Source organism: Triturus cristatus, chromosome 3_1 (genome assembly GCF_964204655.1).
Source record: "Triturus cristatus chromosome 3_1, aTriCri1.1, whole genome shotgun sequence".
Taxonomy (NCBI): domain Eukaryota; kingdom Metazoa; phylum Chordata; class Amphibia; order Caudata; family Salamandridae; genus Triturus; species Triturus cristatus.
In genome coordinates this window covers 638888055-639384094 of record NC_140583.1, presented here as the reverse complement: position 1 = coordinate 639384094, position 496040 = coordinate 638888055, and the positions used below count along the sequence as shown (strand labels likewise).

Below are 496040 nucleotides of genomic sequence, written 5' to 3'. Positions count from 1 at the left end.
GTGGGAGCCCCCCCGTCCTGCAAGCCAGCCGAGGGTGCGGGCGCTGGGGACGGGTGTCCACCGGGGCCCGGGGAGGCTCTCCCCGGACTGGCTAGGTTTTGGAAGCTGGGCCCGGTGCTGGAGCTCCGTCCCAGGGTGCGGCTCCGTCCCGGGGTGCGGGAGCCCCCTGTCCCGCAAGCCCGCTGAGGGTCCGTGCGCTGGGGACGTGTGTCCACCGGGGCCCGGGGAGGCTCTCCCCGGCCTGGCTAGGGTCCGGAAGCTGGGCCCGGTGCTGGAGCTCCGTCCCAGGGTGCGGCTCCGTCCCGGGGTGCGGGAGCCCCCTGTCCCGCAAGCCAGCTGAGGGTCCAGCCGCTGGGGAAGGGTGTCTACCGGGGCCCAGGGAGGCTCCCCGGCCTGGCTAGGGGTCTGAAGCTGGGACCGGGCCCGGGGCTCGTGCTCCGTCCGGCAGGGCCCGGGGTGCGGGAGCCCCCCGTCCTGCAAGCCAGCCAAGGGTCCGGGCGCTGGAGACAGGGGTCCACCGGGGCCCAGGGAGGCTCTCCCCGGCCTGGCTGCTTTCAGAAGCATGGACCGGGCCCGTGGGGAGGCTCTCCCCAGCCTGGCTAGGGTTCTGAACCTGGGCCCGGACCCAAGGCTTGTGCTCCGTCCCAGTGTCCCAGGGTGCGGGAGCCCCCCGTCCTGCAAGCCAGCCGAGGGTCCAGCCGCTGGGGAAGGGTGTCCACCGGGGCCCAGGGAGGCTCTCCCCAGCCTGGCTAGGGTTCGGAAGCTGGGCCCAGACCCGGGGCTTGTGCTCCTTCCCAGTGTCCCAGGGTGCGGGAGCCCCCCCGTCCTGCAAGCCAGCCGAGGGTCCAGCAGCTGGGGAAGGGTGTCCACCGGGGCCCGGGGAGGCTCTCCCCTGCCTGGCTAGGGTTCGGAGGCTGGGCCCGGACCCGGGGCTTGTGCTTCGTCACAGTGTCCCATGGTGTGGGAGCCCCCCGTCCTGCAAGCCAGCCGAGGGTCCGTGCGCTAGGGAAAGGGTGCCCTCCGGGGCCCAGGGAGGCTCTCCCCGGCCTGGCTAGGGGTCTGAAGCTGGTACCGGGCCCGGGGCTCGTGCTCCGTCCAGCAGGGCCCGGGGTGCGGGAGCCCCCCGTCCTGCAAGCCAGCCGAGGGTCCGGGCGCTGGAGACCGGGGTCCACCGGGGCCCAGGGAGGCTCTCCCCGGCCTGGCTGCTTTCAGAAGCAAGGACCGGGCCCGTGAGCCGGGGTGGCTGGCTTTATCTGCTACGCTGGCGGACCGGAATTTTCCGCCCACCCCTAGTCACAATACACTGAGAACTACGTGTTGCGACAGAGTGACCTTTCGGTCTCATACGATATGTCAACATGTGAAACGAGCACTCATGGGTCGCAAAACGCGGCACTTCTCTGTTTCCACAACAATATTATTCGTCGTTCAGTCAGACTGAAGGGAGCTGAAGTGCAAACTGAATGAATAGCCATCAGCAGACTCGCTCTACCACTGAACCTTTGCTTTGATTCTGCCACAGCCTCATTTGTGGTCTGGAGGCGAGTAGCGGGTCAATGCGCACGGTCAACAAAAAACATGTGATAGAAGTAAAAACGAATGGACGCCCAAAAGTTTTCGTAGACGAACTAATCGGGGAGTCAGTTCTGGAGGCCCCATCTTTGCAGTACACTAATTCTGTACTAAGGAAAAAAGTAATGTAATCAACTTGAAAGAGGACAGAGGGACACGTAGTATCGCTGCTAATAGTTACCTCGATCGTGCAAGTTGCATGCACATACATGACACGGTCCAAGGCTACACAGTTGAATACACCGGTGATTGGCAGTGACTGGCAGTACAAAAGAGAACACACAGGCTGCATGATCTATCTGGGGACTCAGAAAAACCGCATGTGACATCCATCAGAGAGCTGCATGAACAATTACCTGGTAATCCCCTCAGCACAATGCAAACATGCACATACATGACACTGTTCAGGGATCCATCATCTACAGCTGACATTAAATGACCATTCATCATGGTCCCCCCATTAAAGTAGTGCACTTTGTGATCTGCATGGTACATGTTCTTTGCAGCAAGCATATTAACCCTCTGTGCTACCTTTCCATGAATCAACCCTAGACAAAACTCGGAGCTCTCTCTAGGAAGAACATTAATCATCGAAGTTATCATGACATTTTTATTGTTTCTGAAAATTGCTGAAGGCCAGGAAGGTGGCAGCAAGTTTTTTTTAAACCATAATATACTTGAAAACACTATGCACCCACCCGAACTAGGTACCCAGTGCGGTCACACCGTTTGCACCGCCCTAACCTGCTCAAGGTTCATGTGACCTCAGTGACAGAGTCACAGTGACTGGATCACTGTTGCTCTAGGGTGTGCTGCTTCGTAGGCCTGCCTGCAAGACTGGAGATGAACTTCAGTATGGATTGTGGTGGACAGGCCTTCAAGGTTAACTCACAATTGACACCACTAGGGTACACCTGCTTGTGCTAAGACATCAAGCCTTCTAAGGTCTAGTGGGGCCTTGTAAGGTCTAGCATGGGAATATGCTCCCTCAGTAGAGTGGTCTGGTGGACTGGTCATGACGGCTGAACCCAGTTTCCCAGTTCCAAATTCGACAGCTCTGGCCATAGTGCCACATCCTCTCCCCCACTGAACACCATACTGCCCCACGGAGAGAAACTCGCACTGCCTTCAGCTACAACCAAATGTGCCCGCTATAAACACTTGGATGTGGCTCAATTCAAATTATGCACTTGATAAAAGTAATATGCTGCCTAAAAAAAAAAAAGTAAAAGCAAACACTAATAGGGAATGCAAGATTAAGTAAAGCATGTGAAATGTAAGCAGAAGCAACATGGTTACATTAACGATCTCTCACTCACTATTCAGAAATCAGCGAGTGGTTTTACCTGAAAAGTTAAGGACATGACTACAGGGCCCTGAAGGGAACCGTTTCAATGTCCATTGCTTATATCCTTAATAAACGTAAGCAGTATGGTTTAAAAAGACCACATCCATAAACAGAGCCATGGTACACATTTTGTTTTCCAATCTATCCATCAACCAGGTAATGCAGTACCTCCAGGAATGGTGCACTTCCCCACCAGGGGACAACAATGCTGTTCAAAGAAAGACGAGAAAACAATAGTAGCGCTTCACTGCAAAGTCCGTAAAGTGAGGCTGATGTGTTTGGATGTGAATAAAACCAATCTGGCCATTTTGCAACCACTCTGTCTTGCTTTATTTGGTTATGTATTTATTTTTCATATTTAAAACCTTCTATTTCTCTCCATCCCGCTGCACTTTGGAATAGAAAAATGTCAGAAAAAGGGCATTTCCCGCAAGAGTGTTTTTCTTTTTTGGATCCATTTCACAGGGAAGCAACTAAATGAAAGAAGGAAAGAGGTTGTGAACCGTTTCTTCAAGTTACGGTTTTCAGTAAGTGAAGAGCAAGACAGAAAGAGAGGGAATAATAGGAAGAGAGGGGGGGGGGGACAGCATGCCAGCACAAAAAAGAAGAGGACATTGCCCGATTCCTTCTCTGCCCGTCCCCGAACGTCCACGAAATCAAGCCGAGCCTTATCTGAATGCCTTTGTCCGCCCCCAAAATAGTGCCGCCTGGGGCGGACCGCCCCCCCCCCCCCTAGCTACGCCACTGCAAGTAGTTACCAGGTACAACACCCATACGTGATTATACAGTATCTTGCCAAGTATAGGTTACCTCTTGCTTTGTGAACAAGCACGCCAACGGTGAGCTGACCTATGGGAGTGGACGATCCCGGAGCACATGACTCGTGGTTCGAACCCCGGCGGCAGCTCAGCACGTCACTCTGGGCAATAGCTCACTCAATCTCCCCGCTGGACCCCAGCGCCTTGAGACCCTTAGGGCAGGGCACAAGTCCTAAACAATCATTTGCATAGCCAATAGGTCTCGCATTTGGGACTTTATAAGTATTTAGTTATGCAACTGTTGCATGGCTAAACACTTATAAGGTCCCAAAGGCGAGACCTATTGGCTATGCCAATGCTTGTTTTCTTTCTAATCGCGGCACCAGTGCTTTAGTTTTAACATTAAAAGTAAAGCGCGAGTGCCGCGATTATAGCAAAAGTAAAGAAATAGATGTTTGTTTCTATTTCTTTACCTTTGCTATAATCGCGGCACAGCGCTTTACTTTTAATGTTAAAAGTAAAGCACCGGTGCCACGATTAGCAAGCTAAAAATGCTACCGCCGGCCACAGCTTGCAGTGCATGTGCGCGAGTAGTGCACGCGCAGCAGTAATCACGCCATATGGCGCCTCTGCTGAAGCGCGCATCTGCGCACATGCACTGCAAGCTGTAGCCGGCGGTAGCATTTTTTAAAGCTCTTACTAAAGTCTCTCCGAGCAGCACATGCGCGCTGACACAGTGAGACCTAAAAAAGAAGGGGGGGACGCTGACGACACTTCAGGAAGTGACGCTACGAAAGGTGGCTTGCCCCATCAGACTCATTGCCTTCCCTCGCTCACCCCTTAGATGGGATTGCATCAGAGAAGCCAGCGCGTGAGCAGCGTTCTGAATGAGCTCTGATCTCGCCCCAGAGAGGCCAAAGATTGAACGTGTGGCTCCATTTGCTCCAGTTATCGAGCTCCCGGTAAAATAAGTGGGGGGACGCCGTCCACCCGCGTGGTACCCCGACTTGAGCCCTGCATTAGGGGTCTTAAAAATATCAATATATTTATTTATGCTTAATTCCAGAGACAGAATTAATGTTCTGGCAAATGGTGTGCCAAGAACTCATTTGAAGAAGGTCTCGAGGCTGTAGAATGGAGACTCCTTAACTCATCAATTGCTAAAGAAAAAAGCATTTTCCTTTTGGAACTACTACATTTCGCACTGTTCCACAGTTATTTTTCATGGAAAGACAGATACTACCTCCAAATCACCGGCACATCAATGGGCTTTCCAGGAGCCCCAGCTTACGCGAATACCTTCATGGCCTACTTTGAGCACCAATTCATTTTACACAACCCAGTCTGGCGCGCCAATTCAATTCTCTTCTTGAGATATATTGACGATATTTTGGTCATTTGGAAGGGTTCCAGAAATCTTTTGGAACACAGCATCACTGAGCTGAATGAATGCAATCCGCGAATACAATTCACCCATGATATTCAAGATGACAAAATCCATTTTCTGGACATTGAGATCCTCAAATCTACTCAAGGTCTTATCACTACTATTTACAGAAAGCCAACAGATGTCAATAACGCACTGCATTTCAGCAGTGCGCATCCATACTCCCTGAAGAAACATCTACCGGTGTCCCAACTCACGAGAATAAAAAGGATCACTTCAAACGACCGACAATGCGAATTGAACATCAAGGAGCAACTGGAGAAATACAAAAACAGAGGCTATCCTGATAACATTCTTCTAGAGGCTGAATATACGGTAGCACAAAAAAAACGAGAAGATTTGCTCATTACCATCCCGAAGGTTTCCCCTAAACGTGAAGTTTTTGTATTAAGACACTCGATGCAATCTAAAACCATCAAAACCATCATTCATAAACGATGGGATATAATTTCGCAAGAAGCTGATTTCCAGGAGTTGTTTATGGACCCCCCACTGTTTGCGCACACCAGATCGATGAACTTGAGGGATCTCCTCAAAAACAAGATCAAACCGCAAGCTGTGAAACACAGCGGGATGAAAAAATGTTACAACTGTGGCCAATGCGGCAACGTCATAGTAGGCAAAGTTTTCACTCATCCACATACAGGCAAAAACATTACATTACAACACACATCTGATTGCAACACTGAATGGGTTATTTATGCCATTAAATGCCCTTGTGGCTTGGTATATGTCGGGAGAACTAGTCGCAAAATTAAGACTAGAATCATCGAACACAAAAGTAGAATTCGTAACAGGAACATGACTTCCTCCCTTGTAACACACTGGATCAACACACCACACACCATTCCTCAACTTCGGTTTACTATTCTGGAACATCTCACCTTAATGTCAGACAGAGACATGAATACAGTTTTAGCACGTAGAGAAACACATTGGATCAAATTTTTAGGAACAGTGATCCCAGGTGGCCTCAATGACCACTACGAAATGTTATGTTTTATCTGAAATCGCCAGATTATACACTTTATTGTAAAGGATTTTGCACTCGCACTCCGCCCCTATTTTTTTTTACACTCTTTTCTTTTTCGGCAAACACACACGCGGTGATCTGGTTTTTATTTTCTTAATCCAGGGCATTGTGGTTATAAGAGTTCTCTTCATGACCAGACAATCCTCTTTTCATTTTGATTACTCGCATGGGATGTTGGTCCTTCGTTTATGTCTTTTACTTACTCCAGTTCCCGTTATAACTAACACGGCTTTCACACACACGCATGCGCTTGCAGGAGGCTTGCTGTTTGTTAAAACTTCGCGGAAAGACAGGAACACTTCTCGAGTACGGTAAGCCTCGCTCACGGTCACGGCACTCATAGACGGTTTTACAACCACTTGGTTGTTTTGTTAACCCTAGCCCTCGCTTATTTCAGATATTCTTCGACCGGCTGACACCCTGTTTCTGATTCGAACACCCCTGGCGTTCTAGCTGGGTGAGTCGTGGTTAGACAGTTCCCTCATTACAATACTGGTGGCGGTTTAGCTCCAATACGCACGCCTTTAACGTTTTTTTAAAATGCATGACTTCACGTGGTTGGTTGCGAATCTCGCGGCTACAGTATAGTTTATTTCACACACATCTTGAAGAGACTTCACGTTCTTTGCTGCTCTCGTTTCTTTGAATACAGTCACCTTTTAATTTTTGGTTTCGGTACTTTATCCTTTGATCTACTGTCGAGTGCAAATCCTATTGTAGCAATGTACATGCGATTTCCTTAATTGGATTTATGTGGCTTTTGTTGCAGCTCCGGTGCGAGACTGAAAAGAAGTTTAAAAGAATTACAACATTTACTATGATGGTTTTGTGAATGTATACATCCCCTGACGAAGGGTTAGAGTTTAACCCGAAATGCATTGGGACCTCATCTTTGTAATTGTTGAACGAAATCATCTATTGTGAATTGAAATACGCATTTTTTACTGAATGTATTGTGATGATAACAATACCCATTGAACTTGTTTTTCAATACAAAAAAAGGGTAAAATAGAACTTGTTTGCTGTCCTTTATATTTTACCACTCGCATCTAGCTTTACTGTAAATTCTTTGCACAGTTTGTATATGTTTTGGGTTTACTTTTTTTGAGACCTGAGGGTCCGAGCTGTGATTCACGTAGGTCCTGGTCAATCCAGAACCTCCCCCACTCAAGAACTCATTTGTGACAGCTTTGTCGGGTTCTAGCCTAGCACCTTGAAGTAGTTTTCCTCCACCATACGAAATGTCACCCCTAATTAGACATAAAGTTGACAAGTTATGAGCAACCTTTAAGACCGAAAAAAGCATCCAACTCTTGCTGGTATGTATGCCTGCAAAGTGAATAGACAGCTTAAAACCGACTGCGTCCGATGATTATTTAATTGTCGGATCAGAGAGCCTACACCACACCTTTATTATGATTTGTGCAGCTATGACTTTTTTTACTTTTGATAAAATGAAGGCAACTACTGTGACGCTCCCTCTTTGCCTGTCCCACAGGGGCAAGACGTTACTCCAGGATGATTTAAATGGTTTGGTGCCTCAGAACTGTCTTGCGTGCCCGCACGTATCTAAAGAAACCTATTGGCATTATTGGCCGTACGTTTATAAGCCATACACCAGAGAAAGAAGCCCCATAATCTGCCTTTAAGGCTCCTTTCCAGTCTTGCTGCCTGTAAGCACTATAAATAAGGAAATACTACTACCCAGGTTACCAATGCTCAGTGTACCCACCAAAAGGGAAGAATGCTTACTTTGATGTGTTGGATTCGAACTTAAGACTTGCAGGTCGGAACAACAGATACTAGTTCAACTCAGTACGCTATCTATTCTAAAGGCAAAACGTTTACCTGATAAATTTATTTAGGTCACTCTGTATGGGAACCTTGGAGGACTTTACCCAGCATCCCTCTTGCATAGCGACATGCGCCCGTCACAGATCTTGCTTACTTTATGAGTGACTGGAAGACGGCCAGTCGTACAAGCACACCCAAATATTTATTGGTTAACAGGACTGGCCAAAGAGCTGATGAGGATAGGAGGTTTAGTGTGTCCAGTAAAGCAAGGAATGCCAATGCAAAAGTTTCATTTATAATCCCCTCCCCAAACTCACTACTATAAAACTAAACTCAAGGTATCCCTAGCCCCAGATATGCTATCGAAATACATTCCATTGAAATCGGAGTGACGCCAACACCTACGTTACATGCACTGTGGGACAGTGAAAAACCCAAGTTAATCGCCAAAGGATGTGGGTGACTTTTCTACCATACTGATTTCATCCAAAAAAACACTTGACCCTGTATGTACAATTTATAACTTTAAGTTTATTAAAACTAACAATTAAAAAAACAAAAACGAGATCAACCACTTCATTGTTTAAAACCACAATAATATCCAATCTGTCCATATGTTTTTACCTCCTCCATCCCAGTATCAACGAGGCTGTTGGTGGGAGAGATGGTCGGGTCGAGAGCAATTCACAGCCATGATCTATAAGGCTCGGTAAGTTAAAGTGCTTGGAGCTTCATGGCGGGATACAGTAGTGATATTAGGTAGTCAGAAATGGAAGGTGTACCAGTAAGAAGTCCAAACTTGACAGGAAGTCCTTTAAGTTTCTTTTATTCTTATACATTTTTTAAAAATCAGCCAATGCGTTTCGTTCTTAACACAAGAACTTCTTCAGGGCTGAAACAAGCAACACACAAATAAATAGACATCACTACATATAAAAGTCACATATACAAATAACTTAGACGTAACAACACACAAGACCTAAGCATTAAAAAATATATAGACACAATAGGCACAATATTTCTATGGACAAAAAACAATATAAGTATATACAAAAATCATGACATATATAATTTTTAATATAAAATTGGACAGAAGACAGTGCAATATCCATATAAATCAGAAATTTAAAAACCAGATCCGGGGTCATGGTTCTAAATCCATGACTGAGATTAGTGCCAAAAAACAAACTAATATTCGTGATCTTAAAAGCACACAGTAATCACTAGGCCAGAAAAAGGCCCACCTCACTGAGGACTATATACTTGTATCTTCTTAAGTATCAAGCGCAACATATATGGCCTCTAGCACGTGTAGGCGCGATAAGACACATGGATCATGTGAGTATTGGAATATGAGGTACACCACCCAAAAAATGTAAATGCCATATGCCCCAAAAAGTCTTCATCTGGATCCCAGTGGAGCCCCTCTGCGGCGGACTCTGGAAGAATTGTGCACATGACTTTTTATATCTTGTAAACAAGGATTGAGGTGCTGAACAAGTGGTCAGCCGTGGTTGTGTCTTTTGTCAAGTATATTAGGTAGTCAAGTGCGCCCTGTTGGATGAAAGGACTTGACAAATTAGATAACTACAGTTCAAGGATAAAGTTAGAAATGGGCAAACATCAGACAGTAAGTAACATGCTTGGTGCTTTAACAGATTGTAAAATGCATGGGCCTCTCAAATGAGGTTTTACAGGCGGACATGCATGTTTGTAGGAAAAAACAAGCACGTTGCGCGTGCACTGCAAAGAATGTCAGGTATGCAGCTGGCCCCCCGCCCGCGCTGCTGCTCGCTCCCGAGCTCCCTAGGCCAGGGGAGAGAGAAGGCGGGACATGCATCCACCTTTGGCCAATTGCGTGCTGTCTTTCTTAGAAAGACGCATGTAAAGGCCAATAGCGGGTGATGAAAAAAAAAGCACACGCACAAGCGTGTGTTCCGAGTTTAAAGCCCTTACTAAAAGCCTCGCAGAGCCCTGCATGCACGCTGGCTCAGGCGAGACCTAATAAAAAATGGAATGCAACATAAAAAGGGGTCTGCTGAGCTCAAAAGTGCGTAATCAGGTTGTGTGTAAATCAACTGACCTCAGACTGGATAAGGCAGGCACCGCGCTCTTGCCGTAGCAAAAAGTAGGCATAAATGATCAGTCAAGCTTGGTAAGCACTACAAATGCACTTTCAGATAGTAAATAAACAGCACGCCTAATTGCAGGAAAACCTACATACATGCTGTGTATTGTTGCTCCACTATAAGCACCCCAATGGTACCCCACAATATTAAGAAATCATCATTAGAAGGGCTGGGTACCACAATAGAAGCGGAGCCTCAATGTGAGGAAAGAACGGGCGTCGCCATTTTGTGAGCGCTGGTGCCAATAAAAAACTTTGGAGCATGAAAAAGTGGCATGGTGAACAAGAAGGTACAACGTAACCATCCAAAGTGACCGGATCTAAACACTTATCCTACTTCATCAATCCTATCCGAGATTCAAAGGGTAATTTAGAGACAGTCCACCACAGGCCTATAGCCAGAAGTAAATTTTTAGGGGGGCAAGGCCTGTAGGTATGACCAAACATTTAAAGTTGTGCTCTATGGGTAGATTCTTTCCCAAATACTGGTTGTAAATATTGAACTCCAGAATATTGTGGTACAAGAGTATGGAGGACAGAATATCTATTACTATTACTAACTCCACATCTACGTACCTTGAAGATATATATATCACCTTTGTACATATTTGTGGAGAATAGAAAATATATACTCACCTGTCGATATTTTGGACTCAATAATCTGCCCTTGAGATACAGTGCAATCGATATTCTGATTTCGAAATGCAGGGTGCATTCTATGTGAAGGAATAAGTGGATTTTGTCAAAGCACATACTAAAGAACACTCAATGAACATTCCACAATCCAACTTTAAATATTATCAATTAGATGGGATTTAAAGTAGAGGGGAGACTGTTTAAGCTTAGTGTAATGCAACCTTTTTTTTTACAAAATAAAAAGTGGGCCTCAGCTCTGAGCCCTCCCTCCCTCACCTCTTACCTCAGTACTTCAGTTGATGGTTGCCCAGCCTCCACATACATTTATTTGCTGGATGGTGACCTACTTGGGACAATCTGCATCAGGAAATCACCGCACTTAGAAGGCCTGAAAGGATAAGTTAGAAAACATCTTCTGCTTCGTAAAATGTTGACTTTCCTAATCCTGCCCAACTTCGTAAGTGGAGTTTTAATTTAACTTGCTACTAATTTAAAATAACTCTAATGAGAGCATGGAGCTGCAACATAGGAGACATTTAAATAGAACTTAGCTACCATTTTACATGGTAAGTTGCGAAGGTGTCACTATGAATTTCACTATAAGGTTGTGACAAAAGATGGACAGTTCCATTTAATTTAATCGAAAGCACTAGTCAAAACTGCATTGACCTCAAGCAGGCTGGTTGTGAGAAATATATTGTACAAAAAGAGACCTTCATTGTCCATGACATTGACCAGCAAGACAAAGAGCAGGTGATTGTGGGGGCCCAGAATGAGTCCATTGCAGGCCTGCTGTCTGACTGAGGACACTAGTTCCATCTCCAGTTAGAGGAGCCATAGATAGGCATGCAGCAGCACTGCCTCTATTGCTCCAAGTGGTGGTTTCATGGTTTGCATCTAGTATCCTGCTCCATGATAACATCTCTCTTTAATGCTGCTTACATGGTACCTCCCGTTTAGATGCTACAGAGTCCCTCACTTCCAGAATTATGGACATTCTTTACTTTTCCATATGCAGTAGACTCCTTGATTAAAATCTTCGCGGTAGCACCCTCTGTGTGGCTAACATTGCTTGGAAGAGCATGCATATTTTCTCAGTGATGAAAGTAGAAGCATAGAATCCTGCCATTGTACTAGAGATGGAAAATATTTGCTTGCAGAGGGATTGTTCGGCATTACTACAGGTGCAGATGTAAGTCAAGTTTCATGTTGTGAAACAGTTAAGAGATTTCCATATTTAAATGTACACTACAAAACCAAATCACCTCCTTAATAGAACTTGGAATTCTCAGTAAGTAGGTTCTACTTTCCATTGACTATACCAGCCAATGTAGACATGGCTGATATGCATTAAAAGAGATGGCATCAGCACATCTCATCAATCGCATATAGCCAATGTTGAGCAATCTGCAAAAAGTAATGTGGATGAAGTAACAATGGTTAGACATGTTTAGAGTATTAAAGACCACTATGCAAGGTGATTTTTGGATCTTACACCAAGATATCTTTTCGAAAATAAAGTGCAAAATTGTGCATTGAAATCACCTTGGGCTTGGAGTATCGGCCAAAATATTATAAATTCCACTTAAAATCCTCAATCACCATGTGTATCTAGCTCTCATTGTACTCCTTTAGACTCTCTCTTACTTCCTCTATTCTCTCCCCATTGCCTAATCTCTGTCCCCACTTCCTCTTTCAACATTTTCCTCACTTCCCCTTTATTTATTTTATTTTATAGGTTTTATATAGCGCTGGCTAGACCCAAGGGTATCAGAGCGCTTTACAAGAGTGTGAGGAAGTACTGTAATCGGAACATTTGGACAAAAACATTGCAATAAGAAACAATATAACAAAGACAGCAGATAAATATGAATGCTATTTACAAATGTACTAAATTAAGCTCACGTGGGTAGAGAGTAATTAGTCTAGGGTGGGTGGGTGGAAGTGAAAAAGAGAGGATAAAGGAGGGGAATAAGGAGAGTGGGAGTTAGGGGAATAGGAGATCAGTGGAAGGCCGTGCGTGAGGCATGATGTCATAATTAAAGATAGAGGTAGGGAGTGGGGTTAGGGGGAGGGGAAGGAGTAGCGTGAGGGCAGGGAGTTAGGAGGGAGAATGGGGAGGGGAGAGAATTGGAGGGCAAAAGAGGGGAGCCTGACGGGGCGCAGAGTGGGAGACAGTGTCAGAGGTAGGTATTATTGACCCAATGTTTGTTGAGGAGGTACAATTTGAGGTCTTTTTTGAAGTTGAAGTAGGAAGGGTTACAGCGTAGGTCTTTAGGCAGGGAGTTCCAGATGGAAGGAGGGTTTCCAGAGAATGAGCGAGTTTGTGTGCATTTCTTCTTTAACAGAGGGGGGATAAGAATGAGGGCATTGGTGCTCCTCGTCGGTCGGTGCAGCCCGCTTTGTGGAGTTTGTCTTGGAGGTAACGTGTGGTGTATAGGTGAAGGGCTATGTGCGTGATACATGCAATCTTATAGGTGGATCTGCCTTTGATGGGTAGCCATTTGAGGATTTTAAGGGTGGGGGAGATGTGGTCGAAGCATTTGTTGCTGCATGCATCTATTTTTTCATTGCTGTCTCTCCTGCTCTCTTTTGCTTGTCCTATTAATTATCCTTTCTTTCCCTCAATCATCTAATCTTTTCCAGAACATCTCTCTGTTTTCTCTTCTATCTAATCTGTACCTCTCAATATTTTTTATTCCCTCTGTAGCCCTCTTCTCCATAGACCATGTATGGCAACTGAAAGTTTCTATTGGCTGTGCATGGCTATTAGCAGCACCTGTCACCTTTCTTTGATCACTGTGCTTTTTGTTATTTCTCATTCCCAAACGCCTACACATCATGGTGAACTCCTGGATATGGAGAAGTCTGCAGCGATCCTGAAACAAAGACATTAGTGCAATGTGACCATCCTATCCCTGCAGCTTGTTGTCAATTCTCTTTGGACTGAACATCATGTTGCACGGATTTAGAGAGTTTTAACTGCTTTAGGGCAGATGACAACCCACTGACATCCACCATGCTACCTTCAAACGGTCGTCCACAGCACTGAAAAGTAAAGGTTTCTTGTAAATACACCATAAACATTTTCTTTTACCAAAATAAAAGTCGATCTAAGTTGGAAATGCTTTCCACAAGACCCAAGTTGGATTTTTTGTTTTGTTGTATTGCTCAGCGCACTTGACATTACACAGCAAAGTAAAAGTTAAAGCATACTGTGCTAATGGAATCTGTAGGGATCTAGAAATGTATTATCGCACAGCTTTCCTATACCTCTCCCAATAACAATAGCGCACCACTTGTGTGACTAGGCTATCACCCGTGAAAGAAAAATCTTTAAAAGCGCCCCATAAGACACAAGGAAACATCAAGATTTGGTCTTGCAAACCAACCCATTCTGGTGATCTGGGTATCTGCGGTATTTAGGCCAGGTCTTGGTCCGCACCCAGGGAAAACTGATAAGCTCAGGTATTTCTGAAAACAAGGCACCTAAAATATTCTGGGGTGGATTCCAATATCTTTTCTTACCCAACGTGCCCTGCAAGCACCAAGCATTGGCTACATCTCAGATTTTCCTCATATTTCTGTGAAGGGAAATTCCAGAATCTGTGAGTATCCATTAAATTCCTTCCACCCAGTGTCCCCACACTTCTTCCAAATGTTCACAAAGTATTACAAATTAGGTACGTTAATTACACAGGACCTCATAACATGTATTTGCTATGACCATAGCATAGATAAAGATAAAGCAGAATGTCAAAGGTGTCAATACATTTAAAAAAGCAGATTCATATTTCATAGATGTGAGATCACAATATATCAGAAAATGTTAATCGATGTCTAGAGAGGTAAATATTTATAATACAGATGCTTTCAGCCTCGAATGCTATTATTATGGTTTCCACAAAATGTGGTTCAATAAGACGAATCCTCAGCATGTTGACCGTGGCAGGGTTATCTAGATATTAAACCATTTTTGAAAGATAGCTAGTCCGTTATAGCAGCCCCTTGTTACATGGCAGGCTATATTGGTTCATTTCAGATTAACACTACTGCTAGGAAGGGTATTTACATCACTCGGCAGCAGGCAGATTAACCTAACAAACTATTTGGCTCCTGAAAACAAAATAAATATCTACATACATTATCTCAATAGGCTATATTTCACAACAGGCCAGTGTAGGCGGGAGCACTGTAAAATGTAAGTCATACCTGACTTGTGATGACTGCCCCAGCACAACAGGCTAATCAAAGCACTATGCCGTATTGGAATCTGGACTTTCCTGACTGGACATTGCTTCTGAGTGGCTAGTAGGTTTAGGTAGTGACAACCACTTGTATATCAACAATAGTAAAGATCATGAAAGTTGCTGGCTCAAGAATATCATGACTCAATGTCCTGTGCAGTTGTGCAATCTTTTCACACAGCCTATTCTTGTTTGACATACTGTATGTGAAATGTGAGAAGAGAGTTCAGCTATGCCCATTGATTTCTTGGCCTCTTAGCTGTTGTTGTGAACTAGTGTTGGTACAAACTTTCACATCAGCTCTTCACACAAAACTGTGGCATCCCATGGGGGGTCCATCATATCCCCACTATTATTCAACATCTACCTGACCCCCTTATTAAACTTGATTAAATCATTCAACTTTACCCATTACAAATATGCAGATGGCACCCAAATCATTTAAAAATAGATGGTCTAAAATTAAAAACAAATCGATGACTACCTTCGCGCCATAAACACATGGATGATGAATAACCATCGAAAGCTCAATTCCGCAAAATCAGAGAATATAAACTGCAGGCAACAACAAAAATACCAGTCCACCACAATATGGCCTAATGAGCATGAGGACCCTCCAACAATATCAAGAGAAGTCAGAAACCAAGGGCTGCGACATATGTCGGAATGGGCAGTGGCTGAGGAGGTCCAAATGAAACATGTCAGATGTGATTAAGGTTTGGAGGATGATCTGGCCGCATGGCAGCATATGCTCCGAGACCTTAATAGAGACCAGACCAACCCAGATCTGTCCAAAGGAGAGACATGAGCCCTGCCATGTGCCACTGCTCCTGAATGCACCCCGGCGAAAAACTTCATGAACTTTATAGGGGTACTCCCCTTGTCGTCACACGGTTTATTCCTGAACCTACGTGTAACCCTACCACAGATGCATTGCTGTCTTTAAACAATATTAATAACTCTCATTTGTACTCTAACGGAGCTACCTGGAGGATGGGGGGGGGGGGGGATTTGGGATTGTTGATGTATTGTACTTCATCGCGACGAGTCATACCATTGTACTCTGAAAATTGCATTATATTGATGAAATAATAAAAATGTTTTGAGAAAAAAAAGTCAGTAACCTAGGGGTAACCACGAATTCAGACCTATACTTGATACCACAAATTAAAAATGTCACCTGGACTGCCTTCTACACAATGGAAACACTACATTTCAAACTCCCATAACTTGGATATCAACAGAAATTGCAAGCCATTCTCATAATCTTTAAGCTTGGCTATGCCACCAGCCTGTACTTTGACGCACCCATATTCATCATCCGAAAAATACAGCTCATTCAAAATGCTGCAAGATTTGTTCTCTGCCTTCACCCAAGACAGCACCAAATGAACAGGCACGGCATAACTGAAGAGATTGGTCTCACACTGAGGGTCAATTGGAGGACTTTAAGCTAGTCCACAATTACAGATTGGAAATATGTGTATATACATTATGGTTGCTTCTTTACATCCCGCAATGACACTCAGAAATGAGATGATAGTAACAGTTTACATCCCAGCAGATCTCTCCACTTCTCTCTCCCTATGACCATGCCAGCTCAGGCCCACAACTACACACAAAATCTCACACTGACAACCCAGTGCAGTAACGAGTACCATAAAGGACCCTGCAGAGCTGTTCAAAATTGCCATTGTACTGAAAAACCATAAACTGCACGTCTGGGTCCCTCACATCTCATCATCCCATAGTACAATAACCTCAACTCAGTGATTATCACATATGACATGGAAACATTTCCCACATGGGATCACAAAACAAAGGCAACACCCTTCCAACCGCACACCACCCTATATTGCTGTCCATGTAAGAAAGCATTTTGGTGTCACATATAGGATTAGTAAGCGCTATGCAAATGCTGCTATACAACACAATACAATATTTATCATTTGTGCATCACCAAATTTTTTTTTGATCCTATTAAAATCTTTGTTTCCATCGCACTTCAAAATTACAAAACAAATGTGCTTTCATAACTGCTGGTATATAGCGAAATATTTGAAAAGTTAATTTACAGGTTTTTTGTGTGTGTTAGAAACAAATTGACTTCCTACATTCTTTCTTTTCGTACTCCCTGTATGCAGAGCAGCTGGAATTCTGCAATTCCGCATCAGCTTTGTTTCCCACATAAATATGAATTTGCCTCATTTACCACATAATTTATCATCTGATACATAATCTGCAGATCTCCCAGCCTGCAAGTCTCCTGACCCTACCACACATTCAACTCTCAGAGTCTGACTCTGTGCTCAGTGCTGCCTGCACATTGTATCCTGTCCCCAGTGAGTTTAGCCACATTTTGTGTCTACCCTAACAAACCTCCATTTCCTGTTCTTCGCCCCTACGTTTTTCCATGTAACTATCTCCAGTAATTTTAGACAGTGATTGTTAGCTACATTGTTCTGCCCAGAATAACATTTCCTTCTCTGTTTAACCATATTTGTGCTTTTACTTAACCTCTCTTCTTTCACCCTGTACTGTGCTGTTTTTTGGAGCCTCCGCGATGCCCACTCCTTTCACGCCTGTTTTGCTGCTCCATTCCCCCTCCAATGGCCTACATAATGGAGGTGCCAGCAATGTTGCGTAGCGGGCACACCAAAGGCAATCTGCACCTGACCACAGTTGGACAGTGCCAGGAACCCTCGTTCTTCCACCCCTCACAGCTACACCGCCGTAGACCTCAGAGCCCTAGGCACTGACAACTGCTGCTGAACATGCCCACACACCACCAGAGGACCGTTCTGCTGCCAACACTGCCATTTCACCTGCAATAAGGAAGCAACCAACAACGCTGATTCACAGAAGAGCTGAAATCCACCAAATGCAACTGCTGGAAACTAGAAAGGAAGTGGCACACCAGCAAGAGACAGGAGACCCCAACATCTTCAAGAGAGCACTCAGCCAGTACAACTGCATCCTGAAAGAAACATAACGCCCCAGCAGACTGCATAGAAACCAGCACAAACCCCAGCAAGGAGCTCTTCTCAATAGTGAAGGAGTTCTCTAACTCCCACAGCCACTGAGAATACATAATCCCCTCCCAAGAACTGTGTGACTTCTTCCATGACACCCAACCCCCTGCCGCCAATAGCATCAGCATGCTTACTCCTGAAAACACAAACCCAGAACACCTGCTCACCCTTTGGAACCCTCTCAACTCAATCCACAATCTCCATCATGAACTCCATACACTGAGGACCACCCATCGACCATGTCCCCTCCACGTCTTTAACCTCGGGAGCAAGATGATTGGCTACGAGCTCAAAAAAGACCTGAACATCTCCATCACCTTGGCCTCCTTTCATAGGACTAGAAACACGCTATAGTGAGGCTCCTCCTTAAGAAACCAACCACTGGCCTAGCAAAACGGAAGAACTACCGGCCTATCTCCCTGATCCATCTTTCCTGCTAAGGTTCTTGAAAAGGCCATCAACCATCAACAGCGAAGTTTTTGAAAAGGCCATCAACCAGCAACTCACCAAAGACATGGAACACAACAACCACCTGGACCCCTCTCAATATAGATTCCAAGCCAACCACAGCATTGGGACGGCCCTGATCGCAGCTACTGATGACATCAGGACCCTTCTGTACTGTGGCGAAACAGCAGCCCTCATACTCCTGGACCTGTCAGTCGCCTTCGACTCCGTCTGCCATCACTTCTTGATCAACAGACTCCACCACATCGGAATCCAGGGAGAATCCCTCAAATGGATCACCTCATACCTCACCCACAGAACCCAGACAATCAATCTGCGGTGTCCCCCAAGGATCATTCCTCAGTCCCACCCTCTTCAACGCGTACATGATCCCCCAGGCCAACACCATCAGATCGCACAGGGTCAACATCATCTCCAACTTCAATGACACCTAGCTCATCCTCTCGCTGTCAGAAGACCCCTCCACCACCAGAGCCAACTTCCACAGATGTATGATGAACGTCACCAAATGTAAAAAAGGCCAACTGTCTCAAGCTCAACACGGACAAGACGGAAGTCATCATCTTTGGGAACAACACCTCGCATGGAATGAAGCGTGGTGGCCTGCTGAACTCAGCCCATCCCTCACCTCGACAGTAAGGGTGGGCGGAGTTCGCGTAGTGGTACTCCGTTGAATTTCATGGAGTTACTGGCAAACTCTGTGAAATTCCGTGGAGTTCCTTGGCCTGGTGGAGTGCCTCCCGCCGCCCCTCTCCCCACCCCCGCATCCCCTGCTAAAGTCCCGGCCCCCCGCAGACCGCCGCTAAAGCAATGGCCCACCGCCCCCCTCCCGCGTAGTAAGGCCAAAGAGAGAAGATGAAGGGACTTCCCTTCCTCCCAAATCGGTGTCCTGCTCCTGTTGCTGGGCCCAGCTCCACTCAGCCTCTGCGGCTCAGGTTGAATTACAAGAAGAACTGCAGTGCGTATTGCATACTGCGTGAAGGCATACCTGACCCTATCATGGGATTTGATAGGGTCAATCATGCCTTCACGCAGTACGCCATGCGCACTGCAGTTCTTCCTTTAATTCAACCGGAGCAGCGGAAGTGGACCCAGGCCCAGGAGCAGGACACCGATTTGGGAGGAAGGTATGTCTTCCACTGCAAAGGTGAACTCTGCTCTGCTGCGTAGGCAGAGTGTGGAGCAGCACAAACTCTGTAAATTCAGCCCACGGAGCAGAGTTTACCACTCAGATTTACTCCACAGACCACGCCCATAACCTCGGCATCATCTTAGACAGCAAGCAAACTATGAAGAAACAGGTAAACGCATTCTTATGCGCCTGCTTCCACACCCTGCGCATGCTCTGCAAGATCTTCAGGTGGCTTCCACTCAACACCAGAAGGACTGTCACGCAAGCCCTCATCACCAGCAGGCTGGACTAAGGGGACATACTCTACGTAGGAATCAGGGCACACCTCCTGATGAGCCCAGAGACTAAAAACAAAACACACAAAACCGAGCTGCATGACTCGCCCTCGCCCTCCCCAGATGGCCCACATTACACCGCACCTCAAGAAGCTACACTGGCTCCCAATCCAGAAGAGATGCCAGTTCAAGATGTTAACCCACACACAAAAAGCCCTGCACAGCAAAGGACCAACATACATCAACAAATGAATGACCTTCCACCAACAGACCAGACAACTGTATTCCACCGCTCTCTTCCTCACAGACACCCCCTGGATCCACAGAAGCAACAGTGGAGGACGCTTCTTCTCCCACCTGGTGGCCAAAGCCTGGAACAATCGTCCCCTGTACCCTAGGACCGCCTCATCGCTCCAGGACTTCAGAAAAGGAGTCCATACCTGGCTATTCGAATAAACAGAGCACCGTGAAACAGTTAGCAACTTCAGCTCCTTGAGACCCTCACAGATGATTTGCAGCGCCTTACAAATCCTGATTGAGTGATTGGTTGAATTTATCAATAAAAAATTGTTTCTAGCTCAAATGGATCAAAAGTTACAAAAAATGTTGCAACATGTGCTGCATCGCGGCAGAAGGTCACTCGCAACTGTTGATTGCTCACCTTTCAGGTTCTTAAAGTGGTAGTTGGATGTGGAACTGTTATTAATAAAGTGAAACTTTCTTTCTGCATAATTTAGTCAACTTTGCTGTAGAATTTGGGCCTCCTCTGCCGCACAATTGCAGAGAAATTCCAGTGGCCCTATCTGTACTCCAGCGAAATTGTCACATTGTTCACTGTTGCCAAATCCTCTTACTTTGCAGTCAGAGAAAGTAAATTAAACAACATCTTCACATTAAAATAATAAGCAGCAATTTGTTAGAAGATAGTCTTACATTTTGGGGCAGATTTACTAAGGAGTTAGTTGTCCTTCTGTGATGCAGGTCGTCGCAAGGACGAGCAAGTCCTTATATGCTAATTGCGAAGCCAATCAAAGCGACTTTGTGTGGCTTTGTGCGGTTTAGTAAATACAAATTAAAAAGGTCAAGGGAGAACATAGCGCTGCCTTGTGTTACTTGCAGGTGTTACATGGATGGAGCATGTCCAATCCCATGTATCCAAAAATGTATTTTAAAGCAAAAACAGATTTACTAAGACTTGTGAGTTGATTTACAGTTTTGTAAAGTGCTCGATTGCCCAGGGGCGTCTTGGCGCTTCTTCTTTCCAGAAAAATGCCAAATACTACAGATTAATGGGCGTTTTCCTACTAGTTAATAAAAAGCCAGGTTTTCAAAGTTTTCCTAAAATACCGCAAATTAGGATTGTTTTTTTTGTTTAAAGGGAGTGTGTTCCAAAGTTTGGCTGTTTTTTCAATAAAATGTATTCTGCCCCAGTGCGCTCTCTTTGCTCTGGGGACCACCAGGAGATTACCAGTAGAGGACCGTAGGTTTCTAGAAGGAGAATACCAGGAAAAATGATCTTTCAGATAATCCTGGCCAATGTTGTGCAGCGCCCTGAAAGCTAGACAAAGAGATTTTTAAATGAGATTCTTTTCTCGACTGGGAGCCAGTGTAGTTTAGTCAGGTCATGGGATGCAGAGTGATGCTTCGGGATGTCCAGAAGCATGGGTGCTGAAGGATTTTGTAACCGCTGCAGCTTTTGCAAATATTTTTTTATTTTTTTATTTACACATAGGGCATTTCCGTAATTCAATTTGGACATAGCTAATGCAGTCACAAGTGTCTTCTGAAGGTCTAGCAGTAAGACGGGATGGATCTTTCTGATCATCTTTAAAATGATGAAGACTGCAGAGGCCAGGGCGTTAATCTGACCTTTGAAAGTACGTCTGTCGTCAAAGATCACGGGAGATCGTCCACACCGTCGGCTACCAGCTAGGTGACTAGAAGGAGATGTCTGTGTATAGGAGAAGAACCTCCGTTTTCCCAAAATTTAATTTTAGACAATTGGTCCTCATCCATTTTGGATAATCCATGTGTAAAAAAGTTCTGCTGTTTCTTGTAGATTGCTAGATACCGAAACAACTAGCTGAGTATCATCAGCATAAGAGACAACTGAAAAGTCAAAATTAGTCATGGTATCAACCAGAGAGGCTGTGAGGCAATCTTCTAGTTCTTCTAAATAAGAGTTAAAATCTCCCAGTACCAAAAATTCGGACGAGTCGATTCTGGATTCAATAAAAGGACTTAAGGTATTGACAAAGGCGTTTCTTGAACCTGTAGGTCTACATATCAGAAGACCTCAAAAAAGTATAATTTTTGCTCAATTCAATTTGAAATGAGAGGACTTTGCAGTCAGAACCACTACCGGCTGAGGAGCCCGAAACCATCAAATTATCTCTGAACTCAATGGCCAGTCACCCCCCTCGCCTACATAACCTATCAGCCCTAAGAATAGAATAGTTGGCTGGAGTTGCTTGGACCAAGTCCAGAGTTTGGTCTGCCCAAATCTCAGAAATAAATGCAATGTCCAGCTTGTGTGTGCTTACCATCTGGGTTTGCCCGAAATTGGTGTGTGTACCTGACGGAGGCGTTACAAGAATAAATATCTCCACCACATGGCCACCGTATTCGTAGAACCCCGCCTGCTTAGTGCGGATGTGCTGTGAAGGAAGCTGCCACTGCGTCAGCTTCCATTACAGCACTGAAGGTTTACTGTGCGGGTGCCATATATAAACCGCCCGTTCAGCAATCTTTTCTGTACTAAGTAAATACAATCCCGAAGCAAGAGTTTGTTTTAACATTACAAAAAATAAATGGCCCGATGTGTAGGGAGTTTTCTCCTCACGCATCTATGGCATTCTATATTCAACTGTGAGAGAAGGTCGCTCTACCCAGTTCCGGATTACTAAATAGGCCAAGTTGGCACCGGCCTATGGGCCGCACTCCTTTTCGGGCCCGCCATAATTTATCAAAATACAACTTAAAGTACATAAACCAGTGACATCAGATTCACATAACAGTTTGTCTCTTAAAAGCTCATCTTCTGGCAGCTGTCAATTTGTAAAATAAATCTGGTGCATTGGGTATTAGGAGATGATCTGTGAGGGGGCCCCAAAATTTCAACTGCCTAGGGGCCTCCACAGGGTTTAATTTGGCACTGACTCCACCCTTCTTAGGGTGAGCCACTGTCACTGGGACCTGACGGCCATTGGGTGATCAGGCTACAAAGTCAGAACTTTAAATTGGCTCAGTCCCTGCCAGTGTAAACACAGTGCTTCCCACAACTCTAAACAGAGTGGGGAGGACCACACATTTAGTGAAAAAGGAGCTAAGCTAATTTTTGGTGTACCTCTGCTCTGCCAAACACCAAATGAGACCCTTTGTCTTTCATTGCAGTAGAAGGAAGCCAAAACAAAGTGTTCGGGATTGGAACATAGATACAGGAATGCACATAGACCCAACATTTTGAGGGGAGAGAAACACGCATGAGAGACTAACACTGGGAGAGATGAGGGCAGCGATACCTACAAAGTCAAGTGAAAGTTATTTGTGAGGATTTCCTACATTGTTCTGGTCCACTGTAGAATATGGAATGCCATTTGTCTGGACAATAGGTGGGGAATAGTGGATTACAAAGCACTGGCCTCAGCAAAACAGCACTTCACAACCTTTGCAGTGGAATTAGGGTTCTCTCTCAAAAAACCTTTACAGAATGAATAACATAGGTCACATTAAGAAACACATTGTACCAGTACTCATGGCAGAACATGGAGATTCGAGCTCTTGCTGAAGTGACAAAGGGTGCCTTGTAGAGAAAATTGGGACATTTCCATAGACCTCACCATAACAGGACTTTAAAAAGCACTAATTTTACCCCAAATCAATTTTTGGGGAAAAGTGTGTTGAATGGTGGCTGTTGAGTGCCTTTCTTTAGTTAATATTTTCCTCATATTGGATTTACCAGCACACAATAAATTTATGTTATTTGGAGGATAAAATATTGGTACATGAAACAACTCTTGGGGGAGGATGTTTCTTGTCCAGGTTCTACAATATACAGAATGTTGAGTCTATGCTTCATGGTTCTACATGGTAACTCTTGTTTTCAGCACTCATGAAATATCAATTGCGGCTGCTATTGCGAACCAGTAGTGGGGCGGGAAGGAGAGGGAAGGAGGGATAGTGGGGTTAAAAATAAAAAATATCTCTTACCTGCCTGCCGGCCGCCGCCTCTCTTCCATCCTCTCCGTCCTCTTTCTGGCTTCTGTTAGAACAGGAAGCAACCAGACTCCCCTAAGCCACTCACAACGCTGAAATGCAGCGTTGTGATTGGTCTGAGCGCCGTGGTTCAACGCTCAGATGGGGAATGGGAGCCTGGGCGTGTTCTCCACCCAGGCTGTAATGCCGCCTGGGTGGAGAATATACATGCGCACTTGACAGGGTGCCCCCACTCCTCCCTCATACTGCCCAGCCTAGCCCCACCCCACCCCACAAAACTGCCTCAGCACAGAAAAATAAAATGATAATAACATCGTGTTATCTTTTTATTTTTCCCTTTTTGCCGTGCTGAAAGGCAATGGGGCAATGCTCCTCCACCTTCACGGAGGAGCCACCCATGTGAAATATTCTGGGCTGTGGTCTATTCGAGCACTCCAAAGACTGAAATCCAGGAAATGTGTTGACTGTAGAAATACATATGAAGCACAAAAGCAGAGCACAGTATAATTAGCCAAGGTACTCCTCCTGTACAGAATCAGCACCCAAACATGCAACATACCCATAAAAACGTGTAACAGTAGAATTTTAAATGGCAATACTTTGTGAAAATATTTGATAAGATAAACTTGGCTACAGGTTAAATATGTGTACTTTTTTTCACAGATGGCATGTGTGTTTCAGTAGAATGTTGTGTCTGTGTGAATATATAGGGCATTGGTATAGTGCAAACATGGCAAGAAACACTGGAGTACTGTACAGAGGCAAAGAATAAAATCACAGTGTTTTCCTGGGCAAGAGATGCTGAGTGGATTTTCTTCTGCATTGAGATGTAGTGTTGTTTAAAGAGGTTTGTCTTCAATCTTTCCTAAACTGAAGGAGAGTTGTTTTGGTGGATCTAGGAATGCCATTCCAGATCTCGATTCATAAATGGAGGATAGTGTGCTACCTGGTTCTCTATTTATTTTATAATTGTTAATCTCCAGCCTGCCAGTGCCCTCACTATGGGTCTATCGTGAGCCACTTCTAGAAATACATAGTTTGATTTAGTAGACCTCCTGATAACAAGGATTCCGTCAATGCGCCAAGCCAAAACAGACAAGCATTGGCATAGCCAATAGGTCTCGCCTTTGGGACCTTACAAGTGTTTAGCCATGCAACAGTTGCGCAACTAAATACTTATAAGGTCCCAAAAGCGAGACCTATTGGCTATGCAAAGCGGCCGTGTGGCCGCGAAAGTTAAGTGATCGCGATCAAACATCAAAGCGGCCATGCGGCCGAAAGTGAAAGTAATCGCGGTAAAACGTGGCGCGCGCCCGCGCACATGCACTGTAGCTCTAGGCTAGCCTGGTAGCACTTTTTGGAGCCCTCTCAATAAGTCTCGCCAGACCAGTGCATGCGCTGGGTCAGGCGAGACCTAAAAAACGAGTTGTACTGGAACCACTCAACGACCCACTGATCAGTATTTTACTCAGATGTGTTTCAGGTACCAATCAATCCCATAAAACCTTACCGGGATAGTTAGAGTAATGAATACAAATGAAATAACAACAGCACCATTTACTAAAGGCGTGAATAAGAGGAACTGCTCCAACATGTTTGCAGTTAAACATTTATAGCACTTCTACCCCATCCCGCTACTTCTAAGCACAAAGCTAATTCTAGCTTTGCAGAAAATGAGAACCGATTTTAAGTTTCAGATGGTTCACACCTGCATACCTGTTTGAACAATAAGGCTTATGTTCAATGTAACGGCAAAGCCTGCTATTCTTGTTGTTGTAGGCCAGCTGCACTGATAGGTTTAGTCAGTAAAAAGGCTAAATGCCTCCCGAGTGGCTTTCAGTGTCTTGGAGGCCATGGAGCAGGGTGCTGCCACCATTTATATGCAAGAGTACGAGAGCTTAAATGGCAGGTGTGAAGTCATTTTCCAGTTAAAATGATTTCACTGTCTATAGTAGAAAGCAGTGCTGAATGTGAGCCTGTAGTTGTCGGTGGGGGCCACCGGCAGTCATTCTTGGGGACCGGCAGTTATTTCTCCTCATCAGACATTCCCTAAGAGCAAGAGAAGAAAATTACACAAATGGGAAAGAAGGAAGAACGTCATCAAGGAAGAAAGCAGGAACCTGCAAGAGTGAGATGAAGACACAAGTAGTGTCTGGTGGTGAATTAAAGAGGATTGAGGTGGATTTAGGACTATGGAGCCTTAGTATTCGGTGCGCCGATATTTAATAGCGTGATAGGTGAGGGTTGAATCGTACATTCTGATTTCACCGAGTTGTTGTTACCTTCTGATAAATAAGAGAAATGTGGTCTTTGTGGAGATGAACAAGTTACTTACCTTCGGTAACGATATATCTGTAAGAAACATTAGTTAGTTAGATTCCTCACCTTAGAATATCCCCAGGCGTCAGGCTGGATCCGGAAAGGTTTTTCGTCAGCAATACCCTTGCGCGTCACTAGGCGTCGTCTGCGGCTCCGCGTCCGTCGTCGGCATCGCCGGGATGACATCGTCGGAGTACTTAGACGCCACCCTCGCGCGCTGACGTCAGTTCTTATACATAGCTTTCCGCACCAGGAACGCAGAGCCATGCAAGAGACCGACACTGGTGCCAAAAAATGCTAGGGCCCTGAAAGGGATGACCTCAACCCTAGATATCGGTTCGCAGAACGGGGAGGATGGGTGGGCGGTGAGGAATCTAACTAACTAATGTTTCTTACAGATATATCGTTACCGAAGGTAAGTAACTTGTTCATCTGAAAGAAACACGTTAGATTCCTCACCTTAGAATAGATACCCCAGCAATACCAACCCCGATGGTGGGCCTGCGAACCAAGTTCACACCAGAAAGTCCTGGAGAACAGAACAGCCAAAGAAGCCGTCTCTCCGGACTTGGCTGTCCTGGCAATAGTGTTTGGCAAACGTGTGCAGCGAGGCCCACTTTGCTGCCTGACAGATGTCCTGCAAGGGGACTCCCCGGCCCAGGGCAGTGGTCGCCGCTGTGGCCCGAGTGGAATTGACCCGCAGCCCTACAGGAGGTTACTCATTAGCTAAAGAGTAACAGGCCTTGATACACAAAACGACCCACCGAGAGATGGTTCGTTTGTGCACCACCCGCCCCTTCTTAGCGCCCACGTAGCCAACAAAGAGATGGTCGGCCACCCGGAACTGTTTGGTGCGGTCCAGATAGAAAGACAGCGCCCGCTTTGGGTCCAGACGGTGGAGCCTCTCTTCCTCTTTCGAGGGATGCGGAGGCGGAAAGAAGGTGGGCAGAGTAACAGACTGTCCGATGTGAAAGGCAGTTACCACCTTAGGGAGAAAGGAAGGACGAGTCCTGAGAACAACTTTGTCCGGATGGACAGAAAGGAAAGAAGGCTTAGAAGAGAGAGCCTGGAGCTTACTCACCCTTCTAGCAGAGGTGATGGCAACCAGGAAAGCAGTCTTAAGAGTGAGAAGACGAAGGGGACAATTATGAAGTGGCTCAAAGGGAGCACACATCAGAAAGGTCAAAACAAGGTTCAAATCCCACTGAGGCATTACGAAAGGGACAGGAGGAAACATGTGAGTAATGCCCTTAAAGAATCGAGACACAACAGGGGATTTGAAAAGAGAAGTCTGATCAGGAAGCCGTAAGAAAGCAGAAATAGCTGAAAGATATCCCTTGAGGGTGCCCAGAGCAGAGCCCTGCTGGGCCAAGGTAAGAAGAAAGAGGAGAACCTCAGAAGGAGGGGCGGAAAGGGATCCACAGCCTTTGCTGTGCACCATGCCACAAATTTGTTCCACCTGCAGGCGTATACCGATTTTGTGGAGGGACGCCCGGCTGCCAGAATAACATTACAGACTTCAGGAGGCAAGTCAAATGGCATCAACTGCCGCCGCTCAATCTCCAGGTGGAGGCTGGACAGGTTCGGGTGGAGGACCGTCCCCTGCTGCTGCGACAGTCCTCCTGAAGAGGCAGTCGTATCGGGGGATCGATCGACAGACTGAGTAGCTTGGGATACCAGTACCTTCGTGCCCAATCCGGAGCCACCAAGATGACTTGGGCCCGGTCGTGTGTGATCTTCTTGAGCACTCTGGGCAGAAGTGGTATAGGCGGAAAGGCGTACAACAGACCGCAACTCCACTCGCGACGAAAGGCGTCCCCGAGTGAGTGCCGCCTTGGAAACTCCGACGCGCAGAACTGCTGACATTGTGCATTCTCTTCGGTGGCGAATAGATCTAACCAAGGCTCTCCCCACTGCCGAAAGAGGCCTTGCGCCACGTCCCTGTGTAGACGCCATTCGTGATCCATCATGCACCGGCAGCTGAGTTTGTCTGCTCTGGCGTTCAGAGAGCCTGCCAGATGTTGAATCACAAGGGTGATGCCCTGATGTTCCAGCCATGTCCAGAGGCGCAGAGCCTCCTGACAAAGAGTCCACGACCCCACCCCGCCTTGTTTGTTGCAATACCACATGGTGGTGGTGTTGTCTGTGAAGAACAAGTTACTTACCTTCGGTAACGATGTATCTGTAAGAAACATTCGTTAGTTAGATTCCTCACCTTAGAATATCCCAGGCGTCAGACTGGATCCGGAAGATTTTTGTAGCAATACCCCTTGCGCGTCGCTAGGCGTCGTCTGCGGCTCCGCGTCCGTCGTTGGCGTCGTGCGCCGGAATGACGTCGTCGGAGTACTTAGACGCCGCCCTCGCGCGCTGACGTCAGTTCTTGTACATAGCTTTCCGCGCCAGGAACGCAGAGCCATGCAAGAGACCGACACTAGTGCCAAAAAATCTAGGGCCCTGAAAAGGATAGCCTTAACCCTAGATGTCAGTTCGCAGAACGGGGAGGATGGGTGAGTCGGTGAGGAATCTAACTAACTAATGTTTCTTACAGATACATCGTTACCGAAGGTAAGTAACTTGTTCATCTGAAAGAAACACGTTAGTTAGATTCCTCACCTTAGAATAGATACCCAAGCAATACCAACCCCAGTGGTGGGTCTGCGAACCAAGATCACACCAGAAAGTCCTGGAGGACAGAACGGCCAAAGAAGCCATCCCTCCGGACTTGGCTGTCTAGGCAATAGTGCCTGGCAAACGTGTGCAGCGAAGCCCACGTCGCCGCCTGACAGATGTCCTGCAAAGGGACTCCCCTTCCCAAAGCAGTAGTAGCCGCCGTGGCCAGAGTAGAATGGGCTCGCAGCCCAACAGGAGGGACCTTTTTTGCCAAGGAATAACAGGTTTTTATACATAAAACGACCCACCGGGAGATGGTCCGTTTGTGCACAGCTTTCCCCTTCTTAGCACCCACGTAGCCAACGAAAAGCTGGTCGTCCACCCGGAACTGTTTCGTGCGGTCCAAATAGAAGGAGAGTGCACGTTTTGGGTCCAGACGGTGGAGCCGCTCTTCCTCTTTGGAAGGATGCGGAGGCGGAAAGAAGGTGGGCAAGGTGACAGATTGCCCAAGATGAAAGGGGTCACCACTTTCGGTAGAAAGGAGGGACGAGGCAAAAGGACAACCTTGTCCGGATGAACAGATAGAAAAGGAGGCTTGGACGATAGAGCCTGGAACTCACTCACCCGTCTAGCCGAGGTGATGGCTACCAGGAAAGCAGTCTTAAGAGTCAGAAGACGAAGAGGACAATTGTGAAGAGGCTCAAAGGGAGCGCACATCAGAAACGTTAGGACAAGATTCAAGTCCCATTGAGGCATTACGAAAGGGACAGGAGGGAACGTGTGAGTAATGCCTTTAAGAAAGCGTGACACTACAGGGGACTTGAAAAGAGAGGGCTGATCAGGAAGCCGTAAGAAGGCAGAGATGGCAGCAAGATAACCTTTCAAAGTGCCCAGGGCAGCGCCCTACTGGGTCAAAGAAAGAAGAAAAAGGAGAACCTCAGAAAGAGGGGCGGAAAGGGGATCCACAGCCTTTGCTGTGCACCATTGTGAGAAGTTGGCCTGATGTATGATGTCACTAGTTCTAGTGTACACCTTATATCAGTCCAAACAACCCTTATGGTGATTGGTTGTAAGGTCAACCTTATAGACCAGTTATCCTAGTGGTAGCATGGACAAGAGCAGTCTTAGGCTAAACTCTGAATGGCATGTGAAGCCAGCTGTGATACAATATATAATACCTTGAATACCAAATGAAAAGACACCACAACAGATATATATATAAAATAAAGTGTATTTATTCTAGTCAAACCCTCAGCACTCTTAATGAGATTCGAGGTAAGTACAACACAGTCTTATTCAAGCATACATTAAGTCACACAGGTAAGTAATACAGTTAGGCCCTAGGGGCCACGCAAATCATATACTAAAGAAGAGGTATAAGGACCACTGTCACGGAATTAGAATAGGCCTAGGCCTAGGGAATCGCTGGGGCAACACTACACTACCAACAGTTAGGAATTGGGAGGCCCACAGGATTCAGGTGCAGAGTGGAACCACTCACGCGTAATGCGTATAATCGATAGAAATAGTACAGTTCTGAAATAAGCAGTTTTAGGACACTTCTGGAGCAACTAGAAAGTCGAGACTCGGAAACTAGACCCTAGGATAGTCACTACCCTTGTGAGCACCGAAGTACCCAAGTTACCTAGCCCACGGGCTGCGGGTGCATAGGTGTGAACTTGCGTCGGGATTCGTCGTGGACTTCTATGGATGCCTGAAGGAAAGTTGCTGACAGGCAGTCAGTGCAGAGTGTCCGGTGGATCCCAAGGCCGGGATCAAGAAGGAAGGGTACCTGCAAGCAGAAGGAACAGAGTCAAGATCACTAGCCAGTGACCACGTGGAACCAGGAAGGAACCAGGCGATGTCGTGAAGATTGCAGGTGAAGGGTGAAGCTTGTCACAGTAGCCACGGGTACCAGGAGACGTCGAGTACGACCAGGACCAGGAGGCGAGCTGTCCCACAAAGGCTCTTGCTGTCGGCAGCGTCGAAGTCGATCTAGGACTCACCAAGCCTTGGCAAGCAGGACCCACGAAGAATGGAGGACTTGCTTCTGGTGCAGACCAGGAAGGTCTGGGGTGCTTCTCTTTTGCAAAGAAGCGGGAGCCAGTCTGGAGGAGCCAAACCAGCAGTGAAGATTTAAAGGTGTGTCGTCACAAAGGCCGCTAGCCAACGGGCAAGCAACCGGACAGACGCGGCAAGCAGGAAAATGCAGAAGGGCCCCACGCAGGACTCGTGGAGTGTGGGGGGGCTGATCTTCGGTGCAGATGGTGCTTGGGGTTGGGGCTTCTCAATCCCCGGTGCACAACTTCGAGGGTACCTCAGAAGCTGCGCTGGAAGATACTCGCCACTTTTCCCAGGTAGCCGGTCCCACGTCTCTCGTCGCCTCCACGGATCTCAGCTCGGCTGTGGATGTGGATCAGGGTCGGAGAAGTCTGGAAGTCAAGGCTCTGGTCGGGTTCTGCAGTCGGTCCCTCGTAGAACTTCAGCAAAGCAAAGGGTAAGTCTCTTGATGGTGCCTGTTTGCACAGGGTAGCCACTCCTTGGCCACAAGGGAGATTCTTCAGTCTTCTTCTTTCGTCGAATGTCGAGAGTTTCTGTTCAAGTTGCAGGTTCAGGATAATCTAATCTCCTGGGGCCCAGCTACCACTCTTATACTAATCTGGGGGGCTGGGTTGCCTGCTAGGTCACGCCTTATGGGTGGGACCTGGGAGGGGGGTGGTTACACCCCCTTCCCTTTGTCCAGTTTCGCGCCAGGACTGGGGCTGGTGTGCCCCAGCACCGGTTTGAACTGGACTATGCATGGGACAGGCAGTGTCTCGTTTCATTCATCCCTCCCTGCCCCAATACACTAAGGCCTGTCTGGGGTGGTGCTCGCACCTCCCAAGGCAGGAAACCTATTGTCCAAGCCTCTCTTGCCGGGATCACTCCCAGCAGCAGGAGGTCAGACTTGTGTCGTGGCAGCAGCATCCATTTTGTGATGCTGGGGCTCTGGTTAACTTTAACCGGGTGAGTAGGTTTCAACATGTCTTCTCCCTCTAGAAGGGAGGGATAATATCCTCATCCACAGAAATGGGATGGGGGTATTATTCCAAAGTGTTAGACACCTTACACAACATGTTTTGATACAGCCAAACCATAGTTACCATAACCGTTTAAGATTATAAGGCACTTTAAGAGTATATGGTAGGCTATATCATAGAACAGCTATAAGGACATGGTTCCGAAAGCTGCAGACAGGCTCAGCTCATGCTAGAGCACCATCTCACATGTTACCAAGCACTCTGCCTCCAGGATTGTTAAGGCCTGCCATAGGAGTGGCTGATAGGTACACATGTGTCTATATCTAAGATAGGTATAGGAATACTACACCTAAGCAAGGGGTGATTACACGACCTTGCCCCAGCTGAGTGATCAGCCAGTTGTGTCATAATGGAAGGCCAGGCCAGGGGTGGCATAAGACATGCTGCAGCCCCTGGTAGGCCTAGGGTACACCTATGCCCTGGGTACCTAAGGTACACTGTACAGGGGCCAATAAGGTGATCCTATCCAAATGGGTTATGCACCTAAAGTACATAGTATTAATTTAGAGAGAGAACAGCAGGGCTGTGGGTCTGATTAGCAGGCCCACAGCCACATCTAAGTCGAAAACCAGTAAAGCAAAAGCAAAAAGTGGGGGTGAACATAGAAAGCAGACCCTACTCTCCTACACAACCCCCCCCCCCAAACTTAGGGACATTAAACTAACCTTGACCAGTTGAGTCTTCATGTTCTAAGTGGAAATATCGGGAGAGTCCATCTGCATTGGCATGGTCAGTCCCAGGTCTATGTTCCACTGTGAAGTCCATCCCCTGTAGGGAAATGGACCACCTAAGAAGTTTGGGATTTTCACCCTTCATCTGATTTAGCCACAAGAGGGGCTTATGGTCTGTCTGAATCTTGAAGTGAGTGCCAAACAAGTATGGCCTCAGCTTCTTCAGGGCCCAAACCACAGCAAAGGCCTCCCTCTCAATAGCTGACCAACGTTTCTCTCTAGGGGTCAGCCTTCTACTTATAAAAGCAATGGGCTGGTCTTGACCATCTATATTAAGTTGTGAAAGAACAGCTCCCACACCCAACTCAGAAGCATCTGTCTGGACAATGAACTCTTTGGAGTAGTCTGGACTTTTCAGAATAGGTGCACTGCACATGGCCTGCTTCAGGTCATCAAATGCTTTTTGACAGCTTACTGTCCACTGAACTTTCTTTGGCATTTTCTTGTAGTTCAAGTCATTAAGTGGTGTCACAATGGACCCATAGTTCTTAACAAACTTTCTGTAGTACCCAGTCAGGCCCAAGAAAGCTCTGACCTGAGTCTGGGTAGTTGGAGGAGTCCAGTCCTTGATGGTCTGGATCTTGCTCTCCAGTGGTTGAACCTGACCCCCACCAACTAGGTGGCCCAGGTATACAACCTTGCTCTGCCCTATCTGGCACTTAGTGGCCTTGATAGTGAGGCCTGCCTTTTGCAGGGCCTCTAAAACATTCCTCAGGTGGACCAGGTGATCCTCCCAGGTGGAGCTAAAGACAGCAATATCATCAAGATAAGCTGCACGGTAATCATCCAACCCAGTAAGGACTTGATTCACCAACCTTTGGAAAGTGGCAGGTGCATTCTTCAAACCAAAGGGCATTACCACAAATTGATAATGTCCTCCTGGGGTCGAGAAAGCAGTTTTGGCCTTTGCATTCTCAGCTAGTCTGATTTGCCAGTAGCCTGCTATCAGGTCAAATGTGCTAAAAAACTTAGCAGCTGCCAGTCTGTCAATGAGCTCATCTGCCCTAGGTATTGGGTGGGCATCTGTCCTAGTGACAGCATTGAGACCTCTGTAATCCACGCAAAACCTCATCTCTCTCTTACCATCTTGGGTGTGAGGTTTTGGCACAAGAACTACAGAACTAGCCCAAGGGCTCTCTGAAGGTTCAATGACTCCCAGCTCCAACATCTTTTGTACCTCAACTTTTATGCAGTCCCTGACATGGTCAGGTTGCCTGTAGATTTTACTCTTCACAGGCAGACTGTCACCAGTGTCCACCTCATGGGTGCACCAGTTTGTCTGACTTGGGGTCAGAGAGAACATATGTCTGTAGTATTGCAGAACTTGTCTGCAGTCCTGTTGCTGATGGACAGTGAGGCTGTCAGAAAAGACCACACCATCAACTGAGCCATCATCAGGGTTCTGAGTCAACAGGTCTGGGAGAGGGTCACTCTCTTCCTCCTGTCCCTCATCTGTAGCCATGAGTAAGCCCATGTCTGCCCTGTCAACATATGCCTTCAATCTGTTGACATGAAGCACCCTGTGGGGGCTTCTGGGAGTCCCAAGGTCCACCAAGTATGTGACTTCTCCCTTTTTCTCAACAATAGTGTGGGGTCCAGACCATTTGTCTTGGAGTGCTGCTGGGGCCACTGGCTCGAACACCCACACTTTCTGCCCTGGCTGGTAAACAGTCAGCACAGCCTTTTGGTCATGCCAAGCTTTTTGGAGTTCTTGGCTTGCCTCAAGGTTTTTAGAAGACTTCTTCATATACTCTGCCATCCTGGAGCGGAGACCAAGTACATAATCCACTATATCAAGTTTGGGTTGTCTGAGAGGTCTCTCCCATCCTTCCCTTACTAAACATAGGGGTCCTCTTACAGGATGCCCAAACAAAAGCTCAAAAGGGCTGTAGCCAACCCCCTTTTGTGGGACCTCTCTGTAAGCAAACAGAAGGCAGGGTAAAAGGATGTCTCATCTTCGCCTAAGCTTGTCTGGTAAACCTTTTATCATTCCCTTTAGGGTCTTGTTGAATCTCTCAACAAGCCCATTGCACTGTGGGTGATAGGGTGTGGTGAACTTGTAGTTCACACCACACTCCTTCCACATTGCAGTCAAGTATCCTGACATGAAGTTGGCACCTCTGTCAGAAATGACCTCCTTTGGAAAGCCCACTCTGGAGAATACTCCAAGCAGGGCCCTTGCCACAACAGGAGCTGTTGTGGTCCTCAGGGGAATAGCTTCTGGATACCTGGTGGCATGGTCCACTATCACCAGTATGAATCTGTGCCCAGATGCTGTTTGTGGGTCCATTGGTCCTACAATATCTATGCCCACTCTTTCAAAGGGAACCCCCACCACAGGTAGTGGTATGAGGGGGGCCTTTGTGGTGCCACCTGATTTGCCACTGGCTTGGCAGGTGACACAGGAGCGACAAAACTCCTTGGTATCTTCTGACATATGGGGCCAGTGAAAGTGAGGGACAAGCCTGTCCCAAGTCTTGTTCTGGCCTAAGTGTCCTGCAAGGGGAATATCATGGGCCAAGGTAAGAAGGAAGCCTCTGAAACTCAGTGGTATGACCAACCTCCTGGAGGCAACAGGCTTGGGGTCTCTAGCCTCTGAATACAGTAGCCCTTCATCCCAATACACTCTATGGGTACCTTGAGCATTCCCTGCAGCCTCAGCAGCGGCCTGCTGTCTGAGGGGTTCAAGAGAGGGGCAGTCTAATTGTGCCTGCCTCAGATCTGCCCTTGAAGCTCCCCCTGTCCCAAGAAACTCAACCTGATCAGGTTCAAGTTCTTCTAGGACAGTTCCTTCAGGGCTCTCAGAATCATCCTCCTGTGAGAGCTGATCCAGTGCCTGAGGCAGGGGGGAAGGCACAGCCTTTACCCTACTGCTCTTTCTCTTGGGTTGTGACTGGTCCATAGTTCCAGAATCCAGCACTTGTTCAGTGGTGCACTTTTTGGCCTGTGACCTGGTCACAGCAAGGACATGTGCATCTATCCCTAGCATTTCTGCATGGGTCCTATACTCCACTTCAGACCAAACTGAAGTTTCAAGATCATTGCCCAGTAAACACTCTACAGGAAGGTCTGAACTAACAACAACTTTCTTGAGGCCAGTTACCCCTCCCCAGGAGAAGTTAACAATAGCCACACTATGGGAGGTAGTGGCATTGCTAGTGTTGGTCACTAGGTAATTCTCACCTAGTATGATCTGTCCAGGGTCCACAAAGGCAGGTGTCACCATTGTGACACTAGCCCCAGTGTCCCTGTAGGCCTGAGCCATTCTTTGGTTGATAAAAGGAGTCTGTCTGTACTTGCCCAGGTAACTGGGGCCTACAGTAGAGGACAAAGCTAAGTCCCCATCACAGATCAGAACAGCCTGAGTAGGTATTCTGACTAGGCCAGAATCCTCCTCAGTTCCCAGAGTTAACCCTACTACACCCTTTTGCTGGGAACCATCACTTACAGCTGAACTAGGGGGTACAGTTGCCTTAGGGGCAATGGTGGCTGGGTGCTTATTCTTTATTGGTGCACTCACTAAACCAATGTGAGTTGGACTTACAATAGTTGCACCATGGTTTCTTTTGGTCATCTTTCTTTTTATCCTTTTTTGGGACCACCCTCCCCCTGAGCCTTTTGGGGGCCTGGTGAAGACTTCTGGTCTTTTTGTTTCTGATCATTACCCTTCTGGTCTGCCTTTTTCTGATCACCGCCCTGGTTCTGGTTTTTCTGCTTAACTCTAGTCCTGATCCATCTATCTGCCTTCTTTCCCAATTCTTGGGGAGAAGTCAGATCAGAATCAATCAGGTGTTGATGCAGTAGCTGGTTTTGACAGTTGTTAAGGATTTGTTCTCTCATGATCAAATTATACAATCCGGTATAGTCCTTAACCTTACTTTCCACTAGCCAGCCTTCCAGAGCCTTAGTGGCACAATCTGCAAAGTCAGTCCAGTCCTGAGTCTGTGTCTTCTGGGTATCCCTGAACAACAACCTGTATAGTTCAGTGGTTAGGCCAAACCCATCAATTAGAGCACTCTTCAGGACAGTGTAATTGTCTGCATCCTCATCACTAACTGTGAGGAGCTTGTCTCTACCTTTCCCAGAGAAGGAAAGCCACAAGATAGCTGCCCACTGACTCTGGGGTACTTGCTGTACTTTGCAAGCCCTCTCCAAAGCAGTTATCCATTTGTGGATGTCATCCCCACACTTGTAGGGAGGGACAATCTTGCTCAGCTTTCTATTATCATAGTGCCTGTCTCTATCCTTAGGGATATTGCTGCCACCAGTGGGTTCTAACCCACTTAACCTTTGCTCTCTAGCCAGAGCAAGCTTCTCCTTGGCAAGGGCAAGTTCTTCCCTCTCAATCCTCAGCTTAGCTTCCCTCATTCTGGCTTCATGCTCTTTTCTCTGGGGGGAAGTCATTCCCCTGCGAGAAGAGGCATTAGAGATGCTAGAGACATGGGAGTGGATGGATTGCCTTGAAGGGGATCTGTCTCTCCTGCTTCTCTGGTTAAGCCCACTTGGGGGTCTGTATGGGGGGACCCCATGCAAACTCCCATGTAAGCTTAGGTTAGCCTGGCTAAGTCTTCCTACTTGGCCCTGGCTGTCTACCTCTTCATCTGAAGTCCCATCTGACTCATCTGTAGTGGGTAGACCCACCCCTGTACCTGGGGTACCAGCCTGTGAGGCCCTAAGAGCATCATATTCCTCTAGGATCTGTACTAGCTGAAGGAGGGTAGGGTTTGCACCCTGTTTTAACTTTCTGGAGGTACACAATTGTCTCATCTCCTGAAAAGTTAGGGTATCATATCTAGAGGGGATCTTTCTCAGACCTGCCCCTCCTGAGAGAGAATCTCCTTGATCTCCTCCCAGAGACATGATCTAGTGAGGGTGTGGTGTGTGCACTTACCTACACTAGTTGTTTCTACTAAACCTCTCTAGTAGTTGTAGTCCCTTCAACCTACAACAACTAAGTCCAGTAGGACTTAAGTATTAAGTATTAAGACTTAAGTATTATAATCTATGTTAGATGTACCTAAACAATATGTGTGATCTTTCAATTTAGTATCTCAAGATTACAATGGTATTACAACAGCAAGCTCAGATCCCAACCGCTGCTCACCAATGTGAGAAGTTGGCCTGATGTATGATGTCACTAGTTCTAGTGTACACCTTATATCAGTCCAAACAACCCTTATGGTGATTGGTTGTAAAGTCAACCTTATAGACCAGCTATCCTTGTGGTAGCATGGACAAGAGCAGTCTTAGGCTAAACTCTGAATGGCATGTGAAGCCAGCTGTGATACCATATATAATCCCTTGAATACCAAATGAAAGGACACCACAACAAATATATATATATATATAAAATAAAGTGTATTTATTCTAGTCAAACCCTCAGCACTCTATGAGATTCGAGGTAAGTACAACACAGTCTTATTCAAGCATACATTAAGTCACACAGGTAAGTAATACAGTTAGGCCCTAGGGGCCACGCAAACCATATACTAAAGAAGTGGTATAAGGACCACTGTCACGGAATTAGAATCGGCCTAGGCCTAGGGAATCGCTGGGGATACACTACACTACCAACAGTTAGGAAGTGGGAGGCCCACGGGATTCAGGTGCAGAGTGGAACCACTCACGCGTAATGCGTATAATCGATATTAATAGTACAGTTCTGAAATAAGCAGTTTTAGGACACTTCTGGAGCAACTAGAAAGTCGAGACTCGGAAACTAGACCCTAGGATAGTCACTACCCTTGTGAGCACCGAAGTACCCAAGTTACCTAGCCCACGGGCTGTGGGTGCATAGGTGTGAACTTGCGTCGGGTTTCGTCGTGGACTTCTATGGATGCCTGAAGGAAAGTTGCTGACAGGCAGTCAGTGCAGAGTGTCCGGTGGATCCCAAGGCCGGGATCAAGAAGGAAGGGTACCTGCAAGCAGAAGGGACAGAGTCAAGGTCACTAGCCAGTGACCACGTGGAACCAGGAAGGAACCAGGCGATGTCGTGAAGATTGCAGGTGAAGGGTGAAGCTTGTCGCAGCAGCCACGGGTACCAGGAGACATCGAGGACGACCAGGACCAGGAGGCAAGCTGTCCCACGAAGGCTCTTGCTGTCGGCGGCGTCGAAGTCGAACTAGGACTCACCAAGCCTTGGCAAGCGGAACCCACGAAGAATGGAGGACTTGCTTCTGGTGTAGACCAGGAAGGTCTGGGGTGCTTCTCTTTTGCAAAGAAGCGGGAGCCAGTCTGGAGGAGCCAAACCAGCAGTGAAGATTTAAAGGTGTGTCGTCACAAAGGCCGCTAGCCAACGGGCAAGCAACCGGACAGACGTGGCAAGCAGGAAAATGCAGAAGAGCCCCACGCAGGACTCGTGGAGTGTGTGGGGGCTGATCTTCGGTGCAGATGGTGCTTGGGGTTGGGGCTTCTCAATCCCCGGTGCACAACTTCGAGGGTACCTCAGAAGCTGCGCTGGAAGATACTCGCCACTTTTCCCAGGTAGCCGGTCCCACGTCTCTCGTCGCCTCCACGGATCTCAGCTCGGCTGTGGATGTGGATCAGGGTCGGAGAAGTCTGGAAGTCAAGGCTCTGGTCGGGCTCTGCAGTCGGTCCCTCGTAGAACTTCAGCAAAGCAAAGGGTAAGTCTCTTGATGGTGCCTGTTTGCACAGGGTAGCCACTCCTTGGACACAAGGGAGATTCTTCAGTCTTCTTCTTTCGTCGAATGTCGAATGTCCAGAGTTTCTGTTCAAGTTGCAGGTTCAGGATAATCTAATCTCCTGGGGCCCAGCTACCACTCTTATACTAATCTGGGGGGCTGGGTTGCCTGCTAGGTCACGCCTTATGGTTGGGACCTGGGAGGGGGGTGGTTACACCCCCTTCCCTTTGTCCAGTTTCGCGCCAGGACTGGGGCTGGTGTGCCCCAGCACTGGTTTGAACTGGACTATGCATGGGACACCTTGTGTGCCCCAGGCAGTGTCTCGTTTCATTCATCCCCCCCTGCCCCAATACACTAAGGCCTCCCTTAGATCACTAAGCAGCAGGAGGTCAGACTTGTATCGTGGCAGCAGCATCCATTTTGTGATGCTGGGGCTCTGGTTAACTTTAACCGGGTAAATAGGTTTCAACATGTCTTCTCCCTCTAGAAGGGAGGGATAATATCCTCATCCCCAGAAATGGGATGGGGGTATTATTCCAAAGTGTTAGACACCTTACACAACATGTTTTGATACAGCCAAGCCATAGTTACCATAACCGTTTAAGATTATAAGGCACTTTAAGAGTATATGGTAGGCTATATCATAGAACAGCTATAAGGACATGGTTCCGAAAGCTGCAGACAGGCTCAGCTCATGCTAGAGCACCATCTCACATGTTACCAAGCACTCTGCCTCCAGGATTGTTAAGGCCTGCCATAGGAGTGGCTGATAGGTACACATGTGTCTATATCTAAGATAGGTATAGGAATACTACACCTAAGCAAGGGGTGATTACACGACCTTGCCCCAGCTGAGTGATCAGCCAGTTGTGTCATAATGGAAGGCCAGGCCAAGGGTGGCATAAGACATGCTGCAGCCCCTGGTAGGCCTAGGGTACACCTATGCCCTGGGTACCTAAGGTACACTGTACAGGGGCCAATAAGGTGATCCTATCCAAATGGGTTATGCACCTAAAGTACATAGTATTAATTTAGAGAGAGAACAGCAGGGCTGTGGGTCTGATTAGCAGGCCCACAGCCACATCTAAGTCGAAAACCAGTAAAGCAAAAGCAAAAAGTGGGGGTGAACATAGAAAGCAGACCCTACTCTCCTACAACCATGCCACAAATTTGTTCCACCGGCAGGCGTATACCGTCTTTGTAGAGGGACGCCTGGCTGCCAGAATGATATCACAGACTTCAGGAGGCAAGTCAAATGGCATCAACTGCCGCCGCTCAATCTCCACGCATGGAGGTGGAGGCTGGACAGGTTCGGGTGGAGGACCATCCCCTGCTGCTGCGACAGAAGATCCTCCCGAAGGGGCAGACGTATCGGAGGATCGGTTAACATACTGAGTAGCTCAGGATACCAGTACCTTTGTGCCCAATCCGGAGCCACCAAGCTGACTTGGGCCCGGTCGCGCCTGATCTTCTGCAGCACTCTGGGCAGAAGTGGTATAGGCAGAAAGGCGTACAACAGACCGCAACTCCACTCGCGACGAAAAGCGTCGCCGAGCGAGTGCCGCCTGGGAATAACGGTCCAAGAGACAGGCGCTGTTCAAAGACCGCAGGCCCAAACTGAGCGAGGAGAACAGCTTCTTACCGAACTGTTCCAGTCTCTTGGAATCCCGGTCCGGAGGAGCAGACGGGAAGGAGGATTGGGAGGTAGAGGCCTGGATAACCAGACTCTCGGACTGGGGTGTTGGGACAGAAAACTGGGAAACTGGGGTTGCCCGGAGCAGGGCGGTGGCGCCTGGCAACGTTCCTATCCACAGTAGGGACTGTGGAGGGCTTGGACCAGGTGCCCTGCAGAACGTCAATGAGGGTCTCATTGAATTGCAGCAGAGGCTCAGTGGAGCATGCGGCAGACTGAAGCACCTCAGTGAGGATGTTAGTCCTCACAGCCACGGCAGGCAGCTCAAGCCCAAGGGCCGCGGCCGCCTTGCGCAGCACCACAGAAAAAGCTGCACCCTCCTCCGAAGCCACAGTCGGAGGAGAGATGAATCCAGTGTCCGGTGAGGTATCCAAACCACTGGCCTCCCCCAGTTCATCTGCCCAGTCCTGTGAAAGTTGGCCCTGAAGGGCCAAAGGGTCCACGGACCCCTCCCAGTGGCCCCCGTCTTCCGATTCCTGGTAAACAGGAGGAATGATCGGAGCTGGTCGATAGACAAAATGTGTCTCTAGCGGCGTCAGATGCGGCGTCGGGCGGCGCCGCACCGGCGTCGGGACCGGACAGGGGCTGAACCGGGGATCGACGTCGACCGGAGTCGGCATCGGAGGTGGCACCGGTGTCGACGCCGGCGGAGGAGGCGTGACGAGGTCAACGGGCGTCGATGGGGGCCCAGGCACGGGCCCCTCGGGGACCTGCGGCGTCGGGGCTGGAGCCTCCAACGGCGCCGGGGCCGGAGCTGCCGGCGCGCAAGGTCGCCTAGTCGAGTCCGCGGGGCCCGAAGGCACGCCAGCGGGCGTCGACGGCGGGGCCAGGCTCCTCACGGCCGAGAGGAAGGCACTGACCTCCGCCGGCATCGCGTCAGTCCCAGGGACCGGCGGGTATGGGGACGTGCGCGGCGCCTGTGGCTCCGGCGGAGCCGTGGGGGTGGAACCACCCTGACCCTCGGCCGAGTCACGCGACCGGCGAGGGGAGTCCGAAGAGCGGTGTCGCCTCTTGGACTTCTTGGAGCACTTCGACTTACCCGAAGACTTCGAGCCAGACGAGCGACGATGTCGAGTGCGGCTCCGCAACCGATCCTTGGACCTCCTCCTGGACCGGGATCGAGAGGGGCGCGGAGCCGCGTGGCGAAGCTCGAGAAGCTTACGGGACCACTCCCGCCTAGCTTTCGAGGTCAGGGCCATACAATCGGAGCACGACTCCGCGTCGTGGTCGAGGCCCAAACAATACAGGCACCGGCGGTGATGATCGGTCACCGACATCAGTCGGTGACAGTCGTCGCAGGCCTTGAAACCAGGCATCCTACCGGCACCAGAGTCGAGAAAGTGACCAAAAAGAGTCAAAAAAGTTAGTCAAGAAATGACTATAGGGGTAGCTCTCCCGGATCGGCGCTTACTGGCGCGGAAAAAAGAAGAACTGACGTCAGCGCACGAGGGTGGCGTCTAAGTACTCCGACGACGTCATTCCGGTGCACGACGCCAACGACGGACGCGGAGCCGCGGACGACGCCTAGCGACGCGCAAGGGGTTTAGGTACAAAAATCTTCCGGATCCAGTCTGACGCCTGGGGATATTCTAAGGTGAGGAATCTAACTAACGTGTTTCTTTCAGATCACCTGCACTACACTTCCCCAGACAGAGGGAAGGAATGCCTTCAGTGCAAGTCGGATCGTCCTCCGCTCCAGAAGGTTGATATGGAGCTGGGACTCCACCGGAGACCAAAGGCTTCTGATCTCCGCCTCTCCCATGTGGCCCCCCCATCCCTGGAGGGACGCATCCGTCACCACTACGTGCTCCGTTTGGGGTAGGGAGAGGGATCTGCCACTGACCCAATCGCGGTCCGTGAGCCACCACTGCAACTGTCTCGCAGTGCCCTCCGAGATCAGGACGTGGTCGGACAGGTTGCCCCGATGCTGGGCCCACTGAAACTTCAGGTCCCACTGCAGAGCCCGCATTCACCAACTGGCATGATGCACCAACAGGATGCAGGAGGCCATCAGACCCAGAAGCCGCAGCATCAACCTGACCGAAACCCGATATAGAGGCCGAAAGATGGGAATCAGAGCCTGAGGATAGGCCCGGAACTGCGTAGAGTCCAGAACCGCTCCGATGAAGAGGAGCTGCTGGGAGGGACTCAGATGCGACTTCGGCACATTGATGGAGAACCCCAGAAGCAATGCAAGCTACACGCACAAACGTACTCATGCAGAAGCAATGCAAGGTTCCCTCGCATAACTAAAACAGGTACAGCACAATCAGAGCAAGCTACCAACACACACCCACACACTCGTGCAGCAGTTAGCCTCTATATATGCTTTACAAATACATACACAGGCCGCTACCTACACAGCATCATTGCAAGCTTCCCTAATGCAGAATAGATGCTGCCTGTGCAGCAATGGTAGAAGTAGTAGTGGGACACATTTCTTTCGCATAAATGAAAATCACAGTACAGGGAGCAGCAGGTGAAGCTCACTCCAAAATACAACTCCCACAATAAGAAATACCACATAAGCTGCAGCAGTACAAGCTTCCCAACCACACATACAAACAAGCTGTGGCAAAGCCAATATGTTTCACCTATACAAGAGCTACTAGGTTTGGCAATGTGTTTAGCCATGTTGTACACCGGTGTGGCTGCTGTTCAGCATGGCTAAAACTTAGTGGGGTGGGGTGGGATGGAGCGAGATAGATTGCGGTAGATTTCAGTGGGGTAAATTGCAGTAGGGTAGATTGGAGAACATTGTAGTGTGGTAATTTTGAGTAGACTGGGGTAGTGTGGAGTATGCATGGTGCGGTAGCATACTGCCATTACAGACAACACATTTTCAATTGAAATGACCATTACATTTGCACACACATTCATTTTTACTGCGAACAAAAGGTAATGCGTGGAAATGTCATCACCTAGTATACTGATGTGTTTTGATCATATTCAGATATTTGTTTCCAGAACACTTTTGAATTACAAATAAAATGTGCTTAATTTTTACTGTCCTAATTCTGATATATTCTGTAATATCAGCACTGCTCATTTATATACATTAAAATGTAATTGTGTGCTAGTAAAAAGAATTTCCTTTTGCAGCAAGATTGTCACAATAATTCTCTAATTTTAAAGTAAGAGAAAGAAAGGTAAACACTGAGCTCTCTTAGAAGACAGAGCCTGACATTTTACCTCTGTCTTTGAATGTACAGTCAATGTGACAAAATAAGAACAAGATTTAAAAGCCTGTTGACAGAAAGCGAGTTTGAGGAAGAATACATTAAACAAGGTCTTCTCCACAGGAAGAACATACTCAAGCTGGATAGCGTAAAACAAATAAAGCCAGCAAATAAAAACTAAGCAACTGTGAGTTGCAAACCACAAAGTCAATGGTAACAAGCATTTGCAATGCAATAGGTCTCGCATTTGTGAGAGTTTAATCTATTAGCATTGTAAATGACAATGTCTTTTATTTATGTTTTAAAAACCAAAACACAGGCCTTGTCATTTACAATCCAATAGCTCAAACCCACGCAAATGCGAGACCTATTGCATTGCAAATGTTGTTCTTGATGCTTTAAAATTGCTGGGACAAGGAACGTGGTATATGGCAATAAACATGGCACCCCCACCACCAGTCAGCGCCCGGTGCGGTGGCACCGATCGCACTGCCCTAGAGCCGGCCCTGGTTACAACCTTCAGTTTAGCTGCCCTTTTGTGGCTGTCCGTCTCCACATCCACCCATGTACTGCCCTCCCGCCCCCACACCTGTCTCTGGTGCCTGGACCCCGGTGGAGGCGAGTGGACCTGGCTTCGTCTCCACAACCACCCATGTGCCCCCCTCATGCCCCTCACCTGTTCCCAGTGGAGGCGAGTGTACCTGTCTTCGTCTCCACAACCGCCCATGTGCCCCCTTCCCGCCCCACACCTGTCCCTGGTGGACAGTGACACACAAAGCAGTGGACAGTGACACCCAAAGGGATATAGACCCCAAAGCAATTAGCGATGAACAGGGACACCCAAAGCGATGCAGACCCCTAAGCAATGGACAGGGACACCCAAAGAGCCGCAAACTCCCAAAATGACGCAGAGCCAAAAACGATGGACCTGGCCACTCAAAGCGATACTTACCCCTAAAGCAATGGATAGAGACACCCAAAGCGACGCAGACCCCCCCAAAGCGACGCAGAGCCCAAAACGATGGACCGGGACACCCAAAGCGATGCAGAGCCCAAAGCGATGGACAGGCAAACATACCCAAAGTGATAGGCAGGCACCCCTCAAAATGATGCAGAACCCTAAGGGAAGAGAAGGGGCGCGTGCTTCCTGCCCGTGCCGCCACACTGGAGCATGTGTTCAATAATTCATTTTCCGGCCTCCTACACATTTTCCACTCTCCCTGGAACACGTCACTTAGACCCTGTTTATACCATCGCACTATTGTGCCGGCAGGAGTACTGCCTGAGAGACGTGTTGAGGCACAGACAGCAGTGTGAGGTACTGTACACAGGAACCAAAGGGCTCCATGTCACATGGGCCACCTCCTTACAGTCCCTGGCACCAACTAGGCCGCAGCACTCTGCATTCTGGGGGTGGTAGCGCCACTATTTGCATTACACGTGTGGAACTACATGTCCCAACATGCAGAGCGCTTCGGGCTGAAAGCTAGGAGTGGCTGAAAGATGACTTGTGGCCCCAGACACTTGGCAGCCCCGCAGAAGGCAGAACAGACTTTCTATATGTTGCACACCCAGAATGGAGGTGTCACTGTGCACTTATAAAACCACAGGTTTAAGAAACGGGTCTCTAGCGTCACAAGGCACTGAAGCGGTTTCAAGGTGCTAGCGGAAATGTCCCCTGAGGAGGGCGCAAACTGGGCTGAGGTGGCCAACACGTGACAGACTGCAGCCTGTCTATCCAAGGAGGGGAGCAGTTCAAAGGAAGGGGCGATAAGCCTCTTAATCGGCAACTTAAATTGAAGGAAAGCAAACAAAGCACCTGCGCATACCTCCCTCCATCACCGACCCCCACAGGCTGTGGATGGAGCCTTCCGGAGGAAGACGTGACATGTCAAGGAGGCAGGGGGTGTGGAGGGAAATGCCCGACAGAGATGAGAAGGGGGGGGCTCAGTATCACCAGAGAAGGGTGCGGGGCAGAGAGAGGGCGCATTCACGCACCTGAGAGAGGTATCACCGAGGAGAGGCGACATCCAAGGCCAGGAGAGTATGATAACTTACTCAACAAGCGCTGCCGCAAAAGCGACCCCGCCAAGGCCATGCTAAATGAAAACAGATGGCCCCCATAAAGATAAGAAATTGCTTCGCGACAGCTGCAAAGCAGACGAGCCAGTCCGGATGGGCCGGACGAAAGGGAGAAAGGGCAGTGGCGAAAAAGCATCCTTTTCAATGGGAAGCCAGCGTTTAGCATAAATGCTGACGCGACCCAATGAAAATGATGGGCGGGGCTTCAAGTTCTCTTCTGAAATCTCCTCTTTCACAATATGTCTCGCTGATAGGCGTTGCAGCGGCGCAATGTAATTCGTTTGATTTATTTACTTAACTCCGTTCGGCCATAAGCCAGAGTTTACTACCCCCCCCCCACCCTGCCCCTCACCCGCACCGCCCCGCAGCACTACCACAAGGAGTTGCTACTGCATGTCAGCTAGCTGCTTACCGAGAATCGTGGCTACCGTTTATCTTATTACTGTCTAGCAATGTCTATGAACTGATTTGCCTTAAGTATTTGTGCTTATTGTGCTTTACAGAGATAGGAGACAAGATTGAGGCTAGCAAGATTGAGATGGGATGTTGGCTGCAGATGGGGTGACTGACGCTTAGATCCTTAATGTGGGAGTACAGGAGTTGGAGAGGGGTGGGGTGGTTAGGGGTGTTGTATGGCTTGTTTTTGTGTTCTTCTGACCCTGAGGGACACTGATCAGGGATTGCTTTGCTATGTATACATTTTTGCAATAATATTAAAAATAGATTTGAACCATAAAACTGACCTAGAGCTGCACTCATCCAAGCCCAGCTGCCCAGAAGCAACAAGAAGGACATCAGGATCAAGGAACTACTCCATCACCTTCACAAGTCAAGAAATGTGAATCAGTGACATCTGTGACTCATTCTGTAACTCAAGTGTGCCCTTTCTCATCTTTTCTACACCTCAGAGGATGGTCATCTTTACAACCCTGGTGTAGAGTCAGTCTGAAGGTGATCCTAAATACCATTCTATTGTTTCTAGCTCTTACAGGTCTGTAGTTACCACTGAATTTGTGATCAAATCTTATTTCATATTAACAACCTGCCTCTGGCCAACGATATCACCTAGGATTGTTGCGAGTGTCATCGGTTCCTAAGGGTGCCCTCTCACGAGAAGGGAAATGCTACTTACCAGTATGCATCTGTTCTTGGCATGTAGAGCTGCAGAGATTCACACTCTATGTATAGATCAACATCTGGTGTTGGGCTCGGATGCTTGCACCTTGTTGTTGTCTTGGAAGAAGTCTTTTGTAGTCATAAGATAGGTGACTCCTCCCTTGGGCGATTGTGCGCATGGGCATCGACTCCATCCTCAGATTGTGTTTCGCCATGAAGGGAAATGATGGAGTTTGTAATAAACATAAAGATGTCCATGAGAATGTATCTAAGTAAGATAACACTGGAACAGATACAGGTTCCGGGGAGGCGGGGGGGCGTGTGAATCTCTGCAGCTCTACATGCCAAGAACAGATGCATACTGGTAAGTAGCATTTTCCGTTGAAGGCATATGAGCTGCAGAGTTCACACTCTGTGCATAGACTGTACAGCAGTGTCCCCCCTAGCGGTGGTCGCCTGTATTGGTTGCAGTGTTTTGAAAAAGTGTCCTAAGAACAGCTTGGCCTACAGAAGCTTGTTGCTTTGCCTGCACATCTACACAATAGTGTTTGGTGAAGGTGTGTGTTGTAGACCATGTTGCTGCCTTACAAATGTCTTCTAGGGGAATGTTCCCTAAGAATGCCATGGAAGCCCCTAGTTTGCATGTAGAATGCGCTCTAGGGGGAATTGTTAACGTACGTTTTGCTTTCTGATAGAATATTTGAATACATTTTACTATCCACCTGGCAATTCCTACTTTGGAAATTGGATTGCCTTTATGAGGTGGGTAGAAAGCTAAACAGTTGCTTTGTCTTCCTTAAGTTTTTTGTCCTGTCTATATAGTAAAGTAAAGCTCTTTTTACTTTGAGCTTGTGAAGAGCCCTTTCCGCTACAGAATCAGCATTTTGGAAAAAATACTGGCAACTCTACTGATTGATTAAGGTGGAAAACAGAGATTACTTTGGGAAGGAATTTTGGATTTGTCCTAAGAACCACCTTATTACAATGTATTTATAAGAATGATTCTTGTATGGTTAACGCCTGGATTTCACTTTCCTGAGAGAGGTGATTGCGACAAGGAAAGCCACTTTCCATGTAAGGAATTGTAATTCGCATTTTTGTAAAGGCTCAAATGGGGGACCCATGAGTCTAGTAAGAACGATGTTTAGGTTCCACACTGGAGAGGGTGGAAGTCTGGGTGGCATTATCCTTTTAAGGCCTTCCATAAGGGCTTTGATAGCAGATAAAGAATGACAAATGTTGACTGTTTTGTAGGTAGGAGACAAGGGCAGCCAGATGTAATCTTATGGATGATTATGCCAGATAGCATCTTTGTAGGTGTAGCAAATGGCAGATAATGTTTTGAATTGAAGCATCCAATGGGTCAATTTTTGCAATTATTGCAGCAAGTGACGAATCTCTTCCATTTAGCTGCATAGCAAGCTCTAGTAGTGGGGCGTCTGGCTTCTTTAATAGTGTTTATACAGTCCGGTGGGAGGTTGAGGTAACCCAACTCTAGGATTTCAGGAGCCAGATCACTAGATTCAGTTGTGCTGGATCTGGGTGCCTTATGTCTCCGTTGTTCTGTGTTAGCAGCTTTGGGGAGAAACATAATTTTTTGGTGTGGAACTACTGAGAGTTTGAGTAGTGTTGTGAACCATAGTTGCCGTGCCCATGTTGGAGCAACTAGGATCATCTTGAGAGACTGTTGTTTGAGCTTGCGTACTACTAGTGGAATGAGCGGGAGTGGCGGAAAAGCGTACGCAAATCTGTTTGACCAGTTCATCCAAATCGCATTGCCCTTGGACAACAGGTGTGGGAATCTGACGGCGAAGGTTGGGCATTTTTCATTTGCATGTGTGGCGAACAGATCTATGTCTGGTTGGCCCCACCTCTGGAAGAAGGGTTGAAGAACTTGCGGATGAAGTTCCCATTTGTGTATCTGTTGAGTCTGACAACTTAACAGATCTGCCATCTGATTGTTCACACCTGGAAGATGTTCTGACATAAGATATATGTTTTGTGGAATGGCCCATCTCCATATACTTTGCGCTAGATGAGACAGCTGCAAAGAGTGTGTTCCTCCTTGTTTTTGTATGTAATACATTGCTGTCATATTGTCTGTGCGAACTAGGACAGCTTTGTTGATGAGATGTGTTTGGAACGACTTTAACGCTAGACAAACTGCCAGTAATTATATGTAATTGATGTGGAACAGTTTTTATTGAGTGGTCCACCTGCCCTGAACTATGTGGTTTAGGAGATGGGCTCCCCGGCCGGTGAGTGATGCGTCTGCTGTTAGCACTATCTGTGGAACCGGCTCTAGGAACGGCCGCACTCTGGAAAGATTTTGTGTGTTCCACCACTGCAGAGAGCGATGTGTGTGGTTGTCCACCAACACCAGATCTGTAAGTTGACCTTGGCCTGGTTCCACTGATGTGCTAAACATTCCTGCAGAGGGCGCATCTGAAGTCTTGCGTGAGGTACAATGAAAATGCAAGAGGCCATCATTCCTATGAGTTGCATAAACAGTCGGGCAGGAAGAGAGTGTTGGGGTTGAAATTTGGTGATGAGGGTTTGCATACTGGCTATCCTTGCTGGATTGGGGTATGCTAGAGCTTTGGAAGTGTCTATTGTGGCTCCTAGATACTGATGCATGTAGGAGGGTTGAAGGTGTGACTTGGTGTAGTTTACTGTGAACCCCAAGTTGTGTAACAGCTGAATGGTTTGATGAATGTGGTGAACACACTGGTTGTATGACTTGGCTTTTATGAGCTAGTCGTCGAGGTATGGAAATACATGGATTTGTTGTTTTCGCAAGTGTGCTGCTACTACTGCAAGGCACTTTGTGAACAGCCTGGGTGCTGTGGTCACCCCGAATGGAAGGACTTTGAACTGATATTGTTGTCCGTCCAGTGTGAACCTTAGGTATTTTCTGTGAGCAGGGTGTATGGGAATATGAAAGTAGGCATCCTTGAGATCTAGTGTGGCAAGGAAGTCGCCTTGTTGAAGCAGTGGAAGGACTTGTTGAAGAGTGATCATGTGAAAATGATCTGACTGTATGTAGATTGAGGGGTCTGAGGACCAATTTTGGCCTTAGGGTACCGTCCTTTTTGGGGATTAGGAAATATAGAGAGTAAACTCCTGTTCCTTGATGTTGTATGGGGACTGGTTCTATTGCGTGCTTTTGAAGCAGTGAAAGAACTTCCTGTTTGAGGAGTGTCAGATGTTCAGGGGACATTGGACGATGTTTGGGTGGTATATTGGGTGGAGTTGCTGTAAGTTACAGGCAGTAACCATGCTGGATAATTTGTCTTACCCACTTGTCTGTGGTGATGGATTTCCAGACAGGTAGGAACTGTGAGAGTGTCCCTCCGACCGGAGTAGAATGGTCTGGAGGGAGTGGAGGGAAGTCACTGTTTATTAGAGGGAGAGGCGCGAGTGTTGTTGTTACCTCGGCCTCTTCCTTTGTTGTTATTTCCTCTGTATCCACCTCTAAAATATCCTCTGTTAGTGTGGGGTTTTTGTATGAGGAAGAAGCAGTGTCTGCACTGATATTTTTGGATGCGCCTCTATAGAAGGAGCGCCGAAAGGAACCTCTTGTGGATGGAGACTGTAATGCTCCCATGGATTTAGCAGTCTCCGTATCCTTTTTCATTTTTTTAATGCTGTATCCACAGCTGGGCCAAACAGTTGTTCATGATTGAACGGGTGATTGAGGATAGTTGTCTGTACCTCCTGTTTGAAGCCAGAGATGCGCAACCACGCATGTCTTCTCAGTAACACACTAGTGTTAATGGATCTGGATGCGGTGTCTGCTGCATCAAGAGCACTCTTGATTGATGCATTAGTTATTAATTTGCCCTCTTGAATTAAATCATTGGCCTGGGTCTTATATTGATGAGGCAAATGCTGCAATAGGGTTTCTAGTTGGTCGGAATGAGCCCTAGCATTACCTGGCAAGTAATGCCTCCACATTGGCTATCCTCCAGTGATCAGCTGCTTGGGCAGCCACTCGTTTGCCTGAAGCATCTTATAATTTAGACTCCTTGTCCGGAGGTGGAGCATCACCGGAGGTTTGAGAGTTGGCACGTTTTCTAGCGTTGGTGACCACTAGAGAATCCAAAGGTAGTTGACCCTTGATGTAGGTAGGATCATTGGGAGCGTGTTTATATTTTTTGTCAATTCTGGGGTTGAGAATTCTAGCACTTACAGGGTCTTTGAATATGGCTGGGGTGTGTTTAATGACACCTTTTAGCATTGGTAAAGTTTGCACAGTTTTTTGTGACTGTGTGAAGGTGTCTATTAGTAAGTCCTCCTCTGCGGGGTCCGAATACATTTGACCACCATGGTACTGGGCATCCCTGTGTATAAGCTGACTAAAACCAATATTGTCATCTGGGGGAGATGGCTTTGTTGGGTATGCATCGGGGTCTGGGAGGCCTACTGGGTCATCATAATCATCCCAACCATCCTGTGGTACATCTGTGTCGTCATCAGGGTCAGTGAAAGGGTCATTGTTTCCTCCCCCACCCCCTAAATCATCATCATCCTGTGGTGGTGGTGAGTATCGTCAAATTATGGGAGAGTGTGGTGTAGAGAAAGGCTTAGGAGGAAGAACAGGAGAAGAGGGTCGTGGAGGTGAAGTAGCAAAGTCTCTTTTCCTTGGGGGCACCTCAGGGATTTGTGGGGTGTCCAATTTCCTCTCCTTGTTTGGAACATTGACCACATGTCCTGTTTTGGGGTCTACTTGGAGTGTTTTTTGCTTCTGATCTATGGGATCCGGTCGAAAAAGTTCTTAATCTTCGGTAGTTGCTTTCGGTGCCAATTTTTTTCAGGTCCGAACGAGGTTTAGATTTGTGCTCTAGAACCTTCTAAGGGGTTTTTGGATCCTTCGGCTTCGATGTCAATCTTTTTCGGCTCCGAAGTTTTCGGTTTCGGGTCCGAGGCGTTTTCCTTCGGCGCCGAGGTACTCGGTGCCGATTGTTTTCTGGGGACTGCGGGAGTTGCATGTGCTCCCGGCTTCGGTGCCGATGGTGTCTGCGGGGCACTTATATGCAATTTGGTCAGTGCCGAGCCGCCGGAAGGCTTTTCCTTTGTGTTCAGAGCCGGGCCCGGGGGCGGGGCTTCTGAAACTTTCTTTCTGTTGCGACTGGGACCAGCAGGCGAAGTCTTGACCGGAGCCTTCTTTTTTTCAGGTGGGGTCGGGGTAGGGGCAATGGTACTCACTCGTTGACCTGGAGTGATGTGGTCGTCTGAGTCGGAGTCGTCTGCCTCAGAAATGATTTCCAGATCCTCAGAATCCTCCTCTGGGACATCTGGGCCTTCGCTGAAGATGTCCTCTGGCACCGGAGCTGCTTATTGCACCATAACGTGTCGTCGGGCCCGGCGATCACGGATAGTTTTCTTGGATCGAAAAGAGGCGCAGGTCTGGCAATTACTCTCCTCGTGCTCGGGCGAGAGACAGAGGTTACAGACTTTGTGAAGGTCGCTGTGTGGGAATTTAGCTCCACACTGGGGGTATTTTTTAAATGGAGTCCTTTCCATTAGCCGTAGGCCCGAAAGGCGTCGATAGGCCCAGCGGTCCGCGTCGACGACTGGAATCGGGTATTTTTAAGGAGCGTGTCGAAGGGTACGCGAACGAAACAATACCGTCAAGTTTCTTTGATGATTTGTGCGTCAAAAAGGTTTGGAAAACACTGTACCAAACTGGAGCGCTGAAGTTACATCCGAACCCAATGGCGGAAAAAAACAATCTGAGGATGGAGTATCGGCTCCATCCTCAGATTGTTTTTTTGCGCACTATCGTCCAATGGAGGAGTCACCTATCTCGTGACTACAAAAGACTTCTTCCAAGACAACAACAAGGTGCAAGCTTCCGAGCCCAACACCAGATGGCGATCTATCCACAGAGTGTGAATTCTGCAGCTCATATGCCTCTAACAAACTCTTCTGCACCCAGTATATCCTGAGATAGAGGCACCTGAACTTTAAGATCCCTTTTGGGACTATATTGGGGAATTGGCACACTGCTGTCCCCAAAATCTAGCTAAAAGGAACATTTGAATCCTTAACTGGACCCTATTACCGGTGATTGAACTGTGACCCCTGGTGACCAGACACTTGGCCACCTGGGCACGTTAAGGATCCCCCACGATTTTCCTGTCGGTATGAATCTTATGTGGGTGGTGGGTTTCTGGGTATACCATAATTATTCGACCCTAGTACTGTACTGCACATTAACTATTTCACCAAGCATCCTTTGGATACGAAATCAGTGCATTAAGGTAAATCTCGCATTGGAGTATCCTTTCCTGTATGATCTCAAGCAAAGCACTCTAAAAATAAGGAAACTCGAAGCACCTATCATGACATAATATTAGCAATACGGTTCAATGTTACATGGTAACTGAGCCCTTAGTGCAAGGAAACTGTAGAGTTATAAATGTGGTCATAGATTGCTAGGAACTTCTGGTTTTTGATGACTAACTTATCTTTAAAAGTAGTATTTACTTATAAGTTAATAGAAACCATTTTCTTTTTATGAAGTAAAGCACTGACTTGCCAATGAAGGTGTTGTGTTATCCATTATGTCACACCGACTATCTCCCGGAGTAAGCCTTGACTGCTGGCCATCACGACCTGGCAACAATCCAGGACATTAAGAGGGCCTCTTGTATATCCAATTTGGTTTGCATTAGTATTGTGGTCCACCCTATCAATTAAAGCCTTCTGAAAACGTGATAGTGCTATTATGTCAACATTTTAATTTCCTTAATATGAGTTGCCTGTCCTGTTACTCAGTGTCTACATCTTCGAAACTCGTGGGAAAACTTCCAATTTATAAATATGAACTGTAATGGGGTGACCCTGTGTCCCTCAGAACCTGGGCATTTGCACAATTAACTACAAGTGGTTCTGTCGAGTGAGCAATTTTGTAGCATTTCATAATCAACCCCTTCGCTGCTAAGCCTTTTCCCCCCGTGCTAAACCTTTTTTTGGCTATTTGGGGTAGTTCGCGCTTAGGCCCCTGTAACATTTTGACCACATAAGGTATCCACGCCAAATTTGCGTCCTTTTTTTCCAACATCACAGGATTGCTCAAGGTACCCAGGGTTTGTGAATTCCCCTGGAGGAGACCCAGAAATTAGCCAAAATACAGCCAAATTTTGTTTTTTGAGGGAAAAATGGGAAAAAAGTGCTGCAAATAAAAGCGTCTTGTTTTTTCCCTGCAAATGGTATCAAAAAGGGTTTGTGGGGCTGTAATCACCATTTTCCCAGCTTTTAGGGAAGGACAGACTTTTGACAGAAAACCCAATTTTTTTTACACAGTTTTGGCATTTTACCGGGATATAGCCTATTTTTGCTATTTTTTGTGCTTTCAACCTTCTTCCAGTTAATGGTAGAAATGGGTATGAAAGCAATAGTGGATCCTGGAAAGCTATACATTTTAGAAAAGTAGACACAATTCTGAATTCAGCAAGGGGTCATTTATGTAGATCCTTCAAGGTTTCTATATAGAAACTAACAGTTAAACATAGGAAAAATTTAAAATTAGTTAAAAAAAACCAGCCATTTGTGTCAACGTTTTCACCTCTAACTTCTTCTAATTATGACTTGAAAGCAATATACTGTTACATCCGCTGGACCTTTCTGGTTGTGGGGATATATAGGACTTGTAGGTTCACCAAGAACCGACGAACCCAGAGCTAATAACTGAGCAGCGTCTTGCAATGGTTTTTTATTATGTACCGGGTATATAGCAATTATTCTGGGAAAATGTATACAAGGAAAAATAGGCATGAAAGACACCTATGTATTTCTGAAATGGGAACAAAATATAGAGTTTAGAAACAGTAGATATTTGCACATTTCCGAAATTGGGAGCATGAGAATTATAGGTCATTTTTCAAAATGACTTCTTTTTTACACATTGTCTTTCATTTGGAAGGCAGAAATGCATCGAAAGTCAATAGTTGATAACAGTTGCTCTACAATTCTGTGTTACCCTAAGTCTCCCGATAAAAATGGTACCTCACTTGTGTGGGTAGGCCTAGTGCCCATGACAGAAAACGACTAGAAACGCAACGTGGACACACCACATTTTCACAATGAAAAATTACCCTTTTTTTCAAAGTACCTAGCTGTAGTTTTTAACCCTAGCTCTGCCGGCACCTAGTGAAACCTGGCAAACCTATAAATTTTTGAAAACTAGACACCCAGGGGATTTGAGGATGGGGTGACTGGACTGGCTCTCACCAGGTTCTGTTACCCAGAATCCCTTGCAAACCTAAAAAATTGTCCCAAAAAACACATTTTCCTCACATTTCTGTGATAGAAAGTTCTGGAATCTGCATGGGTCCACAAAATTCCACCCACCCCGTGTTTCCCAAAGTCTTCTGAGAAAAATGGTACCTTACTTGCGTGGGTGGATCAAGTACCCGCGACCTATTGAGGCGACATCAAAATTGCCTATTACAAACCAACCTGGTTTTGCAAGGGGGGTCCCATGAGTTTTTGGCCTGGGGCTCGGTGGCCATCTAGGGAAACCAACCAAACCCACACATTTCTGGAAACTAGACACCCGGGGAAGTCCAGCGAGGTATGGCTTGCGTGGGTCCCCCAACATTCTCCTACCCAGAATCCCCTGCAAACCTAAAATTTCGCTGGAAAAAAAAAATCACTTTTTTCTCAAATTACTGTGTGGGAAAGTTCTGAAATCTGCGTGAATCCCCAAATTTCCTCCTACCCAGTGTTCCCCCAGGTCTCCCGATAAAGATGGTATCCCACTCGTGTGGGTGGGTCAAGGACCCGCGACAGGCAGGGGCCCAAAACCTATTGAGGCGACATCAAAATTACTGATCACAAACAAACCTGGTTTTACAAGGAGGGTCCCATGAGTTTTTGGCCCAGGGCTCGGCGGCCATCAAGGGAAACCTACCAAACCCACACATTTTTGAAAACTATACACCCGGGAGAGTCCAGCGAGGTATGGCTTGCATGGGTCCCCCAACATTCTCCTACCCAGAATCCCCTGCGAACCTCAAATTTTTCTGAAAAAAAATCACTTTTTTCTCAAATTTCTGTGTGGGAAAGTTCTGGAATCTGCGTGGATCCACAAATTTCCTCCTACCCAGCATTCCCCCAGGTCTCCCAATAAAAATGGAATCTCACTTGTGTGGGTAGGCATAGTGGCTGCAACAGGAAATGGCCCAAATCGTACTGTGGAGACTTCAAAATTACCTATAACAAAACTACATGGTTTGGGTGGGGGACCTGGGGTTTTGGCCCCGGGCTCTGCGGCCATCTTGGGAAAGTACCAAACCCAAACATTTCTGAAAACTAGACACGGCTTGCGTGGATCCCCCAATGTTTTCCTACCCAGAATGTCATGCTTGTAAGCTGTAAAGCCACGTCAAGGTCCCAACCGCTTTACAGGCCATTCACACCCCTTTCATACATGATACACACAAGACCATTCACACCACCAGGCACGAAACCAACACATTACAACATTCACAACAAGCATTGGCATAGCCAATAGGTCTCGCCTTTGGGACCTTATAAGTGTTTAGCCATGCAACAGTTGGTTAACTAAATACTTATAAGGTCCCAAAAGCGAGACCTATTGGCTATGCAAAGCGGCCGTGCGGCCGCGAAAGTGAAAGTGATCGCGATCGCAATAACGATCAAACATCAAAGCAGCTGCGAAAGTTAAAGTGATCGCGGTAAAGCGCGGCGCGCGCCCGCGCACATGCACTGTAGCTCTAGGCTGGCCTGGTAGCACTTTTTGGAGCCCTCTCAATAAGTCTCGCCAGACCAGCGCATGCGCCGGGTAAGGCGAGACCTAAAAAGGGACAAGGTACACCCTGCTTGAGAAAGACAGAGAAGACAAATATTTCTGCACAACCACCTATTCCGCACACATAGATACTGGTTGGATTTGGCACGAGGATGAGTGATGGTTCACTATATACAGTTGTATTAACCAGAGATTTCACAAAAATGAAATGCACTGTTAATAATTGAAAGGACGAGAAACTGAACCATTGACTCACAGCTCGTGAGCTGTAAAGCCACGACAAGGCACCAACCTCTTTACAGGCCATTCATACACCTTTCATACGTGTGACACATAGAAAACCATTCACACCGCCAGCCTCGGGTCCAGCAAATTAAAACACTCACACCAGCAGAGCGCTATTCAAGGGTCCATCACTTTCACACGCCCACATTCCTGACACAGCAACCACACCAGCTCACGGATTGCGTGGAGTGGCGTTTAGCTAGCAGTGTGTGTAGTGACCAGCAGCAAGTCACTACTCGCACACTGCTAGCCAAGCGCCAGTCCACGCACACCGCCAGCCGAGCGCCAGTCCACTCACAATACCAGCCGAGCGCCAGTCCACACACACCGCCAGCCAAGCGCCAGTCCACACACACCGCCAGCCAAGCGCCAGTCCAAGCACACCACCAGCCAAGCGCCAGTCCAGGCACACCGCCAGCCAAGCGCCAGTCCACGCACACTGCCAGCCAAGCGCCAGTCCACGTGCATCGCCAGCCAAGCACCAGTTCACGCGCACCGCCAGACAAGTGCCAGTCCACGCACACCACCAGCAAAGCGCCAGTCCACGCACACCGCCAGCCTACACACACCGCCATCACATTTAGGATTTTTTTATACAAAAAAGAAAACACAAACAAATTGCAAATAGATACAAAACTATTAACACAAAATCTGAATCTAAATACATTGCACAAAAGCCAGCCTTGAAACTGAACAAAAAATATAAAACAATAGAGAACAGGCAGTTCACTTTAACACTCATGGATGCTCCCAAAAATTATTTTGCGTGTGGTACATTCTAAAACAAGCAGGCACACACAGCGCAGGGTTAGAAGGACACTCAGGGCAGTACATACGAGTTTCCTTCCGTGTACCTCTTTTGCCAACAGACTCTACAGCTCCTACTGTGAAAGTCTTGGGAGGGTGTGGGAGGAATGTGATCAGGAAAGTGGCGATCTTTCAATCTAGCCACATCCTCGATCACTCCAACTCTAGGAACACTTGCCTGTTCCACTACAACAAGGCTGCCAATTACAGACTCCTGAAACTTAGCAAAAGTCAACTTTGACTCAGGACAAGAATCCTTGAATACAACAAAAGCATTAAAGGTTGCCAAGTGGAAAAGATAGATAGCCAATTTCTTTTACCAAATGTAAGCCTTACGAAGAGCAGTGTAAGGTTCCAACCTCTGATCTACTCGATCAACACCACCCATGTGCCTATTATAGTCTAAAATGCACACAGGTTTGCGCGCTTCAGAAACCTGACCCCAAACAGTCACAGGTGAAGTGCTTTCATCGTGGTAGTCAGCATGTAGACATCTCGCCTGGCTGAAAACTTCACAGCTAGAAGTTCCTCGCAACGCACTGCTCTGTCCCCGCACAAGCTTTTGACAAACAATTTCTTTTGGGAAACCTTTACGGTTAGAGCGGATTGTGCCACAAGCAACAGTGTCCACTTTGGCCAATTCCCTGAACAACCGCATACCAGTGTAGAAGTTATCCACATATAAATGGTGGCCTTTGTTAAAAAGTCCTCTACCAAGTTCCCACACAATTTTCTCAGTCACTCCAAAAGTGGACGGACAACCAGGGGGGTTAATCCTGGATTCCTTACCAGTGTACAGCCTGAAATTAGAGACATATCCAGTCCTACTGTCACACAGCATATACAGATTAATTCCATAGCGTGCCCTCGTACTAGGAATGTATTGCCTACAAACCAAGCAGCCCTTGAACAAGACCAAAGACTCATCCACTGCTATTTCTTTCCCTGGAGCATAGATTTCAGAAAAACGATCAACAAAGTGATCAATGACAGGCCGAATCTTAAAAAGACGGTCACAATCAGGGTGATCTTGTGGCAACGCTAAACCATTATCGTCAAAATGCATCTTCCAAAGCAGAAGCAAATACCTAACACGACTCATGACTGCCGGAAATATAGCCGTTGCCATCAAGGGACTAGTAGCCCAATATGAAGACATTGATGGCTTCCTTAGCAAGCCCATCAAAAAAATTAAACCCAAGAACTTCTTCATCTCTTCCAGATTTGTGGGAGTCCACCGTGTAGCTCTAGAGTGGGGCCTAAGGCGTGCACTGTTGACCCTCAAACACTGTTCGGCATACAAATTAGTCTGCTCAACAATCTCTGCCCAAAACACAGCGTCCATAAACAACTGAAAAAAAATTGGCAAAAATGTTTCTGTATTTACTCTACACCCTGGAACACCAGTAAAGTCTGGCAATGCCGGCTGCATCATGCCTGGGGCAACCCAGGGGTCATCACTTCCGCCTGGAAGCCTTGCAGCCCAGATGCCTCTTGCTGCACTATCAGCACATCAAGTCCTCCTCTAAAACAGGCACTTCATCCGCACTAAGAGTAACTTCATTCGCACTGAGAGTGGCTTCATCATTCGATGATTCCATGTGGAGAGAAAACTCACTGCCTGAATCTTCCACTCCCTCCTCTGCCTCAGATGCAGTCAGTCTCTGAAACATGGTCAGAGGAAGACTCAAAAAGCATACCAACAACCTGCTGAGCAGTAAACCTACAGCTAGCCATTATCCTTACTAAGAAAAGAGACTGCACAAACAAGTCAACAACCACCAACAATGAGCAAAATAAGTAAGTAAAAAAAATGTGTGCCTTTATCACAAAGATCTATATACTCAAAAACTATACGATTCACTTGCAAGAGACCGCTAAACTCACCAGCACCTACTCAGCAGAGAGACATCAAAAGCCAACGATATCACACTAGAAAGATAAAAACAAAACCAATTACTCACAAGACAACAAAATACACATCAAGCACAAATGCAAAAGGTTTTTGACACTCAAAAAACAGAAGCCAAACATACTGCTATTATTACTCCATTTGCAAAAAACACATTCATGCAGAGAAATGAAACTCATTTACATTGTACAAAAAAACAGTCTTTTACCAAACACATGCAACTACACAAACAGCAGAACCACCAGTAACGAAACCGCAACCTGGAACAGACTAAAGAGCAAAAGCCTTGAACTAGAATAAAAAGGGAGAAATAAAGCATTACAATTGCAATTCACAAGAAATAAAACAATTAACATAACACGCTATGTCACTACCCAAATGGTCAATCTGTCAGATGGGCCTTCAAATAGGGCTGAGAAAAATGGGGGTGTGATCTTGCCCAAGGGATCGGGTGAGGTTGTCTGCCAGGCCGATCTGTCCCCTAGGTGGGGAAGAAAACAGCAGACAGAAATGTGCCCCCTTTGCACAATAAATAAATCCCTGATGCCTAGTAGAGTTTTTTGCCTCCCCCCTCCTGCCTAGGGCAGAAAGGCCAGAAAAAGAGGCAGATCTGTCCCCAGGAGAGGCAGAAAAAACATTAAGCAAATTTTACCCCCTTGCAAGCAACCACATCGCTTCCATTACACACAAAACTAAATCCCTGGAGGGTTTTTTGACCCCCCCCCCTCCCGCGGGGCGGAAAGGCCAAAACAACTGGCCATTCTGCCCAGAATACACATATAAAAAAATATCCCCCTTGGAAGCGACCCTTGTCCAAGGGGTCGCTTCCATTTTAATTTTAAAATGAGTCCCTAGTGTCTAGTGGTGTTTTCTGGGGGCAGCACATTTTACCCCCTTGAAAGTAACCATGTCGCTTCCATTACACACAAAACAAACTTCCTGGTGGGTTTTTTGCCCCCCCCCTCCCCTGGGGGCAGAAAGGCCCAGAAAACTGTCCGGTCACATAAAAAAATATATGCCCCCTGGAAGCGGCCCTTGCCCAAGGGGTTGCTTCCATTTTATTTTTTTTAAACATCCCTGGCTCTAGTGGACTTTTCGGTCTTAAAAATAATGTGCCCCCTAAGGAAGTGAAGAAAGCGAGCCTGGCCCGAGGGGTCGCTTCCTTTAAATAAATAAAGAACTCTCTGGTGTCTAGTGGGGTATTCAGAAAGGCCATATCAACCTGCCGAGGCAGAATACACATAAAAAAAAAATATTGCCCCTGGAAGCGACCCTTGCTCAAGGGGTCGCTTCCATTTTATATTAAGAATATCCCTGGCTCTAGTGGGCTTTTCTGCACCCCCCGGGGCCAGAAACACCCAAAACAAAAATCGGGTGGAGAAGTCTTTAACGTAATTGGCCCCCTAAGTAAGCGACCCTTGCCCAAGGGATCACTTCCTTTAAATAAAAAACACATCCCTGGTGTCTAGTGGGGGCATTCCTGCTGCACGATTGCGACACTGTGCGCGATCATGCAGCAGGAATGCCCTGCATTGAGACATCAGGGGAGAGGAAAAACTCTTTCCTCTCCCCCGATGCCTCAATGTACAACAAATCCCCCCCCTCCACCCCACCGGAGCAGCAAACACTCACCCTTGCTGCCTGGACGCCTGGAAGCAAGTGGCTTCCCGCGCGTCCGGGGCTTCCTGATGATGTCGGCGTGCGCTGTGCGCTCTGACGTCATGGGATTGCCCGGGGGTAGGGTCGGGGGTGGCAGCGGAAACTCTTCCGCTGCCATCGCCCTCTGTGGGGGCTAAATCGGCCGCCCATGGGGGAGCGCCAACGCTTTCCCTCATGTGTGGGTGCCATGACGGAGCGGTTCCGTCATGAGCACATGCCGACCGTGGCTCATGACGGATCTGCTCTGTCATGAGCACTGAAAGGGTTAATACGTACCATGAAACACACCAAGAGTATTATTGTATGATTTCAACAATTAGTGCATTATGCTATCACATAGACAATCTTATCAATGGAAAACCAGTGCGTGACTTTTAGGAGAATAAGTGAAAGCAAGTAACAAGGTGATAATGTGCATACAATACAAACAGTGAGGAGATCATATAAAATGTATGAATCAATTGACATCTGTCCCTATACAAGGTAATCTCAAGACCCCTGATTTGAGTCCTTTTTCAATTTTCGGGTGAGGAGACTGTAGGACATGGACTGTTGTGAGGCGTCAACGTTTCGACCCAGGAGTGTGCGTTACTAAGCCAACGTCACAATGGGTCTTCTTCAGGACAGTTAGGTGGATACGGACAGCCAGATATGGTGGTGTTGAATTCCACATGATCGGCTTGGAAACAAGGGGACAATCCACCAACTGGTTGGATTCTTCGCTGAGAGGGCGCTGGTGTAAATGAGGGATCTTTGTAGTGACCAAGCGCCTGCACGTAGGTGATTAGAAGCTGGATACCATTCACCAGAAATAGATGTTCATGTAGAGGCAGACAGGAATGTGCTACCGACGGATATCTGTATATGCTATTAATGAGATCCTCTATTTTAATCACGGCTGATTTGTTCAGCTCGAGGGTCAGATAAGTAGATAGGTATTTATTTGGATACTTGAATCGGAAGAACAGCTGACTCATTCAGCTGGAGATTGCGATTAGTCAATGGTATTCTGCCAATTACTGTGTCCGCACAAGTTCGGAAATGACTCACCCGACAGAACCGCTTGTAGTTAAAAAAAATTCCATTTATAAATGCCTCATGCTTCTCCTGAAGTCACAAAGTGTCTGGACGATTTTTGCATAGGTAAAGAGCAACTTCACATTCCAGGACAATATGGTGAGTCGTATTGGTGTGGACTGTGTTGCTCGGTATTGACCCCATCTTGTACCTCAATAATACCGCTTCTTACCCATTTCCTCTCTTGTACGTGAACCAGTCGTATAACCTATCCCTTTAAATTAGTACCAGCAGCTTACCATGTTGCATGCTGGCATTGTAGAAGGAGTCATCCAGGGGCACCCAGATACCGTTCCACTCTTTAACTCTCACTATCTGAACCCTAGCTTCCTGGAGGAGAGTTAGAAGGATCAGGCAGAACGGACAAAGTGGTAGAAAACACCATGAAGGAAAGGAGAAGAGACAATCAAATGACATTCGCCTTGCTATAAGGCGAGATTACATTTCTTTGCACTAGGATTTTGTTAACATCTGAAGGGCATCGAATTAAATAGTCTGATGATCAACTTTGAAAAGAGGAGGCCTTTCTTTCTTTTGAAATTGACCTCTTGTAGGCATGACACACTTAGGCCTAGTACTGCCATGAAGAAAAACCTTAGCTTTGAGGCCCTGAAATGCCACTCCTGGAAAAGCGGTATGGCTGTGCTGCCGGCGTTTGGCTGGACATGAAATAGCTGCAAGTGGTTCTAGTAAAAAAATACCAATGTGATGAAATGGCATGGCTTCGCGATTTATATGAAAGAAAAGATATGCCGGCTGGATTTTCCTGACCGGATCGCATCTGTTTTTGGGAAGACGACCTTGAGGAGTTCTGCCATAAAGTAGTAACTTCTGAACACCTCCCCCCCCCCGCCCCTCCACCCCGTATTCCTTACTATTTAAAACTGGACTCGTAACTGCAGTGCTATAAGTCCTTAGTTTTAATTTTGCAAGCAAAGGATAGCTGCTGCCTGGCCATACACTGCTCATATCTGCTAGGGTATCATGCTGAAGCCCACCTAGCTCAACTTCATCAAGTTCCCATTGCTAACCTAACATGTAATACGAGTGAGCAGTGCCAATTGTTCTTTTGGGGCCAGATTTGGTGCCTTATTTGTTTTTAAAGCTCTCATTTGTGTCCTTTTTGTCAACTGGCCAAATCATAAATGCCTTGTCTCGAACGGGGGTGGCAAAGTGAGCTAAAGAATGATGATGGATTCAACCCAGATCTGTGACTGGGGGTGAGTGTTTGAAAAGTTTCAGCACTCCGTCCATCATCTCCTTATGTTTGCATTGTCTCGAGCTTAGGCACATTGTTGACAAGTACTTTGTTGATTGAAAAATAGAAATGAAGGAGGTACCATGTGAAACAGTAGATGTGTTATTGCATCTCCGTTTCTTAAGGCTTTGGCTGACAGTCGGTGTTCAGGGGGGGAAGGCTCCCTGCATGGTTCTCAATAGTAAGCCCATCTGCGTTTTCGTCCAGTAAGTAGCAATAGATATGTTTTGCCCCATTGAACCTGAGAATCATGCATTCTTCCTTAGGGTCTTCCCTGTTTTATAGCCTAGGTTCCCGAGATGTGCTCTGAGGTCTAGAGGGCACCTAAATTGAAGCCCTCTATAAAAGACTGATTACTGCCCTCTCTACCCCGGCAGCATCATTCATAGTAAAGGGGCTGGTGTTTTTACCCGACTCCTTCAGAAGCAGATGCCCAAAAGACTCCTGGTTTTAAAGGTTCTGCCAGTCTCCCTTAAGCGGGCTCCTTCACACTCATCTATGCGAGTTATGAATGAAAGATATATGTACCTTGCATGTGTGGGCTATGCGCATCTTTGGTTGGATATAGCAGAAAATCTAATTTGACTTCCCTGTATGTAAATGGCTGCTTCGCTCAGCTGCCTCCAAGCCTGCTTGGGACGTGTGTGTGTGGTATGTGTGTTTCTGTGTGTGTAGGGGGTGTTGGGTAACATTTCTGGGGAAAGAATGGATCAGGATGGTGGCAAGAGCTATCATTACACTACAAATGGTCTCTCGGTCTCCTGTCCTCCCCACCCTAGAGTCTGGCCTTGTATGAAGGTCTGAAAGTATGCTGTTGTATTAACTAGATGTGTTTAGAATTGTTTATGTATAAATGCTCCTGTATTCCAGTCTCCATGGTGATGCCTGTGTTGAGCAGTTAGAAGCTGGAGACTGGAGAGCTGGCAGTGTCTGTTGGTGGATTAAACTTTTCTACACAACAATTCAAGTGTGTCATTTTAACACTGGTGACGAGGAGAAGCTGGTGGGGGACAAGCCTACCTACCACCAACTCCCCCGTGAACCCACGAAATTTGTATGGACTTGGGTTACTGCTGGCGATTTTATGGACGCAAGCGCTTCTACAATTTTGTTTCCTGGGATCCTGTATTTACATTATACCTGCACTTCCTAGTCTGTTTGATCGGTAATTATATCTGAAATTACCTTGGTTTTCAAATTTTGGTCTTCTTCAAGCTCGCGGGTAACTCGCGCTGGTTTCTGGCTCTTGACTCGCGCTTGCACCGCTCGAGCTCTCTTCTTCCTGCTAATCGCCCTCACGTCATCACGCACGTCGCGTCACGCTACGCTATAACGTGCCACCATTTTGTTTACAGGTTTCCATGACAACAGACGGAGATTATTAAAGACGGAGATCATTTTAAAGATTAGTTTTCACGTGATTGCAAGCACAGAAAAACATCGCATGTGGCTCCTTTATTATTCCTTAATATTGTTTATCCTCACATTAATATCAACATGTCTACCACCTCAATGAGCCAACCTCCTCCATTTCTCTGTGAAAAAGGAGAGCCTTTACTTCCATGGAAGAGATGGAAGAAACTATTTGATTCTTACTTAGTGGCTATAGGTGGGGAAAGATTTTCAGCTTTTAGAAAACAAGCTATTCTTCTTCACAACTTGGGCATTGAGGGTCGCAATATTTATGACAGTATTGATGAATTGTCCATGGGAGGGTAATGGCGAACCTGCGGATGTTTTTGAGATGTCTATGAAGATGTTGGAGAATTATTTTGGTCCACGTATCAATGTTGTACTTAAGCGACATAAATTCTTCATGAGAATTCAAGAGCCAAACGAAAAAGTTGGAAATTCTGTTGCATCTTTAAAACATTAGCTCAACTTTGCGAATTTGGTGACTTAACTGAATCTTTAATTCGTGATCAGCTAGTAAGATGCACAAACAGCTCTAGGGTTCAAGAGAAACTCTTATCAAGGAATCCCTTGCTTAAAGAAGCAAATGCTATTGTTGAAGGTGTAGAGAACACTTCTGGATGGGTGACAGAAATGAAAGAACATAAACCAGCGGTTGAAAATACTCTCACACCCAGCAATATACATGAGGTTACTGATGCTCAACAAATTTCAGGAGACAATATCTGTAAAGTTATTCAAACTTCTAAAGCAAAAGCTCATATTGAACAAGGCAAAATGAAATGTTATCGCTGTGGGAGCTTTAATCACCCTTACATTTTCCAAATTGTTATGCTAAGAATGCCACTTGTCTCAAATGTGGTATTAAGGGCCACTATGCTAGAGTCTGTAGGTCTGGTGGAAAAGTCCACAGGATAGATGGTGTTGAAACCATAACTGTTAAGCCAAGAATGGTTGTGTCTAATGTAAGAAGTTATGGTGTGGTGGATGCTGATCCTATATTCATGCCTGAATGTGACGTTAAAATTGGAGGAAAATTGTTTGTTGTGCTGGCAGATTCGGGTTCTCCCTTCAAAATGATTGGTAATGAAGTGTGGAACAAAACATTTCCTGATATTCAACTACTTCCTCCTGATATCAACCCTGTAAGTTATGGGGGAACACGTATTGATGTATCTGGTTATAGTTATGAGATACACTCTAAAGGCAGGGAAGCTATTGGGAAAATATATGTAGCACATCGGGGAGACAATCTTTTGGGATGCAGCCATCAAAGGGATTTGGGTATAATTCTCAATCCAAATGCCAAGTTATGTTGGTTGATTATACCTCAAGTTCCAACAAATTCTTTGAAGAATTTCCTCAAGTTTTTACAGACAAGCTTGGTTTGTTGAAAGACTTTGAACATCGTATCATTCTCAAGCAAAATGCTGTGCCATGTATACACAAAGTCAGGAAAGTTCCAAATTTGATGACTCCCTTAAAAGTGGAACTAGATAGATTAATCAGTTTGAATGTAATAGAGGAAATTGAGTCGTCCGAATGGTTGGCCCCAGTGGTTTTGGCACCCAAAGATGGTGGGAAGAGCATTAGGATGTGTGTGGACTTGAGAGGTCTCAATAAATGGATATGGGTGGACCGCCAACCTCTCCCTAACATTGCTGAGTCGATTACTATGCTCAATGCGGCTAGAATTTTCTCTGTACTTGATTTATCTTCGGCATATCACCAGGTGTCACTTCACCAAGACTCTAAACATCTTACGTCCACCATGACACCGTTGGGAGCTTTTCGCTTTGTCAGAATGCCTTTCAGTTTAGCGTCAGCTGCAGCCTGTTTCCAACGTGTCATGAAGATGGTTCTAGGTGATATGCCGAACATATTTTTCAAAGATGATATTCTGGTTTATGGTAAAGATGACAATGAACATGACACCACATTAAGGAAAGTTCTTACGAGACTGTCTGACAAAGGCCTCACTGTTAACAAACAGAAATGTAAACTTGGTGCGTCTTCAGTCACATATCTAGGTCATGGGAGGGTATCCAACCTAACTTGAGCTTGCTAAGAGCATTATTGATGCTCCTGCCCCCACTGATAGGGAACAGGTTAGGTCCTTTCTTGGACTAGCTGAATTTTACGCAAAGTTTGTCAAGGGGTTTGCAACTGTTGTCGAACCAATTAGGACTTTACTAAAAAAGAGAACCCAATTTGTCTGGAATGAAGATTGTAATCCTGCTTTTGCTTCCGTTAAACACGACTCAGTCAGATGCCTACTCATATGCTTTGGTGGAAACCTGCATTAAAAATTGCTTTCTGGCAGGCGCTCTCCAACCTCCATCTTAGGTGCCACTCATGTGCAGGAAATCAAATTTGATTCCTGGGCTGCCACGCTCATGGACATCAAATACACTCTAAGCCCATCCTACTGCACGGACAGAGGGTAGTCATACCTGTGCCATCCATGTGCTGGGATAAAGCAAAGGACCAGGTTACAGGGGACGGACGACAATTTAAAATAGGAGCGGCCAGTAAGCAACTATTTCTGGCAGGTCACAGGGGGGATAAAAAAAAGTCTTTTCTGCCACTATACTCTGCTGCCGCCACCAGAGTCCACCAAAGTCCGATGATCTAACAGTAGTCATGCTATAAAAAAAAAAAAGGGGGGATGTGGGGGGGTGCACACGGTCCTCAACTTTAGGTCACACTCCATGTCGCAGTGGGCCCTCAGCCTATGTACTTATTGTCAAAAAGTTAAAGATTTGTTTGATTTTGTTTTTATAAAGTTATGGCAAATACAGAGCAGGGGTTACGCTTTCTAAAGCCATGCAGGAGGCTTATTTCCCAACAAGGGGAAACCGTAAAGTTACTGAGTTTTTGTCTGTTATGCCTTTTTAGCTTACACCACTTTCTTGAGTAAGTCTTGAAATACCTCACTATGATGCGAGTCAAATGCACAAGGGGACTAGTTGGTAATCAGTGTGCGTTCCAATGGCACAGTGGTCAGGGACACAAATGGTAAATAACCCCAATTGTCACAATTGGAGCAGAATAACCTCTGCTAGCCCCGGAGCCCCTTAAAAACGTTCTTTCAGTTTTGGTGATTTGCTCTCTTACTTTAGTGAGAGAAGTTCTAGCAGTATATGTTTTGCCAAAGCTTATAGCCAGATTGGATCGCGATTGGTATGGTGGAAGGAAGAATTGAGAGCACCAGCGACCACAGTGTCTGGCCTTGCTCACCATAAAAACAAGTCCAAACAGGTATACTGGTAGAATAATAAAGGAAACTAGTTTGTCTCAAAATAAAGCCTTGTCCAACGAAACTCATGATAGTCGTTGTCCGAATAACATGGGTAAGGTACTGGTACTGCCACTGCCTCAGTTTATTCCACGCGGTACAAAAGGGGGTGGTGATGGACGGAGCATCAGAACCAATCAAACACTCACACCCAGTCAACAGATCTGGGTTTAATCCATCACCGTTCTTTAGCCCACTCTGCCACCCCAGTTCAGACATGGCCATATGCAAATCAGTCTGACTCTGTGCCTCATGGGAACAGTCCAGCCCGAACTGCCAAGCCATGCCTTCCCTGGACCGGAAACAAGCTTCTTAGGACCGGTTTCTGGCATTTCAGCCGTCTTCAGCCAGGCTTGCTTGAATCCAGTGGCAAAGTGAGCCAGGGACTCACGTCTGAGCATACCCTGCCAACTTATGGCGAACAAAGCGGTACAAAAGGGGGTGGTGATGGACGGAGCATCAGAACCAATCAAACACTCACACCCAGTCAACAGATCTGGGTTTAATCCATCACCGTTCTTTAGCCCACTCTGCCACCCCAGTTCAGACATGGCCATATGCAAATCAGTCTGACTCTGTGCCTCATGGGAACAGTCCAGCCCGAACTGCCAAGCCATGCCTTCCCTGGACCGGAAACAAGCTTCTAAGGCCCCTTATACCTCTGCCAGTCCTTGTGCAAGAAGGAGGTAACAGTAAAAAAAATACTCTCAACAAGGGTTTCAGGCCCCTAATGCACCCACCCGCCCTTGCGAAAAGGAGGAGGGGCTGAATAAATTCAAACTCTCCCCACCCTTGGACAAGGCGGGGGCATAAGAATCCTAATGAACCACGAATGAGCCATGGTAGGGGGGCAGAAGGCCCCTAATGCCACTCTGCCAATGGGCAAGTCAAGAGTGTTAAATCACCTCTTCCCGCGTCAAAAGATTTATAATAAACCACCTCCGTCCTTTGGGAAAGGCAGCGGGGGAAACAAAACAGAAGTCTACTGCCCAGGTATATTTAAATGCCTTAACGTCTCCTGACTAAGAAAGATTGAAAATAATTGTAATTCCTGTCCTGTGAAAAACAGAAGCAATAGAAACCTCTCCGAGCTCTGGGGGAACGCTTGGACATTATTTTAACTGAAATAGCAATTTTGATAAAATAGCACGGTATCATATTGAAACGATAGCATCATCCAGCCACTGGAGATTTTTATTATTTTCTGCCCAGTGTTAATTAACATAACGAAACAGACTGGGGTCTGGATGTCTGATTTGGCGTTCTCTGGATGAGAAGGTGTGGCCTGAGCAGAAAATGTTCATGTGGACTGATGGACCTTTCCAGAAGCCCAGGATGTGGTGACAGGAATGAGGGTCCTAGGCACTTGCCTCATATTCCTCACCACATACGGGAGGAGTGGGAGACGAGGAAAAGCGTAGACAAAAGATCCCTGCCCAATTCATCCATAGTGCATTTCCCTTGGACCGTGAGTACCTGGAGGCAAAGTTTGGGCATTCTGTGGGGTGTCACAACACTGGAAGTCCGACCCTCTCCCACACCACATCTTCAACAAAGCCGGCAGCTCCATCGCACCCCACCTGCGCAACATCATCAACCTCTCCTTCGAGACCGCTACCTTCCCTGAGAACTGGAAACACGCAGAGATCAACGCCTTACTGAAGAAACCCAAGGCGGATCCAAGCGACCTCAAGAACTTCCGGCCCATCTCCCGGCTTCCGTTACCAGCAAAGGTGATCGAGAAGATAGTTAACATCCAGCTCACCCGTCACCTCGAAGACAACAACATCCTGGACCCCTCCCAATCAGGATTCCGCAGCAACCACAGCACCGAGACCGCCCTCATCGCCGCCACAGATCACATCAGGATCCTTCTAGACAACGGCGAGACGGCGGCCCTCATCCTCCTGGATCTCTCTGCCGCCTTCGACACCGTTTGCCTCTGCACACTACGCTCGCGCCTCCACGACGCAGGGATCCGAGAGAAGGCCTTGGACTGGACCACCTCCTTCCTCACAGGCAGAACTCAGAGAGTCCGCCTCCCCCGTTCAAATCCGAAGCCTCCGAGATCATCTGTGGCGTTCCGCGGGGATCCTCCCTCAGCCCTACGCTGTTCAACGTCTACATGGCACCACTAGCACGCATCGCCCGACAGCACGATCTCAACATAACTCTCCTACACCGACGACACGCAGCTGATCCTCTCCCTCACCAAGGACCCTCTCACCGCCAAATCCAACCTCCACCAGGGAATGAAGGCCGTCGCCGACTGGATGAAGGAAAGCTGACTTAAGCTGAACTCAGACAAGACGGGGATCCTCATCCTCGGGCCCAACCCCTCAGCATGGGACGACTCCTGGTGGCCCGCATCACTGGGGACACCCCCGGCCCCTACCAACCACGCCCGCAACCTGGGAGTCATCCTCGACTCAAAACTCACCATGACCAAACAAGTCAACGCAGTCTCCTCCAGCTGCTTCAACACCCTCCGCATGCTCCGCAAGATCTACAGATGGATCCCAACAAACACGAGGAAAACAGTCACCCAGGCCCTAGTCAGCAGCAGACTCGACTACGGAAACGCCCTCTACGCCGGAGCCTCGTTCAAACTCATCCACAGACTGCAAAGAATCCAGAACGCCTCCGCACGCCTAATCCCCGACGTCCCGCGCCGTGAACACATCACCCCCCACCTGAGGAACCTGCACTGGCTCCCCGTCGACAGAAGAATCTCCTTCAAGCTCCTGGGCCACGCACACAAGGCACTCCACAAAACCGGCCCAGCCTATCTCAACAGTCGACTCTCCTTCTACGTACCCAACAGGAAACTCCGCTCTGCTGACCACGCCCTGGCCACGGTCCCGCGCATCCGTAGAACCACATCCGGAGGCAGGTCCTTCTCCCACCGCGCCGCCAAGACCTGGAACACCCTCCCCCTCAACCTACGACACACCGAGGACCTGCTGACCTTCAGGAGACGACTCAAGACCTGGCTCTTCGACCAGTAGCAACAGGAGAATGAGGATCTCCGTCTTGTCTGAGTTCAGCTTAAGTCTGCTTTCCTTCATCCAGTCGGCGACGGCCTTCATTCCCTGGTGGAGGTTGGATTTGGCGGTGAGAGGGTCCTTGGTGAGGGAGAGGATCAGCTGCGTGTCGTCGGCTTAGGAGATTATGTTGAGGTCGTGCTGTCGGGCGATGCGTGCTAGTGGTGCCATGGAGACGTTGAACAGCGTCGGGCTGAGGGAGGATCCCTGTGGGACGCCGCAGATGATCTCGGAGGCTTTGGATCGGAACAGGGGGAGGCGGACTCTCCGAGTTCTGCCGGTGAGGAAGGAGGTGGTCCAGTCCAAGGCCTTGTCTCGGATCCCTGCGTCGTGGAGGCGCGTGCGTAGTGTGCGGTGATAGACGGTGTCGAAGGCGGCGGAGAGATCCAGGAGGATGAGGGCCGCCGTCTCACCATTGTCTAGCAGGATCCTGATGTCGTCTGTGGCGGCGATATGGGCGGTCTCGGTGCTGTGGTTGCTGCGGAATCCTGATTGGGAGGGGTCCAGGATGCTGTTGTCTTCGAGGTGACGGGTGAGCTGGATGTTAACTATCTTCTTGATGACCTTTGCTGGGAACGGAAGCAGGGAGATGGGCCGGAAGTTCTTGAGGTCGCTCGGATCCGCCTTGGGTTTCTTTTATTTTAAATTTGTTTATTTTTTATTTCCACAGTAATTCTAGTGACAATACAAATTATATAACATCACTGCATATTATACATAAACATTATAATCAACCTCTGACATATTGGATTTTGAAACAGAATATCATAAAGTACATCATAGCGCAAGATAATCTGACAGAGCACCCAAGATTAATAATCCAATACGTTTTTTTCTAACCCCCTTCAATGCGTATAAGCTCCATTCTAATTCGTAGATACTATAAAGTTTGGTTCTCCAGAATTCAAATTTCGGGGCGTCAGAGGATAACCAATCCGTTGCAATACATAAACGCGCCACAGTCATAGCTAGAAATATAAAATATTTGTGCTCACTTAAGACAGGAGAATCAAGTAAATTTGGTTCCACTCCCATTAACATCAATGCTGGGGATATCCTAAGCGGATGATGTAATACCGCTGACATAAATTCCTCAATAGTAGTTAAAAAAAGTGACAATTTATTGCATTGGAAAAATATGTGTAAGATATCAGCATCGGAGTCCCCACATCTAAAACATTTCCCATCATATTTACGACCCCAACTTGCCATCCGTTTGGGAGTATAATATAAACGAAAAACTGTTTTGTAAACTTGAGCTTTTAAATTTGCAGCTAAACATATCTCTCTAGCGATAACTAAAGTATCCTGAATATCCAGTTCCGGTATTCCAAGCTGATTTTGCCAGTAAGTGTTATATTTTTTCATATCATCCTCTCTAGACTCCATCAATATCAATATCAAATAAAGTGAGCCAATCCTTACTTTACATCGAATCCCCTCCACTAAATTATTAGAAAGGGGCATAATTTGTTTTTTTAAACAGAAGTTTCTAACTTGGAGATACTTAAAAAAAGAATATTGAGGCAGTTGATATTTATCTGATAGTTCTGTAAATGTTACAAATGTTCCATTTCCATCATATAAATCTCCAATTCTGGATAGACCCTTTCTTGACCAACTCTTAGCGACGTTGTCCCAAAAAACGGAAGGGAGAATTTTATCCGCACTAAAGGGAGTATAAAAAGTAATTCTGCCCAAATTTATTAATTTCCTGACACTTCTCCAAACTTGAAAAGCTGAAATCAACACCTTAAAGCAAGTATGCTTGTAATAATTACCCTCAAGTTCTTTTAATAAGCATCCTCTTGCTTGTTCTCCTAATAGCAAGAAAAATATCGAGGGTGCTTCCGCTTCATCCTCAATAGTTTCGCCAGTCAACATATATCTCATTCTTTGTAAAAAACACACATAGTAATAAAGTAAGAAATCCGGTAGCCCGCGCCCACCCCTTTCTTCAGGCAACGTCAACCATTTCATGGCTCGACGTACTTTTCCCGGAGCCCCAAAAAATTCCCCACAAACAATCTGAAGTTGCGATATATATTTAAGTGGAAACTGCAATGGAATACTCCGAAATAAGTATAATATTTTAGCAAGAACCTTCATCTTAATAATGTTTCCTTTACCAATTATTGATATTTGCAAACGTCTCCATCTAACCAATGATTGTTTAATTTGTGATATTGTCTCTTGCCAATTAATATCTACTATCTCTTGCATATGGTGTGATTTTTATGCCTAAATATGTAACTACATTGGTAACCCGTGGGTCTTTAAACTGAATATTTTGTGTACACAATATTTGAGTTTTTGCGGAGTTTAATTTATATCCGGACCTACCACCAAAGTCTCTAGCTAAATGTTCAATCTCAGCGATTGCTTCTCCTGGGTCAGTTGTTACAATTACGATATCATCCGCATATGCAAAAACTGAATAAGCAATATCCTTTACTATAAATGGTTTAATATGAGACGATTTCTGAAGACTAATAATAAAAGGATTAATAAATAAAGCAAAAAGCAAGGGAGAACACGGGCATCCTTGCCGTGTCCCTCTTGTTATAATAATCTTTTCAGATTTTAAACCCATAGCGGTTATTCTAGCATTGGGTGTTTTGTATAAAGCTTGAATTGAAGTTAAGATAACCTTCCCAAACCCCATCCTTGTCATTATTTCCCACAAATATGACCACTCCACCTGGTCAAAAGCTTTCTCAGCATCAAGTAATACTAACGCTAAGTCCCTGTTTTCCCCCTCTGCAATATCAAATAAAGTAATGACCCTATTTATATGAGTAACCGTGCCTCTTTTCGGAATAAAACCGTGTTGGTTTATCGATACAAGCGGGGTTATAACCTTAGATAGGCGATTTGCAATCATCTTTGAGTAAATCTTACTATCACAATTAAGCAGTGATATTGGCCGATACGACCCAGGTAGCTCCGGTGGTTTCCCTTTTTTACTAAATACCACAATTGAGGCATCGTTCCATGTCTTTGGGGCTGTCCCTTCTTGCGCCATTCTAAAGATCTCTAACATAACCTTTTTTAGTGATTCAAAAAAACATTTATATACTTCTCCTGGAATAAAATCAGGGCCTGCCGCTTTTCCAGAAGGTATACTTTTAACTGCTTCCTCTAATTCTTCCATAGAAAAGGGGGTATCCAAAAATTGCGAATCAATATTATTTAACTTGTTAAACATCCCCTCTTCCCAGTCTTGATCATCAACAAAGTTGGGTTGATGAGTATATAAATCCATATAGAACTGTTGAAATACGTTTAATATTTCTCCCGGTTCCTCATGAATCACCACACTTTGATCCTGTAATTTAAGAATTGAACGAGAAGTGGACTTCATTTTTAAGCGTAAAGCCAAAGACCGACCTATAGCTTCTCCGTATTCATAAATATGACGTTTATGTACTAAATATTTCTGCGCAATCTCTTGGGTCCAGATTCCAGTTATACTCACACGACATCGTGCTATTTTGGCTTCAGCCTCGTGTATGATATCTAAATTATTCTCCTTCCCAATTTCATTAATCAGCTCTGCCTCCGCGGCCCTTAAACTATTATATAATTCTCGCATTTGAGATCGTAATTTGTTTTGATTATATAAACCATAGCTTATCGTCTCTCCTCTGAAGCAGGCCTTAAAAGTATCCCATACATTTAGAATATTAGCCGACCCGATATTAATATTAAAAAAATCTAATATCCACTTACTCATATAAATTCTGTATTGTTCATCCAGGCACAATTTCCTATCATATGAAACATTTCTTACTCTGTATATCTCTTTTGAAATTGAAAATTCAATTAACATAGGTGAATGGTCAGATGAAACACTGGGAAATATCTGAATCTTAGTCCCGCTGTGAATAGATGTAGACATAAAAAAATAGTTCAAACGGACAAATTTCTTATGCGGAGCAGAGTAATAAGTATACCCTGGAGACGTCGGGTAGTTTTTGCTCCATATATCTACCAGGCCATGATCGGTAACCAAATCATGTAAGGCTTTAAAAACTCGTGGTTTACGACCCCCATATTTTCCTAAACCAGCAAGTTCCGTATTGTTTAGATTAATATTGAAATCACCACATATGATTAAAGGGGATCTCCATTTAGCAAGTTCTGTATTCAAATTTTCTAAAACCTCCGCTTCATCAATATTAGATCCATAAATTGAACATAAAGTAAAAAATCCGGTTCCCACTTTTAATTCTGAAATCGCCCATCTACCCCATTTGTCTGCTAAACTATGAACTGCCTCACAATAACCGGGTTTTGACAAAATCATTACCCCTCTAGTGTTATTAGTTTGTTGGGTGGCAGAGATTAAAACATAACCTAAGTCGGCTATAAGTTTCCTATTATCCCATGCCAGATGGGTTTCTTGTAAGCAGAGGATATCGGGTTGAATAAAACGGATTTCAGCTGCAATTCTCCTTCTTTTATTAAAGTGATTGAGCCCAGATACATTAAATGAGCATATTTTAGTGTTTCGCGACATACAGTGTTAATATAAAAATTCTCAAATCATAATAACTCCTAGTGAGTATTGAATTCCTTATTCTACATAAACAAGAGTTCCAACCGCTATATATTTCCTTTTGATTATAGCCACTAGAAATTACCATGAATTTTCCACTTTTAACCCTTGCTACCCCCTGTACCTACCACCACCTCCATCCCTCCCAAATCCTTCCCTCTTCCCCTCCCTCAAAAAGCAACCCCTTCCAACCCCCCCTTATCGAGGCTTTAGGACTTATGGTCCTGTCGATGGTACCGAGCTAAAAGCCCCTCTAACTTCGCCACAGGACAAAAAAAAAAAAAGAAATACTATCCAGACTAAATGACTAAGTACCAGAATCAGAAAATTTAAGAAAGAAAAAACTTTTAGAATACTTCTAGTAATTCCAAAAATGCATTCCAAAAAAACACATAGATAGTTCAAGGTTAACAGAATTTCCAGTTTCATAGACCTGATTAAATTAAGAGTCATTCAAGGACTGTAGATATTCTTTCGCTTCACCAACATTTGTAAAAAAGCGAGTTTTCTCCTTATAAATCACTTTGAGTTTTGCTGGATTCATAATATAAGCTTGGGCACCTTTTGTTTGGTATAAATGCACCAACTGTCGCAGTTGCCAGCGATTATCCATTGTGTATTTGGAATAGTCAGGTGTGGCAAAAAAGGAAAAACCCTCCGCCATAGATTTCCTATTAGGTTGGGTACTCATGTATACATCTTCTCTGGCGCGGAAACTATTAAAGGCTACGATAAAAGGTCTTGGTTTAGTTAGATTCTGATCGGATCGATGATTGAAAGGAAACCTATGGGCACGATCAATTTCTCGTTCCCAGTCCCATTTATTCAAAGTCGGAAAAGCCAGTTGAAAAAGTTCAACTATATATTTGCGCGGATCTTGGCCTTCTTTTCCTTCAGGAATCTGCATAAGTCTTAAATTATTGCGACGAGCACGATTTTCAAAATCAGCCATTTTCCATAATAAATCCTCCTTGTTGGCGCTTAAAGTTTCTGTTATCGATTTCGGTTTAACCAGCTCGTCCTCAATATTAGAAATTCTAGTTTCCACCTCTGTAAACCTTTCCCCAAAATCTGACTGTGCTTTGGCTAACTTCCGAATAGAGCCTTGTAGTTTCCGACATGAATTCTGAATTTTGTGGCTCTCTGAAGCAGTTTTATCCATATGGCTGAGAATAGTCTGATATATCGTAGTCAGCGTGATATTATCCGACACCTCTTCCACTCCACTTAGCGCGTGTATATTACTCCCGGCTCTAACTGTAACGGGACTCTCCTCTTCCATAAAATCAGCTGGTTCATTCTCATCATACTCACTCTCTGCCCTCTCTAAGCGCAACTGTTTGGAATATTGTGCCACTAAATCTTCACACGAGGAGGCTGAGTTTTCTGAAATTGAGTAGAAATCCACAGATTCAGCCTCTGCAGAGACTGCATTAGCCGATGCCCCAGAAAAAGATTTCTCCGTCACATTTGTGTCATCAGATTTTAACACAGAGCCTTCTTTCTCTACAGTGTTGTGCTGCCCTTCTGAATTAACACAATCACTATCGATACTTTGTATTAATGAGTTGGAAACATTAATGACCTTCTGTAGCGCTGCAGTTGAACCTTCCAGCTGAGATTCTTGCCGAACCTTGGAAGCCTTCCCTTTTTGTTTTTGCTCTGAAGCCGTAAATAAGGCAGATATCGTCTGTGTCACTCTAGAGGGAGTCCCCTTCCCATTTTTTTTTGTGGCAGTACCAAGAGTTTTCTCACCTTGATCGATATTTGCAGCTGGTGCCTCACAATCTATTGCAGCCTCTTGTCCGCGTTGCTTGCGCGTAGTTTTAGAAGCCATCGTGTGTCTCAGCCAGTTTTCCAAGCGGTTGCAGTCGATGTTCTGTGGCTGCAGCTTACTTCGTAACCGACCAGCAACACCTGTGCGAGTTACCGCCCACCAGGCTCTACGGAGTTTCAGCAGCGCTGCGACTACCACCAGCATAGAGGTATTTTCACCGTTTACACGGTTTCAAAGTTTTATCGACTTTAGCTTTTTTAACAAAAATTCTCACGCCCTGGTGATTCAAGAGAGAGCCTCTAACCGTAAACGAGCCCCCAAAGACAGCCGATTACTAAGCGGAGTTATCAGCTACTCCATATCCTGTGGTTTCGGTGAGAGAGGTTAGCTCACACGTCCAGCCGTGCAATCGCCATCTTGCCTCCTCCCTGCAGTGCGGCTTCTCCCGCCTTGGGTTTCTTCAGTAGGGCGTTGATCTCTGCGTGCTTCCAGCTCTCAGGGAAGGTAGCGGTCTCGAAGGAGAGGTTGATGATGTTGCGCAGGTGAGGTGCGATGGAAATGCCGGCTTTGTTGAAGATGTGGTGTGGGAGAGAGTTGGACGGGGATCCGGAGTGGATTGTGCCCATGGTCTTGATTGTGTCCTCGAAGCTCACGTTGGCCCAACTTGTCAGGGAGTCGTGGTGGGTGGGGTGCGGTGGGTCCGGTGTGTCGAGGCCTGTAGGGGTCGTCCGGGGGTTGAAACTGTCATGGATGTCGGTGATTTTTCGGTGAAAGAAGGTGGCGAGGGAGTCGCAAAGGGCTTCCGATGGTGGGATGTTGTTGGCGCTGGAGCTGGGGTTGGAGAATTCCTTCACGATGTTGAAGAGCTCCTTGCTGTTGTGTGCGTTGTTGTCAAGGTGGTCTGTGAAGGAGGTCCTTTTGGCGATCCTGATGAGGTGGTCGTCGTTGCGGATGGCGTCTTTGTGGGCAGCGCGGTTGTCCGGCGTCTTGTCGCTGTGCCATATGTTCTCCAATTTCCGGCAGGTGCACTTCGAAGCGAGGAGTTACGGGGTGAACCAGCTGGCTCGTAACTTCCTTCTCACAAGCAACGGGAGTCCTACGTGGATTTCGGAATTGTAATTTGGGATTACTGTTAGACAGTATTTAAAATATGATAGTCAAGAAAATCAGAGGACTAATTAATTTCATTGAGTTTGACAAAATATTCACAATAAAATAATCACACAGGTATAAACGGGTCTACACCAAAAAAGCAGGTACACAGTGTAATTCTCTGGCATGATTTTGGTGCCTAGAAACAGGGGGAAAAGTTCACTTTACATGTGTATCGGACATACTGCCAACTCTCACTGCAGAGAGGAGGATGGAATAAAAATTAGATATCGGAGTAAGATTGTCAGATGAGGAGTGATAGAGGTGTTGTAAATTCACAAGTAACATTTTGAGGAATGTCACGTCCTAACTGGTGATTTAAAATGTCTACAGCTTTATTTTATTGCCACACGGGTCAAATTAAAGAAAGCGGATGATTCCTACTTTGGAGTGTGTCCCTGTTGTGTTGATGAAATGGGAATGCACATTCATCTGCCCTAGACACATCCTGCAACCTTCTGGGATGAGATACACGGGACACTGTTACCATGCTCTCTTTCCTATACATATGCAAAGGAAACCGATTAGCAGAACTGTACAACTTGATTTTGTGCATAGCACAGATTTTCTTATCATGCATGGAAATAGATCACTAGAAGATAATGGTGTGGAAAGGGATACGCTTGAATATGTCATACTTTTAAAATGATGTCCATTTGCAAGGAATCACCGTGAAGCAGACAGGAGAGCCTAACTTATAGAAAATTACATTGATAACATTAAACACTCGTATGATGCAGTATTAGACTAAAATATAACATATTTGATATTCACCAACGGCTATTCACGATTATAACTGGAAAGAGTGCTTAACTTTAAGACTACTGGACTCATCCCTTGGGCAAAGGGGCTAATTTCCTATACTATGTTATTATTAACAGTTAAAAAGAGCATATGAAGCCAATAGAGCCCGAACTCCCCAAGTAGACCCCCGCCCCAACTCCTGTACTCCCACAATCAAAATTGCCAGTCCATTAGTGTGGGTAGAAAAATTGGCCATATTTAATAACTAACACATATTCATAAACATGACAAAACATTTTAAATTCACATTTATAAGTTCAATCTTTACATTTTAATATTTACAAGTGTTATCGTTGTTCATAACCACCAGTTATGAACTATCTACTTACTCCAGCACCAATGGGCCTTCTGGCTTGCCCCTCCTATCTGAGAACCACGCAAGGCGCAACCCACCTGCGTCCTTGAGCGTTGAGCCCCCAGCCCTCGGTCCTTGTCCGTCCTTTCCGGGGCCCACCCCTCTACCACCAGGCTGCCAAGGAGGCGCTTGTGACTTGGCGCCCTTGCCTCCCCAGCCGGTGTCCCCATTCTCTCTGCGGGGGGCTTACCGTCTCTCCTCTCAGTGCTGGCATTGGGAGTATGTAAGGAGGCCTCCGTTAACCCTGGAAATCAATGTTGTGTGGTCTCTTTTCTGACAAGCCCTACCCCTATCCTGCCCTTAAAGCACTAATCTAAGGGACGGGTGGGTGGGAGATAAAAAGACGTCCGTGGTCCCAAAGGTTGCAGGTGCAAGAGAAGGCTCTAAGGTGAGCCCGGGGCCTAAATAGCACCCACCCCGGCCCCACCCCTTCCCGGCCAGGCACTCGCCGGACATACGTCACAGCCTGACCCGGAAGTACTTCCTCCGGCCAGTAGCCCATCAGGCTCCTGGCACGGACAAGGGGGGGGTGTGTGGCTTGGGGGGCCGGGCCCTAAGGGCACGCTCACCAAGGCTCGCGCTGTTCATAGAGCCCGGACCCCCCAAGTAATCCCCCGCCCCAACCCCTGTACTCCCACAATCAAAATTGCCAGTCCATGAGTGTAGGTAGAACAATTGGCCCTGTTTAATAATTAACACATGTTCATAAACATGACAAAACATTTTAAATTCACATTTATAAGTTCAATCTTTACATTTTATTATTTACAAGTGTTATCGTTGATCATAACCACCGGTTATGAACTATCTACTTACTCCAGCCCCAAGGGGCCCTCTGGCTTGCCCCTCCTATCTGAGAACCATGCAAGGCGCAACCCACCTGCGTCCTTGAGCGGTGAGCCCCCAGCCCTCGGACTTTGTCCGTCCTTTCCGGGGCCCCCCCCTCCACCAGGCTGCCAAGGAGGCGCTTGTGACCTGGCGCCCTTGCCTCCCCAGCCGGTGTCCACATTCTCTCTGCGGGGAGCTTACAGGCTCTCCCCTCAGTGCTGGCCTCGGGAGTATGTAAGCAGGCCTCCCGTTAACCCTGGAAATCAATGTTGTGTGGTCTCTTTTCCGCCACTAGGGTGACCAGGGCCCACAGGTCCTTCACCCTCACCACCTGCAAACAAGCTCTAGACAAAAGACCAAATCCCTTTGATCCATGCATCGGTGCCAATGTCCTACAAATGTACGCCGTCTTGATGAAACATCATGTCCCCTGTGATCAGTCCATGTGGAATGTGACACAAGCAGCCCGATCCTGGGCACAACTTGGCCAATTCCCCGTTGAGGCGCCTCACCGACACATTCAAGCTCGAGATCGGACTCCGGCGGCCCATGTCCGGCGAGGCATCATGCAGGACCATGCAATCTGTGCGTGAGGGAATGCTCTCCCTATCCAGGCGAATTCGGTCCGTGGTCACAAAGGTTGCAGGTGCAAGAGAAGGCTCTAAGGTGAGGCCGGGGCCTAAATAGCCCCCACCCCAGCTCTACCCCTTCCGGGCCAGGCACCCGCCGGACATACGTCACGGCCTGACCCGGAAGTACTTCCTCCGGCCAGTAGCCCATCGGGCTACTGGCGCGAACAAGGGGGGTGAGGGGGTGCGACTTGGGGCTCCGGGCCCTAAGGGCGCGCTCACCGAGGCTCACGCTGTTCATAATCAGTTTCCACAAGCAGAGACAGTGCGGTCTACCATAATGTGTATCAAAATGTAACATTTAAACAGATGCGGCCAGTGAGCCCCAAGTTTCAGAGAACATAATGTTACTCTACGAGCACAACCTTTAGCAGGGGCAATGGGAGCAGAGGCAGCGACATCTCAAATGTCACAATGGTATCAAATGGGTATGATGTAACACAGACGCGGTGTAACTAGGTGGCATGATGTCACACGTGAGGAACAAGACGCGAGACTATTCACAACGTGTCTCCTCCAAACAACAACAATAAAGAAAAGTATGGACATGACAGAGGCAAGGGGGACCACAGAAGAAGAATAGGAGGAACAGGACCGGGCTAATAGCTCGCACTCCTGTCTTGTGTTTTTAAATTAACAAGCAGTTAGCTGTGCATAACCTCACTGCAATGTGCTAATGATTTTCCACTTTCAGAGAAGGCGTATACTGAACGAAAATATATATTTTTTAAACGTGTCCTTTCATGCGGAGAACACAGTTTATGAAAGTATATACGAGAGTTTGCAGACTACAAAACAGAGTTAACACAGCCCTGTGAAGGAATATATTAGGAACTTTCTAGGAGTCTGCGACTAAAATTCAAATGTCACAAGTCAGGCATTTTACGTAAAAACAGAATTCATCCTGTCATTAAAGTGCTGCAATAAAGGATGACAAACATGAGAGGTAAAAAATGGCTTTTATTAAAACTAGATTGTTTTTAAAAAATGTATACACCAGAAAATATTTACGTTTATTCGGACAAACATACTCACTCCAGTGCGGCTCATCAAAAGGACCAAGCTGTGGACCCACTTTGGGTTTTGAGACATTAATACATTCAGGTGAATTAATTCTGTCCACTGCCTATGGTCTTCACTTATTTTTCCATACACTGAACCGAGCAAAGTCTAATTTAAACACTAACTCAATTTACAATAATAAATGTGGGTGAATCTTCAGGCCTTGAGTAATTAAATTTGCTAATTACTCTTGATTAACTGAGCAGATGGTGACCACTTTTACCATAACTTACTCAACACAGGGAAATGTACTCAGATCCAGGCAGTGGCTACAGTAATTCCTTTGTTCTTCAGCAATAAATATAATCTTTCTTCAGAGGTCCCCTGAGCCGAGTAGTACATCTTCACTGTATTTACTATGTGTCAGCACAGAAGGCCCGGCACTGCGTGTCCAGCACTGCAATATGAAGGCATCATCCTCCGGAAACAGGTAGTGCACGCTTGTAAAGTGTAAGCATTGCTTAGAACACTTCGTTGAATCTGGAGGCTGCTAAAACAATTAATTCAGACACACTTACATAGGGCCCACACTACAAATAAAAATGGAATAAAATAAAAAGGTGACTGGATCACTCCAGGTCAGGATTTACGGAATATCAAACGGGAGGGAGACGAAAAGAGAGTCACAAGAGGTAGACAAACGTAGCAGCTTGAATGCAAGAGCTGTGAAGGACAAGCACCAAAGACTGGATATACTTTTCTAAATTGGTCCTTGATGATTTAAAAGCTGCCACACAGTGCATGGAATTTGAGAGTTCGAGCATCACCAGTCTTAAAAATGACTATTCTTTAGGCATTCAACAATGTCAAGTCCAGCTTGTTTTTTCAAAAGTTGCCTCATTCAGGGAGAGGCACTGCATGGATTCTCTTGTACTTACACACTAAAATGCATGGGCAGCCTTATAAAATTCACATGAAAGAAACATTCATGATTCCACTATTAAAAAATAGGTACTCTATTACCAAACAATAGCATGAAGCGTAAAATTGTATATTCAGTGCACATGTTCTAATTTGTTCAAATGTTCAGTGTGGTTTCTGATAATCAGATTTAGGACTCATCAGGGGTTTCTCCTTTAGACACATCCAGGAGAGCCAGTTCTTGGATTTCCTCAAGAAGTGCATACAAGCTGGGTTCCAGACTCTGTCGGTACTCCTCATATTCTTCCTGAGGCATTATGTTGGCAGTCGTGGCCTCACGGTGAGCGAGTTGGGCTTCCTCAGCAGAGCGCGTCACCTCTTTCACCAGCTCAGACTTCATCAGTTGTGAGTTCTGTGGCAATAGTTCTGCCTCTGGTGACTGATAAGGCTGGTTGCTAACAATCTCAAGCCTGATGGTGGCTGTGTGGCATCGGGACGTCTGCACGGATATTCGCACCTGACAGAAAGGTAAAAAGCAGAAATAAACCATATTATTCCAGGTTGAACTCCCATACCTTCAAAAGAAAAACTAAAAATATTTGTCCGGCTGCTGGGAGCTATAGAGTCACTCGACAAATATTGAAGCCAAGCGGGCCACTGTGCGACCCTTTAGCAGATGGGTTGGATGCCCTCCAAACTATACTTTTTATTTAAAGACTACTGCGTGGATTGAGGAAGCTGGGTGACATTTCGTCTTACTGTCCTTCCCCTAATGAATATGAAGTAGCCAAGTACATTGCTATGTGCTAAAGTGTGAAAGAGAGCTATCCGTTCCTTTGTCAAGAAAGTTGAGGACAAGCCCTCAAGTACTAAACCTTATGATATGGGCAATAAAATACAGAAAGATATCAAAGTCACCACAGCTCCAGGGGTGAAATAAAGTAAAATGCAGTCCTAAGTGACCACAGTGATAATTCCACACCTGAAAGGGTGACCTGCACACAATGCCGGTGAATCATGCATTCACAGTGTTACGTAGAATGTCAATTTGTGTACTGCATTGGTAAATAAGGAATATGCTACTTACCAGTATGCATCTGTTCTTGGCATGAAGAGCTGCAGATCTACACACTGTGCATAGATCGCCATCTGGTGTTGGGCCCGGATGTTTGCAGTTGTTTTTCTCTTGGAAAGTCTTTGGAAGTCACGAGGTATGTGACTCCTCCTTTGGATCATATTGCGCATGGGCTTCGGCTCCATCCTCAGATTGTTTTTTGCCAGCGGGCAAATGATGGAGCTTTGAAAGAAAAAGGAAATATGCCCATGTGTGCTGTATCTAAATAAGATAAAACTGGAACAGATAATGGTAGCCGGGGAGGCGGGTGTAGATCTGCAGCTCTACATGCCAAGAACAGATGCATACTGGTAAGTAGCATATTCCGTTCGAGGCATATGAGCTGCAGATTACACACTCTGCATAGATTATATAGCAGTACTCGTTCCTAGCGGCGACCACCAGTATCGGTTGCAGTTGTTTGAAACAATGTTTTGAGGACAGCCTGGCCCACACTAGCTTGTTGCTTAGTTTGCACATCTACACAATAGTGTTTAGTGAAAGTGTGCGGTGTAGACCATGTATCTGCTCTGCAGATATCATCTAAGGGGATGATCCCTAAAAATGCCATGGAAGTCCCTATCTTACGTGTAGAGTGGGCTTTAGGGGGAACATATAGCGTTCGTTTTGCTTTGTGGTAGCAAATCTGTATGCATTTAAAAATCCTCCTAGCTATTACAGATTTGGAGATGGGGTTGCCTTTGTGTGGTGGTGAGAAAGACACGAATAGTTGTTTGGTCTTACGAAAAGGTTGTGTTCTCTCGATGTAGTAGAGTAAAGCTCTTTTGACATCTAGGGTGTGTAGAGCTCTTTCTGCAATGATTTGTGGCTGCGAGAAGAATATTGGCAGTTCCACAGATTGATTGAGGTCAAAGGGAGAAATGACTTTAGGAAGGAATTTCGGATTAGTGCGGAGAACAACCTTATTATGATGCATTTGCAGAAAGGGTTCTTGAATGGTGAGTGCTTGTATCTCACTGACCCTTCTGAGCGAAGTAATGGCTACAAGGAAAACAGTTTTCCATGTTAAAAATTGAAGCTCACATTTATGTAGAGGTTCAAATGGAGGCCCCATTAGTCTCGTGAGAACGATGTTTAGGTTCCATACAGGTGAGGGTGGCACTTTGGGGGGAATTATTCCCTTAAGGCCTTCCATGAAGGCTTTTATGGCAGGTACTCTGAAGAGTGATAGATGCCGTCTATTTTGTAGATATGCTGCTATGGCAGCAAGGTGTAGACTAATAGACGTGTAGGCTAGGTTGCATCTTTGTAGGTGTAGTAAGTAGCCTAAGATGTGTTGGATAGACACATCTAAGGGATTGACATTATTGTTGTGACAATATGTGACGAAACGTTTCCACTTGGCTGCGTAGCAAGCTCTAGTGGTAGGTCGTCTAGCTTCTTTAATGACGTTCATACAGTCAGGGGGAAGATTAAGGTAACCAAATTCTAGGATTTCAGGAGCCAGATCGCAAGGTTGAGCTGTGCTGGGTCCGGGTGTCTGATCTCTCCATGGTTCTGGGTTAAGAGGCGTAGAGAGAGGTATAACTTTTGGTGCGGGACTACGGAGAGTTCCAGCAATGTGGTGTACCATGGTTGTCTGGCCCAAGTTGGAGCAACTAGGATGAGAGTTAGGGAATGTTGCTGTAGTTTGCGCACCACTAATGGAATGAGTGGGAGAGGCGGAAAGGCGTACGCAAATCTGCCTGACCAGTTCATCCATATCGCATTGCCTTTGGACGATGGGTGTGGATATCTGGCGGCGAAGCTTGGGCATTTGGCGTTTTCGTGGGTGGCGAAGAGGTCTATCTGTGGTTGCCCCCACATTTGAAAGAATGGTTGAAGAACTTGTGGATGAAGTTCCCACTCGTTGATCTGTTGTGTTTGATGGCTCAACAGATATGCAATGGTGTTTTGGACTCCTGGGACGTGTTGGGCTAGGAGAAAAATGTTTTGAGGTATGGCCCACCTCCATATGCTCTGTGCTAGCTGAGAGAGCTGTAGAGAGTGTGTGCCGCACTGTTTTTGGATGTAGTACATGGCTGTCATGTTGTCCGTGCGGACTAAGACAGCCTTGCCTGAGACGTGTCTTTGAAAGGCTTTTAGGGCTAGGAATATGGCCAGTAACTCCAGATGGTTGATGTAGAGTAACTTTTGTTGAGGTGTCCACCTGCCCTGCATGGTGTGATGTAGTAGGTGAGCTCCCCAGCTTGAGAGCGATGTGTCCGAAGTTAGAACTATCTGAGGAACCGGCTCTAGGAACGGTCGCCCTTTGGAAAGGTTTTTGGTGGTCCACCACTGCAGAGAGCGATGGGCACAACCGTCTACCAACACCAGATCTGATATTTGACCCGATCTGATAATTGACGCTGAGCCTGGTTCCATTGGCGTGCTAAGCACTCTTGGAGAGGACGCATCTGGAGTCTTGCATGAGGTACTATGAATATGCAAGAGGCCATCATCCCTATAAGTTGCATGAACCTTCGGGCTGGAAGAGAGTGTTGTGGTTGAAATTTGGCACAAAGAGCCTGTATGCTTGCTATCCTGGCAGGACTGGGGTAGGCTAGCGCTCTTGAGGTGTCTATGGCGGCACCGAGGTATTGTTGTACATGGGACGGATGCCGATGGGACTTGGCGTGGTTTACTGTGAAGCCCAGGTTGTGAAGGAGTTGGATAGTGGCGTGAGTGTGTTGAACACACTGGTTGTATGAGCTGGCTTTTATGAGCCAGTCGTCTAGGTATGGGAAGACGTGGATATGTTGTCTTCTCAGGTGTGCTGCCACTACCGCTAGGCACTTGGTAAACACCCGTGGTGACTCTGAATGGGAGTACTTTGAATTGGTAGTGCTGACCGTCCACTACGAATCTGAGAAACTTCCTGTGAGCGTTGTGAACGGGAATGTGGAAATAGGCGTCCTTGAGAACTACGGTGGCAAGGAAGTCGTTCTGGAAGGAAGTACCTGCTGGAGTGTGACCATGTGAAAGTGGTCTGAGTGTATGTATTGGTTTAGGGGTCTGAGGTCCAGAATGGGTCTTAGAGATCCATCCTTTTTTGGTATGAGAAAATATAGGGAGTAAACTCCCTTGTTTTGTTGGTGGGTAGGAACTGGTTCTATTGCACTTTTTTTGAGGAGGGAGATCACCTCCTGCTTTAAAAGTGACACATGTTCCTGCGACATTGGGCGCTGTTTTGGGTGGAATTGTTGGGGGGGGGGGGGGGGGTAGATGTTAGTTCTAGACAGTAGCCTGATTGAATTATCTGTTGCACCCATCTGTCTGAGGTGATGGTAGCCCAGACAGGAAGGAAATTGTGGAGTCTGCCCTCGACTGGAGTGGATTAGTCTGGGGGAGTGGAGGGAAGTCATTGGGCGGGGGTGGAGGCAGAGCGGGAGGTGTTAGTTTTGCCTCTGGCTTTGTTGTTGTTAACCCTGTAACCGCCTCTTTGGTAACCCCTAGTGAAGGTGGATTGGGTAGGGGTCTTGTAGGAAGTGGAGGCGCTGTCGGAGGAGTAGCCTCTGGTGGTGCTTCTAAAGGAGGAACGGCGAAAGGATCGCCTGGGAGCTTGCGACTGCAAGGCTCCCATAGATTTTGCCGTGTCTGTGTCTTTTTTCGAGGGCTACGTCGACATTAGGGCCAAATAGGTGTTTCTCATCAAAGGGGTGGTTGAGGATGGAACTCTGAACCTCAGGTTTGAACCCTGAAATGCGTAGCCAGGCATGCCTACGCAGAAGGACGCTGGTATTTATTGCCCTGGTGGCGGTGTCAGCTGCATCGAGGGCACCACGGATGGAGGTATTAGTAATGGTTTTACCCTCCTGAATTAGTTCGTTGGCCCTATTTTTGTATTTGTCAGGGAGGTGTTGCATTATGGACTCTAGCGCGTCATACTGTCATATCTGGCTAGGAGCTCTTGGGTGTTAGCAATGCGCCATATGTTGGCCGCCTGGGACGCCGTCCGCTTGCCAGAGGCGTCCAGGAGTTTAGACTACTTATCTGGCGGTGGAGCCTCACCTGATGCCTGGGAATTGGCACGTTTTCTCTCATTGGAGACTACCAGGGAGTCTAGTGGTGCGGGGCCTCTAATGTAGGTTGGATCTGTTGGGGCGGCCTTATGTTTCTTCTCAATGCGAGGGTTGATGACCCTGGCCCTAACCGGGTCTTTAAAGACCTCTGGTGCGTGCTTAATAACCCCCTTAAGCATGGGCAGAATTGAGGTGGACCTGTGCGCAGTGTCAAATGTGTCTAAAAGGAAATCCTCCTCTACGGGGTCTGTGTGGAGGTCAACCCCGTGGTAGTGGGCAGCCCTATGGAGTAGCTGGTTAAAGCCCATTGTGTCCTCTGGGGGGGTGGGGTGGGAGGGTCTGGAAGGGTAAAGATTGTCCTGTGGGACGTTAGGGACGTCTGGGATATTGTAGTCATCCCATGGGTCTGGGGAGCCCATAGAAGTAGGATCCCCTGTTGGTTGGTCGTCCGCTCCGTCCCCTGTGTCGTAGCAAATGTCATCATCATCCTCATCTGGAGATGGTGTGGGAGAATGATGGGATGGGGGAGGCGGAGGAGGAGAAAAGGAGGGGGTGGAGGAGGAGGAGGTGAAGGAATCCGCAATGGGGAGGTGGCAAAGTCTCTCCTTTTTGGTGGTGGAGCTGGTGTAGGCTTAACTAGTGGTCTTTTTCTGGTGCTAAGCGTCAAATGCATAGTCTTTGGATCCTTTACGAGGGTTTTTTGGTAAGGATCGGGTCGAAACAGTTCATCTGTAGGGGGCAGATCCTTCGGTGCCGATGGTGTCGGAGCCGTGAGTTTTTTAGGCGTCGATTCGGCACTGGTTCTTTGTTTGGAACCGTGGGGTTTAGAAATGTCTTTTTGCTTTCTCGGTTCCAAGGTGGGTTTCGTCTCCGAGGCTTGGGAGTCAAGGCTCTTTAGTTTCTTGCTCAGCTCCGAGGATGTTATCGGTGCCGAGGAGCCGGTGCCAGTCTTCGGAGGCGAGTGCTTCGGTGTCGAGCTCGGCGTGGACGAGGAAAGGGCCGCTTTCTTTTTCGGTGTCGATGAGAGTAGGCTGGCTCGAGCCCGAGCTGCCTGAAGGCTTGGTGGGCTTTTTAACCGGGCCCGAAAGCGAGGTATGAGAAGCAGTCTCTCGGTGCATACCTAGGCCCGAAGGAGTAATCGAAGCCTTTTTCAATGGCGTGGAGGGGGGTTTGGGGTCGGGGTCGACATATGTACTCACGCCCCTTTTTGCCGGAGTGATGTCCTCGACGTCGTCATCTTCGGAGGCGCAGATGAGGCCTTCTTCGGTGGGCTGTTCCGGAACATCAACGCCTTCTTCGAAGATGTCGTCGGGGATCAAAGTCGACGAGTGAGCCATTGTTCTCCTTGCTCGTTGGTCCTGAATCGTTTTCTTCGATCGGAAGGAGGCGCAAGCTGGACAGTCCCTTGCCCCGTGTTCTGGAGAGAGGCAGAGGTTGCACACCTCATGTAGATCGGTGTGGGGAAACTTCGACCCACATCGAGGACACTTTTTAAATGGTGTCCTTTCCATCAGCCAGGACAGGAGACCCAGGTAGGCCCGAAGGCCTTCGTCGACGACCAGAATCGAAGACTTCGATTGTTGTGAGTCGCATCGAGTGTGGAAGGACGCGATAGAGACAATACCGTCGAAGGGGAAGGATTGCGCACCGAACAGGAAAAACTGGAACGGTTCCGAACTGGAGCGCGAAGAACACATCCGAGCCCGATGGCGAAAAAAAAAAACAATCCGAGGATGGAGCCGAAGCCCATGCGCAATATGATCCAAAGGAGGAGTCACATACCTCGTGACTTCAAAAGACTTTCCAAGAGAAAAACAACTGCAAACAACCGGGCCCAACACCAGATGGCGATCTTTGCAGTGTGTAATCTGCAGCTCATATGCCTCGAACATATAGTTTAAGCACAAACATATTAGATATAGCTATCTTAACAGAAGAAATTTGTGTAAATTAACAAATTCAACCACTGTTTAAAAAAAAAAAAATGACGCTTTTCTTTCACTCCATAACCACGGTCTTGGTGATACCCAGCTAGGGGTCGACTTCAAGGTCAATGTACGAGTGAGGACACTCTTGTTCAGTTCTTCTTGTTAATTTGAAGCAATTATGCTAAACATGACTAAAGAATGAGGTAGTAAATCGATGACACATTTCTCTATCATCACTCCAACCACACAGATATATGCTAATTTCTGAAGTAGGTAAGTAGATCATAATTGCTAAGCACCTTCTTTATGCATCATAATGGAAAGTTCTGAGTTTCTAAGATCGTCTCATGGGCGGTAAAGGCGGACATTCTCACATCATTAAAAAATAAATTTTGCTGCACCATACTTTTGGATATGCAAGATTATAGTGACCATGCAGCTGCAATCAACAATGTAGAAACAATCACACCAGGAACCGATTTGCCTAATACTCACTGTAACATGGTCAAACAGGCCAAAGGAAACAGACTTCGCCCCAACAGGAGTGACGATAATACTGTGCTTGGAGCGTTGGAGGGATCCTGCACGCCACTCTGACCCTCTGCCAGGCTGGCAGCAGATCACTAAACCCTCTTTGCTTTTCAGATACGCAGCACCCTTGATCGCGAACCTGTTGGAAGCAAAACAAATCAGTGAAACGTCCAACAAGGAAAGCTAAGTTCCAAAGTTCTATAAATGAACATCTAGGATTTGAAGAAAACGTATTTTCATGGAAGCAGCAAATAAATCCATCAATCATGACCATGACAGAAATCAAATATCAGCGTATATAATAAATACAGCCACTGCCAGAGGACACCAGGTGATGTCTACTAGAATGTTTGTGGTTTTTAATAATTTGCTATCTGGGCAGTAGAAAATAGCAGTTGGGTATATGGGCATACATTCACTTACAATTTAAAAACATTGATACTGATTTCCAAAGTTTTTCCTGGGCTTAGTATAGTCAAAAGCCATAGCACATCAGGTCCATATATTACTTGCTATAAGACAGTTTTAAGACTGCATTAACCCAAGGAAAAACACTCAGTAAATCAGGACTCAAGCTCTAAGTCAAGCTAACATCGTCTTGGAACTGCCATTCAATCCAATATAGCTTTAATGGTATTTTTAGGACATTGATGGACTCCGGGGAATATGGTCCTTTTCATGCCCAGTATCCATGCTCAATATGCCTATATATTCAGCAAGCAAGTGAATCTAGGTGAGATGCAATGAAGAATGCAGTGAAACGGAATGTGTTTACCTTCAAATCTTTGTAGGAGCAGGGCATTGTGGGTCTTACTTTCATCGATTATGCAAGAATAAAAATCCTACCTACTATTGGAGTGTTCCTTACATTGAGAGTGTTCTTGAACAGCTCTGAACACCATTGGTCTAGCTCTCAGAATTATTAAACCTGAGCAGATGAGACTGTCCCTCAAGTACACGTCGGCTCTCAATTCATACCAAATCGTATAGGCATACAGAGGCAGAAAGCAGGATTTGTTGCTGCACCATATAGAACAAGCATTTGCAATGCAAATAGGTCTCGCATTTGTGAGTTAGAGCTATTGACATTGTAAATGGCAATGTTTTTTACCTATATGTTTTATTTTTGGAGTGAGTGTATGTAGTGTGCAAAATCCCTTGGAAAGGTCCTGCACTTCGTAATACATATATTGAAAAGACGCAAAGTGTGGATTGTGTCAACAATTGCTTGGCATGTCCCACATGCACACCGTGGTGCTTTACTAATGCAAAACTCATTAATAAAAGTAGTGCTTACAGACTAACCAACGAGATCAAGATCGGAGCATGTGAATCAAAATTCCGGCTTCTCTTTAATTTTCTATACTATTTGACTCACTCTCCGTCGTCTTGGTTTCCCCCACACACTTGGAGGCCATGAAGTTTCCAAGGGGGCGGGGGAGGGGGGCTTCGGGGGTACATGAAAATGTATTCATTGCCTAGTTGTCAAAGGTCGCCCGGTGCTATTAGTTAAAAGTGTGTAGATTTCATTAAGATACTAAGAGTACTTTACTTTCATCTATGAGAAAATCGACATTAACTAAACAAAATTCCAGAATGCGTGTCAGTTTTCACAGTGTTTTAGACAGTACTGGTTGCTTAGTTTCATTGCATTAATTGTTGTATTTACTCTTTTACACAGCATCCAAAGTAGGTTACCTAACCCCAAAGCTCTGAGTGTTTTACAGTTGAGCAAATGTGTGCAAATGTAATTTGGTAGTGCCATGGAATGATCAGCCAATGAGGTACTCGATGAGCAGGTATTTAACTACATGTTCAAAACGTCCGGTATTGTGGCTGCTGTTTGTTTGTACACAACCACCTCTCTGAATGTGTTTATTAACACAGAGCTTCATCTACCAGACAGTGCTCATAGAGGGTCGACTAAAGCACAGATCAAAATGTATTCATTTATCCTGAGTGTGAAGGCACCCGAAAGGCTTAGGTGCCCGTCCGAAGAGGCTAGGGATCCCAGCGCTTCTAAAGATTCTGCCGTGCCCCTCAGCACCAGCAGGGCACAGCTCAGAATCTGCCACTTCTGCTAAGAATAGGTGAGGGGGATGAGGTTGGGGCATGCGGGAGTTGCCAGCAGATTTCCAGGTTATTGAAAGTGATGATTCTGACGTGAGGCAATGGAGACTGACTTTGTCTGTTTGTCTGCACCATCTACCGGGCTCACTGTCATGTATCCATTCATCTCTCTTTGTTAGAGGTGCGCGAGCCAATATATTAATTAACAGGTAGAGCCATCCGGAGACGAGCCAAGCGTATGATCGGAATGTTAATCATACAGTAAAAATGATGTAAATGTGCAATAATGTCTCTTCAGAATTCAAAAAGTGAATTTCTTTAGCGCGTCACCTCAGTACACAAGATTATAGCACTGAATTGAGAGGAAGAATTAAAAGTGCTCATTTTAAGCAGGAGTTAAAACACTGCCGCCCCTCCCGCCCGACAACAATGCCATTTGTGAACTAAGAGGCGCCAGTTGCCATGCATACCCCGAATGTTGCCTAGAGTCTTATTATATTTAGAGTAACATTAAAATCTAGTTCATTAAACACAAGAAGTTTTTGTACAGCACGCATCTTGAAGTCGCATATTTCAAGGCGGCAATAATAAAGATGAAAACGGAAGTGCCGGCAGGCAAGAAAACACGAACGGGAGCGGGGGTGGCGGGGGAGGGTGAGAAGTCACAGACTGAGGGAGGGGGCGGTGGGGTGGGGAGACAGGGAAGAAAATAGTGTTAGGAGTAAAGGGGCCAATAGCCGTGGAAGGATACAAATGATGAATGAGGAGGGACTAACAATCCTCAAACCAATCGGAAGGCAGCATTTAAGACAAAAGCCAATGGGCAGAGAGTGGGCGGAGCTTCCACACTACAGTATATACTGCATGTCTCGCAGAGCGAAGACAGCGCATTCGCGCTGCAATGCTAGGCGAGACCTACAAGAAAATAGTGTCAGGAGTAAAGGGGCCAATAGCCGTGGAAGGATACAAATGATGAATGAGGAGAGACTAACAAGCCTCAAACCAATCGGAAGGCAGCATTTAATACAAAAGCCAATGGGCAGAGAGTGGGCGGAGCTTCCACACTACAGTATATACTGCATGCCTCGCAAAGTGATGGCAGCGCATTTGCACTGCACCGCTAGGCGAGACCTAAAAAGGGGACTATGGATTAGGACTTTTAGTCAGCACTGTAAGGCTATGATATCTTGTATGGTGTGTCCCATTGCCCTTCCGCCATAATATTTGCATGGGTAGAAAGCATTCCAAACCTGCTTAGAGGGAGGCAGTATATAATTGAACATAAGATCTAACCAGCAAGTTGCTAAGTAAGGCTGAACCAAACTGAATATCCAATCAGCGGCTCATCTTCAAAGCCTAATACTTTCAGAAAGGGTTGAGAGGACTTGCAAATAACGCCCAAAGGCAAAAAGGCAAAGTTCATTGAAAGACTACCAATGGCACCTTGAGTGTGACCACATGCATATCAATCACAGTAGGAGATTGCAGGCTCATGAAAGAACAGCAGTCTAGGAAACAAGAAACTACCCTACTACCTCTGAATGTTTTTGAAGCCTGCTTTCCAGAGGAAGGTATGCCATCCATCAGTGTCCAAAAGAGGAATATGCACTGTCTATAAAATTGAGCAGCCCTGTAAGGACATTCACTCTTTTGCAAGCATATAACCTTGACCAACAATGACCCACAAAGCGAGTTTCTGGTATTTCTGACCTTTTTTTGACTCGACAACACAACAATCAAGTATGTGCCCTGAGGCCTAATAGAATTATGGTTTGCAAACCAGACCAGGTTCTAAGGTTTACAGGGGCACAGCATACATATCTCCCATAGTGACTTGGACTACTCTCAGCCCGCTGAGTCGCTCTAGACCAACCGTCGTGGCAGCATTGAATTATAAGTAGCAGGAAAAGCATTTTTCTGATTACCGGCGGACGGGAAGTGGCCTACTGGCCTCGCCTATGTGAAATGTCTGTTTTGTCTTTGGAAACCGGGTACTTTGCAGTATCTCATGTGCGTGGATGCAGCATATGTGTGTTTATAGTATGTGCATACAAAAGAGGTATCAGGAGCATGCATTTCATGAATTACAGTGAAATCCATTTTCAGATCCCTACAGTAGAGATTATGTATGAAATAGAGGATGGAGGTAGCCTGTCAGAACAGCAAAATATATATAGCATTCCTGGAGCTTTTGTGTTGAGTCAGACTTTAGAGAGTGAGACGGCTAAAGCGAATAGCCTCTTTTAAAATTGCAGGGACATTCTTCCACCAAGTCCTGCTCTTTGGTTCCTTCCATGTATTAACCTATCAGGCAGACAGGTGGTGTGAGAGGAAGGTGGTCTCTTTAGAAGTACATAGACAGATTTTTCATCTGTGCTGCCCTTTTGTTCAGTTCAGGTGTTACCTCCATCAGGGCAACAGAGGTGTTAAAGGACTGGAGAAGATAGAGGTCTCTTTAGAAGTGCAGGAATAGTCTTTTACCATGAATTGCTCATTTGATCCCCGCAAGGTGCTTCTCCCAAAGGTTTCACAATTGTAGGTATGAAGGCTTTAACCCGTTTCTTCCTATATTCTTAGTCTCTTTGAGCAGAGGGCTCCCATACCCACTCCATATTTCTACTGACACAATAAGGCAAATACTGTGCCTATAATCCACAAACTGACTAGAAATAGGGTACAAAAAAGAGGATCTGGAGCTGGTTCTGCTGACAGCCAGCTTGAGCTGCCCAGCCATGTGAGAGAACATCATCTAGGAAGTTCTGCACCAGTGTCATGGATGCAATGAGGAAGTGCCTTAGATGAGAAGCTTGCCTTGCAGCTGCGAGTAGGGCACTGGAGGTGACCGTGCAGGTGGAGACTGCACTTAGGAGAGCCCAGAGTTGCATACCTGTTGGAGAGGTTACCAAAGAAGAGTATCAACAAACCACTATCGACACTGACACTGAAGAACATAAAGGCAAAGCAGGGCAACAAGAGTGTGGCGAGTCCCCACACACTGCCCCTGGTGTGCATGTCCCTGGCTGCCCACAGCCAGGCTTGAAGGTTGCCTCGGACATTCTGCCTGACTTAGGAGAATGTGGGGCTACTGATGCAGACCACATTAGCCCGACATCTCCCTAGACAAAGGCATTTACAAGCAGGCCCTGAGAGAGCATTACAGAAATGTACGCGAGGGAAATAAACTTTTCTTCTCCACTAAAATCGATGAGGCTAGTAATAAAAGCAGAGAACTTTTTAACATCGTAAAAATATTTGCAGCTCCTAAATCCACAGGAAGCCTGTTTACGCCGACTAACGAATGGACTAATTTGTTGGCATGTTTCTTCCATGCTAAAATCAAAACTATCCAAGACTTTTTTTGAAACAGAGCTGCTAGTTCCCGTTGCGGCCACTGTTCTAGCGCCTGTTGCTAGGCGTTGCACTGACCCATCTTGGTCGCAGTTCCCTGCTATTTCTCTGGAAAAATCCCTCTCAATTATGAAGTCCCTCACATCTGGTTCACCCTCTGACCCCCCTGCCCAGCTAAAATACTATCATCGATTGAAGAGGTACTCAATCCTGCAGTAAATTCTATTCTTAATACTGCTCTTCGAGAGGACCTTATGCCTCAGTCCTGAAAACACACCAAAATACTCAGCTGCTGAAAAAACCATCGGCGGACCCTGCTGCAGCCTGCAATTACAGGCCAATTTCTCTACTGCCTATTTTCTCCAAGGTCTTGGAGAAATATGTCAATATGATCACCACAGAGTACAGTTTATGTGGAGGCCAATCATCTACTTCATTCCAGTCAGTCCGGTTTCAGGGCTAACTTCAGCACAGAAACCGCACTACTGGAAGTTGCTGAAGCTATTAAAACCTAATTGGATAAAGGAGGCAATGCGGTACTGGTGTTGTTGGACCTCTCTGCTGCCTTCGACACCGTACCCTATAACAGACTGCTAGGCAGACTTGAGGAGTGCAGTGTCGGAGGCACTGTATTGAGCTGGTTCACCTCCTTTCTTAAAAACCGTAAACAAACTATTTGGTCCCCTCCTTTCACCGCCAATATACTGCCTATGAACGTCGAAGTTCCTCAGGGCTCAATTTTGAGCCCTACTCTGTTTAATTTGTATATGGCCCCTCTCGCACTCATAGCAGAGAAGCATAGTGCGAAAATAATTTCATATGCGGACGATACCCAACTGTTGTTCACATGTGAGAAGGGGGCAGAGTTCAATGGCAATGCTATTAAAAACTGTCTATCTGAGTTTTTTTCTTGGCTCAGAATTAACCAACTGAAATGTAACTCAGACAAATCTGAGATTATCTTCTTTGGCTCCGGCCCCTGCGATGCTTGGTTTAATTGGTGGCCCCAAGATATGTCCCCCCCTTCAGCAACAGTGACTATGGCTAAAAATGTAGGGGTTAAACTGGATTCTACCCTCTCAATGAAGGCCCAGATACAATCAGTGGCCGTAACCTGCTTTGGGTCGTTGAGAATGCTGCGAAACTTCCTCCCCCTACTTCCTGTTTCGCATAGAAAGACGGTCGTAGAGGCCTTGGTGATCTCTAGGCTGGATTATGTCAACTCCCCCTACCTAGGCATTCCTGCGTATCTGGTCGGCCGTCTTCAAATGATCCAAAACGCTGCGGCCAGAGCCATTTTTCTGCTAGGTCCCAGGACACACACGACCCCATTGCTGGTCTCCCTGCATTGGCTCCCAGTTCCGAAACGGATCCATTTTAAATCATTGGTGCTGGTCTTTAAAGCCTTCCATAAGATTGGGGCTCCTTACCTCAATGAAAGATTTCAACATTACATTCCCCAACGCATTCTGAGGTCTTCCGCTCAGCTTCTGCCCTTCACTCCTAAGGTCAGGCTGTCGAGGATTGGGGGCAGATCCTTTCAAGTGGCAGCTTCTTGTTTATGGAACTCTCTGCCACTCGGTCTCAGACAGGCGCAAGACCTCCTCACGTTTAGGCGGAAATTAAAGACCTGGCTGATTGAGCTGTAAATCTTTCGGATTACTTTTTGCAAGCAGAGTTTCTCTTTCTGTTAGTTGTTGGATGGTCTTTGTTTCAGTGCCGGGACACTCCTGGGGGTAGCCGCACACGTTATAAGTGCCATATAACATAACATCTGCATGTGTGAGCCCTGCTGCGTAGAGGCCCCGGCCTTCTGCTCCCAGAGTGCCCTCATTCCACCCTGAAGCGCTGTATGCTACTTTAAACTGAACGGCAATCAGCAGTTTCCCCGCTCTATGTTGGTGTATGTTAGTGCACCTTGTGACCTTTGACCTCTCCATTCATTTGAGTGGCAAGATTGTTTGGGCATGTGACCGCTGTGAGACGACCACTCTCGTGCCCGACCTCAACTGCTTTGCAATCCTCAGAGGCATCGTAGAAGAGGCGGGCCTTGTAGCGGCTGTTCTGCAACTAGGCGGCTGCACCCATCAACTGTCTTCCATGATGTTAAGACACTAGCACTCGGGGTAACAGTCTTGCTGGGGCTCAGAGAGATATTTGACATACCTGGACACTTTAATACTGCTATCAGAACACTTTAGGAACGAAAGTGGACACAAGAGATTTAACGAATGACAACTTCCCAAACCCAATGTCTGGTGTCACAGCGCTTTACATTTGATGGCAAGGATACATTACACACTAAATACTGAGACAATATAAGAATACAAGAGAAGCATTACATTATAAAATAAAACAAGAGACCTTAAGTTATATATGGAGTAACTTAATGTCTGTTGTGTTGGCCATTACATTGAAGATGGAAATATATGATAATAAAATGATGCGAGGGTACCGAAATATCAAGAAAGGCAAGCTAAGAGTAAGGAAGCAGTATGGCCAGGGCTGTTGAGCAGGAATGTTTAAACCAATCCTGAATAAAGAGAAAGTTGAGCTGCCCTTAGACCTGTGGGGAAAGGGTTCCAGAGTTTGGGGGATTTTCAGAAACTGCATACCTCAGCGTAGAGGATCTTTTGTACTTAAGTACATCAAATATAAGGAAACTTCCCCTTTTCAGTTTGTAGGTCCTATTGCAAGGATGAGTTTTGAGGGAAGATACAAAGGAGTGTTAAGTGTAGAGCATTATATGTGATGTAGGCCGTTTTGTACACGCTGGTTGACTCGTGTACAAGCCAATTTAATTCTGGCAGAATTTTAGTGATATGGTCGAATCTTGCAAGAGATAAATTGGGCAACAGAGTAGAGTATGACTTGCAAGGGAGCAAGTCGAAATTTAGAGCTAGGAATTGCTATATGAAATTCTGGATATGACCACAGCTTGCACTAGAGATTTGAGATCAGAGTTCGGGATGAAAAGTGTTTCTTATAATTTTAAGATGGTGTTTGGCACTTTCACCTGCAGTTTTCAAAAATTTCCGAATTGATAGTTTTGGGATAAATATATATACCATTTAGTTTTTGGTCCGCTCTGTAAGACGGCTGTTACTAACATGGATTGGAAGTTGATTTACTAGAATAACAGGGGTACCAGAAGTGACATCACACACCATTTGAACTTGATAAAATCACAGGAAGAAACATCATATGACCTACGGTCCCCGACTTTTCTCAGATTCTCATAAAGTGATGTCATAAGATCCTTGATGACACCACGAAAATGGACACTGCTTAAGTTCCATACTAACACCATGATTAATAAAAACAACACAATAAAGACAAACATCTGTTTTAGATACCACATATATTAAGGTGCTATCATGATCTTTCATAGTGGTGGAGAGTAATACTTGCCCTGATTTGTAGCGAACGAGTGAAATGGGTGAGTCAGACCTCTTCCTGGAGGGCTCAAGGGGGTTCTTCCCGGAGAACATTTAGAAAAAATTGGGTCACATCGTGCATTTACAGCACAATTTTCACAAAAAATTGCAAAAATGCCACAGCCTCTGAAACGACTCATTAAATATTCAAAAGTGCTTTCATGGTGTGAGGAGCCAATGAAACCGCATGCTCCTCAGAGTTGACCCCATTGATTTAAAAATGTGCTCCGCCTACCTCTGTGTGTAAAAAAACTATCCCCATTGTGCCAGAGCCAGCATTTTGTCATGGGTGCCCTTTAAATGCCATAGATACGGGTGGAGGATGGTCGAGAGGTATTATGGGGGGTGAATATGATGTATTGTGCTTTCTCACAGCGAAATGTTGGAATTATGTACTGCTGCTGACTTATGTATAACCAACGGACGGAAAACCTCTGCTTTATTGTTGTTATCTTTGACAAAATAAAAAGAATAAAAAAAAAAAAAGAAAAAAAAAGAAAATGCCATAGATACCCTAATGCCAAAATGTGAATGCACTATGCCAGTGCCAGAATTTGGCCACGGGAGCCTCATTTGCCAATAATTACCTCTTGTGTGCCAGTACTAGTAGTTTACCATGGGTCTCCATTACGCCAAGAGTTACCTCCAGTATGCCAGTGTAGTATTTTGTGACAGCTGTCTGTCATCCTAAGAACTATTGCTTGCAACACAGTGGTGCCAGTATTTTGCTGTGGGTGCAATTCACATTCACTCTTAGGCTCACTCCCTCATAAGTTGCCGCTTACTCACAATCACTTACACTCACTGTTACTCTCACTTATTCTCCCTCACAATTACACTCACTCACTGATGGTCACTCTCACTCACTGGGATTCACTCTCTAACACTCCCTCACACTCATTCATTCCCATTCATCCACTCACACTTACTTGCAGTCACTCTTACTGTCACTCACTCTGACTCCTTAACCATACTTCCTTCAATACCTTCATTCATTCTTAATCACTACCTATTACTAACTCTCACCAACTCACTTTCACTCACACACACATGCTCACACATAGACATGCACGTGGACACTCTCTCTCTCTCTCTCTCACAAACTCTCACCCGCAAACTCGCACACAACATACATTTAAGAACATTGCTCTGTTTACCTTAGCTTCCAGCAAAAGTCTTGATCCAGCTCCTGGGGCTCCATTGTTTATAACACTAATAGTGAAGAACAGTTTATTATTCACTAATGGTGTAACTAAAACAATGGGCAGTAAAGAAGAAGAGCTGAGCGCCGACGACCAAAAGAGGAGGCTGTCCTTGTGTTCTTGGCACTGATTTTGCCACCTCTGAGCCCAGGGGTCGCAAAAGCAACGCCAGTGATCCTAAGGGGCAAGCCAAGGGTCACAACCTCCAATTTTAATTTCATTCTATTCGTATAACTTTGGATGTCGGAAAGGCATGTAATTAGTTTAAGTTTTTACATGTTGACCATTTGGAAATAAATCTGGGTCTCGGCTGCATGCTTGCGAAGATCTCTTAGAGGTTCTGCGTAGAGGTTGAATAGGATAGAGGTTAGGACAAAGCCTTTGGGATCATCAAATACATTGAGTAAACTGGTTTCCGTGCTGTGACCCAACCTGAAACAGGCTGGTAGGTTTCAAGGACTTGGTCGCTGTTGATGTGTTTGTTTAGTTGTGCAGCAACACATTTTTTATGTAAATTAGTCAAGAAGAGGAGTCCAGTTACTAGTCAGGAATTTACTATTTTTTAATAGGTCTGCATCTTCCTTCTTTGCAAAAGTCCTACGTGGCAAATTTTAAGAGAATCAAGAAAGAGCTGGTCACTAGGAAGGCACTGAGACGGTTTAGCCAGTCTGGGGCAATAGTATCACAAAGATCATTGGGATCATTGACATAATGTGAAGGTCTGGTATCACAGAGTTATCAACTAATGTGGATTAATGAGCTCAAAAATCTTTCACAAAATGTAAATTTCCTTATTTGCAAGTGCAGAGTTTCCTTAATATCAGTTTAAGAAGTGTTTATTTCTTGTCTGAGTTCACTTATTTTAGTCGAATATCAAGAACTTGGCAAATATCTCACACCGTACTTCATCAGTTAGGAAGGACGGTCGCTCTAGGATGCTGAAGAGTTATTGAGGATTGTTCATGGCTCTGTTCGCACTACTAGAAAAGTACGCCTGTTTAGCTGTACAGATCACTTTTATATTAGCTTCTGGTGGTGTGAAGTTTGAGTCAGTGGGATACTTCCTACATATGTACACAATCTTTGAGTTAATTTCTTGAGAGAAGCAGAGAGATCAGTTTTTCTGGTTTACTATTTTATATGCCTGTACCAGAATATAAGGATGAAGTTTAAGTTCATAGTGATTATTTTTGTTTTCATAGCTTGGTTAAGAGTGGGAGATGGCTTAAGTTGTGGAAATTGGGGACAGCACCCTATTTTGGCCAAGTTCCGCACATTTTCTTTAAAAAGGAAGCCAACTGTAACTGAAAATAGTCACTAGATTTATAAAAGTGACTAGAAAAGCCTATTTCCCAAACTTTTTTAAAATGAAAAGAGGCAAAAGATAGGCAATGTGGGTAATTAGGCTGCAGCCTGCAGAGGCTGGAAACTGGCAGTGTTCCTGTAAGGAAACTCCAGCTGTAGCCCATCATTTGTGAAGAGAGTTGGGATCCATGCCACAGAGGCCATCAATGTCTCTTCCGTTGAAGCAGGGAAGAGAAAGGGTTGCTTGTGACTTCAGAAGAATCCCCTGAAGGAGAACAGTGATTAGATGCAAGCAACTTTTCCTTCTCCTGCAGGGGAATTCCATTGATAATCATAAACAGTGGGATAATAGAAAGCCCATTCCTTCAAAAGCAGCAGAAGAGAAGATACAAAGAAAAAGCATAAAATTGTTAATCCATTGTTTAGATTACTAAAGGAGGTTTGACGAACGTGCCCCTTACAGAGTGAGCCTTGGGTGTACAAAAGCTAGTACGTTTCTGGTAACAGAGTAAAGTACAATCCATCTGGAAACAGATTGTTTGAAAGTGGATAAGACTGTAGAAATAGGACCATAATTAAAACACAATTGTTTTGAATTGTGGTTGTCTTCTGTTTTGTCTAGATGCAATTTCAGAACTCTTACCATCCACTGAACACAGAGACCTTTTCACTGGAGTGGAAGCAATCTGAAAAAAGGTTGGGAGAAATATGGAATTTATTAATATGGTAGTATCATACTACTTTAAGAAGGAAATTTGCATGCATCCTCATGAGAACTTTATCCTTACAGGAATATCATGGAGGTTTCAATGGAACTTAGGACCTGGATCTTGCTTACCTTATGGGTCGATTTGAATGCAACCGGAAAAGAAGCTTTCCATGATATTATGAAGGAACTTTAATGGATGAAAACTACAATTTTGACTTAGCCAAATAGAGAATGTAAGGCAACATTGTTTCTTCTAGGCTCTTTGCTGGGTCGATGTTACTCACAAATGGGTCTTAATGTGCTTGGGTCCTTTTTTCCTAAAATGAAAGTCACAGAAATAAAGTGTATTTCCTCTCTGGGAATCTGGGACTTTCGCCACACTTTGTTTCCACAACAAGATGGTCTACTCCTGCTGTAGTGGTTTCTGGTGAAAATGATACAACCTCCTCGGGGGGACTGCAGGGGCCCTTTGATTTGAGATTGTAGTCAATTTGCACAATATTCAGCACCCATCTTCGTGAAGAAATCTCTTGCCTCTCTGCATAAGTACTGCATTACTTCACCCCGGCTGCAGTGACAAACGGTGGAAAGGGAAGGAGGACCGTGAGTTTTGAAGATGTGGCGGTGGAGAAGGAGCAGCTGGAAGAACAGGTCTCCCAGACTGAGGAGAATCCAGGTCGTGTGGAGGCATAGTCGGAAGGGTGGTAGTGTAACCCACCCGGACAGAGTTGGAGAGTTCCTCAAATGGGAATGTTATTGTGAGCGAGACAAATCAGACAGCACAATCACAGGAGAGACTTCGCTAGATCAAGAGCATGCCCTAGAATATCTAGTGCCAGAGTCTGGCAGCAGCCTTCTGGCTTTAGCTTCTATATCCATGGAGATGATAGACCTCTGGGATCCCCGAACATGATTAGGCTTGGTCTCTTTGACATCACATACCTCAAAGAAAAACACCTGATCTGTAGGTAATAAAATCTCCCCCTCTCCAAAAAACTGTAGGTATATTTAATGTCTTGAAAAAAGTGGATTGAGCCCTTCTGGAAAAGATCTGAAGAGGTAATACACATGTGAAATTCATATCTAAAATTTGGTCTGGAGATGTCAGGGAAAAAGCCCACATTCCCGTGTATATACATGTTTTAGACACGGGATGTGAATCCACAGTCTCAAACTTCAGGACCAGTTTGTCGTGATTATTTTTTTAAATGACAAGTCTTTGTCTAACATGATGTTTCTCACAGCAGGTAACCCTGGGGATGCCTCCAAACTGGCACACCCATAACATGGACACAAAGAGGAATGAGGTTTCTGCCTAAAGCTGTCATCACCCTTGTTGAAGAAGACACCAGAGACAGACAAACAGGGCAGGCCTGACTTTTAAACATTTCACCTTGCAAAACAGAAACTGCAGACCCGCTCTTCACTCTACCATCAAGCAAATGGCAGTGCTCAGGAAGAACAAATCAGCGGCTCCGTGATAACAAAAGTCCTCATGAAATTTCTAAAGGTATCTCTGTTTTCATCCTCCTTACGTCAATGTCTGAATCACCACCCTCAAGCACTAGAAAGATCACGTCTACTCTCGGAGCAAGCTGTGCTCATTCTCTATCTTGCGCTATGCTAAACCAGGACATCCAAAACGGACCTCAATGGCTTCAGTCCTCAGATTCACTCACACACAGTCCTTCTACTGTATATGTATGGTACACACACTATAAACATGATGTCAGCATATAGGCCAAATGACAGACACACATTCTTCCACTTCCGCATCGTGTGGCACCTGCCCACAAACATGCTGCAGCATCTCTTCAGGGACATGAAGTGCTTTATAAATAAAACTGCAACATAACACAACCTTGGTTTCCAAGTTATTGTGCCAGATTTAGGAATTTTTAGTTGCAGCTAAGTTTCATTTCAGTGCATGCCAAATGTCATGGTTGCAAATGCAGATTGTACCAGCTTAGGAATACATTTACATTTCAAAGGTGGCACACAGTCAGTAAGCACTCTGACGTCAGCCCTGTCGAGGGAGTAAAGGAGTCTCACAGATCCCCTCCTGCAGATGGTAGCAGACTGTCACTGCACCTGCCTGCAAGAGAATATCTGGCTCCCGCCATTTTGAAGTGCGGGCTGGGTGCTGCCTGCACTGTGAAAGACAGAGCTGCTTCAGAAAGCTGCTCTGCTTTTCACTATTGCACTTCCCCCAGGGCAACTGCGAGTTTGCAACTGCTCTGAGGGCTGAGAATTATATGCAATAGGAGAGACTATCCCTGTCAGCACCGGGTGCAAACATAGACACTGCACCCGAAGTATAATACAGGCCTGGTAGTTCTTAGGAATGCGGTCAAGAGTGGCCATTAAAAAAAAAGAATGGAAAGTTTGTGAAATCACAAACATTCTCAAAGCATTTTCCTACACAAAATGTATAAGGAAACTTGCTCCAAAGAAAGGAGGAGTGAGTATGACTTTTGGGAGGAAAATGCCACAAACAAGTCAATATTTTCAGTGACTTGGGGGAAGAGGGATGTCTATGGATGGGATTATATTCCATGTGGAGCCAAAAAACAGAAGAGGAAGCACAAAGATACTTACCCTGTAATCAATTTGTTGTACCTTGTAGTGCTGTATGAGTCTTTTTGTCCTGGTACGCTATGGGCTAAGAGGACTCAAGAGATATCTCGAGACAAGAATTCTTCAAACAAGAACTTACAAACGTCCACATTCAACACTAGGAGGCCGTCGTATACTATAGCAGCACATGTTACAAACAAAATTGCGCAAAGGGATGTTTAATACAATCCTGATAGTCCATCTGCAAATAATGAGCAAGTATAGGGTTAGAGTAACTGAAGAATTCTGTGAATTTCTCAATATATCAAAATGGTATATCTTGGGTGTCGACACCGTGCATCTTCCCTGTTTCTCTGCCTCTGCTGCTCAGCCAGTGAGAATGTGTTGGGTAGAATGTTGGTGTGGATGGCGATGTCATGGAATGGGTGGATTACTGTGAGGTGGACTGTCAGTTGGATCCTGAGGCCGCTCCTGTTGGGGTTAATTACATCTATTGTCACGTGGTTTTAGGCCACTCCCTATTTACAGTGCTAAGTTAGCTCAATCACGTTAGCTGTTAGACAGCCATCTTGTTGCTTTTGCTGCCTTTGCACCCGACACTGTTGTTACATGTTATTCATTTGAGAAATGCAGACTCGCTCTTGTCTCAAGTGAATGTTATTTATACATCCTTAACAGTTGCTAGTGCCCTTGGTCTGTACATCGAGTAAAGAACTGTTCTAGGACACTAGACGGTGCCGGCTGATTGTGTTCAGGGTGATCGTACCACTGTTTAGTCATAACATGCACGCAGCTGCAAATACCAGAAAGTCGTAGGCTTTAATATTACAGCGCAGCATTTTGTTAGGGCATTCGATAGAAGAGCTGAAGCAGAGAACACTGAGCTGATCCTGTGATGTGATACACCTAAGCTGATCTATACGGTATGGGGTCCCCTATGCAAGCCTATGAGACCTTCTAATAGTCTAATAATATTTTATTAGTTGCTAGAGAAAGGAGGGTGGTTATTTTCCACTGTCATTATTAATATGATCGCTCCTTTCATTTTCTATGGTATTGTAACAATGCTAATGGTAATGATCTTAACCATTTGTCTGCTTATGTTAGCCAAAGTACTGTATAACAGGACTCGAGGTTTATGAATAAATTCTTTAAACTTTACTGTGTCTTAGTTATTCTGTTGTGGACTGATATATATGTGCAAACGGGTATTTCGGGTTCCCACCATTCCTGAGAATAACTAAGTCGCATGTTCTGGGTTGTCTATACATTGGGACCGCCGAGCTAAATCTTGGATAACGAATGTGACACTAAGCTAGTCGGATAAGGGGTTCTTAGTTCTGAGGGGAGTTTCTGGTACACCACAATTCTCTAAGGTTCTGGTTTCCTGCGCATAGTTCTGTGCATACGCAGAATCCCTACAACACTATTCCTCTCAACTTACTTGAAGACTACCTTTATATCAAAGAACAATAAAACTATTCATCTTTAACCTTACTGAGTCTACTGTAACTCCTTCCTGCGATACAACACAAAATTGTGAGCATAAGCCTACGAGTCTTAGATATACTTATTTGTTGTTAGGAATTGGCCCATTGTGACTAGGAGGGAAAAGTCAATCACGCAGAGATTCCTAGGACAGTAACAAAATCAAAAGATCTGTGTTTATGAGTAGGGGTTTGCAACGTATCCTTGTTTGTGCATCCTTTACATTTTGTGGAAGCTCATACCAAACTGCAGTTTCTTTCTCTCATTTAGAGTCGGGGAAACTACTGGACTTTCTTCAATGGTGGAGCCATTGTTAACTCTGCAGTCAGACAACCTTGACAAGTGGGGCATGGCTTGGAGCTTGCCGCTAGATGGCGCACAAATCGGAGCTCCTACGGTGCAGCCGGTAAACATCCTGTCTTCTAGGGCCAGTAGTCACCTCCCCAAAACACCTGGTCTTGCATCCGAGAGCAGCGCCACAACACCTTCAACCTCACGGTCGGTACAGGATCCAGCCCCGAGGCAAGATTGGCCAAGATGACGGCAGCCACAGGGACTAAATGAACCCGAAGCCCATGGCCTGGAAAGTGAGACGGGTGTAGCGTGGCTGAGACTCAGAACTACGAGATGCTTCAAGATGAGGAACAGCGGCTGACAACCCCTGATGGGGTAAGGTATGAGGGTCGGGTAGCCCACCCACCCTGACAACGCGGCCTAGGGTTCTGAGATGGGACTATACACCTGCAATCTGCAAACGACAGACTGTGTGCCAAAGGGGAGACAATGTTGGGCATTGTGGCCCCACGGCTGGGTAAAGAAGGTGAAAAAAGCAACTAAAACACAAAGGAGCAAACACAGCAAACTAGGGGCAGCTGATCTGAATACTCAACAAGAGCGAACTGCGACCGACTGCGTAACAACCTAATCTGTTGGGAGTATGCAGAGAGATGTGGGCGGCCGTGGCCCTGGTAGGAACTGATGGGTCTAGGAACAACAATCAGATAGAGAGCCATGGTTAAGATAAACCCCGCAAATCGGTCCAATCCTCAAAACCTGAACAATAAGTCTTCAGAGGCCTCCCACTGGAGGGAACCGGTCAACCTGTAGACCAAGACTGGAAACCTCTTGCGCATCCGATCCTTTGCTAAAAGAGCTGCTCTTGGCGGTCACAGAATCACACTTCTTAGAAACTAAAATTGATACTGTGGCAATAGACATACATTTGTTACACGCGGATTTCCACAAAATGAGGGCTAGGGTGAACGCAGCCAAGACCACCTAGGCAGAATACTCGGAATTGAATATGCTACTTACCAGTATGCATCTGTTCTTGGCATGTAGGGCTGCTGACATTCATATCTGTGCATAGATCGCCGCATAGATCGCCGCCTAGTGTTGGGTCCGGATGTTTGCATGTTGTTGTCCTGGAAGAGTCTTCGAAGTATCCTTGGATAGGTGACTCCTCCCCTGGACTACAGTGCGCATGGGCATCCTCTCCATCCTCAGATTGTTTTTCGCCATTGTGGCAGTGATGGAGTAGATACAGAAAGTGATGACCATGCTTGCAGTAATTCTGAGAGCTGCAGCTGCGACAGGCGCCGGGGAGGAGGGAGGGCGATATGAATGTCAGCAGCCCTACATGCCAAGAACAGATGCATACTGGTAAGTAGCATATTCAGTTCGAGGCATGTGGGCTGCTGAATTCATATCTGTGCATAGAATACATAGCAGTGCCCTCTATTGGCGGCGGCTACCCGTGCCAGCTGCAGCGGTCTGAAAAAGTGTTTTGAGAACAGCCTGTCCTACAGCTGCCTGCTGTTTTGACTGCACATCTACGCAATAGTGTTTTGTAAATGTGTGTGTAGTGGACCATGTGGCTGCTCTGCATATATCATGCAGGGGAATATTTCCTAGGAAGGCCATGGAAGCCCCCAACTTACGTGTTGAGTGGGCTCGTGGTGGAATAGTTAATGTGCGTTTTGCTTTTTGATAACAGATTTGAATACACTTAACTATCCATCTGGCTATCCCTGCTTTGGAGATGGCGTTACCTTTGTGGTGTGGGGCAAAGGCAACGAACAGTTGTTTTGTCTTCCTGAAGGGTTTAGTCCTATCGATGTAGTACATGAGGGCCCTCCGTACATCTAGTGTATGTAGTGCCCTTTCTGCAACAGTTTGTGGGTTTTGGAAGAAAACTGGCAGTTCAATAGTCTGATTCATGTGGAACTGCGATATTACTTTGGGCATGAATTTGGGGTTGGTACGTAGTACGACCCTGTTGGTGTGAACCTGTATAAATGGCTCTTGAACGGTTAGTGCCTGGAGTTCACTAACTCTTCTTAGGGAAGTGATCGCTACAAGGAAGGCCACTTTCCAGGTAAGGAATTGAATCTCGCATGAGTGTAGAGGTTCAAAGGGTGGACCCATCAGGCGTGTGAGGACCAAGTTGAGGTTCCACATTGGAGCCGGTGGGTGGCTTGGTGGAATGACTCGTTTGAGTCCTTCCAAGAATGCTTTGATGGCAGGCACTCTGAATAGAGAGAGGTGCTGCCTGGTTTGCAGATAGGCTGAGATTGCGGTCAAATGGACACGTATAGAGGTGTACGCCAGATTGCATCGATATAGGTGTAAGAGATAACAGATGATGTTTTGGATGGATGCGTCCAGCGGGTTGATGTCATTATTACCGCAATAAATGACGAACCTTTTCCATTTGGCTGCATAGCAAGCTCTGGTAGTGGGTCTCCTGGCCTCCTTGATGATGTCCATACAGTCAGGTGGCAGGTTGAGATAGCCAAACTCTAGGACTTCAGGAGCCAGATCGCCAGATTCAGCTGTTGCGGATCTGGGTGCTGAACCTCTCCATGGTTCTGCGTCAAATGCGCGGGTTTGATCCGCAGCCTTTGATGCGGCACCACGGAAAGTTCGAGGAAGGTGGTGTACCACGGCTGGCGTGCCCACGTGGGAGCAACTAGGACGAGTGTCAGGGAGTGTTGTCGGAGTTTGCGGGCCACTAGCGGTATCAATGGCGCTGGGGGAAAAGCGTACGCAAATCTGCCGGACCAGTTCATCCATATCGCATTGCCCTGCGACTGCGGATGTGGGAATCTGGCGGCGAAGCTTTGGCATTTTGCGTTTTCGCTTGTCGCGAATAGGTCTATCTCCGGATGACCCCACTGCTGGAAGTACGGTTGGAGTACTGATGGGTGTAACTCCCACTCGTGCATCTGGTGGCTGTGTCTGCTGAGCAGATCCGCCATCTGGTTGTCCTTGCCAGGGAGGTGTTCCGCCATGAGGAACATGTTCCTTTGAATGGCCCACTTCCACATGCTCTGAGCCAGATGAGACAACTGTGGAGAGTGTGTTCCTCCCTGTTTCTGTATGTAGTACATTGCGGTCATGTTGTCCGTCCGGATCAACACGACCTTGTTGCATAGATGTACTTTGAATGCCTTCATGGCTAGGAAGATTGCCATCAATTCCAGAAGGTTGATGTGCAACTTCTTTTGTTGTGTTGTCCATAGTCCTTGCACTGTGTAGTGGAGTACATGAGCTCCCCATCCCTGGAGAGACGCGTCCGCTGTCAGTACTATCTGTGGGACAGGCTCTTGGAATGGTCGGCCCTTGCAAAGGTTTTGTGGATTCCACCAATGCAGAGAGTTGTATGCCCGACCGCTCACCAACACTAGGTCCTTTAACTGTCCTTGAGCCTGATTCCACTGACGTGCTAGGCACTCCTGAAGTGGGCGCATATGTAATCTCGCGTGCGGGACTATGAAGATGCAGGAGGCCATCATGCCTATCAACTGCATAAACACTCGCGCTGGAAGTGAGTGATTGGGTTTGAATTTGGAGATCAGCAGTTGTATGCTGTTGATCCTCACTAAATTTGGCTGAGCTGTGGCCGCCAGAGTGTCTATAGTCGCACCTAGGTACTGTTGTACGTGTGCGGGCTGGAGATGGGACTTTGGATAATTTAGTGAGAATCCCAGACTGTGAAGAAGGTGAATGGTGCGGGACATGTGGCTTGCACATTGCTGGGCTGACTTCGCTTGAACGAGCCAGTCGTCTAGGTAGGGGTAGACGTGTATATGCTGCCTCCGTAGATGTGCTGCCACCGTAGCTAGGCACTTCGTGAAAACCCTGGGCGCTGTTGTCACGCCGAAGGGAAGGACTTTGAACTGATAGTGCTGCCCCTGAACAGTGAACCTGAGGTATTTTTTGTGTGAGGGGTGGATGGGTATGTGAAAGTACGCATCCTTGAGGTCCAGTGTGGCTAGGAAGTCTCCCTGCTTGAGAAGCGGAAGGACTTGCTGTAGAGTGAGCATGTGAAAGTGCTCTGAAAGAATGTACTGGTTCAGGGGTCTCAGGTCTAATATAGGTCTGAGCGACCCGTCCTTTTTTGGAATTAAGAAGTAGAGGGAGTACACTCCCGCACCCTGCTCGTGGATGGGTACGACCTCTATAGCGCCTTTTAGAAGCATACTTTGCACTTCTTGCTGTAAGAGCGTTAAGTGCTCTGAGGACATAGGACGGCTTCTTGGTGGTATTGTGGGTGGAGTGGAGGTTAACTCCAGACAGTAACCGTATTTTACAATATCTTTGACCCACCTGTCCGTGGTGATGGAATTCCACGTGGACAGGAACCTTTGTAGCCTTCCCCCGACAGGTGTTATGTGGTCGGGAGGAAGGGAGAGGGCGTCACTGCTTGTTCTTGGGGGAGGACCTGGTGTTGCCGTAGCCGCGTCCTCTGCCCTTTGTGCTGGAGCCACGATATCCACCTCGGGTGTTTTTATCATAGGTGGTCTGTGTATTGCCTTTGTTATATGTTTGTTGTGACCCCTGTCCTCTACCTGCTCCCTTGTTTCCGGGGCGACGAAAGGAGCCGCTCCGAAAGGACTGAGTTTGTAGGGCGCCCATGGACTTTGCAGTGTCCGTGTCCTTTTTTATCTTTTCGAGGGTGGTGTCAACCTCTGGCCCGAATAAATAGTCGGGGTTGACGGGCTGGTTCAGTATATTGTTTTGTACCTCAGGCTTGAATCCTGAGATCCGTAGCCAGGCATGTCGTCGCAACATGACGCTTGTGTTTATGGCTCTGGCAGCCGTGTCTGCAGCATCTAGTGCGCATTTGATGGAAGCGTTCGTTAGTAGCTGTCCTTCTCTGATGAGCATTTCTGCGCCTTCCTTGAACTGGTCAGGGAGATGTTGGAATATTTGCTCCAGTGTGTCATAGTGCGCTCTATCATAGCGAGCAAGGAGCGCTTGAGTGTTGGCTATGCGCCATATGTTGGCAGCTTGGGCAGCAACTCGCTTGCCAGAGGTTTCTAACACCTTGGACTCTTTGTCCGGGGGAGGAGCGTCACCTGTTGTTTGCGAGTGTGCCCTCTTGCGTGCATTCGCTACGACGATGGAGTCGAGTGGTAATTGTCCTCTGATGTAAGTAGGATCCCCAGGTGCTGATCTGTATTTTTTATCAATCCTGGGGTTTATCACTCGTGCCCTGGTGGGTTCTTTGAAAATGTCCTTGGCTGGTTTGAGGACCCCCTTCAACATTGGCAGAGTCTTTACATGTCTTTCTGAGGATGCAAAGGTGTCCATTAGAAAGTCATCTTCGATGGTATCAGAGTGAAGCTGTACCCCATGGTTATTTGCAGCACGTTCGATAAGAGCGTTGAACGCCGCAGTATCCTCCGTAGGAGATGTTTTTGCCCCATAGAGTTGTTGGTCCTGTGCATCGAGAGGTGCACTGGGGTCTGCGGGGTCGCCCCAAGTTTGATCAGGGTCCTGCTGGTCATCAGGGTCCGTGTCTACATGGTAGGGGACTTGGTCATCCATGTAGTCCTCCAATGCATCTGTATCGGAGCGTGTGGGGGAGAACCGGTGTGGATCCTGTGGCAAGCCGAAGGTAATGTTGGCCGGCACCGAAGAGGCTGCTGGAGCTCCGACCGAACCGGAACCCGACGTGTCCTGGAGGACAGCTGTGGTTTTGCTGCCTTGCGTCGCACCAGGTCGTACTTGGGGCGCCTTCGAGGCTTTGGCACCGGCCAGGCTCGTAGAGGCGGCCGTGGATTTTTTCGGCGCCGGCGGTTCATCGAGTCGAGGTGCAGAGATCACCGTCGAAGTCTTCGATACCTGAGGCTTAGGTGTCGTCGAGGGAGCGATGCGAGACACAGCAGGCGGTACGGCCCTTGGTGTCGTTGGTGCCGGTAGCCGAGCAGGTTTGTCGGTGCCGATGGCTTTTTTCCGTTTGTCGACTCCAACGTCGCCCGCTTCAAGTTCGGCACCGAAGTCCCTCTTGGTGCGGTCGGTGCCCACGCGGTGCGCTGGCGTCGAAGGCCTCGATCCGACCAGCGCCACTTTCAGTTTCGGTTTCGGTGGAACCGGAGCAGCTTTCGGTTTCGGTTTTGTGGTAGGGAAACCAGCCTGTTTATGTAGTAATGGCTGCCGCTGAACGTCCGAGGCCGGGCCCGAGGGCGGGGCCGAAGAACTGCGGGATGGGTCTCGGGTAAGGCCCGAAGGCGATCCCTCGACCGGAGCCATAGGCTGTGGCACTGGTGTTTGAACGGTTTGAACAGGTAGGCCTTGTTCATCATTGGAGCTACTTTCTTCGGCCCCTAAGGCCTCCTCGTCGTCTCCTACCTCGGTGTCGTCTTCACCTCTGTGGAAGAGTGACTCGTCTACCTCGTCCGATCCGGGTTCGTGTTCGGAAACGGGACTGGAGGGCAAGACTTCTAATTCCTCGACGTCTTCGGCCTCGTCGAAGATGTCTGTTGGGGCCGGTGCCGCGTGCTGCGCCTCGAGTCTCGCCGCTCGTCGATTCCGCAGAGTCTTCTTGGAACGGAACCGGGCACAGGCCATGCATGTCGATTCGTCGTGGTCCGGCGAAAGGCATTTGTTGCACACCGGATGGACGTCGATGTGTGGGTACTTCGCATTGCATACCGGACACCTTTTGAATGGCGTCCTCGATTCCATCGTCGAAGTAGTCGATGGACAGGTAAATGCGAAAAAAGTCGGTGCTGAAAGTTAGTAAACTAACAGGATTGTATCGAAACCCGATCGATAAACAGTACCGACGCAAACTAAAGGCCTTTTGGCCTCGAAAAAATATTTTCCTAACTTGAGCTAAGATAGCACATCCGAACCCAATGGCGGAAAAAAACAATCTGAGGATGGAGAGGATGCCCATGCGCACTGTAGTCCAGGGGAGGAGTCACCTATCCAAGGATACTTCGAAGACTCTTCCAGGACAACAACGTGCAAACATCCGGACCCAACACTAGGCGGCGATCTATGCACAGATATGAATTCAGCAGCCCACATGCCTCGAACACATAGCTACCCTCAAAGACTGAGGTGCGCCGACTCGCAATGGAAACCCAACGCTTGCACAGCAGGACAGAGGACGCAGAGGGTCGATCCAGTAGCAACAATGTACCTCAGGAGGCCTGCAGAAAAACGTTAAGGGGCATGTGTTTGAACACTTTGAAGAGCAATTCATCAAATTTGTGATCAGACCGTCAGATCTCTCCTCATACTTTGTGACTGAGTGAGCGCAACGTGTTCCTGGAGCACCACCAAGACCCGGGGCGAGGCATAGACCACTATTCACTAGGGTGCTGAACTATAAAGACCGAGATGCGTCCTTCGAGTGGCCTGCCACTTTGATAAAGTGAAAATGGAACTGCGCAAGCGTAACATCCAATACATGATGGTCTTCTGATCTTCATAACACCGAAAGAGGTATGGAAATCGCTGCAAGCCAGTCTGACAAAAGAAATCCACAGACCCACTAGTGAAGGCCAGAGCTGAAACACGAGGCCCCACATCTCGGCCTCCCCTAGGAGGCACATGCGTAGGAGACAGATCAGACGCAGGATGGAGCTGCTGACATCCACGAGTTACAAGACTGACAGAGTATGTGCCAGGAATATTAAACAAATGGAGCCGGTTGCAGATAGGAATCACAGGAAGGCAAGAAATCTTGCGCCATAGTCACACACCTCTACAGCCCAGTAGAAAAGAGACCAGCAACGTTAGATCTGGTATTTTTTCTGTTAGTGTGATGTGCTAATGCTTTTTGTTGGGGCGACAGACACCTCAAGGATTGGGGTGGTGGGGTGTTTTAGACCCACGGCATAAGTTAGTAGGGTGTGGGGCTGAGGGTGGGCTTTGGGTATGGTGAAAGGGTTGGAGCTCCAGATGCATTAATGGTGGTGGGAAAGAGGGGACGGGGGTATGGGTTAGATGATGAGACAGACTAGGGTCACCTACACCAACATCATTGTACATCATGATAAAATATGCCTTCGGGTCTTCAGCTCAAATGTCAATTACATGGGTAACAAGGTAAAACAGGGTGTGGACGTAAGGTAGCTGGCAAGGCAGGAGCTAGACCAATTACTGGCATAAGAAACACACTTGGTGGGTAATAATTTTGGGTTCCTGGCTAGGGCTAAATACAAGGTCCTAGACCATTCAGGCCTTACAACAGGTTCCTGAGGAGTGGGTATGCTGGCAAGCAAATCCATACCCCTTACCATCACACGTACATGGCTTGACCCCAGGGGTTGCTATGCCGCAATACTGGGAAAATGGAATGGAGAGAAAATATTGGTAGCGTCAATCTACTAAACCCCCCACCCCCATCCTCACTACCCCCCCACCTCCCCTAGGCCTACAAACCCAGATGATGCAGAAAGTGTGGAAATGGCTTATACAGGCCCCCGATGCACTGATGGCTTTGGGCATGACTTTAATCCCACAATGAACACACAGCTGGACAGATTCTCCAAGACCTCCCAAACAGGTAGAGAAGACAAGACTACTCTAATTCATTAGAGAGCTGGGGCTGGTGGACATCTGACATGCAACCCATCTGGGGAAATGGCAATATTCATATGTTGCTGGGGGCCTCCGTTCCTGTTCCAGACTTGACTATCTGTTTGTGCCAGCGATGCACGAGTCGAGATTTAGGGATACCGAGTTCCTGTTGAGGGGTATCTTGGAATGCTCGCCTCGAACGGCCAGACTGGTAACAAGCACACCCTGGGGAATGCTGGACTGGAGACTGTACTCCTGGGAATTTCACACTGGGGAAGCTAAAAGGCAACATTTCATCACCACAACACCACTTCATGGAAAATACAGGGTCAATAACTCACCTGTGACACTGTGGGAGGCCTGCAGGGTGGTTCACAAGGGAAAGCAGATTGCTGCCTCCGCCGGGAGACATGAAAAGAAACCTAGAGCGATGCATGACATTGAACAGCGACTCACGAAATGGGAAGCCGAATATCTAAGTCACCCAAGGGCAAAAATTTGCATACAATAGCTATTGACAGATCGGAATATAGACAGCTCGCGGAAGACTACGAAAGGGTGCAATTTCGAGTCCACCAACACAAACTGTATGAAGTTGGCAGTAAGATGGGCATTGGCGGCCGGCACGGATGGGGGGTGGCGTTTGGGGGGTAAAGGGAGTTGCGGGAGGAGGAAGGGGAATGTAAAAAGAAGAAAAAAAACCACTTCCCTTACCATCTCTCTTCTGTGGGACTCGGGCCGAACAGCAACCAGGAAGCACACCCAGGCTCCCCTGACCAATCACAATGCAGAGTTATGATTGGTCTGAGCGCCGTGGTTCGGCGCTCAGTTAAGGAATCAGGGCCTGGGCAACTTCTCTATGCAGGTTCTAATGCAGCCTGCATGGAGAACATGCAAATCACTCCTCCCCTGTACTGCTCTGAGAGCATAGCAGCCCCACCCGCCCGCAAAGCAGCTGGAAATAATAAAATGATAATAAGTTATTATCATTTTATTTTTCCTTTCCTCACACTTCTTAAAAGCCGTGGGGCGACGGTCAGCCGCCTTAGCAGAAGTGCCGCCACTGAAGACAGGTAAACTCCTGCATGGCTGGCGCATAGAGAAACAGGACAGAGGTGGGTGTGGAGCATGCGTACTGCCGGGGGTTGTTAATCCACATCACCACAGATATTGCTGGGACCTTTGTGGAGTACCTTAGCAATCTGTCCTGCACAATGGGCAAATGGTCCACCGACCAGATGACTCGATTTACGGGAATCTGCTGCTCTCTGTCATTCTGTCATCCCCCGTGGAGGACAGTGGACAACTGAAGGTGGCAATGGCCATCACACAACTTAAAAGTGACAGGACTGCCACCTGACTTTTTTAAGTGCATAATTCTGCATCTTTGTGAACCGCTCCCACTGATGTTTTAGGAGGCCGCCCAGAAGATTTCCGCACTGCCAATATTGTTCTCATACACAAAGAAAGTAAACTGGTGGAGTACTGCGCAGCCTACAGGCCTATCTTTCTACTGACCATTGAGATGAAAATCCTGGTCGAAATGTTGTCCACTTGACTCTATGAGGTTGTCAACAAACTCCTAGCTCCAGACGAGTTTGGTTTTATGCCCCATAGATCAACAAGGCTCAATTTTTGCCACCTGCACGGTGTCTCCTAAAAGGCCTCTGGCTAAGGCAGCACGCTGTGATACTCTCTTTAGATGGCAAAAAGGCATTCGATTTGCTCGAATGGCCATCTCTGATGGCAATCCTTCGCAGACTGAGATTTGGACCAGAGTTAATGCCTTGGGTCCTGTTGCTATACAAAGATCCCATTGCGAGAGTGAGGGACAGTGGGACACTTGAGCATATCTTCCACCTGAATCAAGGGACAGCGCGGTGTCCCTTGTTTGTTCTAGCAATCAAGCCATTAGCCTACTGGATTCGCTGTGACCCACAGATGGAGGGGTTGGGGCGGGGGGGGGGGGTGGGGGAGGGGGGGGAGTGGGGGGGGAGGTGTCTAAGCTGGACCCGGACTGGGAAGATGTCATATCCCTCTCCACAATGATATCCTTCTCTCTCTAGGAGACCCCCACACAATCTGTACTTAGAATTCTTGACATCCTCTGAATATTCCTAACATATTCCAGGGTGTGCTTCAATTAGGAAAAATAAGTGGGACTTCCCAATACAATAGACACGTACCAGGTATACATGTTCCCAAATATACAAAAGAGTTCATGCAAAGGAACTTGGGCAGAATTCTTGATGAATACCAGTCAATGTCGAACGCTGGAGGAAACTCCCATTGTCGATACTGGAGTGGGCAGCACTTTATAAAATGATCACTCTCCTGAAATATCTGTATGTGTTACAAAACACACCATTTGAGGTGCAGTATGGCTTTTTCGCAGGGGTAGACACGGCTACAAGGTCACTCCTGTGGAATGATGGACCACCTAGGATAGCACTCAAAACCCTTACACGTAGCCCCTATGAAGGAGGTATAGCACTCCGACATCTGCAGTAGTACTACTGGGCATCACAACTGATCGAGATAAGGAACTGGGTGTTCCCAACGCAATAGGAACCATGAGTGATGGCGGGCATTTGGACACTCACACCAAGGAGTTACCTAAAGGCCCAATATGAGGGTGGGGGAGGGGGGTGGGAGAGTAACAGAAACTGGAGGGACTCCCACACGAACACAGTGGTCAAGATATGGCACAGGGCAACAACAGCCAGGGCTGGAGGGGTAACAGTACACTAGAGACGCCACTGTGGAACTCACTGTCCTCCACGAGGTGGGCAAACTGGTGGGTTTTCATGGGTGAAGTGTACAATTCGCATCTCCATACTCGGAGATGTATGGGGCCCCATACAAATATGCAATCCCTATGTAGGAACCCAGTATTTCAAATATATATTCAGTTGAAACACTCACTACCTAGGTACAAACTAAACCTGTCTAATCTGGCTGAGGAATACCCTCTCGAATATAGGGTGTTGATGGCCACCCCCCTCCACTGAAACACGATTTCACAGGTCTACCACACACTCCTCAACAACTCTGAACATCCCCTAACACATATTATGGAAAAATGGGAACAGGACCTGGAGGTCTAGACGACACGGACTGTGAAGATGCAGGTCAATACCTGAGAAAAGTGGCCATACAATCTTGCTTTCAGCTGGTGCATCTTAAAATCCAATACCGGACATACTATATAAGAACCAGACTCGTAAAAATGGGAAAAGCAGAGAATGACAGGTGCCTACTAGGTTGCAATCTCCTGGGAACACTGCTTCATACTGTATGGGCATGACTACGTCTCACACCTTTCTGGGAACCTATACTACGTAAACTGAGGATGACCAAACGACACCTAGATACCTGTTACTATTCAGTAATATAGTCCTAATGGTGGAAAGAGGGCTAATAAAATTGTGGGGGTCAGATACACTGCCGTCGGTGGTGGAATAGTCCTGGAACATGGACTTGTGTATGTGTGCAGAAGAGGCAGTCTACATAACCCGCAATTGTCTGCAGGCTGTACCGCAATTCTCTGTGCGCGGTTGTCCGATTTGTGGCCCATGGCAGGAGGATGGAGCTACAACCCAAAATTGATAATGGGACAATATTATAGCAGCTAATGTCCCGGAGGGAGCATGAGAAAGGGCCCGCCCAGCTGGGCACTACCCCCATAAAGTATATACTTGCTAATATGTACTGCATCTTCATTGTTGAGCTGCTAATGAGTGCCTTTTGTTACAAAATACCAAATAAATTGAGTTAAAAAAAAAAAAACCTTGACTGGTGGTGCATTCACCATTTGATCGTTGGGTCAAACTGCCTGTAGCCCCAATCTACCATACCAGGAGGAAAAAATCCTTAAAGTGCAGCAGGGAAAAAACTCTTGGTGCATGAAGAAAATCTATATTTTGCTTTTCAGTAGCAAAGCCCTGCTTCGGGGGCTTGTTGCTTAAAAGAAAAAGATAGCAAGGTGCAGGCGAAAAAAAGATAGCAGTCCACTTAGCATCCAACAGCGATCATCCTGGTACCAGTGGATGCAAGCTCATCACTACGATCCCAGCCAAGGAGGTAGGGGTCTCTAAGATAAATTTAAAACTGGCGGGTAACCAGTCAAATGGCCTACTTTACTTCCTGCCTTAAGAAAGGCATCAGAGGGTATTAATGGGATGTAGTTAACATAGTTTTCGCCACTCAATGTGTAAGGTTCTTGTTAGACAAGAATAGCAATAAAACAAGATTTTTATTTAACCTACAAACCAATAATTAACCACTATAGTTTTCATAGAATTAAAAAACAATATTGATTCACCTTCCTTACTACTGTTAATAAAGAAAAGGCATGTTATTATTTTTGAAGAAGAAATTAGAGATTTGGTTAGAAAAAAATCCATGACACTTAATGTGGTGATTCTTTATGAATAATTATGCAGAGCAATTTCTGTAATGCGAAGAAGTGGGCTTTCCCTCTTCATCAATAGTATTAACCAATGGGACAAATATAAGGCGACACGTCACTGCTACTATGTAAATTTCAATGACAAATGTTTTCTCTCAAGGTAGTACAGGGAAGAGGCAGCAAATTCCAGATGCTCATTCCTATAAATTCTGGGACTAATGAATTATGATTCTCAATGACATTCATATGGCAATCAAATGTCAGTTTCCATGCTCATATGTGACAGAAAGGCAATATATGAGAGGCCACGATACTACCATAGTTTGGGGGTGCTTTATGCATGGAGAGTTAAAGGATCTGAAGTGGCTATCAAAACAATGGCCATTACACAATTTACAAGTTTCCTGCCTATAGAGATGTTTAAGTAGCACCTACTAACAAAATAAAAGCTAATAGATCACACATTTTTCAATTGTTCCTGAACAATAAGATAAGATATGCGTGCATGTGACGGTCAGAAAATCTCCATTATGGACATCTAGGTATCAGCACAATCAAACCACAAAGCCTTTTTTGATTTACCTCGGAACATACAGGAGCACCCCATTGGTTCGAATGGAGTAAATTATGGCGTCAGCCAAACAGCGTGGGTCCGTGCTGGGATCTTTTTCTTTAAAATACATACACTGGAACAGCTCGGTAGACTGTTTCTGGCAGTGCTGCGCAGCCTAAAAAAAATCCACAAATCGATTTTAATATGCTACCTCATGTACAACCCATGTTATGTGTTTTATAGTGATAACACCAGTTTTGTTAAGCATTACAGATTTCTACTGGACCCCAACATCTGAATTCAAATTACGCATTGTGAAAGTAAACACTTGTATCCTTTGTTTGAACTAATATGTTAAATGCTACCCGATTTAGGAATTTATAACAGAGTCTGAAAAGAGAGACACATGCTTGCAACATAGTTTTGCAGCTTTTAAGCACTTAGAGAGTAACATACTGTGCAGTATCCGAACATCTAATAGATGTTTACTGGAAAATAAACATTTAGCCATCTTCCATAAGCATGGTCAGAGTTACTGATGACAATGTCGATCAAAAAGAATCATAATGCCCCAAACAATGGAAGGCACCTTCAGATTGTATTTTTGACATTGTGTAATATGTGAGAAAGTCAATGTACTATAAGAAAATCAAAATCTGGTAACTGTTAAAGGTAAATAACATTGCTTTTTTGTCTCATGAAAACTATTTTTTGTTCTATATTTACAAGATGTGCATAGTTTCAGGGATGCACTACTCTAATATGGAGGAAGGGGTGAAAAATGAGTGTTAGCAAAGTCTTTAAACTAGTCTGGTCCATTATTGCTTCATGTTTAGCAAGAATATACGCACAGTTATGTTTATGGACGTACGAGTCACCAACCATGTCGCCATCATGCACATGTCTATTTTAGAAATATTACTAATCAATTCTAAGGATTTTTTTTCAAACATTTTTATTAGCATTTTGAATTTACAGTGACATTGTGCATCAAAATACGGTTTGTCAGATCACATTTCTCGTAGTTATACCATAATGCATTGCTATTCACATAGTAATTAGTCAGGTTTCCTGCCACAATTGAGGTCTTTCGACATAGAATTTCTAAATATAACTGGGGTGCAAAACTGGGGAAGTGGTCATGGAGTTCTGGGTACAGGTGTCGAATGAGGCCTGAGGGTGGCATGTGCCCGGATTGATTTTTTTTTTTTTTAACAAACTTTATTGATTTCCTCAAATTGTACAACTTCCGTCATCATTAGTATACTGCAAACCATTGCAATATCAACAGCTTCATCAAAGAGGCTCCAGAATAATAAGCCGTGAGACAGATGTCTAAAAGTTACCAATGGACGAATCCAACACGTGGCATCTGGAAATGTTCAGGTTGTTGCATCATCCATAATCCTATTATTAGGTCGTCATCAATCTTGCCTCACACTTCTCAATCAACAGTTCCACCGTTAGTCCACCTCCGCAGAGGCGAGGAACCGCACAGAAAAGATATCGAAGAGCAACAGTGTGTGAGTTCACACCTTGGAGAGTCCATTATCTGCAATGTTTTACAATCGATGTCTCAGTGGGTTCGCTTTATCCAAACCAACTTTAGAAAATTCCCCCCTCCCACCTCCCAACCACTTCCCCCCAACCCAACTGCCCCCCCCCAGCCATCACCCCCCTGCCGGGTCAACGTAACTCAGGGTCTATGCATCTAAATACTCATACGGGGCCACCTTCAATCTCCCACCCCTGACCTGGGGTCTCCCCCACTCCAATGGACATCCCAGCTGTACTGGATATAGTGGCTTGGGAGGCCTGTCCCGTTATTTCCTGCAGCATTGCCCCTCAAGCTAGTAGCACCTCAGGCAATTTAGGGTCCCTCCTGGTGCTCCGTATGTGCCCCTCCTCGGCTAGGGCCCATTCCCGTAAATCTGACCTCCACCTTGCCAATAGCGGTCCAGGCTGTGTTAACCAGTGGATTGCTATACGCCTTTTGGCTATAATGAGCCCCAGGACCAGAAACCGCCTGCTTATCTTGCGTTTCGGGTCTCGTGGAATCAAGCCCAGTAGACATACACTGCGATCCAATGCAATTGACCATCCGGTTATCCGGGTCAGTTCTTCAATAACCGCCCCCAGTACGTCTGCATCGATGGGCATGTCCAGACCATATGCAGAAAATCTGCTGGATCATAACGACACCTGGGACATTGGGGGTCTCTGGAGCCATCAATAGCGTGCAACCTTGTAGGGGATAGGTACGTCATATGTATTATGTTGTACTAGATTTGCTTAAAGCGATTGCTCACTGCCACCTTCCGCACACTTTTGTGGATGAGCACCCAGTCTTGCGGCGTAAGCTCCTGTGGACACACCTGCTATCATCTTTCTTCTATTTTTAGGGGGCCGGTCTTTTTATCATCCCATAACGCCTTATAGAGGCGAGTCACACATTTTCGCCCTCCCGCCATGGCTATCATAGTGACCAGGGTCCGGGTGTGCCCCGGGGCCTCCGGAAACATAGGCCACAATCACCGTGCTGTTGCCGCTATTTTTGCATATTGCAGAAACTGCCCCGCTCCCAGCTCAAAGGCGGTCACTGCCTCCTGATACGTGATAAATTTATCATCTGGGTACAGGTCGGCCAACATCAGGCAGCCCCCTGACTTCCACGCCTCCGTTGACATTACTTGTTCAATCTGCGCAAAGGGCGACAACTGCCAGAGGTCTGCCTCCGGGGCAAACGGTCTATCTTGAATAATTTTACGTACCAATTCCAAATTGCAGCCCCAAGCCTCACCAGAGGCGGATCCAGCCTCCCAGCCCGCCACAGTAAAGTCCAGAGCTGTCGGTCTCCGTACGTACCGGCCAGCAGGGACCTCTCCCAAGAGGGATCTACGTCCAACCAGGCAATGGCATGTTGCAGTTGCGATGCAAAGGAGATGTGCCCGGATTGATGGTAATTCCGCGTGTTTCCAGGGGCGAGGGGGGGAACTGTGGTCGTTCTAGCTCCGGGATCCGGCCTTCGATTGGGGCATATTGCGTGGTACTAATAACAAACGACTTTAGGAGTGCGCTGCGGGAGGGGATCTGGTGCACATGTTTGTGGTCTGTACTTGCGATTGTGTGTCCCGTGGTGTGTGGGGGTCCTCCTCTGGGTCGTCATGGGGTAGTGGTTGTTTGAATTGATTCAGTAGAATAGCCCATTCCAATGATATGGGGTGTTTAAGCATCCCTTTCACCTCTTCCTCTCGTAATGTTTCTTCCTCCGCCGTTGCCCATTTGTGTACCGCCCCCACCCATGCTGCGATCGGAGGGCCTGTGGGGGACCGCCAGTGCATGGCTATGTTTGTTTGGCTAGTAAAATGGCCAACGAGGTAAATCTGAGGGGCACTTTGTGTTGTTTCCGCTTCCGAAAGATACCCAGTGCCCAGGCTTCCCAAGTGTTCAGATATGTGAGCCCGGTAAGATCCCCGAGTGACTTATGAATGTGTTGCTAATATGGTTGTAGTGTGGGGCAGCTCCAGAACATATGGTAAAAATCTGCTGCTTGTAAGTGGCATCTGGGACATAGAAACTGGGTGTCGGGGTAAAATCGTTGGAGGCGCGCTAGTGTCAATTACACTCTGTGCAGGATGTAGAATTGTATATTTTTGAAACGCGCATTTTGAGACACCTACTTGGGGTGTTCGAGAGCCCTCTCCCATTCTTTCTCATGTAGAAAGCGTCCTAGTTCGTCTTCCCAGGTGGCCCGCAGGGTCTCTAGTGGCCTGTTCATGAGTCCCTGATGGCTTTATAGAGCCATGTGACCAGGTGTCGTCCCACTCCCATATGTAAAATTGTGTGTATGAACGGGTGAGTAGCTGGTTCCCCTGTCGAGAGGTTATGGTACTGTCGATAGTTTGCGAGGAGTTGGCAGTGGAGTAGAAACTGGCCAGGGGGGAGATCATGGTCATCTATAAGTCGTTGGAATGGCCTAAATTGTCCATCTTCAAATAGCGACTCCAACTCCATCTCAGTGTTGCTGCAGTCTGTCCATGTATGTAACATGTTAGATGTGTTGTAGTTTTCGTGTTTGGGCCATCCAACCAGTGGAAAAAGAGGGGGGGGGTGAGTATGGGGGTTTCCCTAACGACATACGGTGTATCCTTTCCATGCACTTGCGTGCCACTGTTACTTGTAGGGGATACGTCGCGGTGTATGTCTCCCCTATATCCTATATGTCTGCTTGCCATCCAGTAGGAGAGCCACTGCAATTGAGCGGCTAGGAAATAGGATTCGATGGATGGGGCAGCCCGTCCTCCCTGTGTGGTGGGTAGTTGTAGCTTCGTTAGTGCTATCCTATGTCTGTTTGTTCCCCATATCAGTGAACTGAGGAGTGCGTCTAAGTCTCGGAAGAAGGTTCTGGGCGGGATTATTGGTAGATTCGTGAAGTAGTATAGTAGCCGCGGAACTAATATCATTTTGGCGATAGCCACCCGGCCGTAGCCACCCGGCCAATCGGGGCTAATGGGAGGTTTCTCCAGAATCCTACCGAGGATCTGATGGATGATGCCAGCCAATTCCCTACGGTGATTGCCTTCTTAGATGTCGGTCGGGGTGTGATAGAGACGAACCCCGAGGTATCGGGGGGCATCTGCGCTCCAGGTTATGTTCTGATCGCCTAGCCTGACAACCCGGGGGGGAAGGTTCGGGTGTAGCGGGTACAATGTAGATTTATCCCAATTTACTTGTAGCCCGGAGACCTCCGCAAATTCGGTCAGCGTTACCCAGATGGGTGTTAAATCCTCGTTGATGTCTCTGATATATATTAGAAGGTCATCGGCATACATAGAAACACTGTGCACGGCATCTGCTATGGGAATGCCCCATTGTTCTCCCACTCGTCGCAACCGTATGGCCAGTTGTTCTACCGCGACGGCGAAGAGCAGAGAGCGGGCAGCCCTGCCTCGTGCCTCTCTGCACCGCGAATTCAGGCGAAATGTATCGCCCTATACGAACACGCGAGGTGAGTTTGGTGTATAAGAGTTGTGTATACGCCAAGAGGGTGGGGTCAAGTCCTATTCGCTGTTGGACCGAGAAAAGATACTGCCAGGAGGGTGTAAAAGGCCTTTGCGAGTTCTACGATAAGGCAGGCCGCTCCGGGGTAAGTGTCACCCACTTCATCTTTGACATGGAAAAGTCGGCGTATGTTCTGGGATGTGTTTCTGCCCGGGACAAAACCACACTGATCAGGATGTACCAGGGGTCGTATGATTTGTGTGCATCTATCCGCTAATATCTTCCCCAAGATCTTGCAATCGGTGGATAGGAGCGTGATGGGGCGGTAGGATGCCATCAGTTGTAGGTCGCGGTTGGGTTTCAGGAAGGTCACAATACCCGATTCCCGGAGGAATCTCGGCAGCTCCCCTTTATCCAATGCTGTGGTGATCATCGCCACCAATCGAGGGACCAATAAGGGGGAGAAGGTTGTGTAGTATTCTAAGGGGAGTCAGTCTAGCCCCGGTGCTTTGTTACGAGCTGAGTTGTGTAAGGCAAGGGTAATATCCGCGGGTTGTATCACCGCCTCTAATGACGTACTATCTTCTTTTGTAATCTTAGGGATCGTCAGGGGATCGAGAAAATGATCTATTATGTCCTTCTCGATCGGGGTTGGGTAACTGTAAACCTCCGAATAGTGTTGGTGGAATGCTGAAAGGATCTGATCTTGGGACCGAACTAGGTTGCCGTGGGAGTCTATCACTTCGGTTATGGGTTTCATGTCGCTGTCTTCTTTAGCCAACCATGCCAATAAGGTGCTTGTTTTATCTCGTTCCTTGTGCATTCGGGTTGTATACGTCCTGAGATTGTATCGGCGGAGGTCGACGCAGGCCGTTAGATATTCCGTCTACACCTTGGCGATCTGTGTCGCCGCCTCTTCCGATAAGTCGTCCTGTTTAGTAGCGGTGGCGAGTTGCTTTTCGGCCTTGGTGAGTGCCTGTTCTAGGGTCCGTTTTACCCCCACTATTTGCTTAATACATTCTCCCCGTGCCACCACTTTAAATGTGTCCCACTCTACTAATGTGGAGGATGCTGTCCCTGCGTTGTTAGTGAAGTAGTCTTGTATACTTTGCCCCTGGTCATGTTTGAAGACTGGATCTGCTAGGCAGTCCCGTGGGAGGCGCCATGTGGGAACTGGGGGGTGTGGGGGTCTCCAATTTAATCGCAGAATGTGGGCGTCATGGTCAGAAATAATCCTACCGCTCTAGTCTGTGTGTTGCACTTTGGGCAGATTCGCCGCGGAGCATAAGAATCTGTCTAGTCAGACTCTGAGGTTATGTGGGATGGAGTGGAACGAATACAGCCTAGTCTCTGGATGTTGCATTCTCCATGTGTCAGTGAGCGCCCATTGTGTGACCCAGGCCCTGAATCGTTCGGTTTGTTTCTGGGTGGCGGAGTGTGTGGGTGAGGCGTGGGAGCGGTCCAAAGTTAGGTCTAGTGTGCAATTGTAATCACCCCCTAAAATCCATGGTATGGAGGCAAATTGGGCGAGTACCCCAGTGAGGCGATCCCAGAACTTGTCCTGTTCTACGTTCGGGGCGTATATACTACCCAGTAGTACCGAGTGTCCGTCGAGGAGGCCCTCTAATCGGGCATGTCTACCTTCTTTGTCTACCACCCTTCGAAGTTCCTGAAAGGGGGTCCCTGGTCGCACCCAAATCAGCGCACGCCGTGCTTAAGCAGAATATGATGTGGCACATATAGTACCTCGTCATTAGGACTGTAGCTTGCTTATCTCGGTGTTAGTAAGATGCGTCTCTTGTAAAAACGCGATCCGAGCATTTTGGCGCTTTGCATATGAGTATACGGCATATCGCTTGCGTGGTGTATGAAGGCCTCGGACGTTAAGCGTTAGGATGCTGATGTCAGCATTCTGTGTTGTTATAGCCATGTGATATTGTCAGTTCTCGTGTGAATGGATTGTGCCTACTGGAGCCTGGCGACCAATGAGTCCCCTGTGGTGTGAGGGGCACACATAATACCATCTGCCTCCCATAGATGTGTCTCAGGTACCCTGTTGTGTGAGGTTCCATGAGGGGGTGGGGTGATTCTGAACAAGGGTAGGAAACTGCGAAAACTGGGGTCAGGAAATTTTCCCAATGCTTAGGACCCATCGCTGTCAGCGATACGTCCAAACCTACTCTCTCTAAAAGGGAGAGTACAACAATATACAATGGGGGTGGCAGTACGTGTAAGCGAGGCATTTCGCCGATCGGGCCTTAGTTGGATCACGGAGCGTCGTCTGGGGCATGCTGAATCATGTCTATGTCACGTGTGTTCAAGAAGTAAGTTCAGGTTCCGTAGATCATTTAGGGTTTACGGTGAGATCATCTCATACCAGGTGGGAGTTCATTTGTCCATCCATCATGATATCAGCTGTCTGGGGGGTGACCATGGGGGTGTAACTGAGTCCAAAATGTTCCATCGCTATCGTCCTCCCCTTCTGATGAGAAGAGGTGTGGGGCTCGATCTATGTCCTCTGCATGGGGAGGCTTGTAGGTAAATTACCGCTTGTAAGACCTCTCGTCTCATGATTTGTTCTAGGTCCGGGGAGTCTTGGGTGCCTGTCCCGGCCATTGCCTTTACTCAGCTGTGTTGCTGCTTCGCAGTGCGTCTCCTGGCGCGTGGTGATTTGAGGGTCGGGCCTCGTGCGGATTCAGTTCTGGATTGTTGCGCGCAGTGGTGGTCCGCCCATTCGTGTGCTTCTTCTGCACTCGTGAAAAAGGTAGCTGAGCCATTATAGAGTATTTTGAGGCGGGCTGGGAAGAGGAGGGAGTACTGTATTTTGTTAGTGCGCAGTCGACTTTTTACTTCCAGGAACGATGATCTTTGCTGTTGCACCGCTCGTGCGTAGTCCGAGAACATCATTATCTGTTTGTTTTCCACATGCAGCGGGCCTGTTTGTCTGGCTGCTCGAAGCACCGCATCCCGGTCTCGGAACTGTAAGAATTTCGCCAGCATCGGACTGGGGGGTGCTCCTGGTGGTGGTTTGCGAGCTGGTACTCTGTGGGCACGTTCAATGGAGAAGAATGCCGTCCTGTTCGTCGCGGGGGTGAAGGATTTCACCCATGTTTCTATGTATTCCAGCGGGTCTGTGCCTTCAATTCCCTCCGGAAGACCCAGCAGGCGAATGTTGCAGCGTCGCGAACGCCCTTCCAAGTCATCCGTGTGTTCCTCTATGGTGGACTGTCAGCTCAGGACGTCTTGCAGTGTCTTTTGGTGTACCTTGACGGTGGGTTGCAGCTCGGCTAGTTCCTTCTCCCCCTCCTTCACTTTATCGGCGAGTTTACGGTGATCGTCCCGTATAAGGCTGATATCCGTCGCGAGGGTGCCCAGGCGCTTCTCCATGGAGATCCTAGAGTGTTCGATGGCTGTCAATACTTGATCCAGCTTGTCTGAGATTGATGGGTCAGGCTGTGGTGCAGTAGATGCAGCCCATGTCCTGGTGTTGGGCATGTTTTCGGGGGCGGTCTCGGGCACCGTGGTTTGCTGGGATGCTCTTGGTTTCCCCATTGTGGCGACTATGCGGGTCTCCCGTATCGCAAGCGTCGCTGAGGACTGTGGGGCGTGAGGCCTGCTGTTGAGACGTCCTGCCGTTGGACCAGGGGGTCCGGTGGAAGGCTGGTGCCCGTTTGGCCAGGTACTGGATAATAATGGGTCAATGGACCACCGAAGGGGGTGGGGGGAGGGGGAAGGAGGGAGAGCCCCTGCTCCGGTTCTCTCAGCGTCCAGTTCGCCTCCCTACAGGTCTTGGGGGGATGTAAGGTACAGCGCGTGTTGGTGTCGGTGGGTAGGGCCTTGCGGGGGTCCCTGGTGAGCTGACAGTCCTTTTGTGTGTCACACCTTTGGCTGAGTATGCAGACTGATGCAGGAGCAGCAGGGATTACAGCGCCGCCAAGTTAGAGTCAGGCAGCATCCATCTTAGGTGTGTTCGGGTCTCACTGCATTAAGAGGGGTGGGGGGGTGGGTTCACCATGGTCGTTCCACCTGTGGCGAGCATTTCAGTTGCTCACCTCAGTCTCGCTTATGTGGAGTGTCCATGAAGGGCTCCTGAGTCACGATCTCGACAGCACCGTTCGCTGTGGGTCTCAGACGCCATCTTATGTCCAGGCAACCCAGAGGAAAAAGCAGTCCCGTAATCTGTGGAACCGAGGATGATTGTCGGCTTCCCTTCCACCCGTTGCAAGGAATCCGGGTGCTCACCTTAGTCTTGCTAATGTGAGGTGTCCGTGAAGGGCCCCTGGGTCACGATCTCAGTAGCGCCATTCATTTTGGGACCTAGGCGCCATTTTAGGTCCCGACATCGCCAATAAGAGGGACACTCTTGTACTCTGTCGGCTCACCATCACTGCAGGTTGTAATTTGCACCGCGGGTCCGTGTTGTAGTGAACCAGCTGCAGAAGCGGTTGTAGTGGCGTGCTGGTTCTCGTCACTGCCGGCGATGCCTGTCGCAGGGTCCGTCTCTCAGGGCCTGCAGTCAGGAGCGGGCAGAAGCCATCTTGCCGCCAAAAGCCGGAGTTCCATTTTCTTCGGTTTTCCGCCGAAAATGCCCCCAGTTATTGGGACTTGGGGGAACAGTCAGGTGCAGCTTGCAGTCCGACACTTGGATGGCGCCTAAGCATCCCAGAACGGCGCCGGGAAACGGACAATATGCTGGCCCGATAGCAGAGCACTTCTGCCCTCACGCCCCCCACTAATAAATTCTAAGGATGATGGTTTCTTCTGTTGTAAGCAATCCAATGGTCTGCCGTGCAATGTCTTATAAGCCGGAAGAAAACTATAATATTCACTGAATAAATCCAACAGGCAACACCTACCTTGACAGTTACATTGCCCATGTGCGGTTGTTCAAAACAGAAAGAACTACCCTGTCTTACAGAACACATTAGCTTGGATGTAACAAATAAAAACCCTTCTAACAACAAACGTATCTTGGGCTCTTTGAATTGCTGAATTTAGATCAGGGGAAAAAGGTGCTAATATAATAGAATGAATACATTTTATTCGTATATAACTAATTAAAATCATTACAAAAATGTAACCATAAAATACATTAGCTTAAAACTATAAAATTCCTCCTTAAAAATAAACTTGTAAAATTCACATTTTTTTCCTGGATCCAACATATCCATCTGTCGTCACATGTCAATACCTAAATTAATCTCTGCGGAGTGATTACGGACTTCTTGCAGGCTTTATACATGGTTACAGGTGATTGCAGAGCTCAGTCCGGTTGCTTTAATGCCTTGAGACTTGGATTTATTTCATCTGATTACGCTGGTTCCAGGCTTTCAGCTTACCCCTAAGGGGTCTGATGAATTTCCCAAATCACACTATGACTGTAATGTCCGGATTTACATAAAAATGAATGTGTCTCCTTACACGTGTGTATGCAGTTTTTGCAAAAACAATGGTTTCAATACAATGCGGAGAGTAGGCCCCAGTTCCACGCAGCTGTACAGCAGATGAATAAAGGATTCATTATTGTAGTTGCAGAATTTGAATTTATGAGGGGGCCTAATGCTACTTCTCCAGTTTGATCTAACTTCCTGGATGGGTAGAATCAGGAATTTTGCCTTCAGGATATTATTCCTGCATATCATTGTTAAAGATTTTTTGAGGCAGAATTGCACGCAAAGGATATCAAATGACATTAAAAGTAGCTCAAACTGGTTGTCGTTCTCCAAGCATTAAGTGTCCCCTTTCCTTGATAAAGTCACGATTTATCTCTTCAGAATTGGCTTTACTGACGAGAAAGAAAGAGCAGAACTTTGAAGCACTCTAGGATTCAGGTCCAAATTGCGTATAGCCACTTCTAACTATGCGAACCAGTTGTTTTCTTGCACTTTAAAGATCTCTTGCAGGTCCATCTTCACCGAGCCCTCTTTGGCCTAAATTACCCGACAGTGGCATTTGATAATTGATGACTTACATACCATGTCTAAATAGACCAAATTCTTACAGTAACTGGGCGCGTTGAGTGTATTGAGGTAGTTTGAAGATATATCTGCATGTGATGCACTGCAATTTAGGAAGTGTTGATTCCATTTTAGAGGGTAAAGCTTGGTGCCCATTTTAAATAGTGGGAATCAGTTTTGCCTTGGATAATCTTATGATAGCCTCTGCTGATGGACTGCATACATTTGAATTTATGTGACAAAGTGCAACGGTGAGATTACTGGCTTTCTTCTGACTGATGTTCAGTGGGTCAAAGGCTTATCCTAGTCTGTAAGCAAAACTTCCAGGTAGTTGTAAGCTTAGGTGTAATTTGACTTTTTACAGACCAAATATCAGCGAGATCTGTGATTTATTCTTAAGTTTTCCAAAAACCATCACTTTGGTTTTGTTTACGGTGGCCAGGAAGTAGGTGAAATCGACCCCAGGACCATAAGAGTGTTCCACAACACCAGTAAAATCAAACAAGCCATCCTACAATTGGCCAACGACACTAGAATCACAGTAAAACCAGCGGACAAAGGAGGAGCCATCGTACTTCAAACCACAGAGGCCTACCGCAAAGAATGCATGAGACTCCTGGCAGATGAGAGGAACTACCTCCGCATCAGAGATGACCCAACGGAACGCCTATGGGTAGAGATTGCCAGCATGGTGGAAAAGGTCACAGCACACGACTGGATTACCGAAAAAGAAGGGGATTTTTTTGGCTAATACCCACCCGGTTACCCCCTATTTTAATACTATACCCAAGATACACAAGCCGTTAGAAGACCCGCCTGGACGACCCATCGTTTCCAGCATAGTGACCATACTGGAACCACTCTGTAAATTCGTGAACAACTTTTTACACACTTTGATACAAGGAACAAGCACGTACCTACAAGACACCAAGGCAGTACTCTGTCTTCTTCAAGACCTACAATTTGTCTCAACAACCAGTATCCTCATTGGGTTGGATGTGGAGAGCCTAAATACCAGGCTACCCCACAAGGAGACCCTGGACTTCATTGAAGAGGTCCTCTATGAAGAAGAATGGGCCTATCATACACCAAGACATCTGGTATTAAGAGTCCTGCTAGTGGGCCCTGATGGAAAACTTCTTCCGTTTTGAAGATATCTTGTTCCGACAACAGCATTGGACCAGTATGGGCAGTACTTTGCCCAGAGTGTGGCGAGATTATACTTGCACCACCTCGAAAAGCACAACATCCTGTCAGGCACCAACCCACACCGCCAGCATATTCAACTTTGGAAGAGATACATTGACGATGTTCTACTGATTTTTGAGGGTGACGAGTCCATCGCCAATGAGTTCATCAAGTGGCTGAACCAACAGGACCCTTTCCTAACCTCTACCTCCCCCCATTTTTTGATTGCAAATTGCATATAGCCACTTCTAACTATGCGACCCAGTTGTTTTCTTGTACTTTAAAGATCTCTTGCAGGTCCATCTTTAACTAGCCCTCTTTGGCCTAAATTACCCGACAGTGGTATTTGATAATTGATGATTTACAAACCATGCCTAAAAAGACCAAATTCGTACAGTAACTGGGCGTGTCGAGTGTATTGAGGTAGCTTGAAGATATATCTGTATGTGATGCACTGCAATTTATGAAGTGTTGATCCATTTTAGTGGCTAAAGCTTGGTGCCCATTTTAAATAGTGGGAATCAGTTTTGTCTTGGATAATCTTAGGATAGCCTCTGCTGATGGACTGTATACAATTGCATTTATGTGACAATGTGCAAAGGTGAGATTACTGGCTTTATTCTTGACTGATGTTCAGTGGGTCAACAGCTTATCTGATTCTGTAAGCAAAACCTCCAGGTAGTTGTAAGCTAATGTGTAATTTGACTTTTTTCAGACCGAATATCAGCGAGATCTGTGATCTTTTCTTAAGCTTTCCAAAAACCATCACTTTAGTGTTGTTTATGGTGGCCACCATCTTATGGGACCTGTGTATTCGGAGCTCTGCTCGGACATGCTGTAGGCATATTTTGGCTTAGTCTACAATCACCAAATCAGCAGCATATTGTAAGATCAAGATTATATACTGGCCTATTCTTGGTGGGAATGCCTTTTCTTTGTTTACTGCATTACCCAAGTCTACTGTGTACAGATTGAACAATATTGGGGGGGCAATATGCACTTGGTTTGACGCCCCTAGGTGTGTAAATCTTTTCAGACTTTATCTCCATGTCCCTAATTGAATCCGCACCCATGTGTGTAATACCAGGATAGCTTTCAGTAGTGCTTGTGGAATGCCTCAGTTGGCTAGTTTCCTCCATAATATATGGTGATCCACGCCATCAAACGCAGGCGAATAGTCCACCAAACATGCAAACACGGGTGGCTGTAGAAGGTGAGTGGAATAGTGGGCTAAATATGATAGTGTGACTGTTGTATCTGACCCCAGTTTGGTAAAAAGGTATTAACTTTTACTTTTCTACTCATTGCTCTAGTACTCGTATTAGGATTCTGGCATTTGCGTTTGTTTTCATATTAAATAAGAATTTTAGCCTATAATTTGCTGTTTCTCCTGTATGTCTTTTATTGTGCATAGGGTGTAGCAGGGCTCCTTGCCATGACGGAGGAACTTTCTCACAAAGAAAAGTGGTCTGATAGAGGAGTGTCAATTGCTTGGCCCAGAAGTTAGTATCTGCCTTAAATAAGGAGTCTGGCAGGACAATTGGCCCTGGTGCACCAACGGATCTTATCTGCTTTAGGACTTTTTTGACAGTGGGACACTAAAATACAACCCACTGCTCCATCTCCAGCTTGCAGTTGTTCTTAATAATGTTTGCATCTCCGATGACCAGTTCTTCCGATGTGAATATAGTTTTTATATGCGCCACCAATTTTGTTTGCAATAAGCAGTTTCCCTTTGTATACGTGGTGCTATGTAATGAATTAATGTTGTTCCCGATTGGCACTTGGTTATTGCACCCTGAAATTGCGTGGACTCCGTGATATGGTTTCTCATAATAGTCTCTCTTTGCTGCCCAAGTATTTCCTTCAAGGAACATACTGCTGCTTTGTCTTATCTTTCTTCTAGACCTTGCATGCCTTCCTAAGGATGATTTATATTTTTGGGTCACCTCGCATTACCAGGGATTTCTTCTGCTAGGAGTAGCTCTTCTAATTTGCGATGGCCCTTTACATCTGTTCCCAGTTAAGCAGCTGTATATAGATGTTATTGTGGCGACCCATCTTGACATCTGGTCCGTTTCACTATTCGTCTTTGGTACAGAATTTGCTTCCATCTGCCAGAGCTGCTATTTTTTAACCGTTTATGAGTGATCTTGCTCCATTTTAGTCTCCAGATGGTCTTACAAGCTTCTATCCCTTCTGAGACACCCACCATTTCAAGATACCTTGTTGTTTGAAATTCTATTTGGAATCTTATCAGAGCTAGATGGTTCCAGAACTGCTAATTGCAAACAAACCAAACTCAGGTTCTGTGAGGCGAAGAGGTCATCGATTGTGGCCCCTCCTTCATAAGTGCTGTGATGGTTTACCTCTGGGTGTTTGATGGTCTGGCCTTCCTTTTATATTGACTCCCGTTAGTAATGACATAGTTTCTTAACAGATAAAGTAGAGGCCCACCAGGTTCAGTATGCCTCTTCCCATGTATCCTGGGGCCCTGCTATTATGCAGTTTCTCTCATCATTTTCTTTAAGATGAATTCACAGTTGAGCATTCTGAATTTCTATCTTGCCTGAGGTGCTGCTAGTCCCCTCTAAGACACTTTACCCCTTTTGATGAGCTCCATCGCTTCTTATGGGAGTAAATAAGACCAGTGGGTATCCCTCAGTCTCCTTATGCATGACCTCAATGTCCTATTGGGCAAATCATTGTTTTTCACTCAATACCTGGGTTGCCTTTGCTTTAGAAGACCAAGTAGTAATAGTGCCATTTACGAAAGGGGGAACCCCAAATGCACAATGAAGAACCGGTTTATGCGGGGTAAGTAACAAAGAACTCAAGAAGAAAACCAAAACCGGTTTGAAAGATATATGTTTTGGGCCTAGTAAATAGGTACCTATTAAGAAACAAAACAAAACTGGAAGAAAATGGACAGATAAAGATACATCCAACACCCAGCAAGAATATAGATATAGAGATATATATCTTTTTTTATTTGTTTTTTGTTTTTTAATTCAATTATTCATTTCAATTTATACAAAAACATTCTTTATCTAATAAATACATGTATAGGTATTAAACATACAGTTAAAGCACATCAATATATATATCTCTGTTCATGAAAAACAAAGTTCAGGGCCCCACACAAAAACAATCAGATTCATACATCTACTCATTCAATCTAAATCACATTCACCAATACGCATCACAAAGTAAAATGGATTATCCTTGGGTATTTAGATGGGTAGATGTCCGACGGAAGCATCCAGCTTGAATCGGTGAGAGCGGCGTGTGAAGGCGTCAGGAGACTTCCTCGCGTTTAGCGAGGAAGTCTCCTGACGCCCATTTTTGTTGTGCGTGTGAAACTGAGGGAACGCGGGATCCGAATCCTTGATCAGCTAATGCTTGCGCATAAAACTCTAGTTATCGTTCTCACTTCATAACTGGTTACCGATCCTCGAGCGCACATTTTTGCATCCCGACGCTTTGTGTCCTGACGATACCCGATGTATAGCATTGGCTACTTGCCTTCACACGCCGCTCTCACCGATTCAAGCTGGATGCTTCCGTCGGACATCTGACGACGTCTTGAGTATAGGTGCGATTGATTGGCACCTACGCCTTATCAAGGACCTTGTGTCTAGTTTTGTTCTTGCCCCTCATTATCCTTGGTCTACGCCCTGATGAAGGTGGGACCCCCCAGTGGGTCCTATACCGAAACGCGCGTTGGTGCTTGATTTGCTGACCTCCTTCCTCTTTTGAGTACCACCTGGCTTCTGTTGGAAGATATACCAACCATTATACCCATCTAAATACCCAAGGATAATCCATTTTACTTTGTGATGCGTATTGGTGAATGTGATTTAGATTGAATGAGTAGATGTATGAATCTGATTGTTTGTGTGTGGGGCCCTGAACTTTGTTTTTCATGAACAGAGATATATATATATTGATGTGCTTTAACTGTATATTTAATACCTATACATGTATTTATTAGATAAAGAATGTTTTTGTATAAATTGAAATGAATAATTGAATTAAAAAACAAAAAACAAATAAAAAAAGATATATATCTCTATATCTATATTCTTGCTGGGTGTTGGATGTATCTTTATCTGTCCATTTTCTTCCAGTTTTGTTTTGTTTCTTAATAGGTACCTATTTACTAGGCCCAAAACATATATCTTTCGAACCGGTTTTGGTTTCTTCTTGAGTTCCAAGTTGTAATAGTGGACTCAATCCCTGGTGTGTTTTACCATTGCTGCACAGCGTACTCTTGTAATATCATCAAATTTTAAATGAGTTGATGATAAAATATATTAAAATGAGAATAACATATTGGATTCATTTAATGGGTCTTGCCTACCTCATAAATTATATTTGTGGGTAAATATTAGTTCACGAGGTTCTTCCTAGTTCTGCCAACCAGTCCCTGCTGTAGCTTCTTGATTTTGACTGTTTACATGTCCTGTCTCATTTATTTGTCTGGTACCGAAGGTCTTATAATTCGGGACCTTTGTGTTTTGGAGGTCCCCTAATTTCTTCTCCTGTTACTTTATTTCCGTTATACCCAGAGGAGGCTGAGAGGGTGGAGGGGGAGGGGTGGGGGGGATGATGAACTGACTTTAATGAGCTTGTGTTTCCTCCAAATACGTTCCTTGCAACAAGGTAGGGGTTTATACCTTGTACGCCTGTTGGGCTCTTTTGCGACCTGTGTTGGCATACTGGCGATTTACTATATATTCTTGTTGGTTTTTCCTCTAATCCTGTTGACACATTACTATTTGTCCCCTGGATTCAAGGCGCAAGATTGTTATTGATGTGGGTGGTGTGTTTTCCATTCTTGTTAATTCAGTTTCTGCTATCATCAGCACTACGCACATTATGTTAACTTTTGGCAATGCCATAGGCGCTTTCTCTCTCCTTTCTTTAACGACCGGGAAGTACTCCTCTCTCACAAGAGCTTTTCATCCATACAGTGCTTTTGCTGTCTGAAGGCCCTACTTTTATTCTTCGTTAACCCTTCTAGTTAGTGTTTTGGGTCTTTGGGATCGCTCATTTTGCGTTGTCCCTTTTACATGTTGGGCGGTAATTTCAGTCATGCTTAAGGTCCCTAGTGAGTCTGCTAAAACACTTTGCTGATTATTAATAGCCAAGGAAAATTTCAATCCAGAGTCTCCAATTGCATTAACTCATAATAACTTAAGTGTGGATGTTGTGTTGTTGACTAGATCATCCTCGTCGGTAGAATATTGATCTAACGGTGCCATACCAGATTTTTGTACGTAACCTTTTTAAGTTGGCAACCAATAAAGCTAACTACTCCGGCAGCGTGCTCAATTTATCGACTTTTAATGAGGTTGATGCCACTAAGTTTGTCAATTTGGTTTGCAGGCTGTTGCTAAGTGTTCATTTTGGCTAAGCTGTTCGCCAAAGACTGCATCAGCTCTACCTGTACTTCAAGTTTACATGATTTCAATGTTGGTGCATTTATGCTAGGAAGAAGGGTAGAATTAATGGAAGTCAGGACATTGTCTGACTTCTTATACATGGTGGCGTTATTGCACTTGGTCGTAATTGGCTCGTCTGTCTGTGTTTGTGTTGCCTCCATCTCATCCAATAGTCTGAAATCGGTGTCACTTAATGGAAGGCTGACAGAAGAGTTCCGACTGATCTCTTGTCCTCTTGTCTGTACAAGGTGATCCTCTAAGCTAATAGAAGAGCATATAGCAATAATTGATAAATTCGGATCATTTTCAGTTCTTTGTTGAGAGTGAATTTTTTCATGCAGGTTATAGGGTAATTTTGGGTTCTATCTTTAATTTGATGTACTTGTTCTTTTATTTCTATTGTTCTTAGCTTGGGGGTATTAGACTTGCATGAGTTGTCGGGGAGTGGGCAGAGTTGGTTGATTTACTTTTGATCTGATCTGAAGTGTGCTACACAATATTACTTGGGTTTCTTTTCTTAAGTAGTAGTGAATAGTGTTCTGTGGGTGCTCACATCCATCCTTGTGCAAATGTGCTCTTATTAGTGTTGGTGATTGTTGTATTTTCACAGGATGGGTGCACTGGTCCAATAGGCTTAAGTTTGGGATGAGCAACATGTTGTTTTCACAGTTGATATGATTGCCATGCTTCCTTGACCTGTTGTCTACTCCGGCTTTTCCTTACCGTAGCTTTTTTGTGCCATATGGTAAAAACGCGACGTGAGACGCCGGGAGCCAGAGAAGCAGCAGTTTGGAGAAGTGGAATAGAAGCAACTTGTGACCAGGAGCCGTGAACCGGAAAAGTAGTAGCAACTCCGTGGGCGAGCATAAGCATCAGAGCAACAATGAGGAAGGAGGAGGAGGAATAGAATAGTCTGATCAACAGGCAAGACAGACAACATTGGGAATTAATATTAAATGCATCTGTATGACCTCTCTGCCCTTATTTAGTTGTGTGTAACTAGATGGAACAGAAGAGCCTGAAATTCACCAACTCTAGGCAATTGGTGAATAGAAATTAAGAAAACTACTTTGCATGCCCGTTCATTCTCTCCAATTAATGTCATGTCAAAATCAGCTAAAATTGCAGCTAATAATTACACACCAATATGGTCCTCAATCTCACAATAGAAGTGTTACTAACCCAGGTGATCAACCTGCAAATGTCACCACATTAAGTCCTAATGAAGGATGCAAAAGTAAGAGACTAATTTCAACCATCCACAGTCAGCGGTACTTTGTACAAAACTAATTCACTAAGAAATGCATTTCTTGATAAGAGTGGTTCTTACTTATTTTTTCAAAGGAAAATACTGCAAATTCGTCATATGTCTTTTGTGCATTGCACATGATATGGTTGAGGCAAACTGTCGGTAATAAATAAATTAACAATCTTAAAAGACTTCTTAGTAGAGTTGGTGGAAGCTGGGAGGAATTCTTTGCTAAGAGCTGCTTTTTGTAATTCTGATGTGCCTAACTATCTTCAGAATACAGTTGGTTTTATTTACGCATTGGACCAGAGTACTAGAATGTAGTTCAATGAATTATAGAATGTATTCATTACTGCACCTGTGGTAATGTTTACACTTTATTTTAGGCTTATCAGGGCCACAGTAAGAACTGGTTGACTGGTTGGATTAAAAAAACACTTTTTTGAATAGACATTGAGAATACTAAAAAGCGGGTTACAATATGAGCCTCATTTATATAGAGGGATACAAAATTGTGAATAAATGAATCTGCAGTGAAGGACCCTATTAGTCACATGAGATTTGAGGACTTTTTCGATAGGAAACTTGAGCTGAAAAAATAGAGAAATCGTGTATCCTGCTTAGAAAGGACTAATGAACTGAACAGATGTATACAAGACATGAATTACTATAGGGGTAGGTCCATAATCAAATATAACTCAGACTAGATTACAAGATAATAATATGTTAATAATATGAACAGTGACTTTGTGAACTTACACACTCTAATAAATTCAGTATTACCCCAACATAAACTAGCTCCTTGACTGAGAACCAAGGATGCTTTATAAGCGTGACTGGTCGCAATTTCAGTAAGGTTTCCTAAAGAATGAAATTTTAGACCACATATGGTTATGGTTGTGAAATTGTTTAACCCGTTGTGTGCGTCGGGGAGCCATCCGACGTCACGGTGGGTGTGTGCGTAAGACAGCTCCCGGCCGTCCTAGCACCCACCCACGGGGGAAGTGCTGGCGCTCCCCCTGTGGGCCGCCCTTTATGGTGCCCCCACCGGGGATGGCAGGGGAAGCCGTTCCCCTGCCTACCCCTGCCCCCCTCCACGTCATCTAATGACGTCAGCACGCGATGCGCTCTGACGTCATTAGAGGAGTCCCAACGCACTGGAAGCCATTTGCTTCCAGCGCGTTGGGAAGAGAGGAGGTAAGTTTCTCCTTGCTGGGCGGGGGGGGGGGTAGGATTTTAAAAAAAGAGGCATCAAGGGAAAGGAATGCCCACTAGATACCATGGATTTGTTCAAAGCAGAATTAGCTAAAAACTTATTTTTGTAAAAATGTAGTGTCTCGAATTCTCAGTGCTATACCCTAAATACCTATGTTTTGGGCTCTTCCCAGTCACAGGCCTTTGGCCCACCCACATAAGTGAGTTATCATTTTACTCGGGAGAACAAGGGGAACGCTGGGTGGTAGGATATTTGTGTCTGCACAGTGATCCCACGCAAAAATGTAAGGAAAAAGCTAAATTTGAGGTTTGCAGGGGATCCTGGGTAGGGAAACGTTGGGGGATCCACGCAAGCCATACTTCATTGGACTTCCCAGGGTGTCTAGTTTTCAGAAATGTGTGGGTTTGGTAGGTTTCCCTAGATGGCGGCGAGCCCGGGGCCAAAAAACAGGCCCCCCCCCAAAACCAGGTAGGTTTGTTATAGGTAATTTTGAAATCTCCACAGTACGATTTGGGCCATTTTCTGTTGCAGCCACTATGCCTACCCACGCGAGTGAGGTACCATTTTTATCGGGAGAATTAGGGTAACACAGAATTGTAGAGCAACTGTTATTACCTATTGACATTTGATGCATTTCTGCCTTCCAAATGAAAGATAATGAGTAAAAAAATAAAGTAATTGTGGAAAATGACCTGTAATTCTCAAGCTAGTATGGGGACTCACAATTTCGGAAATGTGCAAATAGCTACTGTTTCTAAACTCTATATTTTGTTCCAATTTCAGAAATACATAGGTGTCTTTCACACCGATTTTTCCATGGATATATTTTCCCAAATTAATTGCTATATACCCAGTACATAATGAAAAACCATTGCAAGATGCTGCTCAGTTATTGGCTCTGGTTCGTCAGATGCTTGGTGAACCTACAAGTCCTATATATCCCCACAACCAGAAAGGTCCAGCGGATGTAACGGTATAATACATTCATACAGCTGTCACCAACAGAAGAAGTTACAGCTAAAAACGTTGGCACAAATGGCTGTTTTTTTCAACTCATTTTCAATTTTTCCTATATTTAACTGTTATTTTCTATAAAGAAACCTTGAAGGCCCCTTGCTGAATTCCGAATGTTATCTACTTTTCTAAAATGTACAGCTTTCCAGGATCCATTATTGCTTTCATACCCATTTTTACCATTAACTGGAAGAAGGTTAAAAGAACAAAGAATAGCAAAAATAGGCTATACCCCAGTAAAATGCCAAAACTGTGTAAACAATGTTGGTTTTCTGACAAAAGTCTGCTTGTCCCTGAAAGCTGGGAAGATGGTGATTTCAGCCCCATAATCCCTTTGTTGATACCATTTGCAGGGAAAAAAACAGACGCTTTCATTTGCAGCACTTTTTTCGCATTTTCCCCCAAAAACAAAATTTAGCTGTATTTTGGCTAATTTCTGGGGGAATCTCCAAACCCTGGGTACCTTTAGAATCCACATGATGTTGCACGAAAAGCAAGCAAATTTGGCGTGGATACCTTATGTGGTCAAAAAGTTACAGGAGCCTAAGCGCAAACTACCCCAAATAGCCCAAAAAAGGCTTAGCACAGGGGGGGGGAAAAGCACTAGCAGTGAAGGGGTTAACCTACTATATTCAGTTCCCTTCCATTATGAATGCTTTTCAAAGTGACATTTTCATTTTCTGTTGTCTCTCCTCTATTTTTAAGACAGAAATACAAGAGATGAATAACTGCTTAGGAATATGTGTTTTTTTTGTGCAAAGCTTTTTTTATTGTTTTATGAACCATACAACAAAATTAATACTGGTGATGGGGGCGGGAGGGGGTGTTGGTGCTATGTAAAGTGTGCATTCACAGCGCTCCTAGGCCACGGTGTCCGAAGATACCGGTCACCTCAAAACCTAGTTGGCCCTTATGTGAGGTCCAGGGGGCAGAGGCAGCGTCTGCGGGCAGGCGGGCAGTCCACATAAAGACACTGTTGAGGTCACAGGGGTTCTCGGGCCAAAGTAATATAACTCTCCGCTCATGGTGACGCGGCCGCCACCGCAGGCCGTGCACCACTCACCTGAGGGTCAACAGTGCTTTCCTCCCCTCCCATCTCACTGCTTTTCAGTGTGAAGGATGGGACGCTCCTCTATCCAGTCCCAAGCGGCCTGAGGAGTATCGAAGAAAAAGGTCTTATGTTAGAAAATAACTTCCAGGCGGGCCCAGAAAAGAAGCATGTATACAATGCCCAGGGTCCAATCTTTCGGCTTCCACTCCAGGATGGAGTGCTGCTGTTGCTGGACCTTCAGGGTGTAGTTGGAGAAGACCATCAAAGGGGAGGATTGGAACGTTAGTGATCCTGCCTTACGTGCTGCTCTCAAAACGATATCATAGTCTGCATAGTTGAGGACTTGGGCAATGAAGAGGCGGGCACCCACACGTGGCTTAGAGGTCAGGGCTCGGTGTGCTCTTTCAACTATGAAGCAGTTCGAGACGTCTGTCGTGGCTATCCAGCTTTTCAACCATTGAAGATTAATGATGTATGGATATTCCCATTGGCACCCTCAGGGATACCCACTATGCGCAAAGTGTTGCATCTCGATCTGCCCTCCGCAAAGTGTTGCATCTCGATCTGCCTCTGCTCGGGCCTCCAACTGTCCCACCAAGCGTTGCAGAATCACCAGGAGGGATTCATGCGATCTGACAGCATCTTCAGTATAAGATACCCTGTCCTCCATTTCGTGTACAGTGTTCGTCAGGTTTTTATGAATCAAAGCGAGATCAACTTTAAGTTGCCCCATTTTGACTTCCATTGTGTCCTTGAGGTCGCGGATCACCTGCAAGGTGGAGGATGTCTGTAACCCCTCAGTCGGCTGAGGTTCTCCCCTAATCACTCTGGCATCATCTGCCAGCGTAATTTGTTTAGTGAATTTTGTCTATTTTCTGTTGCCGGTTTGTCTCATGTCGCGTCTGGTGTAGTAGGGGAGCAATCACTGAAGAAGGGAATGGATGGAAAAAAAGAAACCAGAGGGAGGTTGCCCCCAGCCAGGGCCCATGACACTACCAAATCTGTAGACGGATGAGCAGGCGGGGGTGTCAGAAGAGGCAGTCGGGTAGTCTCTCAGCTCCAACTGCCTCCTCAGTGTAGGTAGAAAGGCTATGAAGGTGTGCTCAGTGTTTCTATAGGCCCCACTTCTGTACTCAAGCAGGCCCAGGCCGCAAGGGTCGCTCTGCCAAAGTTAGCTGCCAGTAAAGGTAGGTATACTGCACGGCTCGTGTGCCGCCGAAAGCAGTTTCTCCCAGAACACCTCTCGGTCGCCCCCACAAGCGGAACCACCAGGTCAGCAGGCAGAGAGGTATTAGGCCTCTTTGGGGAGCACCATCAAAGCAGGCTCACTGCACAAGCGGCTCCGCCGGTGTCAGGCAAGTTAGAAGGGCTGTGGCAGTGTGTAATTTGTCACTGCAGGCCACCCCGCACACTCACAGGCAAGTCCAGGCCACATGCTGTACTGCAGCTGATGCACCCACCAGCAGAGACCAAAAGGGTCCAGCGCGGCTCAAATACACCAACGAATAAGGCTGCTGTGCAGTCTGTCCCATTGGGGTAAGGGCCCCTAGTACCAATCGCCCTTCCAGACGGGCTTCACAGCCCTGGGGAGGAGAAAAGTTACTGCAGTCTTTGGGGGAGCAGAGGACCAGGTGCAGGAGGGCCCCGGGGTTGGGGGGTGGTGGAAGGGCCCTCCGAGGCTGCAGCAGCAGCCACTGAGCAGTTGCAATCAATGGGTCCCAAATGGGGAGAGTATCAAAGGGCCAGTCAAGGCCAGAACTGCTGTCACACCCTTGCAGCTCCCACAGTCTCTGGGTACGATTACCCCTTAGGTATGCCAGGGAGAAATCTTCTGGGCCAGGCCGCAGCGCGTGCCACCATCACAGTCCCAGCACAGCCTTTCACATCTTTGCAGGGGGCCGACCCTCCTGTCACACGCCTCTCAGGCTGAACCCCACTGTCACAGGGTTAACACTGTCCGTGGCTTCCAGGAGACTCAGCCAGCAGCAACTGGGGACTTCGCAGGCCCGTTATCAGCCCTGCTATCTCAGCCGCTGGGTCCAGTCTGGGGCCCTCTAGTCAGTCCAACGCCGTTGGCCCGATGTGGGTTGGGGTGTGCCTCTGTTTGAAGGCGAGCCACCTCTGGAACTGTCCTCCAGAGAGAGCACTGTAGCTCGTCTTCTCTCTGCGCAGCAGGCCCACCGTACTCACGGCTTTTGAAGCGTAGCCGTCAATTTCAGCATCCACCAAGCCACCATATATGTGGATTTTAAACTCTTATACATGAATTCCCTAAGAATTAATTATCTATATGTACCTTTTCCACTCACGAAGAAGTCCCAAGCCCATAGCAGATTGGCTGAATGCACAGTACTTCAAGCATGCAAAAGATGAAGACTAAAATAAATTAAATCAATTTTGTACTAAGTTCAACTGTCTCTAAACTTTTTGAATCGAGTGTGGCCTCAACACCCAACTACTGAGTGCCACATCAGATAAGGACCACCCCTCAAGTTAATTAAAGTCGGTCCTGCTCCAACAGTTTAAATTCCAGCACAAAATACCAAGCCTTCTGAATGAGAAACATGACACTTCAGTCTGGTTTTAGCCTATCTGAGCCTCATCCATGAGGTACAGCTTTAATCCTAGGGTATTGCATGAAAAGGTGATGGCTGGAAATTAATCTCACCTACTGCTAAATACTCCAGGTCACATTGCAATCTACGGGGGAGCGACCCTTGACCTTCCCTGGTAGGTCGCTCCCCCGCCCCGCTGCAGCTTCGCCTGCACCCCGCTGTCTCTACTGCCACCGGTGAAATCGAGGCCCTCCACCACCGGCAGGCTTCCACCTGCGCCAGTGGTGGCCTTAGGCTCGTTTCCGCTTGTTGTGTGTGCCTGTAACTGTCTGCCCACTCCTCTTCTGTGCCCCCCTGCCCCGCTTCTGTGCCCCCTTCTGAATTCTGTACCCCTCGCCAACCTCTGTGCCCGCTTTTATTTTGTACCGACTGACTTCTGTGCCTTCTGTGACCTCTGTGCCCCCTTTGATTTTGTACCCCTTGTGCGCACTTCTGTGCCCCCTTCTCGAGTCCGTGCCCCGCGCCTGCCTCCTTTCTCCCGTCCCCGCTTCCCCTGCGGTCCCGCCCCCTCCGCGCACACTCGCTCCACCGACCCTCGCCTCCCAGCTGCTCCTCCCTCCCCACCTCCCCATATATGGCGGCCGCTGCGCGGTGAGGAGAGCGACCCTTGACCTTCCCTGGTAGGTCGCTCCCCCCCGCTGCAGCTCCGCCTGCACCCCCGCTGTCTCTACTGCCGCCGGTGAAATCGAGGCCCTCCACCAACCGCAGGCTTCCACCTGCGCCTCATCCCTGGTGGCCAGTGGTGGCCTTAGGTTCGTTTCCGCTTGTTGTGTGTGCCTGTAACTCCTCTTCTGTGCCCCCCTGCCCCCCGCTCGCCGCTTTGCTTCTGTGCCCCCTTTTGAATTCTGTACCCTTGCCAACCTCTGTGCCCCCTTTAATTTTGTACCGACTGACTTCTGTGCCTTCTGTGACCTCTGTGCCCCCTTTGATTTTGTACCCCTTGTGATGACTTCTGTGCCCCCTTCTCGAGTCCGTGCCCCGCGCCTGTCTCCTTTCCCCCGTCCCCGCCGCTGCTTCCCCTGCGGCCCCGCCCCATCCGCGCTCATTCGCTCCACCCGACCCTCGCCTCCCGCCTCCTAGCTGCTCCTCCCTCCCCATATATGGCTGCCGCTGCGCGGCCGCGCCGCTGGCGTGCCGAAGGCGCACCTAAGGCAAGCCAGTCTGCGCCCGTCCGCGCCTGGACAGCGTCCAGCGCCAGAACCCCTGCCCCCCGCAGCAGCAACGAGGACCGCCGCCGCTATGACGCCAACACCCTCGTCGCTCTCAACCCAGGAAGGACCCACACCTGCTGCAAGGCCGCCCCGAAGCGCACCCACGGTACCTTCACCTGCCTGAACTGCAGCTTCTCCTGCCTCGAAAACGCCGAGACGCCCGCCACGACGGAACCCAACCAACTTAGATGCATCCCGATCAACACCCGCTCCGCACACAATCACGCCGTCGAACTCTGGGACCTACTGGACACCGCATCACCGGACGTCACCTTCCTGACCGAGACCTGGATGAACGAAGCCTCCTCGCCAGACATCGCCATAGCCATCCCAGACGGGTACAAGATCACCCGCACAGACCGCACCAACAGGCCGGAGGAGGAATCGCCATCGTTCACAAAAACACCATCAGGGTCTCAACAATTACCAACGACACCCTCAGCACTGCCGAACACATGCACTTCCAGATCCACACGGACCCCAAGACCACCCTAAGAGGCACCCTCGTCTACAGACCGCCAGGACCCCGGCCTCAATTCTGCGACTCCATCGCCGACCTCATCAGCTCGCACGCGCTGATCTCCACCGACTACATCCTCCTCGGAGACCTGAACTATCATCTGGAGAACAACAACGACAACAACTCCTCCACCCTGATCGCCAACCTCGGACTGAAACAGCTCGTCACGACGCCGACCCACATCGCCGGTCACACGCTAGATGCCATCTTCTCCTCAAGCCCCCACGTCACCTTCAGCCACGCCTCCGAACTTACATGGACAGACCACCACTGCATCCACTTCTTCCAAAAACCCCTCACCACCGCACGCTACAGACCCCCCGCCGCAGCTGGGGCAAAGTCACTGAAGAACAACTACAGACAAGCCTCGCACTCAACCCTCCGACAAACCCCACCAACCCCAATGATGGTGCACTCGCCCTCGAACGCTGGATGAACGACTGCGCCAACACCATAGCCCCGCTGAAAAAATCCACCAACAGAGACACCAGCAAAAGAGTCAGCTGGTTCACCCCGGAACTCTTCGACTCAAAGCGCACCTGCCGGAAATTGGAAAACATATGGCACAGTGACAAGACGCCGGACAGCCGCGCTGCCCACAAAGACGCCATCCGAAACCACCACCACCTCATCAGGACCGCCAAAAGGACCTCCTTCACAGACCGCCTTGACAACAACACACACAACAGCAAGGAGCTCTTCACCATTGTGAAGGAACTCTCCAACCCCAGCTCCAACGACATCCCACCATCGCAAGCCCTGTGCGACTCCCTCGCCACCTTCTTTCACCGGAAAATCACTGACATCCATGACAGTTTCAAACCCCGGACGACCCCTGCAGACCTCGCCGCACCGGACCCACCGCACCCCACCGCCCACGACACCCTGACAACCTGGGCCAATGTGAGCATCGAGGACACAATCAAGACCATGGGCACAATCCACTCCGGATCCCCGTCCGACCCTCTCCCACACCACATCTTCAACAAAGCCACCAATTCCATCGCACCCCACCTGCACAAAATCATCAACCTCTCCTTCGAGACCGCCACCTTCCCTGAGAACTGGAAGCACGCAGAGATCAACGCCCTACTGAAGAAACCCAAGGCGGATCCGAGCGACCTCAAGAGCTTCCGACCCATCTCCCTGCTTCCGTTCCGAGCAAAGGTCATCGAGAAGATAGTTAACACCCAGCTCACACGTCACCTTGAAGACAACAACATCCTGGACCCCTCCCAATCAGGATTCCGCAGCACCGAGACCGCATTCATCGCCGCCACAGACGACATCATGTTCCTTCTAGAAAACGGCGAGACGGCGGCCCTCATCCTCCTGGATCTCTCCGCCGCCTTCGACACCGTCTGCCACCGCACACTACGCACATGACTCCAAGACGCAGGGATCCGGGAGAAGGCCATGGACTGGACCACCTCCTTCCTCTCCGGCAGAACTCGGAGAGTCCGCCTCCCCCCGTTCTGGTCCGAGGCCTCCAAGATCATCTGCGGCGTCCCACAAGGATCTTCCCTCAGCCCGACGCTGTTCAACGTCTACATGGCAACACTAGCACGCATCGCCCGACAGCACGAACCTCAACATAATCTCCTACGCCGATGACACGCAGCTGATCCTCTCCCTCACCAAGGACCCTCTCACCGCCAAATCCAACCTCCACCAGGGAATGAAGGCAGTCGCCGACTGGATGAAGGAAAGCCGACTTAAGCTGAACTCAGGCAAGACGGAGATCCTCATCCTCGGGTCCAACCCCTCAACATGGGACGACTCATGGTGGCCCGCATCACTGGGGACCCCCCCGGCCCCCTCCGACCACGCACGCAACCTGGGAGTCATCCTCGACTCAAAACTCACCATGACCAAACAAGTCAACGCAGTCTCCTCCACCTGCTTCAACACCCTCCGCATGCTCCGCAAGATCTACAGATGGATCCCGACAAACACGAGGAAAACAGTCACCCAGGCCCTAGTCAGCTGCAGACTCGACTACGGAAACGCCCTCTACGCCGGAGCCTCGTCCAAGCTCATCAACAGACTGCAGAGAATCCAGAACGCCTCTGTACGCCTTATCCTCGACGTCCCACGCCGCGACAACATCACCCCCCACCTGAGGAACCTGCACTGGCTGCCCGTCAACAGGAGAATCTCCTTCAAGTTCCTGATCCACGCACACAAGGCACTCCACAAGACTGGACCAGCCTATCTCAACAGTCGACTCTCCTTCTACGTACCCAACAGGAAACTCCGCTCTGCGGACCACGCCCTGGCCACGGTCCCGCGCATCTGTAGAACCACTTCCGGAGGCAGGTCCTTCTCCCACCGCGCCGCCAAGACCTGGAACACCCTCCCCCTCTACCTACGACAAACCGAAGACCTGCTGACTTTAAGGAGACAACTCAAGACTTGGCTCTTCGACCAGTAGCAGCAGCACCCCCCCTCCCAGCGCCTTGAAACCCTTACGGGTAAGTAGTGCGTTTTACAAATTTAAATGAATGATGATTGATACGTTCCTTGCTCTTTCGTAGAATCCAGGCTGGTATCACTGCCAGTACAGGCAGGTTTGATGTGGCCAGGCATAGGCTAACTGTCTAACATGCAAATGCAATTTTTGGAAAGGTGTATGTGGGCTTTATAATCCTACTTGGCACAGGTTGTTACTTACCCGATTTCTGTTGTTAATGTGCTTGCACAACTCTACAAGATCCTTGTTGCTGAAAAGGCTTTCTCTGTGGTCCTCCTGTCTGTCCTTCCAGATGGCTGCCAAGAGGAGCCTGTGAACTATGATGTCAGCATATCGCCGGATGGGAGACGTAAAATGTGTGTACTTGTCCAATGCAAGTCCTGAGAAGGTTAAAAAAAAAGAGGAAAATATTCGTTTTTTTAAGACTTAATTTCTCATTTGAGTCTAATTATTATGTATATGGATGGTAATCCCTAAATACACAATGCTTCTTGATAATGCAAAAATAAATTGACACGTAACTGGGAGAATAACCCAGATACATTTAGAAGACTCACCATAATTTTGACTGTTCAACACTAGCATGATGTGATCTGGTACTGAATTTAACGATTTTACAACCAGAAAACTAAGATGCTTGTCCCGGATTTCTGCAGAGGGTGTTACATTTGGAGCAGATTTCACCAGGTCAATTTCATCCAACAGAATTTCATCCAGCACTCAAAGTATGGTCAATGAATTTCCACTGGCAGATTCTCCTCTGGTTTCCACACCTTCACCATAAACTAGTTCTTTCAATCACCACTCAGATATACATCAGACCATAAGCTTTTTAATAAGCACTGTACAAACCTCATTTATTTATGTACTAGCACACTGCACAATGGTAAGCAAATTACCTCCTTTTCATACATGCCCTGCCACACAATCCAATCAACTTAATTTCCCATTTCTGTCCCAAGACATCATCTTGAACGCGGAGACATCTACCCTTTTGACATTCCTTCTGTATACAGATTGCTCAGACAGCACTTGCTTTTCAATCCCACCTTACTTGTGCTATCATTCCAACTTTTCTTCATATCTAATTGAGTTTATTACTGCGGAGAAACACCACAAAGTAAACCAGCAGAGTTTTTAAAATACGTTTTTTCAGAGAGACAGGTAGGCTGTTCTTTTCTTCTGTAGGTGTTAGCTTGAGGTCTGCTAATGGTCTAAGTGGTAATGACCTCTCAGCCATTTTAAGCTCTTGACTATGTTCCCAAGCACTGGGTTTGCAAAGAATATGAAATGGAATATAGAAAAGTCAGTTACTATAGTAACAGTAGAACCCCTAATTCTACAGGCTCCTTCACATTAATAAAAAGTCATCTTTTAGCCACCATTTACAATGTTGTATATAACAAGCAGGCCACACTTGTGTTCTCTCTTGTTGCTTCAACCTAGATTATCAACAGAGCATAGGACTCTGGGAGGAACCCACACTTTCTAGCTTTTCTTTTATTAGAAATGCTGACATTCAAGGCCTCCTTCGAGAGGGGACTACTGGGAGTACAGCATTGGACTCAGCAGACACAAACAGCTATTTGACAGATGTAAACCAACAGCCAATGATAGTGTCTGTATGTCCATGACACTATGCCCTCCCATATCACTACAAACCAGAATTATTTAATTGAATGTCAAAGGCCATAACAGTGCAATCACAAACAAACCTTCACACACATCTGAATAAAAATGAAATGGACATTAGCCATGTAAAAGAAGTTCACCTCACCTAAGCAAAATGAAACATACTTACAGAACCCATTTTTGGCAGGAAATCTAAAGTCACATATTCCTCATAAAAAGGTCATAAATGTTTGTATAACCTCATCTCAGACAATGCCATGATAGACACCTGGAGATTATGACATCCCACAGACTTGTATGCTCTCCCATCCACCACTCTAGCACCATCAAATAGACTACATGGGGCTTGTAAAATGTGCCACAATCTGCTTTAAATATATCATCTGCCTAACAGTGTCCATCATCTATAAGTCAGCACTAAAAAAATATCACGCAGATGTAAATTTTGAGGTAAGGATAGAAGAGGCAGGCAATAAGGCAAGAGACATTTTTTTAATTGGTAAAATGCTCACATCCCCAGACCACTGCACCAGTGTCCACCAACCATCTGCAGAATGCCATGACCAGCTGGCCTCTTACTTTCAAAATAAAATCATAACCATTCAAACAAGCCTGATCTTGGACATGCAGCAGGTGGAGAATCTGTCAAAGGCAGTTCGCTCCAGCATAACTTCCTCTGTGACGGCCACTCTACCTCACTTCCAACCTATCCCTCTGGAGGGATTGCTGGCTGCTACTCAAAGCAGGTTCCTCATCGGACCCTTGTCCTCCGAATCTGCCTGCATTAGGAGCACCGACCATTAATCCCATAGTAAATCAGGTGCTCAATGACTCACTCTCTGCAGGAACAGTCCCTGTACAATGAAAGCAAGCACAAATTCTGCCTCTGCTTAAGAAACCTTTGACGGACCCTAATGAGCAATCAAATTATATGCCAATATCTCTATTACTGTTTCTGTCTAAGCTACTGGATTAATTTGTAAACCAGCAGCTCTCTCAGTACCTCGAACCTAATTACTTCCTCGATCCTAGCCAATCTGGCTTTACATCTGATTTCATTACAGATACAGCACTGATGGAAGTCATTGAGAACATTAGAGGTGCCCTAGACGAGGAGGGGAAGGCCAGGCTGATTATGCTAGATCTTTCTGCGGCCTTCGAAATGGCCCCTCACTCAAGGATGCTAGCCCACCTCCAATCCATTGGCATAGGTGGAATGGCCCTAAAATGGCCAGCCTCCTTTTTGAAGGATGGAAGTAAGGAAGTATGGGTACCTCCTTTTTCCTTAAGATCACATGAGCTGTCAGTGGGAGTCGAATGGGGTTTGTACCTCACTCCTTTAGCCCAGCTAACAGAGGCCTTAGGGACTAAGGTGATACACAGCTGCTGTTTACTTGTGGAAAGGGAGAGGAGTTTGCTGGAGAGACGGTCAAAAAAACCTTTAATCTGTGTTCCATTGGATGACCACTCACCAACTAAGCAAAGCAATGCAGACAAGACCGAGATATTATCCTACGGCACCAGATTCATGGCAGACCTTGTGGCCGAAAGGCGCTCCACCTCCTGTTCCTCAGGAGGGAATAGTTAAGAACTTGGACATCAATTTTGATAGTGCTCTCCCCTTTCAGCCACAAATTAAATTAGTGGCTGGTAAATGTTTTGGACTTCTGTGTTCTCTAATACATTTCCTACCGTTCTTATCTTTACCTGCAAGAAAGATGGCCATCCAGGCACCTGCTATATGATTAACCACGAAACACTCCTTGAACGCCTCAAACTCAGGATGGGATTGGATGGCACAGTTCTCGAATGGTTTAGGTCCTTCCTCCAGAATCGTTCACAGAGAATCCTAATCAGTGGTAACTTATCAGCTCCCACTCGGATCACAGTTGGAGTTCCCCAAGGATCAACCCTGTCCCCAACCCTCTTCAATCTTTACCTTGAACCGCTCACAGAGGTGCTTTGTACTGCCAATATCGCATAGCACATATATGCCGACGACACTCAGATCTACTTTAAAATCTCTTTTCCTGAGGACATTCTCTCCCTGAATGAGGCCTTGAAGCTGACTGTGCATTGGCTCACCTCTAACCAGCGCAAACTTAACGCAAAAAAACGGAATTTCTCCTCATCTCCCCAAACAAATACAACCCTGACATTCAAGAATGGATCAAGGCTATCACAGGGTTAAACTGCCCCCCTATCATTGTAGACTCGGCCAAACCCCTTGGAATAACCCTTGACGGGAGATTTCAGAGCATATATATCTGAGTCACCCATAGTATGATCCTCAACCGCCCTTGAAACGTTATAAAACGTTATATTAACCCAGAGTCATATGTGTGAGTACAAGTTCTAAACCTTCCTGTGAACTCAAGTGAAAAATCTCTAAATAAGAAAAAGAAAAATGTTGGTAAACAGTTAAAGACGGGCGAAGGTAGAAGGTCTGTTAGTTTAGGGAGACCCACAGTGAATATGCTAATTGAGGGCCAAACTTCCGAAATTGGTAAAGTTGCGAGGAAAATTGATGATTTGTATAATTATGTGGTTGGTGCTCTGGGGAAATTAATAGAAAGAGTGGATGTTATAGAGGGACGCCTAAGAGGTGATAACAGGGCTACCACTGGTGATGAGAATGTACAATCTAATTTTAGCCATCCTCTCAGTTCGCTCTCAATACTACACGCAGGGAATACTTCCCTCAGCACTGCTCGCGTAGAAACCTTGATGTCAAACTCCATGTTTAGCACAGCAAAACCGGCTACACATAAACCAACACCCTCCCGTAATAAGCTGCAAATTAACAGTGACACTAACAAGTCTATAATAGATAAGAAAGGAGTAAACAGTAGAATAGGGGGACATTCAACTGGGACCACGGAATGTAGGATATAACCATCTTGATTTACCACCTGCTGTTACACCCTATATAGTAATCCTAGCCAATGTTCCTTCCCTGCATACATCAGCGCATGAAACGTGGGAAGCTCTTCGAAATAAAACTCTTTCTTGGCTAGGCGGAAAAACTGGTCTTACAGATGCACTTTTTGCAAAATTCAAAATGGTTAGACGGGTCACCTGGGTGGGAATTGGTCGTAAAACCTTTCAGGGCGATTGGATTGTTTTGACTCTTAGTGTCCCTCGGTTAGTGCATGACATTTTTACAAGGGTAGGGAATGTACATATCAATCATACTGAAATTAATGTCTAACCCCTAGGCTCTTTCTATCAGCCCCCAGCTATGAACCACTTTAAAACCCAAGTAAGGGGTTATTATGCTGACACAATGAGCTCTTGTAATGTCCCGCTGCATAATCGCTTTGATCTGCTAACCACACTTGAAGATATCGATTGACCGAGTGTACAGTATACGAGAGGGGATGGCCAAAGTAGACCGGAAAACCTTCTATCCCTTAGTGATACCACACAAGATCAGATTTGTGGCCAAAGGATTTCCTTTAGCACTGGAAAAGACTGTAACTTGAATTTAGACCAATTAATTGAGGGTGTGGACACTAATAAAAACAATAATAATCTTGTAGGCAAGATTTAAACTAGTCCCAAGGACATAGTGCCACATGCAATGGGGGTGGACAACCCCAGTGCAGAATCGAATACTAAGATTTATGGGGGTAGACGGGAAGATAGAGATTTGGTATGTAAAAACTCTTATGGAACATTGCAGGGTTGTCCACAAAAGTGTCAGACCCCCAGTGGTTAACCTTCGTAGAAGAATATTCTATAATCAGCCTTCAAGAAACCTGGATGGTTAAGGAAAAACATATTAATGGCTATCGAACTTTTCATACACTGGCGGTCATTAGTGGTCATGGGCGCAACAAGGGTGGACTATGTATTTATGTTTCCAACATTGTGGGGGGGAACAATTTGAATCTTACTACTGAGATGGATTATTACCAGATCCTAGTAATGCATATGGTAGGAGGGTACTGTGTTGTGTTGCTTAACTTTTATAATAATATCCCCAAAGGACAGACAACGAGTGTGTTAATGAATTTACACAAAGCTTTGAATAAATTGGAAAATGAGATGTCTGGTGATATGTGCATTATATGCGGGGGTGATTATAATTGTTTTCTGTGTCAAAATGGTATTTGTGGTCTAGGAAAAGATAAAGAAGATGTGTTGGTCCATTTTTAGTATACGCTACTGGGGGATATGTTAAATGAAATTGTTTTTCAGTTTGGCCTAGGATATGCCAACGATTTGTGTATTCCCTCAGTACATTTTGAGCCTACTTTTAATGGCAGAGGTTGCAACTCAAGCATTGATTTTGTTCTAGTTTCAAATAGGTACTCTAGAAAGGTTCGCACTTTTGAAACCCCTCGTATTATAATGAGCGATCACTACCCAATTATCATTGTTTTTGATATGGAGAGCCCTGATAGGGTTAAGAAGGACAGGGGTACACAATATAATTTTAAAATCAACCTTGGCAGTATGAACGGGTATTCTTTAAATTGGTCCAAACTGGATCCTATGGTTTTTATTAAGCAACTTGTAAAAAGGTCCAGAGAAGACCTTGAACTTTGTCTTGCTGAGGAAAGGGATGATGAAGACGTCCTAAATGCCTTTCTTAATATCACTGGAGAGGTTCAGAAATTATTAACTATGGAACAGAAACAGGGTACGCAAAAGACGCTGGGCTGGTTTGATCGGGAATGTAGTAAGGCACACACCCACTTGAAAAAAGTACTACACAGGGAAACTAGAAACTATGAGGAAATAATACAGGCTAGAATTACATACCAGCAGGCGATAAAAAAGCGAAAGGTTCAGCTGAGAGCAGCGGCGTGGCAGGCGCTGCATGATGCATGTCTCAGGAGAGATAATAGCTTTTGGAAAGTGGTCAATGCGCCATTTTCTGTTAATAGGGATACTGATATTGCAGATATTGCCATTGGTGAGGACACATGGGTCCAGTATTTTACTGGTCTCTATAATGATGTGACTATTATACAGGATGACGCAGTTACAGTAGTTACAACACCTGATGATAGTGTACAGACCACAGTATTTCCTTTAGACATGTGTTTCTCGGTGGAGGAAGTAACTAGTGCCATAAACAAGAGTGCAGCGGTTAAAGCCCCCGGCCGGATGGCATTCCTGTGGATGTGTACAAAACCAACATCGAGCTGTGGGACCCACTTTTAACTAATGTTTTAGTCAGATGCTGCAGACACGGTTTTATTCCTTCATGGTCAGACGCAATAGTGATCCCTATTTTTAAAAAGGCAATGAACTAATGTGCTATCGTCCAATTTCCCTTCTATACTCCCTCCTGAAAGTGGTAGGGAGGGTAATTTTAAACAAGTTACAATTATGGGCTGATGAGACAGGAGTCCTATCCAATCTGCAATATGGGTTCCGAGCGGGTCTCGGTACAATCGAGCAAGGACTGAATTTAAGCCTGATTATAAGCAAATACACACTAGCGAAGGAGGGAAAACTTTTTTTGTCATTCGTAGACCTTAGTTCTGAGTTTGACTGCGTAAAACATGAAAAGCTATGGAGTGTTTTTAAAGGGATGGGAGTTGACCCACCTTTACTTTTATTGATAAGGGAATTGTATAGGGATGCAGGGGCAAGGGTTCGTTTTGGAAGGCAGTAGGAGTGCTCAGCTAAATTTCCAATGAGATAAGGAGTGAGGCAAGGCTGTGTACTTGCTCCGTTTCTTTTCTCATTATATATCAATGGCCTTGGCCAATATTTGATTGAACATCGCCAGGACTATCAGATTATTAAAAATACTCCAGTTCCAATTTTACTCTATGCTGATGACGCGGTCATAATGACGCGGACGCAAATAGAGTTGCAAAGAACTGTTACTAACTTTGTTAATTTTATGCAAGAAAGGGGTTTTAATGTGAATATCACTAAGATTTATACAATGAAATTTGGGAAAAAAATGACAAAAAAAATTGATATTTTTATTAATAATAAAAAAAATCGAACACACTGATAAATTCTCCTATTTGGGGATCAATTTTGATCGTACAGGGTCTTGGTCTGCCGCTATCCAGGCAAGAAAATTAATGTTTTCTGGAGCCATAGGTGCGAGGATCAATTTCTCCAGGAAATTAGGTTGCAGACCTGTCCCTAAATTATTAGCTATCTACAAATCCAAATTCCTATCAACAGCTATGTACGGGGCAGGCATATGGGGATTTGTGGATGTGCAATATCTACAATGTTGCGAGAATGCATTTATGCGTTACTTGTTAGCAGTACCATGCTCAATTGCTAACTTTATTAGTCACTCTGAAGTTGGTTTGCCTTTTATTACTGATATGATTAGAATTAACCCCATTTTACTTTGGCACAAGGTCTGGGTTTCAAATGAGACCAGTTTTAATTGTGATGTCATCATAGATTGTTTAAAACTGGACAGGGCTGTTACCATACCCTGGCTTGGTTATATTAAAGAAATGGCTAATGAAATTGGTCACCCTGAAGTTTTGGAGGCACTGGAGAGTATGGCATCTACTTCAAGAAAAACTTTAAAAATAGAATGTCTGACCCACATAGCGAATAATAGATGGCTCAAAGGAAGAGGAAACATAACTGTCATGGACAACCAAATGATGTTAATATGTCCAGGCACACAACCTTATCTGGCTCAAGTACAGGGAAGCTTCGATCGCATGCTTTTAACTCGCCTTCGTTTTGGGACCTTCCATAGATTGATTACCTTTCCAGGAGTTAATGATTGGTCGAGAAATCTACTCCCTTGTCCGTGAGATGACATCTCAAACCAATCTACTATGCATACCATCTTATTTTGTAAATCTGATACACTACTCAGGAAAAGGTTCTTAATACTAATTCCGAAAAGTATGGGTTTAAGACAATGTACAATAGCTTACTTGAAGCTAAAATCTCTGGAAAATAAAATGACTATGAGGGGGTATCGCCTTATTTTTTAAAAAGTGTCATTAGGTACAGGAATACAATGTAAAGATAAAAACTATGTAACCCTTATTTGTTTGTTATGTATACATTGAGTTTATGTTGTAACATAATTGATTGTGTATCTTAATTATGCTTTTATGATTTATTTATTTTTTAAATCGAATAAAGCTAATTTGAATTACTCAATCACACTTCCGACCCTCTCATACAGCTTTGTAGGAAATAGGAGGCCGACCTAACAGAATTAGATGACGAGGATTGGTTGGAGGCATTGGCTTCCCCCAAGGAGGTTGCAATCTCGTCCAGGCTCAAACTTGTACAATTAAAAATACTCTACAGAGTATATTTTTCTGGACCAGTGTTGGTCAGGATGGAATATGGGGAGGACTCACGATGTAGACGAAAAGGTGGCAGAGAAGGCACTTTCTACACATACTTTGGGAATGCTCCTAGATTAGTAAATATTGGACGGATGTCCTCCAATGTATGTAAGAAATGTTGGGGCTAAGCCTGGCCCTAGAGGCCAAAAGGTGTCTGTTAAACTTTTGGGAACCATCACACTGCTCCAGGTGTAAATGCATGGAAGAAAGATATAACCTGGTGCATATTTAGTAAAAAAACGGTGCATGTCTCCAGGGGATGTCCGAAAAAGTGGACACAAATATGGGGTAAATGGAATGATTACAGAGGTAATCTTTGTGGTCTGCCACCCTCCTTCCATCGACAAACTTGAACCTGCTGAACATTGTACTAGTTAAACCTGCTATATTGTACGTAACAAGTGTGATTATCCATAACTTTCATTGATGGACAATTGTATTCCCCAACTACCCAGGAATGTGTATGCAATATTGCTAAGCTGTTAACAATACAAAGATTTACAACAACAAAAAAACATCTTGTGCAACCTCCGCGTTGTGCAAAGTAGGGGTGGGCGTTAGTATTCCTTTTCCCCAGTAAATATTATAATGAATACAGGCACAAGAGCATTACTAGTGCAAAAAAAAAAAGAAATTACACAAGATGCTGATAAACCGGTTCACAAAGAAAATATCTCTCGAACGCAGAAGCCATCTATCAGTTTAACAGTTCCAGCAAGACATTTTCTGCTAAAACTAATCTCCCACGAGCAAAAATTTCATGATAAAACAGGTGAATGTGAAAACTAGAACTACACATAATTTTGCTTGCATAATAAAGATTTGCTAGGTCTAATGTAAAGGCAAAAAAATAAACTGTTGTGGACGGAAAGGATTTAGCATGGTCCATGCAGTACACCAGGCTCATCTAACATATTGAGTATTGTGATGTTTCAGCCACATTCTGTGGATCATTAAAGATAGTAGTCAATTCAGTGGATTAATACGAAAAGGTGATACTAATTTAGACAAAGATTTAGAAAGTTTACATAGCAGAATTATAAACTTCGGTACCTGCATTTAAGAGTCATCTTTTCACAACACCTTTAATGTACCAATATTGCATAAGGGAGTGCTAGCTACCAGATAAAAATCACTTTCAACTGATTGTTCCTTTATACCAGGGGCATGCATTGGTTGGAAAGCAGGGCCCCTAAGCAGTGGAGCAATATTTATATTCCATGTAGGTGCAATAGGTAGGGCTGATCCTTGTAAGTCCTTCCATGAAAGCCCTGATTACAGGAAGAAAACAGAGAGTATTTTCTTACCTTTTAAATATATGGCCATGGCTATGCACATGAAAGAATGTAGAAGCTAAACAAGATTGTTAAGGACTCAGCACACCCTGAATAATATCTGATACATTAGTTTATAAAGTGTCTGCACGTAGCAGCAGAGCATGACCTTGTTGTAAGACAGTGTGCTAGTTTAAGTATATTAATGCATTTTATAGGCAATTGCAACTAGCCAAATATTTTGATTTTAGATGCCAATGCCAAACTACTAAGTTTAATGCGACTGAGATCCAAGACTCTGTTTGCAGGGTTTCAAATTATAATGTGCTGGCAGATTTATGAACCAGTTCAATGACTTTTCTCTTTACAGCCACTAGACCGGTTGAGAAACCAATGGGGAGAAGACATGGATAGACCACTGGACGACAAGGACTGGGAGAACATAATGGTGTGAACAACCAAAGTATCCGGAAATGCACACTTCAGCCTGATTAGCTTTTATATACTTCACCGGGCATACATACCCCCAGAACGTATTAACCGATACTTTGCTAGGGAGGAAGCCAAGTACCCGAAATGTAATACACAAGGGGCGACTTTTATCCACATGATATGGAGCTGCTCTTCCCTGTCGCATTACTGGCAGGAAGTAACTCGAGAGACAGCTAGGATAACAGAGAGGGTAATCCCATGCACACCGGCGCATGTCCTGCTCAGCCTGTTCCCACACACCACCAAAACTAAGACCACAGACAGGTTCCGAGATCTCGCCTTCAGACTTGCTAAGCGGGAAATCACTAGCAGATGGAAGGCTCCAGACAGCCCCAATATTCACAGATAGAAGCGAGAGTTTGTGAAATGGGCTGGGTGCGAGCGCAGGGGTTTGCTCAGAAACGCGAGACTGGGAGTAGACAAGTTGGAGAGAGCTCGGGCATGGGAGGTTTCGATGGAAGAAATGAGGAACGATGACAGACTCTGAAGCCTCCACTCCTGAGAGACCGTCACAGCAGGAGAACCACCAGAGGCAAGATCAGGAGGGGGTAGGAGTGCAGAACCCGAGCGCTGAGGACATATGATACCCTTAGACAAGGGAGGGTCTGGACCTGGAAAAGAGGTGACTGAGTAACATAAACACACACTGCAAGGAACAGTAGAAGTTAATTACTGAGCTCAATAGATGAATGTAGGAGACAGCAGTGCGGGGAGGACAGGTGTTAGATAATTTGTTGGAGGATGGGCGGGAAACAGAATCTTCAAAGAAGAACCCTTGTTGTGTAAAGGATGTGACAGATGGAACCAAGGACAATACAAATCTGTGTATGCGTAATACAAAAGGGGATATATTGATCCTGGAATGTTATGCATTTACCTGTCCTGCCATCAGCGAAATGGCTGAACGAACTGTAAAAGGCAACAAAATTGTTTAACAAAAAACAAAAAAAAAAAAAGTTTAATGACTTAAATGAGAAGAGGAAGCCAAGGTTGTCATGCCAATGTTGCTGCAATAACACTCATGATCACTTGTTTGCGACAGGTTGTCCTGACCACAGACAGAAATAAAGGTAGAGGGGAAATGTTTGGGCAAACTCCCCTAAACAAAGGATCCAGGGAACATTCTCCAGGGACAAAGGATGTAGGTGCCTGGAGGCATCGTTTTTGCATCTTATTGTGTGGTAAACACATCTATGGTTGTTGTCCCTCTCTTGTTAAAGTATTTTTGTAGATTGTTGAGTTCATCGCCACCTGGCAGTATTCTAATCTCTGCATAGCAGGTCTGCAAAGTCACTGTCAATCACTGACATATGTTCTAACAGAAGAGTTCTGTGTCCATGCTAAGACCAGGGCCAAATTTTCTGTGCCACTGTTAAGAGCTAAAAAGAATCTGTACCTACCTGCCTTCGCAAGTAGAGCCAATATTTTCATAGCATTACCGCTTGTTGTGAGATACCCTAGAGCCCGAGAACTGCTGGTTTCAGATCTGTTGTAAGACAAATCATATGTAAGCATCATATTTGTTGCAGAAAATGATCAACTACATATTCCCCTAAAAGTTGTCAATATTGCTGATAACAGAAACTACAGGTCTCTAGGATGGATCCTGGAAGTCTTCATATATTTTTGGCAGCATGCGAAGAATCAGCATTCCTGGATGATCTTGTGTGAATAACGGTTTCGCTTTGGGACATACCCAACCTGTACCGGAGCTTGTTGTATTTTCTCCATATTTTTATTTTCTAATGTTAGAACATGCAATGTTTCAAGGCAAGTGTTCATGTCTCTTGTATGATCATTAATGTTCCAGCGTTATAAGCTAGAGTTCATTGCAACAACTGTCCCTCCTTTATCCGTCAAATTAACAGTAATAGAGATTGTCAAAAAAAAGTCTATGCCCTGTAATTCTCAAGTTTGATGTACTCATATTTAAATCATTATTTATTCATTTAATTTTAAATAATCCTTTAGTTTAGAACCAATAGAGAACGTTGTAGCTTCGAAATTACTGAATTCATTATATTCCAGTGGATAAAAGATCAATTATGAATCCTACAAAGACTTAATCATAGAGCTGCATGAACAACAACAACAACAAAAAAAGGTCTGTTCGAAAAAGGTTTATTCTGAAATAAAAACACAATGAAGTACCCTGCTGTAAAATTCCTTTGTCAAATGCTGTTGGAAAGTACTGCAAAATGTTTATGGCATGATGTTTCTGGCGAGTAACATCCTTTTTCCTGGTGTCTTTCTGGGTTTTCCAAATAGGGAGTGCCCTTCTCTAGAAAGTGGGGATCATATCAAGAGGTCTGCTTTAACATGGTAATATATCGTAACAAAACGTAACGTTTTACAATTGAATGGTAACATAGGGCAAATGTTTATGGAGCTTGGGAAGCCATCTTTGAGTTTAGCCCGTCTCACTTTTCTCATTTCCATGCACAGCAAAGTTTGTGATGTAAACCAAAATACAGCATAACTATCTGGGGGAGCTTACATGAAGAGAGAAAATTAAAGCAGGCAACAGAGTTTCATAGTTATGAGTAACTGGGAGCATGTTTTTTAAATATAGCTTGCTACCACTGTTAGTCCATTTCATAGCACGAGTTAATGTTGCCCAATTTGAGGTCAATGACTGTACAGGGCCCTGCATGAAGTCTGACTGAGTTCACTGTGCCAGGACATGATCATCAGTAGATTACAAACTGGCTTTTCACTGAGCCATCCTGATTGCAAGAAGCGGAAAATACTGAAGACCAAATAGGGGTTTAACTGAGTGAGACTTGCAATATTTCATCAATACTGAAATAGTGAGAACAGTAGTAGTGTGACAAAGCAGCATAGGGCTGCAGGAAGTAGGGGGGAAGGTAGCCAAGGAACTGACCTTGGTCAGCCCTACGTGAGGAGAGTAGACTTGTGGTCTGAACACAAGGAGTCATTCCCCAGGCCACCGAATCTGGCTTCTTGTTTACTTCTGGTGCATGCAATATCATGGGAGCTGGGACTATTGAATGTGGGTGGCTGCCAAATCTCCCAAATTCCCTCCAAACCATTTGAAAGCATGGGTCTACTTTCATAAGTTAATAGGTCATAGCTCTTGCAAGTGTTCCAGGTATGGTAACTCTTGCAGTACAATAGTATGTTGCATTCTAATACTTGAAGTTCGGAAATCATATTGGGATAAAGAAAACTACAAGCCCCACAATGTAAAGTAAAACCCTGGACCGGGGATTTACTCATGCATGGACATGATCAACCTCTTATTTTTTTAGATTTGTATATCCTAAGTTCAACATATTACACCATTTCTCTAGGGTATTGGAGCTCCCCTCTAGCTGATCGCCACAGCTGTAGCTACAAATAGAAATACTATATTCCAGGATTCTATACGACTATACTTAAAAACGTTTGGTGGAATATCTGGGGCACCTGCGTTGGTATCTTAAAGAATGTGAACATAGTAAACCCTAGTTTACACATTTTCACTTCAATCTCTAGCTAGGGCTGTGGCTTTCACTTGTGGTCACTTCTGGTCACTTCTGGTTTTGTGACAGTCATATAGACATTTAATTTATGTTACAAACAACTAAAACAGTTTTCTTTTAAGATAAAGACATTTGGTGTACTATGATGTCATTTGTGGAGTTTAATTGTATCATATGTTCTGTTCATAAGAAACATTCCTTATATCCCCGACTGTGAGTGTGTGTGTGGCAGTGGTGCATGAGTGTTTGTGTTTAAATGTTAATATGTGAATGTGTGCTTGTGGTGTTTACGCACATGTTTATTCGTGTAATCGGGGTGTGTGTCCTGCTGCGTGTGAATGCATATCCGTTTGTTCTGTGCTCATATGTGGTGTGTGTGTGTGTGTTTGTGATGTGCATAGGATTTAAAGGAGTGTGTGTTGTGTGCTTATTATATTCAAACTAAACTTATATTCTTAAATTACATGGGTTTAGAGCTTTTTCAGAAATATAAAAGAATCTTCTAAACAAATCATAGAAATGCACACACTAGTTGTGGAGGCCCTGCAGTCTAACATTTAGCTGCTGCTCCTTTCCATTTGAGTGACAATAGAAGAAGAGTACACCATTAGTATCAATAAACTGGCCGCTCGTTCACAGAAGCTCTTTTTCAGGAAACCTATCCAAGAAAGAAGGGTATGTCTTATTGCACAATACACTGTCTCTGGGGCTTTCAGTCTCCCATACAGCTGATCGCCACAGTTGTAGCTACAAACAGAAGTACTGTTTTCCTGGATTCTACATGACTATCCCCAAAGACATTTAGGGGACTATCTGGGCACCAGAGTCGGTATCTTGTAGGATTTGAAGGAAGTAAATCCTAGTTCTAGAACTGCTGTAAGGGAACAGGCAATATATAGATACTAATGGTGTGCTATTTTTCTGCAAGCCTACCCAAGAAAGAAGGGTTCTGTCTTATTGCACAATATATTGTCTGTCAACCCGATCTTTTACTCGCCATGACATAAAAAATGTTATCTAAATTTCTATTAAAGAAGCAGTGTACGAGGTTGGAGGGTTTGTGCACAGGGGTCTCCACCGCACAGGGTTGTCCAGGAGAGGTACAGAATAGTTAGAAAATCAGGACTGGTGTTTTCTGCATTCTGCACAATTGATCTTTCGAACTGCTGGCTACCCAAATAAAGCACAATGGATGTACCCTCTTGTCAAAAGCTGGCAAAAGGGCTCTGCAAGATTAAATCTCACTGCTATAACTTGGTGGAGACAGCAGGTCATAAGATTGAACTTATCATTTTTATTCTTCCGAGGGTAATACATAACAATTCTGCTTTTGAATAAAGAAGCATCTTGACCCCCTCGCCCACCCCCCCCCCCTTTATGCGGGGTTGCATTCTGTATGCTCTGCTCTGCTTATATGGGCATCATTGTGCTCCCCATATCATTGGTTCCGTTTCTCACTCTTTTCTAAGTAGTATCTTTTACTTATGTACAGGCATATAATTGCTTCCTTTCCTCTTATTTTACAGGAATGCTCATACAGACTACAAGTTTCTGATCACTAAAATGTCCTCCCTTATTCTTTGTTTTTGTATATCGTTTTGCATTGTTTGTTTCTTTATCAAAAATCAATAAAGAAATACTAAAAGAAAAAGCAGCTTGACACTCTAAGCAAATTGTTTATTCAAAACTGTCAACCCTGCGGTGTTATTATCTCATGATAAAAAATTGTCTGTCTGCATTACACTTTTCATTTAGTTTCTATGCACCCAAGCCGAAACCATTTACAGCAGATCTTATCACTTTTATGGCCACAGGTGTATGTATGTCTGGGGAGTCCATTGAAGCAACTGCGTGAAACAAACCCCACACTTGAGTTTCTTGTGATCTGTAGTTTGTGCACTGTGATTGGACATATGATGAAAGTGCCAACTGAGAGCAGGCTAAATCCCACCCCATAACTTCCAAATTAGTGTACATTGTCTAATATTAAAAAGGTGAAATCTCAAATACATGTATGTCAACAAGATAGCTCTAAATCAATGCTGTACTGATCAAGGTGTAATCTGAAGGTTAAAGATTCAAATATGCAATGTTACAAATATGCATCAATATGTACCCTCCGGGTCTCATCCCGGAATATATCATGTAAAATCAATAAAATCTGGTGTTAAATAAAAAGATTCAAAAAATGTTGAGCAATTTAACCACTTCATAGGTGAGCCAACACAACCGTTGTGCAAATATGTGAAGAAAGGCCTCTCAATAGTAACAACATAGAGCTGCTTCCTATGGTGTTTGTCACAGTGTTCACAATGTCAAACACTTTCATATTACATTTGTCAGAGTTTCCAAAATTAAACTGCTACAAATTGCACTTTTCAGAGCGTATACAATGCAAAATCCCTTCTTATTTATTGTACCTGTCAAAAATTCACTATGTAAAGTCCCATTTTACTATGTTGGTTATGGGAATGCACCACACAAAGCCTCGGAACTGTATATGACACAAGGACGCTGTTAACAATGTTGCTTTCAGTTTGGAGTAGTGGAAATCCTTCATAGCGGTCTAAGACAACTACATGAATTCTAGCTGACAGTACGCTGTGTCTAGCCAGCCCTAAAAAGACATTGTTTACATCTCTTGGGGTAGTTGACTGTGTTTCTGTGCTTTTTTTACTGATTGTTCTGTTGAACTGTTAATCAACTCTTGATCACTCAGTCGTGTTTCCACAACTGTATGTGTTGGTAACATGCTAACATCTTCTTCACAACTAGAGTGTGAATACAAAGAATCCATTATGGTTCATGCTTGCTAGCATAAAACCATGCTCAAGAATACATAAGACCTACCGTGCCAGAATTTGCAGATTTCCTTTGCTATCTTTCCGTTTTTTGTAAGAAGCTAGCTTGATATTTATATCCTCAAGCATATTATGCCAATCTGCTTTCTTTAATTGTGATTACAGTTGTATGTTTTATTGATGAACACTTCCAATATATCAATAATCTTAAGAAGTTCCTTTATAGTGAAAAGAACGAAATAAAATTAACATTTATTTAGCATTTCAGACTATTTTTTAACTTTATTTTTGTTTGCCACATGGGGATGGCGTTATCCTTTCACTGCAAGAATGCCGGTGACAAACAATCTCTCCAATGTTTGCACACAATAGAGGCGTATAGCCAGACACCTGTGCATGATGCTCAAGTAACATGTAAAAGATGATTAATTTACCTTTGAGAAAGATACTAGAATTGGTCTAGGTTTTGTTCTATTTGGTAGTGCAATATCTCCTGAAGTTTAATTAATGTTAGCATTCGATTAGATTTATCCTGGGTAAACTCTAATATTCCTGATCGTTATTCTGTCACATTTGAATTTTCTTCAAACAAAATTTTGGAGGGTGATTAGTTTGTAGTGTGTGTGAGGTGAACTATAATTACATTGTAGGTCAGGTAACTCTTGACAACACACCAAATGTCTAAAGAAAAGTCAAGAAACTGTTAATCGTTTTTAGATGCAGCACCATTACCAATCAGCAAACATGACAATGAGCCAGTCTAGTCACTCCCAAGGCACAAAACAGTCACATCGAAAAGACATGTTGCAAAATCGCAAACTCAACACAAGATGGCATGGGAATGCATAGTATGAGATCCTTCAACAGATACACGCTGCTAAACTACCCCATCAAAATTAAGTTAATTTAATATCAAATACTTTTTCCACCTGCAGGCATTGTAACTTACCTTTATCTATCTCCTTAAATTCAAGTGGCCAATGCTTTATCCAGCTTAGGTGAGACTATCGGAACAACATTTACTCCCAAAATGCATTAGTCTCGCTCTTACACCATGTGCAAACTGATACAGTTAGTGGTTTTTAGGCACCGCATCCCTAAACATAAGAAAGCTTGACTGGCGGCAAGGCTTTCCTTGCAGCAGCAACCAAACTTTGGAATGCTCTCTCCTTATAGTGAACAACAAATCAGCACTTGCTCTCCAGTGAAAAAACGAGACTATTCCAAGATACAGAAGTAAATCCCACACCTAGTATATTTCGAGCTTTCACAGGAATACACTTTTGTGTAAGTGAGCTTGACAAATACCAACCAATCATTCATTACTACTCAATCTATTACCTTTTGACCCATGTAGTTTCGCAGGTAATTACTCAATTCCGGCTTAAACGAAAATCATTTATGCTGGAGACGCTGCTCTGAATTAAGATGCTTACTTGTTGTATGAGTGTCCTAAATGTCAATCATACCCTCAAAGACATGCTAGTGACTTCCTCACAGAAAAATACACCTAATTTCAAATGTCTTAGTAATTTGTTAGCTGAGGCCCTGCAAATCCATCAGAAACCTTACAAAGAATGCCTAGTCCTCTAAGTTGAATAACTGGTTTAACGTTCTCTGTTCAATCCACAAAAGAGAAAAATATTTGACATGTTATTCTGACCCACTTACCCATACAAAATGTATGAAGAAGGGGCAATAGCTACATACCAAGCTTTCATCTCGCACTATGATCAATGGTAAAAAAATTACAAGGAAACCACTAATTAGACCAGTGTTTCACAAACTGTGGGTCGCTAGCCGATTTCTGGTAGGTCCGGAAAGAGCAATAAATAAAGATGCCTTTACATTTGCATATATCTGGTCACATTTGATTTGCTTCACAGACAGAGGTCAAATGCCAGGCTATGTCTTCTGACATTACTGCCTATTCATTTAATACATATATTTGTGTTTATTTTTCTTTCTCTGGCTGTAAAGTGACAAGAGTTTTTGAAGTGAACTATGTGCCAATCTTGCCTAAGGGCTTGCAATCTTGGTCTATTAGGATTCAGATGGTACCGTTAGATTCCTTTTATAAACCTGGACATCTGCAGTCTGCATTTACAAATAAAAGTAATCATACTGTCCTTCGTGGATTTGTCCAGTTTAACTGCTCTCTCAGAAATAGATTTGCTGTCCTTGCTCCCGAGTCTGATTTAGATTGACTATTGACTGGCAGAATGTGTATCTTCTCCTTGGGCTCTTGACTCTAGTCGAATTAGCTTGATGGGGTCCTCCACTATACTTTATTGATAATCATAGTAATTCCTTGGCTACTAATGAGCTGGTCTCTGTTAATTTAGTTACTCAGAGCCAAAGCCCTTTTTTGCAATTAGCTAGAATGGTTGTTCAGTCACCCATAAAAACAAACGAGCTCACCCCATGGCCCATTGGGCTGAATGAGTTAATTCTACCTCAAGATACTCAATGTAAAAGGCTGGTATGTGCAATCTGGAATGTGGTGGGGATTAAGGCTAAACTCGATAACCCTGATTGGCTTCCCTTTATAAATAAGCATCAGATTCTATGCATCCAGGAAACTTGGGCTATTGAGACTTTCACTGTGATTGGGTACCAATCCTATGTGCCACCTGCAATTCCATCGCCAGCAGGCAGAGCTAAGGGCGGGCTCGCAGTCTTAGCATCTACTATCGTCAAAGCAAAAATCTTCCTTATTGAATCCACCTCGACTTTGTATCAAATTCTTCGCTTTGCCTTTAGAAACAGTCAGTCATTTATATTAATTAATTTTTATAATAACTATTTTGGAGTGGGTAGCAATGTCTTGAACAATCATTCTTTTATCCATAATGCTAATGTATGTTTAATTTGGGCTGGTGAGTTGAATGTGGCTATGTGTCCCTTGGTCGGGAAAGATGTTTGTCGTATGAAAGATTTTAGGGGAGAACCATATTCTCACTTTATTCATCATTCATATGGGAATGCACTGAATGATATGATCATAACTTTGAATCTAAAATCTGCGGTTGAAAAGATGCATTGTGATCATCCTTCCTTAACTACCTTCACTGGCAGGGGTTGTTCATCCACTACTGACCATATTGTGGTATCTCAGCCCTTTTCATCTCATAACTTAATTGTCAATTCCTCCTGCTATAGAGATCACAATCCGGTGACTATAGAGCTGTGGATAAAAGGCCAGGTGGCTTGTTCTGGCCCGATTCTTAAACATTGTCAGGCTTCCTGCACAATGGAGGGAAAACCTTAGATGGTCAGGGATTGATTAAACTAAACTGCTTCCATCATTGTTTAATTCCAATATAGAACTCCATCAGATTTGTTTAATGCCAGACGCTGCACCAACTACTGTTACTGTGTCATTTAAAACACTCTGTGCTCCAGTTAACGCTCTATTAATCAATAAGGACCTCTTAAAGGCTGGCTTGAGGGGGCCTGTACTAAGGCCCACATAGCCTTAAAATAGGCCCTCCTCTCTGTTCCATGGGACCCAATTGCTATCTCAAGTTGTCGTACCAACTACAAATAGATTTTGCGACATAAGAAAAACACCTTGAACGAAATGGCAAGAGAGAAATTGCTGTAACCCAGTAAGACTAAAGACTCCCTTTATTTTGGACCACTATCAACTCACCGTTGTTTAGTCAGGGTGATTTGCCCGCTACCATCATTAGTGTCTAAGGAGGATTGGGTTGAGCATTAAGGGAAAAAGTTTGCTTCAGAATTAGTTGTTGATGCTCCCTTTAATATCGAGCCAACATGGGCTGATAACTCGTCTGAATTTTTCTGTAGAAGAAACACATCGGGCCATTATTGCCAGTCGATCTGGTAGAGCTCCAGGTTTGGATGGAGTGCAGGCAGATCTGCTTTGTGCTGAGCAGCTAGTCTGGAATCCGTTACTTGCTAATGTATTTAATTCTGCTTGCAGTGGTGTCGTTCCTAGGACCTGGGACAATGCTGTCATAGTTCCTATATTGAAGAAGGGAGATAAGGCCAATTGCTCTTCTTGACTCTTCTGTTAAAATCTTAGGTAGGGTGCTTTCACAAAGACTTGAGACATGGGTTATAACTTATAAGTAATTGAATCCTCTCTGATTTACAATACGGTTTTCGCAAGGGTATTGGCACTCTGGAACAGTGCCTTAACCTCGAACTGTTATTATGAAAATATACCAGGGTCAAACAGGGGGCTCTCTACTTTGGCTTTATGGACCTTAGCTGTGCATTTGATTATGTCTACCAAAGTAAACTTTGGACTACATTAACTTTCTTGGGAGTTGACCATGGAATTATACATTTATTGTCCAACATCTATTCGAACGATTCTGCTACGGTCCGTTATGGCCCAGGTGGTGAATGTGCCAAACGTTTTGCTGTCAGCCATGGGGTTAAGCAAGGATGTGTTTTTGTTCCTTTCCTCTTCTTGCTATACATAAACCGTCTGGAGAAAGCCTTGCTTGATCCACTTCTGGAAATATCAAAGATTGGCAAGAGGTTCATTCCTGTACTGATGTATGCAGATGAAGTCGTTCTTATGGCCCATATATCCCATGCACTGCAGTCTCTCCTAAATACTTTCACTTAATTTATGGGAAGACCTCGTAATAAACATTCAGAAAACTTTTGTTATGATTATTGGGAAGAAAAGTTCCAAAAAGCCGACCTTCAGTATTAACAAGGTCAGTATCTCAGTTGTCCCTACTTTTAGCGACTTGGGTGTTATGGACTTCGCAGGCTACAATCAAATCACAGCACTTGCTCAGTAGTTCTGGGGTGGTTTCGTAGTTTGCCGCCAGGCTCAGCTCCCGACCCGTGAAAGCAATGTGCACTTTGCATAGTGCCAAAGATGTGTCAGCTGCTACCTATAGGGCAAGCATTTGGAGGTATTCAAGGGTGGAAAAAGTGCAAATGACAGAGAATGGTATTTTGAAGCGTATGCTTTCGGGTCCTCCATCCATGCCTGCTTCCATCTCCCATAGATAATTAGGCCTGCCTTTTATTGAGGATATGATAAAAGTATGAAGCATAAAGCAGCACTGAATAGGGATGTTGTATCAGATTGCCCCTCACTCAACCACTTACTTCAGATACCCTGACTGAGTTATATCAGGAAGGTGTATTCATCTTTGAATATTCTTTTTATCCCCTTTGACTGCTAAGAAGTAGAATTAAAGCCCAGATTACATAGGGTGGTGCGAGCTGTGAGGGATCGACAAGACCTCTTTAGGAGCCCAGTGGCCTCATATTTATGTATTCCCCCAGTGTGCAGCATGCAGGCGGATTTGAACAACATTTCATCAACCAACCACAAGTAAACTTTAAGAAAATGAGTTACTTACCTGTAACTACGGTTCTCCAGTATTGGTATCTTTCATAGATTTGCATGCTTGAATCATCCCAGTCGTCGTAGTGCGAGTCACACGGTATGTATGTATGTATGTGTGTATATATATATATATATATATATATATATATTTATGATTCAATTTCCAGAAAAACGGAATGTCGACGCCGTGTCGTTTGGAAAGTTGTTTTAATGTCAGCTGAAAAAAATCAGACGCGTTTTGCCTGCCCAGCAGGCTTGTTCACCAACAACTCCAATAAAGTTTTACCACCATTTAAGCTTGTGCATATGTTCCGTGTCACATGATAAACTACAACAATGAAAAGCGAAGACATACTCGTAGTTCTTTGGTCATAGCATATACCGATTTTATTTTCGCTGTTACATATGAGGTTAAAACAATGTTGAATAATTAGATATGAAATTATTGGCAACATTAGACATTTTTGGTAACATTTAAAATGGCCTATTTCCTGGCCATAACAATAATCATTATTTACCATCATTGATATCTCTAGTGAGACTAATCACTGCACTCGTATCACAAAATCCAAGTCAATATTGCATCTCGGTCCAAATGCATCAATGTTCTTTAACATACAACGCCCCAGTGGGCCTTCATATAATTTATCAAAATCCATCACTATTCTTATCATTTTCATTACATCTTATGAACTACCGCGCCTGTGCGCAAAACCTCTCTAATGTCCTTTTCTCTATCCTGGGTATACACTATTATATGTCATGTTGCATCATACCGAGTTGTCTTCTCTATTTTAAGTGCAAGTGAAATATAAACAACAAAAAAACACAGAAAAAATTATTAAAAATAATTGGATCATGAGGATGATTCATAAATATGTATACAGGTCTCTTCCATATTTAACCCCGTAGGGGTTTTCGTGTTAAGTCTGATAATGTAGCTCGATTCCAGTCTCCGTAGGGTTTTCTGACGATCACCCCCTCTGATGTTGACTGGTACAGCATCTATAACTAAGTATGTCAAACCACTCACATCTTTGTTATGGATTTGATTGAAATGACGGGCAACCGAATATGATTGGTCCGCATTCTTTATGGCTCGCAGATGTTGCATGTACTTGTAGAATTGTGCTGCCTACGTAACTCAGGCCACAAGGACACTGAAGCACGTAGACAGCAAACTCTGTTTTGCATGAAAACTGCCATTTGATTTTCTGTTCCTTCTTTGTAAAGCCAGATAAATAACTGCTGGTATTTTTGCCAAAAGTACAGGCCTTACATTTCGTGCATTTGATGAACCCATCTTTCCTGGTTAACCATGTTCTATTAACCTTAGATATTCTGTCAATTGGTAGCATGTTGCTTACCAATGCTTGTTTTAACGAACGTGCCCTTCTAAAAGTGATGAGAGGTTTTCTTTGAACACACTGTTTTAGAATTGGATCACTCCAAATGATGTGCCAATGTTTTTGTAGAATGAGACGTAGATCTTTGTTCTAGTTGTTAAACGTGGTAATCATTCTACACTGGGAATTCCCCATTTTATTCTTACCCTCCTTTTTACTTGAATTGAAGTGTAATTCTTCTCTTGACCGTTTTGTCGCTCTATACACAGATGTTGCAATGCATTCCTCTGAGTATCCTCTGGCAGAGAATCTGTTTTTGAGACATTCAATTTCTGCCTCCAGATCTTCCTTAATACTGCAATTCCTCATAGCTCGAAGACACTCTCCATAGGGAATGCTTCTCACCAAATTAACTGGGTGGAAACTCGTTGCATGCAGCAACGTGTTACCATCAGTGGGTTTCCGAAATAATTTAGTGTGTAGTTTTTCTTGATGAATGTAAACTGTCAGATCTAAAAAGTTTACTTCTACACTACTGATGACACTGGTGAATTTCAAATTCAATTGATTGACTTGTAGTTTCCTTACAAACTCTTGGGCACTGATAACATCTCCCTTCCATATAACAAACAAATCATCAATGTAGCGACTCCACTGAATCACGTTATCTTGCCATTCTTGAGCAAACTGCGATTGGACCACCTGCTCCTCCCACCAGCCCATATGCAAATTAGCATAACTGGGGGCGAAGCAGGTGCCCATCGCTGTACCACACTTTTGGTGATAGAGATCTTCACCAAAAAGAAAAAAGTTGTTTTGTAGGCATGTAGTAGTCATGGATAGCAGCATCTGTGTATGGTGCCAACGTTTTGCAGGTCTCTCTCCTAAGAAATATCTGACTGCATTTAACCCGTCTTTGTGACGTATGCTGGTATATAAAGTCGTCACATCTATTGTCTTTAAAAGAAAGTCAGGTTCCCATGGTAAATCATATATCCTACGCCAAAAATCTCCCGTGTCTTGGATAAAAGAAGGGAGCCTGGTGACTAATGGATTTAGAAAAGAATCAACAAATTTAGATGTATGTTCAAAAGCACTGTTGATGGCTGAAATAATAGGTCGGCCTGGAGGATTTGTTAAATCTTTATGCACTTTGGGGATTAAATAAAATACTGGTGTGGTGGGATTAGATATTTTCAAATAAGCATACTCATCCTTGTTAATTAAACCTTGACTTTGCCACTCAAGCAACTGGGTATTATAAGTATCAAAACTGTCCTGCATTAAAGCATTTTGAGTTTTAACATAGTTGCTTCTGTTGCCCAATTGTTTATTGGCCTCAATCAGATATTTAGCTTTGCCCCATAGCACCACATTCCCACCTTTGTCCGCATTGCGGACAATACATTCTTTATCATTGGCGAGTTTCTGAAATAATGCATAGTATTCTTTTGTTTGTTGGGTAGAAGGTTGTTTCTTAGAGTTTATTCGAGTGTACAATTCTTTCACCTCATTCACAACTAGTTCACTAAAAATATCTACAGAGTCCCTTGCTGTTATTGGCATGAACTTCGAAGGCAGTTTAAAGTTAGTTGTCTCACTTCCCCCAATTTCAAGCTGTTCTTCCTGGGCCAACTGTATTGCCTTGTTCGATGTACTGGGCAAATCTTGCAAGGCCATCTCATTATTTAATGCAGCGTCTTCAGTTTGTAGTTCTCGTATTTCGACCATCAGATTGATATCACTCACCACCAAATCTTCCCCACTGCAGAGATCTTGATTGTTATCTGATTTGGCTGATTTGGTGGGGGCCATTGCAAAGAACGTCTTCAATTTTAATGACCTAGCAAATTTAAACTGGTCTACTCTAGTAGCTGTATAGTCCATGTCCATTTTCGGACAAAACGATAGACCTAATTTCAAGATTTTACTTTCATCATCTGTGAGTTTGGTGGAAGTATACTGCTCAGGTCTGATTATTGTACTTGTATTTTCGGACCACTCACATTCATCCTTTGTCGTCTCATGCTGTCGAATTTCCTGGCAAAGGTATAGATTTGGCCCCTATCGTAATCGATTTTATCACAAAGGAACTTCTGAGCTTTCCTTTCTTTGATGGTAACTTCCAATTTGGTTAGACGCTCCTTCATTTCATTCATATATTGCGTGATTGGTCCTTGATCAACTTCCTTACTAAGCATGTCCATGATTTGTTCTATCTCTTCCATGATTTTTATCCGGTCTATTTCTGCATATTTAATTAAAATTGTTAACATCCTGCTTGATGACTCCTGATTGTTATCCGCCCATTCTCTAAGCATGTTAGGATTAGGGTCCTCATACGTAGGGGCTACTAGTATCCTAAGCCCACGAGGGATTCTTTTGACCTCCAAATACCTGTTCAAAGATTTCGCCTCCCACCATTTTGAAAGTTCTGTCCGTTTAAGTTTTTCCAATCTTTTCAGACGAGTTTGCACATCTGTAGTTTTCATGCTCGATTTCGAATTTCAGCATCAGAATTGCATGGGAACAGAATGTCAGCTGCTGAACTAAAGGATCGAGAGGAAGCAGCACTTGCTGTATTCAGTGATAATGTTGCAGGCAGCAGCAAAAAAACTATGGCAGCGAATTAGAGCACGAAAACTACAGATGTGCAAACTCGTCTGAAAAGATTGGAAAAACTTAAAACTTAAACTTAAAAATACCAGCAGTTATTTATCTGGCTTTACAAAGAAGGAACAGAAAATCAAAGGGCAGTTTTCATGCAAAACAGAGTTTGCTGTCTACGTGCTTCAGTGCCCTTGTGGCCTGAGATACGTAGGCAGCACAATTCTACAAGTACATAAGCGGGTGCTGCAACATCTGCGAGCCACAAAGAATGCGGACCTATCATATTCGGTTGCCCGTCATTTCAATCAAATCCATAACAAAGATGTGAGTGGTTTGACATACTTTGTTATAGATGCTGTACCAGTCAACATCAGAGGGGGTGATCGTCAGAAAACCCTACGGAGACTGGAATCGAGCTACATTATCAGACTTAACACGAAAACCCCTATGGGGTTAAATATGGAAGAAGACCTGTATACATATTTATGAATCATCCTCATGATCCAATTATTTTTAATCATTTTTTCTGTGTTTTGTTGTTGTTTATTTTTCACTTGCACTTAAAATAGAGAAGACAACTCGGTATGATGCAACATGACATATAATAGTGTATACCCAGGATAGAGAAAAGGACATTAGAGAGGTTTTGCGCACAGGCGCGGTAGTTCATAAGATGTAATGAAAATGATAAGAATAGTGATGGATTTTGATAAATTATATGAAGGCCCACTGGGGCGTTGTATTTTAAAGAACATTGATGAATTTGGACCGAGATGCAATATTGACTTGCATTTTGTGATACGAGTGCAGTGATTAGTCTCACTAGAGATATCAATGATGGTAAATAATGATTATTGTTATGGCCAGGAAATAGGCCATTTTAAATGTTACCAAAAGCGTCTAATGTTGCCAATAATTTCATATCCAATTATTCAACAATGTTTTAACCTCATATGTAACAGCGAAAATATGATTGGTATATGCTATGACCAAAGAACTACGAGTATGTCTTCGCTCTTCATTGTTATAGTTTATCATGTGACACGGAACATATGCACAAGCTTAAATAGTGGTAAAACTTTATTGGAGTTGTTGGTGAACAAGCCTGCTGGGCAGGCGAAACGCATCTGATTTTTTTCAGCTGACATTAAAACAACTTTCCAAACGACACAGCGTCGACATTCCGTTTTTCTGGATATTAAATCATAGTGTTGGACCGGGCTTCGGAGGTCCGTTAACGCCGACGCGCCTTGCGTTTAGGAGGTGGTGGGTTGCAGAAGCAAGCTTGGAACCGATATATATATATATATATATACATATATGTATATATATACATACATACAGTAGATAAAATTACCATAGGCTACCAAGCAATGAAAAGTCAGTGCCATAGCCTATCCACCTTCTTTTGTAAAAACAACCAAATACAACCAACAGCCAATCAGGTGACGGCACCCTCTAGAACAATCTCAAGAGAGGGCTAGGTTCATCAGATTATGCAGCAGAAGTGTGCAAGTATAAACCTTAGAGAACAAAGTAAGCCTCTCCGGGGAGGAGGGTGGGTCACATGCGAATCTATGAAAGATACCAATACTGGAGAACCGCAGTTACAGGTAAGTAATTAATTTTCTTCTCCAGTATTGGATCTTTCATAGATTCACATGCTTGAATCAGAGTAGCTAGCAGTTTCCTAAACATGCATGTTTAATAATATTGTATATTACCTTTATACCATAGAGGATGGTGGGCTATAACATACATGCTAGAATAGGAACATTCATAATGAGAGAACATTAAACAACATATCAATTGACAAGTATATAAAAGCTGTATAAAATTATATACATATAATAGATAACAAAAAATACCTCTATACACAGAGGCCTACCTTATTGAAGAAGATGGGGCAAGACTGCCTTTCCCACTGCTGCTTCGCTGTAGATGGCATGTGTAGGCAATAGTGCCGCGTGAAGGTATGAGCATTTTTCCAGGTAGCTGCACGGCAAATCTTGTCGAGAGGGACGCCAGCAAAGAGAGCAGCAGAAGAAGATTCTGCTCTTGTGGAATGCCCCTTGGTTTTGGCGGTAAGCGTTTTATCCGCTTTCCCATCACACAGTTGAATAGTAGCAGCAATCCAACGTGCGACAGTTCCTTTTGTAACAGCATATCCCAGCTTAATAGGTCCACAGGATACTAGGAGTTGATCTGTTCTGCGCAGGTGCTTTGTTCTTTGCAAATAGAATTTAAGGCATCTTTTTACATCTAAGTAGTGAATATGCTACTTACCAGTATGCATCTGTTCTTGGCATGTAGGGCTGCTGACATTCATATCTGTGCATAGATCGCCGCCTAGTGTTGGGTCTGGATGTTTGCACGTTGTTGTCCTGGAAGAGTCTTCGAAGTATCCTGAGATAGGTGACTCCTCCCCTGGACCACAGTGCGCATGGGCATCCTCTCCGTCCTCAGATTGTTTTTCGCCATTGTGGCAGTGATGGAGTAGATATAGAAAGTGATGACCATGCTATACAGTAATTCTGAGAGCTGCAGCTGCTACAGGCGCCGGGGAGGAGGGTGGGCGATATGAATGTCAGCAGCCCTACATGCCAAGAACAGATGCATACTGGTAAGTAGCATATTCAGTTCGAGGCATGTGGGCTGCTGAATTCATATCTGTGCATAGAATACATAGCAGTACCTCCCATTAGCGGCGGCCACCAGTGCCAGCTGCAGCGGTCTGAAAAAGAGTTTTGAGAACAGCCTGTCCTACAGCTGCCTGCTGTTTTGAGTGTATATCTACACAATAGTGTTTGGTAAATGTATGTATAGTGGACCATGTGGCTGCTCTACATATATCATGTAAAGGAATGTTTCCCAGGAAAGCCATGGAGGCCCCTAACTTACGTGTTGAGTGGGCCCGTGGGGGAATTGTTAATGTGCGTTTAGCCTTTTGATAGCAGATTTGAATACATTTAACGATCCATCTGGCTATACCTGCTTTGGAGATTGCGTTGCCTTTGTGTTGTGGGGAAAAGGCGACGAAAAGTTGTTTCGTCTTCCTAAAGTTTTTAGTTCTGTCTATATAGTACATGACGTCTAGTGTATGGAGCATTCTTTCAGCGACATTTTGTGGATTCTGAAAGAAAACAGGCAGTTCAATGGTTTGATTCATGTGGAACTGCGATATTACTTTAGGCATGAATTTGGGGTTGGTACGTAGTACGACCCTGTTTGCGTGAACCTGTATGAATGGCTCTTGAATGGTTAGTGCCTGGAGTTCACTAACTCTTCTCAACGAAGTGATTGCTACTAGGAAAGCTACCTTCCAGGTGAGGAATTGAATCTCACATGAGTGGAGAGGTTCGAAGGGTGGACCCATCAGTCGGGTGAGGACCAAGTTGAGGTTCCACACTGGTGCTGGTGGGTGTCTTGGGGGAATTACTCGTTTAAGTCCCTCCAAGAAGGCTTTGATGGCAGGCACTCTGAATAAAGAGAGGTGCTGCCTGTTTTGGAGATAGGCTGCTATTGCGGTGAAATGGATACGTATTGAGGTGTATGCCAGATTGCATCGGTATAGGTGTAAGAGGTAACAGATTATGTTTTGAATGGATGCGTCTAGCGGGTTAATGTCATTGTTATTGCAATAAATGACAAACCTCTTCCATTTGGCTGCATAGCAAGCTCTGGTAGTGGGTCTCCTAGCTTCCTTAATGATCTCCATACAGTCAGGTGGCAGGTTTAGGTAGCCAAACTCTAGGATTTCAGGAGCCAGATTGCCAGGTTCAGCTGTTGCGGATCTGGGTGCTGAATTTCTCCATGGTTCTGCGTCAAAAGCGCGGGTTTGATCCGCAGCCTTTGATGCGGCACCACAGAAAGTTCCAGAAAGGTGGTGTACCATGGCTGGCGTGCCCATGTTGGAGCAACCAGGATGAGTGTCAGTGAGTGTTGTCGCAGTTTGCGTGCCACTAGCGGTATCAACGGCGCTGGGGGAAAAGCGTACGCAAATCTGCCGGACCAGTTCATCCATATCGCATTGCCCTGCGACTGTGGATGTGGGAACCTGGCGGCAAAGCTTTGGCATTTTGCGTTTTCCCTTGTGGCGAATAGGTCTATCTCTGGATGACCCCACTGCTGGAAGTATGGTTGGAGTACTGATGGGTGTAACTCCCACTCGTGCATCTGGTGGCTGTGTCTGCTGAGCAGATCCGCCATCTGGTTGTCCTTGCCTGGGAGGTGTTCCGCCATGAGGAATATGTTCCTCTGAATGGCCCACTTCCACATGCTCTGAGCCAGATGAGACAATTGTGGAGAGTGTTCCTCCCTGCTTCTGTATGTAGTACGTGGCAGTCATGTTGTCCGTCCGGATCAACACGACCTTGTTGCACAGGTGTACTTTGAATGCTTTCATAGCCAGGAAGATTGCCATCAGTTCCAGAAGGTTGATGTGCATCTTCTTTTGTTGTGTAGTCCATAGTCCCTGCACTGTGTAATTGAGTACATGGGCTCCCCATTACTGGAGAGACGCATCCGCTGTCAGTATTATTTGTGGAACAGGCTCTTGGAACGGTCGGCCCTTGCAAAGGTTTTGTGGATTCCACCAATGCAGAGAGTTGTATGCCCGACCGCTCACCAACACTAGGTCTTTTAATTGCCAGTGAGCCTGATTCCATTGACGTGCTAAGCACTCCTGAAGCGGGCGCATATGTAGTCTCGCGTGTGGGACTATGAAAATGCAGGAGGCCATCATGCCTATCAACTGCATGAACACTCGCGCAGGAAGGGAGTGTTGGGGTTTAAACTTGGAAATCAGCATTTGCATGCTGTTGATCCTCACTAAATTTGGCTGAGCTGTGGCTGCCAGAGTGTCTATGGTCGCACCTAGGTACTGTTGTACGTGTGCGGGTTGGAGATGTGATTTTGGGTAATTTAGTGAGAATCCCAGACTGTGAAGAAGGTGAATGGTGCGGGACATGTGGCTGGCACATTGCTGGGCTGACTTTGCCTGAACAAGCCAGTCGTCCAGGTAAGGGTAGACGTGAATGTGTTGCCTTCGTAGATGTGCAGCCACGGTAGCTAGGCACTTTGTGAAAACTCTGGGTGCTGTTGTCACTTTCGAAGGGGAGGACTTTGAATTGATAGTGCTGCCCCTGAATGGTGAACCGGAGATATTTTCTGTGTGACGGGTGTATGGGTATGTGGAAATACGCATCTTTGAGGTCTAGCGTGGCTAGGAAATCTCCCTGTCGGAGGAGCGGGAGAACCTGCTGTAGGGTGAGCATGTGAAAATGCTCTGAGAGAATGTAGTGGTTATGGGGTCTTAGGTCTAGGATAGGTCTGAGTGACCCGTCCTTTTTTGGTATTAAGAAGTACAGAGAGTACACCCCTGTTCCCTGCTGGTGTACGGGCACGACCTCTATTGCGCCTTTTTGCAGCATACTTAGCACCTCCTGCTGTAATAACGCTAAGTGCTCTGAGGACATAGGACGGTGCCTTGGCGGTATGGTGGGTGGAGTGGAGGTTAATTCGAGACAGTAACCGTGTTGGATAACATCTTTGACCCACCTGTCCGTGGTGATGGAATCCCACGTGGACAGGAACCGCTGGAGCCTTCCCCCGACAGGTGTTATGTGGGCGGGGGGAAGGGAGAGGGCGTCACTGTTTGTTCTTGGGGGAGGACCTGGTATTGCCGTAACCACGTCCTCTGCCCTTGGTGCTGGAGCCACGATATCCACCTCGGGTGTTTTTATCGTAGGAACTCTGTGTGCCCCCTTTATTGTAGGTTTGCTGTGCCCCCTGTCCTCTACCTGCACCTCTATTTCCAGGGCGACGAAAGGAGCCACTACGAAATGTCTGCGTTTGCAGAGCCCCCATTGACTTCGCAGTGTCTGTGTCTTTCTTTATCTTTTCTAAGGTGGTGTCAACCTCCGGTCCAAATAAATAGTCGGGGTTGACCGGCTGATTGAGGATGTTATTTTGGACCTCAGGTTTGAATCCGGAGATTCGTAACCAGGCGTGTCGTCGTAGCATGACGCTGGTGTTTATTGCCCTTGCAGCAGTGTCTGCGGCATCCAGTGCACACTTGATGGATGCGTTTGTGAGCAGTTGTCCCTCCCTGATGAGGAGCACCGCTGCCTCTTTGTACTCGTCTGGCAGGTGTTGGAGTAGGGTCTCTAACGTGTCATAGTGTGAGCGGTCGTAGCGAGCTAGGAGGGCCTGTGTATTGGCGATGCGCCATATGTTTGCTGCCTGGGCTGCAATCCGTTTGCCGGAGGTCTCTAGAACCTTGGACTCTTTGTCCGGGGGAGGAGCATCACCAGTTGTCTGAGAGTGTGCCCGTTTGCGAGCATTGGCAACTACAATGGAGTCCAGAGGCAACTGGCTTCTAATGTACGTGGGGTCCCCAGGTGCGGGTTTGTACTTTTTCTCGATCCTGGGGTTTATTACCCGTGCCCTGGTGGTTTCCTTGAAAATGTCCTTTGCTGGCTTGAGGACACCTTTTAACATGGGCAGAGTCTTTACAGTCCTCTCGGAGGATGCGAAAGTGTCCACCAAGAAATCATCCTCGATAGTGTCTGAGTGGAGTTGCACTCCATGATTGGCTGCGGCACGTTCAATGAGGGCGTTGAATGCAGCAGTGTCCTCTGTGGGGGACGTTTTTGCGCCATAAAGTTGCGTGTCCTGTGTATCCAGAGCGGCACCTGGGTCTACAGGGTCATCCCAGACTTGATCAGGGTCTTACTGTCCCTCAGGGTCTATGTCCTCGGGGTAGGTGGTGTCGTCACCCATGTAGTCCTCCACTGCATCCGTGTCGGAGTGCGTTGGAGAGAATGATGGATCTGTGTAAGAGGTGTGGATGCGTTCATAAAGAACTGGTTCCGATTCCGCCGGCATTTTTTGTTTTAGCGGGATCCTGTAAGAGTCCAAAGCTTACCCTGAAGTGATCTTCCGCTTTCGGAGCATGAGCCTGCCGGTGTCGATGAAGTGGGACGGCGATGTCCCAGTAGTCGAGTGTTCGGTAGATGGGGACCTTGTCTGGGTAACGCGGGTTCTGATTTCGAACATTTTCGGCGCCGTGGATGGCGGCAAACCAAAGGTGATGTTGGCTGGTGCCGAAGGTGCCTTCTGTGCCCGTGTCGGTGCGGAGCCCGACGAGGTCTGGAGGGCTGCCTTTTCCCTGATGCGTTGCAAGGACGCTGCCACTTGTCGCACCTGGAACTCCGACGGTTGTTTGGCGCCGAGTGGTTCCGTAGAGGCAGGTGTGGACTTCTTCGAAGTGACCGGGTCATCGAGTCGAGGAGGGGTAGGAGCCGTCAACGGCATCGATGAGTGTACCGTAGTCGCTGCCTTCGAGGTGGATAGCGATGCAGTGGCTATTTTCACCTTGGTGGTCGGTGCCGATTGCTTCGGTGCCGGGGGCGGAGGCGCTTTGACGGGACCGACGGCTTTTCTTTTTGTGTCGGCGCCGACATCGGCTGCAGCGAGTTCGGCACCGAAGTCCCTTTTGGTGCGGTCGGAGCCGACGGGTTTGGCTGGCGTCGAAGGTGTGGTGGTCCTCGAGCCGACCAGTGTCAGTTTCACTTTCGGTTTCTGTTTAACCGGTGCGATGATTGGTTTCGGTTTCGTGGTAGGGAAACCAGTCTTTTTAGGTAACAATGGCTCTTGCTGTATGTCCGTGGCCGGGCCGGAGGGCGGGGCCGAAGAACTGCGGGATTGGTCTTGGGTAAGGCCCGAAGGCGATCCCTCGACCGGAGCCGTCGACTGACACACTGGGATAGCCTCAATTTGTACGGGTAGGCCTTGCTCCTCACCAGAGCTCCCTTCTTCGGCCCCTGAGGCCTCATCGTAGTCTCCTACCTCGTCGTCGGCTTCTTCCCTGTGAAAAAGCTCTTCATCGACATCTTCCGATCGGGAACCGTGTTCGGAAGTGGGGCTGGAGGGTATATTTTCCACGCTTTCCACATCTTCGTCCTCGGTGCTGAAGATGTTGGTCGGGGCCGGCGCCGCTTGCTGCGCGTCGATTCCGGAGAGTCTTCTTGGATCTGAATCGGGCACAGGCCATGCATTTCGATTCGTCATGATCCGGTGAGAGGCATTTGTTACACACCGGGTGGACGTCGATATGGGGGTATTTGGCGTGGCAAACAGGACACCGCTTGAATGGGGTCCTCGATTCCATCGTCAAAGTTCGGTCGATGGTCGGATTTAATGGATCCGAAAAGTTGTTAAAGCCGTGAAAAACTAGCCTGTAAACTGTCAATACCGATCGAAAACTAAAGGCCTTTTGGCCTGAAAACAAAATTTTCCTAACTTGAGTCAAGATAAGCACATCCGAACCCAATGGCGGAAAAAAACAATCTGAGGATGGAGAGGATGCCCATGCGCACTGTGGTCCAGGGGAGGAGTCACCTATCTCAGGATACTTCGAAGACTCTTCCAGGACAACAACGTGCAAACATCCGGACCCAACACTAGGCAGCGATCTATGCACAGATATGAATTCAGCAGCCCACATGCCTCGAACTGAAGAGATTTCTCCGCTGAAGATGAAGGATGAGGGAAAAAGGTGCGCAGAATTACTGGTTCATTAAGGTGAAACTGGGATGGCACCTTTGGAATAAATGTAGGATTCGTTCGTAAAATGACATATTCCTCTGTGAAATGTAAGAAAGGCTCGTTGATGGTAAAGGGTTGGATTTCACTTACTCTTCTAGTTGATGTAAGCGCGAGAATCAAAGCTACTTTCCATGAGAGAAATTCGAGCTCTATCTTGTAGATCGGCTCAAAAGGTGGCTTCATTAATTGTGACAAGACTATATTCAGATGCCATTCAGGAGGAGGCGGCCTGATAGGAGGAAAAGTTCTGAAAAGGCCTTTCATAAACTGTTTGATGATGTGAGCAGAGCAAAGAGAAGAAGTGTCCGATGTTCGTCTATATCGACAGATGGCTGCAAGATGGACGCTTATTGAAGCATAAGCCAGACCTGATCTTGCCAGGGATAAAAGGTAAGGCAGGATTTTTTCTGGGGTAGAGTCAAAAGGATGAATACCATTACGATGGCACCAAAAACAAACGTTCCCATTTCAGTCTATATGTTTTTGACGAAGATTCAGCTCTTGCCCGGGACAAAATAAATGTACAATCCTGAGGGATGACTAAATCCTTGTACTCATTGTGCTCAGGTTCCAGGCATGCAATTGCAGAGAAGCTGGATGAGGATGCAGGATCTGTTCCTTGTTCATCGTCAGCAGTGTGGTTGACGGAGGAAGGCGATAAGGACTGGACTGCGACAGCAGGAGAAGCTCTGTGAACCAGTGTTGACGAGGCCAACGTGGAGCAATGAGGATGAGCTGACACGGTTCCCTCTTCATTTTCATCAAGACTCTGGAGATTAGAGTATATGGGGGAAAAGCGTATGCAAAGATTCCTGACCATCTGATCGAAAACGCATTCCCCCCCATGACCCTGGCTGACGTTCCCTGCTGGTATAGAACCGGCATTTCTGGTTCTCCTGAGACGCAAATAGGTCCAAGTTGGGTGTTCCGCATTTTTGAAATATGCGGTTGAGAACCGTTTGGTTCAGTTCCCACTCGTGATTCGATTGAGTTAACCTGCTCAACGTGTCTGCTAGGTTGTTCTTTACTGCTGGGTGATGCTCCACTTTCATGGTTAGCTGATGCTGTAATGCCCATTCCCATATCTTCTGAGCTTCCCAAGATAGAATCGGTGATCTTGTCCGCGCATATAAGGACTGAGGATGCTTTTATCCTTGGGAGGAATGATTGAAGGGCTAGAGAAATCGCCAGCAGTTCCAGAAAATAGATGTGCATTTTGGAGAGAGACTCCATTTGCCGCTTACTTGTAGGTCTTACAGATGTGCTCCCAGCCTTCCAAAGATGCATCTGTTGTCAGAACAAACTCTGGAAGAGGAGAAAGGACAGTCCCAGAGAGAGATTGTGAGGAGATTGCCACCAAAGAAGTGCCTCTTTCATGATCAGAGTTATGCGAACTATGTCATCAAATGATCCTGATATTTGAAGCCATTGGGCATCTAACTGCTCTTGAAGTGGTCTCATTCTTAGCCGAGCATGAGGAACCATGAGAATGACGGAAGCTAACATCCCGAGAAAAAGATTTGAGGAGACGTACAGAAGCGCACTTTCTTTTGTGAAGGTCGTGAGCCAGAGACAAAATGGTGTTCAGTCTTTCCGTTGATAAGTATACCTTGTTTTGCAGAGTGTCTATTAGTGCTCCTAGAAACTTTAACCTATGAGAAGGAGCTAGAATGGATTTTCGAAGATTGACTGTCAGACCCAGAGAGCGGAACAGTTGTAGGCAGAAAGAGATATTTTCTGAAGCCTGACGAAGATAAGAAGCTTTTACCAGCCAATCGTCGAGGTATGGGAAGATTTATAAGCCTTTCAGCCGTAGGAATGCTGCCACGGGGGCAAGGCACTTGGTAAAAACCCGTGGAGCTGAGCGAAGCCCAAATGGAAGGACCATGAACTGATAATGAGCGCCTGCCACCGTGAACCGTAGAAATTTGCGATGCTTGGGGTGAATCGGGTTATGGAAGTAAGCATCGTTCAGATCTAGGCTTGTTAAAAAATCCAAATGGTTCAGAAGATGTAAAATCTCTTGAAGAGTGACCATGCGAAAGGATTTCTTCAGCAGGTATTTGTTGAGTTTTCTGAGGTCTAAATGGGACGCCAATCCCCCAGCCTCTTCTTTTTTATGAGGAAAAAATGAGAGTAAAAACCCTTCCCCTTCTGAAAACGTGGAACAAGCTCTATTGCTCCTTTCTGCAGCATTATTAAAGCCTCCTTCTTTAATAACTGAAGATGATGAGTTGTTGATCTTTGGGGTGGGTGATGAGGTGGCGTTGTGGTAAATTCTAGGGTATGACCATACCTTATTATATCTAGGACCCATTTGTCTGATGTTACATTTTCCACTGATCCAAGAAATGAGAGAGAGGGATTTTCTTTCGAGAATTCAGAGGAGCGGCAGGCGGCGAAGCAGCGTCACTGCTTACAGCACGTATCTCTGGGCTGACCCTGCTGTTTTCTTCTAGGCTCTCTAGAGTAGGCAGCCTGTGGAGGTGAACGATGTTGTTGCTGCTGGTAGGATGGCCTGTAGGAGGTGTATGATTGAGGTTGGTACCTTTGATAGCATCCTCAAGAGGAAACATTTCCTCTGCACCACGCTCCACGAAAGGGGGTTTTCCTGATGTGGAGCGCGCCTGGAGCCTTAGCCGTGTCAGTATCTGTTTTGATGGCTTGTAAAGCATCAGCAACATGATTGCCAAAGAGTGACTCGCCACCAAAAGGCATATCCAAAAATGTGCCTTGTTCCTCAGGGCGGAACATGGTTGCATTCAGCCAAACCTGGTGTCTCAAAACAGCGGCTCCAGCAAGCTGGCGGAAACCCAGAGACACAATATCCATGCGTCTATAATTTCGGAAGCTGGCCTCTCTCCTTCAAGCAGGATTTTCCTCGCTACCATCTTTTTGTCTTCCGGAAGTAAATCTAAAAATTGGGCAATATCCAACCACATCTGTCGATCGTACCTGGCTAGAATCGCAAGAGCATTGGCAGCTCGAACAGTTGCCCCTGATGTGGTTGTAAATCTCTTTCCAATATTATCCATATGCCTCCCTTCCTTGTCAAGTGGAGTAGTGACGGGCGTTAGAGGATTCCTCGATCTCCGTTGTGCAGCCTGTGAGATGACAGAATCAGGCTTAGGGTGACTTATAAGGCACGCTGGAGCATCGTCCGGAGCCTTGTATTTTTTGTCAATACTAGGCAAAACCGGAATAACAGTGGCTGGTGTTCTCTTCACTTTTAATCCTTCCTCGGTCAACAATAGTAAAAGATCTAACTGATTTCCTAGATGTGTCTTTAAAATCATAAAGAAAGCAGTATGATTGCTTTACTGTAAGAGATAGTTAGAAGCGTGCTGCTGCTCTCTCAATTAAAGCATGAAAGCCGCCGATATTTGGGGGATGTTTTTTCGTCGACGAAGACTCAGAAATCAACTCCGTCGGCGGTTAAATGCTTCTTAGAGACAGATCTTCATGGAATGAAAAGAAGAATATTTGTCTTTGTCTTTTTTAAAGGCGTTTTCCCTCAGTAGGAAATGGAAGCTTTCCTTTTTGTGAGGTACTTTCTTCCTCATGACGAGATTTCTTTGAGGAGAGTCAACAGATCTTTCTCTCCTTTTAGGTGTTTCTTTAGATGTCAATGAGGTAGAGCTCTCCCCATCCACAGAGAGAACATCAGATTTCGCCTTAATTTTTTTAAGCCAAATTAGTAGTCTCCCCTCCCTGTCTTTGAGGGTCTTAGTAGAAAAGGTTCTACATATCTTGCAGGCTTTTACCTTGTGTTGAGGGTAAAGGCAATAGATGCAGTCCTTATGTGGATGTTCAGAATGCAGCCTCTTTTTTCCACACGATCCACATGACCTGAAGAGACCTTTCTTAGAAGATTCAGACATGTTTGAAGAAAAACTAGCAAGAAACTTGAAGAAACAGAGAAAAACTGAGCAGAGCTCAGGGAGACTCCCTTTCACACGATGTGCGGTAGAAAAATCTGAGGAACATAGCGTCTCTTGGGATTGTTCTAGAGGGTGCCGTCGCCTGATTGGCTGTTGGTTGGATTTGGTTCTCTTTACAAAATAAGATGGATAGGCTATGGCACTGACTTGCTATTGCATGGTAGCCTATGGTAATTTTATCGAATGCTTTTATATATATACCGTGGGAATCCCACTACGATGACTGGGATGATTCAAGATTGTGAATCTATGAAAGATCCAATACTGGAGAACCATGTTTCATTTTAATTTAGCCTACTTGATGGTGGCTTATGCATTTAGAGGCCAATGGAACAGAGAAAGGAGGATCCGTCCTTGTGATGGACTTGGCTTTCTTTTGCAGTATTTACCGCTCTATTAGCGCAAGATTTATAAGACCACATGTTTCAAATTTCAGGCACTGTAGGCAGGCCTTGCTTTTTCTTCAATCTGTTCCCAATGAGCTAACAGCCGTTTCAATTGTAAATTTCGTTTCCGCTGCTGTGAACATGAGTATTTACCAGATTTATATGCCATGACTATATCGAGCTGAAAGTGCCTATCATGTTTTTATTGATATATGTCATTCTACGCCTAAGCGTCCTGTATTAGCTGTGGATGTGTTTGAATTACTTTTTCACTTGTATGTCTTTTCACTGTCCCGTTGGCCGGCCCTGGATTCAGGTATATGTGAGGGTAGTGCCGGGTCTTCATTACCACTAACGTGGCAGAGCATTAGATCTTTTTTTTTTTTTAGTTTTAGATAGCCTGTCCCCCTATCCTCAAATTGTATGTTTAGCTATATGGTGTGGGTGACGAGACTTGTGATGTTGTTTTCAATTTTAATGTTAATATACTAACTGTGCAGTTTTAATTGCACACTTTATTTTATATTCATTGTTAATATATTAACTGTGCAGTTTTTACTGTGTCCTTTCATGTATTTCCTAGTGGAATCCGAATAAAGAATAACTAGGAATCCGAATAAAGAATAATGACTGACAATCTTGCTGTGGTACACGGAGCGTGGAAGGAAAGGCTGTAGAATGCCTTTTTTTGTAACACAATAAAATGTAAATACCTGTAAATTAACTGTACACATTTCAGAATACCTCAGCATTTAGAAGCACTTTTTTGAAGTTCTGAAGTGTGACGGAAACAACAGTTTTAATGGGATCAAAACAATCAAAAGACACTTTTATTTGGTGGTACGCAAATGATAATCATTGCAATCAAATTCCACACCTTATCATTTGGGTGCCATCTGGTTTTATCAGTAAAACTGGGAAAATGTAGTGGTCATTTTAAATAAAAATGTGCGGTGTGTAGATTAGTGTGCTCCATACAATGCTTCAGTAATAGAATTGTGACAGTGTGCTCCAAAATACACTATCAGCTACATACTAAACCTTTATCAGGCTCCTGCTGAATACATTTGCCACACTGTGTGAAGCTGGGATTTTTCACAATCCTTATGACTTCAGTTATGCAACATTGATGTTGCCGCCCCCCCTCTCTAAAAACTTTTCCAGCACCACTGGTGCAAATGTGCTGAATTATGTCCTTAAGTCCAGTTTTAAAAAACAAAACCTTGCAAGTATTCCCAAGTAACGCTCCATGTGAACCTTCCAGTATTTTTGCCACTGTGTTTTTTGTACTTCACAAAGCCATTTCACTGAGAATGTGATCACTATACATAATCATACACAATCATCTCACTCGTTATGAATTTTACTCACAAATTGAAAAATAAGCATGTGGCCTAACGGCGACAGCTGCCAACTTTGGATATACCCAACAAGGTTTGAGTGGCGGTGTTGGATCTGGGCAAATCACCTAATCTCCAGTGCTTGAAATAAAGAGAAACTGACCTTACGTAATATAATCTGGCGCTCATGTAAAGCGCTCCAATGCCCTTGGGCAGTATTCATGATGTAGATATCAAAAATGTATATGAGGCCTTACTCCATACTCTGCTGCAGAAGGAGCTTTTCAAATACACTAAAATCGCTGGTATTAATGCCAAGATTTTCACAAGCCTTGTGATTTCAGTGAAATGATGTCACAGACCAGCACCTCACTTTGAAGAGTGTTCCAGCTCCAGTGTAGTTCACCATCTGCCCTTTTGTTATGGGCAGATACATTTTCTTGGCCACAGTCTGATAAAGACATATTGAAGGGCGTGGTCAAGGTTGTGACATTTACCAACTATTTCTGTAAGAGAGGAACGCAAAGAATTGTAAAGCGTATGCTATGCTGGTAATTCACAGCATTTTGAAAGCATGTCTATTAATAAATTTTAAAACTCACCCACGTCTCATCTTTGTTAAAGCTAGGTGTGTCGCTAATGTTTGTTGTTCTAGAAATTTGGTTGTAGTTCTAAAAAGTTTGGGACGCAATGAATTACACAATTACAGTGAACGTGGCATCCCATTCAAACCCTTGAAATGAATGACAATCCTCTTCTTTGTTTTATGTTACCACTTTGCTTACATCTACCTCATCACTCCCTTATACGGGCACTCTGAATTTAACTCCTATTAAATATAGGTTACCCCAAGTCAAATAAGTCATTACTGTTGATCTGACTAGTTTTTTGCTTTTATAAGAAGCTACTTCTAGGAAACAAAATTACCAACAACAGTTTCACCTTCTAGAATACTGGCCACATTTGGCGATAAAAGATTCAGAGTAAGCGGTTTTAGGTTTTCATCTCATTCATCAGCTCATAAAAGTCTAACAAACAGCTATCAGATGTTGAGAAGAGCCACGCTGGGAAAAGAGAAAGAAAATTTCATACCGTAATGGTAGAACTGGTCCTCAGCGCAGGACCCAGTTGAGAAGTATTCTGCTACAGACATAGCCTGTGTGGCCATGGAGCGCAGAAGCTTATTCACCAGTGGGTCAGCTGGGTCATGGGCCTTTTCCAAAGAATCTGCCAAGGCTTTGTTATTCCTACAGAGAAAAATGGGTATCATTTACACAGGACACAATTTAGTTCCATTACATAATAAACAAGAGTTTAATGTTTGTAGGCAGCGGATCCCAAAGTGTTCTTCTCGAAGAAACACACATACCCGCCTCCCATACCCGCCTCCCCCTAAGATGCTCTAGGATAGTCTCCCCGAGAAGAAAAGAAAAACTGAATACATTTATATACTCTACCGAAGGGACAAAATAGCGAACTTTGATAGCAGGCTGCAACCAATGTGATTCATGGATGCATCAAGGCTTGCCTTCCTTAATAGTTTGCGTCCCAACTTGCTCAGTCCTGACCACTCTAACTACCAGACCAGAGTCTGAATTACACTGTTAGACTAAAGTCTTGGAGAGATTGTTTGCTGTCTTTTCATAATTGTGCATTTATCTCCTTTCAACAACCACTAAAATGCATGTCTGAATCCGCAAAGTAAATTGAGGGCACAACCACTATCCTTTAAGTAATGCTTGCAAAGAATTAGTCCAAAAATGAGTAGAGAAGAGATGAAAGTCACCCATCTCCCAAATTACTTAGGGATGGGCAAGGGGGAATCGGTCTATGTGCTACACCTCTTTTCTGGTTAGGACTCAACCAGGATGTTAAAATCAATAAGGTATATTATCACATTGAGCCTGAGACACCAACCATCACTAGTCCAAAGTCTTGTCAGTGTCACAAATTCATCAATCCCTTCCCTCTTTCTCCAAAATGATCCTCTCCCCTTTACCTCTATGTATCAATCCGTTCCCTCAGAATGTTGCCACCTGAAATTAATAAGTAGCTAGTTTATGTAAAAACAAAATCATGCTTTTTATTTAGAAGGTACAAGTGGCTCATAAAGGCATCACTGAGCACTATCAATTCACAAATAACGTACCGTGTATCAATATAGAATCCTTTGGCTTCAGCACATTCTCGAAGTGCAGTAAAGAAATCCTGGCATGGTGGTGGATGTAGGCGCAGCAGGGCTTGGTGTGGGAAGCTTTTCCAGATCTTCTTGGCCACCCAGTGATTGGCAAGGATCATGCACTCAGCAATTGTTTCGTGCACCTCCAGTGGCTGCTTGGGGAGGAGATCATCAATGTTTTTTTTGTCATCCAGTTGCACCTGCACTTCCACCCCTTCAAGTTCCAGGGCTCCCCCAATGTCCCTTTTCGCCCGTACATGTTTAGCCACGTCAGTCAGTCTTTGAACAGCAGCACGCAGTTCGTCCAGCCTGGTGCTACGTGCGTTTTCTCCCAACTGCATAATTTCGGGGATATCATTTGCCACAGACAAGTCCCCATCCAAAAGTCGCTGGGCTGCTTCATAGAATAATTTGTACGCAGATCGGATGATGGTTCGGCCATACCACACCTTTTGTATCTCATAACTTAGCCTGTCTAGCTCCCACATAACACTCACTGCATACCTGACAAAAAAAAGAGATAAAATAAGCATTCACTTGTTGCTGGCAAATCAGGAAAGACACAGTAAGATATCAATCACATGGATTTCTTCTATCTGTATATCCCAGCTACAAAGATGTTCTACTCATGAGGAGGTGATTGCATTTATTACAGGACAACTGAAGGTGTAGTACAAGTATAGTAACCCCATTTACTACCTCTCACTGTGCAATAAAGCTGAACCTACAATTCTGCTGTGCAATACATGCAAGCCCCTTGTGCCCCTCTAAATAGGCAGCCTATTCTAAAAAAAAAATAAAAAAATAAAAAGCAAAAAGGACCTCTCTTCCCACCATTTAAGAAGTGTAGAACCAACAATTCAACGAGTTTCAGTGATATTCTACATATTGTTCAGGGTAATCCATCTGTCAAACAGAGAGGTGCAACAAAGGGGCTATGCTCAGTGGGGAGAATGTGTTCCTGTTGTTATAGCTTTAGTGCAAGATGAAGAAGGAAGTGTTATATGTTTGTAATCCTAATTCTCCATCATGTGTATTTTCCTTGTATGTACATATAGCAGAATATCTTCACATATGTGTGGGATAACAGAATATATTTTAGATTGAGTTTAAATTAGCATTATAAGAAAACATATTTGCATGGGGAAATATTTTTTAATTTTTTAAAATCAAGATAAATAAAATCAAACTTCTTCACTATATAGAACATTTAATAAATACCACCACCAAAAAACGTCGTGCCTCCACCCCCCCTCCCCCACCCCCCCAAAAAAAAAGAAAACAAGATTTGGTGCCTGTAGGCTTTAGCTTTCACATACAGGAATTTCACACTCCCCCTTTAATGATCACAAATGCTGCATTGTCCCAGAATGCAGTCAGGTCGGTTTCCACAGACATAGTTAGAAAACAATATCCCCAAGTTCTAGCCATGGTCCTTATTTAAAAGAGGGGCAGATAAAATCTTTAGGAGTTAAAACAAAAAGGATCGGAACTACACACAACTTTCCCTTGGAATTTTCCTATGTATTCACTAACAGTAAAACACTGGCAAATGCCTCACAAACTCTCGCAGCAGGAGCTCAGAAACTGTATACTTTTCCTTCCATGAATTCTCTCCATCATAGAGGGACACTTATCAAAGACAGAGTGCATGGTGTTTGAAAAGATTGTTGAGGATATGTTATCCTTGGAGGAAAAAAAAAAGAGAGAAAAATAAAATAACTTCAACATTCTGGAATCCTTAGGAAAAAGAGAACAGTTGATAAAAACACTCCCACATCCTGATAAAACATAAAATAGGATGGCTGGTACCATCGAGGAAAGCCAAAGATTTCCAAGTAAAATGGATATTTTATCAGAAAATAATTGTCCTAGCTCACAATGCTGTGCACTCAGGAACAGAACACTTTCTGAAATCCTAAAAGGAGAATGTTCAAACTCTCATATATATAAGAGGGTGCTTAGGGGCACTTTCGCAGTTTTCTTTTTTTTCTTTTTCGGTGACATGTGAAAGTGGGGTTTTCAATCAAATGTACTTCATAAAGACAATTTAATGTTTATTGGCTTTGTTTTAAATGTTTTGTGTTATCCTGACAAGCAGAGATAGTCTTTGGTTTATAAATGTCAAAGAAAATTACCTAATGGAGACGGGCCAAATTTGGCTGGTCTTCCCTTGCCTCCAGGACTTGGGACCCCATCTTTCTCTAGATAGTTTTAGTAATATGTTTTTTTGATCTTATTGTAGGGTCATAATTGTATTTGTTAATTCTGTAGAACTGACTCTTTTATGTGTCCAAGCTTTTAAAAAGAGCATCCAGCTTTTCGAGGCTCTCACCAGATGGAAGAATAATTTATTAAAGCATATGAATCTATAGAGGATACCAAGTTACAGAACAAAAACAAAAGGGCAGGACATTGTTCTTGTTCAGATACTCTAGGTAGTGACAAATGCATAAAGACTAATGGAAGCTAATTTATATTAGTAGGTTCAATGTACTCTGTCTAAACAATTCTAGCATAGCATTATGTCCGTATAAAACACAGTACCTGTCCACTCCTCCAAGGAGGGAGCATAGATCAGCACTCAGGACAGGTGGAAGCATGTCATATCGGCGGTCTGGCAAGTAGTACGTTGTTGCCCTGTTTAGAAAGCAGACAATCTGTTGAGCTAGTGCACAAATTAAACAAGTTTCATGAAACGTCAGTGTCAAGTTATTTCTGTTTAGCTATCTGCACAGAACATACCCAGTGCCCAAGCAAACACCAAAAAAAAAAAAAACAACTTCAGATCTAACAAGTGCTTGAGATTTAGTGACAGAAAATTACATTTTTTCAACGAAAAGATAAGTGAATTCACGCAACAGGCAGTCAAATTATCTGAAGAGATAATTGAGAAAATGTCTAAAATCGGTGCAAAAATGTCTACTAAATCTAATATCTAATGCGAAAAGGGAAAAATGCTGATATTCCTTCTAAAACAAATGCAGCGCAATGATGTCATGATCACCCCTAATGAGCACCGAAAACATGTTGACTTACCCGAGTTGGAAGCAATGCTACACATTCAATGTGCAAGACAGCCCTCAGGGCTATGGAGTATAACATAACACAATAACGAGAATGTATGCTGCTTCCTCACTTTCACTTACAAGAAGAAAATACAACTTACCTGTAAGGAAAATGCTACTTACCAGCATGCATCTGTTCTTGGCATGTAGAGCTGTACATCCGCATACTTTTGCATAGATCGCCATCTGGTGTGGGGCTTGGATGTTTGCACTTTGCTATTGTAGAAGTCTTTGTAGTCACGAGATAGGTGACTCCACCTTTGGTTAGTAGTGCACATGGGCATCGACTCCATCCTTAGATTGTTTTGCCATGAAGGGTGATGATGGAGTTACTTAGAAAATATGAAAGATGTCCATGTGTAATGTACCTAAGTAAGATAGTACTGCAACACAAAGAGGTGTCCGGGGAGGCGGGTGGGCGTATGCGGATCTACAGCTCTACAAACCAAGAACAGATGCGTACTGGTAAGTAGCATTTTCCGTTCGAGGCATATGAGCTGTAGATCGCATACTTTTGCATAGACTATACAGCAGTTAGCGGTGTCTACCTGTATGCGTCGCAGTAGTTTGAAAAGGTGTTCTTAGTACAGCCTGGCCCACACTTGCTTGTTGTTTTGCCTGCACATCTACATAGTAGTGTTTAGTGATAGTGTGCGGTGTAGACCATGTTGCAGCTTTGCAAATGTCATCCATGGGGATATTTCCTAAGAATGCCATGGATGCCCCTAGCTTGCATGTGGAATGCGCTCTAGGGGGAATGGATAATGTACGCTTTGCTTTCTGGTAGCATATTTGAATGCATTTAACGATCCACCTGGCAATTCCAGATTTTGATATAGGATTGCCTTTATGTGGTGGCGAAAAAGCCACGAAAAGTTTAGTTGTTCTAAAACTTTTTGTTCTTTCAATGTAGTAAAGAACAGCGCTTTTGACGTCAAGCGTATGAAGAGCTTGTTCTGCTACTGAGTCTGGTTGAGGAAAAAAGACTGGGAGCTCAACAGATCGGTTAAGGTGAAAAGCTGAAATTACTTTAGGTAAGAATCTAGGGTTTGTCCTAAGAACCACTTTGTTGTGATGTATTTGCAAAAATGGTCCTTTTATGGTTAATGCCTGGAGTTCACCCACTCTTCTGAGGGATGTGATGGCCACAAGGAAAGCTACTTTCCATGTGAGGAAATGTAACTCACATGTATGTAAAGGTTCAAATCGGGGACCCATGAGTCTTATAAGGACAATGTTTAGATTCCATACTGGAGAGGATGGAATTCTGGGACGAATTATCCTTTTAAGGCCTTCCATGAAAGCTTTGATGGGAAGTACCCTGAACAATGACAAGTGCTGTCTGTTCTATAAGTAAGCTGCTATAGCAGCAAGATGTAATTGTATGGATGTGTATGCCAGATTACATTTTTGTAGATGTAGGAGATAACAAATAATGTTTTGAGTGGAAGCATCTAGTGGATTGATTGTGTTGTTATTGCAGTAAATAACACATCTTTTCCATTTAGCTGCATAGCATGCTCTAGGGGTAGGATGTCTAGCTTCTTTAATGACGTTCATGCAGTCTGGTGGAAGACTGAGGTAACCAAACTCTAAGACTTCAGGAGCCAGATCGCTAGGTTCAATTGCGCTGGTTCTGGATGTCTTATCTCTCCATGGTGCTGTGTGAGAAGCTTTAGGGAAAGGTGCAACTTTTGGTGTGGGACTACTGAGAGTTCCAGCAGTGTTGTGAACCATGGTTGTCGGGGCCCATGTTGGCGTAACTAGGATCATTGTGAGACTGTTGTTTGAGTTTGCGCATTAGTAATGGAATGAGTGGGAGAGGCAGAAAAGCGTGCGCAAATCTGCCTGACCAATTCATCCATATCGCATTGCCTTTGGACAATGGGTGTGGATACCTGGAGGCGAAGTTTGGGCATTTTGTGTTTGAATGTGTGGCAAACATGATCTATGTCTGGGTGGCCCCACCTTTGAAAAAATGGATGAAGAACTTGCGGATGCAGTTCCCATTTGTGAATCTGCTGTTGCTGACGACTGAGCAGATCCGCAATTGGATTGTGAATCCCAGGTAAATGCTCTGCTAAGAGGTATATCTATTGAGGAATGGCCCATCTCCAAATGCTTTGTGCTAGGCGTGAAAGCTGCAGAGAGGGTGTTCCGCCCTGTTTTTGTATATAGTACATTGTCTTGTCCGTTCGGACGAGGACAGCTTTGCCTATGAGATGTTTCTAGAATGACTTTAGGGCGAGAAATAGGGCCAGTAACTCTAGGTGATTGCTGTGGAGGAGTTTTTGTTGAGGGGTACACATACCCTGGATGGTGTGTTTTAAGAGATGAGCTCCCCAGCCGGTGAGCGAAGCGTCCGCTGTTAGCACTATTTGTGGAACCGGGTCCAAGAACGGCCGCCCTTTGGAAAGATTTTGTGTGTTCCACCATTGCAAAGAGCGATATGTGCGGCTGTCTACCAACACCAGATCTGTAAGTTGACCCTGAGCTTGGTTCCATTGTTGTGCTAGGCATTCCTGTAATGGACGCATCTGGAGTCTTGCGTAAGGAACGATTAAGATGCAAGAGGCCATCATGCCTATTAGCTGCATGAACACTCGAGCTGGTAGTGAGTGTTGTGGCTGAAATTTTGTTATGAGGGCTTGCATACTGGCTATCCTGGTTAGGTTGGGGTATGCAAGGGCTTTGGAAGTATCTATTGTCACACGTAGATACTGCGGTGTGTGGGACGGTTGAAGATGCGACTTGGTGAGGTGTATTGTGAATCCTAAGTTGTGTAGCAGCTGGATTGTGTTGTGTGTGTTTTGTACACAAGCGTTATGTGACTTGGCTTTTATGAGCCAGTCGTCTAGGTAAGGAAACACATGAATGTGTTGTCTTCTTATGTGGGCTGCTACCACCGCGAGGCATTTTGTAAAGACTCTGGGTGCTGCTGTGACTCCGAATGGTAGGACTTTGAATTGGTAATGTTGTCCCTCCACTACAAACCGTAGGTATTTCCTGTGAGCAGGGTGAATACGAATGTGGAAGTAGGCGTCCTTGAGATCTAGAGTGGTAAGCAAATCGCCTTAATGAAGCAGGGGGAGGACCTGTTGTAGAGTGACCATGTGGAAGTGGTCGGATTGTATGTGCCGGTTTAGCGGCCTTAGGTCTAATATTGGCCTGAGAGCGTCATCCTTTTTTGGAATGCGGAAATAAAGGGAGAACATCCCTGTGTTTTGATGATGTATGGGAACCGGTTCTATTGCATGTTTTTGCAAGAGAGAGAGAACTTTCTGCTTGAGAAGCGTGAGATGTTCTGTGGACATTAGAAGTTGTTTGGGAGGTATGTGGGGGGAGTAGAATTGAGTTCCAGGCAGTAACCATACTGGATACTTTGTCTTACCCACCTGTCTGTGGTGATGGAATTCCATACAGGTTGGAACTGTGATAGTCTTCTTTTCTAAAGATGTGTCCACAGTGGGTCCAAACAGGTGTTCCTGGTTGATTGAGGATGATAGACTGCACTTCTTGTTTAAAACCAGATATGCACAGCCACGCATGTCTACGTAGTAACACACTTGTATTTATTGCACGGGATGCTGTATCCGCTGCATCCAGGGCACATTTTATTGAGGTGTTTGTGATTAACTTTCCCTCTTGTATGAGATCATTTGCTTTGGTCTTATGCTCGTCTGGAAGATGCTGCATGAGCTTTTCAAGCTCATCATAGTGAGCCCTGTCATACCTCACTAGTAAAGCTTGTGAGTTGGCAATGCACCAAAAGTTTGCTGCCTGAGACGCAACTCTTTTACCTGATGCGTCCAGTGACTTATACTCTTTTGTCTGGCGGAGGGGCATCACCTTTGGTTTGGAAATTTGCCCGTTTGCAGGCATTTGCCACTACTGAGTCCAGAGGGAATTGACCTTTAATATAAGCTGGATCGCTTGGAGCTGGCTTGTATTTTTTACTCAATTCTAGAATTAAGAACCCTAGACCTAACAGGGTCCTTAAAAACCTCAGGGGCATGTTTAATCACCCATTTGCACATAGGGATGAGTATTTGTTGTTTTTTGAGGCCTGGAGAATGTCTCTAATAAAAAGTCCTCCCCTAGAGGGTCTGAATGGAGTTGAACCCCATGGTATTGTGCAGCTCTATTTATTAGTTGGTAAACCCTACATTGTCACCTGGAGGGGATGGAGGGATATAAGTCGGGCTCAGGTACACCTGGGACATTATAATCGTCCCAAGAGTCATGAGGTGGGCTAATGTGGGTGTCATCATCAGTATCTGTATCATGTGGTGACTATGTCCTCATCCTCACCCCCTATATCCTCATCACCCTCTTGAGGTACAGGTGAAAGAGGAGGCACTGGAGAGTGTGCAGGAGAGAGTATAATGTTTGGAGGCAGTGGAGGTGGAGAGAAAGGCCTCATAGGTGAATTGGATGAGTGTTTTTTTCTTGGAGGGTATCTCAGGTGTTTCTGAGTTGTCCAATTTCCTCTTCTTAGGTGGTATAGAGGTGACCTGGCCGGTAATGGGGTCAATATGGAGTGTTCTTTGCTTAGGATCCGGTGGATCTGGATGGAAAAGTTTTTTGGCTATGTGAGCTTTGGAGGCGAGTCGTCTGAAGTCTTGTCTCGGTGTCGACCCAGACCCGAAAGCAAAGGTGTTACCGGAGCCTTTTGTTTTTTCGGGGCAGGGGCGTCGACGTCAGTACTCACGCTCCGTTGACCTGGAGTAATCGTCTGGTCTTCTGATTCCGATTCCTCGGCGTCAGAGACGCTGGCTTGTTCATCTCCTGTCTCTGGATCATTGGTTCCTGCCTCGAAGATGTTGTCCGGCGCTGAATCGGTTGATCTGGACATTCCGTGACATCGAGCCCGGCGATCACGTACAGTCTTCTTGGACCTGAAAGAGTCACAGGCCTGGCTGTGTAGACTCTCATGTTCTGGGGAGAGACAAAGGATGCAGACCTCGTGGAGATCTGTGTGTGGTAATTTAGCCCCACACTTGCAATTTTTAAATGGAGTCCATTCCATATGCTGGTTGATGGCGCCGATCGGCCCAACAGCCCACGTCGACGACCGGACTCGAAAATTTCTTTGGAACTGGATACGCGTCGAGAGAGATCGCTATTGAAACAATACCGCCGAGCGGTGAGAGTTTTTGCGCTTCGAAGGGGAATCGAAACAACGTCAACCCGGAGCGCAGCAAATTACATCAGAACCCGATGGCGGAAAAAAACAATCTAAGGATGGAGTCGATGCCCATGCGCACTACTAACCAAAGGAGGAGTCACTCATCTCGTGACTACAAAGACTTCTACAATAACAAAGTGCAAACATCCAAGCCCAACACCAGAAGGCGATCTATGCAAAAGTATGCGATCTACAGCTCATATGCCTCAAACATACATTTCTTTAGCATTATCTTTAATAGGTCTACATGTGTTGAAAAATTCTCAACTCACGGAGCATTATGAACAGAATAGTATTAAATCAATCGGCTTACTTGGTGTGTGCATGTGAGAACGTGAACTTCTTCATCACCTGGCCTCTCCCTTGGCCCGCATCATCAGCTCACAGAACTCGCCCAAATGATGGGGCCCATCTCATGTTGAGGCCCAAGGATGAGGCACATTCTTTGTTGTTCCATTGGCCCAGGGAAGGGAGGCAGGAACCCCCGACTCCAGGAGAATCAGTTGGCCTTCACACATCATCGACTAGCATAAAGGGTGCATCAAATTATGTCTGCTCTCAGACAATGACTGCACTCATGTGGATGACATGCTTGCTTGGAGTGTGCTCCTGAAGATACTATCCTATTTGTTGCCCAATCTCCACCGCTGCCTGTGTAATAAAAATGTGTTATTTCGCAAGCAACTTAAATCTTGGTTTTTCAGAACATCCCATGTAGTGTAGACTGGCGCTGAGAACGTTTTTTTTTACTAAGGGCATCACTCTACAGAGAGGAGAATTCCTAGTGCGGGGCACTCCATTGGAGTAACCAGGCGCTTGATAAGGTGTTAATCTAATCTTAACACCTGCACCCACAGCATGAGTCAGTCTCGGGATCAGACACAAGGGGGACTTCACTTCCATGTGGTTTTGATGGCCCGAAGCAGGAAGACAGGCACAAGTGACTAGACCTGTTGAAAAAGGCATCATCACACCCTCAAAAAACATAAAATCCAATCTGGATCCTAAACTGCAGGCATATTATAGACGGAATACCAGCCTACAAGTCTTGGCAAAAATCCCCCAAAAACTTTTGAACAACCTATTTCAGAAAGATCTGGACACAACTACCTGTCTTCCCTACAACAAGGCTCTTGCCCTAAGTACAGCACAGAAAGTGGTTTACAGTTTATTTTTTTAGAATGCAGCCCACAAGTTTGTGAACGCTGGTGCATCCTATATTCTGGTCACATTGAACACATCAGTAGCAATTGATACCGTCAATCACCATATTCCTATTTTGCAGCTTATCCATGGCTGCACAAAATTATCCAATGATCATCAAATACGGTAATTTTGCTCCTTACATCATATTCTTGACAAGTCTCATTTAAGCCCTTTCCAGTTCCAGGAAGTGACACCAGCCTTTGAAGGTACAGCCTGCTGGGCCCATGGTGAGCTATATATTCTCTGTCCATTAGGACAGTATGTCCTATGCCATTCCAACAGATACAGGTAACACTTCCAAACCCTAAATCTGGCAGCAAGATTCATTCCACTGCTTCTCTCAAACCATAAGATATTGGAATTAGGGGCAGCTATCAACTCCATTACAGATTACTGCAACTGGCCTATGCACAGACCAGTCTGCTGTGTACATCACACGTATTCAGTGCAAACAAAATGCCACTGTAAGACGTATCACTGATCTGGGCATAAGAGATAATTTCTCAGAGGGAATGAGAAATTCACTGGCTCTACGTTTAAGATCGTATTTGATTTTAGCTGGTTTTCGGATTTATAAATACATCAACTATATGGCCCCAATATCAGTCTTGCCAGCACTCTCCCTACCACACTATTATAAACCTTAAATGCCTAAACAAACTACTCCCCTGTGACCTGTGGGACAAAACGAAAAGCATGTGGTAGAGTATTCTCTGTACTTGGACTTGCTTTTTGAAAGTCGCACCAATTGACCACCTTAGTGTTAGTGAGCACATAATAAATGCCAAACCACAAATCATTTAATACATTCCCCAGTCCCCTTCCTTCGGGACTTGTAAGCAACAATCAAAGAGTAGATGTCCCCAGAGAAAATTTAAAATGCTTAAGAATAACTAGGAGTCTCTCTGTGAAGGATGGTGCATATCGTGTGAGTTTATGAAAGATATAAATACTAGAGGATCATAACTTTTTGATCTCCAGGGCTGGATCTGAAATTGATTCACACTTCACTTCACAAATTTGAAAGCACTACAGTGCAGTACCAATGTAGTAGATGTAGGACACAAGGCTTACTTTCATCGAAAGGGGGAGGGGCTTAAGAACAAGTTGACCTGCTAGTAACTCAGCTCTAGAAGAACAAGTTACTACTTCTAGTTAGTGATAGATTCCTTACCTTAGAATATCCCCAGGCATCAGACTGGATCCGGAAAGTTTTTCGTCAGCAGTACCCCAGCGCGTCGGCTCCGCATCCGTCGCTGGCGTCGTATGCGCCGAGATGACATCACGGAGACTACTTAGGCACCACCCATGCACGCTGACATCAGCTCTGTACACAACTTTCCGCGCCAGGAATGCAGAGCTATGCCAGAAACTGACCACTGGTGGCAAGAAACTAGGGCCCTGAAATGGATGACCTTAACCCTAGAAATCAGTTCGCAGAACGGGGAGGATGGGTGGGGCGGTAAGGAATCTATCACTAACTAATGTCTCTTACAGATATATTGTTACACAAGTAGTAACTTGTGCATCTGAAAGAGACACGTTAGTGATAGATTCCTTACCTTAGAATAGATACCCCAGCAATACCAACCCCGGTGGTGGGTCTGCAAACAGGATTACACCAGAAAGTCACGGAGAACAGAACGGCCAAAGACGCCGTCTCTGCGGACTTGACTGTCAAGGCAGTAATGCTTGCTAAATATGTGCAGCGAGGCCCACGTAGCTGCTTGACAAATGTCCTGCAAGGGAATGCCACATACCAAGGCAGTAGTGGCTGCCGTTGCCATGGTAGAATGAGCACGCAGCCCCACAGGAGGCTCCTTCTTAGCCAACGAGTAACATGCTTTGAGGAACAGAACGTCCCACCGAGAGATGGTTTGTTTGTGCACAGCCCAACCTTTTTTGGCGCCCACGTAACCAACAAAAAGTTGGTCATCCACCCAGAACTGTTGTGTGCGCTTTAGATAGAACGAGAGCGCAAGTTTTGGGTCCAGACAGTGGAGCCTATCCCTCGTTTGAAGGATGCGGAGGCGGAAGGAAGGTGGGCAAAGTGAAGGTCTGCCCGATGTGGAAGGGTGTGACAACCTTTGGCAAGAACGAAGGACGAGTCCTTAAAACCACCTTGTCCGGATGAACAGAAAGAAAAGGAGGTTTAGAAGAAAGAGCCTGGAGCTCACTCACTCATTTGGCAGAGGTGATGGCTACCAGGAAAGCCATCTTAAAGTGAGAAGACGTAAGGGACAGTTATGAAGGGGCTCAAAGGGAGCGGAAATCAGATAAGTCAAGACAAGATTTAAGTCCCATTGAGGCATTATAAAAGGCACAGGAGGAAACGTGTGTGCAATGCCTTTGAGGAAGCGATTAACAACCGGAGACTTAAAAAGAGAAGGCTGGTCTGGAAGCTGTAGAAAGGCGGAGATGGCCGAAAGATAACCTTTGATAGTGCCCAGAGCAGAGCCCTGCTGGGCCAAAGAGAGAAGGAACAGAAGGACCTCGGAAAGAGGGGCAGAAAAGGGAACCGCAGCCTTTGCTGTGCACCATGCCACAAATTTGTTCCACCTGCAGGCGTATACCATTTTAGTGGAGGGACGCCTAGCTGCCAGAATGACATCAAAGGCTTCGGGAGGAAGGTCAAAAGCTGTCAACTGTCGCTGCTCAATCTCCACGTATGGAGGTGGAGGCTGGACAGGTTCGGGTGGAGGACCGTCTACTGCTGCGACAGAAGATCCTCCCGAAGAGAAAGTCGGATCGGGCGATCGATCGCCATGCTGAGTAGCTCGGGATACCAGTATCTTCGTGCCCAATCCGGAACCACAAGAATGACTTGGGCCCGGTCGCGCCGAATCTTCTTCAGCACTCTGGGCAGAAGTGGTATAGGCGGAAAGGCGTATAGTAGACCACAGCTCCACTCGCAACGAAAAGCGTCGCTGAGCGAGTGCCGCCTTGGAAATTCCAACGAGCAGAAATTATGACATTGCGCGTTCTCTTCTGTGGCGAATAGATCTAACCAAGGCTCTCCCCACTGCAGAAAAAGACCTTGCGCCACGTCAGTGTTCAGACGCCATTCGTGATCCATCATGCACCGGCAGCTGAGTTCGTCCGCCCTGGCGTTCAGAGAACCTGTCAGGTGTTGTACCACCAAGGTAATGCCTTGATGTTCCAGCCATGTCTAGAAGTGCAGAGCCTCCTGACATAGGGTTCACAACCCCAGCCCGCCCTGTTTGTTGCAATACCACATGGCAGTGGTGTTGTCCGTGAACACCTGCACCACACTTCCCCGGACAGAGGGAAGGAATGCCTTCAGTGCAAATCGGATCGCCCGAAGCTCCAAAAGATTGATATGGAGTCGGGACTCCGCCGGAGACCAGAGGCCTCTGATCGCTGCCTCTCCCAAGTGGCCGCCCCATCCCAGCAAGGACGCATCCGTCACCACTGTGTGCTCTGGTTGGGGAAGGGAGAGGGATCTGCCATTGACCCAATCGCGATTCGTGAGCCACCACTGCAATTGCCGTGCCCTCTGAAATCTGGACATGATCGGACAGGTTGCCCTGATGCTGTGCCCACTGGAACTTCAGGTCCCACTGCAGAGCCCGCATATGCCATCTGGCATGTTGCACTAACAGGATGCAGGAGGCCATGAGGCCTAGGAGCCGGAGGGTCATCCTGACTGAAACCCGGTATAGAGGCTAAAAGATCAGAATCATAGACTGAATATCCCGGAATCGCTGCGCGGGAGGATAAACAAGAAACTGCGCCGAATCCAGAACCGATTCGATGAAGGGGAGCTTCTGAGAGGGACTCAGGTGCGACTTCGGCACATTGATGGAGAACCCCAGCAAATGCAGGAGGTCATCCGTATCTGGAGGTGGGAGACGACTGCCTGGGGCGAGCCCGCCTTCAACAGCCAGTCGTCGAGATAGGGGAAGACTGGAACTCCTGATCTGCGCAGATGAGCTGCGACCACGGCCAACACTTTCGTGAACACCCGAGGGGCACTGGTAGGGCCGAAGGGGAGCACGGCAAACTGAAAGTGCTCTAGGCCTACCGTGAACCCAGGGGCGGCTCCCCTATATGGGTGTCAGGGCTCCGCCCCTCTCATTTTTTGACATAATTGAAAATCATGTATTAACCCCGCTGAAATGCATTTGCCGGGCTAACGATTCACACCGCCCTTAGCCCTGTGATGTCATCAGCCAGGCAAAGCAATTGTCTCGTGGGCTGAACTCCACCCCCTGAGGCGTTTCCAATGAAATTAGCCCCGGGCGCTTCATCCAGAAGCCCTGCAGAGCCAGGGGCTTTGCGTCAATCAGGCAATGACATTTAAGTCACCCCACCCTTTTACAGCATTTTACAGGGTGGGGTGGGGTTAGCAAGCCTCACTGTACTGGCCCTACCCCGACCTGTGATGAATTGTGAAGGGGGTGGGGTTTGAAGATGAAGGCAGGAAGCTGAATACAGACTTCTGTGCGTAGTGTGCCTACACAGGTTTGATGGCACGCTAAGCACCACTTCTGTGCCGTGCTTCCCGCTCTGTGCTACAAGTAAGCTGCCATGTCCAGGGATGACCAATCGATGCTATAGATGAGTGCACACTGCAAAATTAAGCCAAGCAGGTGAGCTTAGCACTGCGTGCAATCTTAGGCCAGGCACTCGAATATTTCATTTTCTGTCGTGTAAAATTCGAGCGGTGATCTCTACAGTGTGCTCAGTTTATTTTTGCACAGCAGAGCTATCTTTCAGGCCTCGGATGGAGTGCGCTGGATTTCTTGCTGTGTCCTGTTAATTCCTCTCTTTTGGAACAGGCAAGAAACAAGTATTACCTTCTCTTTCCTCCTGTGAAATGGATGCAAAAAAGAAAAACACTTCTGCTGGAAACGTCCTCTTTTTTGACATTTTTCAGTTTCTAAGTGCAACCGCGGGGTGGAGAGAAATAAAACATTCAAAATATGGAAAACAACTAACTAAAGCAAGACAGAGCAGTTGTAAAGTGGCCAGATTGATTTATTCACACCTAAACACATTAGCGCCGCTTTACAGTGTGCCAGTGAAGCGCTACTTTTGTTTTCTCGTCTCGTCTCTCTTTGAACAACATTATTTTCCCTGGGTGAGAAAGTGCACCATTCCTGAAGTTGCGTCCTTTCCGACTATAAATGTGTAAATGAGGGGCAGACGCTTCCCTCTTTGAAAATTTGAAAATGCGTTTTATATGCTGTGCGGGGCAAAGAAAAAGAAAGCATGTAAAGTATCCCTGTACCGTCCACGTCCTCTGAAGAATGAGCACACTTCATCAAAAATGATGAAAGAATGAATCATGACAAATAATGTACATTTTGCGCGAACGCTGGTAAAGAACCCAAGGAGTTCAGTACAGGAGCAAGAACATAGGGACACAGCCATCAAACGGACATTGAAGTTTTTTAGCATGCAAGTTTTGTGAAATTGCTCAACAGCATTCTGAGGAGATCGAATAAATTATTTTTGGCTTGCTAGAGTGTGCATTCCAGAGAAGGGTTGTGTGAGTGGACACCTTAATGAAATCTGGGATTGCGAGACAGAAGAGCGCGGATTCAGAGATTTCTGGTGCGCTCAGATACGTTGACATGTTTTGCTGCATATTTTTGAAAGATGTGTAGTGCTTTATACACGATAGCCGTTGTCTTGAAAGTATCGAAAGATTCCAATCATCCCCCTGTAAAACCTCCTCCTGTGCAGTCTCAGGGATGTGTCCATTTCCAAGGCCTCCCCCTGTAAAACCTGAGAAATGGCTCTGATGTCTTAAGCCTCTTCTGTGCTGTCTCAGGGATGTTGCTGGGTCCAAGGCCTCCAGCTATAAAGCCCATAGGTTGGCTGTTATGTCTCAGGCCTCTTCTTGTACCATCTCACGAATGTCATAGAGTCCAAATCTCCCACTGTAAAACCAGAGGGTTGGCTCTGATGTCTCAGGTCTCCTTAGTAACGCCCAAGGGTTGGTTCTGATGTTTCTGGCCCCCTCCTGTGCTGTCTCAGGGATGTCTCTGGGCCCAAGGCCTCCACCTATAAAACCCAAGGGTTGGCTCTGATGTCTCAGGCCTCTTATTTTTATTTTGCTCTCTCGGGACTGTCTCTGCGTCCATATCGCTCCTCCCACCCCCACCCTGTACCCCAAGGGATGTCTCTGCTGTCTTACATCTCATCTTGCACCCCTCAGGGTGGTTACGGCTCTTCACACCCCCTCTTTGACAGCCCAAACGTCAGTTCTGCTGTGCCAGATCTCTAATTTACAGCCAAAGGGTTGTCTTGGACTTCTTGATGTCCAGCTCCAGGTTTATCTCTGCTGTCTCAGGTCTTTTCCCTTATTGCCTACTCTCAGGGTGGTTCCTGCTGTCTCCGGTATTTTTCCTTATTGCCTACTCCCAGGACGGTGCATGCTGTCACAGATCTCTTCATGTCCAGATCCAGGTGTATCTGTTCTGTCTCAGGTCTCTTCCCGGGTAGTCTCAGGGTGGTTCCTGCTGCCTCAGGTCTCTTCCCATAGATTCTCAGGGTGGTTCCTGCAGTCTCAGGTCCTTTCCTTAGAGCCTCACAGTGCTTCCTGCTGTCTATAGCTCTCTTCCCTTGAAGCCTCAAGGTGGTCCCTGCTGTCTCAGGTAATTCTCCACTGTTTCTGATAGCAAAGTATGTGTATTTGTATAAACTGCAAAGCTAATGTTTGGGGACAAAATGGTGGCATTAAATAGGATAGGATAGGATAGGATGGTCATTTATAAAGCGCAAACGTATGCCGGAGCGTCTTGGCGCTGGTAGAGAGAGAGGGAGAAAGGTTGTCTTCATCCGCGAGTCTCGTTTAAAAGCCATGTTTTTAACTGTTTCCTGAAAGCCAGATGATTGCCTAATGATTTCATAGAATGGGGAAGCTTGTTCCAAAGACTGGCAGCCCGGAAAGAGAAGGCTCTGCCACCCCATCTGACTTTATGTATCCGATTTATCTTGATGAGGCTTTGTGTGGTAGACCTTAAAACCCAGCCGGGCACATACGGAACGAAAAGCTTCTGAACGTCCTTGGCTCCTCCTCCAAATATAGCCTTGTGCACTAAACATATAGCCTTAAATTCTATACGCTGCTGGATCGGGAGCCAGTGTAGTGTTTTCATGCCGCCAGAGATAGAATGGTCTCTGGGTACAGCAATCAGGAGTCTAGCAGCAGCATTTTGCAGAGTCTGCAACCTCTTCATCTGGGTCTTATTTATGCCTAGCAGCAAGGCGTTGCAGTAGTCAATTCTCAATAGTACAAGAGCCACCACCACCATCTTGCGAAGGTCAGATTCGATGAGAGGAAGAGTCTTCCGCAACGTCCTTATTAAAACGGAACATGCTGAAGCAAGATTGCTGACATGTGCTGAGAAATTGAGTTGATTGTCAAAGAGCATACCCAGATTCCTGACTTTATGGACGGGACTAGGACATTCCCCCGCCTCCACCGGCCACCAAGATCCGTTCCACACTGGGCTGCCCTGGCCAAACTCTATGATCTTGGTCTTCTCTGTATTAATTTTCAGGAAACTCTCCCGCATCCAGCTCATAATCTCAGACAGGCAGCTATGGAACTTAAGAGCCACCTCGTCAGATTGATCCATGGTCGAGACTATGAGCTGGGAATCGTCAGCATAGGAGATAATGGTAAAACCATATTTCCTGATGAGCTTGGCCAAGGGGGCTACATAGATGTTAAAGAGTGTTGGTGATAAGGCAGAGCCCTGCGGTACCCCACAGGGCAGCTGGAAAGTGCTAGACTGTAGACCATCCCATAGCAGACTCTGTTCCCTACCTTCGAGAAAAGAAGAGAGGAGGGACAGAGCGGTTCCCTGCACACCAATCTTCTGAAGTCTCCGCTTCAACACCGTGTGGTTGACAGTGTCGAAGGCCGCAGACAGATCTAACATCACCAGCACTGCCCTGCCTCCCCCATCCACAACACCACGAATTTTCTCCGCTGCCACCAGGAGTGCTGACTCCGTGGAATGCTGAGCGCGAAAACCGTGCTGAGAAGGGTCGAGCAGCTCATGGGAAACCAGATATTCTGTTAAGGCCCGGTTTAACTCCCTCTCCATGACCTTAGCCGCCAAAGGGAGTGCAGCAATCGGACGGTAGTTCTTCAAGATGTGTGGATCCAAAGTAGTTTTTTTTAACAATGGTCTAATTATTGCCCTCTTCCAGCTTGAAGGATAGCTACCAGACGCGATTACTTGATTTATCAGCGGGGACAGCTCTCCAGCAATGACCTCTGCCACACGATGAAATACTGATGGGGGGCACGGGTCAAGAGGTGATCCCGATTTCGTTATGGTGATCAGCCTACACGTTTCCTCCACAGAAATGGGAGCGGAATTGCTAAGTCCCGTGTCGTCCTTGAGATTAGCTGCCTGCTGCTGGTCGCCACAATCCCCATTGGTAGGCAAGCTTATAAAATCGTTATGGATTATCTGAACTTTCTCCTGAAAGTACAGAGCAAATTTTTGGCATATTGCTAGGTCAGGCCGATATGTGTTGTCTTGAGGAGGCTTAGAAAGGGCCGATATGGTTTTAAAGAGCTCCTTTGTTGAATTACCGGCTTCCCTGATCTTGGTGGCAAGAAAAGCGCTTTTAGCTGCAATTATTGCTGCCCTATAGGCTGTGAGCGTGTAATTATACTGTTCTTTACCCTCCACACTATAGTCCCTTCTTCACCTGCGCTCTGCCCTTCTGCAAATGCTCTTCTGGACCTTAAGCTCTTTGTTATACCATGGCGCAGATGGTTGGGTTCTTCTGGAACCCAGCAGCTTCTCAGGTGCAACTTTGTCCACCGCCGCCGCCAGCCATCCATTGAAGAGCAAGGCAGCCTCCGAAGAGTCTAAGCTATGAGTAGGACGCAAACTTCCCAGAGCAGAGATTATCAGTGGTCACCTGAGACCATGGTCTAATCTTCTGCTTACCTGGCCTAGGGCCCTGAGCGCACGCTGGTGCTCCAGTCGCAATGTTAAAAAAAACAGCCCTATGGTCAGACCAGGGGAGAATCATAGTATTCACTATTTCCAGATTCATGTTGTTAGTGAAGATACCGTCTAAGGTATGGCCGAAACTGTGCGTCGGGCTCTTAACTACCCGATTAAAATCTAATGCTGCTAGATTTTCAATTAGCACGGCCACATCTGGTTGATCCGTAAGCTCTAGATGATAGTTAAAGTCACCTAGAATCATAAACGGATGGTAGTCTATCGGAGATTCTAAGAGTTGCATGAGCTTTTCTGGAAAAATAGTCTTGGGCCCAGGTGTACGATAGACTAATACTCCTTGACACTTATAAGAGTTGCCAACATAGATAGTGAAGAAGAAAGCTTCTGCGGGAAGATCTAGGTGTGTCTCCGTACACATTTTTAGATGTGTTGCATATACAATGGCTATCCCTCCCCCTCTTTTACCTGTTCTATCCTGGGAGGTAACCACATATCCTGTAGGCAAGGCAGTGTTCCAGTCTGGACCTGATGAACTATCCGTCCAGGTTTCGGTTAAAAAGAGTATGTCAGGCGCACTACGTTCGATCAAGTCATAGATTTGATAGCTATGTTTATGCAGAGAGCGTACGTTTACCAAGATGCAGCTAAGTGTTTGCGATGTTCTAGCTCTTGTTGTAATGTGCTCGTCCTCTGGGTGCTTACTCACTGCCACTGCTATATGCTGGCTGTTCCTCGCACACTTCATTCCCACCCCTATGTGCTGCCCCTCCTTCAGGAAGTCACATCTAATGCAGGGTCCAGGCTTTAAGGATTCCCCACATGGGTTCCAATCATGGGACCTACATGGTACAGTATCCAGCGCCAGCAACTCGCCTCTACTGTTAAGGTGAATATGAGCGGGCGCAGGGCTTTCGGCGCAGGGCGCTGAGCGGGCGCGGACGGGCACAGACGGGCTTGCCTTTGGCGCGCCTCCGGCGCGCCTGCTGCGCGGTCGTCTCAGCGCCACTTTTAAGTGTATTGGCCCCGCCCACCCTAACTAACGCGTCAAGCCCAGGTGCAATGCGGACCCGCATAGCCGGGTCTGCTTGGGTCGAGCGTCAAGATGGCAGAAGGAAGGAATCGGCAGCCACAATACACTCCCAGTGAGTAGTTGACAACTAAATACAGTGTGCAAAGTTATGCTGTGTGCAAAGGTGCGTTCGGCGGCAGTTAACCACCTATAATTCTGCTGTTTAGGAGCAACACAAGCACGCTTAAAGGAAAAGTGCAGTCACAGATTAAAAATCCAACTGTGATTCCACTGTTTAAAAACAATACAAAAGCGAATTAAAAGAGCATGCAGTCACGATTTAAAAGTCACCGCTATAAAAACAACACTTTCAGGCAATAGTTAAAACGAAGGTGGGGGAGCGAACTAATACTGCAATGCAACCCTCTCTACTACCGCTGCGCGGTCGTCTTAGCGCCACTTTTAAGTGTATTGGCCCCGCCCACCCTAACTAACGCGTCAAGCCCAGGTGCAATGCGGACCCGCCTAGCCGGGTCCGCTTGGGTCGAGCGTCAAGATGGCAGAAGGAAGGAATCGGCAGCCACAATACACTCCCAGTGAGTAGTTGACAACTAAATACAGTGTGCAAAGTTATGCTGTGTGCAAAGGTGCGTTCGACGGCAGTTAACCACCTATAATTCAGCTGTTTAGGAGCAACACAAGCGCGCTTAAAGGAAAAGTGCAGTCACAGATTAAAAATCCAACTGTGATTCCACTGTTTAAAAACAATACAAAAGCGAATTAAAAGAGCATGCAGTCACGATTTAAAAGTCACCGCTATAAAAACGACACTTTCAGGCAATAGTTAAAACGAAGGTGGGGGAGCGAACTAATACTGCAATGCAACCCTCTCTACAATATATTGGATTCATACATTTCTATGGGTATTTACGTTCAGATCTTGTTGTTGGTCTTGGTATGCGTGTCTGCTTAATGTTGACGCTGGTATTTTATTATTTGTTAACACACACATGCCACATGGTGATACTCCAACTCTCCCCAAACTCCCTTTAAAAGCCGCTGCTGTAAACATGTTATCGTCTATAACCAACATCCCAGTGATGTGTACTGTGTCAACACTGATGTCCCATAGTGGACACTGTCACTGTCACTTTGTAATATTGTTCATTTTCTCATGTATAATACAATTTTTATGATTGTCATGATTTTAACTTAGATATCTGTAGAATACTTTGTTGTTTTCATACAGTTTCTTATGAATGATTTTAACTGAGAAAATAAATACACACTTATTTTCATGTTCATTGTTGCCTTCAGTTCTCTCTTTTTGACCTTGTGACACACATTCAGCTTTATCAGTGATGATTGCCTAGGTTGTTATTTGTCAAATACACTGTCTGACTTCACAACATTCATTTAGGGCCGGGCAAACGCAACATGTGTCCTGCATTTCGGCCTCACAGTTACTTGTGGTTAAAACAGCAGGAAATGTAAGCTGAATCCGGTGCCGGCTTCTCTTATGTTGGGTTGTGTTCTGTTGAGTTGTGCAGTATGTTGAGGTGGTATATTAAGTGACATTTTGTTATGCTGCTTTAAGCTATGCTATGCTGTGCTATGTTAAGTTACTTAAATTATACCATGCTTTGTTATGCTATGCCGAGTCATTTGTTATGTTAATGTGTTGTGACGTGTCACATTAACCTATGTTATTTTATGTCACAGTGTGATATACTGGGTTGTGGTATGTTATTTTGTTGGGCTTCGTTGAATTGTGTTATGATGTGCTTTGCTGTGTTTTGCTATTCTGCTGTGCTATGCTTGCTAGGATGAGTTATCATATGTCGAAACTTCAAAATCCTTGAATAGATTTTGAATTACCCTCTCTTATTACACAGTGCTGGGTCAAAACCGAAGTAATCCTTTGCTTCTTAAATTTGTTAAGACAAAGCATTTAATATCACTATGTTTACACGTCTCATTTCTTTAGTTCTTAGACACATTGTTCATGCAACAGCATGCACCCTAGTTTTCATAATATTGGCAAATATGAAATCAAGATTTGTTTTATTAACTGTTTAGCTATACGGTTTTTAATCGAGAAGTTGCACATTAAGTCTAATACTAAAGTGATAAATTAGAGACTCCTACACAACCTGTAATATTATAATTATACACCAGAAAGACTTACACAAAGTCAATTCTCACATTTAGTCATCAAGAAGTGTTACACAAAGTGTAATCCTACAGCTATACACCAGGAAGATTTATACTTTATGTAATCTTATAGCTATGTGCAAGAAACCAATAGTGGAGATTAACCATGTAGATATACAACAGGAATAGTTATTGAATAGTTTTATACACCAGCAAACCTTATACAAATTATAAAATTAATGCATACACCCGGAAGGCGATGAACACAGAAGAGAGACATACAAGGTTGTGCTGGTGTTTGACAGGGACATAGCAAGGCAATGAACATAGAAGGGAGATGTACAGGGGTGTGATGCTGCTCGACAGGGAAACAGCAAGGCAATTAACAATTGCTTTATTAACCATACTGCTTTCTCAAATTTGCTTGAAAATGCACCATTTGTCCACTCTTTTTTCAACATTTTCTCGGGGGGACAACCTCCTGAACCCTCCGTAGGTTGCTCGCTACGCTCGCTGCGGTGCAGTACAATAATTTTTTTACGACCGACTACTTTCAAATCTCACCAGCCGCCACTGTGTGAACCACAGGTAACGCCAGTCAGCCGGCAGGATGGGGATATGAAAATATGCGTCCTGCAAGTCCAAAGCTACCATCCAGTCTCCAGGGTCGAGGGCAGCCAAGACCTGAGCCAAAGTCAACATCTTGAACTTCTCCTTCCGGCGGAAGCAGTTGACATTCCTGAGGTCCAAGATGGGGTGCAGGCCCCCTTTCTCCTTCTTGGGGACCAGAAAGTAGTGGGAATAACAACCACGGCCTACTTCTGGCCCAGGAACGTGCTCGATGGCCCCCTTGGCCAAGAGGGCCGTGACTTCCTGTTGGAGAAGCGCAAAGTGATCCCCCGACATGCGGTGGAACCGAGGTGGCATGGCTGGAGGGACAGACTCGAAGGGGAGGGAGAAGCCCCTTCGGATAATTTGCAGCACCCACCTGTCCGAAGTGACAGAACGCCAGTGGAGGAGGCGATGGCAAATCCTGCCGCTTACCGGCGTGGTGTGCACCTCAAAGCTCAGAAGGTTTTGAGTCGGATGCTGAGGGAGCAGAAGTGGACTGTCCCGCACGCTGGCCCCCTGTCCGGCCACGGCGGGAACCACATCCGCTTCTGGCTGAACGAAGGTGTCGGGGCGCCCCTTCCGTGGCCACGAAAGGAACGAAAAGCAGACGTGGCCGGGCGCGTGGTGGAGAGACCCAAGGACTTGGCCGTAGCCGGGGAGTCCTTAAAACGCTCCAGCGCACTATCTCCCTTATCGTCAAATAGGCAGGTCCTATCAAAGGGCATGTCCATAAGCTAACTCTGAACATCCCCTGAAAACCCAGTGGACCGAAACCAGGATAGACGATGGAGGGCCACAGTGGTGGAAATCGCCCTACCCAAAGAGTCCGCGGTGTCTAGTCCACACCGGATGGTGAACTTTGCTGCATCTTTCCCCTCAGCCACAGCTTGGGAAAGCACTGCCCGAACTTGCTCCGGAAACTGAGGCAGCATCTGCGCAATCGCGTCCCACACAGCATGAGAGTAGCTGCTCAAGCAGCATGCGGTGTTCACTGACCGCAGCCTTAAGCTGGCAGAGGAAAACAGTTTCTTGCCAAACTGTTCCAGCTTCTTAGATTACTTATCCAGCGGGGTGGTAGGGAATGCACTTTGGGAGGTGGAGGCTAGGATGACCAGGCTCTCTGGAGTTGGGTGGGTCGTTAAAAAGGCAGGGTCACCTGGGGCCGGGCGATGACGCCTGGCCACGTTCTTGTCCACAGGGACGTCCGTGGCTGGCCTAGACTAGGTGCCCATTAACACATCCGTTAACACCTCAATGAACGGTAGCAGAGGCTCCATAGAGCTTGCCGCCGGCTGAAGGACTTCAGTGAGGAGGTTAGTTTTTAGAGTTACCATAGGCAGGTCAAGGGCCTCAGCTGCTCTACGGAGCACCACAGTGTATGTGGTGCCCTCCTCCATGGCCACAGCAGGAGGAGAAAGGAAACCCGGCTCTGAAGAGAGGTCAAGGCCACCTGCATCTTCTGACTATTCTGCCCACTCCTGCTCCGACTCGCACTGCTGTGCAAGAGGGTCCTCAGACCCCTCCCAGTCGTCCCCTTCCTCCACTACCTGAGGCACAGGCGGGGGAAGGACAGGGCAATATAAAGGGTCCAACGGTGCAGTTCACGGCGCCGGTCGGCACCGATCCAGCTCCATATCCCAGTTAGGGTCCCAACCCGGAGCAAAATTGTACGGAAACCCAGGCAAGGGCAGAGGTGGTACAAATGAAACCCATTGCGGCACAAGGAACTGAGCCGCGGTGGGGGGTTGCCGGGGCCGGAGCTGCCGGCGACGGGCCCTGCGGCGCCAGGGCCAGAGCTGCCGGCGTAGGACCTTGGGGCACCGGGGCCAGAGCCGCCTGCGGCTCCGGTAGCGGAGCTGGCGGCAAGGGAGGCCCCTCAGATGGGACTGCGGGGCCCGAAGGCGTGCCGGCAGGAGCCCTAGGCCTGAAAAGGCAGTCCATGGCAGCAAGAAAATCTTGCACCTGGGCCGGAGTCGCCGACGGACCCGGGACTCACAGGCTCCAACTGGGCCAGCGGAACCCCTGATCCCCGCGTCCGGAGACCTACAGGGGGACGTCGGAGAGCGCAACCGCTTTTTTGTCTTCTTCTTATGACGTCTCTCACCTGATTCAGAGTGTGAAGACTTCGACCCCGAGGAGCGATGACGACGGCTCCGCGGTCGGTCCCTTGATCGACCCCTGGCCCTCGAACGGCACGGAGACGACTGCTGGGCCTCCAGAGCCACGTCCAGACAGTGGGAACATGACCAGGAGTCATGGTCGCGCTCCAAACAGTAGAGACCGACACCACGGGGGTCGGCCACCGACATCGTACGGCAACAGGCCCCACAGGATTTAAACCCAGGCATCCCTACGTGGCACAAGGAGAATCAAAATAGTGGAGACAAAAAGTCTCAAAAAAAGTTAGCCAAAAAGTGACAAGGGTACGAGCTCTAACCGGATCTGCGCTTGCTGGCGCGGAAAAAGAAATAATGAGGTCAGCGCGCATGGGTGGCGCCTAAGTAGTCTCCATGACGTCATCTCGGCGCATACGACGCCAGCGACGGACTCGGAGCCACATGACGCTACCTTCCGATGCGCAGGGGTACTGCTGACGAAAAACTTTCTGGATCCAGTCTGGCACCTGGGGATATTCTAAGGTAAGGAATCTAAGGTAAGAAATCTATCACTTATGTGTCTCTTTCAGATTCCAAACACAATTTGCAAAATCTGCCCTCCAAATTGACACTCAAGATGCTAATTCATCACTGCAAGAATATGCAGAATTTCCACTGCTGTCTCTTTTCAGTATGCAGTTAATCTTCTAAGGAGTGATATGTTTACTCTAATCAGTCTGGCACTCACCTGTCATCAGAGAAATTGTCCTTTGGAACGAGAACTTAAAAGTACAAGCATCTTGTTGTGGTTTCTTAGTCATAACTCCTGCCAATATAGTAATGTAGGTCCGTTGATATCCCAAATGTTCCTGGTTCCATCTGTCAAGGGTAAAAGGACTCTGAAACAACACTGTAGTGACGGGTTGAAAAAGCTTGAACCTCTCTGGACAAATATAATAGCAAATCTGAAGGCTGTTTGATCTGAAAGGAGGAAAATGAAGTATCTGCTGACAATTGGAAAGATAGGAAGGAATCCAACAAAGGCCATTGCTACAGATATCAGCCTCATTAGGGTGTGAACGAAGATCAAAAGCAGCAGAGAGGTGTAGTATGATGAGGGTAGCAGAACAACCTCCATCAACTTTTAGCCTTAGTTCATACAGAATCGAAACAAAACCTTTTTTCGGTGCTGTCAATCGGCCAAAATACACGTTGAGCCAAATGGAGAATAAGGATTTCTTCAAGGAAAGCTATTAGTAATAGATGAAGGATAATAATTGTATCCAAGAATTTCAATGGCGAATAGCAAGACTGAGATGAGGTGAAAATTTCTCAACACAGTAGGGTCAACGCTGGCTTTTCTCCCACAACACTGAACAGCGAGACAAGCTGGAGGATGAAAAGGAACTATGAAATTTAGTGACCTTATTGTGAAAACATTCTGAGGGGGAGGTGAAAAGAGACTGAATGGGGTTTGTAAAAACACTGCAGAATTCAACAATTTAAAAAAATGTCTTTGGGTGGGCTGTGGGAATTTATTATGGAATCTGCAGAAAACTGAACACAGCAGTGTGTAATCAATTTGTTATAGACTCTTGACTCCGTTTGGAATATATGCAATTTATCCCAAAAATAGTAATCTCTCCAAGAATGGTCTAGCCTAGTACAAGACTATTTGGCTTGTTTGAGTTCAGGGCTGTATTATTACTGGTGAGGATGAGTTTGAAGATCACAGACTGCTTTCAGAGGTGCAGCCAAGTACAGCATTTAGCCAACAAACAAATCTACGACAGGAAGTCTCCAATTCTGTTTTTCTAAACCAAGAGGAGTAGAATTTAGAGTGCGTGAAAAGTTTTCAAAATTATCTAAAGCCCAATGTCTCTTCAAAATTTTGTTGCAACCTGTCTGGGGAAGAGTGGATGGTATAAACCTAGAAACCCATATGAATGAATGGCAGTCCACATCACTGACGCAAATTTAATATGGTTTATTATGGTAGAATCAGCGAAAATAAGCCAGTGGTTTGTGTTACTACTCTGAAAGTCCTTATGCCCCAAAAAGCCAATTAGGCATTAGGCCTAAGGTCTGTTAGAGCAGTAGGCCCTGATGTTAAAGTCACCAAACGCAATAGCATTCCTATTCTGACTGAGGATGGCAGTTAAGAGATTGGCAAAAGAATCTTAAAAAGTGGAAGCTGAATTATGGGAAAAACAAATAAAATCTCTGTCAAAGAACTATTAAAAGAGAGACTAATTGGAAAGCCCAATAGCTTGGCTGATCTGAATGAAATGAGATTTAAAAGTTTAATTACTTGTTTTTATGTAAAACTGCCATGCTCGCACTGTTCTGATCCAAGCGTGGGAGGAGAATAGCTTTGTAACCTTGAAGGGAAGCAGATTCGAAGCTTCACTTGTACAGGACTCAATATCTTTGATTTGAATGAGCCTAAAAAGAAAAGGTTATTTTACAGAGGCAGAGAAAGTTGTTTCTTTGCTACTTACAAGGGCTACATTTAAGTTAGACCCAGTGATCCCCTTTAATACAAGGTTTACAGTAGGGGGATTTAGTGAAAGTTTGAAATCACACCTATTACAAGTTCATTTGATGCTCAGTTGGTTTTGGGGATGAGAACTGGCAGTGTCTGGCGTGTGTATGGCACAGACATGCGAAGATGGGCTTGTCTTTTCACATGCAGCTGGCAATCCCACCAGTGTCAGTTCACCAGTAAACAAGGAGTGAGCTCTTTTTGCACATACTTAGTGCAGAAAGGAGTAGCTAGACCATGAAGGTGAAGAGGTACTAATCAAAACAAAGAAAAACTGTGAGTCTAAATAAATGAGTGACCTTAGAAGATGCTACACCACAAAAACTACAACAACATGAATGTTCATACCAAAATATCACACTGGATATATATATGCAATAAAGATCTGCAAAAGCATAAAAGGTTCCCATCACCCACTAGAAGTGGCTCGCTTCATCATTTGGGAAACCAGGGACTTATCAAAGAACCAAACACCACCAAATGAACGTGGATCAGGGTTCAAAGTTTGTCCCGGACGCAACTATGGAAATGTTGCTTCAATAGAGGGAACCAATCTTCAAAATGGTATAGGGTGATGTATACAGTGCGAGTGAGTGTGATTGATAAAATTGGAAACCAAGGCACAAAAAGTTTTATTTAAGTGCTGCCTTGACGCCAAATTAAAACAGTGCTGTGACAGTTTAAACAAATAACTGTGTTGGATCTGGTCTACATGTTTCAGCTTATGGGTAAATTATACCCCAGCTCTCGTCAGGACCATTTACAAGCTACTGTATGTTGTACGTGAAAATCAGATAAATCATACAACCTCAACCTGTGATAGGTGTAGGAGAAATTACCTGTGGGGGTGGAAACAGACATAGTGAAAAGTAAATGGAAAAAGTGCAGCAATATATTTTATAGGTCACAAACATGCATACAAATTATTGTGTAGTTATGCAAAATACATATTAGTATGCGCACCATATCAAATAATTGAGATGCTGGTTATTTACACTTACCCGAACAGTTCTGGGTATGCGCCTCGCCTCACCTGGCAACTGCTCAGGCTTAAGGAGGCACCGCTCTAAGAAATAAATAAAAGGTATGTTCCAAAATTCAGAGTCAAACAATACCTAAATATGAAAACGCTTATCCTTAAAACCAAATGAAGAAAACTGGAGGTCAACCCTCGAGAAGAAACAAAGCCCTATGTGAGCGTAAGGTCCAGATATCCATAATGATTGCTTAATGGCAATAACACCCACAGTAATGTTGTTGTTGGACCAAGCTACAAAGGGTATCTATCTTAGAAATAGCCCATTATACATGAACCCTATTGCTAGCGTATGCAATCTCGTCTCTCATGTTTTTTAAAGCAAGAAAACTAGCTAAATGTTATGGCATTCTAACATTTTGGAATGACAGTGTAACAATCTAGTCAAAAAAGTGGTAGTTGTTCTACTGCCAAAGAGATGGCCTGTCTCGAAAACTGTGTCCTGAGTGGTGACTGTCTCTACATCCGCCCCATGGTCAAATAACAGTGACAAACGAGTGAATGAATGGCATGTTTAAACAAAACAGCGTTCTGTTATTTAAAACGTATATGCGCAGATCTTACCTATCCGTCGGTACCTCAAACAGCTGCCGAGCCAGAAGGGGAGGTACGCGATGCTGATGGTATCGATCTTTATAGAGCAGGGACCCGTGATGTCGTATCGAAGTGGAGAGGAGGCGCACAATGATGACGTGAAAGCGTCATTACAAGTAGCCCGGGTATTATGGGAATTGTAGTCATTCATATGGAGTCTGCAAAAAACCCCAGATAAAATAGTGGTCGCGCATAGAAAATGCGAGTATGTCAGATAATAGTGGCCTACTGACGTAGAATAATCATTTTTTATGTTGATTATTATTATTATTATTATGGCCCAAGTTTCCATGGGAATTTTGGTAATTCCTGCCAAGTGTGCAAATGATAATTTAGTAGTCGTGCGTAAAGATTGCCGAACGGTTGTTAATGGCATACTAACGCACAAATAATCATTACTTATGTTGTTTGTTACATTGTCACACAAAAAACCGATGATAACAATCAGATTTAGGATAAGTATTCCAAAGAGAGAGAAGAGAGAACCACCTTCCAATTATATGGATCACCATCAACTCGAGTTTTATGCTACTGCTAAATAATTTCTTGTACACCGTAATCACTCATTCGCTCATTAGACAGCATTCAGACTATCTTGTCATTGCTTATGAGTTCGCAAGAGAAGAGATCTCATATTAGTGACCTAGGTGGCATAAAGATGAACCAAGCAGGTAGATAAGCCAGAGTGGTACAAATGGCATTCCAACACGCACCCACATCAAAGAACTGGAAAGATGTGAGTGAAGAGAGCAAAAAAGGGTTCGTGAGACTAGAGTATAGGACAGCTAGCACATTCAGTAAATCGCCATCCACTAGAAAGTAGTACTTCTTTCTACTGGTTCATCACAGCGATGTCCATGGTATTTGATCGTTTAATCCCTGGACATCACTGAGTCTAAAGACCCATTTCTGCTCTCGAAGAAAAAGAAATTTCTTTATATCAGTGATGTGAGGTGGGATGAAAGGTTGTTCCAGAATGAGCCACCTCAAATCCTCGGGTTTGTGGTTACAAGCAAGAAAATGACTGGTTAATCTGGTAGCTTGTTTGTTACGTCTTATAGTGCTCTTATGTTCACTGATACGGACTTTGATCTTACGCGTTGTCATCCCTATGTATCGAAGTGAACAAGGGCATGTTATCTGGTAAATCACCTTTTCCGAGTTACAGTTCGTATGTTTACGTAAGATCCAGGGTTTATCCAACCCTAAATCCACCGATTTGATTTGTTGAGTCTGAGGGCATGCAGAACAAGAACCACACGGATAATGGCCCTGTACTGGTGGCAGATCCCAAAGTGTTGGTGCTTTCAAAGCCGGTTTGGCTTTAGGTCTTGTGTGGACAAGGTTGTCACGCAAACTGGAACCACGATTGAAGGAAAACAGAGGGAGTGGAATCTTATCATTCCCAACATTAAGGATGTGCCAATGTTTACGTACTGACTTTTGTACATTATTAGATAATGTACTAAAGGTGGTGACTAAAGTCATTCTAGTCAATGGTTCCTTCGGACCTGAAGGTTCAAGCAAGGCGTCCCTGTTATTGTTAGACGCCCGTTTATAAGCTTGTTTCACCAAATAAGTTGGATATTGTCTGGCTTTTAGTTGTTTGGAGAGTTCGTCAGCATGGAGTGAAAAACTATCTTTCGTGGAGCAATTCCTACGGATGCGCAGGAACTGTCCTACTGGGAGATTTTGGCGAAGCGATTTGGGATGGTGACTGTGAAAGCTCAGGAGAGAATTCTTCGTCTGAGGTTTTTTGTACAATTCACTCCCCAAAGTGCCAAATTGAGGGTATATGATAAGACCAAACTCCCCTTTCTAGACATCACTATTTACCCTCAATTTGGCACTTTGGGGAGTGAATTGTACAAAAAACCTCAGACGAAGAATTCTCTCCTGGGCTTTCACAGTCACCATCCCAAATCGCTTCGCCAAAATCTCCCAGTAGGACAGTTCCTGCGCATCCGTAGGAATTGCTCCACCAAAGATAGTTTTTCACTCCATGCTGACGAACTCTCAAAACAACTAAAAGCCAGACAATATCCAACTTATTTGGTGAAACAAGCTTATAAACGGGGTCTAACAATAACAGGGACGCCTTGCTTGAACCTTCAGGTCCGAAGGAACCATTGACTAGAATGACTTTAGTCACCACCTTTAGTACATTATCTAATAATGTACAAAAGTCAGTACGTAAACATTGGCACATCCTTAATGTTGGGAATGATAAGATTCCACTTCCTCTGTTTTCCTTCAAACGTGGTTCCAGTTTGCGTGACAACCTTGTCCACACAAGACCTAAAGCCAAACCGGCTTTGAAAGCACCAACACTTTGGGATCTGCCACCAGTACAGGGCCATTATCCGTGTGGTTCTTGTTCTGCATGCCCTCAGACTCAACAAATCAAATCGGTGGATTTAGGGTTGGATAAACCCTGGATCTTACGTAAACATACGAACTGTAACTCGGAAAAGGTGATTTACCAGATAACATGCCCTTGTTCACTTCGATACATAGGGATGACAACGCGTAAGATCAAAGTCCGTATCAGTGAACATAAGAGCACTATAAGACGTAACAAACAAGCTACCAGATTAACCAGTCATTTTCTTGCTTGTAACCACAAACCCGAGGATTTGAGGTGGCTCATTCTGGAACAACCTTTCATCCCACCTCACATCACTGATATAAAGAAATTTATTTTTCTCCGAGAGCAGAAATGGGTCTTTAGACTCAAAAGTGATGTCCAGGGATTAAACGATCAAATACCATGGACATCGCTGTGATGAACCAGTAGAAAGAAGTACTACTTTCTAGTGGATGGCGATTTACTAAATGTGCTAGCTGTCCTATACTCTAGTCTCACGAACCCTTTTTTGCTCTCTTCACTCACATCTTTCCAGTTCTTTGATGTGGGTCCGTGTTGGAATGCCATTTGTACCACTCTGGCTTATCTACCTGCTTGGTTCATCTTTATGCCACCTAGGTCACTAATATGAGATCTCTTCTCTTGCGAACTCATAAGCAATGACAAGATAGTCTGAATGCAGTCTAATGAGCGAATGAGTGATTACGGTGTACAAGAAATTATTTAGCAGTAGCATAAAACTCGAGTTGATGGTGATCCATATAATTGGAAGGTGGTTCTCTCTTCTCTCTCTTTGGAATACTTATCCTAAATCTGATTGTTATCATCGGTTTTTTGTGTGACAATGTAACAAACAACATAAGTAATGATTATTTGTGCGTTAGTATGCCATTAACACCCGTTCGGCAATCTTTACGCACGACTACTAAATTATCATTTGCACACTTGGCAGGAATGACCAAAATTCCCATGGAAACTTGGGCCATAATAATAATAATAATAATCAACATAAAAAATGATTATTCTACGTCAGTAGGCCACTATTATCTGACATACTCGCATTTTCTATGCGCGACCACTATTTTATCTGGGGTTTTTTGCAGACTCGATATGAATGACTACAATTCCCATAATACCCGGGCTACTTGTAATGACGCTTTCACGTCATCATTGTGCGCCTCCTTTCCACTTCGATACGACATCACGGGTCCCTGCTCTATAAAGATCGATACCATCAGCATCGCGTACCTCCCCTTCTGGCTCGGCAGCCGTTTGAGGTACCGACGGATAGGTAAGATCTGCGCATATACGTTTTAAATAACGGAACGCTGTTTTGTTTAAACATGCCATTCATTCACTCGTTTGTCACTGTTATTTGACCATGGGGCGGATGTAGAGACAGTCACCACTCAGGACACAGTTTTCGGGACAGGCCATCTCTTTGGCAGTAGAACAACTACCACTTTTTTGACTAGATTGTTACACTGTCATTCCGAAATGTCAGAATGCCATAACATTTAGCTAGTTTTCTTGCTTTAAAAAACATGAGAGACGAGATTGCATACGCTAGCAATGGGGTTCATGTATAATGGGCTATTTCTAAGATAGATACCCTTTGTAGCTTGGTCCAACAACAACATTACTGTGGGTGTTATTGCCATAAAGAAATCATTATGGATATCTGGACCTTACGCTCACATAGGGCTTTGTTTCTTCTCGAGGGTTGACCTCCAGTTTTCTCCATTTGGTTTTAAGGATAAGCGTTTTCATATTTAGGTATTGTTTGACTCTGAATTTTGGAACATACCTTTTATTTATTTCTTAGAGCGGTGCCTCCTTAAGCCTGAGCAGTTGCCAGGTGAGGCAAGGCGCATACCCAGAACTGTTCGGGTAAGTGTAAATAACCAGCATCTCAATTATTTGATATGGTGCGCATGCTAATATGTATTTTGCATAACTACACAATAATTTGTATGCATGTTTGTGACCTATAAAATATATTGCTGCACTTTTTCCATTTACTTTTCACTATGTCTGTTTCCACCCCCACAGGTAATTTCTCCTACACCTATCACAGGTTGAGGTTGTATGATTTACCTGATTTTCACGTACAATATACAGTAGCTTGTAAATGGTCCTGACGAGAGCTGGGGTATAATTTACCCATAAGCTGAAACATGTAGACCAGATCCAACACAGTTATTTGTTTAAACTGTCACAGCACTGTTTTAATTTGGCGTCAAGGCAGCACTTAAATAAAACTTTTTGTGCCTTGGTTTCCAATTTTATCAATCACACTCACTCGCACTGTATACATCACCCTATACCATTTTGAAGATTGGTTCCCTCTATTGAAGCAACATTTCCATAGTTGCGTCCGGGACAAACTTTGAACCCTGATCCACGTTCATTTGGTGGTGTTTGGTTCTTTGATAAGTCCCTGGTTTCCCAAATGATGAAGCGAGCCACTTCTAGTGGGTGATGGGAACCTTTTATGCTTTTGCAGATCTTTATTGCATATATATATCCAGTGTGATATTTTGGTATGAACATTCATGTTGTTGTAGTTTTTGTGGTGTAGCATCTTCTAAGGTCACTCATATTTTTAGACTCACAGTTTTTCTTTGTTTTGATATGTAGAATTGGGGATTATTTACTGTTTGAGTCTTTAAACTAATATCCCTTAGACCCCCACTCTATTTTGAGATATCTTTTTACAGAAGAGGTACTAATGCCAAAGTCGTTGCCTGAAGCTCAGAAAGATAGCAGCAAACAGGAACAATCTGTCAAAAGGTAGACAACTACACAATCTTAATAAGAAACAGAATCAAGTAAAAAAAAAAAAAAATTTAAACGAGGAAACAAATCACAAATTCGTAACCTAAAGTGCAAATAGTACAAATTAAATCAAAGGGCATTTCAACTTCTTACGGAACTCAAGAGTGAAGAGGAGGCTCTGATGTGATGTGGTAGATCGCATCAAGATTTGGAGGGGAAATGTATGAGAAAGCATGGCCTTCGGATTTGTTTTTGTGTATTAGGGGTACATGAGCAAGTGGCAGTCTGGCTGAGAGTATGTGCCTGGGAGGTTGGTGGAAATGTACGTGGCTGTTGAGCCAGGTGGGCCTTTGTTGTGTAGAGCTTTGTATGTGAATGTGAGGGATTTGAAAGTGAGTGCGTTTGTGCGTGGTGAGTCAGGGAAGTTGCTTGAGTTATGTGGTTGCGGCAAGGTAGGTTGAGAAAAAGTCTTTCTGCTGCGTGTTGGATGGTTTAGAGCCTGTTCAGGAGTTGTTTGGCGATTCTTGAATAAAGTCTGTTGTCGTGGTAGAGTCTGCTGGATATCAGGGTCTGTGTGACAGTTTACCTACTATTCTCAGGTAGCCACTTGAATTTGTCATAGCATCTTCAGGATGAGGCAACAGGTCACCACGTTAACTGGGGTTGTCATGTTGAGTTTGTCATCTAGGATGATTACGAAGTTCCTAGCGTGAGTGGTAGGGGTAGGCGTGGAGCCGAGGTATGCCATCCACCATGTGGAATCCCAACCGAAGGTTTTCTTTTCAAAAGTTACCACTTCAGTTTTGGCTAAATTTGAGGCAATTGGATCTCATTTATGAAGTTACTGTGATCATGCAGATGGTCAAGTTATTTTTTGTTGTGGAGGGTCTTGCCTGACAGGAAGAATATCAATTTTCTGTCATCTGCATAGGTAAATATACTGATGCTGTGGGATTCGATGATATCGGCCAGCGGGGTCATGTACATGTTAAATAAGGTCTAACTGAGGGATGATATTTGAGGGACTACACAGATGAGGTTCTTGGCTTCTAACTTGTAGGGTGGCATGCAGACTTTGTCTTCTTCTTATGAGGAAGGAGCAGATCCAGTTGAGGGCGGATCCCAGGATTCCTCTTTCATTTAGTCTTCTGATCAGGGTGGAGAAGGAGACCTTGTCAAAGGCCACTGAAAGTCGAGGATGATGAGGGCTGCTGCTTCTCCTCAGTTGAGGATCACACTGATGTTGTCTGTTACTGCAATGAGGGCCGTCTTGGTGCAGCCATTGGGCCTGAACACTGATTTCGTGGTGTCTAGGAGTTGGCCGGTATCGAGGTAGTGAGTGAGTTGCTTGTTGATGGCATTGGCCATGACTTTGGCTGGGTAGGGTAGTAGGGAGATTGTGAGGTAGTATGTTAGCAGGAGGGGATCTGTCATAGGTTTCTTTAGAAGTGTGTTGACCACTGCATGTTTCAAGGCCTCCAGGAGCATTACAGTGGTGATGGAGATGTTCAGGATGCAGATAGGTACTTTACTGATTGGAGAGGCGTCAAAGCTGAAGACGTGATGGGGCAGGGGTCAGTCTGTGCCCCGGAGTGGAGGTCCTCACGGTGTTGGCTGTTTCTTCTGTAGGAATTGTTTTTCAGGTAATAGGGGTCCTTCGGTGGTTATCTGTAGGTAGGTTGGAGGAGATTGTAAATGGTTTTGATTCTATTGCCGAAAAATATCAAAAGGTTGTCAGGTAAGTCTTGCAGGGGTGATTCTGTCAGTGGTGGAAGTTGGTGTGGTGAAATCTTTGACAACTGCAAATATTTCTTTACAGCTATTGGAGCTGTGTCTATAAACTCTTCTAGGGCCTTCTTGGTTTCTGTGATCTGCAGGTGGCAGCATATCAGTGCTGCTTTGTAGGTTTTCTTGATGCTTTCTTGTAGTTCGTTCTTCATTTTCATTCCAGTTGTTTGCAGTGTTGTTTTGTTGAGCAGAGTATGTCAGTGTACTAGTTGGACAGATTCCAGGTTCTCATGTGAGTGTTCTGTTCCAAGGTATTGGTGCACTCTGATCCAGTCGTCAAGCTGTTTGATGTTACCATTTGGGTCACCAGACGGTTTGAGCTGGTTCATGCCTATGGTGTAGAACAAATTAGATTCCAAGATGCTGTTCCAGCTGAATCTGGCCGCGCTGGAGAGGACCGGTTTTGTGTGGTGAGGGATGGTGATTTGGAAGTGGGAGATGGCGTGATTGGTCCAGGTGGAAGGTGCGGTGGCTGTGATTTTGATGCTGCTGAAGGCAGCAAAGACAGGGCTGAGAGTGTGGCCAGCGGAGTGTGTGGGTCGAACGACGTTCTGTGTCAGTCTAAGGTTTCCTATGCTTTCAAGAAGTGTGAAAGGGCCTGGGTCGTTCCAGTATTCCAGGTGGAAGCAACAAGAATGCTTTGAAGTTGATGGTAAGGGGGAGGCAACGAAATCTGCAAGCTGTTGTTGGTAAAAGTAGTTTGTGGTCCAGGTGGTCAGTAGATGAGAGTTCCGTTCAGGATATAAGTTGCTGAGAATTGCAGTTTGAAATGTAGCTACTCTATGAAGGAGGCTGCATTCTTTGTGGTTGTAGTAGAGTTGCTCCTCCTGGTTTGTGTTGGCAGTCCTGTTCTGCAAACTTTTATCAGGCCAGTTAGTGGTGGAGATGTCAGGTGTCAACACAATGGTCAGCCACGATGCTGTAAGGAAGAGGAGGTCTGGAGCGTCAAAGCCCAGGGTGCCCCAGATTTCCGGGACGTGTTTGCTGAGTGAGCAGGTGTTGAGGAGCATGCATGATAGTTTGTCTCGGGGTGCGTGCATGCTTGCTAATGGAAGCAGGAGGTGTGCTGTATGTAGTTTGTGGGGATGATGGTGGTGTAGGCATGGTGAGCGGATGTGGGAATCATTAAGTAGGTACTGGGAGGAGGGAGAAGAGCAGTGGGCAGGGCTTAGCATCACGGGATGGAGCAGGGCAGTGGGAAGAAATAGGTAAGGAGCAGGGAGAGGAAGGAGGGGATGCAGGAAGTGGCAGATGGGAAAGCGGAGCGTCGTAAAGTGGTACCAAGGGATGGCACAGCTAAGGATGAGGCAAACAGAGTAAAAGAAGGCACACAGCAAAAGAGCAAAAAGTGAAAAAAAGCAGCAAAGCGTGAAAAAAATAACAGCGTAAAAAAAAAAAGACCAAAGGGTGAATGGAAAAAGAGCAATGAGGAAGAGGCAGATAAGCAAAGAGTGGAAAGTAAAAATGCGCAAAAAAGAGCAGAGGGCGAAAAGAGCACAAAGGCAAAAGAGAGCGAGCAAGAAAGAATGAAAGGGTCACAGAAGCTAAGAGAGCCAGGAGTAAAAGGCAGAAAAGCAAAGAGTGAGAAGCAAAAAGTCAAAAGAGAAAGCGGCGTAAGTCACAGAGGCCAAGCGAGAGAGTCAGAGCAAAGTGGGAGAAGAGGCAGGAGCCCCAGGCAAAGGAGCCGGGTTTGCGAGGGCCTAGATCGGTCTGAGGACTGGTCCAGGATACGTCCAGGGCTAGCAAGGACTGGGCACCTGCTTAATGGCTGGTCAGCGCTGCAGCCGCCATTTACTAAGTCCTGGGAGGGGTTCTGAGAAGCTAAATCAACAAGGTGCAGAGGTGGGAACAATCAGATGACAGGTAAACAACTCGAAACAATGCTATTAGAAACAGAATCAAAGATGAGGGGGTATGGCCTGCCAACTTGCAAGATGGCTGCCTTAGTATAGTGTTTTATGTTTTAATGCTATGAGTCCCATATATATTAATATCTTTAAGTGAAGAGGATCTGATGCTTAACAAGACAATATCTGGGGAGCATTTAATTTAGTTCTACAAAAGCCCCTTAAAGTCTACCTGCTGCTTCATTCCAGCCAAAGCTAAACTCCCTAAATAGCTCTGTCATGAAGGAGACACACCCGCACAATGAACACAGACAGCACTGGTGAAGTATCTTGCATTAACTTTGGAGATACACTCAACAACACCAGTAGCACATCTGGCATCACCATTGGTGATTTATCTAGCTTCAGACTAGTTACAAGCAATAGAAGGGAAACTCAAACTTAAGGAAATAGAAATCAACTAGATGGTCAGCAGCTTTGAATGGTTTTCTAGAAGAGTTAAAGAACGTGAATTTGAAGTTCACAAACTCCACAAAGGCCAAGAATATTTAAAAAAACAAACAGAAACAACGTAAGGCTTTACACATTCCAGAAGTGAAAGAGAAAAAGGGGATGTCATATCTTTCTTAACCCACCTGCTGCCCAAATTACTGGATATTCCAAAAGGAGAACATCTCAAAATCAAGCGTGCTCACTGATTAGGCCCCTCTGCTTCATCTTCCAGCAAGTCCAAACCTATGGGCATAATCATGTACAACCTAGAATACACTCAGAGTTCTATGATATTAGATGGTAAAGAGAAGCAAAACAAAATCACTTGGTGCAATCAAGAAGTCAACTGCTCACAAGGATTTAGCTAAAGCAACACCCGAAAGGAAAAAGACATTTATGGATCCAAGGCCAGCAACAATACAACATCAGCTGTTGTAAAATATACACAGGTTGTTGCAAAATCACCTATAATGACAAAACCAAACTTTTTATGAATCTTAAGATCTGCAAACCTTCTTGACAAAATGGAGACCAATAAGCCTCCCAACATAAAGAATAATCCAACCACAAACAACTCTTAAAGTAGTATGATACAGGATGGGAAATCCCTTAATCATTATCTAATGACACTGCTGCATCCTAAGCTGCTCGTGATTCTGACCCAGAATGCCCCTAGCACTGTCCTCATCTTCAGTCTTTTGCTGGGTAACGCATTTCCACATTAATGTTTTCCTAACTATATTCACCTAAGTACCATGTAGACGTAATCTTTCCAAATTTCAAGACCTACCAGATGGCCATGCTCAAATCTGGTCTAAATCCTAAAGATCCATGTACACCACCATAGATCAAGCTAGAGACCTCCCTTTCCCACCCAATTCCTCTCGACCATTAACACAAGGTTGGCCTGCTCCATTGCAATTCCCATAGCAATCAAAAAATGTATCAGCATTTATCAAAAGTCCTTAAGGCTAACCAAGGAAGAACGGCTAAACAGCTTCCTCTAGTATAATGAGGACATTCAAACTACTTCCTAGTCTGCTTGGTTAAAACAAGGCATCCACACCATTGGATAAATAATAGCACAAAATTTCCAAACACCTTTCCGTAGCCTCAAAAAGTGATATTACTTAAAAAAATCAATAAAAAAAAAAACAGATGAGAAACAATATTTTAAAATCACTCTAAGTATTCCCCAAGCTATTTCTGTAATGAAGTTTCAAGACAAACCCGAATGCAAAATCTTTTCTACAACCTGAACAAGAACCTATTTATTCAACTTCTGTAATTGCAAGAAAATCAGGAATATTGATAATGAGCCAGTTAATCCAGACCCGCTGGGCTTCATCAATCAACACCCCGCTGTCCCTCACTGCAGCTAAATAGATGGCAGTTGAATCAAATCAGCCTCCCTAACAGCTGTCCTCTTTGTCTTACACAGAACACGTACGTCCCAAAATAAGCTGTTTAATGTTGGTCTTTTTACAATGTCAACTGTTGGGGCTGTTGTTAACAAAATGCAAACACAGAACACATTCTTTTTCTGCCTCATCTAAACCCCTTTTTGATGCAGAATATCTAAAGATAGTACCTCCATCCTTCAAACAAATAACACATGTTCACTGTTGGAAATGGCCTTTTTTGAGGGTTATCTCCAAGCTTTTTGCTTCTTCCTCCTATTTTTTTCTTGACCTGTTGTTGTTGTTGGCTATAGGACGCTAGGGCACTTTACCACTGCTGATCAGCGCTAGTGTGCATATGCTCCCTGTGTAAATGGATATTGTGTTTGGTTCTCCCTGATTGGTATATTCGTTTTACCAGTAGGTTCCTAGTAAAGTGCACTGAGTGTGCCAGGGCTGGTAAATCAAATGCTACTAGTGGGCTTCCAGCGCTGATTGTGCCACCCACGTGAGTAGCCCTGAAAAGAGGTCTCAGGCCTGCCACCGCGGTGCCTGTGCGCAGTCTGCTAACTGCCATGTCGACTTGGCAAGTGCACCCATTTGCAAGGCCCTAACCTTCCCTTTTCTTACATATAGGGCACCCCTATGGTATGCCCGAGGTACCCCCCTGGGTGGGGTGCAGTGTATCTGACAGGCAGGACATGTACTGGTGTATATAACTGTAGGAGAGTAGGATCTGCACTTATGTTGCCCCCACTTTTTTTTCTGATGTATACACTGGTTTCTGGCTGGGTCCCTGCTAATCAGGGCCCCAGTCTCTCTGTTCTCTCTAAACGACTTGGTGTGCATATTAGATGCACTAGTGATTGGATACTGTGGTACCTTATGAGCCCCTAGTATATGGTACCTTAGGTACCTAGGGCATAGGCACTTCACAGGCCTACCAGGGGCTGAAGCATGTATTATGCCACCCCTGGGAAGCAGACTCAATCTGACACCACAGGCCTGCTACTACAGCCTGTGTGAGGTAGTGTTAGCACTCCTCACTGGGATATAAGTTTCTATATCTCACCATACCCACACGTATAAACCTATCAGCCACCCCTATGGCAGGCCCTATCAATCCTGAGGGCAGGGTGCGTGGTTTACAATGTGAGGAGGTGCCTTGCATGAGCAGGGCCCCTCTGCAGCTACCAGAGTCTATTTTCTATGGCTGTTTGTGGATGTGGTTAAACCATATACTCTTAAGTGCATTAAAATGCTAACTTTGGAATGACTGCATCAAAACGTGTTTGGTGTCAAATAACTTGGAATCATACCCCCACATCAGTCCATGATGTGGGAGCATGATCCCACCCTTCTATAGGGGACGACATGTAAAACGAGAGAAATCTGAAAGAGCCCTGGCATCACAAAATGGATGCCACCAGCACAGACACTGGGCTGCCCTCCTGCTGCTGACTGAAACTCGCAGTGGAGGAAGCCCAACAAAAGGCATCCTGTCACGGGGAGGCGTCACCACCTTCCAGACAGGATTTAGTGTATTGGGGCTGGGTGGGTGCACTTCTAGAGTGCTTTGAAGTCCTGCACTGGGGGAGCAGTAGGCTCCTCTGTGCATATGCCAGCTCAAACCGGTTCAGGGGCTACCTGTCCCTGCTCTGGTACGAAACTGGACAAAGGGAAGTGGGTGTAACCACCCCCTCCCCTGATCCTCCTAGAGGAGTAGTCATAGAGCTAGTCCCTCCCCTATCTTCAGTATAAGATAGCAAACTTTGCCATTGCAAAGCAGATAACCCTGGACAACGCTCTACAAAGAAGAATCCTGGCCCTTCGACGTTCCACTACCTTTGGAAGACAGAAGAATCTTCCTTTGTGTCAAGGAGTGACTCCCCTGCTTGGCAGGCACCAAAAACCTTAATCAACGGTCGCAAACTTTCCCGCTCCCGCCGGAGTTCGAAGTCCCTGCAGCCCCGGAAGAGGATTTCCTGACTTCTCGACAGCCATTGTGAGTCCCCAGCAGAGCTGAGGCGAGTGGACCTCATGAGTGACGAGAAACAGCAATACCCGGGGAGCGTGCACTATTGTCGAGTGCAAACCCTTCACGACGTTCTACGAACTTGCGCATTGGACCATTTGTGGCCCAAGCCTACAGCGGGTTTTGCAGCGAAAATCAGAGGCCTACCCCATCCTGAGTGACCGTGGGCTCCTGTGAAGCATTTCCTGAAGAGGCGTCTTCGCGATCCCTTTTCCGTTGGCTTGTGGGTCTCCCGAAGACTTTCTTATCGACTCAAAGGGCTCCCCTGGTTGCTCCAGGCCTGCCCTCACTTACCCTCGCTGGGTGAGTCCCTCAGACCTTGCTGGTCTGCACCATCGACTTTCTTCACGCCACACGAGACTTGCTGTTGCCAAGGATTGTTGGCTCCAATCCGGTTGTCGACACCGCCATCAGCTGCAGACGTCGTGGGACACTCCGAATCCAGCTGCTGGTCATCGTCTAACTCTCCTAGACCTCGTGAGCGAAGAGTCAAAACACCATCGACAACCTGAAATCACCCAACATCCGTGGTCAGCCATCTTCCTGGCCACCGGTCACTGGCAAGTGACTTTGAACACTGTCCCTTCAATTTTCAGGTCATCTGCATCCCAAATCCACTCTTGGATTCCACCGGACACTTCTTCAGTCGACGCAAGCAGCAAGTCTTCTTTGGTCTCCATAGAAAACAGCAACGCGACCAGACACCAAAAGACACCTATGCACACGGCTTCCCTGGGTGAGGTAACTCGTGCCCTCCGGTGCCCTAGTGTGTGTTGGCCCTCGAATTACTTACCTTGTAAGTGGCATGCTTGTAGACTTCCTCGAAGTACCCTAAAACTTTAAAAATCAAACCACGACTTGCTCACACACTGCACGTGTCTCCCGTGGGCCTACTACTTACCTGCTTTCACTGCAGTGGTGAAGCCTCAGCGATTCTACAGGCCCTAGGCCTTGTCATTTTGCAAGTTGACTTTCCTAACCCATTTTTTTAGTATATGGTCTGGTACGCCCCTAGGGCCCCAGTCATATTTGTGCTCAACTTATTGAGAAACGTTGAATTTTGAATGTGTATCTGGCTTCTAATCTCATAAAGAGATTAGTAGAGTGTGTCTAGAAATAAATACACATATATTTGATATATATACCTGTATGGTGTCCTCTCATTTAGTAAGTCAAGAGATTATAAGGTAAAACAAGCTGCTTTACATTCCTCTGAGAGTTAGCCTGAAGGCTGCTCTCCACAGCTACCACTAGGATAGCTTTCTTTAAAAGGTTGTCTTAAACCTATCTACCATAAGAGTCGAATTGGACTGGTGTAAGGTGGCCACTATAACTAGTGACTAGCAATAACATATCCTGAAAGTGAAATACTGTCAATTTTGTTTTTCACTATTGAAAGGCTATCTTACCCATAGGATAGAATGGGGAATGCTTTGTAACATTTTACAAGCATATCTTCCCATAGGGATAAGATAGAAAAATTGAGTTTAGTATCCCTGACCTCAGGATTTAATAACATCTTTTAGTAAAGATGGTTTTTAAATTGTGTGTTTGAAAATACCACTTTTAGAAAGTGGCTATTTTCTGAGTCAACCATCCTGTGTGGCTCTGCCTGTTTGTGGATTGACTGTCTGGCTTTGGACTGACAGGGCTGGGGAGGTGCAGTGGCTCCAGGAGTCTGGATGCACTAGGTTGAATAGGCCTGATCTGCATATGGAGTGGTGAGAGGAGTGGCACCTGTAACTGAATAGGGCTGTGCCTGCCTTCCACAATGCTGGCTCCGCCCCACTGTGGTGTGTCCGGAGCCAAGGCTCACACTGACAATTGATGTTGTTGTGCACTTGCAGAGTGCCCCAAGAACTGATTTGAACTGGGCTCAAAGCCCCTTGCACAAAGACATTTTGGGGTATAAGTATCAGCCCCAAAACCCCAGGCTTTAGATCATTCCTGGAATTCAAGAGGAACCTTTGCCAAGGAGAGAGCTGGAGAGACTGAGGAGAAGTACTGCCCTTGCTGTGTGTCTGGGGTTGGCCTGCAGTTGTTGTTTCTGCCAAGGAAAGGAGAAGGACTGCTTGAAGGAGATCTCCAAGGGGCTGAGGTGTGCTGGCCTCATGTTCTGAAGTCTCAGGGACACAAAAGACTTCCTGCAAATCTGCTGGTGATGCTGCCATCTGTGAGTTCTACCCTTGTCTGAGGTGCCTCCTTCCAGTTACAGGACCTCAGAGTTGGGTTTTGCAGCTAATCTCTGCACGGACCGGCACGAAGAATTGCGAAGCCGTGCAAAGTCTCTCGGAACAGGCACCGGACGATGTGAAGCCTCGCCGAGTCTCGCCGGGTGATGCAAAGACTCACCGCGCAGCCCCCAGCACAGACGTTGGACGGCGCGAACCCTCACAAAGCGACGCATCAACTCCGGTGTGTCACGCATCATACCTGTGCACCAAGTTTTCCACCCATCATCCGCAGACCAAAACCGTCTTGGATTTCGACGCCTCACTTCCCCCTACAGTCCGGATTCAACGTATCACTTCTCCTGTGTGCAGCAGAACTGTTGCCTCGCCTCCCCAAGGACTCAGGAACTGACGCATCGCTGTGTTTTCCAACACTTCCTTCCTCTGCAGCTGTTTGGCCTTGTGAATTTTGACGCATCTTCAGGTACTTTGTGTAAAAGTTACGCATCCATAGTTTTCTATGGTACAAATTCTTGAAACCTTTTGAAAGTAATATTTTTAACTGTGTATGTTGGATTTTTGAAGTTTAGGTCTTGTTTAGTTTAGATAAAGATACTTTATTTTTCTAAACCGGTGTGGTGTCAATTTGTGGTGTTTTCACTGTGTTACTGCGAGTGTTGAAACAAATACTTTACACATTGCCTTTGGGATAAGCCTGTCTGCTCGTGCCAAGCTACCACAAGGGTGAGGGTGAACAGAGGTTATCTGAAGTGTGTATCCCCCTTACCCTGACTAGAAGCAAGGGTCCCTATTTGGACAAAAAGGTACCTACCTCTGCCAACTAGAGACCCCCCATTTCTAACATTCACTTAAAAATCTCCTCTCTCACTCTCCCATTAATACCCTAAGTAAATTATAAACCAACCTCCTTTACCTTCTTACAGAGACGGCCATCCAGCAAATTACCAACCGCTGGAAAAACTCCAGTCACCCTTACTTCGTAATGGTGAAGCGCTGTCTACTCCATCCACAAATTCGAAACCAAATTAACCAAATCTCATACCTTGCACAGCCACCTTAAAAACTATGCTCTCCACTAACTGATTTCCTAGTAATTGGCTACTGCCTATATACACGCATGAAATCATAGGCTATGAACTATTACAATCTGTTATCCTTACTGATAATGTAACTTTATATTATAATCAGTTATTTGTGCCTCTTATGCAGTATTTTTTATTTACGAATGTATTGAAGTGCTTGCTAATCATTCTTATCTGTTAGATGGATTTTAAGACTCACAGCATCTAACACTTGTTCGCTTCTGATCTTACTAAATAATGGTGATGTGCTGATCTTTTGTGTCTGTAGATGAATTACTAGAATCAATACAATTAATAGAATGAAAAAACAGAATAATTTTAAAAATAATTTCTGAAAAACGAGGCACCAAATCACAATTTAGGGGGGTGTATTAAAGTGAACATACTACAAATGCAATGTCCCAAAGTAAAGTCTACACATGCCAGAATTAGACCCTATGTATTTAACAATCTTGGAAGACTGCATTGCCCCATCCTGCCCACCAGGGTGTCAGTTATGCAGTATGTTTTTTGAAGCATAGGGAAGATACAATTGTGTGGTATGGCATTCAAATTCTATAGCCAAAAAAGGATGGTGGTAGTGGGTCTTTTGTGAATTCAGAGAGAACACACATGGTGAAGAAACAGGATTATAAGTAACATTTTCTTCTTCACCATGGAATTCTCACTGATATTCCTAGCATTCAAGGCCACAATGAATCTTTAGGAAAATAAGTTACTAAGAGAGGCCTGGCCACCAAAGTGTCAGAGTCAGAGTCCAGACAATAATATTTGGCAAAAGTATGGACTGACCTCCATGCGGTAGCCCTACAAATGCCAGGAATTAGGGCATTTCTCTTAACATCAGCTGTATTTACATTCATTTATATAATTTACTACTCCTGACAAGGTGTTGACTAGGGCACATATCAAGCTGCTCCATAAGCCAAAGCTAGTGGTTAATCAAGTGGTTATTAGCTATTGTTGCATACTGTTGGTTATTGGGGTTAGTCTTATGCTCTCAGGAAACTGTTTGAAGCATGTCCTCCAGTTTCTTGTGATACATTAATTTAATAGGAGGTAGGTTGATGATTAGTGTAAGTTCATGCAAGTGAAAACAGTGATAAATAGGCTATAGTATGGTTTATCTTGTTAGATTGCAATGAGAAGTTACACAGAAGGAGAGTTTATGATTTGTTTATGATTTGTGATGAGTAAAAGTTGGATTGGTAAATAGGCTAAACAAGGTTAGTAATAAGGGTGGGCGGAATTTGCATAATCGCGCTACGTAAAGATCTGCAAAACGGTAAAAAATCTCCGGGAAACGCGGAGTGCCGCGAACACGCGGAATTGCTTGTTCCGCCCGTTCGCGATGCTTTTTCCTGTTCGCGAATGCTGTTGGCGTGCTCGGGGAGAAATATCTCGCGAACACGCATTTTGAAAGAACGAACAAGCAAAACATTCCGCAAAGCCATGGAAGTTTTGGCAATTCCGTGTTCTCCTCGGAACGCGAAATTACCCAAATCCCACGAGCGGAACAGAATTTACCGCCCAGTCCTAGATAGTAAATGTTAAAATGAAAGGAATGGTTACATAGAAGAGTTTCATATTTGTGAGGAGCGATAGGATGAGGATGCAGAGATATATTAGAGAGTAAGGCAGACAGTCATGTAACTGAGAAGCATATATTCAGAGCAAAGGAATGCCATAGATGGAGTGTAAGGAGATGATCATTCATAGAAAGGTAAGAGAAAAAAATCACTTGCTATACAATCAAGGTTAATTTTCATGCAGAGTTTTAGTAATATGGTGGAGGTCACATTTTCAAAATAGGATGCAATCTGAGGATGTAAAAAGAAAGGCTTATGATTGTTACGTGTGGGCAGATGATACGTGTTGTTGCCTATCTGGTTGTTTCATTGGATATTGATGGTGTTAGAGCAGACTGACTGCTTTTAGGGTACATAGATATCGAAGATTATTTCGATTAGATTGTTTTGACTTTGTACTCACTTTTTAGGTCTCGGCTAGCGTGGCTGCGCACATGCGCAGCTCGCTCGGCGAGATTTAATGATTCTGAGGGAATTCTGTAAAGGGCTTGAAGCCCCGCACCTCATTCCCATTGGCTGGCGTCACCGTTTATGCTAAACGGTGGCCAGCCATTGGGAAAGAGCACTTTGTGACGTAGACTTTTCCATTTTTAAGACGGCCCACTTGGACAGGCTCGTCTGACTTCCTCCCGTCGCAAAAGGTTTCTTATCTTTATGGGGCCATGTGTTTAAACACATGGCCCCATAAAGACAAGAAATCGTATGCAGCGCAGTCCTCTTTCACTTTCGGACTGTGCGTTTTTTTTTCTAAAGCAACATGGTGTCTACACGGCCATGTGACCGGGCCGCGCCACTGCGCACTGGAGACTGAGAGCAGAGCCGGGGGCTGCCAGCCAGGGACAGCGCTATTGCTGGGAAGCGGTTAGATCTCTTATGTTTCTGCCTGCAAGTTGCACGTTTCTTTTCTCATCCGTTTGCTTTTCTCAAACCTGCACCGTCTGTGTTGTATCCGCCCACCTTTTTCCTGTGTTGTTCCCCCATCCGTGCCCGCCATATTGCTTTCCCCCACATGTGCCTTACGGGTTGCTTACGCCTCCTACCTGTACATCTGTGTGGGTTCTGCTGTCACCTGCGCCCCCATGTTGCCTCCGACCCCACTGCTTTCACCATAATGTTGCTTCCCCCACTCGCTATAAAAAAAAATTGTTTTAGTTACCAATGTAACTTGTATTTGTAAATTTAAAAAATCTGATTTTTTTAGGCGGGCCAGCTGTTTCCCTCTGTGTACTTCTCTCCCATCCTTCACCACTCTCCGTGTACCTCTCTTTCACCAGTATGTTTCTGCCTGCAAGTTGCTTTTCTCGTCCGTTTGCTTTTCTCAAACCTGCCCCGTCTGTGTTGCATCTGCCCACCTTTTTCCTGTGTTGTTCCCCCCTCCATCCGTGCCTGCCATATTGCTTTCCCCCACATGTGCCTTACGGGTTGCTTACGCCTCCTTCCCGTACATCTGTGTTGGTTCTGCTGTGACTTGCGCCCCCATTTACCAATAATTTTTCGATCTAAACCCGGGTGCCTCTTTAATTGTAATCATTGCCGTTAGGAATTTAGGTAATTGTGCTAGTTTTCTGTGAGATTTTAGGTATGTCAGAAAAGTATGCGAGAGGGCGTGTAAACGTTTACGTTGCTCCAGGCAAGTGAAAGAGAGCCATTGATACTGACAATATCCAGATCCTCCAAGGGTCAGCAGTGGCGCAGAAGAGAGGGGGGGGGGAGGGGGAGGGGGAAGGTTTGTACTCTTTGTTACGCACATGACCCACCATCACCATCTTAAAGAATTACCCGTCAGTGCCCGTTCCTCAAACTGCTCACTGAGCAGGTTCCTCGTACTACCGGTCGGTTCCAGCGCCCCACAACGCCCTCCAGTGCATGTTTACCGTGCCCTCCAGTGCATGTTTCCCGTGCTTCCCACCAATGGTAGCGCCTCACGCGAGGAGCTAGCGCCATATCGTTCACTGACAGGTAGATCCAGATACTCACACAGCTCTGCAGTGCCATTCGCTCATGCTGACCACCAGATTCCTGGAATGGGCATTATTGGAAGTCCCTTACGCATCCTGTCAATTTCACCATCTCAGACTGTCCGCCAGGCTAGTTCCATTTCCATTTTATAACACAAAGCCCCAGCTCCAGTAAATATTGCCCATCATTGTCAGATTTTCACAGCGACCCAATGGTTCAGCTCCTCATACTGCCTACTAGTGTTATCTTTTCACACTGATCCCCAGCCAGCTCTTCATAATGCCCACCAGTGTCATCTTCTCACACTGACCCCCAGTTTCAGTTCCTCATACTGCCCACCAATGCCAGCTCTTCTAAGTGACCCCAAGTTCCAGCTCCTCATATTGCCCACCAGTGTCATATTCTCACACTGACCCCCAGTTTCAGCTTTTATTGTTCACCATTGTCATCTTCTCACACTGACCCCGTTTGAGCTTTTATTGCTCACCAGTGTCAGCTTTTCACACTCACGCCCAACTCCAGCTCCTCTTACTTCCCCCGTGTCATTTTCTCATACTGATCCAGTTCCAGCTTCTCATACTGCCCACCAGTGTCATTTTCATACGCTGACCCCATACCCAGCTCTTATTGCCCACCAGTGCCAGCTTCTCACACTGACCCCCAGCTCTAGTTACTCATACGTTTATGTTTTAGCAATTTTTATAGCGCGCAAATACCCAGGGGTGTCTCGGCGCTTAACTGATCAGATGATGGCTATAGCAGATCTTAATGTGGGAAAAGCCAGGTTGTTAATTTCTTCCTAAAACTAAGGAGAGTGGGGGCAGTTTTGATGGTAAAAAGGAGTGAATTCCATAGTCTAGCTGTGGAAATCACAAAGCATCTGTCACCCCAGTAGGCTTTCCTTGTGCGTTGGACATTGAGCAGATGAGCTGAGGATGAGCGAAGAGTTCTGGGGTTTTCGAGAGGACGAAGGGCCTCTTTAAGAAACTGCGGGCCGGAGTTGTTGATGGCTTTTAGGCAATACACAGTGCCTTAAATTGTGTACGGCTCCTGACAGGAAGCCAATGAAGCTGTCGGATGTGAGGAGTGATGGAGGGGAACTTGGGAATGCCCAATAAGATTCTGGCTGAGGCATTCTGCACCAACTGAAGCCTATTAAGAACTTTTTCCTGTGCATTGAGAAGGAGGGCATTACAATAGTCCGTTCTGGCAAAAACGAGGGTGCTGATCAGAGTTTTACCAGCTGAAGTGGGGAGGTAGGGAAGAAGCTTCTTGATTTTCTTCAGAGTAAAGAAGGAGGTGGAGACTACCGAGTTGACGTGGTGGTGGAAGAGTAGTCTGTCATCGAATAGGACTCCGAGGTTGCGGACCTTAGTGACAGGTTCTGGTGGAGATCCCATCTCGTTGGGCCACCATAGGGGAGACCAGGCAGGTTCCAATTTCCCGAATGTCATAACCTCAGTCTTTTCAGAGTTCAATTTTAGACAGTTTGAAGACATCCAGGAGCTGATGGCGAGCATTCCCTCTTGAAAGTTTGCTGCAACTGTAAGTCCATCATTATGTACAGATAGAACCAGCTGGGTGTCATCGGCATAGGTTGTGAGACTAATGCCGTAGGACTTAATCACCCTCGCTAAGTCCGAAACATAGATATTAAACAGGGTCGGACTTAGCGCAGAGCCCTGTGGTTCTCCGCATGGAAGGGAGAACGTGTGGGAGAAGAAAGGGCCCAGTTTTACAGCCTGTGAACGATTGGCCAGAAAGGAGGCAAGAAGTTCTTTGGCATTGTTCTGGATGCCGATTGCTGAGACACGGTCGATCAGAGTGGCATGATCGACCGTGTCGAAAGCCGCAGATAGATCAAGCAGTATTAATACTGCCGCGCCGCCTTTGTCTAATGTCATTCTTATTTCGTCAGCTGCTTTTATTAAGGCTGTCTCGGTTCCGTGTCCCTGCCTAAATCCAAATTGAGTGTCGTCCAGTAAGTTATTTTTATCAATGAATTTGGAAAGCTGTATATTCATTACTTTTTCAAATATTTTTGCAGGGAAAGGAAGACATGCAATGGGTCTGTAGCTGGATGGGGAAGCAGGATCAAGGGTGGGTTTTTTCAAGAGAGGCTTGATGATGGCTATTTTCCAAACTGTGGGATATGAGCCAGTAGTGAACATAGTATTACAAATGTTGGTCAAGGCGGGAGAGATGGCATCAGGGATGAGGTTGAGGATGGAAGGTGGACATGGGTCTAGGGGTGATCCTGATTTGGTGTTGGAGATTAGACGAGAGACTTGTTCCTCAGAGACTGATTTGAAGTTACAGAAGGAGGGAACGTTGATGGCCGGAGATTGTTTAACTATGCTGGTTGAAGAAGATTCGTGAAGAAAAAAAGCTGAAAAGATAGAAGTGACTTTGTCCATAAAGAAATCTGCGAGGGAGTTGCAGAGGGATTGAGACGTATCAGAAGGGGGAACAGTGGTGTTTGAGAGATGATTAACCACTTGAAACAATTTTCTTGCAGAGTTTTGAGCCTGATTAATTTGGGAAGTATAGTAGATCGTTTTTTCTGAGGCGATGAGGTCTTTGTATTTGGATAGGGCGCTTTTATATGAAATTTTGTCAATAGGGTTGTAGTGCCTGCGCCAGTGTCTTTCCAAATTTCTACAATGTTGTCTCTGTAGACGTAGGGATCCAGAGAACCATGGGGCAGAAGGAGATTTTCTATTGCGATGAGAGGTTTTGGGAGGTGCCAATTTGGAGCATGCCGTGTCCAGGATGTTGAGGTAGTTACTAGAAGCTAGTGACGGATCCGGTTCCATTGTATTGATGCCATCGGTCAGTATAGAAGCAAGATGAGAGATATCGATGTTTTTCCAGTCTCGTGTTGAGATAGGGGAGGTTAGTCCGTTTTGAGATGAAGGGGACTTGGTTTTAATAGAAAAACAGACTGCTGAATGATCTGTCCAAATAAGGGGAATAGGAGGGGAAATCAGAATGTCAAGGTTATTGGTGAATATCCCATCAAGCTTTATGGGTGACAATTTGATGAAGTCCTACTGCTGAAAGATCACTAATAAGGGCAATAGTATCCTTGTCGCTTAGGGATTCTAAATGAAAATTGAAGTCTCCTAATATGGTATATTGAGGAGCTCCAGCTGTAACTTTGATTAAGTTGTTAAGGCTATTAAGGAAGTTAGATCTAGGGCCAGGAGGGCGGTAGAGCAAAGTGCCAGCGAATGACTGATTGCCGGAGAGGCTGATAGAGAACGAAAAAGCTTCACAGTCTCTGTAATTAAGAGCAGTGGGGTTTTTTTTTATAGTGGTTTCTATAGATGATGGCTATACCGCCACCCTTTTTTTTTGGTTCTATCCAATCTGTGAACACAGTAACTTTCAGGGAGGGCTGCTTTGAAGTCAGGGCCAGAGGAGTTGTCACCCCAAGTCTCGGTGATGAACAATAAATCGACATTGTGTGACACCATGAACTCGAGGATATCGAGTTTGTGTTTTGGAAGGGAGCGCACATTAATGAGTGCTGCTAGAACCTGTTTAGGGGTATTAGCAGGAGGAGTGTGGTTAATACAAGCAGGGCATTTGTAAGGACCTATCAGAGGGTCCGTATATAAAAATTGTGGTATAGAGTGCGGTAGGTTGGCCGAAGGGTTAAGTTCTAGAAGTTGAGAGGAGGTATATTTGATTAAGGTAGGGGCTATGGGGGTCTGAGGGACGAATGGGCCATGGGGGGGTGGCCCTGGGCCCGGTCCCGGCGCGGACGGGCGCAGACGGGCTTGCCTTAGGCTGCGCGTCCGGTAAGTACACATGTTTTATAGACGAATGGAGACGTTGGGGGGGGCGTGGCCAACAATAGTGGGCGTGGCCTGGGGAGTCCCAGGGAATGGCGGCAAGATAATTATGTTGTAACCCGTGGCAGCGATAAATCCAATGTGCGGGGGATGCCCAATGAGTGAAAAACAAATAATAAGTGCCCAGGGAGAAGAATCGGTAAGTTAAAAGCACAATTTCACACACAAATGTTAAGAGCTGCAAGCGATCGTTCTCCCGGCTTCCGCCTCAGGAGATTACGGTCTCAGGCTCGCGCTTGTATTCAGCGCGTTTAAGTAGCTTTTGGCGGGGGGGCGTGGCCGACAATAGTGGGCGTGGCCTGGGGAGTCCCAGGGAATGGCGGCAAGATAATTATGTTGTAACCCGTGGCAGCGATAAATCCGCTGTGCGGGGGATGCCCAATGAGTGAAAAACAAATAATAAGTGCCCAGGGAGAAGAATCGGTAAGTTAAAAGCACAATTTCACACACAAATGTTAAGAGCTGCAAGCGATCATTCTCCTGGCTTCCGCCTCAGGAGATTACTGTCTCCTGAGGGCCAGCTCCTCACACTGATCTTCAGTTCCAGCTTTTATTGTTCACCAGTGTCATCTTCTCACACTGACCCCCAGTTTCAGCTTTTATTGAAAATGCAATAGGTCTCTGCTTTAATTAAGTTAGTCATTTGCTTTGCTAATGGTATTGTATAACAAAGCAAATGGCTTTAACTTAATTAAAGGCGAGACCTATTGCATTTTTAATGCTTGTTTCATATGAGGTTCTGAGTTATGTGGTAGGTGCAGACAGCAGGTCCTTAAGGTTTGTCGCTTAAGATGTAGAGGAGTGGACCATCTCTGTAATTTGCATAAGTCATTTTGTTACGTCTTTGTTTGAAACAGAAGTATGGGTGGCATGATTTTAAGGGGATATGGTTCTCCCTAGTATTAGTGAAAGATTGTCTGTAAAAGGACTCGGATGATTTGTCTCTTCCTTGAACTATGAACATCCTGGAGAGGCATCTGTCTGTAGGCAGAGAGGCGAGAAGTAGAGATCATGTAAATAACCCGATCTTAACCATTCACCTGAATTCTACGTGATTCTCAGCAGGTCAGATCTTTGCAGGTAGGTCATTCCCTAGATTTTAGTTTGAACGGACAAAGTAGTAACACCACTGGTTTTCTTACTGTAAGCAGGGATTATGAGTTGCAGCCTGGCATCTATGTTCTTGGGTTGGGAATATTTGGTGATTTTTGTTTGAATTAATTTTAGCCATTTCTTGCTTTGGCTGTGGTGCATAGTGCCTATAATCTTGCAATTGAGAGCCAACATGGAGACTTCAGGACTGGGGGCATGTGGGTTCATATATATACATTTAGAATTAGCCTTGCGGCTGAGTTTAGGATTCTTTGCACATAGTTACGTCCTAAATGGAGTGATATAGCTCATTTGCATAATCAAGTTTTGAGTGGATGAATGATGCTGTGGCTTGTATGTCTTGAGGAAATCCAAGATGTGGAAAGATGCGTCTATGTTTTTTTATTGTGCAGAAAGTTGATTGAGACAGCCTGTCAACTTGAGTATTGATGAAAAGTGCAGAGTCAAAGATGATTCCAAGATTCCACGCTTCTTTAGCTATATTTGGCAGTGGTTTCAGTTATCTTGCCAAAAAGAAAAAGGGTAAAAAAATTCTATTCACTGTAGGTCAGTATTTCACATTGTAAAGCATTTAACTTGAGGAGTTCCCATTCCATCCATTCATCAAAGGCTGAGGCATGTGTTGAGTTCTGATGTTTCTGATGTCCTCAGGGTTTTTCAGTTTAAAAAATGTTTGTGTATCATCTGCGCAGATTTTGGCAAAGGAGTACGAAACCGCTGCTAATTTCATGTACATGTTGAAAAGCAGAGGTGAGAGGACAGGCTGTTGTGAAACTTGTGTTTTTATGCAGTAAGGGTTTGAAGAGAAAGAGAATGTGTTAATCAGGTAGGACCTGTTGTTTAGATAAGAGGAACTCTTAAGTGAGAGTAAGGTCATCCTATTGACTTCAGTCAGTCTAAGAAGGAATTGATCAAGACGTCAAAATCTGCCAGAAGATCCAGAAATATTAATATAGCTACTCCATTTTTTTCGACAGAGTTTTTAAGACATACCGTAGTGCAATTAATGCTGATTTAGTCTCTCTTCCAGGATGATCTCTCCATGAGGTTTGCTAAGGAAAGGAACATTCGAGATTAGTCTGTGGTTGTTGGGGTGTTAAGGGTTCAAGTTGTTCTTAAGGAGTTTTATATAATAGTTCTGACAGAGATAGAGTTGTACAGATGTTGTTTCAAGGAGCTTTCTGAAAATTTGTGTGAGACAGTTTTCTGATGGGTAGTTATCGCGGCTGCTCGGTTTTTACCAGATCTAGATAAAGATTGTTGCTCTGTTTGTAGCTGCTTTTCCACTTTTGGAAAGATATCCAGACGTACCAGGTAAATATGTATTAGCTTTTTTGTTAACAGGTAACAAAGCGGAGCGCTAGGTGGCTCCGCGGTGAAGCTCCGGACGCCCGACCCCGCAAATCCTTCACCGATCCTTGATGAGCTGCCCTGGCCGACTCTTCCTGGGCGCAACTGAGCGCTGACCTGCCACACGGCTCAGGGTCCAAAATTGGAGGGATTCGGCCTGGCCCGAGCGGAGATCTGCGGCTTGGAGGCGGGCCGGCGGCTAGAGGTGGCGATCCTGGTGCCGGGAACCGGGCGGGCTACTAATTGAGCCCGCGGCGCCCACGAGCTATCTAGGCCTGGTCTTGCTGGGACATCTGAGGTCTCGCGGAGGCGCTTTGGCTTCTGCTGCCGGCCCCCCCTCCCCCCACGAGAGGAGAGGTGTTCCTACCAACGGACTGCCGGCGGTGGGTGCGGGGGTGCGGAGCGGGCCCCGGGGGGCCGAACTGTGGTGGACGGCGGACGGTGGGTGCCGCACTGAGTGAGGCGTGATGCAACTGGGGCTGCCTTGGCTGTTGAGGTGGCCGGAGAGTGGTGGGGGCCCCCCTTCGGGCCGGGTGTCGACGGCCAGGGACCGGCTTCCCCCCACCTCCCGCTTTCGCTGCTGGGTCTGGACTTGGTCCCTCGCGGCCTGCTGGGGGCTGCTGAGTGGCGCGGAGCGGGCATCCGCCTTTGCTGATCGGGCCGCGGGCCGGCGGTCAGTGTGTGAGGCTCTTCCCCCCCCCCCCTCGGCTACAGGACTTACGCTGTTGGCTGTGAAGGCATTAAGATCCCAGGGGGAGGCGGGGGGGGGCGACCTGATTTTCACGCCCGCGGCCTGGGCTAAGTGCTGGCATCAGTGGCTGGAGATCCACCACGAGGCGCCTGGAGTGGGTGCGGTCCTTCCTGCCTGTGTACCGGGGACCACCTTGATGTGCTTGGATGTCTGTACGGAGTGCCCAGGTTCTGTGACTTCGCTGGTGGCAGCGTGGATCTCGCCTTGGCTGTGCTGTGTGGTAGGAGGCGGCGGAGGGGGACGGCCATGGGCGGCTGGACAGTGGTTCTGCCCCGTGCCGCCTGAACTGGGAGCCCTTTGGAGAGGAGTTGCCGTTTCTGGTCGGGCCGCCCGGGGTCGGGGCCGATTGGGGGATACGGAAACTACGTGCCTACCCGGCCCTACGGGAGCGCTTGTGAACATCTGTGCCCCGGAGACCCTGGGGCGGACATGGGTGGTGGCCTCGGTGTCGCCGCCGTGCGCGCCGCACTGGACGGTGTTCGGGGAAGGAGAATTCAGCTGTGGCTGCCGTGGGAGACCCTCGCCGCCCTGGGTACCGGTCGTCCACGGGTCTGCGGATACAGGTCGGTGGCGGGCCTTGAGGGACACTCGGCTGCCTCATCGGGCGGCGCGCGGGATCGTGATCTGATGGTGCCTGTTGCCTTTGGCCTCCCGGACGGGCGGGGTGCCCCAGCCGCGCCCCGTCCCCCCTGCCGTTTGCCTCCCCGGTCCCTGTGGGGTCGCCAGAGGGTACCCACGTTGCTCACTGTCTGGCTTTGACGTCCCCCGTTGACCGTGGTGAGGCCATCATGGGTAAGGACAGGGCTCCCAAGCCGACACCTGCAGCCACCCAAACCAGGATGGACCAGTTCACAACCTCCGAGAGGGGGGCGGGCCCGACCGGGGCGGCGGCTTCGGCCCCCAACACAGATCTTGCAGCCATTCTGCAGGCCTTCAACGCATCCCGCTCCTCCCTGGAGGGTATGGTTGGGGAGGTCAAGGTCAATGTTGCCCTTCTCCGGCAGGACCTGCGTAACGCCACCGCCCACATCACCGAAACCGAATCAAGAATCTCGACGGCCGAGGACAACATCCGTCAGTTACAGGACCAAGTGCGAGAACTGACCACCCAATCCAAGGAACTGCACCGCAGGGCCGAAGATGCAGAAAACCAAGCCCGGCGTAGTAACCTCCGCCTGGTGGGATTTCCGGAGGGGGCTGAATCGGGCCGTGCGGATGATTTCCTGGAACGCTGGTTTAAGTCCTGGATGCCGACAGACAGCCTGTCAACCTGGTTTGTAGTGGAGAGGGCCCACCGCTCGCTGGCTCCCAGGCCTCCGGGAGCGCCCCCCAGTCTTTTCATCTTAAAGATCCTCAACTTCAGAGACATGGACGCGATTCTACGTGAGGTCAGGCGCAAAGGGACTCTCACATACCAAAACCACACTATAATGATCTTCCCGGACTACACCCGGGAGGTCCAAGAGCAAAGGCGATCCTACATGGAGGTGAAGCAGAAGATGCGGGCTATGGGCCTCCAGTACCAGCTTCAGTTCCCGGCCCGACTCCGGGTCATTTTTCAAAGCAAAACAATATTTTTTGACACGCCGAGAGCAGCCTGGACCTGGCTGACGGAGGAGCGTCCTCTGCACCGATCCGGACAGGGATCATCGGCGGCTGGGCATCGGGGACAGGAAGCACCCCGGCCGTCAAGAACCCGTCGACGGGACACACGCAGCACCAAAGGCGCGCAGAAGGAGACGGTAGTCACACGCTCCATGAGCCGGCCGCGCCGGGCGTCTGGGGACTCATCTGCCTCTTCGGCTGCACCTACTAGTCCCGCTGATACTGGGCGGCACAATGAGTCGCCCCCCCCCCCCCGCGGGCGGGCTCTGCAGCCCAGCCGGACACACAAATAGACCTTACGGATCTTTCCCGCAGTCCAGTCATTTGATATCCTTTTGCTGCATGTAGATTTGTGGGGGGGGGGGGGGATCTGCTTTACCAGGCTGACGATGCGAGGGGCTGGGCTTCAGTGTTCCACTATAATCGCAACTCTCGGCCAGGCCAGGAGAATTTGTCTTGTTCCGCTCTACTGAGGGTTCCACTATGTGCTCAAGCCCGAGCGTTTTAGCTTGGTTATTGTTATATACCGTTAGGGCGACAGATGCTTCTGTTTTCGAAGTATAAGGTGGGGGGTTGGGGTTGGTTTGGGGTTGTTTCTTCCTCCTAGGGGGGATTTTGTTGGTGGGGGATGATCTCCTCGCTGTTGTTGTTCTATGGCATCATGACACTGTTGACCTGGTCTCCTGTCCGCTCTCCCGATGTCTCTCCCTCCGGGGAGGCCATGCGCCTGCGCCCCCTTCAGTTCTGGTGTGGGTGTTGTGCCCAACGGGGGGCCCTTTTCTGCACGCTCCCCGGCCCTCCTTGCGATCGACTCCGGGGTCGCCTGCTCCTCACAAGGGATGTGCTTCTTACAGTGGCGCCCGCTCACACCTCATGCAGGGGTGGCGTCGTATTCTGCTCCCTGCTCCGGGCTTGCTCCCCTTAGCTTGTGGAGTTCCCTGCGGACTGAGGGATGCATCCCCTCCACTCCGGAAGGCGAGAACTCTTGTTAGGCCTGCCCCCGACTATAGTTATGGCTGACACACCCATTCCCAGGGCCGCACTGCGCATACTATCCTGGAACGTAAATTGTCTTTTGGACCGTTTCAAACGCATGGCAGTCCTCAAATATGCACAGCGTATGGGGATCGACATGCTTCTCCTTCAGGAGACCCATCTTCTCAGTAATAAATGTCCCTTTCTCGCCCGCTACGGGTATGATAGGGTTTGGCACTCAAGCTTTGCTAGGGGCTCCCGGGGGGTGGCTATCCTGATCAGACGGTCTCTTCCCTTTGTACTGGCCCAGGTGCACTTAGATCCCATGGGTATGGCTGTTGCAGTTTGTGGCACTCTCGAGGGGCGACCACTCACCTTGCTGTCCCTGTACGCGGCACCGTCCCTGTTGCAGGCTGCCCTTTCCTACGCCGCAGATTTGTTGCCCACGCTTCCGGCGGGCTCGCTTGTTCTAGGGGGGGGACTTCAATGCCGTCTACACGCCCCGTATGGACTCGACAGGCCCGATCTCCCTCGCCAAAGCCGCTCGCGCGAAGCAGTTGTCGAGTTGGGCTGACGCCCAGGGCCTGTGTGACATCTGGAGGGTTTGGCATCCACATGCTCAACAGTACACTCACACCTCGGGGGCGCACCATTCGCACGCCCGGATCAACTTAATTTTTGTCCCATCTACGGAATGTGCGGGGGTTCAGGACACCCGCATTCTTCCAAGGGGCCTTTCGGACCACTCACCGATGCTTATTGCTCTCGGCCCGCCTCCTTTCTCCGCCTGCCCGATGTGGCGCCTGAATGCCTGGTTCCTTCAGGACAAAGAATTCCGGAAGACAGTGGGAGACGAGATTGCCAATTATTATCTTCATAATGTTGGCTCTGTCTCCTCCTCGGCCATCCTCTGGGAGGCCGGAAAGGCGACTATTAAGGGGGCTGCCAGGGGGCACGTGCAACAGCAACACCGGGCACATCTCCAGCGACTCACGGCTTGCGAAGCACAGGCATTGGAACTTGAACGGGACCAGGAGGCGTTGGGTGACACCGCGCGGGCGCGACGGCTGGCCTTTCTGAGGGAGGAGATATGTATGCAATCTATGGAGGCGGCTAAGACTCTTTAGCGCTCCTCAGTGGCCCGGGTGGGGGGACAAGAACGGTACGCTCCTCCATCGGCTGGCTACTTACCCTCGGGTAAACCGGATTATTCCTGCCATTGTGGACTCCACTGGCGTGACCCACACAGTCTCCGTGGCAGTGGCACAGACCTTTGCAGATTATTACTCCCAACTGTAGCGGGCTCGGGCACCGGAGATCTCTCTTGCAGAGATGATGGGGGCGAGCGGGGTCAGTCTTGGGCGGTTGGGACGGGAGGCTGGTGAGACTTTAGACCTGCCCATCACGCTGCAGGAAATCAGTGAAGCGATCAGTCAGTTGACTTCCGGGAAGACCCAGGGGCCCGACGGCTTCCCTCAGGAATATTACGCCCATTACCGTGAGACCCTCGCCCCGAGGCTTCTGGATCTCTATGCTGAAGTGGTGGGGAAGAGCTCGTTCCCGCCGGAAACGGACACAGCCACGATAGTAGTCCTTCCCAAAACACAACCCCCATCACAATCTTGCTCGGATTACCGGCCGATATCTCTCATTAATACCGAACTTAAGATATACACTACCATCCTGGCGCAACGGCTTCGCCCGCATCTTGTCTCACTGGTCCACCCGGACCAATGTGGATTTATGCCGGCTCGGGAGACTAGGCACTGCTTGCGGCGCTTACATCTGGCCCTGGCCCACCGGGAGCACCTATCTCCATATCTGGCTCTTCTACTGGTCGACTTTGAAAAGGCCTTTGACTCGGTCGGGTGGGTCTATCTCGGAGAGGTCTTGGAGCGCATGGGTTTCGGTCCCCAGTTTTGTGCCATGGTCCGTGTCCTGTACGCGGCGCCGCGAGCCCGAGTGTTGGTGAACGGAGCTCTCTCTCACGCGTTTTCCATAGGGCGGGGAACGCGACAGGGCTGCCCGCTCTCGCCCCTCCTCTTCGCCCTGGCGATGGAGCCTCTGGCCGTTTTGGTCCGATCGGACCCTGTTCTCCGTGGGTGGGATTGGCCGGGTATGGTCCCTGATAAGATCGCCCTGTACGCGGACGACGTACTTTATATCTCAGATCCGTCTGTTTCGGGCCCTCGTGTTCGCCAGATTCTTCGCCGTTTCGGTCAGGCATCCGGTCTTCACCTGAACCCCAAAAAATCTGTCCTGGTCCCGTTGCACCCGTCTAGGGAATGTTTCGATTGGCAGTCTGATATTCTCCTCCGGAGACTCATTTAAATATTTGGGGATCTGGATCACCCTTCTTCCGGAGCTCTGCTGGGCCCTCAACGTGGCTCCTGTGGTTAATAGGACCAGATCGGACCTGGTGAAGTGGCAGTCGCTCCCACTGAACCCACTGGGGAGGATAGCACTCTACAAGATGATGATACTCCCTAAGTTCCTATACATGCTGCAGAACACGCCTTGCTCCTTCTCCCGCTCCTGGTTCCGGGATATGGACAAGATTGCGACTAAGTTTCTCTGGGTTGGCGGTGGGCCACATCTGGCCCTGGACCGTTGCCGGATTCCCTCATATGACGGAGGCCTGAGCATGACCAACCTTTATTTGTACTATCTTGCAACTCGGCTTCTGGTGATTCATGATTGGTTCTCCGGCGGGTGGAACGATCCGGCCTATAGGTTAGAGGTACAGATCGTGGGGTTCTCCTCCATTCAAAACATGCTCTACGGGGCGGTGATCCCTTTGTCGCTCTCGGACGTTACGCGGGCCCCCTTCCTGACATGGCGTGCCGCCCTACGGCATACCCGCTGGTCGAGGACATTGACCCTAGTCACACCACTTTGGCATGGTACTTGGCTGCGGGAGGTAGCGGGGCTAGAGGGGTTTCGAGCATGGGACCTTCTTGGGATCTCTCGGTTGAGTGACTTGTGGCGGGGGAGCCGCATGTGTTCCTTTCAGGGGCTTCAGGGTCGATTCTCGTTGCACCCTTCGCAATTCTATAAATACCTCCAGCTGCGCCATGCGGTCCAGACTCCCGTCCCTCTGGATTCACGGATTCCCGAACACAGCCCGCCTGAGGCTTAGGCGATGCTGGGGTGCCTTGGGAAAGGAGGAATCTCTCGTATCTATCGCTCCCTGATTAATAACACCCCAGTGGACTGGGATGGACTGAGGCAGCGCTGGGAGACCTGGGTGGGCCCATTGGATGAAGCTGACTGGAGGGACGCCCTTATGGCCCCCAGGACGATCACCGCATCGGCTAAACTGCGGCTCATCCAGCTTTATTACCTGCATGCCGACTACCTGACCCCGGCGCCTCTATCGTGCAGGCCTTTCCCCGGATGCTTCATGCGCCCGCTGTGGGGTTGATCCAGCGGACTTCTTCCATATGGTCTGGAATTGCCCGCGCTTGGGGAGTTACTGGGGTGAGATTGAACTTGAATTAACAGAGGTCCTGGGGTGGGAGGTCCTCCATGACCCCAAACTGGCTTTGCTGGGGATAACGGATGGTTTAGATGGCTCCCGCAATGAAAAATATTTTCTAACTACTGCTCTGGTAGTGGCTAAAAGGGATATCGCAGCGTCCTGGAAGCAGATCGATCCACCCAAGTGTGCTACATGGAGAAGGGGCGTGGACTGGTGTGCCGCACAAGAACAGACGTTGTATGCTGCACGGGGATGCCCCAAAAAGTTTCGCAGGGTGTGGGGGAAATGGTTAGGGGGCTTATTCTAGGGGGGAGAGTACGGGTAGGGGGAATGGGAGGCTAAGGGGCGGGATGGGGGCTTTGCTATTGATTGTCATTGAATCCATGATATGTCATTTTGATGCCAGTTCAATCGGATTGTTGTATATGATATCTGAGTTTTTTTGTCCTTCCACAAGAAAATAAAAATGTGATTATCAAAAAAAAAAAAACAGGTAACAAAGCACAAAACGATCCACCTGGCTATGGTCAGTTAAGAGGAAACTAGACCTTTGTGTTTAGCCCCATAATATTAAAAAAAACTGTTTGAAACTCAGTCCAATCCAATGATAACAAAGCCCCTTCAACATCGAGGGTATGTAAAGACATCTCTGCTGGGGACTTCTGATGTGGGAAGGAAGTGGTCAAGGAACAGTCTGATTACTTTGAAAATCAACTTTTTGGGAGAAATGAAAGTTAAGTCTTAACAACACTGTTACGATGAACAACCGTTTATGGTTCATTGTTGCAGACAGTTTGAAGGGAACTTACCCTTATGGCCATTAAATATGCAACTCTTCCATGAATGTGCTGGAAATCAGCCTTGTGCATTGGTTTAAGGGAGTAGGACACTAACTTAGAGAGAGTACCAGGCTCAATTCCCAGGTAGGAGAAGGCCTTCTGACCAAACAAAGATGCCAGGGAAGGAGACTTGGTGATTGCAGTTAGATACACTCTGATAGAAGAGAAGTGTAAACCAAACGATGCCAGGCAATGCTAAGAAACCAGTACTGTCTTTTCCTACATCAGTAGTCTCTTATGCAGTAAAAAGGACATCAGAATAGACTCTAGGTATCACCACTGGCAAGGACAATACCGGGCTAGGTCAGTCAACTTTACATTGAGGAGTATTAACTTTTTGATCTCCAACAGAAGAAGTGGGCATATAGCAATAATCCTCTGAATCAAAACTCATCTAAAGTGCATTCCCTCAGGATCAAGGTTTTTGAAACCTGATGCCGCAAATGGTGCATTTCGCACTTGGTTTTGTTGCAAGCAAATCTTCTCCTGGGTGCCCTCAACAAAAGAATATGTCAGCCAGCAGTTTGTCTATTAAAACCCATTCATGGCAACTCACATGATCTACTTTTGTGTTTGGCAGATCCAGAGGATGTTCCATCAAACAAGAAACCCTCACCTGCATCCAGTGTCTAATCACCTAAGCCTCCTGGAAGAACACTCTGAACTTCCTTATTGCTTATTCAAATAGTACATAGCCAACATGTCCATCTGAAGTAGAACAGGGCCTACTTACACCACAAACAAAAAATAAAAATAAACACTTGAGAGCCAGGTCAAACACCCTCATCTTCGACATGTTTATGTTGTAGAATTCTCCAGAGGGGACCTCAGCCCCTGGGTGGTAAGATATCCATATGATCACCCAAGACCTCCAGCAAGGCATGCTACCATTGTTTGTGAAATGATCTGAGGACGTAATGATACTCCAGCACGGAGGTTCTTTTTCTTAGACCTTCATTATAGAAACTGCGTGGCATACGCTAACCGGTATATTTTGTCATTTGAATCTCCTGACTTTTGGCACCACTGATACTCCAAATGGTGATGCAGAGTTTTCATATGCAACCTAGCATCCCACATGCAGGAGGCTATGGAGCCCCGAAGAGAGGTGTTATGAATCGAAGGAGAGTGACTTAAGCAAAGCCGAAGGCATTTCTGACGTATGGAATGAAATCTCTTGTTAGAATGAGACCTGCTTCTGTTCTCTGTGTCCAGGATCGCTTTTAAGTATAGAATTTTGGGAGTTGAAAACAATTAGAATTTCTTTATATTCAGTTGATGTAACAAGTCTGAATAGCAGATCTACTGTTAACTGTAAGCCCTGTGCAAACATGGGACGCAATGAAACTCTGATTAACATTCTTCCAGATAAGGATACATGAACAGTCCCAAACTGCAGAGGAATGTTGGAACTCTCACCACGACTTTCGAAAAAGCTTTGGGAGAGGACTTCAGTCCAAAAAGAAGTACCTTGTAATCTCGAACCTCCAGTGCCAACATTCAGTTTCCCTAATATAGATGAGGAAAAATTGGCTGAAGGGCCAGCCTTCTAATTTTTTTCTTAAACCTACTGGTTTGTCTTTTTCAGATCTAATCCGGTGAAAATCTTACTTGGGTCCTGTCTCGATTAGGGAATAATGGGAAAAGACTACCTTTTTCCTCTGATGTTTTGATATTGGGTTTATTGTGCCTTTCTAAGTGTTTGAGCCTCTTGAACCATCTGGTCCAACATTCGAGGATGTGAACCCCTTGGTGAAATCTGAGGAGGAGTGCTGAAAAACCTGACTTTGCACATATTCCACACAAGATCTAGCAACCACATTTCCTTCATAATTAGAGATGTTTGGAAATGATTCTTCCTGGAGGGGAGAAATAGAGGTAGGGTGATGGTGCTATTGCTTTGCAGGTGCCCACCCTGCATCAGCAGAACGTTGTTACCACGGCCTCTTCCTCAAGAAGACCTTCACCTTTGAAAGGTCTACTTCTGTTGTTGTTTTAGCTGCTGTCTTTTCTAGCACAGAATATGAGAATGCTGTTTACACTTGTGGAAAGATTTTAATTGTATACAAGAGAACTCTTTAATCTACTGTAGACCAACAGATTTCATGATTTTGGTATTTGTTTTTATCTACTGAATTTCTTCATTCATCTAAGATTGGAAAAGAGATGGCCCACTGAATGGCAATTTAAACTTTTTGTTAAGCATGAGGGATCAAGGGAGTTAACCTTAGGCAGGAAGAGCGCCTCATCAAAACTCCATGACAAATGTCAGCTCTAGCCAGGTCCACAGTGTCTCTCGCTACCCCAATCAGGATATCTAAGTTACCAGACCTTCTTTAACTATCGCCAGAAAAAAAAATCTTTTTTCTCTTGAGAGATACTTCAGTATTTGATTCATTGACCTTAAAAGAGAACAACCATAATGGCTGAACAGAGAGGAAGAGGTGACAGCTTTTGCAATTCAGGCTGATATCTGGCAAACGGTATTCCCCATAGCATCCCATATTCTGCCCTCCTTCTTTGATGGATTTGAGGAAGTTGAGCTACCTGAATTAAACATCTTTCTTGCGGATGCTACAACAAGGTATCTGTTGAAACCATCTCTTTTAGAAACTCAGGATGCAGCTCTATTGAAGAGCTCATGAAAAGCCACCAGTTCATCAATAGGAAAGATTCTTGATGATACAGAATCTGGGGAAGCCAATAAAAATTCATGCAAACTAGATCAAGGGCAAAATGCTAAACCTGAATCCTAAGGCAAAGATCTGTTACATCTCTGTCTCAGTAAACTAGAGGACTCAGAATGGTGGAATCAATGATGTCCGTGCCAAGAGACATGTTCCTGCACCTCTTACATGCATCTCATGCAGGAATACAAGAAGGTGATCGTCCCTGCCCTAATACCCCACTCTGAATGATGTTTACTCGCTTACCTCACGCCATTCCAGTGATTCTGGGTAATAGACATTTCCATGCTTAGTGTAGCTGTACCGTCCCTTGAAGGCTAAGGGACCTGTTAAGTCTGAACCCTCTAAGAGAACTTGGCACAGCATGGAGATGTACTTGGTCACGATCCTCCACTCAAAGCACTTCACAGGTCTTCCAGATGAAGAGAAAACAAGTTCTCACCAAAGGGACGGGGAGCTCCCCCACCCCAATGTCAAACTGTCTCTTGACATTTTCAAGTGCCTTGGCACTGAAACAGAGTACTCCAAGCCTCTTGATGTCGAAACACAGGTATGGGTATGTCAAATTAGACCATCGGCTATTCAAAGTCGAGATCACAAACTTGACCAAAAACAGAACAGCTTTTGGCAACAAGTTGCTGCCCTCCCACCTCCAGGAGTGGCAAACGTGTCATCAGCATGGGAAGAAGACTGCTGACCACTTACCACAAGGGCAGAAGTGGATGCTGCAGGTGACTTGCATCCAGCTCCACTTTTCTTGGCACTGAGGTGGACCCCCTCCCAAGTCCCTCAGCCTCAAATATCACATTTTGTATCGAATCTCACAGACTTTAATCGAGTGGGTGTCAGGAAGACATACTATACTGATGTAATGGTCATTATTCTTCAATATTTTGCCTCTATAGGCTAGACATTTATCAAAAAAGTAAATAAAGTGGCCGAAATTAACAAAGAGGTGGGACACCATCACAAAACAAAAATCTGAGAAAAAAAAAAATCACAGTAAAGATAGGAAACATCTAAAAACGTAAAACAAAAATAGTAAAAATCACCAAAAAGATTTAAATAAAACATGAGTAAATACAAGATCTTCCTCACAGAGTGGAAAAACACTAGCTGCCTGAGTGGCACCCTGCCATGCATGATTAATGAAGTAGTTTTCCAAGTTTCTTAAAGGAGTGCATATAGTTTGTCACTTTACGCTGGGACACCATTTCCTCCTTTGCTATTAATTTAATATACACTGTTTTAAAGAGGTGTGATTCCAGAAGCCAAGTGTACTGTTTCATTTGTATTTTGGGCAATTGGCATTAAAATGTTTTAAATAAAAATATCTGTAAATGTTTCCTTCTTAGGCAGGATTTTCTAATTATTTTGAATGGAAATCAGAATATTTTTTGAAACAGTGTATTCTGCCATTTCGCACAAGCATGGAGATATTTTACCTTTTAGAAAAATCAGATGGTAAAGAAATCCAGTTATAACGGCAGCACTAGAAAAACTGCCCTTTGTATTCTGAAAAACATTTATGAAGTTGTAAATCATGTGAGCTATAGTAACTGTCACATTTGGACCTTCCATCATGTTATAAAAGAAGGACGCAGCAGATGCTGGAGTGGGAGGAGAAGTTGTTAAGGGAAGCTAAGCGTTTCAGGGGAGAGGAGACTGTAATGGCCTCACTGAAAAGGAACAGAGTAAGTGGTAAAGAGGCGAGCAGAGAGGGCAGGGCCTGGCAAGTTGGCCGAGGATGCATCTCTACCGGCACTCCCGTCGACCTAGAATTAATCAGACAGCATCATGAGAAGTTTGGCTGCCAATCTTCCTCCTGCGAATCAGGAAATGTTTAGCTGTACCCCCGGCACTTACTAGCTGGCGTGATCCGTGTTTTGCTGCAGCGTAAGGAAACAGAAGAAGGGTGTATGTGTATTGGCTGCCATCTTCCCTGCTGTGCTGTGGGCGCTAAGGTATATTCCCCAAGTGGGCTCCGTGCGGCTGGCCTGGGGCGAGAAGACGCCCTGTTGCTGTAGCTGACCCCAGACATGTTGTGTGCGGATACCCTCTGAAGTCGAAGCTAAAACTCCCTGGAAGTAAGTAGGGCGCAGGAGGGACACAGAGACGGAACGAGGGGACCAGGCCAGAACCTACGCTAACGGTGCAGTGTTGCCGTGAACCCTGGGAACTAGAGAGGCACCACTGTCTGCTGGAGGTGCGTCGCAACACCAATTCTCCCGAACGGAGCCTTCTCCTTCTATTGCGGATGTACTGGTGGCAATTCATACCACCCAAGATGAAATGGTACACAAAATAGACACAGTCGCAATTGAGGTCAACCTCCTCCGCTGTGACCTTCGCAAAATCTCAGACAGACTGAGCACTAATGAACAAACGGTTCATACCTTGCAGACGGAGGTTCATATTCTGCGAAACACTGTAATTGATCTTCAAAAACGGGTGGTCCGTCTGGATGAATGTGCCGAAGACTCAGAAGGGAGGTCACGTAGAAACAACTTACGGTTTGTTGGATTCCCTGAAAAAGCAGAAGGGTCGTTTGCCAAACTCTTCCTGAAAGATTGGATTTTTTCACACTCCCCAAGTTCTTCACTGTTGAAAGGGCACATAGGGCGCTTGTCCCCCTCCCAAACCGGGCGCGCCACCAAGATGCCTTATAGCCAGGCTTTTTAACTTCTGAGACCGAGATACCATTTTGCAAACTACTCGTACTTGCGGCCAGCTGAAGTTTGAAGGTCACCAGATCTCGATTTATCCAGACTACATGCAGAGGGTGCAAGATCTAAGGAAATCCTTCATGGTTGTGAACGACACCTCGGGGATCTAAATCTCAAATACAGCCTCCTCTTCCCGGCCAAGTTGAGGGTCGAAAGCAACGGGAAAGCATTGTTCTTCTTCTCGGCGGCGGAGGCCAGTGACTGGTTGGACTCCAGGGACACCCAGGAGTGTGCTTGATTCCATCAGCGGACTTGTCCCGGCCCACCGGTACGGGCCAATCGCCTTGGGACAGAGGGAAACGGAACACACGGCAGCACAGTACTAAAATGCGTAGTCCTGGAAGAATCAGAGAGTGCCCAGATGGAACCTTGCACGCATCGGACACCGTCCTGGACTCAGGGGAATCATCCCCAGCACAACAGATGGGAAATGACCCAAACAAAGATGTTTCTCACTAGGGAGGATGTCCCCTCTGGGGAGAAATGGAGATAGACGTTTGGACTAGATAAGTACAATGCTGTTTGCCTGTGGGAAATGACTAAAAACCCATGTTATCACATGAAGGAAGGTAAATTTCAATGTTGTATGGAATTAAGTGCCTCCAGATCCAGGTTACACGTAGTCGGCGGGGGCCAACCCCCTGGTTGGGGGGCTAGAGGCATGACCTTGCACCCCACTAGCGAGCCAACCACTAGCCTAGCCAAGAGGTTGTTAGGCAATTTTACTTGAACGACAATGGAAAGTACAGATATTTGGAATTAATATTGGATGTTATTGCTTTATTGTTCTTATATGTTTAATGTTTCTTGGGATGATGGGGCGGCAAATTCACAGCTTTAACTTGTCTCTTTTGAGATTGGGGTTGTGGGGGGGGGTGCAATACTACCCAAGGAGAGGGGGTGATTATCTCTGTTGGGGTTTGGTTGGGGTTTATGCCCCCACTTTCCTGCTGAGTCACTGAATATGAAATGATATTGCAGTTTCACTAGCAACAAGCAAAGTATGGGAGCGCATGGCTGCAAAGAGATGGTGACAATGGAGCATATGCGTTATGGCAGCCCTGTGAAAAAAATTATTACATGGAATGTTCGTGGTATCGCCGCCTTTGAAAAGCGCAGAAAAGTATTTGAATATTTGAAGCGATATAAAGCAGCAATAGCATGTCTGCAGGAGACACGTCTGGGAGGACTCCCTGGCCTCTTTAAAGAAGCGATGGAGAGGGCAATTATATGACATCTCCTTCTCTGGATTTGCTAGAGGGTACTCATTTGGGTGGCCCCTGGGGTTATCTTTCAACATCTACACCACTTCATGGACCTTCACTGCAGTGGAATGATAGTGCCGTGCCAAGCACACAATAATATATTATTGGCTGCTCATGAGCCCCACGTCACAAGGCCATCTTGGATGAAAGCATCTCTGAAAATATGTTAATTAAAGGCATTTATTGTATCACGAAAACAAGAGGGCAATGGTAAAGCCAGAGGGCACCAACTAACATGCCCACTTCCTACACAGGAAGTTGGAATGCAAGGAAATGTGCATTATTAGCTTGTATACCCCTAATGATGATTGTCCATCCTTTTTCCCTAATTGATGAGGGCGGCGGCCCCATATTTGGGAGCATCAAAGCTGCTGGCAGGTGACATTAATTTCGTTCTTGACGGCACCCTGGATAATGAGCCCCCACATGTCGGTACTAAGCCCCGGCTGACTGGGATTCTACGAGATATTCTGGATGGCATGCACCTGGTTGATGTGTGGCAGCAACGCCACCAAACAACCCAACAGTTTTCTTGTTACTCACCTGCGTCAGGAGCCATTAGCCGACTAGACTACTGGTTCCTCTCAACCGAACTGGTATCTGATGTGAGAGGAATAACCTATCTACCTAGATACCTTTCCGACCATTCACCCGTACTGCTAAGCCTGGGTGGGGCGAAGACCCGCGCTGCGATAACCCTCTGGCGACTTGGGACTGAGGCCCTGACAGATCCTCCATTTGCGGCTACTCTCTTAGGAGCCCTAGAACGGTATTTTGAGGAATACTGGGGATCCGCCATGAATCGAGCGCTTGAATGGGAGGCCATTAAGGTGGTAATTAGGGGTGTGTGTATTAAAACGTTGTATGGGGTTCACCAACAGCTGGAAATGGACATAGCCAAACAGGAGGCAGTACTGAGCAGGCTGGAGAAGGCCCTCCCTGGGGCCCTACACAAAATGGAAGAGTGGCAAGTGGCACGGGAGGCACGGTTGACAGACCTGCATAGACTAAAAATAATGTGCACTCTACATACCGACAAAGGTTACACATGGAGGGAGATAGAACTGGAGCATTACTGGCTCTTCTAATTAAGTGAGAGTCAGACATTAACCCCATTGGGTAGCTCAGAGTTAGTGAGGGAAATATTGTCTTTTCACAGAACACAATTGCTGCAGCCCTGGCTAACCACCTTGAAAATGTATACGCGCATTGATCCTCTGCCCCGCAGGAGACTATCTGAGCTTTTCTGGACTCGGTCAGGCTTCCCTCAATGGATTCAGAAGCAGGGGAGGCTCTGAATGCCTCGATACAAAAAGAGGAAATTCTGTTGGCTATCCAGTGCCTTAAAACCGCTAGGAGCTCCGAAGCTGATGGGTTACCGGCAGAGTTCTATCAGAGGTTCGCCCCCTTACTGGCTGACCACCTAATGGAGGTCTATATTGAGGTACTCGTGAAGGGCGCTCTCTGCCGTCCTCCATGTGCAAAGCGATGGTGGCAATGATTCCGAAGCCCAATAGAGACCCCCTGCTAGTCAATTCTTACAGGCCGATCTCCTTACTAAATATAGATGTAAAAATACTTAGTGGGATCATGGCAGCGCGCCTTCTCCCGAGGGTTTCCAACATTGTTCATAAAGACCAGGCAGTATTCATACCTAAGCACAGCACCACTCATAATCTGCAAAGGCTGGCACATGTTTGGCACGCCCCGTGCTTAATGGATGACGAATATGCTTTAGCGCTGTTAGACATTGAACAAGACTTTGACTCGGTAGACTGCCCATATTTGTGGCAGGTCCTCCAACGAGTTGGTGCAGGTGGGGAGTTCCTTAGATGGGCCAGTTTACTTTATACAACCTCTAAAGGCCAGAATTAGAGTGGGGAACTTGGTGTCCAGCCCATTCGCTCTTTGCAGAGTCACCTGCCAGGGGTGCCCGCTCTCTTTGCTTTTGTTTGCATTAGCCATGGAAACGCTGGCAACGGCCCTGCGGGACGGACTGGGACCTTGAGGGGGATCAGGCTACGAGAGACCAACCATGTGGTCTCACTATATGCCGACGATACGCGAATCTGTCTGCACCAACCAACACATTTGGGGACACTTCTCCTTGCAGATCTGCGGAGATTTGGAGAGGTATCAGGACTCCGGATCAACCCAGGAAAATCCAAGCCAATTCCCATCAGCAGATTGGCAGATGTGCCACAATCGGAGTTGACAAGAGGAGATCTGCCATTGGTGGGTGAGGGGACGAGATATTTAGGGATAAGGCTAGCAAACACGTCCTCTTCATACTTCAATCTAAACATTGGCAGAGTGGTTGAGGAGATACATGGATCCATACGGTTCTGGCGTGAATTACCGCTGTCACTCAAGGGTCGAACTGCAATACCCAGATGTCTATGAGCACTGCAACACTCGCTTTACACCATCCCAGGACACTACTTCTGGACACTAGACCACCTCCTGACAGATCTCTTATGGGGCAATGAACGTAGGTGGGTGCGCCTAGCAACGTTAGAGGACATAGGATCGGGGAGGATAGGGAAGGCCCTTGTTTAGAATGTTATTACATGGCCTCCCAATTACAGCATGCGGTACATTGGCTAGATAATGAAGACAACTGGAAAACAAACCTTTTGGCTGGTACATACGACAGTCACACACTACCAGAACTTTTGATGCTTGGAGGGGGTGTTCCTCTTCGGATCCCATACATTGTGCAACATGTGGCCTAGGTCTGGGAAACTGTTGTCCGAAGGGTGATCCAACATGCCCCATATATACCCCTATGGGTGTTGCGCCCTTTCACCTGTATTGTGATTTCTGTGTCCATGTGAAGGTGGAAGGAAGGAGGGTGCCAAACACTGGGAGACCTGTATGTGGATGGAAGATTTGTCACTCGAGAAGAGGCGATGGCCACCTTTAATTTGGGAGCGGGAAAATTCCTACAGTATGAGAAGATCTCAAGTGACACTCTGGAAATCTGGCCAGGGTTCCCGACAGAACCCCCTAGCACTAATACATTGAAAACAATACTGTACATGGCGCAGGGTAGACGATTGGTGACCCATCTATGTAGAGCCTTGAGAGATGACTTACCGGGTGGGGTATTGCCGGTGAAGCAGAGATGGGATACTATGCTAAAGGCCCCCTATCTGATAGGGACTGGAAAAATGTCCATGAAGGGGTCCGCACAGTTAGCACTAATGCACAATTTAAACTCCTCCAATAAAACCTGGTTCACCGGGTATACTTCACCCCACGTACACTACATATAATCTACCCTGCCCGTAGTGCCGAATGCCCGAGATGCAAGTCACAGGCAGCGGACTTATGTGTGGACATGCCCAACATTATTCTCTTACTGGGACACGGTGATCACACACCTTCAGAGGGTCACGGAATGGGTAATTCCTAAAACGATCCAAAAAGTACTGTTGGGTCTGCTACCTAACCCTTAGAACAAGAAATTAAGCAGGTGATTCCTCCTACTGGGGTTGGTGCTGGAAAGACGGCACATTGCTATAATAAGACTCAGACCTAGGTCCCCACAAGCAGGCGAATGGATGAAAAATATATGTGAGTTTGCGATGGCAGAAAAGGCACAAATGAAGCTTGTTCGGAAGGATGAAAAGTTGGAGACGCACCTCCGGGCATGGTCTCAAATGCTGGCAGAGCTCAGAGAGGATCAGATTACGGAAACTCAGAGGTCTGCGGGTGCGGTGGCAGCAAAACCGGTGCTGGGGATCCAGGGGAGGGAACAGGCATGAATCCGTGGCTAGGCATCGGTGACTAACATACGACAACCATGTACACAGTAATGTTGTTTCGTGACTATGTTTGAAGCAAACATGGGAGGGGAAAGTTTGGGGGATGGGATTGGGATGATCTACGGAGACATCATGAGGAGTGAAATTATATGCGCGATGTACCACCAATGTGAACATACATGTGGGACATGGACTCTCCCTTGTTTATATTCCTTAATCTGTAAAGTGAATTGCTTATAGATAGGGGAGCGGTGTTCTGTTCTCCTCCTTTTTATAATGGACGGGAGGGAAGGGCGGGTAACCCTATCGTTATGTCAGTATTTACCTGTATGAGATGTCTATGTGATGCACCAATAAAGTTAATTAAAAAAAAAAAAAAAAAGAGACAAGCTTGAACAGGATCAGGTCACAAAAAAATGAGTCCTTTGGAAAAAGAAGTCACGTGTTGGGAGAAGAACCAGTGGGAAGGGGCAGATGCAAAAAACAAAAACACTGAGGAATGAAGAGAAGCCAGGGATAAATAATCCTTCCGAATATCATTTTTGATCTATAGGGGCATTCATCAAAGTGGGTTTGTTAGCCTGGCAAATGTCATTTACGAATAAAATTTTGGAGAAAGCCGTTTACGGAAAGGAGTTGCCCAAACCGGTTTGTTCAGGTTTGCTTTTCAACCCAGTCCAAAAAGAACCATTCAAATCTTCTCACATGGATTAGGGGAATAGGATTTTGCTTGGTTTACCAGACTAAAGGGGCTTATTTAGAGTGTGGTGGACGGTATACTCAAAACTTTGACAAATATCCTGTCCACTGTAATACAAGTGCCATAAGCTATAATCCGTCGAACAGCGCACTGACCACATGTGTGATGGAGTATGCCATCTACCAAACTCTAAATATTGCCCTATGGTACTGCCCATCTGCAACTGAACCTGGCAGCAAGAACTCTGATCAAACTTGAAACTTTGACCACATCTCACCTAGTGTTTAATTTACAAAGGAGTAGAAAATACTATAACCAATTTGGTTAAAACATAAAACAGAGACATCATTATAAAGTAACTTGGATTGTATCAAAAACCTAGCAAAGGCAATTTTTTATTTAAATTAAGATTTTCAAAGCCTTTTACCACAGTGTTGTGTATTAAACAAGTACTTAGCAGCTACTGCTCTATCTCAACTCCCGTGAAGCCACAATACACTCTTAGGAATTCTACCTTCACTCCAGTGGAATGGAAGTGCCGTGCCAAGCACACAAGAATCTATCATTGGCTGCTCATGAGCCCCACTTCACAAGGCCATCTTGGATGAAAGCATCTCTGAAAATATGTTAATTAAAGGCATTTATTGTATCACGAAAACAAGAGGGCAATGGTAAAGTCAGAGGGCACCAACTAACATGCCCACTTTGCCACCTTTACATACTAAACATTGGTAACAAGAGGGGCAACTGGACCCGGTCTCTTTTCAAAACTGTACTGATGTTGCTGCAAATGCTTGATCCAAGCTGTCTGCTGGAACTATGTCATGCTGAACCAAAGACTGAAATGTACCAGCTTAGCCACTAGCCACCAGTGTAATGAAGTGCCTATGGGACTTGAACCATCCCACTCACAACAAATTACCTTATTCGGGCCTCAATATCTGTGTGTGAATTCATCGCCACAAAGTGGGTGACATCAGCGATGTGAACACCCAGTTCAAGGTTACCATTGGCTAAACTACGGATGGACAGGGCGTCGTCCACATCTTCGCAGCCCTTGGGGTCAATGCTGAACACCAAGTGTGTGTCCCTGAGGTCCATGCGCTGCGGCTCCTCCTGGGGGCTGATACTCCAGGGGTTCTCAGAGGAAGGCATCTCTCTCATCTGAAAAGTAAGTACAAGTAACATGCATTTACTCCCAAAAGTACTATCCTGGTCAGTAGCAGTGCATGTTTACTTCACTCACAACAGGGACAGCATATGCAGAAGCACTACAAACTTGCCTCATAACCAGAGAAAAGAAACTCCACATATAGAAGCAAGTCAAGCTTCCCTCGCACACCAAAGGTACTGTGTGGGCAGCAACAGTGCACTACAGGACAACATCAGTACAACAAAACATTCATTCACACACAGAACATACACGGAACCTGCAGTGCAAGCTCCACTCAAACAACAAACAGAATTGGGATGTACACTGTAAGCTTGTTTCACAGAAACAGCTACTGAAGAAGTGGTCTATGGAAAAAAACAACATGGGGAGAAGCGATGCAAATACAACAGTTGTTTCTGATTACCCTTCAGTAGTGGCTGCACAAGCATTCACAATCTGGGACAGTGAATCCTTCGCGCCACTTTATGAAGATATGTTGCTCTGTATAAATTAGTACACCTGAAAATCACTGACCTGTGCTTCTGAAAAAGGAGAGACACAAATGCTGTTTTCCACCAGGATTGTTGAAATTTCAACTTCCAGATCCCCAATCTTCCCCAGAACGCGCACAAAGTGCCCGTTGGGGTACAGAGAGTTTGCTTCCCAGGAATCAATCCGCACAATTACCCTGCAATCCTGCAGCAGCAAAAAAGTAGAAAAAAAGACATACAGTAAGATTATGCTACAATTTAAATAACAATCAAACTCTCCATCTTCAAAGCTATGAGCGAGAGGTAACAACAAGAATGAGGCAGATGGAATTAAATTATTCCACATTTTAAGTGATTAGCACCCCACAGTGGGTTCACCACCAAATTAAACAAGTTTACAATACATAACTTCAATATTTCATTGCTAGAAAAGCAGGTAGCGCTGCAGGGCCAGTCTGACGTGTGTGAGCTGTGTGCAGTCTCAGCACTGGAAAAGTAGGCATGCTGGAAGGCAGGTCTATCTGTGTGTTCCCATACTGGACTAGCCAAGGACACTGCAGGGACGGATATGATAGATGCTCTTTAAAAGATCTACTTGTAGATATTGGCATTTCAATAGGCGGGCTGTAGGTCTGAGATGAACTACACTGATGAATCCAACAGTGGAGGCTTCAGTAGGACAGGATGGTGAGCATTCCCAGAGCTGGAAGAGGAAGTAGAAAAGCAGGGGATGCCTGAACCAAAGACGATTAGGGTTTAAAAACAGGAGTAGTAAGAGCGCTAGATGTCAAGATCGAGGTGCACTAGCAGTGATACTTCCTATTCCCCCACCCAAGTACAGCTAAAAAGTCATGAGGTAATGTGGCTGTCTAAACAGTGAGGGTTGATTGGTAGTGTGCTAGAAAATCTATAAAACAAATCTCTCATTAAATGTTTTACAAGAATTAAAGCACTGAGTAGGCAGAAATGAACACGCATAGTAAATTGTTCACAGTAAACAAAAAGAAAGGATTGCTGGCCCATGTGGCCAGACCCCACATCTACCTACCTGCAGTGCCTCTGCCTGATGAGTGCTGATCCGTATTTTAGGAATTCTGTAATCCCAAGGTGTAACTAGAATCTTCTGTGCATTTCTTGCCTGAGACTGGGTCTCTTCCTTTGATGGAAACGTCACCACATAATCCCGCCAATTTTTCTGGATGACTCCAATCACCCTGCCTTGGAAAAGTCAAAATACAAGTCACCCTCCTCTCAGATTTATCGGTGAACAGAGAGTTCTATGATAATCCAAGATAGTGCAGAAACTGACATTGTGTACATATCCCCCTGTGGCCAGTACAACACTAAAGCGTGAGAAAGGCAAACAATAGCACATATTTGAACTCAATGATTGCTCAGGATTACTGCTGCCAACAGAGATAGTAAACCATTTCACTTTCACTGCATACACCAGCTTTCATATCCGAAGGATTAAGTCACTTACATACCAAACAGCCCCTGTGCTATTGCAAAAGCAACTATACATTGACTTTGAAATAATAAAGCAATGGTGCAATAAACTTTGGATTTGCAATGGATAATTTGTAAATAGACAGCCAAGTATTTGATGTTTCAATCACTGAAATCACTTGTTTCCTCCTCTCCCTCTAAATATGAAACAAATGCAAATGGTGTTACTGTTTATCTTTACCAGCCCTTGTGGTATTCCATCCACCACTTGGTGATTTGGATGGTTTTTGCAGAATACACACTGACCAAAGAGAACACTGACTTTGAGAATCTCTAAAAGCCCCTCAAAAGCACATTCTACAACTCGATGAAAGTGATGGCCCTATAACAAGAGTTGTATATCTTGAGACTATTCAAGATTCGTATGCTGTACTTCACGTTGACAGTTGGAAAGAGATTAGGCCTTCCTCAAGAGAGGAGAATCTCGTGATGTGGTAATTTTCAAATGTGTTGGTTTTCATATACACCAGCTGATTCTAATGCAGGTTCAATTTCGGTAACAGTGTGCCTCCTCTCATTAGTATTAGAAAATAGATTGAGTACACTCCTTTGCCTTGTACTTGTAATGTCACTTCCACAATGCAATCTTTTCACAGGAGAGACTGAACTTCTTCTATGAGCAGAAGTACGCAAACCTGTAGGATTTTCATGAGTTTGAGTTTGTGACTGTGTTGAAAAAAATGAATACAGTATATACAGCAAACTACTAACAGACCCACTTATCTAAGGTAAAGATCTTTTGACATGCAAATCACCTCAGCCATAATTTATATTTCACAAGAGACACCCAAACAAGAGATGCTTCATGAATAGGCCGGAAAAAATCCAGATCACAGAATACAAAGGTTTACAAACATTAAAGTCACTTTCCTGAGTTAGAGAGCAAACAAATTGCACACAGTGACATCCTGGCAAGAAAAATACCTCTTCTGCTATCTAGAGCAGTCTGAGGGAATGAATGGTCTGTCACGTTCTAGAGAAGGAAGAATCACTGGAGCTCTTACCTCTTCCTCTACCCTAAAAAGCTTTAGCTTTGTATTGCAAAGTGGTACTGCCATTATGCTGATTACTATTAAATATTGGTTACTATCTTGTAGTCTGTGGGGACATGTCACTCTTCAAGGAAAGGTACCTCTTTGCTGGACGGCACCCATCGCCTTGACTATTTGTGTTCTTTTGCACAATGCTGCACACATAGAAAGAGAAAAAACGAGGACAAATAAAGATATTTCTCCTCGTTACACCTCACCTGGGGAGGCATATCTTTTTGCACATTCTCAGATTTACCACTTCAGGTAAATCTTGGAATGTGTCAAAAACTATGGGAGTTGGTTGGGAACACCCATACAACGCCCAAGGAAACGTCTCCCTAACTAACATTACAAAACCATGTAGTATACTGAATACGGACTTGATTTAGTTTCCGGTCAAAGGTGATCACCCTTTTTGGGGGTCGTCTTAGCCAGTTGGTCTTTGACCTTTTAACACTGAAGCATCTTGATCTTTATAATGTTTACTATGGCTTAGCTGAGACAGACTTTTGTTTCTTCAAAGCAACAGTTTTCTAAATGGATATCTGCGGGACCTATGCTCTCTGATATATTACCACTGTTTGGAACATTTTAATTTTGGGACATCTCAAAAAAATTAAAATAACTTTGCGAACCAATCTTGGCATCTTAGCAACATATGACCCAGGGTCAATTTCTTCACTAAAATCAGAAACATGCTGTACCTGTGCTAATTCTATTAACCTCTTTGGTTTGGTCCTAGGTGCCTAAATCCAAGTTTCAAAAAAGACATCAGCAAAACTTGTGTAATACCTGAACTTGACCCAAAGCAAAGGAAGAGAATGTGCAATGTTTTTTTTTTTTTTCATGAATTCAGTCTTAAAGTAGCACAAGCATGACACTCTGTCTCTCATTTCGTGAGTCATGAATTACACACAAATTGCGAGTTAACCAAAAGTGAGAATTTGAGCAGAATGTATAGGAAATCTGTCTATAACAAAAATCAAAAAGCACAGCAAAAACAACACTTTGATTCAGGGATATTCTACACACTGTGTTCCACCGATGTTGACTGATTAGAGTAACAGAAGCACTGAAGTCTCTGTCCTAAACCCACTTAACAACGTAGTTGGTAATGCTGTTTATCTCAGTGTGGAAATATTTAAGTTAAAAGTTGGTTCTCAAGTCTAAACGCTGGTTTCAATATCTTAATATTGAAGCTGCTTTTGGACCAGAAGACAGAAAACAGAATATGAAGATAAAAGGTGATTTGTTGTGCATTGTGGGCTTTGGGTTAACATGATCAGGAGTGATACAGACTCCACTTCGGATCAATGCACAAACACATTGTTAGCCATCATCTGCCTCACAGACCGTTCAGGTACATTTCCTTCTCAGCTTTTTTATCCCATTGTTCCATGAAATTCGTACAAATAATTATCTCCACATGATGCTATTCAACAGGTTTAACTTTGGCGTTTACCCAGCCCGCAGATACCGAGTCTGTTTAGGGCACCAGTAGTATCATGAGAGATTATAATCTTTGCACTTATGCGTTAGAAACGGCCCAACCTTTCACTATCAGGACTAATACACTGCGATGTACTAATTGAAGACCAAAAAGCTGAAGACATTTAAAATAAATTATTTAACCTAAATTTAAGAGCATACTTTTGACAGACAACTACTGTGTTTGAACTCTCTCAAAACCCACCATGCAACCCAGACACTGGGCCTCACTCATACCTGTAGGCATCAACTCGCTCTGAGCCTCCCCAGGTGTTTTGTCATCTGCCTCATTCTCGCTCAGTGCACTGAGTCGGCCTTTCCACTCGTTCTTCGGCAGCATTTCCACTGCCACCACATCCCCATGGATAGCCCTGTTACGGGCTTTGTTGCCGTGGATGAGAATGTCACTTCGGAGATCTTAAATGGAAATATGCATTCATTAGGAAATTAGTAGTGCGGCAAGAGAGGATGTGAGTGCCAAACAGGGTTGCTTTGTTTGATAATAAAACATTTAATTGTGTTTTTAGACAAATTGGTATTTGTACATTAGTCATCCCAAAATCCCAAAAATGTATAGCAGCATTACATTGTTCCACAAGTGTTCGAATGGATCAAAAGCTAGGGTACAACAAATGCTTCATTTGAGTGCATTATCAAACGCTGTACATTTATCTCAATCACCCGCTTTCTTTATTATAGCCTAAAAAAAGGAAGTATATTATGAAGCATCATGGGGGTAGAATGGAATAGGCACACTAGTCTAACCTCATAAATAAAAGAATTAATCAACATTTTTGGCAAGCCAACCAAGTCACAGATCGTGAAAATCTATGCTTCCATGATTCAGCAAACCTCTCTGGACCTATGAGGTTCAATAAAATTCCACTCTACTATTCAGATACACCATCAATCCTAATATCCTGGAAAGGGTTGTGTAGAAAACAAATAAGATCAAAGCCATTATGTTTGCAAAACGGTGCCCTGTAGCATACTTCAAGGAACTCTTCCTCAAAACCTCTTCGCAACACCAAACAAGCATTTGCAATGCAATAGGTTTCGCATTTGCAACAGTTTGGGCTATTGGCTTTGTAAATGGCAATGCCTCTTATTTATGCATTTTGCAACATAGCAACGACTATAAGTACAAAGTGTGTTTTAAGCAACGCTTGCAGGTTTTTAAAACACAAATAAAAGCTCCCTGGTTTCAAATGTTTTCACAATTTAGCTCAGTCATACCTTATGGAATGTAAACACATTCTTGCATCCTTTGGGAGCCTGAGAAGTGCCAATCAGAACCTTGCACACAGTCTCCAGATAAAACCTTTTGATTCCAGGGCACATCTCCTGGAAATCGCTTCCTACTCATATGTGACTAATCACCTCACTGATGACCTTCACAAAGACACAACAAGCTTCATCTGATTTACTTGTTTTTTAAGGCTGATTTTTACTAAGAGTATCAAAAAACAAGAGCTAGCTTGCATGTAACAAATGTTTTCAGTTAGTACGTTTCCACACAGATCCGATAAATATCAACAACTGTTACTGGAGTATAAAATACCTTTAAAAAACAAAAGACAACAGGCATTTGGCAAAACAGAAACAGTTTGTTTAATTAAGCATAGCGGCCGGGAGAACAGTTACAGACAAGGGTCTGAGGACTGTCTCAAATTACCTTCAGTTAGCATCATTCTTAAATACAGTTTTCATCAGATCGTAAAAGTTGTCCTGCGATCCTTATATGGTGAGGAATGTTGATTGCTGCCTTAGAGTCAAAAATGAATGGTCAAATGATTACTACAGGTGGGCCTCAGCCTTGTGTGGACATGTTATGGCCAGTGGTGTATGTGTCCAGATGTCCAGCGTGGGGAGCGAGTGATCACTACTTGTGCTTGTCCTGATTGGCTATGTGTTCCTAACTGATGCGGCATCGGACTTTATGGTGTTTTTTTTCGAGGCGTGCGTACCCCTCGGAAAATGTGCGCTTTATTCAGGATAATCTCCCCTGACCACTGTGTTGTCGCTGCACCTATCTGTGGGATTCATCAAGAGTTTCCTGCCCGAATGTTTGTCTGCCAGCAATGCACCCTCCCACCTGTGGCCTATCAATCATTGAGCCTGAGCCTGGGCACAGAGTTTGCTTGATTATGCATTTGCGAGTCGGGGTTGATGTGGAGTTCACGACGGGTGATTTTGTTAACAGGGACGTGATTTTGTTTTCATAAATGAATGTATTGTTTTCCATATTAACACAAGCATGGATAAGCGAAAGAACACAACCTCTGCCTCCACCATGGGAAATCTGAGGAGTTATCTATTATTGGGTGGCAGAGCTGAAGTCAAGACACTATCTTTCAATGGGTCACCCACTTGGGAGCATAACAAGTAGGCCACAAAAAAATGTAAAATTGTTAGATTCGAAGCTCACCCTCACTCAAAGTTAAAATAATGGAGTGTAAACAAGTTTTGCAACATCTACTCATTAAAAAAAAAAAAGTACATACCTGGACTACTGCAACTGTACATTCAATATCAGCCCACCCTGAAACTAACAGAAAGCATGTATAGTGGAAAAGAGAGCACATTCATACCAATAACAAATTTGAGGACGTTTGTTGGGACAGGAGTAACCCCTGCATGGTGAATAGGTATATACCTCTATCCTGAGTGCCCAACGGTATGTAAAACTTATCCTGAATTTCTGTTTGGCCCTAGCATCACGTTACTAGCATGTGCACAGAGATCTAGGCCTGTCCCTGATAACAAAAATGTGATCTGCGATATAAGAGAGTGCACAAACCGTGCCCTTATGGCGGGCACAGGAATGCAAACCATGCTCTGGGTAAGTTATATAAAATATGTGGGGGCAGCTTACCAGGTTTTTGGGAATCTTTAATATGACCAAACTTTTTTCTCTGTGTCAGAAGATCTATTGATCTCTCTCAAGTAAAAGTCCACTTTTGATGTTAATGCTCTGACTTTACACTGACATTCCATGTGCATGGTGAGTCCATGCATGCATGTTAGGAGAATTACACAAGCGAGGTAGTAGGATTCTGAGTCTGAGTACTAGGAACTGTAGGATCCATTCTGAATTACCCCAGGTTTAGCATAATATAAGAAGAAGGAGGGATACAGCTTTCCCATACAGTGAAAGTGTACTGCCTGCACTCCTGTGGCTGGAGGATGGAAATCTAAAAACTGAAGTGACAAGATGGCGATAGGGCTACTTTTAGAAATTAATGTAAGACCTTGTTAGCAAGGGGCTGCTGATTAGTTCATTCTGAGCGCTACCATTTGGTAGATGTTAGGGCTGAAGGGTGGAACTGCAGTTTATTGTTCAAGGTAATAAAGTTTGTAGACATGGCCTGCCTTTTTTGTCTGTTCCCGATTACTGCTTCAGGAAGGTTGATGACATCAAAAGGCCGATATCTGACACTACATTCTGCCTTCGTTTTGAATACTCTTGTTTGGAGTCAGCACCATCACTACCTGCTGTGAGAGACATCACCTTGCACAAAGGCTGTGTCTGAGGATCTGCCAGAAAATGACATTTGAAGACGAACCCACACAAACTAATTCTGAAACCTTAGACAGTGCATCCACATACCCAATCTGAAAAAGTCTAAAAGTAGGATCCATATCCCCCCACTGTTTCAGTTCCTAGTTCTTTTTGACTAAGTAAGGGAGTGCGCCGCAGAGTACTCAAAGGACTGCTGTGTGTATGACAACCATTCACCTAGGGGTGATGGGTCGTCAACTGTAGTTTGCCACTTGCTGGAGAAGCTGAGGGTCTGCCTACAGCACAGAGAAGCCTGCCTGCTGAGAGAGGGAAGGAACGCGGCTGGCCCTGCAGACTGTCGAGAAAGAGTTCAGCATGTTCCTGGCATATGAAACCCCCATAAGTAACTCCGAAAGGGAGGGAAGCAAGCCCTGACCCAAAGTGTGATGGGTCCCCTAGTCTTCCAGTGCATTTCTATATAAGAAGCAGTGCATCAACTCATCATCATGCTGCTGGCATTCCAACCTAAAGTCTTGGTGATACAGGTACCAGTAGAGGAGCATTAATATCGACCTGAAGGATATAACTGCAAGAGACAAGCGCCTGCATGCTTCAACCAGGAGACTGCAACTGCCGAAGAGAGCACCTACTGGCACCAGTCCCAGAGGCTGCAATTGCCGAAGATAAACACCTACCTGCATCGGTCCACAGGCCACAATTGTCAACATGTCAGCCAAGTATGCTGTTCAATCCCAGTGATCCAGGGAGGTGCATGCGCACCCACCATGTGTGGTCCCTAGTTGCTAAAGCCCAGAGTGCAAAGTCACTGCACCCACCAGTCCGCACTGCTGAATCACCACATCATTTGAGCATCATAAGAGATCTCTCAAACAGTCATATGATTTAAAACCAATAGGTATAGTTAACTGAAGTAACACACATCAAAATACTGCAGTTAAGTTCTATTACCCTTTTTAAAAAGTAAATCAAATATACGATTGCCAAACATAATATTCTGGTCAGCCAGGCCTTAATAAAGTGTATCCACAGTGTGGTTATCAGTAATGGTGGGAGGGGAAGTTTAAGGAATATACTCCCAGCCAGTATATAAATGACGAAGGGTGTTAAGGATGGCCCATTACAGAGTGGCTTACAGATACTCATTTTTAGGTCTCGCGCCTAGAGATGCAGTGCGTAGCACTGCTCGCGCAGCGAGAGTCCTTTTGTACGGGGTTTTAAAACGGAGCCTGGAATCGCACAGGCTTGTGTGTGCGCTTTTCCTTTTGGCTTCCGCGATTGGCCTTTGCGTGCGTGTTTTCCCCAAAGACGGCACGCAATAGGCCAAAGGCGGACGCATTGCTCCACCCATGGCCTATTGGTGTCTATTACGCGCACCAAAGGCCATGTGGTTTCAATTATCGTGCCCAGACACGGGCGCGATAATTGAAACCACATTTTCGCTGTGGCGCGCGCGCACGCACCACTCGCGGGCGTCTTTTTATTTTTACAATAGCGATCGCAAAATCGCTTTCACTGCCGCCTGTTTTGAAATCTACTCTGGGGATCCGATTAGACCCAGAGGCCAGAGACTATGGGGTTACAGTAGAAGTTGTTTTAGGAGAAAAAGCAGCAAATGCATGGAACTGTGTCTCAGTGGAAGTGGTGGAATGGAATGACAACAATGAAAGTGATACTGTGGCGAGCACGGCGACGCAGCAGTTCTGAGATAATATGACGCAATAGTTCAAGTAAGCAATGTTAAACGCCCACCGCTGACATCTGCAGTGATCTGTGAATCAGATGCTCAAATCGATGTCGTAATCTTGCATCCTACCGAGGTTGCGAAGGGTTTTATCATTAAACCAAGTACAATACCTCTTTTTTACAGTGAGTAGAAACCACAGAGAATATGCTGGAAGCGCTGCGTTGAAACGAGTTATGAACTTCATTAAGCAACCCTTATTTAAATAACACTTTTGTTACGAGCACCTATATGTCCAGAGCATTTCTTTTTTCCTCATACCTAGCCTTCTTGATGTAAGGCGACCCCTACGCCAATGACACACTCCTCCCATAGTAAAGTGCAACAATGATGGTCTAGTTGGTAAGCTTAGTCTAAATATACCAGCGTGCAAGACAAGCATACAGAGGGGACCTGGCCTAGCAATGGAGCGAGATGAGGTACGATCTGGGCATATCAAAGGTAAGATATATCATCTACTGAAGAACAGTTGTGTTTTTTCCGGGACTGTACTAATGGTAAGCTCCTAGAAAAACCTTCGCGGTGGCATACTGAGAATACAGATATCAAAAACCGAGCTCTAAAATAATGACAGCACATTGGTGCCTATATGAACATGTTGAAACGTCCGGGGGGTGGGGGGTGGGCATGGGGTGGGTGGAGCGGGCATCTCTGTACCTTTGGATTAGCCGTCTGCCAGAACCAAACCCACAGCAGCCTCACGATTTCATGACAACGGGTTTCTGGCACGTATCTTTGACAGGAGGTCTGGGACGGGTAGAGTAAAAAGAGCACTCAAATGAAAGTGTGCATTCACATGAACATGTCCGCACCAAGGACGCCAGTGCCCACGCCAACCTGGACACACCAGCAGGAAGAGCTGAGAGGAAAATGCATTAATAAACCGTCGACTTAGGCACTAGCGAGTTTTAAATTGTCAGTAAAAGTAATACATCATGTACACATTGAAGCTAAAGTCATGAAGTCATACTCAGTGTAGATAAAATAGAACAGAATCAGAGGAATGACTCTAAACATAGGCACCCAGTGGCACACAGAACGGAGGCCACACGTGTGAGCCACACACTCACACAACCAATCATAAGCTAGCCAGCAGTACAGTCACACCTGCAGACTGTCATCAAAGGAACAGAACACACACACACATGAAAGAAACCGAGTACATACATCTACAGAGAGGCATGCAGTCAAGGATTCATACACACAGGCAAAGAGGAAAGCACACACTAAAACACAGATAAGTTCAAAACAGGGGTCGCCAAACAATACACATAATTAAGCATAAATTATTTATGGCATCGATTACCCTGTGTGACTAGGTATCATTGTTATTACGTAAGGTGTTTCATGGTTAACTATTCACTATCCCGTCCCTTCCATATTTTTTGGTCTCCTTTTCGGAAAGAGGCTAGACATGAAATAACTTTGCAGCCCTTTTTAGGGTGTCGGCCTTGTTGCTCACACTGAATTGGGTGCCAAGCTCGAGCTAAGATGGTGGAGAATGACCTTCATGTACCTCGACCCACTGTGCACCAGAGATGTAGAAGGGATGGCTAAAGGGCTGCTTCCCAAAAATGTACGATAAAACACATGATCTCACTGACTGTCAAAATACATCATGGAATGAATATCTCCATTTTCTACAACCTGTTAACAGAGGCAAGTGTCAGCAGAAACCCTGTTCTTAAGCCGTGCAGCAGCATGCAGACTATGCAAAATTACCTCTAAACCCTGAGGACACATTAATGTAGCTTGAAGGTCTAAAAATATATACTGAAGTACATTTCGTTCAAAAGAAATGGTGAAGCATTCAGTTTGAAATTCTATAGCAACCCTGGGAAAATCATTGAGTTAAAAAATGGCTGACTGTGTTAGAGCCTGGGTCGGATACAAAAAGTGGCTAGGCCCTGGTGAAAGTCTGCAAGTCAAAAAATCTTTAAAAAGTTTCCAAGACCGACCATACAGAAAGGGACTTTGTCACTTTTTTAAAGAAAACAGCTGATGTTGCTCTCAAGTCCCAATGTGTCTTATTTATTGCTTTCTCCTGCTTGCTGTTGCAGGCAGGACACACGGTTTCCTAACGCTTTCTGTTTATTATAGCACAGGTGCCAAGGGCATTTGAAATACAATAGGTCTCGCATTTGCGAGAGTTGGAGCTATTGGGATTGTAAGTGACAAAGCCTTTTATTTATCTGTTTTAAAAACAACATATAAATAAAAGGCATTATCATTTACAATGCCAACAGCTCAAACTCTCGTAAATGCGAGACCTATTGCATTGCAAATGCTTGTTTCCTCTTGAAACAAAGCACTTTTAGCAGCTTGATGCTTCTCTTGGTCAGAGCCAGACGCCCCTACTGGGATCAAATAAGGCTCCCCCAGGGGGGCCTGCCCCCAGTTTGAAGACCTCTGCGTTAGAGGATATTTAGAAGTGGCAATGGCATTTCAACTAGCAATCTAGAATAGGTGGACTTTCGAGCTATTACAGGAGGGTTCAATTTCATAACTTCATAAGAGCCCAAGATGAAACATGCCTGATGAGGAGCGGTTTAAGGGTGATATTTTTCCCACACTATAGGGGATTGCCCTGAGATAAGGAATGGGTTTGAGGCATGATTAACAACCATGCCAAACTTCAAAGATGAAGTAGATGCAAGGGTTGGGGTGTAGGAAAACTGGGAGAGCAAGTCCCCTTCTAAATATCTACTTTTTTGTGAAACATGGAAGCTAGGCATGAGATTTGGTTATATATTAGCCCTCAGCTGATTTTACTAGACGCACAGTGCATGCTAGCTGAAATAACTGTATACTCAAGCTGAGGCTTCCCCAAAACGTTTGAAAAGTTGTGTGGACAACTGAAAACGTACTGCTACGTGATGATGCTGCGTACAGCAAAGAACCTTGTTTGATGCATAATTTCCCCCTAAAATATATATATATTCCCCCTAATATATATATATATATATATATTCACTGAAAAAACCATAGGTTTCACACATGTTATAGTTAGCTGGACATTTTACTGATAAAAAACCAATGAAATTCCCCCGTTATAGTTACTGTAGGCAACTATAACTCACGCGACCGCAATCCTCTGCTGATGCTAATACTGTATTTAGACACTTATTTGCCCATGTCTTCTTCCATTAAATTTTAGCTATACATATATTACAAATATTTTTTTTTCATAAAGACACATATGTCATCAGCAGAGGATTACGGTCGCATGAGTTATAGTTGCCTACAGTAACTATAACGGGGGAATTTCATTGGTTTTTTATCAGTAAAATGTCCAGCTAACTATAACATGTGTGAAACCTATGGTTTTTTCAGTGAATTTGCAAGGTTTTTTAAATGCTAATTCCTAACTATAACGTGTGTGAAACCTATGGTTTTTTCAGTGAATTTGTAAGGTTTTTTAAATGCTAAGTTACTTTACGCCATTTGTGGCGTGCGCGCCCACTTAACGCAGTTCGTTCCGTGCGCGCGCGGTGCGCTTCGCGCACCGTGCGCGCACAGTGAGCACGCGGTGCGCTTCGCGCACCGCGTGCCCACGTTACGCTAGATGGGCCATGAACGCACGATGCGCTTCGCACACCGTGCGCACATGGAGGACATATGATGAGCATCGTTGTGACAGGTAAAATATATGTTTTGCATTTGATGTAATAAGCCATGCACAAATGGTGCCCTGCAGGCACCATTTGCACACGGGGTGGGGAGAATGTGGATATTTTTTTTTTTTTTTAATATTTATTACCGTACGCGTACGGTAAGCGTAATCGGCGAAATTTTCGAAAAAATTAAAATTGCCTTTTTTCACTTGGGGGATCGTTGGGGACACCCTCGACATGGCTAGGTGCTTGGGAGCTGTCTAAACAGCCCCTTTATATGTTTTTGCACTTTGAATTTCATCCCCCTGTCAGATTGCGAGTGAGAAAATGGCGGCCGCCGCTTCCTGGTTTCGACCGATTCGAATGTTTACTAAGATCTAAGAGCCAATCAGAATCGCGCTCGCGCACGTCACCGTACGCGTACGGTAAGCGCACCGTAAGCGCACCGTAAGCTGGCTCAGATATATATATTGATTTAAAGGCTATTTTCTCAGAATCTACTGAACAGATTTACACCAAACCTACAAAAGGCACTTCCTTGACCTGAGGACTACCTCTCTGCCAAATTTCAAGTAATTCTGTTCAGCCGTTCGGGCTGTAGCTGTGTCTAAAGGTCCTATGGAAAAATGCATGGGAAAAACGCGTTTTGGGACCCCCCTTTTATCTCAGCCCCCGCTTGACGAATCCCCCCGAGACTTTCAGGGTAGGAGCGGAGCGTAGCGCCCCACCTATTTTGAAAAATTCGCGAGGATTCGTCAACCGGCGCCAAAGTTATTCAAAATAGAATGTTGCGGATTTCCTATGGAAACGTGGTCCTAACTATAACTACCTACTGGCGACCGCCAGTAGGTAATATATATATATATATATATATATATATATTAAACCACAGTTTGCCCACAAACGGAGTTGCACTCAAAAGCAGGCGAATCCCATCACGCAGATTTTCACGAAGGATTCTTTATTCCAGCAACTGGTTACATCACCAAATATTTCATTTTGCGCCCTACGCGTTTCAAAGCTTCAGTGCTCCTTGTTCACGGGCTGGATTGCAATGGGCAGGTGCAGGCAATCACGAGTCACAAATGCGGTATTTATCCTCCTCTGATGGACCTCAACGCCTGTCCTGGTCGGGGAGTTTGCACCGCCACGAGAATGAAAGTGGGCTGCTGTTTTCAGATTACTGAAGGCGTGTAGCAGAAGAGCAGGAATGAAGCATGATGGAACTGTTTACCGATCCAGAGGCTCTATCGAGAGTTTGATAATATTACGGCATGAAGGCAGAACCCATACAGGGTAATACATGAACAGCAACTACAAGTCCCAGAAGGCGTTGAGGTCCATCAGAGGAGGATAAATACCGCATTTGTGACTCGTGATTGCCTGCACCTGCCCATTGCAATCCAGCCCGTGAACAAGGAGCACTGAAGCTTTGAAACGCGTAGGGCGCAAAATGAAATATTTGGTGATGTAACCAGTTGCTGGAATAAATAATCCTTCGTGAAAATCTGCGTGATGGGATTCGCCTGCTTTTGAGTGCAACTCCGTTTGTGGGCAAACTGTGGTTTAATATATATATATATATATATATATATATATAAAATTTAAACAATGCAAATAAAGCACGCTCTCAGGAAATGTAGGACTCGGTATTCGTAAGTGTTCACCCTCGTTTATTCACTTATATATATAGTCTTTATTGAGGTATGAGCAGTGTCCTAATTCCTGATACCAGTTAACAGCTTTTGCGCCGCCTGACGCGTTCGGAAGGTAAGTCCCTCTTCCTAATAGGCTCCCTCGCGGAGAAGATTACGTGCGTAGTTCCGGTCTCAGTCCTTAAATAATGACTAATTCCACGCCCTAAATGGGCTGCTCTAATGAGACTGTGGAGCATTACGGAGACTGTAGTCCCGGAAAGTTCGTACCACAGATGGTTGCACTTTTCACTGTTGGATGGCATTTACGAGCCCCTAGATGAGCCTCAGGAATCGGGCACTGCTCTAAATCCTATGCCAGTGTTCCCACACATCAGCCCAGTGATTACCAAGCACGTGGCCCCCTAAAGATCGAGGGGTGGTGCTAGCTCGGCAGCGTGGCCAGCCGCCAAATATCCATGCGCCAAGGTTGCCAATAGCAGTGAGCAGCACTCCAACATGGGCAAAAACGTCTTTATTAAGGTATGAGCAGTGTCCCAATTCCCGATACCAGTTAACAGCTTTTCCGCCGCCTGATGCGTTTTCAAAGGTAAGTCCCTCTTCTTCAAAGGCTCCCTCGCGGAGAAGATTACGTGCGTAGTTCCGGTCTCAGTCCTTAAATAATGACTAATTCCACACCCTGAATGGGCTGCTCTAATGAGACGTGGAATTAGTCATTATTTAAGGACTGAGACCAGAACTACGCATGTAATCTTCTCCACGAGGGAGCCTTTGAAGAAGAGGGACTTACCATATAGATTCACCCAAGAATAATATAGGAAGGTTTTGGACAGTTGATAGTAGTTATAGTGGGGTCATAAAAGTTGCTTCTCTCATTCAAGTGCCTTTAGTCATTTTTGCCCAAGCACCTGGACTAGAATATTGTTTTTGGTTAAACTTAGATCCTGTGATTAGTTTGGGTGAAATCCATTCACCAGTTAAAAGAGAAAACAGAGATCTATTATCATCTGTAATTAAAAAAAAATCTCTTTGGCTGGGGAGAGTTTCTCCAGTTGCTATTTTTCAGTCTGCACAGGACTCTCCCGATTTGCAAATACCATTATGAAAATACATTTTGTTGGTGCCATGTAGACGCAGGATACGGAAACCCCACCCACAGGTTGGGTTGGGCACCACCAGAGGCATATAAAATACCATTTTCACTGAAAATATGCCAAAAGTTAGATGCTGAGGTAGAAAGACACTTGCTTGGCTGGTAAATTGCCAGCCAATGGAATTCAGTAAACCATCTCCCTCTAGGTTCACAAACCATATTCTGAAAAATAAAATCACTTCATGATTTACAAATGAAGCATACACGTTACTGGTCAGATATACACGTTATTAAAAACACACAGAAGTCCTATAGAAGGTCAAAGACAGTTTGAGAAACCTGCACTGATAGCTGGAAGCAATAAATATCAAATTCAAGTCATTGGCTCTAGCCCTTATTGCAACATAGAGCAACCTTCCTTATTATCTAAAATTCCATTTACCCACTATTATAAATGAGGTTTATGAAGTGGCTGTAAGCTTACGCTGGTTGACCCAATGTGTGTTGCTCGTAGGCTTGAGAGTCCACCAACTCTGGAACACCCTTAAGAAATTTATTACAGCCATAGAGGGTTTCAGTATACTTAAGTAAAGTGAGTGTCTGTCATCTTTCTTTTTCATGCTTGGATTCCTATAGGTTATAGAACTTTATAAGTGTGTTGACCATGAGTGTGCTAGGTGACTGGGGACAGGGCGGGCCAAATACCTTGAGGACAGAGCTCACTGCACATGGCTAAAGGATGCACCTTGATGGCTCTGTGGGAGGTTGGCTGGCTGCAAAGCATGGCCATTGGCCATTTCCGGCACCTAAGGCCCTCCGGGCAAATCAATAGGTGACACCAGAGGTCACACCCTTGACCCAAAGCCAAACGTGAGTGAAGCAACATTCTCAAGTATATTACAATCAAACAATAGAAATTAATTGAAAAAATATTTTTCATGGCAATATAAATGGCTACTAATGTCAGTTAATAATCAATATCATACAAAAAAGAATATCCCTCAAAAAATAAAAATTCATTTAAATGCATACTATGGTTCCGATTACAGACCTAAAAGGTACTGAAATTCAGCAGTTACAATGATCTAAAAGAAACCATGGGTCCCCTATGTACTGCTAGTGACCACAAAGATTACAACACGAATGATATCTTCCACAGCATCGCTGCTGCAGCAATACCTTTTTTCTTACCAGAAGATGAAAGGCAGTTCACCCACATGTAATGCATGCAGTCACAAATGTTAAAGATTGGTTAATGCTGCGGAGAAACTGAAAATGTCCAAATGGCATCAACAATTAGTCAAAGGTTCAGTAATAAACTGTCAATAACTTACATTATTGAATATACGGGTTGGTATGCTCAAAAAGGCAAGTGGTGAGTGAAGAGAGTTGGATGCAGGAGGACAACACTTTTATAAAGGTTACTGAATTACTTTTTATAGTAACATCTTAGTCCATAACTTCGCCAACATTTTTGTTAAGTAACTGCATTTCCCAGCAACCAAAAAGGTTATGTACCACTTCAGGTAACAGTTCTTAAAATGGGCAAATAAATACAATGTACCAGCAGGTACTGGCTAACAGATTGGAAATCCCGGTCTCAACCCATGTCAAGAAGTACTGACCTCCAGACTGCTGTTTCTTTGGATGTTGTCTTTCATCTCACACATTTTGGAAAAGGGGTTAAAAGTTGCACTTCTGCAGCCGGCCAAGCACTGATCCTTCTGCAAGTTACCTGAATCTTTGCTGCTTGCTCCCTCAAGACGCACGAAAGCTTCCAGCTGCGCTCGGTGCTTGTTGACATTTAGGACACCCTGAAAACAAAAAAAAAGTAAGCACAATAATTACTTACATGAATAGAGGACCAGAAGAGGAGGCAATGTACCCATTTTATGATAGGACTGCTAGTGTACCACGGACTACTTGACTAAGTTCTGCATTTATTTTATTAAATTTAAGAGGAGGTTAGGCCTGTGGTCTAGGATGGGTGTCCAGTGAGAAAGCAGGGTTATGTGTTGGTTTTCTGACCCAATTACTATCTATTTTCCTCTACTGCGGGTGAAAAAAGCAACCAGATCTCTGCCATGCCGAGAAACGATAGAATAAATAGTATATTGGATGTTTGAGAGGGTGGAGAGAGAGAGAGAGAGAGAGAGAGAGAGAGAGAGAGAGAGAGAGAGAGAGAGAGAGAGAGAGAGAGAGAGAGAGAGAGAGAGAGAGAGAGAGAGAGAGAGAGAGAGAGAGAGAGTGTGTGTGTGTGAGGCAGAGAAAGAGGGAGGGAGAGCAAGAGAGAGCGAGAGAGAGTCCAAAGTCCTTGTTTGGGATGCAGATGTTTCTAGAGTGGCCAGTGTTCGTAGTTAGGCTGCGTTTTGTAGGAAACGGATGTGTGTGGGATGTTTGTCTAATTATTTTTTTTTTTTAAACATGTTTTTATAGCAGAGTTGTAAACAAGGCATCCAGTAAGTCAACCTGTACACGCACGACATCTCAAAGCTCATCTGTCGTTATAACAATGCACACAGCCATTCAGCCCACATCCCGGGGGCCGGGCGGCGTACCATCACAGTGACTCAGAATGTCAAGGCGATCATCTCGCAGAGAGGGCAGGTCAACAGCGTAATATAGTATCTGCTTTTATACCCAGCAAACTCCCTGCCTACAGCCTATCCAAAATCACATTAGAGGTACCCAAGGAGAGCCGCTTTAGAACCCCACTCCCTTCTGGCCTTAGTCAGAGAGCCGGTCTGCCGGCGCTCTTATTATCCCTACAACTACACCCCATGAACTCCCCCCACCCCTCCCACCCCCCAACTGCTGCAGCTGTGGGTTCCACTTGTGGGTTCTGACGCTATGGCGTGCCATTTATCGGGTTTTGCATGTGATCTCTCAAGCCTCCGGGAACCCCGCCTTCCGAATGTTCGTGCTCCGCGCCCTCCAGCAGGTAGTCTTGCAGAGCCTGTACTATCATCTCACAAGCCCTCGCCCACTCCAAACCCTTTTCATTACCTGTCTTGACAGCCTGTCGCCTTCTGAGCACACTCTCACATCCAGACCATTTCAACAGCTCAGCCGTCCATCTCCTAACTGATTGGCCCTCCCGGGATTTCCAGTGCCATGTAATTTCTCTCTGGGCCAACATGAGACCTAGGTCAATGAATTTGCTCGTCACCTTCGTCTTTGCCGTGTGAGGGAACCAGAGCAGGAGACATGCCGCCATGTCGAATTCTACCTCCCGGTCCGTGACCATGTTCAAAAGCTCTCCCACCTCAGCCCAATACGTCCCCAGCTTCGGGCACCCCCACAGTAGGTGGTCCAGCTCGGCCCCAAGCGCTAAGCATCTGGGGCACGCCGCATCCTGCACCTGAAAGTATCGTCCAATCCGTCCCGGGGTCATGTAGGCCCTATGTAGGATGAAGAAATGTACCTGCTGAAAACGGGCAATCCTGCTACCCTTCCACGTCCTTCGCAGAATAAGGCTCCAGACCGTGTCCGGAATGAAGTTTGCCTATGCTTTCCTCCCATGTCTCCTTCAACGCTGTGAGCGGCTCTATCCACTCCTGTAGCATTCTAGAGTGGAGGCAGGTCACCGCCTTAAGCGTTCCCGCTGCCATCACCACGTACTGGCAGGCCATGTTTGCGGTAGGTTCCACCAGCCCTCCCCTCCAATGCTTTTGTATGGCTGCAATCACCGCCGCATGTAGGAGATAACTCCCATCCGGGAGGCCAAACTGCTCCTGCAACTCCCCGAAGGGGGCAAGCACCCCGTCGGCATAGAGGTCCCTCACCGTCTGCAGCCCCAACTCCTCCCATTCCGCCAACAGAGACCAGTCGCCTCCATGCGGTAACGCCGTCAGCATCCCCAGAGGGATCTCCGGAGCATACGGACGCACTGCTTTCGTTCTCTTCATGCTCCTGCGTCAGCACAGCTGAAGAGTCCTCTCCTCTATAGACAAGCCTCTCAGATCCAATTTCTGTTGCATAACTATATAAGATAAACCGTGTCTCTGGATGCCGGGCCCCCTCCCTTGTTCTCGGCCTCTAAACACTCTAGCAATGTTCTGCATCAAAACTTGGAGCTGCACCGCCAGGTAATATGATTTGAAATCTGGGACCGCCAACCCTCCTTCGATTTTGGGCCGCATCAGAGTCGTCAGGGCCACCCTACGACGTCCGGTCCCCCATAGGAAACCGATAACCAACGAACTCAGATCTTTGAAGATCCGCTGCGGGATCCAGATTGGCAGGGTGCGGAAATAATAGAGCAGTCGAGGCAGAGCCACCATCTTTAACAAAGCGACCCGGCCCTGCACTGATAACGGAAGGGAGGCCCAAAAGGTCATACACCCCTTCAGGGCCCTTATGCAACGCCCTATGTTACCATCTAACAAGTTCGCGATGTCGTGGTAGATTCGGACCCCCAGATAGGTAAGCATGTAGCCTCCCAGACCACATCCACCGTAGGAGGGGGATACGGCGTATCCACCCGCAGCGGGAAAACGCAAGTTTTAGTCCAATTTACCCCGAGGCCCGACAGCCCACCAAAGCCCGACAGCATCCCCACAGCCCCCACCAGGGCCTCTTCGGTATTTTCTAGGTACAGTAAGAGGTCATCAGCGTAGAATGATATATGATGAGTCTCCTCACCACAGCTAATCCCACTGTACACCCTCCCTGTCCTCGCCCGTGCCGCCAAAGGTTCCATCGCTAAGGCAAACAACAGGGGAGACAGCGAGCAACCTTATCTTGTCCCCCTGCGCACCGGATACTCTGAGGATATGACAGATCCCAGTCGTACCCTGGCAGTAGCCGAGGAGTAGAGGACCCTCGTCCAACGCCCAAAGCCGTCTCCCAGGCCGAACTTCTCTAGGACCGCATCGAGGTACCCCAATTCTAGGCTGTCAAAAGCCTTTTCAATATCCACCACTAATACTGCTGGTTTCTGATCAAGGTTCCAAGCGCTATCCATTATGCTAACCAGGCGGCGAACGTTTATAGATGTGCTCCTGGTAGGAATAAAGCCGGCTTGGTCCCCGTGAACCAGCCTTGTCATGTGTGGCAGCAATCTAGTGGCCAGGATGCGACTCAGTATTTTATAATCCACCGTCAGCATAGATAAAGGTCTATACGACGTCACATCGGAGGCCTCCTTGCCAGGCTTCAGCAGCGGCACCACCAATGCCTCCCGCATCGACTGGGGTAGACGCCCAAGCGTTAAGGCTTCCGCGTAGACTAGCAAGAGCCTAGGCGCCAACACATCTACATACTGCGCATAGAATTCAACCGGCAGGCCATCTACTCCCGGTGTTTTATTTCTAGCCATCTGCTTGATGGCCACCCAGATCTCTGATAGCGTTATGGGTCCGCCCAGGTCTTTCGCAGTCTCCACTGGGAGCTGAGTAGTCCCCAGATAGTCGGCTATTGCAGAGACTCCCACCCCCAATTGGCTCTCATACAGGCCTGTATAGTACGACTGGAAGCGCTTCAAAACCGCAGTCTGCGAATAGACTACCTCCCCCGTCTCCGTTCAAATGCTCATGACCGGGCAACCTCTGGGTTCGGGGTTAGCTAGCCTAGCCAGTAGTGTTCCCACCTTGTCTCGCTCCGCATGCACTCTGGTAACATACAACTTATAATCAAAACACCATAGGCGCTCTGTTTCAGTCGCCACTAACTCCTTCGCCTCAAGCAGCTTGGCCTGCAAGTCTGGCCGCTCAGGCCTGCGCCGCTCCAAATCCCGCAGTGCTCCCTCCGCCTTCCCTAAATCAGCCAGGACTGTCGTCCGTACATTCGAAAATCTGCCCATACAAATGCCTCTGGCCACCACCTTCATTGCATCCCATTCTATTGATCTCGTAGTAGCTGAGCCCTCATTCTCCCTAAAGTAACGCTCAACGCCCTGAAGGACCGCATCGCTAAACACCGGGTCTTCTAATGTATCAGGTCGCAGCCTCCATGTTGGGACAGCCGACCTCGGCCGCTGCCACTGCACCGACAGCAACAATGGGTCTGAGATAGTCCTAGTTAAATACTCCGTGTGGGCCATCATGGGAGCCAGGGGTCCGCTACACAGAATGGAGTCTATCCTAACATGCAGCGCATGTAAAGCTGAGAAGAAGGAATAGTCCCTGACTCCAGGATGTTGCTCCCTCCATACATCTACGAGGCCCCACCTCTCCTGCCAGTCTGCTCTGTGCGCCGCTAACCGGCGCACCGGGGAGTCGGCCAATGGGGGATGCGACCTATCTAGGGCTACATCAGTGATTGAATTGAAATCCCCTCCCAGCAATATGGGGCCTGCCAGGAAATGTGCCAGGGAGCCTGTCATGCTAGCAAAGAAGCGGGCCTGGTCCGTATTAGGCGCATATATACTGCACAGGACCACGCTCTGACCATAGAGCCTCCCCTCCACCGCCACAAAGCGACCCTCAGGGTCTACTAGCTGGTTCGTGGCCTGGAATGGGACCCCCGCCCTCACCCACACCAACACCCCCCTGGCAAACGCTGAGTACGTGGTCCCAAACACCTGGCCACGCCATCGCTTCTGCAGTGCAGTGTATTCCTGCTTAGTTAAGTGAGTCTCTTGCAGTAGTGCAATTTGGATGCCTCGCCTCACCAGCTGGGCGTGCACCTTATATCGTCTCGTCATAGTTCGAAGTCCACGGACATTCCATGGTGGGATGTTTGTCTAATGAGTCATGTTATACTTGGTGGTTTTACATAGTTGCCCAGTGCAATGGGTAGCAAAGGGACAGATTCTCATGTGATTAACTATGCTCTGCTGACTACATGAGGGGTATTTTGTCTGTGTTCATCAGCCTGTTCTTAGGAAGAAATTTAATAGGACGTTTCGCTTCTGTGCGGAATTCTTTGTTGAGTAGTAATGCTTTGACGGACGAGGCCGCCAATATTGTATAGCAGTGAAATGAGAGAGAGAGAGCTATATATGTAGCAAATACAGGAGGGAGCACCTCGACATGTGACAGTAAAAGGTGGTAACATCACAGGATGTTAGCTATATCACTTCTCCATGACGCATCCAGAGGCTTGGGTCAGCTCTGTTGGGTGGGTAAAAGAGTCTCTGTGACACATGGGACACACTTTATAATGCCACAGTGCAAAAAAGAGGAAAAACAGCACAGCCCAAGACAGCTAAGATGCTGTAATCTGCTCCCATTAATAGTGATGGGCCCGGTGCTCATGCAGCCCAGGGGAACAACCCACCGAAGGGCTCCTCCTTACCGAGCAGGTTTTCAAAGAAACATAGACGTGACGGTGGTGGGGAAATCACCTGTTTCCTTGGCGTTTCAATCCATTTGAGAAAGTTCCATACTTAAGAAACTTCCATTTCATCTCCATTGGCTAACACCGCAACCGAGAAAACTCTATTCCTTGTTCCCGAGCTCCTCGGAACAGCCACAACCACCACCTTGTCAAACCAGCTCTCATCCTTCATTGCACACCTGCCTTGCTGATGAAATTACCTAAGCAGGTTCGGGAGGGGCGGTCCATACTAGTTAAATTGCCACCAACTATGTAGGTACAGGTGTGGATGCTTCAGTACAGTTCACCGGATTCCTATTTTGCTGACCTGTTCCGCTTTGAATCACTTATCGGTGTGACTAAACACTTCACAGCAGTTTCACCTTGGGATTCAAGAGAGAACTTTAGAGTTATGACTGCAGGCTTTTCAAGCAAATAGCATGGTCTTCTTTGCTTTGGTTTCTTGTTTGCCTTACCTGACCCCAAGAGTGAGGAGTTCCCATTCAGAAACAATCCCATTCTAGATATTACTACATTTGGGGGGATATTAAGGCTGGGATAGCTCCTTCCTAGGCCATTTCCTGGACGGCATCCAAGTCCACTGTTATTTTGCACCCAGCCATAGCCAATTCAGTCTTGGCCCTGATCCAACAGGAACAGTCCAGTCCAAACTGCCAAGCCAGTGTACGTGAGACCCACAGCTGGGAGGACCTGTTCTGGCAGTTCAGGCCGGACTGTTCCTACTGGAGCAGGGCCAAGGCTGATTGGCAAATGGTTGGGGTATGACAGTCTAGAATGAGGTCCAAGTAATTACCAGTGGCACATATTAATCCAAGCATTACACCCATCCCTTTTTTGTATACTTCATAACATCCTATAATATCTAAGGTCCTGAAAAAGGGTAGGATTGGAGTGTAGCATGACACCCTCCCATGTGCTATTATCTACTGTGCTCTTCATTACTCCATTCCTTAGCTTTCGTGAGGTACATCAGCACCCGAGAGATACATGCTAATGCTTACTAACAACTTAAAAACAAGCCTTTCTCCTTTCCTAAGAGGACCCATAGTGGACCATGTCATCCACCATGTCGGTTACTTCTGTGGGTGACCATTTAGATAGGCACAGAAGGTAAGATGTGCATAATGATGGTGTATCCCCAGCGCCCAGGTACTTGCAAGGACCGATAGAATGCATTTTTCATTCCTTAGACATCAAGTCAAGCATTACAGTTAAGTTCAAGAGAACACGCTGAGCCTCCCTAGATATCTGTAGGTTCGGGCCTGGGTTCAGGGGAAGGAGTCTGGCTTCAAAGCGGAGTGCAGCTTCTCATTTTAAGTCCAAGGTGCTGAAGTGCTTAGGCATCAGACAGATGTCCTAGAGAGTGGCAGCAATACTGTTTCTCAGCATACTTTTGGTCTGCAGGGGCATGGATAGTACCATGGGATTCCCTGCATTTCCCAACCTCGTAGAATTTAGAGGAATGGGAGCACCTCCATGGCTATAGCAAGGCATACTCTGGAATAGTTTGATTTACAATCATACCTTCGGAACTAAAATATTTAAACAGATGCACAAACGCATGCAGTGAGGTATGGGGTTGTTGATTGTAAAGCTTCAAAATCTAACAGGCTGCTGCTCCCACATTCCTGTTGCCCTTCCTGTCAGACATGAAGAGCATCTGGCACTCCATTTAGTAACGTGCATGGTGCGTTCTCAAAGATGCCTTTGGTAGTTAAGTATCATATACTCTCCAGGGAAGTGGGCAGAGAGGCACGGTTACTTTTCATAGTCGCAAATGGGCATCAGCTTTTCTATGCGTTTCAGAGAGGACACAGCTCTGATGCTCAGTCTCGAAAACCGTCATACGAACAATTTTTTGGGCGGGTTATTCTTAAATGATACATTCTGCCACCGAATTCAAAAGGATAGCTGGCGAGCTGTTAGGTGGAAATATATTTCACCTACCTAAAAGAAGTGGCCAAGGGTGCAGCATAATCCTTAACACACCACAGACATGGAAACAAGAGAAAGATATCTCCTTGGTCGATGACATGGGTCCTATTTGGTTATATTTATCATCTGGACCTCAGAATCTAGGCACCCACCAGCAGATTTGATTACAAAAAGATTCTCTTGTCCCTTACATTTCACTAATCTTCCTAGAGCAGCATTTCCCAAACAGTTGTCCGGGACCCATTGTTGGTTGCGAAACTCCTAGGTCTATATGCAAGTAATATTTAAAATGATCAGCCCCGTTTGTGCACCAGTGCAAATGTGTTGAACAACTTCTCGAAGCCCAGTTTTAAAACAAATCCTTGCAAGTATGCCCAAATCAAGACTCCGGGTGAGCTTTTCAGTATTCATTTGTGCTGCTTTTTTTACTTCGCAAAGTCATTTCAACAGTGACTGTGCTCACTACATGAAATTATACATAGCACTACCACTTATGTATGACTTTCACATTTAAATTGGGAAACAGGGAACATGGATTTTAAAGGAAAATAACTTTTTACATATAGAACAAATGTTTACAAATGGTCAATCTCTCTCTGTTCAGAAATAATGTGCATAGATCGCCATCATGTGTTGGGTCTGGATGTTTGCAGGTCGTTTTTCTTCGTAGAAGTCTTTCCAGTCACGGGACCGGTGACGACTCCTTTCGGTGATAGTGCGCATGGGCATCTACTCCATTGTTAGATTGTTTGCCGTTATAGGGTGAGAATGGAGTTAGTAGTGTATAAAGAGGTGACCATACGCATGTATGTAATAATCATTGGATTAAAAGACTAACAGCAACAGGTATAGGTACCCGGGGAGGCGGGTGGGCACATGTGACTCTACAGCTCTGCTTGCCAAGAACAGATGGCTACTGGTAAGTAACATTTTCCATTCAAGGCATGTAAGCTGTAGATCATATGCTGTGCATAGACTATACAGCAGTTGCTCCCAAAGCGGTGGCTAACCTGTAGCTGTTGCAGGTGTCTGAAATAATGTTTTGAGTACTGCTTGGCCTACATTAGCCTGTTGTCTGGCTAACACATCTATACAGTAGTGTTTAGTAAATGTGTGTGGAGTAGACCATGTTGCAGCTTTGCAGATATCTGCAATGGGAATGTTGCCTAAAAAAGTCATTGTAGCCCCCAATTTGCATGTGGAATGAGCTATAGGGGGTGTAGGCAAAACCCTTTTTGCTTTAGCATAACACCTTTGGATACATTTTACTATCCATCTTGCAATGCCAGACTTTGAAATTGCATTGCCTTTATGCGGTGGTGCAAAAAGCAACAAATAGTTGCTTTGTTTTGCTAAATGGTTTTGTCCTGTTAATATAGTAAAGTAATGCTCTTTTAACGTCTAGTGTGTGAAGAGCTCTTTCTGCCACTGAATCTGGGTGCGGGAAGAATACGGGCAACTCTACAGATTGGTTTAAATGAAAGGCAGAAATTACCATTGGTAGAAATTTTGGGTTGGTACGAAGAACCACTTTGTCAGTATGTAAGCAAACAAATTGTTCTTCTATCGAAAATGCTAATAGCACACCAACTCTACTCAGTGATGTTATGGCTACAAGGAAAGCAACTTTCCATGGGAGAAATTGCAGCTCACATTTGTGCAAAGGTGTAAATGGTGGACCCATTAACCTGTTAAGGACAATATTTAGGTTCCACACCGGTGCTGGTGGTAGTCTTGGTGGAATAACTCTTTGTAGTCCTTCCATTAATGCTTTAATCACGGGGACTCTGAAAAGAGAGAGATGCTGTCTGTTCTGCAGATACGCAGCTAGATGTAATCTTATAGATGTGTACGCTGAATGTGAGCGTTGTAAATGGAGTAAATAACACATGATGCTTTGGACTGAAGCATTAAGTGGGTTAATGTGGTTTTTATTGCAGTATATTACAAATCTTTTTCATGTGGACTAATAGCAAGCCCTGGTGGTAGGTCTTCTGGCCTCTTTAATGATGTTCATACAGTCTGGTGGGAGGTTTAGATTACCAAACTCTATGACTTCAGGAGCCAGATCGCAAGATTGAGCTCCTATGAATTTGGATGCCGTATGTCTCCATGGTTCTGAGTGAGGAGACTGGGCGTAAGGTGTAGGTTTTGATGTGGTACTACTGATAGTTCTAGCAGGGTTGTGAACCATGGCTGCTGAGCCCAAGTAGGAGCAACCAGGATCAGAGTCAGGGATGCTTGCCTGAGCCTCCGAACTACTAACAGAAGGAATGGGAGAGGCGGAAAAGCCTGACCAGTTTATCCATAGGGCATTGCCTTTGGATTGTGGATGTGGATACCTGGCGGCGAAGCTTGGGCATTTTTCGTTGAGGTGAGTCGCAAACAGATCTATTTCCGGAAACCCCCATATTTGGAAGAACGGAAGGAGAACTTGAGGATGAAGTTCCCACTCATGGATCTGTTGCTTTTGCCTGCTGAGAAGGTCTGCTATTTGATTGCTTTCTCCAGGTAGGTGTTCTGCCATTAGATAGATCTTTTGAGGAATGGCTCACCTCCAAATAGTCTGTGCAAGACGCAACAGTTGGAGAGAGTATTCCCCCCCTGTTTTTGTCTGTTTTTCATGTCTGTACGAATCAAGACAGCTTTCCCCTTGAGGTAGGTCTGAAAAGCTTTCAGTGCTAGGAAAATTGCAAGCAATTCTAGGTGATTGATATGCAGCTGCTTCTGTTCCCGACTCCACAGTTCTTGAATGGTTAGAGTCTGTAGATTTGCTCCCGAATATTTTAGGATCGTTAGTGGAATCGGGTCGATGAATGGCCGCCCCTTGGACAAGTTCTGTGGATTCCACCACTGCAGATGGGTCCGGCCGTCCACCAACACAAGATCTTTCAGCTGACCCTGTGACTGATTCCACTGACGAGCCAAACATTCCTGAAGGGGACGCATTTGAAGTCTTGCATGTGGGACTATTGTGATGCATGACGTCATGATTCCTAGCAATTGCATGAACACTCTTGCAGGAAGCGATTGGATAGCTTGGAATTGGGAGACTAGGCTTGGAATATTGTGTATTCTGTTCACAGCTGGAAACGCTAGAGCTTTTTGAGTATCTACAGTGGCACCCAAATATGTCTGAGACATGAAGGGCTGCAGACGTGATTTCGACAGGTTGACTGTGAAACCCAAACTGTGTAACAGTTGTAGCATAGTCTGTGTGTGCTGAAGACACCTTTGGTGGGAGTTGGCTTTGATGAGCCAGCCGTTCAGATACAGGAAGACATGTATTTTTTGTCTCCTGAGATGAGCTGCGACTACTACCAGACATTTTGTAAAAACTCTGGGAGCAGTGGTGACTCCGAAGGGAAGCACCTTGAACTGGTAGTGATGACCCGCTACCACAAACCTTAGATATGAGTGAGATTATATGAGATTTGCAGTGAGCGGGATGGACGGGGATGTGGAAGTATGCGCCCTTTAAGTCCAGAGTGGACATAATGTCTCCCTGTTGTAGCAGTGGAAGTACTTGTTGAGAGCGAACTTATGGAACTGGTCAGAATGAATGTATAGGTTTAAGTCTCTGAGGTCCAAAATAGGCCTGAGTGATCCGTCCTTCTTGGGAATCAAGTAGTAAAGGGAATAGATTCCTGTCCCTTGATATTTTAATGGGACTGGCTCTATTGCTCCTTTCTCCAGAAGAGATTGAACCTCTTGTTCTAACAGGTGAAGGTGCTCTGGAGACAGTGTGTGTGCTCTTGGTGGCATGTTTGGAGGGTTGTTGGTAAGCTCCAGGCAATAACCAGATTGAATAATTTGTACCCATTTGTCTGATGTGATGGTATTCCAGAGTGGGAGAAATTGAGTAAGACGTCCCCCAAATGGAGTGGAATGGTCTGGGGTTAGCGCTAAAAAGTCGATGTTTGGTATTTGTGGGGAAAGTGCGTGTTGAGTTGTCTCTGCCTCTTCCCTTTCTGTTGTTACCTCTAAATCCACCTCTGAAATAGCCTCTTGAGGAGGGCGATTGACTGTTGCCCTTGTAGGAGAAAGAGGGATTTTCTGTTGATATACTCTTGAAGCCTGCCCTATAATAGGAGCGACGGAAGGAACCTCTACCTGAAGGTGATTGCAAAGCTCCCATGGACTTAGCGACCTCAGTGTCCTTTTTCATATTTTCCAGCGAGGTGTCAACAGCTGGACCAAAGAAGTGTTCTTTATCAAATGGTTGGTTAAGAATGGAGGCTTGCACCTCAGGTTTGAACACTGAAACTCTCAACCAAGCATGTCTGCGTAATAATACACTGGTGTTTACTGCTCGGGCCGCTGTGTCTGCTGCGTCTAAGGCACATCTAATAGAAGTATTAGTAATGAGCCTACCCTCCTGAATAAAATCATTAGCCTTAGATTTGTGCTCATCAGGTAAAAATTGCATGAGCTTCTCTAACTCATCATAGTGAGCCTGATCGTAACGAGCTAATAAGGCTTGAGTATTAGCAATGCACCAGTGATTGGCTGCCTGCGATGCCACTCGTTTCCCTGAAGCATCAATTAACTTGGACTCCTTATCAGGAGGAGGGGCTTCACCTGTGATTTGTGAGCTAGTTCTTTTGCGTGCATTGGAAACTACAAGAGAGTCTAAAGGCACTTGACCTTTGATGTAGGCAGGGTCAGTAGGTGCAGGTTTGTACTTTTTATCTACGCTAGGTGTGATAATTCTTGCTCTTACCGGGTCTTTAAAAATCTTGTCTGCATGTTTAAGCATGCCCTTTGACATAGGTAATGTATGAGTGGCTCTTTGAGTGGCACTAAGGGTTTCAAATAGAAAATCCTCATCTGAGTTTTCTTTATGTAATTCAACCCCGTGATAGTGAGCAGCCCTGTTAAGAAGCTCAATGTATCCTATGTTATCATCCGGTGGAGAGGGTTTAGACGAATATAGATCTGGATCATTATCAGTGTTGTTGTCATTATCATAATTTTCCCATGGGTCAGGGTTTGCTGGACTACCATGATTATCGTTCCCATCCCCCTCGGCCTGTGGGTCAGGTGATGGTGGTGAATTTGTAGGTGAAATAAGAAAGTTTGGATCAATGAGTGGAGGAGATGGAATGTAAGGTGAGGAAGGGTTAGTGCCCACATTTTTCTCTTTCAGAGGTATGTGGTAATCCACCGGAAGACTCATTTCCCTCTTTTCAGGTAGTTTGGTCATGTTCTGTCCAGTTTCTGGATTTATTTCCAGCTCTTTTGTTTCGGATCAGAAGATGGAACGTCGGACCGAAGTTCTTTAGAGACAGTCTTTTCTTCAGTTGCCGTTTTCGGCGTTGAAGGTTTCGGCTCTGAGGTTTTCGGCGCCGAAGATCTAATCTTGGATGGAGGTGGAAGATGTACGTGGATATGCTTTGATTTCGGCGCCAAAGTTTTCGGTTCAGTGCCGGTATGGGGCTGACTCAAGCCCAATGGCTTTTCTTTGTGTTTCGGCACCGGGCCAGAAGGTAGGGTGCGACAAACTTTTTATCGGTGCCAACCTTGGCCCGAGGGCAGAGGAGGGACCGGAGCCTTTCTGTGGAGTAAGTGATAGGGGAAGGAAGTCTCTGTACTCACGATACATTGTCTGGTGTGAATTGGTCTTCGACATCGGAGTCAGCTTAAGGCACGGAGATTTATTCTTCCTCCACTTCTGCATTGGCTTCTGGAGCGTTAAGACTCTTCTTGATCGGAATCTTCTCCGAAAAGATCCACCAAGGAGCCGCTTTGCTGATGCATTTCGTGACGTCGAGCCAGACGGTCACGCAGCGTCTTCTTTGATCAAAACAATCGGCACATGTCGCAGTTCTTCTCGTCGTGTTCCGGAGACAGACAGAGATTGCACACTTCGTGCAAGTCGGTGCACAGAAACTTAGCGCGACAACCAGGACATCATTTAAATGGAGTCCGTTCTATCGACTGCTATGGAGCCCAACACGGGTAGGCCGGAAGGCCCTCCACGAATCTTCTGATCGAAGGTTTTCGACTTGAAACGATACGTGGAGAATGGGAAACGCGTTTGAGAAACAATACCATCGAGGGTAGTGGATTGCGCACCGAGGGGAACCAATGAAGTGTCTAACTGGAGCGCAACAATTCACGTCCGAACCCGATGGCGGAAGAAAACGATCTAACAATGGAGTTGATGCCCATGCGCACTATCACCGAAAGGAGGAGTCACCGGTCCCGTGACTGGAAAAACTTATTCGAAGAAAAACAAACTGTAAACATCTGTTCCCAACACAAGACGGCGATCTATGCACAGCATGTGATCTACAGCTCAAATGCCTCAAACATGTTGTATCCGTCTTCTCTAGCTCTATGCGGTTTGTTTTTTTCATCTATCTTTACCGATGCAGAGGATGAGAAAATTCTTGAATCTCCCAGTAGGGGCTCTTCTCACACCACAGTTTCAACTCCACTACATTATCTCTCTCCGTCGTTCCGGCAAATCTTTGGGAGATCCATTGCAAGTAGTACACTGTGACAAACAAACTCAGGTATGGTTAAGCTCTGAGAGAATCCGCTCTCTTTATCCAGCCAACCCAGAGAGCCCTATCAATACTTTGGCTAAGCTACTGGAATCTAGAACTAGAACATTTGTAGCTAAATTATTCCACAACCTAGCTATTTGTCACCTTCCATGCTGCTCAAGGTAGGTCTGGTTGGACAAGAGTTGGATTGGTAGTGCAACTTATCTCCAGCTTGAATACATCTCCTCAATTCAATCAACAGATTTGTTCTGTGGCCAGGTTTAGATTGTCTTTGAAGGGATGCTTTGGTGCTAGGGGGCAAGAGGGCCATCATGTCTTCTTGTATGTCATCCTACTGATGTGCAAATAAGTTAAGCAGGGGAAAATAATAGAACATTCCACAAAACTCTATCCGTGGGTCATCGTGTCTACAATTTCTCCCCACTTATAGTGTCTAGGGCTGAGGGTCGCCAATAACTTCCAATTAAATTGGCTATAGTCTAGGGTGGTGTGTATCTAACCTTGTCTACATGGGCTGGCTAATTATAAAGATAACAAAAACTAGAAGACAAACCAATTGAAAACAAAAATGTTGGATACTGGATACAGGCCAGACGCAGAAATCCTGGCACTTGCAAACCAACAGATCTTAAACGATGTATCCTACGGTGGGTCATTATTCTTTTCTCATGGTGATCCGGAAGGCTGTGGTGGGTGATTTCTCAGGACCACAATGGAAGCAGGCAAGGTTAATAGAGTAGACAAAGGCAATGTTCACAGCTGTCCCTGCAATTGAGTTGAGGATTTTATTTTTAGGTTCAACCTACCAGACAGCGTAAGCGCAAAGGCTGGTTTTAGCGGTGGAAGTGCCCAGTGCAACAAACTTTGTTGGTGCTCCTTTCCATGACCTCCTTCCTCATAGACTCCCTCACTACCTCCCTACAATGGTGTCCCTCATCTCTCCTTAGCCCGTCTTTCACATTTTGTTTAGAGTGATACCTATCCCATTGTAGGCTGTCAGAGTGCTTTACATCACAAACATATAATGCTAATACAATGAGTCATATAAGTGTGAAAATCAATGTACAGGAAATGTTATTTAAGACTATGAAGACTACAAGGTGTAGGCACCATATATCATCCATACCGGTGGGCATTACATGTTAAAAGTGCTTAGTCTGGAGAAACAAAGGAGAAGATTTACTACATGTTTACAATGCCCAGGAACCAAAGTTGAGTGAAAAGCACAGAGCACAACAGCACTTTATCTACCAAAATATGGGGTGTTGCTCTTTCCTCTAGTGCTGGCGTACCTTAGGCTACCTTGTGCCAATGCACATGTCTTTGTACCACAGTCCAACAGTGTTTGCTTGAAGTCAAGCATCGGTTTTATACTGGAAGGGCACCATTTTAGCATAAATTCTATGCTTTGACAACGTTTAATACTTTACCACCTTACAAGTGTGCTGTACTGTACAGCACACATAGAAAATTGGAAAGGTTTGGAGAAAATACATATTTTTTCTAACTTTACTCTTGCTTCAAGGAGGCATAATTTTCTGATGCAAATGCCTTTCTACTAAAGTCAGAAGATAGGAATTTACTCCAAAATCCATTTGTGCGTTCATGGGAATGTCCATGAACCACCCACGGAATGCCTCTTTGACGCAAAAGGTCACATAGTGCTACTTTGTGTTACTTTAGGACCACTTTCCAACACAACTTAGGATTTGCATTGGAAGGCAAACCCTAATACATGACTTTGGACCAGGTTTGTGTCGCTTTTGTGATGCAAACGAGGCACAAAGTGTTAGTAAATCAGCCCCATACACTTAGAAAGGATTTGAAAAATAACACAGTGATTGGGGAACCCTTTCTAGCAATCTTACAATAATGAAAGATTGAGGAGCAAAGCAATAAGGTCCTATGCCTTGCAATTTGCATGCAGCGCTTTGATGCCTCTTCATTGACCAATGTGCTTATTAGAAGGCTTGTAACTGCAAATAACAAAATAATCTGTGACAAAAGAAGTAACCCACTGAGCTATCCACACAAAATACAAACATGTGGTCTGCATGTTACACGTTATGTTTTGCAGTGGGAACATTTCCCTTCTATGCTACTTTAGCATGAGTCAAAACTGTGACTATATAAAACACAGATCCCTCCGTTAAGTGGGTTAACCACCAAAGTTACCATGCAGTTGTTATTATCCCCTGAAAAATGCTGGGCTGGAAGTGGTTTTAGATGTGGGCAATCTTAGACTTTGAGAAGAAAATTGTAAACAGAGGTGGTTATAAAAAAGGAACTTTCAGGCTGGAAAGCCACTAGTTCATGAGGAAGAACGTGTCAGAATGACAGTCATCAATTAGATCACTTTGGGTTGCAATGTAGCAAGTTTATTTTAGAGTAATTAGGATTCCAAGGGAATGAAGGGAATAACCTCTAAAGAAATTACTTTAAACAGAGGAATTTAAGATATGTTTCACACACTTGAACATTCCACATTTTATCAATGCTATTTTCTTTTATTTATGTTTTAAGAAGCAGATGGGCATGTGCTCAGACTATATCATCCTCTAAAGAGATGGCAGCTTTAAGAAGACCTTGTTTTTTAAAAAATCTGTTTATTGCATATGAAGACTTTGTTTTAGTGTTTTAGTTAAGAAGGATGGCAAATAGTGTGATCCCTAGGCACAGGGTATGGGTGAGGATATAGATTAATTTGGTATACAATTCATCATCCCAAATCACAAGAAGCACAGGGTCAAAAGAGCTTGATTATTTAGACAGTAGTTCCTGCAATAGTGCTCAAAAGAAAGAACGAAAACAGCCAAGTATTGGGACAAACGCCAAGGCACAGGTTCCACAGACAAGTCCTTGGAGGTGCAGATGGGTAGTAAATCTATGACAATACCAGAAGCAATACAGAGAAGCTGAACATGTGGGTAAGTCGAAATATATTGATAAAATCGGCTAAAAGGTGTGTAGAATTAAATGTGGAGTGCAAAGTTCTGGATAGGGATTTTGCATGATAAACAGTGGAAATCCGAGCTATTTTGACCCCTGGGGGGGTGAATCAGGGTATACATTCTGATGACTTAAAATTTTCATATACCCTTCTATTAGTATTAACAATTACAAACCTGTTTTTACACCTGCTTTAAGCACACCTAAGCTTTAGCTTTAGCTTTACTGCCCATTTACAAGTATCTTAAATGCACTGCCTTTTTGTCCTCCCGTGTTGTACTATGCAGATTAAGCCTAACTGGTCTCGTAAGTAAGCATTCAGAAGTAGGCACAATGAAGCGAGAGCTGCAGATTTTGTGAAATGAGAGTTTTTGCTCCAGCTTACTGTAACTCCTTCAAGGTCTTTTTTCCATTCTTCCTTAAGGAAGCATCACCAGTTCATTAGTGTCTATTTGTAGTGTCAGTTCTGTCATGTGTTCTCCTCTCCATTCAACTGCATTTTGAACCATAGCATACTTTTGGTGCCTGCAGGCTATTTTTGAATTAAACATGAGCTAGACTTCGATTAACTTTCCTGTGTGCCTGATTTCGGTTTAAATTCTGAAATAGCCGCAATTTCGAAATTACAGTAAGGTTAATCGCCTACTAAACTCACACAGTTGTTTTAAAAACAATGCATGTTAGCACTGCTTACTGTTTCTAAGGTAAGCAAGGCATCCCAGCCTGACCAGGGGGTATGCATGCGAGTCTACAACAGCGTCAATAATTATTATTGTTATTTTTCTGTGTGAACATGCTGAAATGAAACTTTCATGTCAATTGACAATGAAGAGTTCTGCACGGACTTCTTTCTTTATTGGAACAGGAAACTAGAACCAAGACATACTCTTTGTGAGAGTGTTTCAATTTCAGTTATCACTTAGTTTTTGTTCCGTACTACATTTTCCCTTTCCTTTTGTTCAGCTCCACAGTTTGTTATTCCTACACAGTGCCTTTCTCTCCAATGAAGTTGAATAGAAAGGCCACATTTTAACCAATTCTTTTGTCTGCTGTCCTTTGTTTTACGGTTATTCAGCATAAAGAACTCTGTAAGTAAAAGATATTGAGGTTTGTGTCAGCCACACTTGATTGCACAATAAGAATCTATATGGCCTATTAACCCTGGTCTACCACATATCAGGAACACAAACAAGCATTTGCAATATAATAGGTCTCGCATTTGCGAGAGTTTAAGCTATTGGCATTGTAAATGACAATGCTTTGCATTTATCTGTTTTGATAATTAACATAAAAATAAAAGGCATTGTCACTTACAATGCCAACAGCTCAAACTCCTGTAAATTTGAGAACTATTTCAGTTCAAAGTAGCGGCTGCCATTGTACCGGGCAGCTTGGAAAGTGAAAGCGCAATGTTGCAGGAAAGCACGTTGTGCGTGCAGTAGGAGACACCCATAAAAAGAAAATAGTGCTTAAGACATGCCTTGTAACAACAGAAGTAAAAGGGCCAGTCCTCATGGGAGGTTACAAATGAAGACAAGGCGGTACTAAGGCGGGACTAACAAGCCTATTAATGAACCATAAGTCAGCATTTCCAAAGTACAATGACAGCACCAATGAAAAATATGGGCAGAGAGTGGGCGGAGCTTCAAGTCCATACTCGAATACAGCATGCCTCGCAGAGCATCGCATGAGCAGCCCAGGCTCAACCTAATAATAGAAAGATGAGGAGAACATCTAAATAAGAGAGGTGAAGTAGAGGGAGATGAACTGATGAAGATGAGATAGATAGATACTTGAGGTGGAGTGAGATGTAATGGAAAAAGAGAAAGTGGAAGTAACCAGAAAGAAAGGTACCAGGTTGGTGGTAACAGGAAGAAAAATATAGAGAAAGAAATGTATAGAGTTGGGAAAGGCTTTAGAGAAAGGTAGGGAGAAGGAAATATAGAGGACGCGAGAAGGGTGGGATATAGCTAATGGTGAGATAGGGGCAATGTTAAAAGAGAGGTGAGATAAAAAGAAGTAGATGCAGAGAGAGAGAGTGAAAGGTAGGGGAAAGGTGAGTTAGTGAGAGGAGTATAAAGAGAGCAGTAAAGTGCAATTTTGTAAAAACACAGGGCGGCTGGTGAATGTTCTAACTGAAAGGGGTATAACAACCACACCGAAACATGTTTATTGGGGATGAACCCATGCTCCAAGGGGGAAAAGGTAACAAGTAGATTCATTGATGGGACATTGGCCCTAGCTAAAAGACAGGTTTTAATGACATGGTAGTCGCAGATGGGAGTCAGGATGTCTGAATGGAACGGTGATGTAGAAATATGGGCGGAATATGAAGGTTTGGTACTGGACCCTGATGCTAAGTGGGACAAGGTGACTACTCAAATGCTAAAGCATGGGAACCGATCCTAAACGCCTTCAGAGACCCAAAGAAACTTCACGTCAACCGGCCCTCACCAGTACATTGGATTGTACCTCATCCGCAGTGTTGATGACTCTCACTGGCTACGTTAACCTTTGTGGGACTGATTACGTATGTAGCCCATAGAATGTCACAGATTAAGATGCTGTAGGGCTACTATGGCCATGGTGGGCACAACAGAACTGAACAATGCCCTGTGAAATGCCTACCCTTGGTTAGGACTGGGTTTGGCATCTGTTTGCCGATAATCTCCTGTACACGGACTAGAAACGGAAACATACCATGCATAGATTAGAAGTTATATTGAATACTCCAACTGAATGGGTGGAGAGGACTGTGAAGCGATTACATTGGGTATATGAGCACTTGAAGCAGCTGCCTGGTTGCTATGGCGAGTTCATATAAAAGTTGCACCCGTTTGGAACACCTTTTAGTGGTCTCAAAGGAATGTTGTGAATGGCGCAACAGAGGACACAAACATTGGAAAAAGCACCTGTTGAAACCCTTTAAGAAATCTTTGATCCATTCCATTACCTGACCATGAGCACGTAGATCGGAGAGGCATCCTAACAGAATCTGATGATGAAAAGTGTTGGAAGCATCCAAATAGTTGAGAATGACCAGAGCCACAGTCCCAATATGATCTCAAATCCTCAACCACTTGAAATGGGTGAACTAAGCCATTCATTAATTATTACAAAAAGCAAATTCTCGGGCACGTAAGATGGAAAGGAGAGTTTTGAAATGGGCAGCAATTGGCCAATTCCTCTGAAACCAGTAAATGTTCTTACAACAAAGGTACCAACTTGTCCGTTTTAATAATAGAAAATCTACAGAGAATGTAATCAATATTCTGACATAAATCCACTTGGAGGACATTTCAAGTCACAGCAGTATGGAAACACCACAGTTACGGAAACACTTAGAGCCTGGTTCCGAGTGTAACTGCACCAGTGCCCAGCGGCCTCAGGGGTCAACTGAACCCTGATTATTGCTGCATTTTATCATTCAAACACCAGTCAGTGGGGCCTTTAGCCCACTGTGCTACATATGAGTCAAATCTATGTCTTGAGAAAATCACAGATCTCTCCACCAAGCGCATTAACCATCAGAGTTACCTTACCAATATTATTATTATCCCCTGAAACGTGTTGCCCACTCAAAGATCTTGGCATCAGGTATGCTAACACCATAAGTTATTCTAAAATGCGCCACTTTGTCACTAATTAAGTGAGCCAAACAATAAAAATGTACTTGCACAGTGTTCTTGTTGCCAAATTTTTGAGGCAGGGTATTTTTTTAATAAATGTATGCGTTGACTGTCAGACTCGCTTTCATGGACCCGCTCCTTGTGGCTCCACCTTTTTTCCGCCGCCACACCTTGACTGCTATTATGTGTGTTCCCGGACTATTGTTTTCCATTTCCACCACTGTTGCTGCCAGGGGAGGGACTGGCCCCGGCTGCAGACCTTGAACTGGACAGGTGGGCCTGCTATACTGATATGAAAGTGGAGCGTCGGCGTCTTTTATTAGCAGGTGGTGCCTTTTAGCACCCCCTGCAAACAGAGCACTGTGACTGCTAGAATTGTCTGCATGGGTGAATGTTATCTATTCTAGAGGATGTCTTGCAGCTTCTCGGCGTGCGCGCTTTGAGCGGCTCATGACATATGTCACGCATATCGCATGAAAGTTATCCCACTCTCCCAGCTGGACCATTCCGAAATGTGGTGTTGATTTAAAGACTTCTCTGTTCTCATTCTCCGGCGAGCCCTGCCAATTACAGAAATCCAGCTTGGCCAGAGCCCAACTCCCAAACAGTGCCCGGAGGCACGGGCCAGGAATGCACTCAGTTCCCTCCAGTGTGCGCTCGGAGGAATGTGAGGTCACGCACCACATCTGAGGAGCGGTAGCGGGGGGTGAGGAACGGAGGTTACGTGTCCCATGTGGGGAAGGCAAAGGAGGCTGGGTTGGAAAGCTGGCCTGGACTTCCCTGGGCTCAGGGTTTACCTGGAAGGGGTGGGACGAAACCAGAGATCCTTAAAGAGTGGATGGACCACCCTAAATCCCAGCTCTAAAACTACATACAGCATGCAGCCGGGCCGGCAGTAGCTGCTGCTGAGTCCTGCATTCACAGCTGCGCTGCTTATTTACTTTGCACCTTCCTCTCTGCATCACGAGAAGAAAAGGCCCCAAACAGCTCTATTAGATTTCTTCTTGCTTTTTGTTTGCCCGTTCTGGGCTCCTCCTTTTAACCATGGGCCACAGGGCAGCTTTTTGTGACAGTACTGTTGCACTTTATAGTCTCTATGCACCTTGCAAGCAACACGGGCACGCGCTACCACCACCTGAGGAAGAACTGCTTTTACCCATGTTATGTGGGTCACACTGGATACGGTGTGAGCCACGCAAGAAGGAGGTCAGGTATGTGAAAGGCTGCCACTACGTGCGCTCTTATCCTCACGTGCATGTGTTTGTGGTGCTCTTAGAAGCATGACATATAATGAACATGTTATTTATGTACAGAGTATAGATGCCACCGATTTGTCAATTGATAGTGATACATGCAACAGGTGGAACTAATAAGCCACTAAATAGTATTCATGTTATCGGCCTCAGAGGGATTATAAGCAGTACCAGGGTCTTCTCCACGGAGCGGGTCTTGATTTAAAGTAAGAGCGCCTCTCCTCTTCGCAGCGTGTGCAGCCGGAACAGCGAGCGCACCTCCGGCCAACAAGCGACATGCACCGCAGCCAGCCACCAATGGGGGAAGAGCTGCAACTGCTGAGTAGAGTGCGCCTGAAAGAACATAGTGCTCACCGACTACATAACGCCGACCGTGTAACACCGCATGTAAAAGGTCCAGTCATTATGGGCACTCACAAAAGGAGACAGGGCGGTAAAAGGAGGGACCAAGAAGCCTCATCTTGAATCGGAAGTCAGCATTTACCAAAGACAATGCCACAAGCCAATGAAAAATATGCGCCGAGAGTGGGCGAGTCTTCCACAGCACTTCCACATCATACCCTACTACAGCATGCCTCGCAGAGCGAGCAGCACCTGCGCACTGCAACGCTAGGCTCGACCTAAAAAGTGCAAATGTCTTGTTGAGCATCAAATGGCATAAAGGAACTTAGAAATTGACATTAACAGAAAAGAAACAAGTGGACAAGAGAGAAGTGTGTACGCACATTATAAGACAATTACAGAAGCCATAACAAACATTATACAATAGATTGCTGAAGTGTTTGTAATACACTTTGTACAGGAGACCTCAACCATGGAAAGCTGTGAAGATAAGTGGGCATTTCACTTCTAAAGGAGGAAGTCTTTGAGGTCTCTGTAGAAAGCACGCCAAGCGGCAACACCTTTAACACCAAGGTAGTGGACATTCCACTAGACAAGTGCCAAAAGTCACGTGGAATCTGTGGAAATGTTTTGCTTGCATCGTCTATGTTTCCTAAAAATATATACAACCAGTCTGCATTGTCAATAGCTACATATTCTTTACGTTATGCAGAGTACACAGCAGAAGATATTTAGACCCATGTAATTTAGAGGAATGGGCCCGTTGGATCGATTCCTTTGGAACAGATGGAAAGGTTCTGATGGCTTACTTGGGTAAGACAATCTGAGTGAAGTGGAAAACATTCAGCCATTCTATAGTACCTGCTCCAAACAGCCCATTCTACAAGGACTAAGCAGCAACCATGGCTTTCCGGATGCACAAACCCATCTTATAAACATGTAGGATAGGCATGTGAAGAACTTTCCACTCTCTTTGGATTCCTCTACCTTGAACTTTTGCGCCAGATCTGATGCTTCTTTCAGTCAGCTAGTCTGACCAAGAGTGTATCCTTAATTCTTGAGCTTGTTCTCATAGGTTGCAATAAGTGCAGTGAGGAATATGCTGCTTACCAGTATGCATCTGTTCTTGGCATGTAGAGCTGCAGAGCCACACACTTAGGATAGTAGATCGCCATCTGGTGTTGGGCTCGGATGCTTGCAGGTTGTTTTCGTCTTCGGAAGAAGTCTTTGGTCACGAGATAGGGGACTCCTCCCTTGGACCACAGTGCGCATGGGCATCCACTCCATCCTCAGATTGTTTTTCGCCATGATGGGAAATGATGGAGTTTGTAAAAAGAGAGAGAGATGTCCATGTGTAATGTCTAAGTAAGACTATGCGGGAACAGATACAGGTCCTGGGGAGGAGGGTGGGCGTGTGTGGCTCTGCAGCTCTACATGCCAAGAACAGATGCATACTGGTAAGTAGCATATTCCGTTTGAGGCATATGAGCTGCAGATCACACACTTAGGATAGACTATATAGCAGTGTCTCCCCTAGCGGTGGTCACCTGTATCAGTTTCAGCAGTTTGGAATAAAGTTTTAAGGACAGCCTGACCTACAGAAGCTTGTTGTTTTGCCTGCACGTCAACACAGTAATGTTTAGTGAAGGTGTGTGTTGTAGACCATGTGGCTGCCTTACAAATATCTTCTAAGGGAATGTTTCCTAAGAATGCCATGGAAGCCCCTATTTTGCGTGTAGAATGCACTCAAGGGGGAACTGTTAGTGTGCGTTTAGCCTTGTCGTAGCATATTTGGATACATTTAACTATCCACTTGGCTATCCCGGATTTGGAAATGGGGTTGCCTTTATGTGGTGGAGAGAAAGCAACAAACAATTGTTTGGTTTTGCGGAAAGCTTTGGTTCTGTTAATGTAGTAAAGTAGGGCTCTTTTAACGTCTAAGGTATGAAGAGCTCTTTCAGCTACCGAGTCCGGATTTGGAAAGAACACTGGTAGCTCTACTGATTGGTTAAGATGGAACGGAGATATGACTTTTGGCAGGAATTTCGGATTTGTTCTAAGAACCACTTTGTTGCGGTGTAATTGTAGGAATGGTTCTTGTATGGTTAAAGCCTGGATCTCATTTACCCGTCTAAGGGATGTGATAGCAATAAGAAAAGCCACTTACCATGTGAGGAACTGTAGGTCGCATTTATGCAGCGGTTCAAAAGGGGGTCCCATGAACCTTGTAAGAACAATGTTTAGATTCCACACTTGAGAGGGTGGTAATCTGGGAGGAATAATCCTCTTAAGGCCTTCCATGAAGGCTTGGATCGCAGGTACTCTAAATAGTGACAAGTGTTGACGATTTTGCAAGTAGGCTGCAAATGCTGCTAGGTGGAGACGTATGGATGAGTACGCTAAATTACATCTTTGCAAGTGTAGTAAGTAGCAAATGATGTTCTGTATGGATGCATCTAGTGGGCGTATATTATTGTTATTGCAGTAAATGGCAAATCTTTTCCATTTTGCAGCATAGCAGGCTCTAGTGGTAGGTCTTCTGGCCTCCTTTATAATATTCATACAGTCTGGTGGTAGGTTGAGGTAACCGAACTCTAGGACTTCAGGAGCCAGATCGCTAGGTTCAGTTGACCTGGATCTGGGTGTCTTATCTCTCCATGGTTCTGGGTTAGTAAGGACGGGGGGAGAGATGCAGTTTTTGGTGTGGAAGTACGGAGAGTTCCAGCAGTATTGTGAACCAGGGCTGGTGTGCCCATGTGGGGTCTACTAGGATCAGTTTGAGAGACTGTTGCCTGAGCTTGCGTACCACGAATGGAATGAGTGGGAGAGGCGGAAAAGCATACGCAAATCTGCCTGACCGGTTCATCCATATCGCATTGCCCTTGGACTGTGGGTGGGGAAACCTGGCGGCGAAGGTTGGGCATTTTGCGTTTTCGTGTGGCGAACAGATCTTTGTCTGGTTGGCCCCATTTTTGGAAAAAGGGTAGTAGGACTTGTGGATGTAATTCTCATTCGTGGATTTGTTGAGTCTGTCGACTTAACAGGTCGGCAATCTGATTGTGAACCCCTGGAAGGTGTTCTGCAAGCAGGTATATGTTCAGGGAATGGCCCATCTCCAAATGTTCTGTGCTAGCTGGGACAGCTGGAGAGAATGTGTGCCTCCTTGTTTCTGTATATAATACATGGCTGTCATGTTGTCCGTCCAGATGAGGACAGTTTTGTTTTGGAGATGTATTTGGAATGATTTCAGTGCTAGGAATACTGCCAGTAGTTCCAGGTAATTGATATGGAGCACTTTTTGGTGAGTGGTCCATTTACCCTGAGTGGTGTGTCCTAGGAGATGGTCTCCCCATCCCGTGAGTGATGCGTCCGTTGTTAGCACTATTTGTGGAAGAGGCTCGAGGAACGACCGCCCTTTGGACAGGTTTATTGTGTTCCACCATTTCAGAGAGCGATGTGAGCGGCTGTCCACCAACACCAGATCTGTTAGTTGTCCGTGAGCCTGATTCCACTGACGTGCTAGACACTCTTGCAAGGGACGCATTTGAAGTCTTGCATAAGGCACAATGAAGATGCATGACGCCATCATGCCTATCAGTTGCATGAACACTCTTGCTGGAAGAGAGTGATGGGTTTGAAATGTTACGATCAGAGCTTGTATATTGGCTATCCTGGTTGGGCTGGGATATGCTAGGGCTTTGGAGGTATTTATGGTGGCTCCCAGATATTGATGTATGTGGGAGGGTTGGAGATGAGATTTGGGGTAATTTATTGTGAACCCCAAGTTGTGTAAGATTTGAATAGTTCGGTGAGTGTGTAGAACGCATTTGTTGAATGAGTTGGCTTTTATTAGCCAGTCGTCTAGATACGGGAAGACATGAATTTGTTGTCTTCTGAGATGTGCTGCTACTACTGCTAGACATTTGGTGAATACTCTGGGCGCAGTTGTTACCCCGAATGGAAGGACTGTAAACTGATAGTGTTGTCCGTCCACCACAAACCTTAGGTACTTCCTGTGAGCAGGATGTATGGGAATGTGGAAATAAGCGTCCTTGAGATCTAGTGTGGCAAGGAAATCGCCTTGTTGTAGTAGTGGGAGCACTTGTTGAAGAGTGATCATATGGAAGTGATCTGAGTTTATGTACAGATTTAGGAGTCTGAGGTCGAGTATTGGTCTAAGAGTCTTGTCTTTTTGGGGGATTAGGAAGTACAGTGAGTATACCCCTGTACCCTGATGTTGTAAGGGAACTGGTTCTATTGCGTGTTTTTGAAGTAATGAGATAACTTCTTGTTTGAGGAGCGTAAGATGGTCTGGTGACATGTAACGCTGCTTGGGTGGTATGTGTGGAGGGGTAGTGGTGAGTTCCAGGCAGTAACCATACTGGATAATTTGTCTTACCCACTTGTCTGTTGTGATGGAATTACAGACAGGTAGGAACTGTTTGAGTCTTCCCCCGACTGGAGTGGAATGGTCTGGGGGGAGTGGAGGAAAGTCAGTTTTGTGGCGGGGGAGGTACGAGTGTTGGTATTGCCTCAACCTCGTCCCTTGCTGTTGTTTCCTCTATATCCTCCTCTAAAATATCCTTTACTAGGAGATGTTTGTGTAGAGGTTTTGAACGTAGAGGAGGTGTCTGCGCCGATATTTTTAGAGGCTCCTCTGTTGAAGGAGCGTCGAAAGGAGCCACGTGGTTGTGGAGACTGCAATGCTCCCATAGACTTAGCAGTCTTGGTATCTTTTTTCATTTTTTCGAGTGCAGTGTCAACTGCTGGCCCAAACAGCTGTTCTTGGTTAAAAGGTTGGCTAAGTATAGTAGTTTGTACTTCTGGCTTAAAACCTGAAATTCGTAGCCAGGCATGGCGTCTAAGGAGTACACTTGTGTTTAGTGCTCGAGAGGCGGTGTCTGCGGCGTCAAGAGCACATTTAATTGACACATTTGAGATAAGTTTTCCCTCTTGTATAAGGTCATTTGCCTGGGTCTTGTATTGGTCTGGCAGGTGTTTTACCAGATTCTCCAACTGATTGTAGTGAGCCCTATCGTAGCGTGCTAATAGGGCTTGGGTGTTGGCAATACGCCAATGATTAGCAGCTTGTGCTGCTACCCGTTTGCCCGAGGCTTCTAATAGTTTGGATTCTTTGTCTGAGGGTGGCGTATCTCCCGTGGTTTGGGAGTTGGCGCGTTTCCTTGCGTTGGAAACTACCAAAGAATCCAGAGGGAGCTGCCCTTTGATGTAACAGGGATCTTCTGGGGCAGGTCTGTATTTTTTCTCAATTCTTGGGTTAAGCACCCTGGCACGGACGGGGTCTTTAAATACTTCTGTGGCGTGTTTTATCATTCCTTTAAGCATAGGTAAAATTTGTACCGACTTCTGAGACTGTTCAAAAGTGTCTAAGAGGAAGTCTTCCTCGGGTGCATCAGAGTGCATGGTGACGCCATGGTAAAGTGCTGCTCTGTTTACTAGTTGTCCAAACCCCAGGTGGTCATCTGGAGGTGATGGTTTGGAGGGATATGGTGTAGGGTCAGGTATATCTGGTAGAGGGTATGCCCAATCATCCAATGGTACGGTATCTGGATTCGTGAACGGATCATTAGTATTACAAGGATCACCCCCTCCCCCTAGGTCATCATCATCATCCTGTGGAGGTGGTGTATGAGATGGAGATGGTAGAGGTAAGGGTGGTGTAGGCAGAGGGGGTGGGGTAGAAGGTCGTATGGGAGAGGAAGGAGGAATAGGTGATGTTGCAGAGTCCTTCTTTTTTATAGGAACTGGGGCAGGTGTTGTGTCCAGTTTCCGTTTCTTACATGGCACTGCAGTGACATGTCCAGTCTTTGGATTAATGTAGATCCTTTTTTGTGTTGGATCTGGATGGAAAAGTTCTTGTTCTTCAGCAACAGATTTTGGCGCCGATTTTTCCGGTTCCGATCGAGGTTTTGCTTGATCGGTAGAGTCTTTGGCTTTAGGAGGTGTATTATAGTCCTTAGCCGGTGGTTTCGGTGCCGATGAAGGTTACGGTGCCGATGAAGGTTTCGGTGCCGAAGTTGAGTCTTTCAGCTTGGGAACTTTCGGTGCCGGTTTATCTATGGGCCTCGATGTTTTCGGTGCCGATGGTGTTGGATCCGATTTCGGTGCAGAGGGGTCTTTTGTCTTCGTGCCGGGGGTACAATTAAATGCAGCTTACTCGGGCCCGAGCCACCGGAAGGCTTATGCTTCTTCGGAGCCAAGCCCGGAGGCGGGGCTTCTGAAGGGGGTTTTCGGTCTCGACTGAGGCCAGCTGGCGAAGTGGAGTAATGGGGTCGTCTGAGTCGTCTGCTTCTGAGATGATTTGAAGTTCCTTGGAATCCTCTTCCGGGACATCAGGACCCTCATCGAAGATGTTTACTGGTCCGGAGCTGGTCTCTGTGCCATGATATGGCGTCGAGCTCTTCGATCCCGAATGGTCTTTTTGGATCGAAATGCTGCGCAGGCTGGACAGCTGGCTTCGTCGTGTTCCGGTGATAGGCACATGTTGCAGACTTTGTGATGGTCACTGTGCGGAAATTTTGCTCCACACTGGGGGCATTTTTTAAACGGCGTCCTTTCCATGAGCCGTAGGCCTCACGGCATGGATAGGCCCAGCAGCCCGCGTCGACGTACGGAATCGAGCCGATGAATTCGATGTCGAGTGAAGGTGCTTCGATGTAGTTGTAGAAGTTTTTTCGCTTCGAAAAGCTTGTATTTGAGATTTTCAACCGGAGTTGGAAAAGTTACATCCGAACCCAATGGCGGAAAAAAACAATCTGAGGATGGAGTGGATACCCATGCGCACTGTGGTCCAAGGGAGGAGTCACCTATCTCGTGACCAAAGACTTCTTCCGAAGACAACAACAACCTGCAAGCATCCAAGCCCAACACCAGATGGCGATCTACTATCCTAAGTGTGTGACCTGCAGCTCATATGCCTCGAACATTTCATTTATGAAAAACGTGACTTCTCTGAAATAATTAGCCTCTCTCTTTTTTTAACTGGTGATTCACATTTTCCACTCCTGTATATTTGATGTGAATTGTGTAGTTTATTTCCAAGCTGGTGTGCGGAGATCATCTACTCCCCCTTAGAATGCACAGCTGGGTTGAAATTGTTTGGCACAAGATTCTGAACTGTTGCAGACATCACACTTTTTTCTATTGAACTTGGCCCATTATTGCTTTTGTCCTTTTCTAATATCAGCACCTGAGGGAGTTCATGCATGCTTAGTCAGATTTTTCTACCCTCTGTTGATTTGTGATCACTCACCTGTATATATCTCCCAGATTTGATGCCAGCCTCCAGCACCTGCAAGGGAAGATGCTCGGAATATTCTTTCCCATGGTTGTCCTGGGTCTCGCATCCTCGCTCTTGCTTTGCCTGTCTGATGGAATCGTAAAGTTCTTGAGCAGACACCAAATCTGGTAGGAAATTCTCCAAATAACTCTGGCGGTAATGACAAAAAAAACACAGTTTATTCAGTCTTGGTATGAGGCCGTTATTCCTGCAGAGGCCTTAAACTAACAAACTGAATATGATACACTCTAAAAGCGCCTGTGCTTTAATGTTTGAGTTATAGGATAATGGATCCATCCCTTTGACATACTTCATGGGGAACTCTTTCATCAGAGTGTCCAATCGGTTGGGGTGGGAGAGGGGGGTCTTGGAAGCCTTGTTGCTTCAATCGGTAAGGCAAAAACCTCAGTGCATGTGGTCCTTCATTCATGGTGATAATAAAAAAAATGAGTTGTTTTGGGTATCTGCACAGTGAGTACCAAACACTAGGAGATATATATATATATATATATTCGGTTGGACCCATCAATTGAAATTTGAAATAGAAAAGCACCATCCTAGATAACCAGAGTTGGAAATGACCATCTTTAGCATGGTGAATCCCCAGATTTTTTTCTTGACTGTTTTTGCAGGTTGATAACTTGTCGTAATGGGCCTGTGCTCCCCCTTTCAACATGATGAAATTGGGATATCCCTATTTGACATATTTAACTTACCTCTAAGTCCCTAGTGTATGGTGCCCGTAGCGTACAGAGGGCCTACAAGTTAAATCTCACCAGTAGGTTGCAGCACTCATTTTGCCACCCATTGCAATGACAATGCAACCATTACTTCAGGCCTGCCACCAGTAGTCTGGCTATGCAGGTTTAAACTACAAATTCGACCCATCAAAACAGCCACTTTTGACAGGCCTATAACTCTCCTTTTAAATATTTATTAGTCGCCTCCAAGCAAGCCTTACCTCTTATTCAGGGTTTAACTCGAAACGGAGACTTACATGCAGAATTACATCAAATTCTACGTCATGTCAGTAATTATCAGACATATTCCCCTGTAGAGTTTGGAGGATTAGACCCGCCCAAATTGACCTTGGATACATTTCCTGCATGTATTGTTTACTGCACCTGGTAGTTACACAGAGGAAAAAACTCTGCATGGCTCGTAATAATACCCCAACATTGGAATTGGGTTTTAAGTAGGATCTACAGAGCTACAACATGCAGGGAGGAGAGCAATGAAAGGGCCTAAAAGACCGTACCTGTCTGTAATTTCTATGCACTGGTGTAAGTGGATTGCGAAATGCTTTTTTTTTTTTTAGGCATAGCATTCCTCAATGAGACCAACATGTCACAGCCTCATCAAAATATGCCTACCAAGATTTTCATCCAAGTCAAATACTAGAATATCCATAAACATTCAACAGAGGATTACTCCCTTTTCCCATAATCCTTTTTACACATGCTTAACTTCTATCTGGTGCAATCACACGCAAGATGCTAGTTAACTTTCTGCTCCTTGAGTCTAATGTCTTACTTTGAACAAAACGACAAATACACCTCCTGTTTCACTTCCGTACTGCTGGATGGCCTTCTCATCTTCAGTTACCATGACAATCGGAATCTGCTCCACACAGTGATGGTAGTACCATGCTGATGCATTGTAGATGCACCTAAAACAGCAGCAGGTTGAATTTAGAGAACAACCAAAACAGAACACTATCTTCCCAATATAGTAATGGTCAAGCAAGCAGTCGCAAAGATAGAAAGAGCAATATACCATTTCATCTCTATCCTCTAACACCTAAACATAGAATATTCATTTACCTATTAAACTAGATTTTCTTCTTTCCTCCACATCCTTCCCCACCTCCTCCCTAAACAGGGCTGAAAATACTCATTCTCGCCATAAACACAAAACAGTTAAGTGTTGGAAAGCAGAAACATGCCCACATAATATACAGAGGCTGTGGATAACGTTTGTACACAATTTGCATTTTTGCACACGAAGCCCCACTTGACTGAATTGGTGGTTTGGGGATTAACACAGGTCAAGACAATATCCAAGGATAACATGCCTTTTCGAAATTAAGGGCACTATTCCAACTAAAAAAGCCTAATGTTTAAGGACAAAACATAACAGATGCAGTACTGGGCTTAGCTCACTGAGACTTGAAGGTCTAAGCAATTAACTAGAGAAAATCCTACATTACCTGGTCTGCCATTTTTCTGAAGGTTCACCTTTCTCTCTGGGGAGGTAAGAGTACCTCTGAAATTCATTGGCGAACAGAATGCAGTCATGCCGAGGATCCCTTAGCAGGTTTCGCAGTTTGTTGTACTGTCTGTAGGAAAGTGGAAGAAGGGATAAAATATGTACTGCAGTGATTGCTCCTAAACACGCACCCCGTCACAACTACCCTTCCACCAGATCAATGAATCATCCTTCGTATAAAGGAGGGAGCAGTGGCACTTTTACATAACACAAAGTAAATTCAGATTTGGAAATCTAGGTGCATTTGAGGTCTTTTCCAAAATCACCCAGTTTCCATCAAGCCCCTCTCACTGCCTCCCAGTTTCCCCATCGGACACTCTCCTTTCATCCAATTGTTCACTGTTGGAAGGCTACTCGAGTTCCACTAAACTATATGGCTCTCTCCACAGTTGGGATAAACCACAACTTAACCTTGAACTACAGGAAAACATTGTACCTCCGAACCTTGCTATGGTTTAAAAGGGAATCTATAATGCAAGGTCGAAAGTGCTGTGTCTCTAAGGCAACCTGCTCTTTATTATATTATGGCTGACCCGGTTTATTTTCTTATGCAGGAGACCAGTTCCACAAGTCTCCTGACAAGTGCTTGATATCTAATTAGATAAGTGAGTTACCGGCCTTTGTAACCATCCCACGACCAGCCCCCCGACCCCCGCCTCCATGGCAAATCTGAAATCTGTATAATATGTCATAATTGGGCATCTCGCATTGCATATGGTGTGCATGACACTTTTTGGATACGAGGTGGGTTGACCAAGTTGGGGGTCGCATCTGGGAGTACACAACCCCTAAGTTTGTAGGGGGTCTATTGGGTTGAGTAGTGTTTCCCTTTTCCCTGCCTCACCCCCATTCTGCTGCTCCACTGATTCCCGATATTTTTTCTGTAAAATCCATTGCCATTTCTAGGCTTTGTCCTACATCTTTCAAAGGAGATGTAATGATTACTTGTGCTTGCTGGACCAAGACCATAGGTCAGCTTGAAGAGTGATAAGGACAATAACCCAAGGACTGAGGAAAGACTCTGCTGCTATAACCTGAAAGAAGAAAGAGAGGAGATAGACAGCCAAGCATGTAGAGAATCTGCTTTGTATAGGCCAGAAACTATGCTGAGTGACCCTGATCTCTGCTGTGAAGAGTCTGAGAACCAAGTCTGCTAAGACAGGAGGTTAGTGACCGCTTCCCAGGCCAACTTCTGGGTGCCTACATTTTGGCATTTGTACCCAAAAGCTGCTGTGACTGGCCACGGCTTCCTGAATGAGGTCTGTGTTCAGCACTGCATGTAAGTGTTACTGAGCTTAACCGGTGCTCGGTGCAAAAGAACCACAAGCCTGCACATTCACATGATACATGAGCAGTCTGCTACAAACATTTGTGACTTGACATGGTGGTCTGTTAGCGATCAATATTTTGCCCTTAGCATGAGGGCCTTTGAGCACTGATCCACTGCAGCCACTTGAATCTTTATTCAACAATATAATTTTTGGGATTACATCATGCGATAAATATGTTTATTGCTCTAATTTCCGTCAGTTACGAGCATTTATTGGGATTTGCCCACAGGAGTACCTTTTGTCATCTCCTGAATGCTGACAAAGTCATTTATAACATCATGCGTAGGAATCACTGTTGCTATACTGCTATTTATGTCCCAAGGTTCAGAGGAATACAAGGCTATTCCATATTTGACACTGTATTGATGAAGAGGTTTCAATAAAAATAGTCAACTTCTAGTATGAAAAAACACATTTCTAAGCTGCATGGTTCTACAAGGATTAGCCTTCACATTCTTGTTTAACATCTATGTTTCCTCTGTAGATTATTTTCTCAAATAACAAGGTGTTAAATTCCCAATGTATGTTGACATTATCCAGCTCGGATTCGGCATGTGGTAGGGGTGGAGGCCAAGAGGAAGGAAGTAAATACACCTCAAGCAACAGCTACACGAATTCTGTGCAACACAGCCTTCCCCAATTTGTTACAGTTATTCAGATTCTTGGATAAGACTGCTGTCCTTGACTGCGAATTTATTTCCAAGCTGAGGGTATTTAGGCTGCAGATATGGTGAGGGTTTTCCATTATGGTGGTGCAGGTTCTGCAACCTTCCATGAATGTTAACTGTCTCATGGATTATCCTTGTAAAGTACTTTGTTGGGAGGGTTAACTGTAATCTCTAATAAATCAAGAGTCACCAAAGGTAGTTGTGTTACTCTTTTTGGAGCATAAACAGGTCACTGAATAGGAGAAAGATCTCGTACTCTTTACAAGCTAATGTGTGTGTGCACATCACGGTCTTCACAATTTGGTGTTTTTGTCTCTTCGTATCCATCCGGGATATCTGTTATCGGGTCAGTTTCTGACTTAACTACTCTCACTCAAATTACTTATTCCATCTCCCTGTACTCTGGACACATCCGTCTGCTTCTAGCCCCATCCACTATGTTTACTAAACTCTAGTCCTTGTCGGATATTTTGCACCCAACTTGATGTTGCACAGTACTTCATGTATCCCGTCCTTGTATGTCTCGATCTAATTGTTTCACTGTACCCCTGGTCTTTGCCTCTGCCAATTTTTGTACATGCAGTAGAACAAACCTCATGATTTCTGGACATGAGTTTGACTACCACCACATGCAGTGTGTATGTGCTCTGGAAGCAATCCCCAATCTGTGCATTGTATACTACATTATATAAGGTATTTCTTGTACAGTACAGCATTCGCTATTTCCATTGCCTCTTGGCCTTGTTGGTTATCACGTATGCAGATTGCTGCCTACTGGTTATGCTTTATTCCAAAGGAGAGTTACTGCAGGAAAAGGGGGTGGGGTGTTGAAATTTGTCAAGTTTTGCTATTATCCACTAAAGACTTGAGAGAGTGATGGAGCGAGTCTAGTGTTTTGGTTATTATGTGCATGTGAAAGACTACCAGTCTGAGTTTATAAAACCTATTTTCACTATCCCATTGTATGTGCAGTGCCTAAACCAGTGTTGATGTTCCCGCTTTGCTTAAGTTATGTGTTTTTCAAACTTAATTTCTGTGTAATTTTAATACCATGATTTATATATTGCTTCATGCCACAATCCTACCATTTTTAACTTCTATAAAATAACAGATGTCACTATTTCCCAATGTAATACTACTCCGAAGGATAGAAGGGCCTGTCTGCCTTGAAAGGTACTTGGGATTCGAAATTGTAATATTCGGATTACTACACGTCAGTGGTAAGCGCTAACATGCATAAATAACATCTTGCTAGTTTGGGGGGTGGAGGGGTAGAGAGTCAGCAAGCAAGATGGCCGCACTCGAGTGAGGCTCCTGCCGCTTGGGATTATCATTTTACATAATCCTGTCTTGGAGGAGACGATTGACGCCTAAAATAACTCACTAGCTAAGCCTGAAGTGCTCAGCTACTGAGCCAAGGCAGCGGGACCGCCTAGATACTGGTGGCAAGGAGATACCAGCTGCCAAGAGGCCTTGCAAGATGGTGGCCTGCCTGTGGTTTCCTGAGAAAGGCAAGGAGGAGCTGTACCTGTGGGATGCACCGCTGGCTGTGGAACACACCCGGTGTCTGTCGGGGCCCGCCTGGCCCAGCCTGCCGCCGTGCCGGGTGGTTCTGGGGCCACAAGGGCTGCTGGAGCAGAGACTCCGCGAGCAATTGGGAGGTGAGGCATGGAGGCGTTCGGAGCCGAGCAGCGTGGGGACCGGGCCGTGCTGCCCCCGCTGCGGGCCTGAGTGCATTGGCCGAAGACCCTTCATCCGCTGCTGTTGACGGCAGAGTGCAAATACTGCTGCGCCTCATTGCTTCGAGACGCGCCCGGGGGCAGCCGCTGGGCTGCTGTAGTTGCCTCATGGCTGCAGGCACCACCTGCCTACCCCTTTCCAGATCCATAGGAAATGAGAGCTGCATTCCCGGTGTCATCTTGGGTGAGTCCGTCATAGAGGATATTGGAGCCGCCATTCTGTTCCCGCCTGCAACGGGGGGTAGCATTAGAGTTGTTACCAAAATAGTGATGTGAGACGGTCCCCCCAGGAGGTCCCTCCGAGATTTGTGAACTGAGTGCATCTATCTACCCTGTCGCCCTGTACCCTCCCCCTGCCTCACCCCCCACCTCTCCAGCCTGGGTTTGCGGGGGCTGGATTCTCTGTTGCAGCTGGGACAAAACGGTGGCAATGGGCAGGACAGAGGGCAAACAGACTAAACTGCTTTTTGAACCCCGAATGCCTGCACGTGCCCCACACGGGCATATAGAAACAAGCATGGCAGAGGGAAACCAATCAACATCGCAGCCAAAAGACACAGATATGCGGTCCCTGTTACTCACCAGGCTACAAAGCCTCACGTCTATTGAGAACAAGATGGACTCCATGAGCATGCGAATGGACTTCATCACGCAGTCCCTACAGAAACTTAACGGGTGTATCAGTGAGACAGAGCATAGAATTCACACCTGGAGGATGAGTCCTCAATAAAGGGGGGGTGAATGCAAAGAATGGAAAGCATTCTGAAAGTTATTTTCACAAAAAATTAGGATTTGGAAGCGCTCTCGCACAGGAACAATATCTGCATCCTTGGAGCTGCCGAATCTACAGATACAGGGCGCATGGAAGACTAAGTGGAGCGCATGCTGGTGGAACTGTTTGAGGCCTCATCCCTTTCCAAACAACAGGAAGTGGAGAGAGCACATCCCTCACTGACTGCTAGACCTCCTCCGGGATCCACTCCCAGACCCATTATCGCTCGCCTCCTCAATTATCGGGACCGCGACACCGTCCTGCGTCTGGCAAGAGAAAAGCGCAATCTAGTCTATGACGGTAGCTCCACATCCATATTCCCTGACTTTACAATCGTGGTACAGGAGGCCTGTAAGAAATTTGTCCCAGTGAAACGCAAGCTGCAGCAGGCTAACATTTCCTATGCCATGTTGTATCCGGCTAGGCTCCGTATATCCTTACAAGAAAAGCAGCACATCTTCAATACTCCTCAACAAGCCCAGGACTTTTTGAAGAGAGCGACCTGCCACATTTCCCCAGCCAAGGAAGCCGAAAGGAGCTCCAGATCCGCATCCCCACTTTCAGAAATTGGATTGGTCGTGGATTCACACTCCTGAGTTTATGACTTTGCCTCCTTACTCATCATCATGAGCCTGCAACCTGAGGGAGGACCGCTCCAAAACTTCCTCTCCTCCCCTCTTACTTCCCTCTTCGTGTCGAATAGTGGTCCCAGCCGATGACTCTCAGTAAAGTAGCACACTACTAGTCCCTCCTCACCTTGGTGGGGTCTGAACAAACTCTGGACTCCACCCTGTTCCGGGGCACACTCGTTAACTTGAGAAGAACTGCCAGGAGCTCCGATATACAACCCAAGCGGAAATTACCTGGACAATGACATGGCTCATGTTGCTCCTTCTCTGTTTTTCACTTTTCCATACTGTAATCTACTCCGTCTATCCCTCTTTCAGATTCCCCTCTCCCCACCCCTCCAGCTCAAACTCTTCCTTTCCCTTTTTCATTAGCTTTTCCTGCTTGTCAACATAATTGGCGTCTATCTGGCATCCTTCATTGTTTGCCTATTGCTGGATAGCCTCTTCTTTGTTACTGCTCTTAACGGGTATTATGGAGGGTAAGCATTCGCCATCGGGATTGAGCAGTTGGTGTAGGTGGGGGAGGGCGGAGGTTAGCATAATTAGTTATAGTAGTGCAACACATTGCCGTCCACAGTCATGCAAATGTACAATACTACAACTGTACCAGATTCAATTCTCCATGGTACATGCAAACACCCAGCTGCTATCACCGATTAAACGGATACACGGGTACACCCAGTCTCTCTGATGGCCCCACTCACAGCCTACTGACGTAGAATGTGCACCGGTTGCGCGATCCCCGCAAGTGCAGACACATACTTGGGTACCTTGACAGACATAACAGGCAAACAGCAATGCTGCAAGAGACGCACCTTGACCCCACGGCACAGACAACCTTTGCTGTGAAATGGGCCGACCATCGATGCTTTGCCTCATACTCTACTTAACGCTAGGGGGACTGCTATTCTAATTAAAATAATGTCCAGTACCACCCATCTTGCTTTTTTCAGGACCCGTAAGGTCGATACTGCGTAATGTGGGGTCGTATTGCTATACACTCCGTCACGTTGGTAAACTGCTACGGTCCTTATGTAGATGACGCAGCCTTTTTCGATACGCTCTGGGGACTCATACTAGACATTGGCTCCATGCACTTAATATGGGCGGTTGACTTAAATGTCGCACTAGATCCCAGTATGGACTGGTCATGTAGCACTCCAGGCCCACACACAAGGGAAGCATTTAGCAGAGATCATGCCTGACCACCAGCTCCTAGATGCCTGGAGAACTCTTCACTCCACAAGAAAAGAGGACACCTTCCATTCGAGTGTACATTCTAGCTGGTCCCGCTTTAATTACTGGTTGCTCTTGCAGGGATAGGCACCTGGCTAGTTAGAGCAGTGCATCTCGCACTAACATACTCTGACCACTCCCCGGTGTTGTTACAGCTGTGCCTACCGGGAAATAATTCCCCATACCAGTCGTGGCGGCTTCAGGCGACTGCCCCCCTAGATGATTGTTTCCGGGAAGAGATCAGGCATAAAATACGAGATTTTTCCCCCGGAATTTAGACTCAGGCCCGACTTTGGCTTGCATTTGGGAGGTCTTTAGAGTAACCATATGGGGGATGTGCATTGCAAAAGGAGGGGGCATCCTGCATGATATTAGGGGATCGCTTAGGGAAACCAGAAACAGACATTAAAGCAGCCGAGGCCCACATTGCAGACGCCCCTGAAGTCAGAGGCATGCCTAGTTTCGTGAACTGATAACGGAATACCAAGCTACGGCAGAGCGAGAAAGTCTCTTTAGATCCAAATATTTTCCTAGCCCGTGGGTATGGCGAGGGGGGGACGGCTGGGAAAAGCACTGGATGAGGCGGTACGCGTTCCTAGATTCTCCAATTACATCCTTACAGTGGAGGATATGAATGGCTCATTACAAAGAGACATTGCAGACATTGTACATGCTTTCTCTTCCTTCTACTCCACCCTCTACTCCACACGCAGGACTCGACAGATAGATGTGTCCTCCTACTTTAAGTACACAGGGAGCTTCTGTCCGCAGATATCGAAGAGGAGGAAATCCCTGCTGCCATAAAGCAATTGAGCTCAGGCAAGTCTCTGGGACCAGATGGCCTGCAGGCTGACTTTTATAAATGTTATGCGAGAACGTTAGTTCCCATCTGTAGTGCTAGAGGCACTCCTATGTTTTGAAACCACGCAATGACGTTTAACTACCAAGATTTAATGTGCATATTTCCCTTGAAGATTTCTTTTGTATCTCTTTGTAGTTTTAGCAGAGTGGGAGCGGTCACAGAGTAGAGCAGAGTTGCAAGGAACAGAACATGTGAGATGTGTATTTAAAAGCATGAGAGAGAGAGGTGTGGAATGTACTTTTTGGTCTCGAAGTGCAGTGGTGCTCACAAGTGCATTATGTTGTACATTGGGAGATGAAGTGTGTGATGCAATAGGCAGTGGTGCATAGACGTGCATTGTGTTGTACACTGGCAAGTATTATGAAGTTCTTACAATTGGCTATGACATGCCCTCATGTCATTTTGAATTCTGACTGTCTTGCTTGCGCTTTCTGTGCGCACAGGCAGGCCCCCAGATTACTCAAGTTTTTCAGGTTATTCACGTTCAAGGTTGCTTTGTTTTCTGTGCTTTTGGAGATTGTTGAATGTACTGCGGGAGACTTTCGTAAGCTTTGTTAAGATAAAGGCTGGAACACATGAGAATGCAGAAGGTACGCAAGAACTCTTTTGCCTTTGGAATGCTTGCATGGAAAGTGGCCAAATCCAGTAAGTTTTCTTGGTGCAGAGGAACGCCTCTCAGAACCTAGAGTGTTTTTGAGATTATAAAGCTGAGGTTTGTTGACTTGGAAACCAGGATTTGAGCCTGAACGGTGGATGCATCTTCAGTGCAGGAATCTGGTTGCTGAGTCTCCTGACCCCGGCTGTGAATTCCCCCATCCTGGAGTGTGCAGGATGAAGTTTGCACCAGGTGAGGTGTATTTTTAATTGTTGCTATTGTGATGCGTGACTGTCTGTGCGCACCTTACGCTTTCAGTGCCTGTAACAGCCATTGTGATGCGTGACTGTGTGTGTACACCTTTAGTTTCCAGTGGCTATGATCATCTGAGGTGTTTTGTTTGAGTATTGACTTTGCGATGTGCGAGTATCAGTGTGCACAATCAAGTTAATCATCTGATGTATTTAGTGCACATATCTTTCTGATTTCTTGCAGGACGTCCGTTATTATCTGCTTGTGTTCATTTTATTATATTATTACCAATGCATTTAACAGTTTGCAACCTGATGACCGCTGCGACAGATGCAGGCAGGAGGGAGCGGTTTCTTGCACCTAGCGTGGTAATGCGGGGAGATACACAGGTTCTAGACGAAGGTAACGGCTGCTCTGTCCCGAATGGTAGGCACCCCCATTCCCCTCACCCCAGTCATGGCACTTTTGGGTTACACAGAGGAACTGCAGGCCACACATAGGAAATCGGGTCTGTTCCTGACAAAGCGGAGGGTGGTATGCGGGTGGAGCCGATGACGGGCTCCCAAATTCAAGGAGTGGCTGAATGATCTTACATATTATAAGGATCAACTAACTACATATGTGGGTTCTAGACACCTGAACCTACATTGGGTAGCTAGAACAGCACAATTTTGGCAGGAGTAATCCGAACACCCACAGCATGCGGAGACGCATCTAACAATCCAATCCAAAACAACAAGCTTCCTCCTCGTTGAGGATCACACTTTAGAAGCGTCACCCATACTCCACAAGCCAGAAGCTGAGAACCAAGGGGGAATCGTATTAACTCACTGTTCAAACACCTATGGGATGATATTTTGAATCACAAGCTCTGCGTCAGTTAACAAATTATTTTATGTGTGGACAAATGTAATATTCAGCAAAATGTGAATGCACTACAGTACCTTATTGTAAAAATTCAATAAAGAAATAGTGTTGTGGTGTTCAAAGTATTTGGATTCATTATCAGAATATGATGCGTTTACAGTATCCAGAGCCTAAGCATTACCAGAACGTGATATGCTGCTAGCATCCTGAGCAAGAATGCACTTTTGGAAGCATGCAGTAAAGGGATGGTCTGTCCCAGAGGTTAGACTACTTTAACGCCTTCTTTTGGGACGTGCCTTAATTTTATTCCCTGGACAACAGCTTCTACAGAGGGCTGTGGTTAGGCATGAGCAGTATGCTGGCTCCTGGTGACAGCAAAATCAAAGCTTTAAGATCCCTACCCAGTTCCATATGGTAAGGTTTAGAACAAGGTTTAACCGGACCTCGCTACCTGGAAAGAATTGTAGCATACACCACGGCAGGAGTCTGACTCCCTGTTACCACTCAATGGAGACTACACCCAAGATGAGGACAGTCTAAGATGTCAGGACAAAACAATCTGGGAACACTCCATTCCCAACATGCAGCACTATAAACATAAGACTATTAAGCAAGAAGATGAGAACGACTGTCCATGTACTACACAAGGCCCTTCAAAGTTATTCCTGACGTTTCTTGTTTTCGTAGAGGCATGTATTATAGGCCTCCTTGCTTCCAACAAGAGAGCTCGCCATGGCTGTGTGGAGCAGCCTTGTTTTGTTCACAAGTGGCAGAGGTAAACACAAAACCTAATAAATAAAACAAAATACAGATGCAAATACGTTTCAAAACACCTTTCTATATGTGACAGAGGTATTACCTGCGACCCCTGTAGTGCTGCACAGCCTGACACGCCGTCTGTGTGAAGATAAGCCCCCTCAACTCCGGCATTTCCAGAATCTCTAGATAATCCTGCACCACCATCCAGTCCGGAACAACATAATGAGTCAGGTCTTCAGACAACTGCTTTCCCCCTAAAATGTTATTAAAGATGACAAAACTGCACTTTAGAACAAGGGCACTCTTTAATAGATAGAATATTGCATCTTTGGATCCAAGCCTGAGGGACTAATGTGCCTTTACATACAACAACCAGCATTTGAAATGCAATAGGTCTCGCATTTACGGGAGTTTGAGCTATTGACATTGTAAATGACAATGCCTTTTATTTTGGTTTTCGTTTTTAAAACATAAATAAAAGGCATTGTCATTTACAATGCCAATAGCTTAAACTCGCGTACATTCGAGACCTATTGCATTGCACATGCTTGTTATGGGAGACTGAAGGCACAGGAAAAAATAATGTGGTAACAATCATGTCCTACTCAGATGGCAGTTCTAGGCAGCATTTGAAATGCAGGTCATGGCGGAGCTGCCGTCCCAAATACTCCTGCTTAACTCCCGATCATATTAGATAAATATTTATTCTATATTAATGGCTCGAATAGTTAGTTGTCCTTGGAACTGCCCTGTGCACAATGAACTACCAGCCTTAGAAAGGCATTGCCTATGTTTGGGTGTTAAAGATCTACCAAACCTGAAGACTATTTTCTATTTCAAATGCAAGGTTATCCAGCCGGGGTGGAGCTTGAGTAACTGTGGCTATTGTTAGTGCTGAGCCGCTAGCTTGTGGTGTCTCACAAGGCAGCACAGACTCGAGCCTCCATTTTGTGGTCAGTCAGCGTGGGCCGCCATCTTGAGAGGGCACGGTTTTTAAGCATGCCTGCAAGCAATGATCGTTTCTATACCATAAAAGCAACTATGTTTTTTTTTTCTTTTAACCAGATAAGGTTTGCTTTGCATAATTATTCCGAATGGAAAATAAGGAAAAATAAAAATACACAGATTAGCATTTTTGTATTCTGTTTAAGGGGTGAAATATGTAACACGCATTTTTTATAAAAGAACTGCTTTTAATACCGTATACTGTGTTTTTATTTACCTGCCTCTTGATCTCCCCACCATAACCTGCCTTTCAGCCGCATTCTTAGCGCTCCTCCATGTTCCACCGCAGGTTGTCGCGTTTGGGGGAGGGAGATCGCGCTGAAGGAAGCGACCCGGGGGGCACTTCCGGGGGCTACCGGAAATGGAGGGTGCGGTCTAGTGGGCCGATTCCCTACTTAATCCATGACTGGCTCGACGTGCAGCGGGCGTGCCTAAGGCAAGCCCGTCTGCGCCCATCCATGCCTGGACGTCGCCGGAACCCCTGCCAGTTTTTCTCCAGATCGTGCCTACCCTAGAGACCACCGCTGCTCATATACATGGGACGATTTATTAAAGATCAAATACAATCTTACTAACCCCTGTGAGCACTTAATATACCCTGCCCCTTCTCTCTCCATAAATCCAGAAGGGTCTTTCACACGCAGAAACTGCAGGTTTCAGAGCATTGCCCTAGAAGACTCTCTAACGCACTGCGCACCTCCCGAACTGATAAGGAGACCGAGGCACTGCGTGAGTACTCCACAAGGTCGTGCCCAGAACCAGACTACAAATTTAAGCTGGAACTGCTTTTTGGCCAATGTAAGATCCCTTCCTAAACACGCTGTTGACATTTGGGATCTTTTGTCCGAAAGCAAACCCCACATTGGGTTTTTGACCGAAACCTGGATCAAACCCTCCTCTAATCCCGCAAGCACGGTAGCACTCCCGGATGGCAATAGAATCCAAAAACTCAATAGACCAGGAAGGGCGGGGGAAGGTATAGCTATAATATACAAGGATCCTATCACTATCTCCATTTTAAAGCAGATGTGCAAGGACACTATAGAGTGCATAGTTTTCAGACTTGACTTGGACCCTCAACACAGTTGGAAAGGTGCCCTCGTATACAGACCACCAGGCCCATTAACAGATTTTACTAATCTACTGATAGAATTTATCTTCCCACAAGCAATCTCAACCCAAAACTTTCTCATCTTGGGTAACTTCAACATCCATAGTGAAAATGCCGCCAACATCAATGTCTCAGCTTGTCTGGCAGATCTGGCCAACCTTGAACTCTTGAAGATCAACCATGCCCACATGCACCTAGCAGGTCATACCGTAGACCTATTTTTAACTAATTCCTCCAATATCATCTGTGGGAAACTTGTCCTTTAACTTGACAGACCATTCCTTCATAGATTTTCAAATTAGGAATCCTAGGAATCACTCAACCCCCGTATCCCGCACCACGCGGTGGTATAGACAATGGCACAAACTTAACCCTGAGCAGGTCCAAACTTCTTTTCGCTCCTGGAATAGCGATACAGACACAGGTAGTGTTGAAGAACAGCTAGCCCACTTAAAGTCCATCCTACAATCCACTGTTGATCACGTAGTGCCTTTAAAACAACAGACCTACCCTCCCAAACACTCTCAAACCAGTTGGTAATCCCCGCTCCTGCGGACAGAAAAGAGCCAATGTAAAAAATTAGAATGTAAAGACCATGCACAGGATAAAGAGAACTTCAAGGCTGCTCTATCCTCGTACCATAAAAATGTATAAACTGCACGCAAGCTACACATCGCCAACCAATTAGAGAAGGCTGGCAACAACTCAAGGACTCTCTACCAAATTCTGAAGTCCTTCACACACCCTACGGCATGCAATATGGTAGAGGCCCCTTCTCAAATCCTATGTGACAACGTAGCGACCTATTTCATCCAGAAAATTGACACTATTTACCAAAAAATAACCGCAGCTAGTGATGTTTATAGTAACTCCTCTACTGAACACCTACCAACCACTGCCAACACCGCACAACTGCATTGCTTTCCATCACTTATCCCTGAAGAGGTAGAATCTCTGCTTAAAAAGGTCAAATCAGGGTCCCCCTTAGATGTAATCCCGGCAAAACTCACCTCCCGATTTGCTAAACAACTCGCTACCCCTATCTGCTCCATCCTCAATAGCTCCTTGAGGGATGGCAGACTCCCTCCTGAATGGAAAGCTGCACAAGTTGTTCCAATCCGTAAAAATCTCAAAGCTCCCATAGAGGAACTGTCCAATTACCGCCCCATGTGTCTGCTCCCCCTGCACAGTAAGTTACTAGAAAAACACATTAACGGGTATCTATTTGAGTTTGTAGAATCCACGCATTGCCTAGATGTCTCCCAGTCAGACTTCCAAGCAAAGTACAGAGTCTGCCTTGATAGAGGTAACGGATAACATCAGAATGGCATTGGAGAAGGGTCAGGCAGCACTCCTAATGCTGCTTGACCTACCGGTGGCATTTTACACCATCTCGCACCAAATCCTACTGGGAGAGACTACAGGACATCGGGATTCAAGGGGTTGCACTGAAATGGCTGGCAGACTTCATAACCGACAGAACTCAAACAGTCACTATGTGCACTATCAGATCCAAGACCACTAAAGTAACCAAGGGAGTATCACAGGGCTCATGTTTGAGCCCTACTCTTTTTAACATATACGCCACTCCCTTGGCCAAACGAAAGAAGGCTCTTGGGTTTAGTCCCATCTCCTACGCGGACGACACCCAGCTCTTACTCTCATTCGATAAAATCAGCCACAACACCCAACTCATCTTTTCAGAAGGCTTGAAGACCGTTGCTGCATGGATGAGGGCCAACTTTCTCCAATTGAATGCCGAGAAATCGGAGATTATGTTGTATGGAGGCATGGCAATTCGCTGGTCACCTAGTTGGTGGCCGGAGGAACTAGGCCCGGCACCCTCCCCGAAAACAGTGGTCAAGAATCTGGGAATTCGCATTGACCAGAAACTTACGCTAGAAGCACACGCCACCACCACTGCAGGTACTTGCTACCACATACTCAGTCTTCTTAGAAGAGTGTTTCCTCTACTACCACCTTGCACACGAAAAACACTGATGCAAGCTCCAGTGCTAAGCCGATTGGACTACTGCAATGCATTGTTGGCCTCGGCCTACGAGGCCTCCCTGGACAAATTGCAAATAGTCCAGAACACCGCGGCCCGATTAGTAACGAATGCCCCACCCAGAACAGCCTCGATCCCGCTTCTAAACAAACTCCACTGGCTTCCAGTGAGAAAGCGAGTGAAATTCAAGATCTGTTGCACAGTTTTCAAAGCTCCTAATGGGCTGTCCAACAAACTGTCAAGGTACATTCCCTCTAGGCCTCTCCGGTCAGGATCCAAATCACTTCTCTGCACCCCGAGAATTAATAAAGCTCACATGGGTGGCTGAGCGTTTACTTACCATACCCCTTCACTTTGGAACGAACTTCCATGCCAATTACGCGAATGTCAAAACCTTCTACATTTCAGGAAACTGCTCAAAACCTATCTCTTCTGAGGTGTGTTCGTCCATCTGAACCACAGCGCGGAGATACCCCTGTCGGGGTGATTCGGGCGCTATATAAATTCATAAATATCAAATATGACTATATTTTTTGCACTTAATTTTGATAGCTAGGTATTCTTTCCCACATAAAGATATAGTGAGGTGTTTTTAAATTGTGATCAGTCGGCTCATCTCAAAATGGCAGCCGTGATTACATAATGCTGATAGGAGCCGCCTCACAGCACTGCTGGGAAACACACTGTTTAAAAAAATAAATGGGAAGCTGCCTCTGTCAATACTGGTGCACCGGATAGGAGATGTCTGGTGGTACGAGGCAGCACACAGCACTGCTGGGAAGCGCACTGTATGCACACAGAGGTGGGGAAGGCAGACTGTGGCTGCGGGGTCCATTGAAGTCAGCGTGTCCTGCACTGAAAGCGGCACCGTAAACAAAGAAGCGCAGCCAAAGCAGACAGCGCTGACAATGAAAAGAAAAGAGTGCTTACTGTCTTTTAAAGGAGAGCGTGTAAAGCCGTCAGTAAAAGATCCAGTCCGGGTGGGCGGGCCCAAAAGAGGACAAGGTGGTAACCAGGAGGGACTAAACAGCCTCATTACAATCATAAGACACCATTTAGCATAACCAATAACGCAAAATGACGCACCATTGTCTCCAGTTATCTTGTTCCCCGCAGACCTCCTTATCTGCTCCCTCCCTTAGGGAGTCGTGCTCTCTCCTGCAGCTTTTGCTCCTGTTGGCCTCACTTCCTGGATCCCTGGGTATCCCGCAAGTCAGTGCTTTGCTGCTTCGATCCTTTTCTATTGCCCTCCCCACAACCCCCTTCCTACCACCTGTTTGTCATGCTGATATAGCTGTGGCTGCCTTGCCACTTTGCATGGTTGGGGATGACTACGTATTGTAAAAGATATTGTCCTACATTTTCACAAAAAAAGCAGATATTGCCCTCATACAAAAAACCCATCTCTCTCTCAAATTGAGGCAGAGAACCTTAAGAGAGATTGGGTGGGGAAGGTCAGTTACAGTGTACACCGTGTAGCCGTGCTACCTGTGTGAGCAAGCACTTCAGCATCCCATTTAGGGCTGTAAGCACTAAATCGATATTGCAATGGGATGCAATCTGACATCTGATTTAAGGGATCTTTAGATAACTGAGCCACATTGCAGCAGGCCATGGCCATGGTTTACATAATTACATTACAAAACACTATTAAAATCACGTTGAAATCCAAAGAATATGCTAGACTGTTCAGCAGCACTTTAAGTGGGCAGGGTCCTGCGGGTGCTCAACACCGGCAGTTCTATAAAGCAGATACTGAGATGGGTCTCTATCGGGCTCTCCATTGTTGCCCTCACCCTCAGGGTGAAAAAAAAATCTTAACTCTGCAGCAATACCAACCTTCACTGCCTTTGATAAAACTTCGAAGAGACTCATTGTAGGTCTTTCAGAGTCTCATCATATCAGAACTTTAGGATTTTCAATGTTAAAGACAATGAAGCCATAGTTATTGCTTATTTATCTTATGCATCTAACGACCAATGACAAAGCCAATAGGCTTGGCTAGTGGGTATAATTTTACTTGTTGTATTATATATCTGAATGCAGTTACAGAAACCGCAAAATACCAGTCGGGCGGCACACTATGCTAAGCACAGGTTTTTTTAGCGTAGGTGTTTATAAACCACCTTAGTTACATAGGCCACGTTTGTTCATCCTACTTAAAGCCCTGCTGTTCGGGACATGTGTGCTTCTCTCCTTTGTTCTCAGGGGCACTGATGCTACAGTTGAACCTGGATATTTGTTTTGTTTATATTTTTGAAGTGTTCGGTAGCACGGACCACGTCATTGTCGACGTCAGGCACTGTGTGCTGCTTGTTTAGGAAGCCATCATTGAATTTAATGCGAACTGTGTAACTGTTTTAACAGAACGTGCATGTGCTTCGCAGCAGGCCGATGTGAAAGAGGCGCTATCGAGGTGTTACCATCCACATATAATTGGGTTTATAATATGGAAGGGATTTTACCACCTATGTATAATCCAACTAACAGGCCTATACCTTTTAATTGGGTATGACTTGCAAGAGAGCCCCCATGTTGTGTGGCATTGTCTTCGGGCTCATTGCATTTGGCTTCAAAATGGGGCACACGGTGATTTAATACAAAAGTCTCGCGAGAAGAGAGGCCTTTAATCTCTTTAGGGCAATCTCCAATCAGCCAGATCCCACATGCAGCTAGCTGTTCGAGTGACATACTTATAAAGGATGCAGGACGATAGCTCTTATTTGAGTTACAAAAAGAAGAATTTTAAATGTATTTAATCTGGGGGTTCTGTGTTTTTTTCAGAGGTCCTACCAAATGAAATTCCTAGCTTCGAGGAACAAGCTGTATAATAAAATTGCAAGTAAAATTATAACAATAATAATAATGATAATCTGACTTTTTGTAACATCAACGGGTGACCGTATACAGCGCTGTCGCGCTCTTGGGCCAAGTTCGCTGTATATAAAACTGCAAAAAACACACACCAGGGCCTATACTTGGTTTGACCTCCCCCTCCCTCTCTTCAGTAACTAGAAGGCCTCTGTGTCCTTTTGGAGGCTGTAAACTCGTCAGATAATTAATTATTGGAGTGCAGGCCGCTTTGCACCTTTCTTTCCGTTTCCCCTTCTTTTGCAATGTCTCACACCTTTTAAGGACCCCCTATATGTCCGTATAACGCCTGTGATCTCATTCACCCCACACTGTGGGCCTTTTTACACACCGTCTCTCTCTCTCACACTCACACACACACACATACACACTTTCACCTACTCCCCGCTCTTCCCCTCATTTGGCAACCCCCAGCCGCGCTCCTTCTTGCCTTGAATACCACGCGCCCTCATTATTCAGGGCTCTGTCATTAGCACCCGTCCCCGCTGCCAGAATTATGAATGAAAAGCCTTGTTGCCCTTTACAGATAAACCAGGCTCCCTCAGTCAGTCAAATTCAAATGGAAGTGACTGCCAGACAAAGCAGCCCCATGACGGACAGTGCTCTCAACAAGGGATCAATACACACAGAAAGTTTCCCTCCGCACAATGCAGATAGCAGAGTCATGGTCACTTCTACCGGGAGCCGCGCCGCATTAAAGACCGGAGGGGGTGTTTGCTTGCTTGAATATGTGTATCTGAGTGTAGTGTAGGGCATCTTAGAAGCCGCCCCACACCTCCACATCCGCATGTTCTTGTATTGGCACTGAAAAGGGCAGGCCCCGTTTGTTTGGTTTTGAATGCTAAACTGCGCAGAGAGGGGGGCTCGCAACCTTGGAAAGCACAGCACACCAGCCGGGCAATGCCATTGTCCGGGTTCACTTTTTCACAATAAGCATCGATCACTTGTCTTTCTGGGGCCATGTGTTTCTAATTAGAAACACATGGCCCCATAAAGATAAGAAAGTCCTTTGCAACAGCAGCAAAGCAGGCGACCCAGTCGAATCAGAGGCGAAAGGGCGTCCACAAAATACCCCCATTTCCAATGGCAGGCCACGGTGACGCCAGCCAATGGAAATGAGGGGCGGGGCTTAAACCCCTTTTCTGAAATCCCTCTCTCACAAAATTTCTCGCCAGCGAGCAACGCATGTGCTGCAACGTAGGCGAGACCTAAAAATTGGGGTCAAAGAGAAAGAGGAAAATTTGATACAACATGCCTAGAAAAGATATGATTTGTTTCAAGGTTATAGTACAAGATCTATGATTAATTTATGATGTTTTTTACTTAAGACTGCCATGCGATTCTATTTAATGCTTGGGTTTCCAATTGGGGAGGGGAGGCATTTAACAGACATGTCAAAGGCACCATGATAGCAAAGCTGAACTTATTATAAATGGCAACAATCCGCTATTACCCCAAGAGCAAGCAGTGGATGCTGAGATTCCAGACCCCATGGTCATCGCGAGACACCAGAGCTCGGAGGCTAGGTATCTTTGCTAAGATGTGCCAAACTGTAAATCAACTGACTTATTTATGTATCAGGGATGTTCATCTAGGACTGGGTACAATTAGAACTAGTATTTAGATGCACAACAAATTACAATTATACAGCAATAGTAACAGCATGCATATATAAATAACGACAGGACAGGTTTTGCCTGCTGCAGTCTGGTAAACAGTAGATCAGTGGTTTCTGTGTAATAGATACACTGTAGCGCAGTGAATAATCAAAAAAGGCACAGTTATTGAAACAAGCGCTCCATACAATATTATAACCTCATAAAATACGAATCTGCACTTTGATTGATAATCTATTAAGCTGTTGGGGGTGGTGCATTCCGGCAAGTTAAAGAAAAAGATCTCCTGCGTTTCTTAAATAATTTTTCAAATGCAAGCGAGAATACTTGGAATTGCTACCTAGCCCACCCACAGCGGTCTCTAGGATGCCCGAATAACAACCAATAATCAGTAAACATTCAAGTAAAGCCTCCCAAGGCTGTCACATAAGAAAAGGAATACTTTGGGATGCTTCTCAAATACATTTGCACATTCAAGTAGAACATATTTGCACGAAATCTGCAGCTGTGCCCGCAAATCACAGACCCCGATTCATATAATAACAAGCATTGGCATAGCCAATAGGACCTTGTACGTATTTGGCTATGCAGCACATTGATAACACAACAACAAGTAAAGGCGCTCTTAAAGCGAAAGTGGCAGCGCTCACAAAGTGAAATCAGCCCCGTTCACAAACAATTAAGGCGTACTTAAAAGTAAAAGCAGCGCCCTTCACAAACAAAGGTGCACAAGGGGAACGCGGCGCCATTCACAAATAAAAATAATAAAGAAGTGAGGCCATGCTGTGTGGTAAAGCGCTGTGCTCACCTTTGCCACTTCTTACATTTCGATTGATGTTTGCGCGAATGCCATGTGTTTCTAAACTAATGCCAACATCTGTGCCAGAATGCCGTGTGCTTCTCAAAACTGAAAGCACCATCATTTGAAAACAACAGCATTCCAAACACGAGCCGAGGCAATCTAAAAACATGCCTAAGAGAGGACCTGGCCTGGCAGTCTGGGCTGGACTGTTCTCAATAAAGCAGGGTCAAAAATGATTTTCATATGGGTGGCTCCAAACTGAGGTGGCATGGTGTGTAAAATAACAATGGACTGGGATGCCACTTTATTATTTGCCAGTGGGTGAGATTAACTGAAGCATTTCATCCATCACCTTCATATATTTCAGTCTATCGGCCTGGGTGAAACTGTTATGCCCAGATGTGGGTGCCGTGCACATTTTGCCACTACCAAGCTATTCCTCGTTGATAAGCTCTAATAAGAGCGAAATCGGTCCAGTGTTGCCAGTGTCCCCGTTTAGGGGGGGACCTGTCCTAGCAGCTCAGGAAGCACTTTTGCCACTGGAGCAGGATCAAGGCTCATTGGCATATAGATGGGTGCCAACTGAGGGGGCATGGTGTGCAAAAACAACAATGGATTGGAATGCCACCTGAGTAACTAACAGTGGCTGAGATTGATTCACCCATACCATCCATCACTTTTTGTATTCTACAATCAACATCAAACATTGTTCTTTTTTCACAAACTGCCATTGATGATGTCATTTGAGATGTCATAAGCACTGCCAGTTGTGACGGCATGAGCAGTGTAGGGAAGACCTGAGTTAAAAGTTCATGCAGCTTACCATAACAGAAGTTCGGTACATTTTGTACGGAAATATAATTTCATTTTCACTGTATTTTTTAAAGTGAATATATATTCAGTAATAGTTGTGGAGGTTCGTCTTGTTTAATTTGATGCTTCTTGAAACTAAAAGTGTTGGAGGAATGTGCAGTCTACTCAATTCTCTCCTAGCTGACATTTATTTACTGTGAACGTTCCCTTTAATGCCTCACCCCAACAGGAATGAGAAAGTTATACCATTTCACATCCTAGATGCACACAGGCTCTGCAAATACAAACAAGGGCCATAAAAAAGCAGGTAAAGTAATTAAATAAAATGGAACTCCAAGTCCACGTGATTACAGGCTCCAAACCCACGTGATAAGGTTCAGCAGAAGGGCATCACTGTACTTGCTGAAGTAAGTGTCGCTGTGAGCACTCAGCAGACCTTCAGAGCTGAGAACGCTGTGGTTCATTGGCAGGGGCGCTTCTTGTTGAATCCATGCAGCCCCAAGCATGTGATGCGCGCGAGCACTCTGTGACTTCGACCTGTACAGGGCATCATGTGTGAATAGATCGAAAAAGGGTATGGACTTAAAGGATTAATAGTTTTTATGAATTAGGTAAGCCTTCTATTTTTATTGGTTTCACGGGGCACCCCACATGCCTGTTTATTTGATTTAATCAATTGTTGCTCTAAAGCTAAGGAAAATGTCACGTGCATACACCTGTTATCGTTGATTCCTAATATGTTAGAGTTCTTTTTCTTTTAAGTAGCTATTTTTGCTTTTTTATTTTTGTTAGTTCCTTTAATTTATATGTTCATTTTCTTTTTTGATTCCCCAGTTTTAGAACACACTGTTGTTTCTTGGATATTGTTCTAAATGTTTACCACAACGTCTTGATAGATCATAGGCCTAATGATCATAAAGTTACCTTGTTAGCAGAGTTGGGCCTTACAAACCTGAGAAATTGCACATCTTTGCCAGACAACAATCGCATTCTATTAAATATCAAGTGGCATATCCATCATTCAAAATGATAGTCCGTCAGTGCACCAACATCAACATTTTACTCAAACATCCCTAAGTTATTTATCTTCTAAAGATGTTCTATAAGTGAACCAAATCAATCGATCAATCCTTAGTGTGGCTACGTGTAAAACAAGAGAGAAGCAAACACTGATCCAGCACAGGAGAGTGGGGAGAGAGCGAGTGATCGGAACGGCAACAGCTCTCTTTGGGGCAAGTGCCGGAGCCGTGCGCAGGAAAGACAGATGCACCCAGTTAGTGCCTCCGAGCTCTAAAAAATAATCTTCAGTCTTTTAACTTTGAAGATGAAGACGCGCATGGAAGGTGAGTTATACCCTCTCCCAGAATTTTCCATTTGAGGTGTTATGTGGTAATAGAGCAGATTTCTAAGAAAAGCAGCTTAAATAAATGCTGCACTGTTTATAGGAGTGTGCGGTACTGTTGAAGAGAAGGCTAGAATGGTTTAAAGAAGACTGCACCTCTCTTAAACAAGCCCGGGAGTGGTGCGCGAACGCACGCGCACGCCAGCCGCTGCAAGCGAAAAACCAGCAAGACCAGCGCTGACCGCCATCGCGCCATTTGTTTCCAACTAACGCGATAATTGGAAACAGATGGCATTAATGCTCGCTGCCGAGCACCCTATGCCAGGGAACAAAGACAACAGGACAATCACCCGCCTTGGACCAATTTCGTGCTGTCTTTCTTAGAAAGACGCATGCAAAGGCCAATTGCGGGTGTTTAGAATTTTAAAACCTCGCTGAGCATCGCATGCGCGCTGGCTCAGGCGGGACCTAAAAACAGACTTCTATTCACAAATGGCATTTACTACTTCCAAAATGCAGCCAGGTGACAGCTTATCTTGTGCACATTTTCAATGTCAGTCTGCATCCTGTCTTTACTTTGTGAAAAGTAATAGTTTTCCCATCTCAGGGGAGTGAAACTCAGCTGGGTCACATGCTTCTTTACTTATGGGCCAAACAAAGAAGCCCAATACCGCTGCACTACTCTATACAAAGTCAGCCATCATACAGGTAACAAATAAACTGATTACGAAGAAGAAATGAACGTTTTCAGACATTAATTAAGGGTCAAAACCCCCTTGCCATCATCCCTCCCCAATGCAACTTTGGTGATTTGTTGTTCTCCAAGTACCCAGGCTACGACCCTGGGTAGGTCCCTTATGCATACGTTAGCCCTTTCCATAGTGGGGCGAGGGGACGTTAAGCTGCTGGAGTAAAAGCTGTGCCTGAATGAGATGAACGTGCTGCACTTTGGCATTTTAGACAGCATCGAGTGTGCTTTGCCCACTATCTCAACAGTGATATTTGTGAAACGAAATGCCCCAACCCACTTGTTTTCTGCAAGAGCTCAGAATAGGAACTACTTAATTAATTGGTATTTTATACATGTACAGAGGGAGGGAGGGGGGTTTGCTCTTCTGTAAGTGCCTTACTGCCAACTGCTGTGGCGGGCAGAGGCGGAGAAAAAGTCTATGTATGGGCCGTTCATTCCTCTTTTCCGGCATCTTCTATTGCTCCTTTTTGATTTTCACTTGATCCTCGCTGGAGACTGCGGCCAGAAGATTTTTTAGAATTACTGATGAACTCTATCCTTTTGGTATGCTCTCCATATCTTTTTCGTTCGTAACAACTGTTTTCAGGCTTCTACTGTGATTGCAGCCTAAACATTATTCCCAGTCACGTGCCCTATTAAAAGTTATGCATTTTTCTACATTGCCTTAAAAGACCCTCTGGCAATTCAGATGCTTTTGAGCATGATCCCAGCACAGCTGCCTAGACTGCAGTTATTAAAAGTCTAAGCAAAGCATACACTTAACCCGACTGCTTTTAAACATAGCAAGGGCTTTACTCTAGCATCCTTTCCAGATAGTTAATAACACTGAATGCATATTTCCTTTAATGTAAATGTTCAGGGGATCGAGCCTTCAACATAGTCAGGGAACTTTCCAATCCCGACCGCGTCATACTGGCCATCACTCCCTCCCAAGCCCTATGTGACGATCTGAATGACTTTTTCATTGACAAAATTAAGGTTATTCAGAACTTCATCCCTCCCAGCTCTCATGATTGGAAATCATATCAGCAATTTACTAACTCCGCAACTATGTCTAGCTTTCAAAACATTACCTCAGATCGGCTCGCCGAATTAAGAAACAAGATACAATCTGGATCCCCCAAAGACCCTTGTCCCTCTAAGATACAAAAAAGACCTTCTTGCACAATTTCCGGACACCTTCCTCTCAATTCTCAACCTCTCCCTGGAGCAAGGGGTGGTCCCACGTGCTTTCAAAGAGGCAGTGTTGGTCCCACTTCAAAAGAAAGCCGGAGTAGATCTCAACCCACTGAGCAATTACAGACCCATATCGCTCCTTCCATATCCGGTTAAAAGTGCTGGAAGCACACGTAGCAAAACTTCTTTGCGCATTCATCGAAGAGACCAATTTCTTGGACTTCCACCAGGCAGGCTTCAGACCATCACACTCAACTTAATCAGTCATCTTAGGCATAGTGGATTATCTGAAGGAGGGAGCAGACAGGGGCTGCACACAGGCATTGGTACTGCTCAACCTGTCTGCTGTGATCGATACCGTGGATCACACCATATTAGCAGACAGAATGGCAGCGGCAGGCCGGAGAGGCACGGCCCTGGATTGGATGAATTCATCCTTAGGACAACGCACCAAGTCTGTTAGGCTGGCACCCTTTAATTCAGCCAAGGTCAATACCACATGTGGTGTACATGAGGGCTCATCCCTCTCTCCCCACCTGTTCAATATCTATATCTGTCCTCTGATCCACTCCCTCCAAAGCATGGGAGTGAAGGTATATAACTATGCAGATGCTATGCAGTTGATTTTCCCGATTGACGATAGGGAGGAATCAAGGCCTTCTTCCAAAATACCATGCTCTTCATTAAAAACTGGATGAGTCTTGCGAAGGGATGGGGGGCGGTGGTTGCACCTACTTCTAGACTGTGGGTGAAAGAACTAGATAAATGCATGATTGCTGAAACAGAAGTATTCAAATCGCTAGAGGGTGTCCGAAGAAGTGGGATAGGAAATGGGGCAAATGTAATGCTTATCAGGGCAACCTATGTATATCCCCAACGGTGGAGCTAGAAATGCAAAAAAGGGAAGAATGTGATATAATGTTTGTAACTGTTTTCTACCCGCTTACGACGCAGCAGCACTGTATAATCACTTGAACTGTCAACTTGATACTGTATGTGACTTTTATGTTGGAATAATAAAAAGATTTATTAAAAAAATAAAAATAAAAAAATAAAAAACTTGATCAGTCACAACTATCTTAAATTAAATTCTGACAAAACAGAGATAGTCATTTCTAATAACAGACTCAATCAGTGGACGCCAGGACATTGGCCAGCTGCATTGGGTACCCCACCTATCCCTAAACACTCGGTCAAAAGTCTGGGGATCAAATTTAATGCCAACTTATCCATGCATTAACAGATCAGCCTGGTCACTTCCACGTGCGTCTACCATCTAAGGACCTTTAAAAAAAAAAATCAGGAGATTTTTTAACCAGGGAGGCAAGCATGGAAATCATGCTGGCCTCGATTATGTCCATGCTGGATTACGCCAACGCTATCTATTTAGGCCTCCCTGCAACTCAAACCCATAGATTGCAGATGATTCTGTAACGCCCTGAACGTCTCGGGATCGTTTAACAGACACGATAATGAGGACGCAACCACTTGTGAAGGGTTAGTTGTTTTAATGAAGGCAAAAATAACACAAAGAAGAAACAAAAGTTATAGTCACTGGAATCCTCCAGGCTAAGTACGTTACCAGCCCACAGCACGGGTGGTCCTAACCGTCCTCTGCATAAACGCCGGTCCCGGCGTATGCCAACAGAGGGCAGAAATGAAATGGCCGACAATACCAATCGGTAGGCTGTGAGGGGCACGAAGAGTGTTGGGGAGAATCGAGGAGTCAGGGAAACACCCAGCCGGGGTCTCTACCTGAAGGGAGCAGCCGCTCAACCTCTTCCTCAGACTGCACCGGGACGCGGAGTCACCTCCTGGTGATGCGTCACCGATACCCCAATCAAAACCAAGAAGACTGAACCGAGAGCAGCCGCTCGATCGATCCTGTGGACTTCCGAGTCTGTAACGCGGCAAACACCTCCTGGTGTGCGTTACAGCTGGCAGTCCCTGTATCTCTGGTCGGGCTGGGAGTTACGACTCCAACCAGCAAAAGCGCCACTGCGCTTTGACTCAGCCGAGTCAAAAAGCGAAGCTCAATGGTTGACCGGTAGAGCTTCCGGGTCCTTCACAGGTGACGATGGGGCAAGACACGGCCCAGGGAGTAACGACTCGACCTACCTCCGTTCTTGCCTTACTGGAGCTCCACTCCGGAACACTGCTCTTCACGAAGCAGGTACGTCGGTGTAAACACAATATCCGACAGCGTTGTACCTCCCGGTTCCTCCCTTTATAGGGCGTGTTTTCCTTGAGTTATGTAACAGCTCTCCTGTTTACATAAGGGCGTGTTTTCCTTGAGTTATGTAACAGCTCTCCTGTTTACATAAGGGCGTGCTTTCCTTGAGTTATGTAACAGCTCTCCTGTTTACATAAGGGCGTGTTTTCCTTGAGTTATGTAACAGCTCTCCTGTTTACATAACCTCTCAACCGCTAAGCATCCTGGGAGATGTAGTCCGTTTTCGCTGGTTACCGTTTTCCTCCCCTCGCATGACAGGAATTCTTGACAGATTCAAAATCAGGCGGCCAAGTAGTCTTTCATCAACTGAGACACTGTCATGCCAAGCCACTAATGAAGATGCTTCACTGGCATCCCGTGACTCAGCGGTCCATGTTCAAGACAGGCTGCATGATCTTCAACGCACTCCACGAGACAGGCCCCGAATTCATCTCTGCGAAGATTTCACGGTACCTGCCCAAACGGAATCTCAGACCAGCCTCAATAAATATGCGGACTATTCCCCGATTTAAGCATAAGAGAATGGGTGGCTCTCACTTCTCACGACCCAATACTCTGGAATTCTCTACCGATTGACATCAGACTAACGTCGGAGTTCACCAGTTTCAGGAAAACACTGAAAACTTGGCTGTTCACCCAAGCCTACTGTTAAGAGTTCCTCAGGACGGTTCTCCCATCTCTGATAAAGCCAAGAGATTTTTCGGTGAACGAGCGCTTAATAAATTCCCAAAACATACACATAAGTTTTGATTGTAAGTGTGGATCTGATTACAGAGGTCTTGGATATGAAATATCTATTTTGACTCATACATAGTACATTTCTAGCTGGAGCCCCACTGCTCCACACTTGTTCATTACTATGCTGTCTAAAAGGAGCTTCAAAGGTGTTTTTACACAACCTACAGACAGTGAGAGGGGGGCTGACCTGTCCTGTCAGGGACATTGGTGTCTGAATCGGACATGTGGTACCTTTGCCTTTCAGAGGGCAGTACAAGATAGTTTTAAACGGGAGGAGTGCTAAGAAGTATTTTGGGCCACACTGCACCTTCACAAAGCACAAATGACATCATACTGTCACAAATTGAGGCCTAGGAGTTTTATAAAGGCTGGCTTAGCGAACACCACCACTATATACCCACTGTATAAAACCCCATTGGGAGAAGTTAACCAGCTTGGAATTGGAGAACAAAAACGACTTGCTAGCCCCCCGATGATTAAGGGAGACAGATGTGAGTTGGTATCTCAGACATGATTTGGAAGAGTTTTTCTCAGTGCAGAGATAAAGTTCTGCCTCCAGAATTGGGACAGCTAGTTTGCAGCCTAGCACCTACGGAGCAATGTGGACCCTTTTCACAAGTAAAGTATGTCTGGCTGCTGGAGGAGCGGTACAAAAGAGGGTGGTGATGGACGGAGCATCAGAACCAATCAAACACTCACACCCAGTCAACAGATCCGGGTTTGATCCATCGCCGTTCTTAAGCCCACTCTGCCACCCCAGTTCAGACATGGCCATATGCAAATCAGTCTGACCCTGTGCCTCATGGGAACAGTCCAGCCCGAACTGCCAAGTCATGCCTTCCCTGGACCGGAAACAAGCTTCCTAGGACCGGTTTCTGGCATTTCAGCCGTCTTCAGCCAGGTTTGCTTGAATCCAGTGGCAAAGTGAGCAAGGGACTCACGTCTGAGAATACCCTGCCAACTTATGGCGAACAAAGCGGTACAAAAGGGGGTGGTGATGGACGGAGCATCAGAACCAATCAAACACTCACACCCAGTCAACAGATCCGGGTTTGATCCATCACCGTTCTTAAGCCCACTCTGCCACCCCAGTTCAGACATGGCCATATGCAAATCAGTCTGACCCTGTGCCTCTTGGGAACAGTCCAACCCGAACTGCCAAGCCATGCCTTCCCTGGACCGGAAACAAGCTTCCTAGGACCGGTTTCTGGCATTTCAGCCGTCTTCAGCCAGGCTTGCTTGAATCCAGTGGCAAAGTGAGCAAGGGACTCACGTCTGAGCATACCCTGCCAACTTATGGCGAACAAAGCGGTACGAAAGGGGGTGGTGATGGACGGAGCATCAGAACCAATCAAACACTCACACCCAGTCAACAGATCCGGGTTTGATCCATCACCGTTCTTAAGCCCACTTTGCCACCCCAGTTCAGACATGGCCATATGCAAATCAGTCTGACCCTGTGCCTCATGGGAACAGTCCAGCCCGAACTGCCAAGCCATGCCTTCCCTGGACCGGAAACAAGCTTCCTAGGACCGGTTTCTGGCATTTCAGCCGTCTTCAGCCAGGCTTGCTTGAATCCAGTGGCAAAGTGAGCAAGGGACTCACGTCTGAGCATACCCTGCCAACTTATGGCGAACAAAGCGGTACAAAAGGGGGTGGTGATGGATGGAGCGTCAGAACCAATCAAACACTCACACCCAGTCAACAGATCCGGGTTTGATCCATCACCGTTCTTAAGTCCACTCTGCCACCCCAGTTCAGACATGGCCATATGCAAATCAGTCTGACCCTGTGCCTCATGGGAACAGTCCATCCCGAACTGCCAAGCCATGCCTTCCCTGGACCGGAAACAAGCTTCCTAGAACCGGTTTCTGGCATTTCAGCCGTCTTCAGCCAGGCTTGCTTGAATCCAGTGGCAAAGTGAGCAAGGGACTCACGTCTGAGCATACCCTGCCAACTTATGGCGAACAAAGCGGTACAAAAGGGGGTGGTGATGGACGGAGCATCAGAACCAATCAAACACTCACACCCAGTCAACAGATCCGGGTTTGATCCATCACCGTTCTTAAGCCCACTCTGCCACCCCAGTTCAGACATGGCCATATGCAAATCAGTCTGACCCTGTGCCTCATGGGAACAGGCCAGCTCGAACTGCCAAGCCATGCCTTCCCTGGACCGGAAACAAGCTTCCTAGGACCGGTTTCTGTCATTTCAGCCGTCTTCAGCCAGGCTTGCTTGAATCCAGTGGCAAAGTGAGCAAGGGACTCACGTCTGAGCATACCCTGCCAACTAATGGCGAACAAAGCGGTACAAAAGGGGGAGGTGATGGACGGAGGCCAGAGGGCTGTGCGGATAAGAAGAGTATGTGACCAGAAGATGCTGCTGTTCAATAAGATTGAGAAAGGGGGGTAGATCAAATGGAACCAGCCTAGGAAAAAAAGCTCAAACTGAATTGGAAATTGGAACATATTATGCTTGCATTCGCATCACTAAGACCTTTCAGAATGAGCTGACGAACAATCTGAAGCCACCACTGCAAGAGGTACATGCAAATGGTCAGAGACCTACACACAGCATCATGTTGAGATAACTAAGCCACTTGCACCTAATTTTAACCGTCTGACTTTGCCTCACCAGAGCTTCAATGCCAATAAGGTGCTTCAAGCCATAAACTCTGCAACATCAGACTACATCCTGTCTTTAGTTTCCCTCCAAAATACTTGACACCTATGAATCGGCTACTCTACTCTTTGAGACTGAGCACCAACAGCACAATATTCATCTTAAAGCCACCACACCAGGAATCAAGAATGCTGCTATGTGTGAGACAGCATATTCCAGCTCACTGTTTTGATTCTCATAGCACTTTGAGACCACTTAATGACTTAGGACTACTTCTAGTCCTTCTTGATTCTTTGATAATTTGTTGGTATTTGTAAAACTTCGCTTTTTAGAACAATACTCCCCATATGTGTGAATCATCAAATTGTTATCTTTTTAACTGAACTTGAGTTGGACCTTTAAGGATATTGCACTCACATATACACCAGCCAACAGCACAAAAACACTAATCTGCTCATTAGTATTCAGCAAATCAGATTTATTGCAATGATTCTTTACCTCCATACTATTTTGCACCTCTAGACAAGATCGTTAACTTTGAAACCAAAGGCTTAAAATCTGCCCAGGTATGCTTCCTCCTCAAAAAGCTACAGTCAAGTAAGCTGGCTATCCACAAAAAAACAGGCACTATACAGGCACGTATACAGATTTTCAAAGCTGTAAATGATACTGCTCTAAAATACCTTTTTGACATTATATTTTGACACACACCTACTTAAAGCACAAATTACTTACCTTCGTTAAGGATATATCTGTAAGAAACATTAGTTAGTTATAGATTCCTTACCTTAGAATTACCCCCAGGCGTCAGACTGGATCCGGAAAGTTTTTTCATCAGCAGTACCTCTGCACGTCGGAAGGTGGCGTCGGGCGTGCTCCGCGTCCGTCGTCTGCGTCGTGGTCGCCAGAATGACATCGTGGAAGCTACTTAGACGCCACCCTCGCGTGCTGACGTCAGTTCTGTACACGACTTTCCGCGCCAGAAACGCAGAGCCATGCAAGACACTGACCATTGGTGCACAAAACTAGGGCCCTGAAAGGATGTCCTTAACCCTAGAATTCAGTTCACAGAACAGGGATGATGGGTGGGGCGGTAAGGAATCTATAACTAACTAATGTTTCTTACAGATATATCATTACCGAAGGTAAGTAACTTGTGCATCTGAAGGAAACACGTTAGTTATAGATTCCTTACCTTAGAATAGATACCCCAGCAATACCAACCCCGGTGGTGGGTCTGCGATCCAAGATCACACCAGAAAATCCTAGAGAACAGAACGACCAAAGAAGCCGTCTCTCCGGACTTGGCTGTCCAGGCAGTAGTGTTTGGTGAACGTGTGCAGCGATGCTCACGTGGCTGCCTGACAGATGTCAGAGGCACTCCCCTTCCCAAGGCAGTAGTGGCTGCTGTCGCCCTGGTGGAGTGAGCGCGTAGCCCGACTGGAGGCTCCTTTTTAGCTAAAGAGTAACAAGCCTTAATACACAACACAACCCAACGAGAAATGGTGTATTTGAGTAAGGCCGGCCCTCCTTTGCACCCACGTAACCAACAAAAACTTGATCATCCACCCAGAACTGTTTTGTGCGATCCAGATAGGAGAGCGCACATTTTGGTTCCAGACGGTGGAGCCTCTATTCCTCCTTTGAAGGATGCGGAGGCGGAAAGCTGCCTGATGTGAAAGGCAGTGACCACCTTAGGAAGGAAGGATGGACGGGTCCAGAGAACCAACTTGTCTGGATGAACAGAGAGGAAAGGAGGTTTTGAAGAAAGAGCCTGGAGCTCACTCACTTTCCTAGCAGAAGTGATGGCTACCAGGAAAGCAGTATTAAGAGTCAGAAGGCGTAAAGGAAAGTTATGCAGTGGCTCAAAGGGAGCACACATGAGATAGGTTAGCACAAGGTTCAAGTCCTACTGAGGCATAACGAAGGGGATTGGAGGAAAAAAATGCATTAAGCCTTTTAGAAAACGGTTAACTACCGGGGAATTGAAAAGGGAAGGCTGATCTGGCAACCGAAGGAAGGCAGAAAGGCTGAAAGATAGCCCTTGATAGTGCCCAGAGCAGAGCCCTGCTTGGCCAAAGAGAGAAAAAACAAGAGTACTTCAGAAAGAGGGGCAGAAAGGGGATCCACAGCCTTTGCTGTGCACCATGCCACAAATGTGTTCCACCTACAGGCGTATACCTTCTTAGTGGAGGGACGCCTGGCAGCCAGGATTACGTCACAGACTTCAGGAGGCAGGTCAAAAGACGTCAACTGCCGCCGTTCAATCTCCACACAAGGAGGTGGAGACTGGACAGGAAAGATTCGGATGGAGAACCGTCCCCTGCTGCTGCGACAGAAGATCCTCCCGAAGAGGCAGTCTGATCAGAGGACCGATAGCCATGTTGAGCAGCTCGGGATACCAGACTCTTCGTCCCCAATCCGGAGCCACAAGAATGACTTGGGCCCGGTCGCTCCTGATCTTCTTTGGCACTCTGGGCAGAATTGGTATAAGCGGAAAGGCGTACAACAGACCGCAACTCCACTCGCAACGAAAAACGTCGCAGAGCAAGTGCCGCCTTGGAAATTCCAAGGTGCAGAATTGCTGACATTGCACGTTCTCTTTGGTGGCGAATAGATCTAACCAAGGCTCTCCTCACGTCTGAAAGAGACCTTGCACCACCTCCGAGTGAAGACACCATTCGTGATCCATCATGCACCTGCGGCTGAGTTCGTCCTCCCTGGCGTTCAGAGAACCGTCCAGGTGTTGAATCACCAAGGAAATGCCCTGATGTTCCAGCCATGTCCAGAGGCAGAGGTCCTCCTGACATAGGGTCCACGACCCCACCCGCCCTGTTTGTTGTAATACCACATGGCGGTGGTGTTGGTGTTGTCCGTGAACACCTGCACTATTCTTCCCCGGACAGAGGAAAGGAATGCCTTCAGTGCAAGACGAATCGCCCGAAGCTCCAGAAGGTTGATGTGAAGCTCAGGCCTCTGCTCTCCGCCCCATTCCAGAAGGGGTGCGTCCGTCACCACAGTTTGGTCTGGTTGGGGAAGGGAGAGGGATCTGCCACTGACCCAATCCTGGTTCGTAAGCCACCACTGCAGTTGTCGAGCAGTGCCCTCCGAGATCTGGACGCAATCGGACAGATTCCCCTGATGCTGCGCCCAGTGGAACTTCAGGTCCCACTGCAGAGCCCGCTTATGCCACCTGGCATGATCGACCAGCAGGAGGACATGAGACCCAGCAGCCTCTGGGTGAGTCTGACCGAAACCCGGGATAGAGGCTGAAAGATCAGAATCATAGCCCGAATATCCCAGACTCGTTGTTCGGGAGGATAGACCCGAAACCGCGCCCTGTCCAGAACCGCTCTGATGAAGAGTAGCTTGTGAGAGGAAATCAGGTGAGACTTTGGCACATTGATGGAGAACCCCAGCGAATGCAGGAGGTCGGCCGTAGCCTGGAGGTGGGAGACGACTGCCTGGGGCGAGTCCACCTTCAACAGCCAGTCGTCGAGATAGGGGAAGACTGAAACCCCTGATCTGTGCAGATAAGCTGCGACCACCGCCATCACTTTTGTGAACACCTGAGGGGCGCTGGTAAGGCCAAAGGGGAGAACGGTGAACTGAAAATGCTGGTGGCCTACCATAAACAGTAGGTAACGCCCATGTGCCGGCCGGATGGGCATATGAAAATAAGCATCCTGCAAGTCCAACGCTACCATCCAGTCTTGCGGGTCGAGGGCAGACAAGACCTTGGCAAGCGTCTTGAACTTCTACTTCCGGAGGAAGCGATTGACGTTCCTGAGGTCCAAGATAAGACGCAGGCCCTTGTCCTTCTTGGGAACCAGAAAGTAGTGGGAATAACAACCACGACCTACTTCTGGGACAGGAACACACTCAATGGCTCCCTTGGCCAAGAGAGCCGTAACTTCCTACTGGAGAAGGGCCAGATGATCCTCCGACATGCGGTGGTATCGTGGTGGCATGGCTGGAGGGGTCGTCTCAAAGGGGAGGGAGTAGCCCCTTCGAACTATTTGCAAAACCCACTTGTCCGACGTGATGGTGCGCCAATGGGGGAGGTGATGGCGCATCCTGCCGCCCACTGGCATTGGATGGGCCTGAAAAGTCAGACTAGGAGGGTTTGGAGGCTGCTGCAGACGGGGGTTGGTGGACTGGCCCGCCCACTGGCCCCCGGAACCTCGCCGGTTATTTCCCCGTCCCCGTTGGGTAACTTGCTGCGGCCTGTATCCCTGGGTGGAACGTAGTGGGACACCCCTTCCGTAGCCACGAAAGGAGCAAAAAGAAGACTGCGCCGAATGGGTAGAGAGACCCAAGGACTTGGCCGTAGCCCGTGAGTCCTTGAAGCGTTCTAGGGCGTTGTCGCAAAAAAGGCGACGCCCATCAAAGGGCATGTCCATCAAGGTCTTCTGGACATCTCCTGAAAGCCAGTGGACCTCATCCAGGTGTAGCGACTAAGCACTACCGACGTTGAAATAGTCCTGCCCAGAGAGTCGGCGGTGTCCAGTCCACAGGGGATTGTAAACTTTGCTGCATTTCTCCCGGCAGCAACAGCCTGGGAGAGCACTGCCCGGGCCTCCTCCGGACACTGAGGCAGCACTTGCACCACCGTATCCCATACTGAGTGCGAATAACGGCCCAAGAGACATGCGGTGTTTACGGACCACAGTCCTAAGCTGGCGGAAGAGAAAATGTTCTTGCCAAGGTGTTCCTGCTTCTAGGAATCCCTTTCCGGTGGAGCGGTAGAGAAGGCGCTTTTGGAGGTGGAAGCTTGAACTACCAAGCTCTCAGGGGTGGGGTGTTGGGAGAGGAAAGTGGGGTTGCCCAGAGCCGGGCGGAGGCGTCGGGCAATCATACTGTCCACGGGAGCCCCCGTGTTGGGCCTGGACCACGTGCCCAAAAGGACGTCTGTGAGGGACTCATTAAACGGCAGCAAGGGCTCCGAAGAGCTCGCAGCCGGTTGAAGCACCTCTGTCAGGAGGTTAGTCCTGACCGCCACAGTAGGAAGCTCGAGGTTGAGAGCCTGGCCCACCCTACGCAACACGACTGTGTATGATGCTCCCTCCTCCAGAGTCACAGAAGGAGACAACATGCCAAGGTTAGGTGAAGTGTCAAGACCACTGGCATCCCCCAGTTCCTCTCTCCAGTCCTGGTCAGTATCTAACTGGTCAGTTAAAGGGTCACCTGACCCCTTCCAGTCCTCCTCATCATCCTCTGGGTGCCACTGTTGTTGAAAAGGGACCCCAGGAGTGAACAGGGCACAAAAACCCCACCCAGCGCCGGATCCGGCCTCAGACGACGCCGGTCCGGCTCCATGTCCACGTCGGGATGGTGGCCGGGGTCAACGCCGGCTGGGTAGTCGACCGGCGTTGAACTCGGAATGGGTGCCGTCGGAAGCGGAGACGGTGGAGGTGTAACGAGGTCAACCAGCGCTGATCCGGATCCAGGCCTGGATCCAAGGGGGGCCAGCGGCACCAGAGCCACCGGCTGTGAAGACCTAGGCCCCCCAACCGAGTCCACGGGGCCTGAAGGTGCGCCGGCGGGGTCAGTCTGCCCAAAGATGGCATGCATCGCCTCATAGAACGTACAAGGCTGGGCGGGGGTCGCTCCGGGTCCCGGAAAGGGAGGGAAGCTCAGAGTCGACCCTTCGGGCTCTGCGGGGAGCAGCGGGAGTGGCACCACCCGCGTGCCTTGTCGGATCGGCCGATGGACGAGGAGAAGTCGAAGAGCTACAATGCTTCTTTGACTTCTTCTTATGATACGACTTACCCGATCCCGAGTGCGGAGACTTCGATGATTTCGAACCAGAATGGTGGTGGCTCCGCGACCGGTCCCGCAACCTCCCTCTCGACCGGGACCTCGACCGTCTCAAAGCAGACTGTCAACGTTCAAGCAGCTTTCGGGACCACTCCCGCAAAGCCATTCGACCGACAGTCGGAGCACAACTTGGGGTCGTCGCGCTCCAGGCAAAAGAGGCACACGCGGTGCGGATCCGTCACCGACATCAGTCGGTGACAGGAACCGCAGGCCTTGAAACCGAGCATCCCGTCGGAGACTTGAAACAAGAAGTCGACAAAAGTCGAGAAAAACGTAGTCAAAAAATGACTGAGGTACCGCTCTTCCCGGATCTGCGCTGGCTGACGCGGAAAAAGAAAGAACTGACGTCAGCGCATGAGGGCGGCGTCTAAGTTGCTGCCGTGACATCATCCCGGCGACCACGACGACAGACATGAAGCCGAATGAAGCCACCTTCCGACATACAGAGGTACTGCGGATGAAAAAACTTTCCGGATCCTGTCTGACGCCTGGGGGTAATTCTAAGATAAGGAATCTATAACTAACGTGTTTCTTTCAGATACCTATGATCCATCAACCTAAACTTTATGATCACTTCCAGTCTACATTGTGCCAACTCCATGTTGCAGTGTTTTCACTGTCTAAGACCTTTACAACATACCTTCTTAGAGAGTCACTATCACCTCCATATACGATTTACTAAAGAAGCACTGAAAGGACACCTTTTACAGCTCCGCAGATAAAAGTAACTATTACTGCAGACTGCTGTAGATATGTACATTTCATTCCTATTTAGTTCATAGGATGATATAAGTCTTAGACAATCGCAATCATACAAGTGCAACTAATCTTTGCAAATGTCTAAAATGTTAGATCACACTCTCACGATTTTAGAGTCCATATACTATGTAAAATATTTCTGATTGAAATGTAACTGCTGTTAAATAAATAACAACATCTTAAGTATAAATTTACTGTATTTGTATAAGCTGCTGGGCACATACAACACACACATTCTCTGTGGAAGCCTTTTTGCATAGGTCAGGCTAACAAGAGCGGAGGTACTTCTTACAGGTCCCAGATTACCTTTCTGGGTCAGATTGTTTGGGCCTGGTGGGAGCGCAGTCACAGCTCACCTCAAAATTGTGACATCTCCCCCCACTTTCCCTTCACTCTAGGTCTCCATGTGTGTCGCCTTGTAGAACAACTGCAAACACTAAAGCACTATCATAAGCCTCACAAAGAGCTATTGATTTTGGGATGGTTGACTACTACAGTTAGCTCTCCTTGACAACCAATCCACTTCCAGTATCCTACCTCGCTAACGTAAGGCTACTAGAAAAGGAGGGCATAGCTCACCAACCAATTACAAAGTCGTGTTTCTTCTAGCTCAATGTTCTACTATATTTCTGCTCAGATGTGATTAACAGAAACTGTAACGTCAACACAATAACTAAAAAGGTTTGTCTGTGTGACAAAGGCAAGGTTGTAAAAAATTCATGAATATATATATATATATATATATATATATATATATATATATATATATATATATATATATATATATAAAGCATGAACATATCTTTCATATTACTTATTGCTTCAAAAAGGAGCTTTACTGAACCAGAAATGTGCCCCCGCCCTTTGCAACAAGCATTTACAATGCAATGGTCTCTGCATTGTTAAAGTTAGAGCTGTTGGCATTGTTCATGACATTATTCTCGTTTATGTTTTTGTTTTTAAAACATTAGAAGAAACTGCATTGTTATTTACAATGTCAATAGCTTAATCACTCTCCAATGTGAGACCTATTGCATTTGCACCCACACACAGAGCCACACACACAAAGCCACCCACACATACAGAGCCACTCACATAGAGCAACCCACACACAAATAGAGCCACCCACAGAGCCACCCACACACACACAGAGCCACCCACACACACAGAGCCACACACAAACACAGATCCACACACACACACAGATCCACACACACACACACAGAGCCACACACACATACACAGAGCCACATACACACAGTGAAAGCTCCAAAGGTCCCACACACCCTCAGCATCATGCCCTTTCTGCCAAGGATATTAAAATGCAAGCATCACAACAGGAAGGCAATGGGGGCCTGCACAGGCTACTAAACACTGAAGAGAGACCACACAAACTAAGCAGTGTTTATCTCTTGTCTGGCTTTAAAAGCAGGAGGTTTCAACAGTCTGCTGCAATAGCCACACACAGATGCCCTGGTCCCCCATCATCCACACACAGATGCCCTGGTCCCCCATCATCCACACACAGATGCCCTGGTCCCCAATCAGCCACACCCCCCCATCATCATCCGCATTGTCCCAAGTAGTTTCTGCTGCTCATCTTTCTCTGTCCTCCAGGTAGCCCACTCCGAATCCGTGTGCCACCTTTCCTAGATGCCATACTCCCTAACTCCACCTTCCCCTGGCCCAATCCCTCTATATGACCACTCCCACCAAAGGTGGCCACCGCCCCCATGGGGCACGCACTACACGGGGGAAGCTTTCTCACTAATCCCTCCCTCCTGCTGCAGATTCCCATTGCCCCAAGTGTCCTTCTCTCGCAAGCCCCGCCTCCTCCATGAGCCCACCCTCGGGCTCTCTCCACCTGCCCCACAGGTGGCTTATTCTAGCCCTACTACCCAGAGCCTACCCCCGTCATCCGACCCCTTCTTAGAAGACTTACGCAGCCGCCCCAAATAGACGGCGGTTGAGGAGAAACCTGCATCTCCCCGCCCCCTGCCGGAGGGGGATTACTGCAGCGTGCCCCGCGCGGCTCAATGCCCCAGATCCAAAGTCAGCAGCTCTGGCCATTACGGAATTTAGGGAATTAAGTAATACACAGTCTGATGACCTCAAAATAATGGAATGGTGTCATCCACGGGCTCATGACACATCGTGATAACCATTCACTATATAAAATATAAAATGTATGGCCATTGTTTGCACAATTATCTAACGTAAAAATCTGACATGATGCGGCCTTCCGAGACCCACGTTGGACATCCTTCACTAGGGAGACAGCGCTTAGAAGCAGACGTGCAGCACTTCAAAACGTTCATTTGTAAGCGCTTTATTGTGCCTATTCTTCACAAGATGTTCACCGCCGAACTGTCCATTTCACTCAGAATTTATAAAATAAATCTGATTCGATATTGTCGTCTGGGGCCGGGCTTGTAAGTGTCATAAAAATGCAATCTGTGACGTTGCAATGGCACCATTTAGGCGTTTCTGGTCACACTTGACATCATTCTCCCTTGCATTTAAACCATGCCTCCCCTCCACCCCCCCTCGCTCAACACTACAGTCAATAGCTCCCCCCACCCCATACACTCTCCCCCAATCCTGCAGAGCCTCCCCCCACCCCCCCTCCACTCGCCCCATCTCAGTGCCACCGCCTCCCGCTCAATAAGTCCCCACTTTCCACCCCGGGTCACCAGGCCTCGCCCTCCGCTTGGAAAGCCGAAACCTACAGACACCATGTGGAAATGTTTAGACGCCCGCCCTCGCCCAGTGAAATTCCTCCAACTGCAAACAGCGAAGGTAAGGGACGGGTTTATTATTTTGCTCTGGGTTATGGTTCCCGGGGACCCGATGAATGCGTTCCTGGCGGCCTCCCTGGCCCTGCAGACGCTTCCCATTAGCGAGAGGCGCTTCGAGTTTCACATCTCATGCGCTATGTGTCGGACAAGCCACGTAATCTGGCCGCTGATCTTCGGTTCCCCTCGCATATCCTTGCTCGGAGCTCTCACTGCCAAGCAGCCCCGAGTTAAGTTATCACCACTCGTGTAGCGCCTTCCACCATGAATGTGACACATTAGCGCTATCTCCAGCTCGGCGCCATTTTTACTTGGCACCCTCAGCCCGTCGTGGCATTTTAGCCCACTTTCCGCGGTCGGATTTGTAGGGACTTTTAAACCCAAAATTTATTGGGAAAAGTGCAACTACAACTCCCAGAACGCACTGTGTAGTTGGATAAAAATAAAACCGTATAAGCGAAAGGTGTAATTTATGACAGACTTGACTCACGCCCTGCCACGGGGACAGCAGACCCCCCTACCCTCGCTCATCCCTCCACGGACATAGCAGGGCACGCCCACACCTCTCTTTGGCCCTGGCACAGGGCAAGGAGGCCTCTTGTCCCACTGCTATGTCGAGTGGTCGCTGGGCCCCCCACAGACCTTGCAGGCCCCCAACCCCCGCCCATCTCCTTGACACGAAGCCAGCTGGGCCCTCACCCCTCCCGAGGGCACAGCTGAGCACTCTCCCTGCCACATGGGCAGAAGGCCCCTTGAGGCGCTCACTACCGAGGCCAGAGGGGCCGTCACGACGCCAATTGAACAGCAGAACACTTGCCCCTCGCCCTGCCACGGGGCCGAGAGCGCCCCCTCAGGCCACAAGTAGGCTGCGGTACCTGTAACTGTAAATGATAACCACGGGGGCCATTCTATGCGTGTCTGGCTGCGGCTCAGATTACAAAGCGAGCCCGTGAGCGTAAAATGAACAGGTAAGAAATGTAAGCTAACAATCAAAGAACGAATCAGCCGAGTAAACATCAAATAAGGGAAAAGCAAATCAACCCTGAGAAAAATATACAAAGGCAACAGGGCGCAGCTCTTGCTGGCAAGAAGACAGGGCCGCCAACAGTGCCTGGGTTACAGGGTGGGGTGCATCCTGCGAGGGACACAGCTGGGCAGATTTGACATCTCAGGTGGGGGGCGAGGGGCTCTGACCTGGTTGGATTGAAAAACAAGCACACTACCTGTTATAGTCACAAGTTTACCCCGATACTACACACACCACTGCCTTTCTCCGAGGCGAAGCAGAAATGCCTCGGAGAAAGGCAGCGGCGCTTTCGGATTGGGGGGCGTGTTCTCCTCTTGCCATTGGCTGGAGGAGATAATTAGAAAAGTAGCAAAAAACACGCCCCCGAATCCGAAAAGGACGGGGCCTGTTCGGAGAGACAAACCTCTTCTCCAATGGCTGGCCAGCATTCAAGAGGCCAGCCAATGGAGAAGAGGGGAGAAGAGGGGCGGGTTCAAGCCCCTCTTCTCCAAGTCATTAAATCTCGCGAGCGAGACTGCGCAAGCGCAGCTTTCGCTAGCCGAGACCTAAAAAGGTCTTTTCAACAGGATTTGAGAAACTTCGTTTTATTTGGTCTATTTCAGCTGCAACTTTAATGCCAATTCCAGCCAAGCCATTTCCTCCCTAAGCTTGTGATTTCTGATTAGATATTGAGAATTTCGATTCGTTTTCAAATTCATTTTAACATTAGGTACAGGTGTTCTCTTGGCTTTTTATGGTTTAGATGATTTATGGGGCTTGATTGTTAAAACCAAAGATCAGTGTGTGTTGGCACAGGCAGTGCTGTTCGGTGTTGCACAAATCTATCAACAAAAGAAGACGGATTTCACTTCAGCCTGGGTTATGGCAGAGGACAACTTTCAGGAACTAGGAGATAGAAAACTATTGATATCTATTGTCTGAGACTCTTTGTGTACCTTTTCGGTCTTCCCTGCTCCGGAAAAGGAAACCTAACTGCAGGGATTAATTCTCTAAAACCGAGAACAATCCCTGGAGTTCATTCAGCACAGAAATTAGGGAGCAATGTTGTTACACACACTTATTGCACACAGGCAATTGGCATTTAAATGATCTCTTAGCACTAGAAATTCAAATCATCACTCTGCAGACTTGAAAGGAACATGTCCGAGACAATTGTACTTCAGATACAACCAAGTTTCTATTGCTAGCTGAATTTATAATATTCAGTAATGTCCTGTGTCAGTGGAGGCAGAATTATACGGCATATCAGCAACAGAAGAATATGATTGCCACTCGACAGAACTTTGCAGCAAGGAGGAAATTAAAAGAAGATGAGCACTAGTGCTGCTGTACAGAAGAAAAACAGAGGACCAGGTTGGTGCAAAGCAGAATGAACAAGGAAGTGTTTTATAACAAGCATTTACAATGCAATGGTCTCGGCATTGGTAAAGTTAGAGCTATTGGCATTGCTCATGACATTATTTTTGTTTATGTTTTTGTTTTTAAAACATTTTAACCTCTTCTGTGCCCATCGCGCTGTGCCCATGACGAGACTATCTCGTCATGAACCCCACCCACTAATGAAACGCCCGGCACAGGAGGGGGAAAGGGCGTGGCACAGAAGGGGTTAAGAAACGGCATTGTCATGAGCAATGCCAATAGCTCTAACTTTACCAATGCCGAGACCATTGCATTGTAAATGCTTGTTTCAAGTAGGGGAGCAAAGAAAAACGTATCAGATTTAGAAAAGAAGTTGCTTGCTTACTCCCCCAATGTGCACGCATTCCAAATATACAGTGACCTGCACCTGAAGCATGGTTTGTGTTCTTTAAAACACCTGATCTATAGAAAACATACTGCCCCAAAGAGAAAACCGGTGTACAAATATGTACGAACAGCTTTGTAACGTGTGATTTAGCATAGTAAACGTAAGCTGCCAAAAGTAAGACATACAGGTAGAGTTGCAAGTCTTTTTCTTACAGACTCGCCTAGAGGATCACCCAATGGAGAAAACAGCGCTACATCAAACATGAATAAAGTGACACAAAATAATCGAATCATAGCAAAAAAGACTACATATCATGTCGAGTTTCTGAAAACATGAGCCACACGCAAATAAGAAAAAAAGATGCGCCCTTTATTCTAGTTAAAAAAATACATTTATTTACACAGCAGAGGAAGATTTTTAAAGAACGGAAGAAATCATACAGGTATAAAGAATTGTTCATTAAATTAGCCATAGATGCACTTTGTTATAACACAGTTTAATATGCCTGACCAATTCCCTTTGCTTAAGGGTATATGTAGTACGTTTTTTTTCTTGATGATGTCTGCCGTAGTGAGGGAGTGGTGGATCACTCCCTCGACCTAAAAAGGCAATTTAGTGAACACACATAATGTGAATAAAAGTTGCATTTAATTCCCCCGCAAGTGCCTCACGGTCAGTGTTTTACTATGTAGGAGAGGTCTGGAAATAAACCATTCTGCGCCCTTTGGTCATTTCGAAGTTGTCCTATTTCCTGGTTTGTGAAATGTCATCATTTTTGGTTCGCAGACTGTCCCCCACCCCCCTACAACTACTTCAGAAGCAATGAAGAGCGGTGCACACTCCGCAGATCCTTATTATGGGGGGGTGGGTGGGGGTTACATTCGAAGAATCCAGTGGGTTTGCACAAATCTTAATCAAGCATCGGCTGCCGGCTCGCCATGAACTCAGGGGAGGTGCTGCCTCGGTGGGGGGTGTCCTGTCCCTCATGCACTGTGTGCACCGGAGGGAAGGCCTGTCCGTCCTACCTCCCCTCCCCCCCCCCCCCCCCCCAATATCAGCCGGAGGTTCGTGCAGCCTGGAGGCCAGCAGGGGGAGGGACGGGCCCCTGAGGGCTGGAGGAGGGATCCACTAAGAAGCGCAGGATCTCATGTGGTGAAAGGGAGCGTCGGCAAACTTGTGACCTGCAGCTCCTGGAATGTACCCGCGCGTCTGAGGGGTGGCGTCACCCAGCCTGAGGGCACCTGAGACTGCCCGACTCCCTGGCAGGCCTGTTTTCAAAGGCATGTAGGGGTGGGGCAGAGTCAGTCACAAGCCCCGGGAGCTTAACACGTGCCCAAGCTGGCAGCCTTCCTCGGGCGAGCTAAACATGGAACCTACTCTGCTCCAGCCCCACTAGCCCCGCAGCGGCACCAGCATGTAACCGGCTCTGCAGCACAGGGAGAGAGAAATAATGTAAGATCGGAGGAGGGTACCGGCGCTCAGGAAAGGGCAGAAAGACTCAGGCCCTATAGGCATCGGATAATGGCTGCGCTCAGGGTTTCAGGGCAGGAGGATATACAGCTCGAGGCTCAGTAAGTATCGGTTCTGAATCCCGCAGGACAGCTCTGTCTAGCAGGCCTTGACGTGTTTTGTGTAGTAAGGTCCGCCCCTACAGTGTGACTCGTCCGAGGTTAATCTCGGGCCAGCCATACCTGTGTTCACTCAGCGCCCTGCCAGCTCACGCCGCCTCTCCATCCCGTCTGCCTGCTCTCCTAATCCACACCTAGGACCGGAGATTAACGCTCCCTGCAGGCCCGAGCTGTGGGGGGTATTCCCATTCACTCAGGGAGGTTTAGATTCAATGCAGGCTCAGTCTTGATATGTTTGGTGTCTGGGGGTTGGGAGCCAATCACTCTAACGCCTTTGGGATGCATACAATTCCAGGTGACCTTCGTCCTGTGTGGAAAAACCCACACGTCTTAGAGTTGCGACTCTGATTTACACACATTTAGCTTTTTGTAGATGCTTGAATTTTCGGGCGTGCTCCTTTAGTCACCGATGTAGGAGGTCTGAAGAACTGGAAGAACTGTGGGCAGAGAATCAGAGGGAGAGGACGAGCACGCCACCGCCTTTCTCCGAGGCGAAGCAGAAATGCCTCGGAGAAACGCAGTGGCGTTTTCGGATTCGGGGGCGTGTCTTTATTTTTCTCTCCTCTTACCATTGGCTGGAGGAGATAATTAGAAAAGTAACGAAAAAACACGCCCCCGAATCCGAAAAGGACGGGGCCTGTTCGGAGTGACAAAGCCTCTTCTCCAATGGCTGGCCAGCATTCAAGAGGCCAGCCAATGGAGAAGAGGGGCGGGTTCAAGCCCCTCTTCTCCAAAACATTAAATCTCCGACTTCCGGTTCTGCCTTCGGCAGACCGGACGGTCCTCGACCTAAAAATGGGATGGTCAGTAACACTAGCGTAAAAACTTAAGAGGTGGTGTTGCTTAAAAAACTTCCCTATATAGACTAAAATAAGATCTGCTGCATTTTGGATTGTGTGCATACGAAAAAGGCAACAGAAAAGGTGCGAATGTTACTACAGACAAGTCTAAATTAAATCATGGCATTGACTGTGATAAACTTTATGTGAGAGTGCCAAATACATTTTTCAAAGCTCTTAAAAGAAAATACAGAGTATTGTCATTTATCTGAGGTAACGTAGCTATGCAGATATTGCTGTAAATAATTGACGAAACCCAAATTCCAACTGTGAGGACTGGGGTACAGCATATACACCCAATGCTAGGCAATAAAGAGCCTGATGGAGCCTGTTATGATAGAGGTAATGAAAGACTGGGAGTTTGGCTTTACCTTTATTATTACTCCATATCCTTTTCCTACTTAGAAATGATTATCTCAATACTTTAAATTAAGGCAATTGAAACACATATCTGGAAGCCCAGCATGGAGTGTTTTTCTACATTACTTGTTTCCAGAAAAGATATACCTAAATAAAAATACATTTTTTTAAATAACCCATATCCTCTTGTGAAACGCTTCTAACACAGCTTTCTCTCTCCAAAGGTACAATACCAAAGTAAGTTCCACAATGTGCGTACAACCGGCACCAACATTCAGAAAACTCTGACCAAAACGTTTTACACTATCCAGTTACCGCAACCCGGACTATGACAACGTCTCCTTTGAATTCTCCCACGTTTTACTGCTATTACCTCAACATCTGTTTCATGCAAGACATCCAAAATCACATTTCCAGTCAGCTTCATTCTATGACCGCCTTATCAACCACTGCTATACTACCAAGCTAACGGTTCTTGTGTTCTGCCATCTCTCTTGACCAAACTAAGACTCTTTTTTAGCACAGTCAACCCACAGATGGCCAAGATTATGCCAAACAATACTCTACCACCTTGCCAGGGTCTCTCCCAAACCCACCAAAAGATGCCATCCCTGCAATGGAGGAGAGGTGGTTGATCCACTCTGAAGGTAATCCGACGTTTTAAAGGTTCCTTTGCAAACTGAATCAAAATAGTGTGTGCCAGCGGGGTATTGCTCACTGATCCAAGACTGTTAGTGAAACCATGTAGAAGGCGCCATCCCCCAACTGCACAGCAAGTTATCCAATGAATCGAGTATTCCAATTTTTAATTGAAAGCAGAAGACATTAATCAATTCTTAAAGCTGTATTTATTCAATCTTCATAAATGGTTATTCATGAGCAATGCAGTCAGTTTCTTTCACATCTTAACAGCAAGAAAATTTGGTGAAGCGAATGATCAATCCCAATGTATTGTCGCATAAAGCAATGAAGTAAGAAAATAAGTGTCACAATGAGACAGATGAATGATTAGTAATGTAGAAGTGGTAGGTTGTGTGTTCAGTACAACATAAAATAAGGAAAATCCATAAGTTTTAAAGGGTGTAGCCAAGTAGAAGATCCAGTGGTTGACAAGTCCAAAAACTGTGATTAATGTCAATCTATTGTCTCAGGTCACATTTGCTTATTCCAACGATGAAGCACAAAGAATTTACGCCTTAATTAATGAAGTCAAAACTGCTGGTTCCAGCACTGGTAACACACAGAGTACAAAATCGTCCCATACCCACCCTGCTCTACGCCGACAATGCGGTGAAAATGGCCCAAACACCACTAGAACTTCAGCGGGCCCTACACAAATATAACGAGTACATGGAAAGCCTTGATTTAAAGATAAACGTTACAAAAACCTATATAATGACTTGTGGGAAGGTCACTAGGAAGGAGAAAACTATTTTTATTGGTAACAACAAACTTGAAAACACAAAAACCTATCCATACTTGGGCATCCTTATGGATAATAAAGGTTCCTGGAAACAGGCCATAAGGGCTAAGAAACTCTTATTTATGAAGACTACAACCGCTCTCGTAAATTTCGCACAGAAATTAGGTAAAAGGCCGCCACTGGAATTACTCAAGATCTACCAGGCCAAGTGCGTCAGTGTGGTTATATATGGGCAGGGATTTGGGGATATTGTAACGTATCAGAGTTACAGAAAGTAGAAAACGCTTTCATTCGCTATGTATTGGCGGTTACTCAATCCACCTTAACTTTTGTTTGTCACACAGAGCTGGGGCTGCAATATTTAACGGACAAAATAAGGGTCTAGCCAGTTTTATTGGGGCATCGTATCTGGACCTCATTAAAACAACTTTTAATCAGACTGTTATAAGAGATTCCCTTAAATTAGAGCAAGCCCTAGCTATTAGATGGCTGAAGTACATCAAAGATTTTATGATGGAACATAGGACACCCTGAATTTTTTAATTACCCATTAAAGATGAATAATATCTCCAGGAAGGATTTTAAAAAACCATGCATGGCACACCTGGAAGAACTTAGATATGGAAGTGAAGCCCACAAGTCGTCAGTCCGCCTAAATCAGATGATCCTAACGTCTGCAGAAATTCAACCGTATCTGACCTACCGCGGAACTGGATATGATAAATTTGTATTGGTTCGTTTCAGACTAGACTCTTTTTACCATCTAGTTTCATTCCCCACAACAAATGATTGGTCGAAAAATCTAGGACCCTGCCCTTGTGATGGGGTACCACCCCAAACGACAACCCATATTGTTTTATATTGTAAATATTATGGGGAACACAGAAGAAGGTGGATCCTTCCAATTTAAAAAATTTGGGGTTTGAGGCAATGTCGCCCGGCCTAACTTGCACTCCAATTATTGGAGAATGAATGTTATGCAAGCTGTAATTAAATCTAGGAAACATATGATTTTTAGGAACTTACATAATTTGGATAAACTGCTTTTAGAATGTAATTTTTATATGGAGAAAGTTATTTAATGGGTATACGTGAAAATGAAATAAGAATATAATATGATGGGCGGTACCTCATGGTAAATGAATTCAAATATGTGTATTATATGTCTGTGTATCATGTTTTTATGGGTTTTTTTCTTCGAAAACGAAAACTGAATTAAGTGAATTTTGATTGATTGATTGAACACACAGAGTAACAAAAAACAATTACTATATTTAACCAAAAGAGAAATAAGTCACCGACTTCATGCTAGTACCCTCATCAAATACCATCGCTCACAATGTATGACAAGGGGACTAAGAATCTCACTCAAACCATCACTTTGTAAAAACAATTCTAAACTTATTGAAAGATGGTGTGCTATACTCAATAAATGTACGCATAACCTGATCCTACTTATTGTTGAAGAACTGTCTAAATTAATCGAGGATCTCAATGTCGAAATCACCCAACTCAAACAAGAACTACCCATCAAGATGAATGCTTAAGATTGGTTCAAAACCCTGAGTGACATCAATATGCAGTTGGATAAACACACTCAGGAAATTAACTAACGAAAGATAAGGAAATATAAATGTGACATGGACTACAAACTAGGTGAAGTATACAATTGGGGTGAGATATACGCCAGATGTCGAGAAAACAACCCATGTTACAAATCTTCCGATACTGAAACCACATCAACTGATATTGATTCAGCTAATAGAAGAACTACTGGACACAACATCCCAGTAACGACGACACCCTCACTCACAGCCACCGAACAACCCAATGGAGCTACCTCTCAGATGCCTTTTTTAGGACAAGGCTCACTTCAAAACAACGAACCAGGCAGGGGAAAAACAAGCGGAGAACTAACCCCCCGCACCAAAGCTGACAAGGAAAGAGCACTGGTAGTCATGGATTCTACGTTTTACATTCAGAATGTCAACAAACAAGTGCTTGACTCTTCAACTTACATGAAACTTTTAACCCAATTTGAAAGGAACTATTACTGACAACGAGAGACATTATTTACTTAAAGAAGAGCCAAGATTTCCAACTATCAGCATGTTACCAAACATCCACAAGCAGTTGCTAAAACCTCCCTTCAGACCTATTGTATCTACACTTGGCTCAATTTGTGAACTGATCGGCAAGTATTTAGATCGATATTTGCAGCCTGTAGAACAACAAATGCCAACTTATATCAAAGACACTACAGATTTTTTTTCACCAAAATCCAAACCATCCATCACGAAGACGACCAGATTATCTTGTTGTGTACCACAGAAGAGAAATCATTATATACATCCATTCCCCATGATCTTGGCCTAGAGGCGGTTGAATATTTCTTGACCAGAATACAATTGGATGAAGATTTAAAGGTTTTTCTGCTAGAACTTCTACATTACACTTTATACCACCGCTACTTCCATTGGGAAAATAAATACATCTTACAACTTACAAGCACATCTATGGGTAATTGCGCAGCACCTTGCTACGCCAATTTATTCATGCACAAATTTGAATTGGAACATATTTTAAACAACAATATTTATTTTATTTATTTTTGTGTTTTATAGAGCGCGAACTTAACCCGGTAGGGTATCAGAGCGCTTTACAGAATCATAGAGTTGTACAAAAGGCATGGAATCATAAGAGTATACAATCGATTGGGAGGGGACGGGGTGCTGGATACATAAGGGATAGAAGGATACATATGTACAGTTTACATTACAGTTACTCAAGACATGGCCCCAGGTTTCTTGGTGGGTGACTAGGTCATCAGAAGGAGTCAATAGCCGGAAATTGATCAGGGTCTCTGTGGTGGTTGGAGGTAAAAGTTTAAACGAGGAATTTACCCATAAGGAAGGTTTTGGCCTCCTTTTGAAGCGTGCCAGAGAGGGGATTCTTCTGGGAGAGAGTTACGTATTCTTGGCGCGGCCCCATCGAAAATGTGCAGGCTGGAGCAAGAGGTCTCTGGCGGACAGGGAGTTACTGATTCCTCCGGATACCACAAGTTTCTGTGCAAGTTATGCAGGGGAGTTTGAGTATAAAGCCTTGTGTGTGATGCATGCCAGCTTAAGCTGTATTCTGGCCCCGAGAGGAAGCCAGTTCAGCGCTTTCAGGTGTGGAGAAATGTGATTGAATATCCTTGTGCCGATAAGTAGTCTGGGGGCCGCGTTGAGGCAGGCTTTTAAAGGTGCCAGGGAGATCTTGGGTAAACCCGAGAGGGTAGAACAGCCATATTCCAGTCTAGAGATGTATATGTGGTCTGAAAATCTTTTGATGTTTGTGAGGTACATTGAGGATATATTCATGCTGTGGAAAGGATCCGGAAACAAACTATCACTGGCCATCGAGCATCTCAATTCCATCAATGACCGCATCAAATTTTCATACAATTTCAACGATCTTATGATCAATTTCCTTGACGTCAACATTCTGAGATCTGGTAATAACTTGGAGACTGATATGTGCAGGAAAGAGAAGGACCACAATAATCTGTTACATTATACCAGCTTCCACCAATCTTCTTTGAAAAACCATCTACCTTACTCTAAACTGTTACATGTCAAAAGAATAGTCTCTGATCTTTGTAAATCTGCTGTGAAAACTACCAATATGGTTCAAAGATTCAGAGAAAGAGGATACCCACCTGCAATATTGGAGAATGCCCTACAACATGTTTCCTCCACGTGAACATCTCCTGGTGCCCGTAGTAAAATCCAACAAAAAGAACCGCACTGTTCTAGTATCAAATTCTCCACCGAGTCTGAATTTCCAAAAATTAATTTTAAAGCATTGGCCTATGGTGCAAATGCAACCACATTTCAAAGGCATTTTCTCCAACCTCCCATTGTTTGCCTATGAACGTCGTAAAACATCAAGCAAATGATATCTACACCTGGACCTAAACTTACATCAATCTCACAAGGGAATTGTCCCATGTTTCAATTGTACCAATTGCAATAATATCAAAGGCAACACAACCATGCAAAGGCAACTGTGTTATAAAGTTGCCTGCTTTGTTTTCTTTCTGCCCTTCTATTGATTGGCGCTTTCTTTCCTTTCCTCTGAGGGATTGCAGGGGGGGCAGCCGCAGTGGTGTTCTTTGAACGTCTGCAACGAGTATATAGAAGCTGCCTACCTGATCCTCGTTGCTTGGTTTTGATTCCAGTTCCTGACCCGGAAGGACTTTGCTGTCGGCGTTCTGCTGACCTTCCCGTTTTTTCCTTGCTGTTTCTTTTTGGATTATCTCCGTGGGAGTTTTTCATCCTTCCCGTTTTTTCCTTGCTGTTTCTTTTTGGATTATCTCCGTGGGAGTTTTTCATATTGTTGTTGGCGTTCTGCTGATAATCTTGTGTTACCGTTGTGAGATCCTCCTCTGCAATTGCCTTGGGATCTTTACAGACTATCTTCCCGTTTTCGTGGAGTGCTTGTGTTCCACGGAGATGCTTCATTCCTTTCCATGGATTCGGAAACTTAGTAGCTACGCATTTGTTTTTTGATACCCGATATTTTCTTTGTATAATTGGGGGTGTTTTCAGTGGGACAGAAACTCTGAAAATCTTAAATTGGAATTTAGCTGGTCTTAAAAGTAAGTGTGCTGACCCAGGGTGGCTTGGCCTGGTGACGGAATATGATATTCTAGGTTTTCAAGAAACTTGGGAGTCTGATAATGTATTTTGGTTGGACAGGTATACAACTTATTCTGAGGCTGTACGACCCTTGGTCTCTGGCCGCTCAAGAGGCGGCCTACTAACACTGATTTCCTTAAAAGTGAAGGGTAGTCATTATAAACTAGACACAGGTCTGTTAATTGTTCAGCGGTCGAGGTTAATCCCCCACATGCTCAGAAAATACTTGTTCTTAATTTTTATAATTCATTTAATAAGGTATCTATAAATGAACACTTTTGCAGCCTTAATCACTTTTTAGATTCATACACGGAGAAGCAAGCTAACCAGTTTTCGATTATTTACTTGCCGATTTTAATATTCATTAGTGCAACAAAAAGTGCCAGGTGTACGATGATCTAGGGCCGGGAGAAAACTTTGAGACTCATTTTGAACATTCCTGTCAAGGCGGATTTTTAGAGGATGTTCTAGCTGATTTTGGATTGGCTCTCCCAACTACCGCAGAAGCCGGTTTGGGTATCCCCTCGTTAAAGGGCAGTGGACTGTTTTTCACCATTGACTATATATTTGTTAATACGATTTTAATTCCCCTTGTCCTGGTTTACTCGGAGATTTTGACGCATTGATGTATCTTTTGTTATTTTTGCATTCACGAGACTATCATTTTGACTTTTGACTTTTTCCTCCTTAATCGTTTCTACAAATCATATAAATTACCTTGTGAATTTAGTTCTTCTCACATCATAATGTTTCATTTACCATCACTATTATACTTTTTTTTCCACATATCGTCACATTCACCTTTATTAACATTGCCATTTGACTTCATTTCTGATTCGCTTCGACACATTTCTTAAATTACTTTGTTGCATTGGGTTTAATTTATTAGCACACTATTTGCTGATAAATTTAGATATCAACTATCACTGACATTGTTATTTTAGAACATAGCTTGTTCGCATTTAACTTTATTTACACCGGGACCACACTACAGTCTTTTTTCGAATTTTATGATCACGTGACCAAACTTTCGCGGTATTTCTTTGCACTCAGGAAGTAAGCGTCTTTGAATGAACGGGAATTCTTTCAGCGGAACACAGTTGAATTTATATACCGCGGTAAGCTTTCACGATATAATGACCATTGCTGTCATAGTCACTGATGTTGTAAATCACTGCGATTAATTTTCACGCGCTTGCACGCTCGCAATACTTATTACTATATATGTGACTTTCTTTCCAACAGAAAGCATACTTTCAACGTCCTGCCATTATTTTGAATTCAGAGCCATGAACCATGGTAGTTACTTTGGACCTTGGTGAAACGAACTAGAAAGGTCAGAAGTCACAATTCTTTTCGAAGTGTTTAAAAAACTGAGTCGCACCGCTAATTCACTTTTTGTCACAGAGACTTCGCATGAATTTTTCAATCGCCACGATCTTGCATGGTCTTAAGGTCACTTTGAAATCTCGGTTCTAGACCATTTTTGAAGCTGTGCACTCAACTACTCACTTTGGGACACAAACACTTGATTGTTGCTTTCGTTTAATCTCAGAACACCCGTGTTTAATGTAACGTAACAGATGCACAGTCTATTCCGCCGCCCGGCGTCCTTTCCTTTAACCCGTCTTCACCTATGATAACCCAGTTACTACTTCTTCCGCTAATATTATGAAATCAATATTGAAAAGGTTTGTTGGATACTTTGCATATGCATTTATTTCACTGTTTTATTGGAAATTTGTTTAATGCTTTCAGAACTTAAGTCCCCTGATGAAGGGCCCGCCCGAAATGCATTGGGCAGAAATATGATGATTGGCAAAAAATAGTTTTTGAATACTATGAGTGAAATAGTATGAACACTATATGAAAATATTCAAAAACAAGGAATTAAAGAAAGTGTTTATAACATACAACGTACCGTTGTCGCACAATTATTTGAAAATACATAAACAAAGGAGTGCTGAGTAAGAGACGTTACTCCCGCGGGAGATAACGCTTTCAATTTTTTACTTTCGTTTCGCCCTCTTGCCCAGGAGGGTGTTACTTACCAGGCACCCCAAATTAACTCAATCGAGATTACTCACTTACAAGGAGTGCGAGGATCCACATTCCAATTGGATTTTCTATTTACTCGGAGATATGGTCACATTATAGTGATCATAACCCTATTTTCATTAGCATAAGGGGGTGTTTAAAATCGCCAGACGTGGTGGAGTTCGGGATTACAGAACCTATATTAAAAACAAGGGATCAAGGGTGCAGATTAAAATGGGCTAAGGTGGTTCCAGATCTTTTCTCGAAAGATTTGTTAAAAACCTTAGGGACCGAGAATGCCATCTGTCAAGATGGCACATATGGGGCAGAGAGGATTATTGAAGCGTTTGATAGGATTTGTAAGCACGTAGCAAGTGCCCTCTCCCTACCTTATAAAGAAGGCGCTTTTAAGGAAGAGAGATGGTTTGAACATCAGAAGTTATTTCATGCATTGAAACAAAAACCACAGGACAGAAATCTAATAGCGGCGGCAAGGTCAGAGTATAATCTCGCCCGGCACACACGCAAATCGGACAAGAAGCCTGGGACAATTTGCTGTCTGTCGATATGATAAAGAATAGTGCCAATTTTTTGGAAAATTGTTGATAGACCTTTCTTTTCTGGCAATGAGGGCAATATCCCAGAAGAGCTCTGGTTTAAACATTTTAAACATATTTATGGTGACCTGTCTGATCAAGTAAACACAGGGACCACGTGTTTAACCACTGCATATAGTCTGAATTTTTCTGTACAAGAAGTGGCCACGGCCATAGCCCAAATGACTAGCAACAAAGCCCCGGGTCCAGACAGGGATCCAGTTGACCTTTTTAAAGCTGACATTCCTTTATGGGCAAAGCTACTGGCCAGTGTCTTAAATGAAGCATGCCTACAGGGAATGCCGAAGTCCTGGTCTACATCAATTATTGTCCCGGTCTTTAAAAAAGGAGAGAAGGGGGAACCAGGGTGTTATAGGCCAATATCGTTGATCGATTCAACAGTCAAGGTGCTGGGGAGAGTGGTTCTCAGCAAACTGATCGGGTCAATCAATGAGTGTGGCGTGTTGTCAAACGTTCAATATGGTTATAGGAGGGGTAGAGGCACCCTGGATCAGTGCCTATACCTCTACCTTTTAATTGGGAAATGTACAGAAGCCAAGAAAGGGACACTTCACCTTGTGTTTATGGACCTATCCTCGGCCTTCGACCGAGTAAATAGATCCAAACTCTGGGACCTGTTGCTAGCGATGGGTATGGATATGAATATATTGTGTATTTCCTATCTGCCCTGCAAAGGGATCTCTCTGCAGCAGTAAGGTTCGACCAAAAGGGGAACCTAACACAGAAGATAGATATTGCAATACGAGTCAGACAGGGCTGTATTCTGGCCCCATTGTTATTTACCCTTTATATTAATTACTTAGATTTGGTTTTGTGTGGAGCCGCTAAAGATACCCCCGGGTGGGGAAACAATTGATTCCTGAATTGCTGTACGCAGATGATGCGGCTCTATTGGCGCGCACATCGGTGGGGCTTCAACACTTGCTGTCCTCCTTTTCCGATTGTTTGGCCTCACTGGACTTAAACGTAATTAATTTTAAATCACACACCACGAGTATGGGTGTAAAGCCTAGTAAAATCAAAACGTTTAGTTGAGACGGCAATTAAATAACTAGTGTCACCTCATTTCCATACTTAGGTGTTATATTTGATGACAGATGCTCATGGGCCCCGCAAAGGAGTGGCACGTTTAACAGGCAAAAGACTTTGTCCTTTTCTATCTCGGCGTGGATGGCACTGTGCTAATCCTATGCTTAAAGATTTTGATAGAAAAACAGACATTTGAGGTGAGCAGATCTAGAGTGTCGCTGGTGTTGAGAGTGCTCCATACAGGAACTGCTTTCCACCTAAACAAGAGAACTACCCAGAGTTCTCTGCTTCTTTTTTGCATAATTTATTCGTCACTCTATGCCTGAAAGGGTATTTCTTTGATATATATATATATATATATATATATATATATATCCACAAGAGAAAGGTTGCCCACTGTGAAGCTGCCTCTCCGATGTTTGGCTTAGTCAAATGGTGAAAACTGTAGCAGGGCCAGCCGCAAGCACCAAATCCTTTCAAACAGCCTTACGCGTTTCGGGCTCTGCCGCCCTTGTTCACAGGCAATGGGAAGCACCAAACGACACTATTGCAGTTCACCTGTTTTTAAGATTTTATTTCAAAAAGTCCCGCCCCTTGTGGGAGTCATGTGATGACTGGGAATTCTGGTAAAGGTAGTCCGGCTAAAAATTACACCACATTGGGCATGTCGCTTGAATGCTTAAATGTTCCCAATAAAAATACCAAGTGGCATGATTTAAATGTCAGCTTTGGACGAGCTGCAAGTAGTCTTTTTCCCCATAGTTGCATTGGCTCGCTGGGTGGCTCGAATGTCAAGCCATCGTGGGTCCGCTGTTCTTGAAGCGGCGGGCAAGCTCCACGACCGGAAACGGCCGCTAATTCATCCACAAGAAAAAGGTTGCCCACTGTGAAGCTGCCTCTCCGATGGTTGGCTAAGTCAAATGGTGAAAACTGTAGCAGGGCCAGTCGCTACAGCTTCACAGTGGGCAACCTTTTTCTTGTGGATATATATAGATTGTGAAAAAGGCAGGTGTGCCGAAACGCGTCAAGCGGATTAATAAACAAAAAGCTTAATGGTGAAGCTTACCCCTGTGTCGGAGTCCGATTATTTCAGTCATAAACCCGCCGTGACGCGTTTCGCCACCGTAGTGGCTTGTTCACACAGCGTTTGTGCATAAAGTTTGCCAATACATACATTTCCGCGTTACTTAGTTCGTAAACACAGTAAGAGGACTACAATGTTTGTACCAAGGGTGATCATATCATCAGCGCCATCTTACAATGTACTTTAGAGCCAAAGCATGTCATTAAATAATGGTTGTAGCACTTGTTATTCAACGGAACAGCATTCCTACCAAAAGTAAATGCATATTATCATCTTTACCAAATAATCCTAATTGTGTACATCGTGTAATGTTACGAGTATTGTGGTGTTACTCTATTACAAGGGAGGAAGCTTTTACCAGCGTAAAATTGTGGCTTAGGTACATCAAAGACATTTTTGTAGTTTGGCAAGGTGCAGAGAAAGATGCAATGCTTTTCATAAAAGAGTTGAATCATAATGAAAAGAATCTTACCCTCACTAGTACCATCAGCAAGGACAAAGTGGAATACCTTGACACACAAGTGATAGTGAGAATTAACACCATTCACACAACTCTCTATCGTAAATGTACGGCAGGCAACACCCTTCTCCATGCTCTGAGTAGCCATCCAGATAACCTTAAATGGAGTATACCCTATGGGGAGCTGCTCAGAGCAAAGAGAAATTGTAGCTCCTCGGTGGATTACATGAGTGAACAACAAACCATGATTAAAAGATTTAAGTTAAGGGGCTATCCAACATGGGTTCTCAAAAAAGCGGTTGATAGGGTGATGGAAGTAGAAAGATCAAGTACCCTGGCACAACCCGAAAAGGCGACACCAGAGAGTGAGAATGAAGAGGGTAACAACACCCGTATGATCATGACACACAATGGCAACTCTACCCAAATACGAAAAGTAATCAACCGACAAAAATGACCCTATAGTTGGCAAGCTCTTACCAGAGAGTCCCAGTATAACGTATAGGAAAGGGCGTAGCCTCAGAGATTCTTTGGTGCATAGTGATCTGACTGCTAATTTGGATGAGAGGGGCATAGATCTACAGGGCTTTTTTCCATGTGGTCACTGTAAAGCGTGTGGTAACAGCAAAATGGTCAAGGAGTTTTGGAATACTAGCACCAATACCATGATCACAATCTCTCAATTCCTAACATGCACCAGCACGTTTGTCATCTATGTCTTGGAATGCCCATGTAACCTCCGATACGTGGGCAGCACAACACATATGGCGAAAAAACGCGTTCTCGAACATATGCGGGCAATAACAAACAATGATAGACAATATCCTACTGCCCGCCACTTTGCCAGCCACCATTTCTCAGATCACAGGAAATTAAAATACTATGCCACTGAACAGGTCCCACCCAAAGTAAGAGGTGGGAACCGAGTCTTGAGACTCAGACAGCGGGAATCAAGACACATAATCGGCATGTGTACCCTTTTTCCAGGAGGCCACAACCTAGATGAAGAAATGGCCATACATTTACAAGAGGAATAAGGGTCAATGTGATCTAAGTCGGAATAGGTCTCTGTATGATGATTTTATATGCTGTTTTTCCAATTGATGATTTTTTATCGATCTAATTGCCTGTACATTTTCTTCTATTTTCCACAGGAGGAAAGGAAGGGAATTGTCGTTAATGGTGCCAACGAGATCCCTACCCTTTTCTTCAGACCATCCTGCGGTCGTATATGAATCAAGATAAGATTTTAGCTTGCACTTTTTTGTATTTATGAACACCATGAGTTTTGTTATTCTTTAGGGGGTGTTGGTACAGATGCCATATTGTCCATACATGACCGTGAGATATTTGAACATGACTGATTTAATGTTTGTAACGGATAATCACTCTATAAAACAAGCATTTTCAATGCAATAGGTCTCGCATTATTAAAGTTTGAGCTGTTGGCATTGCTAATAATAATGCAACACCAATAGCAGCTCAAAGATTCAGTAATGTGAGACCTATTGCATTGCAATTTTTTTTTTATTTGTTTTTTTTATATTGCACGAACTTGAATGAAAGGTGTGTATTTATGTTGCATTGAGTACAGTGTAATTATATGTTGTGTTATTATGTGGCACAGAGTGGTATTGTGTGGAGTGTATTTACCTTGCATTAAGTAGAGAGCAATTATGTGACGTGCAATTATGTAGTACTGAGTGGTATGTGGAGTGTATTTATGTTGTATTGAATACAGTGTAATTATGTGATGTGTAATCACACAACCACACCCAACCACACACACACACAACCACACCCACACAACACACACACACCCACATACACAACCACCACAACCACACACACAACCACCACAACCACACACACAACCACCACAACCACACATACAACCACACACACAACCACCACAACCACACACACAACCACAATCACACACAACCACACACACACAACCACACACACAACCACACAAACACATACAACCACGCACCCACACACACAACCACGCACCCACACACACAAACACACACAACCACACAACCACACACACACAACCACACACAACTTAAGGGAATCGGGTAACAGAAAGAGAAAGAACTCTATCCAAAATCACACGTTTTCAGTCCAGTCAGAAAGTATGACTTAGCCCCAACGAGTCCTTGTTTTGTAGCTAAGCAGATACAGTCAATTATTTCAGTAAGCCGGACGCGACATTAGAAAAAGAGAAGTATAGTGCAATTATTAGGCACGCATTGTTTACCTTGTAACCGCGTAAATATTTGCCACACATTTTCATTTTTTTTACCTTGTAACCGCCTTCATTTATTTTACCTTGTAACGAAGTAAATATTTGCCGCGCATTTTCATTTACTTTGCCTTGTAACGCTATTTTACCTTGTAACCGCGTAAAGATTAGCCACGCATTCCTCCCAATTAAGCAACAAACTGTATTGCAGCCGCAAAGCCACAAGTAAAGTGAACGCAAAACTGAAAGCAAAGCCACAAGATGTATTTGTTTTACTGTCTGTTTCTTCTCTCATAGTGTATTCATCTTTCTCTTAGTTTGTGCGTTTCTATCTCTCTCTCAGTCTATCTGTGTGTCTCTGTCTTTGTATATGCCCCTCTGTGCCTGTCATGCTCCACTATAGGTGTCTACCTATGTGTACACTGTATTTGCGTGTATGTATCAAACCCTATATGTGCCGTTTAGTGTTTATAAGTTTCTGTCTTTATCTCTGCCTCTGTTCTTTGTCTATCTGTCTCAGTTTCTAGCTTTGTGTATGTGCCTCTGTTTCTGTATATCTCATTGCTTGTTAATCTCCTTTTCTATATGTGTGTACATCTGTTTTCCTGTACCTAGATCTAGCTCTATGTATTTTTGTCTATATGTCTATAACTATTTGTAAGCAAGCGCCATTTTAGATTAAGGGAATTGGGTAACGGAAAGAGAAAAAACTCTATCCAAAATCACACGTTTTCAGTCCAGTCAGAAAGTATGACTTAGCCCCAACGAGTCCTTGTTTTGTAGCTAAGCAGATACAGTCAATTATTTCAGTAAGCCTGACGAGACATTAGAAAAAGAGAAGTATAGTGCAATTATTAGGCACGCATTGTTTACCTTGTAACCGCGTAAATATTTGCCGCGCATTTTTCATTTTTTTTACCTTGTAACCGCCTTCATTTATTTTACCTTGTAACGAAGTAAATATTTGCCACGCATTTTCATTTACTTTGCCTTGTAACCGCCTACATTTATTTTACAATGTAACCGCGTAAAGATTAGCCACGCATTCCTCCCAATTAAGCAACAAAATGTATTGCAGCCGCAAAACCACAAGTAAAGTGATCGCAAAACTGAAAGCAAAGCGATCGCGAAACCGAAAGCAATCGCTTTTGGAAGCAGAGACAGCCGCCAATGGTGCGCGCGCCACAGACAGCCATATGCTTTCAATTATCGCGCCCGTGTCTGGGCACGATAATTGAAACCAGATAGGCTTTAGTGCGCGTAACAGACACCAATAGGCCGTGGGCGGAGCGATGCGCCCGCCTTTGGCCTATTACGTGCTCTGTCTAAAAAATACAGCCACTAAACGTCCAATAATAGAAGACAAAACAAAAAACACACGCACGAGCGTGTACGATTCCAGGGTCCATTTCTGAACCCCGGACAAAAGGACTCTCGCTGCGCAGTGCAACGCTAGGCGCGAGACCTAAAAAGATATTGACGCACCAGAATATCTAAGCATAGAAAATACTCACGTTATAAAAATATGTTCACAAGTTTAAAAGTATCATTTTTTTTTTTTTTTTTAGACGGAGAGGTTGAATTTGATCTTTTCAGGGCTTTTCTGATGAGTAAATGGAATCTCTTTATTATTCCAAGTATGTAAATATATAAGAATTAATAAAGAAAATAGAAATAGAGAAATCTGGACTTCGATCTGATAAAACGATGTAAAATTCAACTAATCATGACATTTTGAAAAAGTATTTGAGGAAACATAAAGGCAACCTCAGAGTATTATATTTCACAGTAAATGATTAATCAAAGAAAATAGAAGGACTTTCTACAAACTCTGATACTTCGATGCACCTACCGTGTCTGGCAAAGCCAAAGACCACAGAGCCTACAAAAATACCATGCAACCAACAGCAACGTTCCCCAAAGAAGCCTAATCGGAAAAGCATAAACAAACATTGGCAAAGTCAATAGAGCTCACCTTTTGGCTTTGTTAATGCTGTTCAACAACTGAACACCCAAAACAAAAAGACACCTCAAAGTGCGACGTGTTTAAAGCCATCCCAAAAATAATTAAATAAAGGATATTTAAGGAGTGTTTGTGTTTTTTTAGAGCACTGAGCGGGGCAGCTTCTTTAAAAAAAAAAAAAAAAGATTTACAAGTCACTAGGAGCAAAGTGATTCATAGAATAATCACAGCAGAACGTGAAACAAACCGTGCACATGAAGGGAGTCACTACAGATCTCAGTGTAATGCAAGGTATTGGGAATCTCCACTAAACATCGTAACATGGAGTCGACAAAAGCACTGGCCTGTGTAAGCTACTATCGTAATGGTGTCTGATGAGCCCCATGGATCACAGTGAAGATGGTGTCAGAGTGCCACTGACATTCCCTTGTCAACCTCTGCTCAATGGGTAACCAAGAGATGCAGGAGGAGAGGGAGATGGTGAACCATCAGCTCCCACTTCTTCACCGCGCTTGGGTCCATGGAGAACCTGTGGAGGTGACGGATCAGGGCCTGCCCTAATATTACATTTTAAAGATTTTTTTTTCTAACGACCGCTTAAAAGAGATGAAAACGAAACTCGTTGTTGGTGCGGTTATGTCCCAGTATTGGCCAGGTTCCGCTGGGTTTATCTTATGTAGAACACCATGGAGTACAAACTCACAGCAAGAGGGTGAAGCTTGCATTAGGTAGCTCCCTGCAATGAGATATTAAAGGATCTAAACCATGGCTATCCAAGTTAGGTCCAGAAGGCTGGTTCCTTGTCCACATTATCAGTATACTGATAACTACTGGCTAACTAAATAAGTTAGATTTACATTAATTGCAGGTAAGAGGGCAATATACAATGACATACTGGGGTTAAGGCATGGATCCAGCCCTCCTAGACCTAAAATGGACATCCCAGATTTTGACAGTGTATTTGAACCTCCTCAGGAAGACTTAGGTACTCATGTAAAGCTCGTATTAGGATTTTTGAGCTTTAGTAATGTTTAAAATCTGGTACCATCTTATTTCAACATTGCAGTAATGGTCAAGGAAGCCAGTAGCATTTATAGAATACCGGATGGACACCCGCATCACCTAAAACGTGGAGTCCCAAAAGATATCTGCAGGTGTAGATGCGTTACTTGGTGTTAACCAACATATGTAATCCACGTAGTCCTTCAATCAAATAAAATGTAGATTCCAAACAACCACAGCAGGTGTTGACGTGACTTTGGACATCCTCTCAACAGCGGATGGCACAGAAGTGACTGGGCAAAGTATGATCCACGTCTACAAAAGGCATACAGTAAACTGCAACAGTCATGCCCTTCACTGTGGTGAGATTCCATTTCAACATAAAAGTACATCCTTTAACTTGGAAAGGCCCTAATTTCAAGTGATAAAATTGTCTCACTAGAGGCACAGGAAAAAACATACAAGTTTTCCGCAGGGCTCAGGAAATATTATCAAACAACCACAAGCACATTCCATCATAAGATATTGTATAGCTGTGGTCAGTAAGAAACTCAAGCAAAACACGCTTCTAGGATCAGGAAAATTAGGTATCTGCAAACTGTTTTCACAACTCTTTGCCTAAGCTAAATTACTTCCCATATGCGCCCCACTCCTTACACCTGTCCTGCAAAACACAAGGCAGGTGCACCACTTATCTGCACCACTTATACAACTGGAAGCCAGGTGCTTCTGTAAGCACCATGCCTGGTGAACAAGACCAACCGAGGTACTGCCTGGTCTGGTGCATATTTGTACCAGGAATTGCATCTGTTACCACTGATGATGAGAGGGAGTGAGAGATTCGAGTGGGGGAGACAGTGTTCCCAAGTAGACTATATTCAGCAACAAATGCCTGCTCCAGTGCTAAAGGCTCGAGCAGAAGGCGAGGGCCAATAACGGCCTCCACAGCCCACTGTGGCAGACTACAAAGTTTATTAGAATATTGTCCTTAAAAAAACATTTTTTTAAATCACACATCTCAGAAGCTTTCATCTCTGCTTTTATCAGTGGGCCTTTTATGCTGTTCATTCTTCTACTGTGTTCTCTCCCCCACAGCCTCTGTCGCCCTCACTCCTCTGCATAACTACCCTTTTAGTGAGGCAGGAGAGAAGAGAGAGGGAGTCAGAGGATGTGAAATGCAGCATTGACATGTTGATAGTGTGGTTATGCTGGTGTTTGTGACCTGCTGCTGAGCCCATGTCTTGGTTGGAGGTCCCAACATCTCAGTTTTCTAATTAACCGTTACTGCCCGCACTGTCAGATAACGATGCTTGCAATAATAGCTGTTAATAACTCTTAGTTAGGGGCCCGGGCCGCGGGCAAGGACGTATAACAGGGGGGTCATTAAGAGTAGTTATTGGCCTGCAGGTAAAGGAAACAAGGCTATTGGAATCCTTAATTTTTTTTTTTTAAATGATCGTAGAAGGAGCAATTTCATAACGGAAGACTGGGAGTAACACACAGCTCCGTTCTCCGGCAGCGCTCTCTCAGCCACTCCAGGACTAGCCTGTCGGCACCGCTGTCTGGACTCCGCCCTTCGATAATAAAACAACAGAAGTACAATCAGTCAAAAAACAGGGGGCCACAGCGCACTGGAGGGACACTGGGACCTGAAAAATACCCCCTCAGCTGAACTATAACAAGGGCTACCGCCAGCCAAGGTTGAGTAGTGGAGAGTAGTAGAGAGAGAGGCAGAGAGGTAGAGAGGGAGTGGTAGAGAGTGAGTAGTAGAGAGTAGAGACTGAGTAGTAGAGAGTGAGTAGTACAGCGTAGTAGAGAGAGTAGTAGAGAGTGAGTAGTAGTGGGTGAGAGTGAGTAGTAGAGAGTGAGTAGTACATAGTAGTAGAGATTGAGTAGTAGATAGTAGAGAAAGAGTAGTGTAGAGAGTAGTAGAGAGTGAGTAGTAGAGAGAGAGTAGTAGAGAGTAGTAGAGTGAGTAGTAGAGAGTAGTAGAGTGAGTAGTATAGAGTGAGTAGAGAGGGGGTAGTAGAGAGTAGTAGAGAGTAAGTAGTAGAGAGTGAGTAGTAGAGAGTGAGTAGAGAGTAATAGAGAGTAGTAGAGGGTGAGTTGTAGAGAGTATTAGAGAGTGAGTAGTAGAGTGAGTAGAGAGTGAGCAGTAGAGAGAGAGTAGTAGAGAGTAGTAGAGAGAGAGTAGTAGAGAGAGTGAGTAGTAGAGAGCGAGTAGAGGGAGAGTAGTCGAGAGTGAGTAGTCAAGAGTGAGTAGCCAAGAGTGAGTAGCCAAGAGTGAGTAGCAGAGAGTGAGTAGCAGAGAGTGAGTAGCAGAGAGTGAGTAGCAGAGAGTGAGTAGCAGAGAGTGAGTAGCAGAGAGTGAGTAGCAGAGAGTGAGTAGCAGAGAGTGAGTAGCAGAGAGTGAGTAGCAGAGAGTGAGTAGCAGAGTGAGTAGTACATAGTAGTAGAGAGTGAGCAGTAGATAGTAGTAGAGAGCAGTAGAGAGTGAGTAGTAGAGAGTGAGTAGGAGTGAGTAGTAGAGAGTGAGTAGTAGAGAGTGAGTAGTAGAGAGTGGGTAATAGAGAGTGGGTAATAGAGAGTAGTGGAGAGTGGGTAGTAGAGAGTGAGTAGAGAGTATTAGAGAGTAGTAGAGAGTAGTAGAGTGAGTAGTAGAGAGTAGTAGTAGAGAGCGAGTAGTAGAGAGCGAGTAGTAGAGAGTGAGTAGTAGAGAGTGAGTAGTAGAGAGTGAGTAGTAGAGAGAGTAGTAGAGAGTGAGTAGTAGAGAGTGAGTAGTAGAGAGTGAGTAGTAGAGAGTAGTAGAGTAGTAGAGAGTGAGTAGTAGAGAGAGTAGTAGAGAGTAGTAGTAGAGAGAGTAGTAGAGCGAGAGAGGGTAGAAGAGAGTAGTAGAGAGTGAGTAGTAGAGTAGTAGAGAGTAGTAGAGAATAGTAGAGTGAGTAGTAGAGTGAGTAGTAGAGTAAGTAGTAGAGTGTAGTAGAGTGAGTAGTAGAGAGATAGTAGAGAGTAGTATAGAGAGTAGTATAGAGAGACTAGTAGAGAGTAGTAGAGAGTAGTAGAGTAGTAGAGAGCGTATTAGAGAGAGAGAGAGTAGTAGAGAGAGAGTAGTAGAGAGTGAGTAGTAGATTGTGAGTAGTAGAGTAGTAGAGAGAGTAGTAGAGAGAGTAGTAGAGAGAGTGAGTAGAGAGAGTGAGTAGAGAGTGAGTAGAGAGGGAGTAGAGAGTGAGTAGAGAGTGAGTAGAGAGTGAGTAGTAGAGAGTAGTAGAGAGAGTAGTAGAGAGAGAGTAGTAGAGAGAGTAGTAGAGAGTGAGTAGTAGATTGTGAGTAGTAGAGAGTAGTAGAGAGAGAGAGTAGTAGATTGTGAGTAGTAGAGAGAGAGTAGTAGAGAGAGAGTAGTAGAGAGAGAGTAGTAGAGAGAGAGTAGTAGAGAGAGAGTAGTAGAGAGAGCAGTAGAGAGAGCAGTAGAGAGTGAGTAGAAGAGAGAAAGTAGTAGAGAGAAAGTAGTAGAGAGAAAGTAGTAGAGAGTAGTAGAGAGAGTAGTAGAGTGAGTAGTAGATTGTGAGTAGTAGAGAGTGAGTCATAGAGTGAGTAGTAGAGAGTGAGTAGTAGATTGTGAGTAGTAGATTGTGAGTAGTAGATTGTGAGTAGTAGAGACTAGTAGAGAGAGTAGTAGAGAGTGAGTAGCAGAGAGTAGTAGAGTGAGTAGTAGAGTGAGTAGTAGAGAGTAGTAGAGAGAGTAGTACAGAGTTAGTACAGAGTAATTAGAGTAGTAGAGAGTAGTAGAGAGAGTATTAGAGTGAGTAGTAGAGAGAGTAGTAGAGAGTAGTAGTAGTAGAGAGTGAGTACTAGAGAGAGCAGTAGAGAGTGAGTAATAGAGAGAGAGAGTGTAGTAGAGAGTGAGTAGTAGAAAGTGAGTAGTAGAGAGTGGGTAGTAGAGAGAGAGTAGTAGACAGTGAGTAGTAGATTGTGAGTAGTAGAGAGTGAGTAGTAGAGTGAGTAGTAGAGTGAATAGTAGAGTGAGTAGTAGAGTGAGTAGTAGAGAGTAGTAGAGAGAGTAGTAAAGAGTAATTAGAGAGTAGTAGTGAGTAGTAGAGAGAGAGTATTAGAGAGTGAGTAGTGGAGAGTAGCAGAGAGTAGTAGAGAGTGAGTAGAGAGAGAGTGAGTAGAGAGAGAGTGAGTAGTAGAGAGAGAGTAGTAGAGAGAGAGTAGTAGAGAGTGAGTAGTAGAGAGCAATTAGTGTAATTAGATTATTGTCAGAATACAAAGAGAGTGCATCCCCAGCTGACATCCATATTGATGAGCCGTACTGGTGATACCTAAATGACGTCCATGGAGCATGATGTTTTATTTTCTAACTAAATCATTTAACAATGATGTGAGTGCACTCTCAATTGCACATAGTGAGAAGTCCCCCCCAACACGGGTTCACAATCTGCATGTAATGCCATACCCACCTATTGTTTGCTGTTGTGTTACGGCATGTGCCATTGCCATTTTTGTATATATTTGCAGCAGTTGGACCCAAGTCAAAGCAGATTTGTTATTGTAGCATGCGATTAACATTATGATATGGGGTCTAGTAGAGATCGGATTATTGACACCAGGCTGCCATGGACGTGGGAGTATGCAACAGGAACTTTATTAGCCCACTGTACAGTTGAATGTTTACATTTCCTGTTACGTCACGTGATATTTAATTTCCTGTCACGTATGCGGCATGCTGCTATAGCATGCTTGGCTGGTCAAGCTTGGCTAGTGGGTGTATCTGGAAAGTTAGCAGTGGGTAGTGGCAACTGTTCGAAATGTATACGCTGCATACTTATGTTTCAGAAATAGCATGAATATTAGGTCACTTGTAATGCCCATAGTAGGCTGTTATTTTGTTTGCCCTGTTGATCTAGTAGTTAAGTATTTCCTAGGCTACTGTTGTCGGCTTTCCAAGAGCAAATTTGCTTTCTTCCCCTTGGTAGAGGGCACGCAGTTGGATGAAAGGGGGAGCTAGGTTGAAATTCAAGGGCCATGTTCTTTTTGTAATTCTCGGTTTGAAAGACAAGCATCCCTAGAGGTATTGTATTCCATTTGCAATATAGGGGTTTTGAAGCCGGCAATATAACTGTAACAAAGGTATTTGTAATCATAAAACAAAATACATTTTTTACTCTAACCTTTCGGCGACAATGGGTTTTAATAGAACCGCAGTGAGGGAAACGGTCGCAAAAAGTAAAACACTGAAAAGCCAAACGAGAAGAGTCCATGGTGATTCAGTGTGGAATTAAGTAACAGCTGGGAAGAGCGCTGCTGACTTTAGTGTGTGGTGTAATAGTGTGTTGGCCATCTTGGCTACGTGCATGTTGGCCCCCCGCCTGTTCGTATTTAGCTCGTCTGATTTGTAAACTCTACGTACATCCTCTGGGATTTCTCCCCAGCATTTTAAGGGTTTTACAAAATGGATGGCCAAGGAATCACTCCGTCTGAAGCATTCTTCCGGCCAAAAGAAATGCGTGTTTCTGCTCCTATTCCCGCAGAGTTGGGTTTGGAAGGCGATGGCTGTCACACCATTCGGAGTACTTCACTTGCGATTCCAGCCTGATGGCACTCAGAGCGCCGCCGGAAAGGAAGCTGCTTCGTATATAAAGTGCATACGGCCCTTTGATCCTGTAACGCCCTGAACGTCTCGGGATCGTTTAACGGACACGATAATGAGGACGCAACCACTTGTGAAGGGTTAGTTATTTTAATGAAGGCAAAAATAACACAAAGAAGAAACAAAAGTTATAGTCACTGGAATCCTCCAGGCTAAGTACGTTACCAGCCCACAGCACGGGTGGTCCTAACCGTCCTCTGCATATACGCCGGTCCCGGCGTATGCCAACAGAGGGCAGAAATGAAATGGCCGACAATACCAATCGGTAGGCTGTGAGGGGCACGAAGAGTGTTGGGGAGAATCGAGGAGTCAGGGAAACACCCAGCCGGGGTCTCTACCTGAAGGGAGCAGACGCTCAACCTCTTCCTCAGACTGCACCGGGACGCGGAGTCACCTCCTGGTGATGCGTCACCGATACCCCAATCAAAACCAAGAAGACTGAACCGAGAGCAGCCGCTCGATCGATCCTGTGGACTTCCGAGTCTGTAACGCGGCAAACACCTCCTGGTGTGCGTTACAGCTGGCAGTCCCTGTATCTCTGGTCGGGCTGGGAGTTACGACTCCAACCAGCAAAAGCGCCACTGCGCTTTGACTCAGCCGAGTCAAAAAGCGAAGCTCAATGGTTGACCGGTAGAGCTTCCGGGTCCTTCACAGGTGACGATGGGGCAAGACACGGCCCAGGGAGTAACGACTCGACCTACCTCCGTTCTTGCCTTACTGGAGCTCCACTCCGGAACACTGCTCTTCACGAAGCAGGTACGTCGGTGTAAACACAATATCCGACAGCGTTGTACCTCCCGGTTCCTCCCTTTATAGGGCGTGTTTTCCTTGAGTTATGTAACAGCTCTCCTGTTTACATAAGGGCGTGTTTTCCTTGAGTTATGTAACAGCTCTCCTGTTTACATAAGGGCGTGTTTTCCTTGAGTTATGTAACAGCTCTCCTGTTTACATAACCTCTCAACCGCTAAGCATCCTGGGAGATGTAGTCCGTTTTCGCTGGTTACCGTTTTCCTCCCCTCGCATGACAGGAATTCTTGACCGATCCACTACAGAATTATAGACCTGCAGGAGATTGTGTGCAATGCAGTTTTTGGTAGCATTTAATTTTGTATCTAGTCACTTTATCCATCACGTAAAGCTGCAGCTGATAAGGTAATAAACAGTAACAAGCCCGGCGGTCGGCGGAGCGTGGCGCGCGCGCGCTTGGGGGCGTGTGCGTCTGCGCTTCTCAGAAGTGCGTCCACAGACCTTGATCGCTGCGCGTGCCCCGGTCTGTCTCCCTTGAGAGGCATCTGGGCAACAATAGTTCTCGTTGGCGGCAGCGCTTCGCGCTGCAACGCCAGCGAGACCTAAAAATGGACGACTAAGTACATACCCACTAACAAGGGTAACGTTGCAGTACATGTCTATACCTAGTAACATAAAGGTTCAGCCAATGGGACTTTCTGACGATTGAAAGAGTGTAAAGAGATGGGTGATCCACACATGTCGTAATGTCTGTCATTTACTTTCAAGGGGTGGTGTTACAGATGCTATACCGTCTATATATGTCCACGAAGAAAATACCCACTAACAAGGGTAATTCTATTCTATAATAGATTTTAATCACTATTTTGTTCTCTACACCTGGTAATACCAAGGCTTAGCCAATGGGGCATCGCAGTGATAAAAAGTTAACTGGAAAGACGGGCCGCACACGCCGTGATTAACTTTTCATTTGAGTGCGTGATGATATATATACCCACTAATAAGGGAATTATTTAACGAAGATACATATTGTTCGAACCTACACACGTATCCAAACCTAGACATATTTAAGTGTTCCGTTTTTTCACGCAAGGCATGGTGAAGATTGATAAGCGAACTTTGCACTCCGCAAAATCGGAGGAACTACAATAACCATTATCCCTTGTAATAGAGTAACACCACAATACTCGTAACATTACACGATGTACACAATTAGGATTATTTGGTAAAGATGATAATATGCATTTACTTTTGGTAGGAATGCTGTTCCGTTGAATAACAAGTGGTACAACCATTATTTAATGACATGCTTTGGCTCTAAAGTACATTGTAAGATGGAGCTGATGATATGATCACCCTTGGTACAAACATTGTAGTCCTCTTACTGTGTTTACGAACTAAGTAACGCGGAAATGTATGTATTGGCAAACTTTATGCACAAACGCTGTGTGAACAAGCAACTACGTGGCGAAACGCGTCACGGCGGGTTTATGACTGAAATAAACCCCCACTTGGATATGAACTAAGCCTAGTTAATTGTGTCAGAAGACTCTGAGAGCGCGAGTGGGACTTCGTTTTAAAGTTATATTCAATACCGGTTTCTCCGCCGGTCTCGCGCCACCCCTTATAGATTGAGGACGCTACAGGAGCAACTTGGACAGATATATATATATATATATATATATATATAGGAACTATTGTATTCTGGAGTTCGTTTTCAAGGATAGACCCACACCATTTCCTTTTTTCTTATTTACCTGACTTCCCCCAGTGTATTTTCCGCTCATGTCTGTTCTCCTCATGGGCATGATGGGTTAAGGCACTGGGGGAGGGACGGGACATTCTTCCATCGTTCCTTTAAAAATCACGTAAGCCGCTTCCTTTGGTACTGCCATTTGGTAGGTGTTTGTGTGGCTCTCATCTTTGTTGTTCAGGGTGAGAGGGATCTTTTATGTGAAGCTAGCCTTTTGTCTTCATCCTGATCACTGTTCTGTATGGCTGGTGAAAAGACAGTTGCAGAAATGTCATGCCTCTCTGGGCCTCTGTTGAGAGTACTTCCGGCTGGAGACTACCCTGTTGTGAAGGGCATCACTCTACACAAAGGCTGTCTGGAGAATAGCCTAGACAGGACACTGGACAGAAGAACCACCACAAACCTGTTTTTAAATTGCAGACAGATCATCCACACTCCTTATCTGCTTTGACTGCATAAAGTGGGACCTACTTACATCTTTGTTGTTCCAATTCCAAGTCCTGTCACCAAGGAAGGAAGTATTCCGCAGCATACTTTGAGGACTGCTAAACAACAACCAGAACTGATGTCTGTGGGACAGCCAGCAGCATACTTTGAGAACTGCTAAACAACAACCAGAACTGATGTCTGTGGGACAGCCAGCTTCCCAGAGGACAGGGTACATCAACTGGAGTCTTTACTTGCTGGAAGAGCTGTCCTCCTGACCTAAGCACCTAGAAGCCAACCTGCCTGCTGAGGGAGTGGAAGTGTTTGTCAAGCCACAGGAGGTATGACTGTCCAGGTAGTGCCAGAAACTGCCAGACTCTAGTATGGAGGGTCTAATGGGGAGGGGGGTGGCCAAGCAGGCTACGATGGCGGACGTGCCTAGCTGATGCTCTGACATCAGGCACGAATCTCACCCGGCACCGCACTGGGGGAGCCATGCACGAACCTGCAGCTACCTGAACACCTGTGGAAGCATGTAAAGATCTTGCACTCACCCAAGCGTCATGAGATGGTGGATCGCGGAGCCCTTGCTGAACCGGACCAGGTTTCAACATGGCAGCCCCAACGAGGGAAACCCGGGCCAGGTAGCTGTTGACGTCTAGGCTGAGTTCTAGCCACCGCATCCAGCGAATGTGGCGACACGACCATGGAACAGAGAGCCGCCGAGGCAAGAGGGGTGTGTTCAGCGGAGCGGGGTATACCTCGACCGACACCCGCCCCTCTCCCCTATCCGACAGCGACGAGACAGGACACGCGGCCCAGCGATAGCCATGAGGCCATGCAGAAGGGCACAGAGGAAAAACATCCAAAAAGCCAGGCGCAGCAACCACTACGGAAGATGCCAGTGAGTTAACGGGGGCACCTAGCGCATACCCAGTCGTTGCAAACGCAGTCGGCCATAGAGACAGTCAGCACGGGACGCAGGGTCCCCACTCGGACAGCCGTTCTGGGCCCCACGCGACTCCTCCTGATTACAGAGCAAGATCATCACCCTTTGAAGAGCTATGGCACAGACAAATGGAAGCAGTACTGTAACTTAACAAAGGGGCTCAAAAACAAAGGCACGCAACATCAGCGAAAAAGAAAGCCCCACCCCTCACGCCACCAGATCTAGCTCACATCCCAGAGGCCGGCTATCAGACAAACCAAGCGGCAACAACAAGCCGATATTTGGACGTTCCACAGCAATATTCTATCGTGGAGCAGGGGCAAAACCAGATAGCACGAAGTCAAAGCCTCACAGGAACTAGCAGCAGCTACTGCGCAAGGCGCTAAGTGAGGGCACCACCAGCTAGAGTAAGCTCCCAGCACGAAACAGAAGTCACCGCATACTCCACAACTACCAACAAGGGCACACACGAGGACTACTCAGAAGGACCAACCCAGCGGGATTACTAAACATACTCCCTCCAATTCATATACAGAGACAGTGTGTGAAGGTCAGGGGCAATAAAAGAAAATCGGTACACCCCCCGGAGCTCCGCACACTTGGACTAACACAAAGAAGCGGGTCATGTGACACCTGCATTGAGGTACAGCCTCGGGTCGCGAACATAATAGAGAAGGAAAGTAAAAAGAAGCGAAAGCACAAATACCCTCACCCACCCGTTATTGGGGCCCAACCAGAAGTCTGGCGAACGACCAAACCTCAATCCCGAAGGTATATTCTGTGCAATGACGTAGTCTGCATTTGCGCAGGGAACACTTATGTGGATGTGACCAGGAGTTCCGTTCCGTGAACTATCCAGAACGACAGATACAGAACGGCGTTATGCTTTATTACAAGGGCTCCTAATGGCCAACCAGTCTTGCTGGGAAGCATCTATGCACCGAAAACACAGAACGCTGCCCAGTGACCCAGAAGCAGGTCTGATGCCTGCCAAGAGCTCTCACTAACTTTTATTACCTACATTCACCAAAGGACTCAACAGCTGCAGCACTGCCGGCAGACACCCAGACCAAGGGCCACTCCTACAACCACGCTGTCTCATGCTAGAAGTGGGCGAGATCGGAGACATGTGATGCTAAAACACAATGAGACCTGCACTGTGATGAGGCTGTATTTAGGAGACTGTACTGAACAGAAAACAACCATAACCTGGATTAATGTCTCACAAAAGTAACCTAGCAGGGACTTGCCTAGATTCACCAGAGGAGGGACTAATGTTAAAGAGAGAAGAGGAAGACAGAAAAGACAGTATCTTAGGGTGCAGTAGCCTAAGTGGCAGTGCATATTATTGTACCTGCGGCAGTATACCATTTTAAGCGTGTCTATTAAAGTACGTTTCTTATACAAACTAAGCGCTGGGTTGGACAGATATTGCTCTGCTTGGTGATCTGAGTTCAGAGTTTCCATACCCCTAAACTACCACCCTGAGAAGTGTGTGAATGCTCTAAAGTGCTACAATGAGAGTAGAATTATGAAGGGGTTGTATGTGGCCCAGTTTGTGAAGCCAAAGTAAGACAGACTCTGGGACATCCAAGGTAAACCACCCCTGTCCCCACTGCTGAGGCCCTGTAGCTCCTGCTTGCCCCATGCTCACTGAGATGGATCTGACACATGCCCTCTGCTAGAAAGGATATGTACTAAAAGTGACCACCTATACACTGTATTCCACCTAAGTCTATATAGTCAGTGTCATTCACTTAATACGTTTTCATGGAAGTCGAGGGCCCAATGGGCTAAGGTAGGAATGGTGCAAGAGGCCCTAAAGGCATTGATGGAAAATAATGATAAAGATTTATTGAAGAAAACTAATATGGTTTCAAAAACCACTTCACAATTTTTGAATAATCACCAATACTCCACAACACGACATACCTCCTTAAGTTATTCTTGAAGCGTTAATGCACTTAATGTCATGTCTAGAGCTATGATGTGAGTTTTTAAGCACCATATTGAATGTGTTTCAATACTTCTGAGATGTACTTTTTAGGTCTGGTTATTGCTATAACTTGTGTGAGCAACAGAAAGTCAGCTCATCCCACATGTTTACCTTGATTACAGCATTTGATTGGGCAGAACTTGGTGGTGCTGCTGAGAAAGAGTGCAGTGCTTGTTGCAATTCTATTGACTCCTGAGTGGTGTTCCATCACCTAATATGGCTCCACAATGATGTGATAGTATTGGCTAAGAATATTGCTCTGTGAACAAATAGCAGTATAACAGGTAGAAGTATTGGTGAATAGAGCTTCCCAAACAGGGATTTCTAAATCCAGCATGATGATGCAGCAGCATCTGAAACAGTTTGCTTTTTCTTCCCCAATTGCATTAGTGACATTCAAAACAAAAAAAGTTTGTTTTACTCGACCTTCCTTGCACTCCAGAAGTGCTACTCACTGTGGCCTTAGCCTGCGGTCTTACGTCATAACAGTCTCATCCCAGTCCCTAATCCTGCACCAACCTGCAACCTCACATCACTCTCCTCAACTTCACTGGCTCCTCCACGGACTGCTCCCATCTCACACACCAGCTGTAGCCTCAGCACGCTCTCCCCTCCGATACCAGCCCCTGCAGAGAGCTATTACTATGCAGGCCAACAGGGCCCAGATGGTAGTCTACAACATGGCTTTAGAAGCAGCAAAAACAGCATGTCTGGCCACAGGTGACCTTTAGCCTGCAGTACCAGTCAACTCCCACACCAGATCACAGCCACAGTTGCAGTGCTTGCCTGTTGTGCTGCTTGTTGTCCTGTTGCCTTTGCCTGCTTTCAAGTTCAATTAGTTTTTATCTTGATTTTTTTCAATCATAAGACACAGTAACATAAAGACAATTCATAAAAAAATTCATCAACAATACAGCAAGTTAACATTTTATAAAATGATGAATAAATATTTTGAAGATATTAAAGCATTAAAATCATCTAATCATTCTACACAAATCTTTAAATAGTTGATTACAAAAGTCTAGCTGTAGCCTGCAAATTTTTCCTACGAATGTCCCACATCCAGCTTAAAAACTTCGCCATTGCTACCGCTATGTCTTCACAAGTATCAGTTTTCAGTAGGCGAAGTGCTGTTTTACATGATCTTGTTCAAAGATTAGAACAGATCGGTTTAAGTCATTTCTGTCTTGGTCGATTATATGAGGGGCACGCGAACATTATGTGTAAAATTGTCATCTATAAACGGGCACGAAGGACACTTGGTTCCAATAGCTTTACGCCAATTGGATGTAAACATCTTTATGGTGAGACCCAACTCTAAATTGGTGGTATAGTTTCCTATCACACGGTCTAGTGATGGTATCCCAATAGGCTTCAAATCTTGTTCCGAGCTTATGCTCCAAGAAGCTACATGTCAGTGAAGAGTTGTTCGCCATTGACATAGAATTAAGGGTAAATTAAGCAAAGGTTGGTCGCACACTGCTCGTCACACCAGCAAGTTGCCCCAAAGGACTGTGGTAGATGTAGTGGCGACGGCGGGTACGCCTATGCCACGATGTATAAAGAACAGTATGTGTTGCGTTAGCCATCCCTGGACACGTGTTTCGAGGTAGTTGCCTCTCGTCAACAGGGAGCAGGTCAGTGTAAAGGGGTGCCGCGTGGACTGCCAAAATGTAATTAAAACAGGTCAAGTACCTCTCATGGCGCGCAGGTGCAGATCCAAGGCTCGTCAGCCCGTTGGCTCAAGGGAGCCGTGATAAATTAAGCAAAGGTTGGTCGCACACTGCTCGTCACACCAGCAAGTTGCCCCAAAGGACTGTGGTAGATGTAGTGGCGACGGCGGGTACGCCTATGCCACGATGTATAAAGAACAGTGACGAGAGGCAACTACCTCGAAACACGTGTCCAGGGATGGCTAATGCGACACATACTTACTCTTACACTTCGTAGCATAGGCGTACTCGCCGTCGCTACTACATCGCCCATAGTTCCATGGGGCAACTTGCTGGTATGACGAGCAGTGTGCGGCCATTTATATCTAATTCATTACGGCTCTCCTGAGCTACCGGACTGACGAGTCTTTGACCGGCACCTGCGCGCCTTGAAAGGTACTTTACCTACTTTTAATTGCAGGCAGTCTACACGGCACCCCTCTACACTTACCCACTCCCTGCTGACGAGAGGCAACTACCTCGAAACACGTGTCCAGGGATGGCTAATGCGACACATACTTACTCTTACACTTCGTAGCATAGGCGTACTCGCCGTCGCTACTACATCGCCCATAGTTCCATGGGGCAACTTGCTGGTATGACGAGCAGTGTGCGGCCATTTATATCTAATTCATTACGGCTCTCCTGAGCTACCGGACTGACGAGTCTTTGACCGGCACCTGCGCGCCTTGAAAGGTACTTTACCTACTTTTAATTGCAGGCAGTCTACACGGCACCCCTCTACACTTACCTACTCCCTGCTGACGAGAGGCAACTACCTCGAAACACGTGTCCAGGGATGGCTAATGCGACACATACTTACTCTTACACTTCGTAGCATAGGCGTACTCGCCGTCGCTACTACATCGCCCATAGTTCCATGGGGCAACTTGCTGGTATGACGAGCAGTGTGCGGCCATTTATATCTAATTCATTACGGCTCTCCTGAGCTACCGGACTGACGAGTCCTTGACCGGCACCTGCGCGCCTTGAAAGGTACTTTACCTACTTTTAATTGCAGGCAGTCTACACGGCACCCCTCTACACTTACCTACTCCCTGCTGACGAGAGGCAACTACCTCGAAACACGTGTCCAGGGATGGCTAATGCGACACATACTTACTCTTACACTTCGTAGCATAGGCGTACTCGCCGTCGCTACTACATCGCCCATAGTTCCATGGGGCAACTTGCTGGTATGACGAGCAGTGTGCGGCCATTTATATCTAATTCATAGAATTAAGGGTGACCATGTTCCAGTGAATTGTCTTATATTCTGATTGAGAGGGAAAAGGATTTCCAACTGGGTCCTCCCACAGGTGACTAACCCCATGGCGATCAGTGAGGACTTAATCTTTTGCAGCCATTTAATTTTACATGATGTATCTACTTCTCTTATGAGTTTTAGAGCATTTGCATATGGTAAAAGCTCCGGAGTAGTCCAGAGCCTTTTCCAATATGCTAGGGGTCTAAAGCGAGCGATCTCATCATGTGTTTTGCATCCCAAATCTAAAAGTAGTGGTTTTAAGGGGGTCGATTGGGGAAAACCAGTTAAAGATCTCAGGAATTTATTTTGAGCTAGGACTAAAGAGGATAAGTCTTCAAAGCCCCATAGCTCTGCGCCATATATTATTGATGCCCTGACTTTCCCATTATAAACTGATAACGCTGGGTCTACCGGTTTTGAGTAAGAGAGACGATGCTCTTTTAGTAGTGCACCTGCAAGTTGATTGTGCCTAATTGTCAATAGGTCTAGCTGGGGTTTCCAGTTTAACCTTTTACTCATGGTTACCCCCAAATAAGTAAAAGTGTCAGTTTGTTCTAAAGGAACCCTGTTCACAATCACTCTCCCTTTCACTGTTTTATACTTATGTAAAATCATAAACTTTGCTTTCTCAACATTAATCTCTAGATCGTGGTCTTTGCAGAATACTGTAAATCTGTCTAGAGCTCGTTGTAGCCCCGATTGTGTCTTAGACAGAATTAAAGTATCATCTGCAAACATCAATAAAGGTACCTTCGAACCAGCGAGTAAAGATGACTGTGTGCACTTTGTATGGTGCCACTGGGTATCAATTCGGCAATATAACGTGTAGATTGTGTCTGGGTTGATATTGGGTGATTAGTCTCGGAGATAAGCAAATACATTAAGACGTTTCAATTACATCGAAAAACATGCCCGATTTGTTCTGTTCTAAATCAGCACACGAACGTGACTTGTGTCCAACTCTGAGTGAGATAACCCCTACCCTCCTGTTACTGCAGTTTCCATCGTACATCCTCTCTCTCGACCAAGACAGGAACTTATTATTACACAGGCACAAGCCGCTTCCCCGTCTCACCGGGCGCCTGGATGCAACCTCCTGGGCACAGACAGCTCGCACAGGGCACGTCCTCCCGCAGATAGTGTTCCCGCACTATCCGCACACTTCGGCCCCGTGGGGCCCGTAGCAGCAACACCCGCTCAGTTCGCAGCAACATGTTGTGGCCGGAGACCTCTCACGTGCCGCAACTACAAAACCAAAACAAACGTACTTCCGGCTGCCGCCTCTCTCCCAGCCAATGAAAGCACACTTCCGCGCTCGTCATTCTCTTGACCCAGAAGTGGTCTAACACAAGGTTAACGGCGTGCTTGGACACATAGCGTTGTCCCTCTATTTCGTACCGTCTCGTTTTGAACGGTTATGGGAATGTACTAACAGGGTGTTTTTTTGTTGCGCAGTGGCGTATCATAACGTTTTGTTTCGCGTGACAGGTATGTTTTTGTTACTGCCAAAGACGAGCATATGTATCCGATGTCACAAAAGAGTCCGTGCTGCAACCTCGAGCTTAACAAATCATTGTTTCAGGTGTGTTTGGTTAATTGGATGCATTGAACTGAAGGAGGACAGACCGCAACTCGGAGAATGCATTTTGTGAAGTTAATACACCGATTAGGAGGTGTAATTCTTGGGCATGGTACTGGCAGGGTGCTGCTAGCGAATAACAAAGGGGAAGGTGCGTGAGAACGTAAGCCAGCGAGCAGCACAGCAATAAAGGAGATATTTGAAAGGTGCGTAAGGAAGTTTTGAAAGGCCACACCCGACCACAGCGGGGTGGCAGAGCAGGCTACATACCTTTAGATGCCTCACTGCAGGGTAATAAATGCAAATAGCACAATTGATGGACAGAATGCAGAACAATGTCAGACATTCACTCCAGTACAGAGATCTGGACTTAAATCCATCGTGTTTTTGCTCCCTATGCCATTCCAGTTAGGGGTGGGTGGAATTTGCGAAATTCACTTTCGCAAACTATCGCGAAAATGTAAAAAATCTCCGCAAACACGTGGAAATATCGCGAAGACGCAGAAGTTTTTTTACCGCCTGTTCGCTGTATTTTCTGCGTGATCGCGGCTCGAGAACATATCCATGCAGTTGCTCACGGGCGCGAGATCTCAATCATCTCATACTCTCACGGTGCATGATCGCGCAACGAATTACGTGATCGCGTGACGAATTACGTTAATGCGGGCGCGAACTGTCGCGAGACAGCGCAAATGGCTACCAACATCTCGTGGAGAACGCGACCGGATCGGGAAAACTTGTCGGCGAACGCGGGTATTCAGGTAAGGCGATCGCGCGCACGCGAAAATGTATTTTTTTGCCGCGCAAGCAAGAAAAAAATTTCCGGTAAGATGCGGATTGCGGAAATTTTGACATTTTCGCGCTCTCCGCGGAACGTGAAAATGTAAAATTATCGCAATTTCCGGGAGCGGAACAGAATTTTAGCCCAGGCCTAATTCCAGTTTGAACCTAGCCATTTGCAAATTAGTCTTGACCCAGCGCCCAAAGGGAACAGTCTAGCCCGAACTGCCAGGCCAGGTCCTCCCTGGACTAGAAACAAGCATCCTAGGACCAGTTTTGGGGTTTCACCACTCATCAGCTATGATAGCTTTACTACAGTGGCATGGAGAGCACAGGACCACGTCTAGGCATACCCGTACAACTCGGGGTGACACATGCAAAAAGAACAATTGATGGACAGAATGCAGAACAATGTCATACATTTACCCCAGTACAGAGATATGGTCCTAAACCCATCGTTTTTTTGCTCCTCATGCCATGAGGGGTGATCAGGGCTTTAAGTGGGCCGGGTCTCACCAGTGCTGAGCACCAGCAGTTTTTTTTAAGGGGCCTCGAAATGGGTCTCTATTGGGCTCTGTTTTGTGGCCTGGCACAGGCAGACCGTTTTTCCCCAGATTGCAGTGACAGCAGGCACATCGATGTGCACGTGCTCACACTGCTCACTAGTGGAAAAGTTACGGCATGACGTCATGCCAGGTAAGCGTTGTAGGGGAAGGGAAATCCTTTAAAGAGAGTTATTTTCTCTCTGGATTTCCCTTCTCTTTTTGAAACTCGGGAGCAGCAACATTGTCGTGGTGTCACCAGGTCTTTAAGTGGAAGCTTTTTCAATATTATATACTGGCCATAGTTGCTGCTTATTTATCTTATGCAACGAACAACCATTGACAAAGCTAATAGTCCTGACTTGTGGTAGGAATGATGTTACTTGTTGGATCATATATCTGGATGCAATGACAGGAACAGCAAAATATATGTTGGGCGGCACACTATGCTTAGCACAGATTTTTAGCTTACGTGTTTTTAAGCCACTCCTGTATTTACATTGGCCACACATCTTTGAGAGACCCCCCCCCCCAGTTTTTTATCCCACTTAAAGCCCTGGAGGTGATGCCCCAAAACTGGTCCCAGGATGCTTGTTTCTGGTTCAGGGAGGACCTGGCTTGGCAGTTTGGGCTGGACTATTCCCATGAGGCACAGGGTCAAGACTGATTTTCATATGGCTGGTTCTTAACTGGGGTGGCATGGTGAGCAAAAGAATGATGGATTTAACCCATATCTTTTGACTGTGTGTGAAATTTTGATTTGCTCTGCATTCCGTCCATCTGTGTGTCTTTCACTGCAGGGTAAGGTGGTCCGAGATGGCGAGGGGTACACAGAACAGGGCACTTGCAGCTCAGGCCCGCCGGGCGGCGTGCCACACCGAGTAGGCAAAGGTAGCGAGTTAAGCCTAAAAGAGAATGTGGAATTACCCTCCCCTGTAGTATGTTTTCTAGAGTGATGGTCTTGTGGTGTCACGAGGCCACACTCTTATTACTTATGTGTTGCTTACAATCATTGTTGACATTTAATTGCTGCTCCACGAGCGTGGCTGACCAGCTGCTATGAGTGTCCTAGCAACGTATGTCATTTGCATTCAGGACTCACGGCATCTGGACGGTCCCGGTCACGAGTGTATTTCTATCTGGAAATAAATTACCTTTTACTCTTCAATCGGCGTCCTGCCCTATTTATCACCTCCCCACACACACAGAAAGTAAATTGTCCATTTGACATCACTTACTTTCAAGATGATTTATAGCGCGATTTATGACAAGCCAACATTATTCCTGTCTATTTTCATTTAAGGCTTGATATTTGATGACAAAGCTAGCCTAAGGGCTTGATTTATGAGGCCATTACAATTGACAGTTATTGTTTTATGACACATGAAAAATTGAGGATGAATCATGTGATTAATAAAGCTGCAGCCAAAGACTTCCAAACACAAAGATGTAGTGCTTCATTCAGAATAGGAGTGACCAAGTGCGAGGTTTAGTACAGTGGCCCACACCCAAAGGGGGCATAAAGAGGCCGGCAGGTTTAAACCATGCCAAGACGCAGGAATGTGGGTTCCTAAGAGGGAAAAGAAAGTGGAAATGGGATCCTTGCTCCCAAGAGAGGGGAAGGAAAGGTGAAAAGAAAACAGCACCAAGGCAGACGCAAAAGGTGCAAATCCTACCGGTCAATGTGAGGGCCATGCGGTATTCGAAAAAATTACCCTGTGGGCAAACTAAGCCCTTTTAAACACTGTAAGCGCCCGGGTCCCCTCATTGTTATTGGGAACAGTTGTGCCACCATGAAGACCCGCCCACTTACACCTAACAACGGGACTGTTGCAGCAGCAAAGGTCAGTGGTAAAGGAGATAAATGAAGGGAGCTTAAGGGGGATTTGAAAGGCCACACCCAAACATGGTGGGTTGGCAGACCAGACTACTTACCTTTGGATGCCTCATGGCAGGGTAAGGCAGTCAGAGATGGGAGGGGGACAGAATAGGGCACTCTTAGCCCAGGCCCGCTAGATAGGGGAGCACACCAAGTTGGCGAAGATAACAAATAAAGCCTAAAAGAGATTACGGAATAGTCCCCACACCCACATTAAGTAAACTCCAGCTCAAAGACTCCATTTGATATCGCTAACCTGCAAGATGATTTATGGTGTGATTTATGACATTATGAGAAGCCAGCATTATTCCTGTCTATTTTGATTTATGGCGTGATGTATGATGACAAAGCTAGCATAAGGGCATGATTTCTGAGGCCAATCACAACTGACAGTTCTTGTTTTACGACACATGAACATTCAGGATAATTTACGACCCCAAATAAAGTTGGTGCGGGGTACGTAATGTTGAAAAATTACAACAGTGACTTGGCAGGATGAAAATCTGCGCACAATCGTATCATTTCTTCAGAGACAACAAACGGTGCTCAAATTAGACGAATGTACATTATGGGCTTTAAATGCAGAATTTCTCCCCATTATGGGACTGTACTACCAGGTCTTGTTTTAGTTGCTCTTCGGCATGTCCTAACGATTGTTTCCTGCAAAAGTTATGTTTTTTGTTACGTGCCAAAGACGAGCATATCCGATGTCACTAAGGAGGCGGTGCTGCAGACTCTGGCTTAGCAAATCATTGTTTTAGGTGTGTTCAGTTAATAGGATGCATTGAACTGAGTATGGACCACAACTTGCAAAATGCATTTAGTAAATATAATTCACCAAATAGGAGGTGTAATTCTCAAATTGATTCTTGCGTGATAGCGATTGGTGCCTATCACCTGATTAAGAGCAAACCCGTGGTAACACACAAGCCTCCGGTCGGGACCAACATTTTATTGAACCTCGTCGTACTCAGTTTCCCTCAAAACACCTGTTCCGCCTCCCAGTTGTCAACCACCCCAATGTTACATCTAGCTGAACGCGGGGTCCACATGCACATACACGAGAGGGAAGGGGAGATGCTTGGGATGACGAGGCAAAGGTGAAATAACTATTATTAAGATAACTGTGCCTTAAACATCAATTGAGGGGATGTATAAAACTGGGACACTACAAAGCCGCACATCTAGAACAGAAAGAAGATATATTTTAAAAATGTTTTAGCATTGTGTGTCCTGAAGAAGGTGGCGCGTACATGCCAACAAACCTGATTCCGGTGGGAGGCTTCCAAATTTTAAAGCCAAAAATGGCTTCATTTGAGCTGTCTTCAGCCTAAAATGTCCTCTGCTTCAATGGAAGTCAATAGAAAAAAATACATTCCCACTTTTTTTTTTTTTGTTGAAATCTCCCACTTTCCTGTTCTAAAATATTGACATGTATGATGGCATGAAAATAATACTAACACCGAAACATGCATCAACCGTTTCTTCATTCCTTAAACCATGACCCAACAACTGTGGAAGAGATAAATGATACTCTCCTTGTTCTGCTATGCAAGTTAGGAACCTGTGAATGAGTGTTATGAGTATATATGAGGTTGTCTGGTATGTATGTGAGATTTTTAGATTTGTTTAGGGGTTTGTGAACAATAGATTGTGTTTTGATTGTATAATGAGAACATGTAGAGCATGATATGAATTGTCTATTAAGTATTTAAAACAAATTTGAAGGTGTTATAACTAATGGAAACACTTTATATTTGTGAAAAGTAATAAAGAAATCTTTTGATAAAATATATATTTATGGGTCAGTTCGATTTATTCTGTAATCGAAGATATACAGGTTAAGTGGAAATTTGTTGTTGTATATTGTTGTCTTATTATGCTTTTCCCAGAACCGAAGGTTAATTGTTGGGGTTATCCTCTGTGTATTGCTTTACTTTAACTTTTATCAGTCATGGATCATTAAGGCAGCTCTTCAACACATTTTAAAGTGCTTACTGCTTATACTTGCTGTTTTAAAGGAAAAAAATACAGGCTTTAGTTAGTATTGCAAATTTTCTGTACCAGCGGGGGCATTAAAATACTGGACCTGCCGGTAAAAAAATAAAAATTACAGCCATGTGGCAACCTTACGTATGACACAAGCAAACAAAGAAATGAATATGAATTGTGAGACAATTGCTTTTGAAGGCATTTAATACAGAAGCATAAATAGGACCACACGATAGAGCAGGAACTATCTCCTACCTTCACTGTCAAGAATGCAAAGAGAGTCATTACATTCCAGACACCAGATGGAAAAAAAGGGAGTACAAAAATCCAAAAACGCAAAGTTAGATTTTAATGTTGCTTATGTACAAAACAACCTAAATACAATATTTCTTACATCACCAAAATAAAATAAAATTAAGTGATAAAAATATAGACAATAAAAGTACAAAAGATATGCAAGATAGAATGTGGACTGAGAATACGTAATGAACAGATGAGAAAGTAAAACACAGAATCAATAAAGAAAATAATTTTAACATCCTCTTTGATGAGAAAAAGTCCATACTATCCATAGAAGATTGATAATTTTCACCAGCAATTGCATCAGTATTTTACACAGTACTAGCATCTGCATTAAATAACCCTGATTTTCACAATTTTCAACAGAAGTTCTGCGAACTTCATTTTGCATTTCAGATTCTTCACCAAGCCTGCCATTACTAGAAATGATTTGAGACTGGACTCTTTCTGATGGAATATCTTACTACAATTGTCCATCACTGCCGTCTTCATTTTCACAATATCATCTTTCTGACCAGGTTTATATTTTACTAGTGAGCCTCTATTCCATCTTCCTTTTCCTTTAACAAAACAGCACTTTTGCTGACACATGAACTTTGTTAAGGTTCGGTAAACATGGAGGTAGCTTTTTGAACCAAGCAAGGTTTTCATTTGAATAGAAACTCAATCATTAACCTCCAAATCCTTACCCATTCCTCTTTTTGCTTTTTCAAAGTCCAGTATGGAACACTCTTGTACTTTGAAAAGATGTTCTTGCATAACTTTTACAGATTTAGCATAGTCATTAAATCAACTGGGCATCAATTGTGTTAGGTTCTCTGCCTCGTAAAAGGAAGAAAGATGAAACATCAGTCAAGGAATGTGATGTATAAACATAGAACTAGACTTTGTCTCTAAGATAATCTATGATATCCAATTTTGATGCCAATGCAGTTTGAATATCCTCTTTCAGAAATTTGTTATGGCGTTCTACTAAGCCTTTTGCTGAAGGGTAATACAAAGGAGAATTCTCACATTTATAATGCAATCAATTTCAGTAATCTTCTATACAAATTGAGTGCCATTATTTGACACTAAAATAGGGCACACCTTCATTTGTGCAAACGTCTTTTAAAAATTCAGTGATACATCTGTATTGGGAATTTCCATGGTTATTGTAAGAGACACAGCTAGAAAAAGAATCAGTTAAAGACTATAAGATATCCCATTTTAATGGTAGATTTGATTATCAACGTGATAAGGTAATTGCTGCTTTCTGTAAACCTTTCAAAGGTAAGTGCTTATAACCTACACTCTCTTTTCACACTTCTCAATGTTTGTCAGACTGTAAACACTCTTGACAAGGGTTTAGTGGTTTACAAACTCATCAATGTGACTGTCCATTGACGACCACCAATAAAACTTTTTCTATTTTTTTATTATTGCAGTTAGTATAAACAAACATAAATAGACAATTCATCAAAATACTAGTAACATTAGTATACATGATAGATAATGCATGCCTGTCAAATTTAAATTAATAACCTATACAAACATAGCCTTGCTAGCAGTAAGATCTATTTATATTGATTTTACAATTCTACCTATTTTAAGATAAAGATAATTCATATCATGATTGCCCTCGCAGCATAAACCTACTTCCCACCCCAAATTTTAAAAAATGTGACTAAAGCTCCTACTCTTTGCGAATATAATTTTTCTTTCGCCTCAATTCAAGACATCTTAAGTAGCCATTGGAAAAGAGTTGAGGGCTCAGCCACTTTCCATTTTTGCAGAATCAGAGATTTGTCGACAAGCGATGGAAAAAAAATGTACTGTCGCTGTTGAATAGATAAGTTGAGTATTGATAATTCCTAAAAGGACAGTGTTCGGTTCAGGGGCTAAGTTTATTTGGAGCTTGTTGCTAAGCTAGTGAAAAATCTGCTCCCAGAATTCATTTAAAGCTGGACATGAAGAGCAAATATGGAACCAGTCTCCATTGGAGCAATTACATCTAAAGCATGCTCCTGAAACAAAAGAATACATTTTATGGAGGCGAAATGAGGTATAATAAAGTTGCCATTTACAAAAAAGCCATGCGTTTGAAGTTGGCCCCCCTTATGGCTTTATGCGCCCAGATATTATACGCTCTCCGTGTTTGCATATCTACCCTACAACCTGTAGACCTCTCCATCTTTTGTAATGCTTGTGGTACTACTTTTACATGCACTCGATCCAGCACAATCTGGTACCAGTTCCCTACCCCTCTGGTCTCCTTCACATAATAAGTATGACTAATCAGATTTGCCAGAGCATCTGGGACAAATTGAAAGTTACTTAAAGAATTCCAGAGTTGAAAGAAAGAAAAAAGTAATAAGGAGGGGAGTGCTGGATTAGTTGATTTTATTTGATTCCAAGATTTTATTGCCCCTTCTATAAGAAAATCCCTAAAGCAATGTAGCCCCACCTTTTCCCAAGATTATATACTTTTCTGACTTATACAGAGGCCTATTCCGCTACTATGTGCAATCAAAATTTCAGGATGGAAGGACATAAACTGGTTCTCCTCCTTCAATTGGTTGAATCCATCAGAAATAGCCTGAGGCGTCTTATATCTGCTACGCTTTGGAAGCTTAGGAATTTTAATAAATGGAACAAGCAGGGTGCCAGATTCTAGAAGCATTTGTTTAAAATAAAAGTTGCCTTCCAAATCACGTCGAGTGAGTGATCTTGTACACCAATCAAAAAATGCTGCCTGATAATATTTTTTAAAGTGGGGGAGTGCAAGAACGCCTTCTTGAATAGATAACTGTAAAGTCTCTTGTTTTGTGCGAGGTTTCTTGCCATAGCAGACAAAATGACGTAGCATTTGGTCTAGCTTATAGAAAAACTTGGAGGGGACTCTGATAAGTACATTACAAAGAGGTAAAATCATCATATTTATAACCGCAATTCTCCTTATTAAATAGAGTGGTAAGGCCTGCCACTGCTTTAAAAGATTACTGGCCTTAAAAAGTGTTGCTTCATAAATAAACTGGTATAACTGCGAAGAGTCATGTGACACATATATGCCTAAATATCTGATTGAGCAGGTCCTACTGACCTGATTACGTATATCAGAAGGAAGAATGTGGTCGGAGGAATTAATAAGTAAAACCTCAGATTTGGAATGATTCATTTTGTATCCCCCTAGATATGAAAAAAATTAGATTTTTTTTAAGACATTCAAAATATTTTGTTTATCCGTGTCCAAGTATAGAATTATATCAGCAAAAAAACAACAACGCTAGCGGTATCCCTCTAGGGCAGCACTGGATTTAGCAATATCCCATCATATCTATTGGTGATATATTCAATTCACCACAAGTGTGCAATCTTGGTTAGCACCCGCCAGCACAGTGCTGTTCCAGCCCCTGGAGTATAAGTGAAAAAAACAGCACCAGATGCACCACTCAAATTTTACAATATAATTTAAATAAGTCCATATCCTTGATGTTTTTTCTTTTCAAAGTGTTCTTTATTTTTCATTTGTCATGTACACATTAAAACAGCCAAAGCAGCCAAGAATTATATCATCTGCTAAAAGCTTAAGTTAAGGGGCTCCCGGAAGGGTTGCCTTGATTTGTAGATCTTGCTGTAACAAAGAGTCTAGAGGTTCTATAAATAATACACAAATCACTGGTGACATAGGGCACCCTTCCCGAGTGCCTCGTCTAATTTGTAATAATCCTACAGTTCGAGAATTTATTATAATCTTGGCTTTGGCATTGCTATATAGGTTGTTCAGTAAATTTACGAATTGTAAGGGGAAATTAAACTTCAAAAGAATTGCGAACAGAATTTTCCAGGGAACTAAATCGAAAGCTTTTTCAGCATCCATCATGATGATTATTGCTTCTATCTTGTTATTCATATAATAATCAATTGCCTGGCTCAAAAAGTTAGTATTAATTTCCATAGTTCTCCCCAGCAGAAATCCAGACTGATCCCTATGAACCACTTCTTGAGCAGAGATGATCATTCTAGATGCCGTAATCTTTGTGAACAGTTTGTAATCACAGTTGAGTAAGCTAATCGTACGATAAGGTCCTGGATTATCGGGAGGTTTGTCTCTTAACAAAGCTTATTATGGCTGCCTCGGAAAAAGACTTGGGCATGTGATTTCCTTCTAGCATTGCATTGAATAATTCAGCTAAAGTTTATACTAATTGAGGCATGAATACCTTATAAAATGAATCTGAGAAGCCATAGCAACCACATGCTTTCCCATTCAGGGAATCCTTAATGGCCTCTTGGACTTCCTCAGCTGTAATTGGAGCTACTATATGGGCTTGTTGGACACCGCTGAGATTTGGTACCTCTATAGATTTAAGAAATTCTTCTATAGAAGCCAAGGAAAGCAGAGATAGGCACGTATATATTTTTTTATAATAGGAGAGAAACACAGCCCCGATGTCTGTCACTTTGTCAACTAATTGATTTCTATTTTCATTGAAAATTGTTTAGATCGTAGCATTATTAGTTCTCTTTTTTATAGACCAGGCCAGAAACTTGCCAGCATGTTCGCTTACTTCATACAATTTTTGAAAGCATGTATTCTGATTGACAATATTCTTAGACTCATATAAGGCTTTTAGATCATATCTAGCTTTCTCCAATCTACTTTTAGTGTCTTGAGAATAGTTGGTTATGTTTCTATGAACTGCTTGATCTAAGTCTCACTGCAAGGCCAAAACAGTAATCTTCCTTAATCTAGATACATTACCTCTTCCCTAATATAAGATTAACAAACTTCCCAGATAGAGAAGTGCCAAACAGACCCCTTATTTCTTTCTAAAATATCCTTAATCTTAACCCGCATATTCGTAACCCATTCTTCGGTAAATAGAGTCTTATCTAGAGTCCATTGAGGATATTCTTGCCTAGTGAGAAAACCTTTTACGTAGTTTTTTTGTGGCAGTCATACCAGGATGTTCTGTATGTGCAATTTTAACTAATCTTTCTCTTAACACTACACTACTGAAGGAACAAAAATTCTTAGCTAGTTAACATGCCATTCTTTTTAGATGAGAACTGCAGAAAGGGTACCATAGGTTTGGCAAAGTATTAACTTTCGGCCATCCCGCAATAATGTATCTCTTTATTTCATTAAGGTATGAACCTTTTTACTCTCAATTAACTACTCTTTTTCAGAAATTGCTGCACCACAATATTGCATTGCATCGAGCAACCACATACTCTGTATTGTTAATATCGAATCCATCATAACAGTCAAGACAGTGGCATTCGTGACAAACAGTCTACCCGTATATTTTTACCTCCTGGTAGTTATTTCATTTTTAACTAAACATGAATATTCTTTTAGTCTTGAAATGTAATGTCTCAACCTTGCAGAAGCCTTACTGTAGCATTTCTGCTTGTGAGATAAATCAGAGGCTTAAGATCCATTATGAGATCACATTTGTTACCCCATAAATAGTCTCTAGAATTTTCAACTGACAACCCACAAACTAGGGCCTCACGCCCCTCTAGGGTACTATCATGTAGTTCCACCCCTTTGTGTGAGTGAGAAAGTAAACCCACAGTGTGTTCCTTGTTATTGTGCCAATGTGTCAGAACATCTCCTCGATCTCTTGCGTTGGAATAAACTATGGTATTACACCACCACCACAAATCAAGCCCCTTGAGAGAGGGTGCAGACACAGTCAAATCACAAATTTTAACAAAAGAATCTTACTGTTCAGGGCCCCAATTAAATTGTTCACCTTTGTATAATACTTTTATTAAGGGTTCCACAAAGAAATATTCATGCACAAAATGTTCATAGTATTCATTTAGGCCTAAAAATTACTTAAGTGAATCTCTGCAAGTGAGTGGGTGCTTTTTTGATACCTCCTAAGAATTCAGATCTAGGCTTAATAGCATCTACAGCACAGCTTTCCAAACTTTTCATGTTGGCGATACACTTTTTGGAGATGCATCATTTTGGGACACAGTAAGGCAGTGTAGCGAGCGTAGCAAGCGAGCCCGAACCACTTAAGTGGGGTTCGGGGGGGGGGGGGGGATTCCCCCCCGGAAGAAAATTTTGTAATAAAAGTGGGCAAATGGTGCATTTGAGACAATGAGGTTGAATACAGGCCCCTGCAGCGGATGCCTTCGTCCACTGAGCCACCAGACCCGGCATACACACATCTCTCTCTCTCTCTCTGTCTCCCTCCCTCTATCTCTCCCTCCCTCTCTCTGTCTCCCTCCCTCTCTCTCGCTCCCTCCCCTCCTCTCTCTCTCTCTCTCTCTGTCTCTCTGTCTCTGTCTCCCTCTGTCTCACTCACTCACTCTGTCTGTCTCCATCTCTCTCTCTCTCTCTCTCTCTAATTGTCTCCCTTTCTCTCTCTCCCTCCCTCTGTCTCCCTCCCTCTCTCTCCCTCTGTCTGTCTACCTCTATCTGTCTCGCCCCCTCTGTCGCCCTCCTTCCTCTCTGTCTCCCTCCTTCTGTCTCCCTCTACTCCCCTCTGTCTCCGCCTGACTCCCTCCCTCTGCCTCCCTCCCTCTGTCTCCCTCTCTCTGTCTTCCTCCCTCTCTCTCTCCCTCTGTCTCCTTCCGTCTTCCTCCCCCTCTCCCTCTCCGTCTCTGCCTCTCTCTCTGTCTCAGTCTCTGCCTCTGTCTGTCCCTGCCTCTATCTGTCTGTCTCTGTCTCTCCCTCTATGTCGCTGTCTCCCTCTCTGTCTCTATCTGTCTGCCCTGCCTCTATCTGTCCCTGTCTGTCTGTCTCCCTCCCTCTCTCTGTCCCCCTCCCTCTCTCTATCTCTCTGTCTGTCTCCCTCTCTCTGTCTGTCTCCCTCTCTCTCTGTCTCCCTCTCTCTCTGTCTCCCTCTCTCTCTGTCTCCCTCCGTCACCCTCCCTCTCGCTCCGTCTCCCTCTTGTCTGTCTCCCTCTTGTCTGTCTCCCTCCATCGGTCTCCATCCCTCTGTCTCCCTCCAGCTGTCTCCATCCTCCCTCTGTCGCCCGTCTCCCTCTCTGTCGCCCGTCTCCCTCTGTCTCCTTCCCTCTGTCTCCCTCTCTCTCACTCTCTCTCTGTCTCCCTCCCTCTGTCTCCCTCCCTCTGTCTCCCTCTCCCTCTGTCTCCCTCTCTCTCTGTCTCCCTCCCTCTGTCTCCCTCTCTCTGTCTCCCTCTCCATCCCTCAGTCTCCCTCTGTCTCCCTCCCTCTGTCTCCCTCTCTCTCTGTCTCCCACGTTTTCCCTCTCTCTGTCTCCCTCCCTCTATCTGGCTCCCTCCCTCTGTCGCCCTTCTCCCTATGTCTGTCGCCCTCTGTCTCCGTCCCTCTGTCTCCCTCCCTTTCCCTCTCCTTCCCTCTGTCTCCGCCTGACTCCCTCTGTCTCCCTCTGCCTCCCTCCCTCTGTCTCCCTCTCTCTCCCTCCCTCTGTCTCCCTCTCTCTGTCTTCCTCCCTCTTCCTCACTCTCCTTCCCTCTGTCTCCCTCCCTCTGTCTTCCTCCCTCTATCTTACTCCCTCTATCTCCCTCTGTCTGTCACCATCTGTCACCTCACCCCAGGTTCCCGGGCACACACACAGCAGCACCCGAGTACTTTGCCGGTCTTTAAAAGACCATTTACTGGGAGACGTTATGCAATAGATGAGGCATAGTGAGAACGAAGCTTTCAAAGGAATGCCTCTTAATTAGCAGCAGTTATGTGCTAAGTGCCCGTTAATACCAGTGTCATCCCGCGACACACCCACCATTTGCAGGCGACACAGTACTGTGTCGGGACACATAGTTTGGAAAGCTCTGATCTACAGGGTTGCAAAGATGTACACTTTGTCGTTACACAGTTATACGTCTCTCAGATAAAATTTGTGAAACTTTTCATAAAACACTATTATTCTTGCAGACACTCTGAGCATAAATTAATATATATTCTTGAAACTCCTGCACCCCATTGATGCCTTTATATATCACATCCATAAGGTACTGTAACACACTGGCAGGTGATGCCAGCCCAAATGGAACCCTAAGGTACCTAAAGACGCCAAAGGTAGTAACATCTTTTGATGACTTATGACAGAGGCTGATGATGGTATGCTGATTTCAAGTTGATCACTGAAAAATACAGAGACTCATAACTTCAGCCAAAATGTTTCCAATGTGGGGTAACAGATGACAATCCACTATAATGTTCTTATTAGGGTTATCCATAACAGGTTTGAGTATAATATCAAGGCTACCAAGATCATGTCATCCTACAATATTGCGGCATTTGACAGCAACATAAATCTTGGTGTAAACAATGTCCCTTGATATTAAGCCAATCTTCTAAATAACCAAGTATGGTTATATCCTGTTCTCCAAATAGCTTTACGTTAACATCAGTGGTGAATAAGGTTAGCCCAAACCATTTATTATTAAATGTATTTTCAGATATAATAGTGATTGGAAAACCTGAATGAGCCATTATATGTAGTGATACATTACCAATACTTACTATACCTAATGATGGTTTGAAACTTTTAGTGACACCACCTTGGTTTTTATCGTGAACAGTTAAACCATGTTGACCAAATTTTGTTCTACTTCCACTACACTAATAACCATCAGAGAAGGTGTATTCTTGGAGCTTGTACATTTGTCCACTTAAAACAAACACCTTTGAACAAATTGCCTAAATGTGTTTTGGAGCCACATGTGAAGCGTACACCATTTTTTTAACACTAGACTACATAAATCTATCTCTGTCATTATTAGCATTTACATTGATTGAAACAGAAACCTCCTCCATGGCCAGCGCTTTAACAGAAACCATTAATCATTTTATGCCTCTTGCAGCGTCAAGGACGTCATGCCAAGTACAATTCTTGAAGTTCTAACAGTATTCCCTGAATCTTTTTACAAGAACAGAAAAAAGAAAATTGTATAAGAATCAAGTTTGTCACCAAATTCGCATTTCAAAGCTAAAATTGTCAAGGTTGAAATTTACTCCTCTCGCTTTCATCACTTGATTTCTTGTGTTTAAAGAAACTGATCCTCTCGATCATGACATTATGTTCCTCCGTGAAGTGTTTCTCTAAACATGCAACTACTTCCTTGTATTCATCCCAGGGTATACATTTCCTTGGTTCTATTTCATTTTTTTATATTTTTTTTATATTTTTATTTTGATTTACCCCCCCTCCCTCGCCCTCCCCATAGAGCAAAAAACAAAATTACTTAATCCAAGTCATGGCAAATATTTCACAGAGAATAAACACATATACTGTAGAAAGAAGAAGAAAATTAAAAAAAGAGAGAGAAGAGGAAAAGGTAGTAAAGTGCAAAGTGTCAATTACAACCATACAACTCATTCAATATATACCAGGAGTAGCAGCGCATATCTGCCCATCCAGTTGGGCTTACACAAAGAAAAGAACAGTGCCCCTATAAATACATTACTCTAATATCCAGTCCATTGGATCACTGATAAGTACAATCAAAAGGCAATACAGATTAAATACAGAATTCCATTATCCCTACCTGTCTATTGGTTCACCAGTCCTGCAATAGGGGCCCATGTTCCCTGCCCAACACTTTTTTCCTTTGTCCTCTTAACTTATATACTGAGGATTCTATGTTGTAGGTGACCAACATCCTTGAGCGCCAGCTGGAAAAAGTTGGGGGGTCACTGCTTATCCATTGGGAGGTAATACATAAGCAGGCAATGTCCATTGCAATAAACACAAATCCTGTCTCTGACCTAGTCCTATTGCTTGCCTCTGTGTTATTCTCCACTCCTAAAATAAGAAGAACTGGCATAATGGAAACCGAATCCCCCAAAACCGTAGTCAAGAAGACTTCAATATCCTGCAGAAAAATAAACATTTTAAGACAGGAGTAGAACATATGTATGGTATCTGCCGCCTGCAAGCCACATCTGTTACATTTCGCCCCCCTCGTTCCGCCCCTTTAGCTATCTTTGCTGGGGTGTAATAAAGATCAAAGACAGACATAAAATGCTGGCTCCTGAGGCTTCCAGTGATCAATATCTGATTGGCTAAATCCAGTGAATCCTCAATAATAATTACTGCCTCCCCACACCTACTTTCCCATTTAGTATTCTGAACATCAATATCATCTGGGAAAGTTTCGAGCAGATTTTGATAGATTTTTGATAGACTTTTTCCCGTACTAATTCCACCAAAGGAATCTTATCTAAATTTAGAGCCGGTCTGTGTCTGTTTTCCCCCAAAAAACTCTGTATTTGCAAATATTAACAAAACTCTCCCTTACTCAAACCAAACTCTTCTTTCCAATTTTCTATTAGCATTTTCTATTATTGGGACAATATTTAGATCAGGAATTTTGTCTACCACAGCTGAAATTTTAATCCCCAAATAAGTAGCCTCTGAAACAACTGGAAGTCCTACAGGACACATATTCCCTGAACAAAGAATCTGAGTTTTATCCATATTTAGTTTATACCCTGAGAGGATACCAATTTGTTCTGCTAAAACCTTCACCACTGAGAGTGCAGAAGCAACATCACTAGTGAGTACAGCGATATCATCTGCGTATGCCAGTGCCCTATAATCGACATCATTGACCCTCACCGCCTTGACATTCACATTCAGCTCCAATTTTTTAAGAAAAGTGTTGATGTATAGAGGGAAGAGCAAAGGAGAGCACGGGCACCCCTGCCTAGTACCTCTGCTGACATTAAACGGATACAACTCCTGCCCTGAGATGTGAATCGCCGCCTCTGGATATAAGTACAATGCCTTAATGGCTTGGATAAATTCCCCACATACCCCCTTCCATCGTAGGACAGACCACAGAAACTGCCAGGAGACCCTGTCTAACGCTTTCTCAGCAGGACTACCCCCAGTGGTGATTTCGTGGCCTGAGCCCAGTCAAGAAGGGCTATGACATGACGCACATGATCTGTCGTATCCCTCCCAGGGAAAAACCTGTGCTGGCGCAGAGACACCGGAAGAGTAATGACCTTTCCTAACCTGATTGCAAGTATCTTCGAATAGATCTTGCTATCACAGTTTATAAGTGATATGGGTCTATAAGAGGCTGGGATGAGTTCTGGCTTATCCTTTTTTTTTTTTTACAACAATAGTTGTCTTCCGCCATGAATCGGGGATATAGCCCTTTTGAAATAAATGCATAAAATCTTGCCGCAGTTATTGCTGAAATTATCTATAAAACTCCACGGGGATGCCATCCGGGCCCACGGCCTTACCCATAGCAAGAGAGGTTATGGCAAATTCGACTTCATCCCATGTAATCCGGGCTGCAAGTACCTCATTTTGATCATGTGTGACCTTCATTGTTTCTAGGTCTTTAAAGAAATCTGCCGGAGATTCGGTCCCTAGCGCAGTCGCCCCCTCAGTATATAGTTGTTTATAGAAATTTTGGAATACCTTCAGAATTTCTGCTGGGGTATCCTGAACCTGCTCTAAATGATCTTTAATTTAACAAATTCGATTGGTCACTTCGCGCTGTTGCAGCCGTTTTGCCAAGACCCTCCCTGTGTTTTCTCCACGCTCATATAGCTCGGCCCTATGCTGCATATATTTTGCTGCTACCTCTACACCAAAATGGTGATGAATTTTAGATTTGATAACCGGAATTAACTGTTGACATTCCTCTATGTTTTGTCCCCCCAGTATTCTGCTCATAAGTTCAAGCTCGGCTATCCTTAACTGTTCGACCCAATTCCTAATTTTCTCCTGTATTACTTTCTGTCTGGTTATAGAAAAACTCAAGGTCTCACCTCGAACAGCTGCTTTAAAAGCATCCCAGACAATAAATTCAGAGGCTGTGTTTCTATTATTAGAAAAAAAATCCACAATCCACTTAGCCATATGGTCACTGTATGGCTGATCACGAAGCAGCTTCCTTTCAAAAGTCCAAGGTCTCTGCACTCTTGAGATACTACTCAGTGGAATTTCAATCACTAAGGGATTATGGTCTGAGATAATCCTCGGGAAGGTCTCAATTCTGACTATCTCGGCCAGTTGATTAGAGCGAAAAAAATAGTGCAGCCGGACTAGTTTATTATGAGGGGCCGAATAAAAGGTAAACCCTGAGTCGGGTAATTTGTGTTTATGCCAGGTATCCACCAGCCCATGTTCCCTCACCAGTCCTTGAAGGGCCTTAAAGACTCTGACTTTCCTACCTTGATATGGCAGGTCAGCATACAGATCAAACTTACTATCTAAATGGATGTTAAAATCACCACAAACAATCAGAGGATGCGGCCATGAGGCCAATTCTACACTTAGGTGATTTAAAATATCAGGATCATCTAAATTAGATCCGTAAATAGAACAGATTGAAACAGGTGCGTTATTGACTATTAGTTCTATATTAACATAACGTCCCAGATTATCTCCTTTTACTCGTTTAGAGATTCCCACGCCCCGTCTTGCTAAAATTGTCACCACTTTAGTTGTCATGTCCTGCCGAGTGCATGCCATCAGATCAAGACCCAGCTCCCTCAGCCACCAGCGTTTACTCCAAGGTATATGGGTCTCCTGGAGACATAACAGATCAACCTGCATGAATCGAAGTTTCTTGGCCAGCATACCCCTCTTTTTTCTATTGTTAAGACCACATATATTCAAAGAGCAGATACAAATTGGTTATGCACGTTTATAGAAATGATTTCATTCTTCCTTACATAAAATGAAGTGCCATGACAAACAAAAAAAAAACACTCAACCCACACCTGCCTAACCCTACCGCTCCCACTCCCCTCCCTGCCCACCCTCAACCCCAGACCCTCCCTACCATTTTCCCCCTCCTTCCCTCTTGATAGGGCATAAGGACCTAAGGTACTCAGTGATGAAAGACTGGCGACCCCACCCCTCCGAAAATCCCCCTCTCCCTAAAGAGCAGAAAAAAGAAGAAGCTTGACATTCCGAAGTAAGCAACGACAAAAGCGTTGATGTAATGCAGAAGAAAAAAAAAGAAAGCAATATTAACTATATTAGCATATCTAACTTAAATTGATTAGCATTTCTAACTTAAATTAATTACAGGAATTCTTTTGCTTGAACTTGGAAAGTAAAAAACTGTGTCTGGTCCTTAGAAATAACTTTTAGTTTGGCTGGATTGAGCAAAAACACCTGCGCTCCCTTTGCCTGAAACAGTGGAATCAATTGCCGCAGCAGCCACCTTTTCTCTACTGTCGCATGACAGAAATCGGGCCTTACAAAAAATTCACAGCCCCTTCCTTCCCTTTTCCGGTCTGGTCTAGCTAGATCATATACTGCTTCACGGGCCAAAAAATTACTTAAGCAGATCAAAATAGCTCTAGGTTTGGTAGTGGACTGTTCCGTTCTTTTATGTTGATTAGAAGGGAATCTGTGGACCCTCTGCACTTTGACTGTCCAGTCACACTGTATAAGTTCCGGGAAGGCTTCCGTAAAAAAGTTCTACCACAAAATTCCGGATATCTGTCCCCTCCATGCCTTCTGGAACACCCAGAACCCGCAGATTGTTCCTTCTAATGCGATTTTCCAGGTCAGTTAATTTCCAAATTGTGTCTGCCGTTTGAACTTTCAGGGAGTCAGTAAGAGTTTTCTGTGTGGCAAGCTTGTCCTCCAGTGTCGAAATCCATGCTTCAGCCTCCCCTATCCTGACTGCGAACTTGGAGCAGGATGCGACTCTGCGTATAGAATTCTGTAATTTACGGCTTGCACCTTGAGTCCTTGACCTTTCCATCAGAGTCTCTTCCAGATGGGCCATAATGCTCTGGTAGCTAATGGAGAGCAAGACTTCTTCTGAATTTCCCAATGTTGTGGCACCGATAGGTGCCCCTCCAGTAGCCGCATTCCTACCATCCAGGTTGGGGGAAAAGGAGTAATCCCACACTAATGATCCGGCCGGTTCGGTGGCCTTATTTGTCGAGGTTTCCCCATACTGTCTATGTTTGCGGACCATTGCTGGAGCGCCTGCAGAGTTGCCACCATTACTCTCCTCTTCTGATTGCAGACTGCTGATATCACTTCCATCATCCTGGCTTAACTCATCTTCTGCCCAGTCCCTTCCCGGACTTTCATCCCCAGAGGAGATGGAGGGATCTGACATTGAATAGAACTTATGTCCAGAATCCCCCTCCTTTACAGGTTCTTAAACCGTCCGGCATTCATCTTGCTCCAACCGCTCAGAGTTCACTCTCCCTGTTTCATCTTTACGCTTGGGAGCACCTCCATGGAGTCTGCCGTTTACCTTCCTCTCTATTCGGTCTTTTTGGGGAATCCCAGCCTCCTTAGAGACCTCTTTTGTTTTATTAGAAACTGATATTAGAACTTTGCCATCCTGTGACCCCGCAGCGATATCCAGATTTACCCCAAATTCAATAGTCTCTGTGGTTTCCCTACTGCCTTCACTTATCCTCCCACTTCCAGCACTCACCTCAATCCCATTAGATAGAGCAGTTGAAGGAATAGCCTGGCTAAGTGCTTCCTGGGATGTCAGAGGGTCCTCCATTACAGAGGCCTTGTCTATAACACCAGCATCGGCCGACATGTCAGCGGCGTGTTTAGACCTCACCCCCTGTGCTTTGAAGAGTGCCGGCAGCGTTTGCCAACCACGAGCAGGGGCGTCTCCTCTCCCTGACTGCTCACCGGGATCAGGAGACACAGAACCAACCGGACACCGCACTCCAGTACCGCCTCCATTCCCATCACCAGCAGTTGCTTTCGCGGGATTCGTGGGCAGCCAGCAGGTCTTTGCGCCTCTCGTTGAAACCTTCGGAGGCATCGGGTGTGTTGGAGACGCCAGGCAGGTCCAAAAGCAGAAGGTGCCCACTCGAGACAATCTGCAAGGAGGCTGAAGCTCACAAAGCCATAGCCAGAAACGACAAATCATGCCCGGTAAGAGTCCGATTTCATGACGACCAGACAGCGGGGGGAGAGGTTAGTCCCGGAGAGTGTCAGTCAGCCAGTTTACTTGGACGGCAATGCGGCCGGCAAGGCTTTGGTTCTATTTCAGGCGTGTTTTCAAAAATCTCTTGCCCCGAATCTCCCAAAAGACTAAATACAAGTGTTTATTTTTCCTTTAAGGAGAACAAATCTTGCCATCAATTGCTACGGTATAATGTTCAAAGCTATAATGCCATTGTTGCCACTTCAGTAGAGGCTTTCCAGGATTTTTGTAAAAATAGATATGGCTGATTGAACATTGAACTGTTAGCCATGAGAAATTAATTAAATTCAACAGAACAGTTGATGGTAAGGAGATAACTAAAACTAGTGTTGCTATGAGCTTGCAATAAGTTATTTAAATTGTAACTCAGAATTAAGGCCTTGTCATGTTTTAGAATCAATACTTTAAAGCGTTTAACTTTGAAATAGTTGTGGCTGAAAATGATGAATGCCAATATGAAACAGATAGAGATCTTCAATATAAAGCGGTCGGTGTGATGCATGAAACCATGTGCAGTAGAGTGCGCTATTCCCTTGCTTTTATCAAGCATATTTACGGTTATTTGGAGATGATGCACATGACGTCTGACCAGTTCTTGCGCATGATGCGTTAACTCGTGATTGAATGCATTGCTGCATGCAGACTGTGGAACAGTGGAGCGTCCTTTGAACACAGATGTGTAATACCACTCAGCGTGTTGCTATGTGAAGGTTGAGGAACAGCGGAGCGACTTTTGAAATTGCTTCTCCCAGCAATATTATGTGTCAAGGTCAAAGTGCATGAGAAGAAAAGCACAGACAATTCAAAACACGCATATTGAAAAAGAAGCGTCCAACAGCTGAAATGCTGGTGAATCTGTGGTAAATTAATTCAATATTACCTCATCTCAGAATTTCTATACTTAATAATCAAAATTTCAGTCAAAGCAAAGAGAGGAGTCCGTGGTGCTCGAGTAAAAAAAAGGTCCAGTAACTCGAGTTAAGGGGAGAGCTCCAGCACCAAGCGGGTACAGGAGTGGTCTGCAGTTTTATTCACACATCAGAATATTTATACAGTTTTCAGTCAATAGGCAAAAGAAGAAAGGAGAAGTGACAAGAAAAAGGGAAGTGACAAGCAGTAATTTCCAACAGATGTGTCAAGGAAGGGGCGTGTCTTGTGTCTCGTGAGAGGGCATGTGATGTGTGGAAATGTGTTCTCTTTCAGTTGAAGGCCCTTACTCATTCGGGGGTTTATCTCTGGCTTAGAGTCAAGAACAGGAACCATCTTGTGTAAAACAGGAACTATCTTGCTGGTTCTGGGAATTGGCTGAGCCACAAGAGTCAAAAAGAGGAACTATCTTTTTTAACAGACCATACCACTATCTGCACCTACGGAGATCGCTCAGAGCGTGCTGCGATTATTACTGCCATTTGAACGCCGCTTTCACGCGCAATTCGCGCTTTTAAAACAACCTGTTTAGCTATTTTATTTAATTTGAGTGGTTTACCCTTGTTTTTAATTGACGCCCCTCACCTGCACAATAATTGTACAAGCACCGCATTTGGCGGGCCCTTGTCCTGGTAGTCAAAACTCGGCGGCCATCTTGGGTGAGTAGGACGCCTGACGGCGCCACTTTGCTTGACGGTCTAGACGTCACAAGGACGCTAGACCTCTACTTAAAGGGGTCACGCTAACGCGCAGTGGATCGCCGAACTTCCGCCGGAGTTACGCCAGAGTTCAGCCCGTCTGTGCCCGTCCGTGCCAGACCGGGCCCAGGGGCCATGACTCTTACTACTAGCTCCTGTGGTAGTTTCTTCTATTCAGGTGAAGTTTTAGAATCCCTACGTCCCACTCCTCATACAAACTGTACTGTCTGCTCTCTCCCGACTCATAATTTTGAATGTGCTGGCTGTAGTTTTCTTACTGGCAGAATGTCCAATTGTAAAGCAATACGTCGTTCTCACACTCGTGGTAGACGGAGGAGATTGCATAAACATCTTAACAGCTTTACACTCCAATTTTGGAGTATTAATTGCCGATCCCTCCCGAAACACAAACATCACATCTACGACTTCATTGTCGAAGAGCAGCCCGATGCGTTGTTTCTTACTGAAGCTTGGCTTCAGGATTGCTCCGGTCCTGACACCGCCGTTGCTGTCCCTAACAACTATGTAATGGTGAGACTGGACAGAAACTCCGGAAAAGGGGAGGGGATTGCCATAATTTTTAAGTCTACCTACACATGTAAGCTTGAAGCCCTTCCCATGTCTGGAAGTGAGACCGCACTTTTTAAATTAGTCATCAATCCCCAATTCACTTTATCGGGCCTCCTGATCTACCGCCCTCCTGGCAATGCTCTTCCTTGGGTATCTTCACTAGCTGATACTATAGCTCCCCTACTCCTCAGGGCAGCCAATTTTACCATTCTTGGCGATCTCAACTTGCATCTTGAAGACCCACAGTGTACCACCAGCAAACGCTTTTTATCTGATCTGGAGGCTCTCAACCTTTCCCTGCTCAATGTTGGCCCCACTCACTCTGCTGGACACCAATTGGACCCCATTCTCTCTAATCTCTCTTTTGATTGCTCTCAGAGTGCTCGCCCTTTGGAGTGGTCCGATCATTTCGCAGTCCACTTCTCCTTACTCTATACCAAGAACCAGGAAAATAGTGGCCTCGACAAGGGTGCACCAACTCATTGTTGGGGTAAACTTGATATTAATAAGTTGAACTAGCACCTCTTGAATACCCGTCCTGAGGAATGCGAGGCTTCAGTCGCGGAGTTGAACACCGCTGTTTCCCACTGGCTTACTAACGCTGTAACTACCCTTCTCCCGCTCTCTTCGAAACATTCCAGGTCACACCGCCTTCCGGCACCATGGTTTTCCACCGACCTGAAGGCCTTGCGTACCAAATGCAAGGCCCTAGAACGGAAATGGAGGCACTCTTACTCAGTCTCACGGAAGACTGTTTATAAAGAGGCTCTAAAGGAATACCACTCAAAATGTAAAATCGCGAGAGCTGCCTATACTGTGGATACAGTAACACAAGCTCAGAACTGTCCTCGCACTCTTTTCTCCGTCGTCAAAAAATTGATAGGAGCGGACACTCTCCCGACATCTCCAGTTTTAGAGGAGGCCCAGTGTAACTCTATTGCAAAATTTTTCATTTCCAAGGTTGAGCGCATATACGACTTTATGAGCACTCCCTTGAACGCAAAGGAACTTCATTCGGAACAGGTCGCAGGGACCGAACAGCCTCCTCCTACGGTGAAGGTAACGCACTGGCAATTGTTTGATGACTCCTCGTTCTTCACCTGCTTAAGCAGTATAAGATCTGGCTCACCTCGTGATCCTGTACCTGCCAAAATCCTTAAATTGCTGGAACTTGAACCTCGACGGGTTCTTATGAGACTCCTAAATGCCTCATTACTTGAGTCCCATGTGCTACAGGATTGGAAGCACGCAATGGTCGTTCCTCTCCTAAAAAAAGCTGGAGCCGATGTGTCCAATCTCGCCAATTTCAGACCGATATCCTTGCTGCCTGTACTTTCCAAAGTGCTGGAAAGGCACGTTAACACTCAACTATACCATCTAGTGGAATCTTCGGGATTTTTACACCCATCCCAGTCTGGCTTTCGTGCTCACTACTCCACAGAGACCGCCCTTCTCGGGGTGACGGAGAGTTTAAGACACGGTATCGACCGCGAGGAAACGTCTGCGCTCATCCTTTTGGATTTGAGCGCGGCGTTCGATACCGTGTCCCATTCCATTCTTTTGAACTCTCTTCGATCCCTGGGAGTGGACGGTCCGGCTTTGGCCTGGATTGCCTCCTTTTTAAGTGAGCGCACTTTCCAAGTCTTTTCCGCGAAAGCCACATCTTCCACTTGTCCATCGGCATATGGCGTTCCTCAGGGGTCCATACTCAGCCCTTTGTTGTTTAACATCTATGTGAGACCCCTGGCCTCCATTGCGGAGGACGCAGGGCTGACTATTTTTTCATACGCCGATGACACCCAAATTGTTTTCTCCCTTTCCAGCAGCGAGAGCAACGATATATCGGCTCTGAAAATTGGACTGTCACGTATAGCTGAGTGGATGCAAAGGCATCTCCTCAAACTAAACGGTGACAAAACCGAAATTCTTATCTTAGGGAAGCATAAAGATCTATGGGGCCCTCAACATTGGCCTAGTGAGATGGGACCCCTTCCTCAGCCATCTTCTGTGGTCCGCAACCTCGGTTTTCTTATAGACGACAAACTCTCCATGATACAGCAGGCCACAAAGGTGGCCGCCATATGCTTTGCTATCCTGCGATGGCTCCAGAAAATTCTTTGGATGCTGCCTCTTGCCACCAGGAGAACCGTTGTCCAGGCGTTAGTAACATCTCGCCTGGACTACGGAAATGTCCTCTATCTCGGCGCCGATGTGGCCACCGTAAACAAACTCCAGGTTGTTCAGAACTCGGCAGCCCGACTTCTCTGCAATATCCCGAGGAGATCATCGGCCACACATGGTCTGCGCGATCTACATTGGCTCAGGATCCCCAGCCGCATCAATTTCAAAGCCATATGCTATCTTTTTAAAATCAAGCAGGGCTCGGCCCCAAAATACTTGCAAAGTCTGGTCCAACCCTACAAGCCTAGTCGCACACTTAGATCCTCTGCCAATTGCGACTTTGTTGTCCCTCGATTCAAGCTTGAAAGGATGGGGGGACGGGCCTTTTCCCATCTAGGTCCTAAATATTGGAACGCGTTACCCACCACTCTGAAAACGGAAACCAATTTTCTCATTTTTAGAAAAAAACTGAAAACTTTACTTTTCCAATGATCTTCATGCCGCCTTAGTTGATTCACGGTGCTGTCTGAGAGGTTTGTTTTCTCCTCGAGTCTATCCCTTGCACCGGGAAACCCACTGCGGGTAGCTGATGCGCGTTATAAGTTTAAATAATAATAATAATAATAAAACAGAGACCATCTGCTCTCTGGCTTGCAGTCAAAGACAGGAACTATTTCTTAAAACAGGAACTATCTGCTGCTGGTTCCCAGAATTGGCAGAACCACAGAAATGTGTGTTAACAGTGTACAGCCTTGTGCTTCCTCTGTTAGTTGGTGTGGTTTCAGGGCCTAACCTCGTGCTTCCTCTTTCAGTTGGGGGTGGTCACAGGGCAGCTGGTGTGACAGGCTGAGTTACCAACAATGGACAGGATGTGGCTGAGTCTCTGGCACAACTGGGGGAAGGCACACAGGCAGGCTTCTTGGAATTGGCTCGACCACAAGGAGCAGGGGGTTGTGCAAGATTCAATGGGGATGTGAAGGACAGTTTTCAGACAAGTTGCTGAGAGCATGTCACACACAAAATGGGTGTTTGTCTGAGGCAAATGGCTACCAGGCAGAAACAGGGAAATGATGGGGCACACTTGTCAATTTTATTTCCACATTCCCTCCTTGCCCCAGAGTGTACCTACATTATATCTCAATTTGCATGAGATCATCTATACATTCTTGTAGCATAATTCTTTCCCTTTCTCTCTGCTGGACAAGTGGTTTAGGAATGCAGTTTGCAGCGCATAGACCGCACAGGGCAGGACCACATTGGATGCAAAGGCAGCATCCAGTTATTATCAGGAATATTATACCTGCTGCTGACAGCAGTTGCCATCCCCAGGACGATATTATCTTCCAGAACCAATCAGACCACGTCCAGGTGCCAGGTTCTTGATGTAAACTTACGGCTATCTTGTGTAATTTTGTTATGGCCGTGTATACAGATGGGGAATTATCAGGAATAAATATACAGCAGCTAGAGCCTATAATTTTACAGGCTCCGCCTCTGTCAGCCAGGATGATGTCAAGGACAAGGCGATTTTGGAGAGTAACCAATCGTATGGCGGACTGCTCCTGGGTTAAGCTCCCCAGGGCAGACGCCGTCTGGTTTACAATAGCCTCTAAGGTCCTTGTCAACCTGCGTATAAGCTTGCTGTTCTGTACAGGGCCAACAAAGAAGAAGAACCCTTTGTTAAAATCTGTATACTGTTCCCATGAGGTTTCTGTTTGGTCAACCAAGGAGGTATCGATCGTTCTTTTATGTCTGACATGGGGCACTAGGAGGTCTCGGTGGTAAGTGGATGGGGCCACAAAGACAGGGGGTAACAGGAATGCTATATAACAAGTTCCCCCCCAGTTCAAGGGCAGCTGCACATAGGCCGTTTGGCCACAGACGAAATAAGTATGGCGAGATGCTTGAAGTGAGGACTTTCCTCTGTCTTCAAAACTTATAGTGGTATGACAGTCACTGTGTCCTAATGGAACAGAGCCATTTTTCTGGATGCACAGGTGTCCTTTTACTGGTGAGACCGAGATGGAAGGGGGACCAGCATTCTTTTTAGGTTTGGTATTTAACATCTTGTAGGACATGGTCATGTTCCCTTGCTTGTATTCTTCACTTTCTAGGACTGTTCCTGTCGCCTGAGGACTTCCATCCTTATTTGGGTAACAGGCAGCATTAAGTACCTTGTTTAAGTTCCCCCAAGGCCACCCATTCTTGCATGAATTATTTCTGTCAGGGCAGGAGGTGGGGGTGGTATCGTCAGCTGTTATTAGGGCGAACCAGGCTTCACAAGTCCCATTATAGGAAAATGGAAAGGGGTAAAAGAGGCATCCCTCCCTTTTTCTGATGAGGTGGGAGGCGGCCACATATCCAGCAATTTGTGCTATTGCTGGCCTGATGAGTGTAGTGTAACATCTGTATAAAGGTATTGTTTTGCAAGGCAAGTCTATGGTCTTGTTCATGAGGGGGTAGGTCATGATATGTGTGTTCCTGAGTGCTGTTGGGTGCATGAGAGGTGTGTGGTGTTGGAGGAAAAACAGTGTAGAGGATCCAACCAAGACACGTCATAATGGTTATGAAGAAAAACAATATCATTAAACATATGATAGAACAGAGGAGCCAAGATGGCGACCGGGACGGCAGCGTAGATTCCCGGCTCCGTGAACCTCCGCATCCCGCACGGATATCCTGCATGAGATCCTTATTCTGCGCTATGAGATCGTGTTTGTAAACGAAAGTGGCAACCGATCGTGTGACTCCGAGGTTTCTGGCTTCCGTACCGCCGGAGAAATCAGCGGTTGAACTTTGCGGCCCGTGCGGCCCCGGAGCCGGGACCTCGAGTGGACGCCTTGGCCGGGTGGCAGTTTAACAACAGCGGCCTGTGGTGATTGGGTGGAGTCGGTCCGCCGGAGTGGTGCTGCCCTCGGCCTGCATTTTGCTGTAGTCGCTCCCCCTGCTGAGCGTTGCGGACCGAGGACACGCCCGGGGGAGCAATTCTCGGATTCTGTGGTGTTTGCCCCTGCCTTTGACGGTGAGCTGCCCGGACGCCGTCCCTAGCTCGCCCTGATCCTTGCGGGCTGCTCCCGGCTTTTCGCGGGAGCTGGTCCGTGGCGGAGACGACTGTTGCCCGTGACCGCGCAACGGCTGAATTTGTGCCTGCCCCAGGATCCCTGTCTTCAGCGACGTGGACCTCGAGGCACTTGTCCCGGGGTCCTGGCCCCAATACGAGTCGGGCCTTCCCAGCGGCCATTTTGTTGCTATGCAGCCTACCATCCTGTCCACTGGGTCGCAGCAGGATTGGGGGTGTGTGACTTTTGGGAGTGTGGCAGAGCGATCGGAGAGAGCTGCTCTGGGGTACGGTGACCTCCTGGAGGCCCTTGGTGCCCTTCATTTCTCCTTGGCTCATGGCGCCGGGGTCCTGGGGAGGAAGCTAGATGGGGTGGCATCGGCGTTGGGACAGTGGCGGCATGCTGGTCCACAGGTACACAGTGGCTTCCCACACTGCACACAGGAGGAAGATGTTGCGGCCCCCCCTGCGATTAGTGCACAGCAGGACACTCCGGACAGTATGCTACCGTGTGGTCGGCTAACTGTGGGCTTGATCTGTTCCGGAGGTACTGGACCTGAGTGGAAGATGGTGGTCTTGTCCCGTGCACGGTCTCCGGCGACCCAGGGACAATTCCAGCAACGTGTGTCTCCTTTGGCTGATTCAGCCTGTCTGGACCTTGTGTGCAGTGCAGATCCTGGGGCAGCACTGGAAAAGACGCCCCTCCATGATGCGGTCTGTGCTGGTACTCAGAGACTTCCACCCCACCTGTGTGCGTCGCTTCCCGGTTGTTTTTGGACACTCCTGTACCTTGGAACATCGGACATGGTGCTGGGTCGAGGGGCAGGCATGGGCAGAATCGCAAAGAGTGGTCAAGGCTGAGGCTGATCCTTCGGGGGTGGTCACCTAGTAGACGGGCGGACTCATGGTTGCGTGCTCTCATGGTTATTCGCATAGTTGGTGCATAATGTTCCCCATTCCCCCCCCTTTTTTTGATATGATCGACTTGGTGCTGCTTATTGTTTGCTGTGGGGAGACTTCACCGTGCGGGAGGGAGAAGCCGGGGGTATGTTTTGAAGGCCCTCCTCCAGTTTATTATACTCTCTCCGCCCCCCGTCTGGTGGGGTTCTTTCTTACTCCTTTTTCCCTGTTTCTTCTATATTTCGGGTCTAGTTCCAGGGCGACAGGCACACTGCTGGGGGGTGGGGCCATACTCATTCGCAGAGGTGCAGGGTGGGGGGTTGGGGGAGGGGATTCTTTAGTCTTTATCTCTTTTTCCATGGCCTCCTTTTTCTTCTCTGTTTCTTCTTGTTTTCCTTTTTCTGGGATCAGCGCGGTACATTTCCCTTATTGTGAATCGTTGCCTCTTTATGTGTGCCACAGTTTCCGGGGTGTTCGCTGGGCGTTAGGTATTGGGGTCTGCAGGCGCAACTGTTTTTGATATTCTTCCCCATCCGGACTTTCCTGTGTCTGCGCCATTGATTCAATATATTGCTGCTTATTGCTTACGTCTCTTATCCTTGCCCCTTATCGCTGTTGGGAAATTGTTTGGCACCTGATCCTACTGTTTTGTCTTATCATAAAATGAAAAACCCTTTTTCTCCTGGTGTCCTACCTGCGCGGCTCATTGGCCGGACTATATTGGATTGAATATTTTGCTCTCCGAGGTGCCGCCTGTGTTTACATTTGCTTTTATTGTTCTGATTACTTAGCGGCCGGCCCCGGGGGGTTGTAGGCCCATACGTGTAAATGATTGAAACGTCAATAAAGGTTTTTAAAAAAAAAAAAAAAACAAAAAAAAAAAAAAACATATGATAGAACCACTACGCAATTTCTTAAAGTTCTTGTTTCTGCGTTTCATTCTATCTTTTTCCCACATAGTCAAGGTGTTTAAATCCATCCCCATGCTCCAACCGCTTCACCACTGGACCTGCGCCCAGTGGACTTAATTAACCAGAGTCCGGATGGCAGACCTCAACTTTGATTTATATTCTTGTTGTGGGGTCAGTTCCAAGGGCACAAAAGATTGTTCTGTTACAATGTCACTAGGGTTGGCAGCGTCACCGGCAACAGTGTCTCTTTGTCCAAAATATTTCCGGCAGTGGCTCGCGTGTAGCCAGCCCTTCCTGCCTTCGACCTTCACCGCCGTCCGCGTGGTTAGGAGCGCGAGCTTCGGAGTCTTCCACCTGGGCTGAAGAGGACTGGTCCTGTCGAAGTTTCTTATCATCACCCAGTCGCCGGGTCGGATGGTGTGTTCTCCAGGGGCGGTTTTGTCAGGGAAGGCTGCAGCGACCTGTGAACGACAAGATTGGAGTGCAGACATCAAGGAAGCCAGGTAATCAGTCAATATTCTGCTGTCTACATCAGTAATTCTTTTAGGCATTGGCGTACCCCACATATTTGGTGGTCTGCCAAAGACCACCTCATACGGAGATAGACCAGTTCTGGAATGTGCTACCATACGCATGTAGAAGAGGGCAACCGGTAAGGCTACCATCCAGTCCACGCCTTTGTCTGTACATATCTTGGCCAATTTTGTCTTCAAAGTCTGGCTGTGTCTCTCTACTAGACCTGCTGCTTGAGGATGTCTTACACAGTGAAATTTCCAAGTGTACCCTAACAGAAGAGACACTTGCTTCATGAGTTCAGAGGAGAAGGGCTGGCCGTTGTCTGAGTAGATGACGCGGGGCAACCCATATCTCGGGAAATATTCTCTTACTAGTTGCTTAGCAGTTGTCGTTGCAGTGTAATCTGGGACGGGATAGGCTTCTGTCCATCTGGTCAGAGCACATACTACAACTAGCACATACTTGTGACCTCTCCATCTCTCCATCTGGATATAGTCCATTTGGAGAACTTCAAATGGAGGGTCAGGGGGTTGGAATCCACCCTGCTCCACCTTTGTGCCTTTACCTGGGTTTAACTGATTACAAATCATGCACGTTTTAACTTTTTGTTTGACTGCAGCTCTCAAATGTTTGTTGTGCCATATGTTCTGTATGCTGTCTAACATTGCTTTTTCTCCCAGATGCGCTGGTCCATGTATGGTGTTTATTATAACCTGTACCATAGCATCCGGCAGAAACCATACTGCTCTTTCAGGTGTCATCCAACCCTGATCTGTAAGGACCCCTCCTTTTTCCTTCCATTCTAGCAGTTCCTGAGGTGTGGTGTGACTTTGGACATCCTGGATGTCAGAAAAGGGGTCTCGTATTGCGTATTGGCGGTGTAGGATATTCAATTCTGTGTTTGCTGCTAATTTAGCTGCACTGTCTGCGGAATCATTTCCTTTTGATATTTCATCGGTTCCTTTTGTGTGCGCTTTACACTTTAATACTGCAACTTTCGCTGGTAACTGACTGGCCTCTAAGAGGGCAGTGATGAGTGTAGCATGCTGTATTTTAGACCTGTGTGATGTGAGGAATCCTCTCTCTTTCCACAATGTGCCGAAGTTGTGTACAACCCCGAAAGCGTACTGTGAATCAGTGTAAATGTTAACTGATTTTCCTTTTGCTAAGTGACATGCTCGTGTTAGTGCTATGAGTTTGGCTGCTTGACAGTATCTCTATCTTGTGTGCTTCCAAGGTGTTTGTACCATTAGTGATGGCAGAGGCTGCTGCTAGTTCTCCAGTGGGGAGTCTCATGCAAGAACCATCAACAAAAAGTGTCATTTCTGCCTTAGAAAGGGGAGTATCTTGTAAATCTGGTCTGGGTTTGGTCACTAAATCAATTATGTCAATACAATCGTGAAGTTGTTCAGTAGGAGAGGTCAGTGGCAACAGTGTTGCTGGGTTTAAAATGTTGCATCGTCTAATCTCAATATGTGGCTGAAAAAGCGTCATCTCATATCCGGTGAGTCTGGCTATTGTCAGATGCTGTGTTTGCGTTCTGTTTAGCAGAAGTTCTACAGCGTGTGGGACCTGGACTATCAGATGATGTCCCAATACAATAGCATCGCTTTGACTAATAGCTTGTGCAGTAGCTGCTACTGATTTTAGACATGCAGGTAATGCTTGTGCTACTGGATCTAATGTACTTGAAAAATAACCACATGGTCTATGTCTGTCTGCTTGAAGTTGGGTCAGGACTGATAGTGCTGTACCTGAGTTTTCTGTTACAAACAAGGTAAAATCTTTGGTGTAATCAGGTGTTGCTAACACTGGGGCTTGACACATAGCCTCTTTAAGAGACTGAAAAGCTTGCGTGTGTTCATCTGTCCAGGGTAATTGTGGAGTAGCGCGAGCTTCGAGTGTTGTCAGCTGCACTAATGGTTTAGAAATGAGTGCAAATTGCGGGATCCACTGTCTACAATATGAGGTGAGACCAACAGAAGCTCGAACTTGTTTCTGTGTTGTTGGTTGTGGTATTTGTTGTATGAGCTGGATGCGTTCCTGTGTAAGCTGCCTACCCTCCTTTGACAGCAAGTGCCCTAAGTATGCCACTTGCTGTAAACAAGCTTACCAGGGGAAACTTTATGGCCATTTGCAGCTAGGAATTCTAGTACTAGTAGTGATGCTTCAGCACATGCTGCGTCAGATCTGGCCGTAATGAGAATATCATCAACATATTGTAGTATGGCTGTATCCGTATGCATTTGAATAGTGTCCAATTGTCTTTTCAGCGCTTGGCTATATACACTTGGACTTTCGGTGAAACCTTGAGGAGCTCTTGTGAATTGGAAACTTCGTCCTTGTAAGGAGAAGCCGAAAAGGTATTGACTGTCTGGGTGAATGGGTATACTGAAGAATGCGTTTTTTAAGTCAATGACAGAAAAATGCGTTGCTTCTGCATCTATGGCTGTGAGTAAAGTGGAGATGTCTGGGACCACAGGGTGTTGTGGAATGACACATTTATTGAGCTCTCTCAAATCCACCACTAGTCTGTAGACAGGTGGTGTTCCTGGTTCCACTTTTTTATGAACTGGTAAAACAGGGGAATTGCAAATGTTCGAAGTTGTTTCTTTAATCACACCTGACTGTATTAGTTCCTGAATAATTAACATTAATGCTTGTTCAGCTTGAGGTGGAATTTTGTATTGTCTTATACGTGGTAGTTGGGCTCCCTCTTTCAGTGTAACCTTGTGAGGTGTTATTTCCATATATCCTACTGTGGTGGAATCAGTGGCCCAAAGGGTGTGTGGCAAATCTTTCAAACGCTCGTCTAATTCTCTACTTGTGTAGTGGCCATTAAAATCTCGTAGAAATAATCTGACATCTTTAGGTGAGCAAACAATAACAGCTCCTAATTCTTTCAATGTTTTTATACCAAGCAAATTTTCTGGACATGATTTTGTCAATATAAGATCTATAGTTGTCGTGAGGGGACGAACCTGCAAGGGCAGTGGTTTTGACGTGGCGTTTGTCACAGGTTGTCCGGAGAAACCCAGAGAAATACTTTTTGAACCCGAGAGAGGAGCCTCTGGGACCTCTTGATGGCTTATTGTTGTTTTACTGGCCCCAGTGTCTAGTAGAAACTTTCTATCCTCCCCAAGAAGTCGGACCTCTATAAATGGGCCTTTCTGATCTACTGGGATGGGGATTAGGGGCAGTTTGTCATCTTCTCTCCCTGGGCAACATCATGAAAAATCTGGGTAGTATTCAGTGTAGTCGCTGTCTATAATGTTCATTTGGGCCATTTGTGTTGTTGGTGGAACTGAAGGTGTTGAACTGCCTTGGGAAACATTCTGTTTTGGCTGATATGGACGAGGCTGTGTCTTACCAGTAGCCAAATTGTGCTTTAAGACAGGGCAGTCTTTAATGAAGTGTCCCGTCTGTTTGCAATAATTACAAGTGCTCTTCACGTTTGTCTGGCTACCTGGTGTCTGTTGGCGCTGGGGTGCAGTTTGGGCTACTAACGCTTTCATCTTGGTGTCTTTCATGCGTTTCTTATCATTTTCTTCTTCATCCCTAATGCGATTTTGGTGGTATTGTAGCATTTGTAACACCTGTGGTGGTGTATGTGCTTGCCAGGTACTTTCTACTTTTAGTACTCTTTCCTTAATAGCTGGCAAGGCGTTGTCTACTAATTTGGAAACAAACAGATGCGGGTAAGCTTTGCTTGTCGGCGTAAGGCCGCTATTTACCGCAAAACATTTTTCAAGTCTGGTGTAATAATCTCCTATGTCTTCACCATGTTTCTGTTTGCAGGAGGAAATGGTATCCCAGTCCTCCTTTTTCACTGTCAGTAACTGTGGTAGCACCTTTAAAATAGTGCCAGGAAGCGCTTTTAGTCTGTCTCCTATACCTTGACCTGCTACTCTAGTATTTTCGTCATTCTGAAGTTCGGTCCATCTAATGTGTTCACCTGCTACTTCCCAATCTTTCTCTCTTAGTTTGTCATATATACCCGATGGCAACAATAATTTCAGAATTGCTGTGATATCAGAAAGAGTATATGTTCCCATCATTAATACATCTCCTAATTCTTTAAAGAATCCAGCAGGATCCTTTGAGTGGGAGGGAACCATCTCTTTTATCCTTAGTAACTCAAGTTTTGTCAAGGGTACATAAATAAAAACGCGTTGTAGCGCGCCATTCGTGTCAGCTCTGGGGTGGACCTCTCTCATGGGGAACTGGCGTGTTTGAGGAAGTCTATTAATTGGTTCACAAGTATTATTGAAAGATTTATATTCAGTCGTTTTCTGGTATTTCTGTCTAAAATCTATAAGTGTGTTGAGAAAAACTGAACTATTGTGGAGGAACATGTTATCAGCGCAGTCAGACAGAAAATCTTCGAGTCTTGGATCATGTTTAAAATGAGTGTCATTGAGTGTGATGAGATGTTGTACCATGTAGAGACTTGCTAATCTTTGATGTGAGCGTGGTAATGCTAGAAAAAGTTGGGCCATGAGATCATTGTCATATATCTTATATTGAGAGACCCATAGGGTCGCAGTTCTGGCTATTTCCTCCTCCTCCGGTGTAAGCGGAGGTTCCTGGTCTAACCAGTAGTCTAATGCATTGGATGTTTTTTCAAATAACTCATCTGGAGATGACCGTTCAGAGTGACCTTGGAGGAATGTAGGCGGGGGTGTTCGTGAATTAGGGGCGGAAGAACGAACGGGTAGGACTTTTTCAGTAGGTTCAGTAATTTCCTCCTCAAGTTTCTTATTCTCCTCATTTGTTTGCAAGTTTTGCAGAATACGGGTCACATTACGGGTGAACCTGTCTAGTGCATCATTTATAAGTTCTAGAATAGTGTGGTCGGATGCGGAATCTAATAAGTCAAAAAGTGAAACTGGTACATTTCTTTCCTCTGCTTGTATGTGTTTTATGAAACAGCAAAGGAGGAACCTATACATGTGCATTTTTACAGGGTGTGATCTTCTTGTAGTCATAGCGTTAATGGCTCGTGAGTTCTCTCCAGTACGAAGAAACTCAGAGGCCGCTTGAAGAAACGTGTCAATTGCTGGTAGATGTCTTATTTCTTCCCAGGAGTCATGAAGTATTTTACTTATTCGGCCCGCCTCCCCTGTGTTGCTCGGAGTTGGGTCATAGGGGCAGTCGGGAATTGTTTTACCTGGGTCTGGACCTACGGCACCCCCTTCTGGAGTGAGAGGTAGTGTGTTATGTTGTAAAAAGGGTGGCGGAGGCAGAGGGTGTTGAATTACTGGAACCTCATATGGAGGTGGAGTATCTAAGAGGAAATTGGCGAAAGTATCCTCTGGTGATGGGGCGGTAGGTTGTGTCTTAGGTGGTACAATGTTAAGGTTTTCAGGGGCAGATGGCAATACAGGATAAAAACCAGTAGAAATGGCTGTTTGTTCCCTTTTATTCCTTTCACTAACTACTTCTTTCCCTATTTCTTGTAACTGTTCTTTCTTGGCCTGCTCTGACATTCTCTTACCCTTTTCAACTTTATGCAATTCCTTCTGTTGCCTCCTATGGGCTTCTTTTCTCCATAATTCCACCGAGTCACTTTGTGACTGGCGGACTCCCTTTTTCTTCCACAACTGTTCCTCTAATTTTATAATACATTCCATGTCAAAAGTACCATTTTCAGGCCATCTATATCTGTGTTCTAGGTCTTTAGTATAATCCACCCATAAATCACAATAAATAATTGCACTGACACCATGTTTTGCATACATGAAGTGTCCTGGAGTATCCCGAGGAGGAAGGGGAATTTCCTTCTCAAGAATACTCCTTTTGGTTGCTATCTTACGTATTTTCGAGAAAATAGGCATGATGGCAAGATTTTTCAAAGATTTAGAATTGAGAGAAAAAGAAAAACAAACAGAACATATATCTTTACCGTACCCACGAAAGTGGTGAGTCCGTCTTTTATACTAGTTTAGCAGTCCTCACAAAATAAGTGAGAAGCCAACAAAAACCTGTATCTTTACCGCACCCACAAAGTGGTGAGTCCGTCTTTTATACTAGTTTAGCAGTCCTCACCAAAGATAGGTGAGAAACCAACAAAAACATGTATCTTTACCGCACCCACAAAAGCTGTGGGTTCGTCATTATACTTTTCAGCAGTACTCACCGAAAAAAAATAACTGGAAGGCCTCTTGAAGATCTTAAAAATGCGCGTAGCTTCTAAGGTGGGACTCGCAGAACCTCGGATTCGTCTCTTCACAGGTTGGGCTCTGGTTCAGGACGTTCAGCAATTTTCCTCACCGCCTCGTGTGGATGCCGGGCCGCAGTTGGTCCCCCTCTTTGCCTCGAGGGAGTTAGCGGGAATTCCCCGCGTTGTGCACTTTGAAGTCCGTCAAAGGTCAGGAGGGGACAGTACCGGGTCCAATATCGCCGGCGCGTGGGGAAAAGGGAATGCCCCTGTTCGGGCGCCAATTAATGTGGTAAATTAATTCAATATTACCTCATCTCAGAATTTCTATACTTAATAATCATAATTTCAGTCAAAGCAAAGAGAGGAGTCCGTGGTGCTCGAGTAAAAAAAAGGTCCAGTAACTCGAGTTAAGGGGAGAGCTCCAGCACCAAGCGGGTACAGGAGTGGTCTGCAGTTTTATTCACACATCAGAATATTTATACAGTTTTCAGTCAATAGACAAAAGAAGAAAGGATAAGTGACAAGAAAAAGGGAAGTGACAAGCAGTAATTTCCAACAGATGTGTCAAGGTAGGGGCGTGTCTTGTGTCTGGTGAGAGGGCATGTGATGTGTGGAAATGTGTTCTCTTTCAGTTGAAGGCCCTTACTCATTCGGGGGTTTATCTCTGGCTTAGAGTCAAGAACAGGAACCATCTTGTGTAAAACAGGAACTATCTTGCTGGTTCTGGGAATTGGCTGAGTCACAAGAGTCAAAGAGAGGAACTATCTTGTGTAAAACAGAGACCATCTGCTCTCTGGCTTGCAGTCAAAGACAGGAACTATTTCTTAAAACAGGAACTATCTGCTGCTGGTTCCCAGAATTGGCAGAACCACAGAAATGTGTGTTCACAGTGTACAGCCTTGTGCTTCCTCTGTTAGTTGGTGTGGTTTCAGGGCCTAACCTCGTGCTTCCTCTTTCAGTTGGGGGTGGTCACAGGGCAGCTGGTGTGACAGGCTGAGTTACCAACAATGGACAAGATGTGGCTCAGTCTCTGGCACAACTGGGGGAAGGCACACAGGCAGGCTTCTTGGAATTGGCTCGACCACAAGGAGCAGGGGGTTGTGCAAGATTCAATGGGGATGTGAAGGACAGTTTCAGACCAGTTGCTGAGAGCATGTCACACACAAAATGGGTGTTTGTCTGAGGCAAATGGCTACCAGGCAGAAACAGGGAAATGATGGGGCACAATTGTCAATTTTATTTCCACAAATCAGAAGTGTGGAAGAAATTGCACAATACATTAAAAGCACAGCTTGCAGAAATGTATAGTCTTTATCAGACATTTCTGGAATCAGGCCACATAGTAATTTTTTAGTTACTTTAAGCAGAGTGTGCAGGAATGAGCTCATGAGTAGCAGCAAAACTAAGGAGTGTCCTTCAATAGCATAAAAATATGAAGCTTAGCATAAAAATATGAAGCTTGGCACCTTGTTGTACATATGCAGCAAGTCTTTCAAAATCATGCTTCGGTGTCCAGTACAAACCCCAAAAACTGTGGCTGTGTAGTCAATTACAATGACCGAAGTGCAAGTGAGTATTGACCATGCCAGGTAGGCTCACTCAAACCTGCAACAATTAAAAGGAACCATTTGGCACCCTAAGGTCAGCCCGTTCTCCTGTACAAGTGGTGGAGGGATAAAAGCATTAGCTTTCATCATAGATGAACATCCTTGCTTGCTACCAAAACTATGAACCCCTCTTTTAACCTTAGTCGCTCAATTACTCCTTGAGGTCAGCAACAGCGCCTAATTCAGGTTTGTCTTTAAATATATTATTAAATAGGTGAAGGTATTGACAATTTTGGTACAAAGATTATTTATTCTAATAGCTGTTCAATTTTGGATTTCTATGGGCCATTGGACATGATCTTAAACTTGGTCAAGTTGGTTTTCATGTCATTGCTGCCTGTAAATGTCACACTTTTGCATCTAAAAGGCATAGGACAAAGTTAAATATCTTAGATCACCTTGTTATACCATGACCCGACCTTGGCCGTCGTAGTTAATAGAATATTGCCTGAAAACTTTGTTTTGTTTTTAGTTAACTCTGATTTGTGCTGATCTTCTTTTGATACATTCAGTGGCACTGAGAGCACATGCACAGGGGGATCTACATGTCTCCATCTTTTGCAGAATCTTCAGGGGTGAATTAATTTCTTGCATGCTTCCACCAAGCCCTTGTCCTCTTGGCAGTTATCTTTAAACTCTATGCGTGGATCCTTTTGTTGTTCTGATAAAGACCCCACGTATAGTGGGTCCAAACGTTGACTAAACTACTATTGGACATTCTATTTCTGTTTATGCTGAGAGATGTCTTAATACATACATTGCTATAGCCTTCACAGCATTTGTCAATCAGTCAATATGTTTATTATAATATCTTTGTCTTTTTTACCTTTATCTTGGAACACATTGTGTTGTAATTTTTTTGGCTCAATTTTAATAATACCTTTATACATATTAATACATTATTAGATTCCTACAAACGTATTGTGAAAGAAAGCACTCAGGAGAGCTCATTGAAATCTAACACGTTGAATGCAAGAATATAGCTAGCAGCAAAAATATTCTCATGCTATTCGCAATGCCAACAGACCATAGTTTTCTATCAGAACAGTTGGATAATATAATGATAAATTCAGAGCATGTTTACTCTTTTATACTTTTTCTTCGATCCAGCAGTCGGAGAAAGAACAAATGATTGACCCAAAACTCAAGACAGAGAGCAGGTATCTAGCTCTCCTTGTTGGAATAATGTGAGAAGACTTTGGGAGGTAGATACAGTTGTGTACAGCAGACAGCTGACCACTAAATCTTCAGTTCTCACATGGCTATGTCAACATTAAAACATGGATATGCTTAATTGAAAAGTCAGGCCAAATGTACAACACTGAAATACAAAATGGCTATATGTTTTAAATGCAAAAGCTTTGATAGTACCATTTAACATGTTAAAATAAGCAGATTTAAAATAGGTTCTCAGTTTAGAAATAATTGTAAGCAAGTTTGAATGAGCCACTGTTGTATTATTTATCAAAGTGGAACCATAAGCAGGTTGGCAGAACATGCCCAGAGGCCTAAGAGTATAATGTGCGTTTAATGCAAAAATAGCAAGCAGTAAAGCAAATAATAAGGAAACAGTTGTAATTTCAGTCGATTAGAGATTCTTGCTCAGACACCAGGCTGGTCCATGGGATGCTAAAAGCCATGCATTTTTGGACGGTTCATGTGCACTTTTCTCTTCATAGAAGTCTACGGAGTATAAACATGAGACAGAAATTGTTATTTCAAAGAAACTATCAAAAGACCAGGAGGCAGGATCTGTTCATGGAGAGGGGACTTGTCTGTAGGGACACCACCTTCAATACATCTCTGCGTCAAGACGCGTTGAACCAGCTGGGGCAAGGAGGAGGAGCCACAATGGGTCTTTGTTCTTCCTGCAGATTGGGATTAGCTTGCGGGGAATTCACATTCCAAACAATACAGTGCCAGGAGGTTCTGAACCAGCTGATTGATTGATTGATTGATTGATGGGAGACTTATATAGCGCAGCTATCACCCTACGGGCATCTTGGCGTTTTAGACTGAGGAACCATACCAAGGAGGACAGAGAGAGGAACAGGGAGAGCGAACCGGGTTAGACTTTGGGATAGAGCCAGGTTTTAAGTCCCTTGCGAAATTCAAATAGAGAATTTCACTGTCTCAGATTCAGAGGAAGCTTGTTCCACATGCCGGCAGCTACTATACTGAAGGCCCTTCCGCCTACCCTAGAGCGTTTAAATCTCGGGACTACCAGTAGGCCTGCTGTAGAGGAACGAAGCTGCCTAATTGGTAGATGGCGAACAAACTTATCCTGCATCGGAGCTGGGCCCAGTCCATGCACTGCTCTGAAGGTCAAACACAGAGACTTGAAAGAGACCCTCTCCTTGACAGGGAGCCAATGTAGGTCCCTTAGTGCTCCGGTGGCCGAGGAGCTGTGACGCCGATCAAGCACTAGTTTAGCTGCTGCTGACTGTATCCTCTGCAATCCCTGGAAGATATACTGCGGGTCCCCCAGGTAGAGGGAGTTGCAGTAATCGAGCCTGCTTAATACCGTGCTGCGTACTACCATAGCTCGTGACTCCCTAGGAAGTAAGGGTAGGATACTTCGGAGTAGTCGCAGCAGGGCGAAGCAGACCGAAGCGGTCTTACTGGCCTGGGATACCATCTGGAGGTCGTCATCAAGGATCACCCCAAGATTGCGTACCTTACTGACCGGTATCAGGGGACCTTCCTCTGGAGAGAGTCTGAATTCAGGAGGTAGATGTTTTGGGATTCTAGTTGGAGAGCAGAAGACCACCTCAGTTTTGCCACTATTGAACTGGAGAGAATTCCTTCTAAGCCAGTCCGTGGTCTGCTTCATGCATTGCTGGAATCGCTCAATGGGTAGTGCATCATCCCCTTCTAGAGAAAAGGCCAGCTGCGTGTCGTCAGCGTAGTTCACCAGGCTGACTCCAAAAGATTTAATTAAAGGAAACAGGGGCTGTAGGTAGATGTTGAAAAGGATGGGACTAATTGCAGATCCCTGCGGCACCCCATACGCAACTGGGGACCTGCTGGAGGAAAAAGGGGTCAAGGTGACTACCTGCTGTCTACCTTCTAGGTAGGATTGAAGCCATTGCAGCGCTCTGCCTTTATCACCTATCTGCTTTAGTCTCTCCACCAGGACTGGATGGCTCACCGTATCGAATGCTGCCGACATATCGAGAAGCACTAGAATCATGGCATTCCCGTTGTCGGCACGCATTCGAAGATTGTCCAGCATGGTAACCAGAGCCGTTTCAGTCCCGTGGCCGGGACGAAAACCGAACTGATCCCTCTCAAGCAGGAGATTCTCCTCCAGGAAGCAGATTCGGTTTCTTGATCAGTGGGGTTACCACTGCTAATTTCCAGCAGTCCGGGACAGATCCAACCATCAGGGACTGATTGCAAATCATCCTCAACCATGGGAAGGTGTTACGCCCATGTAGTTTCCAAATTTTATGAGGGAGAGGGTCTAGAGGAGAGCCAGAAGACACACTTTCTGTTAGACTATCAAAAGCCTCCTGGGAGAGTGGTTGAAAGCTGTCTAGGGCCGCGGTCAGTGGTGGATCTCCGTCGGCCGAGCTGGCGGTTTCCTCAGAACCATCCTGAGTATTGTCATGTAATATATTGACGATGTTGGCAATTTTCTCCAGAAAGAAGGAGGCAATTTCATTGCACAGGGCTTGTGAGGGAGCTACTCTGTTGTTCATGCAGTCCGGGGTAGAGAAGTCGCGAACAATCTTAAAAAGGGCTTTGGTCCCATTAGAGGCCTGGGTGATGGAGCTCGCATAGAAATCTGCCTTGGACCTCAAGATCAGAGCTTTGTATTGTTGTTGAGTCAATCGCAGGTCTTTCTTGTCGTCCTCGGCATAGTTTCTTCTCCATTTCCTCTCTGCTTGCCTACGGGAGAGTCTAAGTTGATGCAGCTCCTCATTGTACCAGGGTGCTGATCTTTTCCTCACCTTCTTTAGTGACTTTATGGGAATAGTGTAATCAAGGGTCTTAATTATCTGTTCGGTGAATGATCTATAATTTTCATCCACGGACTTAGCAGGAGAGAAATGGCTGACATCCGATAATATAATTAAGGGGTCAACTTTGGCCAGTTTGGCCCATTCTCCATCTTTCCTGTAAGAGCACTGCTGGCTAGGCTTGTTCTTCCAGCAGGGCAACGCCATGCTCAGAGAGTGGTCCGTCCAATTCAAGGGCATAATACTAGATATCTCAGTTATAGCCGGGTTGGCAAATACCAAGTCCAGGATATGCCCCTTCTGATGGGTAGGACTGGCCACCAGTTGGTGGAGATTCAGGTTAGAGCAGGTGTGCTGGAGGTCTCTCAGTTGGCTGCCAAGACCTCCATCCTCTGTGAGGTTGAAATCGCCTAGTACGATCATGTTGGTGAGGGCAAGTTTCAAGTTGATAATGGTATCGGCGAGGAGGTGGAATTGTGTGGTCGCACCCGGGGGCCTATAACATAGCATCCCCATAAGTAGATTCCCACCGGGAGACTGTAGAGAGAAGCCCATGATTTCTATCCCCCCTACCTCGTCAATCTGTAAAGGTCTAAAATCTAGTGTGTCCTTAAAAATCATACCCACACCACCACCTCTGCCCATGCTTCGGGGTTTGTGGAAGATTTTATATCCACTGGGACAGGCCCCGCTCAGGCCTACTGTGGACTCAGCCGTGGCCCATGTTTCCGTTATAAAAAGAGCGTCTAGCTCCAGGTCTTCCAGGAGGCCATAGACTTCCGAGGAGTGTTTAACTAGCGACCGGCTATTAATTAGTCCACAGGAGAGGCTATCGCCCAGTGAATTAGGGGCCTTAGGTAGGTTCAGTTGCAGTAGTTGTTCTCTGCTATAGATCAATCGTCCTGGAGGGCCATTTGAAAGGGCAGCATTCCTGGCGCTGGGAGCGGCCAGGGCGCTTGCATTGAGCGTCTTAAGTAGGTAGGCAGAGTGTTCCCTATGCAACTAGAACGCCTCCCAAGATGGCAGCCAACAGTGGCAGGAGATCAGGTTCCCACACCCAAGATGGCGCTGCGAGTGGAAGCGGGTGATCGTCACGCTAAAGCAGCGTGTGAAGAAGATTTTTATAGTGCGGTTAAGCGGAGCATAAATGCCTGCCTGGTTGTGAAGTGTGAATAGGTTTGAGTGATTAGAGGGCAGGGGCCCCGAACAGGGCAGCAAAACAAGTTAAAAAACAAGGTACACCAGCACCTCTCAACGCGTTAAAAAAGTTCAAGTAAAGGTTACAGCAACCACTTTCACTCACACTGACTCTCGTTATTGTTCACAGTCATCTGGGCTGCGCGCTTGCATTGAGCATCTTAAGTAGGTAGGCAGAGTGTTCCCTACGCAACTAGAACGCCTCCCAAGATGGCAGCCAACAGTGGCAGGAGATCAGGTTCCCACACCCAAGATGGCGCTGCGAGTGGAAGCGGGTGATCGTCACGCTAAAGCAGCGTGTGAAGAAAATTTTTATAGTGCGGGTAAGCGGAGCATAAATGCCTGCCTGGTTGTGAAGTGTGAATAGGTTTGAGTGATTAGAGGGCAGGGGCCCCGAACAGGGCAGCAAAACAAGTTAAAAAACAAGGTACACGGGGAGGAGCCTAGCGCGCAACCAAGATGGCCGCGTAGGTGCGAGGCTCCCGAGGACCACCACGACCTCCTGAATTAATCCTGGCTATATCCTGTCCTTGTTGAGGGGACTGCATCGGTGAACCCGAGCTGAGGCGCCATCCGTTTTTCCTTTTCGAATCGGACCCCGGACACCGGTGGGAGCACCGATTGAAGGTTGCGGCCTTCTCCGCGCTGGCCCCCCGGATTGGAGTAGTGGGGCGATCCGGGGACAAAGCGAACAACAGCGGCGGGCAGGGCTGGGCGACTCGCGTACCCCGTGCTTTCACTTTCGCTTTTGCGCTCTCCTTGCCCTCAAGCGAGGTAGGGTTGCGGAGCGGGGTGCGGTGGTGTGGCCTTGTCCAGGTGCCCGGCTGACCCGCCGGCCGCGAGTCGTCCCGCGGCCCAGTGGTCGCCCTCCCCCCCCCCGGAACCCGTGAACTGGTTTATCGGCCCTTTCGAGGAGATTGGCACGACGGTGGGAGAGCAGGCATGTCCACCAAACAAGATGGCGACCGGGCGAAGGTGAAGACGACCCGCCGCGGCCCGGCGCCTCAATCCAACAGTATGGACCGCTACACCCTCCAGAAGGGATCTCCGGAGACATCGCGCACATCCCCGGCGGGCCCGACGGAGGCATCTGCTCAACCGGTGGATCTGACCCTCCGGGACGTCATGGGCGCCATCGCAGAGATGAAGGCCTCGGTGGACCAGCGCTTCGACACCCTAGCGCAAAAGATAGACTCGGTCCTGGTGGATGTTAGCCTTGTGAGGGCTGACTTGTCCAAAACCAACGACCGGGTCGATTCCCTGGCCCACACCACAACGAGCCTCACGACGGACGTGGTGGCCCTCCAAAAGGAGGTGCGCCGGCTTGGCCAGGCGAGCGCCCTGATGGACCGGCGACTGGAGGATTCCGAGGGTCGGGCCCGGAGGAATAACGTTCGCATTGTGGGAGTGCCGGAGGGACGAGAGGCGGAGGCGGCAGATCTTTTTGTGGAAGAATTGATCCTTACCCATCTCCAGCCCCGGGGGCTGAGTAAGCTTTTTGCGGTGGAACGTGCTCACCGGGTCCCTGGGGGCAGACCTAAGGCCGGTGCCCCGCCGCGGCCTCTCATTGCCCGGATTTTTAATTTTCGGGACAGAGACGCTATCCTGCAGACCTCCAGGCAACAGGGACCGGTCAAGCTTGATAACATGGATGTGCATTTCTACCCAGACTTTACTCCGGCGGTCCAAAAACTGAGATTGAGTTTTCTCGGAGTTAAACGTCGCCTACGGGACCTGAACCTTAAGTATTCAATGCTTTTTCCAGCTAAGCTAAGGGTGGAGGTGGATGGACGCACGCACTTTTTTGACCAACCCGAGGCGGCTGGGGACTGGTTGGACACTCTACCTGGAGATCGGGGCCGAGGGGGTGGGGGGGGTGCGGTTGGCGGGGAGGGCCCGCCGGATCAGAACTGAGGGGTGAAGAATAGGCCTTGCTCTGGACAACATTCCTTTACCATTTACTGATCGTTTAGGTTCCCCTCCGATGGAGGTCGTGTGGGGTCTGTTGGGGGCTTCCCTCCTCCTCTGGGGGACTAGTTAGTTTTCATCTATGGGGCGACAGGCACACTGCACTTTGGGGGGGCTGTCTGGGCTCATGCAGGGGTGCAGGGAGGGGGGAGTTCTGTTGGGATGGGGGGGTGGGGGGGGTGTGTTGTTTGTTTGCACCGCAAGGCAAGCCCTTTACTGTATTGTTGCTCTCGAGAGGCTCTGTGGGGGACGACTGATTGCTTCTACGTATGATGGGGGGTAGGGATTTGACTGTGTTGTCATGGAATGTTAACGGCCTGGGGGACAGGATTAAGCGTGGTGTGGTCCTGCAGTACCTGAAACGTATCTCACCAGATGTTATCTTCCTGCAGGAGACACACCTTATAGGTAACTCCTTCCATGCCATGAATCGGCGAGGCTATCGTTTGGTGGCCCACTCGGGCTTCACCTCGGGCTCGCGGGGGGTGGGTATCATGATTAAGAACTCGCTCCCGTTGGAGATTGATGAGGTGCGCCATGATGAGAGGGGACGCTACACTGTTCTGGTGGGTAGAATGGAGGGTAGAGTGTTTGTTTTTATATCAGTGTACGTCCCGCCTGGGTTACAATCTACTACATTTGCGGATTTGGGGCGCCTCCTCCTGGACCTCCCGGGTGGCCTGCTGGTGGTTGGGGGGGACTTTAATGCGGTAGTTTCTGGGTCTATGGATCGCCATCCCCCTAGGGACCTCCCCCGGGCACAGGCCTGGCTGTCCAGCCTTTTAGATACTTTGGGCCTGGTGGATTGCTGGCGACTAAAGCATCCCGCACAGCGGCAATACACCTTCCACTCGGGTGCCCATGGTAGCCTCTCGCGGCTTGATTATATCCTTGTCCCGGCGGCCTATGCTGGGAGGGTGGGAGAGGTGTGCCATCTGGCGCGGGGCATTTCAGATCACTCCCCAGTACTGTTACACTTCGATGTCTTCCCTAGGGGGGAGGGCAGGGTGGCTCCAATCAATGCTTGGTACTTGCGTGACCCCACTATTCGTGCCGACTTGATCAAATCCTTACAGCGATATTTTGATGAGAATGTGGGGTCTGTCCCTTCGGCCATCTCCCTGTGGGAGGCTTTTAAGGTAGTTCTCAGAGGGGAGGCCCTCTCCTCTATCTCCCATGCCCGGAGGCGCGAGCGGGAGGAGGTAACCCGGGTGGAGGCCGAGATTGCGGAGCTGGAGGGTGACCTGGGGAGCGGGGTAACAGACGCCAAGTTGCATGTTCTGCACCTCAAGCAGGCGGCCTATAGGGCCCTCGTCACGGAGGCGGCCAGGGGCCTCAGTAGAGAGCAACAGGGGCGACTGTATGATGTGGGTGATAAGGCTGGTAAATTGATTGCGTGGTTGGACAAGAGGGTGAGAGCGAGTCGTGTGGTTCCTTTGATTGAGGGGATGGATGGTGTGCCTGTCACCGAGCCGGAAGCCATTGTCTCCTGCTTCGCGGATTACTTCCGCGAGGTGTACTCCCCGGTTTCTCCCTGCTCGGAGGAAGATTCCCATGCCCTGCTTCGGGACATCGCGCTGCCCTCCCTTACGGTGGAGGACAGGGATTTGTTGGACGCTCCTCCCACCTCGGACGAAATTGCCCTGGCTATTCGCTCGGTCGCATCCGGCAAGGCCATGGGCCCCAATGGTATCCCCATCGAGCTTTACAAGCTGCGACCGGATGTACTGGCGCCCCACCTGCGCGCCATGTTCCTGGCGGCCCACTCGCAGGGTTCCCTCCCGCCGGACCAGCGTCTGGCTACAATCGTGGTGATCCACAAAGAGGGGAGACCCCGTGAGCGGGTTACATCCTATAGGCCTATCTCGCTCTTGAACGCGGAACCCAAAATCCTCGCCAAGGTACTGGCCAACCGGCTGGTTGGCGTGGTGGGGGATTTGGTCCACCAAGACCAATCTGGCTTTATACCCCATCGCAACACGGCTCTTAATCTGCGACGCTTGCATGGGGTGCTCGCGCGTGTCCCGTTTGTGCGGGAGCCGGCCATCTTGGCGTCCTTGGACGCCACCATGGCGTTTGACACGCTTGAATGGCCATACATCTGGGCGATGCTGGCGAAATTTGGATTTGGACCGGGATTCATTAGCTGGGTCAAATTGTTGTATTCGGGCCCATTGGCGCAGGTGGTGGTGAATGGGCGAGTCTCGGCCCCCTTTGCGCTGGGGCGGGGCACGCGTCAGGGTTGCCCCTTGTCACCGCTCCTGTTTGCATTGGCCTTGGAGCCCTTGGCGGAGTGGCTGCGGTGGCACCCCTCCATCCGTGGTCTCCGCTGGACCCCCGAGCATGAGGACCGCGTGTCCCTCTACGCCGATGATATCCTTTTGTATCTCGCCTCCCCGCGTAACTCGCTGATTGTCCTGGTGGATGTTTTGCGCTCCTTCGGTCGTAACTCAGGCCTTGTCATCAACTGGGCGAAATCCTGCGTGTATGTGCTCTCCGGGGAGGCTCCGGCCCTACCACGGGACTGCCCGATCCAGATTGCCTCCCAGGGGTTCCGGTACCTGGGTATATATATTACTCTAGACCCGGAGGCCCGCTACGAGCGGAACTTGCTACCCCCCCTCCAGCGCTTGCGGGAGGACGTTGCGCGCTGGCGGCGTCTTCCGCTTTCGCCGCTTGGCCGAGCGGCCTTGTTTAAGATGATGTCCTTGCCGCGCTTTCTGTATGCGCTTCAGAACACTATGGACTTGGTTCCGGCGCGCTACTTCGGTGAGGTGGAGAGCCTGCAGCGGCGCCTGTGCTGGGACGGGAGGCCGCGTATTGCTCTGGCTAAATTGACGCTCCCGTGGTACGATGGGGGGGTTGCCCTCCCGGACATTAAACGGTATTACTGGGCCTCCCAGCTAGCTGCGATTAATCATGGCCTTTACGGGCCCGCCCTGAACCCGGCATTTGAAATGGACAAGATGCTCCTGCCCGGTGGCGACTACAATCGAGCGCTCTACTCTGGCGCGCCCGACTCCCGTCTGACGGGACCGACGCGTGTCATGGTGCGTGTCTGGCACGCGGCTAATGCAGCGATGGGGTGGAAGGACCGTTTGACCCGGGCGACACCGCTATATGCGTCTGAGAGGTTGGGCTCCCTGTGGACATCGAAGGGCTTCGAGAAGTGGGACACGATCGGAATCAGCACAGTGGGAGACCTCTGGACAAGGGGTGGATTTAAAACTTTTGAGACGCTGCGGACGGAATTTCAGCTGCAAGGCAGTGAGTACTTTCGGTACTTACAAGTCCGCCACGCGCTGGGCTCCGTCTTCCCTGATGTCGCGTCCATTCCGGAGTCTTCCCCCCTGGAGGACAGAGTGCTGGATGGCCATGTCCCAGACAGCACGATCTCCCTTATATATAAAAAACTGATCAACGACAGATCGTGCCTGCTGACTAGTCTCCGCGAGGCCTGGGTTGCCGACGGGCTGGAACTGGACGACGAGGACTGGATTTCCGCGGTGGCCTCTCCGAAGGAGGTGGCCATCCCGGCTCGCCTTCGCTTCGTCCAGCTTAAGATCCTCCACCGGGTTTACGTGACGGGGCCAAGGCTTCTACGTATGGGCTTTGTTGGTGACGGATTGTGTAAGCGTGGCTGTGGTGCCTTGGCAACTTTCATGCATATTCTGTGGGAATGCCCACAGGTGGAGCGATTCTGGCGTGGTGTGCATGAGGTCCTGCGTGTGGTGACGCGTGTTGCGCTGTTGCCTGAAGCGAGGAGATGCTTGCTGAATGTGTGGGAACCAAATGACTATTCGGTCCCGCAGACGCGGTGGGTGACTCTGGGATACATGATAGCTAAGCGTGACATTGCTCAATTGTGGGGATCCCAGAGACCCCCGGCGGTGTCGGCCTGGAAAGAACACATGGATTGGTGTATGTTTCGTGAAAAGGTGGTGTATGTTGCGAGGGGTAAGCCTGGGGCGTGGGTGAAAATCTGGGGCCCCTGGAACGCCTATCGCGGGGGTATTTGTGAGCCGCCACTGCTACCGGCCGCCTCACCGGCTCCGTCCCCTTAGCCGACCCCCTCCCCCAGCCGCGGGCATGTGGTTCCCCTGTCCCTGATCTATTCCCATTCCCCTCTTCAGAGTTTGGCTGCTGGTTGGGATCCCCCACTTAAGGAGCACGTGCCGTCACTTTGGATGGCGGGTTGCCTTGCGGGTGTGGTTTTTTGTGTTGTTCTGTTTGGAAAAAGGAAACCGTATTGTGGGCTTGGAGTTATGGGGCCTGCGCTATTGGTATCTCCTGATTTACCGATCTGCACCGCCAAGAGACTCTTACTGTAGGTATGTCATATGCTTCTGCCACTCTAGCGGCCGGCCGGATGGTTGTAGGCCCATACTTGTAACCTTTTTTAACATGTAATAAACGGTTTCAAAAAAAAAAAAAAAAAAAAAAAAACAAGGTACACCAGCACCTCGCGACGCGTTAAAAAAAGTTCAAGCAAAGGTTACAGCAACCACTTTCACTCACTGCGCTTGCATTGAGCATCTTAAGTAGGTAGGCAGAGTGTTCCCTACGCAACTAGAACGCCTCCCAAGATGGCAGCCAACAGTGGCAGGAGATCAGGTTCCCACACCCAAGATGGCGCTGCGAGTGGAAGCGGGTGATCATCACGCTAAAGCAGCGTGTGAAGAAGATTTTTATAGTGCGGGTAAGCGGAGCATAAATGCCTGCCTGGTTGTGAAGTGTGAATAGGTTTGAGTGATTAGAGGGCAGGGGCCCCGAACAGGGCAGCAAAACTAGTTAAAAAACAAGGTACACCAGCACCTCTCGACGCGTTAAAAAAGTTCAAGCAAAGGTTACAGCAACCACTTTCACGCACACTGACTCTCGTTATTGTTCACAGTCATCTGGGCAAGGGGGAGGAGCCCCCAATGCGCATATAGCGCCTTCGTTCTTCCTGCAGCATGGGACTTGTTTGTGGGGATTCCAAGTCCCAAACATCACCTCGCCAGGAGGCGCTGAAGCAGCTGAGGCAAGGGGGAGGAGCCCCCCCATCGTGTATGTAGCGCCTTCGTTCTTCTTGTAGTACGGGACTTGTTTGCGGGGACTCAACGTCCCAAACATCACTGAGCTAGGAAGTGCTGAAGCAAGCGGGAGGATGCGCATATATAGTGCCTTCGTTCTTCCCCGCGCCTGTGCCAAGGGCAGGCCTGGCCTGCACCTGTCAGCGCCAGGACGAGGCAGGGCAGGGCCACTCTACTTGGCTCTGAAAACGTTTTTGCTTGTCTCTCTACCAGTAAGCCTTCCTTGTTACTGAAGTGCTTATTAAAGGATTTCTCATCCCTCTGTGACTGAGGCAGCCTGACTGTTGATTGCCCCCCGCCCACAGTCTGTGCCACATACTTTCTTTGTGTTACTGGATGTTTTTACTCCTCCCTTCTTAGGTCTCGCCTAGCGTTGCAGCGTGCATGCGCTGCTCGCTCGGCGAGACATATAGTGGTAGAGGAGATTTCAGAAGGGGACTTGAAGCCCCGTCCATTATTTTCATTGACTGGAGTCATCATTTATGCTAAACGGTGGCCTCCGATTGAAAATGAGGCTTCTTTGTTACTGCCCTGTCTCCTTTTGGGACGGCCCATCTGGACTGGATCGTTTGCTTGACGGCTGTTGTGAGGGTATTTCTTATGTAAAGGTGGCGCGTAGTGACAAATCATGTTTCCGAAGTTAGTCTGTGAGCTTTACTTTCTTTAATGAGTTTTTCCTAAGCACAACATGCATGTCACGCTTCCACTTTCCTAGCAGACCATCACTTGTTCTCACAATGCCGACAGCTTGTTCTAATTAGTTTTCACTTTCCTGCTTTTCGTTTCGCGGCCGTTCATTAGCCGGGACGCACTATATTTTTGTCACAATGCCGACAGCTTGTTTTTCATTCCGACTGCGCAGCGTGATCGCACTCTGTTGTCCACGCATTTTCGCACCCCGTTCCCCCAGCCCGCACTCCATTGTCCGTGGATTTTTGCAGCCCCCTCCCCCCGTCCACAATCCGCTGTCTGTGAATTTTTTCAGTGTTTGTGTTTTTTTGTACCGTTAAGGTGTAGTTAAAAAAACAGAAAACAACAACGAAGATCACATTCGCAGCTCTTCCAAGCCGTCAATGTCTCACAAATATGCCCAGTGTTTTTGAAGTGCTAGAGTGAGAAACTGCTTTACTAAAATGATCGAATATTGGTGTTCAGGCCATATTTATAACAATAAACAATTGCCTGAAATTAAGCTATGGGTGGTTATTTTCGGAGAAATGCAAATTTGGAAACCCTATCACAACCACAGAAGGGCCATCGCCATGTGGAGGATGTCCAGAGCTAACGACCAGAACGGCCAACTCTGGAGCTGGAGAACCAGGCAAGTCTTGGCATCAGATCAACATCCTGTGATTCTGTACAAATCACTTAATCTTCCCTGCCTACCAAAAAAAGAAAAAACAAGAATGCGTCCTTGTGTAATGCATCTGGTGCTCATGTAAAGCGCTCAAACACCTTCGAGTTGAGTTAGCGCTGTATAAAACGGCAAAAAAATCAAATAAATGGCGTGTGCACCAATTCCGTGTGCACATAGTACCAGTTTCTCCTTCTTTTGTATTTTTTCAGATTACACGACTATCACAAGTCTTTGTATGGCCTCCAGGGAGCTGTACTATAATATAAGCATTACACCATGGCATAGGACAGTTTACACAATTTCAAAATCCTTTGATATTGGGTGTTTAGAATAACCTCAGGGTTGTTTCGTGGTCATTTACGGCATTATGAGTGAGGCAGGCAGTAAAATGTGTTTCAAGGTAAATCGGGGTGATGTATGCAGTATATCGTACTGTGGTTAAGTAACATTCATTTTTCCGTGAATCGGGGTTGTTTTAGGGGTTGGTGCAGTTACGCTCTTGTCAGAGTATTTTGAGATAAAAGCGGTAGTGTAGAGTAGATAAACTTAGGGTTTGTTTTGGACTATGTTTGACCTTCCAGGGTGGCGTGGTGCAATTAAATTAATATCAGGACAGTTTTCGTCCATTTTACGTGTTAAAATGTGGTGTGATTTAGTTAGATGTATCCCAGTGTGAGGTGGAATCATTTTGTTAGCTTCAAATGGCGCTGTGGGGCAGTTGACATCATTTAATGGATTTGGGGTAAGGTTTGAGGCCAAACTGCGGTATATTGCATCTCAATTCATTTTCGGGTAGTTCGAAGTAATTTTCAGCATTAAAGATGATGGTGTGGCGTTAACTTAATTTCAGGACAATATTGGGTCATTGTAGGCGTACAATTGTGGTGCCACGGGGCTAAATTGTTTCTGTTTAATTCGAGGTAGTATTAGTTGTTAAATTATGGTGCGGTGCAGCTGCGTTCATTATGCGATGACTTGGAGCAATTTCAGGCGTAAACTGGTGCTGCGGCGCCTTTGACTCAGTGTCAGGGTGTTTGGGTGTAATGTTAGTTGTTACATGAGTAGTGGGAGCACTTAGATGAAGTGCAAGTTGACTTGTGGCCATCTTAGGCGTTAAAGTGCGGTGTTTTCAATCCAGTTATTACCTGAGAGATCGCTGGTCATTTTAGGTGCCAGGGAGGTGGGCGCTGCAGTTAAATAATTCGAACTGTACTTATGCAAGACATTGTCATTTACAACGCCAATAGCTCTAACATAAGCAAATGCGAGACCTACTGCTATTCCAATGCTGGTTTCTTTGGGAGCTTGAATGGAGCACAAATTGACCAGGCACCTTTGGGCCGAGAACTGTGCCCTGCAAGTCATAGATGACCTAATTGTGGAGGAAGAAGATATTCTTAACTGCGGTCAAAGCTTGCCCACAAATCCAGCTCTAAAAGACACCAACCCCAAGATTACTCAATTCTAATGGGGAAGGGCAAGTTTAATAGCACTCATTCAAATGTTAAAGCCCACTCTGTGAATAAACCACATCTTGAGATGGTGGCAATGCCTGTGAAAGCTATCAATTTGTACAGCACCCAAACATTCTCTGAACATAGTGGCCTGCCAATGGAATCGGTGTTATCTAATGACTTATCTGGCTCATCCTCACCTCCCCCAGCCACTCGTGATATTTTACCGCCTGATACTAACAGACCCATGGGCCGGCCGGTATCTAGTTTAGACGTTAATGTTGCCTATGATGTCTGCTGGATGACATCAAAGTTATTGTAGAGAACTTGAGGTCTGAATTTAATTTTGTTAAAGATGCCGTTCTTTCTTTAAACACAAGGGTGATAGATTTCATAGCAACTAACAATAGGTTAATGGAGAATTTCTTTTAGCAAGAAAGTCCTGTACCAACTGGGAATGTGCAAATGTTCGGCCCAATTATACCTCTAGCTTAGTTTTCTCTGGTGCCTCATCACAGGGAGGTCTTACCAATGGGAATATTTCTTCATCTCCTATTGCTACTGCCCCCAATTCCACTATTGCATCCTCCAGCTTTGCAAGGCATGGGGGCGTCCCGGTGGTAAAGAGCACCTGTATAGATAACTCAAAGGCTAGTAACAATGACAGAGCACCTCCTATACATCTTTCAGACCCAGGGATTGGCCCTGTTTGATCTTCGCTTAAAAGGGCTGTCTCTAAGAATATGTCTGGGGTAGGCCCAAGTGGTTATTCACCTACGGCCGACCAACTAGATCTCCCTCCTGCCTATACTCCCAATGTGGTGGCTTTAGTTGATGTGCCCTCACTTTAGTTAAATACTAGCGAAGGGTTCCTACAGCTAAAGAACAAGGTAATGCATTAGCAATCTGGGAGGGCTGGAGCAGATGCCAACATCCACACACAAATGAATATGGTTCGAAGGGTGGGCTGGGTTGGTCGAGACACCAAATCATTTTGTGGTGATTGTATTGTGATGAATTTTCTCAGTAGCTGTTTGATGGTGGAATCTTAGCTTCTTTTCAGGGGTCAGAAGGCCTTGCTCCAAGTATTGGGCTGCGGCCGTTGGGGTTCTTTATAAACCAGGGTTTGTATCTAAGAAGAGCATATCTAGACCCATCTACCCTCAGCTTTTCTGCGGTCCCCGTGAAATGTACCCTGGGTGCTCCAAAAATTTGCCTCTCCATTACCACCTCTGATAGATTTGTGGTTCTTGGCAATCTCAAAGGGGTGGACTGACGACCTTCTATTGAGCATGATGTTGACTTTACCAAGAAGGGGGAGAATTGACAGCTTTTCATCAGGGTTTGATCCGAACGATCAGCTTAGTTTCCTCTCATGGAAAATTTCAGGGCTTGAGGAGAAAGTCAGGGATTCAAACTGGTTAGATTTTATAAGATCCTATCATATTGGCTCTCTAATAAACCTTGTCTGTCAAGAATATACCTTTTGTGGATGGTTATGTTCACTTTTTCTACCCAGCTATTCCCTTCTCTTCAGGGCAAGCCAAGGCAGGACTGTGTACTTTAATATCCCTGTCCCTGAATTGTGTTATGGCTGAGGTGGAGGCAAACTGTCCATCCTTGTGGGCGGTACTACTTACCTTCTTGGATAAATCAAGTTTGATTGTAAACATCTATAATTGTAACGCCCACAGTTCTCACTCTGAAGTCATTTCTTCCCCGGGCACGATTATAGAGGAAATTAAGATCCTCTCTTCAGTCCCTGCCCACAGCTTGTATACCTCAAATGTTGTGTTGGGCGACCTCAACATCCATTCTAGTCTAAACACTTGCCAGTCTTTTCAGATCTCCCTTTTTGAGATGACCTCCAACTGGTTCACTTTGAACACACTACTCAAGGGGACCAGATGAACGTATTAATTCAGTCTTTGAACCTGATTATACCCAGTACTCAGGTAGCTCCTACACATGTTGGAAGAGGGTCGGAATCAATTGTGGATTACATTTTGATTTCCTTGTCACTTTCCAGTTTCTTAGTGGACTACCAGGCCAAATAGTCCGGTTGGAGAGATCCTAATCCATTAGTCCTAGTTTTAAAATAGAAGTGCATGAGATCGCTACCACCAGCCCTTCCTACTAAACATCTGGCTCCTTCAGACCGTCATGCTTCAACCTGCTCCCGAAAGACCTTCAGATGGATCCCCACCAAATCCAGGAAGACGGTCACCCACGCCCTCATCAGCAGCAGACTCAACTTCGGCAACGCACTGTGCGCCAGCGTCACCCAGAAACTCCTCCGGAAGCTCCAGAATGTTCAAAACAACAGGTCCAAAGCCAAACTGGTCCCAAACATCCCATGCTGCAGCCACATCACACAACACCTGTGTGAACTCCACTGACTCCCAGATGACAGAAGAAAAACCTTCAAGCTCCTTACCCACGCACACAAGGCCCTCAACAACACCAGACCAGCATATCTGAACCACCGCCTCTCATTCCACGCACCCAACAGATCCCTCTGCTCAACTGTCACTGGCCACCATCCCACGGATCTGCAAGACCAGAACCAGAGGAAGATCCTTCGACCTTACAGCCAAGACCTGGAACACCCTGCCTCAGGCATTCCCCCATCGCTGTCCCAATTCAGGAAGGACCTCAAGACCTGGCCCTTCGAATGAACCCAGTGCTCAGATGGATTCGCAGCCCTCCGCCCCACCCCCCGCCCACCTTGAGACCCTCGCGGGTGAGTAGCCGCGCTTTAAAAAAAAAACCCTGATTGATTGGTTCAGACCAGGGTAGACATCTGAAATGGACCAAAGTGATTCCAGAGGAGTTCTGTGGCAATCTGTTTAGACAGAGGAGTCAGGACTTGGAACACTGCCTTAATCCCAATCCAACTCTATCTGATGTACTGGGTGCCTTCTCTGAATTATGTACTGGTGTGAGGACTGCTCTTTCTGCACCTAGCCGAGGACATATTAGCTCCTTGGGAGGGGGGGGGGCTGATTTTTTTCAGGCATAAATGTCCAAATATGTCTGAAGAGTCTTCGTATCTTTAAATGTATTTTATTTGAGGATATCAGGGTTAGAGCATGATGTAACATGAAACAGCTGACACGTGTTTCTCCCCAAGTGGCTGGCACACCTAGGGCTTTTTCAAGGAACAAATGTCAAAGAGAACAGAGTTCCAGTCGTAATCGTAGCTTGAATCTTAAAGCGAAAGTCTCTGTGGCTCTAACCCTGATGTCCTAAAATAAAAGCCATTTAAAGATACGAAGAATTGTTCAGACATTTATGCCTGAAAAAAGTCATAGTTTTCTTAGGCACAGCCTGTCGTTTCCTGAACTACTTGTAAAATTACCTGGTGGACATTAGTAGTGTTGCCACTTGACAGGCAGTCCTACCTCTTACAGAATACAGGTCCTGTCCGGATCACATAACCCCCTGAGCCTCACCTCTTCTTCTACAAATAATTTCAATATGGCATTCCAAAAGGAAAATGAAATAATGGATGAGTATGTAACAAGGTTAAAGAAATTAGTAACTTTCTGTGAATTTGAGAGATTTAGCAATGAAAAAGCAATACGTTTGAGAATAATACAAGGATGTAATTAAGTGAAGTTCAGAAAAAAGCTTCTGGAAAAAATATATGATTTGCAGGAAATTGTACGTACGGCTAAAACAGAAACGCAAGAATGAAAACCATAGAACAAGTAAGGAAAATGTCTAAGAAAACTAACAGTGGGGAAAAAAGGGAACCACAAAATAGAGAAAGAAGACTATGTCACAGGCGTGGATTCCAATTTCCACATCAGAGAACATGTCCAGCACTAGGACAACAAAGTAGAGAACATGGGAGGCCAAATCACTTTGCAAGTGTATGTTGGTTTAAGAAAGAAAAAAAACAAATTGGAAAACTGGAACAAACAGTATATTGTATACTAAAAAGAAGATTGGAAACACTATGTTAGACAAATGGAACGTGTTGAAGAGGATTCCGAGGAAGAATCAGAATAATCTGAAAGGCTCTCCATGATGTGTGAGGAAAATGTGGTCAAACAAGTCAATATGATAAAAAAGGGGAAAATATCAAGTAAACGTCTGTGGATTTATTGGTTGGTCTTCAGAAAGTTCCATTTGTCATTAATAGTGGAGCAACAAGCATTATAATGTGTATCACAGAATACAGGAAAATGAAAGAACAGCCCTCCAAGTCCGTCAATTGTCAGTGTCTTTCAATGGGGAGCTAAACATCCGGTTTCTTGTTTAGGGAAGTTTGAAGAAACATTGCAATATGCAAATACAACCAGTAAGGAAGCAATACACGTATTAAAGAGTGAAGTTCCCTGACCATGTTTATTAAGTAATGTCAGTGCTCTAGTCATGGGTTTGTTAGCAATGACCTGTAATATCTTGAAGGATAGTCTTGTGTCAAGAAAATATGCAGAAGTGTTCAATGGATTGGGCAAGCTAAAAGACAGAACAATTACACTACATATAAATGAATAAGTGAAGCCAATGGCTCAAACACATAGAAGGGTTCCAATACACTTACAAGCAAAAGTGGAGAAAGAGATAAAATCATAATTGAACCAATCAATGGCTCAACACCATGGATATCACCCATTGTAATGATTACAAAGAATGACATTGAGAATATCATAATTCTTTTTTTTTTACATGAGAGTCCCTAATACCGCAATTGAGAGAGAAAGGTATCCAGGTCCTCACACAAATGACATGATTAGTAAAATCAGCGGTTCTATCATCTTCTTAAAATTGGATCTATGCAAAGGGTAACATGAATTAGAAATTGATGATAAATCAAGATATATCACAACATTCTCTACACACCTAGGATTATTTAGGTAGAAAAGATTACATTTGGAATATGTATTTCTTTTTATGGAGTTTTATATAGTGCAAACTTGACCCGGTATCTGGTATCAGAGCGCTTTACATAGCACCAGTTACGTTACATGAGGACACATTCATTTTTGCTAGGCACGGGGATATTAAGTGATTTGCCCAGAATCACAGGATGTTCAGCGTCATTGCAGAGACTCGAAACCCGGTTCCCCAGATTCGAGGTCGACCGCCCTAGCCATTAGGCCAACTCCTCTCCCATGTTCAGATGCTGAGATACTCCAGGAAACTATAAAGAAAATTATAAGACCAGTCCACATTACAGTGATGATATCTTGAGTTTTGGAAAAACCCAAGAGGAGCATGATTAGGCATTAGATGGAGTATGTCAACAACGTCTAAAGACTGGATTGACGATAAATTTAAATAAGTGTGAAAATAATAAATCCGAGTAAAACAAATGTGGCCACATATTTTCCCATGAAGGAACGAGGCCAGACCCAGTCAAAGTAGTGTTGTTGAATGCAATACTCAGACCTAAGGATGTATCAGTGTTATGCTCATTCTTGTGAATGGCTATTTATTGTTCATGATATATTAAAAACTTTGCGTCCATAAGTACTCCACTCAGCTAACAAAGAAAAGGCGAATGTTTTGTTGGACTGATAAATGTCAGCATAATTTTAAAGAAATAAAACACGAGATATCAACTTCAGCCAATTTGAAATACTTTAACATTTGGAATTGTGTACAGAATTGGTAGTGGATGCCAGTCCTGCGGGACTGGGGGCAATTGTGGTACAACACAAGCCTGGGAGGGAAAATCCCAAATGTGTGTTTTCTCATGCCAGTAAAAGCTTATCTGATTTGGAACAAAGATATTCTCAGCCAGAAAAAGAAAGTTCGGCATCTGTCTGGGCCTGCAAACATTACCATGATTTCATTTATGGAAAGCCATTTGTAGTTATAACAGATCATCAAGAGCTTTCTTCCATTTTTGAAAATGCAAAAACGAAAATGTCCCCACACATTGTAAAATGGAGAATGAGATTAATGGATTATAATTTTAAGATCATTCATAAACCAGGAAAAGAGTACAATCCAGCAGAATATTTGTCCAGGCACCCATTTAAAAATTAAATAAAACAACTGTTGGAGGGGGCGTGGCCTTACAACATGGCCATGTAGATGTGCTCTGTTTAAATTAACGCCCCACTTAATACACCCTACATCATCCTGGCAGGACCAGCGGCCAGTTTAGCTGCAGACACTACAGGAAGGCTTACTGCACGCCATATTGTGGTTGATCGACCCACCAAAAGGTGATCTTTTGCGCAATCACTGAGAAGAAATAGAGAATGCAGTGGGAACAACCAAGCCTGGCCCTAGCATAGTGTGGCCTGACCTGCTGTCTGGCCACTGAAACCCAGAAAACAATGGACAAAGGAGCCTGCCTCGCGCTCGGCGGAGGGGAGGGGAGGCGAGGCCAGGGCTGCCCTACGAGTGAAACCCCATCAGGTGCCTGAATTGCCCTGTTTGAAAGTAGCCGTGGGGCTCCGGGTGTGACGGAGGAACTCTGCGGCCCAGCGCCCGGCCAAAGTGGACCCCTTCCCCTTCCCCACCCCCGAGACCCGCAGCGGTGAATGGCTGCTGGGGAAATTTGGCTGGGGAGAATGTGGAGGGGGCCCATGTGACACGGGGCCTTCGTTGGCAGCGACAGCGTGAACTATGTGTAGCCGGGCTGAGGTCTGCCTGGGCTCGGCTTGCTTCACGGAGGAGCTGACCCAAAGCACCCTGCGGGAGCTGAAGGAGCACCACCCGGGGAGACATTGCGGGATACTGCAGGGGCTGCTGGCCTCACAAGACTGTGGCTACCCATAATAGCACAATTTAGGTGGCTCCTGGGACTGAAATCTGCATTGTTATACAACGTAGTACGAGTATTCTGTACTGGTCCCCACTTGGCAGACTTTGTGGGGGAGACCTGGGCCGGCAGATTGGTGTGGGCAGCGAATAACGAAATGAACAGCTGCGTGGGGTTTCGTGGACTGGACGCTGTCGGCGGGGACATCCTGCATGGGCCGACTAAGTCTACCTCAGGGAGTGTTGCGCTGAACATTCTGCCTGCTTAAACAAGTCCAGCTAGTCTGGCTAAAACTGCAGCACTCCAGCACAAAACAACAGGTCCCACCACATTCAACAATGGTTAAAGATAAACCTCAGAGAGGGGCGTAGGCCAATAAAATAGAACAATATTGTCAAGAATTCCTGTCATACAAGGGAAACACGCCCTTATGTAAACAGGAGAGCTGTTACATAACTCAAGGGAAACACGCCCTTATGTAAACAGGAGAGCTGTTACATAACTCAAGGGAAACACGCCCTTATGTAAACAGGAGAGCTGTTACATAACTCAAGGGAAACACGCCCTTATGTAAACAGGAGAGCTGTTACATAACTCAAGGAAAACACGCCCTATAAAGGGAGGAACCGGGAGGTACAAGGCTGTCGGATATTGTGTTTACACCGACGTACCTGCTTCGTGAAGAGCAGTGTTCCGGAGTGGTGCTCCAGTAAGGCAAGAACGGAGGTAGGTCGAGTCGTTACTCCCTGGGCCGTGTCTTGCCCCATCGTCACCTGTGAAGGACCCGGAAGCTCTACCGGTCAACCATTGAGCTTCGCTTTTTGACTCGGCTGAGTCCAAGCGCAGTGGCGCTTTTGCTGGTTGGAGTCGTAACTCCCAGCCCGACCAGAGACACAGGGACTGCCAGCTGTAACGCACAGCAGGAGGTGTTTGCCGCGTTACAGACTCGGAAGTCCACAGGATCGATCGAGCGGCTGCTCTTGGTTCAGTCTTCTTGCTTGTGATTGGGGTATCGGTGACGCATCACCAGGAGGTGACTCCGCGTCCCGGTGCAGTCTGAGGAAGAGATTGAGCGGCTGCTCCCTTCAGGTAGAGACCCCGGCTGGGTGTTTCCCTGACTCCTCGATTCTCCCCAACACTCTTCGTGCCCCTCACAGCCTACCGATTGGCATTGTCGGCCATTTCATTTCTGCCCTCTGTTGGCATACGCCGGGATCGGCGTATATGCAGAGGACGGTTAGGACCATCCGTGCTGTGGGCTGGTAACGTACTTAGCCTGGAGGATTCCAGTGACTATAACTTTTGTTTGTTCTTTGTATTTTATTTGCCTTCATTAAAAGAACTAACCCTTCACAAGTGGTTGCGTCCTCATTGTCGTGTCTGTTAAACGATCCTGAGACGTTCAGGGCGTTACAAAATATCCGACCTTAATAACACTAACTGTCTCCCGGTCGATAACAGACATGGCAACACTTGATGATGTGCTGGCTGCTTTAGCGGCCATGCAAGTTGAAGTGGCTGCCTCTAGGCAAGAAACAGCCGATGTAAAAGCCAGACTGGATGCTATCCAATTGGACCCGCTCACGCCCAGCACCTCCCTCACGAACCAGACCCCTGCGGTAGTAGTGGAAATGCCGGTAGCCATCCCCTTGGCAACACCAGAGAGGTACAGTGGGGATCCTAACACAGTGCAGGTATTCCTCACACAAGTGGCGCTACATTTATCGTGCAAACCAAAGGCGTTCCCCACGAGTCAGGCTCGTGTGGCTTTCCTTATATCCTATTTGGCTGGAAACGCGGCACAATGGGCCGTACCTCTGGTGAGCAGGGACGACCCCCTCTTATGTGATTGGGGTGCTTTTCGCGAGGAATTCCTGAAGGTATTCGACAGAAGGGCTGACTCGTACACGGCGGACCGTGAAATGCTTGAGTTGAGACAGGGATCCAACGACCTGGTGCAGTATCTCAACGCGTTCCGAAGGCTGGTTGCGGAAACCAAGTGGCCTGTTGCTAAACAGACGGCGCTCTTCCATCAAGGGCTGTGCGATGAGCTCAAGGACGCCGTGGCTCATATTGACCCTCAACCCAAGACATGTGAGGGCCTTATCAACCTGGTATTACGGCTGGAACATAGGCTAAGTGAAAGAAAGGGGGATCATGGGAGAAAAGGAAAATCCCTTCCATCCTATGTGACGGTGGGAAGTCCTGAAACTTCCACCGCATCCAAGGGAGAACCCATGGACATCAGCGCAATACGAGCGAGCCTCACAGCCACGGAGAAAGAGTCACGCCGTAAACAAGGATTGTGCCTATATTGTGGCAAAAAAGGCCACTACGTACGTGAATGCCCTGCCAAACCGAAGACGTCACGTTATCGGGCCAACCGGTCGGTAACAGCCGTGGTGGACATACCGGCGGAAAACTAGAGGACTCCAAGACCAGAGAAGGGGCATCTCGGAGTCACTCATCCATCCCTTCACTTTCCAACTCGGTCACTAAGGGACAACGACACCTGTTTATCACGGTGCACGTGGGAGTGCATGACCAGTGGATACCCGTTGTGGCCATGGTGGATTCAGGGGCCACTGGCATGTTTATGGACCACAACGAGGCATGCAGGCTAGGGCTAGTGCTTCTTCCCAAAGCAGTACCCGAAGACGTCTATGCGGTAGACGGAAGGCGATTGGTGACGGGGCCTATCGGACAGCACACGGGGGTCCTTCCGATGAGATATGGGAGGAACCATTTGGAACAAATCGATTTTAACATCATCCGAGCGCCCCAATATGGCGTCATATTGGGATTGCCGTGGCTACAGAAACACAACCCCTTTGTGGATTGGCCAACACATCGCATCGAAATGACGTCACCGTATTGCATCCTGCATTGTGGAATAAGAACGGAATCCCTTGACGCAGATGAGAGCGGGAGTCAGACGGTGGCTACAGCGGCAGAAAAAGATGTGGCTCTCCCCCAGGCTTATCACAGTTTTGAGGATGTATTTGATGAGGTGAAGGCGGAAGTGCTACCACCACATAGACAGTTTGACTGCCAGATCGACCTGGTGCCAGGGGCCAGCGTTCCCAGCGGCAGGCTGTATGCCCTGACGGAGCCTGAAAACGTGCATCTCCGGGGGTACCTGGATAAACTCCTCAAGCTAGGATTCATCCGCCCGTCCAAGTCTCCGGCCGCCTCGCCACTCTTCTTCATCCCGAAGGCTAATGGGGAGCTGAGAGCCTGTGTGGACTTTAGGGCATTGAATGCGATGACCATAAAAAAATCGGTACCCCTTGCCTCTCATCAGTGTACTTCTGGAACAGGTCAAGAAAGCTCGTATCTACACCAAGTTGGATTTGAAAGGGGCATACCATCTGGTGCGCATGAGGGACGGAGACGAGTGGAAGACCGCCTTTAAGACCAGGTTCGGCCTTTTTGAGTACCTCGTCATGCCGTTCGGTCTGTGCAACGCCCCGGCAGCCTTTCAGTACTTTTTGAATGAGGTATTCAGAGAGGAGTTGGATATCTACGTGGTCGTATATATCGACGACATCCTCATCTATTCGTCCAGTGTGGAGGAGCACGTACACCACGTCAAAGCTGTGCTCCAAAAGCTGAGGGAAAACATGCTGTTTTGTAAACTCAGCAAGTGTGACTTCCACGTCACATCCGTGGAATTCCTCGGAGTGATGCTGAGTCCAGAGGGACAGGAGATGGCAGAACGAAAGATCAAGGCGGTGAAAGAATGGCCGGTGCCCCAAAGCGTGAAGGACGTCCAAAGTTTCATTGGCTTCGCCAACTTTTACAGGCGGTTTATAGATGGATTTTCAGGAGTGGTGGCCCCAATCACACAGCTACTGAGAAAGTCCAAGGAGTTTGTCTGGTCCCCTGAAGCGAACAAAGCCTTTGAGGCCCTGAAAAGCGCCTTTGGTAAGGCGCCGGTGTTGGCTCACCCCGATCCGGATCTCCCCTACGTGGTGGAAGCGGACGCGTCGGATGTGGCGCTGGGGGCTATCTTGTCCCAATGCAACCACGACACAGGGGTGCTTCATCCCGTTGCGTACATGTCCCGCAAACTCAACGACGCCGAACGCAACTACCATATTGCGGAGAAGGAGCTTCTCGCAATCAAGGACGCCTTCACCGAATGGAGGCATTGGTTGATGGGGGCAAGACATGTGGTATCGGTGTACACGGACCATCGGAACCTACAGTTCATGACGGCCACTAGACACCTTTCTCCCAGGCAGCTGCGGTGGATGATCTTCTTTGCGGGGTTCAACTTCCGCATCACATATCGGCCGGGGACGGAAAACCGGAAGGCGGACGCCCTGTCCCGTCAATCTGCAGTTAAGGAACCATTGCCTGCAACCGAGCGTTCCATCATTTCCCCGAGGATGGTATTGGGGGTTATCCAACCGGATACTTTCCTGAGGGGAATAAAGAGAGGGATCAGGTCATTCGCATGGCGGAGGTGGCTCCTCAGTCACAGAGAATGGCAGCTGAATGACGGGATACCCCTGAAGGGCAGGTGCCTATTGATACCCACGCCTAGGCTAAGGAAACAAGCATTCATCTGGTGCCATGACTCTCCATGCGCAGGTCATTTGGGCTTTGAAAAAACGGTGGCTAGCATGGGACGGCATTTCTGGTGGCCAACCATGAGAGTGGATGTCAGGAGGTGGGGACAGGAGTGTCCTACGTGTGCTACCATGAAGGCCGACCATGGCCGAACCCAAGGGCTCTTACATCCACTTCCGACCCCGGATAGACCATGGGATAGCATATCACTGGACTTCGTGGTGGGCCTACCGGTAGACCAGGGGATGACGGCAATACTGGTGGTGGTGGATTACTTGACGAAAATGGGGCACTTCATCCCCTGCAAGAGAGTCCCTACGGCCGGGGAATTGGCGTCACTACTCCTAAAGAATGTGGTACGACTGCATGGATTACCTGGGGTGATCGTGTCGGACCGGGGGTCGCAGTTTACTGCGCAATTCTGGAAGACTTGGTGCACTGCGCTGCATGTTAAGACCGCCCTGTCCACCAGCTACCACCCTCAAACGGACGGCCAAACCGAGCGCCTGAACCAAACGCTCAAACAGTATCTGCGATGTTTTGTGGACCAGGGCAGGGAAGAATGGGTCGACTTGCTATGGGTTGCAGAGATAGCCTATAACAACGCCACTCACAGCTCCACACAGTCATCTCCGTTCTATAGCAACTATGGCCAACATCCCAGGTTCTTGCCATTTCTACATCCGTTCAGAGAGGACAGGATTCCCGCCACAGCGGACAGGGTGGCACACATAAAAGACACGTTGATGCGCTCAAGGGCTGTCCTAATAGAGGCCAAGAGAAGATACAAGGCTGCGGCAGATAGGAAGAGAAGGCCCGGGCCACTGTACCGCACTGGAGACTACGTCTGGATATCCACAAGAAACATGAGGTTTCGAAAGAACAGTGTGTTCCATCCCAAGTACATGGGCCCCTATCGAATTACCAAGTGTATGGGTCCCGTGAACGTGAAGGTGTGCTTGCCCCAGTCATTGCGGATACACCCTGTCTTTCATGTATCATTGCTCAAACCAGCACCCTCCAAGCCGTCTGGGACACCTAGGCCGGTATGCGTGGAGTCGGAGGTGGAGTATGAAGTGTCGGGCATACGGGCGTCCAAATGGCGCAGGGGGAAGCTGTGGTACCTGGTTGCGTGGAAAGGCTATGGCCCGGAGGAGCATTCATGGGAACCGGCTGAAGGGGATCATGCTCCGCGCTTGGTCTCCTTGTTCCATCGGCGTTTTCCTGCCAGCGCTGGACCCGTGGGGAGCCGCTGAGAGGGAGGATGTACTGTCAAGAATTCCTGTCATACAAGGGAAACACGCCCTTATGTAAACAGGAGAGCTGTTACATAACTCAAGGGAAACACGCCCTTATGTAAACAGGAGAGCTGTTACATAACTCAAGGGAAACACGCCCTTATGTAAACAGGAGAGCTGTTACATAACTCAAGGAAAACACGCCCTATAAAGGGAGGAACCGGGAGGTACAAGGCTGTCGGATATTGTGTTTACACCGACGTACCTGCTTCGTGAAGAGCAGTGTTCCGGAGTGGTGCTCCAGTAAGGCAAGAACGGAGGTAGGTCGAGTCGTTACTCCCTGGGCCGTGTCTTGCCCCATCGTCACCTGTGAAGGACCCGGAAGCTCTACCGGTCAACCATTGAGCTTCGCTTTTTGACTCGGCTGAGTCCAAGCGCAGTGGCGCTTTTGCTGGTTGGAGTCGTAACTCCCAGCCCGACCAGAGACACAGGGACTGCCAGCTGTAACGCACACCAGGAGGTGTTTGCCGCGTTACAGACTCGGAAGTCCACAGGATCGATCGAGCGGCTGCTCTTGGTTCAGTCTTCTTGCTTGTGATTGGGGTATCGGTGACGCATCACCAGGAGGTGACTCCGCGTCCCGGTGCAGTCTGAGGAAGAGGTTGAGCGGCTGCTCCCTTCAGGTAGAGACCCCGGCTGGGTGTTTCCCTGACTCCTCGATTCTCCCCAACACTCTTCGTGCCCCTCACAGCCTACCGATTGGCATTGTCGGCCATTTCATTTCTGCCCTCTGTTGGCATACGCCGGGATCGGCGTATATGCAGAGGACGGTTAGGACCATCCGTGCTGTGGGCTGGTAACGTACTTAGCCTGGAGGATTCCAGTGACTATAACTTTTGTTTGTTCTTTGTATTTTATTTGCCTTCATTAAAAGAACTAACCCTTCACAAGTGGTTGCGTCCTCATTGTCGTGTCTGTTAAACGATCCTGAGACGTTCAGGGCGTTACAAATATACAATCTCTGCCCCGGTGACTGAAGAGCAGAGGCAGGGAGACAGGATGGCCCCAGAGTGGAGCAAACTAGCACAGGATATGGCGGAAATTCTTGAGCCTATACAGAGTTCACGGGTGGCACTGGAGTCTCGGATGGACAGTATAACAATGGACATTAATCATCTATGCCTCGATCTTTGTACGGTTGTTGAGAGGGTCACGAACACAGAGGGGGAAGATGTAACGCTTCGTTAGAATGTACAGACACTACAGGAAACAATGGAGACTCTCCAAACCAAGGCGGCGCCACTGGAAGGGCAGCTAAAAGATACCAAGGGATGCTCAAGATGGAACAACCTGCAATTTCTTGGATTCCCTGAGAAAGCAGAGGGCCCCTTGGCTGAAGTATTCTTGAAGGATTGGATTGTTACTGAGCTGAACCCTGTCCATCTTGTAAATTCTTTACAATTGAAAGAGCCCACCGAGCATTAGGGCTGGCCCCCTTCCCGGAAGCGCCCGCCCCCCCCCTGGTACCTGGAGGGTGACGAGTTGGGATGCTTACTGGCACGCCTGATCTCATTGAAGAATTATGCTGAGCCTGTCCTAGAGGTACAGAATAGTGAAGGGGACCTAGTTTACAGGCAGCAGGTCATCAAGACTGCAGTTTTGGACCATCTGAGGAGGGTTTATGCGGAACCACAAAATAAAGCTGGAACACAGGTCATATCGTCCTAACTGGAGGGTATCTCGCTCCTGTGTCTAACATCAGAGGATCGCGAGGCACTGGATGCCCTGTTGAGTAAACACAAATTGTTGTGAGTGAAGAAGGTCTTGAAGCCTGCTAAGTCACGGGAGCCATCCGGGCTTCTGGCTGAATTCTATTGCCAATTTCCAGATATCATGGCTGACAGGTTGTTGATGGATTTTTGCAGAAGCCCTAGAAAAACACAAACTGCCTCAGTCAATGAGAGAGGCTTTAATAGTATTGGGGCCTAAGCCAGGCAAAGACCCCACTGAGACAGGCTCCTATAGACCTCTCTCTATGTTAAATGTAGATCTCAGATCTCTTAGTCATGCACTCACAGCTAGACTTATGCCATTTCTTCCTCAACTAATACATGAAGATCAGTCGGGTTTCAAACCTCGTAGAAACCTTCCGTAATATTCGCCGACTAGCTCGTGTTATGCAGGTTGACGCAAGATGACTATGTCCTGGCCTTTTTGGACGTAAAACAAGCTTTGGATTCTGTGAGATGGGAATACATTTGGCAGGAGCTTCATAAAATGGGTCTGGGCTTACATTTTATAAACTGGGTTAAACTGTTGTATACGAACCTACAGGCCAGGGTGCGCACAGAGCAGTATGTCTCAGCAGCACTGGAACTGCAACAAAGCACTTGGCAGGGCTGCCCCCTGTCTCCATGGATTTTCACAATGGTAATAGAGCCATTGGCATGTTGATTGAAACAGGCTTTTCGGGGATGGGGTGTACGGATTGGCTTGACTGAACAGTTTCTCTCTATGCTGACGACGCTATGATGTACTGGAGACAGACGGATACCTCAGTCCTGCTGCTGTTAGATGAACTGACGGGGTTCTGGGAGGCCTCTGGTCTCTGGATTAACAACGCAAAATCCCTCCTATTCCCAGTGGGTCGGCTTACGGACAGTCCACTGGATCAACTCCTGCATGTTAGGCTGCCCTGGACTATGGACAAGGTTCAATATTTGGGGATCTATGTGGCACACGAGGAAAAACGATTCTATGACATAAATATGGGTCGGGTGATAGAGGTGCTAAGCCACTCCATTGAACTTTAGAACACAGTGAGGCTGTCCTTGATGCGCAAGATTGCCCCGATTAAAATGGGGCTATTGCTGAGATGCTTATATATAAGGCAGGGGACCTTTTTGTGAACTACCCAAGAAGGTTTTAAAAGAATTGGACTCACTCCTGGTGGAGATTTTGTGGAACGGTAAATGATGTAGAGTTGATCTTCATAGACTGCGGAGAGAGTGGGCTCTGGGGGTACTGGAGCTCCCAGACCTGGAATTGTATGACTTGTGACACAATTCATTGGTTGGATAATGAGTCCAATTGGGAAAGATCTTTATTAGCGGGTATCCACATAGGACAGAAACTGGGAACATTAATGATGCAAGGTAGACTGATGGGCAGACTGTGGGAAAGGACAGTCCAGACGATAATAAAGTGATCACCTTATGCGCCTGAATTAGATATTTGGATTGTGCGTCCCTCAGCTCAAATTACACAACTGATGTCTATAGAGCAGTGGCAGAAGGGGAGGCTGTTTAATACTGTCGGCTCTATACCCGGGGGTAGATTTATAATGCTACAAGATGCAATGGAGACGTTCACATTGGGCCCGGGTCAGTTCCTTCAGTATGCGAAGATTGTAGCCACGGCTCAACAGCTGTGCCCTCCATGTCTGGAGGCTCCTGACGATACCCACGCACTAGTCACTATGTTATCTATGGCAAGGGGTCCTAGATTTGTGACCCACCTGTATCACGTTCAATAGTAGATAGACGAGTCAAACCACTGCGGGTAAAGAAGAAATAGCAGACCCTCAGTGATGAGCCCCCCCCTGTCCACTAGGGATTGTAAACGTATTCATGAGGAAGTCCGTAGGGTCTCAGTGTGCGCAAGGTTTAAACACATTCAATATAACATCATACATATGACTTACCTGTCCCCAAAGAGACTTCACACAACCTACAATGGACGAGACCCCCGATGTCCGAAATGTGCAGCCCCTGAGGCTGATTTCTTACATATGGTCTGGCACTGCCCATTAATGGCGACGTATTGGGCCATGGTTGTATAGTGTCTCAACCATGGCACTGGCTCGGCTATCCCACTGATGATTAATAAATGTCTCTCGGGCCTCTTGCCTAAGGATCCCAAACGAAAACTTAGCAGACAATTTGTGGTGTTTGGACTCACGGTAGCAAAAAGTTGCATTGAGATTCATTGGATGAAGTAAACCCCGACCGAGAGAAGGGGAGGGAGATTTGAGTGGAATGGGCAGGGGCAGAAGAAGAACACATGAGAAAGACGACAAATTGCCTGATGTCCTTCTCACCTGGGGGGCAATGCTGTGTGATCTATTAGACCCTGCTTTGCACTCTCGGTCTGAGATAGACAGAGAGGAGAGACTAGGGTGAGGGGGTGCACAAGAGGAATCATAACGTACCCCGGTCTAACAATAGGGTGGTTAACCCACTGCCTCATTATTTTCCTGTGTAATATTTCAATAATGCCTATGGAACAGGATTAATCACTAGATGGAAGAGGGGTGTTATGTCATTGCTACATGGTTTACAACTGGTTTCTTGCATTTTTGTTTGTTTCTTGACACAGTATATGTTGATAAATCAAGTTGGTGATATCCTCTATATAAATACTGGGGAAAAAACTCAATAAGGGTATATGCAAAAAAAAAAAAAAGACAACCGTTGGAGGCAGAGAAATATATATGTTTTGAAATTATGTCTGCAGTGCAAGGAATTACTGTGGAGAAAGATTTAATTGAAGCATCACAAAATGACGAAACAATTCAGGTAGTAAAGAAAATGATACTTGAAAATAATTGGAGGTTTATAAATAGTGCAACTCTATTTCGATCTAATATAAGTAAACGTGTTGGCGTTCAAGAATATACAATCTGACCTGTCTGTGGCTTCATCTGGAATACTTTTAAGAGGTAATAAATTGATTATTCCTTCAAGTCTACAAAGGCGTGTCATTGATTTGGCACAAGAAAGTCATAGAGTTATTTCTGATACAAAACATTTCTTAAGAGAAAAAATGTGGTTTCCCAGATTGACAGTCAGGTAGAAGAAGTGGTTTAGACTTGTCATTTATGTCAATGTACTACCAAAGAAAGAGCAATGGAAGAGTTGCACGTCTGAGTTGCCAAATGCTGTATGGTCACAGGATTTTCGCCTTTCTTTTTGCTAAAAGGAAGAGATGCCAAAACCAATTTTACCCCAAGCTGGAATGATCTCAATCTTCAAACTTCTTTCCAGAAAGGTTTGAAGGATCATTCTAGTGTGGATGAATGTGTCAGAAAAAGTTTGCACGCAAGAACAAAACTACAGGGTCATTGTCTTACAGATCTCAGGACCTGATTTCTACAAAATTTGAAATCGGGGAGTGGGTGTTGGTTAAGAAAACCAAGAAGGCTGTTAAAGTGGAGTCTAGTTTTTCTGATCCTGCACGGTTTTACTCAAGGACAGTGGTTGGTGGAATAAGGGAGCTATTGTGAGCATTAAACCCTTTTCAAAAAGAGATTATAGAGAAGAAGAAACATGGCATTGGTGATGGAGAATATAGTTGTGTTGTGTAATGTACCAAATCCAGAGAATGTGTCTGCTGATTCCACTGGTTATTCAGAATCTCACAGGGGTTCAAGCTGCATCCAAGAAGCTTTTGAAAGTGGTGTGTCAATAAATGAAATTAATTTGTTCACATATGTCTCTGATTTATCAAATTCTGACTCCATGGTCAGCCGTGCTAAAAGGAAAATTATCTTGCCAACAAAGTGTAAAGATTATTCATTTATTTAAATTTTATGTTGTTTTTTTCTCCTGCATTTTCTTTGTTTTGTTTGAAGAAAGAGATATGCTGTATTATGATTTATATTCTCTTTTGCAATTATATTGTCTTTATAGTTCTTGGAATTCTAAGTATATTGCATTAAAAGTGTTTTGTCCGCGGAGAAGGAGCGGTCACGCATCTATACGACCGAAGAAAAACAGGCACCGAGATAACTTTGATCACCGAGTGGAGAACGAGATTGCCGGACCCTAAGATGGCCATCGGTGACTTAAATGCGTATCTCTCCCTGACGAGAAAAGTGCGCCGGTGAGTACTGGAGCATTCCAAGAAGAAGGGTCTTTTCAATAGACCACCTGTAATATCCGCCTCTGATATGCCGGCCACAGTAATCGGAGAGGGGAGGGGATACATTAAAACTCGGATGCCTGACCCTAAGATGGCGGCTCCTCGAGTTCATCGACGCTATGCTTAACAACGGGGCGAGGAGCGGTACGCTGATACTGTTCACTCAGCACCCTAAGCAGAATTGCACACAGCTCTATTTCAAGGAGCACTCGCCTGCCACGATAACGGAAAGGCGCGAGTCCCAAAAAAAACTCAGATGCCTAACCCCAAGATGGCGGATCCTTGAGTTCATCTACCTCTGACGCGCTATCCTTAACAAATGCGCAAGGAGCGGTACGTAGACACAGTTTACTTTATACATTGAGCAGAACTGGTAACAGCTGTATCTTAAGGAGCACTTGCAATCCTAAGAAAGAAAAAGAAAAAAAAACAAAATGTGGTTCCTGACACTTTATGGCCAACCCTCGGGTCACAAATGCCTGACCCTAAGATGATGGCTCATCGAGTCCTCCTACCTGCAAAGCGCTTTTCACAACAGCAACGCGAAAAGTGGTACTTATAATAATAACTCATCAGGAGAAGAGGAGGAGAAGCTGCGAGGAGTGGCTTGTTGAGCTGTAATCAGTTTTAATGTGAGGAGTACTCACACCTCCTGTTAATCTTAGGGACCTGACAAATCAGGTAGTTGATCAGAAATTTCCAAAGGAGTTATAGAAGTGCCTTGTGAGAGTGGCAAAGTACCAGCAGAATAAGATCTTTGTCTGGGCACACCAAGAAAGACCACCATTTAAGGACTGTTATATGTCATTGCCTGACCTTGAATCTACCAGGTCCAACGCGACCCCCCCTTGCACGTCGAGACCAAACCCCCCTCTCACCCCCGGTGTTGCTACACACTAACAAGATGGTTGCCAGGGGTTCCAAACCCATTCAGACAACGTAAGCTCCACCGGTGAGTCATAAACTCCTACTATAGCGGTGTCCACAACGCTCTCGACCCTCGCTGCTCATTTGCGAACCCTCCCAATAGGAAGAGTGCAGAGAGACCGAGCACACCCGTGACCACCACTTATTTGTGCCTGACCTTTAGAGGGTTGCCCGGAGGGTCGCCCGGGGCCTTAACCCGCCCAAATCCTCTCCCGGTGAGTCACCAAGTCTCAGAACAGCTTCCTCTCCTCCCGAATCTTGCCTCACCCTGACCCTTCGACCACTTCATCTTACCAGTCCCCTCCCAATGTGCTTGACCCTAAGATGGATGCCCAAGGCACATAGCTTACACCAACTAACTCCCCACATAAGCAATTTTTCGGACTTTCCCCTAACAGTCGTGACCCCCCAATCTACACCACCCGCGCCCCAATCCAACTCACCCCTGAGTCTGCTCTCATTAACTGGCCCACGAATAACAACGTGAATCTCGGCATCGTGCTTATACTACCCTCCGAGGACAGCTCTGGAAACACTTTTCCACCCTTCCGTACGGAGCCTGCCCCCCGTCCCACCCACACACAATGCCCTCCGCCACGTCAGCCCACACCATCCCCTCCTCTATGAACCACTTAATACCGCACGGCCCGAACTCCTTCTCGATCAGTTTCCCGCCTAACCTCTCACCCAAAGCGAAGAAGAATTTTAAACAAAAACTGATCAGACAGCATCCCGAATCTCTTTTCGCAGACATCTACCACTGCTCCTCAAAAAGAAAGGTAAAAATGGATCTTATTTTCCACACTGAGAGACACGAAATATGGAACTCCATCCTCAGATCACAGATCAACATCTCCAAAACCACCAACACCTCACATAGTTGCAAACTGACACTATCACTTCCATACCGCTCATGGCGTACTGGAAATACCACTGTGACCATCTACTCCAATGGCACAGTCCTGATACAAGCCAACAACGACAATCTAGAGTCCTTTGACGCCCTCTTCCCTTCTCTCCGGAATGCCCCCTCTCACGCACTCCTCTCCTGCCCGCCCCTACTCCCCCGTGGAAGAACCGGACCTGCCATCAGAACTCACCCACCGCTCCGGTACTCCCTAGCAACCACACACGCCCCTCACCACTCCCAGGGAGAACATGACCTCTTTAATTCCTCCGTCCGGCTGTCACCCCCACCTACCGCTCCGGTACTCCCTAGCAACGTCACATACCCTCACCACACGACATCCCCCTCACAACCCCCAGTGAGAACAGGACCCCTCAACTTCCCCCCTTCTGCTCTCACCCCCACCCACCTCCTGCCCTCCACCCACCCCAATCCTCCTCGAACAACCTGAACACCCACCTCCCCAAACCCACAAGCAAAAAAGCACCTACACCCCAACACGACCCCAGCCACCCTGCATTCACGGCCCCGCCCAGACCCTACACGGACAACATAACCACAACAAGGCTACCCAACACCCTGAGACTCTCCCCCCCTAGGCCCAACACACCTGCACAGGACCAGTCCCAGTACCTCAACGAATTAGAGACTGAGCAGTGACTCTCCCTGCTGGAAACCCAGATAGCAACTATAATCCAGGGCTTTAGCGAAATCCTAGCCAACCTCACGCGCCCCAGCAGCCTCAGCGCACCCAGTCCTTCACCACCTATACACAACAAAGGCCGTCCAAAGTTCCCCTCTAGAGATGGGTCGCTAGCCCCCTCTTCAATCTGACACACAGACCCAAATGAACCAGAGACGCTACATCTGAGAGTGAAGCGGCAGACCTCGCCTCCTCGTACGACAATCCTATTACTGTCACCCTCCAATCCAAAATCCAGGTGATCACCGGACTAGGAAGAGACCAAGCCCCTCCAAAATCACCCAGACCGCTGACCACCCGCACTAGCATCCCCACGGCACCCTTAACGAAGAGACCCAAAACAGAGACGACCCCCACTAACTGCATGCTCTTAAACTGCAGATCAGCCACCAAGCATGCCACAGAACTAGCAGAATCCATCCTCACTCACGACATAGACATAGCATTCATCACCGAAACCTGGCTTAATAATGCCTTCTTACCACTCCTGGACACTCTCGCCCCCCCCAGGCTTTACAATCACCAACAAAGGTAGAAAAGAACAAAGAGGAGGAGGCATAGCAATCATCCACAGAGACAATATTTTCGTGACGGAAACAGGCTCCTTTAACTACAACACCTTTGAATGCCTAACCGTCAACGTCAGCACCAGCAACAACAAAAAACACTAACCTGCCACCTTATCTACCACCCCCCAGGCAACGCCACCACTTTCACTGAACACCTGTCTGACCTGATTGCCCTCTGCTCACTACGAGATATGAATAACTTAATTCTGAGCGACCTCAACTTACACTGGAATAAAGATAACAACCCGCTAATCCAGAACCTGAGTGAGCTGCTACACAACAACAACCTTACCCAACACTGCACAGAAGAAACTCACAACAAAGGTGCAATCCTAGATGCAATTATCGCCAAACGCGACACAGTTACGATAAACCACACCCTGCCCGTTGATTGGTCAGACCACCACTTAATCCTCTTCCACTTCACTCAACCAGTCACTTTACAACCCCCCACCCAAGAATCGCCCAAATGGACCAGAAACCTCACTCAGATCAACATGTCTGACCAGGAGGAAAAGGTCAACTCCCTTCTCACTACCTCTGCAGATGATCTATCCACGACAGAACTCACTGCCCATTACAACACAACCTTGACATCCATTCTAGACCAGATAGCCCCTCTGAAACTAAAAAAAACCCAGGAACATCCCATCCAGATCCTGGTTCAATACGGACATCAACAATGAAAGGAAACCACTTAGAGCCACAGAAAGAATGTGGAGAAGCAATCCATCCACAAGCCTACTCAAACAACTCGCAGAAAATACAAAAAACACATCTGCAGTGAAAAAAACAACTTTTTCTGCTCCGCCCTGGCCAATGCAAAAAACAGGACAAATGAACTGTTTAAAATCAAGCAACAAACCTCCAAGCCCCCCGCACCCTTCGAAGAAAAAATCACCAAGATTGAGCTCTCACTAGACATCAGCACCAACCCCGCCTGCAAAAGTGTACCCCAAGTTACAATAGAAAGCACATGCCTGCACCCCACGAAAACATGGAAGTCCTTCAATCCCATCACAGAAGCCGAGATCCTCAAGCTAATCTCCACCTCCAAATCCGCCTCTCACGTCCTTGACCCTATACCCACCCAATTGACCAAAAAACTCAAACTCTCCATAGCCCCGTTCTGGTGCAGAATCATCCACAGCTCCCTGAGAACTGTCATCATACCTGAATGCCTTAAATTCGGCCAAGTAACGCCACTACTAAAAAAACAGGCCTTGACTGCATGTACCTGAATAACTTCAGACCCGTCTCCAATCTCCCCCTCCTATCCAAAATCCTCGAAAAATGCGTCCTCTCACAACTGACTCAGCACATGGACATCAACCTTCTTGATCCCCCACCAATCGGGATTCAGAAAAGGCTATGGCACCTAACGGCGATCCTCAGCATCACAGACTATATCCATAAATCACTTGAGACCGATCAATGCTGCCTACTCATTCTCCTCGACCTATCGGCAGCCTTTGACACGGTTTATCACCAACTTCTCATCAAGGCCCTACAAGAAAGGGTAGGTGCAGATGAGGTGGTCATACGCTGGTTCTCCTCCTTCTTACATAACTGGACGCAAAGGATAAAAATCAAAAACTTTACCTCCGACCTTCACCCTGTCAGCAGGGGTGTACGCCAAGGTTCAGTGCTCTCACCACAACTGTTCAACTTATACATGGAACCCCTCACCATCATACTTACAAATGCTAACATCCCCTTCCACCTATATGCCGATGACACCCAGATATATCTAGAAACCTCCTCCCCAGAGGACAGCCTCAGAAATAATGACACTCTAAAAGAAATCCAACATTGGTTGTCCCAAAATCATCTAAAACTCAATCAAGACAAAACGGAGATCCTCCTCATCTCCAACAAAGAAGAGAACCCTCAAATTGCAGAATGGCTTAAAGCTCTGGATGCTCTGAACGGTAATCTCACCATGGCTAACTCCGTAAATTCACTAGGAGTCACCCTGGACGCTAAACTGGACATGACCAACCACATTAAAAACTCCGCAAAGAGTGCCTTCCTCAACCTGAAGCTGCTCTTCAAAAACATTCATCCCTACCAAGGACCTCAAACAAGCCACCCAATCACTGGTGCTATCCAGACTCGACTATGGTAATGCAACCCTAATTGGCACCACAAAATCCCACCTAGCTTCCCTCAAAATAACCCTCAACGCAGCAGCCAGAATGGTCACTGGAATCAGGAAATATGATCATATTTCACCAGCACTATGAGAACTAAAATGGCAGTGGAACAGCGTGCTAATTTCAGGACTACTTGCCTCACACACAAAGCCCTACACACAGGAAAACCGGACTATCTGGCCACCAAACTTAGGAGGGCCGGTCAGACAAGAAACCTGAGGAGCTCCAACACCCTCCTCCTCAGCCCTATGAAAACAAGCAAACAAAAAAACGCTGCTAGGTCCTTCGCTGAAAACGCGCCCAAAATCTGGAACTCCATCCCAGCAGATATCAGAACTATTCCGTCCTTCACAAAATTTAAAAAAAACACCTAAAAGTCCTCTTTCTCAACCGCTCCCTCCCGAATGGATAGCCGCCGCCTTTACGCTAACCCTGACTCCGTTACTCTTTGACTTTGTATCACAACGATCCACCTCAGCTCACTCCAAGACAATTGTGCATAAAAAGAGGTTGCTTCAGAACTCACGTACTACCTCAGGAATGCACTGCACTCTTGGACTTCCGAACCTTATGCATAAGACTGCTCTACTATGTAACTCTTGCGAAACACTGTTGTAAAGCGCTCGGATACCCCCGGGTCCGGCCAGCGCTATATAAAACTCTTCAGATTATGTGCTTCTGTTGCCCTGGTTTCTGCTGTTGTTTATTGGGCATTCCATCCGGACAGCAGCATTAGCAGCAGCTCCTATCTGCTCTTTGTGGGCAACTTTAACGGATATAACTTAATATTAGAAATAAACTCTTCTTGGAACTTTCTCACTGGCCTTCCACTGGTTATTGTCCTGGGAATTCAACAACATCCCTCAGAGATGTTTAACAATCTGGAACTATTTTCATCCTCTTTAGAGCTCAATGTTAAGTAGAATTCACCATTGTCTGGACGCAGATGATTCTGCCTACTGTGAAACAAACACCAACAGCATGCCTCGCTGAGTCTCTGGATTCCAACCAGAAATCCAGCAATACCTCATAACCGTACCATTTAACATAGAACATCGTTTTAGCCCTCAGCCACACTTCTGGAGAAAAAATAAAATAAAAAAAGATACCGACACCGCTAAGTTTTGAGGGCACTCCAGACACAGTGTACCCTAAGAAGGTCTGATATGTGGTTCGCCATGACATTATATAGTTATGTACTTGCATATATAAAAGTTATGGCTGACAATAATACCAAAATCATAGTTTGTAGCGGTTAGCAGCAAATTATAATGTATACCTCTTAAATTCAATTAAGACTTATCTGCTATGAGGGTTGCCTATCACCAGCACAGTACAGTCAAAAAGACAGCCACCCTCAAATGATCAGGCATGGAATAACTGAAGAGATCCGTCGCACATTGGTGGACAATTTGGAGGACTTTAACATAGTCCACCACTGCAGGTGCCACATATCTATACAATCTGACTGCTTCTTTACATCTCACAAAGACATTCAGCTATGGAATGATAAAAATGCCCATCCTAACAGATTTTTCCACTTCTATCTCTCTCTTCAACCATGCCAGCTCGGGACCACAACTACACACAATTTCAGTTCAGTAACCAGCTAAGCAGAATATATCGTATGAAACACCATAAAGGGACCGGCAGAGCTGATCAAAGCTACCAGCATACTGAAAACCATAAAACTGAGCAACCCTCTCTCACACTTCACCACACTGCTGCGCTCTGCGTCCCATAACATAATAACCGCACCTCAGTGATAATCACCCATGACATGAAAACACTTCCAATGTATGATCAAAACAAAGGCAACAAACTTCCAACGAGCCATCCTACATGGTGTTGTATGCTACCCATGCAGGCAAGCGCTACAGCGCCCCACATGGGGATAGTAAGCACTATATAAATCCTGCAATACCATACAATAACTAGCTTTAAAGTATTCTAAAACTTTTGTAGTTTCTGTCTTAGCATTCTCACTGTGCAAGTACAAGTCCCAGCAGGCAAAGTAGTGTCGGCGAACAAGCCATGGCTGGCTGAAGCAATGCATATGTGTTGGTGCCTCTTGTCATGCAAGTATGTTAAATGTGGTGAAACGAAAACAGGCCTGGGTGAGTTACTCGCCCTTGACAGGTGACACTTTGAGATTTCAGTTTTATAGTGACAACAATCTGAAATGTAAATATCCCGTGTTTGTGCCTGGCCTTTTATTTTCTCATAGCTGCCATGTGCTCCATGCTATCACCTATGTGGACTGTGGAAACTTTGGCTTCCCCTGGCTTTAAATACGAAGAAACACTTTACATTATCGGACTTCAAATGTCCCCATTAGAATACCAGAAAACTCTTAATTAGAATTTTCTAGGCGTTTTCTTTGGAATCTTTCAATTATTCCCATGGTAAGTCATTGGATTTGGCACACTGCAGTGCAATAATTTTAGGGTAAGATTTTGGGTTTGGTGTGTTATTCACATGGTAAGGGTTGGGCATTGTCGTGGTGCAGTGCATTATGTCCATTCGAACTTGGCCCAAAGCAATGCATTATTTGTGTGGAAGTGTTTTAGATGTGCCAGCGTGATATTGTATTGTTTTTTGTGTGTTTCTTTTGGAGTTTTGATCTCAGAGCGCCTCCATTGATGCCTCCAATTTCTGTCCCTTACAAGGAAGCAGGCTCACAGCCTTAAAGGTGACAAGCAACACTGCCCACAACCCATGCTGGCTGTGAGCGTGACACTGAGCCTTCATCTGAATCCCTTGAGCAGAACGTGAGCCTAGTCAATGATCCCCAACACCTCAGCAAGGCTCTCGTCTTCTTCACTACAATCTCAGGTGAGCCTGGCACCAAATCCACATCCTCAAAAACTTGTCTGATGGCAAAAGAAACAATGACCGTTTTCATCAATGATGAGGCTGGGCAATTTTCATCATCATCCGAGCCAGTGGTAAACTCTGCACTAACCACCATCTCCATCATCTGTCAGTGATGAGCCAGGCATAGACCTCTCTCTCGTCTTTATCACTAGCAAATGGTGAGCTTGGCACAAATCCTTTGTCTTCAGTACGGCAGCTAGTGGTGAGCCTAGCTTTGCCCACTTGTCTTAAGACCTCAGCTAGTGGTGAGCCTATTAACAAACTTGTCTTCATCATGTCTGCTGATGCAGTGTGTGGCACTGACCCCTCATCTTAATCAACCTTGCTAACATTAGCCTCTTATCTCCATCACTTGAGCCTATGGTGAGCCCGGCACTCAGCTCTCGTCTTCATCACCTGAACCACAAGCATGCCAGGTTTCAACCTAGCATGCTCTCGCCTTCCTCATCACGTCCATTGGTGGGCACAGAACTGACATCTTGCTTCATCACCTCAATCATTGGGAGTATGGTGCAGACCTCTAATCTTCATCATATTAGCCAACAGCTATCCTAGCACCCAACCCTCATCTTCATAATCCTTGCCCACAGTATGAAGAGAACAGAACCTTGTTCCTCACCACAGTCAAATAAGAGCGTGAGATTAACCCCTCAGCTCCATTACTTCAGGGAATGACAAACTGAGCAGCAACCACAGCAGCTCAACTTCATACCTCTGCCGATGGGGAGTCCAGCACCAACCCCTTGATTATGTCCTCTCTTATCCTAATGGAAAGTCTGAGTTACCCCTCCGCAATCCACCCACATGGTGAGCCCAAAACAGAACCTACTTTCATTAACACCTTAGTTAATAAGGAGCCTCGTTTTTTTCACCTTGGTGTGCTGAGCATGGTCCCCCCAAGCTTCCCTTCAGCCCATGCTCAACACCTTGTCCTAAGGGCAGTACAATATGGGCGCTTCTTCATCAACTCAGTCTTTAGGAAGCACGCCCTTGACCCTGCTCTTTAATCACCAGATCCCATGGTGAGCAAGTCAATGTCCTCTTGAAATCACGACAGGGGACAGCAAGCATGGCAAAGACACTTCATCATCATAGGCCATGTTAAGCCAGATACCAATTCTGTCTTCACCACCTTAACCATGGCGAGCCAGGCCCAACCTGTTGCACTCATCATTTAATTTTAGTTCTTTACGTTTCACAACATTGATAGCTTTCACTGAATAAAAGAAAGTAGTACAAATATGAAAAACAATATAACAATTTGAGAAGAGACAGAAGAAATTATAGGGTCCTTTAAAAAAATAAATAAAAAAAAAGAGTACAATATGTGGAAGTAGAGCGTAAAGGGTGAGAGTTTGAGGTATTGAAGAGGCACTGGGCACAGGGTTCAGAGGGCACGAAGAGAAGCTAGGCGAAATTGGGAGATGGAATGAAGAGTGAGATGCGCAACTTGTAGAGTTCAAGAAGTGGGAAGGCAGGCCATAAATTTATGTGAAGGTGATACACAGAAGAGGAAGGGAGAAGAAAATGGAGACGGATTGCAAAACTTAATATTGGCTGAAGAGGGGCAAGAGAGTAGCAATAAAGACCAACATAGATGGATGAACTGTAATCAAGGTGAGGTACATTCGGAGTATAATTATGAATTTTTGTGGCTTTGATAGTAAGGAATGGCCAAATTTCTGTAGACTGAGTTCTGGTTTAAGAAGACTGTAGAAGAGATATGCTTAGAAAAAGGGATAAAAGTCAAGGATAATTTCCTGTTATTTGAAAACAGAGGTTAAAACTTAGACGGAAACATTTTGAAGAGGGTGAGGCTCCCATGAAGCCTCGCCATCTTTGTTACTTCGAGTGCAAAAGGCGATAAAAACATTATCCAATCTGAACTAAAAGCCATAGCGAGGTATCTCTCCAGTGCTCGCTCCTTCCGCAAGATCTTTTGACTAAGGAATGCAAAATGCATCACTGTCTATGATTCAGTGCGCAACATCAGCATGGCTCAGTGCATGGCATAGATGGTTTCTGTGGAGGCGTCATCATCCGTTCACACAGGAGAAGACAGATTAGCAGCATCAGCATATTACTTTAAGGGATTGAACATCAATAAACTACTTTACTTAAGGGAATGAATGATGACCATGCATACCACAGTAACGACCCACATCAGTGGCCAAAAGGAGGCTTCTGCCACAGAGACACCCTAAAGACAGAGTTATCTGAAGTCAGGTTCAGGTTAGAGGCCAGGCAACATCTGCTACAGGCACACACTAGTAGGTGTATCGCAACAAGTGAAGGGCATAGAGACCTCAGCTGGGTTAGCTTTCCAAGCTTCTTTTTAGGCATCGATATACATACAGCACATAATTGACATCGGGCAGCCCATAAGCGCAGGGATGATATCCTATAATTTAGGAAACTCTTATCACTCATAAAGGCCTATATGCTATGCGTCCACCAGACTGAATTAACTGCATTACTAGCCAATTCCAATCTAGGCGCTATACACAATACTAGTTTGCCCTACCCAACATCAAAGCTCATTCCAAGAATCTCAAACAACAGAGTTTTGCTGGGTTGGACTTTCTTGATCAGTTATAAATGTGCATGCATGGTAACAAAAAAAAAAAAAACCGGCTTCTAAGCAAAGATTCCACAGAGCTTTATTATTGAAAATTAACCGTAACTTCTCCAGGTCATTGCAAAAATATAAGACATGTTCAGCCCAATGATATCAAGTAGGTGATCTTTGTCATTGTTTGCAGGTGTTCACCTGAGATGCCGTCCCACTCCTACTAATTATTGCTCGTAACAGTGTTTTGTAATTCACTTATCTTGTATGTGTCAACTATTTGTATTGTTATGGAGACTATTTTGTTGAACAGTTTTCTATTGTTTTCAGATAGCCAGATGGCAGTGGTTCCGTGAGACATCAATTTGGTGCTTTCTGTGGCAAAATACCCTTCGCTGGTCCCTGGCCAAGACTGCTCAGTACTTCTGGGTACTTAGGTTCTATTGTCTGTTTAACCAAGACATATGTGTTGTGTGCTTGGTGTTCTCACTACTGCTAAGACTCTGACACAGAGAAAAGTGCACTGACCGTACAGGTAAGTAGAACTGTATTTTCACAAAGTAATTCTAGAGTATTATCATAGGACAAGACATGCAATTGCATAGTGAACAAACACTAACAAAGCCAATAGATGTGACTTTTTACGTAAGTGGAAGTGCATCTTCGTGGTGATGGATGACTGAGTGAATGCAAGAACGAGTCAATGGGAGGATGATTGGCAGGATAAGTGCGTGCAGCTTCTACAGAAAAACAGGATACAGCTATGTGGATTTGTATAATCGCTCCACTAATGGAATAGCCATGGTTCAGTAAAGGTGAAGAGCACCACCGATCATGACTGACAGTTACAACATTCAGTGGTTGTAAAGTGGGCAGATCAAATCAAATCAAGAAAGCTTTATTCGATTTTCAGGGTAAAATCATAAAAGCATACATTAAAAAGTACATGCATATATAATACAGATAAAACGAATAAAAAGATTTTGTTTTTATATAATCAGAGTCAGTCAAGGCAATCCCCCAGTGGTAAAAATTGTCAATGGCATAAAGTGCATATTAGGATGATTGCATAGAGTTCCGAAACTTGACAGCCAGCTTTAAAAAACTCGTTACTGCAGTAATAATACATTCATTTTCCAACTGTAGTAACCTAAACATGGCCGGTCTACAAGTGCGAATTCCCCAGGTCTTTAAAATTGGTTTCAAGAAACCCCCCCTGGGCAACTGATAAAATTTACAGAAAGGAACACAATGGATATTTGATTGGGCAGAGGTGTCATCACAAGGGCATAGTGGGAGTTCATTTGACCAAGCATTACAGACAGGGAAAGTAATCATACGAAAAAAGTTACCAAATCTGAGACGAGTCAGAAGCATTCGGGCATAACAAGTGGGCAGATCAAAATATGAATGGCTCAAATAATCAACGTTTGTGAGACAGTAGCATATTCTCCATCTAAAAGAAAATCCATATTTTTTTCGCTCACCATGCCATTCCAGTTTGGAACCAGCCATATGCAAATCAGCCTTGAACCTGCTTCCCATGGTACAGTCCAGCCCGAACTGCCAGGCCAGGTCCTTCCTGGACCGAAAACAAGCATCCTGTGACAGGTTTCAGGGTATCACCCCTCACCAGTGGCATGGCGAGCACGGGACCAATGTCTCGGCATAACCCTTTCCGCTAAGGGTGACTAATGCAAAAAGAACAATTGATGGACGGAATGCTGAACAATGTCAAACATTCAGGCTCAGTACAGAGATCTGGGCCAAAGTCATTGTTTTTTTGCTCACCATGCCGTTCCAGTTTGGACTCCGACATATGCAAATCAGTCTTGACCCTGCTCTACATGGGAAAAGTCCAGCCCGAACTGCCAAGACGGGTCCTCCTTGGACCGGAAACAAGCATCCTGGGACCGGTTTCGGGGTATCACCCCTCATCAGCCAGGCCAGCTTGAATCCTGTGTCATGACGGATTTGCATATAGTTGGGTCCAAACTGAGATGGCATGGTGTGCAAAAGAACAATGGACTTGGATGTGGCCCAGAGTAATTACCAGTGGCCGAGATTAATTCTATCCATCACTATTGTATACTTCATTATGTCGTCATGAGTGGGAGGGGTGGTCCCGTGCACACAGTCACTGGAACACAGCTATATCCGACTGATAAACCCCTAACAAGGGTGAAACTGGTCCAGGATTGCTTGTTTTCTGGTTCAGGGAGGACCTGGCTGGACTGGTCCTAATGGAGCAGGGTCATGACTGATTTGCATATGGCTGGGTTCACAAATGAGGTGGCATTGTGTGCAAAATAATGATGGACTGGGATGCGGTCCAAGTAATTACCAGTGGCTAAGATAAATTCAAGCATTCTATCCATCATTTTTCTATACTTCTTTGTGTTGTGGGACTACCCGCTTCAGAATCTCTCCTGCTGTGACAGATTGCCTTTCAAGAGGAAGAGAAGATGTGTGTACTTCAAAAGAAGCAGAACCCCAACATAAAACTTAAAATACGCAGACCCTATATCACATTTGGTGTCTGGAAATGGACTAGAAGAAAAGATTGAGACCCCAAACATGGTAATTTACTAAGCAGCCAGATGTGTTTTGTGAGGAGAGGAAGCTCAGCTACACTTCTGTCTGTGACCAGGACTAGGGACGAGGGCCTGCTAGTCTCTCTACTGGGTGAGAGGACATTACCCAAGGAAACAAAAACCACCTGCTCTAGAGCTTGGAGCACCAGCTTGCTTGCTAAGACCAGTGTGCCCTGTGAGAAAGGGGAGAGTGTTGAAAGGAGCGAGGTCCAGTGGTGAGCCCTGTCAAGTGGACTTCCAGAGCGAGGTGTGAGGGGATGGCTTCTACACTGATCATGTCACTGCGCATGGGCAGATTCAAATCGGTGACTCAGATAGCTGTAGTACGAGTGACGTTAAGTAAGGGAGAAGCCTGTATGTCACAGTTGAAGTGACCCCATATGCCAGGAAGGGTCACTGTGGAATATACTGCCCGTTAAAGATCGATAAAGCCTGCGCTGGACTGCAGTGGCGACGCTGTATGCCAGTAGGGACTGCCATGGTGCAGACTGCCATGCGTTAAGGGTCGGTTCCTTGAATGGCAGTGGTGTGACAAACCAGTATGCCTGGAGGGGTTGCCGGAAACAACTGTGCCTTGCAGAGTGCTAGAATTGTGAACCATGGTGACCCGTGGGTCATGAGGAGCAACTAGGACTGCAAATGACCAGACCCCGTGACTCGCACAAGTTACTTACTTGTGTAATGATATATCTGTAAGAGACATTAGTTAGTGATAGATTCCTTACCTTAGAATATCCCCAGTTTTTCGTCAGCAGTACCCCTGCGCATCGGTAGGCGTCGTCCTGTGGCTCAACGTACGTCGCTGGCGTCGTAGCCGCTGAGGTGACGTCGTCAGAGCTACTTAAACACGCCCACGTGCGCTGACGTCAGTTCTGTACACGACTTTCCCGCGCCAGGAACGCAGAGCCATGCCAGAGACCAACTACTGGTGCAATAGAACTAGGGGCCTGAAAGAGATGACCTGAACCCTAGAGAACAGTTCACAGAACGGGGCGGATGGGCGGGCGAAAAGCATCTCCGATCGAGTGCCGCCTTGGAAACTCCAATGCGCAGAACTCCTGACATTGCGCATTCTGTTTGGTGGCGAATAGATCTAACCAAGGTTCTCCCCATTGCTGAAAGAGACCTTGTCCCACCTCCGAGTGAAGATGCCATTTGTGATAGAGGATGCTCCGGCAGCTGAGTTCGTCCGCCCCGGTTCGCACAGAACCTACCAAATGTTGAACCACCAGTAGAATGCCCTGGCGGTCCAGCCACAGCCAGAGGTGCAGGGCCCCATGACATGGGGGCCACGACCCCACCCCGCCTCACTAGGTGCAGTACCACATGGCGGTGGTGCTGTCGGAGAACCCCTGCACTACTGTCCTGGTGACCGAGGGAAGGAATGGTTTGAGTGCAAGCAGGATCGCCGTAAGCTCCAACTGATTGATATGGAGCTCGGACTCCGCCAGAGACCAGAGGCCTATGAACTCCGCCTCCCCATATGGCCGTCCCATCCCCGGAGGGACACATCTGTTACTACTGTGTGCTCTGGTTGGGGAAGCAAGAGGGATCTGCCGCTCATGGACGAGATGTTCAGGAAGATAAACCTGAAACCGCGCCGTGTCCAGAACTGCTTCGTTAAAGAGGAGCTTCTGAGAGGGAACCAGATGCGACTTCGGCACGTGGATGGAGAACCCCAGCGAATGCAGGAGGTTGGCCGTAGTTTGGAGGTGTGAGACGACTGCTCGGGGCAAGCCTGACGTCAACAGCCAGTGGTCGAGATAGGGGAAGACTGAAACCCCTGAGATGCGCATCACTTCTGTGAACACCCGAAGGGGGCCGGTAAGGCCAAAAGCGAGTACGGTGAACGAAAAGCAGGAGCATTTTGAGCTTTTTCTTCCGAAGGAAGTAAGTGACCTACCTGAGGCCTAAAAGAGGACGCAGGCCCTTGTATTTATTTTGTTTTTCCCCAAAGACCTTTATTGTTGCCTGATGGTTCATACACAGCACGATGCCTACATCCCAAGCGGGCCTGTAATGCAAGATGGCATATGGTAAGGCAGTGGGGGCAGGAGGACAGATAGACAGCAAGCCGCCTACAACCACTACGGGCCAGCCGCGTCAGGGGGGCAGTAAGGTTAGCATGGCCACAGAAAAGGTCTCAAACATTTATGATCAATATATCTAAGAACATAAGAACAGTGCCACTATCCACAAAGTATAACAGAAGAGGTAGCCAGTCGTCGATGCCTGCCTTTCAAGTGTATTCCTATCCGGATTGCCCTAATCCTCAGAGCTTCCTATTGGTAAGCTAGATGCTTCTCTTGCAGTGTCCCCCGTGTCTCCTGTCCCAGCCCCACCCCGCATGTCTCCCCCCACCAGTGCGGGAATCAGTGTTAATGTCTGCAGTTGCGTTATGCTCCAAAAGGTAGATCTGGAGGGGACACCAAATATCCTGGGGACGGGAGGAGAGTGGGAGCAATTCAGCGTATGTGTGCATCTGTTCTTGGCAGTACTTGAGATCTTGGAGCCAGTCCTTGAACTTAGGAGCTCTACCCCTACCCCGTTTACAAGCGATTTGCCGCTTAGCAAAGAGGAGTATCGGCGTATCTTAGCAGGTATCGGCGCCGTGTAGCCCAAGAGTGCAGTGAGGGGATCTTCTGGGATGTGTGACCCTGTCATGCGATCTAAAGCTAAGAAGACTCCCCCCCCCCCAATAGTGGCGAACCGGGGCGCAGTTCCAAGCCAGGTGCTTGAAGTCAGCGGCCGCCTCCCCGCAACGATCGCAATGATCGTTATCTCTCAAGTTAAGATGATGTAGACGCGCAGGTGAATAGTACAGCCGATGTAAATATTTGTAGTGTATAATGCGCAGTCGACTACTGGCGGAGACTTCCCCGGTTTGGCGGCAACAAAAGGACCATTGGTCTTCCGTTAAAGGGTGCCCTAGTTCACCATCCCATTTATCCTTTGCGTGGGGTGGGGTGGGGTGGGGTGGGGGGAGGAGTGTATACACTATCTTTTTGAGTGGTACGGTATAGGAGTGACACCACATGCATAGGGGTGGTTTGATTCATAAGGGCGTACAGGGGGGGGCATAATAGTAGGTTCGTGTGGAAAGCTTGGGGTGAGGGTCTGCATATCTTGCCAGAGCCTAATGTAATAGAACCAGTCTAGAGGGGTGGGGGAGGAGGTTCCAAAGAATTCAGTGCTAGAACAGAATTTCCCTTTCACATAGAGTTGGCCCCAGGTGCGAATATATAGCTTGTGTAACAGCCGGCGGCATCCTCCTTCCTGTGTGACAGGGAGATTGTGCCTCCCCTGTAAGGGAAGTAAGGGTAAATATAGTAGGGGGCAGTGAGTTCGGCAGGCTAGGTCTTTCCAGGCACTAGTCGTGCAATGAACAGTAGTAGAAGCCAGTCTCCTTGGAACCGTCGAGGTGCTCAAATAAGCTGAAAATGGTGTGGGAGCCATGTAGCCGTCCTCCACTGCTAGGTGAGGCATGTATGGGGGGGGGGAATTTATCCAGTAAGCAGCAAAGTAGGCCTGGGCGCAGATTAAATATACCTCCAGATCCGGTATCTCAAATCCTCCGACCTCATAAGGTCGCGTGAGGGTGTCCCAATTTAGTATAGCCTGATGTCCACCCCACACTAGTCGGATCAACTGGGCCCTGATGGCTTTAAAAAAGTGACAACTAGGGGCATAGGGGATGTTCATAAAGAGATAAAGCAGCTTAGGCAGTATCCCCATTTTGATCAGGCAAGCTCTACCAGCCATGGGAAGGGGTAATGCTATCCTTCCGGTAATTTTTTCTGTGAGGAGGTCAAACGCCTTTCCATAGTTGGAGAGCATCCGCTCATCACGATTGCGGGAGATGACTATTCCAAGCTACGTCAGTGTATCTGCACACCATGTGAGTGGATAATCCACCTCGAATCGTGCGGTGGCGTCCGTAAGGGGGAAAATGTAAGATTTCCCCCAGTTGATAGTAACTCCAGAGAGGTGGCCAAATAGGATAAGCAGTTTAAGAATGGGGTTGAGGCTTTCGTAAGTATAATGCAAGATCATCCGCGAGTAAAATCAAGATCTGCCTCTGTATAAATCAGCGCATGTTCCTGGAAATGATGTCGGACCTTGGCAGCCAAGGGCTCTATCGCTACAGCGAAAAGGAGGGGCGATAGGGGATACCCCTGGCGGGTGCCTCGGGAGATCTTAAAAGGAGAGGACTGGACACCATTGACCATGACCCTAACCTGTAGATCAGTATATAATAAATCTATCCAGGCCAAGAATGGTGCAGGAAACCCCATGCGCTGTAGGACAAAAGCGAGGTAGTTCCATTCCAATTAATCGAACGCCTTAGTAGCATCAAGAAATATGGCCGCGGCGTTCAAATCCAGTTCAATGTCCTGAAGGACCGCAAATAACGTGCGTAAATTGAGAGACGTGCCCCTGCTGGGTACGAAACCCGATTGATTCGGGAGTACCAGAGCAGTCATGAGAGGGCTAATGCGGTTGGCAATTAATTTTGCCAAGATTTTAGCATTGACATTAATTAATGAGAGCGGTCTGTATGAGTCGCAGTGGGAGGACGGTTTGCCTGGTTTGGGCAGGGAGATTATGCATGCTTCGCACATCGTCGGGGGCAGAATGCATGTTTCCCAGGCCTCTTCAAAGATATGTCGAAGCACAGGTATAAGTAAGTGGCGGTAGGTCTTATAAAATTCGGCTGGGAGACCATTCGGCCCCGGAGCCTTCACTGATTGCAGTTGCATGATGGCGGAGATGATTTCTTCATCCTCGTGCTGAGCCAGAAAAAATTCCCGTTGCCCATCACCCAGCCAGGCTACTGCAGTGTCCTCAAAAAAGGGGGTAAAATCTACCGGGTGGGTTCTATGTGTCCTATATAGAGTTGTATAAAAGCTGCGAAAAGCTTCTACGCTATCAGAAGTGTTCTTCAGTATTTGCCCGTCCATGTCTTCAATCTCCAGGATGACATTAGAGAATCGAGGAGGGTGAATTAGGGATGCGCCCCCCCCACCCCGTATCGGCGTGTCTGGTGATATTTCCCCCTAAACTTACATTCTGTCTCTGCTGTTTCTTGGTATTCAGTGATTAAGCTTCTCAGCCGGGCCTGCAATTCTGGGGAGGGGGTGGTTTGTATCATATTCTCCGTTTGCTTGAGCTCAGTTTCTAGTTTATGAAGTCTAGAGCGGAAATCTTTCAAGATTCCGCCACTTTTTGCAACGCATATCCCTCGGATGGTAACTTTAAAAGCCTCCCATATAGTGGTATAGCGTTCGACCGAATCTATATTTCGCGGAAAGAAATCAGTTATTTCTTGTTCCAGTTCCTGTTGGAATACTGGATCTAATACACTTTGTGGGTTGAGGCGCCATGATAGAAAGGGCGAGGCAGTCAGAGGGAGCAAGGGTGACGAGTGCTGGGGAGTGATCGGAGTATGTGCAGGGCAGATATGAAGCCTGCATTAGCCAGGGGGTGAGGCCCTTGGTGATGAGCCATCGATCGATCCGTGACCAAGAGGATCGTGCGGTCGTGTAGCAAGAGCCCTCCCGGAGCTGCGGGTGCAAATGGCGCCAAGCATCAAGCAGTCCGTGGTCGTCGACAATCGCTTTAAGAGTGTAGTGTGTGTTGGTGTAATGATGCGGTTGTGGGTGCGAACGGTCCATGGCAGGATCTAAGGTCTCATTGAAATCTCCGCCCCATAGCAAGTGTGTGGAGCCTATATCCGAGATTTTGCCCCAGAGCACCCGGAAGAACTCTGGGTAATCAGTGTTCGGACCATAGCAGGAGACAATAGTTATGGACTGGGTTGCCAAGCGGCCCCAGATGATAGTGTAGCAGCCTTGGGGGTCTATTAGAGAGCCTATGGGGGTGTAAGGGAGGGATTGTTTTAGCAGTATGGCTGTGCCCCTGGCATAGGAAGAGTATGAGGAGAAATAGGAATGAGATGCCCATCGGGATGCAAATGAGACTGAGGCAGTGGGACGGAAATGCGTGTCCTAGAGAATCGCACAATGAATGTTGTGGCAGTCCAAATACGATAGTATATGTCGGCATTTACGAGGGTTTCCCAAGCCACGAACATTCCAAGTTAGGAAGTTGTATGTAGGTGGTCTAGGGCCATATTGCTGACATACAGTAAAAATTCTAGGGCATTGGCATCAACTGACTAGGCTTTGCTTTCGGATCATAGTTCTACATAGGAGCACATTGGATAGTGGCACAAAAGAAAAAACCCCTGTCCCTGCTGGAGCACAGGACAGGGTCCCCCCTCCCACATCAGCAGCCCAATTCCGCTGTGGCCCAGTCCCCACCCCCCTCCCTATTTACCCTTTGCACCAGATTCCCAAATGGGGAAGATGGCCTAACCATGAACAGAATGATGAGCTACAATACGTAGGGTTCACCTGTGAGGTGGAATCTAGAGGGCGACCAGTCTCTCCTCGCGTGAGCGAGGGTGCTCGGGTATTATAGTACGAGTTCATCTCGTCATGGTGTCAGGTAGGATTCTTCAGCGAGAGGATTCTATCTAGTAGGTTACAGCGGAACAGATTTGGTATCCCGGGAATTAGGAGTTAAAGTCTGATGATTGATTGTGGGGCTACTGCGAAGTTTGAATAATAATCCGCAGTCTGCGCCGGACAAACTTGGGTAGAGACAGGCAGTCATTGGTGGTCAACAATGCTGGGAGAGTTCCAGGGGCACATTTCACTCCATCGCGATTTGCACAAGTTGTTGTGACTCTGCAGCCCCTCACGCGACGTACATGCCCCGGATTCTGGTTGCACCCCATCCCTTCCAGTATAAGCTGAGTTATGTGTGGCAGTTCCATGTCCGTTGAAGTCCTAACAAGCGTAGGCTTGTTTACAGGGACCTAGCGTGCCTCTCCCACATGCCAGGGCTACTCCTCCAAAGGTTTTTTCGATATCAGATGCACCACCAGCCCCCTCCTGCTGATGCACGGGGTAGGACCGGTCTGTTACCTGTTTGAGCAGGGCCTTAAGGAAGTCCTGGGCATTATTGTGGGTTAGTAAAGAAATGCTGTTTATTTTGGTACGTTACTTTAAGACGGGCAGGGAACAGTATCGCGTAGGGCAGATTGAGTTGTTGCAGTTTCTTTTTGAGCTGGATGAACTTGCATCTTTGCTCCTGGACGGCCATGGTAAAATCAGGGTAGATCAAGATCTCCATCCCTTCGTACCGGAGTTGTCCCTTTTCCCTAGAAAGACTGAGGACAGTTAGTCCGGTCCCGATAGTTCAGTATTTTTGCTATTATGGGACTGGGACAGGGAGGGGTACCTGGAGCCGGACGGCTCACCAAGGACCGGTGCGCTCGTTCTACAATGAAGACAGGCGAAAAAGCCTCTCTCCCAAAGACCGTTATGAGAAGGCGCTTGATGTACTCTTCCATCCTGCCAGTGGCCGTCGACTCCACTCCAAGAATACGTAGATTGTTCCTCCTCGAGCGGGATTCTAAATCCTCATTTTTAGCAGCTATCACTTTCAGGACCTTCTCCATATCAAGTGTTCTGCTCGTGATAGTGTTAGAGGAGTCCTCTAAATCAGATATTCTCCGTTCCGCCTCATTTAACCGATTGTCGTGCTTGTCCACTCTGTGTCCATCCAGTCTAGCGTTCATGGAATCCATTTTTGATTCGATGGATGTCAGGCTCGACTGCATCACTAGTAGCAGGTTTTTCAAATCTGCAGTTGAAGTGGCTGAAGTTTCGTCCTGGTCATCTTCAGGTTCCGTCTGAGATCGAGGAGTTTTGCGCATGTCGAAATTCAGCTTCGACTGTCGACCATCTGGTTTCCCCATGGCGATGGGGCAGGGAGCACAGTGATGCAGTAGTGGTCGGAGAAGGTCCGAATCACAATCGCATGGACAATGCGTGTTGGGCATCCGATCTTGTGTCGGTCAGTACTCGACCGTAGAACGTCAGATCCACACGTGCAGGGCCGGGCCAAAATGCAGCTCCGCGAGTATCGAAGTGTTCAGGACGAGGCACGAGCACAGGGGTGTAAACGGCAGGTCCCAAAACTCCCCAGCGAAAGACCGGTGACAGGACTGCGCGTCCGTGCACTGGGTGATATCCTGCAAGGAGCAGCCTGGACTGGTCCCCTCCTAATGCAGCACAAAGGATCCCCAGGCGTAATAAGTGGGGGGCGTCTTAGCTCGGGATTGCGGCGAGGGAGCACCGGCGAAAACGTCCCCACAAGCCCCCAGCCAACGCAGCCAAAACAAAGGATACCACGCAACCCTCTCAGCACAGTCTACAGGCCTCGTCGAAAGGTCAGGCGGGCTCGTGATCACTCCGCCAACGCCGGTCTTATGCAATGGTGGCTACAAGGCAATAGCGCAGTCTAGGCCCCCGCAGCGGCGACAACCACCCCACTCAAACCAGGAGCAGAAGGAAGACCATAGGGGTCCGCCGCAGCCTTTTCAAGATCGCCCAAGGCCACAGGTAGGAAAAGTCAGGGCCACCCAGGGAGGCCAGCTCAGGCCGCAGCGGGACAATCCCCGTAATTGGTCAGGCCGCAAATGCCCCCCCCCAGAAAGCAAGATACCGTGCCGGAAAGGAGGCGCTCCCACCACCTCCGCCTACCATCCGATCCTCGGGATCCGCAGCGGCCCGGCGCCCGCACCAGCCCGGCCTCCTCTGTCAGGCACAGCAGCACCTCCTGAGGTAGCGGTCGTTACCCAGATCAGAGAAGCAGGCGGCTCTTCAGGGCATCAGCACAGGATCAGCGCCGGGGACAGCAGCCACCAGTTGGAGAGCGGTGGGTCCACGCCACTCAGCAGGACAGCATTCCGAGCCTTTCAAGGGGAAGCCACAGCAGTCACCATCTTAGGTGGGCCGCCAGGTGGTAAAAGTCAAGGCCCCACAAGGAACAGCAGAAACCATAGGCCGGCTCAGGCCGCAGCGGGACAATCCCCGTAATTGGTCAGGTCTCTCCGAAAGTCCAGCCAAGCCATAGCTGCCCCCCCCCCCCCCCCAGAGAGCAAGATGTGGCGCTGGGGCACAAAATGGAGGCGGGCAGCTCAGCCCCAGCGGCGAATCTAGCACCGCAGCGGTCGCAGGGGGTCCCGAGGGCTGCGCAGTGCACTCACCACCTCCGTCCGCTGCTTACTCCTCGGGCCTACAGCAGCACAGCGTCCGCACCAGCCCGGCCTCCTCTATCAGACGCAGCGGGCGCAGCAGCACCTCCGGGGGTCGCGGTCTTCATCCACACCAGAAAAGCAGGCGGATACACAGGGCAGCAGCACAGGGCCAGCGGCAGGAATGGCGCCCACCGGTTGGAGAGCGGTGGTCCCGCGCCGCTCAGCAGAACAGCACCCCGATCCGTTCAAGGGGAGGCCGCAGCCGCCATCTTACGTGGGCCACCAGGGAAATTCAAAGCATGCAGGGCACAGGCTCAGGGCGTCCGCGCCAGCAGCAAGGCAATCCTCCGGGTGCACCGTTGGTTGTTTTGGCAAGCAGAGAGAATCGTTTAGTAGCTTGATAGGCGGGAGATGAAGAGGATAATCGTTGGATATACTCCAGAGCAGCAAGAACCTCACGCAAGTGCGGCCATCTTGCTTGGCGCCCTCTAGCACCCCCCACGCAGGCCCTTGTACTTCTTTGGAATCAAGAAGCAGTGGAAATGACCATCACGACCTACCATTGGCGTCGGAACGTGCTCGACGGCCCCCTCTGACCAAGAGGGACGGAACGTCCTGATGGAGAAGCGCCAAGCGATACCCCAATCGGGGGTGGTACGGAGGGAGCACGGCCGGAGGGGCAGTCCGGAAAGGGAGGGAGTAGCCCCTTTTGACTATCCGCAAAACCCAACTGTCCCAAGTGATGGTGCGCCAGTTGGGGAGGCGATGGCGGATCGTGCGCCCCACGTGCGTTTGGTGGGCCCGAAAACCTCGGAGTAAGAAGGTTTGGAGGCCGTGGTGGCAGCGGACTGACCCGGCCGCTGGCCCCTTGATCCAACCCTGCAGGTCCCCTTTCAGTGGCTGCGCAGGCCTGCGGCTTTAAAAGGAACGTGTTTGGGCGCCTCGGCCCTGCCAGGAAAGGAACGAAAGGCAGACCCCGAGGGAGTGCGCGTAGCGGAAAGGCCCAAGGACTAGGCCATTGTCCGGGAGTCCTTAAAACGTTCCAACGAGCCATCCGGATTGTCACCAAAGCGGAGCATGCCATCAAAGGGCATGTCCAACAAGGCATTCTGGACATCCCCTGAAAAGCCAGTGGCTCTGAACCAGGCGGAACAGGGAAGCACCCCAGTTGTGCAATTTGCTCTGCCGAGGGAGTCGTCGGTATCAAGGCCACCACGTACAGTAAAGAGTGCCGCATTTTTCCCCTTGGAATAGCTTGGGAGAGTACCGTCCGAGCGTCCGTTGGACACCAGCGCCACTGTGTCCCACACAGAGTGGGAATAGCGTGCCAAAAGGCATGCAGTATTCACTGTCCGCAGTCCCAAAGTAGCAGAGGTAAAACCTTGCCCCCAGACCGCTCAAACGACTGTTTAAAAAAAAATATATGTTTTTAGTACCCTATCCGGAGGTGCGGAAGGGAATGCGCTGGAGGAGGTCTGGACAACCAGACTGTCCGGCGTCGGGTGGTATGCGAGGTAACTGGGATCAGCCGGGACCGGGCAATGCAGTGTGCCACACTCCTATCCACAGGAATACTTGTGGGAAGCGTGTGCCAGGTGCCTAGAAGACGTCTCTAAGTGCGTCCTTAAAGGACAGCAGCGGCTCCTTGGAGGATGCTTCTGGACAAATCACCTTAGTCAGGAGATTGGTCCTGAGAGACACCGTAGGGAGCTTGAGGTTAAGAGCCTTAGCCGCCCTGCGCAACACCACAGAAAATGTACCATCCTGCTCCGTAGCCCGGGGCGTGGAGAGAAATCCAGATCGCTCAGATCCTTCACATTGGCATCCTAGTGTGGCGCATCCTCACACTGAGCTGCGAGAGGGTCCCTAGACCCCTCACAGTCTTTGCCGTTGGCTGTGTTCGGTAGCGCCGAGGTCGGAGCCAGCGGCGGCGCTGAGGGTGGAGCCAGCGGCGGCTTCGAGGCCAGAGCCCGCAGCGGCGCCGAGGCCGGAGCCAGCGGCGGGCTGAGGTCTGAGCCAACAGGTAGGAGCCAACGGTGCCCCAGGGTATCTTGTTGGGGCCAAAGGTGGTGGCATGGGGGCAGAACCATCCAACGGTTCCACGGGTCCCGAAGGCGCTCCGGAGGGACCCAACGGGACAAATAAACAGCCCATGGCTGATATGCACACTTGTATTCCTTTCGGAGTCGCGTATGGCCCCGGGGATGGGCTGCAGACAAAAACGGATGCTCCACTGGAGCTGCGGGTAAGTGACCACCCGCCCCTTCCACCGCATCCCATGACCGGTGAGGGGTAGGCGAAGAGCGACGCCCCGTCTTCAACCTGGTATGGCGCTTCGACTTACCTGACCCTGATAACAAACGATGGTGTAGACTCCGCGACCAGTCCCTCGACCGCCTACAGGCACGGGACCTTGAGTGGCGCGGAGCAATTGCCGGGCCTCAAAGAACAGTCGGGAACGCTCTCGCAACTCTTCGGCGCCATGGCCCGACAACTGGGGCACATCCCGGGGTGATGGACGCGCCCGAAGCAGAAGAGACACGACATGCGGGTCCTCCGCCGATGTTCCAACAGGACTGAGCCTCGGGCGTCCCTACTGCGCCAGAAGTCGAGTACTCGACAAACAAGTCTCAGAAAACAAGTCAAAAATATGACTAGGAGTACCACTCTCTCTCGGATCTGCGCTTTCTGGCGTGGAAAAAGAAAGAACTGACGTCAGCGCGCATGGCTTGTCTAAGTAGCTCCGACGACTTCACCTCGGCGGCTACGACGCCTACGACGACGCCTACCAACGCGCAGGGGTACTGCTGATGACAAAAACTTTCTGGATCCAGTCTGACGCCTGGGGATATTCTAAGGTAAGGAATCTATCACTAACGTGTCTCTTTCAGATATGTAAGGACGCAACGAACATCCTACTTCATCACTGGGACTCAGATCAGGAGCGCTAGATTCATACACCCCCCCCCACCTTCTGGGACACACGGAAACTTACTGTGGAGGAGGAGTATGGAAACACCTCTGACAGCTGCTGGAGCCGTCCGTGTAGGCTCATTGGAGAGCCTGCGTATGCTGAATGCTGCCAGACCTCCTGCGTGCAGCCGGTTTACCGAGCAGGACAGGAGCTGTGAGAGTGCCCATGGGCAGGGCACCCTCCAAGATGCTGCATGCTTTCTCTCTGCCAGATCGGGTAAGACTGTGTACGGGCATACTGGACCTGGTGGGGCTCACTACCAAGAGCAATGCGATGCCAAGACCCTTTTGACTATTTGCTATGAGTCGAAATGGACTCTTCGGTTAAGGCCTGCTGGTGAGCATTCCCTTGATGCGGCCCCCAGTGAATGGGGAATAATCAGGATCACACTGCAATAAGAGCGTGTGACAGGGATTTGCCACTGAAACATTAGCACCCCGAGCTCAAGGGGGTAATGTTTTGTTCTCTATAAATGTTCTAACCGTCCCTTGAATGAGTAGAATTAGAAATGAAGTACTTCTTTTAAATGTAAAAAAAAGTATTTGACAGGACATTGATTGATTGCTACCGATCCTTGCTCTTTTGAGTTAGGAGTCGTATTCACTAATCAGTATCCACACCTACCCCGAGGGAGTCTTAGACCGCTTGTTCACGTCTATCACTGAGAGTCAAGTGCGGAAAAGGTACTTGGCCCATTTGTGCAGAATCTATACTAGGTCGGGCCCGTGAGCATCAGGAGTAAAAGGCCTAAACCCCCACAGATGGGCCCAGTGGCCCTTTGAAAGGGGCTCTGACATCGCTCATTCTAGGAAAGTCAAAGTCAAGTGTAAGAAAAGAACACTTGGTACTAAAATGTTATGCTAACAGAAATGTGTGTAGGTCTGTATTGCCATCAGTGTAACTAAAAATCGCTGGGGAAGAATTTTATGTCCCTCAAGACGATCTGGCTTGAATTATATAAAGAAACGTAGTATTCTGGAAGGAAAAAGAAAATGTTCTTCAGGACGAACAATGAAGATGTAAGTTGCTCCACGAAAGAACAGAAGGTGACAAGATCAGTACAGGGTTCTTCCTACGTGCATAACTTTTCAGGACCTTATTAGGGGGGTGCTTACCCTGAAAAACAAGTTACTCACCTTCTGTAACTACCTTTCTGGTAGAGACTATATAACTGTAGATTCCTTACCTTGTAAATATCGCCCCCCTGACCTTCCCCTCTCTACCAGACTGGATATTGTAGCAATTCCTTCGAAGGTTGACAGGTAGCATCCAGCCACTCTGGGTCTGCCCCCCTGGATGTGACGTCAAGGATATTATACATACACTCCACTTTCATGCGTGGTCAGTTTTTTTCTGATCTCTGTCCGTGCAGATGGACGTGGATCCATTGAAATCAGAATGTGGCAGTGTACAGATTACGATCTTATTATTGGGCTGCTTGAGTCTGTCTCAGAGAATGAGAAATGGGGTGAGTCGGTGAGGAATCTGCGGTTAGTCTATTCAAGAAAAGGCGTTATTGAAAGTAACTTGTTCTTCTAACTTGATTCCTCACCTTGTAAACAGATACCAAACCAATACCCCCACAGGTGTTGGGTCTGTGGAGTGGCTCAGACTACAAAATGCCGGAGGATTGATTGGGGAAGTGCCTGCCCTGCCGGACAGCCTGATCTGTGAAGGGACGCCCATTGAACCCGCCTGGCATATGTCCTTCTGGAGGCTGCTTCTTGGCTAGTCTTGTAGCAGATCTTGACGCATAACACAATACATCAGGAGAATGGTCTCTTTTGCAATGCTTTATCCTATTTTGCTATGCAGAAACTTACAGTATTCCCTGCTTCAATGAACATAAAAACTGAGCGCTTTCTTAGGGTCAAGGTGGTGGTGATGGATAACTCTATGTGAAATGACTTGACTACCTTGGACAGGAATACAGCTTTCACCTGGAGAACTAGTTTGTCCAGGAAAAACGAAGTGTATGGGTCTATCAGAGACAACATCTGGAGTTCACTCACTCACCTGGCTGAAGTTATGGCGATGAGGAATGCATTCTTGCTAGTTACCAGGCGAAGGGGACAATTATGCATCGGTTCAAAAGGGATGCACATCAGGTAGGTAGGAACCAAATTAAAGTTTCATTTTGGGATCACAAACTGTGTTGGCGGGAACATGCGGGCCAGTCCCTTAAAAAATGCATCATAGCAGGTGACTAAGAGAAATGGCTGATCAGGTAAGTGTAAGAAGATCAAAGATAACCTATAACTGTAGTCACAGCATGAATTTGCTGGAATGAAGACAAACAAAACAGAAGAACATCCGATAACTGTGCGTTCAGTGGTGGAATGTCATTGGAAGAACACCAGACAACAAAATTCTCCCAGTATCCTGCATAAATCGATCTGGTAAATTAGATGAACACCTGGCTGCCAAGATGACACTTACTACTTCGGGAGGGAGATCGAAAGCGGTCACCTGTCGCCGCTCAATCTCGACGCATGGAGGTGTAGGTTGTGCATTATTGGGTGCAAAACTCAGCCCTGCTGCTGCAAGAGGAGGTCCTCTCAATAGGAAGCCGAACCGGAGAACATGTGCTCATGGCCAGAAGTTCCAGGTACCAGGTTCCACAGCCACATGGATGACTTGGGTGTGGTCTTTCTTGGTCTTTTTCAGCACTGTGGGCCGGAAAAGGGGAGGTGGAAAGGCTTACAGGAGACCAGACTGTCTTGAAAATCTCAATGGGCTAAAATGTTTGGTCACTACATGTTCTCTGCAGTGGTGAACGGATTGAGCCAGGGTTCTCCTCATTGATGGTAGATGCCCTTGCCACCTCGGAGTATAACTGCCACTCGTGATCCACTAGGCAACAGCTGACTTTGTCCACCCTGGAGTTTAAAGATCTCACCAGGTGTTGGGCGACCAGACAGATGCCCTGGGGGTTCAGACATTTCAAGAGACAGAGTGCACAGGGCCCACAACCCCCTACTACCATGTATGTTGTAGTACCACCTGAAAGCCATGTTGTCAGTGAGAACTTGTCTCCATCTCCCTTGGGGACAATTTTAGTACCAAGTAAATCACTCAAAACTACAGCAGATTGATGTGGAGGAGAGCCTCCGGCCGTGCTCTGATCATAACCTCTCCCAGCTGAATTTTGCAGCCAACAATGAAGCATCTGTCATGAATGTATGTTCTGGGTGGGGTGGAGAGGGTTCTGCCACTGATTCAATTGTAGCCAAGCAGGCACCACTGCAGATCTTTTGTAATCTCTTTCAAAACCTGTATGGGCTCGGACAAGTCCCATTGGTGTTGAGCACACCAAGACGTCAGATCCCACTGCAGCGTCCCAACATGCCAATTGGAATGGTCAACAAGCAGGATGCAGGAGGCCAACTGCCCAGAAGCCTCAGATACGCTTTCAGTGAGATCTAGGTCAATGGTGGTAACATCGGGATCTTTGCCCTAATGTCCAAAGTCTTGTTGAAGCGGAAGAATGGCTCAGAAGAACCCTGTAGCCAGTACGGCTCTTGTGAAGAAGTAAGGTGTGTCTTTGGTACACTGATGAAGCCCAATGTTGTCAACAGGTCAGCTGTCGTCTGGAGGTGGTTGACAACGGTTTGAGACAAACCTACCTTCAGTAGCCAGTCGTCGAGGTATGGAAAGACTGGTATTCCCATGCTCCGCAGTTGGGCAGCAAGGACCAACATCCCTTTGGTGAACACCAGAGGTGCACTTGTATGGCCAAATTGGAGCACAAAGAACTGAAAGTGATACTGGCCTACCAGAGACCACAGGTAGCGTATGTGGGCCTGCAGGGCAGGAATGTGACAATATGCGCCCTGCAACTCCACTGCTAACATCCAGTCTCCTCGTTCACGCGCAGACAGAACTTGGGCCAGAGTGAGCATTCTGAAATTGTATATCTGGAGGAAGAGATTCAGAGGGCACAGATCAAGGATGGGATGAAGGCTTCCCTCCTTTTTTAGCACCAGGAAATAATGGTAGTAGCAACCATTCCTGATCTCGGATGCCAGCACCCTCTCTATTGCTGTTTTGGTCAAGAGAGTTAGAATGTCTTCGTGGAATATCGACATGTGTTCCTCCGGGAGGTGCAGTGGTGACGGTGCGGTATCCAGGGGATTGGACAGAAAAGGTAGAAAGTACCCATTTTGTACAATCTGTTGCACCAATTGATAAGATATGATGCTCCTCCAGACGGGGAGATGAAGGTGATGTAACCTCCTACCGGGTAATCATGAGCTGTCAAGGACAAGTTAAAGTGATTTTGCAGAGGCAGGGAGTGGAGTTGGGCAGCTCATTGTCCCTGGGAGCTTTTGTAGTAGTAGGGCATTGCAGCAGAAAGCCCGGCTCTCCAGAAGCAGGCTTGTCCACCTCAACTCCTGCCTACTGACTAAAGGGCAAGATCCTAGTTTTGTCCAGATGCCCACTACAACACCGGTCAGGGCATCATTGAAGGGGTTCAGAGGTTCCTGGCTGATTGTGCTCGGTTGAGGCCCCCCACAAGCACATTAGTTTTGGCCTCTTAAGTCCATAGAGTAAAATCAAGGACCTCAGCTACTCTCCGGAACACTGTTGCAAAGTAGGAAGACTTCTCAGCTGCCATGGTGGAATTAGAAAAAGAAAAGGCCAATGTCTGGCGAAGTATCCAGACCACTGGCCTCCCGCGAGTCTTACAAAATATTGCGATCACCATAGTGATAGTCATTGTCCCTAATATCATACTGTAGGGCATAGTATGATTCAAAATGGACATAATGTCTTGTTGGTGAGGCGTGGGTCTCGGATTCCGATAAAAATCAGCTCAGTTTTCAGCATCGGTGACATCGGTATCAGTGTTGACACTCAAGCCTGTGACGTAGATCTTAGCACAGAAGTTAACGTTGTGTTATGTGCCGACCATGCTATCGAGGGTGGTGGCGGACTGCAGCCATGAAGGGGTCAGCTTCTGAACAAGGTCGAGAGGCACAGTTAGTGTCAAAGATGGGTCCGCCGATGTTAAACTAAACTGACTGGAGTGGGGCCAAAAGGCATGCCAGAGAGATCCAGTGTGGCACCGAAAATCTGACCCACGGCTAAGCCTATCTGTTCGGGATATGTTGGAAACTGGACTAGTGTTGAAATCTGTTCTTTGGTGGGAGAACAAACAAAGGTGCCTGAAGCAGCACTCAATTCTGAATGGTGAGACAGGTAGGATGCAGGAGACCCATGCTTGAAATTCTTGTCTTTGTGGGACTCCTTTGACTTACCTGATTCCTGTGACCATGATGATGAATGGCCACGGGAGCGGCTGCAAGAGTGAGTCTGCACTCTCAACTTTGAACAGGACTGCTGCACCTTCGGCTTCAACCGTGGGTGCTTTTTCGATCGACACAGTTTGGTGACAGGACGTTTTCCCTCACGATTGCAGATGGACTTTTTGTTCATCTTCGTGCAGCACGGTCATGATGCTGAGTTGTGTTTGTAGATGAGGCGTGATAGGCGGACGTCAAGGGTGTCCGTAATCCACATATGCTGGTTAGTCATAACATGGTTTAAACCCTGTAACCAGATCCGGATAGCCAATTTATATACAGGTCAAAAACTGAAAACCAATAACGCCAACTCTGCCTTTAAACCTTTGGAGTTGGGTAAATTGAGTACCATTAAACTTGGTAATTTACATTATTTAGTTACATAAGAACTGCGCTATGA

General features: G+C 46.1%; 1 protein-coding gene and 1 pseudogene across 2 annotated transcripts; both read right to left on the bottom strand.

Moving 5' to 3' along the window:
• Positions 1–83118: 83118 nt before the first annotated feature.
• On the bottom strand, positions 83119–393315 carry DIS3L (DIS3 like exosome 3'-5' exoribonuclease). Of its 2 annotated transcripts, none has more exons than XM_085644627.1 (17): positions 393108–393315; positions 327025–327178; positions 317156–317284; positions 316480–316615; positions 314920–315096; positions 285478–285556; positions 272354–272533; positions 269137–269306; positions 268132–268293; positions 267367–267608; positions 195863–195955; positions 193286–193819; positions 192229–192383; positions 150761–150939; positions 121647–121792; positions 91659–91833; positions 83119–84616 (listed from the first exon to the last, which is right to left on the bottom strand). In XM_085644627.1, the coding sequence occupies exons 1-17, from the start codon at positions 393244–393246 to the stop codon at positions 84290–84292; spliced, it is 3177 nt and encodes a 1058-aa protein (XP_085500753.1). In that variant the 5' UTR covers positions 393247–393315; the 3' UTR covers positions 83119–84289. The 2 variants fall into 2 exon arrangements, with proteins under 2 accessions (XP_085500753.1, XP_085500754.1); XM_085644628.1 differs by having other exon boundaries at positions 393015–393129.
• A 26122-nt stretch (positions 393316–419437) lies between these two features.
• On the bottom strand, positions 419438–420893 carry LOC146860698 (endogenous retrovirus group V member 2 Env polyprotein-like; annotated as a pseudogene).
• Positions 420894–496040: the final 75147 nt, after the last annotated feature.

Excerpts from the sequence above, each read along its gene's own strand:
- DIS3L (XM_085644627.1), bottom strand. The coding sequence starts at position 393,246 with ATGTTGCTGCGAACTGAGCGGGTGTTGCTGCTACGGGCCCCACGGGGC. Across the intron at positions 193,820-195,862 it reads CTCCTTGGAGGAGTGGACAG|GTATGCAGTGAGTGTTATGT; the intron begins GTACTGTGTTTT and ends TTTTTTTGTCAG. Across the intron at positions 84,617-91,658 it reads GCCTGTTTGACCATGTTACA|GTGCGAATATCCGTGCAGAC; the intron begins GTGAGTATTAGG and ends CCTTTCTGTCAG.